The 488851-nt window shown below is 45.0% G+C and overlaps 4 protein-coding genes, 1 long non-coding RNA gene and 2 pseudogenes across 12 annotated transcripts; 4 read left to right on the forward strand and 3 right to left on the reverse strand.

Moving 5' to 3' along the window:
• Positions 1-174686: 174686 nt before the first annotated feature.
• Positions 174687-208061, reverse strand: LOC121824729 (uncharacterized). 3 transcript variants are annotated; one of them, XR_006066686.2, is made up of 3 exons: positions 207827-208061; positions 199533-199803; positions 174687-175864 (listed from the first exon to the last, which is right to left on the reverse strand). It is a non-coding gene; the product is annotated as an uncharacterized LOC121824729 (long non-coding RNA). The 3 variants fall into 3 exon arrangements; XR_013046711.1 differs by lacking the exon at positions 174687-175864 and adding an exon at positions 188469-193538; XR_006066687.2 differs by lacking the exon at positions 174687-175864 and adding an exon at positions 196809-197844.
• Positions 208062-208234: 173 nt separating this feature from the next.
• On the forward strand, positions 208235-286415 carry Fhl2 (four and a half LIM domains 2). 2 transcript variants are annotated; one of them, XM_006986062.4, is made up of 6 exons: positions 208235-208374; positions 254023-254202; positions 266444-266618; positions 278307-278476; positions 281197-281383; positions 285825-286415. In XM_006986062.4, the coding sequence occupies exons 1-6, from the start codon at positions 208366-208368 to the stop codon at positions 285974-285976; spliced, it is 873 nt and encodes a 290-aa protein (XP_006986124.1). In that variant the 5' UTR covers positions 208235-208365; the 3' UTR covers positions 285977-286415. The 2 variants fall into 2 exon arrangements, with proteins under 2 accessions (XP_006986124.1, XP_006986125.1); XM_006986063.4 differs by lacking the exon at positions 208235-208374 and adding an exon at positions 240473-240714.
• Positions 286416-292778: 6363 nt separating this feature from the next.
• Positions 292779-304187, reverse strand: C21H2orf49 (chromosome 21 C2orf49 homolog). The gene is made up of 4 exons (XM_042266271.2): positions 303901-304187; positions 301651-301817; positions 297490-297865; positions 292779-295581 (listed from the first exon to the last, which is right to left on the reverse strand). The coding sequence occupies exons 1-4, from the start codon at positions 303997-303999 to the stop codon at positions 295525-295527; spliced, it is 699 nt and encodes a 232-aa protein (XP_042122205.2). The 5' UTR covers positions 304000-304187; the 3' UTR covers positions 292779-295524.
• An 84-nt stretch (positions 304188-304271) lies between these two features.
• On the forward strand, positions 304272-357569 carry Tgfbrap1 (transforming growth factor beta receptor associated protein 1). 4 transcript variants are annotated; one of them, XM_006986060.4, is made up of 13 exons: positions 304272-304466; positions 305862-306061; positions 330431-331132; positions 336651-336845; positions 339095-339249; positions 341527-341609; positions 342943-343284; positions 345048-345105; positions 347588-347731; positions 350035-350181; positions 350973-351132; positions 352574-353007; positions 355000-357569. In XM_006986060.4, exons 3-13 carry the CDS (start codon positions 330445-330447, stop codon positions 355174-355176), a joined length of 2583 nt encoding a protein of 860 aa, XP_006986122.1. In that variant the 5' UTR covers positions 304272-304466; positions 305862-306061; positions 330431-330444; the 3' UTR covers positions 355177-357569. The 4 variants fall into 4 exon arrangements, with proteins under 4 accessions (XP_006986122.1, XP_076413448.1, XP_015860153.1 ...); XM_076557333.1 differs by lacking the exons at positions 304272-304466; positions 305862-306061 and adding an exon at positions 312135-312275; XM_016004667.3 differs by lacking the exons at positions 304272-304466; positions 305862-306061 and adding an exon at positions 312204-312343.
• A 14479-nt stretch (positions 357570-372048) lies between these two features.
• On the reverse strand, positions 372049-464547 carry Gpr45 (G protein-coupled receptor 45). Of its 2 annotated transcripts, none has more exons than XM_076557335.1 (2): positions 464207-464547; positions 372049-373624 (listed from the first exon to the last, which is right to left on the reverse strand). In XM_076557335.1, exon 2 carries the CDS (start codon positions 373372-373374, stop codon positions 372253-372255), a length of 1122 nt encoding a protein of 373 aa, XP_076413450.1. In that variant the 5' UTR covers positions 373375-373624; positions 464207-464547; the 3' UTR covers positions 372049-372252. The 2 variants fall into 2 exon arrangements, 1 of the variants encoding a protein (XP_076413450.1); XR_013046712.1 differs by lacking the exon at positions 372049-373624 and adding an exon at positions 463390-463970.
• Positions 374461-375873, forward strand: LOC102908994 (high mobility group protein B2 pseudogene; annotated as a pseudogene).
• LOC102911728 (NHP2-like protein 1 pseudogene) lies at positions 391485-391853 on the forward strand (annotated as a pseudogene).
• Positions 464548-488851: the final 24304 nt, after the last annotated feature.

A 488851-nucleotide genomic window follows, 5' to 3' on the forward strand; every position in this document is an offset into this window, starting at 1 on the left:
CTCATTTTCAATTCAAGAAGCTTCAATTCTTTAGCAATCATCCCTCTTCCTGCCTTGAGATATAGTGACAAAATTGTAAAAATTTAGGGGGCACAGGGGCTCATGTTGGTGTGCACTGGGGAATGATGGCCAGCATTCAAACTCATTCGCACATCTATCACTTTATCACTCCACTTTTTACTAATTTTTCTTAGTGATTGTTCTCATGGTGAAAACATGCATGATCCATCCCTATTAGCTTCATGACCATAGAACAGCAGTGGTGACCATAGTCACCCACTGCACTATGAGATCTCTGGAGTTAAGGGGTCCCACCTGCCAGGCACTTCGTTCCCTTGATCAACACTTCCCATTTCCCACCCACAGCCCCAGACACCCATGATTCTTTTCTCTGCTTCAGAGTTCATCATGTTAAAAACAAAGCAAAACCAAATCTCAATATCATATGTAGTCTCAAATTAAAAGAGAGTAAAGGCTTTTAATAAATAGTAATTCCTCCCACAAAAAAAGTTTTAAGATATTTACAGATCTAAGGTACAGTTAATTCATTTTAGAATTGCTAATAACACATTGTCAAAACTACTAAAATGTAACCATGGCTCTATTAAATGAACATATTGGGCTATAAAAATTAATTTTTATAATCTTGCTTAGGAAATTATGTATCTTCAAGTGACTCAGCTAACATGGTGCCTGTGAGGGGGATTTGCCAAGTGTATTAAAATTGTTTTCTATAAATAATTTTCAAGTGCGTTGAATTTTTTCCCATGTATTGAATTGAACAGCTAACAAGTTGCCATAATAATATGCTTTGTGGACATTTAATGAAATGTTTGTGGATGTTATTGTGGCTGCTTTTCTTTTGCTTTGCTTGAAATTACAGCTTGGCAACCAAGAGCTACGGGTTTAGTGGACTCACACTTCCCATTGCTGCTCCCTGTGTTCTCGTGACCTGGGGCAGTTGATAAGATTTCTCTGCACTTCCATTTCACTATCTGTAAAATGGGGCACAACCACTGCCAGTCCTTCATCTGCATGTCTGAAATCTGTAGAGCTTCAAAGCAGAGTTTTCAAGCAGAGCTGGCCAGACCCATCAAGGAGCTCTGTATTCTCTTTGTTTATCCCAGGGAGTACGTTAGGTTATTTTCTGCCTGTTATGGGGGGTCCAAGGTTTGCACCAGTTTTTGCTGGGGGCTCAGATAATGTGTGATACATGTGCCATGTTTCTATTTAAAGACAATCATTAACATTCTGAATAAGCATTCTGAGATCTGGTTTCTTCCAAAGAATGTCCAATAGGAGATTGTGAACCTATGACACCTCCCTCATGGGCTGGAGATAGATGAAAATAGGAAACACTGGGGGAGGTCCCAGCGCTTAGTGAGAGCTCACTAAGGGAGCCAGGCATGTCTCTCTTAGCATTCTTTCCAGGTCTTAGAACTTCAGGGGGTTCTTAGAGGCAACACTCTGCTCCCTCAACCCCACCCTGAGACAGTCCCGTTATTTTGTTGGTGGCTGTTCTTGTGGCCACCAATATACCCCTTAATTACAGCACTTCAATCAAGATTTATTTGCTGCTATACCTATCTTCCTCTTCTCCCATGAGGGGTCTGGACTATCTCCTTCCCATCATTGGTAAATGTTACAACTGTAAATGCCTGTATCTTGTTTTATCCACCACAAACACAAACCTGCTTCCTACTCTCAGCCCATTTGTGCTGCTATAACAAAAATCTCTGAGACCAGGTAATTTATAAAGAACAGAAACTTCTTTCTCATAGTGCTGGAAGCTGTGGAGTCCAAGCCCACTGCACTAGCAGATTCCACTCTCTGGTGAGGATTGCTGCTGGCTTCCAAGATGGCACCTTATAGGTGAGTTCTTCAAAGGGTAGGAGCACTACAGCCTTACATTACAAGAAAGCCCAGTGCTGGATGTGGTCTGAAGGCGACATAAATGACCTCACAGCCTTTATGACCTAAGCATCTCTTAAGGCTCCACCTCTTACTACTATCACATTGTCCATGAAGTATCAGCATCTGGGCTTTGGAGAGGACACAGTCAAAGTGTATAACACTCACTTTATGAGATGGGGTGTTTGCATCCTCCTTCCAGCCCTAGCCTCTTCCATTCTTTACCTCCCACCAAAGCTGATGCGTTGAAGGTTAGCTAAGGCTACTTATTTTATTCCTCACATGAGGAACATGAATATATATTTAACTCATTATATCAGAACGAGACCAAGGCATCAACATGTATACAGGATACAGAAGCACCAGCTTTCATGAGGAAGGGCTCCAGGGACAGCATTATTCTGTCACCATGAGTAATCCCAGTAGCAGTGACAAATTCCCCTAGGGAATTTGATGGGGGAAAAATTCCCTTTCCGGACTCATGTCCTGCTCATCAGACTCCATCTGCTTAAATATCTTTCAGGGTTCCAAATCCATGAGACAGCTACACTTAGGATCTTTGTGCAAACTGGTGCCCATTATTGGAATGATCTGCCCTCTGGTACTTGCATGTTCCCCACTGCCTGTAGAACTTTACTTTGATGCTCCTTACCTGGTGATTTTCCCCTTGATCGTTCTGTTTAGCCTTGAACTACCAAATAATCCTAATCACCTTAGCTGCCTTGTCATCCTTTAAGCCCCCAAGGGACACAATTTTACCTGCTGTGTTCACAGCTCAGATCTCAGCTCATGGAATAGTACCTGTGATCATGATACCCATAACACAGTCACCTGTCATTTTTTTTTTTTTTTGGAGGATGGTTCTAGAAAGCTTCATGGAGGTAAAAATCCACATATTTGTCTTGTTAAAAAAGTGGTGTTGTGTTTGTATATTTCTATCTATCTATCTATCTATCTATCTATCTATCTATCTATCTATCTATCTATCTATTTATCTTCTATCTACCCATCCATTTATCTATCTATCATGTATCTAATCTATATCTGTATATTCCTTGTCTATATCCCAAGATTGTCATTATTTAATTTAGGATTTATGATGGTATAAAAGTATATATACATAATCATTTTAATTTTCACTTTAAGTATGGTATTCAATAATTGCATGAACTAGTCAACATTTTATTATATGATGGATTTTGTCTCATTAGTCATTGGCTGAGGGCTGCTCCCAGAGGGATTAGCTACCAGAAACTTCTGATAGACTCTGACAGCCAGAACAGGCCTTGGATTGAATGTCCAGGAGTTCATAGGCCAGGGTACAGAGGGTGAGGGTGACACAGGTATTGGATGGGGCCCACCTGCTGCCTGTCTGCTCACAGGGCAACGAGAAGCCCAGTGCCCAGGAGACAGAGTAGTGTTTCTCTGATTTCTGGGGGAAGAAGCAGGATTCCTGATGGGATGATCCACTCGAGGAACAGGTGTGCCTGAGGGTTGCAAGTTACCGAGGCAACCCGGGCTCACTGGGTAGCACTGCGGGTTCCTCCCTCCAGAGATCTACAGTCTCCTCAAGAGAGTTCCCAAAGATAAGGACAAGTAGACAAGGAAGCATACAGATGTCTTCCTCACTCGGGTGAGGCCTGTGCCTCAGCCTAGATGTCCACTCAGCTTCCTTAGAGATCCCTCCAGTACCACCTGGGAGTGGTGCTGAAATCACAAGGAATGGGGATGCCCATCATCAGAGGGCTGCAGTGTCCCCAGAAAGCTCCTCCTGGAGCCCTCTCTCAAAGACTTCAGTAGACTGCACTGAACCAGAGCTTGGAAGAATGGACAGAGGCTCCACAGCCCAATGCCCTTGGACCTATGCTGATGCTGGCAAAAAAAAAAAAAAAGGCATACGAGTGGTGTTTAGAAGAGTCAAGAACAAACTAAGACTGAGTGAACCCTTTTTTGTTTGTTTGTTTATTTTTTGAGACAGGGTTTCTCTGTGTAGCTTTGGAGCCTGTCCTGGAACTCACTCTGTAGACCAGGCTGGCCTCGAACTCAAAGAGATCCACCTGCCTTTGCTTCCCAAGTGCTGGAATTAAAGGCGTGCGCCACCACCGCCCAGCTTTGAAACCTGTTTTCAAAAGTGCCTCAGATAAGCATGGAAAACAAGCCTAGGATTTAACAGATTATTGCCAGTTGTTCTTATCTAATCAAAGAATTTAAACCATCTCTCTCCTCACACAGCAGGAATGAGCATCTCACAGCTGCAAATGTATCTGGGGTTAAAGAACAGGCTGGATAATTTAAGAGCATCTCCCCTCATCATTGGGGCAGTGTTCTAGAAAAACATGTCGCTCCATGTTTATGCTAAAATACACTGAGCAGCAAGTATGACGTGACCAGAAAGTGAATGCTCATGCTGCCGTTCCTAGAAATCCTAGGCCTCACATATTGGTGGTCATTGTAAACACAGTGCAGTGAAGCCGTGGGGGTTCCTGGCAGCCAGTGTCCATGGTTACACGGCCAAGTGAAGGACGCTGCGTTCTTGGCTATCATGGAACCAGCATGAAGTATATGGTGTGAGGTAGCAACAGAAACAGGAAAGTGTGTATTGTCAGAAGTAGTTGCACCTGAAGGACACGGATTGTGGTGTGGGGACATAAGGTTAGGCGGAAACCACAGATTGAACAATAAAGAATGTGACAACAATGTGTACACATAGGCCCTGTGTGTCCTTCCCAGACCACCTTAGTGACTCATCTCAACTCACTGAAAAGTAGATTTTATTATCTCTTGTCCACCACAAAATTTACATGCCCCCTGGCTTCTTACAGATGCTTTTCTTCTCTGTACCAGCATTAGAAACAGGAAATATGTTCAAGCTCTGCTGCCCCACAGTCTCTACCATGCGGGGGCAGAACCTGTGTTCTCACCAAGTCTCTCTCTTCACAGCTGTCCTACCTTCTCCCAGCCAGGTGTCAATCTACCTGGTCTGGAAGGAAAGAGCTGGGCGTTGTGGGGAAAGATCACCTTCCCTCTTGAAATCATTTCCAGCCATGTTTCTGTGTTTACTTCTTGACCTGTTTGCAGAGAACCATTCTCGCTGCAGGGTGAGAGATGTTTCTCCTTAGAGTCTGGAGACCTTGTTATACACAGCACAGGGACTAAAGTCAGCAAAACTGTATCGAGTAGGGACCTCCACCAAGGGAATAGATTCTAACTGCTCTTGTCACCCATACAAAGACGGGCCGTGTGAGTTGATATGTTCATCTATTTCACGATCAACCATTCATGAATTCTGCAAGGGTATGTGGTAAGCCTGAAGTATGGGCAAAACGTATTTTTGAAAAGAAAGAAAAACTACTTCTTATCTTAACACTATGTACTCACCACTGCCTATAAGATGTCTTCTCTTGGTGCTGCAGTTTAATGTGGATCCTGAATGTGACCCCTTCCCACAAGGAATCATGTGTTGAAATTTGCTACTGCAAGGTACTGGGTGGGTTGAAATTTAATATGATCATGGGGGGGGCGGTCACTGAGAACTTATTAGAGTCAGAACATGGCATTAGGGTGTCCTGATGGTTGAATCCTAGTGACTGTCTAAGAAGGAGACACATAGGCACCTGTCTCTCCTCCCATGGTGCCTCTGCCAGCAAGAAGGACATCGGTAGGTGCAGACACTTGACCCTTCAGAACTGTGTGCCAAAGAGACCTTTCTCTTCATAAAATTACTCGGCCTCAGGCATTTATTATAGTGATATAAAGTAGATGAACAAATCCAGGTTCCATTGTTCATCTTTTAAGACTTAATGTCCCCTGAAGGTTCTTACATGTCTTACTTAAAAGGAGGAGCTTCCCTCTCCCTGTCCCTGTTACTTTGTGGGTGTATAATAGGATTCTCACAAATTGCAGTAACTGCTCCCACATGTATGACATCTGGAAGCTGAAAAATTTGTTTTGGGGACAGTGTTTTTTTTTTTTTTTTTTTTTTTAAACAATACAGTATAGTATTAGATCCATTGGGCTGGATCTAATTTTTTATCATAAGAGTGAAATATAACTGTGTAAACAAAGGTAAATAATGCACATTTTCAGGTGAATCGTTTACATTGAACACTCATCATGATAGATGTTCTATAGAGAGCAGCTGATTTTTTTTTATAAGAATTTTATTCAGCTCAGTTCCCAGCATAGGGCCAGAAACAATTCAGCTTTCCTCCAGTGTCCACAGGGGACCAGTTCTGGGACTGTGACAAACACCCAAATTTCAAGATGCTCAAGTCCCTTATGAACCATGGCATTGCACTTGCATGTAACCTACACATATCCTCCATGTACTTTCAGCCATCTCTGTGTTACTTGCAATATATAGTCCAAGGACGAGGGCAGGGTAAATTGTTTTTATACTGTCTTATTTGGGGACTAATGAAAATAAATGATAGAAAAAAATCTGTATATGTTCAGTAGGAACACAATAAACTTTTGATTTGATTAGTTGTTGGTTGAACCCACACATCCAGAATCCACAGAGATAGAAGGCCAACTGCCTGTACTTGGTGACTGTGGTCCTGACTCTGCCAGCTCTCCATCTACCCTTGCTCTCCTCCTTCCCCAATAAAGCAGTCAGTGTACAGAGCAGCCTAGCAATGGCTCTCCTTTCCCTGGTTTTTCTGCACATGCAGGTCTGATGGTGAGGACCACAGGTGGAGCTTCAGAGGAAGCCATGGTTCCTCAAAATAAAAACAAATCGGCTGCATTGCCATGTCCTTTTGCTCTGGCTTCCTTCTTTTGCTTCCCTTTCTGCTCCGTTGGTGTGATGCAGGAGCCTGGGTAGCCATTTGTGACGATGTGGACGGGTTCTTGTCATAGGACAGTGGAAAAGGAGACTTTCCTGAGGAGCAGTTACGGACCTGTGTGGCCTGGTCACCCATACGTTTCTTTAATGGCTAACTCAGTGGTTGTCAGTTGAAGGGAGGCAATTTTGCCTCTCGAAGACTGTTTCTCAAATTTTAAATTCAATATAAGCTGAATTCACCTTTATCACCAAATCCGTTCTCTTATGTTCCTTCCCCAAATTGGTCCAGAGGCAACTTGTAGACAGACTTTGTCATCTTCTGATTCAACATCCACTGTTTCCCATCTTGAATTTTCTCTGTGGCCCTAAAGCCTTCCCTTTCAAGCCCACAAAGCCCCTTTCCATTCTGACACCATGTGGCCTTCAAACTATGTTGTCCTGTCTTAACTAAGTGATGCTTGATCATCTACACTCTACCTAGGAGCAGCTCAGTTTTACATGGACAGGCAGAAGACTTGAAGAGGAAGCCTCTGAAGACAAACAGTGCCTAAGAACGTGTATCTCAAAAGTGAAGGGCTCAGCTGGATTTGAGCACAGAGTAGGCACTCTGTGATTACATGAACTTTTGTCTTGAGCTTCCTTATGGACAGAGGACAAGCAGAATGATCAGAATTGAGTCACAGTTAAAAAACACACTCATATGCAACCTAAGGATGCTTCCCCTCAGTGGTGGACCACATCCATGACTGTAGTCCTGGAAGACAGCCTAAGAAGTTTGTTTCTTAGCTATGTCATAGCCATCCAGCACCACAGCAGAGCACACTCCTCATGTATTTCTTATGATGCTGGTGTGGTCATATTTCTTGTCCTGCCTGTAGCCCTGTGAGTAAGTGACGGTACAGCACATACAATTATATACAGCCTTAACACTTAGTCATTAGTACCCGATGCCTGCTGCTCATACATTTACTGCCCATATTTTTATTGCCATTGTACAGTGAGTTCTTTCTCCTCGTGTGTCTATAAAACAGTGTGGTGTGATACTCCAGCAGCAGTCTCACTACCTTATGGAGTCTCTTGATTCCATTGGAAGGCTGCCTGTGCTGAGATTGGCCTTCACCTTATAAGTTTGTGTGGGTGCATGCTGATATTCACACAGTGATGTGATTGCCTGTATACCCACTGCTAAGCAACGGTCTGCTGTGGGATGGTCTGTATATCAAATGTGTTGTTCTGATTGGTCAAAAAAGAAAACACTGATTGGCCAGTGGCCAGGCAGGAAGTATAGGTGGGACTAACAGAGAAGAGAATTGAGAGAACAGGAAGACGGAAGGAGACACTGCCAGCCACCGCCAAGACAAGCAGCATGTGAAGATGCCGGTAAGCCACGAGCCACGTGGCAAGCTATAGATTTATAGAAATGGATTAATTTAAGATGTAAGAACTAGATAGCTAGAAGCCTGAGCCATTAGGCCAAACAGTTTAAATAATATAAGTGTCTGTGTGTTTATTTTATAAGTGGGCTGTCGGATTGCCGGGGTTTGGTGGGGCCAGAGGGAAAACTCTCCATCTACAGCGGTCCACTGTTTTGATCTAAAGCAATGCACCACCTCTTCTTAACAGGCTTTTCCTCCTCCTCCCCCTCCTCCCCCTCCTCCCCCTCCTCCCCCTCCTCCTTCTCTTCTCTTCCTCTTCCTTCTTCTTCTTACTCTCATTAGTATCATTCTAAATGGAAACTTCCTCAGCAATGAGCTGGTTCCCTAGGTCTCCTTTTAGCTCACCATGCTGCAGGCAGTCAGACTGAGTGAAACAGTAGTTTTCCACAGAGCTTGGGGAAGTCCTCATTGTACCTCCACGCAGCCTCCAGGAAACTTACAGTTGGGTGCACCTGCCTGCAAGGACAGCCGGCATTAAAGCCGCAATGATTAGCCACTAACTCCAGGGACGCAGCATCCCCTAGAAATGAAAGAGGGAATTAACTGTAGAATACAGGCTGTAATGTAGAACAGTGCACAGAAAGGCAGCAAGAGGGAGAGCAGCATGAAGGGCCATTGTATCGGTGACTTTTACTGGGATAAAACATCCTGACCAAAGCAACGTGTAGAAGGAAGAGTTTATTTGGCTTACAGTTCCGGAGGGCTAAGAGTCCATGATGGCAGCAAGCAGCAGGCATGAAAGCTGGAGCAAAAAGTTAAGAACTCACATCTTGAGCTATTAGCATGAAGCAGAAAGAATTAGAAACCCTAAAAGCCCACCTCTTCAACGTACTTCATCCAGCAAGGCCACACCTCCTAAACTTACCCAAATAGTGCCACCAACAAGAGAAGATATATTCAAATGCCAGAGAACATGGAGGATAATTATCATTCACACTACTGTCTCCACTGTGTTCAGGTTGACACCTTTGGAAGGCTTGCTTGCATGGAGGTCCTCCTCCTAGCCATTAATTTCTATTTCTGTTTAACCTGACAGGTAGAGCTGATGCTGCCACACCTAGAAAAACAAAGTCACCACAGAAGAATCATGAGCCAGTATAAACCAGTGTGGTGACTTTCTGCCTTTTTTTTACACACACACACACACACACACACACACACACACACACACACACACACAAAGTGATGCTGGGGTTGAGCACAGGTCCTCAAGCATGCTAGGTAAGTGCTCTACCACTGAACTATATTCCCAACCTAGTGATTTATTTCAATGAACTTAAATATGTCAGTGAAGCCTGAATTTTAGGCCTAAAATATATTAAATAATCTCTATCTTTAAAAAAAAAATGCATCATAGAATTGGAGCAAGTGCTGCTGGGTCAGCAAGGGGCTGACCTTGAAAGCCCGAGGACATGTCCTCCATCTCCAGGACCCATGTAGAAAACTGGGTGAGGTGGTGCATACTTGTTATCCCAGGGCTGGGGAGGCATCCCTGCTTATGCCCTCATCCTCCTATCCCTGCCAAGGCCAGGTCCCCATCCTGCCTTTCTTGGATTTGAATGATCTAAATCTGTTTTCCCGCATGTATTCCAGTAGCTGATACTAAGGCAATTTTGTAAGCTCAAAACAGATTGATGGTGCACAAACCAGGCTTTGTTCTGAGAGATAAGGCTTCAGACACAGAGAGCTGGGTGCTGTGAGAGATTTCATACACAAACAGGCTGTGGCCACGCACAGAAACACACTGTGGTTTCCTACAGCTGGTCAAGGAGTCCTACTGTGTGCCTAACTCACGGCCCAGAGCTCTACCTGTTGAATAAGAGCCAGAGTCGTGGGAATTCACATCATGGCCTCTAGTAGTGATCCCGGAAGCCCAAACATATTCCCTGGAAGAACTGGCCCAAGCAAATTAAGTGTGTGCCAACTTCTCTTCTCACTTCCAACTTAGTACTAGCCAGGAAAAGCCCTGCAGGTCCCTCTAACCAACCACAATGAAGGCTTCATTTCCAGTTAGCCTGACTGTAACCTGCCCATCCCAGCAGCTTCTAATCAGAACTCACCTAGCACTTCCCCTTTCCCACTCCAGGCTGTCCCCCACTACCCAGCCCACATTTGGGTCTCTTTCAGAATGTGGGAGACTGGCAAGTCTCTCATTCTACACATTATGGGTAGGTTCTGCTCCTCTTGTCTGGACAGCCATTGTTTCCACAGCAGAAACTATGGTGGTTATGGCCAAGCTCACAGATGGAGAAGAATGCCAGGAGAGCAATGGTCATTTCCTCTCAGAAAAATTAAAATAAAAGAGTTTCTCCAGGGTCACATAAATAGAAGGATTGGGACAACAGGTATAGGCAGTAGACAGAGGGTCCACCTTGTTTTTCTGGAAGCAAGTCTCATGGAAAGAGGCAGTAGATGTTCACGTGTGGTTAGAGGCTTAGCACCTGGTTTGGGGGATGTGCCTTGGGAGGTAATGGAATCCTATGCCTAATACGGCTCCTGCTAAAGTTTAGTCTTGGTAAAAGTTTCTTGGGGGCCTGTTTTCTCTGGTGGAGGCAGTGGAGGGAGTGAGGAGCATCATACACATGGACCTGAGGAGGCAGAAGGGCAGGCCATGGGTGTGCAGTCCAGGGAGGGTAATGTAAAGGTTAGGCATGAGGAGCCATAGAGCCATGATAGCCAGGACTGGAGAGTAGGTACCCTGACACCTCCGTACTGGAAGGTAACCTACCCTGGGAGAGCAAAGGAGAAAATGAATGAATGAATGAATGAATGAATGAATGAATGAATGAGGGAGAGGGGAAACTGGTGACTTAACTAATTTAAACATGAACTTCCCACATTTAAAATAAGCAGATTCATTATCTGCTGTTAGTCAGGCCAAAGGTTTTGTGAGGGAACCTGGGCTCAGTTCTGGGTCAGCATAAAATGCATACCTCATCTTGTGGATGCTCTAACCTTTCACATAGATGAAATTATACTACCCGCCATCAGCTGTGAGAGCAACGTCTCACTTAAAATGTCTTAGACATCCTTTCTGCTTCAGTGAGCTTCTGTTGCTTCCTGGTGCTAGCAGCTCTCCGTGGCTGGTAATCTGGAGGTGTCTACAGAAAAAAAAAAAAAAAAACAGCAAATGCTGTGGCAGAGTTGATTCCAAAATGGCTCCAAAGGCTGCCACCCCCAGAAGGCAAACTTTATCATCCTCCTCTCTCTGGGTATGAACAGGAGCCATGGTCAGGCCATCAATAGGCTGACTTTGGGTTCACTAAAGCAGCATCTTCCTAGATGAGCTGGTCCCACCTAGGCCTTGTAGGAGAAGGTGAGACATCAGACATACACCCTCACACTGGCCTCAAGAGGAAAGCTGTGCCCATTCAGTGCCACAGGGAACTAAATTCTCCTGGTGATCTTATCCAGCCTAGACAAGAGGCCTGGGTTCCAGGTACGAATCTCAGTGATATATATATATATATATATGTATATATATATATATATACATATATATATATATAATCACTATATATATGTATATATATATATGTATATTGTGATTTACTATGTAGTAAAACCTTAATATAATCATCCTTGCATATGGTCCTTATTAGCTAATGTTAATTGTATGTATTAATGGGATTCACTGTGCTGTTTGTTTGCAAACATATAGCATGTCAGAAAATCAGCAACCCCCCACTCCAATCTAGCAATCACTATGCTACACTCAGGTTGACCTTTTAAAAAGATTCCTAGCACTGTCTCTTTGACTATATGCTCAAATAATTTTATAAGAAAACTCTAATGTCAAGTAGTAAATAAGTATAGCTAAATTTTGAAATATCTACCTTATATGTAGGCTTCTTGGTTGTTGTGTGATGATTTACTTCACGTTGTGTTAGCATGATCATGTGCTGTAGAGAGCTAGTGGTTGGGAAAGTGGTAGAGTTGTTCATATTGGGCTTATCCTTTAGCAGATAACAACTATGATCAGGTTGTTAAAGACCTACCTGGAGGTACTGGAGGGCAGGAAATAATAGAAGTGGGAAAGAATTTGAGTTTAAAAAAAGAAACTGTTGGCCGGGCGGTGGTGGCGCACGCCTTTAATCCCAGCACTCGGGAGGCAGAGGCAGGCGGATCTCTGTGAGTTCGAGGCCAGCCTGGGCTACCAAGTGAGTTCCAGCAAAGGCGCAAAGCTACGCAGAGAAACCCTGTCTCGAAAAACCAAAAAAAAAAAAAAAAAAAAGAAACTGTTGTGCAACGTCCATGTAAAGAAAGCTTTTCTTCAAGGGTGGCCCCGTGAAGTCTCACCTACATATTGTCTAAGTCACCTGTGCAGCTGGAACTGAAGGAAGAAACTTGGAAAAGAAGGAGCCACAAATGGATGGTCCCAGTTCTACCTATAAACTCCTTGGCTGAGCATTGAACACGTGTGTGTGTGTGTGTGTGTGTGTGTGTGTGTGTGTGTGTGTGTGTTAGAGAGAGAGAGAGAGAGAGAGAGAGAGAGAGAGAGAGAGAGAGAGAGAGAGAGAGAATCAATGGACAAGACACATCATTCAAGGCTACACCTTGAGTAGCATCCTTCCAATCAGGCCTCACTACCTATCACCTTCCAGCCATGCCATCAGGTTGTACCTCCCTCAGTGGAGTAATCCACTGGAAATACATCATGCTTCCCAAGATTCCCACCCTTGTCACACAAACTGTATCACCCCCTCCTCCTGAGTGTGGACAGGAGTTATCATCCGCCCATGGTCCAGTTACCTCCCAGGATTTGGATCCGGCTGATAACCAAGCCTTCAGCAGACCAATATCTTGGTGGACACTTAATATCCAAACTGTAGTAAGAAGTCATAACAAATTGGAGGAATTTGTTAAAGACCTGGAGTTTCCCACTGAGACCCTAGAAAGGCCATGCCTTGGAATTAAACACTTTTCCAGGGATGTTAGGACTCACTCTAAGTCTAGAGGAGAATGATAGCTGACTTACTCTAAGAAAGCATGAAAACAAGTTTCAACAAATTTAGAACAATCAGCTAGTAACTTAATTGCCTGTTGAAACAACAAAACATGTCTTCAAAGCAAAACATACAGAATCTACACACAATATGCCATCTAAAATGTTTAGCATAAAATGTTCTAGGTTCATGACCAAAAGTAGAGTGTGAACCACATTCAAGAACAAAAACAGCCAACAGGAAATGAACCTGAGATGAGCTAGACACTGAGTGAGGGACTTTGGACCTGCTAGTCTAAAGATGCTCATGAACTTAGAGGAGGGGATGGTCTTTGAGAGTAAATAGATGGACAATCTCAGCAGAGAAATTCTACTCAAACCTAGTAGAATTAAAAGGAAATTCTAAAACTGAAAAGTACATCTAAAATACAAGTTCTACAGACAAGTAATAAGTATCTAAGCTAATTCAGAAAAATGAAGGGCTGAAGCTAATGAGTAGAATTACAATGATCCATGGGGTATATAACCAAGCAACTTAATCATACATATCTTTGAGGTTTCAAAGAGATAAAGAAAGAAAATAGAACAGGAAGAGGACTTTAAAAAAATAATGAAAAATTCTCAAATTTTACATAAAAACTCCTCTTGGAGTTCAAAGAATTTTGATAAGATATTGTAGCACACTCCCTCCAAAAATAAACAAACAAAAAAAAAACACAACAAAACATAACCTACGTACATAGTCGGTCAGCTGAAAACAAAAAAGCAAAAGAAAGCCTTGGGATCACCCGACTAGAATGTGTTCCACGTCATGGGCTTGTCACCACAAGCTTCAGTGGTCAGGAGAAAGAAAACAGATGCGAGATGTGAATGAACTCAGATCTGTTCCAGGAACGATCAGTTTTTACAAATCATAATGAATAAAAAATATTCTCAGACAACTGAAAGCCAAGATAACTTGCTGCTAATTAATTTGCCCAGACGAGAAGCAGAAGGGCCCTGTGGGCTGAGGGGAAGTTGGCTCCATATGACGCTGGGGTCACATTCACAGAGAAGAATAAAAATGTAAAGGTGTGGGTGCATTAAAAAACAAATATATAAAATAAAAAGACTAGATTTTGTTCTCTACTGATAACAACAACAACAACTGTTTAAGATATAACTCAATGATGTGAACGACATGAGTGGTTTACCAGGAAGGAGTGGCAAATGGAAGATGCCGCTCAACTTCCCCCTGGTTTCCTGAAACATGGCCCAGCATTTGCTCTCTACAGGCTCTGGCCAGACACAAATATACAAAAACCCTGTCTTGAAAAACCACAAAAGAAGAAGAGGTGGAGGAGGAGGAGGAAGAGGAGGAAAAGGAGGAGGAGGAGGAGGAGGAGGAGGAGGAGGAGGAGGAGGAGGAGGAGGAGGAGGAGAAGGAGGAGGAGAAGAAGAATGAAGAAGAAGAAGAAGAAGAAGAAGAAGAAGAAGAAGAAGAAGAAGAAGAAGAAGAAGAAGAAGAAGAAGAAGAAGAAGAAATTAAAACCAGAAGAAGGTAAGAATGAGAAAGGGAAATAAATTCACCAGGAACAAGTGAATGTAGCAAAAGAATAAACTCAAATCCTGCCATACACTGTCCTAGTCAGAGTTTCTATTGCTGTCATGAAACACCATGAACAAAATCAAATTGGAGAGGAAAGTGTTTATTTGACGTTATACTTCCACATCACTGTTCATCATCCAAGGAAGTTGGGACAGGAACTCAAGCAGGGCAGGAACCTGGAGGTAGGAGCTGATGCAAAGGCCTTAGAGAAATGCTACTTACTGACTTGCTCCTTATAGCTCACTCATTCTGCTTTCTTACAGAACCCAGGACCACCAAGGAACTCCATCACCAACCATTAATTAAGGAAATGCCCTACAAGCTTGCATACAGCCCAATCTTGTGGAGGTGTTTTCCCAGTTATTGAGGCTTCCTCATCTCTGATGAATCCAGCTTGTATCAAGTTGACATAAAATTAGCCAGCCCATATACCTAATTTCATTTGATGTGAACAGAACAATTAAATGTGGAGATTGACAGACTCCAATACAAAAACAAATGCATCTATATAGTTTCTAGTGTGGTAAAGACACCAGTATGCTGAAAGAGAAGGAAGACAGTCCACCACCAACCAGAAATATAAGGAAGTGGATCTAGCATCGGACAGCAGATGAAGTAAGCCATCACAGAGGATTTTTCCAGAGATAAAGAGCACATTTGATGAATATGCATGCTTTTGATAATAGAGTATATATAGTACTGGCTAGGTTTCTGGCAACTTGACCTAGCTAGAGTCACTAGGGAAGAGAAAATCTCTAACTGAAAAAAAAAAATGCCCCCACCAGATTGGTCTAGAACTCATTTTCTCAATTAGTAATTGATGTGGGAGGCCCTAGCTCACTGTGGGCAATGCTACCCCTGGACAGGTGTTCCTGGTGTTATATGAAATCATGCTGAGCAAGCCCTAAGGAATAAACCATTACATAGCATTTCTTCATTGCCTCTGCTTCAGTTCCTGCCTTTAGTTCCTGTCGTAACTTCTTTGGATGATGGACTATAGGTTGTAAGATGAAATAAACCCTTTCTTTCTCAAGTTGCTTTTGGTTGTGGTGTTTTATCACACCAATAGAAACTCTAAGGCAAGTATCAAAAACATGATGTGACTGAACAGAGACTTGGAAGATGCAGAATCTTATTTGGAAACCTGAACATCTTTCTCTCTGAGACTAAGAGAACTAGACAAGAATCAATACAAACACAGAGGTTTTAAACATTAATCAACTTCTCTTGAGTTGACAGTGGCTGTGTGATATACTTTCTTTTCACAATCATAACACATTGTATGCTGGGGTATTCATTAGAATTCAACAAACTTCAAAAGATTAGAATTATTTTCCCTAATCATAATAGAATTAAATAGAATATGAAAATACAAAAAATCCACAATTACCTTGAGATTAAATGTGACACATTTCCATACCACCCACATGTCAGAGAAATTAGAAAGAACTTTGCCTTGGTGTTAATAATGTTGATAATGCCTTGATGTGTCAAATTGTGGGGATTCAGCTAATACAGTGCTGTAGAGCAAATGAATAGGCTCAATGTTGATAGTGATAGAAAAGAGGAAAGGCTTAACATTGACTAAGTTTTCAGTGTCAACAGTCATACTAAGAGAGCAAGTAAACTAAGCCTAGAAGTACAGGACAGGTCTGTAAGTCCAGTTGCAGCAGGGGGATCAAAAGTTCAGGGCCAGCCATGGCCATACGTTCAAGACCAGCCTGTCTCAAGGTAAAAAATATAATAGATAAATAAATTAAAATGAAGGAATGTAGTCCAGTGGAAGAGTACTTGTTTAGCATGCATGAATCCCATGATAGTGAATGTGAATCAATCAACTAATCAATCAATAGTGAAAGTCAATGAAACAGGACCCATAAATATGGTAGTGAAAGTCACAAGTTAATTATCTAAAAAAAAAAAATTCTGTAAGCATGGTTGGCTCCTAGCAAGGCTAATGATGATGAAATGGCATGAGACAGAGTCCAACTTCCAGGATTATGGCAGATCCTGCTGATCCTGAAGGGAGATAAGGGAACTGTAAGTAGCTGAATGCTAATGAATTCTGATAGCTTGTGTGCAATGTCCAAATTCCTTGGAAAAGATGTAACTTGAAAGAAGAGGCATATCACCAAATAGCAAAATCTGACTAGCTTTACAGCTCAAGAACTTGAACTCATAATCAAAGACATGCTCAAAGACACCTTCCAAGCTCGGATAATTCATTGAGGAATTCTGTCAAATGGTTAAGGAAGAAGTGGTGCCAATCTTATACAAAGTCATGGGTCAGTATAATACAGACACCAACAGGACACAGAGATTACATGAAAAGGAATCACAAACTAATATCTTTCATGAAAACTTTTTAAATGCTCATAGACAAAATGCCAGCCATGTCGGGCTGGACAGAGTATTCTGGAGTGCAGAGCACTTGCTGCTATCACAGAGGAGTAGGGTTTGGTTCTCATTGCCCACATCCATTTGTAATTCTAGTTCCAGGGAGATCCAGTGTCCTCTTCTGGCCTCCTTGGGACTGCATGCCTGTGGTGCAAAACCCTGATACACATAAAATAAAAATATAGTCTTTTAAAAATGCCAGCAATGTATAAAAAGAATAAAAAACATGTCATGCTTAACTGGTGCTTGTCCTATTTGTGTTTAACATTTAAAAAAATCAACCAAGGTAATTTATCACAGCACTGAGATAGAGGAGAACAATCAGACTCATTCCAACAGAGGCTGAGCAAACAGTTACCAAAACACACCACATCATAAAAATCCTCAGCAGAGTAGGAATACAAAAGAACTTCATTCGACTGATAAATGGCTTCCAGGAAAATTCCTGCTTAATGGTGAGCCAGGGAATGCTGGGAACGGCAGCCTTTGTGCTGTAGGTCCTTGTCAGGGTGGGAATCCAAGAATAAGAAACGAGAAGCCGAGACTGAGGAGGAAGTATAAAATTGACTGTAATCACAGATGATGTGACCGTTCATGCAGAAAACACATGAAATCTCCAAAAGCTGCTAGACAAGAAAGCAAGTTCAGTAATCGCTAATACATAAAGTTGATACACCCAAACCAATTTTCTTCATTTTCTCATCTATAGTCCATTTTATTTCTCTACTAAATCCCACCACAATAGAAAATGCTCTCAGCAATTTAACAGGAGGTATGTAAGACTTCTCTGCACAGAAATATCATCGAAATATTTTAGTGACAATTTAGAGAGGTGAGTTAAATCAATTACTTAAATGGATTGGAACAGTATCTGCATTTTAATCGCACAAATTCAACCCAATTTCTGTAAAAATCCTGCAGACTTCATTCCAGAGTTTAAAAGGTAATTCCAGACACCGTAACCAGAATCACCAAATCCTTGAAAGAAGAATAATGTTGGAGCTCTGATCTGGTCTTGAGACTCCCATAAAGCTACATTGACCAAGACGGTGTAATATTGGCATGCCGACAGATAGGTAGATCAATGGGACATAATTAGACACAATTATGTAGTCCATTGAATTTTAATAAATGTGTCAAAACAATTTACTCAGAGACTAATTAGTCCTTTAGAAAGAAAGTAGTTTTAACAACAGTCAGGTTAAAATCAGCCTCAGTCCTTGACAGAATTCTGCTTTGAATTTTCTCATGTGTGATCTGTGCCTATGTGGCTCTCTGTATGCCTGGTCCCTGGGGTTCCATATGAGTTTTAAGATAAGGGTCTCCATCTCTGCAAAACAAACAAACAAAACTGCCGCTGGGTTTGGTATGGATTGCACTCACTCTGCAATGGCCCTTTCCTGTTGTTGTCTTGGACTTCTTTTCACCTGGTGTTCACAGGTCTCTTGTCACCTTGGTTTGGAACTTTCAGACTACTATAAACAGAATGCTTTTATTATTTTTTTTATTTTTGGATTGTTCATTGTTAGCATTTAAAACACAGTTGAGTTTTGTGTGCTTGTTTTGTACTCTGCGACTTCAGTGAATTTGAGGTTTAAATTTGCCGTGCGTGTGTGTGTGTGTGTGTGTGTGTGTGTGTGTGTGTGTGTGTGTGTGACAGAGAAAAGGGATAAGGAGAGAGAGAGTGTGTGTGTGAGAGAGTTCTCTTTGGGAATCTCTTCATATAAAACCATGTAGTCTTTCAAAAGGATACCTTTACTTCTTCCTGACCAATTTGAATCCATGTTCTTTCTTTTCACTCTGGCAGGACATTGGCGATGGCGGTGACGAGCAGTGTTGAGAGCGGTCATCTTTGTCCTCTGTTCATAGAGGAAAAGCTGCCAGCCAATCTCTGCTGATCATGTTGTTTTGGTGGTTAGTTAGGGTTAATCTGTCTATTATTAGCTTATTGATTTTGTTTAATTATTCATGGGTATAAAATTTTGTCAGGTCTTCTGGTTTTGCATAATCAAGATGGCCTGGTGGATTCCCTTCATTCTGTTAATGCTCTATCAGAATGGAGTTCTGTATATTGTTCCCCGTCTGCAGTGGAAGATAGCCAGGACCACATACATTTACAGTTTGGGGTCCCAGCTCTATCTTCCACTTCCTCTTGCATTCCATAAATAAATCTTACCCAGTCATTGTGTATAATTCTTTTAAAATTGTGTTTTTTGAAGAAGTAATTTCCTGAAAAATAGTGCTTAAAAAAGCCAGATTCTGGAAACAAGAAAAACATCTCTTTTATTTTAACTCAAAGCTTCTAATTCTACAATAAAAACATATACTATATCCCAAAACACAGCTATGTCCTCAGTACTAACACCTGGCATGGGTGTCTCCTTTAACTTTCTCTGCATATAATTAATGTCTCCTTTCATTAACTCCTAGCCTTCCAATCTTCCCTTCCAGTTGAGAAAGCGATCATTGAAGAAGTTTGATGCAGACATAAATTAATGGCTTAGAATTGACCACATGGGGACTGGTCCATTGCAGGGCCTTCTCTATAACACAGGTTTAGATGCTGGTTATTTTAACGTAGAGTGCAACAGAGGAGATTCTCAGGTCTATCAAGATTTATCATCCCATTTCACAAATGAAAAAGCCAGCGTTCTTAATGAGTTAGGTTCTTGCCCAGTCATGTGTCTGTAAGGTCTGGAGAAGTACCAGGAAGGAGACTGGCTTCTGACTGGTCTTCCATCTACAGATGGCTATTGTCCATGTGTTAGCTCAACAACACACCCTTCTGCAGTGGAAGAAGCTGGCCAAGACCACATACATTTTATACTCCCAGGGTCCCTCCCAGCTCTAGCCTCCACTTCCTCTTGTTCTCTGCCCTAGCTGGGGACAAGGTTGAAAACTCACAGTCCTTATATACCTGCCTGTGGTTCTTCTTCATCGCACAGAAAAACTCCAAGCTCCAAGAGGAACCTGCGGTAATGCCATTGGATACTAACCAATACAAGACAGTTTTCCAGTGTTCCTTAACAGTACTAAACTTTGTCTTAAAAAAAAAAAAAGATTTATTTTTAATGGTGTCTGCTGTGTGTGTGTGTTTATGTGAGGGTATGAGCACTTGAGTGCAGGACTCTATGAGACCAAGGGTAGTAGATCTTCTGTAGCTGTGAGCTGCCTAATGTGACTGCTAGAAATTGACCTTGGGTTCCCTGAAAGAGCAGAATATACTCATAACCTCTGAGCCATCTCTCTAGCATAATAATATGAAACCCCTAAGTAACCTCAGATGATGTGCCTCTCCCAGACCAACAGAAACACATGGTTGCCATCCACCTCTGTGTGCATGACATTATGTGACATACCAGTTCACTCAATTGCTGTCCTGCAAGCATGAGTCATTCTGCTTGTGACAAAGATTTTCTGTAATTATGTGGGTTGTTTTGGTTTGTTTTTGCTTCCTTAGAGTTTTAATTACAACGTTGGAGTAAACATACTTAAGCAAGGAGAAAGTAATAGAATATTCTTGCCTTGAAAGTTTATTCAAATAAATTTATATAAAGTAGATCGGAGAAGTTGCCTTTAAAATATATTAAATTAGAGATCACAGAGATTTCTTTGGTTGAAATGCTTTCTGTATTCATTCCCCTGTTGAATTAAAACAGGGTACTTCTTTCGAACGGCTCTCGTGGAGAATGTGGAAGGACATCTAGGAAGACAATTGTTTTGGCTATTTCTGTGAGTTATACATCTTTTCCAGATATTTAATTATATATTCACCCAAAAGATACATACTTAATTGACATTTGAAAGGATGCACTGCAATTTGCAGGTAATAATGTGACCTAAGTATCTACCTAAACATGATCAAGACTTTAGAATGGCTAAGGATGTGTGTGTGTGTGTGTGTGTGTGTGTGTGTGTGTGTGTGTGTGTGTGTGTCACACGCCTTTAATCCCAGCACTCGTGAGGCAGAGGCAGGCAGATCTCTGTGAGTTCGAGGCCAGCTTGGTTGGTCTACAGAATTAGTTCCAGGACAGCCAGGGCTACATAGAGAAACCTTGTCTTGAAAAACCAAAATCCAAAAACAAACAAACAAACAAACCAAAAAGCTTAGAACAAAGGCAAACTTTATTAAATTAGAGAATCCAGAGTTAGGCTAAAATAAGCCCCTTCTTTTACCCTAAAACCAAGTTTGATACAAAGCAATAAACATTTTTTATGTCAAAACTCTCTTCCTATTCACAATAAAAACAAGAAGATTCTCTCCTTTGAATAGTCACAAAAATGTTCTCTAAACACTCAGATATGGACAAGAGATTAGATCCTAAAAGTTGAGCTTGCAGCCCATGGTCATTGTGTCATGTGACTGTCTCAGAAGCTGGAAGGCCCTGGATGGAAACAACAAGGCTTTACATGCTCGTTCTGTGAGCCTAGTCCTATGGCTCCTCCACAACCGTTTTAGTTTCACCAGCTAGATTTCTCAGACATGCATTACTGAGGGCAGATTTGGGCACTCATTGGCCGTCCTTGTGGAAATCTGCAGGAATCTGTCCACAAGCACACGCTGAAAAAGAAAACAAGCCCCAAGCCTACGTAATGACTCCTTGTGAGGCTGTGTATTTTTGCAGAGATGTCCTCGCAATTAAGATCCAGCCTTGCTTTTGATAATGATATGGTTTTGGATGTTGCGGGTACTACTTAAAACGTTGACTCCCAAGGCAAAATTTTAACTCCCTAGTTTACCATTGCCTCCATGGAGCCTCAAACTCTCAAATATCTTTGAAGCCACTTTTCAATGCTAATTCCTTCTCCTTGGCCATTTATCCCAGGAGGTCATCTTGTCAAGACCTTGCCTTCTATACCTACATACATCTCTGCAGTTGGCAACCCCAAGAGCATACAGTGTGCACTGCAAATGTCTTCAGGCCTTAGGCTATTGGAACTTTTGGCTGATGCAAGTCTTAGGTTCCTGTCTGGAATCTGCTCTCAGTTACTAAGAGCCATTTCTTAGATCTAAGAATACTGACCTTATACCCTCACCTCCCAATCAACATGGGTACCACACTCTCGAATGCACATATGACTGAAGATGAACAAACCATAGGAGAGCCTTTTTCTTTGCTGATTGATTGACTATAGAGGGTGTTGAACCTAGGGCTCACCATGTGCTAGGGCTCACTGAGTTACATGCCATCCCTACTTTTCGACTTTTTTTTATTTTGTATTTTTATTTTTTAGTATGTGGGTGTATTGGGTATACTTGCATGTGTGTATATGTCTCTCTCTCTCTCTCTCTCTCTCTCTCTCTCTTTCTCTCTCTCTCTCTCTCTGTGTGTGTGTGTGTGTGTGTGTGTGTGTGTGTGTGTGGAGATCGGGCCTGAAGCTTGACAATTCTGGTTAGTCTATGCAGACAGCCAGCTCCAGGGAACCCCTCCCAAGTACTGAAATTACAGGCAGCTGCCTTGCCTGGTGGCTTTTATGCAGGTGTTTGGGTCGGAACTGCAATTCACAGATTGTGAAAGTGGCTAAGTTCTTTATCAGTGGAGCCATAATCTCCCCAGCCCTCCCAATTCAAATTGATGCTGATATCCATGGGAGGGTGGGAAGCAGATGGTATTCAGACGGCAAAGCTTTGGTGATAAAGGAGTGGGAGCCTAGCTCAAGGAGCCTTTATGTACTCCCCAGGCTTATGCTGTGGAGAGATTCACACTAATGCAGAACCAACCTGTGGAGATCCCATATTTGAAGCGTTCAGGAAGGGGACTGGCAGGAGTGAGAGGCCCTGCAGAATTCAAGTCCTTTTAGCCAGTCCTAAGGGACAGCTGAGACTCTAAAGCCAAACTGCTCCTGACAACTAGGGATCTGCTGTGGTTTGATGTGATGTGTGTGGTTTTGATGAGGCTGGAAGCACATGCTGAGATGGAGGCGGCTCGGCCCCCATGTACAGTGCTGAGACTACAGGGGGGACTTGAGAGGGGAAGCCTAGTGGAAGGTGCTGGAAGTGTGTGGCCATGTCACTCTGGGAGTGCAAAGTGGATGGGGTCTTGAAGGATCAGTTTATTTTGTGTGACTATGATCATATACATAACTGAAATGACTGATAGGGATTTCACATGGGTCACTCCGTGGTCATGTGACTTTGTGTTTCTGGCTCCTAGTGAAACAGTGTCTCATGACATCCAGAAGGTGAAGCAGAAGTTGTTCACCTCATAGGAGATAGGAAGAAGGGTGGAGGAGCTCACAGGGTGGCCAGGAAACAAAGAAGATCTGGGACAGGAAGGAGTCAGGGCACGACATAAGCCTTAAGGATAAGCTCCTTCAGGATCTACTCCCACCATGTAGCCTCTGCTTTCACAGTTCACACACACTGAATACCACGGGTTAAATTATACTTGTTCAGAGCACTGATGATCCAGTCAGCCCTGGAAATGCTCTCACAGACACAGTCAGAGGTTTCCTTCACTGGCCTCCTGGGCACTTCTTCATCCAATCAAATGTACAGTCAAGGCTACCTGGCTCAGGTAGGTTAGTTAGCTCTCCCGAGGGCAGATTGCTACAAAGCAAAAGCACCCACATGCTTGCTTCTGCATTGGACCATTTCCCTCTCTGCGTCTCAGTCATGCTTTGAAACAACCACGGAGCCATGCTGCTTTGAACTTCCAACAACCAGAATGATGAACCAAATAAACTTGCTTGCTTATAAAAATCACCCAGCTTTCTCTTACAGAAACACAAAACGTACCAATACAGGATCTTTCCAATCCTTCCCATGCAGGTATCACCTGCTAAGCTGATATTCCAAATAATAGTTCTGCTTGACTTCCTGTAGCTCTCTGGGATGTTGCAGGTCTATGAGAGGGCAGGGCAGGCATTTTAACCACTCGAGTGATAGGAAGCAGAACAGATTCAGGACATAATCTAGAGGGAAGGACATGGCCAAGGAGTCAGAAGCCTAGGTTTAAGCTTGCCTCTGTCCTTCAGTGAGTTGGTGAGTTCAAGTTAGAAAGCTTCACTGGACCTCTGGCTTTGCACTGAGAAACAAGATGCTCACAGCAGACAATACCTCTCCATCTTGTGCTTCCCAGCCTCAGGACCTCATCTAACACGCTCACCCGGTGGCTTTCCAGCCTGGGCTTGCTATTCACATCTGATTGGAGTCAAGAGGGTGAACCAGGACAGAAAACAACTGCGCTGGTTAGTTTGTGGATCAGTTGAACACAACCTGGGGACATCCGGGAAGAGACAGTCTCAATGGAGAGAATGCCTGCATCTGATTGGCCCGTAGGGGTATTTTCTTGATTGATGGCTGAAATGGGAGGGCACAGCCCACTGTGAATGGTGTCATTTCCGGGAAGGCAGCGGGCTGAGAAAGCCTTGGAGAACAAGCTAGTAAGCCGTGTTCTTCCGTGGCCTCTGCTTCAGCTCCTGTTTTTAAGTTCCTGGTTGAGTCTTGCCCTGACTTCCCCAAGTGATGCGCTGTGATGTGAAGGTGTAAGCCAAATAAACCCTTTTCTTCACCAAGTTACTTTTGGTCATGGTGTTTATCATGAGAGCAGCTAGGTCACCAACAAGACTATGTTCCTCTTTCCCCTTTAAAATTAGCGTGTAATAACTATCCAAAATAAGGGGTTTCCTTATGACATGTTTACAAGCGTATATAATGAGTTCGGATCACATTCACCCCCTCTTACTCCTGGATTTTTCTCCTATGGTTTGTTTGTTTGTTTTGAATCTGGATTTCACACACAAAAGAAAACCTGTGATATTTGCCTTTTAGAATTTTGGAGTCTTATACATATTATACCTATTTTCTTATACATGCCACATTTTATCCATTTATCTTTATGACTTGCAAAGACCATGCTTTTTAAATATTTTATGTTTAAGTGTGTGTGTGCACACGTGCATGTGTGTGTGTGTGTGTGTGTGTGTGTGTGTGTGTGTACAGGTGAGTGAAGATGCCCAAAGAGGCCAGAGGTGTTAGATTTTCCCTGGAGCTGGAGTTACAGGTGGTTGGAGCCTGTGACTTGGGTCCTTTGGAACCAAACTCTGGTCCTCTTGCAAGAGCAGTAGACACTGGACTGCTGAGCCATTTCTCTTGGATCACTAGAACAATGGAAAATAACTCTCCTGAAAAACTTGAAAGTCCAGTGTACTAAAGAAAACGCCTCTCAGTAATCACTAGGTGCAGTCTTAAATCACCCAAGTAGCTGTGCGCCCGAAAGGCCAGGCACAAAGCAGACAGACAGGGACGTCAAATACAGGTTAGATCTGGTGGGAATAGAAATTCTAGCTTCCTGTCTGAGTCCTCCTTCTCCTGTGGAGAGGGTGAGTGCATTTGTTTACAGAGTACCTGGTCAGCTTGCTTCCCGGCCTGCCAATGAATGACTCACTGTCTGCTGATGGAGAGAAGCAGAGGCTTCTGTAATTAACTCAGTCCCATCGCTGTTCGGGGCTTATCTCCCATGTAGTCTTCTGCTGGCCCAGATAGCTTATTTTTAAAGTCCCTTTCCCCCAGCTTGTGAAGCTAGTGCTGTCTGGACTCGCTTTAAATTTCCGAGCCTCAGGCTTTTTTGTTTGTTTGTTCGGTTTTTTTGTACAAATAATTGATAGGATTGTGGCTTTAGATAAGGATATAAGAAAGTCCTTGATACAAGGTAGCTGCTATGAAAACAGTAACCATTGTATGTGTATTATTTTCCAGAGCAGGTTCAGGCCCATAGCAAACTGAGTAGCAGGTACTGAGATAGCCCACCTTCCACATACTATCCCCTTTCTCAATGCTCCCACCACAGTGGCGTACTTGTTATCATCAGTGAACTCACAAGGCATATTAGTGTCACTACCTGGGCCACAGTTTGCATTAGGAGTTACTTTTGGTGCAAGGTTCTATGGACTTGGCAAAATGTACACTGATGTGTGCCCACCACTACAATGCCATATAGCAGCTTCATCACACAAGCTTTATGCCATAAAAATCCCTCCACATTGCTCCTATATCTCGTGCCCCTTGCCTCTGGTTGCTGGTCTTTTCACTGTCTGCGGTGGTTTGCATTTTCCAGAATGTCATATAGATTGGCTAATACAGCCTGCCTCTTCCTCAGATCAGCCTTTCCACTTAGCATCATACGTTTAAGTTTCCTCCATTTCTTTTCAAAGCTTAAGAGCTGAGCTGATTTCTTTTTGACATTGAACAATATACCATTGTCTGATTTTATTATTTTGGGTGTTATTATTTTTCATAGTTGTACTAGTTCTTAGAAAAGAGGACCCTAAAGGAATCAGCTAACACACACACACACACACACACACACACACACACACACACACACACACACACGATGGGGGAGATAACTATGCAGTAAGATGGGAGGCAATCATTCTCCTCAGTGCTATTATGCAAATTGACTAGCTCGCTAGCTAGGACAGCCTGCTATGACAGGCAGAGACTACAGGACAGTATATGGCCAGGAGCACATGGTTACTCTGGAGAACACAACTGTAGGGAGGGGGAAGTGGGGCGGGCTGCTAGGCCTCTAGATGGTAAGGTGGCGGAGACGATGAGATGTGAAGTGAAGCAGATGGTGACAAAGAAACAGTGGAGGGTAGGACAATGACAGAGGAATCGAGATGTGAGTCAGAGCCAAGGAATAAGCTCCTGACACAGCAGATGGGGGACTCAGTCATTTCCTCTGACTAAACACTCAGGGGCAGAGGGCAGTGTGGCTTGAGAAAGATGAGAATGGGTGGGACTGTCTCGCTACCATGAAGGCAACAGATAAAGAGGGTAGTCATGGCCTTGCTGGGGTGGTGGAGGGTCCCAAGGCTCGAGGAGGAGGCTAAAGCCCATTCCAAGAGGGAGAAGGAAATCTGCTTTAGGGAGATAAATGGAGGGTGGAGTTTGAAGAAGATTTTAGCAGGTAGCGATTAACAGGATTTGACTCTGTCTTAGGATTTCTATTGTTGTGAAGAGACACCACAACCTCATGAATGAAAACATCTAATTGAGGGGGCCTCGCTTAGTTTCAGAGGTTCAGCCCATTATCATCATGGCGGGGAGCATGGCGGCATGCAGGCAGATGTGGTGCTGGAGCCAAGAGTCTTACATCTTGACTCAGAGGCAGGAAGTCAACTGACTGTCACACTGAGTGAAGCTTGAGAAAAAGACCTCAAAGCCCGCCCCCACAGTGACATACTTCCTTCAACAAGACCACCTCTACTCCAACAAGGCCACACCTCCTAATAGTACCACTCCCTTTGGGAGCCATTTTCTTTTAAACTGGAGGTGGAGTTATTCATGACAAATTGGTCTGAGGAATTTATAGTTATAGGAGTTAATATTGTAGAAGGAATATGACAGGAAGTGAGGGATGGGAACATCCTAACTTCCGTTATATTGGCAGAGAGGGGATGGTAGTAATAGTAAGAAAGATAGATATAGAGAACATACACACACACCTGTCCACAATCCATATCTACACACTCTGGATCCTTCTAGAAGCAAAGACAGGCTGATTACAAACTCCAGGGTGAGTGCTATGCTTCTGCAGGCTAGACATAAAGGGCAAATGAAAGGGATCTGGGTTCAGCTTCACTTCTTGTCACTCTTTTCTAGTGTGCCCTTCTCCTTCCCTAGTGAAGGCTAGCTCAGTGGAGTCCTCTTCCCTGGTACTCACCAGGGGAGCATCTCTCTGCTCAGTCTGTTTGGTGATATATCCAGTCCAAGTACGTCCTGCCCTGGGTGTATGATAACCCATTCACATTGCCTCTGCTGCACCCTTCTCCATGCCCTAATCCAGATCTCACAGGAAGGATTCAGTCACAGTAGACTCTCCAGTCCAGACTACCCCCTCTTCTGTGAACTCCATCAACCTGTAAAGAAATGGACCTGTAGTCAGAGCTATGTTGGGATGATCCCAGATATATACCCCTTAACTCATCTCCGAGGCTCCTTTTAGGGGCTTCATCTCCTTTAAAGATAAAGAGAGTTAGACAGAAGTCCAGAGCTGGAATTATCTTTCGTCTCTTTTGGCAACTTCCAAGCCCTGATCTGATCTCAATGTTCGACCTCAAGGGGCACGAGTTGAGCTTGTTGATTTAAGGCAGAGTTCCTACGGCATTCAACGTGTACCCAGACTTCACTACGTCCTCCTTGTCCAGAAAGATGAGATAATAGAGAGGAAGCCGTACTAAGGATCTGACAAGCTAAAAATATATGTGCAATATCATATAAAAGACGAGATGTTGATCTCAAAGTAAGGTCAGTCTAGGGCAGTGGTTCTCAATCTGTGGATTGTGATCCTTCTAGGAGCTCAAAAGGCCCTTTCACAGGGGTCACCTAACACTATTGGAAAACATAGATATTTACATTACGATTCATAACAGCAGCAAAATTACAGTTATGAAGTAGCAACAAAGACAATTTTACGGCCAGGGGTTGCCACGACATGAGGAACTATATTACAGGGTCGAAGTATTGGTTGAGAACCACTGGTCTAGGGTGAGCTGTGGGAGCAATGGTTCAGGGCAACCAACCTTTCTTTCTTCCTACTCACCCCAGTGTTAGGTCATAGGAAGTCTTTGACCTAAAGCTCAGGCGTCCTCTCTTCCTGGTGATGTCCTGCCTGTTGCTTGTTGGCAGCAATCCCAGCTCTCTTCCTCAGTGCCATTGTCTCCCTCCCTGTGGTCCATGCATTTGAACTCTTGGTCCCTTCCCTGTGTGTGGTGCTGCTTGTGAAGGTTATGGAACATTTAGGAGGTTCCGTCCATTGGGGACAGGCTTTGAGGTTTTATAGTCTGACCCCACTTCCTGTTCCCTTTCTCTGCTTCCTGTGTGTAGATGCAATGTGACCTGACTGCCCCCTGACTGCCAAGCTGGCCTCCTCATGATCCAATCCTGCTTTCTTGCCTTCCCTTCCACGATGGACTCTGTCCCTCTGGAACTGCGAGCCAAAAGATGCTCTTCTTCCTGCACTGATTTTTATCAGGGAATTTTTTTTTATCACAGCAACACAAAAGATATTCGTTCACTCCTCTGGGAAGAAGTGGGGAGCCCTTCACACTCAGCCTCTCCTAAGACTGGTTTTCATTGAAATAGATGGGAGCCCTTCTTGAGTCCTTTTCCACTGCAAAGATCCTTTATTATATCTACCCATAGTGTTGGAGTGTAAAGAGTCAATGATAGCAAAATTAGTAAGAACTCAGTCCCCTGGAAACGGGAGCTGGGCACACATTAGCATTTCATTCTCTGTGCTCTTTTCTGAATTAGTGAAAGGTCCAGGGTGAATCCATACTCTTTTTCAACTAAACCCCAACATTTCTCTGAAGGCTGTATATCTGAATGGTTATTAGTCTCTGAATGCAGTTAGCTGAGTTCTCAGGACCTGTTGAGCTGGATCAGGCTCTACAGCAATCAAGCCAGTCTTTGATGACTATTTCTCAGGGCCTTGATTCTTTCCCTCAGCTGTTTTGGCATAAAAATTGGCCTCTCCTTGAAATTGGCCTTGATGTGTGGTCCCAGTGACCCCTCTCATTTTCCAGTAACCTGGAACCTGCAGCTTTTCCTGGGTTAACCATGATAGGCCTGAGCACCTACCCACTAAACTTGGGAGCTGTTTGCAGAATTCAGTCCAATTTAGATTTGAGACAAGACAGCATGCTCTTCCTCCCCGGAATTTGCCCTGGAGGGAGCCTGGGCAAATTGTCAAGGACGGATGTCTCCCTTCCTGAGTTCCATTTACTCCCCCATCCCCAGAACATCCTCTCTCCTCCCCAGTGGCTTGGCATCTCCTTCCACCTCTCAGGAATTGGTCACCTCCTACCTTGCTCTTGGCACCCTAGCCTGAGACTCTCTCCATTTGCTTCCTTGAACTCCACAGGCTCAGAGCTCATCCCTATGTGGTTAACGAAGGAGGAAATTAAGTCCTGTGGACATTATGGGAAGCCGAGGTCACAACACTGGTCAGGACCAAATCTGGGACCAGAGCCCAGCCTCCAGACTTTGGCGCAATGGTCCTTTGCGGATTTGTGGTTCATCCTGAGGATCTTAGAGAATTGCATTTTCTGCATTACCCTACCCTGCATTTGCTCTCCTGCTAACCTAACCATCCCAGAAGAGGGGATCCTGACTTTGGTTCCTTTTCACTTCTCATTCACAGTAGTCCAGAGTCGTGCTTGCACTTCACTGGGGGCACAGAAGTAAAGTCCCTGGCCTTCTAGCTCTTCATTGGAATGATAAACAGAAACTGAAAATGGCTGTGTGCTCTGAACGCTCCTGCATGCTGTGATTTACTCAGAATTTCTCACTGAAGTTTTATGATCACTCTGGGTGGCATGTGGAAAACTTATAGATGATGAAGCTGACCCTTGGAGAAGATAAGGGAATTGGCCAACATCCCCTCCCCAGAAGAAGAGCTGGGACTTTAAGCAGCAATGACTGGCTCCAGCACTGCCCAATGCATTAGTCATTCTGTGACTATTGCTCTTTTATCAGTGTCTGGGACCGAGCGTACGCATGCTGGGTACACTGTCACCTCATACATAGCCTTAGACTTGAGGTGTCTAAAGCATTGTCCCAGATCAACAGCTTCCTCCACCCATGGAACCTGCTAGAACTATGGATTGTTAGCCCTGCTGAAGACCTGCTAAGTCAGAAAGTCAGAGTAGGACAAGGTCCTCCCACTTCTGTACATCCCTCTACGTGTTGACCCTTTGGGAATGTGGGATCCTTGTTGCCACCAGGACCATTGCTCTATCGGTTAAACAAATCTGTGTGGCACACAGCGTACTTTGTCATTCCTGTTTAATAGTTCCAAAAATCCCCAGGGAATGTCTTTTTTTTTTTTTTTTTTTTTTTTTTTTTTTTTTTTTACTAATAAGGAGTTCAGCTTTCTGGCTGTGTGACTTCTCTAACAGTCCAGTCCATTTCACTCATCTATCCCTTGCTTGTTCTTTCTCTCTCTCTCTCTCTCTCTCTCTCTCTTTCTTTGTCCCTCGGAAGCAGGCGTGTACTAGAAAATGGAAGCCAAAGGATACAGAAGCATCTTCCAACCACTCCTCCCCCCACCCCACCCCCCTGCTTTGCCTTCCAGGAACTGATCATCTACAGAGGGAGACCAGCCGGGAAGCCTGGCGACTGTCAAGGAGAGTAATGGGGTCATCTACTCAGCGCCTTGCCGTCTCCAGGCACACCCATGCCTCTCACTTAATACCCATGACATCTTGTGAATGAGGAAGTCAAGACTTTGATGTGGCTTTGAAAGAAGAGAAACAGAAAGCTCTCCGATGAAAAAGAAACAACGCCACCCCCCCCCCCCCCCCAGCATCTCTTAGAAACTGTGAGAGCTTTGCTTTCTGAACAGGTTCTCTCTGTCTGCCCCCATCGATAACCTGCTAAGGAACAGGTACACGGAGATGCTGAGTGGTGTCAAGTATGTTTGCTGATGTGGGCAGCTCAGCATACTAAAAGCCTGGTGGGCTTGTGGCTTTCAAACGAGACCTTGTCGGGACTTTGTGGTGATACCGGGGATAGAGGAGAACAATGATGGGAGAGGCAGAGTGGGTTGGGAGAAGAGAGGAGGAAGCCAGGGGTCCTTTGCTCAGATTCTCTGGGGGTGTCGGGGAACGTGGGATGGGAATCCTTGAACACACTATAGTGGGATCTTTCTGCCACGGCCTCATGTGTAGGTAATACAGCTTACATCTCCAAGCCTTGGGGGTTGAGTGATGAGCCCTTGCAAATGAATGCTGTCAGAATAAAGGTACAGGCAGGGCGGAGTGGGGCAGGGCGGGGCAGGGCGGGGCGGGGCGGGGCTGGGCAGGGGTTGGCCCTCTAGCTCCAGGCATGAGTAAGAAGTTCATCCCCTTTTCTGCCCAGTGTTCTGAGGAGGTCTTTCCATTTGGCCATGGGAAGTGAGCACTCCCGGGTCACTCACCGCTGGAAGATGGCAGAGACCCAGTGTGAATGCTGGTTATACCCTAATGAAACCAACTGAAACACCAAGCAACTAACTTCGGAAGTCCCCACCCCCACCCCACCCCCACCCCACCCCAAGCCAGAAAAGAGAAGGGGCGGGCTGGAGGATCAGTGCTGTGTTTTCAAAATGGGAAGCCCTGAATCAGAAGGAAGCTGAGTCGAGACTGTTCGGTATTTCTATTTGTTTTTCTGTAGGAATGTGTTGTTTCGTGCCTTGTTGTTGACATTATTTTGTTTGAATTGAACATCTGCCGTGAGATAGTCACTGTTTCCCACTCAGGTTTTCTCACACGACATCTTTTGCGTTTGGGCACAGCTGTCTTAAGCGGTTGTCTGGCTCTCATGCCCCTCCGTTCTCTCATGCCTCAGTTCAGTCTGGGAAGTACCCGACATGAAGTTTGCCGCTGATTTAAAAGTTGCTCCAGGTCCTTAAGTGTGCGCAGGTGGCATATGTCTTTCTGAACCTAAGGAACCATAACTGGGGTGGCACAATCTTTTACTTTAGGTGAAAGTACCACCCGGCAAATACTTAGCAGAAGTTTCAGCCTTCTGCCTCCGGGGTTATCTAAGAGGTAAAAGAACATCCCTGGATGCCGAACACCATCATTTACAACAGAATTCTTACAAAGGAGTTTTCTGACCAGCAGAAAAACCAGGAAGCGGCCTCTGCTCTCCAGGGTCGCAGAGATGTCAGTCTCCAAAGTCATTAATTTCCTTTGTGAGCAGCAGGCATGTGGACAGGGACTACAATAGACTCTCTCTCTCCCCGGGAGTCAGGATGTTTAGAAACTGCCATTTGATTGTCACTGGGTAAACCGCCACTGTGCTGTTTGGGGATAAGTAGAGACCAGAAGGAAAGTGTTGTGTCCAGGGTGCCTAACAGTGCAGCTGTCACCATTGCCCTTCCAGGAATCAGCCCACAGCCCTGTGGGGACCAACAGGACTTTCTTTTTTAAAAAAAAAAAAAAAAAAAAAAAAAAAGTGGTTTCAGAACTAAAACCACTACCTTAGTCTGGAAAAGTCACTGAGCTTGGCTGGTGGCAGCGTCTGAAGGAGGTTCAGCCCTCTTGAACAGCCAGCACTGTTAATTCACTACTAAATAAGTATTTCCTCCTAGTTCACAGCTACCTCACGCACAGTTCAGATGGCTCTGCCTGGAAGTGCGCTGAATGTTTACCCGCGGCCATCCCCATCCTTGTTCAGCTGCTGGGTGATGACGGGCTGTGGATGGCCATTGTTCCCTTCATTCTCTCAGCTGAGAAAACAGAAAACATAACATCCCAGAGACGCAGTTTGTACTGCCCTTACACACAGTCGGGGAGCCGGGAGTGGGAGTGGGAGGTAGGTGGGGGGTGGGGTGGGGATAAGGGGTGCAGAGAGGATCTGTCGTCGGTCACTTGATGGACTGTGACCTTCAGACTGTATCCTTTCTTTTCAGTTCTGCTTGATGAGAAGAAAAATGTTCTCTCGTGGCCGTGTGAAGCACACAGTGTAACTGAACGCCATGCTCTCAAAGTTCTACCTTTTTTGTTGTTGTTAGAATTAGTTAAGGGTGCCAATTCCAGTTTCTGAAGGTCAGTAAAAGTCCTTCAGAGATTTTTGTCAGATAGCTACAACCTTTCTCTCTCAGCTGATTGAGCTCATGTGGAGGGAAAAACCATCTCGTACCTGTGCATTCCAGCTAACAGTAGCTCACATGTATGGCAGCAGTCCCACAAAATAGCAAAACTGAAAACTCCCTATTGCCTAGGACTGGTCCCTCCTATGTTTAGATACATAGGCACTCACTATTGTGTACCAGTTCCCACATGATATAAGTGTAGGTTTGTGGCCTAGGAGAATGGACTGCCTGCAGGGCCTGGGTGTATGACAGACTGCTCCATCCAGGCCTGGGGCTGGTGGGGGTTGTAATCTAGGGAGTGCACACACTGAAGAGACTCCTTAGTGACGCACACAGCAGGCAGCCTGTCACTAGGCCTTTGGGTATTCTTTGTGTACCAGTACATTTCTTCAGTTGGACTTGTTTCCTGGAGGCCTAGCATGACATGGTAACAGTCAAACCATTGAGAAACACGAGCAGCTCCCGAAGCCTGAGATCCTCTGCCAAGGTCACCTCACATCACACCTGATCAGTGTGAGGTGTCCCTTCCCTGTTCTCTTCCTATCTCTTCCTTCCTTCCTTCCTTCCTTCCTTCCTTCCTTCCTTCCTTCCTTCCTTCCTTCCTTCCTTCCGTCCTTTCTCTCTAGATGCCACCTCCCTATGTAGAGAAGGCTGGCCTTGAATTCATTGACCTTCCTGTTCAGACCTCCACAGACTGGGATTATATATCCGTGTCACCGAGCCTCAGGCCCTTCCTTACCATTGATATTGAGAGTCAACTCCTTACTAATGAATCTATCGCCCAGTAACCCAGGACCCTGTAAGGATCATTGACCAAAGGATTTGGTATGGAGCCTGATTGATAGCTTGCCTTCCCTGCCTAGTCCAGTCTTCTGCTTGGCAAATCTTTTTCTTCTTCACACCTGTTCTTTGCACATTGTGCAAGCTTCAAGTTTTCAGTGTTCTATCACTCCAGCCAGTCGCCCCCACCTCAAAATTCCTGAGGTGCTTAGGGTTCAAACCACCTCAAAGACTCTTATAATGACCTACCTACGTAGGGATTCTGTTCACTTGTGCAGTAGTCTCCCTGCCCATGAGGAACACATTCAAAGACGCTCCACTCTGGTGAATTCCTGAAACCGCACATAGGACTGAACCCTCTATATACCATGTACCTTCCCATGTATGCATGCCTGTGATAAAACTTGCTTGATAAGTTATGGGTAGTAAGATATTAGCATCAATAATAATCAATGACAACAATTATAATAACATAGAACAATAAAAATGATGTGAATGGGGCATTCCTCTTACATTTTATTGTGTACTATGTTTCGTCCATAACTGACCACATGGGAACTAAAACCACAGAGATTTGAAAAACAGACAAAGGGGAAACTTGTATATTGTCTATTTTCTTCCTAACCACACAACAAACTCTGTAGGGCCAGGGGATTGGTATTATTTTATCTTTTGTTCATAGTTGTGGTCAAATATGCTTTTCAAATAGTAGGGACTTAAAAGAATTTTTATCCCTCAATTCGACCCACGTCGACACTCCAGGAGCAGAGATGTCTCTTTCCACTGAGAACGAAGCAGTAAAGCTGTGTTCATGTAAGGTTACATTAGCAAACAGGAGAGGAGGGTCTGTGGTCTCCCTACTCCTAAAGCCTTGCTCTGGGCTAAGCCAAGGATTGGTAAGCTTGGGGGGGGGGTTGCCTCCAAAGGTTTGCAAAGGCTCTACCATCACTAACCTCCTGCTAATAACCGTCCTATCGTTAGATCTCCTCTGCAGGTTTGAACCCACAGATTCAACCAAGCCCAGAATAAAAACAACTGTCCATTTCTACTGGACAGTTGGCTTTTTGGGACTCCCCAAGTGAGAAGCACCTTATCAGCTACTGACACAGAATTCACATGAGATTAAATATCTCTGTGCTCTATAGACAACTTAAAGCTTATGGGGGAGACACAAATGGGTCACATCTAAATATTTTGTACCGGGGACTCACACTCATGGACTAGAGTGTCTGAGGAGGATTCTAGACTCAACCCGCAGCATCTGCTCCTCTCTTCACATGCTCCAGTGGGTCCTGCTCCTGGCAGGCCTCATTTGTCAGCTGGTTATGGATGGGCTGCACTCCAACAAGGGGATGAACAATGGGCCTATTGTCACCCACCTCCTGGACACCGTCCTCTTATTTAATACAGCCTAACAGCACCCGGGCTTTCTTTGGCATCTATGACTCTTTTTTTTTTTTTTTTAAAATCCAAATAAACATATGGTTATTTAAAGACCAAATGCTCTTCTTAGAGAAAAAAAGCCAGTTGTTTCCCCAGTTCCATTAACAGACATTGTCCTTTAATTTTATCTAATTTTATTAGACAACATTTACTAGCTTTTTACTGATTTTTTTTATTAAAAGGAGGGTGATTTTTGTATGTGAGATCTTAAGCTTTTAAATATTTTTCACTATTATATTCCTCACATAATATTTCAGCTTAACAAAAGGGGCAATTTTCTAATGTTTTCATTTGTAAGAACAACGTATTTTTTTCTTAGAAATTTGGATGTGGTCTGTTCACCCAGTTCCCAATCCCTCCTCTGTGGAATATTCCAACTACACCACACATGTTTGGAAAGACCAGGAGAGCTGAACAAAGGAACTGCTTAGGCAGTGGTGACTAGACGAACAGTCACCTGTTGTTGGCGTGTTATTTCATTGGGAACAAAATTAATTATGACATCCACGGAAGAAGGTTGGCAGTTATTGAATCTGTAGACATTTTGGAATGCATCTGCACTCATCGGTACACTTCCTGTTTGAGGATGTGTTGATGCTAGAGTGGGAACAGGCCATCCTGGCACTCTACGTTATGAACACTAGGCTGGATTTGGTTTTTCATTTTGATTTATAGATGACAGTATTAAAAGCAGAGAGGGTGTTTCCCAATGTCTACTAGAAGAACCCAGAAGAATTAAAGACTGGAATGCTAACAAAAGATAAGGGTGCACCAGCATTAAGAGGTCCACCATCTGAAAACTCAGACACATTGTTCTTTATACAGAGTGAAAGTGATGTGGAGATAGGCAGGCCCTGGGGAATCTTGGTGACACCGAGTGGTCACTGAGACTCAGCCACACGCATTTTTCCTAACATGTAAGTGGACCTTGCCTTAGGAAGCCAGCATTTTTTAACTATTGTTGTGTGTATGTGTACGTGTACGTGTGTGTGTGTGTGTGTGTGTGTGTGTGTGTTTGCCTCTTGTTGGTACATTTTAAAATGAACATTTTCCTAATAAATGCAATTCCCATATTCATTGCAGAAAATGAGAAAGGTAAATGAAATCGTAAAAGAAGAAAAACAAACTCCCAAATCTTTGACAACATTCTGATGTATTTCCCTATTGTTTTACATTTATAACTATGAGCCTATAATTTATAAACAAAATGACATCATTTGTATATAGATATAATTTCATAAGCTTCCTTTTTTTTCTTCAGATTATAGAGTGGGAAGCTCCATGTATCATTTCCTATTGTTAAGTGTTCAGTCTTTACAATAGCTTCTCTCTCTCTCTCTCTCTCTCTCTCTCTCTCTCTCTCTCTCTCTCTCTCTCAGTGTGTGTGAGTGTGTGTGTGTGTATGTGTGTGTGTGTCCTTCAGCATTCTCATATAATTATTCTAGGATTCCCATAGATATCAATATCTGTGAATTCTAAAGTCCTTCACACAAAATAGAGTCCTATTTGCATATAACCTACACACATCCTCTCATATACTTTAAATCCTCTCTAGATTGCTTATACTATCTGGTACAATGTGAGTTGCATAAATAGGTGCCATATTTTAGAGAATAATGGCAACCAAAAAAGTCCTGCCATAAGTTCAGTACAGATATAACTTTTTAAAGAATGTTTTCAGTCTGGATGGGGCTATAGGTCAGTGGTAGAGCCCTTGTGTGATATACAGGCTCTGGATTCAATACATAGTACCAAAGAAAGCAGGGAGTGGGGAGGAGGAGGAGGACTTTTAGTCTGCACTTGGTAAAATCCACAGATATGGAATTCATGGATCTGAAAGGCTGACCAGCCATGTGTGAGTGGTATGTGTGAGAGAGATAGAAATATAAACAAATCCCAGTATATATGCACACACACATATGTATATATAAGCATTACATACACACATATTACACACACACACACACACACACACACACACACACACACACACACTGGGACCATTAAGCAAAAATTCAGCCCTTAGGGGATGGAGAGATGGCTCAGCAGTTAAGAACACTTGCTGCCCTTCCACAGAATTTATGTTCAATCCCATCACCTGTAACAACTGACTGTAATTCCAGTTCCAGAGGATCCAATGCCCTCTTCTGATCTCCTTGGACGCCAGTCACACACATAGTGCACAGACATTATATATCTCCAATATATAGGATGTGTGTGTGTGTGTGTCCTAATTTAGCATATTTGCTTGATTTAAAATCATTTGCTGCAATGATACTGTCTTAGCGGCTCCTGCCCTTCCATACTGGGGATGGAACCCACGTCCTCAGGCATGCTAGGTAAGGCCTGTATCACTGTGCTATCTCCCTAACCTGGCCACATGTCCAAAATCAGCTGTATTTTGAGACGGGGAATCTAGAGAATAAAGCCCACAGCCTGATGCATGATAGACAAGTGTCACACTACTGAACCACACGCTCCCAACCCAAGTACCTGATTACTTATTTAAGATAAATTAGTAGAAGCCGGATCATTGGTTTTAAAGGCATTGATTGTTTTTAGGGCTCTTGACACATATGGGCCAATTTCTTTTAAAGCTTTTAATTGCCTTAAGCAGCAGTCTCATTTCAGGAGTCGGTGAGGGTGGCTCCCATTATCCTTTATAGCACTGAGTCTTATTTATTCATTATCTCCCCATTTGCATGACACAGTACATTCTGGATTTAATTTGCATTTTAAAGTAAATGCATGCAGTGTTTATACTGTATACTGTCTCTAGGTGTTATATAGAGAGGTTTCTTTTACAAACCACATCCGATCATCACTCACCTACGTTGTGAATTTTATAAGCCTTTATCCTAATCCCACCCCTAAAACAAATTTTGGCAGCTGGACCTTTAAAAGGTGCTGTGTTTATTTGTACTGCATTATATGTGAAAAGGTAAATTAGTAGAGAAATAGAGCTAGTGATTCCTCCAAAAGCACTGAGCTTAATTTCTTTTCAAATAGCTCTTATCTTCCGTTAAGAATTCCTATTTCCTTAGCTGGATGACTTATAGGTGAGTTACATAGTAATAGAGATAATTTCCTAGCTTGTGAGGAGGGACATAAGCCAGTTGGAAAAGCATGATTTTCTTCTAAGGCACGTAAGGATTCTGCTGCCAGGACTTGATGTGCCTGGGTCTGCTATTGGAATTATCAAGGCAAAACCTCAGCCCTTGGGGGAAGGAAAGTTGGCTCAGCAGTTAAGAGTACTTGCTGATCTTCCGTAGGACCTGGGTTTAATTCCAAGCACCCACATGGCATGTAACAGCCAGCTGTAATTCCAGTTCCAGAGGATTTGATGCCCTCTTCTGGTCTCCATAGGCACCAGGCACACATACAGTGCACATACATACATGCAGGCTAAAGACACACATTTAATTAATTAATAGAAAAAAATCTCCACCACTGGGTCCCAGTCAATAATTTTTAGGACAATGGAGAAGAAAAGCTGACCTCCAAACAGCCGGCCTGTTGAGTAGAAATGTGCTAAGATTCGAAGAGCACTTTGATCTAGATTCCTTTTTACATTTTTTGCTTCTCTCTGCTTCACCCTCCCCCCCCACCCTCCCCCCACCCCCTGAGTGTGGGTAAAATGACTTCCTCCTTTATTTTCCTACTGGCTTTTCGTGTAAGACTTCTTGCGGTTTTGATAGCCACTTGTAAAGTCTATTAATGACATCAGAAACTCATGAAGGTCTGCTCCATGGACAAAAGCAAATTATAATTCAGATGAGCCGCTAAATGTGTTCATCAGAAAACCCACAGCAGTTCCTGTCTAAAGACTGAAGCTCAGGGTATGTCAGCGAGAAGAGCTTCCTTCTGTAAAAGAAGCATCTTTCTCAGAGACTCTTTATGAACCTACAGAATAACAGCTGAGACACAGGAAAGGCCTGGGTACCAGGGCTCTGTTACCATGGGTGCTTGGTGGCTAAGAAGCAAGGGGTTGTGTGTTGAGTTGCAATGTCAGTAGATAATTATGATGAAGAGTTTTGATAATGCAGATACTAGTATCAAAAGGAAGAAAGTGGAAGAATAGAGTTTAAAAATATAAAGCAATTTATACATACCAAGAAAAGTGCTTTAATGCCTTTTAAAACAGGCACATGTCTGAAGACAACAAACAAAAACCATAATGGTCCCTGAGCATCATGTCAACTGTTGTTTCAAACCCAGTCCCAGCCTATTTTGATAATCGAGTGAGAGAATACATGCCTCCAGGTAGTGAGTATGGGTCACAGAGCAAGTTTACACTTTCCTCAAAGCGAGCTTTTTAGCAGGTGTCACATGGAACATACACAAAACACATACAGAGAATTTCTCTATGTACTTAAATTATGGAGCCTTAAGGTAAAACTCAGCAGGAAGTTCCCAAGCGTGAAATCACAGCATTAGGTGTAACTCGCTTATCAACTATGATTGATTGGTCTCAAAATCCTGCCTCCCACCTACCTCTAGACCAAAGCCCATGAAATCACATCCACGCAGGCAACAGCCACAAACTCCAACAGTTCACAGAACTGTATTCACAGTCTCTAGACCTAAAGATTCTACATTTATAGGGTCAACCAGCGCCAATGTAAGAAAATGCTGCACCCCTTAGGAACATGTTGATGTCTTTTTCCCCCGTCACCATCTCCAAAATAACACAACAAAACAACTTTTGCTCAGCATTCATATTACATTGAAGTTGGTAAGGCACCTACAGATGATGTTAATTTTATTGAGACTATACATAAAATATATGCAAATGCCATGCCTTTTTGCAAAAAGAACTTGAGTATTTATGGACTGTGGCATCTGCAATCAGTTCCTCTAGCTACCTCAAGGTGATGGTATGTATTGAAAAGCATATGAATGACTAGGAGATGTGTAAGTTGTCAGCAAGGATATCCCTGTCTTGGTCATTTCACCAACTCTAATGTGTGCAAGAATGTGATGGGTCGAGGACCTTACAGAAAGGCAGCTTTTGATTCAGTGGTGTTGAAAGTGCAGGCCTGAAATACAGTGTCTTTAAAAGCTCAGGGGACCCTGCTGCTGCTGGTGTATGGACCACATTTTGAGCAGCAAGTCTTCAGGACCACAACTTCCCCCAGTGTTACCGAGCACTACCACAGGCCAGATGTGTGTCTGTTGTTGCTACGGTTGTAAAGTGTGGGAAGGCCAAAAGCTTCTGAGAAGTGGGAGGCTTCCGTACCAAGATCAAACATGCTGCAGTAACAGGCCATCCTAGCCCACTGTAGAGGAAGCCAATCTTCTAAACAAGGAAAGTCCATCCAACAGTGGTGGGAGTTTGGATATGTGAAGTTAGTCTGCTACCCAGTCTGGTAGAGGTGTGCCACCTTCAACATAAGGCAGCCAGAGACTTAGAGGAAAGAGGAAAGAAGGGACATGCCTGGCTCCTGCTTACTCTGTTGGTGAGGAACTAGTCCCACAGCCTCTCCAGATGTGAAGGAAATAGGAGTGTCTTCTCTGGCTGCACAGCTGCCTCCCAGCACGGTCTCACACAGTATGAGGCAGGCACAGCCGTCCCGACTTTGATAGAGGATCCTTGCTTACTTCCTGAGTCCTCGGTTACCACACAGCTGTGGCCTTCTGCAGTGTGGACTTTGCTGTCCCTAACATCATCTGAGTCCGAGGGGGCCTGGCCACTGCAAATAGGATAAATTAGTCCTAAAATGCCATCAGTCATGTGATAAACATTTGGCAGAGTGGGTTGTCACTTAAAATAGCATATGGAACAGTGGAGTAACCTAATCAGACACCCAAGGGGCCATTCTCTGTCTGCTCACTGGCTTCCCATGTATGGGGGAACCAAGGAGAGTTAATAGGTCATGTTTTGCCATGCTCTTTCATGAGACAAGGGGTGGGGGGAGGGATAGGATTATTCTGTTCTTTTAGCTTATATGTTCTTTCTTATAAAAACTCCCGCTTACAAGAGGGGGCCTGTTCTGTTTATTCTAAAACTCGGGACATGCTTAGGCTATTCTTTTTCTCTAGGTATGATTTCTACTTGTATTGGCAGCAGAATGGTTCTGGTCTTCACCTTCCCCAAACTGACTCCCCAGAGATCACCACAAAGCCTAAGTTACTCTTCCCTGGCAACACCAAAAGTAACGTCTGCTAAGGTATAAAGATTTCAGTAAACTCTTTTTTATTTAACCCTGCTTTAAAGGAAAAAAAAAATCATGAATCTTACGAATGGAGTGGACCGTTGTACCAAAGAGACACCTGCCAATGAAAAAGCAGTCATTTTCTGGGTCCTTGTGAGCTCCTAGGTGGCCTGAGGGATGAAATAAAGAAGCACAGAGTTGGACAGCATGAAGGGGCCACTTACCTTTGGTCCTCACTTTCAGTCTGGTAAAGAAGATGGGTGTGGCTGGGCGGCACATGCCTTTAATCTTAGGAGGCAGAGGCAGGTGGATCTCTGTGAGTTCGAGGTCAGCCTGATCTGCATAGAGTTCCAAGACAGCTAGGACTGTTACACAGAGAAACCCTGTCTCGAAAGAAAAGAAACACACACACACACACACACACACACACACACACACACACACACACCACACACACACACACACCATACACACACACACACACACACACACACCACACACACACACCACACACACACACACACACACACACCACACACACACACACCATACACACACACACACACACACACACACACACCACACACACACACCACACACACACACACACACACACCACACACACACCACACACACACACACACACACACACACACACACACACACACACACACACACACACGAAGAATATGGCTGGGTCCACAGAGGCACAAGACAGAAAACCAACTCACTGTGTTGTCACCAGTGAGGGATCCCTGTAGAGGGCGGCCTCATTGCTGGTCACCCTATCATCTGTTTCCCTTTGGGAATTCTTGCTCAGTGAGCCCATGAGTGTTCCTACTGGAAATCGAGGGAAGAAAGACAGTTTCATGAAAAGGGGTTACACGCATAACAGATTTTCTTCTTTTCAATATTACCAATCTCTCTAGCTTTGCTTCAAAGCAGGCTTTTTGTGAAAGTCATTAAGTAAAACACACGGTTGACCATTTCTACCGTAGCTGGGGGAGCACTGTCTCCCAACAGTCACAGGAATTGATTTAAGATTAAATTTTTAAAGAGTTATTTTTATAATTAAAAAATTATGTGTGAAAGGCACAAAGCTACACAGAGAAACCCTGTCTCGAAAAACCAAAAAAAAAAAAAAAATTATGTGTGTGTGTGTGAGTTTGTGCTTGTGAATGGGGATGCTCTCAGAGTTCAGAGGTGGGTGTTGGATCCCTTGGAGCCAGAATTACACATGGCTGTGGGTCACCTGATGTGGATGGTGGGAGCCGAACTCTAGTCCTCTTTAAGTGTAGCAGGTGCTCCTAACCACTGAGCCATCTCTAAGGCCCCCTAAGAACTCTTTTTCTGATGTCTATGGATCATAACGGCAGTGCCTTAGTTTGGATCCCTCAGAAGCAGTCCTGGAGATGAGACAGCAAAGGAATTTCACGGACCAGGGAGGAATGATGGCCTAACAATGTCACTGTACCAAGAGAAAATGCTGGACGGTAGTAGTTGTAAGTCCCACGGGGAGCTCTGGATGGTGAAGCCCCAGGATGCTGTAACCAGGATGCAAAAGAGCTCCCATGTTTCCATATTCAGGGCTGCTGGCCATTGTCTAGAAGTGTTCACCTCTGGGCAGCCTTTGCGGCATAAGGGTTCCAGTGATAAGCATGGGGCACATACAGTACCCACCAGGGGCTAATTGAACATGAGAAAAATCATGTCACAGGTTCCCTTCTCCCATGATATTCTGAGACCTAGTAGATAGTGACTTCATTCCTTCATTCATTCTTTTACGATAGTCCTACCGTTCGCCCACCTTCCCATCTTCCTACCACTTTTATTCACTTGAATCTGAGTTCAGTAATAAAAAGAAACGAAATAGTTTCCAACTTACCCACCACCCCTTACCCTCAACTATGCCCCCCACCCTCCACCCCCACCCTCACCAAACTTCCTTTATAGGCCCAGAAGCCTCCTCACTAGGGAGGAGGAAGACAACTGTGAGGAAGCCAGAGATGGCATGCAGACTCAGGAGGATCTGAATGGGTACCCTACCACAGTTTGTCACCCCTCACTCCCCATCCCTGGGCAGCTACACAGTGGGCAGGTGGCTTCACTTACAGTGTTGATATCTCTCAGAGATTTCCCAGCTGGAGACAAAGTAGAGACATCGGGATTCTTTGGGGGGTTGCCACACTGGAACCGATGCATCTGTCCAGCTGCTTCAGCTGTCCTAGAACTCAGGGATAAGACTCTGCATTTCTACAGATTCACATGGGTTGTGATGGGCTGTCTGGGATGGAGACATTTGGTATTTGACTTTACTTTGTGACATGTTAGCTCCATGGGAGTGATGTTAAGGACTCAGCATTTCCCTTTGAAAACAAAAGGACAGATGAGCCATTGTCTTCCAGGCAAGACCCGGTGTTACTTGGAGCCCATACATTGGGCCCATGCATGGTTTGAGCAATTGTCTTTGTTTAAAATACATGGGAGGGGGGGAGGGGGAGGGAGGGCCAGGCACTGCCCTCAGAACATCACCAGTGTTTGTGAAATTCTTCTTCATTCTTCCCTGGTTGATCTTCATTTGGAAGCTTGAGGCTGTGAAGGGCAAAGAAGCAGCCTGTCTCCATTCCTGAACGAGGGGGCTGGGGCTCTTGGGCCCTCCTTACAGCCAGAGCACCAGCTGAGTCCAAACAGGTGGCTGCCAGTCTGTGTTACACCTGGCAGACAGCAAACCCCAGGTTAAAGGGTGAGAAAACCCCAGACAAAGAGAATAAAATGCTCTCAGTTATCCAGGGCTCGGGGTCTCAGATGTCACCAGGCTCGCTTTGAGAACAGAGAAGAGCTCACTCAATTATGCATGATATCCTTTCAGCTGCTGGAAACACTTTGCAGCGCATGCGCAGAGCTCACCAAATGCTATTATTCAGCTGGGTGGTGTGACCTACATATTCTGAAACAGAATTCTGCAGAAAGGGTCTGGGCCAAGCCAGGAGAATTGAGTGTGAATCTGCCCAGTCACCTCAGCCCCCATCAGATAAGGTCAGAGTGCATGTTAGGCCGATTTTGTTGAGAAGCAAGTGACCTAGAGTCCTTCCTTTTTGTACTCAGCCCCTGTGCCTTGTGGGGCGGTGATATGAAAAAGTGGTTCTAGGAGCCATGGGAGCCCAATGGAAGCACTGTGAAATTCTACTTTGTGTATGGTTCTATGCTGCCTTGTATCTATCCAGTTGGTTCTACATTAGGTCTTTTCAAAAGATCATCTATTCCTTTAACAATATTATGCATTCCTAACACATAGGAGAGACACCTCCCATCTGCATTGGCAAAGTGCTTTTCACTGAGTCTGATCCCCAGAACCCATGGACGAAGCAGATGATGGTGGCACACACTTGCAGCAAGTTAGGAAACAAGAGCTAGGTGGATCCTTGGGCACACATGGGCCAACTGGTCTCACCTATATGGTGACATTCCAGGTCAGTGATAGGCTCTATCTTAAACAAAGACCTGAGAACTCACACCTAACATTGCCCTCTGACCCCTGCATACACACATTCACACCCATGCACACAACCCAAACAAACACAAGTGTATGCATGCGCACACACACTTGAAAATAGGACAAGAACAACATCCTTATACCTTTCCCTGCTCCTGGGAAGGAAATAGTCTCCTAGTGCTTGAAGGCCACGTGTGGCCCTCCAACCCGCCAACCTTCTTTTGGACTTGAGTGGCTTTCCTATCCCTAACCCTATGATGTACATTCTTTGTACATTTATCTTCCTCTTTGTGCATTTATCACATATAGCCATGTTTTTTTAAAAAAGAACATATATATTCATTTACATGTATATGTGTATGTTACAGAGGTCAGAGGATGACTCAGCTGTGGGAGTTGATCTGTCCGACACCCATGCGGATCCTGGGGATCAAACTCAGGTCATCAGGCTCATTGGCAGGCACCTTTATCCACTGAGCCATCTCGCTGGCCCCTCATATATTTATGCTTTTAAGCAACATACAGTAAAGACTTTGAAACTTAAATAAGTTGACCGAAACAATATGGTGGTACCACCCTGTAATTCCACTACTTAGGGGAGTGTACCAGGAGGATCTTGTGTTCTAGACCATCATGAAATATATAGTGAGATTTCATCTCAAAGCAAAATAAAACCTAAAGTATTATATATTTGTCATACATTTGCTCTCAATTTGCATTCTGTCTCCCCAATACATCTTTGGTTTGGGCAATTGGTCCCTGTGGCTTCAGATCAACCCCTGCCAGCCATCTCCACTGGTACATAAGACATCACTATATGAATGTACTGCATATACTGAATTAGGCATATTTATTTTTCTAACTTTTTTTTCCCTTAACAAACAGCATTGCTACTAGCATTGTTGAATATGTCTTCTATTTTCACATACTTGGGAGTTTCTCTAGGGAGTAAATCTGCAGAGCAATTGTGGAGCAGAGACATCTTCCATCTCCTGCACGGTGCTAAACTACAGTTTTACTCCCACGGGCATTGCCTAGAATTCACATTGCCGAGAGTCCTTATTAATTCAGGAGCCTGCTGGACTTTGAAACTCTCACCAGTCTGGTGGGTTTCAATGGTGCATTCCTGTGGTTCTAATTAGCATCTACCCATTGTGTGAAAGCACTGTCTTTAATGGAGGCATAGGGATAGGCCATCCTAGGGTTGGGCCATCCTAGGGATAGGCCATCCTAGGGTTGGGCCATCATGGGGATAGGCCATCCTTAAGGAAAGACCACAGCTGATTGACTCTCCCCTAATTGCTATATACATGTTTCCAAACTTTCAACATGTGAACAAAGCTTCACTGACTATCCTGAAAGAAAACTCTCTAATACAATGGCTGAAGACTCTCCTATGGGATAAATGTGTAAAGATCTATATTACTCAAAATGCTTTACTGTGTTTCCTCTCATGTCACTGCCTGACAGCTCCAGAGTCAGCCTTCTAGCTTGGATTTCCATTGATACTGGTTTAATATTACTTAATAAACAGTATCTATCAACTTAATAGACAGACAATTATAACTTGTTTAAATTTGCATGCTATTTCTTTATTGAAGAGTTCACTCACATTTGTATGATTATTGAGCACTCATATTTCTTACTTTGCAAATTATCAATGCATCTAGGTTGTCTTTTTTGTTGTGTTTGTAGAATGAGATAATTTGACTTTGGAAATATTGTTATTTAAGTAAATTTTCTGTCAGCAGAACAGTAGGAAAATTCCCCCACAAGCAAACAAAGTTCTCTGTATGATGGCCTAGGCCACAATTGAGAATTAATAATCAAGTCACACGGTGCCACTAGGGGATAATTACATGGATTCAAAATTTCAGACTCACTTGAGTTTTGATTTTAGTTTGAGCCAAGTCGTCACTAGATAATGTTTCTTAATAATGATAAGACTGGCATTAATCAGTTTAATGCTGAAGATAAATAATATATGCAAAAAGAACATTTTCTGTAAACCCAGGACAAGTATTTAGCAGAGACAAATCCCACTGTACCCAAGAGCTGCTTCCTAAGCACTCATGAGAGTATTCACAACACAACCTCACGGTGACGTTCATAATTAAACCTGGTTATAGACGAGCACATAATTCAGGGCTGAGACAATTTCCACTATGATGCAAAGCCATGAGCCTCTCAGTCTAGCTACGAGAAGAGTCATAATACAAGCTGGTAATGAAGCTCATTTGCAAGGGAAATACAGTGTCTCCGCAGGCTGAGTTGATTGCTTTCCTTAAATGGGAAAAAGATTGTCATCTTCTGAGTCTGATAGGAAGGCTTGTGCTCTCTGAGGAAGACCATGCCTGGCTCAGAGTCAACCTTTCCCCTCTGTAGACTGCAGTGAAAAGATTCAGGATATTGGCAAGACATCTAATAAAATGGCAACAAATTCACAACCATGTAAGAACTGCAGTCAACGGCTGGTTTAAAGTGAAATACTTCAGAATTTTGAAAAAAAACAATGCCATGTAGAAATCAGAAGACCAAAGTCTAAGAATCTAAACATATGTAAATTTGATTTTCATAATTCATAGTACTTGAATTCTGTAAAGCCACCATCAACACTGCATTAGCAAATACTGAATACTGCGCCTTGAGGGAATACAGGGAGAGGTTCCTATGAAATTCTGATCATAGTTTTGTCAGTTGATCAATATATAACTGCATGTTATATATGTTTCTCCATAAAGTGACCTACTTTAATACCTGTCATTGATTCATTAATAGTTAATTCATCGCCAAGAATGTCATATATATGTTTATATATGTTTCTCCATAAAGTGACCTACTTTAATACCTGTCATTGATTCATTAATAGTTAATTCATCACCAAGAATGTCATAATTCATGCCTACAGAAGGCTTATCTAACACGCAGTTTCTTTGTAAGGCTCATGGCACCCTTCTTGTGTGTAGAGACAATATCAACACTATGCTTTGAGGTCACTTAAAACAGTGTACCAGGTTTTTTCTTTTGGGCCACCAACCAGCTCCCAAATCATGACATGGACATTTATTTTTAGTTTGGAATGCTCAGCCTTAGCTTAAGCTCATTTCTTGCTAGCTCTTATAAGTTATCCTGTTTCTCTTCACCTATCTTTTGCCTCAGGGCTTTTTTTCTTCCTTCCTTCCTTCCTTCCTTCCTTCCTTCCTTCCTTCCTTCCTTCCTTCCTTCCTTCCCTCCCTCCCTCCCTCCCACCCTCCTTCACTTCCCTTCCACCCTCCCTCTCTCTCTCAGGCATGTGTGGTGATATTGTGTTCCCCAAAATATCGTGTACCTTAATAAACTTATCTGGGGTCAGAGAACAGAAAAGCCACTAGTTAGGCAGTGATAGCACACACCTTTAATCCTAGCATTCCAGAGATAGAAATCCCTCTGGATCTCTGTGAGTTCAAGGCCACATTGGAAACAGCCAAGCATGGTGACACACGCCTTTAATCCCAGAGAGTGGTGGTAGAAAGCAGAAAGATATATAAGGCGTGAGGACCAGAAACTAGCAGCATTTGGCTGGTTAAGCATGTGGCTGGTTAAGCTTCAGGCTTTCGAGCAGCACAGTTCAGCTGAGATTCATTCTGGATGAGGACACAGAAGCTTCCAGTCTGAGGAAACAGGACCAGCTGAGGAATTGGCAAGGTGAGATAGCTGTGGCTTGTTCTGTCTCTCTGATCTACCAGAATTGACCCCAATAACTGGCCTTGAGTTTGATTTTATTAATGAGAACTTTGAAGATTCATGCAACAGGCATGTCCCTCTCTTTCTTCCTCATTCTCTCCTCCTCTCCTTCTCTTCCCTCTAGATTCCTCCCACTTATTCTCTCTGCCCTCCAGCCCTGCCTATTCCTATCCTGCCTAGCTATTGTCCATTCAGCTTTTTATTAGACCAATTAGGTGCCTTAGGCAGGCAAGGTGAAACAGCAACACTTTACAAAATTAAACAAATACAGCACAAACAAATGTAACACATCTTTACATCATTAACAAAGGTAGCAGAAACAAATGTAACACACCTTCACATAGTTACAGTAATATTTCACAGCATAAACAAATGTAACACATCTGTGCTCAGTTAAAATAATATTCTACAACAAAAACAGTGAATGGTAGGAATGATTTAGTGAAGAGGAACATTTTCTACAGCATGAAAGGTGTAACAAGAAGACAGAATATGAAAGGCATGGTGGCACACACCTTTAGTCTCAGCACTGGGGAGGCAGAGGCAGGCTGATCTCTGTGAGTTCAAGGCCAGCCTGATTATACATAGTCAGTTCTAGGCCAGTCAGACCTACACAGTAAGGGGAGAGAGATAGAAAGGGAGGGGCAGGGAGAGAGAGAGAGAGAAAGAGAGAGAGAGAGAGAGAGAGAGAGAGAGAGAGAGAGAGAGAGAACTCCATCCCATTTAGCCTGGAATGTGCAACTTAAAATTTCCACCATTCTATATGTGCAAATGACCTTAGACACATATTAATTTTAATCTTGAAGAAGTATGGATTTGAGGCCTACACATAAATTTTAATGAGTTAATAAATTCCCATGTACAGAAGCCACAAATAAAGAGGAAAAGCCACATTTTAGATACCCTACTTTGGTATTGCCTTTTTTTCTAGGCAGGTCAAAGCAAACACTTTCTCAGTGGGAGCCTTTCACCTTCATCCCTCCATTTTCTGACGAGCTTGCTTATTATTGATTGATTGATTGGTTGGTTGGTTGATTGATTGATTGGTTTGTATGTATATATATTGAGACACTCCCAGACTTCACAGTGGGCATTGTGTGTTTCAGTCACAGATCCCACTATCTGCTGGCCAACGGTTGTGTCACCCAGGCTGGATCCCTCAGAGAGCCTGCAGAATGTATGCATGAAGCCAGGCAATCCCAGGTTGAAGCTGGTTGAAGCTGACTCTCAGCAGCAATGGCAGGTAGCAGATGAGGTCAGAGGTCAGGGTTCTGTGGTGCATATCTGCTGTGGGCAACTTCCATTCCCCTTCCTTCCAAATTATCAGGCACTTCCTAATCCTCTGAAGGTGTGAGCTAGAGAGTTTCTTCTGGCTTGGACTAGCGGGTCTGGACTAACCCGTGTCCTGTTCAGGGGATGAACCTATTGCCCCTCGGATAGTCAGCTTCCATTCTGGCTGTCTGAGGTGACCAACTCATGGAGATGGAAGGCTGGCCCACCACTTTGGGTAAAGCAATGCATCCAGTCGAGAAGCATGATTCAGCAAAACTGTTACACCCCCGCCCCCACCCCTACTGCTGGAAAGTGAATGAGGGGAAGCAGAGGCTGAGAGTCTACCAGCCCCTTCAAGGCCACACCCCCAGTAACCAGAAAGTCTCTCATTCAGCCCCACCTCTTAAAGACTCCACAACCTCCCAGTAGCACTATATAGGTCCTAAAGTGTTGCAGAATATTCCTTTACACTGCATGAAGATGTGTCACTGTGATTGGTTTAATAAAAAGCTGAATGGCCAATAGCTAGTCAGGAAGAGGTTAGGTGGGACTTTTTGGAACAGAGAGGACTTGGAGAGGAAAAAAGGCAGAGTTATCAGCCAGTTGCAGAGGAAGCAGGACATGCAAGAGGAGAGGTAAAAGCCATAAGCCACATGACAGTACATAGATGAACAGAAATGGGTTAATTTAAGTTAGAGAAAAAAAAACTAGCTAGAAACAAGCCCAAGCTAAGGCTGAGCTTTTATAATTAATAATAAGTCTGTGTCATTTTTTTTGTGAGCTGGCGCCCAAAGAAAAATCTATCTATACTTGGGGGTTCATTCTGAGCAGCAACAACCTTAGCAGTATCATTTCTGACTGTATCATGCTTTGTCAGGCACCAGGCAAAGCTTCCCAGAAAGGGAGCATCCTATCATCCCACCCTTCAGGGCCAAAGAATGTAGCATTCAAACGAAACTGTGGGAAGTGTGCATGCATTTACCAGTATGCCTGTCACTTGGAGGTTTAAAACTACTATAATATCCACTGATAGAAGTGAGTATAAAATATGCAAGGAAGTCTGGTTATCGACTGCCTCAGTTGTTGACAGCTAACAGTTGTGGAGAGCCACGCCTGGTTTTTCTGCCAGTACTACTAAGAGCGTTGGATAGAAACTGGCAGAGGATAGAAGATTCCAGAAGGCAAGAGCACTGTCCTCCTCCTCCTTCCTGCCCTAACTATAGCCAATTAGACAAAAAAAAAAAAAAAAAAAAAGCCCCATGGTTTTGTTCTTACTTTTCATGCAAATGTATGATGAGCCTCGGTATAGCCTGAGTTTCTTCAGTTAGCTGGCTAGTTGAGCTAGTGGTGGGGTTTGAAATGGCCAGTAGGTTCTATGTTGTCCCATAGGACTGTATTCCCAGACACTTGTATTTGAGAAGCAGTGATGAAGGAAACTCAGCTGTTTTATTTTTAATACATTTTATTGAAATTACATTTTATTCACTTACTTATTGCGTGTAGGTGTGTGGGCACGAATTCCATGGAGTATATTTGCAGGTGAGAGAACAATCTGCAGGAGTTGATCCTCTCCTTACTTAAGTCGTGAGGACTGTGGTCAGTCACCTTTACCCACTGAGCCATCTGACTAGCCCTATTCCAACTATTTTTAAGGCAGCTGTTTGTAAAAATCCTAAGGAGTCCATTTGTTTATCTGTTAAATAGATATCAAATGATTAGCTACCAGGTTTCAGACGCTGAAATTCATTCACAAACATTACCTGAGAACTTCAGGAAATGCAGCTTTCTGTCAATGGAGTCTCTCATTCTGGGTAGGACAGTGTATAGTTGGTGTTCTGTAGAAGAGCAGGCAATAGAATGACCGTATATTACAAAAGGTAAAGATCTTCTCTAGATTGGCAACACGGGCAATGGCTGGATGCCCACAGGAGGAGCTGAGAACCTGGTAGCTGCTCAGTCTACAAGTCTCACCCAATGGGGTGCTGAAGTCGCGAGGATTCCTGGAGGGCCTCTGGCCTTCAGTCCACATTGGGAGGCCAAAGCAATTGGGTTCCACTAGCAGCAATGATTGATGACAATCGCTGTGATGCCTGGGACACGGGCAGCAGCAAGGAGCACCACTTTTCCATCTTTACATCAGGGCTGCTACCAGAGGTGCTGCCCACACTGAGGGACAGTCTTCTCCTAGGTAACCCTGCTGTGGATATTGCTCTGTATAAGTAAAATGCTGATTGGCCGGTAGCCAGGCAGGAAGTATAGGCCGGACAAGCAGAGAAGAGAATTCTGGGAACAGGAAGGCTGAGTCAGGAGATGCTGCCAGATGCTGCCATGAGTACCAACATGTAAGATACTGGTAAGCCACGAGCCATGTGGCAAGGTATAGATTTGTAGAAATGGGTTAATTTAAGATAGAAGAACTACATAACAAGAAGCCTGCCACAGCCATACCCTTGTTGTAAGCAATGTAAGTCTCTGTGCATTTACTCGGTTGGGTCTGAGAGGCTGCAGGACTGGCGGGTGAGAGAGATGTGTCCTGACCATGGGTCAGGCAGGACTGGAGGAAACTCCAGCTACATAACCCTTCTAGGAAACCCCCAGAAATGTGCTCCATAGCTGATTCCAGATGCAATCAAGTCGGCACATCAAGATCAACCACCCTAGATGTGTTTGTACAGAAATAAATGATGGGAAGAGCTCTAAGCCCCTGTTTGATCTACAGAGGCTGGTAACTCATTGTGTACCTTGACCTTCATCACTGCACCTGCCAAGAGCTCATTAGAAAGGCAGAGGGGGACCTAGGAGGTGGTGTAGTAGTGGATAATGGTGGTAGTTGACAACCTGAGTTCAATTCCTGGAACCTACACAGTAGAAGGGGAGAATGGCCTCCAGGTAGTTTTCCTCTGACCCTACATGGGGCCTGGGGCATGTTCCTCCATCCCAATAAATAAACTTATTAAATCAAATCCAGAAAAGAAACACAGAGTCTCAGTGGTCCCAGACCTCTTGACCTCTTGAGTAAGTGTCTGATGGTAACACGATGTTTCCAGGACTCACTTAGCTGTTCGAAGAAGGCTGGTTAGGGCTAGTGACATGGGGCGGGGGGGCTGTGCACCCTACTAGGGGGTTCTGAATGATCCTGAGGATTTTTTCTAGGAAATATGTGGTATGCAAAGTTGTGGGGTTGCAAGTGTACGTGTTACAGCTCAGAAGGGAAAGGTATCCTGGCACTTAGGAGCCAAGGATTATCACCAAGTCACACCGCACAAGAAACCTCACATGAGAGATTTACTGGGAAAGATACAAGAAGGTGGCTACCTCTGCTCAGTAGAGAAGCAGCAGAGAACTGAGCAGGAGGCCGGCTTTATAGAGGGTTTCTTGTGGGGGTGGGCAAAGCTTTCCAGGGTGGCCTGGGATTGGTGAGATTTTGTGTGGCCTGATCTTAGGACAAGCTCAGGGATTGGCAGGATTCTTGGGCTTTTTTTTTCTTTGTAGGGCAGAGCTTGGCCTCTTGCATTTTGAGGGGCTGGAGACAGTCCTTACAGAAGGCAGTTAGAGTGGTCTGGGGGCAGAGCCTGGCCACTCTAGGGGCACCTTGAGGGGCTTACAGCAAGAAGGTGCAGGCCGAGGAAGTTCTGTGTGAGAGCAGGGAGCAAAGACAGAGGAAAAGCGCTCCCTGGTTAGACAATCCATGCTGTAGAGCAAGGCCAAGAACTGGTCCTAGGATGGAGTGTGGAGTGAGTGAAGGGTTTACAACACGGTCGCATTTACCAGGCGGACACTTCCGCCTAGCCATTTCCGGATCAAGGCATCTCTCGTAGCTAGGATACCCGGTGGACCCGGATATCTCCGCCTAGCAAGTTCCGGGCCAAGGGGTCTCGCGTGATCAGGGTCCGTGACATTACATGGTCACGTAAGCGCGCAACGTGACCATGTGATCTACGCACACGCGTGGAGTAGTGACGTGACCTGGCCACGCCCCCAGCCGGTTTTAAAAGTGGAGCGCCATGTTTCCCAGTCCCTCTTCACACACGTGTCTCTCCCACAGGCCTGCGCACTCTCTATCCCTGTATTTCTAATAAACTCTTATAAGCGGATTCGGTCGTGTTTCGTGACGTTTCCTTGCAGGGTAAGAACACAATGCAGCTAAATAACTAACAGTGAGAACCTAGGGTTTCAGCAAGACTATAAACTGCAAACAGCTCTTGAGGGCCTAGAAACAGCCAGAAAACATTCTCCCTTAGACCTCCACAGGGCTCCATGGCTGTGCTGATGCCTCAGTTTCAGCCAGCTGACACCCGTTTCAGACTTCTGACCTCAAGTATAAGATTGTTTTAAAGCCAAATGTGTGCTGATTTGTTTCAAGAGCAACAGGAGATTAATGGAAGTGTCTTTTCCTGGAGAGGGGCAGAGTGGAAGTAAGGGCATCAAATCTACTAGCTTTACTGCTAACTAAATTGCTAAAATAGTCATGATAGGCTGGCTCAACCATCAAACCAAAGGGAACCAATGCTTCTGAGAAAGAGCTGTTCCCATCGCTGAAGGAACAAGCTCACTTGTCAGAGGTAGCTGGGAAGGGATTTGTGCTTTTGTGTGGGTAGGAGGAGAAGCAAAGCAAAAGGATTAGTCTAGAATGTTCTCTCTAATGCTTTCCAAACCCAAATTTCCATTGTTTTGAATTAAGAAGGACTTCTTTTTAATGGTCAAATATCAAATCCCCTGTCTTAACACTGGGTCACTTCTTTGCTTTTGCATTTAGAAGTTGCCGAGGTGGCTTATAATCCTGTGTTTGAATAACACCCAAGTAGCAGAAGGAACTCGTCCCACAGGGTGCCTGTGAACGAGACTTATTTCCTCTTTCTTACTACAGGATTTTCTGTGGTTCCAAAGCAAGCCAACTTGCTCAGGACGGTCTCATGAACCTTAGAACCCCCTGTTCTGCTGGGCTCTGCTCCACCACTGAGACACTTGGGCCACAGAGAACTGGAAAGTCCTGTGAGCTCTGGAACCATAGGCACCCTCTGCAAAAACCCAAACCTCAGGTTTACAATCCAGGCAGACCAGGTGTAACATGCTGGGAGTCCATATGAGCCTCAGACTGCTTGTCTATAAAATATGGATGGCAGCACCCAAGAATTCCAGTCTGTTGGAAGGGCTAATGAATCACAAAGCACAGCAACAGTGGACCCGGGACCTTCAGCAAGTGTCCAGGACCCTCTTTGCATCATGGCCCTTTATAGCTCACTTACATGAGGGCTTTTTGAGTGTATGCTCTGTTGCATGTAGCCCAGCCTAGTCTGTTCTGTCAACTGGCTTCTTTCATGTGTTAATCTTTTATTTATTTATTGATTTACTTTTATATGTGTGCATGCTTGTGCCACGCATGCATGTGGATGTTACAGAACAATCTGAGGAAATCGGGTCTCTTCTTCCATCATGTGCATCCCAGGGATTGAACTCAGCTAGTCAGGTTTGGTGGCAAGTGCCTTTGCCCACTGAGCCACCCTCCCAGGGCCCAGATGTTAATGTTGCTCCTGTTCTTTTCAGTCCTTCCTCTCCTGACACGGGTATTTGATTCTAAGGTTTTGGCCCTAAGCTGTCCTGAACACAGTCCGGCATTCCCTCAGGAGGATCTGGTGCATTCCCCGTGACATCGGCCTCCTGGGAGCTGTGGTTGGATGCGGTTTGACCGTGCCCCGAGTTTCACCTGCTGTAATTAAACCCCTATTGTGAGGCACTGAGAGGATGGAAATATAATCAACTACGGTGTCTAGAGGTGGACACCTTTGGGAGGTGATTTTCATGAGGTAAGGTCACAGTATCATGAGGCAAATTAGGAGACATGCACATTGCAGCAGAATGAAAAGTTAACAGCTTGAAAATCAAATTCCGTTTCTTCTCATTCTCCCAGATGCTTCTAACTGAAATAGTTATTTCTAATACCTATGGCTTAGGGTTCCCAGCTACAATTTTCCCAAGTCATTTCTCAGCTCTGGGGCACATTGTCACTGTTTTCATTAGTGTACCTGAAAGCCTAGTGTGATAGTTTGAATAAGAATGACAACATCACCCCCTCCCCCACTTCAATAGGCTCATATGTTTGAATGCTTTGCTCACAGTTATTGGAACTGTTTGGGAAAGATTAGGAGGTGTGGCCCTGTTGGAGAAGGTGTGTCATTAGGGGTGGGCTTTGAGGTTTCAAAAGCCCATGGCAACTCCCTACCCCAAGCCTGTTGCCTGAGGATTAGGATGTAAAGCTCTCAGATACTGCTCCAGTGCCATACCTGTCTGCTTCCTGCCATGGTGATAATGGACTAACCTTCTGAAACTATAAACAAGTCCCCAGTTAGATACTTGTATAAGAGTTACCATTGTTATGGTGTTTCCTCATAGCAGTAGAAAAAAAAAAAACAACTAAGACATCTGGGATGGGTCATGATTTACCTTGAGTACCAATCTTTGTGATGTTTGAGCCATAGACTGGATCTAAGGACTAGGCACTCTGTTAGGAGTGCTCAAGCTTATGGATTCATAAGAGGAATGGAATGTCAGATAAATGTCACTTGTCCTGTTGGCAGAAGCACGTGAACTAAAATGACATTTTTGTTTGTTTGTTTGAGACAAGGTTTCTCTGTGTAGCTTTGGAGCCTTTCCTGGAACTCACTTTGTAGCCCAGGTTGACCTCGAACTCACAGAAATCCGCCTGCCTCTGCCTCTTGAATGCTGGGATTAAAGGTATGTGCCACCACTGCCTGGCTTAAAATGACAAGTTTTTATCACAGTGACTGTGACCCACCTTCTGTCTCCATTACCAACTTGTCTACTCAGGAACTAGAATGGGCCCCCAGTCTAGAGTAGCTCTTCCCACACTGCCACAATGCCAGGCAGGGATTCCAAGGAGCTGGCCTACATCTTTCTGTGTACTCCAAGGAAAGCACAGGCTTATGCCTCAAGCTTGGCCTATGGAGGGTAGACACAGCATGTGTTCAGACATCATCCATGCTAAGGATAACTGTGTGCTAGCACCTGGGACTTTTGAAGAGCAGTTTGCACAGCATATGGCCTGCAGCTATGACGAGTGAGTGACCAAGAGGAAGGTGATTCTACTTTGGACTTTGCTATTATCACCAAGTCTTTGCATCAGTAGCAATGAGGCTGGAAGTTAGTCTGAGACAAGAGAAGAATGGAGCCAGATAAACGGCGGTGTAAAGAGTTCCACAGATGTTGCTGGCTTTAGAGACCTTGAAAAGCCCTGAGTCAAGGACATAGTGTCGGGGGGCCTGCCCCCACTTTTTCCTCCAGGGTACTCTTGAGCAGGGAGAAGTGAGAAATATTTTGATAGAAATATAAAGGAGAGAGACAGAGAGAAACACAGGATAGCCTCGGGAGGGCCTGGATCAAAACCCACCAGCCCCTTCTGCCTCTGCTAAAGGGCTTTTAAAGGAATGCCAAGGGTTGGAGCAAAAGACCTCCCCTAGTTCAGCCAAGTGCAGAACATTCCAAACACCTGGTACCCATGCCTGTGGTCAAGTCATCCCCTAATGCAGCCCTGCTGGGTAAAGCAAGCTCAGATCTCCCTAGGAAACCTCTGTGGGCTCCCACACTGTAGGTAGCTAAAAAAGGGCAGGAAGGGAATTTTCCCCTCTAGTCTCCAGTAAGAACGGCTAACTCCTTGGTCTTAGCCAGGTGAGCTCCACATCAGACACCCAACCCATACCCCTGTGTTGTGTCAAGATGTCAAGTTTACAGCATTCTCCCAGTAGCAATAAAGAGTGGAGTTTTCTAGAAAGAGCTATAGTTACAAGCAATTCCAGTTCTACAGATGGCTTCGGTTTGTTTGTGCTTGTTGGACTTTCTGGTGTCTCAGTCAATATGTGAACGACTTCCTTTCCTTGGTCATGCTGGGGTCACTGACAAGAGGGCTACCCTTTGAAGCGGGATGGGGGGTGCGCTATGGATTAGAAGAGGACAGGAAGTCAGTTCTGCTTTTGGATTTGATAGCCTTAAAAAGAAGAGCTGTCTGAGCCTTGGGGTGGTACCCAGGCAGGGAAGGTTGAGGCTGGGAGGTTGTGTCACAGTGCCAGGCAGAGGGCCCAGTGTCAGGTGTGAAGTCCTGCCATGTTTGGGAACTGAGTGGAGCACTCGGAACAGTGGCTCCGAAAGCCAGAACGAGAGGATGCCCTTGGCTGAGAACGGTCCCCTTGTCTCCTAACCCTGCTTGGTCAGTGGACAGGCCCATTTGGGAAAGCTCCAGGCAGCAGGTTGGGCACACCTGAGCTCTCCCAGGCCGGTTGCAGTGGAGAAGCTGGAGCCAGCGAGTGGCCAGGCTTTGCGTTATGAACCCTGGGACCTGGAGAACACGAGTCACTCACTGTATTTGTCACTTACCAGATTAGCCTTAATATATTTCATGTGTACAGCTGTCCCTGTGGCCAAAATGGTTTTGGAAAATGCTATCCAGGCACACAGCAGAACTGATAAGGATACAGGAGGGAAATTGGGGGTGAATTCTGGCCGTGGATACACTTATCCTGTAAACACAACTGAGTGTGTGCTGATGCCATGCACACTATTAAGTGAAAAAATGCCAAGTTCCCTCCTCTAAGAAGCCATCTCACCCTGGATAGATTTGCAAGTGAGGCTCATCACCTGCAGCTGCAAACCCAACAAGGGATGACATGTCACAGCAAAGAGCTAAAACTGAGCTCCAAGGGAAAAAAAATCAATACGGGCCAACTCTCCAGTAAGGCAGAAGAGAAAGTTTACTGTGGTGAAGGCTCCTGTGGTCAAGAGCAATTAAGACGGGATCATGGTTTCTGCTCCATGTGCAGCTACGGATAGTGGTAGGTCATAATGAAAATGAGACATAAAAAAGAAAGCCTTGAAGACGACCTTGGAGAGCATCAGTCTGGTCGGCTGCTCTAGATAAAAAGCACACGATGCTTCTGGGATGCAGCCGCTGGGCCGCACCTCCTCTGCATCATCTTTGCCTTGGATCAATGCCCCTGCTGCTCAGTAGCTCTGCTGCATCAGCTAACCAAGGAATGAACAGAGAGCAGATAACCATCACCTTCTGCTGTAGAATATTGTTTTAAGATGTGTTGCATTTGCTTATGCTGGGGAACATGTGTTTAATGATGCAAAGATGTGCTGAATTCTTTTGTGTTGCATTTGTTTAACTCTGTGAAGCTGTGTTACTGTGCCTGCCTAAAACACCTGATTGGTCTAATAAAGAGCTGAATGGCCAATAGGTGGGCAGGAGAGGGGCAGGCAAGGCTGCCAGGTAGAACAAATAATTAGACGGGTAAAAAGAGAAGAGAGGAGAGCAAGAAAAGGAGAGGAGGACTTAAGGGGCCAGCCACCCAGCCACACAGCCAGACATGGAATAAGAAGGAAAGAAAAGACATATAGAAATAGAGAAGTGTAAAAGCCCAGAGGCAAAAGGTAGATGGAATAATTTAAGTTAAGAAAAGCTGGCTAGAAATAAGCCAAGTTAAGGCTGAGCATTTATAAGAAAAAATAAGTCCTTGTGTGATTAGTTAGGAGCTGGGTGGCAGACCCCCCAAAGGGCAGAGTTAAAAAAAGGAACGAACCAAGTACAACTTTTCCCACCATCTAAACTCAAAGCAAACAAATACGCATGGCCACTGCATAAAGCAGTGGGAGGAGGCCCTTGGAGGTCTCACTACCCCTGAGCATCTGGTCTTTAATTATTATTATTCAAAAGGAACTTATTAGATTGGCTTGCAGACTGCTGTCTAGGTAATGCAACCATAGATTTCTCATCCCCGCAAGGTTGAGAATGCAGCTGCTGTTTAGTTAACAAGGCTGGATGTGTCTCAGCAGTCTCAAATTGGTGCTGGAGTCCTGGAGGATTCCTGGAGAGTTCCTGGTCTTCAATCTACATTACAACCCTGAAAAGAGATGGTTCTAGTACTAGAAAGGAATGCAGCAGCAACAGGACAGATGAACTTGCCAGCATGAGCGAAGGCAAAAAGGCAGAAGGCCTAATGCCTGGTTTCTTAGAAACAATTTCCATAGTTTGGGGCCTGTACACTTTTGAAATATATAGTCTTTTAAGAAACCAGGGTATGGGCCCAGAAACAGTCTTTTTAAATAAGGTCAGTAGAGAATAGAGACATTGGATCTGTTGTGTCCTTCTCTTTGTGAGAATCTTGTAGAGAGAACACAAAACAGCAAACCAGAAACTTTAGAGCATAGCCCAACATCTATATGGGCTCCTGGCCTCAGCACCAGGGAGAGCTCAGAAGGGTAGGAAGGCAAACCAACGTCTTAAAAAAAAAAGTATATACGTTATTTATTAAGCAGCACTGTTTACCATTTGAGAAAAACTACAAGGTACAACAAAACCCACTATAAGAGTTTATTAAGGGAAGGGAATAGGAAAGATGTACAGGAAGAGAGGGGAGGAATAAATGGAACCTGCTTTTATAGGTGTCCTCCATCCCATCCCACCACCCTCACATGAGCATATGGGTTTAAGTAACTACGCCACACATGTGCATAGATTACATGATCATTCTGAGCACAAATTACGTGATCATGCAGCACACAGATTATGTAGGAGGTAAGGCCCTGGGATGACTAAGTATCTTGCCAGTGTATGAGTGATCATGTAGCTAGGGTAGTGGCTAGGAATTCAAATAAAATTTAGGGATAATCTGAGACTCAAACATAATATGTGTCTATGACCTTCCCAGTCATCTAAACAAAGCAGTCATCGCCCAGTATCCCTAGATAACTGGTCCTGAGACCGCCATGGACACCAGTAACCACAGTATTCAAATATGTTGTGTAAATGTCACAGAATCCATACTCTGCATCCACCTTCCATTATCTTTATGTTGTAGCACCTAACACAGACACCATGAAGAAGGAAGGGGTAGAAGGAAGTTGAATCTAATATAGACACTTCTCAAATATTTCCAACCCATGGGTGGTTGAGTCCACAGATCTGAAGCCCATGGATCCAGATAGGCCACTGTAAAGCACTTCTCACCTAGACAGACCCTGTGGACCTTCTCATCCATCTCCTTTCAGGAACCACTTATTAACATTATCTATTGTTGATTTGTTCAAGACTGTGTTTGCTTGTGGAGTGTTCAAGCATCATGTGTTGTAGTGGTTTGAAAGAAAATGGCCCCCAAAGGGAGTGACACTATTAGGAGGTATGGCCTTGCTAAAGTAGGTGTGGTCTTATTGGAGGAAGTGTGTCACTGTGGAGGCAGGCTTTGAGGTCTCATACCTGCTCAAGATACCACCCAGTATCTGAGACCACTTATTGCTGCCTGTACAAGACTTAGAACTCTCAGTGACCTCTCCAACACCATGTTTGCCTGAAAACCAACATGTCTTGCCATTATGATAGTGGACTGAACCCCTAAACTGTAAGCCACTTCAATTAAATATTTTTCCTTTATAAGAGTTGCTGTAGCTGCGGTGTCCCCTCAGAACAATAGAAATCCTAACTAAGACAGAAGTTGATACTAGGGACTGTGGTATTACTGTGACAGGCTGGACCATGTTTTTGTTTGGTAATCTCAAAACAGCTTAGTATTGACTCTGTTGTGTGGTTACTACTGGTCCCTCTTATATAGATTTATAATGAAAAGGAGAAAGCTGAGAAAGGAAAAATATAAAGTGTACAATTTGAGGAGAAATGGAACCCCAGGAAGTGGAATGGAGCTAAGTCCTATATTCAAGGAGATAAACAGATTAAGAAATGGAATAAAAGGAATGGTGCCCTCAGGGTAGGATCTCACCCAGCTATGTTTCCAACTTGTGAAAAGGAATTAAAGAAAAGATTAAAGCTAGGTGTGGAGGTACATGCCTTTAATTCCAGCACTCAGAAGGCAGAGGCTGGTGGATCTCTGAGTTGAGGCCAGCCTGGTCTACAGAGCAAGTTTCAGAACAGCCAAGCTTGGGCAGTGAAGGAAACTACTGAAAACAAAAGTTGGTGAAGATGTAATTGAACAAGGGGCCATGTTCCAGCCCCAGCAAGCAGCAGAACTTGGAAGCTTCAGTCACGTGGTTCTGACTTTAAGGACAGAAGAAAGGGCTATGGAGTATTCCTCTGTGACAAGGAAAGCTACTGAGACCAGGCATGTGTCAGGGGTGTCCCTGAACGGAGGCTTAGAGAGGTCTTTGCATGAAGATGTGAAAGTGAAGCCTGGATTGCCTTGGAGACCCCAATATGTTGGAGATACCTGCCAAGGAAAGCTGCTAACAGGGAGTGGAACCAGCCCAAGAGAGAGAAGTGTATTACAGTCAACAAAGTTGAAAGGAGACAGAGATCTGAAGAGCATTTTGACATCAGACACAGAGATACAGAACTTGGTGAGGGGACAGCTTTTTAAAACAAGCCCCCACACTGGAACTCAGGATGATTTCAGACTTGTTATCTTCCTGCCCCCACCTTCTCCCTCCCCAAGTTCTAGAATTGCAACTGTGAGCCACTAGGCTCCCTCATTAACTATTTTTTAGTTAAGAAAATTATTTTGAGGCCAATAGTTTTAAAACAACTGGGCTCTCTAAATGGGCCATATAAACAGTTCTTGAACATGGTCTTGGTCCATGGACTGTGTTAGGTTCCACAGTAAAGAGCAAGACACACACTCTATTCATACAGAGCACAGCCTGGGATTCCTGGGATTCATGACATAGAGAGTGATGTTCTAAATGGAGATCCTCATCCTATGCCCATGGCTGATCTGTCATGAGTTCTACAATTAGGAGATGTGGCCAGTTTAAAAATAAATGCTTACTCATTCTTTATTTCTTTTCTTGCTTGTGTGAGGGGAAGTTTCCTAGCAAGCCAAGCCATACAGACAAGGTAGCAATGTGTCATGTTCTGAGACCCAGCTTTTAAAGTCTCATTTGGAGTTGTGTTCCTACAGGACCCCGGCTCTTGAATTTAAAGCCTGAAATCATTTGTACAAGTGACAAAGTATAGACGAATGAGTTCTGAAGGCTCTTCAAGTCTTGACTTTATCAGGGTTTGAGATCAGTTGGTGGGACAAGCCATAACTCACCTTCAGGAAGTTCCTAGACGCATAAAGACCTGACAGGCAGAGGTCCTCATCTTTATAACTAACAGGTATACTTAGAAATAGAAAGCAAATCACCAAAATACAGCTTTCAAAAATGTACAGTTATAGGGCTGGGGAGATTGCTCAGCTTTGCAAATGTGAGGACCTGAGGTCAAGTCCCCAGAATCCACATAAAACCAGGCATCATAGCATGTATTTATAATTCTAATTCCAGATTATAATTTGTTGTTGTTGTTTTTTGTTTTTTGTTTTGCTTTCGACACAGGGTTTCTCTGTAACAGTCCTGGTTGTCCTGGAACTCACTCTGTAGACCAGGCTGGCTTCGAACTCACACAGATCCACCTAGCTCTGCCTCCCAAGTGCTGGGATTAAAGGCATGCACCACCACTGCCCAGCCAGAAATCTTATGGTTAGAGAGGAAATGGAGATCAGAGATTCCCCAAGATGCTCACAGTTCAGCCTAGCCTGCTCTACACCTGAGCAATGTGAGACCCTGTCTCAAACAAGATGGAAGGCCAGATTGATATTTGAGATTTTTCTTTTGACTTCCACACATGTGCTATGTCATGGGCTCATAGGCACTCACACACATAATACAGAATATATATTTGTCTAAAACTCTGAATAATGTGTTCACCTTGAATCTTGCCAGACTTCAAGAGATTCTGTATTGCATTATTACTAAAATCTATGGAAATTGTACAGGTCAAATAATGAACAGTATTCTTTTGCTTTGAAAAGGACGTCTTGAATATTCTTCATTTCAAATGTATCAACTGGGGCTGGAAATTTGAATATCTTTCACTAGTGAGTTACACAAGTCTTTCAAAAACTGAATATTTTTAAACAATGAATAAACGTTTTGAAAACATTTAAAATGTCTTAGGTCTTTGGTAACGTGTAGACTTCCCCTGCACGGTTGTCTGTCATATCTGTGTACCCCATCCACTTGGCTACAATAATAGGGTTTTTCTGTAGTATTTTGACACACTGCCTTTGGAGTAACTAGATTGGCCGATATTTGGCTACCTTCGTTTTCATCTTTAAAAATATTTTTCCTTATCTCTTATCATCTTCACTTCGGAATTCCAAATTTCTCCTTATCTAGGCCAATGGATCCAGACCCAAGGCTTGTCTTGATTCCCAAATTGCTTCCAAACGGCAAGTTTTTGTCCAATGCATAGAAGAAGTACTAGGAGAGAAACAGAGACAGAGACAGACAGACAAAGACAGAGACAGACAGGGTGAAGGGGTGGGTGGGCCGAGGGCCAGGGAAGGTCTTAGCAGCCAAGCCCAGCCATGAGGACACCGGGACACTGAGGACGCAAATCCTTCCTCCTCCTGACCTCTCTGTGCTGGCGATTGTAGTGTAGTTCTAATTACTGTTCCAGGTGACTCATGCTTGGGCAGGCTCCTTCATTCCTGGTCCCAACTTCCTCTGAAAAGTGGACTCACCAGCCTTAAAGATGCAGAAACGACTAATCAGAAACCGCCCCACAGCCTGCGCAGAGGCCTGCGTGAATTTAAGCAGAACAAACAAAACCAACTCAGAACAATTCTTTCTGGGAGTAAGAAACCATCCTTTGAACTCTTGGCCAGAGTAGATGGAGGGTGGCTGCTGTGGTGGTGGAGAGTCTTCTCTTTCTGACCCCAAAGTTATTTTTGGTGCCTTCCGTCTCCAGGGCTGATTTCAGCCCTTTTTACAATGACTGGATTTATATTAGCAAATTCCTGCTCCTGAAAGCTAAATTGTTCCATCTTGCTGATTAAAAAATGGACATCTCTGGTTTGTTGCTTTGGACACTGTCACAGGGTTGCCCTGTGTCATGTGGCTTGGAAGCGATGCCTGTCATTGGTCCTCACGCTTCTGGAAGGCTCAGGGTTGGTCTATACAATGCCTTGCTGTCCATGGGAACACACCAAAGAGGTCAGGCTGAGTTCATTAGTGTGGAGGGCCTCATCATCCTTGCTGGGTGAATTTTGTCTCTTGCTGCCCTTATGCGTCCTGAGGGACACTGGTCTGTATGTTGGTCTCTGACCTGCTTCCCTTCCTTCTTCAGAAAAATCTATGTACAAGTGAAACGGTTTGGCCACTCAAACATGGCACTTAATCAACTGTACACCAGCATGAACTAAAGCCTTCTCATTTTATACGATATCCAAACAGAGGGTAAATACCCATTAGCGCCGATGAACAAGTGTCTCCACCTGACAACTGGTAATTAACAACGTCCCAGCTATCCACAGCCAAATGGATGGGGCAGGACATGAATATTCCCAAACCGCACTGCAGAAGGTTCCAGGCATGGAACATCTCAGTCCACGGGCACGCTAACATGGGAAGAACGTGGAAGCCTGACTGTCATGGCGGCTGAGTAGCAGGCCCGGAGCAGAGGCAGCCCGTCAGGCAGAGGGAAAAGTCGCCCAGCCTTGAGCTGTGGCCAAATGAAAGCCTGCTTCTGTCAGAATGTTTGTATAAATAGGAAGCTTGCATGGATCCATAAATAAAATGAAAGAGAGGAAGCAAGCTTTCCCAGGCCTCGGGTCACAGGTCAAGTGGCTCAGCAGCCAGCAGTGTCCACTCACACAGAACTCTGGCCACTGTCCAGCTCTCTCCTCCCCTGAACTTCACCCCCTGCATGTTTCCGACATCCTCTTTCCAGGCTTCTTAGGGGAAGCACTCACAGAAGCAGCTGTTTGCGAGAGTTGTTGATGGGGCAAGGAGGGGATGGAACAGGCCGAAGGCGTGGGCAGTGGGGGGAATGATGGGGGCAGTGTGTCCATGTCCTCGTGGGAGGAGACTGTGCCTTTCTCAAAAGAGAGGTCCCTACCTCAGAGGGTCTTGGCTCCTTGGCCATGCTTGGAAAAGCTGTGCAGCCATCCAATACCCGCCAGGTCTTTCTAGGATGCCCACTGAGAGGGTGTCTGCACACCATACAGGGGTTCTATTGTTCTTCTAGAACATTTCTTGGGACTCTTCAGGGCAGAGGAATCTTTTCTCTTTAGCCCACCTGCAGTGAGGGGGGTCTTAACAACTGCCCAGTCAGTTACCTCCAAGACCACAGGCACAGATGTGACCCTCTGGTCACCCTTGAGGGTGTGTTGGGCTTTTGTATTTTTTTTTCTCATTTTCCTCCTTGGTAGAGCTGAGGACACCCCCTTTAATACTTCCAAAATGGACGTGACAATTATTCAATTTACAGGCATTATTCATTGGTTCCTGGTCTTCACTTCTGAACTGACTTCCTTGAATTTCAGGATTATAATTTCATTTGTCTGATTCACTGTACCCAACATGTCTAGAACACCCAATAAATGGCAAATGAAGGTAAGGTTGGTTGGCTGACTGGCCCAGTCTATGTGGTTTTGTATTCGCCCAAATATTGTGCATGCTAATAAACTTATCTGGGATCAGAGACAGAGCAGCCACAACATTAAACATAAAGGATAGGCAGTGGTAGCACACGCCTTTAATCCTAGCATTCCAGAGACAGAAATCCATGTGTTCAAGGATACAGACAGGCATGGTGACTCATCAAGCCTTTAATCCCAGAAAGTAAGCCTTTAATCCCAGGGAGTGGTGGTAGAAAGCAGAAAGGTATATAAAGCGTGAGGACCAGAAACTAGAAGCATTTGGCTGGTTAAGCATTCAGGCTTTTGAGCAGCACAGTTCAGCTGGGACCCATTCTGGATGAGGACTCAGAGGCCTCTAGTCTGAGGAGACAAGACCAGCTGAGGATCTGGCGAGATGAGGTAGCTGTGGCTTGTTCTGTCTCTCTGATCTACCAGCATTGACTCCAATAACTGGCCTCAGGTTTGATTTTACTAATAAGAACTTTTAAGATTCATGCTACAAGTCTATATCCATTAAACGTCTCTGTCTGAACAAGTGGTTTGTAGGGTGCAGAGATGGAGGGAAGCCTTCCTTGACTGGGACCTACCAGCTTGGTCTGCTATGGAGATGCATGACTAAGATACAAGTCCTAGTAGCCAATATGCTCCAATGATGGCGTCTATGGAAAACAAACTCAAGTGAGCAGTATACAGACAAGTCTAAATACAAGTTAGACCAAAGAAGCCAGACATCAACTAAAGACTTGGGGTTGATCCCAGAAAATAGCAGTTCAATCCAAGGGTCTTGGATTTGTGTGAGCAGGTAGCCCATTAGATTCCTGAATTTTGAAGTGAGGCACAATTTCGTCCCTTCTAAATGGAGACAGAAACTGATGTGGGACGGGGAAGAAGTTAAAGGTACACACCCTACCTGACACCATTTCCAGAGTAAACTATTCCCGAGTGAAGAATCACACCCAGATGTTTCTGTAGATCTAAAAGGGAGTTAATGGGAGAATGACACAGTGCTGTAGTTTGGTGTGGTTTGTCCCTCAAAGGTTGCTATACTGGAAGCTTGGTCCCCAATGTGGTGGTGGAACCTTCAAGAGATGGAGGATGCAGAGCCTGAACCAGCCATGTCCTGTAACCAGGCAAGACTTTAAGGGGAGGGATCGGGACGCCAACCCAGCCACAAAATCTTCCACCTACAATTTGTCCTACCTCCAAGATGGGGTAAAGGTGGCTCAGAAAGTGTGGGAGTGGCCAACCAATGACTGGTCCCACTTGAGACCCATGCTACTAGAGGGAGCCCACCCCTGAATCTGGCTGGAGTGCCATGACCCAGAGGTTGAGTAACCCAGAGACCTAGGATAGAACCAAACACGACTGACTGGCAAAACAAACAAACAAACAAACAAACAACTCAATGAAAGGATTCCTAATGATGTTCTCCTATACTCATAGACAGGAGCCTAGCATATTCACCATCAGAGAACCTTCATCCAGCAACTGATGGAAACAGATGCAGAGACCCACAGTCAAACATTAGGTGGAGATCAGGAAATCCTGCTAAAGAGAAGAGGGATTATAGGAGCCAGAGGAGTCAAGAACACCACCAAAAAACCCACAGAGGCAACTAACCTGGGCTCATAGGGGCCCACAGAGACTGAACTGACAATCAGGAAGCCTGCTTGGGACTGACCTAGGCACTCTGCATATGTGTTCTGGTTGTGTAGCTTAGTCTTCTTATGGGACTCCTAACAGTGGGAACAGGGGCTGTCTCTGACTCTTTTGCCTGCTTTTGGGACCCTTTTCCTCCTACTGGGTTACCATGTCCAGCCTTGATATGAGGAGAGGTACCTAGTTGTATTACAACTTGATGTGCCATGTTTGGTTGGTATCTTTAGGAGGCCTGCCCTTCCAGAAGGGAAATAGAGGAGAAGTGAATGGGCAGGCGGTAAAGAGGGGGGTGGGGGGACTGGTAGGAGAGGAGGGAGGGGAAACTGTAGTCAGGATGTAATATATGAGAGAAGAATGAAAAAAACATGTAAAGGAAAATGGCAGGTTTTAAAAGTACCAAGAACAGCACAATCCAGTTTTGGCTAAGAAAAAAAAAATACACTAGGAAATCATAAAATGTGTGCAGCAAAAATCTGTGGTCTTTGTTTTCTCCATTATAAAGTTATTTATACTGTCTACACAATCCCCCAATAATTAGTATTTTTCTCGCTGCTGGAATGTTATGCTAAAATAGACACAGAAACATAAACAGTAGAGATCCAAACACAGGCAGCACAATGAGCTCATATCCACAGGCTCTTCGGACATGAGTTCTACCACCCGTGGATCCAAAACCTTAGGAAGGAAACGTGTTGTCTGACCCAAACATGGACATTTCTTTGCTTGTCGTTCCCTATACGGTACAGCAAAGCAGCCACTGCTGTCAGAGCATGTTAGCCACCAACAGTACAGTGATGCTGCATACGTGTGCGACAATGTACACGGGTCTCATGTCAACACTGCACCCTCTATCAGATGTGAGCATTTGTGGAGCCTAGTGTCCTCAGGGGTCTTCACCAATCCTCTGTGACTACGCTGAGGGACAACTGTGGTAAGTGCACTAAGAGCTGGGTGAGTGGATCCACGGACTTCTCCTATTTGGTAACTATTGGCCTACGGGGCATAGCTTGGGGATAAGATGACGTTGCATAGAAACCCCTTTATCACTCACATCAATAATCTAAGAGCATAAAACTGTTCCTAAAGTTGGTCAGCTGCAGATTAATAGAACAAAGAGGGAATGCCCACAAATCATCGCATAGACATGAGCTGGCCAACATGGAACTTAGCAACTACATCCAGAAGAGACCGACAAGACAGGCAGTTGCGGTAACAGGGTCCATAGGCCAAAGAGAGTCACATATTATTAGTTGGCTACCGGAATGAGCAGAGAAGAACAGGCGAGTTATTCTATCACTGGCTTTGCCCTCCTGCCATAGAAGGCTGGAGTTTGTCATGGCCTGTTGTCTGGGGCCTCATAACTTGAGTGATAGACTAACGATAAGGGCCAAGGTCTACAGGGAAGCTAACTGAAACAGTGATGTGTTTGGGTATGAGACATGAGACAAAAAGCCTTCAAGCATAGTCCGGGTGGGAGAAAAGCCTGCCTCGGACTGATTGATACATACTCATACCATATGTATGTATGGAACTGTCACACTGAGTCCCACCAACATGCACAATTCACATGTGTTAATAAAACAAGAGAAATAAGATGCTTAAGACTCTGAGAAGTGAGCACAGAAAACATAATCTCCCTGTGCCAGCTCCAAACTCACCGTAATGGATTCAGATACTTGGTAAGGAACAGAAACTATGGATGTAATGAAACTCTGTTCTACTCACTCTTTCCCTCACTAGAGGTAACTACAGCAGAGGGAGTGAATCGGCATCCTAATCTTCTTTTCCTTACAGATAAAATGTTTAAAATAATTGGTATGGATACAGCTGATGCTTTTTGCAGCTCGATGTTATGGTTTTTGCATTAATTTAGATACAGTTCATGACGTGGTCTTAGTCCTTTAACTTTCACATCTATGCAGTATGTGTCTATCCCACCGCGTAAACATGCTAGAATTGGTTCTACTCTCAAGAGCAAACATCTGATGCCTCCTTCTGATATAAACGACACCACAAGGAGCACTTCTATGCATGCTTTGTTATGGATGTGCTAGTTTTCCATCGCTATAATAAACTACATAATAAAATCAGCCAATGATAGCCCCCCCCCGCCCCTCCTCTCCCCCACCCCCGGCCACCCCCACCCAAGCAGTTCTTTTCATCTTTGCCAGTATCCCAACGATCAAAACAACGCATCTTTTTCTTTACTAGTCTCTTTTTTCTCTTTGCCTTTTCTTTTCTGTGCTAAATAACCTTGCTTCAACTCTCTCTCTCTCTCTCTCTCTCTCTCTCTCTCTCTCTCTCTCTCTCTCTCTCTCTCTCTCGCATGCATGCACATGCACACGCACACGCACGCGCGCGCGTACACACACATATCAGATAGAACACATTTGTCTTTCTGAGTGTCAAATTTTCTTTATGGCTGACTGAAAGGCCATTGTGTGTCTACACCACATTTTCTCTACCTATTTCTTGGTTCTTGGACACCTCGGCTGATCCCACACCTTGGATTTTGTGACCAATGCTGCAATAAACATAGCTACCGCTGAGGTGTGTTCCCAGGGAGTCCTTTTGTCATATATCAAAAGTGGCTTAGCTGGGTGAGAAGGCACTTCCTTTCTCAGTTTCTTGAGAGACCTGCTTTCCAGCTTTGCACAGTGGCTGCACCAGTGTGCACGCCCACCAGAAGCCTACAGAGGTTTCTTCTCCCTGTGTCCTCGACAGCATTTGATGTTACTTGGGTTTTAGTGGTGGTCACTGTGATGGGGTGAAATAGAATCTCTGTAGTTCTCATGTGCATTTCTCTGATGTCTGAGGATGGAGGACGACACCTCTTCATGTTTATTAGTTATTCGTTCTTCATCTTTTGAGGACTGTCGGTTCACTTCATTTGTTGATTTATTAATTTGATTTTTTTGTTTGGGGTGGGGTTTTTTTTGAGTTCTTAAAATATATTCTGCACCTCAATCTTCTGTCAGATGTAGAGCTAGAAATGGTGATTTTTACCTTTCTGCAGCCAGTCTCTTTCCTCAGCTGGTTGTTTCCTGTGTGGGGCAGAATTTTTAATTGTATAGGGTATGATCCCATTAGCCAATGATTAATATTTCCTGAGCTATTGGAGTCTGTGGCTAGACATGTGCCTTGTAATGTTTTCCTCTAACCCTTTCAGAGTATGGGGGGTCTCAGAGTAAGTTCTGGTTCCATTTGGAATTGATTTTTGTACTGGGCATGGAATTTCATTCCTCTATGCATGTCGATCTAGTTTTCCCAGAATCATTTGATGAAGAGGCTAGCCTATTTAGTCTGTCTAGTCTACTAGTAAAAGGCTAGTCCACTGTATGTTTTAAAATCTCTGCCAAAAATCAGGTAACTGGAGCTGCATGAGGTTGTATCAGCATCCTCTATCTTCTTCCATTAGTCCCCATGTCTGCTTCTGTGCCCGAACAATGGAGTTTTTATTATGTTGGCTCTGGGGTCGAATTTGAAATCAGATATGCTGATAACGCCAGCATTGTTCTTTCCAGAATAGTTTTGGCAATTCAGGGTCTAGTGTGTTTCCATATTAATTTTACATTTTTCCTCTGTGAAGAATGTCATTGTAATTTTAAAGATTTCTTTTTAATTGTGTGTGTGTTCATGCGTACATGAATGCAAATGTCCTTGGAAGCTGGAGGCACATTAGATCTCCTGAAGCAGGAGTTACAGATGGTTGGGAACTGCCTCGTCTGGGTATTGGGGACTGCCCTCACATCTTCTGGAAGTGGAGTATGGATTCCTTGTTTGTTTGTTTGTTTGTTTTCAAGAGACAAGGTTTCTCTGTGTAGCCTTGGTTGCCCTGAAACTTGCTCTGTAGACCAGGCTGGCCTTGAACTCCCCCCAAGCACTGGAATCAAAGGCATGTACCACCACCTCCTGGCTAAGTATGAACTGTTAACTGCTGAACCATCTATCAAGTCCGATGGCATTGGAATGCTGGTGGGTATTGCAATGAATCTATAGATTACTTTGGCAATATAAGTATTTTCATAATATTAATTTTGCTGTTCCATGAGCATGGGAGGTCATTCCAGCTTCTGGGCTTTTCAGTTTCTTTCTTTGTGTTTTAGAGGTTTTCATCCTTGAGGTCTTTCACCTTGGTTAGGTTTATTTCTAGGTATTTTTGAAGTAATTGTAAAGGAGATTTTATTCTTGGTTCCTCCCTTTGTTGTTGGTATATAGGAAAAATACTGTGTGTGTGTGTGTGTGTGTGTTGATTTTGTATCTTGATACTTTGCTGAAACTTTTATCAGTTCCAAGAGTTTTCTGTCAGTCTTTAGCATCTCTTAAGTATAGGATCATATCATTTGTAAATGTGGATAATTTAGCTTGTTCCTTTTCTATATATATATTCCCTTCCCATTTTATTTATTTCTCTTGTCTTATTGCTCTAGCTAAAGCTTCAAAAACTAACCCCATGAAGATTTGATCAAGATTAAGCACTTCGCTTTTCTTCTATTTCTATTGGAGGAGTGTGTGTGTGTGTGTGTGTGTGTGTGTGTGTGTGTGTGTGTGTTTATTGAGGATGGCCAGACAAATTTTCTTTAATGGTCTTGGAAAGTTCACTGGTGAACTCATTCTGGCAATGGGCTTCTCATTTTATTATTGCTCCAATCTCACTGCTTGTAATAATAGGTCAGCTCACTTTCATAGATTATGTATGTGTAGAAATCTACCCATTTTTTTTTTTAGGTTTTCCAGTTTATTAGAACATAGGTTTTTTTTTTTCAAAGTGTACACTAATGACCCTCAGAGTTTCACTGATACCTGTTGTAAAATCTCCATTTTCATCTCCAATTTTTGTTAATTAGGGACAGCCCTGACATCCTTTTGGTTAAGGATTCGTTAACCTCATTTATTATCTTAAAGAGCACCCCCCCTTTTTAAAAATTGACTCTTTTATTACTCTTTTCATTCCATTTCATTACTTTCTGCCCTGATCTTTATTATTTATTTCCATCTATTGATTTTTGGTTTGGCTTTCTCTTGTTTTTCTAAGAACTTGAAGTGCATCATTATTTATTTAAGTTCACTCTGTTTTTTTTTTTAAACATAGGCATTTGTAGCTATGAACTTTCAGAGTTCCTTTTATTATAGCCTGCAGGTTTCTGTATCTTGTGTTTTCATTTTCATTTGATTTTAAATTTTTTAAAAGTTCCCTTGGGGTTTCTTCATTTAGTGTGCACATGTTTCCATCTTCATGAGTGTGTGCATGTCACGGAGGGTGGTACCATTCTTAGTCACGGTCTCTTTGGGTCACATAAGAAAGAAAGCTGGGCGTGCGACTGAGAGCAAGTCACTGAGCAGCATTCCTCCAACAGTGTCTGCTCCAAGCTCCTGCCTTGACTCTTCCTCGGCTTCCTTCAGTGATGGCCTGTATAATCTGTAAAATAAAATAACCCTTTCCTCCCCAAGCTGCCTTTGTTCAGAGCGGTTTATCATGGCAGCAGAAATGTTCACTAGAACACTGTTACACTTATTTCAAAAACTGTCTTCCTTTAGTTGCTACTGAAATTCCAGGGCCTTTTGGACAACACACCCCTTAGAAGCTGGCTGCTTTTCCTGGGGATTCCTACAGGCAGTAAGTGTCTCTTGCTGTCTTCCTGGACCCAAAAATACCATAGTTTTTTGAAGAACATGTCACCTAACCTTTCTTTCTTGAATTTTTGTTGTTGTTGTTCATAAAATTCAAAATGTTGATGAAAGCCAATCACTATTATCAGTAGCTTCCATTTCTTTTAAGGAAACAGAAATCATCCTGTAAGGAACAAGAGGTGTTTCAGGCCACTTTAGGCTAACAGAATGAGCAGACAGGATAGCGTGGGACTGGCACAAAGCTAAGGGATCTGGCATGGCAGTGCCGGGAGACTGAGCAGCACGAAACACAGTCAGGGAGAGCCGAGGGGCTGCCGTCCCCTTTTCCTCCTTGCTTATGGACTGCCAAATGGACCCTCATCAGACACGGCTTTATGAGCCTTCTTGACTTTAGAAATTACCCAACAAACACAGTATTTTGACATGGAAGCACTGTGACTGGTCAGTATAAGGATATTTGGTTTGACTGGACCCATATCTTAAGTGGACAAACAACACATTTACATCAACTTTTATAAGTGGGTTTTATATAGATTGAAAGAGCAATTTTTTTTTTTTAAATCCTGGCATAATCAGACACCGGATAGCCTGGGAATTGAACCCAGGTCCTTGGAACATCAGTCAGTGCTCTTAACCACTGAGTCACCTCCCCACCTCTTGAAAGAGCAATTCTTAATCCTGACAGTATAGTAGAATCACCCGTGACACTTTCAAAATGTACCGATGCTGTCCACTCTCTTAAAAACAACTTTTGGCATCTCCTGTGACTTCCTTCCTCCACGCAATGACACCACAATAGACAGACCATGCTGAAGGACGTAGGTAGGGCTGGCATTTGTGCTATCCTGAAGCAGAAGTGAATTGCCTCCACGTCAGCCTCTTCCCCCAGCTCCAATTCATACGGCAACACCAGCACACCCACTGGAAAGAGGCACTGGCTCTCTGGAATCTACTTCAAACCAATGTAGTTCATTGCTGGAAGTCAATGTTGGTGAAGAGTGGATATTCTTCTGATCCACTTACACGTTCTTGATGAGATGGAGCAGGACACAATAATGTCTGAGTGAAATGAGTAATCAGCAACCAGCTCCTCTCTTGGGGGGTATTATTGATTTATTATATTCCTTTATATCTTTGAGAGTGCAGGTACATTCAAGGAGAACTCTTTTGGGATCCCAGATTTCCAGTTTTAGAGAGATAAGAGTCTTTTGCAATGATGTAATTATGCTAAACTTTATCCTTGCCAGGAGAATACTGGTGATAGATTTAATTACAACTGTTTGGCAATTAAACTCCATCACCCAGAACATGGTGTGTGCAGTTCTGATGGCAGGAGAGCTATTTTGGAGGTATACTTTCCTTCTTCAAAACTTGAACAACTTAATACTTTAGATTGGTTGAAGGTTCCTGGCTTCCAGAAGAGAGAATGCTCGGAACCATTCTTATGAGGTTTTGAGATAATTCCAGGTGAATTAGTTTAATCATATACAAAGATCCACGTTTCTGTAATCTTTTTCCAGAAGTCATACTTTACTTTGCACCTTGATCACATCCTAATTTCTGACCGCAGTAGCAAAACCCACTGTTAGTGATCTCCATGGGATCTGGAATGTCTCCCAAAGACTGCCGTGCCAGGCTTGGTCACCGTGTTTTGGCACTATCAGAAGGTGGTGAAACCTTTGAGAAGTGGAGCCTAGCAGAAGGAAATTAGATCCTTGGTCATGACGTACTGTGCCGTCCTTCCAAGTGATGGACTCTTGCGACTTTGCCCTGAAACCATTATGAGCCAAGATAAGCTTTTCATCTGGTAAGCTGTTTATCTCATATATATCAGTCATAGTAGCAAAAAGGCACCTAACATAGAGGTGCCTGTAGATGTTTGATAACCACTTCTCTGTGGAGAAAAGTCCTGAGGAAGGGTGCTTGCCGAGTGTCAACATTCCCTCCATAGATGGTGTCACTTCAGCTATTAAACTGAGGGCCACAACACAACTCCTTGTGTTCCTCTGTATGAACACACAGAGTGTGAATAGTCATTAAATGTAACAAAATAAGAGGGCATGGTGGGAGCTGGAGAAATGTTTCAGAGGTTGAGAGCACTGGCTGCTCTTCCAGAGGTCCTGTTTAATTCCCAGCAACCACATGGTGGCTCACAACCATCTGTAATGAGATCTGGTGCTCTCTTCTGGCATACAAGCAGAACACTTTAAATATAATAAACAAATCTTTTATTTTTAAGAGGGGGTAATGAATTTTGACTATGAATAATTTCTGTTTTTAATGATTATTGAACTTAGAGTAATATAGTTTAATCTTCAACAAACCCCAATTTTCAGAACAGTTTTAAGTTCACAGAGCAACTAGGTGGAAAGTACAGAGAGAGAGTCTTCATAAACCTTCTTGGTACTCATTACACAGCTACTAGCCACCTTATCACCAATTCCCTACACCATGTGGTAATTAGGATGGATGCACGCCATTGTCTGTTTTCTATTCTCTCAACAGAGTACCAGATCCTGGGTAATGTCTAATCATAGGTTTGTTTTAACAGTGGATGTGAATAATGGAAGGTCTACAATGTTTGTCAGTATGTACTCAGCCTCTGTGGAGGGTGCCCAGCTGCCTTGTGATGGGACAATTAAAAGGAGAGAGGGCACTTGGCTGTCAGAAACTAGGTGGCTGAGCTCCCACGATAGCTTACCCATTCTGCTATTCATGTGAGCTCAACCTCATGTCCCTAACACGTGCAGTAGACCTCCATTTCAACATGCCACATTAAGGAAAGGAGATCCCTGCACAGGAGCTTTGGAAAGATGCACCCAGACCATGCAGTGCACACACAGTTTATGTTAGGATTTATGCAGATTTTTCTCAGTTCATGCATCTTATAAAGATGTAATAACATACTTGCACCATTTGAGTATCAGACAGAGTATGTTCAATTCCTAAAAATCACCTGTGCTCTGCTTAACCCCGCTTTCCCTTCTCTGCCTCTGGCAACCACTGATACCACCATTTCTGTAATTTTCCTTTTTTTTTTTTTTTCCCAGAATGCAATGTAATTGCGAACATCTACTTTGGAACCTTTTATGACTGGCTTCTTTCACTTAGTGATGTGACTTTAAGATTTCTTCAGATGTTTGTCATGGCATGGTAGCTTCTTTCCTGCTGCTGTGTAACATCTTGATGTTTGGATGTACCCAAGTCCACTAGTTATCCAGCAGTTGCTCTTGCAAGGCCATCTTGCTTGCTTTTGGGTTTTGAGTCCTATGAACAAGCCTATGTGTAGGCTTTTGCACAGGCTTAAGTTTTCAACTACTTTGAATACTGAAGTGTGTGATTTAATTTAACATGTTCTTGGAAAATTCCTAGAAATGTAACAAACAGTTCTCACCAGCCACTGTGAGGAGACTTGTCACACTGCTATGTTAAAGTCATCCCCCTGCCTTTCCTTCATATGGCAATGGAAACAGGATCTGCCTTTTGAGTGCCTCCAATCAGAATTTTTTGAATATTGAAATAGTCCATAAAATGTTGCTTTTGTATGTCTGTATGCATATGTTTTTCAAGACTATGCAAAAAAAGAAAGAAAGAAAAAAAGAAAGAAAAAACAGACAGCAAGTTGTCAGCTTTCTTAAAAAGGCAAGCCATTCCCACAGCAGTTGGCAAACAGTCCCAAGACTCACAGGGGCTGCAGTGGTGGCCCAGGGGAGCTCTGCAGACCACCAATCATTCCCTTATTCCTCTCCACTCACAGCTTCTCTGCTTTTCTGTTTGATAAATTAGACTTGCTCTGAAGTATTTCCTTGCTTGTAAGGATTTTCAAACCAGGACCAATTTCCAACCCCAAAATATTAAGAAATGAATCAGATGGGGCCTCATGCTGTCCTCCTCACCTCATCGGCCACACTATTGGAAGTCAACAGAAGTCACTCTGAAGATATAAAATGAGTTTAGAGAGAAAAGGCCTCCGAGATGTCCATGTTCAGGGATGATGATGAGGAAAGTGGATTATCACACAGATACAGGAGCTACAGTTGCCCACGGAACCATTTAGATTCCTCCCCAAAACTTCCAGTTCATCGCTGAAGTTGTGTGAGAGAGAGGTGAGCTCCACTTTGTTTCCCTCAGACTCAATCAACTCTTCCTGGAAGGAGAACCGATTGTGATGAAGCCTTTATAACAGAGCTTTGCTTTATAATCAAAGTCATGGTTCCCAGTAGGGACACTCTCATAGTGATGAGATCACCTAGTGATGCCTCTCTCTCCAAATGTGTTCCTGTTATGTGACTAGATAAGAAGCATGTACGTGCAGGTTGCCTGGAATCAACCAATAAGCCTCCACTGTGATACCATACATTTCACTGTGTGGTGCAGTGTATTTTTAGTATATTGGAGGCTTGTCTGACCCTTGTTTGTGACACTTGGCATATGAGTGCACACATATACACTAAATAAATACATATACATAACACACCATATATATACATATATACATCAATAAAGATTTTTGAAGGAGCAATTTTTTAAAGATGTGGCAATGTTTTACATCTCAGCCTTGCAAAGGCTGCCTCCCATGTTGTTCAAGTCTGTTTCAGAGGAGAGTTAGAAGAATTTCTTTAGGTATTTTTTTTCTGCATACTTCTGGAGAGATTTTTAACCTTCCTTTTTTTTTTTTTTTTTTTTTTGTCCTTCCTTCCTTGTATTTATGGAAGGTTGTATGTAGTTCCAGCTCTCTAAGAGTATAATCAGGAGTGTAGATAGATGACATATTTATAGAGACAGATGATAGATAGATAAAGATGACAGAAAGATGATAGATGATTTATAGATAGATATAGATGATAGATTGATTGATTGGTTAATTGATTGATTTTTTTTGAAGCAGAGTCTCACTATGTAGCCCAAACTGACCTGCAACTTGACCAGGCTGGCCTGGAACTCACAGAGAGCCTCCTGCCTCTGCCTCCCAAGTGCTGGAATTAAAGGGGTACTCTGCCACACCTGGCAGCTATTGTATTTTGGGATTTCACGTTGGACTGACTGTATGCTGTTTGAGATATTCCAGTTGTGTTATCCTGCCTTGAACTGAAGGAGCAGCATGGATCCAGGAGGTCTCATTGGTGATTTGTGGATAGATCTGTCTGAGACTGGCCTCATCAACCATTTGTAAATGGTCCAGGATGGCCAGTGATCTCCAACAGATGGAATCTAAAGAATCTGGAGTAGCAAAGACCAAAGTTTATTCTCTTAAGGGAAATAAAACCCAGAAAGACAAATGCTGTTTGTTTACTCCTATGTGGAGTCTGAGGTCATTGATCTCATAAAAGCTGAGAATCAAATGGTGGGTTCCCAAGGTTGGGGCCAGTACCGGGGGAAGAATGGGAGAGGCTGACTAACGGCCATGAAGTCATAGTTAAATGCAAGAAACAAGTCCTGGTGTTCTATTACACAATAGGGTGACAGTAGGTAAGCACAATACATCGTGCATATTCAAAAAGTAAGAACGCATGTATGTGCAGTGTTCATTAAGTCACCTAGGCAGGCCTAGAACTTTTCATTCTTCCTCCTTGACCTCCCAAGATTGTACCCCCAAGTCTAGCTCAGAAGAGACAAGTTGAATTTTCTCACCCTAAAGAGATGTGTGTGAGGGAGAGATGTGTGCCATACACCACCTTTACCCGTACTGAAAACTCACATGTTATTCCATAAATAAGTACACCTGTTTTACATCAAGCAGTTATTGAATTTTCTTTTTAAATGCAGAGGTTACCTGGGTGAATTTCTCGTGCTGTTTTTTTTTTTTTTTAAACTCATTTTACTTTGCTATATATGGTGTTCATTTCATACGCGAGGACACTGAATGCAGAGAAGTCAGGCAGACTGGAGGAGACCACAGAGCTGAGAATAACATCATTAGACCCAGAGCTCAATTAGGCCACTCCACACTTCATGGGGGTTTGTTTTTGTTGTGTTTTAGCTTCTGGAGGCTTCCTGGAGGGCAAGTCTTTAACAGTGAGTAGAGTCACTGCTCCTGCCGTGGCAGGGATGGGGGTGGGGTGGGGTGGGGGAGACTGGAAGTTCCAGTGGAATGAGCAACAGGGCAGAAAGGAATCTGGCTTCTTCACTCGCGGCTGTGTGTGAGGCCCTGACAGATGGTTCCTTCTCCCTCTGCAAAATAAGACTGGATAAGAAGGTAGAGAAGTAAATTGTCATTCTATGTAGGAAAGGCTCTCTGGGTGTGAGCAAGTCCTCAAGGAACATCTACTAACTTTTTTTGCTGAGAAGGTGGGATCTCACCCAAAGCGGTCTTTTCCAGCGTGCAACTCCACCCTTGGTCATCATACTCGCACCCAAGAGGGCACCTGAACCCACCATGTACTCAGTTGAGAGCAGGTGGTAGGCAGGGCAAAGGTTCGGCTCAGTCCAGCAAATAACACACAGTCCTTCCCTGGTCTGCTGATAGGTTCATTTGGGGGCCTTAATGCAGGGCTGGCTTTAGGCAAAATTGTAGGCTAGGTAAGTCTGGTTCCAGTGCATCCCCCTCTTCTTTGGCTGTCACCAGGTTCCAGACGTCACATGTCCAGGATGCTGGCCATACACTCCTTGCCTTATGGGCAGTTTCCTTCCTGGTTCCTGGCCCTGCTGCCCCAGCGCAGCCCCCTCCCTTCTACATTCCTTGCACAGCTCTCCTGGCACTGACTGAGTCCTTGGTGGCAGCCAGTGACTCCCCCAGCAGGGTGCTAACACTTCAGTGTGGCCTACCTACAGACACTGGATTATTCAGAGAATGGAAATCTCTGTGTGGTAGCTTCGACCTGAGTGGCAGCCCAGTACCCATCACTCACTCCAGCTCTAACTGAGGTCCTAAGAAGGGGATAGATGTGGCATCCTGGGCGGGCTTCCACTCTTCACAGATTTGTCATAGCTCCATTCCCTCAGGCACAAATAAGTGCTGACAATGAGCTGATCTAGGTTGACTGGATCACAGGGCACTGCCACCACCGTCCTCCGTGGCGGTTCTCCTGGGACACCTTGGAATCTGGCTTGGGAATCATAGGGGAGATCAGAGACCAACTAACTGCTCCTTCTCATAGCCAGCTGCACAATAATAACCCAGAGGGGTTCTATGGGGGTCATACCCCTTTTTGCCCCCACTTTGCTTGGTCCCAGTCTGGGGTGGGTAGACAGTGCTCCTGAGACTCAGATTCTTTCTTCACTGTCATGTTTTGCTTTTAGTTTCACCCATTTAAAAAACAAAACCAAACCATTGTCTAGGCTGCTTTTCAATGAGGATGGCTTTAAGAACTTGGGTTGCAAGCTAATAGTCCCCAGAGGAGGGCTCTTGTAGCTGGTGTCCGGTCATCCCCTGACCCTGCTGGCCTAACCCTGGATAGGCCTTTTGTCCTGCTATGGTGGCCACCTTTGCCCCTAGCTAGTCTCAGCTGGAGGCTGAGGTCAAATGTGTTCTCAGTGGGCTGAGTCCAACCAAGTCTTGCCTCTCTCCTCCCCAGCTGGTGGAATCTATGTGTGCTCCAGAGCAATGGCCAAATGCAACAGTCTGGATGTCAAGTGTCCCCAGAGGTTCGTGCGTTGGTGGCTTGGGCCCCCCGTGGGACAATGATGGGAGGCGGTGCTGCCGTGCAGAAGTGGAGCCGAGTGGAAGGTGCTTAGGTCAGAGGGGGCGCTGCTCTTTGGAGAGGATAAGCATGTGCCTGTGGAGCTTGGTTCCCTCAAACTCAAGGGGTTATGGAGGAGCAAACCTGACTCCTGAATTTCTCTGTCTCTCCATCTCCTTCTCCTGAAATGGACTCCTGCCATGGTGCCATCTGTCAAAATGTGACCAAGCCCAGGGCGCCCATCACCAAAGACTGAACAGTGGGGGCCACCTAAGTCTAGACCTGAAGCCTTCAGAACTGTGATCTAAATTAACTCCTTGTATTATTATCTTTAGTGTGTGTGTGTGTGTGTGTGTGTGTGTGTGTGTGTGTGTGTGTGTGTGTGATGTTTGTTGTGGGGCTTGCATGTGCTGTGGTATGTATATGGAGCTCAGAGGACAACTCTGGAATTTTTTCTCTGCTTCCAATGTGATATAAATTCCAGGGATTATACTCAGGCTGCATGCTTGTTTAACAAAGATTTTTAGTTACTGAGCCATCTTACCTGCCCTAGAATAATGATAATTCTTCCTCCTCCTCCTCCTCCTCCTCCTCCTCCTCCTCTTCTTCTTCTTCTTCTTCTTTTCTTCTTCTTCTTCTTTTCTTCTTCTTTTCTTCTTCTTCTTCTTCTCCTCCTCCTCTTCCTTCTTCTTCTCCTCTTCCTCCTCCTCTTCTTTCTTCTTTTAAAATATATTGTGCAACTTCCAATCTTTTGTTGTAACAACATAAAACAGAACAACCTTCAAAGACAATACTAGCAGCAACTCAAAACAGCCCAAGTTTAGAAGGTCATTTAAGATATCTTGGGAAGAATGAATATTGGGCCACTTCCTCTGAGGGATGACAGTATACTCCATGGGTGTTGATACAAGCTGACTGGTAACCCCAGAAATTATACTTGACTCACCCAGACACAGTCCCTGCTCCTGACCATCAAGTATACTCTGAGCTCATCTGGAAAAAGTGTCCCTTTCCCTCTGAGCTCTGTAATTTTCTTTAGAAAAACTGACTTCATGAAGACAAGATAGGAGTCCTTGCAGTCTGTAAACACCATAAAGTCATCAGCAGACTTTATTTTAGAAGCAACCAGAATAATAATAGCTGGAGCATCCAAGAACAGTTCAGAGGAGTGTCTGTGAGTAGTAATTAACTGTGGCTAACTCCTTCACAAAGGACAGCTTCCCCCCAATAGGGAAAACTCCTGGTGCACTGTTGGCTCTGAACTCTGTGACTTCTGCAATGCCAAGGAGGTCCGTGGAATTTTCAGGGCATGTGCCAAGAACTTGAATTTTTGCCAAGTATCCATTTAGGCCATAGCCTGCTGTCCTGGGAATCCTACTCCTAGAAAGAAGAGCCCCTGAGATAGTCAGATGGATGCTCAGTACGAGGGTGGATCTTAAGCACAGTTAACCAAAGGCTCCTAGACTTGCCTTATACTGCCTGGTTGTGGAGGGCTTAGCATTTGGCTCTCAGTCCATGTGTTATCTCAATAGACAGACAAACCTGTTCTGCTCACAAGGACCCCATGATACTTCCAGGACGCTAGTCTCTGCCTGAGTCCTGGAAGATGTAACAGATGAACCCTAAGCATGGCCAAGCTGATTGGCCCTCATCAAATCCCAGACCTATTTGCTCTCCTGTATTTTTCTGTCCTTTATACACAATGCCATCAGCGCAAGGCCTACTCTTCCTTCAAGTCTAAGTAAAGATTCACAGCCTCTCTGAAATCTTTATTGCTTCAGGTAGTAATGAGACAATCACATCTTACAAATGTGTAATAGTTCAAAGCTGCTGAATGTGGTGCCCCTTTACTGTCCTAGAGTATGGGGCTAGAAGAATCTTCAAAGCCACCACACCTTGATTTTACAGACCAAGAGATTGAGCAAGCATGTGAGATGCCGCTGTGGCTTGTGAGCAAGAAAGACTTCTCAAGTCTCAACTCTAAATGGACATCTGAGTCACCACCACTACCTGCCAGCACCCAAGACTCTGGGAACAGCTCGGAAGAGGTGATGTAAAGACTTTAAGAACCAGAGGCTGGGAAAGACTGTTGTGAATCAGTGTCTTCTAGACATAAGACCACTGCAGGCATAATCTCAAAGCAGCTGTCATTGTCTGCACAAGATCAAGCCAGTTAACATTCTAAGCTTGGAGACGGGAGATGCTCAAAAGGCCCCCAACTCTAACTGAGGAACTATTGACAAGTGATGGCTCCTTGTGGGAGGGAACATTACTTTTCTTTGTGGCTGTAGCCCCTGGTAAGTTGCCCATGCTTGGGTAGATGGCCCCATACCCATAGGCATTTAGGCAGCACTAACTAGACTCAGTGGCTTTTTTTTTAAAAGACATTATATTCATATATTTAGACAATTATACTTATAGTTGATTATATTTACTTTTGCCTTATAATTTTCAAATAAAAGGTACACTGTTTAATGATGTTATCGAATTGACTTAAAGGAGTTTCTTTAGTGTGTGGGGACTTACAAAGTTGATCTGCAGCTTGTCAATAGAGAATGATAAAAATAAGAATGTATTTGAAAAGAGAACATCTAAAACCGAGGGTAAATTGTTTCCTTTAAGGCTTTTGTTAGACAACAACCTTGATTCTTTCTAATTTCATTTCGGTATAATAATAAACATCACTGAAGCCCTAAACAAATCCAACCTGGGTTAAAACACAAGAAAATAAACAAAAAAAAAAAACCATAGTCACTTGTAAAACTGTCCTGTTTTAAAAATAATGTTTAGACACTTAATTGTACCTTGTATTTGCTTTTAAATCCTAAAAAAAGAAAAAAAGTCCTGGAGTTGGGAAGGGGACATGTTAAGGGAGTGTACAAGGAGTTGGAAGTGTGACGGCAGAGATGAAGATGATCAAAATATATACATTTATGAAATCCTCAAAAATAAATAAAATACAATACAGTAAAAATACTAAAATAAAGGCTGTTTCCTCCTTTAAAAAAATTTATGTTCTAGTTTGCTTTTGTTGGTGCTAATAAAACATGGACCAAAAACAGCCTGGGGAAGGAAAGGGTTTATTTGGCTTACTGTACAGGAAATCAGGGACAGGACCTCGAAGCAGGACCCTGGAGGCAGGAATTAGAGCAGTGGCCTAGGAGAGATACTGTTTCCTGGCTTCCTCTGGTGGCTTGTTCAGCTTTCATTCTTGCACAACCGAGACCCACCTGCTCAGGGGTGGCACTGCCGTCCAACCTGCAGGGCCATCCTGTATTGATTAGCAACCAAAGAGATATTAGACGGACATGCCCACAGGCCTATCTGACCCAGCCATTTATTGAGTTGAGGTTCTCCCTTCCCAGGTAATTCTAGGTTTATGTTGAGGTGACTGCTGAAGCTAACTCTGACAACTCCAGAGAGTAAGATTCCTGACATTTGAGTCTAGGCAGGCATCACTCCTGGATGCTTCCATGGTCCCATGACCATTCTGACGTCATTGGTGTGGATCTTCTGCCCCGATCCCAGGCTTTCAGAGTATTCATGCAAGATGGCTCTGGGGGGCCAATGGGAAAGGCCACTTCACTATTCCTGGGATGCTCAGTCCTGACACCTTACAGGGTTATGTTAACAGTTTTACCTTACAAGATTCTTAAGTGTAGGGCTGACATTTATACCCCATTCTACTGCTTCCTAAAAAATAAGGATTGAATGTCCCCTTAAAACCCATATTGAAATTTAATTGCCATTGTAATAGCACTGGGAGATGGGTCCTTGAAGTTGTGGGGGTCCAGCCATTATGAATGATTCGATGCCGTTATCCTCATAGTGGTTTTTTCACATGTGGATGAGTTCTGGTCCCTCTACCCTCTTGCTCTTCCTTGCTTGCTCTTGCTCTTTCTGTCCCTCCTATATTCGCTTGCTTTCTGCCATCCTGTAACATAGCACAGAGAACCTTGCCAGATGTTGGGGCCATATTTATGGACTTCGTAGCCTCCATACTATATGCCAAATTATATATATATATATTTCCCAGTCTGGTGGTATTCTGTTATAGTAGCAGAAAACAGCCTATGGCAAGTGATTAGTGTAGGACTTTCTGTGCATTTATACAGTAACAAGATACTGGTGTTTAGCTCTTGTCTTCTGTTTTTTTATTAGAAGGGGAAAGAAAGGAGGGGAAGGGAGGGAATGGAGGGGATAATGAGCCTTCTCTGTCTGGGAGAGAAAGGTAAGAGCATACACAATGGGAGGAAGGGGGAAGAGACTCGAACATGGAGGGGATCTGGCAGGGAACAGGACTGACTCCCTTCCATGTCAGGCCCACAACTGCCCGTCCAGAGTCTGTCTCAGCAGAAGCAGCCATTATTGAATACGAGTCAGTTCTGCACACGGGAATGCTCATCCTGATGAACCCAGAGGTTCCCGTAATCTGCATCTCCACAGCTGTATGCAGCCAGCCCCTGGTGCCTGACCCAGCCTGAGAGTCTGTCGAGGTAGGAAAGTGTCATGCTGTCCACAGAAACCACGAGTCTCCTCATTGTTCTCCCAAATGCAGCACAGCCCTCTGGCAATGATGCCCATGTTTCTGCCTGGAAGCTGCTGTATCAGCTGCCATGCCAAGCCAGAATGCCACACAGTGCTGGGGACATTTGTTCTGAGATTTTTGTCATCTGGTGGAATCTTCTGCTGGCTCCTCACCATGGTGATCTCTCCTTTCCTGTGTCTGTTCAGAGCACATCACAGCCAAGCAGAGAGGCGCACGCCTTTTATTGTAACATTTAGAAAGTCGAGGCAGGAGCATAGGAGTTCAAGGCTATTCTGAGGAGTTATATGGCTGTGCACAGCAAACACCAGCATGTGACATGCCAGATGTGAAGTGGTGACAAGTTTCTCTCTTTCTTCTTTCAAATAAGTTAAAACAAGGTTCTTCCTTTCACCGAAGGATAGTTATTTACCTAAGGTTATAGTGTGTCATAAAATTATACAGAGGCATAGGAAATGAAGCCGGACCATAAGATTTAACCTGCAGATGGCTTTATTGCTTAGGCAGTTCTTGGGCATAAGAAGACTTACGGCAGAACCGCTGACATCAACTTTGTTGTCATGTCAAATGTCATTATTATAAGAAGCGAGTGAATTTAGTACACCGTGAAAATGCCACCGACAATAAGGCAGGAGCGGTGTCAAACACGAAGGTATGTGTTTATTTTTAGTGCCGGTGACAGCTTTCATCTGTGCGTCTCATAAATATTCACTTGTTATCTCTATTTCTCTCCGAGACAGCTGTCAGTATCATTACGCTCCTCTTAGAGAACTGGCTGGCAGGAGTCCCCCTCGTCCCTGCCTCTAGAGATTTTTCTACTGTGATAAATCAACCCTGGTGCAGAAAGGTCTTCAACACACCAGCAAGTCTTTCTCACCCGAGCATTCGTGGAACCCTGGGGGCTGCTGACATCTATTCCCTTCTCATCCTTCTGTTTGTGTTGTTGACACTGATAGCCAATCACCAGACAGCTTCACCCCATTCCTACCTCCTTGCTGGTTATCTTTGTTACTTTGGGCTGCTCTAGCAAAATGCCGTAGACTGGTTGACTTAAAGAACAAACGTGTCTCACACTTACTGAAGTCCAATTTGAAGGTCCTGGCAGATTCAAAGTTTGGTGAGAGCCACTTGCGATTACCTCCTTGCATGGTAGAGGCCACAGAGGCAGACTAAGCTCTCTGTGTCTCATAACGGCACTAATCTCCTTGACAAGGGCTCCATCCTCATGGCTAAATGACCTTCCCAAGGCCCTACCCCTCATGTCATAACTTTGTGCACCAGAATTTCAATGGAAGCAGAGTCTCCAACACAGGGAAATATTGCCTTGCATTGTAGAGACGATGAACACCTGCTGGTTGCTTCCCCGGCCAATTTTGTAGGTAAGCCATGGGCATCAAAAACCAACCAACCAACTAAAAACCAGAAAAATACAACAAAACTCAAGAACAACAAAAAGCAAATAAAAATAAAAATAACCTTCTTTATTGTTTCCTGGTAGAATTCTATGAAGATATTGCCTGGAGCAAAAGATGCCATCTTATTGCCTTGGGTGCAGGCAAATAAGGGTGGAAAGGGACAAAGGAAAGGTTTCTGGTTGGCATGATAATCCAGAATTTTTGTTAGGTGAAGTGATATGGTCCTGTTCTTTCAGGACCCTGGAGATTATTAATTTTATTTTTATTTTTTAATGAGCATGGTTGCTTTGTGTGCATGTGTGTCTGTGCACACTTGCACACCTGGTGTCCATAGAGGCCAGAAGAAAACACCAGATCCCCTGGGACTGGAGTTACAAATGGTTGTGAGTGGCCATGTGGGTGCTGGGAATTGAACTTTGGCCCTCTGAAAGAGCAGCTAGTGCTCTTAACCACTGAGCCACCTCTCCAGTCCCCAAGACTCAGGAAATTTAATATGCTGCTTTAGCAGTTATTTTTTATGGCTATGCTAAAACATCATGACCAGAAATGATTTATAGAAGAAAGCATTTATTTTGGCTTATGGTTCTAGTAGAAGGGTCGGATGCAGAGGAGGCATGAAGGCTGCCACAGGAGGCTGGCTGACCACATTTCCATGCATACCCAGGAAAGAAGAGAGAAGAATCAAGTAAAGTAAGGCCATAAACTCTCAAAGCCCACCCCCAGTGATGGAGCTGCTCCAGCATGGCTCTTCATCCTAAAAGTTCCATGATCTCCTCAGATACCAGCACCAACTGGATACTGAGTTCAAATACATGAGCCTATGAGGGACATTCTTATTCAAATCACCACACTGCTAATGTCCCAAATCATATCAAATGTTAGACGTGGTATCCAGACCCACCCCAGGTCTGTGTATCTGAGGCTCTGTGACCTTCCTTCCTTCCTCCAGGACCTACAGATGAGGCAGCTTCTGAAGAGGGTTGGCCTACAGCCCTCCATCTAGACTTTGTGTAAGTGGGAAGACCTTTTCCTAAACAATGTTTGGACTGCAAACCATAGGCAGTGGTAAATGTTCTTATTCTGTATTGTACACTGTTCATTCATGTCTCTTGATCCATATGTCTTAAATAACTTCAGTTTTTCTCTGAAATAAAACACTACAGAGGAATCCACTGGTTGACCCATTATTCCTTTTATCTGGCTCACATGAAACGCCAGTAACACTCTCTGCTGCATTCCAGACACTGGAGGCAGGGATGAATGAGTCGACCATGCTGCTACCTTCAGTGGATCCCTTAGGTGACAAATAGAAAACACAGCTAGAGACAGACTCCGGGGGCTGGGACGGCGGCTCACTGGGTGAGGAGCTTGCTGCACAGCGTGAAGACCTGAGTTCAGCTCCCTAGAACTCACTTCAAAGCCTGGCATAGGGGTATTCACCTCTGATCCCAGTGGTGGTGGTGGAGCCGGTAGAGACAGGTGGATTCTGGAATCTCACTGGACAGCTGGTCTAGAATAAGTTCTACATTCAGTGAGAGATCCTGTCTCGAATCCTATGGTGGGAAATGATAGAGGGAAATACCTGACGTAGACGTCTGCCCTCTACATGTAAACATGTGGGCTCAGTTGGAGTCTTGGCATAATATCCATGGCACAAAACCCAGAGGATGTTGGATGGCTTCATGGAAACGACGAAGTCTGGCGACTAGTATCCATGAGAAGCTGCTGTCGTCTGATGTGGATGTAGTTTCCATGTCCCAGGGGTTCACCTGCTGGAAGTTTGGGGTGCTTTCAGAAGGGATTAAGCTAGTTCCCGTGAGATCCTTAGTTCACATAACACCGGTTGTTATAAATGCATGAGCCCACCCTTGAATCTCTCTGACTCCCGGGTGTCATCTTTGAAATATGACCCTGCCTGCTTCCAGGTCATCACCACGATATGAGGCAGTCAGGGGACCCTCCCCAGGGCCAGTCCTATACTGTTTGGTCTTTCCAGAATGTCAGCAAAAAGAATCTCCTTCCTTTAGTCATTGCCTTACCTCGGCTATTTTGTTCTATTTGGACAATGATGAAAACATCACTCTTGGTTGTAAAGGAGCAGAGGGAAGGAAGCTTATTACTATAGCCCAGGGTAAGTTTGGGAGGAGACAAAATGAACAAGGCTGGAGAGCTCAGCCATACCCATTGGACTTCCTTCCCCCTCTGAATTTAAGCCCCTGGCCAGAATGAAGCTGCAGACGGGATCCTCCCGAGGCCCAGGGGGCAGGAAAGCAGGAAATGGGGGCGTGGTTTAGGAACTGGAGGAGAAAGCAGGCCAGCAACAATTGATCTGTTATTGTAGCTCTTCTTCCCGTGAATACCAGCTATGATAACTGTTTCATTTCCAAAGTGAGCAGTCTTCAGCACTTTCACTTTTCTGAATGCCTTCTTTCAAGCTTTTTTTTTAGAAACCCGGGAGCAGAAAGAGCCACCCGCATCTTCACAAATACATAGCCGCATACATGTCAGTTCTGGGTTAATTAAAAACGCAGAGCATTCCGGTTGTACAGCAAGCCCAAGGGGACATTGGTGAGGATTGAAGAGACTCCCCCAGGCACGTGCATGTGTGGAATTACGCACAGCTTCTCAGTCGGGCTGGAGAGGGAGGGGAAAGAATGCAAGTGATCCATATTGCTTCTCAGAGCAGGAGCAGGATGCCCTCAACAACAGTGAACCTCATTGAAGGACTTGAGATCAAAACCCAGGGAATAAGAACGCTCGGCTTTGAATGAACTCTCATCTCTTTAATCAGATGTGTAATTAGTTCTCGTCTACACGAGCTCTTCTGCGGGTCTCAATCATTCTAATCACTGCTCTTATTGCCCACCCTGGAAACACCCTCTGCACTTCTTTCTCACTCTTACAGCAATGGTGCACAGTATGGCTGGAGAGTGTCTTGCAGAGGTGATGAGGCCTCTGCACACCGCGGGGAGGACAGAGGTGTGCGTGTGTGCCCGTGCGCATGCGTGCGTCGTCCAGTCACTGCAGGTGACTCTCCTCTGACTGTCCTTCCCCACTGCGCCGGCTCACTGCCCTGGGAGCGCTGCTCCCAGAACCCATTGTCTAATTCCTTTATTTTTTCCTATCAAATTATATATGCACATATCTTAAAGTCAGGTTGTTCCAAGGGGCCTTTTAGGAAACACAGAAGCACTTCGCTGTCAATCTTCCACTCCCCAAAGACGACTCAAGAGCCCCAAGAACAGCAGGGGGTTTCAGTCTCTGTTCACATCTGCAGGCATCCTGTGCAATGGGTGGCTATTCCTAGTTCGTGTGTGTGTGTGTGTGTGTGTGTGTGTGTGTGTGTGTGTGTGTAGATCTGCGTGGGCAGGAACATGTTTGTACCACTAGCTCACACTCAAGCCATGCTTCATTGTTCCACTTTCCTCTCTGTCTTCCACACATGTAAAGAGATTCCCCTCATCCCTGAAGGACGCTCGCTCCTGTGGTAGTTTGAATGCAAATGGCCCCCAAAGGCCCACGTGTTTGAGTGATCGTGTATGGTTGAGAAGGATTAGGAGGTATGGCCTTAGAGGAGGTGTGCACTGAGGGTGGGCTTTGAGGTCTCAAAAGCCCACCCCAGGAGCTCTCTCTGTCTCTGCCTGCTACCTGTAGATCGGGATGTAAAGCTCTCAGCTACTGCTCTAGCACCATGCTTGTCTGCCATCCTTCTCGTCATGATGATCATGGACTAACCCTCTGAAATGTAAGCCAGCCCCCAGCCAAATGCTTTCTTTTATAAGATCTGCCTTGTTTATGCTGTCTTTTCACAGCAACAGAACAGTAACGAAGGCATCTCCTCCTGATAAAAAGCTCTTAAAATCCTGCGTTCTCTGACATGCCCGTATTCTCCACTCACATTTATTTGGGCTCAGAATTCTAGGGTAGAAACCACTTATGTCACCATCTGTGATCTCTGGTGGTGGCCTGATGCCATTCTAAACGCTGATGATCCATGGCTAGGCTTGTCACCCAAGGAGTTTAGGGCCATCTTTTTGTCCCAGCATTCTAAAATGGGTATAACAATGGATGTGTTAGTGTAAACTGTTTTCAGGCCTTTCGAATGAAGAAAATGGTTACTTAGTTCTGAGAAGTACTCCTTTATTTTCAAAGTGATTTCTTCCCCCACTGCTTCTATCTCTTCCTTTGTCAGCTACGGGTCACTGTAACAAAGGTCCTGGCCAGGATGCTTGTAAAGAGATGTATTTTGGCTCCGGTTCTGGAGAGTCAAGCCCAAGATCAAATAGCCCCATTCTTAAACCAAGAAGCAGACAGGCTGAGGATGGAAGCTCACAGTCCACCTTAAGGTAGTGATGTAAAGATCCTAAGCACTTGAACACCTTCGGGGCATGCACAAACCTTACCCAATGTAGCATTCACTTACCTGTATTTACCCCACATCTTAAAAAAAATATTTTATATATATGAATAGTGTGTGTGTGTGTGTGTGTGTGTGTGTGTGTGTGTGTGTGTGTGTATCACATGCATGTCTTGTGGATAAGGAGGCCAGAAAATGTGTTAGATCCCCTGGAACTAGAGATACAGATGGCTATTAGTGCTGAGAACTGAACCCAGATCTTCTAAAAGAGCAGTCAGTGCTCTTAACCACTAATCCATCTCTCTGGCCCTTTGCTCTAGCTCTTAAAGGCCCACAGCATCTCACAATAGCACCGGCCTAGGCAACCACACCTTTGGGGAATGCTGCCCATTTTAAACCATGGCCAGCAACACACCCCTTCTTACTTTCTGGCTGCAAGGCCTTTCCTCGCTTCTCTGAGTTACTGCTGTTATAGTCTTCAGTGTGAGAAGCCTCTGTTTCTACAAGGTGCATGTTTTAAAAACCTATTGCACTGTGCCCATGAGATCCTCCCTTCTGAACATGCTCTCAATGATCAGTGCACATGAGTGGGCTGCTAAGGGCTGATTAGAAACTCTGTATGGTTGGACACCTGTGGGCTTCATTGCAGGAGGATCAAGCTGGCCATTTTTTTAGGAGCCCCTAGGCTGATGTCATCTTTTATTGAGATTTGCTTATTAAACTCTTCCCATCTCCTGCTGGGAAGGCATGTGGCTAGTTCCCACGGGCCTCACCTTAACACGGGAAGGAGACTGCAGTTAGCATCATTGTAATTTGTCTGTTTTCAAATGCTATAACAAAAAAGCTGGCGACGGGTAATGTATAAAGCTTAGAGGTTCAAGAACATGGTGCCAACAGGTACTCACTCCTGGGGGCCCCCTTCCTGAATTGCATGAGAATGAAAGCTCTCATGAGAAGAGGAGAACACACAGCAGGACAGAGAGCCAGAGAGGGACTCTGGAGCTGGCACAGTGTTCCAGAACAAACCACTTTTGAGGTAACTAACTGGGGTCATAGGAGAACTCTGACACTGTCCAAGGATCCCCATGAGCTAATTGCCTTTTACTGGGTTTCAGCTCTTAAATGCTCTACTGCATGGCAAGATTTCAGCACAGAGCCCCAGGGGTATGCTCAAACCACATCCTCACAGGCATTTACCAGGACTCTCGCCTCCACCCCCTCCCTCAGCCATGCTTTGTTCTTCGCATTCAGTTCGCTCTCTCAGAAAACATACTTCCAGTCTGACGCTGCCCAATCCAGCTTCCCCCTTCCCCTTCTGCTTGTCTCTGTAGATCCACTACAGTTACTATTATTGTTTGTGGAGTGAGCTTCTAAAAGAATAGAGCTAAAGGTCTATGTCCAGTCAAGTGGTAAGACTACGCTGCGGATTTTGAGAGGACAGTAAAAATTCAGTCGTCAAGACAAATAATATATCATGAAACATTTTATTGGAAAAAAATCCGGGCAAGAAACTCTATGAGGAACCAAAATGTCACAATTTTAAATAAGAACAAGATGTGAGTGATTGCATTTTCTCTTTCCTCTGGCTCTGTGTGGCTCCGAGTTAAGCTGGCCCAATCTATTACCTTCAACCAGAATTTCTGATGATGTTAGGATTTTCATGACCTCATCAGCCTGTAAGGGTCGAAGGGTTTGAAATTGTCTTCTCACTTGTCTATCATGCAAATGAGTTGAATATTTAAGAAGTGAGGACTCTAGTCTGACCAGAGAAGCATTCCTGAGCAACATTAAACGACTCAGACGTGGGAGATTGACTTCCCAGCATTGACCGACAAACTTATGTGTCCTGTGAGGAGGATTTCTGGCCTCATGATAAGCACTTTTCTGAAAGAATTGATTGAATTAAAACACCCATACCTGTATTGGCTGGACAAAGGAATGCCTGTCATTAGTGTTTTTACATTGACAGGAACATGTGCATTGTATAAAGAGGATTTAGCCCTCAGCTAAGTGTCCTCCACTCCGGATGAAAGACGGTAGTAATTTATGTTTTCTGACAGGATTTGCTTTAACAGCTTATCTGCATGGCCCACCTTCAGCTGTTCAGTGGAGCCCACTCTAGGCAGAACCCAGACTCTTTTAGCTTTTGTTTGAAAGCTGCTCTACGGCTCCCAATCTGCCTCTCCTTCGGCTAACCTTGAAGCTGCTCGATTGCCCATTTCTGTCTGACGTCAAGCGGGAGGCTTCAAATGACTCCACGGCTTCCAATATCAGAAGCGGTCAGGAGTTCGCCTCGTGTTTGTTTCTAGTGACTACTTTATTCTTCTGGAAAAATTGCATTCTCCTGCAAATAAGCTGTACTTCAGTCTTTCTGTATGGCGACCACGTTCCTGAACACTATTTGTCTGATGGTGCCCTGGACACTATTTCAAAAGCCGACCTTCTGTGGCTCAGAGGAGAATCTTACCTAAAGCTTCTTGCCTTGTGTTCTAACTAGGTAGGTCACATTCACCGCAGGCAGGAGTGTTGTTCCCATGGGGATGTTGTAAGATAAGCTTGGGTTTCCACCTGTGCTTTGAGACGGGCGAGGAGAGGCACTCTAAAATTTCAGGGTAATATGAAACTTCTTCAGAAACATGTGCCGCATGGTGGGTCCGTGGCAAAAAAAATGTGGGAGCCTGTGATCGGCAGTTCTGTGTTTTGTGAAGGAGCAAGTAACCTACTTTTGCTCAGCTCTTGGAATGCAGTGTGCGTGAGTGTGTGTGTGTGTGTGTGTGTGTGTGTGTGTGTGTGTGTGTGTGTGTGTGTGTGGTGCCAGGTAAGAACAAAGCCTCATTATGAAGGAGAGCATTACCTCAGAGCTCAGAGAGAGAAATGAGACCACACCTGGAGCACTTTGCTCTCACTCAGGAAACAGCATTAGAGAATGGCACCTGGGAAGACGCCAGGAGACCTGGAAACGTCCAGAAAGGCAGAAAAGGAGCAGAAGGCGACTGCCCTTCTTCTGTTAATGAGTGACTGGTGAGAGCGCAAAGCCTCTCAGGTTCCCACAGTGCGGCGCACTCAGAAGCACGGCAGACCCGGTCTCCTGGTGGAACTCAGTGCTTGGATGGATGGGGGCAACCACAGCTGCACCTTGGTTGTTATTTTTTTTAACAGCTCTTTATGGCAGTACCATCAGTGAGCTTCACAGACAGCATGTCTTTTACCAATTGAGGGTTCGAGGAAACCCTGCGTGGAGCGAGCCTAGCTTGGTTTTACATACTACTGTGCGCCCGCCGCAATGGTCTCTTGACGTGATGCTTCTCCACACTCAGGAGACTGCAGGGTGCAGAAATACCACTTTTGTTCCCCGGCATTGCTAGAGCTGAGCTCTGTCCCTAGCCCTTTGCAAACAGAACTTTTCCAGACCCTGGGAAATCGCACGTGTCCCGGGACCCACTCCAGATGCCGTGCTCGTATTTTGGTCCTCACCCAAGTTGGCACTACCTTCTCGGTGGGCCTGTTCAGGCAGCTCAGTCTTTTCCAGCCACCGTGGGTACCGAGGATCTCAGGCTTGCTTCATCAGAAATATTGATTAATTTCCAGAGCTCCTGCTGTATAAACACGGCATCATCAAGCTAAATAAACAGGCATTAAGCAGGAAAGTACTCCTTCTACCTTCTATCAACAAAAACCTTTAATTGAAAAACAAAGCAAACAGGGCTAGAGAGATGGCTCAGCAGTTAAGAGCACTCGCTGCTCTTGCCGAGGACCTGAGCTGGGCTCCCAGCATCTCCTTCAAGTGACTCACAACTGCCTTGACTCAGACTGCAAGGGGTAAACATCCTCTTCTGGCCTCTGCAGCCTCTCTCTCTCTCTCTCTCTCTCTCTCTCTCTGTCTCTCTCTCTCTGTCTCTGTCTGTCTCTGTCTCTGTCTCTCTCTCTCTCTGTCTCTCTCTGTCTCTGTCTCTCTCTCTCTCTCTCTCTCTCTCTCTCTCTCTCACACACACACACACACACACACACACACACACACGCAGAAAAACAGATGTATACACATGCACAAATAAAAGTGAACGCAAAACAAACCTAACACAGAGTGTCCTGCTCAGTCACTTGGAGATAGGATAGAGATGAGGGAAATAAGTTGGCCTCCTAAGCTCTTACTTCTTTTTCTGAAAGTCAGAAACAGTTATAAACAGTGTCCTTGGACTTAAGGGCTAGCATACTATGCCTGTGTGAAATACACTAATCTGTGTATTTGGGGAACTTAAAAGGGTAACTTGTGGCAATGAAATGATGTTTCCTGGACTAGACTGAGCCCGTGGTTCCATGAGTGCCCCCAGGACTGCTGTGACAAATTGCTACTAAGTATCAATCATGGTTTCAATGTGAAATGTCCCCCACAGGCTCAGGTGTTGGGACATTTGGTCACCAGCTGGTGGCACTGTTTGGGGAAGCTGTGGGCCTTTCCTATCCATGGCCTAGCTAGCAGAAGTGAGTCACTGGGAACGGGGCCTTGTGTGATATCCGCTTCAGGCTGTAGCCCCAGCTCTCTCTTCTGCTCTGCCAAGGTGGGAGCAAGCTGGACTACCAGCTCCCGCTGCCAAGGGCTGACCCTGCTCCTGCCCCCAGGCCTGTCCAACATGAGGATCTGATGTCACCTGAAGCCATGAGCATGAATAACAGACTTTCCCCCTGAAGGCACTTCTGCCTGGCATTTTGTCACAGCTTCGAGGACAGTATCTAACACAGTGGCTTAAGATAACACAAATGTGCCTTGTGTGACTGTGGGGTAAAGTCCCACAGAGTTCTCATGGGGCTAAAGTCAAGCCGAGAAGAGTGTGTCCCTTTCAGAGGCACGAATCTGGTGTTTGTTTTTTCCTACTTTCTGGGGGCTGCCCACATTCCTTGGCTTATGGCCCTTCCTCCTCTTCAAAGCCAGCAATGTTGGGTGGCATCCTGGCATTGTCTCACTCTGATCTGCTCGCTTTCTGCTTCCCTCTCCTGCTTTGCAGGGCCTTCTGAGGACACGCTAGCTAGTCCTGCATAATCTCCTCTTTTGAAGACCTATAGATTAGCAACTGTAACTGATCTTTGTCAGGTGTTCAATTGCAGCTCCCTTGAAAATGAGTTGACCTCCAAACCCCCAGTACCTTGGGATGTGGGTTTTAGACAAGATGCTCATACTAGAGCAGAGTGACCCCAGACCCAACCTGACTGAGGTCACCAGCACACAGTCATGGATAAATTCAGACACCTGGGTGAATGCCATACAAAAGCAGAAACAAACCAGAGCAATGCCTCTAAAAGCCAGGGAAACCCTGGAGCTATCAGACCTCAGAAAGAGACAGGAAGGAACCCTTTACTCTCTTAGGTGCTCTCACAGAAGCATGGCCCACTAATACTTTGATGTCAGACATCCAGCCTCCAGAACTGCAAGATGCCAAGTGCTGGCTCTTTTCAAGAGTCCAAGCTTGTGGTATTTCTTATAGCAGCCATGGGGGATGGATGTACCATGTGAGGGTTCCAGCTTCCAGGATGTGGATACCTTTGTAAAGATGTGTGACTCTATGACCACAATGGCTGCCATCTTGACAAAACATCAGAGGAATCCTATGCATTCTCTCTAAAGTTGATTTTTAAATGTTGTATAGATGGCAAATAGCTTTTATGTATGGAGATCATGAAGGAAGGTTTTTATTGTTGCTTTTGTTTTGATTGATTTTTGTTATAGTTACAATCTGTGAAAAGAGCTGCCTCCTTTAGGGCAAAACTCAGGCAGTCTTGCAACCATCAAAAAAGACTCAAGACCCTAATTGTGGGCATTTCTTATGAAATGACCCACTGATGGGGTGGATGTCAGCTTGCAGTGCCCCATGGGGCTTGAGACCTGTGTAGTTCTCCAGTTCTGCCCAGCCCGTGGTCCCACAGCCGCTTATAAAATAATCACTCAGAGGCTTAATATCATTTACAAACTGTATGGTCTATGGAAGGCCTCTTGCTAACTAGCTCTTATATCTTAAATTAACCCATTTCTATTAATCTACGTTTTGCCACATATTCCATGGCTTACCGGTCTGCTGGCATGCTGTTCCTTGGGCATCTCTTTCGCCTCTGCCTTTCTTCTTCCTGTTTCTCTCCTCGTATTTCCCACCAGCCTCTAAGCTGCCTTGCCATAGGCCAAAGCAGCTTATTTATTAACCAATGGGAACAACATATATTCACAGCGTACAAAAAGACATCCCCAGCAACCTTGGGAACACTGGTTAGTTTTCAAGCATAGTGAATCTCAGGCCCCTGACAGGTTTCTGCCATAGACCCTGTGTCATAGAGGAATTCAGGCAGGAAGTTTGCTAAGTGGAAGAGAGACACCAGTGAGTCTTTGTCACCGGACAAGTCGGCATCCATGGACCCAGAAGCAGGACTTTGGCTTGGCTACTCTCGTCATCATCTGCTTACCCCCACCAGCCTCCAAAGAGGGTCCCCGGGCTTGGAGCTGTGGCATCATGGAGGGGGTTAGAGGCACACATGCGGGGCCATGCCTTGGACTTACTGAGTGGAATACTCAGGGTGGGTACCGGCATTACGGTCAGTACTTTGGGATGCACTGGTCGCTTTAAGGGAAACGCTGGCCTGCCTGGCACTCCATGATTCCTTATGGGTGCCTTCAAGAGTGCAAATGGGAGTGTTTAGGGGGACTCTGAAGCCAAGCACGAGATGTAAGAGCAAGGCCTTGTATGTCCACTGCCTGTGGCTCCTCTGCCCCACTTCAGTGAAACTGGTCGGGGGGCTCTGTGCTTCCCAAATCCATCACCCTCTACCCCTCTACCCCAGGGAAGAGCAGACCTTTTGCTGAGATTACATCATTGTCTTAGTCTGCTTCATATTGCTGAGACAGTCTCCCACTGGCTGAGTAATTTCTAAAGAAAAACAATCACTTCTCATAGTTCAGGAAGTGCGAAGTCTGGTGTGTGTATTGGGGATGGGAGCAGTTCATCTAGAGACGGTCTCTGTGCTTTGTTATCCCATGGTGGAATACTGGAGGGAGGTAAGCTGGGAGGCAGAGGGAGAGAACGGTGAAGGGGCCAAAGTCCTGCTTTCTGTTTCTAGGAATTCGTAATTCATACACTCCCACTCCAAGATACTGGCATTACCAATTCCACAGGAGAGAGTCCTCAGGACTCCATAGCCTCTCAGGGCTCCTGCCTCCTTGGGGACCGAATTGAGCTGCGGAGGTCAGCTTCAGCATTCTTGCCTTATTGATGCCCCAACCACAAGGAGGCAGGCTTGGGCTTCCCAGTTCCACTGTGCCCTAGGTCAGTGGTCCTCAACCTTCCTAATGCTGCGACTCTTTAATACAGTTCCTCATGTTGTGGTGACCTCCAACCTCAACATTATTTCTCTGCTTCTTCGTAACTGTAATCTTGCTACTGTTCTGCATCACAGTGTAAATATCTGACATGCAGGATAGCTGATATGCGACCCCTGAAGGAGTGGCGACCCACAGGTTGAGAACCTCTGCCTTAGGAAAAGAAGAGGGTGGAGAAGAAGGGGAAAGACTGGGGGAGGAAGAGTTCCGGGGCTGGAGGCTGCCTTTGACCCTAAGTGAAAGTGAGCTGAGGAGACCTGCGGACAGGCTTAGCCATGTCCTCACGTGCTGAGGAGGCTTGCTCCTTGGCTGAGGGAGGTCTGCTGGTCTTTCTTATGGGCGGGTCTTATTTTGTGAGAACAAACAAAGTGGAGGTTCCCTGTCGAAGAGTGCAGTGTTCGGTGTATGAATAAAGTCACCACTTACAGGAAGTGAGAATGAAGTCCGCAGGAATCGCTGGAAGGCTGAGAGCCAACCAAGAGAGACGGAACAGATTCTACAATGCATGAGAAACAAGTCCCAAGTGGCTCCGGCAGGTTTTTTTTTTTTTTTTTTCTTTTTTTCCCCTTCTCCTTGCTAAGATAGACATTACACTGAAAATTCTCTTTCATACTCTGGGATAAACTGAAGGATGAACAATTTTATTACTGAAAAGAAGAAATAGTATAGAAGGGAAAAACCAATCCTGGCAGAGATCCCATGGGATGTCTTTTCTACCAGGCCTTTCTCTTTCCATTTCCAGGCAAATCATATCATTGGAAAATACTCCAGTCACCACACAGAAAGCTTCCAAATATAGAGTTAACAGAATGCTGAATGCAGCAACAGAAGAAAAAAAAACTGGATAACACAATAACACATCCGTATTATTTTCTTCTGTTATAATGAGGGGTTTGTAGATATCAGATGCTGCCTGGCGTGGGCCTGACATCCTTGAGAGATGAGCACCAGCTCTGTTCCCAGCTTTGAGCTGCTGTCCAGGGAGCTCATCCCTATCCTGGGAATAATCTTTGGGTTTTCTGAGGATGTGTATTAACCCTGTTCACCTCTAAGCTTCCCAGGAGTGACCATAGGTGACTTTATGCTGCCCAGTGGATGCTTCTCATGGGTTATCTATACATACTTTGGTAGTTTATCACCAATGGACCAAACACCACTCCCCATGTATGAACAAGCTTTCTTGAAGCTTAATTATCTTGTCTAGATTTTAGGTATCCCCCATTCATAGACAAACCTCAAAATCTGCAAAAGGAATTGCCTGGACATCATCAAGGTGATTATATTTAGATCCTACCTTATGAAAACTGGGTCTTTGACTCCAAATGCAACCATCATAGGGTACAATATAGATGTGAGGATGGGCCCACGCACAGCAAAGGAGTCCCCTGACACTACCTAGACCTGGGTAGAGAAGAGTACGACCCACAAGACAGCATCAAAACAATGGAGCTCCAGAAGCATGGTCCTCAAAGGAACTGGGGACTGCAATGATTCAGCTCTTCCCCCACAGGAATCACCAGGCAAGTGTGGGTCTCTGAAGGAAGGAGGCCACTTGCCCTTATCTATGTTTGCACTTGGGCACTGCTTAGTGTTAAACCTGGCTTCGGAAGGTCATAAAAAGAAATGTAGGTCAAGGCCAAGAAGAGGAGGTGATCACACTGGCGATCTGTTAACATCGAAAGGAAGATTTAGCCAGGGCATCAGGAGGCTTGGACACCCAGAAGGGGTCAGGGTCAGCTAGAAAGTGACCATCAGATTTGTCCTTGTCCTTATAGCTCACCACACTTAGCATCCTCACCCCTGGCTCCAACAGTTCACCAGGCTTACAGCATCCTCATGCCTGGTTCCAACAGTTCACCAGGCTTACAGCATCCTTATGCCTGGTTCCAGTAGTTCAGCAGGCTTACAGCATCCTCACCCCTGGTTCCAGTAGTTCACCATGCTTACAGCATCCTCATCCCTGGTTCCAATAGTTCACCAGGCTTACAGCATCCTCATCCCTGGTTCCAGTAATTCACCAGGCTTACAGCATCCTCATCCCTGGTTCCAGTAGTTCACCACACTTAACAGCATCCTCAACCCTGGTTCCAACAGAGTCTAGAGTCTAGGCCCAAGCCAGGGAATCTCACTCTCATGCTACTTCAGCCACTGAATATCCCATGACTTCAGGGAAGCCTCGGCTTCCTCATCTGGAAGTTCTTTACTTTGAGCAGCCCTAGGATCTGGGTCACTTCCTATTGGAATAGTCTCCTCTTAGTGGTGGTCCCTCATCCTTCAGAAATCTTAGTCATCAGGATGCCAGTGTCTTTACCACACCAAAGAAACCTGGTCCAGCAGACAAGATGCTCTGACAGGATTACATGGGCACAGCACCCACAGCCTTGCCCCTCACCCCCACTTGTGTGGTCTCTCTCCCTCCCTGACACTTACACAGCCCTGACCTTACGGCCCAGGAGCCCTCTACCTGTGAATTGTTCATGGCTGGCTAAGGAGGGAAAATCAGGGTGTGGCAAACCGTTACCTTCCTTCTAGAATTATCCACCATGCCTCTCATCTCCTTGTCATCTTTTTACTTCAACAGCTCATGACAAATACCAGCAGTTCCCTTGAGTGACAGACTGTAGCAGTAGATTGGAGGGAGCAGAGGGACTTTTCTGCCCAGCAAAGTGTGGTTGGAGCCAAAGCCACTTGAACACGTAGACGTCAGAGTTGCTTAAGACTACAGGGAGCCGGGCAGTGGTGGCGCACGCCTTTAATTCCAGCACTCGGGAGGCAGAGGCAGGTGGATCTCTGTGAGTTTGAGGCCAGCCTGGTCTACAGAGCGAGTTCCAGGATAGGCTCCAAAGCTACACAGAGAAACCCTGTCTCAAAAAAAAAAAAAAAAGACTACAGGGGAACTTGAACTCTTCAGATGACATGTCTGTGGCATCATTAGTGGACTTGGGAAACTGATTAACTTGTTAGTGTGTATCTGTGACTCGAGATCCTGGCACAGAAGCACTGTCAGTGGAGGAGTCTTGCTGCTTGTCTTACTGCTTTATGACCTCTAGTGGCAGACAAGGGGCTCTGCTGCTGTCAACAAGGAAATCTACTTTCTTGTGGCTTCTTCCCTGAATCCCAGCTCTACCACTTTCACTCCCACTGAATAATATGACCCCCACCACCACCTCGGAAACTGCTTCTCATCATAACCCCCACCATGGCAACAGTTCAAAGCCAGCAGGCCACAAATCTAACTTTGAGAAGCATGGTGTAAGTGAGATGTTCGAAGGGAGTTAAGCTGAACAAAAGGTTCTCTTCCCATCAACCTTCCTTCTAGAAGGTACGCTCTGCCCACGCTGTTCCTCCAGTATTTGTCATTTCCCTCTTCCTCCACTAAATCCCTGGTGCAGGTCCCTAGCTCCATCAATGAACCTTCCCTAGGCATCTTCTGGTCACACCCACTTTGCCCGTTGCCACCTGGGACATACCAAATCTGACCAGCCTTTGCTTTGTTTTCTGGAGCCTCAATTTTAGAAGAATAAAATAGATAACACAATTGTCTGTTCCTTTAAGCTTGGATGTGGCGGGACTTGGAACTGAGGAGACATGTCACGAGAGAGGAGGAGACAGCCGCTGCCTGGGAGGAAAAAGAAGAGGAGGAAGCATCCAGGTTAGTTTTTTCAGGGCTCAGCCCCAACCCAAAGCACAAGAGCACACGTTTTCCCCTTCCTCTTCAGACAGCCCTTTGTTGCGGTAGCTGGGGAGAGCTAACAGTTAACGCTGATCACTGCAAAGTCACCTCCAGGTTGCTCCATTCTGTTTCAAGGCACTACTCAGGACTTCTGGGAATAGCCTGCTGTGCTGGACACTTAGATAACCAGCACTATCGACAACACCGGATCCAACAGCATACTTTCATTCTCCGTATCTCACAGTTTGCAAGCTTTGCTTGCTACAACGTTTTCTTACAAAGTCGAATGAGAACAACCCCAGAGTCCATGGATGGATAAATGAATAAACAAACTGTGACATATCACTGATGGACTGTCATCCAGCTTCAGACAGGGAGGAAAGTGGCACCCGTTACATGGATGAACCTGGAAAGTGATATGCTAAGTGAAATAAAGCAGATGCACAAAGAGAAATACTGTATGTTCTAGTTAAAGGGGCTTAATGGAGGTAGAGCCATAGAGCCGGAAATGAGGATCATGGTTACTGGGGGGATGGAGGGAGGATAAATGGGGAGCTGGCATTTAATAGGGCAGGGTTAGGGTTTGCAATAATGAAAAGGTCCTGGGGCAATGGTGCAATGCACTGATACCACCGTATTGTATGCCTGGGAGGGGGTGAAACTGCAAACTGAGTGAGTGTCCTATGTAGTTTACCGTGGTGGAAAACAAGAATTCAAATGAGCAGACACACAGTTGTATGAAAGTGACTGCTGGTAGTGGAGACTCACCCAGTCAACAAATACCCGGGACACCTATGGTGCTGTGGGGCAGGCTAGTCCTGCTGCAGGAGCTACAGCACTGTTGGAAGATAATCCTGGTCCTGCATCCACCTTTATTCCAGCGGAGAGCGTGGAAGGAGGTAAACATAAAGCATTGAGAGTGGGATAGTTGTAAGTGCCGTATAGAGAATTAAGGTAGGTAGGACTCGGCAGAAGGATGTCAGCAGGAGAGAGAGGGTAGTCTTTTTTACTGAAACTGGGAAACCAGGAAGGACACCTCACACCCTTCGGGGAACAGAGTTTGAAGAGACCAGGGTGAATTCCATGGTGGAAGGAAGTGGGATCTGGAGCTGAGGCTGTGGGGAAATCATGGCACACTTAAGCCCGATTAGGTCCTGATGGGCAGGGTGAGTAGAGGAGCTCATCTGAGGGGAAAAGGGACACAGTGCATGCCTAGGCGTTCCTTTGTGCTTACAAGAAGCTGGAGGAAGGGTCAGGTAGAAAGCCATTGGATCAGAGCTCAGCACTAGCTAATTTCTTTCTGCGGCTCCCCGGAGCCTCCATTGCAGGAAAGGAAAAAGAGAGCCGGAAACGTATCCAGTGTGGTGTTCAGAAAGGAAGGAGGAGTCAACATGGAACAATGAAGTTGGGAAGAAATAGTTAGACCGCCACGGCGCATTTCATAAATCTAGAGACAACAGGACCCGAGGGTGAAAGAGATATTTGGTGTGGGAGAACAGAACAACATAAGGGCCAGTTTGTGTTTAGACAGCGTGCAGCTGATATAGATGTCTGGTATGAGTCAGCTAAAACATGGCTGACACTAGACACCCAAGGGTCTACGATTCAGCACCAAATGGCCAAAACTGGAGGCCTAGAGACCCCCAAGTAAATGATGATGTAATCTGCTCTACAACTATTTCTGGCAGAGGGCCACTTTTGTGTGCCTCTGTCTAAATATAGCCTTGAGGTGAGAGGCCTAGGCCTTACCCTTCACCAGTTTGCCTATGTGTGTCTGTCTGTAAGGCCTTTGTGCCCACCTACGTTCAACCTGGGTGCTGATATACATGTGTATCTATGCCCCTTTGTGTGCCAGCATGTACCTGGGTGCCTGCTGGCATCTGACTGCCTAGGGGCCTTCACGCTGATGAATAAAGTATGCTATAGCAGTCTACAACTCTTCCTCCACCTCCCAGCCTCTAATGACCCGCCTCCTTTCCTGGCATCCAAGTAGGAATCTCACAGAAGGGGAGAAAGTGGGCTGCCACAAAGAGCTCCTGGCTACTGCAGTGGGTGGGAAATGGTGGTACTAGGACCAGCTGATTTAGAGGTTCAGGAATGGGATGATGGAAGGTTCGAAGTGGGATGCCATGCCGGCATTTGGAAGACAGTCTGGCGGAAGATTTCCAGGTTCTGAGTAGAGAAAAACATTACTAATTCGAAGCCATGAAAGGCATGGTTTCCCTGAGACACAAAGAGAAGATGAGGAGCCAGCTGTTCTGATGCTGTGTTCCTCTTCATACAATGCCAGCCCAGCAGCTCTTCCGAATCCTTCTCTTTCACATGCAGCTGCTGAAGGACCAATGGGTCTTCCTTACCCAACTTGAGACACCTGTTGCTGTAGATGCCATGGCAGTTTGCTTAAAGCTCATCTATTCTCATCCCTGGCTGCATAACAGTACTGTCCATAGAGGCAGCTTCACAAATAGCACCAGGCTCATTTGAAGGCAACTGTTGGGGTCTCCAGGATTGGGATACTTGTGAGAGGTGATGGTGATGGACAGATAGGGTGGAAAGCATCCTTTTCAATACCACCTGGTGGCTATGGGTGCGGGTGTGCTTTTTTGACTTGTCCCTCACCTGCCACAAAGGAACTCTGGGCTCTTTGGAAGGAGTATCTCACAGTGTTTCTGCCTATTCTTGAGGTACTAGGATCAGGTGGTCTTACCCTAATAACTAAACCAGAAGAAAAAAATAACTCCAGATTATTTAGCTAAGAAAACGCTTAATTTTGTTTCTTTTTATTGTGGTACATTATGCAAATGATGCCAATGTACAGCTCCATTGAAAAATTCAAAGGAAGCCAATAAAGCAGAAGGCCCCCCTGGAGATGTTTCCTTCCCTTCCTCTTCGGCAGAGGTAATTACTCTATTGGTCTACTGGGTCTCATCTCAGCCCATTTTCGATGCGTGCAAAAGTATTTATACACACGCATGTATCTGTATTGTTTTTCTTTGAATGCATGCATTTCTAGGAAGATTACACTAAATATCTACACAGCAATCTTGCCTTTCCTTTTCTCTTTAACGGTGTGAGTAGGATCTGATATTCATGTGCCTGGAGCCACTAGCCACATACGCTGAGTCTAAATTAATTGAAATTTAATACCGTTTAAAATTCAGCTCCCAGGTCATAATAGCCATGTTTCAAGTACACACACACACACACACACACACACACACACACACACACACACACACACACACACGGGCTATCAATTGACAACAGATACATAGCATTTCATTATTCCTGAACATTCTATATCATGGTGCTGGGAGCAACCTTTCTCTTTCAGTGGATGTGTTCTACTCCACTGCAGAGCAGTGGCCCTTGTCTCAGAAGCCCTTGTCTCGGAGCCTCCAGTTGCGAGAGAACACTCAGTGAGCATATCGGTCATGTGAGAAGTAGGTCACTGGCAGCAAACAGTTTCTCCAAGGGGCAGAAATCAATCCTGCGAGCCTCTGAAAGGAAGGTGACAGGAAGGCATTTAAGGTTCACAGACCTCTGCAAATCACTGTGCTGCCTTACGTTTAGCTGGTCGGCTTCTCTTGCCTCCATTGTTATCTCAAAACTGTACAGACTCCGGCACCGTCTCCAGCAATCCTGGCTTTCCCCAACCCCACCCTGTCCTCCATCGGGAGCCGCTTCCCTGTTCACGGAACCCTGTGCCTCTGCTGCTGAGTGTTTAGGGTGCTGATCCCACAGCGTGCCATTTATTCTAAGGTTGGAGAATGAATATTGATGATAGTACTTCATCAGAGTGCAGTGGCAAGCTGGCCTGCGCTTAGCACCAGCCTGGTGGTAGCGTTTAGGGTTCCCTGGGGATGGATGGTGTTTCAGAATATTTCACTCATGCCTGGCATGGCTGCTCAAGTCTCTGGCATCAGAACTGGCAGGTGCTTGTCTCCAAGTATTGCCTTCTCAGGCTCACACTCCCAGAACAAAAGACACTGGGAGCCAGGGGAAAGGAAGGTGGAAATGAAGCTGAATTCGTTGCATATTTGAATACTTAGAACATGGTGGCTCACACCTGTAATACCAGCATTCGGAAGACAGGCTACTGTAGAAGACAGTAGTGAATTCAGGGTCCACTGGGGATAGAGAGCGGGCTGCCATCTCAGGCTATGAATAATCAACCAATGCTCCCGATAGAAATTCAGAGTTTTAAACAGACGTTACATTGAAATATTTAACGAAATAAAAAAGGCTTTTGTTCATCTTATAGATATTCATTTACCCACAAGTATGGATTGTCTAACCCGTTTCAGATGCCGCGGACACCATGTTGAACAGGGCATGTGTCCCTGGCTCTCAAGGGTCCTCATAGTAAAAAAGACAGTGAAATACTCCCACAGAGAATTACTACTGTGGTAGAGAAGCCAGGGACCAGTCACGCTGGGAAAGACTCTTTTTTATTATTAATTAATAATTAGTAAAGAAAAATTATTTATTTTACATCCTGATCACAGTTTCCCCTTCCTCCTCTCCTTATGTTCCCTCCCTCTGGCCCTCTCTACCCCACCACCCACTCCTTCTCCATCTCCGTTCTGGAAAGGGTCTGCCTCCCATGGGTGTCAACATAGCATGGCACATCAAGTTGAGGCAGGCCCGAACTCCTTCCCCTACATCAAGGCTGAGTGAGGCAACCCAGCATGGGGAACAGGTTCCCCAAAGCCAGAATAAGCGCTGGTGACAGGTCCTGATCTCACTACTAGGAGTTGCACAAACAGAGCAAGCTACACAACTGTCACACACATGCAGAGGGCCTAGGATGGTTCCATGCAGCTCACTAGCTGTGGGTCCAGAGTCTGTGAACTCCCAGGATCCCAGGTCAGCTCTTTCTGTGAGTCCCCCCACCCCATGACCTTGACACCCCTGGCTCCTACAATCCTTCCTCCCTCTCTTGAACAGGGCTCCCAGAGCTTGGCCAATGTTTGGCTGTGTGGATTTCTGCATCTGCTTCTACCAGTTACTGGATGAAGGCTCTCTGACGACAATTAGGGTAGTCACCAATCTAATTCCAGGAGATGGCCAGATCAGGCATCTTTTACACTATTGCTAGGAGTCTTAGCTGAGGTCATCTTTATGGATTCCTGGGAGTTTCCCTGGCACCAGGTTTTTCCCTAATGTCCCCCCCATCAAGATGTCTCTTTCCTATCTCTTCCCCTCCTTCCCCCAACCCACCTCCCACACCTAGCCCACCCAACCTGCTCCCCCATGTTCCCAGCTTCCCCACGCCTCCCTCCCCCCAGTTTACCCAGGAGATCTCTTTTATTTTCCCTTCCCTGGGAAATCCATGCATCCTCCTTTGGTCCCTCCTTTTTTGCTGCCTGTGGGACCAGCCTCCAGCAGCACAGGACTCCTAAGGAATCCATGGTGCTGGTGCTGTACTGACTATTCTATCTGAGGGGCTTAGGGAAAAGACACCCACACCCTCTCTTGATGGTTTCCTTTAGATATTTTCTTTATTCTTCTTTTGCATTCTCTATTCCTGGTGATTTCCTCCTCTCATTCTTGATGTCTTCCTTCTAACTCTATCTTTATTCTCAATGTTTCCCTTCTAGTTTCTTCTAACTCTCATTCTTGATGTTTTCTTCCAAACTCTCTCATTCCTGGTGTTTTCCTTCCAACTCATTTTAACTCTCTCATTCTTGATATTTACCTTCTAACTCTCACTATTGATGGTTTCATTCTAGCCCATTTTAACCATCTCCAACTCTATTCTTTCTCTTACAGCTTATGTACCCCAGCAAAATCTTTCAGGCAATATAAAAATTACAATGTGGTTACATTCTGTTTTTCAAGTGAATGATTACAATGAATATAAATATATGAATATAAAATATGTTTTTCCATATCCCTTACATGATTAAACATTTTATGTATTACAGGTGAAAAACAAATTATCCCAATAACCCACATACATTCATACCTAAGCAACTTGTTATAGATTAACTGTGTGGGCAAGCAAGGTATTCTCAGTCAGGTTTTTTTTTACTGGCAGGCTGCATTTGGCAGTTACAAAGAAAGGGCCAATTAATTTATCACTTATCTTGAAGGTTAATCATAAAATCTTAAAGGAATCACAAATCTAAACTTTTATATATGAAAAAGAATCAGTCAGCTCTACTTTAAATCTTTAGGGTACATACCCACTCATCAATAGTTTTTTAATATCAGGAGATTGAGGGCAAAAATGGATACAAGGAATCAATCATCACCCTTAGTCATCAACCAATCCTAGCAAGAAAAGCATGTCAGCTAGTAATAATGGGACTACTTTGTTCTTGTTCCCTGACCTTAAAGAGTTCCTCATTTGGCGGGGCGGTGGTGGTGCACGTCTTTAATCCCAGCACTCGGGAGGCAGAGGCAGGCAGATCTTTGTGAGTTTGAGGCCAGCCTGGTCTACAGAGTGAGGTCCAGGAAAGGCTCAAAGCTACACAGAGAAACCCTGTCTTGAAAAAAAAAAGATTTCCTCATTTAACTATGGGCCTTTCTAAAACTTTAGATTGTCTTTTTGCGTTTTTCACCTCAAAGCTATTTGACAAAAACATCTTAGTCTAAATTATTTTCAAAGCTTTATTTCAGCTGTGATGCAAACTGAAACCTGTGAACACATCTCCCAACATTAAGGTAAAAAAAATTTAAACTAGCTGGGCTAACTGGGACTCAGTTGTTTTTCTTAATCATTAACCTAAGCCATAGTCTATATGGTTCCTCAAAAGAAACTCATGTGTTCTAGCTCTGTGACACTTCCTTGTATTTACTTTTATTCATCAAAACTCTATATAAACTAATATTATTATTGTCAATTAGACAGTACATCTTAGGAAGAAATCATCTTCATAATAATCCACAGGTAAAATTGCCCAGTAGAATGGGATGTTTCCATGAGACAAACACACTACATTACAGGCAGTGGGGATCTTCCCATACTCAGTCACACCATGCCAGATACCAGAGAAAGATGACAGCAGCAAACAAGTAACGGTACAGCAGAAGCAAAAGACATTTTGGGGTCTGTGGTCTTGGGGCCTTGCCTGCCCAAGACTGACCCATCAAAGAGTTTCCTCCTGATGGGCTGACACCTTGACCTTCAATTGTCACTTGCTGCTTCTCTTACAGGGCCACTGGAAGTCCTTGTTACCTAGCCTCTCTGAGGCTGTGGATTGTAGCCTGATTATCCTTTAGTTTACACCTAATATCCATTTATGAGTGAGCACATACCATGTTTGTCTATCTGGGTCTGGGTTACCTCACTCAGGGTGATTTTTTTTCTCTAGTTCCATCCATTTGCCTGCAAATTTCATGATATCTTTTTTTTTTTTTTTACAGCTGAGTAATACTCCATTATGTAAACATACCGCGTTTTCTTTATCCATTCTTTGACTGAGGGGCAGATAGGTTGTTTCCAGGTTCTGGCTATTATGAATAATGCTGCTATGAGCATAGTTGAGCAAGTGTCCTTGTGGTATGATTGAGCATCCTTTGGGTATATGCACAAGATTGATATAGCTGGGTCTTGAGGTTGATCGATTCCCAATTTTCTGAGAAACCGCCATATCAATTTCCAAAGTGGCTGTACACGTTTGCACTCCCACCAGCAGTGGAGGAGTGTTCCCCTTACTCCACATTGTCCAAACATAAGCTGTCATTAGTGTTTTTATCTTAGCCATTCTGACAGGTGTATGATTATATCTCAGAGTCATTTTGATTTTCATTTCCCTGATAGCTAAGGATGTTGAACAATTCTTTAAGTGTATCTAGATCATTTGAGATTCTTCTGTTGAGAATTCTCTGTTTAGATCTGTACTCCATTTTTAATTGGATTATTTGGTATTTTGATGTCTAATTTCTTGAGTTCCTTACATATTTTAGAGATAAGCCCTCTGTCAAATGTGGGGTTGGTGAAGATCTTTTCCCATTCTGTAGGCTGCCATTTTGTCTTACTGACAATGTCCTTTGCCTTTGCTTTTCAGTTTCAGGAGGTCCTGGGACAGGCTCTTAACTGGAGTTGAGCCTCTTTTACTGCCTTTCTTATATGGCTTCCTCATGATGAGCAAGACTAAGCATAATGGACTCAACACAGGGTAACACTGAGTCCCCAGCACCAGTTAGACAGGAGAAGGCACTTGAATTCTGTTACTGACTCCATCCTTGCATCATGCTAGATGGCAGTAAGGTGCATCTTTTTGGTTTTCTTTTCTCAATTGTGGAGCAAAGCAGGTTCACTAATATCTGAGCTTTCAACACAGATGTCAAATGGGTTTGACAGCTCCATAGACATCACTCAGCCATATTCATGTTGTTTCCATTTGTCCAAGTGCATTCACTCAGGAAGGTCACTGACATTAATTTATGTGGTCCATGATGACAGTGAGATTAAGAGGTAGAGACTCACATACCTGCAACGTTTGTGCACAGCTCTTTTATTCAGAAAGTTTGGTCTTTCTCTGGTGCACATTGGATGGTACAGCATGCTGGCCCAGCCTGAGGAGGGTTGGAATGGCACCCAGTCTACCTATAGTGTGATCTGAGCTTGCTTTACCCAGCAGAGCTGCATTAGAGGATTGCTTGATCATGTGCATGGTTATCAGGTGTTTGGAATGGTCTGCACTTGGCTGTGCTGGGGGGAGGTCTTTTGCTCTGTCCCTTGTATTCCTTTAAAAAGCCCTTTAGACGAGACAGAAGGGGTCGGTGGATAAGGATCCAGGCCCTCCCGAGGCTATCCTGTGTTTCTGTCTTTTTCTCTCCCCTCTATTCTTCGATCTAAATTTCTTATCCCTCTCTCCTCAAGAGTACCCTGGTTGGGGGGTGGGGGAGTGGGAGCAGGGATCCCACAGTATAGGCTCCTATGGAATATATTAAGGACTCCCCTAAAGACCAGTATTTTCCATGGGCATCTGCTCCTAACCTGATGAGGTACCAGTTGGAAGTCCTTCACTTTCTGCACACATCTCCTTTGATAAGCACTGGGGCACCTCACACACGCTGCCCCATGCCATCCTCATCATGAGAATCTGAGGTCCGTGTTACAGCCATGCTTTTCAGCTGTGGAAACTAGGATTTTAGAGAAGTTCCGTGACTTTCCCAAGATTCTACAGCTGAGGCTCCAATGCAGTCCTGCCTGATGTACCAGGCTCCTTTCAGCCTTTGCATCAGAAACCACAGGAGTGCAGAGTCCCTGGTGCTGATGCAGATCCCACATGAGTCAAATCAGCATCTCTGGGGTAGGGGCCACACACTAAGGGATGGCATGGTGCATCCCTGCCTTCTGCACCCTACCCTACCCAAACAATATTCTCTGGAAACACTTGAGGCCGTCACTGTCTTCCACACACTCCACTCCTGCTCAACCAATATTCTCAGGAACTACTGAAGGCAAAAGAACCTTCTGAAAATTCTTTTTTTTTTTCTGGTGGAAATTCAAATATGCCTGTAGGTTCCTTTGAAGTGGGGAAATATTATTATGTTTGAGTTTGAAAAGTCCTCCACTGGCTCCTGGTGGCAGTGTTTGGAGGCTATGGAAGTTTTAAAAGGTGGGGCTTGGCTGCAGTAAGTGGAATGCTAGGGGATAGGTCCTGTGGCCCAGATATATATATATATGCCTTCCTGCTTCCAGCCTGATATTTCTGTCCATCTATCTGCCTGTCTCTGTCTGTCTCTTGCTCTATCTGTCTCTGTATCATCTGTCTCTGTCTCTCTTTCTCCTCCTCTTCCTCCTTCCCAGGCTGCTGATACAGAGATGGAGTCCTAGCCACACATTTCTGCCCTCATGGCTTTCACCATGACTCCCCCCAACCACGATGGACCTTATCTTCTCCAACTGTGAGTCAAAATAAATTTTCTCCCTTAAGTTGCTTCTTGCCTTATATTTTGCCATGGCAATGAGAAAACTAATAGACACACCTGAGGTATATAGGTAACCTCCGATAAAGCATATAATGAGCAATGAAGTGTGCAGAAACACAGTATTAGTCAGGCATGTCTAGAGAAACAGAGCCAGTAGGTGATAGATTAGATAGATAGATAGATAGATAGATAGATAGATAGATAGATAGTAGATAGATATATAGGGTAAATGATATATAAGAGATGATACATTAGATAGATGATAGATTGAATAGATAGATGATAGATTAGATGATGATGAAGATAGATAGATACATAGATAGTTTAAATAGATGATGATAGAAGATGATAGATTGATAGATAATGATGATGATAGATAGATGATAGGTAGATAGGTAGATAGATAGATAGATAGATAGATAGATAGATAGATAGATAGATAGATAATAGATAGATAGATAGACAGACAGACAAAGGGACTTACTGTAAGGAATTGGTCTATGCAGGTATGGAGACTTAGAAGTACAAGGCTCTATGATCTACAAACTGGAGGCCCAGGAAACCCTGATGGGATGGTTTGAGGGCCTGGGAGCTAGAGAAGCAACTGAGTAGATCGAAGTCCAAGTCTGGAATCCTAGGGCCAAGAGCACCAATGGCCAGAGAGTTCTGTCTCTCTACTGAATCAGCCATGACTATGTGTGAATCTGGGGTGTGTTTGGGGCTCAGTTGCAATGTGATAGACTCTGGGGAGGTAACTGGATTCTTAGGATTATTAACCAATGGAGTAATTAACCCCTTGATGGATTTCTGATGCGGGGTATTATTGAGTGCCAGTGAATAGTAGTAGGGGAGGCCTTGTTGGGGGAAGTAGGCCCTGCTTTGCCCTAGGAAGGTACATCTTTTCCCCTGTCTGGTCTTCTGCTCTCTGTTTCCTTGTCACTCTGAGGTGAGAATTCTCTCCACCTGCTCCCACTGCCGTGACATTCAGCCTCACTCCGAGCCAAAACCAATGTATTCAGCTCACTGTTGACTGAAACTCCTGATACCATGAGCCAAAACAGATATCTCTGCTCTTAGGTTATTATTCTCAGGTGCTTTGTCACAGTAGCATGAAATTGATCAACACAGACAAAGAGTGGATTCATTTTCCATTTCTTTTTCAACTGCTCAGGTGGGAGGAGCATTACTTCTACTCCGTCTATCAGTTCAAATGTTGAAATCTTCTGAAACCATCCTTATAGACATACCAGTAATAATGCTTAACTAGCTGTCTGGACACAAGCTGACACAGGCCAGGACCACTGAAACCATCACGTAAGGAGCTGCTACACTGAGGAGCGACATCCTCCATTGTCTCAGAAAATGAACTCTTTCTTTTACAGACACAAACACCCAGTGAGTCCTTGCCATATCCATGCAAGAGTTGGGGGTGCCGAGTATCAGTCTGATGTCTATTATATTGGGAAAATGCCAACAGCAGGATCAATTTATAAAGAAAAAAGAGATTTAAGTGATGGTTTGAGATTTAAGATCAAGGATTGGGTGGCCGCTGATGAGGAACCTTTTGGCTGTATTACTTCATGGCAGGCCATACCACGGTAGATTGTATCACAATGTCCTTACATGAGAATGGCGGCCACATCACCAAAAAAGGAGCTAGAGACTAGAGTCCCAGAATCCCTTTTGAGGGCATCCCCTATGTTTATCTAAAGTCCTCCCATGAGATTCCAGTCCTTTATAGCACCACACCAAGTACCACCTTTGGATCTTTCTGTCTAACCCACACCATGTAGTCTGGTTTCTTTTCTGTTTACTAGGATAAAATGCTCTGAGCAAAAGCAATTTAAGGGAAGAAAGGGATTGTTTTGCCTAACACTTTCAGGTCACAGTCCATTGTTGAGGGGAGTCAGGGTAGGGACTTGAAACAGAGGTTGCTTGCAGACTAATTCTTAGCTAGATTTCTTATATAGCCCAGTCCACTTCCTAAGGATTGGAGCTGCCAACAGTGGGCTGGGCCTTCCTACATCAATTAGCAATGAAGACAATCCTTCACAAGCTTGCACACAGGTCAAAATGATCTGGGCAATCCCTCAGTTGAGACTCCCGTCTCAAGTGACTCTAGGCTGTATCAACTTGACAATTTAACTAACTAGGACAACTTGCTTTGTGAAGACAGTATTCATTTGCCACTGACAAGAGTTGCTTGCCTGACATCTGCTAGTTAAAAATAGAAAACAGGAGTTGACTTTGGAGAGAGAGGGAGCCTTCCTTAGAGAGCCTGGGGTCAGTATGGAGAGGCTCATAGCTGTTAGGAGGATGGTGGCAAAGATAGGATCCAAACAACAACAACAACAACAACAACAAAAGAAAACAAAACCCAGTAATTCAATGCAATTCCCAGCCCAGATGCATTGGAAATTGCTTGAATGAATTCCAGATCCATTTATATCGTCCCTGAGCATTCTAAGATGCTGTGTCTGTCACCACATGGGTGTTAGACTCCAGAATAAAGAGTGAGTGGGTACAGCTGGTGGATGACAGCATCTGTGTATAAGGGAACACTGGATGGTCAGAAAACATCCCAGGAGAGGGACACCAAGGCCCTGAGCTTTGTGTCACACCCTGCTCTATGGAGAATGATCTACGACAGCCATATTTTCAGTTTTGAGTGAGTGAGTAGATTATATATACAGCAAGTCAAAGAAAAAGAAAAATAACAAAAGAAAGAGAGGGAAAGAGAAAACCACCATCAGATTAGGTACTCAGAACATCCAGCAGAGGGGTTGGAGAGATGGCTCAGTGGTTATTAGCACTTAATGTTCTTTCAGAGGGCCAGAGTTTGATTCCTGTCACCCACATTGCAGCTCATAAACATCTGTAACTCCAGTGCTGGGAGAGTCGACGCTTCCTTCTGGTGTCTGCAGGCACCAGGCATGCATGCGATACACGTACATACATGCAGGCAAAATATGCATACACCTAAAATAAAATAACTAAATCTAAAAAAAAATAATAAAACCATACAGCAGGAACCAACTGAGGCAACCCCTTTAAGGAATTCCCAATAGAAAGTTGTAGTCAGGGCAGAGTAGACCCTTCAGTGAGACTTCTAAATAAACGAATAAATAACCATAAAGATGACATCAGCAAATAACTTGGCAATTTACCAATTCAACGTCTACTCCAGGTCCTCAGTCACGGTCCCACTGAGAGCAATCTCAATTGCGGGCTCATTTTGGTGTGCTCAGAGTCAGTGCACTACGGAGTTTGACATCCCTGAGCTGATGGTTGGAGCTCAGTAGAGCCGGGAGTTCCCCAGCTCAGGGGGGAAGGCAGCTCACGGGCTTTCTCAGACGACTGTCTAGGTAACAGATGTGTCTCTGCTCAGCCTGGAGCTGCTGGGACAAACACAACAACCACCATTAGCCGCCATAGCCCCATGCTCCGCTCTCCTACTGGATCGATTTCTCATGGTTGTTTCATTACTCCTCACTTGCTCAGAAGAAGAGCAGAGCAGTCTGACAGGGGAGGTAAAACAAACACTACATCCCAGTTCCCACCTCTCTGCCACCAACAGCTCTGCGCAGACAATGTGGGCAACCTGGAGTATGACCATTACTTTATCATAATACACAGACATGATTTCTGATACTGATTTTTTTATTGGAATTTAAAGTTCAGCTGCCTCTTCAAAAATGATTCCACCATCTGCCACTCAACATGGTTGCAATCTGAGATGACTGTGCGAATTCCGTGGCTCAGGGGAGAACAGCAGTGAAGGGATCATTCATGTCAACACAGGGCTGGTGTGTACTGTGTATCCTACACCCTCCAGAACTAGAGAGCAGGTCAAAGGGCTTCTGACTTATGCATTGACACATTTGCCTTGATTTGCATGTGGTCCGAGTTGCCTCCTATAATGTTCCAGAAGCCTGATGCTCAATGTGGAGATATTAACTAAGGAAAAGGTCTTTAAGAGGACGAGCCAGGGGGAGGTCTTTGGGAGCACTGTACTCAGGAAAGATAATGGTAGTGGGATCCCGAGTTAGTTTTACAAGAAAATGGTGACAGAAAGTGACCCTGCCCCCTCTCTCTCATCTCTGGTGCCTGCCTAGCAATGTGGTTCCCCCTCCTCTCCCAGGTATGCCTCTCCACCTGTGACGTCATCCATAGGAGACTCTCAGAAATGAACACTACTGCCCTACCTTCAAGCCTCAACAACTGTTAGCTTAAGAAACCTCTTTTGCTTTTATTGTTTATTTATTTGTGTGTGTGTGTGTGTGTGTGTGTGTGTGTGTGTGTGTGTGTGTTTAAATATGGTATGTGTGTGGGGTGGATGGAGGCCAGAGGCCAGAAAAAAATGCCAGATGTCTTGTTCTTATTCTCTCAGCCCTTACTCCTTTATTACTAACCCGGAGCTAGACTGGAAGTCAGCAAGTCCCATCTCTCTTCCTGTCTTCACCTCCCAGAATACTGGGATTATAGGTACACACACAGCCACACCCAATTTTTTTATTTTTCGAATTGATGCTGGGACTCAAACTCAGCTGCTCCTATCACCATGGCTTTGCTTCACCATCATAAATTATAACCCTCTGAAACTGTAATCCCCGAATTAAAGGCTTTCTCTCATAAGGTGCCTTGGCCATGGTGTCTTAGCTATAGAACAGTCACTACAATAGTGTGCAAGAGGCTGCTGTTCAATAGCTGATTCTTTAAGCAGTGGAGACCTCCTCCAAAGGGAACCAGAAAATCCAGGTGACCTTTAGCTGACATCAGACTCTTGGCAGTGGGAAGCTGTCCAGGTCCCCAGAGAACAATGCAGCCTCTTTCTGCCTCTCCCTGTTGTGGTTTGGGGATTGTCCCATGGAGGCATGTCTCAACAACTTCATCCCTAGCCTGTAGCTTTATTGAGAAGTAATGGAAGCTTTAAGAGATGGGAAAAGGTTTCAAGTCACGGGGATGCCATCAAAGGAGACTACAGAATGAAAGCCCCTTCCTGGCCCTTTCTTCCTTGCTTCTTAACATCGATGAGGTGAGCAACTTTCTCTGCTGTTCATTTGTACCATGATGTGCGCTGCCTGAACACAAATCCAAAGCAACAAGACCAACTTGAGTATGAATTTAATCCTCTCGAAGAATGAGCCAACTAAGCCTTTTTTCTGTGTAAGATGATTGTCTTGGGTGTTCGTTACAGCCATAGAGAATAGGCTAACACATTCCTCACAAAGTTCTTGCTTTATAAGGACTAAATGTCCCCTGCCTAATGGGTAGAGAGACAGGAGAGGTTCAAACTTAATTTGAAAGAGGTCACAGAATGTCCGGTGTGTGTATGGGTGGGTGGGTGGGGGAATTGTAGTGATTATAGAGAACCAGACCAAGAGAACAATGGCTTTGTTTTGTTTGAGATAGAGTTTCTCTATGTCGCCCTGGATGTCTTGGAATTCACTATGTAGACCAGACAGGCCTCCTTTGCCTACTGAGTGCTGTGATTAAAGGTGTATCCCATATGCCCATCTCTAAGGGAAATTCAAAGGGAAGAGAGAACATGGCAGGACATTTCCAAAGAGGAGAAGCCATGGTCTTTCCCTGAACCTTGAGAGGGGCTCATAAACTCCAATAGTTGAAAACATGGCTGTCTCCTCATTCTCTAGTGGAGCAAGGAAGAATGAACCCATTTCTCTATAGCTCCATGCCCAAGAACAAGCACAAGGGGTCTCTAGGACCTGGTAAAGTCAGGCTGGTGACAGTGAGTGACGGGAGAAGACAGAGCTGTCAGGATCTGGGAGAAGAGGGGGGCGCCAGTGAAACTGGAACATGTGATTCATAAACTCGAAGCAGAGCAGTGCATTGATGGTCAGCCTGTCATGAGCAACTGAGTGACTCAGGGTCCTGCTTCCTCAGAGTTTGGGAAGGTCAGGTGGGTGAGGAGTTCAGCACCTGGAACACCCCTCACACTACAACTGGGAGGAAATTGGTGTGGCCTCTCTGGGCCAGGGAGACATCGCTGGAAGTGAACCACTGCGTCTCCATGCTGGAACTAGACAGCAAAGCTTCCGGCACTCTATGACGATCAAGAACAAGGCTCTTCTGCGGCACAGAGGGGAGAACACTGGAGACATCTGGATGGCCTGACTTTCATCACCCTAAGTGCAGCTTGGCCCGGTTTTTTTTTTTTCTTCACTTTCTCTGTCCCAGTTCATTCTTCCTTCTCACCTCCAGATCTGCTCCCAACTCCCTCCCCAGACTGCTGTCATCAGGGGTTCTCAGGTGCCCTGACTTCTGGGGAGACAGACTGTAGGATGGTGGGGGTGGGGTACCTCCCTCCCAGGGCACCTGCCGATGGCAGGCTCTCTACTCTGTAACTCTTTCTCCCAGGATCCACTTTGCATTTAGCCTAGCCACTTCACTGGCATCAGGCCAGTTCCATGTTCCTGCACACCATAGCCTCTGAAGCAAGCTCCCTGAGTCACCTGATTTGAACATGCTTCCTGCTTCCAGATACAGATGGTCACATGGTACAAATAAATACCACTTCGTAGACGAACCTTATTAGCACATGTATTGTCATTGTTCTGTTGCTGTGAAGAGACAGCATGACCACGGCAACTCTTTGAAGAAAAGGCATTTAATTGGGGCCTGGCTTACAGTTTCAAAGGGCTAGTCCATTACATCATGGCAGGGAGCAGGGCAGCAGTAGCTGAGAGCTACATCTTGATCCACAGGGGAGTGGGGACTGGGTCTGGCAGGTATAAACTTTTTGAAACCTCAAAATGACCAATGTCACCCCCAATGACACACTTCTTCCAAAACCACACCTACTCCAACAAGGCCACACCTCCCAATCCTTCTGAAGTAGTGCCAATCCCTGAAGCCAAAGCATTCAAATATATGAGCCTATGGGGACATTTTTATTCAAACCACCACAACACAGCATCCACACAGCACACATCTTTGGGTAAGCTTTGTTTCTCTGATCTTCAGTTTCCCAGGGAGTGCAGAGGAGCAAATGCAATGAGGTCAAAAGTACAGACTGTGAGTTTTGTAAGCCTAGAGCACACATAGCTTGGGAAGGGCTCCTGAAATTGCCTGGGAGGCTGGCCTCGGCACTGGGCAGCCTTCTTCAGCAGCCCTGCTGTTTCTGCTGGGAGATGTTCCTCTCAGTGACTCTTCCCACTTCCTGGAACCTTCATTCTTTGGAAAGCCTAGATCCAGATTTTTGAAAAGAATCTCCTTCATCTCACCATTTCGGCCCTCCCACGGGGCTTCGGCTTTGGCAGGCAGCTGCTTTGATATTAGACTTGTCAAGAGAAACTGGGGAGTAGCCTTGATTCATCATTTTTATCCACCGGATAAAAGGGCCAATTTCTGCCTTTAGAGTCTCACAATGCTGCAGCCAGACTGTATTCATCTGAGGCCCGGGTCAGCCCGAAATGGCTGGTTTTCCACTGTGTGCAATTACTGTGCCTGGCAAACAAATTGTAAAGGGCTCGTTAGCTATTCCTCACGAAAACACTGAGGCCAGGCTGGTGGTTGTGGTGTGCCCAGACTCCTGGCACCGAGCAACTGCGGTGTGCCATGTCTGTGTCTGTTTTGTATGCAGAGAGCGATGACAATTTCAGTTGATAAGGCAATTTGTGTCACCACCACCACCACCCCTTTTTAAGAGGAGAATGAAAAAGACCACGCAACTTTCTTAAGATCAGAAAGCTGGCAAAGCGCACTTGCAGATTCGTATTCATCCCTCTGGACCAGAAGCCCAGGGATCACCTCCATGTGGTCCCATACACAGTGAGCATGCTCAGTCGAAGTCTGGGGAGTGGATATCTGAGGTATCAGGAGTGCAAGGTGGAGAGTCCGGCCCACAAGGACAGACATAGAATTGCTACAAAGGGTGTTTTGTGTCAGCCCCTCAGCTCTGAAGTTAGGAGGGTGGGCAGTTCTGGTCCTGGGTCTGTAGATCCAGACTCAAGAATATGTCTTTGGGTCTTCCCACCATGGGACTTCTATCCTAAGGATACCAGGGGAACTTATGATGCACAAAAAGTGGGTTTAGATGAATGAGGTTTGTGGATCACAACATCTACATTTGTCTCAGAGAGTTTTAATCCCCTGGGTATGCTGAAGGCCCTGAGAAATAGTGCAACAAAGTGGTGGGTGGGCATAATTCAGCCTTGACGTGTCAAGGTATTCCATTCAGAAAACTGTCAATCCATCTTTATAACCCGCTTTTGGAAGCATCAATGGTAAGCCAGTCCCAGGAGCTCAGATCTAACAAAAAGGCTAAGGTAAGTTCCCATTCACCTCCTCACCCACTGGATGGTTCTGCAAAGAATCCTCTCAAGTAAAAGTCTACAGACTGTGAGAAAACTTTTATCTGAAGAACTTCCCTCTTGTACTATGTCAAAGTACAAAGTCATTCAGGTCCACTGTGGTCCCAGAGAAGGGACAGGCATGAGCATTCCCTGTGTCTTCTGGTTTTCCAGTTCAATAAATAGATCATGTCAACTGCCTTGCCCGGGGCTTATCAAAATACAAAAATAAAGTGATAACTGCCAATGCCTGCAACGTCACACAGGTAGAAAAGATGAAGCAGAGGAGGTTAGAAGAAGAAACACCCAGAGTGGACATTCCTGCCAGAAAGCTGCTTCCTCCAGTGTGTGACCCTGCTCAGCTGGACTTCTATCTCACCAGCTCTGGCAAGAGGGTCTGAGGCCCGTGGTATTAAATTCCAATGCAGCTGCCTCCCAGAGTTCTGCAGACTCAGCCACTGACCAGCCTGCTCCATTTTCTTTTTCATTTCTAGTTCACAACTTGCCTGGTCTCATCTAGACTCTTCTACAGACCCCCAAGTGGGCTCCCATTCTTCCTCTTTGTCTGTCTTACATTTCTCTAAGAGTGGCCCCCACTGCACTGAGCACCCATGGAGTAATCTGCTCCCAGGACACCCCTGAGGGCTTCATCATGGCTGATCGGCTTGAGTTGTCTCCTGTGTCATACTGTAAGATGACAGGATAGAACTATCCTTGCCCAGTGTACTTGCCTTACCCATCGGAAAACTCAAATATTAGTAAAAACCAGTGCATTAAAAAAACATTTTCTTTAATAGCTTTCTAAAATCTCAGTGTTTGTCCCAAGAATGACACACCAGCCCTCTCTGAAAAAGTCCTCCAAGCCCAAGAAAATCAAATCTAATTCTATAAGGTTACCTGAAGATGTTCGTGCAGGGAGAAGCCAAATCAGATCCGTTTCCTATGTGTTCCAGCCTATGATGAGAAAGGCCTTTCCTAATGTCCTGGGAAGACTACAATGCCAGCATCAACTGCAGTCACATCTGCTTGGAGTCTGGTAGACTTCAGGCAGATGAAACACATTCTCTGATGCAAGGGGGCAGAGGGCTGGCTGTGCAGCCCTTCACTGGACATGAAAATGCCTTACCCATCTCTATTGGATCTGGGTCCTTGGTATGGCTTTCTTGAATCTACACCTTTAAAACCCAACTTCCTGATACATAGGTTGATAAATAGTTCCTGGAGGAAACCTTAGCATGGCGCAGAGGGGAAATGAAAGCTATACAATTATGGGTATGCTACATGGGCTGTGATTTACAAAAATGTCACTTAGCCAGAAACTAACAAAAACATTTGCATTACAGTCATGTCAAAACTTCAACTCTTTTTCTTTTTTAAAAACAATTCATTTTATTTTTATGTCCTGCATATGGGTATTTTGCCTGCATGTATGTATGTGTACCACCTGCGTGCAGTACTTCAGAGGCCAGAAGAGGCCATCAGATTCTCCCTCTGTAGAAGAAGAGGCCCAAAGAGTATACGAGTCAGAAGGAGGGATGGAGGAGACACAACAGGCCTGGTGCACATATGAACTCCCAAAGGCTGTGGCTTATATGTCAAGTTCACTGAGGCTGTGTATGAGCAGAGGCTACATGTGCAATATGTGTGCCTGACACACGCCTACATGGTGCTCATACACAGAGTTTGCACAACCCCGTAAGGACAGAATTTGGGGAGATACCTTCAGAGGAGATCTTCCAGAGAACTGGGGCTCAATTCCCAGTCCCGCATAGAAGCTCACAACTGTCTGTAACTAAATTCCAGGGCACCCAATGCCCTCTTCTGGCCTCTGAGGGTACTGCATGCAGGTGGTGCATGTACATAGGCACAGGCAGACCCCAAGACTCAAGACAAGAACAAGGCAATTGTATCTACAAGTAAATCACACTGTGCCTTGCTGAGAAAGTGATGTTGTGACGTCCCAGGTGACCTCTCGCCCCTGCACACCCTTCTTCCTTTTGTTGCTCTGCTGTCTTACCTCTACCTAGCTGACAATTATAGGAAATGACTTTGTTTTCCTCTCCATCTCTCTAATTTGTCAGTGAGAGTGGCCATATCACATTAAGAAGTGAAGTGGAAACAGTTGAATAAGATTTGTGTGGCATCTCTGCTGTTCTAATTAGAAATAAGATACATATGCATGTGTGAGCTGTGAGATATAAATTATGCCATCTTAAAAGTTTCCCGTGCAAATCAAAAACACAATTACTCTGAAAGTTAACATCACACAGTATAAACATAAACAGGAAAAAATGCATGCTTCGAACGTAACACTTCAATTTTCCTCTTCCTAGAATGGCACTGCATAGCAAAGAACACCTCAGCAAGCTGAGACAGGGCCCACTGAAGAAAGGAAAGCTCTCTGTGTCAGTGCCTTTGGTGGTACTTTGTCCTGCTTTTTGAATGCAGATCTCTCATCATTCTGCTGCAGGCCCCTCATGATAGCCAGGCGATTGCAAATACTTAGCATGCTGAGTACTTGCCATAGACAGTTGTCACTGAAGATGGCATCTTTCCTGAGACCTCACTGCCCGGGTGGCTCCTGAAGAAACGAGAGGCATGGGACAGAGGTAAGAGACAGGGCTGGAGTGAGACCTGATCCTGAGGTTCTTAGTGTTGCTAGGAGACCGGGATGCCATCTCACTTGGTGCCTACCTCACAGGAAGTGCTTGGCATCTCTCTGCTCACTATTGCTTTCGCAGGCTGAGCACCCCAGCAGAGGTATCCTCCAAATGCACTGTTTTCAAAGACACGACTTACCTTCTCTATGTGGTATTACTTATTTATTTAAATACCCTTGAGTCTATATTGAATCACATTCCCGTTTAAAATTTTCTCCAGTAATTGTATCCGTTAAGTAGTGGATCTTGCCTGTGTCAGTATTTATTTAGAGGGTAATAAGGGCGACTTTCCCTCAGACCTGAAAGTTACCTGTAATTGTTCTATAAGAAAAAATGTCCCTTCTATGCTGCCCCCCTCCCTCCCTCCCTTTCTTTCTTACATGTATAGGTGTTTTACCTGTATGTATGTGTACCTTGTTCACGTAGTGTCTGCAGAGGCCAGAAGAGGACATTGGGTCCCTTAGAACTGGAGTTATTAGGTGCTAAGAACTAAACCCAGGTCTGGTCCTCTGGAAGAGCAGCCAGTGCTCTTGACTGATGAGCCGTCATTCCAGCATCGACTTTGTTTTTTGAGACAGAGTCTCTCTGGGATCTGGAGCTCACATGGGTTAGGTTCAGCCGTTAGGGGTCTGCCTCCCCAGCACAGAGGTTATAGAATCCAACCACGTCTGGCTTTGTACCTGGATGATGGGACTGTAGCAACCACTTTACCAACTGAGGTCTCTCCCCATCCCTCTCCATGTTTTATTCTGAAGGTTTTATGTTTTCACGTTATGTCACAAACATGTTTTTTTTTTTAAATCAAATAATGCCTGAGGCATTTGCTAAGGTTTTGTTGTTGTTGTTTTATCTAAACCACTTATCAGTGACCTATCTTAGCAATTGATCTCTACCATCAATGACCTATTTGGATCTTCTAGCTATTGCTCTTTTCCTCAGCAATTTTCAGAATAAGCTGATGAACACATGCAAATAAGCTTGCCAGCATTTTGATTTAAAATTGGATTAAGTCTCCACATCAAATTGAGCAGAACTGATATTGTAACATGGATTCTTTCGGTCCATGCACATAGTTTATTGTTATGCTTTAGGGAGGAACAGGGCTGAAGAGAAAGAGAGAGAGAGAGGGAGGGAGGGAGGGAGGGAGGGAGAGAGAGAGAGAGAGAGAGAGAGAGAGAGAGAGAGAGAGAGAGAGAGAGAGAGAGAGAGAGAAAGGATTTGATCCATGAGAATTGGGCAGATTCAGGATGCCAGAGTCTGATGTAAATGTTTCAGTCTGCCTGGAAAAAGCATAGCCCATTCTTCTAGGCCTTGTGGGGGAGTAGGGAGCAGGAAATAGGTTCTAGGTCAGCTGACATCACCTTAGGTAGACTAAAGGACACTATATTTTCTGGCTTAGGCAGGTGTTTGAGAGTCCTGTGGACAGTTCTGGATAATGGATTCTGTAAAACAATGGGCGTGGTCAATTTCTTTTATAGATTCCAATTTGATGGAGTACAGGTTTTTAATGTATTCCCTTATAACATTCCAAATTTCTTTGATGTCTCTTGTAATGTTTCCCTATTCATTTCTGATTCTGTTAATCTGGGTCATCTCTTTCTTTCTTTTGGTTAGTTGGGTCAAGGGTCTGTGGATCTTGTTCTTCTTCTCAAAGAACCAGCTCTTGGATACATTGATTTTTTTAAAAAATATTGTTTTGTTTCTTTTTCATCAATTTCTGCTCTAAATTTTTATTATTTCCTGCCATTTATTTGTTTCAGTTTGGTTTGTTCTCTTTTTTCCCCAAGATTTTTGAGTTGCATCATTAAGCTCCTTATTTGTGCTCTTTCTGACTTTTTTAATGCAGAAATGTGGAACTATAAATTTCCCTCATAAAAAATTTATGCCTTTAATGTGTCTCAGAGGTTTTGCTGTATTGTGTTTTCATTTTCATTTAGTCCCAGGAAATTTTAATTTCTTTCCTGATCTCTTCTTTGATCCATTCATTGTTTAGTAATAAGCTGTTTAATTTTCAAGCATTTGTGCATTTACTAGAGATTTGTTTGCTCTTGGTTTTAGGTTTTATTGCATTATGGCCAGGGAAGATAGAATACACAGAGTTATTTCAATATTTTTGAGTTTGTTAAGATTTATTTTTTGACCCAAGAGGTGATCTATTTTAGAGAGGTTTCCATGTACTGCTGAGTAGAATGTATATTCTTTGGTTTCAGGGTGTCATATTCTGTAAATCCATTTGATGTATGATGTCATTTAATTCTTATGTTCTTCTGTTTATTTTTTGCCCAGATGAACCATCTGATAAAGAAAGTGGGGTGTTTAAATCATCTACTATTAATGGGTTAATGTTAGTCTGTGTCTTTAATCCCAAGAGTACACTTTTTATGAAATTGGATAACCCTGAGTTTGGTGCATATATATATTCAAGATAGTAATGTCTTCTTGGTTTATTGTTCCCTTGATTAAAATGGAGTGTCCTTCTTTATGTCTCCTAAATTGTTTTACTTTGCAGTCTGTCTTGTCAGATATTAGGACAGCAATGGTGGGTTGCTTCCTGGTTTCCATTGGGTTGTCCACCTTTTCACTCCAAGGTGTGAAAATCCCTAAAGCTAAAGTGTGTTTCTTATAGACAATAGATAAATGGATTGTTTCTTGATCCTTTCAGCAAGTCTGTGTCTTTTAATTGGAGAATTGAGGCCATATTTAACATCTGAAGTTCAGATGGTCCCAGAGCTTATGGACAGGCTTAACCTGAGGAACAAAATGAAGTTCCATTGTGTGTTGTACCCATTTCAAGAAACCACCAAGGAGCCGGTTTCCAATGCAAGCACATGAGGGTCTTTTTTTTTTTTTTTTGTTTTTGTTTTTGTTTTTCAAGACAGGGTTTCTTTGTGTAGCTTTGCGCCTGTCCTGGAACTGGAACTCACTTGGTAGACCAGGCTGGCCTCAAACTCACAGAGATCCGCCTGCCTCTGCCTCCCGAGTGCTGGGATTAAAGGCGTGCGCCACCACTGCCCGGCCATGAGGGTCCTTTTTTTGTCAGGTTCAACCTGGGCTACTGCCAGGCAGACGGAGGGAAATTCGGCAATTGCGGTGGGCCCATGGGTAGAGAGTTTTTATAGGGAAAAACTGCAAGCTGGGAATTACATGCTTTGGCAACTTGGGATTGGGTAGAAGGGATATAGGACAAGGTGATTTTTTGAAACTATTGGCCTAGACTTTTGGTTCGAAACCACATTTGAAACCATTGGGTTGGACTTTTTGGCAGGGAACCACAACTTGCTGGGCAGGATTATCTGGGCTGCTCAGCAGGTTATCTAGATATCTTCAAGGCCATAAACCACAGACAGGATGTCTGCAGGAGCATACTGCCCTGTATCTGTTCAAGCTGTCATGACACATTCCTGAGGTCCTTCCTGGAACTGAGTACAGCAGGTGGTCTAAGATAGTGGCCCCACCCTAAGATGGGGTCTGTATTGTCTTCACAGTGTAAGTAGAGGTCCAGGTACAGAAGCCATTACCAACAGCCAGGAGAACACAGACCTGCTGTCAGAATCAAATCCAAAAAAACAGTTTCCAAGCTGGCCTCAATCTTTAAGTAAACACACAGGAAAGAAAAATCAGTAGAAAGTGCTCATGGAGTATTGTTGAATATTATTTTAAGATGTGTTACATTTGTTTGTGCTGTAGAACTTTTTTTTTAATAATGCAAAGGTATGTTGCATTCTTTTATGTTGCATTTGTTTAACTCTGTGAAGCTGTGTTACTGTGTCTGTCTAAAACACCTGGTTGATATACTAAAGAGCTGAACAGACAATCGGTAGGCAGGAGAAAGGATAGGTAGGGCTTGCAGGCGGAAAGAATAAATAAGAGGAAAATCTGGAAAGAGGATATTGAAGAGGAGAAGGAAGGGAGGACTCCAGGGGCCACCCAGCTACACAGCAAGCCATGGAGTAAGAATTAAAGAAAGGTATATAGACCAGAGAAAGACAAAATCCCAGAGGCAAAAGATAAATGGGATAATTTAAGTTAAGAAAATCTGGCTAGAAACAAGCCAAGCTAAGGCCGGGCATTCATAAAAAAGAACAAGCCTCCGAGTTATTTTATTCAGTAGCTGGGTGGTGTGCTCCATGCCCCCTGCCAAAGCCACAGAGTAAAGATTACAAACAACCAACAATAATGGAGGGCTAGGAGAGAGATGGATGAGAAAGCACTGGCAAGACCACGCCCTGGGCTCCAGCCTCACAGCATAGGGGCAGGAGGGGGATGAGAAGGAGGGAGAGGGAGGGGGAAGGAAGAAAGTAGGGAGTGAGGGATGAGGGAGGGAGTTCACACCATCACTTTGTCAAGTAATAGCCTCCTGGTGTGAGAGGTTGGATACATGACTGCTGAAATGAGTTTCCTTCCCACTGAAGGAAGCAGGCAGCATCACGAATGGTAACAAATAAAGCACTAATGAACGCATCTTACCAAAATGTTTAGGGACAGGTGACAGTGGCTCCTCATGTCTAACTGTCCCTTGAGGGGTTTCCTGCTCCTAGGCTTTTATCATTTGCTGTCTGTATCAGGAAGTATTGCTTCACCTTAATACAGTGTAATAGGTGGAACTTTAAGGAATGCAACACAATAAGGACCTTAGGCACCCAAGCCCTCTCAGCTCTTCCACAGTATGAGCAGACTAAATTGGCTATATTTTCAGCTGTAGGAAATAAAGGTGAGGGCACTGTGTTGTAGAAGCGATGATCAACATGTCCTGTATCTGATGTGGTTGATGATGGAGACGGTTTTCCATCTTTCCGCCTTCAGACACTAGCAGGCATGTCAGATGGTGCTTCCTGGCTGTGTCACCAGCAAAACCTGCTGGAACTCAGCAGTGCCAAGAATTCATCAGCTTCCCAGTCTCACTAGCAGCTTCCTTCCCAGATGGTGGATGCTGGAGGCTAGTCTTTCTCCATCACTGCCTAGATGCCTATTGAAATCATCTCAGCAAGAGAGGACACTTCTTTGTGGTGCTTTTCCCGGTGGCGGGGGTGGGGGGGGTGGGGGTGGGGGGTGGGGGGAATGGGGGGTGGGATGATGGATCTGCTTAGTGGTCACCCTTCCCCACCCCCCATGCATCCCAAGAGTCCGGAGGTTGCATTCAGGTGCGTATCTGCCCCGACTCCACCTGCTCTAAGGGCACTTTCTCACCACAACTGAGAAAGTTACCTGCCAAGAGTCTCCTAATGAGACTGCTTTGCAAAAGGTGGAGAGCTATAAAAATTCAACCTCATTGAATGAGCACGCGTGTGTTCATTTGACCCGAAATGTTGACTGCATAGACATTTTCAACATTTAAACCATGTGTGTTGCTGTTGTACATTCGTGTGTGTGTGTGTGTGTGTGTGTGTGTGTGTGTGTGTGTGTGTGTATGGAGATAACTTTGAGATTGTCCCCCAAGAACCGTCCACCTTGTTTTTGGAAACCAAGTCTCAATTAGGCCAGCTGTCTGTCTTTATTTCCCAGCACTGGAATTGTATGTGCATTCCAATGTGCCTGACTTGTACGTGGGTTCTAGGGGCTTAAACTCTGCTCCTCATACTTTCAAGGCAAGCATTTCCAAACTGAGCTGTCGACCGACTGCCTTCACCACCTTTTTAAAGCTTAATTTTTTCAGATAAATGTAGAAAAATGGGTACAGAAACGCCATCTCCCATCTTCAGCATCGCAAGAAATTAAAACAAGGGTGGCAAGATACATATGATTCCAGATTCTGTTTGAATCGCTACCATTCACATTTCTTTAAAAACGACTGTAGCCAATCCTCTTCAAATTTGACCTTTGCCTATTGTGGTAAGAAAAACAGGAATAAAATATGTGTGTCTCGGGACACGACCACCAGATGGCGACGCCGCGTGTGTTGGTATAGCTCTGAAGGGAAGGCAAAGCGTCAGGGGAGAGAAACGATTCTGTAGGGTGGGAGGGCTTTAGTTCCACAGTCTCAGGGGAGCCTTGTCTATGTGCCCTTTTGCCTTGAAAAATGACCAGAATAAGCGGCTCAACAGAGGCGGGAGGAAGAAGACAGAAGCAGATGAGCAGGGCGTGGCCATCCGCCGGGTGAGGTTAGGCTGAAGGTTCAGAAGCATCCCGAGCGAGATTCGATCGGGAGCCACAGTTCATTCCCTGAATCTCATGGGTGTTTCTCTGTGAATGAGGGGCAAGACAGTCCAATACAGACAAGTGACTCCGGAGAGAGACTGAAGAGAGGTCGCTGGGAATCAAATCCACAGCCAATCTCTCGCTAGTACTTAGGCACACTCAGTACAAAGCGCCCACCCAGCCTTTGAGGAGCGGCCCCCTTCCCCCGGGAAGAGAGAAGTCTCCTGCCCTGCGATCCCAGCTCCACATTCTCTGCAGTGAACTTCAGTTAGTTCTGGGCAGCGAATCACCAGAGGTTTATGAGAACCAGGCGGGAAGGCACATAGTAGGCACTTTGTGCCCACGAGTCCTCATACTCAGTTTCAACCCACGGCAGACAGAAGCTTTTTATTACAGTTCTGTCTGCACTGACCCTGTGCGGGCTTTGTCTCTCCGCAGTCTTCCGTATATAAAACAGCCACATAGGCTGACCCCGGGGGCGTTCTTGCAGGCAGTTTCGTCCACACAACCTCAGAGATGGCAGAGGTCTGCTGCTGGCCAGCTATAGCCAAATTGGAAGTTACGATTTAGAAGTTACCACAAACAAGAGAGTTAATAACGAATGGTATGCTCTGTGTGGGACTGATTCCTGACGCTGGCTTGGCTTGTTGGCGTCTTGGGACCCCATGTCTACGCTGACCTCACTGTTGTGGGATTCCAGCTGTGTGCATGTTCCAAGCCTCTCCAGTCTCAGCTGTAGTGAATGTGATCCATCTTACCTGGGGCTGTGATAAGCCAAGGGCAGCGTTCAGATATGTGATGCGAGCCATCGTTTGTTATGAAGAATAAACTATAGGCAAGGCTTTCAGTGTAGTTTCTTCCCAGTATTGCTTATGGTGTGGTTTTACTCACTTTACACAACACTTTCTAAACTCATATTGAGGCTGCATCATAATACACACAGCCCAAAAAGCATTATTTATCTCCTTCCAGACTCTTCATATCTGGGCTCCAATATCCTTGTCCACTTATGAGTACTCTTTCCTTAAACTTATTCTGGGAGCCATGATCAAAGATCATAAAAAAAGCCAGCAATTAGAGATAAGAGGTAAAATCATGGAGTATGATAAAAAGAGCAGTAGACTCTGGGAGAACTAAGCAGCTTCCCTCAAAAGAAGTAGAAATGATTACTAGAGCTTGGGGATGGTTTATCCCCACAGGGGTTCATGGATAGAGGCATGGCCTCCAGTGTGGTGATTCTGGGGGAAGGAATCTTTAAGCATGCACAAGATCCGCACAAGCTCAAGCCAGGCAAAACTCCCGGATGGAGGAGAGGAAATGGGACCAGACTCCAGTCCTAGCCAAGAAGCTATTTGCAATTGACACCCGGGAGGAAAGGGAAAATCAGTTTTCTCCAATGCAGTGTCACTGGGTACATTAATCATGGTTCAGGGAAGGCCTGAAGTTCAGGAGGAGTTGGCCAGTGGAAATCTGATTCTGTGTTTACTTATTTTTTCTGTGCATTTTTTGCTCTGTTTTGTTTTGGATATTTGGGGGGGGGGTTGAGAGAGAGAGAGAGAGAGAGAGAGAGAGAGAGAGAGAGAGAGAACATGAAGTTGGGTGAGTAGGAAGATAGAGGAAGATCTGGGAGGAACCTGGGGAAGGAAAGAATACGATCAAACTGAGGAGGTAGTTTAAGTCATCAGGGACACTGCCCTTGCAAGGGATTGATGTTACTTTCACGAGGCCACAGTTGGACCTCAAGGGAGGTTTGTTATAATAATATAGTGAGCCCAGACTCTCACATCCTATGGCTTCCTGTCTGAATATGTTTCTCTTCATTAATTCACATGACTTCTCCATGGTGGCATCTGCCTTAATACATCACAGTGAGGGTCCTTGACAGACATGGCTGGCTAATTTCTAACCTCCAAAACAGTTCTTCCTGGAGGATGGCTGGCATCCCCAGACTCCATCTGACATACTTAAATATTTCAGCTATAATGCTCCTTAAGGAGAGTTGAGTCGTTCAGGTGCCCACCTGGGCTCGACACTGTGTTTATGCAAGTCGTTTGGATTCTATGGGACTCCGTTTCCCACTGTCCCATGGGGTCAAAGACTGATTCTTGATCTTTTCTGTTGTACTGTACAATTGCCTGGAGAGTTTTGTAACACTGGATATGTTAACACAGACCCTGGTACTTGCATACAGGGTGTGTTAACACAGCCCCTGGTGCTTGCACACTAAGTGTGTTAATGCAGCCCTTGGTGTCTACCTGCATACTGGGTGTGTTAACACAGCCCCTGGTGTCTATGTGCACACTGGATATGTTAACACAGACCCTGGTACTTGCTTAGTGAGTGTGTAAACACAGTCCCTGGTACCTGCACACTGGGTGTGTTAACGAAAGCCCTGCTGTCTACCTGCACACTGGGTGTGTTAACACAGCCCCTGCTGTCTAAACACTGGATGTGTACAAACAGTCTCTGGTACCTGTACACTGGGTGTGTTAACACAGCCCCTGCTGTCTACCTGCACACTGCATGTGTTATCACAGCCTTGAATACCTGTGAGACTTACTACAGGTGTTTACACCCAGTGGAGTCTCTGACTGTGAGTGTCCCTGACTGTGGTGGTATTGTGTTCCCCAAAATATTACTAAACATCTGGGGTCAGAGACAGAACAACCACTAGATACAGAGGCTAGAAAATGGTGGCACTCACGCCTTTAATCCTAGCATTCCAGAGGTAGAAATCCCTCTGGATCTCTGTGAGTTCAAGGCCACATTGGAAACAGCCAGGCATGGTGACACGCCTTTAATCCCAGAAAGCGAGCCTTAAATCCCAAGAAGTGAGCCTTTAATCCCAGGGAGTGATGGCAGATAGCAGAAAGGTATATAAGGTGTGAGGACCAGAAACTAGAACATTTGGCTGGTTAAGCATTTGGCTGGTTAAGCTTTCAGGCTTCTAGCAGCACAGTTCAGCTGAGAGCCATTCGGATATGAGGACACAGAGGCTTCCAGTCTGAGGAAACAAGATCAGCTGAGAAGTTGGCCAGGTGAGGTTAGCTGTGGCTTGTTCTGTCTCTCTGATCTTCCAGTGTTCACCCCAATACCTGGCTCAGGTTTGATTTTATTAACAAGAACGTTTAAGATTCATGCTACACCTGACCTTTACCCTCTCTAGGATGCCGCATCACATCTCAGGAGGGGAACTTTGACAGTGCCCACCAGTCCACTGACCGTAAAGGCAGAGGCGTGTTTTTAATTCACTGCAAAGAACAGTGGCGAGCCCAGGACATGGTGAGAGCCAGGGAAAGAAGTCTGCTGCAGACTCTGTGCTCCCCAGGGGGCCCCAGGTCTCACCACAGTGTCCAGCACATGTCACCAGAATGGTCTTGTTCACACCAAGAGAGGAACATTACTTGGACCTCTGCCAGCCTCTGGCGAGCAAAAGCTCTACCTCCTGCCCTTCACAAGCTGATCTCAGCCTTGATATCTGGGTCCCCAAATTCCTTCGCTAACTATTCCATTCTATAGGAGACCTGTGTTTAACGTCACGGTCAAAGGCTATTTAGAAAGAGAAGGTGCCATTAAAAGCAGATGTAGGCTGGACACATTGGTGCATGCCTCTAACCACAGGCAGGTGGAGCTCAAGGAGTTCAAGGCCAACCCGGTCTACATATCGAGTTCCAGGACAGTCCAGGCTACATAGGGAGACCTTTTCTCAAAAAAAAAACAAAACACAAATGAGAATAACCAAAAACCAAAACTGAGGTACTGCATGACAGAGAAAAGGAATTGATTTTAAAGATGAAACAAGAAAGGTGTTGTGATTTGATTCATTTGTTCATATGATGGAGCGTGATCAAGAAGTATCCTTCAGGGGCCACTGATCAGCTCGCAGTTGACGGTCTACAGAACAGCTGAAGGCCACTTCCTGCTCCCTGCACTTTCGGCCAAGCTCCATGGTGGCGCTTTCCTTTGCGCTCATCTCCTATGAAAACACTGGCTGTTGTTGTCATTTTATATTAAAGTATGCATGCCCAGAAAGCATATATGTATATATACACATACATGTACATATATGCTTACATATGTATATGTATGTACATATGCATGTATATATTAGTATACATATATGTATAAGCCATTCCCTCCCTATGGGTGGTGCTTAGATTCTGGGTACAAGTTTCAACAACAAATTGTAAAAACCACCCACATGCAGAAGAGACCAAGAAAACAAGTGCCACGGCGCTGGACCTCAGGCTGGCACATCCAAGTCCTCACAGTCCTTTCTCTCCAATGAGGGAGAGTTTTGGATGCCTTTGAAGACTTTCACGATTTCTCCCATCCTGGATTCTGCAGTCCTTCAACTGCAGGGGATTAACCTGTTTGAGCGGATCACAGGTCTCCCCAGGCAGGTACAACAGGAAAGATGTCAGAACCACAGCAGCAGGGAGCCTGGGCTCACGGAGAGAAATCCCACGTTAGTGCCCAGGGCCTGTGGGCATAAGGAGGAGTGTTTGGAGCAGGGAAATTGTGACGGACTTTGTGTTTGGTTTGTTTTTGAGGAAATGGTGTGGGACAGGTCTCCTCCTACAATCCCTTTGCTGCAGAAAATTCAGAATAAAGAGGCACCCGCGCTTAGTACTCACTTCACTGTCCAACGATGGTTGCTCCTCGTTCCCAGAAAAAAACTGTAATGACCTGAGTTTCCACCAGGGGGCAGATTTGACTTTCCTTTGGCGCTTTAAAAAAAAAAAAAAAAAAAATTCCAAAGCGCCTGCTGGTTTTCTCAGCTGCCCTTTCTTCTCTTAATGCCCTTTCACAGTAGATGATAGCACAATCAAAGGACTACCTTCTTCTAAGCTGTCCCAGGCAATCTAACGGTGTAATCTGGTTGGCTCCACCCTAATTATCAGAGGAATGCTGGATGAATCTAAGGATAGCTGTGGTGGTGTCCACTCTGCAAATGACCAGGTTTTTACATCGAGAACAAGTATACAATCTACTGGTCTATCATTTCGATAGTTCACGAGAACATTTAGTTTCCAAAGGCATTTTTTAATGGCATGTCCACTATTCTGAACAATTCTAGGGAAATGATTTAGAGTCTCAAATTTATTTATTTATTTATTTATTTATTTATTTATTTATTTATTTATTTATTTATTTTTATTTTTATTTTTATTTTTGTTTGGGAGCCTAGCCTTTAACGGCTGAGCCATCTCTCCAGCCTAAATTCATTTATTTACACTTACTGGCTTGGGAAGTATTTTAGGATTTCCTTTTTCAATAGTTTTTGTTGTTTTAAACAATGTTTTCTATCTATTCTTGACAATTCCGTGCCGTAATGGAATTTGATTATATCTACTCACCCCGTCACTTTCTCTGAATCCCTCTAATTCACTCTCTCTAATTCCGGGCTTCTTCTCAAATGAGTTTAATCGTGGTTGCTAGCATGGGCATGCGTACTGGATCACTTACGGGAAGATGGGCAGCTTACCACGACCGCACCGCTGAAGCCTTTTCCCGCTGATAGCTCCCAGAGGTGCGGGTTTAGTAAGGTTTTAAGCCATCGTACAAAGTCCTGGGGTTCGTGGTCCTTCGTTCTTAGTCTCACCGCTCTTCCTCACTACCTTCCCTCATCCTCCTCACTGCGTCTTGCTAGGACCCCTCCTTCAAAAAGTCTCCTTTCTATTGCGTGTTTCATAAATTCCGACACCCTGTATTTCCCCTCCATGCTCCTCCTCCCAAAGACTTCTCTTGCTGTGTCATTCTCAGTCTCTCTCTGTCTCTCTGTCTCTCTCTGTCTCTGTCTCTCTCTCTCTCTCTCTCACACACACACACACACACACACACACACACAATCTATATTCCATATATGAGAGGAAAGTGTGACACATTATTGCCTTTTTCACTCTGGCTATTTTCTTGCCAATGTCATGGCTTTATTATTATTATTGTTGTTGTTGTTACTATTGTTATCATTATTATAATTTATAGCTAAAAACCATCCACTGTGTATATGTCCCATATTTTCTGTATCCATTCATCCTTTGATGGGCATTTGGACTGGTTCCACTGCCTGGCCTAAATAAACACGGGGATGCAAGTGTCCATGTGATACGCTGACTTCGAGTCCTTTGGGTGCGTTCCCAGGAGTGTGTGATTGTGTTGTAGCAAAACACTATTTCTAGTATTTTGAGGAACCTCCACACTGACTTCCATAGTGGCTGCGCACATTTACATTGCTTCCAGAAGCATGTGTTGCTGTCTGGTGTGGGTTTTTTGTTTGTTGGGTTTGTTGTTGTTGTTGTTGTTGTTGTTGTTTTTAACGGGAACCCTGCTGACTGGGGTGAGGTGGATCTCAAAGTGGCTTTAATTTTATTTCCCTGAAAACTAAAGGTACTGAACACTTTCCAGGCATTAGCCACTTGTACTGCCTTGAGAGCCATCTACTAGGTGTGTTGACCTATTTATTCATTGGGTGACCTGGGGTTTTGGGTGGTTGGCTTTTGCAGTTTTATGTATGTTAGATATCAACCCTCATCTCATAGGTTGTTGGTAGAGATTTTCCACATTCTGCAGATGGTTTCTTCACACAAATGGATGTTTTCTTTATTGTGCAGAAGCTTCTTAACCATGTTGGATGTCATTTCTCAAGGTTGCTATTGCGCTGTTGGAGTCCTTTTCAGAAGGCCCTTGCCTGGGCCTTGTCTTGAAGTGTTTTCCTATGGCAGTTTCAAAGTATGGTTCACTTTCAATGGATTTTTGTAAAGGGTCCGAGATACAGGTTTAGTCTGCCCAACCCAGGACCATTAGTCAAGAGGCCATCTCTTTTCCCTAGTGTGTGCTTTCAAAAGCTCTGTTAAAATCTGTTTGGCTGCATCTGAGTGAGCTTATTGATGTCTCCTCTGTGCTATTCGATTGGTCTACATGCTTGTTTCATGCAAGCACCACACAGTGTTTGCTACTATGGCTCCATAGTGTAACTAGAGATGAGATATTGTGATAACCCCAGCGTCACTCCTTCTGTTTAGATGCTTTGGATACTCAGGGTCTTTTACACTTCCATATGAATTTTAGGGTTTTTTTTTTTTTGTTTTTTTTTTTTTTTTTAGTTCTGTGAAGAGTGTCGTTGAGATTTTGAAGAGGACTGCATCGAATTTGAAGATTGCTTTACTTGTATAGTGATTTTCACAATATCAATTCTGTCAACTCATGAATGTGGGAATGTGGGAAGTCATTCCGTGTTCTAGTGTCTTCCTCAATTTCTTTCTTGGCTAGGTTTATTCTTAGGGCTTTCTTATTCAAACTGTTGTGAAGGATATCATTTTCCTGATTCATTTCTTGGCACTCTTGCTAATGATATATAGAAAAACTGCTGCTTTCTGTGTTGAACATCGTCTTGCTGCATTACTGAAGTGAAAGAACTTTCTGGTGGGGCTTGTAGCATTATTTAGTGTAGAACTGTCGTCTGCAAATAGAAAGAATTTGACTCCTTCCTTGCCAACTTATTCTTTTTTCCTCTCATCATATTGCTTTAGCAAAGACTTCAAGTGCTGTATTGAATACAAGTAAAGAAAATGGACTTAAAAAAAAAAAGTTAGGAAGCCTGGTGGTGGTGGCGCACACCTTTAATCCCAGTACTCGGGAGGCAGAGGCAGGTGGATCTCTGTGAGTTCGAGGCCAGCCTGGGCTACAGAGTGAGTTCCAGGAAAGGCGCAAAGGTACACAGAAAGACCCTGTCTTGAAAAACAAAAAAACAAAAACAAAAAAAAGAAAATGGACTTGTTTTTGAATTTAGGGAAAATGCTTTGATTTTTCCTATTGAGAGAGAGAGAGAGAGAGAGAGAGAGAGAGAGAGAGAGTGTGTGTGTGTGTGTGTGTGTGTGTGTGTGTGTGTGTGTGTGACCTCCATTATATTGAGGTATACTACTTCTGTTCCTAATTTGTTCAGTATTTTAATCACAGTGGGATTCGAGACTTGGCCAAAGGTATTTCTGCATTTATCAAAATGATCCTGTGACTTCTGTCTTGAAGAGCCTATTTATGTGCTGTACTACATTATTGATGTAACCAACTCTGAAGCCCAGGATGTGGCTGTCTTTACAAGTAAGGCATGGTTTTTTCCCAGACAACAAAAGATCAGATCTTGTCCTCTACTCCAGGAAATCTGTTTCTCCTTATTGGTGAGTTGAAGTCATTTACATTTAGTATTATTGCTGAATGGTTTTCCTATTAGGTGTGAACCAACTTTGCACCCCTAAGATGTTGAGGTGTACATCGTCTTCATGTGTGCCCAAGTTCAGCTGACAAGTGTAGCTAGAGTTTTCCTGCCTTGCCCACAGTCAGGACAAATCTTTGTCACCCGCCAGTCCCACAGCCGCTCAGACCCAACCAAGTAAACACAGAGACTTATATTGCTTACAAACTGTATGGCCGTGGCAGGCTTCTTGCTAACTGTTCTTATAGCTTAAAATTAATCCATTTCCATAAATCTATACCTTGCCACATGGCTCGTGGCTTACTAGCGTCTTTACATCCTTCTTGTCATGACTGCGGCTGGCAGTGTCTCCCTCCGCCTTCCTGTTCTTTCTTTTCTCCTCTCTGTTAGTCCCGCCTATACTTCCTGCCTAGCCACTGGCCAATCAGTGTTTTATTTATTGACCAATCAGAGTAATTTGACATATAGACCATCCCACAGCAGACAAGTGCTTCGCTGACAGTGTTTCCATCTCTGCTCATTAGGTACGTTGTGTGTATGTGTATGAGGTGTTACTAGGGCAATATCGGCTCCATAGACAAAGTTTAGCAGTATGCTTTCCATTTTTCTTTTGTGGGACTCAAACTGTTTTGATGTTAGCCCAACTTTAAAGGATTGGGAGAACTGGTAACTGTGGTGGTTTGAGTGAGAATGGCCCCCATAGGCTCTTATGTGTGAATGCTTGGTCCACAGTAGGTGGAACTGTTCGGGAAGGATTGGGAGGTGTGGCCTTGTTGGAGGAAGTGTGTCACTTGGGGTGAGCTTTACGGTTTCAAAAGCCCATGCTAGTCCCAGTCTCACTCTTTCTCAGCTTGTTGCCTGTGGATTAGAATGTTAGCTCTTAGCTACTGCTCCAGTGCCACACCTGCCTGCCTGCTTGCCTGCCGGCCAGCCCACAATGTTCCCTGCCATGATGAAAACAGCATACTCTCTGAAATGGTAAGGAAATGCCCAATTAAATGCTTTTCTCTGTAAGTTGCTTTGGTCATGATGTTTCATAATAGCAATAGAAAAATAACCAAGACAAAGTATCTTCTGAAGTGTAGGGCTAGTGCCCAGTCTGACTTAGTCTGTGGTTGTCTTTTTAAAACTTTTATTTTCTAATATATACATATAGTATGTATTTTGAAATTTTTATTTAATATATATTAAATATAGATTAAAACACACACACACACACACACACACACACACACACACATACACACACATACACACACACGAAGAAATAGGAGGCTGGAGAGTTTTCCCAATGGTAAGAAGCATACATTTACCTTACAGAGATCCTGAGTCTGGTTCTCAGCACCTAGGTCATGGAGTTTACAATTTCCTATAGCTCCAGCTCCTGGGCATCCTCAGACACCTGTGGGCACCTGAACTTTCCTTCACATATCCACACATGGGTACACACATAACACATGAGTTTTTTAAATTTTAAATTTTCATGTTTCCTTTTCTATTGAAAATAAATATTTTTGTACAATATATTCTGATCATGGTTCTCCTTCCTCATTTCTTCCCAGATCCTCTCCACCTCTTCACCCATCCAACTCCAAATTTTTAAAGGAAACAAGGAGGTGTGTTATGAGAATGTTTGTAAAATCATTAGGCCTATCATCATCATCATCATCATCATCATCATCATCATCATCATTATTATATTGGATCGTAACTTAACAGAGCATGCTTAATAGGAATCCTTTGGTTAATTTTATCCTTGGACACTGGTAAATTATGATTTGCTTTATACCAAGATGAAAGTTGGGAAACTGATTGTATAGTATAGGCTCAAAACTGTAAAAAGCTACACTGAATCAGTTACAGTTATGAAGGATAAAGTTGGATAAAATTATATGCTACACCACCATAGTAGTTAGTATTTTATTTTGAATCTTCAAGCGCAGAAGATTATACAATGATATATGCCAGTTTAGGGACCATGAAATAAACGTAGTTCAAGTTGAAACCCTTTCTTTTATCTGTGACACAGATAGATAGATAGACAGGCAGACAGACAGACAGACAGACAGACAGATAGATAGATAGATAGATCCACTGTCTCCCAGAATATCACAGTAGTATATATGTCTCTTCACTCTGGTGAACATTTCTTTATTTCATATAATATTACTTATCAATTTCTTGGATTATTTCCTGTGCTGTTGGAGTTCTTGTTCAAGAAGTCTTTGCTCATGTGTCCATCTTGAAGTGTTTTTTAACCTACATTGTCCTCTTTTAGTGTCACTGTCTCAGGTATTATATTAAAGCATTTGACCACTCTGAAATGATTTTTTTGACTAGGGTAAGAGCCATGGATCTAATTTCATTCTTTTACATGTGAAAATTCAGTTTTCCCAGTACCATTTGCTAAAGAGACTGTCTTTTCTCCAATGTATGTCTTTAACAGTTGTCAAAAAATTATGTGGCTGTAACTGTGGGTTTATTTCTGGGTCTTCTATTTCACTCCATCGGTCTACATGTCTTTTTTTTTTAATGTTAGTACCATGTTGCTTTTGTTACTATGGCCATGTAGTATAATTTCAGATCAGGTATTTTGGTGGTTTGAAAGAAAATGGCCCCCATAGGCTCATATATTTGCATGCTTAGTCTCTATCTGATGAATTATTTGGAAGGATTAGGAGGTGTAGCCTTGTTGGAGTTATGTCGCTGGATGTGAACACTGAAGTTTCAAAAGTCCAAGCCAGACCTTCTCTCTCTCTCTCTCTCTCTCTCTCTCTCTCTCTCTCTCTCTCTCTCTCCCTCCCTCCCTCCCTCCCTCCCCTCCCCCCCCCCCCCCCCCCCCCCCCCGCCTACTGCCTCCAGATGAAGGTATAAAGCTCTCAGCTACTGCTCCAGCACCATGCCTGCCTGCCTGCTGCTACACTTCCCACTGTGGTGATAATGGGCTAGCCCTCTGAAACTGTAAGCAAGTCCCAATTAAATGCTTTCTTTTATAAGAGTTGCCTTGGTCACAGTTTCTCTTCACAGCAACAGAACAGAAACTAAGAAAGGCACCATGCTCCCTCCAGCACGGCTCTATTTAGAATTGCTGTGGATATCCAGGATATTGTGTGCTTTTGTATGAATTTTAGGATTTTTATTTCTATTTCTGAAAAGAACATCATTGAGACTTTCATGGTGACTGCATTGTATCTATAGATCACTTTGGGCAGTGTAGTTTTTTTTTGCAACAACCATTCTGACAATCCATAAGCATAGAAGATCTTTCCATCTTCTAGCATCTTCTTTAATATCTTTCTTCAGTGTCTGAAAGTTTTCATTATGAAGACCTTCTACCTGCTTGGTTAGGTTTATTCCTGGTAGTTTTTTTAAAGTGTTGTATTGTGAATGGTATTCCCCACCTCTTACTCCCGATTTCTTTCTTGGTGATCTTACTAATGTTATATAAAAAAAATTACTGATTTTTGAGTGATGAATTTTATCAATGAATTTTACTTTACTGAAGGGGCTTGTCAGGTCTCAGAGTTTTCTGATGTGATGAGAAGCCTACTCTGAAGACACACTCATAACAAAGAAAATATACCCCAAGTAAGATAAATGTAAGAAGAGAAAGAAAATCACAGTCAAGACCCTGCCTCAAAAGTAAGTAAATACAAACACAAGCTTAAGAGGATCCGATGAGAAAGTAAAAATACTACTGAAAGTGTAGTAGAGAAACAAAGGAAATAAAAACAGTAGGGAGAGAAGACAAGAAAAAAAAAGAAAAGAAAAGAAACAATTGTCCAATAATGAGAAAAAATATTTTTTAAAAAGCTAAGCACATAAAGAAGAACCAAAATAGCTTTAAAATATATTAAAGCAAGGGCCAGCCATGGTGGTGCACACCTCTAATCCCAGCACTCGGGAGGCAGAGACAGAAGGATTATCTGTGAGTTTGAGATCAGCCTGGTCTACCGAATGAAACCCTGTCTCAAAACAAAGAAAACAACAATAAAAACACTAACAAAAATTGATAAAATAGAAATACTGCTCAATGTGTATTGAAAAGGAGAGGCACAGTGACAGGAAAGCTGGGGGCGGGGTGTGTGTGTGTGTGGAGTGCTGGAACAGTTTCCCTGGTCCCTCTTGGACACTTGGATACTGCCTGCTCTATGTGAGGGCTGCTGGCTGGACTCGTGGGCTCTTTCCCGTGGTTTATGCTGGTGCTGAGCTTGTGTTGGGCAACCATCTAACACCTACTGGCACGGCCTTTCTTCTAGCATTTCCCCTTCTATGCATGCTAGGGGCCCCTGCTGGCCTCGGGAAGGCAGCTTCTCGTCTTCCGGCTTGCCCAAAGATGTTCTCTCTTGTCTTCTTCACTTTATTCATTATATTCGAAGTGCAACGAATCTGAGTGACATTTTGATCTAAGAAATGTCTTCGTGTATATGTGACCTGTTATCTGTACCATTGGGAACTCACTTGGATGCCACTCTCAAATATAAACGGTTTGGAGCATGGCAGGGGATGTGTTGACCAGTCCACAAAGTGCCCGCCGTATCGTCACCCACATGCTCAACCGCTTGGTCACCCAGGTGCCCAGAGCTTATTGTGTTAATACTTTCCTATAAAAATTTAAACTAGTTCATTCATCGTATTAAACACTTTGTGATCAACTCCTGGGGCTGAAATTTTCTTAGGGATAGAGAAAAAGGAACCAAAAGCAAATATATTTTATTTTCATAAATTTACCAAGAATCTAATGTTAAAGTCAGCTGATTTTATCGATTCTTACTCGGAGCCAGGCCAGAGCCACTGAGTAGTGGGTTTGTTTTAACACAGTGAATTTTGCACAAACCCTGTGAATGAAATCCCCTCTTAGCGCTGTTGTGTGTGAGAGGATAGTGTGTGCCTGGCCCAGAGCCTCTCAGCAGCAGGAGGCTGCGATGGCCCTGCCTTCGAGAAGCACAGGACTTAGCCAGTCGGGTCCACTAAATATGGGAGGTGCTGAAGGTGTTTTTATTTTTACAGTTATTGTTGTTGTTGTTTTATATTTTTACTCATTTTCTTTGTGGTAAGGGCTGTGTGAGCCACTGTGTGCACATGGAAGTCAGAGGAAAACTTACAAGAGTCAATGGGTCCTGGAGTTTAGGTTCAGGCCACTGTTTTGTGTCTAGTCTTTTCTTTTTCTTTTTTTTTTTTTTCTTTTTTTTGGCTAGTCTCAAACTTGTGAGCTCATGGGATCCTCCCGCATCAGCTTCCCAAGGAACTGGGATTAGAAGTGTGTGCAATCAACACACAACAAGGGCTCCTAGTATATATGCCTACAAACTGCTCCCTTCTAAAGCCAGATGGTTAGAACTTGCCTCAAGCTGACAACTCGGTGCTGAGGGACCCCAAACAAGGGAGCAAGCAATAGCTTCCCCCTGAGCAAGCGAGGCAGAGCCCTCCTCAGAGAGGTGTCACTCAAAGGGAGCATGGCAGGAGGAAGGGAAGGAGCCCATGGTGGCACAGCAATGCAAGGGACAGGCAGACTAGCAGTCCAGGGCACAGCAGGGCCAGGCACTTGTTCATGGCAGTGTGAGCTGCGCAGCTGAGTGGGAGGTGCAGCCGGCCCGCACTGAAGGGGGTCCTGAGCAGGCTGCATTCTACAGTCACGCTTCTTTCTAAGAAGGTGACTCCACTGACTTTGGACTGCCCCTGACTGTAAGGGATGGTGTCAGATGACCTCAACACTAGCGATAGCAAAAGCTGAAGGAAGACAGATGTTAAGCTTGGGTCGTTTGGGGGTATTTGGAGATAAGCACACCAAACTCTTGCGGTGGTGGTAGAGGCAGAATAAAAATAGTGCCTGGCATGGCCGCATGCAAAGGTTATAATCATCGAGGTGTGACCCCAACAACCCAGAGACCCTCCAGCTAGCTTCAGGCCATCGTGTCCAGGGTGAAAGCGGACAGTGCTGGAGACTCGGAAGTGTTGATCTCCATGCCGCCCTTCTGTGAACCCCAACACTTTTGAGGCTTCAGCGTGTCACCATCTCAGGGAGGCTGAGAAGAAGTGAGTTGTGTGGAACACCTTGGAGCGTTCTAAATTCACACTCGCCCTCTCCATGCAAGTGCAGACCATGCTCCTTAAGCGTCCATCATTGCAGAAGGGATTCTGAGTCTGTTTGTCCTGCTCCCCCCCCCCCAACTAAGTCACAAGAGCACAGCAGGACAAGAAGGTCCCACTGGGGTTGAAATCACAGGCTTTGATGCCATTCATGCTGGCACGCCTGTACAGCCACTGTGCCTGTCAACACTACTGGAAGCAGCTAGGAGCAGGTCCCCTGGGATGGCCTCAAGCCCACAGGGCGTTCCACAGAGAGCAGGAGGTCAGTTATAGAAGGCAGCATGGCAGTCGCCCAAACCGGGCTGCCAGCCTCGGGAACTGGTCCCACACACTCCTGATCCTCAGCCAGGAAGACTCCTGTAATAGAAGCACAAGGGAGCTGGATCTTTGTCCCCGAAGGAGACCTTGAGTCCTTGTAGGAGAAGAGAAAAAAATCTATATACACGTCAAGACAAAGTCACAAATTAGACCAGCCTTGACAGCAGGAAACAGCACTGTTGGAATTGCATGGCCACATTAGTATCTGGAAACCAAAGTTCACAAGCCAAGAGGGGGAGAGGGCTCAGCTGCACAGGAGAGATGAGAGGAAAGTGTGTGTGTGTGTGTGTGTGTGTGTGTGTGTGTGTGTGTGTGTGTGTATGTGTGTGTGTGCATATGTTCATATGTGTGTGTTGTAAGGAGACAAAAACTTTGTGTCTCTTTCAGGTCAAGACCCATCAAAGCAAGAGCTAGTCAGATTACCCTTTCTCTGATGACTGACCCACAGGACAGCCACTCATTAACCAAAGGAGTTTCTTTGAAGAATCCTTTCTCCCCAATGTCTACACACACACACACACACACACACACACACACACACACACACACACACATATATATATATATATATATATATATATATATATATATATATATATATATATATATATATACCACCTATGGCACACTAAAGCCAGGCCATAAGGCACAACTTGGCCCTCTGCAAACCCTTGGTGGGCTGAGTCCTAGCAGGGACCCCTTAGTTCTGCTTACCCTGTCCCAGCATATCTGCTTGGTTGCTCTGGTCCAGGCCTGGGTTCTTCGAGATTGTCTGACCCATCACTTTGTACTAAGGTATGGTTCATGTACTATGGCTTAGTAATCCCTCTGAGATGTGTTCATTATCCTACCTTCTGTTCAATAGGCTCAGGTGCCCTCCACTGAGGGAGTTTGAACGGAAACATCTTGATGTCATTGTCTAAGTCCTTTTAAAGAGATGTCAGCATCTTGACTTGAGTCCCCAGAGAAGTCAGGCAGGATGGTCACGGGTTTCCCACCTCTTGGGAAGTTCCTCTTTCTGCCTCTCCCTTCGTCTGATTCTGCATTTTCATTCAAACAAGATTATCTTCCAATACAACTCTCCAACATGGGCATACACAAGAAACTGTCCCAAACAGTGTGTGAAGGTTAAGATCTGCTCCTACCAAGGGAAAAAAATAGCATAAGCTTAGAAATGCCCAAACAGAAGTCTGCTTAATGTGTGAAAAGGTAACATGTCCAGAGTCACTTACTCGAATGAGCAGGAACTTCTCTGGGCACGAAACAATTTTACCAGTGCATGTATGTACAGGTATGTAGATGTTCATACACCAGAGAGACCTCAAAAATAGCAGTTAATGTGAAATATGCTCTAACAATGACAAATGACCTCAAAACAGCATGGCTGTTAGTAGCAAGCATTAGCCTCTCACTCCCAACTAGGAGGACCAGTGGACTTTGCTGGTCTTGGCTCCAGGGTGTGAGTTAGCTTTAGTTATTATGTCTCCAGATTTGGGGACTGGCAGTTGCTTGGGGCCTGCCTTCCACATGACAATGACAGAAACCTAGAGTGATAGAGGAGAAATCACAGCACATCTTAAGGGCTTGGTCCCAAACTGGCATAATGTCCCTTTCATCCACCTTCTTTTGGCCAGAGAGGCATGTATGGTCAGTTCCAGCATCAGCGAGTCAGGATGAAGAAAGAAAAGGACTCAGCCACCATACAATGACACAGAGGTCTCAGAGACGTGCATGGCAGTGCTCAGAGGTGGATTTGGGAACAGGAAAATAGGGCCACAAGTGTCAGATGATGAGTTCAGGGAGATTGGGACTGACTATGGCAGGCATGGCTACCTTGCCAAGGACAGTGGCTTTTATCATGTAGGCAGTAGACTGATACTGAGGGGTAAGGAATGGTTTGGCCATGGTTTCCTCTGCCCCAGCTGCTCCAAGGCACACAGGAGCATGTGGTGGCTGAATGGAAACCAGTGGCTGCTGCCAGGGACAGGCAGAAGCCTTTGGGGACAGGTCTGGGCTCGTGGCCAGGGTCACTCTGGGCATGCATGTGTCACATATAAACTTAGCTCTGACTGGGCTCGTAGATTAACTGAGTGCTCTGAGGGTGTGTAAGAAGCCACAAGGGTAAGGGCTGAAAGCACAGGACTCGCCACAAAACTAAGTTCCCAGGCAGAGGGAACCTTGTGATTCAACCCCAGCCCCACTTAACTCAAGGCTCAGTGTCCACACTGATAAAATGGTTGCCATTCCCACACTGCCTCGACTTAGAGCCAGGATGAAGTAATGTAGGCAAACATCGGAATGACTACTGAATATTCGTGATGTTTGAATTGTTCTTTTTCTCTTTTGCAGTACTGAGGATTGAATCAGGTCCTTCCATACCCCAGACACTGAGCTATTCCCCCACGTCTTATTGCATTTTCCTTTTGAGGTATGGTCTTGCTATTTAACCTTCAGCTCCTGCTGCCTTAGCCACCCAAGTAGCTAGGGTTGCAGGCATGCATGCCAGGCCCACTAATCATTCTTTATATTGGTATGTAAGATGCATATGCGGAGGATCGCAATAGTTGAAGCCAAGGGAACAGCTACTCTTCTGGTGAACTAACCCTGTACAGATGGCCCTCAACTTGTGATGATTGGACTCATAATCTTTAACTTCACAACAACAAAGAAGAAGCACATACTCAGGGAGCAGACTTTAAAAACCTTTTTGGAAACACTTACTCCATAGCTCAAGCTGGCCTGGAACTCACTAGGTAGACCAGGCTGGCCTGGAACTCAGATTATCCTGTCTCCTGAAAGTCCTGGGATTAAAAGTGTGTACCACCATACCCAGCCAGACTTTAACTCTTGAATTCATATTCTTTTCCATCCTGGTCTTCTTTCCACAGGCTAGACAAGGGCAGCAAGCTGCAACCCCGAGTCAACCCGGTGGTCATTGAGGAAATAGCCCATACTCCATAGTGCTCTGTTGTCAACTGTGATGTTCTTCAGGTTAGATGTGGAGCATTTTCAGCATGATATATTCAATGTACAGTATATGTCCTTATCAGAATGTTGTCTCCCAGTGAGTCTAGAAGCAGCTCTGGTTTTGTGGGGTCCTAGCACCGGCAGGGACATCAGTGAAATGGACACCAAGTATGTGACTAATGGAGATGCGGAGAGGACCCACAGTGCTCACACTGTCAGCAAAGCTGGAAGGATGCTAAGCACCGAGACTCTTCATCTTTAGCAAAATCGGGGCTATACTCACAACTGTGCTAAAACTGCTGTTTACAAGACCCCAAGGGCTAGGAGAGAAAGCCCCTAGGAGATGATGTCATAAGGGGATGATCAAACAGTCCTGCCACTGTGATGTTGTTTCCACAGGCAGAAGGCATGGCTAGGAGCTCACCTTGGTTGACTTCTTTGGAGGGAGATAAAAGTTAATATTCATTCTTCCACTCCGTGCACTTGGGAAACAAATGACATGGGGCAAGGGGGTACGGGGTGGGGTCTTAAACTGTGAGCATGGTAGATCCAAAACAGGAATGACCAGAGACAAAGGGTGGATAGGAGCTCAGTTGGTGCTGTAGAAGTGTAAAGCGTTGGGAGGTACTTGTTTCAACTAAAATAACCTTGGGAAAGGAGACACCCTTTGAAGCTGAGTTTGTTTGTGTATTCTGCATCTGACAACAGAGAGAGCCACAGAGAGGTACCTTGGCCAGTGACAGCTTGGAGACTTGATTCTGGACCTGCTAGTGGGGGCATCGGGTTCCTCAAGTGGACCCATTCTTTGATAGACAGGCTGGAAGCTAACACCGTGAAAACCAATAGCAGTCAGCTGGTTTGGATGCCGGTTTTGTGCATCTTCAGGAAGCTGGATCATTTCCGGAGGTGATGAGTGTAGAATAGAAGGTCAGCCCACCATCTCAGGGATGCCTGCTTGCAGGAAGCTCCAACACATTGTGGCCAGTTAAAAGTGTAAGATGTGGCCTGCTGGAATGATCTGAACAGAAGCTGGGGAATAGATTTCCAACCGTGATCTTTTGGTGACTTAATGGAAGTTAATGAGACTAATATACCCTAAAGAAGGCCCATGACAAATTTCCCCTCACACTGTAAGCAACAATGGAAGGATGCTAAGCATTAAGGGTCCACACTGTACAAATTACCTTCTTAGATTGCTTGCTTTTATAAGGCTCAACAGAATACAATCTTACCTAATCGAATTCACATGCAATGAAACAAGATTTGAGCAAGAAGAAAAGAGTGGGTGAAAGCTGAAAAGGTTTGGACTTTGGCTCAGGCTCAATCTCAACAAATCTGAATTCTATAATTTAGATCAAATTTTTCACATACAACCATGTGACAAGAGCAAGGTCTTAATCTTATAATAAGGGAATGCATACTCCCCTGTCAATCCATTAGTTTGTATTGCCTAGTGACATCACAGCCATCTTGGTGTGAGTACATGCTATAGAGTCACATAATGAATGGTGCAATTGCCTGACATTTCCTTGGCTGTATCTTGTCACTGAGTACCACATAACTTCCAGCTCCCCAACTCTGACCAGCTGTGGCTTTGGAAGAGAAATGATTATAACACTGTGATTCTGGAATCAATAAAGGAAAACACAGCCTTGTCTCCATACCGGGGAAAATTTCTTGGGGGTAGATATTGTAAGTCTATATACCCCAGAGAACATCCCTCTTATCAAATGCCACAGGAGGCAGGAAACATGGGAAGACAGAAGATGGATGTGTAACACAGAATGGTGACTGAGGAGGAAATGTTTGAAGAAGTGGGGTTTAAAGAGAGCAGAGAACACAGCTAAGTCCGTCAGGCTGCTGTAGCCGGAAGACAGGTGCTGAGGATCCTTGGACTTGAACACGGGGATCCTGAGGACGGCAGGTCTCAGCACATGTTTGCTTTTCCATTTCATCCTCCTCCTCTTCCTCCCCACCCTGCTCCTTCTGTTCCTCTCTTTCAGGGTTTGTTCTTGGACCAAAAGTGTCCCAATTATAACAAAAAAGATTGTTTATAACTTCCTTAGGCCAAGTATCCTTTATGAAAGTCAATTTTGTTTATATTGTTTAGAGTGTGGAGTAATTTATGGCAATATTACTAAAATAGATCAAGGAATTGTGTTTTGCCTTTTCATGCCTCCATGAAAATAGGACTTGGAAAATTTCTTCCTTGTTTTACAAATATTCTTTTATGGGAGATTTAATATCTGTCAAGCTTTATGATATATTTGGGAAACATTTCCCAAATACAAAAAATAGGGAGAGAGATATCTTATCTTCAACCTTCCCAAACATATCTCCTTAATTATTGGCTAAGACAACCCCAAGCAGAGGCCTTTATGGTTTTCTGCCTCAGTGTTTCATTCTGAGGCTCTGGGAAGGATCCACGGGCCTCTTACCCAAGGCTAGGATGGAGCAGCAAGGCTAAAATGTCCTGTGAACTTGTAGAAATAAACTTGGGGAGCCCCATAGCACCTTCTTTCTCCAAACGTGCTACTCTTCTTCCTTTAGGGGGCATTTAAACTTCTGGGAATCTTATCTAATTTCAGAATTTGAGATTATTTGAAAGTATCTGAGATCCTGGAAAGGTTCATTTGTTTTTATTTCCCTCTTACTCTAAAGATATGACCTAAAGTGAGAAAATTCTCTGGTAAAGAAGGAATTCCTGACCAGGAAGACGGTGCTTTAACAGAGGATGACAATGTCTAGACCTGAAATTTTGGGGATCCGGTATTATTAAACACAAATAGGATTTTAAAAGAATGGCATGCATGGTGGGTGAAAGCCCTGACAGTGAATTTGGAACTGTGAAAACTATGTAGCAATCTTGTGGTAAGGAAACAGAAGACGTGGGCTCGCTTTGGCATCACACATTTACACATTCCCAAAGTGGAAACGACCCAGAGAAATGGCACACACAGATCAGGATGGTGTCATCTTCAGGTGTGGACTAAGATGCAACACTCTGTGTCTTCTTTCTGTCCGTTGTCAATTTTCAGGGGACCTCACAAGTGGATAATAATAATAATAATAATAATAATTTATTATTTTTATTACTATTTACTCCTAAGATTACTGAGAATGGTGATTCCAGGCAAGCTTTCACAAACAGATTCATCTTGGAATTTCTGCTTCCAATAATATCAAAAAAATTGGGGCAAATCTTCCCAAAAACAGCTATAAAAATTGTACAGAATGTTTAACATCCATCTACTTGAAGTCATGTAAGCACTAACAAGATAGAGGATTGTTGGGGAGCATCTGAGGAATGGTAGGAATTCAAGGGATATGCCTGGAGTAACAGAATATACCCATCTCTGAGGAAGCAGCCGTAAGTTGGTTTGAAACTGGGGGAGATTTTATAGAAGTGCAGAGCTTTCCAGGGAAGGAAAAAAGGTGCCCCTGGGAATTTTCTCACTTTAGGCCATATCCTTAGAGTAAGGGAAATATAAACAAATAAACCCTTCCAGGACCTCAGATACTTTCAAATTATCTCAAATTCTGAAATTAGGTAAGATTCCCAGGTGTTTAAATGCCCCCTGAAGGAAGCAGAGTAGCATCTTTGGAGAAAGAGGGTGCCATGGGGCTCCCCAAGCTTATATCTACAAGTTCACAGGACATACTATACTTATGCTATAAGATTGTGTCTCTTAGTGTCAGAAAAGCTGCACTCATATAGCTTAACGAACAGGGCTTCCTAAACATGACCTGAACAAAGAAGACACCAATCGACATGCCAATAAGCGAGCAGAGAAGATCAGTGGGCCTCAATCCTGGACAAAAGACTACAGGCAACCAAGGAATGCAGGGAGTGGAAGAAACAGTCTTCTCCAGGGAAGAACACACCAATTGGTAGTCAGCCATGAAAATGTACATACAAGTAACATTATACAGACTGAGCAGGCTGTATGTATGTATTAGAACACACTCTGTGTGTGTGTGCGTGCATGCGTGCGTGCGTGCGTGTGCGTGTGTGTGAAACAACAATTAAAATGAAGCCATGCATTTTTGAAAGAGAGCAATGGGAGGGTTTGGAATGAGGAAGGGAAGGGGAGAAATTATGTAATTATATTATGACCTCAAAGATAAAGAGGGGAAGAACAGTAGAAAAACAAATAGCAGAAACAGATGCAGCCTGCAGGGCTCCAGACTATAACATCCACAGATTCAAACATTGAAATAATCTGTTCACTATCCTTGATTGTCCACAGAAAATGGGCCTTGTTCTCAAGAAATACATTTCAGGCTTGGAATTTATCTCTTTGGTAATTTACCTCATTTGTGAGAGGCTCTTGATTCAAACCTCGGCACTAGAGGAAAAAAGGAAAACGAAGTAAATCTATAAAGGTCACATAAAGTCAATAAGTAGAACTTAGTGGACAATAGCTAGTCTACAACAGCCAGAGTTTAACACCAAAATGGACACAACTGAGAGAACTAGAAAATATGTAAGAAAGTATGAAAAGGATAAGAAGTTACTGGTGGAGATGTACAAGCCATCAGGGTAAAATGAAAGTCTTAGGGGCAGGGAGGACGGGGAGGTAACTCCTTTGGTAATGTGCCTGTCACAGCAGAAGAACTTGAATTTGGATCCTCTCAGCATCCTTGTAAAAAGCCTGGAGCAGGCACATAGACTCCAGCACTGAGGTGGGGAAGAGCATGGATCCCTAAAGATCATTGGCAAGCCAGTCCAGTGAATCACGAGCTCCAGGTTCAGAGAGACCCTGTTTCAAAATAAAATAAGGTGGAGAACAATAAAGATACACAACAGTGACCTCTGGCCTCCACCTGAACCCTACACGCCTGTGCACAAACTCATGTGCATGCACAACACACATACACACACACACACACACACACACACACACACACACACACACACAAGTCTTGAATATTTAGAATCAGAATCAGAGAAAGAAAATAAGGAAGAAACAAAGTGATAAAGGAAGAGAAACTTTGGAGAAGTGATAGAAGACCTCAAGCTTCAAATTCAAGAAATTCTCTGACACACAACAAATTGATTCACATCAAAGATCTAAAATATCTCTGAGGACAGATAAGAAGAGGAGATTTCAGAGAAACTAGAGAAGAAAAAATGCTAGCAAGAATGAAACACAAAGCCAATAGAATGGTGTAGTTAGTGTAAGTTTTTAAATGAAGAGCTGGGAGTTTTATAGCTGTAAAAATATCCTTAAAGGCAGATGATACATTTTTTTGGACAAACTAACTGAAATTATTTGTGACCAGCCATCCTACATTAAAGGAAATATCAGATATATTCTATAAGTAGAGATGAAAGGATCCCATAGAAGTTTGAAAATGCACGAAGGAATAAGAAATGATAAAATGTTAGCAATTTGATAAATATTGATTGCACAGAATATTTTTGGTGATGAAAACACAGGAAGACTTAGATGACAAAAATAAACTATAAATTATGTAAAGGATTCTATGGATAGAAACGTGGTATTGAGATCTGGTAAGAAGAGTGCATTCTGTAATCCCTGGAGTAACCACTAATTAAAAGTGCATGGGACTGACCTAGGCCCTCTACTTATATAGGACATTTGGGTGCCTTGGTCCTCTTGTGGGACTCCTAATAGAGGAGCAGGGGCTGTCTCCAACTCTTTTACTGGCCTTTGGGACCTTACTCCTCATATTGGGTCACCTTGCCCAACCTTAATACACGGGGAGATGCTTAGTCTTACTGCAACCTGATATGCCATGTTTTATTGATACTCATGGGAGTCCTGCCCTTTCCTAAACAGAAATGGAAGAGGAGTGGATTTGGGGCGTGGTGGAAACAGAGGAGGGATGAGGGGAGGGACTGGGAGGAGAGAATGGGTGGGAAACTGTAGCTGGGATGTAAAATAAATTAATAAATAAATTTATTAAATATTTTACATCCACACAAAAAAATAAAGCCCAATCAGGGAAATAGTCTAGGATTCTAGTGTGCAATCTGAGGATCACATTAATAAAACTGTACTGATACAGAGACTTTAAAGAAATAAGCAGATTTTTAGTGACATTTATCCCACACAAGTCACTGAAGTGACAGATATGTTGATTGGCTTCATTATAATAATTATTTTTCCCATCTGTATGTATCCCATAACATCGTGTGGTGAACTTCAAGTGTACAAAAAATGTTTTCCTAGAAAGTTAAGTTTTAGGACATCTAAACATGCACAGGGGAGAAAGATCATAGAGAATAATGCCCTGAAAGCAGACTGGAGGCAAATGAAAGGCATCCAGAGAGGAAGCTCTTCAGGTGCTGAATTGGGAAGAGCACAGCGCACTACAGAGAGGGGTTGGCGATTGGGAGCACTCGATACTCCTGCAGGAGACCCAGGTTTGGCTCCCAGCACCCACGCGGCAGCTCCCAACTACCTGTAGTTCAAGATCCAGGGTCCTTATCGCCCTCTACTGCCCTGCTGTAAGGTAGGCAGCACACAGACGTGCAGGCAAAACACTCATAAACATAAATAAAATCAATCTAAAATTTAAAAAGTGATGAAGGCGTACCCATCAACTCCTCGGGAGAAACCCTGCTTGAATTTTTTTTATCACTTCCACTTCACCAATACCCTGGAGCACATGAACCTGGGGGCTGCACTTGAAACTGACCTTCTCAAAGGTGCTCAGGGATGGTTTGGGCAGGAAAGCGCTGACTTTCTGAAGTCATGTGCAGGGGAATCCTTAAAAAAGCTGGTCACAGGCTCTTCCCCTCTCTCCTTCTCTTTCCTCTTCACCCCTCTCTCCCTTCTCCTCACGTGGCTTTCCAACAGGCCTGGCCACACTCTATCCTGTCCTCCCCGCCCCCCAATAAAGCTCTGATACTGAGTTTTGTCGTGCCTTGTGGCTTTCTCACATGGTAACAGTGCCGCTGCACCGCTTATTAAAACCAACAATCCTCCTAAAAACGTAAAGTTGTGAGTGGATACATAAGCTTTGTAAACTTCAATCTCTGAATATTAAGCTCCTAGGTCATTTCTGGATATAATAGGACATTTTATCTGTATCTAACCTATGTGCAACCTCACCACTAACATCCCACTGTTGTGAATCTTGGTGTGGGAGAGAGTTAACGATGTTCTGGGAGCATGAGTATTCATGGACTCAGGAGGCTGTGGGAAGTGTCTTTAGTTCACCTGTAGGGCCACTTTCCATTTGCTTATTAAGGTTTTGAGAATTTCATATTTGATACTGTATTTACATCATTCGCTCCTTCCATTTCCCTCTCCAACTGCTCCTGTGTTCCCCTTCCTTCCCAAATTCATGACCTCTTCTCTATTATGCTACATGTAAATATATGTATATATATATATATACATATATGAATATATAAATACAATCTGCTGAGTCCATTTAGTGTTGCTTGTAGATGAAATTCTAAAATGAAATTCTAATCGGTCTTAGTAAATAAGAAACGCAGAGCCAAATACAGAGTTAAAGCCTAAGAGATCAGAACACTAGTAAAGCCCAAGACTACCTTTAGCTTACCCATCACTACCGTCTCTTCCCCTGAGAGAGAGACCTTTTGTGTGACCCGTCTTTTTATTGCCTTTCTGTCCTACCTTCTCTTTGGCTCTAAACCCAACCACATGATTTCCTCGTCACTGCCTGTCTATACAGACCTCCAGGTCTCTATGGTTCGTACTGGGATTAAAGGTTAAGGTCATCACTCTTGGCTGTGTCCTTGACCACACAGAGGTGTGTGATCGGATTAAGGGCATGTGCCACCACCACCACCACCACCACTACTGGACTTCTACTAAATGGCTTACTTTTAGCCCTGATCCCCAGGCAACTTTATTTATTAACATACAAATAAAATCACATTTCAGCACAAATAAAATACCACCATAGTTGCTTGTATGTGTATCCTTTTAGGGATGCACACTTGGGATTGGCTAACCTATCACGGGGATAATCCCTGGAGAAGACTGAGTCTCCCTCTCTCAGCAGCTGTTAACTGCTCTAGCTCTTCATCTCAGGGCAGAGCCTTGTGGGATTTCCCCCATCCATGTTGGCATGTTAAATGGTGTTGTCACTGTGGGGGTCTAGATTGTCATTGTGGTTTCATGGGTGTGTCTTCCTTGTCTTATGTTGAAGATAACTACCTCACAGCAGGAATCCTAGTCCTCTGGGTCTTACAATCTTTCTGTCCCCCTAGTTCATGTTTCTTGAGCCTTAAGAATGGAGGTTGAGCCGGGCGGTGGTGGCGCACACCTTTAATCCCAGCACTCGGGAGGCAGAGGCAGATGGATCTCTGTGAGTTTGAGGCCAGCCTGATCTCCAAAGTGAGTTCCAGGAAAGGCGCAAAGCTACACAGAGAAACCCTGTCTCGAAAAACCAAAAAAAAAAAAAAAAAAAGAATGGAGGTTGTATTGTATCAACTGGGCTTTGGTACCCATGCTCAGTTCTCTGCATTTGGACTGCTTGTAGATTTCTGTAATGATCTCCATCTGCTGTAAAATGAAACTTCTTTGATGAGGGGTAAGAGCTACAATCATCTCTGTGTGTAAGGATAGCTTTTACAATGCAGCTAGAAATTATATCGGCCAGTCTTCAAAGGCAACTATTTGCTGCACAGCCTGGCCACCCCTCTTACCTCCCCAGCCCCTCTTTTCCTCAAATAGATTGCTACCAAGGGAAAGTGGAGGAGCCCCAGCTTCTGAGGACAATGTTCTGTAACTGACCATTGAGATCCCAAGGGGAAAAGGGCATGGCACAGAAAATTAGCCATGCTGGTGGGTCTAGCTAAATATCTCCTGTGAAAGGATGGGAGAAATATTTTTGATAAACCATGCAGGGTGATGATGGGAGGAAGATACATCCATGGAATAAGAGTGAAGAAATACCAGTTGCTTCACTCTGGGGAAAGACTGCGGGTGTTTCTAGACTTCAGGGAAGTCCGGCGCTAGCATCTCTTCAAGAAGCCTTCCTAATCCATTGAGACAACTGGTTGGAAATGAACTATTCTTGGAAAGTCTAGAACATGGAGCCATTATGCTCTGTAGAGTTTGCCAAGATAGTCAACATCCCTTTCATCTTCATCTACCCCACGGACAATGCTGGAGAGTTTTTACTGTGCTTTGCAAGACGCGGGGGTGGGAGGCACAGCTAGGAAACTTGACCTAAATGGAATCAGTATCACTTCTGTAACACTAAGCCAACCTCTGCTACCTATACTCCCAGTGTTCTCTCTGGTCTACAGCTACAGTCTAGATTGAGATATATTTCTTAGAGCTCCCAACACTACAACACCACTCTACTCGTGGGGATGCAGACACCTACATTGACTTGCCCTGCCCCCCCTCCCCAGGGTGGCATTTCATGCCCCTCCCACCAGGCCAGGTGGGTCGCTGAACCAGCACTATAATTCTAGCTGTGAGTCTTAAGTTCTGAGATTTCTTTTTTAGAAACTGTTCACGTAGGTGTTGGAAGAGAAAACAAGACACTTTGTTCTCTGGGCTCTTTTCCCATCCTCAGCCTTGAAGAGGAAGTGAGAGTCTGAGTTCTCTCAGGTCAGGGGTGGCATTTTAGTATCGGAACTGTTTTGAAGGCACGTGGTAGAGGTTGGGGGGAGGGCCAAGTGCACAGAGGAGTGAGTGTGTCTCAGCTGAGTCTGCGACAAATGCTTCCACTCACACCTGGCCAAAGATGGGCTAGGGTTTCCTCTCAGGGGCTGATGGTGGCTGAATGGGTGATATTCTCGAGACTGAATATGTGAAATGTGGTTTCTCTGCCGTGGGATGACTTTATCCAATATCTGAACAGTAAGAACTGCCTAGGATCCAGCAGCTCTGTTTCCTAGACACGAAGTCTGTGTGATTACACTTCTTTATTGTTTCTCCATCCTTGAGGATGCATTCGGCAGCAGACACACTCACTGCTAAAGTAAACTGAAGTTCAAATCTGAACAAGAAGAAAAGATGTGTCTGGTGGTGTGAATAAGAATGGCCCCCATCGGCTCATGGATTTGAATGCTTGGTCATTGGAGAGTGGCACTACTTGAGAGGGGTTAAGAGGTGTGGCCTTGTTGGAGGAAGAATGTCACTGTGAGTGGGCTTTGGGGTTTCAAATGCTCAAGCAGGCCCACTCTGTCTGTCTGTCTGTCTGTCTGTCTCTCTCTCTCCCTGCTCCCTGTGGATTGGGATGTAGAACTCTCCGTTATCTCTCCAGCTCCATGTCTGCCTGTAAGCAGCAGTGGTCCTCACTGTGACGACAGCGTACTAAACCTTTGAACAGTAAGCCAGCCCTAATTAAATGCTTTCCTTTATAAGAGTTGCCATGGGCATGGTGTCTCCTCACAGCAATAGAACACTGACTAAGACAAGCTACCTGAAGATAATTCTAAATCCGATTCTGTGGGATGGGTAAGGACTGCGTGAGAGTTGTCATAGTTCTGAGGACTTCATGTGCAGGCACCATTGCTCACAGTGATTAGCAAATACATATCTTGGTTTTTTATTCAAAAACCTTGAGGGGGACTGGAGAGATGGCTCAACAGTTAAGAGCATCACTGCCCTTGTAGAGGACCCAGGGTCAGTTCTCAGTGCCCACGTGGTGTGGCTCACAACCACCTGGAATTCCAGTTCTATGTGATCAGATGCCCCCTTCTGACTTGCTCAGGCTCCTGCAAGCACGTAGGGCAATACATACACTCAAGCAGGCACACATACAATGAAATAAATAAATTCTTAAAAAGTATTGAGGAGATCAAGTAAAAAGAAACAATATGCCTGCGGGAGAGACACTTTAATGAAAGTGTACTCAAGGGATCAGGAAAAACACCTTGGTATGAGGACTGCCATTTTGACTTCAGACTCCGTTTTACCTGCAGGCCGAAATAGAGTTTAAGTTCCCAAGCCTTAGGGGAACTGAGAACTTCCCAATGGAATCAACCTCCTCACTAAACCATAGAAATAGTCATTATGTATCCTTAGTTCTCTAGAAACATTATTACTGTTTCTAACAGAGGGAACAAATGAATCTGATTGGTTGGACTTAACTTGGCAACAAATGTTTGTGATTTTTGTGCTTATGAACCCCACTTCAGCCCCTGCTCAGGGCTGTCAGGAGAAACAGGGCTCCTGAGTCCTTGTCCTGCAGACCTGATTGATCAGTGACTCACTTACGTGGTGAATTATTAAAATCTTTGGAACCTGTATTCTGTGGATATCACTCTATATAAATAAAACACTGATTGGCCAGTGACCAGGCAGGAAGTATAGGCGGGACAAGGAGAGAGGAGAATTGAGGGAACAGGAAGAAGGAGGGGGAGACACTGCCAGCCATGGCCATGATAAGCAGCATGTAAAGATGCCAGTAAGCCACGAGCCACGTGGCAAGGTATAGATTTATAGAAATGGGTTAATTTAAGATATAAGAACAGTTAGCAAAAAGTCTGTCACGGCCATACAGTTTATAAGTAATATAAGTGTCTGAGTGATTATTTTATACGTGGGTTGTGGGATTGTGGGGCTTGGTGGGACCTGGAAAGAAGCTCTCCAGCAACACCCGTAAATATTGTCTCTCTCCTTCCTCATGGTGAATAACAGACTAGGTGTAACAATACTTTAAGATGTGAGTAAAATAAGGCAAACAGGAAGTTAGTGTGGATTCAGAAAGGTAGGTAAACTGCAGTATGGTATGAAATTATCTGAAGTGCTAGTGAGTAGTGAAAAGTTGGTTGATGCCTTTCTATTTTTTTTTTTCCGAGACAGGGCTTCTTTGTGTAGTTTTGGTGCCTGTCTTAGATCTCGCTCTGTAGATCAGGCTGGCCTTGAACTCACAGAGATCCACCTGGCTCTGTCTCCCAAGCGCTGGGATTAAAGGCGTGTGCCACCATCGCCTGGCTAATGTCCTTCTGTTTTAACATAATGGATTCTGACCACTTCCCGGTGCTTCAGTTCCCATCCTGAAAAATAGTCATAATGATAATTATAAGATTTCCAGAAAGACTAACTGATACCTGTATCACTTGTTTATGGAATTTAATGAAGTTTAACTCATAGAAATAGAGCAGATAATGATAGTTACCAGAGGGGAGGGGAGAAGAAGAGGGGAGGAGGGGTGAGAGGGGAGGGGAATACAAGTGGAAGAAAGAGGAGAAGAGGGGAGGGGATGAGAAGTACAGTTTTATACAGAAGGAGAACAGGTTTTGAGGTCTATTGAATAGCAAGGTGACTATTCTTAACAGTCAGCAATAGCAATAAGGCATTGCACATGTCAAAACAACTAAATCCACTTCTAATATCTCTTCCTGAAAATGAGAGTTAAGTGAGGCGATAGATATGGCAACTAACATGATATAATCATGTTATAGTATATGTGTATCAAAACATCATATCTCATAAATACAAACCAATCAAAACTTAAATAAATTAATTAAATGTAAAAGACTAAGAACAATGCCTGATTCTTACTAAGGATTCTCCTAGTGTATTCGTGATTAGTTATCATGGGCACACTGCCAATTGCTCATCTAGTATTCATCTGCCACAATGCACTACTTCTTTGGCTAAGAGGTTGTACAGCTGACCTACAGTGTTCTCCAACTGTTAAGATTCTGTACAGACTCGCTTCACAACATCTAGCTATAATTTTTGTCACTCAGGTTTCATCATTTACTGTGTCCAGTCTGTTTGTTTTCTTAAAAATGCACAGCAGAGGGCTGGATATACGGCAGGGAGTCATCAAATATTATCAGAGAACCTAGTAATTCCTGGCATCCATGTGTAAAGCAAGGGCCTGGAAGAGTGAGTGGAGATATGTCCATCAAAACAGTGTGTTCAAAACAATTCCTGCCTGAACTGGGGGTGCTGTCCCCCAGTAGGATGGAATTGTAACCTTTAATTCTCCAGCAATTATCACTCTTTCCATCTACCCATTAGTAAATGAGCACTCATACAGTTAAGGTATTTTTACAAATGTTCACATCTGGCTTGAAATGAAGTGGAAGCCAGATGCCAGGCCCCCTTGGAGATAACCCCATGTCATTTCCCACCAGGTTACACCACATTGATTTCTTTAGATTTACTTTATTAGTCTTTAAAATATGCACATTTCTGTGTGTCTCTGTGTGGGGATGAGCACATCATTAGTGCAGGTGCTCAGAGATAGAGGCTTTGGAGTTCTCAGAGCTGCAGTCCCGGGGAGTTGTTACTTGCCCCGTGTGTATGATGGGAACGAAACTCAGTTCCTTTGGGAAAGCAGTACATTCTCTTCACTGCTGGGCCACCTCTCCAGCCCCATCATATCAATTTTTCATGTGGAAAATAGTAATCACAAATAAAAAGAAACCAGAGCTATAGAAAGATCCCTGATTTCTACTTTATGCTAACACAAATAAAAGGTATGTCTGAAAGTTCTGGTGTCTTATTTCAGGCCACCAATGTATGTGGGGCATGGTAGGTCTCCCTGCACATCCTGGGTGGGGCTTGGCACTGCCTGAACTTGGGATTATTGGCTTCACTGCTAAGGGATCCCAACTCTGGCAACTGTGATTTCAGAGATTCCAAGTAGGCTGTAAAAATAGGAGCCAAGATCAGCAAGTATCTCGTTAACAAGGTGATGTAGACACATGAAACATCAGCAAAGAAGGCAAGACAGCATGTAGATGAACGCACTGTGTGGTGCTCAGAAGGGAGAACAGGGGGAAGGCAGATGATACTTGGTCCTCACAATCCATCACTCACCACTTGCTAATTCTTTTGTTGCCCAACTGGTTAGACCCACACTCAAGGTGAAGGTTCTCATTGTACAGCCTGCCCTTGCCGCTCAGCTGCATACAAGTCGTCATTACTTTCCAGTGGATTGGGTCAGTGGAAGAGCATCTTGGACCTTGTTGTGCATGTTGGTGAGAGACCCCAGTGCAATGATGAGCAGATGAAGTGAGGCTTTAGTGATGCGTTTAAGGTGAGAATCTACTTCCCAGGTGTCTGTTACCCATGAATAGGAGTACCAACATGGTGGTGTTGATGTTGGTGTTCTCCCATAGTGTCTGGCACAATGGTTTAGAGGGTTTAGTTCCTTTTGATTTCTCATGAATACAATAGATCCATTCTTGCCTTTGGATCTTGGTTATTTTACCTCTAAAGTCTTCTCTAATAGCCCCACAACTGTAGGAAGGTAGAGATAGTACCTATTAGCACTTTCATTATGTGAGACCTCAGGATCTCCACCCCATTCTGACCACCTCTCATTTCTCAGCAGCCAGGACACTCTGTTCCCAGTCATTCAGCTGCCAACAATGCCATCCTTGAGGACCCGTGTGCCAGACACTGTTGCAGGCATGACTGGGAGCATCTCATGTCACACTGTAGGAGCCTACGACACCTGTGCTTTCTCAATGTCAGATAAAGAATCCGGAGGCGAACGGACTCACTCCGGGGCTCCAGGCTGGTGTCAGGTGAAGCTGTAGAGTACATAAATCAGGCCTCCTTCTGCTCTCTGGACAACCCCAAAAGGACTTCTACTGTGCCCTCAGCGACCATGTCTGCCCTCTGTTTTCATTTCAGACCTGTCAAGAACACATAACTGACAGGAAAATTGACTCCAGGGATGAGAGCCAACAGCTCCCCTGGGGCAGGGCTGCTGCCTCGGCTGGCACACAGGAACACTGCTCCCATCTCCCTGTGCGGAGGTGGCTGTCAAGTACTCAGCCTTTGACGTGACCTTTGGGGATCCTCACTAACCTGCTCCGGGAAGTTGTTTCCCATGAATCCTTGTGACACAGATTTCCACACAAGAGTCCTGATTTTTCCGTGTAAAACATAGGTATTTTTAAACTAAACATTTACAGTATAAGAGATGAATTATTTACTTAGACAGTTTCCAGTTTCATCTCTGAGTTTTCCACAATTTGGCCTGTATGTTGGGTGTTTCTAGCTGATACGTCCAGACCTCAAAATGAAGACATTGAGTAAATTACATTGTGATTTCTGATGTCAAAACAGGCCATGAAAAATACTGTTTAAATTTCAGACTGTTTATGTTTGGACTGGGGGGAGAGGTGGGCATATGGGAGCCACAATCAGGACACTTTGGGATTCAAAACTACTTGGATGTTTAGTTGTGATAAATCCTTAGAAATAATATTCCTCGGGAAAACAGCTTGGATTGGGGGCAGTGTGTGCACCTGCGTGATGTATAAAATTGGAGGTTGAAAGGGAACTCCAGAGATGGTTGTGGTGGTTCTAATGAGGATGTCCCATGTCGACTCTGATATTTGAACACTTGGTCCCCAGTTAGTGGAACTCTTTGGGAAGGATTAGGAGGTGTGGCCTTGTTAGAGGAGGTGTGTCAATGGGGTGGGTTTCGAGGTTTCAAAAGCCCATGTCATTCCCAATTATCTTTCTCTGCCTGTGATTGTTATCTCAATATGTAAGCTCTCAGCTACTGCTCCAGCGCCATGCCTGTCTGCCTGCTGCCACACTCCCTGCCATGACAGTCATGGACTCTAACTCTCTGAAACTGTAAGCCCCAATAAACATTTTCTTTTGTAAGCTTTGTAAATCTTGGTCATGGTGTCTCTTCACAGCAATAGGAAAGTAGCTGAGACAATAGTGCATACAGGTGGTAAGTGGACCATATGAGAGGCTTCTTGTAACTCTTCTGTACTGATCATCACATGGTGGCAGTTTCTTAAGGCTTAACTGAACAGCAGTGAGGGAAATGAAGAGGAAGGTAGCAGCAGAGTCAGAAGACAAAATACACCACTGTCTGGATGGATGGCCCTTCCCTCCCAGCAACTCTAGAACCAGGCAGGGCCTTTGATACAACAGCAGTAAAAAGCAGCTCAGAAATATTTAGAGGATTTAAGAAAGACCAGGAGAACAAAGATGTGAATGAGTCGCAGGAAATTCATTTACCGATAAAACTGAAGTGTAGATCTGAGGCCTCGTGTCTCCAGTGATCCAATGACCTGGGACTTCGGGGATGGAAGTGAGATCAAGAGAGAGAATGGGGAGGACAACACAGATGAACAGTGTCTTTGAGACCAAAGATGCACATGAGGGGTATGCACTGAGGCCATGCTGCTTTTTTGGTGCGTGAACTATATGTTGAGAGTCCTTCACTCCAGGAGCAGGTATGACTGTGTGTGCTGGATTTGGGGGACAGGACAGTGTGGATGGAGAGGCTAATAAAAGGAGACAACATAAATCGAAGGCAGTGGCACTGGCAGACATCTCCCTGAACTCCTCATATCCCTGTGAACAGAGGGCAGGCTAGAGAGAAGGCCTTGTAATGTTTCATGTCCCGGGATCTGGTGCCCCACCTGACCCTGGTTGATAGATATCGATCAAAACTGCCAGTTGGATGCTAACTCCTCATTCCTGATAATTAAACTGGAGAGGACGTCAAACTGTGAGAACAAAGAGTGCAGCCAGCCAGCCCCAGACTGCTCAAAATATCTCCCCCAGGGTCCCTCAGTAGGTAGCAGGCTGCCCTTTCCAAGAATGTGTTTATCAAACCGGCAACTGGAAACTTTGCTTTCCTGAGAACTCTGTTAACTCGCAACTTGAGATAGCCGCACATTGCTTCTCTTTGGAGAAGGGAGGCTGACTATTTATAATACCGCCTGGGACCATCACCTCTCCTCTGAGGCCCAAAAGTTAGGACACACCCATTTGCCCCTCCATGTCATGAGTGGCCTTGGACGCACCCACTGCAGCACTAACTCCAAACACTTCTTTATAGGTGCAGACTTCTTGCTCAGACTGAGAAGACACGGTCTGAGCTCCCAGAAGCAACTGCTCTGGATCTATTCCTGGTGTTTTTGCTGTCCACCTGCAAGAAGGAACTTGCCTGCCTTGTACAGCAAGATGCAGGCCAGACACAAGAAGACAAAAGCATGATTCCATACTGGAGTTTTTATCTCTCAACTAAGACTTCATTTGGGTCCTTCAATTTTCTAGTACAGGAAGAAAAGAAATGGATCATAAATCTATCGGAGTAGGAAGGTCCTGCTCCGTTCTAACCCAATGGATGCCCTGCCATTTCAAATTTAAATTCTCAGCACAGCTCAGTGTGCTATTATCAAGCCTGGGTATATGAAATGGCAACAGAAAAAAAAAACCCTGCAAATTAAAAACCATAACGCCATCCAAATCAGCGCAGGTTCATCCTGTCCTTCTGGTACAGCCCAGTCACATGCTGGTTGGGTTTCCATGTACTCACTTCCTTCTTTGAGAAAAATCCTAAACCCTCCAGGTGTCTCTTATCTCTGCCCATAGGCCCTGTTACAGAATGTCCCCACCCCCACCCCCACCCCAGGGCCCTGGATCTGAAGGGGCCTCACACACAGCTCATCGCCTCTGAAGGACCATGAGCAAAGCAGCCAGATGAGAACTCCCAGCAGCCAGTTGCCGGTGAAGAGACCAAGAGTGTGGAGTTGTTAAAGTGGAGCCTCAGATAACGGGCAGGTCAGAGCCAGTGCCTTTCTGAGGAGAGGTCAGCCTAACCCTCATTAACACTGCATCTTAAAATAGGAAGGACACGTGGTGTTAGAGAAGCCTCCATGAAGAGCTGGCATTGCCCCAATGTGCCTCAGATGTCCCAAAGTATAAAGTATGAAAACTCAACTTTTCCAAATAAGGAATCACACTACAAACCTCAGCTCATCTCTGACCCTGAATTAGTTACTTTTCTATTGCTGGGATAAAATACCATGACCGCGACCATCAATAGACGAAAGAGTATATTTGGGTTTATGGTTCCAGTGGGACAAGAGTCCGTGATGGTGTGGAGCAGAGGCATGGTAGCTGGAGCTGGACATTGAGAGGTCGCATCTTCAACAAAGCAGGAAGCTGAGATTGTGAACTACAAATGGTACAAGTCTTTAGGTTCTCAAAGCCCACCTGTAGCACGAATCTTAAAAGGTCTTATTAATAAAAACAAACCCGGAGCCAGGTATTGGGGTGAACGTTGAAAGATCAGAGAAACAGAACAAGCCACATCCAACCTCACCTCGCCAATTCCTCAGCTGATCTTGTTTCCTCAAATTGGAAGCCTCTGTGTCCTCATCCAAATGGATCTCAGCTGTACTGCTGCTAAAAGCCTAAAAGCTTAACAAGGCTCTAGTTCCTGGTCCTCATGCCTTATATACCTTTCTGCTTCCTGTCATCACTTCCTGGGATTAAAAGCATGTGTCACCTTGCCTGGCTGTTTTCAGTATGGCTTTGAACTCACAGAGATCCAGACAGATCTCCAGAATGCTAGGATTAAAGGCATGTGTGCCACCATTTTCTGGCCTCTATGTCTAATCCAGTGGTTGTTCTGTTCTCTGACCCCAGAGAAGTTTATTCAGGTGGACAATATAATGGAGACACAATATCGCCACACCCACCTCTAGTGACATTTTCAAGATAGATGGGGGGCATTTGATTCAAGTAACCACAGACCATTGTCTCGCCTGAGATGTTGCTTTGGGCTCCAGTCTGGGGACTGGGTAGCATTGCAAGTCATGGGTTTTGGAGTCAGCCAAACCTGTCCTTGAAGTCCAGCCCTGTCCCTTCCAACATAGACTTGACTAATTTACCTGATTTCCCCATGCCTGTTTCTATACATGCATGTGGTGGTTTGAATAGGAATGATCCCCATAGACTCATGTGTTTGAATGTTTGTCCCATAAAGAATGGCACTATTAGGAGGTGTGGTCTTGTTGGAGTGGGTGTGGTCTTGTTGGAGGAAGTATGTCACTGTGAAGGTGGACTTTGAAGTCTCACATGCTCAAGCTACACTCAGTATGACATGCAATCTCCTTCTGCTGCCTGCAGAGCAAGGTGTAGAACTCTCAACTTCTCAACTCCTTTCCCAGCATCATGTCTACCTTCAAGCGGCCATCTCCTGCCATGATGATAATGGACTAAACCACTGAAACTGTAAGCCAGGACCAATTAAATGTCGTCCTTTATAAGAGTTGCTGTGGTCCTGGTGTCTCTTCACAGCAATAGAAACCCTAACTAGGGCAATGCAAACAAGGAAACTATACCAACAAGTTGAAGTAGGGCTGGAAAGATGGTTCAGTTGGTAAACATGCCTGGCACCAATGCTGACAGCCAGAGTTCGGTCCCTAGAACTCACAAGGTGGAAAGAGAACCAACTCCTGCAAGTTGCCCTCAGACTCTTATGCTCAGTAGCACATGCTCATGCTTGAGTTTGCAAGCACACATACACAAAATGTTAACTTTTGTAACTTGAAGATTGAACGTTGAAAAGAATTCAGGCCAGTGGTACTGGGGTATATAGTAAGCACTCTGTGATGCCATCCTTTCTGTCACAGAGACAAGCTTCCTGGTCCAGGTCAACCATCTTCCTCTCCTGTCTCCAGAGCTGACTTCTAAGATTTCTTCATTCCTTTTCCACCTTTTGCTTCTTTTCCACAACAGCAAGCGTGTTTTCTTCTAAGTTAGCCTCTAGAAGTCAAGAATAAATGTCATACAAAGGACTGAATACACAGTTGAGAGGCAGAGTACTTACCTAGCATGCTTGAGGCCCTGGGTTTAATTCCTAGCATTATATATATATAATTTAACCAGTAATAATTTTGTTCAGTCAGTCAGTCATTCTGTTTCTGAGAGTCTCCCTCTGTAGTTCAGGCTGCCTGGAAATTTGAAACAATCCTTCCAAGTGCTAACTGGCAAGTGTGACGCCCAGGCTCAGCCCAAGGATATTTATTTTTAAGAATATTTTAGGGTCTGATCCTAAAAATACATTCTTAAAACTTTAGGAAATGGAAGTTTTAGCTCTTAAAATACTTCTCAAATATAGCAAAGGAATTTAATGTTCAATTAAACTTGAGTTAAAATAACAAAAATGAAAATTGATTTTCTTTTTGAAGCCAATTTGGGTTTAGATAAAATGAGTAAGAGTTGCTGGGACTCTGAGGAAAAGGAGGCATTTATACAAAGACCTCTGAAGCTTTGAAGCTTACAAATTAATCAAGGATGAAGGATTTAATTTTTTTTAAATCTGTAACATGAAAGCAGCAAATAAAGCCAATGGGGAAAGCAAATTGCAAGAAACGGAAAATACAGAAATAGAAAGACATTTCAAAATAATTAATTATTATGCTGAGAAGGGGAGATATTGTACTCACCAAACAACCAAAGAATTCATTCTTCAAGAAAGTATCCAATAGCAAACTAGAGCTCTATAAAAATAAAACTAATAGCAGAAATGAACATTTCATTAGACATCTGGAAGTTTAAAAATAAGAAAGAAAAATCCAGAATTTAAAAGACAGAAACATGTTGGCTAAAGACTTCATCAAGATGGATGTGTCCATGTGACTTGCCCACCGCCATCTTGGTTAGTGACATCGTGAAAGCAGTAACAGCTGTATGATGTCACCACCATCTTGGCCAATGCAATCGCAGAGCATGATTCAAAATGGTGGCATCCATATCACTTCTCAGTCTCACTGAACCCTCAGGAGATCACTGTACCCATTTTTATACTAGATTAAGGAAGTAACATGAGAACTCATGGTGTTTTGTTGGTGTTGGTTTTTTTGTTTTAGTTTTTTATTTTGATTTAAGTTTGATGCATTGTTTTACATGACGTCTTAATGGTTTCTAGAGGGAACTTTAAAAGTTTTTCTAGCCATGTGCCTCCAACACTAGCCACGTATCCAAGAGAGCTGGTAGCCTGAAATTGCTTGACTCGGAAAGCTCATGCGAGTTTGCAAGAGCCCAGAGCTGAGTCTTGGGAAATCACAGCTCCCAAAGGGCGCCAGAAGAATCAACTGCCAGGTGTTAGACTAGTTGCTGCCAGAGGCAGCTAACAACAGCTGGAAGCAAAGAGCCTCTTTGGGCTGGAAGCTGGAGATGCAGCTTGTGCTGGGTCTCAATGCCTTCTCTTTCTGCCTCACATCTCCAAGTCTGTTTTTCTCTAGCTGAGCTACTAAGGACTCCTTTACTCCATACTTGTCGACTCTTGTTTCTGCCCCACTGTGCCCTGGGAAGCCATGCTTTTGTTTCCATGTTCTAGTTACTGTGACAGATACAGTCCATAGAAGAACATTTGGAATGTCATCTCTTTCCACGTTATTTCAGATGTTTTCTGTTTTCTCTATCCTATAGTCTCTACACTATGGGTACTTAATCCAAATTGTGTGCGGGAAATTACATTGTGATTTTTCTAATCCTCATAGCTGGACTAATAGGAAGCTACCTTTAAAGGGAGGAATTCACCCTAAATGCTATCATGCTTGCCTCCTATGTAGATTGAAAAATGTAGTAGGGATTGACAGACTATAAATTTGAAGAAAATGCTCAAAGGGGGTCTTTAAAGGAAATATTGGAAGTTTAACTCACAAGGGAGACAAAACCCTCTCTAATGTATACAATTATTAAAAGTTGACTTACTTCTTTGACAGGTGAGGTATATGAATATATCATATATCATTAGCCAGACAACATACAGAGAGCATTCATTAAGATCACGTGGCATTAAAGAGTCACATGGGTAGGGGAAACAACCCTGATGGACTCTGACTTCTCCACGGTTGCTAACGAAGAAGGAGGGGATACAGGTACCCAGGCCCACACTGGTAAAGTAATTAACCCAACAAGTACCCGAGGAGAGAAATAAAAGCTAGACCTCCAGAGAATGCTACAGAGAAAGAAACAAAAATGATTCTAATATATCAACTTCTTTTGCCTTAAAGATGGATTAATGACTAACCACTCTTCTAGGCTGCATCTCTACCCTTTGGGATCTCTTCCAACCACAAGCTTTAAGAAAGAAATGTCTGATATTTTTCAGCACATAGGCCTGGCCTGGATAGAAACTAGAGAATAAAAGGTAGTCTTTATAGAAATTAATAATCAGAGTAGTGTAGACTGTTCTACATCTTAATCTCTTCACAGAAGGTAGTTATTGGAATTTTCAGGTTGTCTGCTTCCATTTGTGAGTACAGGCTTCCATGTCATGGGTCACCCTGAGTCTAGCCAGGGAGGGTCTCAGGTTAGACATTGAGAAAGGCTGAGACATACATCAGTTTGATCGTCCTTAGTCATAGGTGTTGACTGCTACTCACACATGACCTTTTAAAGTTTAAAGATAATCAAAAGGTGACCCCTCAAAATCAAATGGTTTGTCTCCTGTCAATCCCCATTCCTAAAGCATGTCTCAACTATATACAGGTTCTAAAGAAGACAGAGTCTCAGCCAGTGAACTCTAACCAGTGTCCATTCTGCAGAGAAAAAAAAAAAAAATTCTCCAACGCTTCAAGCAAGGCCCTTGACTTGTGCTCACAGATGGACCAACTCGTAAGAGGAAGGCTGGAGGAGCTTCCTGCCAAGCCCAAGTGACCCCTGAGGACCAAATACTACACTGGCCTCGACAATTACAAAGAAAAGAAAAGCATTTTGGCCACCTACATAGTCTTAAACACCCGGCAAGAAAGTATAACCAAAAACTAAATGATGGATATGATGCTTTTTGTCTGTCTGTCTGTCTTTAACACTCCAAGGAGTCACACCCCTCAGCCATTAGACTTAAAACTATATGGATTGTTATTTAGAATATTTCTCACTAATGACTTGCTTCTTTATAAGAAAAATACTGCCCAGATATAAAATACTACTCAGATCTATCTGCAGTCAAAAGATACAGGGCCACTAGTATTTTAACCTAAAAATCAAATGATTGTTAGGTCTCAAACCCAGGACAAATGGCTAACTAAGGTGCATATGACCATATCAAAGTGGACTCTGGCCACCAGATCTCCCAGCACTCTTCAGTTCCTGCCTGTTACAGGTCCTGGCATACCCTGCTTCCTTATTCTGAACTCTCCAGCCTAGGTTCTGGGTGGAGTTTTCCCTTCCTCTAGCTCCTCTGGCCCTTGTATAACTCATACATTTTGGCTACCCTGTTCTCTTGGCCCAGGGCACCCCTCTTGGTTGGTGGCTTCTCTTGTTTTCCCTCCCCCATCTCCTCACATGGCCCGGCTCAGTCTAGCCATGTTCACTCTGGACTCTCAGATGTCTCTGTCTCTGCTGCTTTCTGTATTCTTCCTTGGATCTACAACAAGCCTTCTCCTCTACCACACCTAGGAGCAGTCAGGTTCTCCTTTTTATCTCTTTTTTTTTTTCATTCAATGGCTAAATATCTTCTCTTTGTCCCTCTCTGGAAACCATGCCTGAGAATAGATCCTGGTTTCAACACTGTCCAGTCATCCTTGAAGGCCAAAAGGACAATGAGGAGGAGCCCAGCAAATGGATGTTCTTGTGCACTCATCAAGCAGACTTTGCTTTAGCTTTTAGAAACATCCTATGGTCTCGTCTCTCCTGGTTACCTCCCTAGGAGTCTAACACTAATAACTTTTACTGTTATCTCTCCCCAAATCTCTTTCCAGGCACTGAAGACTTCCTTTCCTCCCTAAATCTAACAGTCTGGGTCTTTAGATGGGCCCTCTGGAAGGGTACCCCAAACTGCTTCACTCAACACCCCAAATTAAGCTGGGAAAGCCCGATTATTCATCACCCCAACCTCACCATGGCACCGAAGGGTACATCTTCAGATGGATGGGGGTGGGGGAGGGGAGTGATAACAACAGGAGATAGAAATTGGCTAGGCAGCTTAGATAAAAAGATCCCAAAGCAAACTAACTAGTTTCTCTCTTGATTAAAAGCTAAAAATGTCCTGGGGACTTTGGGCAGCTTCCTCCTGCCAGAAGCCATATATGCCTAGTGTGGTTTGGGGAGCTCTGATTTCTGGTCTTCTTTCTGAAGGACTGGGGGGTTACCTCTAAGGGAGGCCAATAGTTAGAGGAGCAGTGAAGGCCAATTAGAGAAAACTCCTGTTCAGGTGAGTAGGCCTGGGCGAAGATCTAACATTCCAACTGGGCCAGGTCACTCATCTCTGAGCCAAAGGACCACCCCCAGGACAGTGGGCTCATCTTAAGCCATGTTAAAGGAATAGTTGGAATAATTAACTCCTTGTACTTGATAATTAGCTCAGGCTTATCAAGTCAGCTATTATTAAACAACCCCCCCAACACACACACACACACACACACACACACACACACACACACACACACACACACACACAGAGTGGGGGGGGGCAGCATCTTAATGAGTTTGAAGAAAAGAATTTTTAAAAATCACAGGAGGCATTTGTAAGAAACATTAACCATGAGTCTTTTCTGGCAAATACAATAAAACATGGACTTCAAAGGCGTTCTATCTCTTCAAACTTCTTAAGCCTTATTCAAATGTATTAATCCCTGCATCCAGTAAAACCTTTGTTTACACAAAGGCTCCTTGAATTCAGGGAACTTGGTGAGCTGACTGCTTCTCTCTCTCCTTCATTTCCTGTGTGCTGATTCTATCAGACTAGCCCCATCTGTGAGGTCAGACTCCAGCCAGCGTGGAGAAGACACAGTCACCACCTGCGTTAGAATAAAAACCAAGCTCACTTCCTGTCTTAATGTACTTCCTGATTGGAACACACCATCTTGATTAGGTTTTGCCTTGTCAAGACACTGCAAAATAAATTTGAAAATAAATAAATTTTAACAGAGAAAATGAGGGATGGGGGAGGTGGGGATGGGGAGATTAGTGGATCTATTTGAGATAGAAGTTCCATGAAGCAAAGAGACCATGAAAGGGAGAAAATAATCAATAATGAAAAGTAAGAAAAGCTCCCCGAAGAGGAGAGGAGTATGTATGGACACAACAAAAACAGAAAACCCCCAACAGTTCAAGAGCCATCGTGGTAAAGTCATAGAACATACTAGACTGGGGACCTAGAGGAGTCCTAAGTCCCCACAGAAAGTGAAACAGCAAAGCCAACAGGTAACACTCTATGCATGCAGAGGAGGATGTGGCATTGAGGACGTCACAGAAAACCTGCATTAGAAACCGCAGAGAAGTACACTCCCAAGGGAGAATTTCATCCTTCTTAGAATTCTACACCCAGTCAAGCACTGATGTCTGTGAGGGGTTGCTTCTACGACCTCCACTGGATGCTCAAATCCACAAATGTTCTAGTCTCTGCTACAAAATGGTGAGGTGTTTCCATCCAACCTCTACACCTCTTCCCACACACTACCAATTGTCTCTACCTGGCTTCATGTCCCAAGGCATTAATTAGCTCCTTCCCAGGAAGCACAGTGAACCTTACCTCAAGCAGAGGGGAAGTCACCAGTTCATCCCCCGAGGAGGTAGGTGTGAGTCCAGAAGAGGTTTGGGCAGGAGGGCACTGGGTTTTGACCACCAAAGGATGACCAGAAAACAAGACCACGTTCACTGGTCTAGTTTTCAGAACTTCAAGGTCATGGGAGATACTGGTTTTCATAACATGGGAAATAGTACCTGCATGATGCTCCAACTAGGGTATATCAGGAACACTCTACTGAGCTTAGGGGTGACATCTCGAAAGACCTTTAGTATTTTACTAAAAAAAAAAAAAAATGTATGCTTTGAGTATGTTTGGAGATGTTGAGAATAGTAAACCAGGAGACTAGAAGGTGAGGATGTGACACCATGAATTTTTTGTAGGTGCAGGTCTGTAATGGAGGCAGAATAGTCTGGAATGAGCATTTCCAAAGCCAGATTCATGTCTGAAAAGCTCCAAGCTTGGCTAAGGCCCTGCTCTGAGCTCCCCAAGGGCCCATCTGTCTACATCATTGCGAGTGTCCCTTCATGGAGCCGCCACTGACTGTGTCCTTCAGGGAGGCAGCGGCTGTGTGCTACCTTCATGTCCCCAGCTGTCAGGGACCATGCCTGACATGTAGCAGGCACTTCACATCAGGGGTGGGTGGATTTGGGCTTAATATAGCTTTGGCTCAAAGAACATAAAGACATAGTCAGTCAGTAGTGACCTGGACTTCTGCTGAGGTGCTGAGTGGCTGGTGGCTAGAGCCATCAAGAGGAACTGGATTCTCTTCACTGTGTGTGGGAAGGCTTGAAGATGACTTGTAGATCCCTTCCAACCTCAGGAGCTCCCAACTGAGGCTAATTTCTATCCTGTGGGTGTGAAAATCTCTCCTGTTTCAGAAAAGTCTCCAACTATGCCTTAAAATGCTCATTCCTATCAATACAATAATTCTTTTTTTCCCCCAAATATCCATTCAAAAGATACAAACGCCAAAACACTGGAATGGCTAAGGGCCAGCTTGACAGCAAGCGCTCCCATGCCCTCTTCTCAGGTAGATGGTACCTGAGAAGGTACAAATTCAGCATGAGCGTTCGCTTTGTCAGTGTCCACAGTGAGTCTCAAACTTCTGGAACAATACCAGTTACTTCCGAGACCAGAAAGAGTTTATAGATTTATAAAATTAAATGGAAATATTTAAAGGAATCGTAAAGGCATGGCATGAAGGGCACACCAAATTTGAAGGAAGGCAAAAGCAATGAAAGAAAGTTGATTAAGATTCCTCATGTCCTGAAGTCTCCACTGATCCTACCTCCCAATCCACCATATCTGGATCCAAAGACAAAAAGAATTGTAGGGATGAGAGCAGGAAATCCAACACAAAAGAGAAGACGCCATTCATCCAAGTTTGTGGAGATGGCACCAACTAGCCTTGAGCAGTATACAACCTTTATGGCAGGACACAATGGCCCGCATGGGAAGTAATGCCAGCCAGATTGGGGGGGGGGTCTCTTTTACTGTAGAAATGAGGAGAATGGGGATGTAGTAAGATCCCAGAGAAGGCTGGGCATTGGTGGTGCACGCCTTTAATCCCAGCACTCGGCAGGCAGAGCCAGGCAGATCTCTGTGAGTTCGAGGCCAGCCTGGGCTACCAAGTGAGCTCCAGGAAAGGCGCAAAGCTACATAGAGAAACCCTGTCTCAAAAAACCAAAACCAAAAAAAAAAAAAAAAAAAGATCCCAGAGAAATAGCAGTAGTCATAACAAACATGCTCCAGGTTAGTGTCCGTACTTGCCAGGCAGCTCTGGGTGTTATCTACTGTCTTTATCCCACAGTTCATGGTTAGGCTGCCTTCACCCTTGATACATACCTCCATAGCTTTTCCAAAGGACAGATGTATAAGTTAATGTGCTATGGTCTCTAAACGTGACAGTCTGGGAATCCAGGTGGCCAGTTTTCATTTCACTGTGCCCTGGCCCTGCAGTGTTCAGTGGTTCTGCTCTGAGGAAAACAAGAGGACATCAAGGAGGCAGATAGGAGAGAATGAGAGGGACATCAGAGAAAGAGGCATGGACAGCCTAGAGGAGGTGGCGAGCCTGCGCTGGGTGCATGTGGACCTCACTCACCTGCCTATTTATCACTCCTCTTGGCTGCCTGTGTCAGGGAGCTTTGAAGACATCTGAACTCAAAGAAATCTGTTTTGAAAGACTTTATTTCTGGGACAGAGCTGCTGGAAAGAGGATCACCAATGGCCTCTACAACTGCCTCACTTCAAGTTCACAGACTTCAAGAGGAGATGGTGACAGGTATCTGAGGAAGGATACAGGTAGAAGGCAGAGCTGTCCTATGTTACACTTCACATCTGTGTGAGGGATGCCCACAAGACAACCACCTTCCCAGGCTCCTGACGTTTGGATTTTCCTGTTAATTTTTAAGCCTTTCTATCTAAGGAGCTCCCTTTAGGGATTAAAATTTTATGTTCACAAGAAAAAATGGAGGAGGAGAAATATTTGCCTGTCACTGCTTAGCAGGAACAGAAAGGGTCGTAACTGATGACATGTGATGACGCCAGAGGCGTGGAGGCAATTTGGTTAGTGTGCCTAAGAGACCGCGTATTACTTCCCTCAGATGTCCCTCCTCTCATTCACGGCTGCTAGTGTCTCATGTTATAGGCACTTTTAAGTCCAAATCTGAGTTTTCTGGGTCACCTGGATGTATAAACTGGAAGCACTTATCAAAGCCCATGACGGCAGGTGTGGAGCTCCCAAGTTCAATGCCACTCAGACGTGTGACTTCCACACACAGCATCAAGGGCCTAGAAGAACATGGGAGAGGAATCGATGGGCCAGGTCCACTAAGAACCAGTCAGTAGGTGGAAAGGTCTTGGATTCTCTCATGAGTCCTCTTCCTGCACCGTCTGACCCTGGAATAAAGTGAGAGACAGTAACCTCTTATCAGACCACAGCTCCAGCAAACACCTGACCCCAAAAGGCTTTGCTGCTGCCTCATCCTTTCTATAAAACCAAGTGGCTCCAACTGGACACTTGGAAAGAAAACAGGCTTGGATAATTGTGGTTAGACAAACAATTTCAAGATCATTTGGCCTGAGTGTTTAGAAGGCTCAGGGGGCCGGAGGAATGCAGTGGATTTACAGGAAGAGGGACAAGAACACACATTCCTCCAGAACGCCCAATCAGCGCTTGTTTATTTTTTGGAACCAGTAATGTCTGGAGAGAGGTCATCCTTTTTGAGGTTGGAGAGTGAAGACAGGCCCTGAGGTCATAGCCAGCCAAGACAAATGAGCGGTGGAAGGACAGCTAATGTGGTTTCTAACAAAAGCTCTAATTCAGAGGTGGGGATGGAGAACTCTGTTGGAGTCTTCTGTGGGACCTCGCAGGACTCAGCCCTGAGGGAGTATGGATGCCCTCCTAAGCATATGGCAGGTAGGAAAGGAGCTGTGGTTGGCTGTCACCTAAAGGTCTGTGTGGTGAAGGTTGGTCAGCCTGTGGTGCTGCTTAGCTCTGCCAGTCTCTAAGAGCAGCAAGAGGCTGGAGAGATGACTGAGGAGGTAAAGTCACTTCCTGCTAAGCTTGATAAGCTGACTTCTATCTACAGAGTAGAAGGAGAGAGCCAAGTTTCACAAGTGGTCCTCTAACCTCCAAGCGTGTGCTATGGTGCATGCAGGTGTGCAAATACACAGACACACAGACATACAGACACATAGACACACAGACACACACAGAGATACACAGATACACGGACACACACTAAATGTTTAAAAATGTTTTTAAAGTAAATGCTGTAGGCCAACTGACCATGAGCTGAAACCCAAAGTATTTACCAAAAGAACCCCGCCCCCATCTTTTAAAATTGAACAGCCTCAGATATTCTGTTTCAGTGACAGACAGCTGAGTAACACCATGAGAAGTCTGTTAGGGTAGGTGAGGTGTAGAGGGAGATTGGAACAAGCTGGCAAATTCATGCTCTGTCAAAAAGTACATTGTCTCCTCATCACCAGGGTAGGACTGCTCCAAATGGCCCAGGATGGCCAGATCTTTTATTTTATGAGAGGCTGAAAGTTATATTTTCCTATGGAATCTGATAAAGCTGCCAACACATTTTAAAAACATAGTATGACCTGGGCTCTCCAACAAAACTCCACTGGCTAGATTCTGCCCATGGACCTCCTCCGTAACAAGGCTCCTCATTTAGGGAAGTAACCTTGAATCTGCTTGTAAGAGAAGATAGGTACCCAGGACATAAGGGACGAAGGACAAACTCTGGCTTTGGGGAGTAGAAACCATTACACGTCAAAATAGTCAGTTGTAAGAGGAAACTGAGGTACAGGCAACTTGACAGACACTAGCCAGGGAAAGGTGAGAAATACCCAGTCCAGTCCGGTGCCCCTTCCTCTGGGGTGGCCACCTAGCCAGATCCGCATATCTAAGAACTCAAAGGCTTCCATGTCTCTGAATCGCTGGTGGCTGAGTCTGCCATATTAGCTCCCCATGCTGTGCATCTCCTACATGAGGGGAATGATACCCACTGCCTGATGTGAGTGTGGGCTGAGGAAAGAGCAGGCGGCACGTGTGTGTGTGTGTGTGTGTGTGTGTGTGTGTGTGTGTGTGTGTTTGTGAAATAAGTAGGCACTTGCACGTACTTCCTACTAAAATGACTTTCTTTTTACTCCCCAATTATTTTGAGTACTTTTAATAAATACACCTTTTAATGTTTAATTTTCATTATGGGTTCATTACACATACATAGCTCCATGATCCATAAGGGCATCTCCAAGCATGTACTGTATATTGAGCATGCCCTTAAACCTCCTAGTACTTTCTGTTGTGAGATTGGCTAGTTGAAAATGCTGTGGTGGGATTCATTCTTTCAGCACTGTACGTATGTATCCCCATTGTCTTTTGGCCAGATGTTGTCCATGGGTGTTAACTGGATAAACTAATGTGTTTCATTGAAGCATTTCCACATGTGTATTTTAGTCGTGCTCACCGCTCCTACCCTCTCATGTCTCCCCTCCCCCATCTCTGTCCTCTTCCCTAAAGCTTCCCCTTTGACTTCCGTGGCTCTTCAAGACTTCACATCTGAGAGAGAACACAAACCATTTGATTTTCTAAGTCTAGTTACTTTTGCTTAGCACAGTGGTCGCTCACCATTTTCCTGCAAATGGCTTGATTCTTGACCCTCTCCTGTTGATACAAATGTAAACTATTTTTATATTCCTGTTTAAGATAATTTGTATATTGATACAAATACAGAACTATATTTGTTATAATGTATATATACTTCTCTTATTTGAAATATTTGTAAATTGGTACAAATGTAAATTTATATCTGTCATACTTCATGTATGTTCTACTTTTGTTTAGCATATTCTGTATATTGATATATATTTAAGATTATTTTCATATTGCATATTGCACTATACATTCCTGCCTCTGTTATAAATACCTTGTGTATTGTCATAATTTTGAAGTCATCATCCTTTACCATACATTTGCTTATAGACTGTTTACCTTGTTTACATAGTTCGGTAGATAAGACTTATAGATTTATAGTCACCTATGCTTGTCATCTCTATAGTTACATTAGTAAGGTTATCCAGATTTACAGATACATAGGTCAGATGGGTTGGTAATCTTCAAGCACTTCATAGACCTAGAGAATATGGCATTTAAATAACTTAGAATTCTGTTGACATGAGACACAATTGCTCCTGCCAGCACCAATTTGATCCCAAGAGAATGTTGGGCTTCTAAGACATTTCCATTTGGAAGTTTGTCTTCTTCTTGGCACAAAATGGCCTACTGGGCAAAGAACTGCCCTTGCCTCGACTGCTGACAGTACAAATGATGTCCTTTCTGGACAAGCGGGGCATAAGGAAAGCGACCACTGTATTCTGCCAAGACAGGGTAAGATGGTCTTTCAGAATTCCTGCTTCTGAAAATGGTCTGTCAGATACTCTAGGCCAATTTGAATGTACCAACAATGCTGAGAAACATTAGGTGACTGTCCAGGCTGCCAGCTGTCTCGGTCTGCTCTTGCAAGATTCCCGAAAGTTGCTTGCATCCATCTACCATTTCTCAGGTACCATTATATTCCTTTTTAGGTCTTTGATGGGATTGAAGACTAGAAGTTATAGTTACAACTTAGTGTATATATATATATATATATACATACATATATATATGTATATATATACATGTATATGTATGTGTGTATATATATATATATATATATATATTATATATATATAAACTTAGAACATATTAAGTATTAGATTCACCTTTTGGAATGATCTTTGTAATATGCCATTTACCTACGCTCTAGACTTCCCTAAATTTTAGTATGTGTTTCTTGCTTGATATTGTTAGAATTGGTTGTAGTTCCATCTTATCTAGGTCATTTACCCTTTTTACCCCTGGACAATATTTGAACCTTTCCTTGTATATAGTCTTGTATTAGGTTAGACCCTTCTTATTTAGACAAAAGGGGGAAATGTAGTGGGTAGCCATTCCAACCTTGATCTGGAAGTTCCAACCCCCATTGGAAGCTTTGGTAACTGTCACGCCTACAAGGTGGGGCCAAGAGAGGACCTTGAAGACCTGAGATCCTAATGTGCCATCTCTCTTGTTTCCTGGACCCTGGACACTGGAGGTAGACCAAGCAGAGTTTTCCAGAGAACACCGCCGGACTGTGCTGTGACTTTCCCAGACCCTGCAACCTACCTATCCCTTCATTTGTAAGTTACCCCACTAAATAAATCTCCCTTTTAACTACGTGGAGTGGCCTTAATAATTTCACCAATACTCTCCAGAACTGAATAATACATAGTTTAGCTATGTCCCATTTGTTTCTGAGACTGACTTCACACTCCTGATCCACTGGCCACAGCCTCCAGGGTCTTGGGATTACTCCGAGTCACATGTTGGATTTATCTGCTCTTCCGCTTGTGGGAACCTAAGCTGATTCTATGTCTCAGCTGGTGTGAATAGTGCCATGCTAAGCACGTCCGTGCGTGTGTCTGGGCGTGCTGACTTAGGATCCTTCAGGAATAGACCCACTTGCTACAACTGGAGCCTGTGGAAACATGGAAGCTGATCACGAGGAACTTCATGCCGATGTCTATTAGTTGCACTCATTTTCATTCCAGGAAGCTGCCTATAAGGGTTTTTCTGTTCCTACCTCTTTTGGGGGGTTTATTTTCTCTGTTTTTTCTTTTCTTTTCTTTTCTTTTCCTTTCCTTTCCTTCCTTCCTTCCTTTGTTCCTCTCTCTCTCTCTCTCTCTCTCTCTCTCTCTCTCTCTCTCTCTCTCTCTTTCTCTCTCTCTTAATATCTAGATTGGTTTTGCTATTGTTGCTTTGAAGACAACCTATTTTTTCTATCTAAATTTTTCCTTTATCATTCACTTGAAAATATTTAACTATTACATCATTAAGTGAGACTTTTTTAAAATTTTACTATGGCTGTCAACAGGATGCTTTAAATTAGATTTAATTTATTCTACTTTACTCTAGTTAGGTTTCTGCTGGTGTGATAAAACACCATGACCAAAATCAACTTGGGGAAAGGGGTTTATTTCAGCTTGAAATCCATCATATATGAAGAGTCATAGCAAGAACTCAAGGCAGGAACCTGAAGGCAGGAACTGAAGCAGAGGCCATGGAGGAACACTGCTCACTGGCTTGCTTCTCCGTGGCTTGCTCAGTTTGCTTTCTTATATACCCAGGCCCACCTGCCCAGGATGGCACTGCCCACAGTTGGCTGTACCCTTCTATATCAATCATTAATCAAGAAAACGCCCTATAGACTTGCCTATAGGCCAATATGATAGGGACATTTTCTCTATTGAGGTTCTGTCTTCCTTGATAATCATATCTTGTGTCAAGTCAACCAAAACTAGCATATTATGTGTTTGAGTGTTTGTGCACCACTTGCATGCCTGGTACTCGCAGACATCAAAATAGGGTATCCAATCCCCTAGAACTGGAGTTCAGATGGTTGTGAGCCACAATGTGGGTGCTGGGAATGGAATCCAGGTCCTCTGCATGAGCAACAAGTGTTCTTAACTGCTGAACAATCCCTCCAACCTCTGTCTGTGGGTTTCTCGAATGCCTGATTTATTGCCTTTTAACTTTATAGTCAGCATTTTTAAAAATGATGTTTAAAAATGTATGTATGTGCCATTCTCTTTATCCTATTCTTTCAAGAATGTAACTATCTGTGTTAGCCCTTATAAGGATGCAGTTATCTGTGTTTCCTGTGTGCACATGCGTGTGTGTGTGTGTGTGTGTGTGTGTGTGTGTGTGTGTGTGTGTGTTCTCTTTATACTTCAGTCTGGATTTTTATAGTCCACATCTATACTTTTAGTATAGACTATACACTATACTGTATAGTCTGCAGATATGCTTTTCTCAAGGTCACTTGTTGAAATACAGTGTGTTCATTAGCGTTACATTAAACTCCGACTGATGGCTACATCTCTAAGTATCTTGTGATATCTTTTATTTCTATTTTTCCCTTAGTTTTCAGTTACTTGATTATTGTGGAATATTATTTTAACTAGGAAAAGATGTGTTACATTTATTTATGCTGTGGAGTATGACTTTGACACTGTAGAGGCATGTTGCTTTTGTTTAGGCTGCATTTGTTTAATTATGTAAAGATGTGTGGCCTTTGTTTCACTTTGCCTGACTAAGGCACCTGATGGGTCTAAGAAAGAGCTGAACGGCCAATAGCTAGACAGGAGAAAGGCTATGGGGGCTGGCAGGCGGAGAGAATAAATAGGAGGAGAAATCTAGACTCGGGAGAGAATGAGAAGAAGGAGGAGGAGAGAACAAGGGTAATGCCTAGGACCAGAAGCCAAGTGGCTGCCAGACAGACAGACATGAGAAGCAGTGAAAGTAATACATACAGAAGGAAAGAAAACTAACAAGCCCCAAGGCAAAAGTAGATAAAGAGAAACAGGTTAATTTAAGTTAAAGAACTAGTCAGAAACGAGCCTAAGCTAGGCTGAGCATGCAAAACTAATAAGTCTCTGTGTCATGATTTGGGCATTGGTTGGTGGCCAAAAAGAAAAAAACCTGGTATAGCTGATCTTAATTTTAGTGTGATTTATGACTACTTTGAACTCTGGAAATAGCATATGAAAAATAATCAAGGCTCTGGAAGAGGTTATCTTTATTGCAGCCAGGCTACTGACCATCATGACCATGTCATGAATTTTATGCATCTGATGTAAGTCCATTCTAGTTTAGACTTTCTTTGGGGTACACCACTTATTTACAAGATGAGGTTTTTTTCAGACACTTGCTTTGTTTTTGTTTGTTTCTGTTGTTGTTAGTTTGTTTTCTCTTTTTCTTTCTTTTTTCCTCCTGCTGAATTGAACTTTTGGCCATGGTGTATTGACATGGAAAGTGGAATTAAAATATTGAAACTCCTGTGAGGGTGGGCATGAAGTGAGTGAGTCAGTGATTGGGGGCCCAGGGCCACACAGGAGTTAGATTTGTCCTTCAAAGTGAGTCACTTGCTCAAAGCATGGAAGATTCAAGAAAAATATGACAGAGGGAAAAGAAAGGAAGGGAAGGGAGGAAAGAGGAGAAGAGAGGAGAGAGGAAAAGGAAAACCTTCTCCACTGTATCCACAGCTTATAATACTTGAAGAAGATGAATATTCAATTACTTAATTCAAATAATTATAATGAATTAATGGCAACAAAGGATGAAAGCCATCATAGACCGCCAGAGGAAGACTCACAGGAGCTGTGCAGTCATGTGCTCCTTCAGAGGCCTGTGGTGTGCATTTGGTGTAACACCACCTGCCTCTGAAGAGCTAAAGCTAAAGAAACAGTGTTGCCTTTTTATACACCCGGACACCACATGCAGTGTTAGAGAAAGAGCCAAGCTTAGTGGGACGGTGTCTCGAGTTCACTGGTGATTTAGGACATTGGGTTTATGTTTAGAGCTAAGCTGAGACATAAACTTTGCGGGTCAGGGGTAGGAAAGGAACTGGTTTTGCTCTGTGAACAGTTGCCTTTCAGGCCAACCTAGACTAGTGCTCAGTCCCATCCCATCATCCTGGGTCACCTCTGGTTACTTTGTCTCTCTCAGCGTCAGGCCCCTCTGCTGTGAAGGAGGTGACTTAGCTCATGGGCTAGTGCTTGGGCAAATGGATGGGCAGCAGAAGCTTCCGGTGCTGATGCAGTTGGTTTGCAACCGAGGATGAGGGAGTGACAGGAGGTGCTAGCTTTGTGGGCTATACCCTCTGAAGACCCATCCTCTGTCTTTTACACCCTGTGACTCCTCCTCAGCCAGCCAAAGTGCTATTGGCTCTCAGACTGGCAGACTGAGTGTGATGGTGTTAATGGTCCTCCCTGGAAGTGTGCCCTGAAGCTGAGGGGAATGGATTTCACCTCCAAGGTCTGAGAGAGAGAGAGAGGTTTTCAATCTTCCTGAGAAAAGAAGCCCTCATCAAGCAGCATCCACCTCCATGTACCCAGTGTTGGGGTCTCACAGAGAATCCCTCAAGGTCCTATTTCAAGCCAAGAGTATATATATTGCCTGCTAAGCTCCTGCTGAGTTGTGGACCAAGTTCCTTGGCTAAGGACGCCTTGAGTGAATGTGTAAGAAGTGGGTTGAAGAAGTCCTGAGTGATGTGTGTTGTTGCCACGGGCACAGCCCACATCAAAGACCAATACCTCAGACCTATGGCAGGGGCAAAGATCCCCACCCCTCCCAGTTAGGCTCAGAGGCATGGCAAAGCCTTCTTCTGGTCCAGTTGTGAATGTGGATGATGTGTGTGCAAGTAGACATGGTTATGAACAATTGACGAGTGTGTACGGAAACCAGTAACCACAGCTTCCTCTTCTTGGATGTTCACAGCCTTAGATACTCACCTATAGATACCTGCACCCCGTGATGCACATAATAAAAGCCTGGGGTTCCAAGCTGTTGCTATGCAGTAACTGTGGCTGCATCGGAGAACGCCCAGCCCTGACCCTGGCTTTTCTCCACCGGTGCCTGTGTGTCTTGTCATTTTTTTCATTCCCTTGCCACATCTAGTCAAGGTTCCTGGACCAAGCTGTGCAGGGTGTGGTACTCAGTCAATTCACTTAGTTGCATTTTTTTCTTCCTAATTGGCTTTTGTCTTTTCATTCTATGTTTATCCAGTTATTCGGCTCTGTTTGCATTTTTGTTGTTTTGAAGCTATGGACACAAAGTTCTGTTATGAGAATCAGGCGATCTGGTGGCACACTCCTTTAATCTCACTCTGGAGGCAGAGGCAGGTGGATCTCTGTTAGCTTGAGGCCAACCTGGCCTATATCACTCATTTCAGGTGCCAAAGCTACCTAGTGAGACCCTGTCACTGAGCAAAATAATTATGTAAACAAAGCTCTGTAATTCAAGCTAGAAAATTCTTTCAAAACAAGTTGTGCCCCCCCCCTTTTTTAATTTTATTTTACAATACTATTCAGTTCTACATAATAGCCACAGGGAAGGCCGCCCAAAATTGTGCCTTTTTTAAAGGCTACAGTGGAGAAAGGTTGCTTCACCACCATGCCCTGATCTGCTGTGGCTTGAATATGGTTTAGAAGTGTGTCACTAACCTTGCCTCCCACCTCCAGTGTGATGACCTGTAGGACTGTAAAAGGGCCAGAGCCTGAGGATGGATTGGTCAGGTCCCTGAGAATCTCTTTGGAAGGGATTAAAGTTCTTACCATGAGACTTTGGTTAAGTCTCAAGAGAGAGTTGTTACAGAACGTGCGTTATTGGCCCCTCCCATCACCTTGGCGCTGTGTGTGTGTGTGTGTGTGTGTGTGTGTGTGTGTGTGTGTGTGTGTGTTATATGAGATTCTGGATAAAACCTAAGGCCTCACTCACACATGCTGAGGCAAGCTTCAAGCACTGGGTTTATTCCTAACACACCTTACTTTTCCGTTTGAGATAGCTCACTAAGTTGCCCAGGCTGCCCCTGAACTAACTCCATGGCCCAAGCAAAACTTTCAGTCACTGTGACATGTGAACAGTTGTGGGCAGAGCTCATGTTGATGGGACCTTTGGCCTGAGGGGCTTTGGACATACCACCCTTCACACTCCCATGACGTAGGACTTAGGGCGCTGCTGCTGCTTTCAAAAGTGAGCTCTGATTTTACGTACCAGCCACTGCTTTAGTGATCACCCGCTTTCTTGGCGTTGAGGACTTCCCACCCACCCACTGTGCACAGCCTCTCTGCTTCTGTTGAGCGAAGGTCACCTTCCTTAACAGTGTTTAGATGGGATTGTTTGTAGAAGAGGAGGGGGCCGGAGGACCCCAAACCAAAATAGAATGAAGGGTTGTGACAAAGAATTTTTTCCTGCTGAATGTTATCTGACATCGGGCTATCTGGAAGCCATCTGCTCCCTGAAGACTTGAAGAAATGTTAGCAATGGTTTTTAAAATAGTTTAGCTGAAGTCTTGCAAGTCCTACTCAGGAGAAACCTTCCTTAGAGTCCCACGGAGACTAAAAAGGAGTAAGAGCATGGGGGGAAGGCTAAATCACCTGGGGTACACAGGAAGCTGGCAGGGCTAAGCTAGCCCTCCTGAACTCCAGAGATGTGAGGAAAACAAAACAAAAAAAAAAGTTGGCAGCACCGAGTCTGTGTGTCCAGAGGAGATGGTACAAAGCAAAGGGAGGCTGCTTGCTGTACCAGCCTCCTGCCCACCATCCCCAGCCCTGTCCCGGTCTACTCTCTACCAGCGGTCATCAGACCTACATGGTGTCCTGGAGTAGTCAACCCAAACAGCTGTGGGGACAGCCTTGGTAAGTGTTGGGAGTGGCGCTGGCCATAGGCTTCTGATGCCCCCGGCTTCTTTACCCTTTTATATTGCTTGTGGGAGTTTAAAGGATTGGTCGTGGGAACTCCTAACCCAAGTTTAGATATCAACTTGGAAGTTATGGAAGGTGATCTGAAGGTTGTAAGCAGATGCTGGGGGAAGTTTGCAGATCCCAAGTAGAGGGTTGTTTTTTGTTTTTTGTTTTTTGTTTTTTGTTTTTTTTTTTTTTTATAAAACTCCAGTCCCGTGTTGCTGAGAAAGGCCATGGAGAGAGACCACCATTCATGAGTTGCCTGAAAGCAGGAAGTACCACAAAGTGTTTTCCTAGTGATAGCGTATTTGGAATGGTCAGAACAGCTGGCTTCACAAGGACGCTCACTGCTTATGTGAGAACACCGCCTTCACACGCTTGTCTCCCAAGCACAGACCACCAACAGGCCTCCTTGGACTGTAGGCTGACATAGGCTGGCAACCCCTCAAGCCTCGCAGCACCAGCGAGATTTTTATTCTAAAACTTTTCTGAAGCCTTTCTCTTTCCCAAGAAAATCCCAACCTTTCTCTTAGTTTTTCAGACGTTCCAGAGGCCACCAAAGAAAGAAGAAAGGAAGGAGGAAGAAAGGAGAGAAGGAAAAGGAAGAGAGAGGGAAGGAAGGAAAAAAAGGGGAAGGAAGGGGAAGGGGGAATGAAGGGAAAGAGAATGAGGAGAAAGAAGGAAGGAAGGGAGGGAGAGAGGGAGGGAAGGAGGGAGGGAGGGAGAGAGGGAAGGAGGGAGGAAGAAAGGAATTAATGAAGTATCATGTGGAAAATACAGCATTTGTAACAGCATAGTAATTCTTGCATCTTATTCTGCTTCAGAAAAAAAAGATGAAAACTTAGAAAAGCAAAATTTCATCAAAATTAGACTATTACATATTAGCAATAGGTGGATCTCTCATTAGCCCTTCCTAAGTTAGCAGTGCAATATCTGAAGATATTGATATCTGAAGATATAGAACAGACAGTCCGTGAGGTGGCAGAGGAGGTTGGTTTGATGGTCAGAAAAAGCAGACACAGAGAATAAAATGCTGGGTTGGTGTTTGTTTCTGTTCCTGTTGAGAAGAGCAACTTCAAGGAGAAGGGGTCTATTTTAACTCATGGCTTAGGTCACAATCCATCACGATGGACAAAACCAAGGCAGCCGGCTGTTGAGGGGAGCTGTTACACGGCATCCACATTCAGGACCAGAGAAGGGTGAACACATACCAGTGCTCAACTCTCTTTCTGTTAGACAGTCCAAGAACCTCTGCCCAGGGGATGGCCCTGCCCACAATTAAGATGGGTCTCCAGCATCAATTAATGTAGCTTAGACAACCCCCTCCCCACAGGCATGCCCAAAGACCCATCCTCTACAAAGTATATGTGTTCATGCCTCAAGGCTGGAACAGTCTAGGAGTCCCTGATGGCCTGCTTGGTATATACTCAGCCTGGAACCGTTTACAAAGTCAGGGCTGTGAACCAGCAGCTGCCAGGCTGGCCTCAGTGGCCCATCTTAGGGGCTCATACTTTCCTGTCCCCATTGAAACCTGATTAAAATGGATTCACTCGTGAGTCTGGAACCTTTAAGAAGCGCCAGGGTCTTTCAGACCTGTGCATCTGTAACAGCCCGGTGTATGCCTACATATGTGGACCTATGAGAACATTAGGGGCGGTAGGAGAATCCTGAGCAAGTGGGACAGAGTCACAGGGTCCCCTGGAACAGCCGTATTCAGCCTCACTGTGACAGCTGGGAAGCCCTGGAGGAGAGTTAGCCTTGGAAAATCAGGTTGACAGTCTGGGCCTGGATTGTAGCAGGTGTTGGCCAAGGCTTCTAGATAAAGCCTTGAAGTTCAGCCTTCGTTCTTCTAAGTCTGGTTCTTTCCACCCACCTCTTGCTCCTTTCCCTCTCCCTCCCACATTTTTTTCCTTTCAATTTAAGCAAAACAGACCTTGAGTTTCTTGCTTCTGGAATGTTACTGGAAACAGCCTGCTCAGAAAAGCTGGCTTTCCATAAATACCCAGATTTATGAAGGAGAGGACATGATAACCGGGAAACCGCAGACATTCCTAACTTGGAGCTTATTTGTTTGTTTGGCTTTTCAGGGGACGTGGTCATCCAACGCACACATTCTTTTCAGATATACCCATTAGTTATGGAATTGGGGCTGAAATTCCTGAAGCTAAAGGAGTTTACAGTCACTGACCCTCCTGGCCCACAAATGGAGCCAAGCTGGAAGTTATTACCCATTAAATAACGGTCAGTGACATTTGGGGCTATCATTCCTTCATTTGTTGTGCCTAACCAAGTCAAAACAAGAGATTATAGCAAGAAAAGTTACTCCTTTTAATGCCTCTCTTCTCCCATCCATGATGTGCTACCACAGCGGTGGACCAGTGAGCTTTCACGTGTCTAGAACCAAGAGCCGGTGGGGCACTGCTCATCCCCGCAAGGAGAGCAGTTTGTTGTCAAACACATCGTCTACTCCGTTATCTTTTCCATACTTGATTCTAGACACCATGGGAAATGGACCTCATCAGTTTAAATCCAATCACATGCTAGATTGCCTTTTTTGGAGAAAGGAAGGTTTTTAAAGGAAGGAAGGAAAGAAGGAAGGAAGGAAGGAAGGAAGGAAGGAAGGAAGGAAGGAAGGAAGGAAGGAAGGAAGGAAGGAAGGAAAAAGGAAGGAAAAAAAGAAAGGAAAAACGGAAGGAAAGAGAGTGGAAGGAGATATTATGGTTTGTTTTTCTCAAAACATCCTATTTCTACTTCCTGCCCGTGTGTGTGTGTGTGTGTGTGTGTGTGTGTGTGTGTGTGTGTGTGTGAATTCAGGTGCATGCTTGCACCACATACACATGGAAGTTAGAGGACTACTTTGGTTTTGGTTCTTACCTTCTACTTTGTTGGAGAGCAGAGTCTCTCATTCACAGCCATGTACATCAGTCTAGCTGGCTCATTGAGCTGCTAGGGATTCCCCTGTCTCTCCTCCCATCATAAAAAAAAAAGCACTGGCCCAGCTTTCACACAGGGTTCTAGGGATAGGAATCCAGTCTCTCACACTTGCACAGAAGCACTCTATCCACACAGCCACCTCTCAGCCCCATCTTAGAGATTTTAAACAACGCACCTCACAATAGAAGATGAACTTTTACCTCCATACTTGAAGCTCTGTTTGGTTTTTGCTCTATAGAAAATACAAGTTTAAGATATGTTTTTCCTTGACCTTTTTTACCCATAGAAATAAGTGGTTGGGATAAAGGGGTAGGTAAATCTTGTGAATTTACACATTATATATGTCAAATGATTTTGAAATTTTTTTTAAGATTTATTTATTATGTACACAGTGTTCTGTATATGAGTCCTCACAGGCCAGAAGAGGGCGCCAGATCCCATTACAGGTGGTTGTAAGCCACCATGTGTTTGCTGGGAATTGAACTCAGGACTTCTGGAAGAGCAGTCAGTGCTCTTAGCCATTGAGCCATCTCTCCAGCCCCGATTTTGAAATTTTTCACCATAAAGAAATGATAGTTGAGGAAGCAAATATATTTAATCTGATGTAGACATTAAGCAACTTATAGATGCATTGAATATTATTACATGGTGTGTCCCATTAGCCTGTACAGGTCTATGTTTTTGTAACAGTTAAAAATAAATTTCCTAAATGATTAATATTCTTGTATGTATACCACAGTGGACATTTTCATGAGCTAGTACAGAACCTGTGCTATGGTCCGAATGTATATGTCTCTCCAAACTTGTATTGAAATCCTGACCACCAAGGGACAGTATTGAAACTGGAGCCTTTAGGGGGTGCTTAGATAACAGGGCTGCTTAGATCATCAGTAGGATCAGTGCCTTGATGTGTGAGACCTCCTGGCTCTTACACTTCAAGAGGCCATGTGTGATGGGAACAAAAAGCCATCTACAAACCAGATGCCCAGTCTGCCAGGACTTTGGTCTTGAACTTTTGAGTTTCAAGAAGTGTAAGAACTCCACTGTGTACAAACCGTCAGTCTGTGGAGGTTTGTTACAGCAGCTGGAATGGACTAGAATCACTTCTATATATGGAAACAAGCGCCAGTGGAGGCGAGGAACCATGTGAGCCGTTCTCCAGGATTTTCAGGAAGACTTGTCGTCTACTTCACCCAGGTGACTATTTCTTTGAGGGACTGACCCACCGCTTCCCGTGTTGGAGATTTAGATGAGATCTTTTCCTGTGCTCTTTAGCTTTCAGGATGTGTTCTTAATCAGGGGAGGAGCCCACTCATCCATGTCTTTTTATCTTTCCTCCTAACGTCGGTCCACATCTTCCTCCCTGCCCCAGCATTCCCACAGCACTCTGTCCCGATTCCTCTCTTCGCCTTTACCTGTATCTTTTTAGTCCTAAACTCCCAATGTGTTGCCCGACAGTGAAGAGTCCAACTGGAAACATAAATGACTGCCAACCCGCCTTCACCAGCTCCCTGTGAGCATCAGTTCTCTGCTAAAAACGTCTCTGTGGGACCCGCGAAGCATCAAAGAATTGGTGAGTGGCGGATCGCCTCCCTCATCCTTACAGGGTTATCCTGTCATTCTGTGCCGCCTTGAAACCTCCCATCATCAGAGCTGTTGAGTTCCGGGAGTAAACTGAAGAACAAAGCCTCTCGTGTTGAGCAGTAAGAGTTCATTCTGAGGGGACGTTAACAAATAAGGTGACATCCTGACTGTGTCAAATGTCGCTGTTTAACTTTCAACTCTTTTGGCTTAGCAAAACCAAGCCTCTCTCCCTTCCTGGACTTTTTCTGGCTTTCCTGTGACTGCTGAACTCAACGTGTACTTTAAATGAAATATAATCCCCGCGCTCCTCCCACGTTCAGACTTGATCCAGCCAACTGTTACCTTCTTTGTGTCCAAGAACACTTTTTAAAAGATTTATGTAAGCTTCTTTTGAAGGACTCTCTTCCTCCCAGGCCTCCAGACGGGATATTGTATTTTACTAAGGGTAAATCATTTTTACCATTTCCAAAATTTGAGTGTAGTTCCATGCCAGACACCCAACATAAAGAGGCTCCTGAATTTGCCGAAATGTCTCCTATTCCTTCTTACTCAAAAGTATGCGTTTGTGAATAGCCCAAGCAAGTTTATATGTACTATGTAAGTAAATGTATGTGCATCGATATATTAAATTATCAATATGATAGGGATCATTGATCTTTCTTCAATTTAGCACTTTGAATTTTGATGCTAAGGGCTGCACAGTCATCCAGTCCACACATAGACATGGTGAGTTTGATATTAACTCAGTGTGTGCCAATGCTGGAGTAACAGCAGCCTCCAGACTGCGGGCTGTTGGCACCGTTTCCTTCCAACTATCTAGAACGGCTTCCAGTCTGTCCTCTTCCATTGCTACCCTGCCCTTTCATAGCTAACTAGTTCCTTCCATTACCTGAACTGGTTTGTGTGTTAGGGTTCTCTAAAAGAACAGAACTGATAAAATGACCAATGATACCTTTGGTGGTTCTTTGTCTCATATTGTTAAATCAGGGCTTTTTTTTTTTCTTTTTTAACCTTATAGGTCCTTTGTGTATGTTATGGCTTCCAGTTTGGGGTTTTTATGGGATTTCTGTGTACATAAAGATAAGTCTCTGTGTCTCTATGCATTTCTGGGCTTTTTCTTATTTGGTTGTCTTGTCATAGTCTGATATGTTTTTGATTTATCTTATTTTATTTTATTATTACCCCTTAGAAGCCTGTTTGATTTTTAAGGAGAGACAGAAAGAGTGTGGTTTTGGAAGGAAGGGGCAGTGCAGGGGAACTGGGAGGAGTAGGGCGAGGGGAAACCCTAATCAGAATATACTGTATGAAAAAAATCAATTTTCAATAAAAGAAAATTTTCTCTCAAAAAAAGCAAAAGGCTTGATTATGAGAGGGAGCAAGGAAGGGTATATGAGAGAAACTAGAAGGAGGGAAGGGAGATAATTATCTAATTCTAATTTTAAAAATAAAAATATATTTAAAAGATACATTGACTAAAAAGAAAAGTCACCTATGTTGGGAATACTGGTGCATGCTCTTTAATCACAACACTCCGGAGGCAGAAGCATGTAGATCTCTGTGAATCTAAGGTCAGCCTGGTCTACAGAACTACAGAGCAACTTCCAGGCCAGCAAGGGCTACACAGAAGACCCTGTCTCAGAAAACAAAACAACACAAAGATATGAAGATCTGACATTTTGCCGGTTTTCTTCTAGTTGCTTTGAATGTTCAATGTCCATTTCCTTTATCCTTATTCATCCTAAAGGTTTGAAGATCCAGCAAATTAATATTGCTTTTCTTTCACTTGCTTCTTCTCTGGTGAAGCTCGTACTTTCTTATGCTCTCCGTTTTATTTATTTTTTAACCTTTTCTGAGTGACCCGGTGATTCATGTATCTTCTGGTTTAGTGGTCATAAAGTCCTTTAGTGTGTACTTACCTGGGAAATTCCCCTTTTCACCTTTGATCCTGAAGGATAACTTGACTTGATAGGGTGCTCAAGGTTGTCGGTTATTTCCTATCATGGTTTGAAGTACATCACTCCATGGTCTCATGGCCTTTTGCTTTCTGCGGAGGGATCTACAGTCATTCTGAGGGACTTGCCTTAACACATGGCCTGGTGCTTCCTCTTGAAGAGCTCAGTATTCTTCTTCATTCTGCATGTATGTTACCTTAAATATGAGATACGAAGAGGTTCTTTTCTGGGTGTGTCTACACAGGGCTCGAGACATGCTTCTATACCTGGGTATTCATGTCCTTCTGGAGTTGAGGACTTTGTGCTATTATTTCACTGACTAGATTTTCTGTGCCTTTAGTTTGAACCTTAGTCCTTCGCCTATACTAATTACTTGTAAATTTGGTCTCTCAATTGTGTATTGTACATACTGATATGGTCTTGTATGTACTGTTCACTATTTTTTTCTGTCTTTATTTTCTTAAGTACCTGACATTCTTTCTTCTACTTTATCTGTTCATTTGGTAAGTATAATGGCTAATGTTGATTTTCAACTTGACAAAATCTAGAATCCCCCAGAAGAAGAAGGACTTCTGGGTAGGCATGTGGAAGTTATCTTGATTATGTTAGCTGATGTGTGGAGATCCATTTTAATTGTAGGCTGAAGTATTCCTTGGGGAGGACATCTTCTAAAGTACTGGAAGAGAGCCGATCACCAACTGTATGCTTTCATTTGCCTGTAAACATAATGTGACCAGTAGCTTCAGGATCCAGGTGACTTCACCATCATGACAGACTATAACCTGGAACTGTAGATGAAAGCTAACTCTTTCTTCCTGGGAGTGCCTTTGTCAGAGTATTTCATCACAGTGACAGAGACTAAGGCAATAAGGCTTTTCACTGAGCCTTTCATCTGGTTTCTTTTCCAAGCTCTGTTTTGTTAGTTTTTTTTTTTTTCAGAATCTTGATCTCTTTATTGAATTGCTCTTTCATAATCTTGTAGTGTCTTTCTTAATTCACTTAGCTGTTTGTTTGAATTCACTGATCAAAACAACAACAACAACAACAACCTTTTGAACTCTTTGTTCAGAATTTCATCCATATTGATATCTTTGGATTCTTTTACTGGGGAGTTAGGAACTTTTGCAAGAATCATGTTCGTTTTTCCCCCTCCATATTTCTGGTGTATTTTGTGATGATTTATACATCACTAGGGTGGAAACTACTTCCACTTTTATGTAAGAGCCTCCTTGGGAAACAATCTTCCTGTGAGGACTGGATCTCCAGCACTGCTCAGAGAGAATGGAACAAATCACAGTATAAAATGACACAGAAACAAAACACATCTGTGTTGTAAGAAGATGGTGTTTAAGGAATATACCACCATTGGTAACAATAGAAAAGAAATGTACAAATACAGAATAAATTCAGACACTGAATATTAATAATGGCAAAATGAAATATAATGAAAAACTTAAAAAACAAGATTTTCATATGAAGAAAAGGAAAAAGGCAAGATTTTACAAGATTTAATTAAAGAATAAAATAAGTAAGCAAAATTGAGTAAAAAAACAAGAAAAAGAAAGAGAAAAAACAAGCTTAAAATGCCCATAATTGAGGTACACAGATGATAAAAGCTTCTTCCTGGGTTCTCAAATAGTAGAATCTACCAGATACAGGAGTGCTGGTTCACAACTGAAGCTGTTGTAATTATTTCAAGATCTCACCGAACAGGTTGGTGCTAAAACGTAGGAGGATTCCTGCCCCTCATTTCCCACCAGTGTGATTAAGTGTGTATTATCTGCTTCAGGGCTATATTCACTCCAGAGCCTCCCTAGAACCCTGTGGGGAGTAGGGGCTAAGGGAGGCACCCATAGCTGCTGCTAGCCCCGAAGAGCTTCAGTGGCATATGGACTGGACCAATACCTAGGGGTTTTGCAAATGTCCATGCCCTGACATGTCTCCAGATGCCTCAGAGCACATGGATCCATTGAGTCCTACACTGGAGGGAGAGGGGCTGAGCTGTGGGCACTGAGCCTTGTTCTTGGCAATCTCAAAGCTGTTCCTGGAATACAGCACACATGGCTGGTCTTGGGTTCCTCTTGTTTACATTTCCAGTCAAGTCTTTGAAATTGTGCCACTCCACAACTGCCCCTAGTGGCCCCAGTCTGTGGCAGGCAAGGTCACCCCAGGGACCCTGAATTGGGATCGTTTCGTGTTTTATGGTCCCCAGAATATTTTGATCCTTAATAGGCGTCTACTCAAGAGGCTCCTACCTATAGCCTTCCAAGCTATGGTGAATTACACAATGTGTTTATTTTCTAAAACCAACCTGCCATGCAGGAAGAGTTTCTTTCAGACCGAATCCTGGCCCTGGATTTAAAGCTTCTAAAAAAGCTTGCTTGTTCCTTCTGAGCCTGTGACTGCCAGGCCCTTGTCACCAGGGCTGGCTGCGCTCCAGGCACACCTGAGCTTCCGCGTGGGTTTCCCCTCCCCACCACCTGGGAACGGTTGGTCTCTGAGCCTCTGAGTGAGGCTTCCCACTCTGTTGTGAGTTGCCTTTCTGCTTCCCTGTGCTTTTTGGCTATCCCGTCACCTCTTTGGTTGCCCAGTCTTCCTTTCTCTCTCTCTTCACAGAGTGTAGCTTCTCCCCGTTTGCCCTCACACTTCTCACTCTTGGAGTCATTAAACGGGCATTTATACGGCACTGCTGTACCCTGGCACGCTTTCCACGCAGTTTCCATGCGGCCCAGCACAATGTTTTCCTACATGGTTTTAATTTCCCACAGCTTCACTAATCTCGAAGTTATAAAAGCCCTTGTTAGGCAAGTCCCAGCGTCTGACAAGTGGGGTGGTCTCTAGCTTCCAAATTCAGGAAATCTACGTGGCTTGCTTGTGAGTTTACCAGAGGCTGTTTCTACCCCCACCCCTAAATTCCCTTCATAGTGCTAAAAGGATGGAAACCAAGCCTTCCATCCTGCTGTAATTATAGAAGCTCTCCATCAGCACTTGGCCAGGCACTTGCTAGGGGCTGGGTTACCAGCGAGGTGCCAGGAGTAACTCTGACACGATCACAGAAAATAAACATCAGTTATCACAGCAACAGCTGTGTAGTTATGCCTCCAAGACTCCGTTCTCACTTGGGCCACATGCCTTCAGCAGCGCACATAAGCTGAGCACAGTCTAGTCCAGTGCAGTCCGGAGAGTTAACCCCTATAAGACCTGAATATGGCTTCTGGCTGACTGTTTCTTAGAAATTTTATTCACAGGAGGCAAGGGTTTCCAGACTGTACTATACCTACATAAGGCTAAAAAGTAGCTAAAGATAAAACAGAGCAATTTAAAATCAAATAAGGGATCGGGCATGGGTCACTAGACAAAATTTCATCTGGGAACTTCTTAATATAGCAGAAGCAATAGATTGTTGCTTGTTTTTGAAGCGCTAAGGATCAAACCCAGGGCTCTTCACATGCTAGGCCAATGCTCTAGCCCAGAAGCAATGGGGTTTTTATACTAATGAGAAGCCAGTGTGAGCAATAACTACCTAGGGCTATGTGCAATATAACTGTACATTTCATTTCAAAGGCCATGTGCAAGAGTTGAATGAGTGAGTGAGCCAGTGAATGGCACTCTCAAAGTTCGTTGCTGTTAGATACAGTAAGGTTTAACTAATACATTTGCAGATGGTCATGCTGAAGGACCAAATGCAAAGGATTCTGATCTCTAATGGAAAGAAGATTGTTACCAATACCTTTGTGGGGGGCACTGGAGAGGTGGTTCAGAGATTAAGAACACTTGTTGCCTTTGCAGAAGAAAATTCAGATTCCATTCCCAGCATCGACAGGGTAGCTCACAACCATCTGCAACTCTGCTTCCAAAGGATCTGATACCTTATGTTGACCTCAGCAGACACCAGACACACACACACACACACACACACACACACACACACACACACACACACACACGCAGGCAAAACATTCATACACATGAAATAGAATATTTTAAAAATGCCCATGTGCGTCCTTCATGACTGGAGAGTTTGGAGCAGAAGTCAGAAATGCACTGGTACCACCTAAGCAGTTCTTCTCATCTAAAGCCACCATGTCCTGCAGATGCAATGGTCCCCTTACCCCACACTCCTGCTCACTTGGAGTTTCCTGTCCTCTTAGTAGATGCACTTTCTCCTTTCATAAGATCACGCCTATTGTCAGCCTAGGACATCCTATGAGAGCTCATCTTTGCAACTGGCCACAGACACTTATCACTCTTTCAACTAAAGTCACCCTCTAATATCTGAGTGGGACCAAAGTCCATGGATGCAGGAAGTGCATGTCTATGTAGCACTCATGGCAGGCACAGTGGCGCACTCCTTTAATCCTACCACTTGGGAGGCAGAGGCAGGTGCATCTCTGTGAGTTCAAGACCAACCTGCCTGCTCTACAGAGTAAATTCCAGGACAGCCAGGGCTGTGTAGACAACCCTGTCTCAGAAAAAAAAAAAAAAAAAACCAAAAACTAAGAAGTAAGTAAATCAATCAATCAATCAATAAAATAACCATTGCACACAGCCTACATGCATGCTCCAGAATTCTTTAAACCAGCTCTGTGTTATTTACATATTGGATACAATGTAAATAGTTGCCAGGCCAAGTTGTTTTCTTTTAGCTAAAATTTAGATTAGCACACAGAGCATGGTGTTATCATTCTTTTTTCTACCTATGTGTTCTCATTTGTCCCACTCCCCCACTGCCCTGTCCCATGCTCATTTCTCTCCCTCAGCTGGCTCCCTTTGTCCCTTCAGTTAGCCCTAGCTTCTACTTCCTTATTACGCTATTCCTTAAGATCTCTTCTTCTCTTCCCATGAATATTCCCCTTTCTAGTTATAGAAATCACACAAGGTATGTATGTGACTTTAAATCTAGGTCCTGCCTATGAGAGAAAACATTCAGCATTTTGCCCTTCTTAAGTCTGGTTTATTTTGCTTAACACAGTGATTTCCAGTGGCACTCATTTGCCTGGAAATGTCATAATTTCATTTTTCATTACAGCTACACAAATTCCATTGTATATATGTATCATACTTTCTTTATCCACTCATATCTTGGTGTGTATCTAGGATGGTTCCATTTCCTGGCTATTGCCAATAATGCAGCAATAAACATGGATGTGCAAGTACTATATATGTTGACTTAGGGTCCTTCCAGTGTAGATGTAAGAGTGGGAGAGCTGTGTCATGTGCTATCTCTGTTTTCAGGTTTTTTGAGGCATCTTCACACTGATTTCCACAATGGCTGCACAAGTTCACATTTCCACCAGCAGGAAATAAGAGTTCCCCTTTCCCCACACCCTTGCCAGCGTTCATTGTCATTTGTTTTCTTGACACTATAGATTGTACTGTTTAGGAAATAGTGACAAGGAAAGTCTCTATGTGTCCAGTAAAAGATAGTGGTTTTCCTTCTGGAACCTTCCTGAGTATTTTAGTCCATCTGTCCACAGACCACCCACAGACATGAGGCCACAGATGTGAAAACCAACTGTAAGGGACTCAAAGCCTGAGCTCTCTTGTCTTAGAAAGCACAGAGCTTCCTTGTACCTGAAAAAGTAAATCAATTCAACTTAGAAGATAGGAACACAATTTTAGTGAATGTCCATGGACAGCTGTGAATGAAGAAACCTTAACAGTAAACCTGGGAAGATGTGATCTAAATAGGAAAACAGACTCAGCTCAAGTAATTTCAGCAGGGGAGTTATGCTGAGCAGTGGATACATAGGCAATGGATATGCTGAGATACTACCTGGAAGGGTAGAAGTCTCTGCTGGTAAGAGCTGGGTGACCTCTCAGAAGTTTGAACTATGGCAAAAACTAACCAAACTAGAGATCCTGCCACAGAAGGATGAGAAGATACCAGGTGTGGTGGTCTGAAAGGAAATGGCCCCCAAAGGGAGTGGCACTGTTAGGAGGTGTGGCTTTGTTGGAGTGGGCATGGCCTTATTCAAGGAAGTGTGTCCCTGTTGGGGTGGGCTTTGAGGTCTCCTGTGCTCGAGTTACTCCCAATGAGAGAGACCACTTCCTGTTCCCTGAAAGATATAGGACTCTCAGCTACTTCTCCAGCACCATGTCTGCCTGCACACCACCATATCCCACCATGATGATAATGGACTGAACCTCTGAACTGTGAGCGAGCCACCCTAACTAAATGTTTTCCTTTGTAAGAGGTCCTGTGGTCAGGGTGTCTCTTCACAGCAATAGAAATTCTAAGACAAACACCTGGCTTCTCCCGCCTTCACTTGCCAGCATCACCCAGTGGCTGAGACACCAGAACTAGGAAATACAGCCTGGTGATATGGCTGTGGCAGGGAAGAATGGACCTGGGATGGGGTCAGAAACAAACTGGGGGCAGAGGGCAGAGCTTTATTCTTCTCCATGGACAGATCACTACCACCAACTCCTTGTGCACAGCAAAGGATGCTCTGGGGTCTCCCTGAGCTTCCAAGCCAGACTCAGCCAGTTCCTGCCACCTGACAGAGAGCAGCAGCAGCCAATGAGCACTTCACATCCACAGGATCATACCAATCAGCAGCCTGACTGCTCTGGTGGCTTGTTCCAGCATAGTCTAGGAAACCAGATCTTAACAGTGTATCTTTAAATACACTGACTTAATTAATGCTCTCAAAATTGGTTGGAGACTTGAAAAAAAAAGCAAAGGGATGTTTCCTGAATGCCCACATTTTTAGACTGGGACACATATCTGTTTCAGGAAACACCCATATTCTGACATCACTCCTAAATGAGGCACTTGGCTGGGGTTTCTTGTACCTATAATTATGGATATATTCATTTATTCTAAAGTATATGAGGCAATTTAATGAAAAAAAATCTTTTTTTTTTTAACTTCTTACAACCCAACTCTGCTGATAGATGAATAGTTAAGTAAAGCACAGCGTGCCTTGCACTGGAAATTATTTCATCCAGCATTGCAAAAGGACGTGCTGGCATAGGCTGCAGCGTGGCAGAGAAGCACCCAACACGGTGGGGAACACCGAACTGAGAATAGTCCAATTCACCCACAGAACAGAACAGTGGCTGCCAGGGGCTGACGGGAGGTGGCTGAGAAGTTCGTGATTAATGATTCAACACAGGTTACAGTTTGGGACGGTGAAATGTGTAGGAAACGGATGGTGCTGATTCTTGCATGACCAAGTGAACATGCTTGTTAACACTGAACTCTGTCTTTGAAAGAGTTAAAAGTCCTCAGTTTTTACCACAATATAAAACTTTACCTTGCGGTTTCCTTCGGAAGTCGGGCGTTTACGACATTTGAAAGCAGCTTTCGTAGGTAACTTCTGAGTCAGACAGCTTGCTCTAGTGACTCATAACACAATCTTGCCTTGCAGTCTCTTGGGTCTTTTGATATAAGATAGCGCTGCCCTTGAGAATGAGGAAGCCTGCGGGTTATTCAGCACAGAGCCGAGTGACAGGAACCTCTCACTCCCAGGGACGTTGGAGCAGGGCCTTTCAGCTGCTAACATGGAGTATTGTAGAGTGAGAAACCTATAAACAACAGAAGTTGATTTGTCTTGTGGTTTTGGAGTCTCGGAAAGCCAAGGTCATGGATCCACAAGTGTTGAGGGCCTTCTTGCCCAATCACAATATGGAAGAAAGTACCTCATGATAAGGGATACCTGAGAGATCAAAAGGTTCCAGTGACTCTAGCTAGTAAAGCATTCAATTCACTGTAGCAGAAATCTTAAAAGTCCTTATTAATAAAATCAAACCCGAGGCCAGTTATTGGGGTCCATGCTGGTAGATCAGAGAGACAGAACAAGCCACAGCTATCTCACGTCGCCGGATCCTCAGCTGGTCTTGTCTCCTCAGACTGGAAGCCTCTGAGTCCTCATCCGGAATGGGTCTCAGCTGAATTACTGCTGCTAGAAGCCTGAATCTTAACCAGGCCAAATGCTTAACCAGCCAAATGCCTCTAGTTTCTAGTCCTCACGCCTTATATATCTTTCTACTTTCTACCACCACTCCCTGGGATTAAAGGCTGGCTTTCTGGGATTAAAGGTGTGTGTCACCATGCTTGGCTATTTCCAATGTGGCCTTGAACTCACAGAGATCCAGAGGGATTTCTATCTCTGGAATGCTAGGATTAAAGGCGTGTGCTATCACTGACTAACTAGTGGCTTGTCTGTTCTCTGACCCCAGGTAAGTTTATTAAGGTACACTATATTTTGGTGAACACAATACCACCACAATTCACTCTCAACTCTCCTGGAGTTCCTCAATGGGCTATAACTAGTCACCATTGGATTTTTCATCGTTTGACTAAAATGTATCGATTGCACACATACTGTTAATGGGGCCAAGAACTGGGGGAGTCATAAACCTTAGCAGAGAACCTACTAGTATTATTCTGCTAAATGGACATAGTAATAAACTACCCCCCCATGTGCTTTTTTTGATACTCACAAATTAATGTATCTCTCAAAGTTCATCAGAGAAGCTTCTTTTTGCAGACGATGGCTCTAACACAGAAACCTACAACCTTTCGGTGTGCAGAGACTAAGAGACTATGGTGTGCTGAGCCCTAAATGAGTCATAATCAAACCCTCTTCTCATACAGGTCAGGGACTTTCGTGGAACAGGGACTGGAATGATTGTAAGAGTCAGAAGTAGTGGAGGACTGTTGCGAACAGTGTATGTCAGACATGACAGGACCATTACACACATGAACGTACAATGGCTGTGACTGCCTGCACAAGGTTTGCACTATATCCAGCCAGCCAAAATCACAGGGCGGGTGGGGGAAGGGACTTAAGAAGTCCCCTAGCTGAAGAGCTCTGGGCAATTGATGGCTGCTAAGGGAGAAAGAATCGGTTTTCTTCAAGAAGCTGCACCTGAAAGTTACTCATGCTCCAGTAGATGGCCATGCCCCCAATATAACCACGTGCACATAGGCAGCTCTATGTAGACTCAGTGGGTTCTTTAAAAGAGCACGTCAAGTTGGCAGGGAAACGTGGCAGGGGTGATAGAAAAGATGTTAATATGGGAAAGTTTTATTAAAATATATACATGAATGAAATTCTCCAACAATAAAAACTAATGAAATTAATTAAAAGAGAATATAATTTATCCCTGCACTGTTGCCTGTCACAAAAATTGGTGTGGATGAAGTCTTTAAAATCAGATTGGATGGCAATGTTAGCAATAGAAAATGAGGGTATAGTATGCAGCATCTGTAATGTTGGGGATGATACTGACCTGAAAGCACTTATGTGTACAGTGTGTGTGTGTGTATGTTAGTGTGATAAGAAGCAAAATGACATACTGAATCCAGGAGATCTCAACTGCAACTGAGCACACCATAAGCATCTGTTTACTTGCTGAAAAGACTGTAGGGGTAGAAATGGAGAGACCCCTTTCCTGCCCACCACCTGAGTCACACTCTATAACAAAAAGAGCACTTAGCAGGTCTGGTGGTTTGGATGTTTAGTTGTGTTTTATCTCGTGTTTTGTTTTAGACAGGATCTCACTGTATAGCTAAGGCTGACCACAAACTCTTGGTCCCAACCTCCTGAGTGGCAGGACTACAGATCTATGCCACAACACCCGCTACTGTTTTGAATATTAAATGTCTAAGCTGATGACTCTGTTGGGAGGTGATGGGGCCTCTATTTAGGAGATAAAACCTGTGGAAGAAGTTAGATCATTGAAGTCCTTATTGTGAGTGGCGTAGTAATTAGACCCTGTATCCATCTCCTTTTTTTTTTAATTTTTTTCTTCCCGTGAAGTGAGCACCTTGGCTCTAACACACGCTCTCCCTGTGGTGTTCTGCCTTGTCACAAGTCCAAAATGATGGGGCTGAGTGAGCATGGACTGAGATCATAAGCCAAAATGAATCTTTCTTCCCTTCAGTGGTTTATCTTATGTATTTGTCACCAAGACAGAAATCTAATTGAGATAACAAATTGATTTAATCACAGCTTCATAGGGCATGGAAGCCTATGATTAAAGAACTAAAAACAAGAGTGAATGATCCCTTTTCATCTTTAGGTTGGCTAAGTGTGAACAGCCATGTAAAATATGATTGTACAAAAGTGTTTGAGCTAATGGAATAGACCTGGGGCATGTGGCCAGCAAGGCCTATCTGATCACATTCTTCTTGGTGTCTCTGTACAGCATTCATTTCTTCTAGATGTGGACAGAACCCTTTCTGGAATTGGGGTTAGTGGTGTCCTGTTATCTACCAGTATGCTGTAGACTGTAGATCATAGAATTTCGTTATGACCAGCTCTTACATGGACAAGTAGCTAGTTGTGGAGAAAGGAGATTTTGGGTTCCATGGCCCATATTGGGGAATAGTCTCTATGGCTTGCCTTGAGAAAGTGTCTTAGTCACTGTTCTGTTGCTGTGAAGAGACACCATGATTAAGGCAATTCTTATCAAAGAAAGCATTTAATTGTGGACTTGCTTACAGTTTCAGAGGTTAGTCCATTATTATTATGGCGGCAATCAGGCAGACATGGTTCTGGAGGAGCAGCTGAGAGTTCTACATCCTGATCCTCAGGCTAAGAGAGATGCTAGACCCAGCTGGAAACCTCAAAAACCATCCCTAGTCACACACTTCTCCAACAAGGCCACACCTCCTAATCCTTCCAAATAGTGCCACTCCCTGGTGACTAAGCATTCAAATATATGAGCCTATGGGACCATTTTTATTCAAACCACCACAGGAAGAATGAAGGGTGGCAGACAGAGGGCAGGAGAGGATGAGGGAAAAGTTTAGTGTCAGAAGCCTTCATGGTTGGGTATCACCCTCTAAGCCCCCAAGAATGCGATGGTTTAACTTGACAGAGACTCCAGTCTTAGTTCTTGCTAAGAACTTCTCCACATCCAAACGAGTTTCTGGCTAAGCCACACTTACAAGGAAGAGAAGCCTGGATTCTGTCACATCAGCAAAAGCTGGTGTTATTTTTCGGGTTGAGAGTTTCCAGAGCTGCAGGGATGTGTTTATACTGCAGACGTTTCTGCAGCTGTCATTGTTCTGGGAAGTGCAGAAGGGCTGTTTACAAGGAGCTTTCAGGAAGATCAGACCCAGCGGCTAGGTAATCCCGGCAGCCACTTGGAACAAAGCGGACTCGTCCTCCCGGTTTCTGCAGATAGACATCTGGTGGGTGAAACATGTCCTGAGGCACTCGGCTCGGCACCCCGACTCAACTGGGTCCTGCATCTGCGAACTTCCTGGTCCAGAACCACCAAGCTTTCTTTGCCTTTGCTCTTCTCTGCTGACACAGCATGGTGGTGCATTCCTGTGCTTCTCCTTCCCAGCAACATTGCCGTTGCCTCGAGGCTTCCTGACCTAGCCCTGTGGCTTTCCTGATCTAGCCTGTGTTCCTCCTTCCTTTCAACCTGTCCTCAGGCGCCCTAGCTTGCCTCTTCCTCCGTCATTAAATGTATTAATCCAACCTCCGTGAACCATCTGGCTAGGCAGAAGAGCACGGATGGTAAGGATGATAAGGAGCTCCATTTCCTTCCTCATCCATCTCCGAGGGGTCACAGCTGGCTCTCCTGTGACAAAGGACAGGTTCACCAGAAAGAAGCATGGCAGATTCATGTCTAACCAAGACCCAAAGGCCAGGGAATAAAATCCCCGTTTATGCTTAAGTTCTGGAAGCAGAGACCACTGTGTAGACATGTGATTGGATGGGGGGTTGAGCAGATGGAAAGGGATGGAAGGGAACCCAGCCAGGCATGTCTGTGCAGAGCGGAACTCTTCCTGATAGCTCTGTGCAGCCTTCCTTCTTCCAGCCTGCACATGTGGGACAGGACCCCCCTGGAATGAGAGCATTCAAGGGAAGGAAGAAGGGAGAGAATGCCTGCCTATGCTTCCTGGCTTGCTATGGAGAAGGGGTGGTCTGATTCTTCTGATCTGCCTTAGGGAAGAGAATTTTTGGTTTCTGTGGCTTACTTTGGGGAAGACTGGGAGGTAGGAGACAGGAAGTCAGGAGAAGGACAGAGAGACCTGGATGCTAAGGACTCCAGGTCTCCTTTCACTCAAGGCACTCAGCCCAAACAAAGCCAAAACTGTGAAGTATGGTGTTCTGAGCCGCAGCAAAAGACACCTAACTCACTGGGCTGGGGGCCAGGAGCATTGTTAAGGCCACACCCAGGAAGGGCAGTCACAGTAATAGGCAAGCTAATCAAGAAAAGGAAGGGGAGAAGTGTGAGCTGTCTTAGTTAGGGTTTCCATTGCTGTGCCGAAATGCCACGACTAAAAAGCAAGTTGGGGAGGAACGGGTTTATTTGGCTTACACTTCAGCATTGCTGTTCATTACCGAAGGAAGTCAGGACAGGAACTCAAACAGGCAGGATCCCAGAGGCAGGAGCTGATGCAGAGGCCATGGAGGGGAGCTGCTTACTGGCTTGCTCCCCCCCCCCCCCCCCCCCCGCCCCGCTTGCTCAGCCTGTTTTCTTACAGAACCCAGGACCACCAGGTCAGGGGATGGCATCACCCACGAAGGGCTGGGCCCTCCCCCGTCAATCACTAATTGAGAAAATGCCTTACAGCTGGATCTCATGGAGGCATTTCCTCAGCTGAGGCTCCTTCCTCTCGGATGATTCTAGCTTGTGTCAAGTTGACACCCAAAACCAGCCGGTATATGGGCCTGCTGGCCCTCAGCACTGACCAGAAACACAGAGCCCTGATGGGCAGGACACAAGGGCTTCAGCTGCCAGCAGCGCTCTGACAGGCTCTGGGAGCCACAGCACCAGGGTCCCAGAAGGAGCACAACCACTATCTGCCCGCCCCAAAGCAGGGAACAACAGTGACAGGCTCTCAAAGGTGGCCATGGAAGTCAATGGTCGGTGCTACCTGTGGTGAGCTGGGGAGACAGGGTTCTTCAAAGTCAAGGTGAGAGCCTTGAGTGATGGCTGCCATCATGGTGCTGCCAGCGTATAGATGGGAAGTACTTCTACCTGCTTTAGTGCTGAAACTTCGAGATCCAGCAGGGAGTTCGTGAGCTTGTGTTAGAAGCACCGTAGACAGTACCCGAGCAAATCGAGATCAGAGCTGATGGACTGATGGGTAGATTTCACGATCCCACTGGCAAAATGCCCAAGTGTATAGACATGGGGGGGGGGGCTGGGATTCTCCAGGAGACCCTGCCATGGAGGGCTATCCCTACCCAGGCTGGTAGCCAGGGACATACTCTCCTTCCTGAGTCTATTACCTCTTCATGCTTGTCCCTACACAAATGAGGTGAAAAATCAAGATGGAGTCACTCACGCTGCCATGATACAGCTCTACGCTGGAACTAAGTTGCTCGTCTGACCTAAGGAGATGCCATGCTTGAGAGAAAAAGGGCAAACTCCCAAATGACCATCTTTAACGGACATGGTAATGCCTCTCCCTCTGCCCTCATTGCTCACACTGAAAGGGCAACCCAATTTAAACAAACCAGCTGTTTTTCTCCTGTTCTGTCTTGGTGTCTGTACAAGTGCCAATGCTGCCTAATGACCCGTCTATTTTATGTTCCTCTTTTCCTTCTGTTGCTTCATCCCTTCTCTGCCTATCAAAACAACTTCTGTGCATCCCATCAGGACATTTATTCTCCTATTCTGTGGAGTAAAGGGTAGTACAATGCAAACTGTAAGTAAAGCCAGCTGAAATCTTTGCTTGCTTGGGCGCAGTGGTTCAGGCTTCTCAAGCTTGGGAGGGGTCCGATAGATAGATAGATCCTTTCTCAAAATGGTGATGATGGTGAGGAGGATCGTGGAACACTGCCCATCTTTATTATGCATTTTGGAAGCGGGCTCACTGCTTACGCTAGACCTATCTGCCTTTGACATTGATCTCTTGAGTTTTGGATAGCACCATCTAGAAGTATCTTTTATGATGTTGTGGAAGATGTGCAAGTGCCACGTTCAGGACCAGTTCTCCCTGGCACACGAGGGCCTGCCTGATCACAACCCAGAATGCCAGGCCCCAGCTGCCTTGGATGCTGTTCCCTCCCACCAGTGGCTCCTCCGGTGGGTGGTGTTGAATGTCAGGCAGGCTGCCTGCTCATCAATGCCCACCCACCCCCACAGCTGTGTTCCTGAGCCTGCTCGTAGCAAGAAGGATGCTCCTCAGGGAAAGAGAAATATGCCACACCAAACCTCTGGCAAAGGGATCTTTTTGGTAGAGGAATTTACGTCTATCAGGAAACCGCCATTGATAATCTAATTTCCCCCTGCTGTTCTGTCTTGAAGCTGCTAAAAAGAAATTCTCTCACCTGTCTTGTCTGATGGGAGACAGTAAGACCCTCATTTCAGAGAGATCCTACTCCATATCTGAGGGCCCCAGGGGAGGGTGGGGGCATCTGAACAGGCAGGTCTAGCCAGGTTTCTCCTCCAGTCCCCTTACAGTTTTGCATGGTGGTCACTATGGTGTTACACTAGTTGTTCTCTTGCACATCTGTCCTTGGTTACAGGATGTCTCAGCTAAAAATTGGAGAAGGGTGAAGAGAAACCGAGTTTTCTTCCACTGTGCTTGAACCCTCAAAACTCACAGTCCTTTCAGAAGGTCCTTCCTCATGAGGACACTCGGATTCCTGGTCCTTGGTCTGGTTCCTTTCAAGGGAAGTCCTCCAGCTGGCTTTCTTAGCCCCCAGTCTCCCTGCCTTCCTTCCGAACCCCCAGCCACTCCCTAGAGGCTGATCTTAGACTGGAAGTCCCTGCAGTTATACCAGAGCTAATCTTTCTCATGACCACCGCGGCCAACACATAACCGTATTGCTCACAGATATGCGTGGTATGGGAGCCTGTAGACAGAAGACTCAGAGACCACACATGTTTATGCTTAGACTCATGAAGCACGGGTAGAGATGTGATTGGACAAAGAGGTCTGAGAGAAATCAGTAGAGTGGAGGAAGCCCAGTCAGGCATGGTTACTCAGGTTCTCGCTGACCCCTCTGTGCAGCAGAAGGAACCCTGGAGAGTGGTAGGACTCCTCTGCCTGAGGTCATGAGTTATCGACCAAGGCAGGCTAGAGAAGTTCTGTATCACTGACGCTTCCTCTGAAACACCAGGGAGAGTTAATGTGGTACTTTCAGGTTTTATGGCTGCATTTAGGGGACAGGAAAGTGGTTCTGATTTCTATAACCCACACGGGGGAAGACAAATTATAATCTTTGTGATCTGCCTCAGATCAGAATGAGCAATGAGAGCCAGGAGGATAGCACAAACTCTGACTGCCTCTGAGGCACTTACTTTGAAGCATCACTTTGTGAATCCCAACACCCCAGTGACATCAGAGGCAGGAAATCAGAGTTACCCTCAGGAAAGGTTTGGACAGGCCAAGGGCTTTGGCACTCCAATTCAGAAAGACAGTCTAGAGAGTTGAGGCCTCAGACCCAGGCTCTGTTCTTGGGTTCCAGTAAACCCTCTGTTTCAGTTCCACACAGAATCGCTAGTCACACACTAGCAGAGATGACAAGAGAGAACATGACTTTCTGGAAATGTATTCCAGTCCACAGCCAAACACGTGCCTCGGGCTTATGCCCATGAATCCTTCAGTGCTTTCTAGAATACTCACCTAGGCAAATGCCCTTGTCCTTCTGAGATGGAGAAGGAAGGTCAGTGAAGTCTTTCCAACAGGGAGCGTCAGACACCAGGCTTCCCCTTGTGAACCTGTGGAGGTGCTCCTGTATTCTCAGAAAAGTGCTCCCTCCTTCACGTGCCAGCTACCTGCATCCTCCAGCAAGGCATATAGCTGGCCCTGGGCTACACGCTGGGAGGTTCTGGACCTAATGGCCTCCCTGTTTTGGCTGCTCTTGGATTGCTGGAATACACGTGAGGCCTGGGGTGTCCTTGAGACAGGCAGGCCAAATAGGAACATACGCAATAGCCTCTTCCCAACTGGGGCCCGAGACTTCTTTCATTTGGAGACCAAAAAAGGCTTGCAGGAGCCAGGCTTGGACCCTTATCTGCTGGGCTGCGCCAATGGACGTGCCTTATTTATAGCGCCGCTGACAGAAGCCCACAACATTGGGGCAATCCAATGAGGCACACAGCTCGCACAGTGGTGGCCCTCATCCCCGCTATTCTGGTTGCAGGGCAGAAGGAAGAACTCTGATGCCACAGGTAAGGATCACAGTTACTTGGTCTTTTTCTCTTCATGCCTGTCGGTTCCAGTACATGTCTGAGCCATACTTAGAGGCCCACTGTGCTCAGATGACATTGTGCTCAGTGCAAAGGGAGTGTCCTGGGTCCTGATAGGCACGGGGACCTAGGGACCTCAGGTCCCCAAGTGGCTGCTCTGGTACCTACCTACCTAGATGCTGAGAATAGCTCAAGTCCCTCCTCACCTTGACCTCCCGCTATGGGAACCAGAACTTAAAACCAGAAGGGCTATTAAAGGAGAAAGCAAAGGATGAAGAAAGATTCTAACATAAACACAGGATAGGGTCAAGCTGCAGTGTACTTAAGCCCTCCCCAACCCCCCTTCCCAGTATTTCCGGAAGGCCTGGGTGGAAAGGCCAATTACTGATGTGTCTGATTACTCTGGGAAAGCATGTTTATACAAGATGACTTACGTGCTACGGCCGATGGTTGGAAAGTTCAGAGCTATTGTGTGCATATTTTACCACTTCTTGCAGCTAAGATGTGCAGGACTGAATGATGCTCTGGCAGATTGCATAATGTTCTCAATATTGATAAAATGACTCAGGTGACAATCAGTGTGGCATATGTAAACATCTCTTGCCAGACTCTATTATCATTTTAAAATATTCCCACCCCAGTTTTCTTTTGGTTGGTTGGTTTGGGTTTTTTTTGTTTTTTGTTTTTTTTTATTCTGAAGCCCATAGACTAGACACCCAAGTTTTAGGCTAATATGATTTTATCTTACTTGTGCTGTTTATAGATTGGTTGTTGCTGTTTTCTTGTTTCCGCGAGTTGGATTCTGTGTTATTATTAGGCTGATACCCAGCTAGAAAGTCTACTAGGAGCTGTGCATTCTCCCTAATACAGGGATGTGTATGGTGCACGTGGAGGTGGAACAAGTGTGTGTCTTTGCTTGTGGAGGTCAGAAGTTGACGTCAGGTTTCTTCCTTGATCACTCTGTATTTCAATGAAGAGTTCGCCATTCCGGCCAGTCAAGCCATCTTGCACCAAGGACCCTCTGGCACCACCTCCTCAGCACTGGGATTGTAGGCTGGCTGCCACACCCACCCGGCGTTTCCTCTGATGCCAGGGATCTGAACTCTGGTCCTCACACTCGTACAGCAAGCTTGTACCCACTGAGCCATCTCCCCAGTCCCGTTACTGCCTCCTGACTCCAGACCTCCTTGCTGAGGAGAACAATCATGAATATAAACAGGTTTAAAGGAGAAAAAGGGATCTACAGCCGCTTGGGTTATCTTCCTTCCACAATTAAGTGGTTTTGGTTCATCTTAAAATATGTTAGTCATCATAATTTAAAGGGATCTGTTTTTATTTAAAAATTATATAAATATACACTAAGTATAAATATAATCAGGTCAGATGGTAAACTATTTTTTCTCTAATTTATGGTCCACATGCTTTTACTGTTTACTCAAAATGCAATGTTTTGAAAACTGAGTACTTCTGTATGACATTATGGTTTGTTTTTTGTTGTTGTTTGTTTGTTTGTTTGTTTTTCAGGACAGGGTTTCTCTGTGTAGCCCTGGCTGTCCTGGAACTTACTCTGTAGACCAGGCTGGCCCCAAACTCACAGAGATCCGCCTGCCTCTGCCTCCTGAGTCCTGGGATTAAAGGCGTGCGCCACCACTGCCCGGCTCCTCTTAGTTCTTGTGTTAAAATATTGGTAATGTTTGCACAAATGAGGAGTCAAAAGCACAGCTGGAGAGCTGGCCAGCATTGTATTAAACGTGCCAGTGGGCTCGTAGGTGTGATGGATCTGGTATCTTTCTCCTCTTACTGCACTTGAGTCATGCAGAACTCAACTGTCCTCAAACCATATATCAATAGTGCATGTATATGGCTCTTTAGAGTCTCTTCTCTCCTTCCACTTTTACATGGATCCTGGGCTTGGACTCAAGTCATCAGGTAGGGCCTGCACAAGCAAACCCATTTCCCTGCTGACCCAACCGGTCAGCCTTACAAATTTGTTGGCTGTTTTTTTGTTTTTGTTTTTTTTTTTTTGTATCACTGATTTATCAGCAGCCCATCACTTTATCCCCATCGTGTTAAAGTGAGAGTGAAAAATAGAAAGGAACAAACAGAAGCCTTGGGCAGTCTGGTGTGTAACAGACGTGCTTCATAAATATGGCATTTTAAAAGTGAAAATTAATAAAGACATATATTCTAATTTTTTGGTGCTGGAAATTGAATACCGGCCACTGTCATGCTAAGCAAAAGCTTTGCCATTTAATTTTTTTTCATCAAATTTTAACTTCAAAGAGGGTTTTTCAATTTACTGCTTCATTTGCATTTAAAAGACACATAGGAATAAAAAAAATTAAATTTTTATTGCAATTTAAAAAACAATATTCCACATTAAACCAGAAGAAAACCATATTCGCCAATAACATATAATACATATGTCTAAGTTTGTCTTCTGTTGCGGTGACAAATTTTATCACCCAAAGCAACTTGGGGAGAACAGGGTTTATTTTAGCCCCCAGCTTCCAGTTCATCATGAAGGGAAATGGGGGCAGGAACTGAAGCAGAGACCGCAAAGGAGCTCTGCCTGCTGGCTTGCTCCTCACGGCTTGCTCAGCCTGGAGGAAGCAGAGGTGGATTACGGGCATCTGTGAACACGGCAGTGGGAAAGAGTGTGGACATTACACAGAGATGGAAACAAGTGTGCTTTCTCTAAGGCCCAGGAAATCCACTAAATGCGTGTTTGAAGTGAAATGACTTAGGGACAAGGGCTGGCTTGCTTCTTTTTGTTCTTGTTGGAACATTTTTAACACTCAGTATTTTATAAAAGGAAATGAAGAAGTGTCTTGGCTCCTCAAAATAAAATAGAAAGCAAAAAAAAAAAAAAAAAGTTTAGGTGAAGAACCTGGACATCCAGGCAGCTCAGGGCATCACCGCAGTCATGGTGGCTGGTGGGTCTGGAGGAATTTTTGGTCAGTGAATGCATTTTTCTGCCTCCAGCATCCATACATACTATTTGTATTTTTTTTTTATTCAGTTTAAACGTGAGGGAGAAGAGCAGTGGGTGCTGAAATGTGCATGGGCCCAGCCAGTGCTGTTGTGAGTACAACACATGGCTGGGCTTGTGCCCCACAGGGCTCATACCCCTCTCTGAGGAAGCCTGTTAGACCCTAGTGGACGCAGGAGACTCACAAGCAGTGAGTGGGAAAACAAGCTTGGGCCCACCCACGGTGAGAACAACGCGAGTCTGAACAGAAACTGGGAATGCTCCCCTCCCCTGCCCTGGCTTCTTCATGGGACCCAGCATCCCCTTGAGCTTGGGAAGGGTGTATTTACCTTCTCAGTCAGACTCAAAGCGCATAGTGACTCACCCGACTGTCTAGCAAACGTGTGTGGAACTAAACTGTGCGGTCAGTTCGTACGTACGAGTTCTAGGAGCGTTGAAAACCAAATGAAGGCGCTAGGCGTTTTCTCTTAGCTGATAGTTTCTACTTTTGTGATACTGGCTGTTCCACAGGCTTGGCGTTCATCCCCTGACCCTTTTGTACACAGCACCAGAACAGGATGCTTAGAACAATGTTTGAAATGTCATTTTGTTGGGCACCGAACACTAATGTTTGATGATGATGTACCCTTAAGCAGATTGTCTAACTTGGAATTCTCATTCTCCACAGTGTGGGGCCAGTGTGTTGGAGAGTGGCAGAATGGTGGTCTATAAATTCTAGAAGTCTAGAAGCTTCCTTTCTGAACAATCATCCAGTTTTTAGCTACAGTCTTTTCATTAATTTTAGGAGACGTGTCTCTCTCTTTACATACAATTTAAGAAACAAGAAAGCAGGTGAGGTAGTATAGTCCATATTTCAAAGCCAGTGTTTTAACTACATTGAACTGAGGCCCAATGGTCAAGTGCTGTTCTCTTCCAATCCCAGAGTCAGAAGACAGGGCAGTCAGTGAAAGAAAAAAAAAATGATAAAACTAAAACAATCCACAAAGCTAACAGATTTGATTGCCTACACAAATTCCTTTTTAGGTGCCCCTTTCTTTGCCCCTACAAATTGAAAATGCAAAGAAGTCCTATAAGCAGGTGCAAATTGTTGGCCCTCAAATGACCCATGGTTGGCAAGCATCCTTGAAGGAAAGAAATAATCCCAAATCCCATACCATCCTGGCACACACTTCCAGATGGAAACCTCTGCAAGATATAGGGAAGGGTTGAGAAGGGACTTTGTTATTAAAACAGGGTTCTCAGCAAGTCTGAGGCTTGGGAATTCAGAGTGCCGAGGTCAGCTTCATTTCAGTGTTGAGATCTGGATGGAAGAATGAATAGGCAGTAGTCCTACACTCTAGCAAGAGCAGCAGATCCTCCTGGCTGGCTGCTGATCTGCTGGGCAGGGCTGGGCTCTCTTCCCTCAGCTGCTGCTGCTTTCATAGGCAGTGCTGCTGTCTTTCCTGGGAAGCGCCAATGAACCAAGCCCAAGGCAGGAGCGTCCAGACAGCCACAGGCCAGCATGTGCTCAACCTCACCTCTAGCTTCCTTTCCAAGCCTGTTACCATGTTTATAACTTGAATTCAACTTCCCCTCCTCAAAACCCCAGAAAGCCTTCCCAAGTCAACACACCCAAATTCTAAGCACAGCCTACAGACTCCCAGGGGCCAGAAATTTGGTTCCACCCCGCATGTTCTCCTCTCTATTTAGAGGTGTCCAGTCACATCAACCAACCAGACCAAGGACCTTCACACTGGCTGGTGCCTCTGTCAATCATGCACTTACCTAAGAATCGCACATCTCACTCCCTTCTTTATCAAACCATATCTGAGACTCACCCCGTACCTCATCTAAAATTTACAGTCACTTTCTAGCACCTCGTTTACTTCTGGTATATTTTCTTCAAAGCATCATCTTACACATATATACACCTGGGAATACTATATGATGTATATACGGATATGAATGTGGCATGTATAAAGTTACCCCTCTTTATAGACAGAGAATTAGGTTCAGGACCTTTTGGGTTCTAAAATCTACAGATGTCCAAATCCCTAAAATAAAGTGGCGCAGCATTTATAAGGAAACTACTCATGTTCTTACATGTCCATCTCTAGATGGCGTACAATAAGTACTGAATATGCAAATATGTAAATATAATGTCAATGCCATGCAAATAATGGCCTCGCTTTCACAACAATCAGGTACTGTTATGATCCCTAGCTTTCAAGGAAAATGCAGTGAAATCCATGCAGCTGAAGCACAGCGGTGACTGTATTAGTTCCATGGTGATGTTGTTCATCAGAGTAAATGTACTGTCTTAAATCTGTCTAAGTGTATTGTCTTATAGCTAGGAAGGTGAGAAGTCTGTAGTGTGTCTCCCTGAGTTAAGTTGAGGCTTTAGAATTGAATACACACCAGAGAGAATTCGTTTCCTCAACTTTTCCAGCTTCTGAAAACTGCCTGTGTTTAGGGCCTGTGGCTCCTGCTTCCCCCACCAAGGCAACAGCAGAGCATCTTCAAATCTCTCCTTGACATGGTCTGCTTGAGTCCGTCTTTCACATGGTAAGGACTCTCAGGAGCGCACTCGGGCCACGCAGATAATCCAAGACAATTGCCTCACATTATGACCCTTAATCACACATGCAAAGTCCCCTTTCCCCAGTAAGGCACAATGCATACAGGTTCCAGGGATAGACTGTGTACATCTTAGAGGAAAAGGCTCTGTGGCAGAACAGTGGCTTAAATCCCATTACACTGGGCGGTGCTCAGAAGCCTCTTCCTGTCTGTTATGAGAGAGGTGGAAGGTACGGGAGCCTGGCTTGGGGTTCCTATGAGATCCCGCATGGGGCTGTTCATTCTTCTGCCCTGCTCATGTGCAATCCAGGATGCCGCAGATTCATAGTGAACTTTGAAAATGGCCTCCTCTCACCAAGGTGTTCTAAAATCATCTGTCTCACTGGGTCCCCAAACCTATGATTGAGACCACAGATATGTGATAAAAATCAGTCTCGGGGAGAAACGAAAGCCCTGCTGGAGACAGGTGGAGCTGTCCCTCTCATTTATCGGAAGCCGGGTGCCTGTGCCGAATGCCCTGAGCAGCAGACAGACACTGAATGGAGCCCAGTGCCAAGACGATCCAGAGGAGACCTGGATCAGACCTCTAACACCTGAAGGTGCCAACAGAAAGGCCGATCTAGCTCAGTGTTCTCCAGGGCAAGCCAGGCCTTGTATTCAGGAAGAGAAGGTTGGCCAGACTAGGAAAGGCGGAAGCTCCAAGACCAGCACAGCAGAGTGACAGAACAAGTTGATCTATAACGACAAAGGGAATGATGGACACAGCCATGCGTCTGCATCAGTTGCCAGTGGCCGTCTCTAAAACAGGTGGCGACTGGTGTTCAAGTCAGGTGGCAAGGTTTATGGGAATCTCAATTTCCTGAGACAGGCAATGCCAAGGCTAGCAAAAGAGATGCCCAGGGTATCGGTCTAACCTACGAGAGAGAGAGAGAGAGAGAGAGAGAGAGAGAGAGAGAGAGAGAGGGAGGGAGGGAGGGAGGGAGGGAGGGAGGGAGGGAGGGAGGGAGGGAGGGAGGGAGGGAGGGGGAGGGAGAGGGGGAGAGGGGGAGAGGGGGAGAGGGGGAGAGGGGGAGAGGGGGAGAGGGGGAGAGGGGGAGAGGGGGAGAGGGAGAGAAGCTTATTTAGGTCCAAAAGCAGTAAGTTTGAGGGATGACCAGGAGTCAGAGGCAAGCAGCAGCTGTTAGAAGGACCATATGCAGTGTGGCATTGGAGAACCTCTGAAGACCCAACTCTGGAATCTGCTGAAATAAACTAGCAATTGCCGGGTTAACAGGAGGGACGCATAAGGCATTTGTCTGAGTGTCATTTTGCACGGCACAAGTGGACGAAATGAGGAGCTAACCACCGCAAGGGATGGTAGCGGAGAAGGTTTTTATTGCACATGAGTGAGAGAACAGCCAGAGGCACCTGGAAGAGTCCAGTGTAGGAAGAGAAGGTAGTAGACTAGACGTGACCAGTAGACTGAAAGTGGGTATAAGAGGAGAGGGGGCGGAGCTAGAGAGGAAGAGAAGAGAGGCGGGCAAGAGAGGGGATCAGGAGCAGTGGACCGAGAGAGTAAGGGGCTGGGATGGTAGTTTTATATAGGAAAGAGAAACTGGGGGAAAGGAAGGGAAGCCCCTGGGCTAGACAGGTTCAGGGTAGGGGTGGGGGTGGGAAGAGCAGAGAGGAGCCACAGGTACTAAGTAAGCCTGGTGGCCACAGACTGCTAACATGTGCTAATAGGCACCTCCATTAGCCATTTGTCCCGGGTTTCTTTGGGACCTGACATAAGGGCCTTCAGATTAAAGAGCACAGGTCCAGGAGGAACAATCCATTTTCACACTTGGGGTCGATGAGGCAGGAGCTGTGACTGGGAAAATGTGATGAATGACCCAATGGAAACAGACAAGTGGGAAGTCCACAGGGCTTGTTCCCATTGTTTGTGGCTCTCTGTGCGGCATTCCTTCCTCCCAGGTGTGAGGCGGGCCCCTTCTGAGAAGCTAGAAGTCTGTAATCATCTCTCAGACGAGATAGATTAGAGAAGTTCTTTGTGGCTGACTCTTACATGACGAGGCAGGGGAGATTCTGGCTCGATGGCTCAGTGGGTAAAGTCCTCGACTCACACACATCGGAACCTGATTTTGAATCTTTAGAGGCCTCATAAAGCTAGGCACAGCAATGTATTTATACTGGGTCTGTGGTGAGATGGGAGGTGGACACATGAGACACCTCGGAAGTTTTCCGATCAGCTAGCTTGGCATATGCAGTGGTAAACTACAAAGAAACCCTGTCTCTGAGAAGCTAAAGACAAGGGCCCAAACCAAAGGTTGTCCTCTGACCCCCACACATGCACTCATATGTCTGTATTCACACACATGAATGCACATACACACATATAAGTGATTCAACTCTAATTCCTGTAGACAGGAAAGGTAGGGGACGATTTTATACATTTCATGACTGACTCTGGGGAGAGTGGTTCCCTGATTTCTGTGACCTGCCTATGGAAAGAACAATCTTGACTCCTGTGGCTTGTCTCAAGGGAGAAGGAGGGACGGGGGGTTAGGAGAAGGTCAGCGAGGAACTTTGCTTCTGATGACTTCATTTTGAACTGTCCCAAACCTGCCAGATGATCCCTATCTAGACCTCACCCATAAGAAGCACAGGGCTGTCCCCACACAAAAATATACAAATGCTCCCAGAGCTTTGAGCACCCAAAAGGGCCTCCATTCCTCTAGGCTGATGAGTCTCAATCTTCCTAATGCTGTGACTCTTTAGTGCGGTTCCTCATGTTTTGGTGACCTCCAACCATAAAATTATTTTCGTTGCTACTTCATAACAGCAGTTTTGCTACTGTTATGATTCGTAATGTGAATATCTGATATGCAGGATAACCGATATGTGACCGCTGTGAAAAAGACATTTGACCCCTAAAGTGGTTGTGACCCACAGGTTGACAGCTACTGCCCTCGGCAGAAGGGACCGGGGGACCCTCAGCAAGCTTCTGAGTCACAGGGTATAATCAGGAGTGTAAGGAGTATAAGTGTATGTACCTGGACCCAGTTAGTTGCACTGTGTCCACCCTTTGCTTGACGTGTGCATTGCACTGTTAGAGAAGAGAGGGGAATGGGCACACGGGCTGTGTGTTTGTGACAAAGCAATAATGAGGTGGATGTAGACATACATTCCTCAGCCCTCCCTACAGAGGACGGCCGCAACCTCTACAAAATGCATTGCCCAAACTGAGGCCCTTTTGAGAGTTCTTTCAACGTGCTTCAGAATGGCAGTTAGATCAAAGCCGTATGCTGACACTACAATACGACCATGTTGGAGGTTTAAAAAAAGAAAATGGCTCCCCTGGAGGATTCTTACTGTACCTTTTCAATGTGTATACATACTTGAACCTTGCCATGATGTCCCAGTTGGCTGCCCACACTCAGTACAGTAACATGCTGTGCAGGGTTGCAATAAGAAGCAATGTGCTGACCCTTCCAGCCTACACCATCGTGGAGGCCACACCATCTAAGGGTAAGGTAGTACATGCTTTCAAGTTCACATAGTGACAAAATTGCCTGATGGTGAAATTGCCTAACTTCACGATTCTCAGAACCTTTCTCCATCACTTAAGGGGTACATGCATGTAGGTTAGGTCCAAAAGTTTGCTTGGGAAAGTCTTTGTTGCCTTCCCTGAGGGCAGAATCTGTTGGCTCAAATTCTCAGAACAGAGGCACCAAGGGCCCCGGCAGCGCTGCATATACTGTAAACACGTGGCCTCTGTGAGCTCGCCTGCAGACTCAAATATTTGAATTCCTTTCTTGTAGAAGAGCAGAAATGCTGAAGTCCAGTTGCTTACAGGCTGCCTCTGTGATCCTCGGGCACCGTCTTCAAAGTGCAATGGCTGTCGATATTGGAGAGCTGGTCCTACTCCCTTGCTGTTTGATGGCATTGCCCTAAATTAGGCTTTATCTCTATTGTCTTCTCCAGAGGACCCCCTCCCTCTTGTGTTTCCACAAAACGTTTCAACTCTTCCAGTTTCCTAGTATATTAGGAGTTATGGTTTTTGCATACCAAGTCCGTGGATGCAGACCAACATACTCCGAATAGCAAAATGAAATACATTAGAAGAAAATGCAAAATCAGAAAGAGACTGAGCCTTGGGATGGAAGATTAAGAGTTCTTTCACAGTAATGTATTATGACACTATCCTAGTGCCCTGTCCGTTGAAGGCGTGAAGTGGTTCTGACTTGCCCTTCGGGTATGACTGATTGCTGCTGGGTTCCCGATCTCTGCTCTTGGACTGTATCGCTTGCTTCCTCTCTGCTTTCGTCTGGATTCTTAGCTCGACTCACCTAATAGTATGCATTCTCTCCAAAATCCTCCCTCTGCGGATGGCAAGGTTTGAGAGAGCTCATGAAGCAACTTCCCACTTGCTCAGTTCCATCAACATGTGTGTTTTTTGAAAAAGGAAAACAAGTCAATACCAAAAGTCTGTGCTCTTCCCTGGGAGGTGTCAATCACGGGAGTAGAACTCCCTGAGAAGCTCAAAACAGCTGCTGTGGTTGACTGCCCTGCAGCCAGCTTCTGGGGCACACATGGAGGGCACAGGCACAGGCTGTGTTCTCTGCGTGGGAGCGCTGAGCATTTGCATGCCTGCGTTTTGTCCCAACCCCCTCTGTACCACATCATGAGTGGAAAATACCCCAACCCAGACCAGGCCTTACTATGAAGTATTTGTGGATCTGTGAGACTGCTCCTGCATCCAGCCTTTTCCTGTCATGGAGCAGAAGGTTGATGTGGGAAGCCAGCTTCCCTATCACAGGCCCCTTTCCTGACTGCTAATCAAGGAGGGAAGAGGGGCCCCTGGAGCCTTGCCGGGGAACAGCCTCAGCAGCCCTGTAGCTTGTCTAGAGAGAGCAAACTGCAAAGGTACTTGAGTGGACATGTTGTTTTCATCTTCGCCATGTGGTTTTCATTCCCGTTTTGGTTACTCTTGGCTCTCATTATGGAGCTTGGTTAAGGTAACGTGGTTGCAATTGCTTTTAGACATCAAAAAAATCAATAGTGATTTGTCTGGGGTGGGCTAACGAGGATGGTACGTGGCTAAGACAGAAAGCACATTGCCTTTCTAGAGATCTGGAAAATTCCTTTCTTCCTTCTTCCTTGTGGGAACAGAATCTGTTTGTAAAAGAGCCCAGAGAGCTTTGACTAATGCAAATGGTAGAACTCAGCATCCAGGAGAGAAAGAGCCGGAGACCACAAAGTGTGTGGCCATGACGCTGCTGCCGTGGAAGCAGCTGCCTTTGAACTGGAGAGCAAGATGCAAAGATAAGCCTTCTTCCTCCTGCAAAAATAGGATGGCTTGCTCAATCACTACAGCCATAAAAAGAAGTAGTAATAATAATAATAAAAGAATTGCCCACTTACTGGTTAAAAATTCTGAAGTACTGTTAGGAGTAAAATGTCTGTTGTGTAGTAGGCAAGACAGTTCAGCAGGTAAACACACAAGTCATCAAAGTTGATGACTTGAGTTCTCTCTCTGGGACCCCATGGTGAAAGGAGAGAACTGACTCTTAGCAAGTTGTCCTCTGACAGGAGACAGAGACAGAGACAGAGACAGAGACAGAGAGACAGGAACTGTTTTAATCTGGTGCCAATATCAGAAGTCATATCAAGGTCTCCAGCGAGTTTTCCTCTCTGCCCCTTTCTCTCTCCTCAACAGTGCAGATAATTGTCCTTGTAAGGCGTCATGGTTAGGGCTTATGAAATAAGTTTCCAGGTCTTCAAGTGGTTTCTCAATGACTGTAGATGACCTGTCTTGGTGCTTCTGCCATCTTGCCTTTGGTGCTGATCTCTGTCCTGTTGACTAGTCCTCGTATCTGAGTATCACTGGTAGCCTCAGTGTTGCCGCAAAACCTGGAGTATCCTCATTGTTCTGGGGGTAAAGTCAGGGACAGGAAGAGAAGAGCCGCCCCCAGGGACCTGGTCCTAGATCACACTGCCTGTATGAAGTTCAAAGAAAACACTGTTAGGAGGTGTGGCCATGTTGGAATAGGTGTAGCCTTGTTAGAGGGAGTGTGTCAGTGTCGGGGTAGGCTTTGAGGTCTACCATGCTCAAGCTATGCCCAGTGTGACAGTTCACTTCCTGTTGCCTGTGATTCAAGATGTAGGAGTCTCAGTTCCTTCTCCAGCACCATGTCTGACTGTGTGCCACCATGAGGATAATGGACTAAACCTCTGAAAATGTAAGCTACTGCAATTAAGTGTTCTCCTTTATAAGAGTTGTCATGGCCATGGTGTCTCTTCACAGCAATAGAAACTCTAAGATATCCTGCTTGTTCCCAGTGTCACTACTAGGTTGCTGGATTCCTAGGTGCTTTGAGCTACAAGAGAATTAAGAAATGAGAAAGTTAATGTCTTGACAGAGTGGACTGCATGCTCTGAATTCCTATTTAGCTGATAGAAGTAGTCTGGTGGTAAAAATGCCAGCATGAAACCAGGTATTCTTTTTTTTTATTAATTTTTAAAATTTATTTTATAGGCCAACCACGGTTTCCCCTCCCTCCTCTCCTCCCATTTCCTCCCTATTCCTCCTTCTTATACCCACCCTCCATTCCTCCTCCATCTCCATTCAGAAAGGAGCAGGCCTCCCTCCCATGGGAGTCAACAAAGCATGCCATATCAAGTTGAGGCAGGACCAAGTTCCTCCCCACTGCATCAAGGCTGAGTGAGGCATCCCACCACAAGGAATAGGTTCTCAAAAAGCCAGCTCATGTGCCAGGGACAGATCCTGGTCCCACTGCTAGAGGCCCCACTAACAGACCAAGCTACACAACTGTCACCCACATGCAGAAGGCCTAGGTCAGTCCCATGCAGGCTCCCTAGCTGTTGTTCTAATGTTCATGAGCTCCCACGAGCTCATGTCAGCTGTCTCTGTGGCTTTCTCCATCATGATCTTGACCCCCCTTTTGCTTATATCATCCCTCCTCCCTCTTTTCAACTGGACTCCTGGAGCTTGCCCCAGTGCTTGGCTGTGGATCTCTGATCAGTTTCTGGATGAATGTTCTATGATGACAATTAGGGTAGTCACCAATCTGATTACAGGAGAAGGCCAGTTCAGACACCCTCTCCACTATTGCTAGGAGTCTTAGCTGGGGTCATCATTGTGGATTCCTGGGAGTTTCCCTGGCACAGGATTTTTTTCTAACCCCATAATGGCCCCCTCTATCGAGATATCTCTTTCATTGCTCTCCCTCTTCATCCCTCCCTCAAGCTGACCATCCTGATCCCTCATGTTCCCATCACCATCCCTCACCCCAAGTTTACCCAGGAAATCTCATTTATTTCTCCTTCCAAGGGTCATCCATGTGTCCCTCTTAGGGTCCTCCTTATTATCTAGCTTCTCTGGGACTGTGGATTATAGCCTGGTTATCCTTTGCTTTACGTCTAATATCCACTTATGAGTGAGTACATATCATGTTTGTCTTCCTGGGTCTGGGTTACGTCACTCAGGATGATTTTTTCTGGTTCTATCCATTTGCCTGCTAATTTCATGATGGCATTGATTTATGCCACTGAGCAATACTCCATTGTGTAAATGTACACTTTCTTTATCCATTCTTCAGTTGAGGGACATCTAGGTTGTTTCCAGGTTCTGTCTATGATGAATAATGCTACTATGAACATAGTTGAGCAAATTTCCCTGAGATATGATTGAGCATCCCTTGGGTATATGCTCAAGAGTAGTATTATTGGGTCTTGATAAAAATTTATTTCCAATTTTCTGAGAAGTCACCATACTGATTTCCAAAGTAGCTGTACAAGTTTGCACTCGCATGAGCAGTGGAGGTATGTTCCCCTTATTCCATATCCTCTCCAACATAAGCTGTCCTCAGTGTTTTTTTTTTTTTTTTATCCTAGCCATTCTATAGGTGTAAGATGGAAATCAGGCATTCTTTGATGATTTTGGTATGAAGCCCAAATGGATGCATTCACAGTATTCTGATCTAGACAATGACTTTCTCAATCATTCAAATAAAGAGAAGGAGATCAACTTAAGCCATGTCAGGTAGTGGCACTTCAAATTGCAGGCAGCATTTATTTTTGACATCTTGGATCTGAAACGTTATCCAGTTACATCTCTGTGAACAAACAAAGTAATCAGAAAACTAGCTTTAGTAATCCTTCTAACTCGAAGTAGCTTGCTGTTTGGTCTGTAGATCATGTCTCATCTAGAGCTATAGTCCTGAAGTCAAAAGAAAATAAAGCAAAGGAAACTATAAATCAGAAAGAAGATATTTGCCTTTTCTGTGACCCCTTGTTTCCGTCACTATTTCATTTCTCCATAGCTTTGCCTTATCTGAAAATAAATAGTCAGATCTTTCCCCATGGACCTCTGCTGTTCCCAGCATAAGACTTCAAAGCCCAGCTTGCCACACACAAAAGCCAGGAAGTAGTGAGAGTTCAATAGGGCTAGCAATCCATGTCATCTTCACTACAGCAGACAGGTGACTCTTGAAAACCCAGAGCAAAAAAAAAAAAAAAAACACATTATAGTCCCAAGCTGACCAATTCGTCTTTAGGCTGAGCAGCAGGTTCCCTGTGATGCCCGAGCACGCAGAATCAGTGACATTCACATGCAACTACATGACCACAAGAGGGACAAAAGGCTAATGGAAGTAAAAAACACTACCAATATCAATTTCAATGTAAAACTAGCATAGTGAGGAAATCAAGACTTCCCCCCCCCCCGCCCCAGTTAAATCAAAGAAATAAACGGGGAAAATGAAACCCCAGGACAAGGAGTCCCTGACAGCAAGGACTCTGCTTTATGAGCTCAGCACACACTGTGCTTTCCACGCCACGGATACTCCTGAATTTGGCAGTTCTGACTTCAATGTGATGAGGTTGAGTTGGGATAAATCTGTCTTCTTGATGAGAGCTGAGTGTATTTTCTTCCCCTGGTTATTTGCCTTTCTGTAGGGCATATATCCACAGGCGGCTGGTTCCAGACCTCCGGGATGCATTGAATGCTCAAGTGCAAGGATGGTGTTGTGTTTGTATGTAACTCGTGCGCCTCTTCACATGCACTACCTCAGACACACCTGGCACGGTGCCTACATATCACGTCATACACCCACTGTAGTATGATACTTTTCCTGTAGTCAATCCAAGCTTTGCTCTTTGGAGCTTTCCAGAGTATAGTTTCGACCATTTCTTATGCATGGTTGGTTGAATCCTTAGATGAGGAACCCACAATTAGGGAAAGCCAACTGTAATTGTGATCAAGCTACCCCCAAACACCCACCATTCCATTCACTAGAGACTGACTGCTGGCCTTTAAAGCCTAGTCCTAATCCTTTAAAGCCGGATGTAGCTTTTAAAGCCACTGTAGAGACATTATCACTAGCACCAAATCAAATCCATGAAGACACTCTGTCCTGGGCCTGTGAAGAACTGGCTATTCCCCGGGCCAGTAAGAAGCAGGTGATGACAGATGGAAGTGATATTCACATTATTCCCACCAGACAGCCTTGTTCCCAGGAGGTCTGGACTAGATGGAGTCTAACTCCAATCTGTACCTCTCCCTTAGTCTGGCTAAGGGGTTGAATACACCCTCCACCCCCAAATTCATATGCTGAAACCCTAACTGTCAGCAACTCAGAGCAGAACCTCATCTGTTAATAGGGTTGTTACTGCTGGGCAGTGGTGGCACACGCCTTTAATCCCAGCAGAGCAGGTGTATCTCTGATATCTCTGAGTTTGAGGCCAGCCTGGTCTACAGAATGAGTTCCAGGACAGCTAAGGATACACAGAGAAATCCTGTCTCAAAAAAACAAAACAAACAAACAAAAATAAGGTTGTTACACATGCAATCAGTTAAAAGACGAAGGGATTAGCATGCATTCCACTTTAGTATGACGTGTGTCCTGACAAAAGGAGGACATTTGGACAGGAAGAACAGTGTGTGGACATGAAAACAGAGATCAGGATGATGAGTCTACCAACCAAGAGAAGCCAACAATGACTAGCAACTCACCATAAACTAGGAGAGAATCACAGGATGGATTTTTGTGTAGGGCCTTCAAAAGAGACAAGTCCATTGGCCCTTGACCTTGGATGTCTAGTCTCTAGAGCTATAAGAAAATGAATCTGTGTGTTTAGGTCATCCAGTCTTGTGGCAGGCTAGTGTAAGGGCCATCAGGTGGCTTGTCTTAAAAAAATGGGAACTGAATCCAAGCACCCAATCTTGCTCTTGAGGCATTGGTCAGTGCATCCTGGACCCACTCCACTGATTACCATGTATGCCTCATATTGCTGGACTATGGGCATGGGAAAAGAAAACAACCACTTTCTTTAGCCTCACATTCTGCAGACAAAGCCTGTAAGTCAAACTAAGAAAACAGAGGGCCAGCAGAAGAGACACAAAGCTGTATTTACTGAGGATTTATTTTCTTCTGCAGAGATGCTCATAGCAGAGTGAAAAGCCAAAGAGGGGGCCTGACCTTGGAGCTTATAGTCTGTTTTAACAAACAATAGGTGTATGAATTGTTCTTTTCTTTCTTTTTTTTAAACAAAGGAAAAGGTGTTGGACTTCTGGGAAGGGTGAATTGTGGGAGGAGAAATCAGTAGAAGAGAAGATTTTTTGTACAGACCCTCCATGATGCCTTGAGGGCTGTTCTGATTCAGGAAGGTAGGGAGGGCCACACAGGGAAATTTATGTCTTGTTTTCACACAGATGGGGAGCAGGGGTGGCAGAACGTTCTTTCTACTTTTACTGTTTCTCAGATGCCTTAGGCTCAAAATAACCGTTACACCAGAGTTGGGGGTTGCCCTGGGGGTGGTACATCCTGGTCCTTTTTGGTGGCCTTTTATAGATCTGCACATTTGCCTTCCTGATGTATAGAGACAGGAAATCCTGCTGCGTAGATGCGATCAATACAATGAACAAGATATCTCTCGGGAAAGATTATGCCAAAGGCTTTGGGAGACGGGGGAGATGGGCAATATGTGGTTAAATGAAACTGACTATGTTTTCACACACAGTTTCAAGTCTTTGTAGTCTTCATTTCAGCCTGTTATATAAGATACTGAGTTGGAGATGTTTCTTGGCATGGCTAAACCACGCAAGGGCACGGCATGGGCTGTGTCCTCACTACGGAGTGCATTCTGTCAGAGTGGTTCTGCTGTGGACCCACTCAGGTGTATGGATGGCTGTGTTCTTAAGGACTTTGCTTCGTTTCCTTTTGGGGTTTGTTTTGTTCTATTTTAGGAGTATCTTCCCAGCTGACTCATTTCCCTTACACGTTCTGGTGTGATTTTTCACAGATGCCAATTTCTGTTCTTCTAATCCTGTCAGGGTATGTTGCGCCACCTGACGTGAAGCACCTTCAGTCTCTATTTGAAATTATTACCAAATTGCACTATTGGCAGGCATTATTTCTTACTTTGTATTAGCACATGTTGAACACGTACGGTAGATTTCACTACAGCATTTTCATACACAGCTTTTATCACATTCACCCCGCCATCACCATCTCCTGGTCTCCTTCTGCTCTTGCTGATCCCCTTCCACTTCTTTCCGAGTCCTTCTCAATGTTCATGTCTTTATTTGATTCATTCATTCGTTTGTTCGTTCGTTCGTTCGTTCGTTCGTTCGTTCGTTCGTTCGTTCGTTCATTCATTTTTAGACATTCCAATATAGTTCACTAGGGTTGATTACAGTGTTGTAATGAGAATCATAGGTTCCTTGTCGGTGTACACACCACTGGAAAAAATCTCTTTCCCTTTCCCAGACGTCATTACATGTCTATGAATACTTGGGGAAGAAGTATTCATACCTGCTGAATCCCTTCCCACTAGCTACCATCATTTGCCTATAGATCCTGGGATGGGAGGGCTCAAGGGCCCAGGGTGACAGGCACAGTCTTACATGGGTCTTGTCGATCTCTCAACTGCTGTGAGCTCAAGCGTGTAAGAGCATGTCATGTTCTGAAGATAGTACTCCACTTCATTCTTCCCCTTCCCTGGCCTCTTGTCTTCTTCCCACCAATCTTTCCTGATGTTCCTTGAGCCTTGGAGGAGGGATGTAGATATCCCACTTGTGCCTGAGCACTCAATGATTCCTTAATCTCCACACTCTGACCACGTTCAAGTCTTTGCAGCTACTGCTGCCCGTTACACAAAGGAGTTTCTCTCACCAAAGATGATGGTAGCACTAATCTATGCGTGTAAACATGGTTATGTAGGTAGTCATTTGATGAAGACATCATGTCTATTTAGCAAAACAAAGGCAGTAGCTTTTCCAGTAGGGCCTATGACTTCCCCAGCCACAAGCTTTAGACTAGTTTACGAAATCAGATATGGATTCCCTCTCATAGAGGGGGCCTCAAATCCAATCAGAGGATTGGTTGCTCCTCCTAGCAATTTGTCACAATTGCACCAGGGGGTACTTCTCACCTGGTCCACCAGCAGCGTAGTGTGCAGACTCCATAGCTGAGGAAGACTTTGGATGACAGTTCTCCCCCAGGAGCCTGTGCAGCAGCATCTGGCACTATGTGAACTGGGGGTGGAAACATCTCTTGGGGTTCTAGCTTGTTTTCTCGATGTCCTGCAACCAAAGCGGGAAGTATCTTCAGCAATAGGGTCTCACTGTCTAGTTCTCATGGGCAGCCAGCAACCATTACAAATGCCATTGTATAGTGTGTACTCATTTAAGAGGATAGACACTCTGCTCTCCTGCATGCAAATAATAATGCTCTCAAATAACACTATCTTAGTGCCTGTTGGAACCTGCATGTGGTTTCTCTCCCTCCTGGATGCTCCACTCTGCTCCTAGGAGAAGGATGCTGTTTTTCTGATGAGCTTTTCTTGGGATTTACTTGGTTGTCGCTGTTCTAGGGATAGAAAGGCAGGTAAACTCTCTCTCTCTCTCTCTCTCTCTCTCTCTCTCTCTCTCTCTCTCTCTCTCTCTCTCTCTCCTGAGCATGTACAGACTTTTCATTTTCTATCATTATCCCCTAAACAATCTATTGTATAGCATTTGTGTCATATTAGGTGTTATAAACCATTTGGGGATGATTTCATGCATATGCAAGGGCACCCCTTGGTTATATTGCAAACACTACACCATTTTATAAAAGAGAGTCAACCATCTTCAGATTTTGGTGTCCTGGAGTGGCTCCTGGAGCCAATCCCCCTGTGACCCTGAGGGATGACTATGTACACACCCCCACACAATAGCTTACACTATTGTGACAGATGACAAGTCCCAGAGTCAACAAGGGAGTCAACAAGCTGAAAGCCAAAGGGAGCCTGAGCCTGAGAACTGGGAAAAAAAAAAAAAAAAAGGAGAGTTGGCTTGATGAGGACGGGGAGGCTCAGGACACAGTTTCCACTTGCAGCTGATGATAAGAAAACCCTGATGGTCCAACCTAGAAATGTCAGGCAGGAAAAGTTCTCTGCTGTGCAGGGTAGGTCAGGCTTTGTTCTATCCAGGCCCTAACTGATTGGAGGACACTCACAAAACAAAATCTAATCTGCTTTATTCATCATGAACAGTCAAATGCCATTACATTTGGATTTGAAATGTTTCACCACAGGATCGGGTGTTGAAATTTTGGTCCCCAACTGAAGTCACTTTTGGAAAATGGTGGGACCTTTATGAGTTTGGCCTAACAGAAGGAAGTTAAGTTGCTGGCAAGTGCCCATGAATGGCACATTAAAGTCCCAATCTCTTTCTCCCCCATATTTAGGCCCCCTTTTTGCCTCTTTGCTTCCTGGCCCTCATGAGGTGAGCAGCCTCCTTTTATATATGAATCTGCTGTAGTCCTCTATCTCACTATAGATCCCAAGTGACAGGGTCAAGTGACCACAGACTGAAGCCTTGGAAACCATGAGCAAAATAGACCTCTTCTCCATTTGAGTTGACTCTCTCAGTAGTTTTGTCTCAGTATCAGAAAGCTGATGAGCACAGATGTCAATCTCAACTAAAACTCCAGAATAAGGTTTGGCCAAATAGCTTGATACTCACTCATCCAATCAAGTCAGCACATAAAACTAAGCACTGTAGACTCTTAGGTCTGACTGTGGGCTCTGCCCATATTTCCATCACTTTCTATATGTGCACTCGACACAGTTTTCCCCCACGACCTTAGTCACTGTTAAATGTCTACTTCAGTCACACTGTATACTTGCACCCACTGGGTGACCATCTCAGGGCCTTTTTAATCTTCTAAAAAAAATGGAATTCTGGTTTTTTTTTCCATTTCCACTTTTACCGTCCCCACCCACCCCCATCCTACCCAATGCCCCCCATGCAGCTTCTGGAACTTTCTGCTCTTCCCGTCTGTATGAATGGACTGCTTTGTGGATTTGTATTTTTGTGGATGGCTTATTGCATTTAACATGCTCTCCTTCATTTTTACCTGTGTAAAATGTAGCATGTGTCAGAAGTTCCTCCCTTTTTAGGACTATATAATGATTTACTATGTGTACCATTCCATTGTCTATGCCACAGTTTGCTCATTCATTCATCTGTCTATGGACATTTCAGTTATGTATGCCTCTTGGTTGTCATGAGTACTTCTAGGAGAGTGGATACAGATCTTGCTTTTCAGTCTTCTTGATATACTTCTAGAAGTAGGATATCCTTCCATATCTTAGTCCTGACCAGATCTTACTGGAGTTTTAGCTTTACTCAACTAGTTCCTCCACTTCTAGTCACATTAGAAGGGGATGGGGAGATACTTATTCATCATGGTGGCCCTGTTAGCATGAGTCACTTAATAAATAACAGATTCCTTCTTAACAATTTCCTCCTGGCCACCCTCCTCCACTCCTGCAAGGATGCTGTATGCCACCACTCCCCTGACTCCTGGAAGGATGCTGAATGACACACACACACACACACACACACACACACACACACACACACACTCTCCTGTAAGGATGCTGTATGCCACCACTCCCCTGACTCCTGGAAGGATGCTGAATCACACACACACACACACACACTCCTGGAAGGATGCTAAATGCCACCACTTTTTCATTGTTATCATTCTAGAGATGGAACTCAAAGCCTCCCACATGCTAAGCAATGGCTCTACCTCTGAGCTCTACCCTTGGCCCTATGAGCTTTGAGTGTCAAAAGTGCCCCCAAGCTCTGATGTTATTCTCACATTATTCATTCCAAATGCGAGGAGGACTCTGGGTGCATCAGAAATAAAGGACTCCAGTTAAAACCAGGAATAAGAGATAAAATTCACTAGGCTGTGTTTGGAAAGGGTTAATGAGACAGAAATCTTATACCTCACAGTTTAATCATCTTAAAAAATATCTCTGAATGGGATATCACTGATGTTGATACTTCTTCTAAAGTTATAATTTATTTCCAATAACATTTAAAATTAAACCAGAGGTAATACAAGACATGCACACTAATATCCTCTAATTTTGTGTGCTTTTTAGGATAGACTGGGTGTCAGCCTGACTTCATTCAGGATGGGTTTTTAAACTGAAGTTGGAGTAAAGGGCTGTAGGTGTCTCAGGGAGAGAGGGCACTGTGTGGCTTCCTTGCATTCCTTGGGTGTTCGCTCCTGTTCTTGTTCCCCTCCCCCCTTTAAGTTTCATGACAGCTCAGTACACAGCCACACATTTAAGGCCAAAATGCTGGAGATTTGGCAAATGAAGAAATAGACCTGGAGCAACTCCAGCACCTTCTGAGTATGGGTCCCATGGCTTGTCATGTGAGGTGGATTTACTGTGGTGTGTGGCTTCCTAAAAAACCTAGCATGAAAACCTAGCGTGTGGGGTTAGGGATTCAGCTCAGTGGTAGAGCACTTGCCTAGCAAGCCCAAGGCCCTGGGTTCGGTCTTCAGCTGGGGGTGGGGTGGGGAAGGGCACACACAAACCTAGGGTTTTTATCAGGTAGCACTCCTTTACGCCAGTAGCCACAGCTGTAGCTGCCCCTGATTAGCTTTTTAGCACTATAAAGGCAAATCCAAAAGGATCAAACATCTCATTGCTCCTCGCCTTACATCCTACAGCATTTTTTCCCCACCTATGTGGACCCTCTGGCTGCCAGCACAACAGAACACAAGCTGATACAAGAAGACATGCATACCACACACTTCCCTCTGGAGCCTGAGCCAAGAATCCTTCTTGCCTGAGAAACCCAGGCCAGTGTTGGTTTTGGATACCACCACCAACTAGCAGTACAATGTGTGACCTGTTTTCTCAGAGATTAGCAATCAAAATAGACTTCAAAAGGTTTCTCCCTAATAGACCTGCTGGCGGATAACTCGCCAAGGAGCAGAACAAATCCTTCGGAGGGACTGGTGCATAAGAGGTGGTGGATGGACATAGGCCTTCTATTCAAATAGACCCGCAAGCAGGTTTAACCCTCTCCCTCAGCATGGAGAGCAGCCACAGACCCACCAGATGCAGAGAAAATGCTTCACTCTGCTGATAGGATGGCCTGGGTGCAGAACAGTCTCTGCAGAGCCTGTGAAGGGAGGTAAAGGAAGCTACTAGAAGGTGGAGGAGCTGCCAATGAAGTCACCCTGGGTTTAGCTTTCCCAGCTTCCCTTCCAGCTGGCCAGCTGCCTGGCCCCACCCTGATTACATTTGAGAGATAAAACTGTCAGACGCCGGCGCTCCCACCTTTAATCCTATTCCGGTTCCTGCCCAGGTTACTAAATTCCCCGTGTCCGGCCCTGGACTCTGGGTCCTGCCTTCTTTCAAATTACAGGCCTTGCCTCCAGCTCCTCCTGAGTGCAAATGGTAACAGGGCCGAGTCCCCAGGATCCCTCATCTCTGTAACACCTCTCCATTCCAGTAATGTGATGTAGACCCTGTCTAGGAACCAGGCATGTGCCGACGTGTCCTCCTGGCAGAGACACTGGGGTAGGTCCAGCCCCCAGCCTTGGCTTTGATATCTGCTGCCATGGGAAAGCATTTCCCGTGCTTTTCCATCTAATTCACACAGATGCCTCAGGGACCCCAGGAGAGTAAAAAAAAAAAAAAAAGAAAAGAAAAGAAAAAGAAAAAACTGGCCTTGAGGCAGCCTCATGGTAGGTTTTATACCCAGTTCTCTGCGTTTCTGCCAGACAGAGAACTTAGATGAGCCCTGGGATGGTAGTATCACATCATTTAAGCTCTGTTGTTTTGGCCCCGTGATGAGGGAATACATCAAAGCTGGGACAGGAACTGGAGGGAGCTCTCTCTGTGGCTGAGAAGAAAGAGATAAGAGCAGGAAGAGATAGATTGCTCCAGTCTCCTTGAAGGACACATCCTCCATGACCCGGAGATCTCCCACTATGCCCCACCTCCAGTTACCTGTGGTTGTAGAGGACCACAGCCAAGGGAGGTGTAGACCTCTGGTCCTGTTTACGTTTACCAGTGTTTTCTATTCACAACTTGAGTCTCTCCATTCAAGAGAATGTGTCACAGGGCAGGTAGGGGGAAGGGAGGTGTGAGGGCTTCTGTTTGTCCCACCTCTGCCCAGGGACTGTCAGAAACGCAGTGTGAGGGATGAGGAGGCCTCGTGAAGCTATGGCAGAGCTGTTGTCCTAGGATCACACACCTGCCTGCACACGCTCATGCTGTTAGAGAGGCGAGAATCTCAGTAGAACTGTGGTGGGGAGAAGGATTTCTTCCTTTATTTTGTATGTTTTCATTTGCAGAGACAGAATATATATATATTTCTTTGCTTTATTTCGATCTCACTGTGTAACCCAGCTGACCTCAAATTCACAACCCCGCCTTCTACCTTCAGGTGCTAGGTGGGATTATAGACACGTGAGACAGAATTTTTTTAAAGAAGTAATCAATAGACAATTAATGTGACCCTTGCAGAGAGTAAAGGCATGAATTCAGATTCAGCTCCCTGAAATGAAGAGAGAGTTCATTTGCAGAATGGGGACATCCTAGAAGCCCCTCCGAGCAAAGCTCTCTGGGATTGAATAGAGCTGGGGTAGGCCGTGCTGGGAGTGGGTGAGCAGCAGCCCTGGTCCAGAAGAGCAAGTGGACTCGAGCTCTTCAAGACTTCCCACACGTGACTTTCCTGCAGCCCCACTCACAGCTTCTTGAAGCGCCGACAGATGCTATCTATGACCTGGCGGTTACTTCCCTTAATGCAGGAAGAATTGTTCCCAAGCCCAAGTAGGCTGCCACCTCCTGCAAGGTCAGGCTTTTCAAATTAGCTTGGAGTCAAGGTAGCTGTTTGCAAGGTAGCTCTCAGGGTAAAGCCCGGATCACTACAATGCCTGAATAGAATCGGCCCTGACTTCTTCTGTCCAGGCAGGTTATATCCAGCACAGCGTGCGCATCACAGCCTTATACTGGTTCGGGTATTCAGGAAACCTGAGTTCAGTTCAGTAAAGAGTGACCAAACTGCAGAATGATGTGAACACAGAAATGTCCCAATCCTTCCAGTGTGTGGGGGGGGACCAAGGGACGGGGTGCAGCTCACATCCTTTCCTTCTGCTGATAGGAGCAAGAGAAAGATGGTGCGGCAGGATCTAACCTGACGCATGCGCAGGTATTCCACAGCGCTTCTGTAGTGGAGTTACTATGTAGTTTTTTAACTCGGGCTGGGGTGGTGTTCTGAGTAGTAGAGGACAGAGGAAAGACAGACATTCCAAGAGGCTAACTGGGGTTTAGGGGAGAGAGAGACAGAGACAGAGAGAGAGAGAGAGAGACAGAGAGACAGAGAGACAGAGACAGAGAGACAGAGAGAGACACAGAGAGAGAGACACAGAGAGAGAGACAGAGAGAGAGACAGAGAGACAGAGAGGGAGAGAGAGAGAGAGAGAGAGAGAGAGAGAGAGAGAGAGAGAGAGAGAGAGAGAGGGAGTGAGTTAATTTAGTATCTTCAATTAGTATCTTCAAGGTCCTGGTATAATACAATAATACAATACGGATATGGAAAAAAGAAAAGCCTTCTGTGCTGAAAGGACATTCGCCTCTCTGGTCGAAGGCAGATCAAGATGAGGTGGAGACAACGAAGATAAACAGGATGAGGTCCCAAAGCTCCTCTTCTTGCTTAGGATTATATTGCAGTCTCTGCTTCCCCGGCCTGGTAACTCGCCAAGCATGTTCTTAGGAAAAGAAAACCTCTCAAGTACGTCCTTCCTCTGCTTTAAGCCTGACCTACTACGGAAGGACGAGGTACCAACGGCAGCACGAGGAAGCAGACAGTGATCCACTGGGGCAGGCGCGTCCATCCCAAGGCAATAAAGTCAGAAAACCAGACTACCCTGAAGACGTGTGCAAAATGTAGAATCTCAAATTGTAGAAAGGATGGCAAAAGGTGCGGAGGAAGAGGAGAGCTGGACAGCTTGCCAGCTGTTTCAGATGTCTGACAATTAACTGCATGGGAGTTCCCCGGACCTGTCCCAGAAGGCAGATAATCAAGCCACTACTATTGTACCGTAATTACCCAGCATCTTTGCTGTGCAGAAGATTCCAAACATATCTGTACAGTTAGTATAGCCTGAACGTATTTATTTATTTATTCATAGTTTCCCGGCAAATGTTACTACCAGAAGATGTTGAAAGTCACACACTTCAAGAGAATGTATTCCTGGTATTCCAACGGTCAGCTACCCAGTGAGTGCAGGGATGTAAAAAGAAACTTGGTTGTTCTAGGAAGCTCTGCCGTGACTCCCAGGTCCGATTTCAAAGTATCCTCCAAACTAGGTGGAAAATTGTCCTCAATTTTCTTACTGGGAGAACTTAAGACATATGTAGCTAACTTTCTTTCTCCCCGTGCAGAATTATCCGCAGGAGGCATTCTAGAAGTGTTCCAACTGAAACCTAGCCATAAATGGATCTAAGAAAAGACAGATAGATCAGATGATCTCTTTTCATAAGGTAAGAAGAGAGGTGCTGTTCCCTGTGTTTCCCAGGCAAGGTAAAGATGAGAGCGTAGAAGGACCCTCCCAAGTCACACACACCCCTACTTGGATCTTATATGTCCCCCAAACCCATGTTAGAACCTTGGTCTCCAAGACTGGGGTGTAGCTCAGCAGAAACTATTTGCTAAGCATATACAAAACATGGGCTGGATCCCCTGAACTTCAAATGAACAAACAAATAACCAAATCTTGGTTCCCAGTAGGGGACTGCGGATGTCCTTGAAGGGGATCAGAGGATCCTAGACCCTGACTCTGTTGTTCCTCGGCCTTGAGATGAATGCTTTATCACATCATGATGACGTAGAACCCCAGCACAGGCCCACGCAATGGTGCTAATTAAGAACACTCAAAACCACAAGCCAAAATAATGTTCTCCGTAGTGACAGAAAGCTACCATAGCCTCAACGTTTCTGGTCCTGAGTTTACCCCCTCCCTCCTCCAGCCAGGCTGGCCCAAAGCCCTGCTTGGACAGGCCGTTCAGATTGTCTGCCAAAGAGAAGAAGAGAGAGAGTGAGCTCTCAGAGTTGCCAGGCTGACTCACAAAATTACTCCACACAGGGAAGCAGTTTTAGTGTGGCTTAAGTAAACATCCCAGGAACAAGAGAAGCATGAGATTGTCCCGTCTCGGGGATGCAGGGAAGAAGGGTGAGAGGCCACATGTGCAAGCATTTCAAGGTGTCTTGACCCGGGCAAGAGAGAGTGGAACAGTCCAAGAAGACAAGCTGAAAGGGTAATGATTCTCTCCGGAAAAGGCCCGCGAGCAGAGGACAGAGGGGTCTCAAACACAGTTCATGGTTGGGAGTTTTGTTTCCCTTGTAGATTTCAAGTCAGAAGCAAAAAGCACATGTTTTCAGGGGTCTGCACCAGGAAAGCTCTCATGAGTAAGAGTCCACCATTCGCTGACAGGACTGAACTGGGAGGCCAGCGCTGTGCTTTTATTTTATGTGTTTTTTTTTTTCTTGCCCTTGGTGGTTCAGCCAACCAAACAGAGCCCTTCTCGGTGTGCTATCAGAACCACAGTGGAAACTTGCATCCAGTGTTCCAAGCAAGCTTTAACCACCCATGGAAAACTCAGAATCATAGAGTCGTTTGTGGGTTTGGCTGCAACTCAGACATGTTTTGAGGCTTCAAACACTGACTACTTGCATCCATTAAATAAGTCTGTGGAGAGAGAGAGAGAGAGAGAGAGAGAGAGAGAGAGAGAGAGAATGGAAATGGGATATGCAAACTGCATCCCAGAGAGCCAAGCACCTTCCTCTTAAACAGCCTGAAAGGAGGCAAAGGGGAGGTGGTGTCCTTTGCTGGAGTGCTACTGGGAGGTTCTCTTGGGTGTCTCGGGCGAATGAACAGAGTATGGGTTCTAGGCATGGGAGATGGGAGTTCTAATTATATCAAGCTCCCCTCCACTTCATTGGAGGAAGCCTTTGGGAGTCCTTGTTCGTATAAGCTCTGAGAAGATGGGTTCCCTGTCAACTGTTGGGTTTTCTGGCTAAGCAAGGCTTGTAGAAAGCATGTAGAACTTGCTGAACCAGGACCTGGTTCTGTGTCATCTAGACGCAGGCAGACACCTGCCCCCGGATCCCCAGGTGGAGAGGGCATGGTTTTTAATCACTCCTATTGCTTGTCCCGGCTTTCTGATCCTAGACGCTTACTCACCTTCCAACTATATGGGGCAATTGGAAGATGAGCTCTGAATCAGGGCTGAGTCATCCGGGCAGCTTCCTGCCCGGGGTTGAGTGGGGATGGCTATGTGGGAGAAATCTCTCTTCCATGGGACAAATGTGCTCTCAAAGTTATCCAGGGCTGGTGGAAACCCATACGGAGACGTCTGTCTCCTAGGCCTGTTTCAAGTGTTCCCTTTCTTCCTGGCGATGATTAGGTCCTCATGGTACCCATAGAGTGGCCATTACCAGAGGATGGGGACCCCAGTCTATTCCTCAAAAGTGGGCCTGCAGCCAGCATCTCTCACTAGCTGACTTGCCACCAGGTGGTAGCATCCACCTGCCCCAGATACTCGGGCTTCACCCTGGTGCAGGTCAATCCAATGTCAACATTTGGATCACTCTGACCCACAGACTGAACCTTTTGACTTGGTGACGTTTTTGTGTTTTTTTTCCTATGAGGGAGGACATGAGACATGAGATTGGGTTTTAGAGTTCCCAACAGTGGTCTCTTTGGTCTGCCTCTGCTCTCCCTCCCTCTTCCAGAGATTGACATGGGATCATACTAACCTAGCCTGGGCAGTTGGAATTCCAAAGAGTTGTTTCACTCAAAGTCCCTTCGGGATTGCCTGGAGGGCTGCTTCCGTAAGGACCTGCACTCTCACATGGTTCCAGAGCATCCTGAGTGCAGCTGGCCACGGGTTTTGAAACATGCAGCAGCTAGCTCATTCCCTCCAGCTGTGTGGCCCCAGGGCCCAGAGAGTGGTGGCTGATGACAGAATTACAGGCCAAAAACTCAATAACCTATCGTTTGCCCTCATTGTGGCTTCGTTCTGCTTAAGGAATTAGATTATCTCTCAATTTCTTTTTCTTTGGCCAACTAGCCTGTTACCCAGAGCAGAGTTTTTCTCTCCAGAAGAGAATCTTCCATTTTTAGACCAGGAGCCCAGTCTTAATCTCCTCCCTGATGAGAAGGCAGTGTTTCCTTCTACGGCTTGGATTCATCACCCCTTTACCCTTAAATACAACCTAATGTTTACTGGAGAACTACCGTGTGCTATACTGTTTGGTCCTGGGTGATTTTCATGCAAGACTGCTAATAACCAAAGGCTTCCACAATAATTCCTTAAAATAGATATGAATTAGGCCATGTTAGAAATAAGTAAATTGAGGGCTAGGAAGTCTCAGGGTTTACCTGAGACTGCAGATCTCGTCATAGGTAGGGCATTCAGATACAGGCCTGAATTCAGGGCTCTCTACTTCCATAGTAGAATTTATATTTCCCAGAATGTTTCATCCAATGTGATAAAAAAATCATTAATTATTGCCGGGCAGTGGTAGCGCATGCCTTTAATCCCAGCACTCGGGAGGCAGAGCCAGGCGGATCTCTGTGAGTTGGAGGCCAACCTGGGCTACCAAGTGAGTTCCAGGAAAGGCGCAAAGCTACACAGAGAAACCCTGTCTCGAAAAACCAAAAAAAAAAAAAATCATTAATTAAAAAAAGTGAGAGATTTTCACAAGCTATCTTTTAGTGATTAGTCTGTTCGTGCATCCAGATTACAGCATAATTTTTATTTTTAAATAGCTTATTCTTTGAGTTGTTCATATGAGTAGATGATACTAAACGCAGAAATTGTCTAACCTTGCTGTTTCCAGAAAGCCTCCCTGACTCTCTATTTCTCTCTAAGCCATTAGTTTCTTATTCTTCTTAAATGAACACATGTTACTTTCAGTTTAAAAACATTTAACAGGTAAAATTTTTAATGGATAACACATTTGGGTTTCTTAAATGTCATGGGAAACAAATAAAATATATACACAATAAAAAAAAAATAGCCTCCTTTCTCTCCTGCCCCCAAGCCCCAGCCTCCCAGGCCTGGTCACATACAAGAATGCTTTGTTCCTCCTTTCTTTGTTCACAAAAGCCAAGGATTGGTTGCAACCTAGGAAATGTTCTCTACTTTTATTTTTCTTGGTTGCTGTATCTTGGCGCTCACGCCAAATCAGTAAATATCCTTACCACTTTTTTAACAGCTACACTCATAAGTAATTTGAAAATGTACCATGCTATGTTTAACAAGTCCGCTGTTGGCAGACACTTGATCTGGTCCAGTTTTTTTTTTTTTGTTGTTTTTTTTTTTTTTTTTTGCTGTGACAAACAATTCTGCAGGGCCTGCTCTTGTATGCATATCGCTTTGTCTAGGAACAAGTACATACAAGGTAGATGCCTCTAAGGGGAAAGCCTAGGAATGGCCAACAGTATGTGCATTTTTAGTGTAAGGACTTTTCATCCTGAGATTTTCTTCAAGCATTGCGAAGGGAAAAGAGAGGTATGATGAATTCTTAACATTCACCATAGAGCTTCAGTTACTATGGGTTGGGGATTCAGCTCAGTGGTAGAGTGCTTGCCTAGCAAGTGCAAGGTCCTGGGTTTGGTCCTCAGCTCCGGAAAAAAAAGAAAAACAAAAAACCCATGGGTGAAACCTTTTTGCATATGCATCTTGGTTCCATCTACTTCCTCTGTCTCCATTTATCTTGACTCAACCCTGACATGTTCCCTCACTAGTCAATGCTCTTGGGAAAGTTTCTGGAAAGTAAGAGAGTTTAAAGAAGAAGAAAAAAAACCCATGCATATGTAATTTCATATAAAAATAAACTACTACTTATTAATAACTACTTATTAATGTCATCAAATATCCTGTCCATGCCAGAATTTGTCAGATTGGTTCATAAAAATTTCTTCTTTTAGTAGTTCGTTCTGTGATCCAAATCCGAACATGAATTGTGGTTAGTTGGGCTTTTTGTTTATTTGTTTGTTTGTTTTTTGGGGGGGTGTTGGTTTGGTTTTTGGTCCTTTGGCTTCTCTCATGATTTCTCTTTTCACAGCATTGTTGTAGAAATGGGTAAGTCTGTTTTGAGGGACTGAATTTTCCTGACCATATGCCCCTAGAGGTACTTAATTCCTCTCTGATGTCAAAAGGAAAATACAAAAACAAGTCACAGAACTTGTAAGAAAGAAAGCAACGTAACAGAATCAGCGTGGCACAGCTGCAGCAGTTAGTAGAAGAAACTTTACATAACTAATTATATTACTAAGAATAGAACTCAATGCATAACTCACAAACCTTAAACAAATAAAAGGAAGCAGGAAGAGGACACATGCAGATTAGTGTTTCATTATTCTCTGAACCCGTATTTTAAAGCCAAGGCTTAAGACTCACCATCTCAGGCCTGGACGATTTTGCAATCTGCAGCTTTTACATAGAGAAAGTAAATTTAGAAGCCTTAGAGCGATTGGGCTGTCTACATGCACGTTACTTGGAATCTAAGATATAGCCTACCTTGACCATCAGTGGGAATTCACTTAGGATAATACTGCCTTACTTGGAAGATGGGGACAGGAGTGGAATGGATTCCCCGTGTCCAGTTCCAGCTTGCACACCCTCTTTGGAGGAAAGTGTTAACCCTGGGGAGTCACCTGAGTGAGCGACAGGAGTTGAGAATTCCTCATCCTTTACCATACTCACATGGCCTTGCTATCCCATAGACACCAGTGCAAATCTCCACTGATATAAAAACCATTCGCCTCATCTAGAGCAAAAGTCCTCATCCCATAACTGAGGTAACTAACTTTACCTAAAGAGGCTGAGGATCCTGGGAGAGGCCAGATATAGCAAGTACTGAGTAAGTGACAGCTGACCTGATGTCCTTGCCTCTCACATTCCGAGATTCCAATATGGAGACCCTCTGGAGGCACCAGTCAGGAAGTATCAGCCAGAAGAAAGCCATCCATCACACGGTTCTCCCTGCCTTCTCTGAAAAATGTGTTACCCTGAGCTCTCTTTGAGCGTTGAAAATGACGTGCCTACCCACAAAAACCTCTACCATCGTGCTGGTTCTTCAGCCGATTTGACTGGATTTAGAATCTCCTAGGAGACACATCTCTAGATGACACTTTGAGGATGGTTCCAGAGAGGTTTCCAGAGACTGAGGGGGAAAGACTGACCCCCAAATGCATTCTTCAATTAAGTTGCTTCTGTCAGGTCACAGCACTGAGAAGTCACTAACCCAGGCCTTCACTGCCTCTCCACATGCCCATCAGCCACCATGTTTACATGTGGTTCCACCACCTACTCAAGAGCAGATGTCGCCTTTCCTAGGCTTGGGGATACCTATTCCTCCCACCACCATGTTGGACATTGCCTCCTGTCCCTACTAAGGGCCAGCTCTGTGCAGAGGACCTTGGCTTTGAGCATGAAGGACACATTAAGACCTTCATCTGCTTTCTGCCGGGCTGGAACCACTGAATGTCAAGAGCTCTCTAACCCCGAGTGTTGGGCATAGGACTTTCTCTTAGTCAGCTCCGTGGTGGAACAGGCTCATTAAAGATTCTTTAGGTCACTGGTTGGGTTCATTCCATGATGGAGAGGTGTCTGCAAGGTAAGTCCCAGAAGACCACCATGCCCTGCATGCGCACACATCGTTCCTGCCCCAAGTCTCCAAACGACCCATCCAAGCTTGCACCAGGCTGTGACCAGGCGCAGACCCTGCAAAACGTGGGGGGCGGGAGGGGTGGTCCTGGTGAGAGAAGACCCATGTCATTCCTCCTTTGGATGGCAGTAGCCACAGTCCTCTGCTCTGCACCGCAACTGGCCCCCGGAGCCGAGGCCCGGCCATGCAGCTAGGCTTGATCCTGTGAGCCAAACACCAGGAAGCGAGGAAGAGCGTTAAGTCAAACAAAGGGTCCGCAGCAGCTGCAGCAGGGGAACACGCGACGACCAGCAACCGAGGGGCGCTCGCCACCGCGCCCTGCTCCCTTGGCCCGCGCGCCCAGCCCGCCGCCCCGGCGCGTGTGTCCTTATATGGTCAAATGACTCGGCGGGGGTTCTAGAGGGCGGGAGCGGCGCGGGCTGCACTCCGCCTGCTGAGCTGCCGCCGCCGCCGCCGCCACCACCACCGCCGCCGCCGCCGCCGTGACACAGTCCGCTGGGTGCCCTAGACCCCAGCCCCGCCGTGTGTGCGCACTCCTGCCGCCGCCCAGCCACAGCCGGGCCTGGTACACAAGAATAGCCACCAAGACAGCTGCCCTAGCACGCGTGGAGAGACACCGGTGGCCGGCGTACCCCGACCGCGGAGCGGAGACCCCGGAGACCCGAGCAGGGCTCTGCAGACCGCACCCGGGGTAGGGACCCAACCCGGAGAGGACAGATCCTGGCCGGTAGGCGAGCCCTGTTTTGCAGAGGACACCCGGGATGGGGACCTAAAACGGAGAGGACAGATCTGGGGAGAAGAGAGCCTAGCTAGGGCAGGGGATACTCAGAATGGGGACTCGAAATGAAGGGGAGGGACCCAGAAGGGGAGGGGGCGAGTTATGGAGACGGTGGACCGGAAACACGGGGGAAGAAGGGGAGTCTTGAAGGGGAGACCCCAGAACCGGGGAGTTGATCCACGGGAAGACACCTCCAGGAAGAGCGGATGCGGGGCAGAGAGGTTCAGAATCCTGAGTGCCAGGGACCCATGGGGAATGGTGGGGAAGGGAACATTGGTGTCCAGAGGGAGGGCTGCAGCCCTAGAGAGGTGGGTCGCCGCCAGGTGGTGGAAGACGAGAGGGTGAACCACCCACAGGCAATCCCCCCAGGGACAAAGTGGGACTGGTCTCTCAAGTCGATGGAAGGGACGCTGGTCAGCACGTGGATGGCCAGGCATTTCCCTTGGGAAGAAGTCGAGTTTGCCTGTGACCACACATCTTGACTCATCCACAAAATTAAAACCTGAGGCATAGGGTTAAAAAAATAATAATAACACTTTTAAATGAAAAGAATTCTAACCGATAGATTGCGGTCTTGTGATGTCTTGTGGTAAGAAACTTGTCAATGCTGTTTCTGGTTTTAAATGAAGACTTAGCCATATTTGTTCCATAGTCTTCGGCTGTGTCTCTGGCACTCAACAAAGTAGGCATTTTATGAAATAGACAGCAGCCGTCTTTGGTAAAACCAACTTGTGGCATGCACTTCTCACACCTATTTTGGGAAGTAATGAACTACAATTTGGGCTTATAGATATGAGATTGTCTTCAAAGCACTACTCTAAATGTGTCTCATGCTGTGCTACTCTGCTTATATGTATATTTTGCAGTAATGTATTAGAGAAAGGTTGCTTGTGGTAGTGTGTGTGTGTGTGTGTGTGTTTATTGCTGCTATTTGAGATAAAACCTCACTGCATAGGCAGGAAATTTACCATGGCATCCCAGGTGACCTCAAACTGGTGCCTATCCTCCTGCCTCAGCCTCCAAAGTTTTGCAATTGCAGGAGTGACCTACAACATCCTGGAGCTATGGTGATCTAGAACCTTTCCCTCAAGGCTCCTTCCGCCCCCCCCCCAAAATAATTTGCCCTAAGTCTTAGAGTTTATGAACTCCCAACTTAATAACTAAAGGTTAGCAAAACCAAATTTTAAAACACTTATTTTTCCTCACTCTTTTTTCAGATCCAGCTCTCTTCTAGTTTTTAAAAGAACAGTGTGCAGCATTGGTGGCCCCTGTTCTTGCTTCCTTTTGTGCTGCCTCCTTGCTAACCAGCCTCACAGATTCAACATGGATGGGTCTAGAAGGCTTGGCTGGCAGATGCGCCTGGAACAGAACCAAGAGGCCAGAATTAACATTGGGACCTCTCAGCCCACATGGCTGGCCTAAGGCGGAAAATCTGTTGGTTCCTCAGTTTCCTCCCCAAGAATCAGATAACAAGGAGCTTTCCTGTACATTATACAAAGCATGTGTACATTTTATAGCCTCTTATTCACAGATAAAGAAACAGAAACAGAATGATCCAAGTAATTTTGTTGTCCAGAGTTTCCCAGGCTGTAGACATAGCCTTCAGAGTTACCTCCAGAGAGCTGGACTCTGTACCGGGCCACACTGTATGAATATTGTGTTGAGGCCTGACGCTGCATGTTTTGACCCAAGATTGTTAAATGCCTTCAATACTGAGCAAATCTCAACTGCAGAGAGAAATGCCCAGCAGGATATAGAAAAAAAAACAAAAAACAAAAACAAAAACCAAAAACCCTCAGAAGGCCAAGAGGCCTGGATTCTACCCCTGTTCTGCCCGGAGGGCTAGCATCTTATACACTGTGTCTAAGTCACTGTTCTATTGCTGTGAAGAGACACCATAACCAAGGCAACTCTTACAAAAGAAAGCATTTAATTGAGGGCTTGCTTACAGTTTCAGAGGCTTAGTTCATTGCCGTCATGGTGGGGAGCATGGCCCCACACAGGCAGACTGATGGCTGGAGAAGTAGCTGAAAGTTCTCCATCATGATCCGCAGGTAGCAGGGAGAAAGAGTCTGGGCCTGGCATAGATTTCTGAAACCTCAAAGCCTACTCTTAGTGACACACTTCCTCCAATAAGACCAAACCCCCTAATCCTTCCAATCCTTTCAGAGAGTTCTGCTCCCTGGTGACTAAGCATTCGAACATATGAGCCTACGAGAACCATGCTAATTGAAAACACCACACACCAGCTTCCCCGTTTGTAAGCAGCTGCGGTTTGGATATGATTTTTCTCCAAGACTCATGTGTTTGGAAGCTTGGTTATCCTTGGGTAAATGTCGGGAGGTAGGGAGTGGAGTTTGGGGGGTAGAGAGATGATTCAGCCGTTAAGAGTACTTACAGAGGGTCTGTCTGAACTTGACACACAACACTTAGCTCCCTATAACTTCTACTCCAAAGGATCCTACATCTTCTTCTGGCTTTCGTGGGCACCTGCACACACTCACACACACACACACACACACACACACACACACACACACACACACACACACTATGTAAAAATAAAAAATGAAAGAACTTAAGAGACGGGCTGCTAGGTGGTGGTGGTGGCAGTGGCAGCGGCAGCAGTGGCGGTGGCGCACGCCTTTAATCCCAGCACTCAGGAGGCAGAGGCAGGAGGATCTCTGTGAGTTCAAGGCCAGCCTGGTCTCCAAAGCGAGTTCCAGGAAAGGCACAAAGCTACACAGAGAAACCCTGTCTCAAAAAAAAAAAAAAAAAAAAAAAGAGGTGCGGGGGGCGCCTCGTCAACAGAAGGCCCACCCTCGGGAGGGACTGTGGTACCCACCCATCTCTCTCAGTCTCTGCTTCCTTTGGCAGTGTGGATCTCACTCTCTCTGGTCCTCTGTGAGTGCCTCACCAGAGCAGCGCTGAGGCCTTTGAATCTCCAGAACTATGAGTTACGGGACATCTGAACACAAAGCTGCAGCGTTTAGGATGTCAGACAGTGTCCCCGGAGCCAGCAAAAACAGCATGTGCTACAACCAGACTGTCAGTCAAAGAGGATATAGACCTGTGCTTGCTGCAGCCTTTGGAGCCGGTTGAGTTAGGCAATCAGTGAATGAGTGGACGGAAGTATGGCAGCCTCTCTTGATGGAGCGCTGATATGGAACACCGAGGCGGAACCACCAAAGAGAAGGGCTGCCGTGAAAAGGAAGGGGGCAGTTGTTCTGGAATGGGGAGGGCTAGAGGAAAAGGCCAGTGGAGGTCTGGGTAAGCAGTTGAGGCTGGGGTCTGGAGGCCAGGCAGATGAAGATCAAGCTGCTAGTGATTAGTGCCTTGGAGAGAGAAGGCGCCTGCTGAGACCGAGCAGTTGGCTTTCATTCTGTAGGTGTGGAAGCTGACAGCATCCAGTCACTGGTTCACACCCTCGAAAGCAAGCCGTGGTAGAGCCATCTGGCGGAATCTCCCTCCATCTGTAAGACTTACGAACTTGAAGCAGCCTGCCCTTCCTGGCTTCACCAGGTTTTCTTGTGGAGACTGAATGGGCATGTTTTGAGAATAACTGTTGTGACTGGGTCTTTTTTTTTTTTTTTTTTTTTTTGAGACAGGGTTTCTCTGTGTTGTTTTGATGCCTGTCCTGGATCTCACTCTGTACACCAGGCTGGCCTCAGATTCACAGAGATCTGCCTGCTTCTGCCTCCCAAGGTGCTGGGATTAAAGGCATGTGCCACCACCACCCAGCTTGTGATAGGGTCTTAAAGGATGACTTGGACATAGAATCAGGCTGGGGCTGCTTGGCAGAGTGCCTTTGATTTCAGCTCCCCCATGCCTTACCTGGTCCAGGGACATCTCAGTTACTCAGTACATTCTCTCGACTGGATTAAAAAGTCTGAAGCACATTAAAAAAAATATATATATATATATATATATATATATATATATATATATATATATATATATATATAGCTATCCTATTTTGGTGGGCTTTAGATGAGAAATTTGACATTTATTGGCTTTCATTATTGAATAAGCCAAGGATCATTCAGAAGATAGCACCCCCCTCCCCTTAAACGCAAAATGTATCTTAAAATTCTCAGAGTCAAGCTGAGATTTGTTTCCACTTTCAGGTTTTTTTTTTTTTTTTTTGGTTTTTCCGAGACAGGGTTTCTCTGTGTAGCTTTGCGCCTTTCCTGGAACTCACTTGGTAGCCCAGGCTGGCCTCGAACTCACAGAGATCCGCCTGCCTCTGCCTCCCGAGTGCTGGGATTAAAGGCGTACGCCACCACCGCCCAGCTCCACTTTCAGTTTTTTAAAGTTACTACTGTATATAACACACAATGCTCCACCTTGACCTCAGCCTTTAGGTGCACTATCCAATGAGGGGCTTGCTAAGTGAGTCAATAAGTATACACTTTATAATCTGAAGTGTTTGCAATCCAGATGGACAGAGGTTGGTCTCAAGTGGATTCTAGGTAGGTTGTTCTATTTTTTAGACACATTTAGATGCACGGGTATCATTTAAACTGATTCGCATCCCTTTCACTAGAATCTCTCCTTATACTAAGTCAGCTTAATTAGACTCACTTAGATTAGAGAGAACGGTGTTGAGGGAGCTGAGTTGGCCATCAGTGTCCAGGGGAAGACAAATCATGCCAGAGCAGATGTCCTCCAACCAGGTGCTGGTGCAAGAGTACTATGCCTCTGGGCTTGGGCGGAGTATCATTGATTACAAACACGACACCCACCAGGGGATTTTGCTGATCCCTGCAGCCCAGGTCTGGATCTGTCCATTTTTCTCAGGGCCTGGGAGTGTCTCCTGGCTGGCTTTTTGCTTCTTGACCTACTCAGGCTGCAGCCTGAACTATGCAGCTGCGTACTGGCTGGCTTCAGAGGCCAAGCACAGCAAGAAAGTTCTTCCTCCTGGGGGAGCCGCAAATTATCTGGAAGGAGGGATAAAAACAGTGTTGGAGAGAAAGCATAAAGACCTGGATCTATTGTTGGAGAGATCTCAATGGTGTCAGATGCCAAACCACAATTACTTTTGGGTGGATTGTACATACAAAGCATTCTACCTTTTCACTCTTGACCCTTGCCCACATTCCTACAAGATACTCTTCTTTAAGATGTATTTATTATTGTATGTCCATGAGCATTTTACCCACATGTATGTTTGCGCACTGTATCCGTGCCTGGTATCCAAAGAGGTCAGAAGAGGGCATCAGATCTCCTGGGGCTGGAATCACAGACGGTTGTGAAAATTCATGTGGGCGCTGGAAATCAAACCCGGATCCTCTGCAAGAGCATCGAATGCTCTTAACCACTGAGCAAACTCTCCAGCACTCTACTAAGGCTTTTTATGCATTTGCTCATCTATTCATTTTTCTGTTTGTTCTATACTTATTTACAAAGGCCCTGTGTGTGCTCCCTGCTGGAGAGGTCTTCATGACATATGATGCTCCTGCCCAATATTTTGGTTGAGTGGCACAGACAGTCATGTAGTGACTAGAGAAGCACTGTGTTTTCTCACCCTATTCCTACAAAGAGCCCACAGCCAACTGACCAACTTCTTATTTTTTTTATTAGTGAATTGTGCCGAATTACTTCTTAGCATTGAGATTTCCTTCCTAAATCTGTGACAACATTCAAAGATCAGCACAGTGAGAGCCAGATCCAGTAGCCCATGCCTAAAATCCCAGCTCTCTGGAGTCACAGGCATGAGGAATGAATGCATGTTTAAGGTCAGTCTGGGCTGCACAACAAGACCCTGTCCTTCATGACTGAACAAATGAAAGAAAGAGTGAAGGGATATCAACTTTGTCCCAACCTGGCTGAATGTAGTTTCTTCTATATGTCTTGTGGTTGGGTCTCCAGAAGGGTCACAGGTTTCTCCTTAGATATGGCTACATGAGGAGAGCCGTAGACAGTAAGATCAATATACATGAAACGTGATTGGCATCACTTGGGATCTGAGTGGGCCCTTCTAGGGTTAGTAAAAATACACAGGTAAAAGAAGTATTGAGAAGGGTGTTTACTGGGGACTCTTTCTTTGTATGGTGGCCCACCTTATTTCACAAGGATTGACCTGAAACTCAGAGACCTAGGCCAATAGGCCAATAAAAGGTTTTCTACCATCCCAGCCCCTGCCTCAGACTGTCGAGAAAATCTTTCTCATTTAAGCAGAAAAGCAAGAGAAGAGCTCTCTGGCTACAGGTCCATCTCTCACCTTCCTTTCTCTCTTTCATCCCTCCCTCCCTCCTTCTCCTTTCTAGCTGCTTTTCATGTTTCTCTTCTCTCTTTGTGGCTCTGACACCTCTCTGTGCGAAAATTTATAAACAGAACTGCATTTGTGAGCCTGTTGGCTTGTGTAGGCTTTGTCGTTTTTTTTTCTTTCTCTTTTCTTTTTTTTTTTTTAACAGTAGTTGAGCCCTAGGTAACCTTGTTCCATTGACCTCTGAACCTTTATTTTGCAAGAGCCAGGAAGCTGGCTGAGGGCAGACACAGAGGTCAAAACCCTTGTCCCCAGTGCAGACCCCTGAGCTTTCCTGGACCCATGCTTCTCCCCATGCAGGTAGCTGAGTCTGGCCTCCTGTCTGGGCCCTAAAATCCAGCTCCTTCAAATACCCTGGTTGCTCACAGCTGGAGGGGAATGACATCAGAGGATGATTTAATCCTGGGAAGGTTGAGAAGTCTGGTAGCCTGTAATTTAGATTTGATTCAGTCAGCAGGCACACCTCACATTCAGGTGTCTCCCTGCATGCCCTTACTCAATCCTTTCAGCATTCCTGTGCAATTGGTAATGGGCAGGAATTATATATAGCCTGATGGGAGGGAGGAGAGTTCAGAAATGACAAATTGATTGTACACAGTTGAGTGAGAAACTCCCTGTCTCTTTTGGGGGGGCGGGGGTGGGGTTGAGACAGGATTTCTCTGTGTAGCTTTGTGCCTTTCCTGGAACTCTCTTTGGTGACCAGGCCGGCCTCAAACTCACAGAGATCTGCCTGCCTCTGCCTTCCGAGTGCTGGGATTAAAGGCATGCGCCACCACCGCCCGGTGAAACTTCCTGTCTTGATCACTATTCTATTGCTGTGAAGAGACACCATGACCAAGGTCACTCTTACAAAAGAAATCATTTAACGGAGAGCTTGGTCCATTACCATCATGGCCATGAGCATGGTGGCATGCAGGCAGATATGGTGCTGGAGAAGTAGCTGAGAGTCCTGCATCCTGATCTATAGGCAGAGAGAGACAGAGAGAGTCTGGGCTTAGCATGAACTTTTGAAACCTCAAAGCCTACCCCCAGTGACACAGTTTCTCCAAAAAGGCCACACCTCCTAGTCCTTCAAATCCTTTCAAAGCGTTCTATTCCCTGGTGACTAAGCAGTCAAACATGTGAGCCTATGGGGGCCATTCTTGTTCAAACTACCTCACTCACCTACTTGTATGTTTGGAAAGATGTTTTGGAATGTAAAGGGCAAGGGTATGGATTAGTGGTAGAGTCCTTATCCAACATATGCAAAGCCCTGGGTTTGAGCCTTGACCCTAGGTGGAGTGTGTGTGTGTGTGGGGGGGGGAACGGGGAGCACCACAAACAAAAACTAGACTCTGTCAGTCAGCATGGTATCGTTCTTAGCAGGCATTGCTCCTATTTTGTCTCCCCCAGTTTTACATGACAAAGTCATTTCCACGCAGTAAACATTCTCTACTCAGTGCCATGCAGATTTTGGGAAATGGTGTGTGAAATCTTGCTGCTACAGGGAATACCACAGTCAGCAAACCAGGCATACAACTCCTCCTTGCCTTGACCCTTGGCTGTCTTTTTGGCTGAACCTCCCCCTCCCTGCCCCATCTGCTTATGGTCCATCTTCCTGATATGTGTATGTCCAGTGCTGTTTCATAGTCCACGGTGTGGCCTTCTGCACCCTTGCCTGCAGCATGCATGACCTGACCATCCTTCTCAGCACAAGTGCCTCCCCTCCAGCCAGCCAGTTTGGTACTGCTGGAGGTAGCTCTTGCTAAAGACCGTGGGTCTCCACTGAGCTCCTAGCCTGGAGCTTTGGAAATCGACACAGGGCTTTCCTCTATACCACCAGTTCCTCTCTCATCTTTGCAGCCCCAATCCCTTGTCTGACATCCAGTACATCATTCCAGCTTCTCCGATCATTTTTGAGTGAATGAAAGAACAACCAGGTATTCTGTAGGATTTAAAAATGAAAATTTACAGGGAATTTCTAATATAACACGATGGATGTCTTTCCTCATGAAGCATGACATAAAGTCCCTCATTAGCAAAGCAGATAACTGTCAGTCTCAAAAAAGATGGCTGAAGATGAGTGTGTCGCTTTAAACATGCATGTTTTCAAAAAGAATATTCTGGGGCTGCAGATGTAACTTGATGATAAGCACATGCTTCTATGTCAATGACCAGCCTCCAACATAAAAATAAAAAGCATGAATGGGTTTTAAAAGCTCCTTGTAACAGTGAGGCAAGCCCCTCTAAGCTCTTGGATTACCTTGGGGATTGTTGATTCTGACACGAGGACACCTATCAAGGCATTGCATGTTTTCTCTCAGAGATGGGACCTAGATTTAAATATATACATATATTCATACACACACACACACACACACACACACACACACACACACACGCACGCACGCACGCACGCACGCACGCACACGCACGCATAGGGAGACTATTTGAGGGGAGTAAAGGGACCAGAGAGGAAAGGGAAAAGGGAAATTGGTGCTTGCCAAATACAAGCAAAGATATACATATATGAAAATGTCATAAATAAGTCCGTTATTGGATCAAAGACCTTAATGTAAGACCAGAAACTATGGAAGAAAACACTTCAAGATACAGGCATAGGTAAAGACTTTCTGAATAAAACTCTAGTCACTCTGAAAATGAGGCCAACAGTTGACAAATAGAACCTCATGGAACTGAGAAGCTTCTGCAGAGACAAGAAAACAGCTAATGGAGCAAAGAGACAGCATACAGAATGGGATAAAAATCTTCATCATACCTCTGACCAAGGATTAATACCTAGAATATACAAATAATCTTTAAAAATCTAAACAACCAGAAATCAAACAATCCAATCGGTAAGAAGACCAGCAAAATGAATAGTCAGCCCGTTCTTAAAAGATAGAACACCAATGGCCAGCAAGCATGAAAAAAGTTCTGCCTCAGTACAGAGAAACACAAATCAAAACTCCATTGGAATTCCGTCTCCCTCCAGTCACAAGGGCAGTCACTAAGACAACAGTTAACAACAAATGCTGACGAGGGTGTAGACAAAAGGGAACCCTTATGCATTGCTGGTGCAAATGTAAACTAGTCCAGCTACTGTGGACATCAGTATAGAGGGTCCTCAGAAAACTAAAAATAAATCTCCCATGTGATCTAGTTATGCCACTTTTAGACATTTACCCACAGGACTCCAACTCTATATATCACAGAGATGCTTGCACATCAGTACATATATACCTATATAAAATGTCATTTAACACAGCACCATGTACAGTGAATTTATACTCTAAAAAAACCCTACAAAATGATAAAGATAAGTAGACAAATGAATGATGGTGATACCTGGAGTGAGAAGACCCTGGATTTGATCCTTAACCACCACCCCTGAAATTCAGGAAGTTATTTAGCACCTCCATACTCCTTACCTAATGACCCCCATGGGCTCACGTTTTGAACATTTGCTGTGTTTGAACATTTGGTCCCCAAGTACTGGTGGTGTTGTTTGGGAAGATTATAAAACCTTCAGGAGATGGAGTCTTGCTGGAAGAAGTGGGTCACTGAAGGTTGAGCTTAAAGTTATTCAAACTGGTTCCCACCCCTCTTCCCCTTCTCTTTTTCACCTCCCCCATCCCCACACCCCGGACTCTCTCTCTCTCTCTCTCTCTCTCTCTCTCTCTCTCTCTCTCTCTCTCTCTCTCTCTCTTTCTCTCTCTCTCTGTTTCCTGGCTGCAAATGCAACATGAGCAGCTAATCTCCCACTCTGGCCCACAGGCTTCTGCCTCCATGTTGAGCTGCGTCCCCCTTGAATCATAGGTCAAAATAAACCCTCTCCCCTGAAAACTGCTTTTTGTACCAACAACGGAAAAAAACGTAACTATTAAACTCCTTCATTTTCTAGATTCTAGTTTACACAACATGACAGTGAAGGGGGACACATAAGCACACTTCTAAAATAACGATGGTCTCAAATTCTGGGGTTTTCTTCCTTCTCCAACTAGGGAAGAGCCAACTTGTTAGGAATTATCAGAGATGAATACAAAGATGCCTATGGTTGTCTGTCTCAAGTACTGAAAACCTCTGAAAGACATCTACATCACAAAAAATAGGACCTCACATGTTAAAAATTATAGTTACTGAGCTAGTCATAGGTGAAAAATATACATTTTATTTTGAAAAATGATCCACGTTAATCATCAGAAAAGCAGGCTTCTAGTTACTTACTGCTATGGCTTCCTGTTGTTAATGTGTATTTTTTTTTGTTTAGTATTAGTATATTCACAGGAATACTTACCAAATCACTGAAGTAAATATGACATATATGTAAGTAAAGTTTTTTAAAAACTAAAAGAGAAATCTATTATTTTGTATGTTTATAAAAATTAATTTGCCAGGTGGTGGTGGTGGTGCACATTCTTAATCCTAGTACTTGGGAGGCAAAGGTAGGGGAATCTTTATGAGTCTGAGGCTAGCCTGCACAAAGTGAATTCCAGGAGAACCAAAGCTGTTACACAGAGAAAGCCTTTTTCGAGAAACCAAATCATCATCATCATCATCATCATCATCATCATCATATTTTAAAGAGAGGACTTCACTATTGTATGTCTTACTATGCCAGAGCTGTTACACAGAGAAAGCCTTTCTTGAGAAACCAAATAATGATGGTGATGATGATGATGATGATAATTTAAAGAGAGGACTTCACTGTTGTCTTACTATGTCCCTAACTAGTGAGAGTAGTTCCTAACTTGCCTTACACTAATTGGTTGAGGCAGGAGACAGGAGTGGCCTCTTAGAAAATATAAGGAACAAGGCAGAATGAATCCAACCATCATGAGAAAGGATTCCATGGAAATGGGGCCAAAGGCATCATCTCTGTTAGACCTCCAGAGCAGAATGTAGCTGCTGCATCATCCCTGCTGGGGACTTGGGGTCAACGATGGCGATATTTGGCACGGGATGGCCTTATACTTTGAACAGATGTAGATTCTCAGAGGTTACACCCTTAGATATTTCTTTCTCTCCATACTCGACCGATAGAGTCAGATGAGGTGGAAAACACATGCATCATGACCAGAGTAAGAAGCATGTACCTCTCCCCGGCATCAGATACAGACATGCTATTTATGCAGAAAGCCGCATAGCTTGTAAGATAGCCTCCTTCCCGCAGAAGGGCTGGTGCTTGTCTAAACTCAGAACCTCCTTTCCAGATCAGTTGACTTTCCTAGGTGACTCTCGGGAGAGCCCACGAGAGACTCCTCTTTTTTCATCATCATTTCTGAATTACGATTTTTCCATCCATAAAATGAGGTCGATGTTTTAGATCATCTGGGGAGTAGTTTTCCAGCTTTCACAGTCCCCTGATTAATAGTTAGCTCGCTCTCCGTTGTCCCTCTGTTTGTGTGAACAGAATAGGCAGTGATCTCACTCCACTGCTAAACGGCAAAGTTTAATGGAAAAACATATATGTTGGAAGGCTGACTCCCCCCTGGGATGAAATAAGTGAGCAGGCACTTTCAAGGCCAATAACTGAAGACTTAAGGAAAAGCATGAAGTCATCTGCCAGTGTAGCTGCTACAGACCCAGATAGCTTAAGCAAAAACGGTATTCATATCTCGTCTTTCGGAAAAATAACTCAAGCACTCAAGAGCCTCATCTCGGGATGCTATCACAGGAATGTCCAGACAGTTTTCTTTAACTCCGGGAAGGGCAATTTAGAAGGAAGTAGCTTGCCACATGTGTCCAGCTGCGTGTTTTGTGCTCTTGGAAGCAAATTATTCTATAAACACAGACATAGACCAATAACAAAAGCTATAGTCACGGCAACCTTGTGTACACAAGGTATCAAATTAATAGCTACTATCAAATTTACTGTAATCATAAACCAGACAGCAATGTTGTACTTGCCTCAGAGAGCCAAATTCTGGGAGTTGACCCTCAAATGACTTAAAGTGACTGGAAACTGAGTTGAGTTTGCTTAGAGTTTGTGAAATACTGCTTAGTCACCCAGCTAGCCGGTGTGCCTCTTAATGACTGGTAAAACTTTTCACTTTTAACATATTAGTTATTGCCAGTTAAAAATTTCCTGGAAAAAAAAAATCAAGTCTAAAATTTCAATGTACCGAAGCCTTTGTTCGCGCCATTATTCCCAGAATGGGCTTTTTGTATCCAAACTAGTCCTAACATGATTTTTAGGGATGATAGCTTAAGGTTGGGGGGAGGTGAAAATCAGTCACTTCCTTTCCTCCACCAACAGAACCTCTCTTTCTCTTGACACTGCATACTCATCTTGGAAAAATGCAACGTGTCTGGCATGGAGACGCATTCCTGTTCCCCCTTTGCAACGCTTGAGGTGTCTTCTGGAAAGTCATTGAATGTAGTCACTGCATTCCCAACTGTGCGCTAATCCCTGTTCTTGGAACCAAGCCTTCCTCTTCCTCTTTATCCTGCTCTCCCGGTACCTGAAGAGCTGAAGGAGGGAGGGAGACCTTTTCATCCAGGGGAAATGACTCCCTAAAGGAAGTTGGCGGTTTTTCGTCTACGTTGTACTTCCCAGTGTAGGTTCAGGTCAAGGTCAAGACTCTCCTGGCCTCTGACTACAGAATTCCCTGTCAGATACCCTTGCCTTGGACCACCATGCTTTTCTTCCTATTCATAAAGCAGAGCACATGGAAAATCTTTTTATAGAGATAGACATATTGTTTCTGTGCCTGCCTTTCTATTTTGAGGGCAGAGAGGTGAGGCAGGGTCAGGCACTGGAAGCCTACCCATAGCTAGGGTAAAGCGGAGGTGCTGCTGCTTTTTCTGGAATCCGACATTCGGATCCAGTCAGTAATGACTGCTTGAATTCATGGAGTGCCTGGAAACACAAAACTCCTCCAGCTAAAAAAGTGTTGCACTGGAAATCCTGAGCATTGAACGTCGCGTCCGATTCATTGCCTTCGTGGGCAGGGGACGCGGAGGGTTCCTGAGTCTGAAGTGTGGGTTTTTTTCCTCCTTTTTCACAGGTTGCTGTAGAGTCGGGGGTCAACATGACTGAACGCTTTGACTGCCACCATTGCAACGAGTCTCTGTACGGCAAGAAGTACATCTTGAAGGAGGAGAACCCGCACTGCGTGGCCTGCTTCGAGGAGCTCTACGCCAACACGTGTGAGGAGTGTGGCACACCCATTGGCTGCGACTGCAAGGTAGCTGTGGGCTGGCTCTTGACCACTCTCCCTGCCCCTCCCCATCCCCCCTACCCTCCAGGCCTTCCCAAGACCAAACTACTTCTTGGCATCCTGGACCCTATCTCCTCGTAGGCTCTGTCTAAGAAAGTCCCCTTTGGTGGCCTTGAATTCTTACGAGGCTGGGCAGAGCTGTTTTCTCCACGATCCAGTCCCTGCCCATCCGGTGAGCGCCTTTCCAGGCTGTCTGGTTGGTGTTCTAAGTCCACTCTCCCGGTGCTGGTTACTAGGGCCCTTATCTAGCCCCACCCTTCCAGGCAATGGGAAAGCCTTCTCCTGCCCCTGCTGTTTGCCTCTTGGTGACTAACAGGGAACAGGTGCTGCTTAGTAAATATTTGAGGAGCGAATGTATAGATGCATTATCTAGTCAGCCCCCTAGATAAATGGACCCAGAAAAGCAGCCACCTCCTTGGGGTATGGTGGACTCTTTTCCCTTGGGGTAGAAGAGTGGGGTTTGTGTTTTGTTTATACAACAAAGGAACCAGCAGCTTCCCACAGACAGCACAGCATGGGGTGACAGAAGCGTCTTCATTCCTGCTCATTGGCCAGTGATGAAAGGTCACACATAGCCTAACCTGGGTCCCACAATGGAGGGTCTGTCTTAGCTTTCCATCTACGTGACAACGTACCAGAGACTATCAACTCCTAAGGAAAAGTTTCATTTGCCTCACAGTTCTTGGGTAGCTGGCATTGTCACCTTGGGGCAGCACACCATGGCAGGAGCATGAGACTGAGAAAGCCTCTCCCCTCCTGGTAAGAAATAGGAAAGGCCTAAGGCCCCAATATTCCCCTCAGGGGCACATCCCCAGTGACATCCCCCACCCCAGGCTCCACTTCCTGAAGGTCCTACCACCTCTTAGCAGCACCAAGCTAGACACCAAGGTTTTAACACATAGACCTTTGGGGGGACATCTCAGACCCCAGCTATAGTGGGGTCCATGCAAGATTCTTGATATCTTTACCTGCAAAAAACCCTCCTAGAACACACTAGAAAAGTTCTTCAAGTGATTGCCACCCCCACAGCCACAGAACTGATTACTGAATGGAGCCACTTCAGAGTCCCTAGGGGATTCCCTAGGGTCTCAAAGGAAACTTGTGGCCTTGTCCTGTCTAATTTCTGCTATCAGTACTTTATATTCCATTGGGATTTCTACCCAATGGAATATAATACCAATTGGGATTGCCACTCTCTTCCGTGACTATAAAAATCAATCTGTAACTTCTGACTGACTGACTCAGGCTCTGTCTGTAGTAGAAACATTCAGGCATGTCCAGTGCATGCCCCTTGCTCATTCTTTTATCATCGGTCTCCTAGAAAAGAGTAGCCAAATGGGTGTGCCGGTAATTTCAGTTGCTAGGCATCGAAGCGTTGAGGAAGGATTTCCATCGGGGACAGAAATGAAGGACGTGGACCTGGGCCACTCAAAGCCAAGCTGCAGCCAGGTAGCTTCAGCTTCAGAACAGGAGTGCTGTGTGGAGTGTTAGAGGGAACTTATCAGTTGTGTCACACAGATGATTAAAAAGGCCCAGAGGTTTGACTACCGCGAGCAAACAGCTGACCTGAGCCATCTCGAATTGCATTTCCTCCCTTCTCCAGTTCTTGCTAGTGTATGCTGTGTTCCGGGTGGTAAGTGTTTTACTCAGCTTCCCATCATGGTAGCATAGATCATTAGCTTAGAGAGAGTCATTTAGGCTCCTAGCTGTAGAGGGGTCCCTCCACGATTGGATGGGCACACCACTTTTGTTGAGGCCTGTGCCACGGCGACCCATCATGGTAGATGCACATGGAAAAACAAAACTGCTTACTCTGTAACCTGAGAAACAAAGTGGGAAGGAGGCAGGAGCCAGGGTCTCACAACCCCCTTTTCAGGGCACACCCCAACCATCTAAGGGCCTCTCTATCTTCTAAAGGTTCCACAGCCTCCCAATAGCTCCTGGTTGGGAACTAAACCTTTACGACATAGGACTTTGGAGGAAACCTGAGATCCAGACAGTAGCAATCTCTCCAATTATTTAATAGGCCAAGTATTCTAACACAGCTGCCAGACAGTCTCATGCCTTTCTGTTGAGTTTCAACCAGCTACTTGACCCCTCTGTGCTCCTGTCCACATCTGTAAAATGGAAGATCAGGTGTCTGCTGAGTGGGGTTATGGTGATAAGTGTCCTTACACAGAGTCTCCACCGTGAATGGCAGCTGCCATGTTGTAAGCCCCATGCTTCCGCTTTTCCTCCAATTCCTTTTCCATTCTTTCTGTGATGCTCTCGCTAACACACGCCTCTCACAAGCCTCGCCCTCTCTATCCATTTTCGTGACGGACATATCAGTAAAAAATGTCAGTGTGGAAGACAACCCCGTAGACTGAGACACAAAGAAGTAGTTTATAAAAACCGTTTCTGGGGAAGAAAGAGTTAAGTTGGCGAGAGGTCTACATACTGTTCTGATGACGAATGCCAGTGTAAAGGAAATATTGTGCATATCTGGGCCTAGTCATCCCTGACCGGTGGCCGAAGTAAAAACAAGACAAGAGTCACTTATCATTTCTCCAGAATGATTTCATGGAAAGACCCCAAAAGCCAGTCTTCCTTCCAAAGACATTTTATGCACAAATAAACAAGAGTTTCTACCGAGGGGCCAAAGTCAACAAGCCTGCGGAAGGGGTCAAAAGCTAGTGCGCTGAACTTTTCAACCCACACACCAGCAACTGGAGATCCGTGGGTGTGGGTCCTGCCCCGTGATTTTCCTCATTTGGGAACAAAGAGACGCTGGGTTGAAGTGAGACTTTTGCACTGGAGGATTTACACTGGTTGCTGTGCTTTTCTTGAATGTCAAATGTAGTTGTCTAGTTGACTTTGTGAAGGAAGCGGTGACCAAAAAAAAAAAAAAAATGTTTCTGTGACATCAGGAAGTAAAGTAAAAAGTTGCAGCAGGAGGGTGGGGTTCTTAATTGAGCTAATGGCCACTCAGTCTTCTGTCTTCTTAAAGCAGTCCAGCCTCCATGGATGGCACTCAACTCTCCGGAAGACACGCTTCTGTGTAAAATTTTAAGATATATTCACGCCACTGGGAATCAGGCTAATTTTGAGGTACTGATTAAATTTTAAATGAGATAGATGAATTTTGAGAACCCATCCCTGTAGCCAGTATACATCTTTTCATTTAATTGTCCCGGGCAGCCACCTCGCTCTCTTCCTCTTCCCCATTCAGCCTCTCTTTGGAAATGCCATGATACCCAAGGCAAGGAGATCATTGATTCTGACAACCGGTGGAATAGCTGAGAAGTCACAATACAAATGTGATCTTATTGTCCTGCAATACTACATCCCTCTTAATTTTTCTTGGACACCTGTAGACAGTAGCACACAAAAAAATTGTACTGATTATAGGATTTGTTTTATCAACCTGAGTTCTGAACCTCAGAAAGTAAAGAAAAACAGACTTCTCATAGAGCACTATGCATCTGAAAAATTAATGCCCTTAACAAAGGGCCTCAGACTGAGCAGACTGAAGATTCCATGCATGTCTTTGCCAGGGAAGTCCTAATGCTGGGCAGGCTGTCATACCCCAGTGTACCTTGAGGGGGCGCTGTGATGAGAGCAGTAATAGTCATGCACCTGCTGTGTAGTTACTTGGCTCTGGCACTTGGAAATTACTCTGTTGCCTTATCTAGACCCCTCTAGGGCCCTCCCACTGATAAGGACGTTTTCATCCCATCATATGTAGAAGCCTCTGAGGCTTAGAAGAGTTGAAGGTCTTCCTGAGGGCTGGGATTAGGAAGCAGTAGTCATGGAAGGTTCCTAACCAACAAGCTATATGCTCCCTGCCCACCTGCACACAGCCTTGGCCATGGTCTTCAGGTCACATATGGTCTCTCAGTGGTCAGTCTTGTGAATAAGGGGTGTTTGCCTGACCTCTGCCAACTGTCTCCCTTGATGGAAAAGGTCCTTGGTTTTCTCCTGTCCAGTAGCAGTAAGTATGCTGCAGAAATGGTGCCGTAGTATTTGTTCTCTAGTTCCTGTCCAGCCTCCTGGTGCTACTGAGGCAGACTCACTGTATCCCCTGTCCCTGTCCACCACAGTATGCCAGTCACTGAAATAGTGAGCTTCCCAGTAGAGTTTATTCCACAAGCCTGTAGAGATGTAAGAGGAAGTTTCAGGTCCACTCCCGAGGACAAGGTTGGGATATTTATGGGTTAAACACGGAATAGACGATTATATCAAACATCCTCACCTGCAGACATCAAGGTCCATACTCGGGTGTTATCTCTACCTAACTAAAAGCTAATAATGACAGCAGGTGTGGCCTGGAGGGTTGATTCAAGAGCTCTGAGCACATTCATGGGCTACTCATTGGCTTTACTAGTTAATTAGGAGGGAAACATTGAAGTAATAATGGAATTAGTACAAATTCTTCTCTTCAGAATGCAATTTCTCAATGTGGGAAGGGGTTTTAAACAGAAACTCTAGGAGATCCTTGCTTGGGGGATTGCATGTGTGAGCTCTCAGGTAGACTCTGATTCTCATGTACCCAGGGGAGATCTAGATGCTCCTACTGTGTTCTAGAAAGTTCTTGCGCACCAGTAGAGTAGGGGGCTGTTAGGAGGAGGCCATTCTTCCTGCCAGCATGATGCAGACCTTGCCTGCAGCCCTTCTGGACCCGTCCATGCTAAGCGTGCTACTCCATTCTTTCTTTCATGGCCTCTTGCAAGCTTGATGCTTTCCCTTTGGAATGATTTTCAAGTTTTCTTTTTCTTTTGAAAATATGAGATTTTGTGTTGGGTGTGGTGGTTCATGCCTTTAATCCCAATACTCCAGAGGCAAAGGCAGGTGGATTTCTGCGAGATCAAAGCCATTCTGGTTTACATGGCAAATTCTAGGCCAGCCAAGGCCACCCTGTCTACAAAATAATAATAACAATACATTTTTAAAAATGTATCAAGTCAGTACTCTCCAAATCAGGATGCTTAAGTTCATTTTTTTATTATTATTATTATTATTATTATTATTATTATTATTATTATTATTACCTTGTGCTTGTGTGTGTGAACATAGGTATGTGTGGGTAGCTGTGTATTTGTGTAGGGGTTAGTTGACAACTCTCCAGGGAGTTAGTTTTCTTCTGGCTTATGGGACCCAGGGATCAGGCCTGCACACAAGTTTCTCTATCAGATGAACCATTGGCCTGATTTCTCAGGTTGTAACGAGCAAACCACCTTTCCAGATTTTTCCATGTAGAATCTGCCCACAGACTTTGTAATGGGCACAGGCATCACGGGTATAATAATTCTACTTGTCCCCTGGGTGCATGCCGGGATTCCTGGTGGACACCTGAGGTTGTGATTTGTACAAGTCCTAAAGTCAGCATGATAGCATGTCACCGCTGAGAGCTGCATAATCAATGTGACAAAAGAAGATTCGTGCCCCGTCTGGGACAAAGTGAAATGTCTTGAGATTTTTGTCACACTCCTCAGAATGTGTTGCAACTTAAAACTCAAGAATTGTTTATTTCTGGAGATTCACGTTAATAATTTTATATTGTGGTTGGCTTAGGTGTCTGAAAGTGTGGACGGTAAAATTGTAGTAAAGGGTGAGTATTGGATTTATTTGGACAACCTTTAAAATAAACACTGTATTTAAAGGAAATTTAATAAATCAGGCCCTTCAGGGTGATGAATAGAGCTGACTGACCGGGTTCTATCAGAAAGACCTGGAAGCTCAGAAGGTCCGACAGCATCCTTCAGTGGCATGCTCAAGGCAGGACCCTGGAGCAACTCTGCCTGGGTTTAGGCCTGGTTCCATCTTCAACAAGCTCTGGGACAGGAAGCGGCTCTGCCGCCTCTGAGTCCCCATTCCCATATCTGTCAAATGAGGGTGCTTATCTCACGGAACTGTCGGGGAAATTAGCAAACGTGAGGAAATTGGCCTTCTCTGGGACGTTGTGTGACAGCCATCTTTCCCCTGCTGTCCGCTCCTCCAGACTTCATTTGTAAGGACCCGAAAGGACACAGTAGACACAGGACCACCTAACAGTCTCAAAGCAGAACATCTTTTCAGCGCACTGGATGTAACTGATGAGCAAATCCACTTACACTCCGAAATCAGACAGCTTGAGAAGCAGTTAGTACGGGAAGCTGACAGCCAAGCGTCTCCTCAGTTAGGTAGAAGATCATGCAAAGGAGCCATGGGAAGGCAGCTGCCTTCAGTAGGGACCCTGCCGGTTAGAATTACCTCCAGCTGTGCAAAGGCCCTGGGGTGTCCCTTCAGATCACTGACTCTTCAGATTCTAGGGTTCAGCTGAAGTCCCAACAAGGGCATATTTGGAGGCAAGCAACAAGCACGTCCTAGATTGGAAATGTTCTCAAAGTGAAAACGGCGGTCTGAAAAGATGTGTTTGTGCTGTTCTTCCGCGTGTCTCAACATTTTACTGCCGTTGATGACCTTCCTGTGACCTCAAGATTAGCCCTGGTGGTTTTCTTTCTGTTTTTCTGGAAATTATAAAGGGTCTTTCCCCTTCTTTTTCCAATCCCTCTAGAAAACTTAATCTCTCTCTTGCCCTCCCTCCCTCCTTCCCCTGCCTCCTTTCCCTTTCTTCCCTCCCTCTCTGTCTGTCTCTCTGTCTGTCTCTGTCCCTGTCTCTGTCTCTGTCTCCCTCCGTCTCTCCCTCTCTCCAGTGCTGGGATGAGCATAGGGCTTCATGCGTGCTAAGCCAGTCCCAGCTGCCCCGCCCCTTAGCATCTAAGTGCTGTCATTGTCAATGCTCATGACGCAGTGTGGTCCTCGGTACCTGGAAGAGACTGGGTGCAGGGTCTCTTAGTAGTAAAACATGAAGATCAAGTCTCTTATAGAGAAGAGTATAGCATTTCCATGTAACTACACACGGTCTCCAGCATTCTGTAAACTCTCCCTAGGCTACTTGTGATACCCACCGCGGTATAGACACTACGTAAAGAATTGTTCTGTTGTTTTGTTTAGGGAATATTAGCCCCTCAAAGTGTGCATGTTCAATACAGATGAAGTTTTCGTTTCGAATCTTTTCCGTCTGTGGTTAATTGAACCTAAGGATTCAGAATCTGTGGATATTAGAGTCATTTGTACAAAACAAGATAGAAAAAAAAAATGAACTAGCCAACACTGGCATGGTGCTAATCACGAAAACTAAAGCTCTGTTTGGAGCTGTGAATCTGAGGAATGGAAAGATTACTTGGCACTGGGCCTTCATGATGAATATTTGGCATGTAATGTCAAGCATTGGTCAGCTCTGACCTAGCTATCGTCTCAGTTTTTGAGTGGCATTTTTGAACTGTCTCTGAGCCCCCAGGGAATCCTGGGACTAAGACCTTGTCTCGCACTAAGACTCAAGACACTGAAACCAAGCGGGCCTGGGAACCACTCTGTGCTCTGAAACAAGTGAAATGCGCAGTCTCGGGCACCGTCTTCTCACCACTTCCTGATTAGCACAGTAAGCAGTGAGATCCGCAGGAAGATGTGACCGGATCATCAAGTGATCGCAGAGCACAGCCTGAGAACCCCAAGGAAGAGCCCAGTGGCCTCAGAAGTGACGTGCGGCTTTGCATGAGTGAGTCTGAAAGAATTGCCTGAGGTTCTGGGTTGGCCAGAACTTTCACAGGCAGGTGAGAGGTGGGCAGAGCCTGCCCATGAGCCACATTTTGCCAGGGAGGAGAGAGATGGATGGAGGTATAAAAGGGTAGGACCGGAGCAAGCCAAGGCTGGGTGAGCATGTTGGAATCTATTTGGAAAGAGCTGATGCTGATGTACCACCTAAAAACAAACAGACAAAAATGGGACCGGAGTTTGGTTTGTTGAATCAGTGATGGTAGAAATCTGGGGGTGTGGATTGGGGGATGCTGGAGGAAACATAGCTTTGTGCATCCTTGCGTCAAATCTACTCATGCTTAAACATAAAGCCTTATCTCATAGGGTTATTGTATAGCTTGAAATAGGCAAGATGAATTTAGAAACATATTTTTAGAATATAAGGACCAAGGAAATTTTATAAGCACTATACAAAATTAGAGTGCCGGAATTCTTCCTGTGGGAGCTTTTAAGATGTTAAAATTTTTTAATGGGGTGTGGTGTCTCATGCCTGGAACCCTCGCACTGGGGAGGCTAAGAAAAGAGAATACTGAGTTTGAGTCTTGGCCTCTACAGTAAACTCAAAAACAAAAAAACACCAACAACAGCAACAAAAAACAAAACCAAGAGGACACAAGAATGAAAGAAATTCTGATTTTTGTTGCCATCTTCGTGTGGAAATTTAGTACCAGTGAGTGACGCTCGGGTCACCACTTCTATGACTGACTTTGAGCTGGCGTTCACTGAGCAGCCTCTACGCAACAGAAACTGCCAGAAGCGCTTTACATGTTTTAAGGCATTCTCCTGTCACAGCCAACAGCAGGCACCGTCCTCCTGGCTTTCCAGGGAGAAGTCTGAGGTTGAGAGGCTCAGGGTTCGCCCTCAGCCATGCCCCTGGTGTGTGGAGGATTGAGGGTCTGGCCCTTGGGCTCCTTAGTTGTTGAGTCTCCTGCTTCTGGGAGTACCCAGCCCATAACAGCACTCACCACGTAAAGTGGGTGACACCAGGCTCTCCTCCTGCCCGCACATCTCACATGCTCTGATGATGAGACAGAAAGGTCATCACCACCTCCAGCGGGAAGAGGGGAAGGACCAGTTCTGATCCTCCTGCCCACCCATCCAGGACCTGCCAACAACGGCTGTGCAACCCTGTTTAGTGGCGTTTTTCTTTCCAGTCCATCACTGAATTTTGGAATATAGTCAGAGGTTGATATTTACCTTCAGAGAAAACATGTCTGTCAGAAAGGGTTAAGAATGATTAATATGCACTATGCTGCTCATGGGGAGTGTGTGTGTTCGTGCAAATGCACTCGAGGACATGTGCAAGAGAGGGAGGTGAGTTAGGAAAGTCTCAGGAAATGTGCACCAAGAGCCCTGGACCTGGGAAGGCAGCTGGGAGTGCTGACCTGACTCTTGATAGGCCTCCTGTGGTCTCTGTGTACCTGACTTGGCTCTCTGAGTGGGATGGGATGTTTGTTTGTTTGTTTGTTTGTTTGTTTGTTTGTTTGTTTGTTTGGCTCCACTCTTCAGCAGCCTGAAAGGAAGGGCAGCATTCGGTGGAGGCAAAAGGTGAAGTGTCGCAGCCAGAAGCAGGCACTTTCCTTCTGGTTTGTGGCTGAGAACTGGGGTGTCCCATCAGGAGTAAGTCAAGTCAGTAGAGGCTTTAGCCTTGGGCAGGTCTGAAGCCCTGCGCTGATGCTTCCATCTAAAGGACATGACAGTCAGTGCTCATGTTTAAGGTCACACTTGTGTCACATGACTACCAGCAAGACGCTCTTTAACTGTTGTGTTTTCCTGGCAGAAATGGTCACCGTGGAAAGAAAAATGAGTTTTAGAGCACTCAGCCAGTTTTTCTGCAAATATCTCATAACACCAGTGCAGAGGACTCTGTCCTTCTAGGGACTCACTAACCTGGGTGGGGATTGGTGACATCTGGTGGCTTCACTTTCATAATGTAGTTCTTATGGTTTCCCCCCTCTGTTTTTACCAGTTCTGAAGGTTACCCCCAAATACAAATTTCCTGGACCCTTGAGGTGTTTTGAATGAGATGCCCCCTGTAAGTCTCAGGCTGTTTGGGAAGGATTAGGAGGTGTGGCCTTGGTTGAAGAACTGTGTCACTCAGGGCCAGTTTAAGGTTTCAAAACCCTTTGTCATCTCCAATGCACTGTGTACTCTGCCTGCTACTTGCCGTTCTGAGATGTGAGACCTCAGCTCTCCTTGCTACCATGATTTTGCTCCACCACCATGGATTCTAACCCACTAAAACTTTCAGCCCCATTAAATACTTCTTTTATAAGTTATCTTGGTCACGATGTTTTGTCCCTGTGAAAAGCAACTAACAAAACTGTCGCTTTTCTGCTCACTGATAAAAAGTGACAGTGTGTGTGTGTGTGTGTGTGTGTGTGTGTGTGTGTGTGTGTGTGTAGTGCCTGCACCCTAGCAGGGTTGTCCCACCCCCTTTCTCCCACCCCCCCATAACCATAGCCTACCTTACAATAGAGGCTACTGACTTCACTCACTCACTTCTGTCCAGCAGTGACCTACCATGGAAAGCAATCTGCAGCCTTTCCGCCCAGAGCCCTCCTTGGTCAGGCGACCTATCACAGAGGAAGGCCAGCGAACTTCTGAAAAAGCAACCTTCCACTGAACTGTCCCACAGCTTTGCATTAGGATTTGAGTCCAAGGCTTGATTTGAGTACATGCCAGCTGTGTGACGGGGGGCAAGCTGAGGAATGTCTCTGAGCCTCAGTACTAACTACGTTCTAGACCTAGGTAGGATTGCGAGCTTACAACACAGTCCTAATTATCGTCATTGATAGTGCAAATTTCTGTGGCTTTTTTTTTTTTTTTTGTGTGTGTGTGTGTGTGTGTGTCTGTTTTATTTTCTCTGAGTCTGTTTTATTTTCTCTGCTATTTGGACCCCAGATGGGTTTCATTTTGAAGAAATGAATTGCAGTATATACATGGAGAGAATATCCATGTTACATCCAATCCCAAAATATATATCATATCATGTATCATATATATAATTATATATATAATGATAACATATGCATTGTATTCGCTTAGCCGTTTGTAGTGAGTTAACACACAGACACGTGGGTTCAAATGAAAGCAGTTTATACTTTATTTCACTTAGAATAAGCAACTAAGTGCATGTGCTCTCCCCCTGCCAAAAAACATTCTAAAAAATATTTAAGTATTAAACCTGCAAAAGTCATGTTAGGCCTCTGCTCCTTTCTCACTGCTCTCATCATTCATAGGCTTACAGGAGACCAGCATGTTGGTGAGCCGTCTCCTTGGTCCCCTTCCTCAAAGGATCAACCCCTGGACACTCAGGGATCTGAGGGAGGAGAGGGAGAGAGAGAGAGAGAGAGAGAGAGAGAGAGAGAGAGAGAGAGAGAGAGAGAGAGAGAGAATGGTTCTAGTTTTGTTTCAGTTCTGAGTTTAGGACTTTCGGATCAAGTCCAAGAGATATATGTTAAGGCCTCCCCCACTCCCGCCCCGTATCTCTCTAAGCTTGACCTGGGTGTAGCTCACAGGACTTGGGATGTTTGCTCTTGAAGCTTGAGCCTTATTGTGGTGCTCAGGGGAGTTTCAGCTGGAAGTCAGCCCAGGAAACGAGGTGCCTTCATATTCTGTTTCTATTTGGTGGTGTGGGTGTGGGTCAGGGTTGCAATGGCCGGCACAGAGACGTTCTAACGTGAAGCTGGGCATGAAAGAACTGTCACTTCGCTCCATGTTGGAGCTTTCAAAATGCTAGGGGAGGCGTCGACACGTTTTTTTTTTTCTCATTCTTCAAGCAAGATCAGGGGCAGCACAGAGCCGACAGGATTCCTCCCCTGGACTCTGGTCCTCGTTACTATTTACTAAGGCTCTGCCTCTATCTTTCCAAGGCCTACACAGGCGTATTGTTGACATCTGCAACACAGGCATCCCAGTGCAAACCCTCATCTCTCCCTCTGAGAGGCAGTCCAGAGCACACCCATCCACCTCTGTGCTCGCCCTCATCTTCCCCTCCCTGTGCCCTTCTTCCATCACCACAACCTGACTCTTACTCCCTAGAGCCTTCCGGATGCCCAGAACTCCATGCTGGCAGGAACATATCCTGATCCACCTGGACGTCAACTTTCTCACCCTGGGCCTGGCCTGGCCCGCAGTGACATGAAGCTCTAACAGACACCCTGTCTCTTGTCTCTCCTGGCCCACAGCTATCCACACAGATGCTCTTTCTCTTCCCTGATTCACTTCCCAACACGGGGCCCAGGATCCTGCCCTGGATCTGACCGCCCCCACACCCGGGGTCTCCCTGCCGTGTGTGTGACCTCAGCGGCCCATCTTCTGAATATACTTTTTACAGGAAGTACATTTTTTTTTCTAAAAGCCACCCTGCGTCCTCCCTCTCCATCTTTACACATGCGCGCACGCACGCGCGCGCGCACACGTACCTGTGCACTCTGGCAACGTAGCGCACCAAGGCTCCCAGGCCCCAAACGGGGGTCCGTGTTTGTCCCGAGAGTTTCGCTGTGCCCCATCATGCTGGGATGAGGTAGACAGCAGCTCGACCTCTCCTGTCTTGCCTCTCTGACTGTTGGCGTGTCTGGCTCTCCAGGACTTGTCCTACAAGGACCGGCATTGGCATGAAGGCTGCTTCCACTGCTCCAAGTGCGGGAGCTCGCTGGTGGACAAGCCCTTCGCCGCCAAGGAGGAGCAGCTGCTGTGCACGGACTGCTATTCCAACGAGTACTCGTCCAAGTGCCAGGAATGCAAGAAGACCATCATGCCAGGTCAGAACACGTGCCTCCCGCACGTGCACGTAGCTCAGGGGGCGCTGAGCCAGTCCGGGGATGGGCTGGGGGGGGGGGACTCCCCGTTGGCAATAGACACTGGTGGTGCTACTTCAATACTGTCCCCTGAACTACAAGATGTGTGTGAGGGACCTAAGAGGTGGGGGTGGTAACCTCTCCTCCCAGCTGGCGGATCTCTGAGTTGAAGGCCAGCCTGGTCTACAGAGCTGGTCTACAGGACAGCCGGGGCTACACAGAGACATGTTGTCTCAAAAAAATGGGAGAAAAAAAAGATGTAGGGGCTGGGGGAGGGATGAGGTGTATCATTCAGAGGAGTGGGATCTCTAAGTGGAACTTAAGTTCAGTCACCCCTTGGTGTTTTCAGGGCTTAGGTCCAGCTACCAAAACCCCAGATTCTCAAGCTCCCTATGCAAAATGCCTAATGCTGGTAATAGAACATCTTCCCGTGTATTTTAAATAATCTTCAAGTGCTATATGAACCCCATTTTACTGTGCCATGTGGAAAATTATAGCAGGCGAAATCTGTATAAGTTCTCTAAGGAAACACTTGTTTTCTTTGAGGAGTTTTTTGTTGCTAGAGTTTTCCTGCCTTGCCCACAGTCAGGACAAATCTTTGTCACCCGCCAGTCCCACAGCCGCTCAGACCCAACCAAGTAAACACAGAGACTTATATTGCTTACAAACTGTATGGCCGTGGCAGGCTTCTTGCTAACTGTTCTTTTATCTTAAATTAACCCATTTTTATAAATCTATACCTTGCCACGTGGCTGGTGGCTTCCCGGCGTCTTCACATGTTGCTTCTCCTGGCGCTGGCTGCAGTCTCCCTCCTCAGCCTTCCGCTTCCCAGAATTCTCCTCTCTCCTTGTCCCACCTACTTCCTGCCTGGTCACTGGCCATCAGTGTTTTATTTATATATAGAGCAATATCCACAGCAGTTTTTTGTTATGTTTTTGTTTGGTTGGTTTGGTTTTTTGAGACAGGGTTTCTCAGTGTAGTTTTGGTGCCTGTCCTGGATCTCACTCTGTAGACCGCAGGCCTCGAACTCACAGAGATCCACCTGGCTCTGCCTCCCGAGTGCTGGGATTAAAGGGTGCGCCACTGCTGCCCAGCTGTCTTTGGAAATTCTTGATCTGCCGTTGGTTGTCCATGGCTAGAGAGAACTGGCCAGTAAAAGAATGCCAGGCGTTCCCTGGAAATACATCTCCTCCTCTGCCTCACTTTTCCCAGTACGTGTGTTTTCTCTTTCTGCCCGGCTTGCTGAATTTGTGCTCAGTCATTTCAACAACTATGACTTGTGTCCTGGTGTGTCAGGACTGGTCAAGAGCTACATGTGGCTTATCTAGGGCCTGACAGCTGATTCCTCTGCCTGGTCCCATGGAGTCCTGTCCTAGATAGACAGACATCAAAAAAGGACAGAAGCACAATTGGATTAAGAACTAGACATAATGATAAGGTAGTGTCTGTTTTTTTTTCACCTGGAGAAGATGGTGTCTCCTCTCTCTCTCTCTCTCTCTCTCTCTCTCTCTCTCTCTCTCTCTCTCTCTCTCTCTCTCTCCTCCCTCCCTCTCAACTTTTGGTTTTGTGGAGGAAAAAGGAATCTTTTCTTTTAAAAATTGAGTGAACAGGCCAGGTATAATGGTCCGTGCCTTTAATCCCAGCACACCGGAGGGAGAAGCAGGCAGATCTCTGTGAGTTTGAGACCTGCCAACGTAAGCTGATGAAAATATATGGAGGACTGGTGTAACTCGGTGGTAGAGTGCTGGCGAGCATGTGGGTTTGATTATCCTCACTGCAAAAATATACGCAGACACGCATATGCAAATATGGGGTTTACGAAGCAAAACTTATCATGCGCATGATGTGAAAATGGGCATTAGAGCAGCTCGGAGAACCTGGCCCAGGATTCTGATGTCACTTGACTTAGAAAAGGTGGTCAGGCATAGGTGGTGGATTCAGGGGATAGCCTTAGCGTGACCTATTAAAGGCTGTCCAGATTCAAGTTGCCTGGTTCAGCCAATGGAAATACAGGTCTTCACTTACGTCTAAGAGCCAGGTAGCTTTCAGCGTGTGTCATCCATGGCTACTGACTAGCTACACAAAGCCGGCAGAGAGTTTTCCATCCATGGGAGTGCCATTAGGAAGTGTATGCCCTCCCTGAAGATGAGGTAGGCAGATGCACCTGTAAGCAGACCACTAGGAGTCAGCGGGGATAGCAAGATGACTGAGGACAGAGACATCTGTGAGCAGATGGAATTCAGGGAAATGTTACTTGGGGTATGTGGGCTCTGACCTGTTCTTGTGGGGAAGGCAGGCAGAGCCTGTGCAGACGGTGGTCCAAGCAAGGCCATCAGGCATCCTCTAGTGGACAAACTGGGTATAGACAGAGAACGCAAACTGTTCATAAGGCAGTCTGTTTATACAGTCCTGAACCTGGCCAGTCGGGAAGCTGAGGCAGCCTGGGCCGGACTGCCAGATTCTAGGTAAGATAACTAAATAGTTTAGAGTGACAAGACATCACTTTTGGAATCCTTTAAATATAGGGAGGTTTAGGATCAAAGGGAAGCAGACACATTAAGAAACTTTAGAATCACCAGCTGTATCCACTCTGTGGCCCACAGACTTTGTATCCCAGGATAGCCATGAATGCCAGCCAACACATTTGTAGATCACAATATCGTATTGTGTGTCAACTGGTTGCACACCCCTGAGACCACGGTAATATTAAGTAACTGCTAAAGTGTGCATAAGGTTTTAAAAGTGTGGATTAACCTTGGAATACTGAGTCTTAAAGTACATATTGAGAAAGCAATCTGCACTTATGCTTTTAAGTTGAAAATTCTTCATGTGTTAGATATTTTAGCACTTAAAATATTTCATTATTCATAACACCTATAATTTTAACTTATTTTTGCTGCTACTTAAGAATTTGAAGTTTGTTAGTCCAAACTTTTAAGTAGGGCTATCAAATATATTAAATTTGAAAGTGAAGTTTACAAGAAATTCAGCTTGCTCCACTGGTAACTGAGACCAACATAAAGCCATTTTAAAGTATTATTTTTCTTTAAGAATCACATCCAATGTCAGGTGTGATGGGGCACACCTTTAATCTCAGCACTCCATAGATGGAGACTGGCAGATCTCTGAGTTCTAGGCCAGCCAGTTACATGATGACTTTCTATTTAAAAACAGCAACAAAAGAATAAGATTTAACTGAGCCGAAACGTTTAAGACCAATCTGGAAAATATCATGAGGCTGCATGGGGTGGGGGAGGGGTTGAGAGAAAGCTCAACTGATCCTCCCGCCCCAGCCCTCCAAGTAGTTGGAACTATAGGTATGGACTCGATGTCTGGGCAAAGGAGACTTTTCAACTCTATTGTGCCCATGGAAGCAGTAATAATGCATAGAAACACAATTGAAGTTGGAGCTGGGGAGATGGCTCAGTCAGAAAATGCCTGATTCCCATCACCCTCACAGGGTGTGAGCTGCAAAACCCCCATGTCAGGACAGCTGCAGAGGTTGGAGAGGAGTCTAAAGAGGTGCTCCTGCAGTGTTCACACTAATATTCTACAGTGTTCACACTAAATCTTCTGCAATGTTCACACAGATCTGCAGTGTTCACACTAATATTCTACAGTGTTCACACTAAATCTTCTGCAATGTTCACACAGATCTGCAGTGTTCACACTAATTGCCTGCAATGTTCACACTGATCTTCTGTAATGTTCACACTGATCTAATGTGTTGTTCACACTGATGTTCCTGCAATGGTCACACTGATGTTCCTGCAATGTTCACACTGATCTTCTGCAATGTTCACACTAAATCTTCTGCAATGTTCACACTGATCTTCTGCAATGTTCACATTGGTCTGACCAAGTGGATGTTGATTGACACCTTTAGTCTCTCTACTTGATGGCTCATTCCTGCTTTACATGTGGCAAGCAGTCTTCCTCACACAGTGGGAGTGACAGGAAGAGAGTTCTGGGACCGTTCAGTGACCACCCTTACAACAGCCACTCACAGGAAGGAAGAGCTCTCATTGGCCATTGGGATCAAGTGTGTCTTCAGGCTCCAATTCTCAGCCCCAGTAACCCACTTCCACAGATGTGTAGTGCTCCCCCACGTGGCAGGGCCGTGGTGAGCTCTTCACGGGGACTTGCATTTTGTTGGAAAGATGTTGTCACCCTTTATTTCTGTCCTGACTGCCCTACCTCAGATATGACAACCATTTTTACCAAGGAGAAAAGTACTACAAGTCTCAGAAGCAGTTAATTCCCGAAAGGACATGCTGGAGGTGGAGGGACCGCCCATTCTCCCTGGGTCTTTCCAATTTTGCCTACACTGCTGTGACAGGAGCATAGATGATCTGGCTGTTCAGTACTGACTACAAGAGCTCTCAGTGAATGTGTCTTCACATGCTGAGACATGATACACAGTCTGGAAGAGCCCAGCCAACCCTGGCTAATCAGCGAGCCCAAAGTCCCCATGAGAAAAACTAACTTCTGAGGGACAACATCGGAGGCTGACCTCTGACCTCTACACATATGTGCCATGTTCCCCATCCATTCTGCGAGCACACACATACACACACACATACACACACACACACACACACACACACACACACACACAGAGAGAGAGAGAGAGAGAGAGAGAGAGAGAGAGAGAGAGAGAGAGAGAGAGAGAGAGAGAGGAGGGAATACGGGGTGGGGTGGGGGTGGGCGTTCAATTCGAGTCAATAGTTTTGAGTTTGTAATTTCAACTTTAAAATCCAAAGCAACCAACGGAATAATTCTGTGCCATTTGGTAGCCAGGTCTCATCAGTGTGTGAAGAACATGATGCTTAGAGACAATTTAGAGCCAGCCTCTGACTTGTGGCGCCCTGGATGTTCACAGCCTCCTGCATGCCAGTACACTCTGCCACTGAGCTGTATCCACAACACTCAAGCTCCGACCCCTTCTGTGGGAGAGCGATTAAGCAGCTCCGCTTCCTGTCTTATCTTTGGCTTACTTTGCTTTTGGCAAAGAAGAGGTACTTGCAGGGTTCTGGGTGACAGACTGACATATGGGAAGTATCTGGGGAAGATATATGGGGCGAGAAGTAATACTTTTCCAAAGCAGATAATTAGACCTTTGGTAAGGTAGATTCTTACTGCTACACTTCTCTGGTTCATACGACTTTTAAATGACTATGACAGGAACGGAAAGACCCGGCCCCGAGAGCACAGCTGGGGAGGGGTGGGGAAGACAGAGCTAGCTGCATGGCAACCAGTGATGGTTGAGTTCTAGGCCACGTTCACTAGAAACTTAGAGCCCACGTGGGGTACGACAGTGGGCACTGGAGCATTGCCCGCCAAAGGCTGCTCCCTCCCATGTCAATCATCAACCTACAGGCCAATCTGATGGGGGCATTTTTAGTAACTGAGGCTCCTCTTCCCCAGGGATTCTACCTCAGATCAAGTTGACAAAAACAGACAACATCCAGCACGAGACTCTATCCTAAAAAAGAAAAACAAATTAAATCGTCTGTGGTCTTCTGAACAAGAGTCCAAAAAAGTCAGTTAGCAATTCCTCTGGTGGGCAGGGTCTCTCTAGACCCTCCCCATACCTGCAGCCCAGCCATGCTGCTGCAGGCAGCCACATTTTTACAGCCCAGCCATGCTGCTACCACCCAGCCACACAGCTGCAGCCCAGCCACACAGCTGCAGCCCAGCCACACAGCTGCAGCCCAGCCACACAGCTGCAGCCCAGCCACACAGCTGCAGCTCAGTCACACAGCTGCAGTCCAGCCACACAGCTGCAGCTCAGCCACACAGCTGCAGCCCAGCCACACAGCTGCAGCTCAGTCACACAGCTGCAGTCCAGCCACACAGCTGCAGCTCAGTCACACAGCTGCAGTCCAGCCACACTGCTCCAGCTCAGCCACACAGCTGCAGCCCAGACACACTGCTGCAGCCCAGACACACAGCTGCAGCCCAGACACACTGCTGTAGCCCAGCCACACCGCTGCAGTCCAGCCACACAGCTGCAGCCCAGCCACACTGCTGCAGTCCAGCCACACAGATGCAGCCCAGCCACACAGCTGCAGCCCAGACACACAGCTGCAGCCCAGCCACAGGCTCTGCATACTGCTGTCTCTGTTCTCCCCTTTGGCTTTGTTTGTTACCCTCGCTGCAGTGCTCTGCCCACTTCTGCGTGACTCCTGCTGATTCCTGACCCCTCCACTTTGCCCTGTCCTTCCTGCCTAGAAGGATCTTTCGTGCCTGGGAGCAGGCAGGCGGGCCCTGGGGAGTTAAAGGGACAAAGGAAAGACTAGTGTTGTCAGAGAACAGTGGGGCAGCTTCTTGGTGAACTACACCAGCGTGGGTGTGGGACAAGTGAACAAGGAAGTCCACATAGACAGGGTGGCTCATTTCCTTCACTTGGGTTCGGGGACATGACGGTGAAGGTAGAGACGGAAGAGTCACAGAGGCCTTGTGCTGTAGTGAGCACACATAGCCTCTCTAGCAGGGGATAGAAGAGCAGTCCTGGAATCCATCCTGATGATGCATCCCCATGTGATCCATTGTGCTGGAAGAAGAACCTACAGGGTCTCTGCTTCTTGCCCTAGGTGTGGCCAGGAGCTATGTGAGCTTTGGTCTGCTTACCTCACAAGGAGGTCATGGTCTGCGAGACTCTCCTCTCTCAGTGCGCGGTTAAGTGAACCATGCCGATCAGAGTTGCTTTGAATTCAGAAGCAGTGCAGCTGATGGGACCGTACCACACTCATGTCCCTTTTGTGCACAGCAGGGACATAGGCCACAGCATTGACCCTCTGTGCTCAGCTCCTCCTGAAGCCTCTCTGATGCTGTGGATGTCCTTGTGAACAGCAAGTGAGCCATGGGAGACCAGTTTGTCTTGTTCCTCTGTCTGCCCGGTCGGTCCAGGATACACCCTGGCTCCTGCTCTGAATCCCCAGCTCTCTAGGGCAGAAATGATAGTTCTGAAGTCACAGACTCTCGTGGGGACATTGCCTCCTCTCCCAACAAGTCTCAGAAACTTGTCTGCCCTTGATTCATTGACATTGTTTGAAAAATCTTAGTTCAGGGGGATGTTGGGGACGGGAACTTGGCTTTTTGTAATTTTCACCTGTCTGAGACAGACTCAAGGCAGGCTGTTAGTGAGGGGGGAGGTACAGGTATGTCAAGGAACTGCCTCTTATGATGGTGGAAAGTGTGACATCTGAGAGGCATTCCCCACACTTCAGCTTCTGCTGAACCATACAGATTCCATGGGAGGCTGGAGGTACACAGGCTATCTCTGAGTTGGTCATGAGACTTCCTACGCTGGAGGAAACCTTGATCTCTACTCAGAAGGTTTTCAGCTGATTGGGGGAGACCCCCCTGCTGTAAGGGGTGTAATCTGCTTCATTCTGAGTCTGCTGGCTGCAGCCAGTAGTCCCACCGAAAAACACCATTCATAGCAGCGTCAAGACCAGGGATTTGTTGGTATTGCTGGTTAGTAAGAGATAGGATATCTCTGCACTGCCAGACTTGCCTCAAACTCCAGCTCAAGAGATCCTCTTGCCTAAGCCTTCTGAATGGCTGGTACTACAGACATGCCTGTACCTAGAAATGTGATGTGATCACTACTCACTCTTTACAATCATCACTCAAAGTACTCTACCTTGTTAGATAAATGTAAATATCATATACCAATTAAAACGTAAAACAAAGGAACAAGGTGAATACTGGGAGAGATTCTGTGTAGCATCGGTAGTGGATTCAGGTTCACAGGACAGAGGCTTAATCCAAATCCTACTCTCTACCCAGTCCCATACAACAGACTGATAAGGCAAGAAACTAGAATTTCATTGTAATCTTGTCCTGAGTCTTGCCAGTCCGCATGACCTGAATGCTAGTAGCCCCCGTCAGCAGGTTTCATGCTAATATCAGAAAGAGGAAAGCTCACGGAGACTCGCCGGCTCTAATCTTGAATCCATGTCTTCCTGGCTCCTCACTTGTCTCTTTGGATGGGACTAGAACCCCTTCTTCCAGACAGTCTGTTCCTCTCTGATGGACACTGTTCCAAGCCCCTTTAACAGAAAATGTTCTCCTGCTCTCTGCTAACTACAGTTCACAGTAACTCTGACGCCGCGGCAGTGGGCAGCCTTCCCAGCACGTTCCCGGAAGGTACAGTTCCCCAGCCCTGTGTTGATATGAGATTACTTCAGAGCCCAGCATGGTAGTTGTAATCCCAACACTTATGAGGCAGAGGGGCAGAAGGATAGATGCAAGTTCTAGACTAACCTGGTCTACATAATGAATTCTAGAGCAGCCAGAGCTACAAAACCAGACCCTGTCTCAACAAACAAACAAACACAAACAAACAAAATTTACTTGAGTGAGCCATTGAGAGAGCTGTAGCTAACCGTATTCAGTGAGAAGTCACTTGGCTGGTGGCCTGCTTAACAGCATCAGCTCAGACATGAGCAGGGGACCAAGATGTATACGGTGGTAGAGGAGCCAGCCCCTGGGTGCCAAGGGAACACATTTTAAAACTCATTCTCACCCGGATTCCAGTTGTTAATGTCATTTTTCACTTCAGGACCCATCGTCCCAGGACAGACTATGTGCCTCCACTGTCAAATTCACTGGGCGTTACCCACACATGTGCCCTGCACATTTCACATAGTCTATGTAAGACAGAACCCGAATTTCTGCTCTTTGAAAAATTAGAAGCTGAGGAAGCGGCCCAAGAATGCTGCCTAATAACCATGTAATAATTTCCAGTGTGTTCCTAACCACCTGCAGCACAGACGTCTCCTGACCAGCCTTCCAGCCAGCTAAAGCATAGCCCACATGTTGCTGTTTTGACTGAGAGCTCAGGACTGGTTCACAGGCACTTGCATTATTCAGTTGCTTCTGCAGGGGCCCCTCCAGCTGCCTCCCCTCATTCCTGGAGCCCAAGTGAAGTCTAAGGGCTATGCCATCACCCAGCCCATACTCTGCATCTTTGACATGATCCTCACAGCTGAAAAAATTCTCCCATCAAAACCACAAAAGCCAGATGTGGTACTGCAGGGAGAATCCCCACACTATTTTAGAGGCTGAAACAGGAGGATTGTGAGTTCAAGGCCAGCCAGGGCTATCATTTTTTTTTTTTCTTTAAAGCCAGAAACATGTTTTTTATGCAGTTGCAGATGACCCGGTCCCTGTTACAAACTCAACTATTCTGCACTGTTAGAAAACGGAACCAAACCAAACCAGAGATTATAAAATTAAATGGATGGGCTTGGCTGGGCTCTACACAGACTCTATTTGTGGGCTACAGGTATAGCTCAGCAGTAGAGTCTTTCCTAGCATGCAAGAGGCCCCCTTAGCTCAATTTTCAATACCATAAAACAGACACACACAAAAAAACCTATGGTGATATTTTATTTGTACTGAAATGTGATTTTATTTGTATGTTAATAAATAAAGTTGCCTGGGGGTCAGAGCTAATAGCAAGCCATAGCAGAGCTGGGCGTTTGTGGCACATGCCTTTAATCCCAGCACTTTTGGTAGGCAGAGCTAGGTAGATCTCTGTGTGTTCAAGGATACAGCCAGCATTGGAGACACATGCCTTTAATCTCAATACCATAGAAGACCTGGAGGGCTGTACAACAGACAGTAACGAGGCAGTCATGTGGTTGGTTTTACAACCAATGAGAAGGCAGAACAGAAAGTCTATATAAAGACAAACAGACAGGACGTAGGTCTCTTTCAGAGAGGTCTCTTGGCTGAAGAGGCTAGCTGAAGCAGGCAGATAAGGCTCTTAGCTCTGATCTCTTAGCTTTCTTCTTTGCATTGGTTCTGTGTTTCTTATTTAATAAGACGGTTGGTTACGTCTACAAAAACCCAAACATTTAAGAAACAGACAGCAGTGTAGTTCTGTCCCACAGACTGTGCTGTGGGCTGTACCTGAGGTATCACAACCAAGAAATCCCATTCTTCACTCATCACATCCTTTCCCAGTCTACTGCTTCATATAAAGTGTTTTGATTTAGCTCACTGTATGAATACGCACCCATGTTGGGGATATGAAAAACCCATGTTGGGGCTATTTATTTATCAGTCCATAAATCCAGAGTGTTTGCTGTTGGTCAGGGCTGCTGATGGTGGAGTGACCGAGAACGTGTTTCTGTTTTCTAGGACGTAGTGACTGATTAGAAGAATGATAGAACTATTTAATGACGGTAGGGACCCAAGAGTAGCTTTAGTTCTAGTTCATGGCACCGTGTGGAAAACCAGAGAGCCCCATCACAACGCGGCTTTCTCACAGCCAGTTGCGTGCAGCAGGTGTTGCAGAAATACCTCACCGCACTGGGCTGGAGGCTCCAGATCACCAACTCCCCAGAAATTTGTTTATTTTATTTATTATTTCGTGGGTCTGTTTGTGTGCAGGTGTGATGTGGGGGGAGAGGTGGGGGAGGGACATGCCCATGCCACAGTGCACTTGTGGAGGTCAAAGGGCACCTCTTGGCTTGCTTCTTCTGTGGCGGATTCCGGGGATCAGACCCTGGTTGTCAGGCTCCCCCGGCAAGAGTTTTCACCTGTTGAACTGTCCCACTGGCCTCCAGTCACTTCTGCTTCACTCTAAACCAGAGGGATGTTGATTAGCGGAAGTACAACAGGAGAATGTGCAGTATTACCTCCATCCTTAACGAGTATATTCTGAGACCCACCATTGATCGTGCTCAGCCTACATTTACTCTGCTTTCTGATAAAATTGAATGTGTAGGCTGGACACAATAATATTAGGTAAAGTAAAGTTATGTGGACCCAAGGACTGTGGTACCATGATAGTTGGTCTTGTAATTGAGGTGGGTGGGTGGCACACGCAATGGGGATGCACGGGGCAACAGGACAATGCCCATCTTTCTCTGGATTGGATAGAGGAATGTGATACCTCACTATACTACCCGGAAGGGTATGCACAATTTATTTTTAATTGTTATTATTTTTATTCTTTATTTCTGGAATTTTCTATTAAATATTTTCAGTTTGACCTAAGTTTGACTATAGGTAACTGAAACCAGGGAAGGTTAAACCATGAGTGTAGAGGGGGGCTGTTATCGTCCCTATGTGGCAACCTTCACCACCACCACCCTGTAAGAATGAGCTGTGCTGGCTGGGCGGTGGTGGCGCACGCCTTTAATCCCAGCACTTGGGAGGCAGAGGCAGGTGGATCTCTGTGAGTTCAAGGCCAGCCTGGTCTACAGAACAAGATCCAGGAAAGACACAAAGCTACACAGAGAAACCCTGTCTCGAAAAACAGAAACAAAAACAAAGCAACAACAACAAAGAATGAGCTGCGCTGAATTTCATCTACATTTCGTGATGCAGAAAAGAACTTAGATTTTGATTTTCATTTAACATTTCCAACCACCGTATTTAACGTAAATCTCAAGCGCCTACTATGTACCCATTTTCTTCTAGGATCACATTGATCACATTTCTAGGATCACATGTAAAACATTGGATCAAAAGTCAAATAGAAATTATCTCCAGGTAAGGTGAGTCTTTGAGAGCAGAAGAGACTTACCATATCACGAGACTCAGTGGTAACAGGGTGCGGAGGGACGCCACTGGGACTCTAAGCCAGGCTAAGGACAGCTGCTAATTTCTCTCGCCCTCTCCCCACAGGTACCCGAAAGATGGAATACAAGGGCAGCAGCTGGCATGAGACCTGCTTCACCTGTCAGCGCTGCCAGCAGCCCATTGGAACCAAGAGCTTCATACCCAAGGAGAACCAGAACTTCTGTGTGCCCTGCTATGAGAAGCAGTACGCCCTGCAGTGTGTGCAGTGCAAGAAGGTACCCAGCTCCCCCGGGGCCTCCTGAACCTCTCGGTTCCCATCCTTGGCCCGGCTGTCACGAAGCAACATCTGTCCTAGCTCCAGGCTGTGAGAGCGCAGCCATTTCTAACTTGCACGTGTGTTCTCGGAGGGGCGGGGGGTGTCTGCACCTTGATCTACTGGGTCTGTGACCTGGTTTCTGTTTCAAAGAGATGAGCTCTGAGAAAAATTCATGGCTTCCAGAACACTTCCACGTGTTCATGGCCTGATGGTGGAGGGAAGTGAAACTCGCTCTCTTAACCTGTCTCTGTGAAGCTGATCTGGAATCAACAAGAGCCATAGAAAGGGGCTGCCACTCTCTCTCCCATGTATAGCTCCATGAATGGTGGCATCTCCAGGGCCCCATTGCCTTAGGACTTGTGCCAGCCTGCTAAGTTAGGCCTTTCCCCTCCCTCACTTCCCTGCTCATCAGTGCCCTCTTCTCCCTCACTTCCCTGCTCGTCTGTGCCTTCCCCTCCCCTCATATCCATGCTCCACCGGCCCCCACCACATTTATGGCTGTTCTTGGCTGATTACTCCTGCACTTTAAGTTCTTGTTTCTCTGGGATATTTTTTCTGCTGTGCAGCTACCTCCTCTAGTTTGGAAACAGTTTGGTCCTTTTCAGCGAGGCTCATCTCGATGTGGTAGAGGAAGCTCGCATGTGGGTTCATCCATCTGGAACTCTGTAAGCGAGGCGGGCTGCTCATCTTGAATGCCTTGTTCACCCGTGTTATGTTTGATGGCCATAGAATCGATACGCAACGCCTGACGTTCTCTTCATTTGTGATTACGCACAACAAAAACCTGAGCTCTGTTTGGAGGTCACTGACCTTGAGATCAGCCCCGAGGTCAGGCCTACAAACCTGTAGGCACCCCTACAAACCCCACATGGCCACACCATGATGGCGTTCCCTGCTCCTCCTCTGAGTTACTCCCTCCCGTCGTATGCCTATCTGTGTGATCCTTTTAGTTGCGAAAGTGTAGGTGGTACAGCCTTGTGGGGTGCATGCCTTTGCATATGTGCTCCCTAAACACACTCAGGACTTTCAAGCTAGACACAACCCCCCCCCCGCCCCCCCTCCCCATCCCCCCACTCCCTGGGCAATGAAAGCAGCCCTGGAGCACCAGGGATCTGAAGCCAGGCAGGACACCTTCAAAGGCTGGATGGAGATGATTTAACGTGGGTGGAGATGATTATGCAGCCAGTGGGTGTCTCGATACATGTCTTGTGGGACAGGACAGATTGTTCAGAGCAGGCAACCAGGGAAACCAGCTAAGCTGGGGCGTCGAGACGGGTGGGGGTGCTTAGGGAAGAAGTCTGCAAGAACGCCATGCTGAAGCCGAAATGAAGAAGCAGAACCCGCTGGTGTGGTGTGAAGAGGGGTGGAGGGTGTGAGGAGAGGTGGAGGGAGTGTGTGTGGAGCGGGTGGTGGTGGAAGGTATGAAGAGAGCAAGAGAGGGGGTGAATTGAAGGGGTGAGAAGAGGTGGAGGTGGGGGAGTGTAAGGTGTAGGAGACCGTGGACATGGGATCCGGGGCACAGAGGGAGAACTTCCGGGCAGAGTAAATGACGCCTCACGTATACGTGCTTCCTGTGTCTCCACAGAACACGGAGGGTCAGAGTATTTTCCATAAATTCTCTTCCTGGGAGAGGGGAGTGACAGGCAAAGGATCTCTAATGTGTGGCCTAATGACAAGAGAACAGGACAGAAGGGAGTCCTGATCCTTCTTGCCTTGTCACTAACCAGCTGTGACCTCATTGTCGAGTGCCTGGGCCTTAGCTGATTCTTCTGGAGCACAGGAATAGCATCTTGCTGCGCAAAGCCTCCTACAAGAACCCCCAGAAACTGCCAAATGCTGCCACAATAAGTAAAAAACACCAAGGTGTGGCCCCGAGTCTTTCCATTCTATCGTCCTTCACCACTGCCTGTCAAGCCGAGACCTTAGATTCCCCCGGTCTCTGACTCCACTCCTCGCCCATCGTTCAAATTCATATGAAAAGCAATGTTTGAAGATAACGAGATGCAGTTGAGGGCTGGCGGGCTGTTTAGCACTTTGTGGCTTCTTCACAAACCTTCTCGGTCTGTAAGACAGGGTGAGGATAAAGGCTCCCAGGACGCCAGTCCCTTCCAGCCACACCAGCAGGTGCCAATTCCAAGTGTCTTTAAGCCTCTCCCTTCCTGCCCTTCTGCTGGGCGTGCGAATAGAGCTGGAGAGGTCACCACTGGCTGGTGTTTGCAGGAAGGCTTGCTTCCACAGAGATTGTCCCTCTCTTCATCAGTGCAACTCCGTGGATAGGACTGAGGTGGTGAGGTCTTTAGCCACGGCTCCCTTCAGTGACAGGGCTGCTCAGAAGTAGGTGTCCATGTCCTCAGTGTTGTCGCTGATCCGTGCCTGCACCACTGCGTCACCCTCCTGTTTGGGAAGGTGACGATGCCCCATGGCACCCATGCCTTCTGTCCCCCCCTGCACAAGTGATACCTAAGGACGCATCGTCACTAGGGAGAAAGCTAAGAGCGACAGTAGTGGTATGGGGGGGGGCGGGGGTAACACGAGGTGCCTGAGGTTTGAGGTGCCTTTACCACTTCAACAAACTGGACATGTGCAGGCGGTGGGGTGGGAGTCATCCAATGACAATCGCCACGACAGATGCCTACCAGATGCAGGGGCGGCCCTGACTCTTGCGCTTGTTTCCCCCAGCCCATCACCACAGGGGGTGTCACTTACCGGGAGCAGCCCTGGCACAAGGAGTGCTTCGTGTGCACAGCCTGCAAGAAGCAGCTGTCCGGGCAGCGCTTCACAGCCCGGGATGAGTTTCCCTACTGCCTGACCTGCTTCTGTGACTTGTACGCCAAGAAGTGTGCTGGGTGCACCAACCCCATCAGTGGTAAGTGTCCGGGAAGGTCTCTGCCAGGGGAATAAACAGGCTGTCTGCCTCCTGGAGCAACACGGAGGCCGAGAGTGTTAGCATGGGTGTTGTTAGCATCCCGAGGGCTCTGCGCCCAGCCCCACTTTTCTGCCTCCCCGCTGCCCATCCTTGGCACACTGCTTGTGCTTCAGCAGGTTACTGATGACATCCCCTTGTCTGGTCGTGGAGAACCATTGGCCTGTCATTGAGTGTTTCTGCTTGGGTCTATGAGTCTGTTCTAATCACATGAGCAAAATGCATGATTCGTTTCAGCCCCCACATCCGACTTGGTATTTGGAAGTGTCCATATCATTTTAGTGAGACTCATCTAACCACAGACCACAGCCATATGGGGACACAGACTACAGCCACATGGGGGACACAGGGCACATTCTGAGTAGCTTATTCATAGCACAGTGCCCAAAGTGTTTGACAAAGTGAGAGCCCAAAGTGTGCTTGGCTGGCCGGCCAGTTATCTGGACTGAGCTATCGAGTATGCTGAAGATATTGAAGGTGGAAACTAGATGGCTTCAGACTAAACATTCACCATGTGCCAATCAGTGGCCAGGTGGAGAGAGAAAAGTACAAGTGCCCTGTCAAATGTAGGAAATGTTTCTTGAAGTGGATTTTCCGACCCCATTCATTCATTCCTTCCATCTGTTCTCGTTTGCTTTGTATTGCTCTGATAACCACCATGATCAAAAGCAACTTGTGGAGGAAAGGGTTTATTTCATCTTACAGCTTACAGTCGATCACGAAGAGAAGTCAGGGCAGGAACCTGGAGACAGGAACTCAAGCACAGCCAGGGAGGGGTGCTGCTTACTGGCTTGCTCTCCATGTCTTGCTCAGCCTGCTTTCTTGTATAACCTAGAGCCACCTGTCCAGGGGTGACATTCCCCACATTAGACTGGGCCTTCCCACATCCATCATTAATCAAGAAAATGCCTCACAGCGTGCTTGTCTGCAGGAAGAGGTTTCCTCTTCCCAGATAACTCTAGGTTGTGTTGAGTTGGCAAAAAGCTAACCAGACCACCATGGCTTCATCCTTGACACACAGTCGGCAGACATATCTGGCAGGGAACAGCAAGCCACGGACTTTCTCCTGTAAGGTTGCAGGGTCTTTATACAGACACACTTGCACACCACTGTTCACCTTGCCTAAGCCAAGTCGCCCTGGTCCTACCTGCCTTCCCAGCTGGCAGGACTCTGGAACCTACCCAGAGCTCACGCTTTATTTGCATGTAAAATTAGAGTTTACAGAATGATTACATTTTCCTTTGTCAAGACTTCTGAATCTAACAACTCATATACCTTGATTTCCTCGAAATTAGTTAAGGAGGAAAGTGGGACATTTTTCAGGGGCACATCCGTCTTTGATGCTGTTTTCATAACTTCTGTTGAGGGAAACATTTGCAACACTTTCTAATCTACGGAAAAACAGTATAAGTGTGAAGTGCTTTAGTATTAGACATCGATATTTGTTGCAGTTATCACAGAATTAAAAAAAAACTCTAGGAAGAACATGATTCTCTGAAAAGCAGTGACTGATTTTCAAAAACATATAAGACTTCGAAAGTGCAGCTAAGATGTACTTTCAGCCAGATTTCCGGACTTATGCACTGAGCTTGGATGAGGTTTCAGATAGGTCTCTAAGTGCTTTTCCACTTCAACACAATTTACACTGTTGTTGTGAGTAAATTGGAAAACACTACGGATTTTTATCTGCAGCGATGCTTACTTCTCAACCATAATCGATCACATTGTTTATCCACACAGATTTGCAAGCATGTCTAGTCTTTAACATTGATTTACTACCCTACCCTACATCAATACCCATGATGCTTTCAGTGACCCACAGATATGCACAGAGCAGCAGTATGTTGGAGTTCCCAGACATCCGTGTTTCTGGTTGACACTGGACAAATCAAGCCCTGCCCCTGTGTTCCGGTTCCTTCTTAAATAAGTGTATTTTTGAAGACACACCCGATTACAATGACATGGTTCTTTTTTTTTTTTTTTCCTCACATTTTTGTGACTGGGGGCAGAGCATTTCCATGTAGTAGCCTAAGTGTAAAAAGAATGTGCCTTAACAGAGGAAATACATTAGGGAAGGTTCATCCAAGCATTCTAGTGCAATTGACCACAGTTTTAATGTCAATGATTGTATATTATATTAAAATGTCTCATATTCAAAGAGAAGCACACAGAGAGGAACATCTTTGAGTTGGTCTATTGATATTTGACAGAAGAGTTTAGAAACCTACTCTGTCTTTCTTAGAAGCAATAGTTCAGCATTTGCTAATTCAGTCTTGTTAAGGGCATTATGGGGTATAACCACCATGAAAAATCAGGATTGATTATATAATATATATTCATAATACACATGCACACACACATAGACACACATCTCCTTTAGGAGTCTTCCCTGTGTTCTGTTAGGCTCCCATTTCTACATCTTGTTCCATATGCTAGCATTTCAGGGCAGAAATAGAGCCTCAGAGGAGGTGTTCAATCTGGGACTCCTGCCCTCCATGATGTTCTCACATCTGTCTTCACACAGACGCTCTCACCACCAGTGTTCATCTTTGCTCCAGCTCTCTGCTGTAGAATTTATCAAGTGTATGAGGAAAAGTATGGAATGCCAGGGATGCCAGAGTTTCCTAAAAGCTTCTTGGAGGGATGCTGGAGGGCAGCTCCATGGTGAAGAGCACTGGGTTCAAGTCCCAGCACCCACATGGCGGTGTACAATTGTCTGTAATTTCCGTTCCAGGGGACCAACACCCTCTTCTGGCCATTTGCACAAACCTGGTACACAGACATATATTCAGGCAAATGCACATATAAAATTAAAATTAAAAACCTCAAAAAAATAAAAAATAGCATCTTGGGTTTGCAGCTCACTCAGATCCATCTATCTGCTAAGAAGAGAAACCATCATTTCCCTTGGGCAGCCCTGGGAACTTTCCAGAGCTTCCTACATGACTCAGACATGCAGAAAAGTTACAGTGTCAAGACTGAAACCCAGATTGGGTTCTGCCCAGGGCCGGGGACCAGGCTCTGCTTTTAGGAATAAGAAAGGCAATTTATATGGAAACCAGATACTCAGTACTGCTTTTTCCTCCCTTGTGGTTCTGTGGAACGAACCCAGAGCATCACACCTGCTGAGCAAGTACTGTGCCATTGAGTTACATCCTTAGGAATTTGCTTTTTATTTATTTATTTTTTAATGCCACAAGCTATTTAGGGAAAGAGGGCTGGGGAGCTTTGCTGGTGTGTCCCTCCGTCAGGAGCAGAAGTGGCCTTTGAAAGACCTAGCCCTGGCATGGCTTGCCAAGGAGGAAAAACTTGACACTTTCCCGGTGTGGAAGGGTTATAATAGGAACTAATTGGTGAGTCAGAGTCTGTGTGAGTCTGAGAACTGGTGTGGGTGTGGCTATTTGTTACAGTATGGCTTATCACACCAGGACTCTCGATAACTGAAATTCATCATCTAAGTTTCCCCAGAACACACGGCAACTGTGACCTAAGTCCATGTATCCCATCCTTTGTTTCAGGGTGGCCAGCGGCCATACAGACCACCTGCTGTTGATAGCACAGTCAGCACCCTGTGTACCTTAAATATCTCACAGGGACTAGAACGTGAGTCAGCAGGAGGACGGAAGTGAAACTAGTTTGCTTGTTTACCAACTCTGAAACAGGGCTGTAGCTCAGGGTTCAAATGCTTGCTACCATTGCATGCCTGGCCCGGGGCAGCCTCCAGCTCCGTGAAAAGATAAAACTGTGTTTTTTGCTCAGTCCTTGACACTTTCAAGGGTCAGCTCCAGCCTGTGACCCCGTCTTCCCTCATTGTACTGCACCCCGACTCACCGAGCCCCTGTTCTCACCCCAGATACAGCAGCTTCGAGAGCTGGTCCCAAGGTCACCCTCTGCAGGCGGGTCCTTTTCTAGCCATTCCGGGACAATCACACCTCTCCTCTTCCGCTTCTCTGCATCCACTCCCTTTGCTACGGGACCCAGCCAAGGCACAGGAACCCGCTCCCTTTTCTCGTGGGGAGCAGGTTTCATTTCAGGAGAAAATAGATAATAATCCAGGAAACAGCAGACACTTTTCTTCCCACAGTGCCGGGGTTGGAAGCGGCGACACTTGGTAGGCAAGTACTCTACCCACTGAGCTCTCCACGTAGCCCAAACTGACACTTACTCACAGCGTGTTATCACACCCTTTGGGGGGCCAGTTTCTGTGCCTGTTCTTCTGATGCCCCCCCCCCCCGAGTTCCTTGAGGCTGTGCGGGGTCGATGATTACATGTGAGTTCCCTGCTCCCCATCACTCATCATTTGAGCCGCACCAAGTTGAGGCGGATCAAACTGTCCTTTTCGGCTCCGCTGAGGTTGGTCCTGTGTTTTCTCTTGGGCGCACAGGTCTCGGTGGCACCAAGTACATCTCCTTTGAGGAACGCCAATGGCACAATGACTGCTTCAACTGTAAGAAGTGCTCCCTGTCCCTGGTGGGGCGAGGCTTCCTCACAGAGAGGGACGACATCCTCTGCCCCGACTGTGGGAAGGACATCTGAAGGCCGAAGGCGCGGCAGCCACAGCTTGTGTCGCAGAGATTCTGATATTTTCTTTCGTAGCCAGGCAATGCTGTGTTCCGGTTCCCACCAGCCACCACGAGGCTTCCTCTCGATGTCCCAGCTTCATGTTCATTGAAATCCTTTAGTTATCTGCGCCACTTCAGTTCCAGTGGGGACCGTAAACCCTGGCCGGGGAGGATGCCTTGGAATTTTGTAGAAACGCAAGGCAGATTACATGGAAGAAGTCCTCCCGAGTGTCTTTAAAATGCATCCTTTCACTGCCTATTTAATTTTTAAGTGCAATTAACATTTGTTATGAATGTGTTTTCAAGGGAGAGCGGGGGTTTGCAGCTTTGTAATGTCCTTTTTGTGTAAAATCCAGAGTAAGATTTATGTGACTTAGAATAAAGTTATTCAGAATAAAACCTTTGGCCCAGCACAGTGTGTGGAAATAATGATTAAATGTTAGGGTCTCCCCGTAAATAACACTTTCCTGGGAGGGCCAGTGACCACTGCCTGCAGGAGGTCCTGATGGGTCAAGAGTGTAGGTTGGGCTGGGGGAGTATTCATCAAAACTCCACCACACTGTTTCAAGGAAGCCTTCTGGTAGTACCATGCCTCCGTCACTAACTTTTCTTCCTCAACAAGCTCTCCTTCTCTTGGGACACAAATATTCTACATTTAATTCATGAATCTAGGCTCCAGAATATGAATGGCAGGAGACCCAGCTTGGCTCTGTCCCATCAGCATAGACCTGTATAAGCCAACGGTTCTCAATCTGTGGGGTCATGACCCAACTGGGGGGTGGGGGGGGTCAAATGATACTTTCATAGGGGATGCATATCAGATATCCTGCCTATCAGATACTTACATTTACAATTCATAACAGTAGCAAAATTACAGGTATGAAGTAGCAATGAAATAACTTTATGGTCGGGGGTCACCACAGCATGTGGAATTGTGTATTCAAGGGTCACAGCATTAGGAAGTTGAGAACCAATGGTTGACTGTCTTCTTACCCATCAAGTGAAGACATAAGCAGCTGGAGGCCAGAGACAGCACCTAGTTCCTTTAACACCCTCAGCTCAGCACCCTAGCAAGGGAAGACCCACTGAGGCACTGAGATCTTCAGGGTGTGTGTGTGTGTGTGTGTGTGTGTGTGTGTGTGTGTGTGTGTGTGCATATGTCGAAGGTGTCAGAGTCACACTTTGTAGCAATCATTCTGCTTTAGCCTCCCAAGTGCTGGAATTACAAGATGGTCTACTGTATTCAGCTCATCTTCAGGATTTCACTAAAGAGGAAAACACAGACACACGGAGAACTGAGACTGTGGCAGCGGCCTGTGAAAGAGTCTTGCCTAGTGGCTGAACTAGGACACAGTGTGCTAATTTGTGTACCTGACAATGCATTCATTTCTCTTGAGGATGGTAGGGTGACAACTTTCCCCCTCTTCTTTCGTAAAAGATAGTATGACAAAGAGGCAAGTCGTACAAACGGAAATACCTCTGTTCAGTAATGTACGGTCAGTTTTTTTAAACAGGTCCAGGACGTCCTTTCTATTTTTTTTTTTATCAAGCGTGTATGTAATGTCTGAGTCATTTTCCACTCACCATTTCCTCCTCTAGTCCCCTTCCCACTCAGCTGGACCCCAAGTCCTCTCCTACCTTCCTGCTAGAATCCACTTAGTTTTATTAGGATTGCTCGCATGAGTGATGTTATTAACTCAGACAATTTACCAACAGCTACACCACTGAAAAAAATTACTCCCTTTTCCAAGCAGTCATCAATTATAATAGCTCCTCAGGGAGGGGTGGAGCCCTCTGAGCCCCTCATCCCCACATGACGGAATTCTGAGGGGCCCCACTGTGTGCTGATAACCGGAAACGCTGATTTCATGAGTACAACAGCCATGCTGTGGCCGGAAGACAGTGCTTCCCATCAGTCTTTCCTGCCCTCTTTTTTCTGCAGTGTTCGCTTGCATGGAGCCATATGGATGACCATTCAGGGCTGAGCACTTATTCATCACCTGCTGCATTAATCATCATCCACCGCAAGCCTGAGAGCGGCGGCGGCACTAATCTATGGGTACAGACAAATATTTAGAAGGCCGCTTGATACCACGAGCCTTTAGCAAAACCACGGGTTCTCCCCTAGGGCTTGGGACTTTCCCACTGGCTTCTCAAGTCAGTGTCTTACTCTGGGTGATGTTTAATAGCATGTGAAGTGGGTGTGGTGGTTTAAGTGAGGCATGTTCCCTAAAGTCTCCAGTATTTGGACACGTGGTCCCCAGTTGGTGGCGATCTAGAGGAAGTATGTCACTGGGGGTGGCCTTGAGGTTTGATAGCTTTACTCCACTTCCAGTTCACTCTCTGCTTCCTGTGTGTGGACATAGATTTGCTCTTTCGGCATCCTGTCCCTGCTACCATGCAGCCCACCGTGATGGATTCTTATTCCTCTGGAACTGTAAACAAAAATATACTTTCTCCAGAAGTTTCTTTGGGTCCTGATGTCTTATCACAGCAACAGGAAAAGTAACCAACACCACTGTGGGTCCTCTGGACTTAGAGCAAACTTCAGGTTCTGCCATTGTCTCAGCTACTTTTCTATGGCTGTCATAAAACACCATGATCAGGACGACGAGTAAAAGAAAACATTTAAACCGATGAAAACAAGGGGCCATGAATGTGAAGGAGAGCGTGAGGGGGTCTGTGGGAGGGTTTGGAGGAAGGAAATTGGGAGATGTAATTAAAATACAATCTCAAAAACAAACAAAACAGAAAGCATTTAATTCGGCTTATGGTTTCAGAGGGTTAGAGTCCATGATGGCAGAGTGAAGAGAGAGCTGAGAGTTCACATCCTGATCCACAACCCAAAGACAGAGAGAAAGAACACTGGGGATTGCAGGAGTCTTTGGAAACCTCAAAGCCCACCCCAGTGACACACCTCCTCCAAGACCACATATCCTTCCCAAACTGTTCACAGGGAAACCAATCTGTAATTCTCATCCCCTTTCCTGTGTGTGTGTGTGTGTGTGTGTGTGTGTGTGTGTGTGTGTGAGAGAGAGAGAGAGAGAGAGAGAGAGAGAGAGAGAGAGAGAGAGAGAGAGAGAGAGAGCTTATCTGAGTAATATTAGCTTCATAAGATGAGCTTGGCAGTGTTCCATTCCTTCTGTTATGGAATTATTTGAAGAGCATTGGTGCAAGCTCATCTTTTAAGGTTTGCTAAAGAGTTGGCAGTGAATCCATGTGGTCCTGGGCTTTTCTTTGTTGGGAGACTTTTAAATTATTGTTTCTGTAACATTGGTTGTTACAAACTTGCTTGGCTTGTTGATATATTCTTTACTTAATTTTGGTAGGTTTGTGTGGTGATACATTGTGTACCCTAATAAACTTGCCTGAGGATCAGAGGACAGAGCCAGCCACTAGACATAGAATTCAGGCAGTGTTAGCACACCCCTTTAATCCTAGCATTTGAGATCTCATGCCTTTGCTTGGGAAACACACACACCTTTAATCCCAGGAAGTAATATGGCAGGGCAGAGAAAGTATATAAGGCATGAGGAAACAGGAATTCTCTCTCTCTTGAGGCTGAGGATTTTGTAGAGGTTAAGAACTAGTGGCTGGCTGTTCTGCTTCTCTGATCTTTCAACTTTCACCCTGATATGTGGCTCTGGGTTTCTCATTAAAACACAATCCAAGATTCAAACAACAGGTTTGTATGTGTCTAGGTGCATCCATTTCTTCTAGATTTTCCAGTCTTTTTTTTTTTTTAACATAAATTTTCAAAATATTCCCTAATGATTTTCTGGGTTTTGTTGGATCCCTTTCATCTCTACTTTTATGAATTTGTGCATTCTCTATCCCCACCCCACCCTCAGAGGAATAAGAATCCAATATAGTAGCAGGGACAGGGTGCTGAAAGAGCAAATCTATGTCCACACACAGGAAGCAGAGAATAAACCGGAAGTGGAGTAAAGCTATCAAACCTCAAAGGCCACCCCCAGTGACATACTTCCTTTAGACGGCCACCTACTGGGGACCAAGTGTCCAAATACTGGAGACTTTAGGGAACATGCCTCATTTAAACCACCACACCCACTTCACCTGCTATTAATCATCATCACCCAGAGTAACAGCACTGACCAAGGCTTGCACTGAAAGATATAAAGGCCTGATTCAAGATGGAATAAAGGGAAGTGCCCTCAGGGCAAGACTCCACCAAGGTAAGTGTCCAACTTGTAAAAAGGAAAGGCCTACGGAACATTTTGTTCCTAAAAAGCAACACCAAAGGAAAGCTGTGACAACTGAGAGTCTTCGGGGCTAGACTCCATCCCAAGCAGGCAGTCCAACTTGTCAAGTGTCCATGTGGTTCTGGCTTCAGAGTCATGAAGGACACACAAGGAAATAGGCTGTAGAATTCCCCTCCAAGGTTAAGGACAGCCTCTAGGGCCAGGCCTGTGGCAGGAGAGTCCCTTCATGGAGGCCTTGATGGGCCATTTCCTGAAGCTGTGAAAGCGAAGCCTTGATTGTACTGGGGACGGCAAGACGTTGGAGAGGACGGAGCTATGGGGCATCTGCCGGGCATAGCTGCACACGGGGGAGTAGAACCAGCCAAGGAGAGAGGAGTGTGTTACAGGCAGCGAGGCTGGAAGGGTGGAGGCACCTAAGCCCTCTGACATCACACATGAAGCTTCGGAATTTGGAGTCTGCGCGGCTGGGTATTAGTCTTGCTTTGGTTCAGTACTTCCTCGCTATGCTCCCGTTCCATCCTTTTGGAATGGTTAATACATATCCTGTGCCACTGTAGGTTGGAAGTATGCAACTTGCCTTTTTATTTTATAAGGGGTTACAATGAAGGCTGCCCGAGTCTCAGAAGAGAGTTGGACTTTGGACTTTGAAACTGTGCCGAGGCTGTGAAGGACTACAGGGACTTCTGAAGTTGAACTGCTTTTTGCATGATGACACATATAGCCATGAGCCTGAGGGCCAAGGAGGTGAATGTGGTAGTTTGAATGCGACTGCCCCCCTCCTAGGTTCAAGTATTTGAATACTTGGTCCCCAGCTGGTAGAACTGTTTTGGGTAGGATTAGGTGGCCTTTTTAGAGGTGTGTCACTGGGGGTGAGCACTGAGGTTTCAAAAGGCCATGTGGTTGTGTCTCAGGATGTTAGCTCTCAGTTACCGCTCCAGTGCATGCCTGCCTGTCTGTCTGCCTGCTACAACGCTCCTCACCATGATGGTCAGTCTCTAACCCTCTGAAACCGTAAGCCTCAAATAAACCTTCTCAAGTTGCCATGGTCATGGTGTCTTACCACAGTAACAGGAGATGAGACCTTGCTGGAGGAAGTGTGTGTGTGTGTGTTGGGGGGGTGGGGTGGGAGGGAGCATTGAGGTTTCACAGACTCATGACATTCCCAGTGTGCTCCTCCCACCTCCTGCTTTTGCTTTAGGGTGTGAGCACTCAGCTGCCCCTCCTGCTACCCAGTGCCTGCTTATCTCCACTCTGCCTCATGCATTCTGACTCACTGAAACTGTAAGCACAAAGTAACTTGCTCTGGGCATGGTGTTTTATCACAGCTATAGAAAAGTAACTAAAACATAACCCAAAGCATAAGGTTTCCTCGCATCTATACATAGATGACTGAATAAATTCTTGGTTTACACCTTGCCATTCCATGTTCACTGGCCTACCTTCTCCACAGACTAAGGAACTGAATCACCTCGTTCAACCCTAGGATACACAATACCAGGTATTTAAAAATACATAGGAACTCACATCTTTGTTTCTTTATTTTACAATAAGGAAATCAACTACATTATTAAGCAACTGAAAAGATTAAATGCATTTCAGCTCATAAAACACACTAGTGAAAAGCAACCAAATGCAAGAAGTTTTGTCTCTGCTTTTTTGTTGTTGTTCAAAATAGCAAATTACCGGAGTATTTTCCAAGTTATTTGATTTAGAACTTCAGTCTTCAAATGCAGTAAGTAACTGAAAAGTTTCTGCACCCTGATTAAATCTCTCCCCCGATGCAGCAAACCAAATCAAACCGAATTAGAAAAAGCCCAGGTTTAATGGGTAAAGCACTCCCGGATGATTTTCTGTTCCCTCTCCCCCCAAACAAGGAGACAGGGAAGAGACCAAAAAAACCACATGTTTGTTTTCTGGTGTGCAGTTTAAATACCCTGTGGGAGTAGTCTTGAGCAGTAGTCCTGAGGGAGGAGTAGGGTTTGGTGGGCTTTCTGAGACAGGGCAGGGTTTGGAGACAGAGAGAAGGGGGTGGGGGGCTGAGGTAGAGCTTCCATCAGAGCATTCCAGGCTCTTTGGGTATATATGGGTGCCAGGGGTTGAGGTGGAGCTTTCACCAGAACAGTAACATTACGATCCTAGCTAAGGAATTAGTTATTTCAGCTCAGAGCTGTGTTCCTAGTACTCGGGAGGTATAAACAAGCGGGCTGTGGTGGAACCTGCCTTAGAAGAGCAGCCGCCCTCCCCGGAGGGGAGTTCAGCTGTTGACTTTGCCCTAAGTCTCTCAACTAAGTTTCTACTTTGTCCCATTTATTCTTAGGGATACTTGAGGATGCATATCTTCATGTCAATCAAGATGTCTCAAACATGACATAATTAACTGCCCTCTTGCTCACAACAGGTGACTGGGCTGGGCTGTTTGAATGCAAAGAATGCAATGTAGATAAGATTATGCCACACACAATGACACTCCCTGAATCAGTTTCTTCTGTCACATCAGGTAACAGAAATATTTTTCCATCTGATTTGTTTTGCAAATGACAGATCTGCTCAAGATAATTTTATTCAGTTTATTTAAATAAGGACAAGGCTACTTAAAAGACCATACATACAAAAACCGTACATTACAAGGTCAACCTTTTCTATACTGAATTACAAAACTTACACAAGCATTTAGTAAAAGCACACTTAAAAACATGTTGACCAATTAGTAACCTCTCAACAATGCTCAAGTTCCACAGCAGGACGTAGAGGAAGCTCTAACACACCGGGATGCTTTAATCTAATGGCAGTTTTACTTAATGTAAGTTTTTAAAAGGTCATTGCTGTTGAATGAGTCTCTACATCAGTTTTCGAACTGTCTCTCAAACTTAAGTCAACCAAAACAGAATTTCAAATGAACACTTCAATTCTGATGAATTTCCATACCAGCAAATACAGCCTCATAGTAGTAGTGGGCCACTCTTCAAGGCTCTGGCAGCTGTCTAGACTAATAAGGCTACTCTGGGAAACTATGCTGCTGTAACAGCCTTTGGGAAGCAACTGATGCTGCAGGGTTCCAGACTGCAGGGTCCACACAGTGGTCTATGATCCCTCAGAAGTAAGAAGACTGGGGTTAGACTATCTCCACCCCTCAGTGAATGGATAAAGTCACAGACGCAATGCAACTCGCAAAGCTAAGTCTGAAGCTGAGACCTAGAGAAAAAGGAAAGGAGAATGGGAAAGAGAGTAGGAGGTACCCAACAGGTAGGAGGAAAGAACAAGGCCAGCTTGCCGATGACAGACGTGCTGCCTCTGGTACCTCACAAGCTCCCCACTGACTCCAGTGCCATCCGTCTGCCAACCCAGAAATAAGAGCAGCTGGCCTCCCTAGGACACAGAATGGACAGCAACAACACTAACCCCATGTTAGTGAGTGAAGATCCCCCAGAACTGCTCACTACTCACAGTGAGGCCTTCTAACCCACATGGAAAGACCACCTCAGAACGAGCCTCCCAAGGCTGCTTCTCAAGATTCCCAGCGCTTGGCACACTTCATTACAGAGAGGGAGCCAACTCCATGATCCCTTTAGGAGGCACAGAGCTCTGTGACAGGGAGTACGAAACACACAGTGCATGGTTCAATGCTTCTCCACCTCTCAAACTCCAAACAGCTCAATAATACGCTGCTATGTGAGTGTAGATGCTGAATGCTCATAGTATAAACTTCAATTTGAAGCAACAATGTTACACAGTTCAGCTGTTATTACCAACCTACTCTGTAAGTTAAATATACAAATTAAAAATTAATTTCACTGAGTAACTAAAAATAAGTGCCCACTGACTTAAAACTGTCAAATGGCTAACTCTCTCTTCAAAGAGAGAACTGCCGTGGAAGCAGAAGGGTCAACTGAATATAAAATAGAATGCGTCAGTCTACTCTAAAAGCTGCACTTTTCAAATCTCCCTTGACAAGTACATATAGGAGCACAGTTCCCATCAACAATATTCATTAATCAGCCCTGCAGGTAACAATACATTTAAAATCTTACTGTAGCATCAACAACTCATGCAACACTTAATATGCATCAATTTCGTCTTATGTGTACAAATTTACTCTGGAAAAAAAGGAGAACGCTAAAAAACTACAGGGTTGATGTCTAAGAACAGTACTTACCTGCAAGGCTGAATTATGTTTTGTAAGGCTAGTTGATAACTGATCTAAAATGCTTTGTTTTAACAAATCAAAGAAAGGAGATGACCCTAAGGCCTACCAACAAGGCAAACCACCAATCTGAAGATTATACATGGAAAAGGTGTGAAGTATCTTTACTCTCAGTTAGAAATATAAAGGAGGGAGCAGATACTAGAAGTCATGAATGTAAAGCAAACAGTATTTTCTCACTCACTTGCACTATACAAGTGGATAATGCTATTTGCACACAAATAAAAAGACTGTCAGTTAACCCTGCATGGGGCAGCCCTGCAGGGAGCTGTATTATAGCACATGTTCGGCTAGGAGTCCACTTCGCTGCTGCACTCTACAGTGAACTCCAATTCCAGTGGCCTGACAATGACGACCGCCGACTCCACAGCAGACCAGTAAGCACCTCCCTCCACCACTGCCACACGTTCTGGACTTTCCTAATGTCTAGAATTCTAGCACCCATCATGCCAAACTTTCTGCTGTCAAGTGCTGCCTCTCACGTGATCACCCAGCCTGAAGACTTTGAAACCAGTCTCATTTTAAAAAGAGAAAGCTTAGAAGAAATGGCTGAACTCACAATGAGACCACAAGCCGTACAAGAAAAGAGCAGGCAGGATCCCTGCACGACAGAACGTTCTAAAGACACATGAGCAGCTTCTGCCGCTGAGAGGCCAGTGGCAGCAAACTCTGTCCCCTTCTGCCTTCAGTGGGACGCAGCGGCACGAGCAACTGAAGAGCAGAATGCTTCTCCAGCAACACCATCAACACACTTTCCTCGGTGAACCCTTCACGAGGCAGGTGGCAATATTTACCAGAACACTGCCAATTGCTATATGCTTCTGCTTGGGAAAAGAAATTTATAAAGGATGTATACAAAGCTATATATTAAAAAAAAAAAAAAAAATTCTTCCCTAATCGGGTCATGAAAGTCAAGACATTTTAAGGAAGGGAAGAGGGAATGGAGGGAGGGGGTTGGGAGGGAAGGGAAAGATTTTTATTTTTCCAAACCTATTTTAAACCTCAAGAAAATCCCCCAGTAATCAGGACCTCAGTAAATACTGTGGACTCATCTGAAAACTGCAGCTGCAGCTCTATTTACACTTCGGAGGCTTCCCTTCACGGCCACGTGACATGCTGTATCTTCCTCTTGGTTTCTGGAGGCTTCAGGTGATTCTGGAAGACAGGAGCAGAACCCGTTTACAATGGCAGAGATGCCTCAGAACAGCTCAAAGGAGCATGCACCCAGCCAAGGTCCAGTACAGCTGCGCCCGTGTAAGAGCTCTGCTGCCACCTGGTGGGGATGGCGCTCACATGCAGAAACAAGTCTCTGGCTCCATTTGTCTGTTCCTGGTTCTCAAGTGTTCTGCACTAAGCTCTCTCTCTCTCTGTGTCTCTCTGAGTGTGTGTGTCTCTGAGTGTGTGTGTCTCTCGCACACAGGCACGCAGGGACAGACTGAACCTTATCCCACAAACAGCAGAACCAGACACTGCAGAAGGTAGAGGGATAGGCCTCTCTTGACTTTCTAGCTGCTCCTACGGTGATTCTAATGGGCAGAGCTGAGACGTTCGGCTGCTGCAAACTTGCCTCTTCCTCACCTGGCCCACCTCCTTCACCGACATCACAGTCTGAACCTCATGAGAAATGGTCACTAAATATTCACATTTCTAAATTAATACTGATCTATATGTATCTACATATACATATACAGAGATCATAGCTCACTCCTTGTATTATTGTATTTCAGATGTGGCTTATTCTTCTAACTTTTACCCCACATTCTCCTCTATCTCACAAAGGTGGTTAAAATAACTACAGAGGCAGACTGGCGTCCCACGTATGCCCTGTAATCAATGTTCAGTCTGTCCACCTAACCGGAAGTTATGCACCTGTGACTCGGGTACAAAATCCAAGCATCCAGAACTTCAATATAGCGGAACCCAATGTATGTGAGAGACTCCCTTCAGAATTGCTCTAGCCCTCCAAAGTAAGTAATCTGTTGTTTAGGAAAGAGCAGACTCTAGGGTAGGTTTAATGTAAGTAAACACACTTGAGGCCTAGGCCCAAATACTACTGCATACATATGCTGCCCAGACAGTAGCATCCTCACTAACAAAGGAGTATTTAGCTTTGTAATCCCAAGACAGAAAGAGCATTTTACGAAATCTGCCTTTCGGCATTCATTTTACATAGAAAGAAATTCAGTGAACTTTCAAAAACAATAATTATTGTGGATTTTTAGATTCCAGAATTCAAATGTATGAGCAACAAGATATATTAAAAAAAAAAAAACAACAAAAACAACAACAACAACAACAACAAAAAAAAAAAAAAAAACAGGCTATTGTCAGGTGGTGGTGGCACACGCTTTTAGTCCAAGCACTCGGGAGGCAGAGGCAGATGGATCTCTGTAAGTTCGAGGCCAGCCTGGTCTGCAGAGTGAGTTCCAGGACAGCCAGAGCTACACAGAGAAACCCTGTCTCAAAACCAAAACAAAAGCAACCAAACAAAACAACCCAGACTACTGCAGAGTTCAAGAGCAGCAAGTGGGCATTGCAGACTGTAGAGTCAAGTGATATCATGTGTGCTCTCTTCCTCCTAGACACTGGTGAACCTCGGAGATGCAGCTAGGGGAGAGATGCAGCACCCACCTACCCTGGAATGGCACTTACTGAGCTCTAGGGACCTCACCCTCTGCTCCTCAGGCCAGCTTGGCTGTACATGCCGTACATGCTACCAGCTGTACCTCCTGGGGTAGACTGAGAGGCTGCAGAGACTGGGAAGGTGAGGGAGCATTCTCTCGGGGCTTCAGTGGGTTCTGTGCGATCACTAAGCCTCCCCTGCTGCAGGGACTGGTCTCAAGGTGACCCTTTATATCATCATAGTAAGGAAAGAGGAGTCAGCCTAACTATCAAAATTCCATGGCAGTTTGACACGGAGCCAAATTTTAAACTCTACACATAACCCTCTAAAGGAAATGGGGTTGTTTTTAGCACCCCACCCCCAATAAAAGGCAACAAGCACAGCTGGCTGACCTGGGGCTGTAGGGTAGGTGCTCAGTATGGAAGCCACCCCACACTTACCGTGGCCTCGGCCTCTTCCTTGGGAGCAGCCCGCTTCAATTTCACGGGAGTAGTTCCAACAGGGGACAAAGGCGGCGACTTCACAGGACCCGAAGGGCTTTTCCTATGTGTTAAGTCATGGTTCTGTTTAGTGTCATTATTATTGTGCTCCATTTTATTGTTCGTAGGCAAACTGGAAAACAAAACTAGGGGTGACACCCCTGAGGAGGAATTTGGTAACTTCCGAAAGGCATCACGGGTGGAGCCCGTCTGGGCCGGAGGCTTGAGCCGGTCATCTGCTCCGTTCTCCGTCTTCTTCACTTTGATGCTTGTGCTTGTGGAGCTCCCATCGAACACAATGAGGGGTCTTTTCCTCAGTCCGTCGGCGGCAGTGCTCCTGAAACCAGAGATGTGCTCTTGAAAAGCACCGCACGGGCTGGCAGACCAGGGGACTGCATTCAGTCAGCAACAAGATTTATTGACCAGACTGTGGTAAAGGGAACTATCGGAAATAAGGCTCCCAGGCCCAAAGAAACAATTTTCTAGTGCTTTCAAGTATAAACTATTTATTTATAAGAATCTTTCATAAAAACATTACTTCTAAAATGTTGGATGAGATGTCCCTCATAGTCTTGGGAATTTGAGTGCTTGGTCCCCATTTGGTGGTGCTGTTTGGGCAGTTTAGGAGGTGTGGCCTTGCTAGAGGAGTCCTCAGTGGAGGAGTCCTCAGTGGAGGAGTCCTCAGTGGAGGAGTTCAGATTCCTGCCATTCCCAGTTTAGCCTCTATGTCCCGCTGCAGTTCAAATGTGAGCTCTCAGCCAGCTGCAGCCTGCTGCCATGGCTCCCTGTCCGGGACTCATCCTTCTTTCTACAAACTGCCTTGACCTTGGTGTTGTATCACACACATAAAGAAGTAGGTAATATAAATATTAAGCAGCTCCACAATAAAAAGAGCAGCTTATTGGTACTGCTATCCTGAACATGCAATCATAATCAATGATTCTTTTACAAAGAAAAACTATAAAACAGTATCAATACTCCCACAGTGGTAGTTCACAAATAATAAAGCAAAACCCTACTGCAAACGCCAAATGTCTCTAATGTCTGGGCACTTCATAATCAGTGACTAAAATATTTGTACAGTTTTAATCATGAGAAATGATGAGTCTTCATGTCCAATGGTTAATTAATTGGTGTATCTCATTGCTCTGAAGCACAGGTCTGAATAATGCAGGAAATTATGAATATTTGTGGATTTAAACACACATAAGCATAGAACACATAGAATAAAAACAAGGTAAAGAAGATTTAAAATAATAGGCAGCATAGGGCACTTTCAGTGAATGGAGCTTATGGGGCTCCGTATTGCTCTGGATGAATGATGGGGGAGTGATGAGTCAAAGTGAAGGCTGGACTCTAAAGATGCTTCCGTAAGCTAACTTACTGTTTACACAACAGAAATACTCTATCAATCTGGTGTAAATGAAGTACATGGTGTTTATAGACCAAAGGAGTAGACTTGTATTGTAAAACGCAACCTTATTCTTCATTCAGGCATGGTGAGGCCTCCATGCACACCCTCACCTTTGGTCATTTACATTATCTGAGGGAAGGCACGTATTATGTGGCCACAAAGCTCTAGTGCAGTGGTTCTCAACCTTCCTATGCTGCGATTCTTTAATACAGTTCCTCATGTTGTGGTGACCCCCAACCATAAAATGATTTCATTTCTACTTCACAACTATAATTTTGCTACTGTTAGGAACTACGATGTAAATATCTGTGTTTTCCAATGGTCTTATTGGAAAGGGTCCTTTGACCCCCCAAATGCATCCAGACCCACAGGTTGAAAACCACTGGCTTAGAGACTTGTGCCACTTGGAGTTTGCTCTGCTTCCTGTGTGGAGTATGACACCCTGCCTAGGGCTTGCTACAGTGCTTCTCCCGTGACAGTGATGGTCTCTTAGCCCTCTGGAGCCATATGCCAAATAAACTCTTTCTTCCATAAGCTGCCCTGGTCATGGTGCTTTATCACAGAAACAGAAATGCAACTAATACGCTGGGGAATGGTCTTTCTGTATGCTGTGCATATGTGTTGCTACCACTGGTTAATAAAAAAGCTGTTCTGGCCTATGGCAGGAAATCCAAGAGAGATATAGGGAGAAGAAAGGTAGAGTTGGACAGACACCATCCAGCCACCCAAGGAAGAAGATGTCAGCAGGCCGGTAATGCCACAGCCATGTGGCAAGATATAGATGAATAGAAATGGGCTAATTTAAGATGCAATAGCTAGCTAGCAATAAGCCTGAGCCATAGACCAAATAGTAATTAATATTAAGCCTGAGTGATTATTTTATAAAAACGGCTGCTGCCCAGCAGGACTGAGAAACTTCAGTCTACACGAATACACTGTGTCACCTTGGGCAAGTTACAGCATTCCTCTGGATCTCAGTTTCTCCACAGAAAAAAGAGTGAGTTCAACAAAACAGGATACTCCTAGGTCCTTTCAACTATAATGCTCTGGTTCAAGATTCAAATTGTAAAATTTTGTGTGGAGTTGGGGGTCATATGGTGCTGGGTATCAAACCCATACCTTGCACACTGTCCAAATAAGTGTTCTACAACTGAGCTAAACCTCATCCCCCAAATTGCAAATTCTTAAAATAGAGCCAAAGATCTTTTCTAAATAATATCCAGGGACTGTCATGAGAAGTTTAGTTTTGAAGGAAAGTGTGATCAGCATTGAAAGCTTTGCTTATTACTAGGACAAGTGCCGGAATGTGCTAATAATATTGCTTGAATTTAAGAACCTAAACAAGTAAACAAAATGAAAGGTATAAGTAACAGAATTCAGAGGCTTGTGAAAGTTAACACTAATGTGTAGCCTGTACTAACATGTAATCACTTCTGCTCAAAGGCAAGACTACCTCTGTATTTCTTCTCCCAAAAACTGAGAGCATACATATATCCAACTGCATTCATGCTTACCAATCACCTCAGTTAAGGGACTCACAAGGGATCCAAACCGCTGATCAAGTTAGACTTACATCCTCCCTCTCTCCCCAGCCCTCCAATCCTTCCTGTACTGTTCTAGTGCATTGCCTATGACAGTGCCTTATGTAGAGAAGGCCCTAGTAACTGATTAATGCCATCACTTGTTAGAGCAAACACTCAAGGATCTTAGAAGGCCATCCTCTCGATGCAGTCAGCAACATTCATTAATCAAATGTAATTTTCTTTTTAAAAATAATTTGCTTATAGTTTTATGATAATTCTTCTGAAACTTAAGTCTTCTAAGAATTAAACGATGGTACCTGAATTTAGCTAACAGACTCTTCACTTCCACATAGGTCAAGTCTTACCTGACTCATCTTTTTCCTCAAAGCCAACAAGTTTGATTGGTTCTACCTACAAAATACATCTGGATCCTAGGCCATCAAATTCCCTACTTTAGTCAAAATTATCCTCTACTGCCTGGATTACAGCAGGGCCTTCCTCACTGAGCTCCTTAATACCATCCTTGCAACTCCCCATCTTAAATACTTCTCGGTACAATGGGGAGGGTGATTCTGTTAAAACACCATCTGGGGGTGGGGTGGGGGGGGTGGGGAGGTAGATGACACCACCATCACTACTTCAACACCTTCTCACAGCTTCTCATCTCAGAGTAAAGCCAAAATTCCCCGAATCTACAAGCTTCACTTGATCCTGCAATCCCTACCATTCCTTCACAGCAGATGCTTTCATCTCTTTCCAAACCTAGACCTGATACATTACAGGCAAACTGTTGATCCGGGTTCTCAGAGAGCGGAATAACAGACAAATCTCTACTTCTTACAGGTCGTTTCTACTGAAATGTCACTCTGTAGTGAAGTAATTGCTGACCACTTTACCAAAAATTGCCATTACCTCTCCATGGTTTATCTATCTCCACAGCATCCGTTTAACTTAAGTTCCTCTCAACTAAAACACAAAAGAAGGGATGCCCATATTGTCCGCTACAGCATAGTACCTGGTGTTCAATTAATAGTTACCAAATGAATGTCTGCTTTGTTGTGTTTGTTTGTTTGTTTGTTTGTTTGTTTTTGCCTAAATTTATCTGATGGGAAAAAAACAAAAACAAAACCCTTCAGTCATAAAGGATTAGATGTAACCAGGAAACCTGGAACCACTAAAAAGTACCTTTTGGTCTCAATTTTCACTTCATGCTGTTCTCTTCTCTTTTCCATCATCTTCCCCCATCTATTCTTTGGCAAATCCCTCTGAGGCAATGGTATGGCATGCTGGACGTAAAGGTCAGTAAGGTTGTCCTTGTTTACTCTTACGTCATTTTCAATAGCTATGTTCTTCTGTGGGAAAGGAAACAAAAATTATCTCAAAACACCTTTCATTTAAAAACGACCTATCTGCATTGCATGGTAAAATGTGGCCAGACGGTGGTGGCTCACGCCTTTAATCCCAGCACTTGGGAGGCAGAGGCAGGCAGATCTTTGTTAGTTCGAGGCCAGCCTGGTCTACAGAGCAAGATCCAGGAAAGGCGCAAAGCTACACAGAGAAACCCTGTCTCGAAAAACCAAAAAAAAAAAAGCATCATGCATAAATTATAAAACTATTTTCACAATTATATCCCTTTAAGAGTCCTAGAAAGGTATTATTAAATAGAATACTAAAGACACATTAAACTCTATAAAAATTAAGTTGGTCCTCATCTTAGAGTGGCCACACGCCCTGACTGTTGAAGACTATTGCCCATAACTGTTAGCCAACTCTAGCAGTAGAGGACCATTACCACCACCACCACCACCACCACCTCAATCTAAATGAAGATGGGGCATTATTTGAGGAAAACAGATAAAAGAAAGCATATCATCCGATTCTGTCCATAAGCTACTTTGAGTATGATCATCATATCAAACTGATGGGGTAAGATCTAAGTCTCACCCTGTTTTATTTCTCATGTTTCTTTAATGTGGTGGGTGGGTACTTGCTTTTTCTTTTCTTTCTTTCTTTCTTTTTTTTTTTTTTTTTTTTTGGATGATGGGGACTCAACCTAGTTCCTTTAAGCATGCCAAGCACTGTCTTTACCATGGAGAACCCCCCACTCCAACACACATGTACGTACACACACACACACACACACACACACACACACACACACACACACACACACACAGTCTCTCCTGTATAGCTTTTTAAATGAGCTTATACTACTGCAGAAGGAAACTGAACTCGCCATTCTGATGACAGTATCAGTACACCATGCCCCACCCACCACATTTTCACCATTCAACTCACTGTCCAACAACCCATGCCTAAGTAACCCCAGTCTCTCTCATTGCCCAATTTCCTCTCAACCTCATGAAGTACAATTATGCAAACCGCACAAGAAAAGCTGGAGAAATGTATGCTTTGTATAACTGAAACATCAAGGAAAACTGACTGGTTTGACTCCATTTTTTTTTTTTAAATATTAAACCACCGTCTTCCTCTTTCATATAGTGGATTGCTGACTTCTTGAATTCAGTCAGGGGTGGGAGTACCCTGAAACTCTTGGACAACATTCCCCGAGGACTTCATCTGTTTGGAAGGCACTGAAGGGTTGGCAGCAGTGCTTAAAAGTGCTGTCAATGGGTCAACAGCAAGAGCTGGTGAAAATGCGGTTTTAGGGCACATGCGGAACCTACTTCATGAGAACCTGACGGAGCTCAGTATATGTTTCAATAAGACCTCGATAATCCTGGTGTGCTTAAAAGCTTGAGAACCACAGGTTAAAGGCCATCTTTATAATAACGTATGGGGAACTTCAGTTAATTAGAGAAAGGATACGGTAGTTAGGGGAAGAAAAAATCTCATAGAAAACAAGGCGTGCTACATAAAACCCTAGCGAAACTTTCAGCCATTTAGATAAGGCTGATCACATTTTTCTTTGAAGTTTTGCCTATTTCACACCAGCTGGGGAAAAAAAAAGACAAAAAGCAAGCACGCCACATAGAAAGCCAGGTGCCTTAAGTTCGCCTAACGGTGACCATGTCCATAATGATCTTAGGAAGTAAGCCCATCTCTCCGGGACTCAGTTTCAGGCTCTCTAAGGGAGGCGAAAAAGCTGTGCAACAGATTCTTTCTCAGCTGCTCTGGATCCAGCCCTGACTGCACCAGACTTCTCCCCTCCCTGTCTGTTCTCCCCAGTCCCTCTCTTCCGCAGGCCGTTGCTTGCACAGAGGCAGCGGGGGTCGTCTGGGACGCCCTCTCCGAGCTAGTGAGGATTTTCCGGGGATGCCAGCCACTCTTCCGACGTTTCCTTTTGGGGGGAGATCCGAGCGAGGTAAGAAGCCCCACCGGCTCTGTGTGGGCGGGGAGCGGCCACGAGCCTCCCGCAGGCCTGCCCGTCCTCCCGGCTGCCCGTCCGTGCTCAGTCGGGCCCGAACGCCCCACCTGCTCCAGGGTGAGGAGGAGGAACTCCTGGGACAGCAGCTCAGGGTGCAGCAGCAGCTCCGCGTCCGTGCAGCTGCGACCGCCCACATCCCCCGCCATGGTCGTCGCCAGGAGACCCCTGGCCGGCTACCCACAAGGCACCGCGGCGGAAGCGTCCCGGAAGTGACATACAGGGGCGGGACTCCGGTGTCCCTCTGCGCGCCGGGGACCCGATGCTTTCTGCGGAGGGTGGAGTGTGGGGCCGGGAGCCCAAGCTGACGCACCTCGGTCTGGAGGACCGACTGGGGTGCGGAGCTCAGGAACGGCCGGGCAGGGCAGGGCCGGGCCGGGCCGCGCCGGAAACACGGAAGGCGAAGCAACCCGGGCGGGCCGCCATTGGTCGCACCTCCTGTGACGTCTCATGGCCGAGGCCGCAGGGATTCTCCGGACGGCTTTGGAGAGACAGAATTGATCAAGAGGGCAGATAGCCCTGACCCCGACTGGCATGGTCCCGTCTGAAGCCATCCTTCATTTCTGCACTTTACGATGGCTCAATCGTTTGTTGCCTAATCTCCCTTCTGCATAAAGTAAGCCCAATAAGGCCAGACCCTGGAATTCATTCCCTGTAACCCCCCCGCTCCTCGGACGTAATGAGCATCAAGTATTGTTCTCTGAAATGATGATACTTTAAACCAATCAGCTCACAAAGTGAAAAATAACAACCAGCCGAGAAAGTGGTAGCGACACAGTCACTCCTCAGAACAGCCTGGTGTATCACTAGAACGCTTGTTTCTCGGTTGAGGACAATGAGGTATAGAAAGGAAGAGTTGGAGATCACAGACTCGACAGTGGCGAAGCATCAAGTCACTTGCCCCTGCGCTTACTAATAATTACCATGAAGTAACAGTTTTTACTTTAAACGAAATATTGTAGACTTCAACTGTGTTCTAACAATTGTGAGAGAAATCTGTTCTGCTCCTCTTTTCATCAGTCATGGGAAAGTGAGCCCTTGAGTTTTGCACGTTTAAAAGTTGCACTTCATATGCGTTTTGAGCACATATTTTGTATGCTCTATAATATATCGTTTTATTGGAAACCGTCGCATTGTCTATGAAAATATGAAGAACTAGGGGGCTGCCAAAAAAATAAAGGTGCTGGGGGAAAAAGTGAGATGTAAAATTAGGAATGAGATAAAGCTGAGAGACAACTTGCAAATTTTTGTAGTTGTTTATGTGATACTTTGGGGGTAGAAACAAGCTCAGAGCCGAGAGGAAAATTGAAAGTTGGGTACCTAAAAAATATTCAACCCAGTGCTTTTATTTATTTATTTATTTATTTATTTATTTATTTATTTATTTATTTATTTATTTATTTATTTTGTCTTTGGGGAGCTGATCTAAAAGAGATCTAGTGAGCTGCCCTGACATAAGCAGTCTTAAAGCTGGGCTGAATGTTCTGAATTGGAATTAAGTGCCTTAGCTTTGTAACATTACTATGCTACTCTATATTCAGATTAACTTATAGTGTCGTATAATAATGAAACCAGTATGGGTGGCGTCATTATCTCCATTTCCCTCACTGGGAGGTCCTCTTAGTGGCTAAAGGAGCTGTTCTGCAGAGACCCTGTACTCGAAACCAAGCCCAGTTCTCATTGCTGCAGTCACTGGGTGAGGTGGTCTCTTAGCCTCACCTCCTTCTTCAGGAAACAGCTCAAGAATGATCCACATGGGGATAATACATGAGGCATATGTACTTGTGAAGAAGTTCTGAGTGATAGTAGAAAGCTATTGGTCATAGAAAGCAAAAAAGGGGAGGAGGGCCAGTTTAGGAGTGGGCCAGCTATGGATTATAATAACCCCATTCCCACTGTCACGGAGGACAAGGACTTCCTCTCCCTTACAGCTTTTATCTCCGGGATGAAATTAGAATTGTCTCACAGTGTTGTAAGCACTACATCTAAAGTATGTCAAATGCCTTTCCAGTTTCTTCCACCTGGATGGTTGTAGCCGGTTGATTGACACCGTGGGAGAGATGTAACAAGAAGGCAGTGTATGGAGCAGCAAGTTTAATGGTTTAGAAATGCGGTCCCAAGCCTTTGCTGTACTTTTTATCCTTGTGGCTCTCTGGACCCATCACCCAAGCTGAAGCTTCAGACTTTTCATCTGCAAAAAAATTGTCACAGGTAAGATCTGTCTTTTTTTTTTTTTTTTTAAACCTCTCCTCGTACCCAAAGTACTTCCTGGCTTAAAATAAATCCACTAGAACTATTCTAGGTGCATCTAAAGCAGAAACCTCAGGGTAGGATAAATTGTAGTTTGAGGAGAGAGACAGAGAGACAGAGAAACAGAGACAGAGAGAGAGAGAGACAGAGAGAGAACACTGTAATGAGTTTCATATGCATCCTTTCTACCTCCAAGGGAAGGAGGTTCTTGTTGACAATACCCACCTACTCCTGCCTAGGCAGAACCTCTATAGAGTGTCGCTCTAGGGAGTCTACACTTTCTCAACAGTGTGTCATCGGAGTTTATTGCTTAGGCAAGTGAGAAAGCCCCAGGATGGGAATTTTTAAAAAAAAATTGGGATCATACTTCAAAAATGTCCAGGCAGAGGGGCTGCTTCAAAAAGGTTTCAAGCACAGGACAGGACAAAGCTACCAAAACCAAGCTCCATGCCAGGAGCCAGGAATGGAAAGACCAAAAACCAGTTACCAGAGTGGAAAAAGACTACCTTGGGCTGTGAGGACTTCATGCCTCTGGCATCTCCTCTTGACGTGTGTATTTCCAATCTAGATCCAGACCAGAGGAAAATCTATCATGTTAGTGAGAATATTGTCACTATAACATGATGGAAGCTTCAAACAGAAATAAGGTTTATTCGTTAACATTCTGATTTGGTAACTCTAGAGAACAGAGAAGAAGCCAAGGGGAAACAACTAACAATGGGTCTCATGTCACCCTAGTAGATGGTGACTAAGGTGAGTTCCCTGTATTTCCATTCACTCCCTCACCAGAGTCACTAGTATGCATCACGTTGTATTTAGTTGGTTCTCAATAGGTTTTTGTGGCCAAGATGATGACACATGCCTTTAATCTTAGCATTTGGGAGGCTGAGCTTGAGGCAAGTCTGGGTTACACAGTGAAACCTTGTCTCAAAGCAAAAGTAATAAATAAAAATATTTGTAGGGTGAATAACTCAGAAGAAAAATATTCTCTAAGAACTTTGGTTATTGATTCTGTTTGCAGATAAAGTAATACTGTGGTGGTATTGTGTTCCCCAAAGTATTGTGCACTCTAATGAACTTATCTGGGGTCAGAGAACAGAACAGCCACAATATTAAACATAGAGGATAGGCAGTGGTAGCACACGCCTTTAATCCTAGCATTCCAGAGGCAGAAATCCCTCCGGATCTCTGTGAGTTCAAGGCCACATTGGAAACAGCCAGGCATGGTGAGTCACGCCTTTAATCCCAAGAAGTGAGCCTTTAATCCCAGGGAGTGATGGCAGAAAACAGAAAGATATATAAGGTGTGAGGACCAGAAACTAGAAGCATTTGGCTGGTTAAGCTTTTAGGCTTTGAGCAGCACAGTTCAGCTGAGATTCATTCTGGATGAGGACCCAGAAGCTTCCAGTCTGAGGAAACAGGATCAGCTGAGGAACTGGCAAGGTGAGGAAGCTGTAACTTGTTCTGCTTCTCTGATCTTTCAGCATTGACCTCAATACCTGGCCTCAGGTTTGATCTTACTAGTAAGACCTTCTAAGATTCCTGCTATATAATACTTAAGATATTATACTATAAATATGTATGTATTTATTTAGTCTATGGGGTTTTTTTGCCTGCATTTATGTTTGCACACTTTATATGTACCTGGTACCCATGGAGGCCAGAATAGGGCATTGGATTTCTTGACACTGGAGTCACAGATGGTTGTAAGCTGCCATGTGAATTCTGGGAATGGGACTTGGGTCCTCTGCAAGAATGGCTAGTGTTATTTAACTACTGAGTTGTCTTCCGAGCCACTAAAAATATGTGTTATTTCTCAAAAATATATCTAAGCTTAAGGCAAGGAGCTTCAAAATGAAGGTAACAGGTAATGCAGTACTTCACATTCTAGATTTGTGTTTTTATCAATTAGTATTTATTCCATTGTATAGTTTTGGCTTCTTTGTCAAAAATCAGGTGTTCATATGTGTGTGGATTAATGTCAGGGTCTTCAATTCAATTTCATTGGCCCGTATATCAGTTTTTATGCCAGTACCAAGCTGTTTTGTTTGTTTTTTATTACTATAGCTCTATAGTAGAGCTTGAGATCAGGGATGGTGATGCCTCCAGAGGTTGCTTTATTGTACAGGATTCTTTTAGCTATCCTGGGTTTTTGTTTTTCCATATGAAGTTGAGTATTTTTCTTTCCAAGTCTGTGAAGAATTGTGTTGGGATTTTGATGGGGATTGCATTGAATCTGTAGATTGCTTTTGGTGAGATTGCCATTTTTACTATGTTAATCCTACCTATCCACAAGCATGGGAGATCTTTCCATTTTCTGATATCTTCTTCAATTTCTTTCTTCAGAGACTTAAAGTTCTTATCATACAGGTCCTTCACATATTTAGTTAGTGTTACCCCAAGGTATTTTATATTATTTGTGCTATTGTAAAGGGTGATGTTTCTCTGATTTCTTTCTCAGTCCTTTTATCATTTGTATATAGGAGGGCTACTGATTTTTTTTTTAGTTGATCTTGTATCCTGCCACATTACTGAAGGAGTTTATCAATTGTAGGAGTTCCCTGGTAGAATTTGGTAGAATTTTTGGGGTCACTTATGTATACTATCATATCATCTGCAAATAGTGAGAGTTTGACTTCCTCTTTTCCAATTTCTATCCCTTTGATCTCCTTATGTTGTCTTATTGCTCTAGCTAGAACTTCAAGTACTATATTGAATAAATATGGGGAGAATGGACAGCCTTGTCTTGTTTGACATTGTTACTGTCTCTCACTCCTCAGAACATGGTAAGGATGCTTTTACTTATGGAAATGACTGGTTTTCCTATAACCCCAGTGTCTTAGTGTGTACGGACACATTGATGAGTACTAGGTGGCTTCCAAACACTAGAGACCTGTTTCTCACAGCACTGGAATCTGGGAGATCCAAGGTGCTGGAGAATTTGGCATTTAGTGAGCATCCATTCCATAGAGATGGTGAAATCTCACTGTGTCCTCATGTGGCACATGGCAGAGGGGTAAAGAGTTCCACTTCTCTGATAATCCCACCCATGGGCTTTAGCCTAAAGGCTTTACCTCTTAAAACTGTTATACCGGGGAATATATTTCCACAGTAATTTGGGGACATAGATACATTAGGATCAAGGCACTTTTCTCACAGGTCACTTATTTTTTTTTCTCTTGGTCTTCAGCTCCCAGCACAGTGCCTGCTACACAACAAGAACTATTAAGTTCGTGCTGAATGATTCTTAGGCACTTCCTACTTGAGCTCCATGGTTACCAAGCCTCTAAAGCACATTGTTTTTTGTTTGATTATTTGTTTGTTTTTGTTTTTCAAGACAGGGTTTCTCTGTTTAGCTTTGTGCCTTTCCTGGAACTCGCTTTGTAGACCAGGCTGGCCTTGAACTTACAGAGATCCACCTGCCTCTGCCTCCCGAGTGCTGGGATTAAAGGCATGCACTACCACCACCCGGCTGCACATAATTTTTTTACTTTATGATTTGATTAGTTAGGTTTTTCTTGCACATACATTCCTAATTTAGTGGTTTTCAAAACAGTAAGCTCCCTGAGACAGAGTCTGACTTAGCCTCTGGCATAGCACTTGGCATGAAGGAGCTGCCCAGGAAGTAGTTGATTGAGTAATAACTGAAAATTTATTTTTCTAGAGCTAAGTACAAGTAATGAATATGTGTATATACCATTAAATGAGCTAATATTAAACAAGCTGACGCACCTCGGTCTGGAGGACCGACTGGGGTGCCGAGCTCAGGAGCGGCCGGGCAGGGCAGGGCCGGGCCGGGCCGCGCCGGAAACACGGAAGCTTTCCAGGACCCTATGATAAATCTCCCATGTTGTAGAGAGTTTTTATCCCCTAATAAATTCCTTGCCTTTTAAGCAGAAAAAAAAATCCACTATGTTTACTTTTAAAATCATATATGTAATTTTGTTTAACCTGGTCTTCAAAAGTGATGTCCAAACTGTTAGATGTTAGCTAATCATCAACTATGTTAGATACATTCTTAAGAAAGTATCTATGTTAGAATAAGAGAATATTAGCATTAAAACCCTCTGGAGTTAGTAACATTGCTGTGTGGTAAAGAACATCTTCAACATGAACAGGTTCCCGGTTTCACCCCAGCATCACTAGTAAGTGTCTTTTAAAGATACTTTAGTGCATTAATGTTGAGCATTATATCACCCACTTTTGAAACTGGCCGAGTGCTTTCTATATGCAAGAAGACAGAACAGAGAGCTTGATAGAATTGGGGTATACAGCACAAGACAGAGGATACTCAGTTTTGGACATGTTGGCAACTGTTGAAGCATACAGTTGTATTTATGAAATGTGTCATTTTCTTTAGTCTTCTGTCAGAACACATCTTTTCCCATCCTATAAAATATTATAGTGTTTGATATGGGCCCAGGGCTTTCATTTTAGGGGATAGCGGTGACTCAGAAGTTAAAAGTGCTTGCTGCTCTTACAGAGGACTTGAGTTTGGTTCCCAGCATCCACCTGGTTTACAGCCATCTGTAACTCCAGTACCAGATCTGATGCCTTCTTCCAGCCTCTTTGTGCTCCTGTACTCACATGATGCACATACACACATGCAAGCAAAACACTCATACATACACAGTAAATTTAAAAAATTTATTTGAAAACCATGATACAATATAGTTTTTAAATGGACCCAACAGAAACAACAAAGAATTTAATTAGCTTATGAAGATATCTAAGCATGTTTCATAGTCCAGGTGTTCCCTAAAGGGAGCTGTCATTTGTGATATAGATGAATCAGTAGGTCCCAAGAACAGATATTCCAACGATAGAGCTTGCCATTTAAAAAAATCCTGTGGTGAGCCTTCTCATAAAGAAAATAATTGTTTCTGATTTACCTCTGTTTTGATAGTATGCACCTTCACTTCCGTATCATCTAGAGGGGAATGTGAGAGTTGCTACACAAACTAATCAATGGAACTTATTAATTTCTTTGGTTACAAACACACTGTGTTATTGAATTCTGAGTTCTTGCTCAGCTCCTTACTAGCATGAGATTCAGGACAAGTCATTTACCTCTTTGCCTCAGTAATGGGGGAAAATGGGGAAATTGAAGTTTGTACCTCATAAGGGTACAACAAGGTATAAACCGCTGGACAGCGCTGAACTCAGGGTCTATAATCAGTCAGTAGAGGTCCCCTCAGAAGCTAGTCTTTCTAGGCCCTCATCCCTACGAGCTTCCTTTGAAACAAGACTACAGAATAGTATGTTGCCACGCTTGGGGCTCAGGGTGGCATCTTTCCTGCAAACTCTGGGGACAGGGCCGTGGGGGAGGGGGACCCTAAGCCACCTCAATAGTGGGTTGTCAAGTCAGGGGAAACAGTTGGAGAAACCTGGCTGGTTGGTTGGTTTATTCATTGCTGATAGCACTGATGACTCTGGAGGAGCTTCCTAACCCTTCATCAGGAAACTGGGTTTTGATTCTATACGGAAGAAGGATCCTAGGACTCTTCATCATGGTTTGGCACAAAGGAGTGGCCATTCATTGTTGGACTGCCCCAAAAGAAGTGGGTGGAATCGCCCCGGGACTCCCAGCTAGGAAGGAATAGCTTGCAAATACGCTCCTCCCCTCCGGGACTTGCATTCCATCTGGCCGGACTAGCCGGGGGCCTGGGAACGGTCAGGCCGTGCCCCCAGCTGGCACACTGCGGTCCAGGAGGCATCCCCACTCGCAGGGCGGGCCTGGGCTGTCAGTCCGTCCACCCATCTGTCCAGGAGGCATTTCTCCGAGCCTCCACCTGACCATCGCTGCCGTGTAGAAGCCGGCCATGGAGCGGCAAGCGGAGAAGACGAGGCGGCGCTTCCTCCGCGCTTCCCAGGCGGGCGGCGGAGCCTCTACCCTCCCGGGGGCGGCGGTCGGTCGGGGTCGGCGCCGCCTGCGCACTCGCCCGCCCGCGCGCGCGCTCCCTCGCCCTTGGTCCCGACCGCCGAGCCCTGACGCGGAGCCCCCCAGCGGCGCACGGCGGCCTGGGCACCGGCGAGCGCCCGCCCTCCGCCGGCGCCGGGCGGCGGCCCACGTGACGGGAAGCGGCGGCGGCGGGGCCGGCAGCCCAGGAGCCGCGGCCGGAGCGGGCGGCGGGGCCCCAGGCCGCGGGCGGCGCGGGACGGCTGCGCGGCGCCGGTGAGAAGCGAGGGGCGGCCTGAGGGAGCCGCGGGGGCGCGACCGGCCCTTGGCGAGCGGCCGCGCAGGTGCAGCGGGGCGGGAGCGGGCGGGTGCCAGCATGACTGGGCCAGGTGTGCCTGCTGGGGGCCGGCGTGCAGGCTGGGCGAACCTGGGGTGCTCACCCGCGCGGGGTCACTGTGTACACTGTGATGTGGGGGTGTGTCAGGGGAAGGCAGAGGCAAATACGACAGACCGAGCCCTTGAACTTGGCGTTTCTGGGGGAAGAGAGAGATCAGGACCAGGAAGGACTGTGCCGGTGCGCCTCCACCCTTCGGGTGGAACGGCTGGGGTGCGTGCTGTAATTGAAGTTTCCCGAGCTCTGTGGATTAGGGGTTGAAATTGGGGTTAGTCTCAGGTCTGAATTGAGAGACTGGGAGACTAGGCAGGGGAATGTTGAAAAGGAAAGAGGAGGCCCGTGTTTGATCCCTGGTCCCAGTCTTTACCATGGGTGCACCAGGTCAGGGAGTTGCACCCCGATGGCACTTTACATCGCCTTCTGCCTGACTTCCTGTGCTGCTTGAGGCTGTCCAGTTGCCTCCTGGTCTTGCTTCTGTCAAAGGGTTGTTGGTTGAATCTCGGAGGCTGCTGCTCTGTGGCTACAACTGGGTGCTGAAGTGGAGTTCACGCTGTAGTCTGGAGCAGGTATGATTGATCACGCGTGTGCTTTGGGCAGGGCCTGCTGGGTCAGGAGGCCAGGCAGGCAGCATGGGTGTTAATGTGGTGGCAAGGGAAGACAGGAGAAGAGGTGTGAGAAGGACCCTGCTGCCCTGGAGCTGGCCTGCCTGCCTGCTGCTGACTGGAGAATAAATATGGGCAGGCAGGCAGAGACTGGCTGCTGTGGTGTGTGCTACACTCTCATGCTGGTGGTCATGATTCTTTCTTGGTCAGCAAAGCTGAGGACTCACAGCTCCAGGGTCAGAAAGGAAGGGACATTTGGACAGCTGCTTCCTTTTCTTTTTCCTTTCCTTTCTGCTAACCAAGCAACTGCTACTTGGGTGTAAAATAAAAGGCCACACTTGACCAGAATCCCCAAGAACCTGCCCACAGCGCCTTTCCCCAGGCCCTGGTTCGTCGCACTCCAGGGCCATGATGAGGGTGAGGCTGTGTGGGTTTAAACCCCCGCTCCTGTCACTTCCTAACAGTGACCTTTGGATGCCATTTTCCTCATCAAAACGGGACTAATAGCTGGGTGTGGTGGTACCTGCATTCAGGAGATAGAGCTAGAAAGACAGGGAGTTCAAGACCGTCATCAGCCATCCATGACTAGGGATCACGTTGGAGGCCAGCCTAGGTTACATGAGGCCTTGTCTTATCTCCTCCATTCACCAAGTAGGGCTAATTTCACAAAAGGTGTGTGGATTCTCATAAAGTTTTCATGGGAGGCATCTATCACAAGTCCTGACACTTAACAGAGCTATAGTCAGTGATTGTTCTCCAGTAAAAATGAGAACATAAGGCCATGCTTGCACTCTGAAAACCCATGGTTCTCTGCTCTGAGCAATCGTGGATCCCGTGGAGGCTTCACTGTGGAGTCAGGCTGTGGATTCTGGATTTCAGTTCACTGTACATGCCAAGGTGTGCATTTGCAGCTCATTGGTGAGACTTGGTGAGACCTCGGCCTTGCTTTCCCCTGCCATTCTTCCTCCACTCATATTTGAATGGCAGTTTTTTGACCTTAGAGTTGGGGACAGAGCTGTTTACTCCTGCAGGCTTGCAGGACCGATTCAGCCTTGGCCTCAGCTCTCTAGAGACAGGGTTGGTACTGGCCTGTGCTTCCCACAGCGTCTTCTGGTTGTAAAGCTGACAAAGCCTAGAGCTTGCTGTTTAGAAAGCAGCCCTGGGCCCTGGGGTGGAGCTCAGTGGGTGGACTGCTAGCCGGCATGAAGGAAGCCTTGGGTTCCATCTGTAGCGTCACAGAAAGCCAGGTGCAGTGGAACAAGGCTGCAGTTCCTCCACTTGGGAGGGAAGCAAAAGGGGCTGGAGTTGAAGGTCTTCTTCTTTAGTTACATAGCAAGTTAGAGGGGAGCCTGGGTGACGGAAGTCCTTGTTTAAAAAAAAAAAAATCCTGCCCAAGTGAGTAGGGGCCCGGCACAAATGTAAATGGAAGGTTTTGAAAACAAACAAATAAAAACAATATGGGTATTTTTCTAGACCTGACTTGCAATTAGCATTTCTGTTTTTTTTTACAGTTACTAACAGCCTTTTATGCTAATGTTAAAATTTTGATCCTTTATGAAAAGGAGTCAGTTTCCCTGAATGGGTTCAGCATCTTTTCATGGTCAGGATCCAGTCCTCATTAGAAAGACATTGAAGTCATCATTTGTGGCAGCCGCGTGTTTGGGTTCTGCAGAGTGATCTGGCTCAGATCCTACACCTCATGCCCTCTGTGGCAAACCCGACCTGTTTTACTGTATTAAGAAAAACATGACTGCTAAGCAAATGCAAAACTCAACAACTCAGTCTGGGGCTAGCCCAAATAAGGTTGAGTGTTTCTTGCAAACACCCTTAGATGTCTTCCTGAAGACTTGAGATCAAGATGTTTCTCCATAGTCAAAGTGGCTGTTGTAGAATAAACTAAAATCCAACAAAAATAGTGTATGTAAATAAGTTAACTGCCCGATGTCTCATAGGCACGTGATAATTCTTTGTTGGTGTTGGAAGATTCTGTGGTGAGGATGGTGTTATGTGGTAAATGCCTGAGAGACCCCTGTTATCATCCCATTCCTTTCCATATCCTCTAACCCCTTGCTTCTTCAGTTATAACCATTTATGTAACTCATTTAGGATGTATATGATATATATGTGCCTAGATACACACTAGTCATACATACGTACATACCATCTGTATGGTAAGTGCCTACAGTATATGTGAATATATAGTACATGTATGTGGTGTACAAATATGTGTACACAGTCACCCTTAGTATCTATGGATTTGGGTTCCAGAATTCTCCTTGGATACCAACTCTGTGGGGCTTAAGTATTATAGAATATAAGATGCTGCAGTAGTTGGATATAGCATCTACACGTGCTATCATATGCTTTAAGTCATCTCTAGATGAACATGTTTGGTACAGACACATATAGCAGCTTTGCATGATACACATGATGTGTGCCAGATGCTTTTAATATGGGTTCCATTGAACCCCACATCCATGGGTTCAGATACGCAACCCATGGATAAGGGGACAACATATACTTCCATATTTTTATTGGCATTTGTATTAGCACAGGGAGGAGTAGTTAGACATAGATGCGTGCCAGGGTAATGTCAAGACAAATTAGACCAAAGCTGTCTCCTCCCCTCCGCCCCTTCCTCTTTCTCTCTCAGATCACTGGAACAGGCCAGTTTTCTATGACTGTCTTTTTTTTTTTTTTTTTTGGTACCTAGTTTTTTACTTTCTCTCCTGTACTCGTTTTGATCAAGTGTTGCCTGGTTACAAGCTAATGTATTTGTTGTTGGCTTCCAGCAAATTTCAGTATTGAGTCACCCAACTGCGGTGCTCTTCAGCAAGAACAAATTATTTCAGGTAAACTTACATCCTGGTTTGATGGGAATGTGCCTCAGCAAGGCGGGTGGAGTCTTAGGATTCATCCTTGGGACCCAGAGCAGGGAGGTAAGAACCATGATCTCAGGAATCACTTCAGAACTAGTTACCACAGGACCAGTCACCTTGAAGGATCCAGGCCTCTGGTTGAGAGTTGCTGCTGTGGTCAGGAAGACTTTAGCTCAGAGGAACTGAAGCCAGCATGTTCCTTCAGTCAGTGGAACTGGGAGTATAGGGGGTTAGAAGCCAACAGGGACCAGTCCCTGTGTAGCTGTGCACCATTAAAGACGCCGCGGGACGTCTCAGTTCTCTGTCATTGCCTCTCTACTCAGAGATGTTGGAAGAAAGGAAGCTGGGCTTGCTGGTGCATTCAGGTCATCCCAGCACTCAGAAGACTAAAGCAATAGAAGTCTGTGTTTGAGACTAGCCTGGGCTATAGGACAGATCCTGTCTCAACCAAAGAGAGTCCAGGCATGGTGGTGCACATTTGTAATCCCAGTACTCAAGAGGCCGAGGCAGCAGGATAAGTTTGAGTTAGAGGCCTATGCTTTAGTTAAGATGCCTGGATTGGAGTCTCAGCTCTCCAAATACCAACCATGGTTGATCAAGCCATCTGAACTACCCTGCCCTCTTTTGGCAGCTAGATGACAGTGTTGGGGAAACCTACAGTGGAATCCAAACCCTGTATATAGATGTAGAGACACCAACTCACCCACAATCACAAGGAGGTGGCTAATGGCTGTCCCATATTATTCCTACTGTCATCATTCATGTGGGATAGTTGAGCGCTGAGAACTTGGTCTTTCCAGAGTGTCTGCCCTTTCCCAGCCCAGTCTAAACATCTCCCATGATTGCTGCTCTCAGCTCAGACTCTAGTTCTGACCCTACCAGGTCCGCCTTTAGGCTGTAGAGATGCATCAGTGGTTAAGAGCACTTGCTCTTCCAGACGACTCAGCATCAGCAACACATAAGTGCCTGTAACTCCAGCATTAGGAGATCTGATGCTCTCTTGTAGCCTCTGCATGCACCCACACACACATATACTCACACCGATATTTTTTTTAATTAAAAAAAGTTGATTTCCATCACTCTAGTCCAACCTAAGCCAATCCATGTAAAATAGTTCAAATGAGCAAAAGTCACAGTTTTCCTCTTTTTTGTGGGGGTGGTGGAATTAGGGAGTTAGGGTCATAGTGTGCTGCCTGCCTAGGCTTGTTTTGAACTGTTCACTTTTAGTGTAACTTCATGAACGGAAAATGAACAAACATTTACCATGAAATGGGGAGAAAATAACAAGGCTAATTTTAGGTAGACTATCTTTTAAAAATGTAGATGAATTACTCTCTAGCTTGTGATAGGACGCACCTTCAGTTATAGGGCTGTAATACTTACATCCTGTACTGATGATGATGATGTTCTGTTCCTCATGTAGCTTGCCAGGGGCTCTGCAGAATTTATTTCATTTAAAAGTGTTAGGTAAATATTAAATATTGAGTGTTTGGGTTCTTTGTTTGTTTGACCAGATGCTCAGGACACCAGGCCTGTCTTAAAGGTAGACTTCTTCTCAGTGTCTGTGTTCTGTGCTAGAGCTAGTAGTGCTGTCTGCTAAAGCATCTGTCTTAATAAAAGCCACTCTGTCACAGTACTCTTTCAGTATATTTTTTTCTGAGCAGGAGTTGGTCTAGTTTTATAATATTAAAATCATAAAATATTATGATGTATCTGCAAACTTCTTTCTGCTTCTAGAAAACCGATCTTACAGATGCTTTTATTGCATTTGTTTGTTCTCGTGCTGTGGATTTGCATTTTGTTTGTTTTTATATTGACTTCTCATGTGTGTCAGGACACACGCATGTGTGGAGGTTGGAGAATAACTCGCAGCAATAGGTTCTTTCCTTCCATCACAACGTGGGTTCCGGGATTGAACTCAGGTCATCCAACTCAGTGGCAGGTGCCCTTACTCACTGAGTCGCCTCCCTAGCCTCTCTCCCTAGCCACAGCCCAAGAGGTAAGTGGGTGGCCTTGTGAAACCTGCTGCCTCCGAAGGGGCAGACCCTCACCCAGTGTCGGCATCTGTCTTATTGAACAGTGTCCCACATGCTCATCTTGTCCTTCTAATAATATAAGAGGCACTTATGGTTAATAATTTATGAGATGCCCCCTGAAGATTTCAAATACCTGTAATATTTGAGAAATGGCCCCTAAATATGGATTTAGTATAAACTAAGTACTGCATTGAGATGAACTCAGAAATTGTGAGTAGATTGCTTACATATATGATAAGTATATGCTTCCATGAAATGAAATTTTAAATGAAAACCATGCAAGTTGTGAATTCTAGTAAGTTTACTGAATGGATTCCTTTTAGATTCCCAAGATAAAACTAGTGTGGGAAAGTAAATAACTTACAGATAAATACGTATCTTAAAAATGAATGCGTAAACTGGTAAGGAAGTGGATGGTTACCCCTACGACATCATGCCACTACTGCGCCAATCAGAGCACAGTATATTCATGTGTGGAAAGGTCATAATGGGGACTGGGGAGGTGGCTCAGTGGGGCAAAGCACCTGCCACACAAGCCTGAGGATCTGAGGTCAAGGCTGCAGAATCCACAGAAAGCCAGGCATGGTAGTGTTTGTCTGTAATGCCAGTACACCTATGACAACATGGGAATTCATAGGTCAGCTAGCTTAAGAGGTGCCTTCGAGGTGCAAGGTAAAGACCAACATCTGAGGTTGTCCTCTCATCTCCACATGCATGTCTTGGCATGAACATACCTGTACTCATACATGAATGTGCACACGTGTGAGTTACACACACATTCCCACAGATACACACAAAGATTTAAAAAAAGAGCTGGGCGGTGGTGGCCCACGCCTTTAATCCCAGCAGAAGCAGGCGGATCTCTGTGAGTTTGAGGCCAGCCTGGTCTACAGAGCGAGTTCCAGGAAAGGCGCAAAGCTACACAGAGAAACCCTGTCTTGGAAAACCAAAAAAAAAAAAAAAAAAGATTTAAAAAAAGAAACAAAATGTGAAAATGAAACCCATTATATGTAATTAATATGTACTAATAAAAAGCTTTAAAAATTAATGTTTAATAACATATAGAAAAATACTTTTAATCTGTAAGGATACAGCAAATAGTGACAGCAACATTCAGTTTAGGAAACTGGACACTTTTGATGTTTTAGAAATCTGTCATTCGCCCACCCATTCCCCTGCTCATCACCTGTAGATTGATTTCCTTTCATGAGACTCCTCATGAATGGATTCACTCTTGTGCGTAGCTGTAGGTCATTTTTTTTTTTTTTTTCCGTTGTACAGTTCTCTATCCTGTGGAGGAAAGCCAGGCTGTTTCCAGTTTTCCCTCATCTCAGACATGGTCAATGCTCCTCCCTTGTCCTTGTCTTTGTGAACATAAAATAAATTCCGTGGAGGAATCATCAGTTTACTCAGCCATGTCAAGGGCTTCACAGAAAATGCTAGGACAGTTTCAGCATTTTCAGCATTTTCAGGAATCTTCCACAGGCAATGTAGTTTCCATTGTGTCCTGTTCTTATATTCACATGCAGTCACCGTCTGTTTTGTTAAATGCATGGACATAAACTAAAACCACTTGCAGTGGTAACCTGAAGCTTTGTGTCTATTGCTGCATCTTACTTCCCTTTTCAGGGAAAAACCTGCGAGTAGTCTGCTTGTGCTGGTGTTTTACTAGTTTCCCATGACATCCACGGACCTTTGGTCAAATATATTGTTTTTTCAGGCAGTCTCCCCGTGTAGGTTAGGGTGGCCTTGAACTCCCAAGTCTTCCTGCCTCCCCACCATATGTACTAGGATTCCAGGTGTGCCTGGGGAAGTGCACATGCCATACAGGTTAATGAATTTTGACAAGTGTGGGAGTTTGAATGAGAATGGCCTCCATAGACTCATAGACTTAGTTAGTGGAACTGTTTGGGATGGATTAAGGGGTGTATTATTGGAGGTAGGCTTTGGGGTTTTAAAAGCCCATGCCATTTCCAGTTAGTGCTCTTTCCTGCACTGCTCTCTGTCTATCTATCCCTCCCTCCTGGGGGGGGGGCGTTCCTCCCCTTCCCCTCCCTCCCTCCCTCCCTCCCTCCCTCCCTCCCTCCTTCCTTCCCTCCCTCCCTCCTTCCTTCCCTCCCTCCCTTCCTCCCTCATGCTTTGCTCCTCACAATCACAGTCATGGACTCTAACTCTCTGAAACTATAAACCTTAAATAAACTCTTCTATAAGTTGCCCTGGTCATGGTGTTTGGCCACAGCAATAGAACATAACTGAGACAGTGAATCTCCACACTTTCACAACAGACCCCTTCATCAAGGTACAGACTCATCCTGTGCCCCAAAGAGTTCCTTTGGTCATTTTGCCATTGACATCCTTGAGTTTAATCAACATACATCTGTGCTGTCTACTGTGATATTCATATAAGTGGAAATTTACAGTATGTACAGTTTTATTATTCTATTTATGTTTTGTGTTTACATGTGTGAGGGCACACATATGCCTAGACACCATATATGTAGAGGTCAGAAGATAACTTGCAGGAATTGTGTCTCTCCTTCCACCATGAAGGACCTGAAGCATGGCATTTAATGTCTTTACCTACTGAGCCATCTCATCAGCCCCATACAGTGTTTTTGACATTCGTCCAAGTATTGTTTTCATCCGTTCATAACTAGTATTCTAGAGTTATGAATACTTTACAAATGGCTAGGCTGGGAGAAAAGCTCAGTAAGTGCTTAGGTTGAATGCAGTCCCTTATGATTCTAAAACTCAGCTGTTTTAAGTTTTCAGACTATTAAGAATAAGTCTGCTATAGGTATCTTGTGTAACTATATAGAAACATTAAGAATGTGGTGGTGGGTGCTGGTGACACACGCCTTTAATCACAGCATTCAAGAGTCAGAGGCAGGTGGATCTCCAAGTTCAAGGCCAGCCTGGTCTACAGAGTGAGATTCAGGACAGCCAGGCCTACGCAGAGAAACTCTGTCTTGGGAGGAAAAGAAAAAAAAAAGAAAGAAAAAGAAAAAGAATGGCCAAGCAAGGTGGTCCATGCCAGTAATTCCAGCCCTCCAAAGGTGAAGGTAGCATGATCAGGCTTTCCAGGTCATCCCCAGTTACACAGTGAATTTCAGAACCTGTCTAAAAAAACAAACAAAATAAAATGAATGGGTAGCCAGATAATGTTTTAGCTTTGGTAAAAAGAAAAATCACCAACTAGAATCTTCAAAGGGACTAAACCAAAACCTGAGATTTGAATTTGATCTAAGTCCCCATTGACACTTGGCATCGATCTTTGCCTTCTTGTTTGTTTCCTTCTGTTTAGATCGTACTAGATTCTGATCCCAGGCCTTTATAAGTCAAACTTTTTTTTTTTTTTTTTTTTAAGACAGAGTCTCATTTTATATATATAGCCTTGGTTGGCCTGGAATTTGTAGTTAGTCGTTTTTTATTCTTTGCTCTTTGGCTCTTCTGGGGGCCTGCCACACAGCTCCCAAATAATCTCACACAGAGACATTTTCTTACTTATAAATGGCTAGCCTTAACTTGGCTTGTTTCTAGCCAGCTTTTCTTAACTTAAATTATCTCATCTACCTTATGCCTCTGGGCTTTTACCGTTCTCTATTTCTGTATACCTTTACTTCTTACTCTGTGGCTTGCTGTGTAGCTGGGTGGCCCCTGGAGTCCTCCTCTCCTTTCTTTTGTACCTTGATCTCGATCTCTTCCCAGATTTCTCGTATTTATTCTCTCTGCCTGCCAACCCCACCTATCCTTTCTCCTACCTTGCTATTGGCCGTTCAGCTCTTTATTAGATCAATCAAGTGTTTTAGACAAAGTAACACAGCTTCACAGAGTTAAACAAATGCAGCATAAAAGAATGCAATACATCTTTGCATCATTAAGACAAATATGAAACATCTTAAAATAATATTCCACAACAGGAACTTGTTCTGTAGACCAGGCTGGCCTTGAACTCAGAGATCCACCTGCCTCTGCTCTCCAAGTGCTGAAATTGGAGGCATGTGTATTGGTGGAAGTATTGAGTCAACTCCACATAGTGACAAAATAAAGGGAGGTTTATTTTGTGGGTAACTTACAAGTAAAGGGATAGGTTACAGGATCCGGGAGAGGTCTAACACAGTCCAACAGTGTTTTCTGGAGAACTCTGCTTGGTCTACATCCAGCATCCAGGATCCAGGAACCAAGAGAGCTGCACATCCAGATCTCGGGTCTTAAGGGCTCCTGTCTCGGCCCCGCCTCATAGGCGTGACAGTTACCGGAAGCCTCAATGGGGGTCGTACTTCCAGGTCAAAGCTGGAACAGCTACCCACTGCACATGTGCACCATGATCAGCTTGGTGTCAGTCATCTTACTGGTAGCTATTCTCGTAGGTATGAAGTCAGCTCATGCAATTTAACCTACGTTTTCCTGGTATCTAATAATGGTGACAGTCTCTTCATGTTCTTTTTGGTCATCGATGTACCTTGTTTTGTGAAGTGTCCTCTTGAATTTTTTACTCATGTGGAAAATTAGTGTTTCTTATTTTGACTGTTGGCTTGTGGGAGTTTTATATCTTCTTGTGTGATTTGGCAGGTGTATGAACTACAGTTTTTCCTCCCAGTATGGGGCTTGACCTGCTTGTTTATATAAACCCTTTGTGTTTTTCTCTCCCTCGCTCCCTTCCATTCTTTTCTTTACTTTTTTGAGATAGATATTTTGTGGAGCTTGTCTCTGGCTCTTAGATACAAGTGGTCCTTCAGCCTTAGCCTGGCCAAGTAGACAGAACTACATTCAGTCATTCAGTACCAGGCTAGCCTTATGTCTTAGTTACCCACTGTCGTTTGATAGCAGTTTCTGAACTCTATTAGGTCCTGTTATTTCATGCTACAGTTTCAAGGTTGTTTGGACAATTCAAGGTCCTTGGATTTCCATGTAGAATTTAAAACTAGTTTGTCAGTTTCTGCACAAAAACAAAAACAAAAACAAAAAAAAAACTGCTGAGTTTATAATTTAGGTCTTCCTTAAAGTATAGGAATAAGATTTTGTTCAGAGATTTTTTTTGGGGGAGGGGGGGGCAAGGTTTCTCTGCATAGGTCTGGCTGTCCTGGAACTTGCTCTGTAGAGCAGGCTGGCCTCGAACTCACAGAGATCCGCCTGGCTCTGCCTCCTGAGTGCTGGGATTAAAGGCATGTGCCACCACTGCCGGGCTTATTTAGAGATCTTGTACATCTTTGTTAGGTGATTTTTTTCCCCTATATACTGAATACATTTTAAGATTCAAGTTTATAACTGTTATATAAGTGTAGAATGCAGATGACCTTGATATAGTTTTAATTAACAGCTTCTAAACTTTAACTAAGTCTAAGAGAATCTTTATATACCTCCATGTAGACATTTGAGTATTAGTAGTCTTATGTTTTTTATTTCAGTTTTTTATAACTTGTGTATTATTTGTTGATTTGGGTTTCTGTGGTGGTATTGTGTTCCCCAAAATATTGTACATGCTAATAAACTTATGTGGGGTCAGAGAACAGAACAGCCACAATATTAAACATAGAGGATAGGCAGTGGTAGCACATGCCTTTAATCCTAGCATTCCAGAGGCAGAAATCCCTCTGGATCTCTGTGAGTTCAAGGCCACATTGGAAACAGCCAGGCATGGTGACACATGCCTTTAATCCCAAGAAGTGAGCCTTTAATCCCAGGGAGTGATGGCAGATAGCAGAAAGGTATATAAGGCATGAAGACCAGGAACTAGAAGCCTTTGATTGGTTAAGCTTTTAGGCTTTGAGCAGCACAGTTCAGCTGAGACCCATTCTGGATGAGGACTCAGAGGATTCCAGTCTGAGGAAACAGGATCAGCTGAGGAATTGGCGAGGTGATGGAAGCTGTGGCTTGTTCTGTCTCTCTGATCTTCCAGCGTTCACCCCAATACCTGCCCCAAGTTTGTTTTTATTAATAAGTCCTTTAAGATTGGTGCTACAGGTTTCTAGTTTCATCCTGACAAACTCCCAGTGCAACTTAGAATAGACACAGTTCGTCAGCATGCAAGGAATGCTGTAACAAACTGGGTGCCTTAGGTACTAAAAGTGTACGTTTCACAGCTCCGGAGGGGCAAAACTGAGATCGAGGGTGACAGGGCCAGTTCCTCTGAGAGCTGGAGAAGCCATGCAATTCCTCTTCTGGTACCTTCCAGCATTCATTAGATTATAGATTCTGGTCTCCCCCTCCCTTATTAATATCTTTCCTCTGTGTGTATATGTCTGCAGCCTGATTCCTCTATTATAGAACGTCGTCATCTTGGGTTAGGGCTTGACCTAAAGATTTCGTGTTAACCCGGTCATCTGTAACATCTTGTGTTACAGAAGGTGCAGTTCACAGGCTCTGGGGCTTAGGCCTTTAGCATTTTGAATAGGACTCCATTCATCCCACTACAGATGGTACTAACAGACATCTTTGTCTTCTTTTAAAGGAAATAGTTGTAAATTTTTGCTGTTGAGGCCTAGAGAGATGGCTCAGTGTTAAGAGCATATACTGCTCTTACAGAGGGCCTGAGTTTTGTTCCTAACACCTATGTCTGTAACTCCAGCTCAAGAGGGGATCCTATGTCCCCTGGCCTCCTCTGTGAGTACTTGCACAAATACATACAATTAGCAAAATGCATCTTTTAAAAATCTTGCTAGTGGGGACTTGTTTGTTTTAGGTAGTAGGATGATATACTGCCAACTTTTGATATGGATGAATGTTGAATTAAGATTTTTATGCAACTATGAAAATAATGACATTTTTCTTTTTTAGTTTGTAAATGTGGAAAATTAAACCAACAGATTTTAACTTTGTGGACTTTCTTGTAAACATGCTGCCAATATAGTATTTCAATATAACCACATTTTTTAATTTTAGTTTATGTTGATTGGTTGACACAGCTGCTAAGGGACATGTTTATTTGTAAGAGTTACCTAATTTTCTGTTTTGAGAAAAACACTAATGGGCTTTACTATCAGAAACGTGCTTTATATTGGCTTTATAAAGGAGGATGTGAACCCTCTATTTTGTAATTCTCAGGAAAATTTATTATGCAGAACTACTATTATGTGATTCTCAAATGTTTAACAGAATTTACATAGAGAACCCTGGGCTTGCTTTGGGGAACACAGTGTCCATGAAGTCAGGGCATAACTGGTGCTCTGCATAGCTCATAAACTCCCTCATATCTGAGCTGCTGACCTTGACTGTGTGCTATGAAGAGGAAGAAGAAAGGCCCAGGAAGCCTGCATAACTATTGCCTACAAGTCAAGAGAACAGGCATCTTTAGAAATATATGAGCAATATCAAATTCTCCAGTAGCCAACCCATGGGGAACCTTAAAGAATGAATTCACCATTCTGGAGCTTAGGTTTAGGAGAGCCAAAAGCCTAAGAGATGACACGCAAAGCAGCACCAGAGATGCTAACTAAACAAGACTGCTTTTGTGCTCATTAGTAGAAATAAATTAATATTTTTACATTAGAATGTTCTTTTAAAATTTTATTTTGCGCATGGGGCACGCCGTCACAGTATGTGTGTAGAGAGAGAGGACAGCTGGTGGGAGCTGATTTTCTCCTTCCACCGTGTCAGTTCTGGGGATCCAACTTGGGTCCTCAGACTTGACAACAGCATCTTTACCCAGTGAGTCATCTCTCTGGTCCTGCATTGGCATTTTCAAAGACACATTTAGATCACTAGTGGCAATATCTTTCAAAGGACGGAATGCATAATCTCAAGTTGGTAGAGAACAATGATTAAGATTGTTACTTTGAATAGTACCTTCCAGCAGTATGAAAGCCAGCCAATAGGAATGAAGCTTCCAGGTCATTACCAACATGATATCTTCATGTTCTGACTCTCAAGAGTGTGGTGTCTTCAGTAATAGGGTCTTACTGTTGAGTTCTGTAGGGTAACCAAGAGCCTTGGCAATAGCCTGTAATGTTTGGAATCTGTGAGATCTTTTGGAGTTAACAACTCCAAAAGTAGAAACACATTCCTGGCACTGAGCTTGCTTGCTTGCTTGCTTATTAATTAATTAATTATTAATTAATTATCTAGCTATCTGTCTAATCTATTTATTTAATATGTTAGTCTGTGGTGTGTAGTAGCAGCATTGTTGCCTCCTTATAAGGTAGTTCCTGTGTGTGTGTGTGTGTGTGTGTGTGTGTGTGTGTGTGTGTGTGTGTGCATGTGTGCATGTGTGTATGGAAGTTTCTACAGTGGTAGGTAGTCCACAGTCTGGTGGAAGGCCACACATCCAAGAATATATGGGCAGTGCAAATTGGACTTGATGGGTAAAATAAAGAAAAAGAAAAGAAAGACAGACAGACAGACAGACACAAAGTTAAGTCAGTGGGTAGAGAACACATTGTATGAAATTCTTGAAGGACTAGTAAAAAAAGTGGTGTAAAAAACAAAGTATGGGTGCTGGAGAAATGGCTCAGAGGTTAAGAGCACTGGCTGCTCTTCCAGAGGTCCTGAGTTCAATTTCCAGCAACTACATGGTGGCTCACAGCCATCTATAATGAGATCTGGTGCCCTCTTCTGGCCTGCAGACATACATGCAGGCAGAACACTGTATACATAATAAATAAATCTTTTTTTTTTTTTTTTAAAGCAAAATATAAAGACTATTATTTTGGCCTTTAGACAGTACTCATCTATTCCCCTTGTATTTTTAGTCTTATTTCCTTCATGAGGATGTAAGGCCCTTGGGAAGCGAGTCACCATCTTTGAGCTTTTTATTTTATTTACACACTAGGAGGAGCTGGCTGCAACTTAATGATAACACAGATGTGTGTGTGTGTGACCTAATGTTTACCTTTTTAAAATTCTTATTGCAGCTACATAAAGATATTATTTGAACTTGATCATGAGGAGAATGCTGCTACTGCCTATAAGAATAAACTATTTTTAAGTTATGTGTTCATCTTTCACTTGCCTCCATTCATTTTTGCTTTTTATAAACTACTGTTTAACTACAAGAGCAGGCTCTCAGTAGTTGTGGTGAAACATCCCTAATAACTGCAGCACCTGGGAGTGGAAGGAGGAAGCTGGGTGTTCAAGAATAGCTTGGGCTCTCAGAGACCCTGCCTCAGACAGCAACATGGAGCGGAAAGAGCGGGCTTTAATTAAGAAGATAGTATTTCTTTGTACATGAGTATTTTGCCTGCATGTATGTCTGTGCACCATGTGATGCCTGGTGCCCAGGAAGACCAGAAGAGGGCATCAGATTTCCCTGAAACTGGAGCTGTAGATAGTTGTAAGCCATCATGTGAGTGCTGGGAATTGAACGCGGGTCCTCTGGTAGAACAGCCAGTGCTCTTAACTGCTGAGCCACCTCTCCAGCCTTCTTTTTTTTTTTTTTTTTTTTTTTAATTTTATATTATTTAAAGACCTCTACTAGGAAGTTTGCCATCAGCAAGACTTGAGCTGGCAGATGATGAAACAGTTCTTCATTTGTTTTTAAGTGCCATAGAAGTATAGCTTTTTCATAAGACACAATTGCCTTACAGTTCCTTCTCCTTCTTCTCTTCCCTGCTCACCCCCTTCATTAGACTAAACAGGAGGCATTTGACTTGGCATGTATAGTTTATCTCTATGCTGAGGGAAGACAGAGACTAGGATTATATACAACCTGCTTTATGGAGTTAAATAAGAAGAGTGTGATTGTAGGTGCCCAAAGCTTGTTTCTCTATTCTTTCCCAAAAGCACGAGATACAATTCATATTTTAAGTGGCAGAATTGCTTTATCCTGCCATTTTAAAAGACAGCCCTGATTGATCAACCAGTGAAGGAAGACATATTTTGTATTATTTCAGCTTTTACTGGCTTAGATGTCTCCAAGCCTACATTTCAATAGCTGTGGTTTACTCATTAGCATTTAAATGGAAAAGTTGTCTAGGTGGGTTCTGGTAATTCTATTTGGTCTTGACAAATACGTGGTGCCGTTTTAAAGAGAGAAAGAGTCGTATGTCCCAGAAATTACTTGCAGAGGTCTGTGTGGGTTCTTTTTCCAGCTGTCCCTGGAGCTCTGAGAAATCCTATCACCTAGATACAGGCAGGTCTTCATGTGTGGTCTTCCCTCTTTGGCTTCCCTAGTAGCTGGGATTACAGGCTTGCATCAGGGGGCCATCTCTCTCTCTCTCTCTCTCTCTCTCTCTCTCTCTCTCTCTCTCTCTCTCTCTTTCTCCCTCCCTCTCCCTGTCTCCCCATGTCTCTGTCTCTCCCTCTCTTCCTCCCCCTCTCCCTCTTCCCCTCTTTCTCATCTCCCTTCCTCTTCCTTCCCTCTCTCTTTCCCTCCCTCCCCTCCTCCTCTCTTCCCCCCTCTCCCTTTCTCTCCCTTCCCCTTTCTTTCCCCCCTCCTTCCCTCCCTTCCCCTCTCCTGCTCTTCTTTTTGCTTTTGTTGTGAGACAGGGTCCTACTATGTAGCCCTGGCTGGCTCTGGACTTGTGGTGGTTCACCTCTGCCCCTCTGAACGTGTCAGAGAGCAGGTGTGCACCTGCATACCCTCTGCTGGTTCTCCTTTGTTTCCCTCTGGCCTTCAGTAGAGGTCAGTGAGATAGCCATATCTGAGAACAGAGCCTGGGAGTGTTTCCTTTCTTAGAGCCCAGGTTGGGAATAAAGCAGATTGAAGGGCTGAGAGCAGTGGAACCCATGAAGAAAGAGAGGAGTCAGTCTTCATGCTGACGTGAGCAGCTTCAGAGTGCTATGTGCCAGATAGTAAACACTACCTGAGCAGATTTATTCCACCCCAGTCTTGTGAAGTAGAGGCTGCTGCTTTTACATTCATTTCGCAGATGTGGACCAGACTGGAAAAGCTAAGTGTCTTTGTCCTGCTGTAACAGTGCTGTGACCTGGGTGATCTGTAAGTGATGTGGCTTTATTGCTCACACCTATGGAGAATGTTAAGATCAAAGGACTATCAGTCAGTGTCTGGTCGGGGTCTCTCTTCATAGAGGCAACGTTTGCTATGCCATCACACAGTAGAAGAGACTCACAGCTCTCTGCCCTCTTTGTGAAGGGCACTAAGCCCATACTCACGCTCAAGCCTTAATCTCAAAGCCATTTTTCCTCCCATTACTACTACAAGGGAGATGAAGTTTGAACTCATGACCTGGGGAGAGACATTCCAACTTCATTTCAAGTGATGGAGATGGATGGGAAGAGCTTAGATATTTCCATAGTCAGTCTTCCCTCTTGGGCATTTGGGCTCAGGGAAGGGAGTCACAGTCTGATGCAAAATACCGGCCATTGCCTAAGTGGGTGAGGGGTGTGCAAAATTGTGACACTCTAGAACGGTGGATCTCAATCTGTGGGTTGTAACCCCTAAGGCAACCCTCTGTCTCCAAAAAACATTTACATTATGATTCACAACAGTAGCAAAATTATAGTTAAGAAGTAGCAATGAAAATAATCTTATAGTTGGGGGTCACCACAACATGAGGAACTGTGTTAAAGGGTCTCAGCTTTAGGAAGGTTCAGAACCACTGCTCTAGAATCTTTTGAGTGGAAAAGCATCAGAGACATTATGGGACTCCTCCCTTTCCCTGAAGTAGCTAATATCTGAGGTCTTCCAACCTTTTGGAATGCGTCAAAGAACTGGAAGTAATTTCTCATCAAGTGGTCCTATTCCATCTCTGAAAAGCTTGGTATGATAGATGCGGCTTTCTTGTGTTGGCCTGATTATGGTGTCTGCCACTTCTGTCAGCGCCTAGTCCCTCTAAGCCTATGGATCCCCTGCCTCCCAGGAATTAGGAGTTGTCCTTGGAAGCTGCCTTTCTCCTACTGAGAAGCCAAGGAAGGCCGTTTTGCAGTTCTGCAGCTTCTGACTTCGTGGAGGGTAAAACCAGAGTCCGTGTTGGAGGAGACCTTTGGAAGCCCGGGTGCTTTTCTTCCAGTGAAGCTCTCTAGTGACTGCCATAGCAGTGACCCACTCACAGACCCACTGAACAGCTCATCTCACCACCTACAAGGTGGGAAGTCGGGGGCTCATCTTTGCTACTCAGTGTGTGCACATTTATTCCTAGACAAGTGTGGAGCTGGAACCAGCAAGCTTCCCTCACAGAGAGTACAAGGGGACTCAGAGCGTAGTGCCCACTACTATTTTAAACACACATGCAAGTAGCTATAGACATTAAAGAAGCCTGATGAGTTCTCTAACTGCTTTTTTTCAGAAGTGTATCCCTCACGTTGTCTGTGGATGTGTGTGTGTGTGTGAGTGAGTGGGTGTGGGTGTGGGTATGGGTGGGTGTTCTATCTGCGGTGTGTCTCCCGGGAGAAATGGAGAAAATTCTGTGGAGCTTTCAGTTCTGTTGGGAATGAGTAGAAGGGCAAGCCATCCTAAGCATGTGTGTGCATTCTTTCCCAGGGTCCCCAGCCATCTAGTGAGGCAAGTCATGGGTGTTGGATTTCTCCACTGAAATGATGAATGGGGAATCAGTGCATCTTTGTTACAGCTTGCTGTGTGTGCTTCTCCCTCCAAGTTTAACATCGTCTATCCATCTTCCCACAGAGCACCCGGTAGACATGATGAACATCAAAGCCTTCACCTTGGTCTCTGCAGTGGAGCGGGAGCTGCTGACGGGTGACAAAGAGCACATCAGCATTGAGTGTGTGGAGTGCTGCGGCAGGAATCTCTATGTCGGCACCAATGACTGCTTCATTTACCATTTCCTGCTGGAGGAGAAGGCCATGCCTACAGGGACAGCCTCCTTCATCGCCACCAAACAACTGCACAGACACTTGGGCTTCAAGAAGCCTGTGAACGAGTTGTGTGCAGCCTCAGCTCTCAATAGGCTGCTGGTGCTCTGTGACAACTCCATAACCCTGGTTAACATGCTGAACCTGGAGCCAGTCCCCTCAGGAGCCCGCATCAAAGGGGCTACAACATTTGCAGTGAACGAAAACCCTGTGAATGGAGACCCTTTCTGCGTGGAAGTGTGCATCATCTCGGTGAAGCGCAGGACCGTCCAAATGTTTCTGGTGTATGAGGACCGAGTACAGATTGTCAAGGAAGTGTCCACTCCAGAGCAGCCTCTTGCCGTGGCTGTGGATGGCTACTTCTTGTGCCTGGCCCTGACCACACAATACATCATCCTGAACTACAGCACGGGCCTTTCCCAGGACCTGTTTCCCTACTGCAGCGAGGAGAAGCCACCCATTGTCAAGAGGATAGGCAGACAGGAGTTCCTGCTGGCTGGCCCAGGAGGCCTGGGTGAGGAGGGGCTACAGCGTTGCTGTTCAGGGCACCTGCATCCTGTCTGCTGTCCTAGGGTTTCTGGGTATACCTTGCAATGGGAGGGTGAGGGTTTCTGAGGAATGCATCATTAGGTGCTGTCATTATACATTGTTAGAGTATCTGTTGGTCGTTAAGATGGCTACAACGTCACTAGGTGGCATAGTGATCACATGCAGTTCGCTGTGGACAGTATGGTTTCACTGCCTTAAAAAAAATCCCTGGGCTTGACCTTGAACCCCTACCCCACCTCCTGGCAATCACTAACCTTGTTCTGCCTTCATTCATAGTTAGCCTTGGAATGTGTAGTTAGAATCTTATGATATGTGGCCCTTCAGAGTGGCTTTTACTTGACTGTGTATTCAAGACTCTCCCATGTCTGTTCATAGCTGGATAGGAGAAGAAAATGCTTGTTCCTAATGTCCTCTGCTCTGAAAACATGAATTTTTATAATAGAAAGAATGTCTATATTTAATTACATATTTATATTATATAAATTATGCACAATATATTAGAATTAATATATCATTATAAATATAGTTGTATATAATTTACATATAATATAAATTATTAAATTATATGTTTATAGTTATTTATATATTATAAACCATATGTTTGTATATAATTTATATGCTATGTAAATTATTATATATAATTTATAAATTAACTAAGTATATGATTATATATTTGTGTATATGATATGTAATTATATATTATATACATTTATATATAATTATATATCATATGTATTATATATTAAAATATTGTTAAATAAAATAAATAAATTAGAATTAGATAAATATATGTAATTATATATTTAGTTAATCTATAAATATGTATCAGATAGCACACATACACATATATAGGCATATGAGCATGACATAAAGAAACCAGTGCATCTTCTCTGGCCTCTGCCCTGTCAGTTCCTAGTTGTTATTTTGAAGCAGCTCTAGATACCATAGCACTTCCTCTGTAAATCATTTAATATGGTTCACAGTTACAGACACGTGTGCAAATGAAAAACCGCAACGATGTGAAATACTCAAAATACTCTCAGATACGTTTACACACGTTGTATTCCTCCTGTTTTATCATATGTAACAGACACACAAGTACATATGTGTGCTTGTATTTAAATATCTGTAATATTTGTTGTTGTTGTTGTGTTTTCAGTTTTCTTGTCTCGGTACCATGCAGGGCTCATACATTGTAGTTGGCTGATAGATTTGTTAAATTTTATTTTTTCTTTAGGTCCCTCCCTCTCTTTTTACTTTTCTCGTTAGCTTTTCCTATTTCCCTTCCTGAAGGAGGTGGATGGTTCCCTACACTCTGAACTTTGATAGCCTCATCCCCGTAGAGCGGTTTAACATGCCTCTGTGACCCCTCAGACCTCTGTTCACTGCAAGCAGATAACTAGGAGATGTAAGGGGGGTTTTGTGCTTACTTTGTGGGGGAGGCAAGAAACGTCATAGTGTAGGTACCTCTGTGGGAGTTTGCATGGCTTCCTCCCCTTTGTGATGATAATGGCTATTGATGACCATTGCCTGGTCCATGCCATCATTAGGCCTAACAACAGGCAGCACTGTGTTTCTGTCTGTTCTTCCCTTCATACACCACTGGGAATGCCTCCGGGGAGCAAACTTTCCCTTCCTTAACCACTTGGCATCCCCTAGGCACTGTGTATGAAGTCAGGGTGAGGCATTAAGGTCTCGTCTATCAATTAGGGATATTTTTTAACGATCCTAATAGAGCTTACATGGTGGATTCTTGAACCACTTTGCCATGTCTGTAGAAATCCGAGGGCTTCACATTTCATATGTTCTTACACCAGACCTGGTGTCAAGCCATTCTTCCCCAGAGCCCTGCTGCTTACAGACCAGGGTCTGGGTGCGGGGGCTCTTGTCCATGGACAGTGCTGAGAATTCCACCCTTTTAGGATAACTGCATCATCAGATCATGTTAGGACCCATCCTTCTGTATCTTAGTGTCACCTTGCCACCACACCAAGGTTTCACCTGCATCTTCCTGCAAGTTCTGTGAGCTAGATTCCCACAGAGGACCCAGCCTGTATCCTGCCCACATCTAGCCGCCTCCTTAGGTAACCTATTTCGTTTGTTTACTATTATTAGTAGTAGTTTTGCTTTTTATTTCAGCAGATTTACACTGAGTGTAATGAATGTATGTGGGCTGAGCTGGGTATCACCATGTCTCCTCTGGTAAGGGTTATTTTATAGTCTCCCTGGTGACATTGGCAATGCTCTTCCCCCAGGCTTGGCCAACAGAGTATGCTGCCAGACTTTTGTGTCTTTGGCAGCATAGCACATTTTCCTGTGAGCAACGCTGAGAATTCCTTATGTTTAAGAGTCAGTTGTGCTTCTTTAGGTTAGTAAATAGGGATTACCTATTTTGTTGTCTATTTTTAACTCTGTGTGTGTGTGTGTGTGTGTGTGTGTGTGCACGAGCACGCTACAGACTAAACTCAGTTCCTCATCCATGCCAAGCCCATGTCCCACCACTCATTGAACCTCACCCCCACCCCAGACCCTCTGTTATCACTAGTATTGTTTGGTATTCTTTATATATCTGAAATACCAACATGTTTGCCACTTACCTTTTAGGTATTTGTTTCTAATTTTTGCCTTGCAAAAAATCTCTTTTTACAAAGTTCTGTATAATCCAATGTATTGACTTTTTAAGTTATTTATGATTTTGAGTCATAATTGGGAGGCTTCCCTGTCTTCCAGTTTATAGACAAAGTCATCTGTGTTTTCTGATATTTCCTATAAAGTCTCATGTCTCACCATGTAAAGAAGCAATTCAATTGCTATTTTTTTATATGACTGTCCACTATGTCCATAAACAGTTGGCAGAGCCCTTCTCTTTGCTGATTTCAGTGGCTGGCTTTAATAGACACCGACTTCCTCATACCCTGGGTGTCTATCTGGAATTCCCATTTCACTCCCCCTGTCCTCTCGTGTTGCCCTAACTGCTCTGGTTCTGAAGGCTTTACAGGTAAACTGTTAGAGTCTCGTGTTCCTTTCTTGGTTATAGTGTTAGGTTAAAGGGGATGGCAGTCGTCTGTTATGTGTCATCTACATGAGTGTCATGTTAAATGCTAACCAACTTACTTACTTGTCATTCTGCTTGTAGTGAATGCAGTTGTAAGCACATAGAAAGGGTATTTGTAAGGTCTCTTACATATACCTTCTGTAACTATAGGTTCTACAAATAGCATCATCACCCGGCTCCAGAAATCAACAGTTCAAACAAATTACTATCGAGATTATAAATGCACCTTTCAGCATGACACCTATTTTTATTCTTTTCTTCTGCCTTTCTCCCAGAGTGTAACTTGTGACCGCTCTTGTCATACGAGATCATTTTTGACCTTTTGTGAGGCAAGTTTACCTGACTTTTTATAGTACTTTAGCCATACCCCTTGATGGCACTTCTCAGACAAGGGAAATAACTCAGTTGTGCTTCATGTTACGTGGGCCTAGATCACAGGTGGGCTCGGACCTAGAAGGGGCATGGCCAAAAAGAATGGTCTTAAAAGTTGGTGTGCTCTTTCCAAATCTCTCACGCTGTGTACTGACAACACCTGGGCTCCTGTAGTAGTATAAAAGCAACAGACTTCATCACCTGCTTGGCCAGAAGAGAGTTAGCTAGGGCACTTTAGCCACAGACTAGTTAGTAGCCTCTTCCTAGGGGGTACTTTTCTGACTTGACTGGACCTTCTCGTTTGCCAGTTACGACTCTGTTCCATCACTCCAGTGAAACTGCAGAAGCCGTAGTTCTTGGCATCTGTCTTCTGCCCTCTTTATGTCAGAAACACTAGCCAGGGCCTCTGCACTGCGTGATTCCCTTGAGAGGGTGGGTGCAGTGACCCTGACTAGCAGTATGGAGAGTCTCCATCTTATCATGGAGTCTTGTTGCTTGGAACATGGCTTTTTCACCCAGAGTTTAGCAGAATCTCTTTGATCGCTCATGCTCATCCCTTTGCCAGTCTGTACTTCCCTCCTGTCTTGGAGGTGGCATCACATCACCAGCTGTGCTGTTCATTTCTTCTCCGTTTTGGCCTCTTTGGCTGACTTCCAGGGACAGCACTAGCATTCCAGCGGGGCCTTCATGCATAGCTGTGCTGCATGCACTCCATCGGTGTTTTCTGATGCTGTTCTGTGTACTTGGGCATTACTGTTTTCTGTGATCAGGACGTGTGTCACCAGAGGGTCCCCGTGTTAGAGTCGTAGTCTCCAGGTGACAACTGGAAAGTGGTGGGTCCTCTAGGACAGTGGCTCTCAACCTTCCTAATGCTGTGACCCTTTAATACAGTTCCTCATGTGGTGGTGACCCCCAACCATAGGGTTATTTCGTCTCCACTTTGTAACTGTAATTTTGTTACTGTTATGAGTTGTAATATAAGTATCTGTTTTCCTAAGGTCTTAGGTGACCCCTGTGAAAGGGTCATTCGACCCCCAAGGGGTCATGACTGACAGGTTGAGAACCACTGTTCTAGGAGGTGGAATCTGGAGGGAAGACTTAGGATGGGCCTTAGAAGGATTGGGGGTGGGTTGTCTAGGTTCCTCCCTCCCCACTTTTCTGGGTTTGCTTCCTGCCTCATGAGGTAAGTGGCTTTTTCCTGCTTCATGCTCCTGCTAGGTTGTGGTACCTCAGCAGAGACCCAAAGCCATGGGGCTTTCAGCCCCTCCTTTTATACCTGCCTCCTCTCCAACCCCGTTACAACAGAAGCCGCTTGATTGCTTCCGTGGTGTCTAATCATTTGGAATAAACACTGTGATGCTTTCAAAAGTTAAAATTAAAATGGATAGATGCCTCTTGGTCAAAATATTCATCTCAGTAATCCCTAATCAGTGCCTTATGTGCAGTATAGATAAACTGTCACAAGTTTACTATGGACAAAGGCTTTACAGCAGTCTGTCTTGAATAAACAAACCAGTCTGTGTTATAGCGTATGTGTTCTTATAGCATATATACATTCTCAGTGATAAGGGGGTAAAACCAATTAGCAGTGCTCAGGCCTCGACTCTAAGCATAGCCAGCTTCTGAATGGACTCTTAGTAGAGTGCCTGGCATACAGTAGGTGCTCAGTAAATCTGTGTGAACAAATGTGTGAAAAAGAGCTTGAAGCATAGAAGCCAGATGAAGTAGTGGGAGAAAGCCTGCCACACTACCGAGCAGTTTTCTTTCTCCTGTGTGGGGAACATTTCATTTATAAATGGGTGCGTGAATTCAATGGAAATATTTTAAAATCTCATTTGTAATTGCAAGCAGACATGATATGTATCCTGAATAAGGCCGTTCTCTTCATGGTGATGAAGTCATATATGGTTCTTCGCACATGAGTATATTCTATTATTGTTTTTGAAATGCAAGCCTGTCGGAGAATCCGAGTGAGCCAATTACTTTTCACCCGGTCATTTCTATGGCAAAGAACACCTCATAGTTATTTGACAACACCTCCTTTCTGTTTTTCTAGGCATGTTTGCCACCGTGGCTGGGATATCCCAGCGTGCCCCTGTGCACTGGTCAGAGAATGTGATTGGGGCGGCTGTGTGCTTCCCCTATGTCATAGCGCTCGATGACGAATTCATCACGGTTCACAGCATGCTGGATCAGCAGCAGAAACAGACCCTGCCCTTTAAGGAAGGCCACATCCTGCAGGACTTTGAAGGTACCTATTAAAGTAGAAATCTTAACAGCATTTTCTTTCCAGGCCTTCTGTGGTCTTTCTACGGTAAGTGATACTGGGGACATATTAGGAGCTGGGCCTTATGCTGAGAGAAGAAACACAAACAGCTGCAGAAATGCCTTGTGTTTACACACACTTGCTGCTCTTGCAGAGGACCCAGGTTTGGTTCTCAGTACCCACACCAGGCTGCTCACCACTGTGTGTGTGCACCTGTATATGTGCACCCCCCACCACACACACACAAATACAAGATATAAATCTTTAAACAGAAAAGAAGACAACCGTTGTAATGCAATTTCTGTGCTTCAGGAACAACACGGTTAAGGGCATGAGAGGCATTTCAGTAAAGAGCCACAGCGGTTTAAGACTCATGGAGTCTGGACATGGAGTAGGCCCCCTGGGGAGTGCAAAAAAAAGAACTGATTCCTGGAGAAATCAGGGAGGGCTTCCTGAGGGTGACATTTAAGGACGAATAGGAGTCAGCCAAGCAGGTGTATGCAGAACCTACTGTCAGAGAAAAGGGTGTGTCTGAACAAGTGAGTCCTTGGTGTGTGTGGAAGGCAGGGGGAGAGGCACGCCAAGGCTGCAGTGTAGTTGGGCACAGTTGGCAAGTGGCCCCAGTGCCGTGTGCTCCAGTTTCAATTTCCCTCTGTCCCATTTTGACCATTTTCAGCCCTCCAGAGAACTGAATGAGAGACGGAATGAACCACCGTAGTTCCTTCACCTAGACTGGAAGCCGGTCTGTGTTTTGCAGCATTGCTCATAAGGAAGTGGAAGACACTGACCTACCTCAACACAAACCTCCTAAGAATGTTGTAGCTAAGAATGTTGATGTTGGTTCTATAGTGCCATCTGCTAGCCTGCCCATATTCATGCCCAAAGAATGGCTTTGAGTGTTTTTAATCTAGATTCATACCTTGTACTTGCCATTTGAAGATCTTTTTGTTCTCCAAACATTGCCTTCCTGGTGTCCAAGATGCTGCGGTACAACCTTAGTGAGACATGTAGCCCCCACCACGACAGGGGTCAGCTCCAAGGAAGCACTGACACATGAATTAGAGTAACATGTGCCATCATTCCTTGGTACGCACATGGACAGGTTGCAGGATCCCTCTTTCAGTGGCATGGCTTAGCATTAGCCTAGAACCTACACACATACTTTTGCTGGCTTTGAATCATCTCTAGATTACTTATACCACTTAAAGCCATGCAAATGCTATTTAAATAGTTGTTACTTCATGTATTGTTTAGGGAATATGGAAAAAAAAAATCTACCATGTTCGGCTACAGATGCAATCATTTCTTTCCCAAATATTTTCAGTCCCCAGTGGGTTGAACCTGCAGACTCAGAAGCCGTGGCCATGTAATTTGCAGATACAGGGGCTGGCTGTGTGCTCAGGTTGTGGGACTTTGCATTGACTGGTACACACTTGCATGGGGCTTATTAACGTAGAGGAAGCCATGTAGCCTACCTTTTATGGGAGCAAAGAGTCTCCTAGAAAGAGTGGTTCCAAGTAGACAGCCAGAAAACAAGGAAAACCACTTTCGGTGGGATACAGAGCCAGAAGAAATCAGTTAACTACTTCATGTGAACAGGGACTACTGAGCTAGGAGAAGGTTCAGAGTTTAATTTGAAAGCCCAGTGGAAGGACTTGGTCTGCAGTCTTGATCTTCCACAGACTTCCTGTAGAGGGTCTTGGGTACAAGGGTGACAGTGATGGGCAAGGAGAGCTGTCAGGATAGTAGGGAAATCAGCAAGTGAACCGAAAGACTAGGTGGTATATGGATGGACGGGAAGCATGAAAGATCATCTCACAGTTCCAAGTATTACATTACAATCTTGGCTTATGTAAACCAACTCTGGAAGGAAAAGATTGTCAGTGAGTGTTTGGTAGTGTTCCATGATGGAGCGCCACAGCTCCGCTGGACTCTGTATCACGTGTCTCCTCTGGGTTTCTCAATCAATGGGCACTTTCATACAGAAAAAGGGATCAAGAGCACATTTTATTCTTTAGCAATGTGACGTTAAAAGTTGCCCTTCCCAACAGTTGTCAGTGTGGGTGGAAGAAAAGGGAGGCATCATACCGTAATTTCGTTTGGGATGATATTGGAGAAGCTGGTGGGAGTGATTAGCAGATCAGATAAGGGCTGAGCATGAGGATTGCAGTAATGCATTGCGGGAGGCAACACTCTTCCCGTTCCAACATAATGTTTTTTTTCTCTTCCCTCAGGAAGAGTGATTGTTGCCACAAGTAAAGGAGTTTACATCTTGGTTCCATTACCTCTGGAAAAACAAATACAGGATCTCTTAGCAAGCCGGAGAGTGGAGGAGGCTTTGGTTTTAGCAAAAGGAGCCCGGAGGAACATTCCAAAAGAGAAATTTCAGGTTGGTAATTAACTGGTCCCAAGAAAGCATGCCTGCAAGCCACAAGTTGGAAGCATTCGGCTTTAACCACATGCATCGGGCTCACTCTACATAAGACCGTGTGCGGAGTTTTTGTACCCGTTGTGTAGTTTTTATAGCACATCTCACCTGCCGTAGGTAAGGAAGCAGGTTGCAGAGCAACGAACAGCTCTCCTGCAATTGCACAGCTAACATGGGAAGGTCAGCTTGTCAGTTTCTTACTTGATACACTAGACTTTATTTGGAATCAACTCCCTTCTTCAGTCACCTTCTGAGAGCAGTTATGAATGGGATCCTTATACACTGGCAGAGTGAGATCAGGCCACTGGTCTCTGATTTTAGAGTTTGAATTTGTTGGGGTTCAGTTAATTTGCATGTGTGTCCTCCCTGTAGACTGTGGGGGCAGGGCACATGCATCCAGGATACATGCAATCCAGTGCATTTGTAGACCACATATTGTCACGTTGCGATGTCAAAAGGTTGGGTCCCCCTGAAGAGTCGGTCTTTTGTCATCTATCTGTAGGCAATGCTTTGCCCACTATGTAGATAAAATACCTGTCATTGCAGGAGCTCAGTCACTTCCTTTCCTCAGAAAACCTTAGCCTTCCAAGTACAGGAATCACAAGCACAGATTACTACATATGGCCAGGAGAGAACACGTAGTACACTAAAGAAATATTAACTTTAAATGTTATTGATATGAATACACCCCAAATCAGTCACATTCCCTAAAATTCCTACTTGATCAGATGTGTCATTCAGGGCACTCTACCTACTTGAGAGTGCTAAAACATGTTAGCTGAACCTGGAGGCGTAGACCTGTAAAGCTAGCTACTTAGAAGCCTAAGTTAAGGGAGCCTCAAGTTCAAGGCTTGCCTGAGATACAGAGTGAGTCCAAGGCCAGCCTGGAAATTTAGGGTAACCCTGTCTCAAAGTAAAAAGTGATGTCACTTTCCTAGCATGGGTGAGGCTTTAGGTTCAATCCCCAGGGCTACAGAAAGAGCAACAACAGAACTCCACAAACAACCCAAAACCGTAGTGTTGTATAGACATTCTATTATCAGGAGAACCAATCACTAACAGTGCTTAGAAACTACAGCCAGTCAGATTCTACCCACGATTGATTGCTGTGGCAGAAAGGATGTGTTTGGATGTAAGCTGCCTCATAGAGCAAAGGGTAGCTTCTGCCAGTGAATGAGAAGAGCCTGTGTCATATAGATGGTTACTGAGAAGTTCTCATCCCTGCTCCTAACTTGCTGAAGTGGCACTGACCTATTGGCATTCAGCAGGGGGCAGCAAACACAAAGGCACAAACCTCTGACTGCTGGCACTTTTGTTACCTTACCCTTCCACACAGTGCAGGCAGGCATGGCTGTGGCTGAGAGAAGAGGAGCTGCATGGACAGTGTGCAGCCATGGCATTGTGTCACAGTTGCTGGTGAAGGGGTGTGCTGGCCTTGTACAATCCCATGTGCAGTGCACTCAAATTACATAGCATTTCCGTATGGAAGTTTTCAATGTTCTGTGTCTGGAATTTTGCTTTTTCTCCTCTGCCCTTTGTGACAAGAGCAAAGGTGCATAGCCAATACCCGATGAAATCGCATGAGTTCTCTTGCTCCCCAGCCTGCATCTGATCCCTGCCTTCTCCCTGTATTGCAGCAAATTCAACTCTCTTGTTATGTGGGTGTTATTTTCCCTGAGCTATGCAAACAGCCGTGTGTGTGTGTGTGTGTGTGTGTGTGTGTGTGTGTGTGTGTGTGTGTGTGTGTGTGTGTGTATCTGCAGTCCCATGCTCAGTAGAGCACTTCCGTGCACGCACAAGGCTCTGGGCTCCCCCCTCAAGTACCATAGGAAGGAAAGATTTGCATTTGTACTGAAGATGTACAGACTGTTTTCTTGGGTATGCTACCCTAAACTATATAGTATAAGAACTGTTTATATTGGATTTACAACTTGCTCGGTATTACAGGTAATCTAGACATGACTTATAAAGCATGTAGGATGATGTGCATAGATTCTATGGGGTACAATGCTGTTATATATGAGGGACTTGAGCATGTGTTGGTATCTCTGGGGCCCTGGAACCAGTGCCTTTTCACTACTGACAGATAAGTCCATATATTCAAGTACATTTTATTTTTTCTCTAGCTAGTAACGTGTTATCTCTGTGGAATCAGGTAAATTGGGTTGTGGCTGACAAATGCAGCCTAGCCCTTCGGTGATGGTTTTAAGGAGATAATTGGTCCGTGTTTCCTTACAGGTAATGTACAGGAGGATTCTGCAGCAGGCAGGCTTTATACAGTTTGCACAACTCCAGTTCCTGGAAGCCAAGGAGCTCTTCAGGTAATTTGAAGTGTTGGTAGCAGGACTGTCACTCGGTGTCCCCTCTGCTGGGAACCTCCATCATCTGTGTGATTTCAAGGGGGGAATTGTGACTCGGCCAGATGGAGATGCAGGTAGGAAGGGGAAGGGCTGTTTGTGGTAGTTCACACCTTCCAGGGTGGTTCCTGGGCTCCAGCACCCGCCTTATAAGGCCCACTGTCCCATTTCCTGAGTTGGCAGGCTGAGGAGAGTCCATGAAGGTGGCAGGGCTCCTGAGCCAGGACAGCAGGGTTCTGGTGTGGGATTGCTAAAGTGGATTCTGAGGAGCATTTATTCTTGCCTCCTTTCCAGAGGTTTCACTAGAAGCTAAGTTTAGAGAAAGCAAGGGCTTCTGGAAAAACCTATAAAACATTTTTGTTGTTGTTTTTTGGTTTTTTGAAACAGGGTTTTTCTGTGTAGCTCTGACTGGAACTCACTCTGTAGACCAGGCTGGCCTTGAACTCACATAGATCTGCATGGCTCTGCCTCCTGAGTGCTGGGATTAAAGGTGTATGCTGCTACTGCCCGGCCTATAAAAACTTTTAAATTATCCTATAGACTTTCAAAATGTTATGTACCCAGTTAGCCCACTCGGGAAGTGAGTTTGTCTTTAGGAGGACAACCGTCTGTCGTTCTGATGGGTCCTGTAGCTGTGGAGCTCTCCTGTGGGCCCTCACAGGCATTCATTTCCTCTGTTTGTCTTCTTTCCCCTTCTCTGGCTCTGGGTCTTCCTGACCCACGTGTGTAGGAAGCACACTTTTGTATTAACACCTGCCCTCGTGTCTGTCCTTTTCTCACACCAGCGTGTTCCTGAGTGGGTGTGTCGGGGCAGGGCTGTCTGGTACATTGTAGGGTGCTCAGCCCTGGATCCTACTGACTGGATAGTAGTAGCACAAACCAGGTTAGGATAAAGACCCTTATTTAAGCACCACTGAGCAACCTTTTGGAATTTAGTATCAGGAAGTTACTGGTTTCTGAAGGTCCATGACCCTGTCCTGGCTCAGATTGATGCCACATTGCTTTTGGATGGGTCTTTCTTGCTCAAGGAATCCCAGGGCTCATTGGGTTTTCCTCACAGCTCAGGTGTCTTGATGTTGCGATCCCCGGTCATCTGTATATGTCCCTCACCCTTGTCTCTACTCTTTGGAATCAGGTTTGGTACTGTTTCACTGGCACTAGCAACTTAGGGTGATCACTTGGACACACTCGTCCTCATTGACATGTGCCGACAGGCACTGCCCTCCAGTGTTGTGTGTGTGCCTATGTGTACTCTCTCTCTCTCTTTGCTTCATTTAGTTTGACCCTGTAATTGCAGAAGCAGCCAGCTGGATGTCCGGGAGCTGATCTCTCTCTACCCCTTCCTGTTGCCCACCTCCTCTTCCTTCACCCGGTCTCACCCTCCTCTTCATGAGTATGCAGACCTGAACCAGCTGACCCAAGGCGACCAGGAGAAGATGGCCAAGTGCAAGCGCTTCCTCATGAGCTACCTGAATGAAGTCCGCTGCACAGAGGTAGCAAATGGCTACAAGGAAGACATAGACACGGCCCTGCTCAAGCTGTATGCAGAGGCTGACCACGACAGCCTCCTGGACCTCTTGGTCACTGAGAACTTCTGCCTGCTGACGGACAGTGCAGCCTGGCTGGAGAAGCACAAAAAGTGAGTATTCTCAGCCCCACGTGGTGAGCCTTCCTCTCCAGCCCTCTGGCACCCCATGAGGCCCCTCAAGGGGATGCTGTGAGACTGACTCAGCCAACATTGTGTTTGGATTCTCAAGGGTCCAGGCAGCAACCACCAAGAAGTCATTGTGACACCAGGCATCAAACGGTCCTTGGATGACGATGTTCTCCTGGTCTGAGGGGCCTTGAAGGACTTCACTCTTGTGCTTGTTCATGTTGGAGAGTACAATGTGAATTACCATGAGCTTTGTTAGTAAATGCAGCCATTCAGAATGTCCTGTTGTCAGACTAGGACCCACCCTTAGAAGAAGTGCATACTTGGTAGGATTAGTGCAATTGAGTCACTCATGACCAAATTGGTTAGCTAGGTACCTAAATAAATAGCTGAGCCTTCTTGATCTTGTTGATCATGGTTTGAACTGCCTTTATTATGCCTAACAGTTAGTAGGCAGCCCTAAATCCATGGCCAGTGAACCCACAGTGGCCAGCTTGCTTATGGCTGGCAGCTCCTTGGGGTTTCTATATGTGATTTTTTAAAAAGATTATTTTCATTTTTTGTATACGTACATGTCTCTGTGTGGCTTTGTGCATATAAGTGCAGGTGCCCACAGAAGCTAGAAGAGGGCGTTAGTCCCTTGGAGCTGGAATTAGCAGGCTTTGTGAACTGCCCGACATACTGCTGGGAACTGAACTTGGGTCCTCTGCTTAAGAGCCTCGCCATCTCTCCAGGCCTCATGTGACTTTTGTTTAGAATTTAAAATGAAAAAGAACTCGTGAAGATGTGCGACCGCCATGCCAGATCCCATTTGATGGCTGAGGTGGCATGGGCTTCCCTGGCAGTGTTAGCTCGTTCCATAGCTTGCAGTGAACACATGGAATGGTGGTTGGAGGTTGCATATCTCTTAACCAAAATGCCTGGACAGAAAAGTTTCCAAATTCAGAGTTTTTCAGATTTTGGAATTTTTTTTTATTTGTATTCTTTAGCAGTTTCCTAATCTGAAACCCTAAGATCTAATATGCTTCAAGACCTGAAACAGGCTGGGGAGAGGGCCCGTGGATAAGGCATTTGCTGTATAAGCATGACTAGAACTTAGACTCCAGAAGCCACATAAAAGCTGGGCACGTGTGGCAGCCTGCCTGGGACCTGCTGGCTCTTAGACTATGCAAACTGCTGGGCTCCAGGTTCAGTGAGAGACTTCACGAAAAGAGTGGAGAGCGATAGAGGAAGACGGCTGAACGCAAGGCTTGGCCTCCTTCCATAGGAACATGCCCCCAAACACATGCAGACTACACTTGGGATAACGCGCACGCGCGTGCACGCGCACACACACACACCCCCCACACACACACACACGAAAAAGAAAATACCCTAAGCTTTTTATTCATCGAGTTTGCCTTTAAAGTTTCATGTTTTGGCATGTTGCAGATTTCACGTTTCAGATTAGTGCTCCTCAGCCTGTTTGGTTTCAGATCCAGAGTGCACACTGACACCTGGTGGCAGTGACTCAGGATGTTGTGTCTGTAAAAAGTCACCAAGTCACCTAATGTTCCTAGAGATTTCAAAGAGTAGGTTCCAGCTGACACTTGAATGTCTTGAGATGTGGCTCTCTAAAGGAAGGACTGGACCTCCCCGGGGGTCACCTGCTGAATGGGAAGAAGCCCATGGGCAGAGCATGAGCTGTGCATGTCCCACCCAGACTGTGCCAGGTTCTTGCTTATCCTTCCCATCCTTTCCCTTTCCAGGTACTTTGCCCTAGGACTGCTGTATCATTACAATAAACAAGACGCCTCTGCTGTCCAGGTGAGTTCAGAAAGGTCTGAGTGGGTAAGAGCACCTGCTGTCCAGGTGAGTTCAGAAAGGTCTGAGTGGCTAAGGGCACCTGCTGTCCAGGTGAGTTCAGAACAGTCTGAGTGGGTAAGAGCACCTGCTGTCCAGGGCTTGACACCCTGAGTCTGAGCCTCAGAACCCTTGGTGTCAGGAGAACAGCTTTGGCAAGTTGTTCTCAGACCTCCATATGCATACCGAGGCACACGGGGCTTCCACATTTACACACACACACACACAAACACTTTAGTGTTATTAAAAGGCCAATAACCTTTAATTTTGTGTTACTTTTTGAAAACCTATCCATCAATAGAAACCACTTTTGCCTGATCTGGTCTTTTTACAGAGAACAAAAATAATAGTGTTTTCAAAAGTGAACTCCTTGGGAAGTGTTGACTGCAAGTCTCTGTACTTGTTCCTGACAAAAAGACCAAAAAGTGATATTTCTAAATCTCCTTAATGAACATTACCAAGCTTGAGTTTGTGAAATTGAAGAAATGAAAAAAGGCTGATTTCCTTTTAAACAATGAAAAGGGGGCCTGGAGAGGTGGCTCAGCAGCTAAGAGCGGCTGCTGTTCTTCTGGAGTCCATTTTAGCTTCTGTGTTGGGTGGCTCACAACCTCCTAACTCCAGATCCTAGGGACTGGCCCCCCCTCCCCCGCTTCTGGCCTCTGTGGGCCCTGCACACATGTGGCATATGCACACACAGACACATTCATACACATCAGTGTGTATTTAGAAAATTATCACATAGTAATGCACATATTTCTTGGATTCTGGGTACTACTAGTCATGTGCTTGCAGTGGAAGGTGACCTAGTCATGTCACTGGTGTCCCCACCTTCTTAGTGGTTCCCCATCTCTCTGCAGTGGGAAACTTGGAGCTCGTCTATAAACAGTGCTTCTGTTCACCCCACTGAGCACAGAACACTAAGGATTATTTCTCTAACTGTATTTTAGTAATCCATATCTAACTTCTCCCTGCCCACCCCCTCCCTGCTCTTCCTAACTAATATCCCCTGCTTTTCATGACTTTTATGAAATCAGCTTAAAAATGTGATAGTTTTGCTGAGCCAGTAGGCATATGACATCACCTTAGAAAATTAAGGCAGCAAGTAACAGTTGCATTTATGATTTCCACTGTTAATAACAGCAACCATTGCCAGTGAACTGGGCAATTGCTTCCCTCACAGCATCAGTACAGAACCACAGCTGGTCAAGTTCATGCCCCTGCTCTGTGGAGGAGCTGTGGTGTGAAGGCCAGCAGGGATGCTGGGTCTAAGTTGAATGGCATCGATTTGTTAGCCTTGCCTCTTGGCTTGCACCTTACAGCTTTCCATTGATCTTTACAGAGCATCTTCTCACACCCTGGGGATATGTGCTCTGGTCTGCCCTGTTAGGCCTCAGATTGCATTGGGTGCTAGTTTCCTCGTGAGCTCGTGTAACGTGGGCTCCCTGACTTTGACCATGCCTTCGTGAATCTGTCTGCGGCTACTTTGCTAACATATCACAATAACATAACTACAGTGCGAAGAGAACAGGAAAATGAGTTTCCATCAACACATGCCTCAAAGGCCAAGAGCAGATTTGGATATTACAGACAGAACGTTTATTTTTAAGACATGGTAGCAGCATCTTTAGAATTACTGCACGTGTGTTATGATGATGTTAGCATAGCTGTAGAGAAAGATTTGCATACTTGAATAATATGGAGTAAATATTCATAAGTGGTGAAAGTTCCATAAAAAAAATCAATGCTTTTCAGTGGACCTTTGATTCAGTTATTTAATAACTGAATTCAGGACTGAAAAAAACTAATGCACATTAAGCATCCTAATCAATTTTCATGGGGAGTGTCACCACCATTTTGAATTACAGATTATTTTAGATTTTGTAGTATTTGCATGTACAAAATGAAATGTCTTGGACCAAAGACCTGAGCCTAAACTAAATTTCACTTGTGTCTTATACAAATAGCATGAAAGTAATTATACAATACTTTTTATAAGTTGTGCTCAAAACCAAGTTTGATGGTGTGGAATTTTTCACTTTTAGTATCATCTCACATCATCACAAAAAGATTTTAGCACATTTGGATGTTCAGATTTATTTCTCAAAACAAAACCTAAAACTTAACTAAAAATTTACAGCTTTCTGTACTATAGGTGGGGGCACCCTTTATTCAAAATGCTAAGGACCAGAATTGTTTTAGACTTTGAAGTAATGCCTGGGCAGCGAGAGCCACTCCAGCCAACCACCCAGTCTGCAGCCTTGAAATTCAGGCTGCACTGTCAACATGCTTACTGATGTTCAGATTCTAGATTTTCATGTGAGGGATACCTCATCCTGTGTCTTTTAAAAGTCTTAAGAGAGTAAGAGAACAAAGTTTTTCCAAGATAATTCTACAAGATATATAACATTCTGGATTTATATTCTCTTGCTTTTTATTTTTTTTTCAGTTATGGGTGAACATTGTGAATGGGGACATCCAGGATTCCACACGCTCAGACCTGTATGAATACATCGTTGATTTTCTTACTTACTGCTTAGACCAAGAGCTGGTGTGGACCCATGCTGACTGGCTGTTGCAGAAAAGTGAGGAGGTTTGTGTTTCATAAATGCATTCTCTTCAGAATGGCTGGTATAAGACACCAGATGCCTCGTCAACTTTAGGTGGAAAAGGGAAAAAAAGCTAGACTCATTCTCCCCTGTTTACTTTGTTCCCCTTTTAATCCCTCCCTTTGAGCATGAGCAAATGCCACAGTCTGCTGCTACTGAGGTCCCATAGAACCCTCGTTCTGCAGAGGTCTCCCTTAGAAGTGTAAGCAGACTAGCCTGCGCATGTCCCCAGTGTTTGAAAACACTACAGTTCCCTCTTCACTTCCTGGGAAACAGAAGTCTGCACTTTGTTTTCTGGGATGGGGGCAAGTTGTTACCCTGCACAGCCTGGTCCTTTGCAAGAAGTAGCCCCAGTGTGGGCCACATCAGGAAGAGCATCATCCTCTTCTGTTTCCATCACTCCTGCTTAGAGACTGTGGACGTGGAGGTGTGAAGTGGCCTGAACATCACCTGGCTTGTCTTGGAGGCTGAAATAGGACAATAGTGAAAGAGCAACTCTTGGCTCTTGGCTGTAGAGCAGTAGTTCTCAACCTTCCTTACGCTTTGACCCTTTAACACAGTTTCTCATGGTGTGCTGACTCCCAGCCACTAAATTGTTTTGTTGCTACTTAATGACTGTAATTTTGCTACTGTTATAATCATAATGTACATATCTGACATGTGACCCCTGGGTTGTGGCCCACAGGTTGAGAACCACTGCTCTAAGCCAGGCAGCATGCTCAGGACAGAAGGACACAAACCTTAATGAGGCCCCACAGGTCACTCCCACAAAGGCAGCAAGTGTAACAGACCCATTTCCTTGACTTGCTTGGAGAGACAAGATCAGAGACATTCAAAGCAGGGCAGGGCAGACTCCTCTGCTGTCCATGCTATTTCCTGAACCAGGTCAGAGCCCTTATTCCATCCATCCTGAAACATTTTTAAATTTACATTTATTTATTTGTGCACACACATGTACATATATGTGCCATACTGTATGTATGATGATCAGAGGACAGCTGAAGCTCTCACCTTCCACCATGCATGTCCCAGGGATTGAATCCAGACATTCAATTTGGCAGCAAGTAACTTTACCTGCTGAGCCAGCTCACTGGCCCCTCCTTGCGTATTTTTTATTCCACTCCTCCTTTACCTCTACACATGCCTACAGAACACCAGCACATGCTCCTGTGGTGTGAATGCAATGTCATTGAAAGGATTAGGTCCTTTCCACTTACTGGTCAGTCACAGCCAAACACACAGTCTGTGTGCCACACGGTGGCCTACCACATGGCCGCTGTCATCTCTTGAAGGGCATGGTTCACAAATGGGGTTAACAGACCTTTTTTCCAGGTAATGGTGGTGCACATCTTTAATCCCAGCACTCAAGAGGCAGAAGCAGGTGGATTTCTGCAAGTTCAAGGCCAGTCTGGTCTACAGAGCAAGTTCTAGGATGGCCAGGGCTGTTACACAGAGAAACCCTGACTTGAAAAACCAACTAACCAAACAACAGTAACAACAATAAGAAAACAAACAAAGAAACAAGACAGAAAATAAAAGGAAAAACAAACAAATAACAGACCTTTTCAAGGTCATGTAGGCAAGCAGAGCTAAGACACAAATCCAGACTTGTAGCTGTGTTGCATTTCTTGTGTTTGGGGTTCACGGGGTATGTGGGTATGTGTGCATGTAAACTTGTGGGCATGCAATAATACTTGCACATGTAAGTGCACAGGGGAGCCCGACAAGGTGTAGTGGCCTTCTTAGTATTTCCTCAGAAGGCAGAATTGATCCAGGGTGCTCCTCATGGCAGACATGGAAAGGCAGCCTGGAAGCCATTCAGGTACCACGGACTCAGATGGCAGACTAGCCAAGTGCAGTAAATGATCCACTAGCCAGACAACGTGTTCAGAGAGCCAAGAGCACACTGCGCTTTCCTGCTTCGTGGTTCTCTCCCTTAAGCTTTGCAAGGGGCAGTCTTGGTAGGATAATCCTAACAACACTAGTGTTTGTTGTGTGGCTGTCACGGTCTGTTACCAGGGACTGCTCCATTCTGTAGTTTCCAGTCATTCTAGAAGAATCCCAGCAAAAGTGCCAGCCTCATTCCTGCCTGCATTGTGCCCTCTGGTTGGTCTTTCTCAGGACTTCTTGCTAGACTGTTTTCTTCCAAATTTTTGAGATAAGTGTGACACATGAGAAGCTGCCCCTGCTTAATACCTCAGCATATTCTGCATGATTTTAGCCAAAGCGTGAATGTTACATGACTGAAGGAGGGATGAAGAAAACTGAATTGCTGCTCTTTCTGCAGATTGGAGTTCAAGTTTTCACCAAGAGACCTTTGGACGAGCAGCAGCAGACTCGTTTTAATCCGGATGACATTATTAGTTGCCTTAAGAAATACCCTAAAGCCCTGGTTAAATATCTGGAGCATCTTGTTATCGACAGGAGACTGCAGGTGAGCACTCCGAGCCCAGACTAAGGTCTCTGGCTGCAGTGTCACTCACAGCTGAGGAAGGGGAACCTGACTGTCACTTTTGGGGCAGGTCATGTGCCCTGGCCACTCAGTCTGTGCCTGTTGATTACCTGAGGGCATACGAGCCATTGTGAAAGACACCAGAGGGATCAGAGGTGGACGTGTTTATCTCTCCTGTCTCAAACCCGCTCCACTCTCTTTCCTTTTTGTTATTATCCGCAAAGGAAACAGGAAGCTGTGTTGTGTATAGAATACCTAAAGCCTTTGCCCCCCAGAATGAAAAGTAACCCTTCGTGTGTCCCCCACGTGTGTTAGTCATCTTTCCATCATCATGACAATTAACTTAGGAAGAACAGAGGCTTCTTTTGCCCCACAACCCTAGAGCTTTCAATCTGGGCAGGTCGTCCCATTCCTTTTGATAAAGCATCTTGGCAGAAGAGGGCAGTGCTGTGGCCGGAAAGTCAAGAGGTCAGGGCCAGGCATTTGTTAACATTCCACTGTCCCTGTCCTGGTCCCACTCCTTCCCATTGGCTCCATCCCTTCCAAGTCCCACCCCTACCCTCCAGTAGCAGCCCATGGATATTCTTTAACACATGGGCTTTGGGGGCACATTCAACATCCAAACTGTAGCAACCTGACTGTAACCCCTCCCTCTGTGTTGGGGTTCCTGGGAGTTTTCCAGTGCCCTGATGGTGCCTGCCCACTGTGTTTGAGAATCTACCATGGCCTCTCTCATGTAAACACTGTGGCTGATGCATCCCTGATTTCTACAGAAACAAGAGTACCACACCCACCTGGCCATCCTCTACCTGGAAGAAGTCCTGCGGCAGAGGGCGGCCACTGGCCACAAGGACGTAGAAGCCACTGAGACTCAGGTCAAACTCCGGAGGCTGCTCCAGAAGTCTGACTCTTACCACATCCACTTGTTGAAAGGTGAGCATGAGATTGTATCCCAGTGAGAGACTTCTTCGGGGCTGGGACAGGAAGCCATTGTCCCAAAGTACAACCTTTGGGTCTCATGAGGTGCTTCCTTGAGCCCCTTTTCCTCAGAGCTGACCTGATGAGTTTTAGACTGAGCTTTAAAGTTGGATCAAGGATTCGGGTCCTTCTAATGATCTCAGTACCTTCATCAGTCAGTGTCCCTGCCGGGGTCATGTGAACCCCCATGGGTTTCCCAGGTCCGCAGTGCTCAGCCCTTCAGGAAGATGTTGTCGTCTGAGCAGAGAACCTGTGTAGCTCCTGCCTCCTACCTTTGTACCGCTGTCTGGGCCTTAGATACGGCAGCCTCCCAGTAATTACTTCCTGCCCTTCCACTGTGAGGAGAATGGTGGGGCATGTGTGCCGTGGTGTCTAGCTGCTGCTGTATTTGACACGGGCTGTACAGCCAGCCCTTTACCCCCAGGCTGGTAATATCTGCCTGGGGCATCAGGCCTGAGGAGCAGCCCATGGTGACCAAGTTCCAGATAGATACCAGTGCCTATCGTTTAGTATGAACCTTGGCCCTCAACTGAGAGTTGTCCTGGGAATAGCCCATTGTGGCAGGGAAAGATTTTGTGTTGTCCCCTATTTCACAGCCCGCAGGGGAGCAAAGTGACCTTGGTCGTGAGACTCAGCCCATCAGCCCACTAAGGGAGAGCCTTGATCAGCACTGACACTGCCCCAGGGCTGTGTCATTTTCTGGAAGCTTAACTGCAGGGGGGACAAGGAAAAGTTTTTATTTCTGTTCCAGAAACTCATTGGATAATACAGACAAGATTTTTTAAAAATACCTTGTTCCTTTCAGTGAAGCATATTTTTAATTGGAATAAAGGGGTTGAACATGGTCTTTTGAGTAAAGTGGATATTTGGGTTTTATCCATGGGTTCTGCATCTGCAGATTCAACCAAGTGTGGTTTGAAAATATTTCCCCCTAAATATCATAGCCTTATAGTCAGCCACATTTACACTATATCCTAAGTCCTCTGGAGGTGATCTTAAGCATACGTAACTTGAAAACATTACAGTACCCTGAACACAGAGGGAGGGACAGCTGATCCCCTGTGTGTGTTAGCTGTAAGATATCCTCCTGGGAAGACAGAGTGATGCTAGGTTAACTGCAGACCAGGAGCCAGTGATGTTGAGGGGCCGTTTGAGACCAGACTCACCCCGTTGGTTTATTTCCTGAATGTCAGCAGTGGAGTCTGTCTTCAGTATTTCTATGATTCTGAGTCACCAGAGGAAAATCCAAGGAGCCACCTCCCTCAGCCACCTAGGTGGCAGTATTTAGCAATGTCTAAGTAGCCAGATAGCCTGCTCTTGCTGAGGCTGCAGGAACAAGCAGGTGAGTGCAGCCAGCCAGCCCAGTCTGTTACTGAGTGCCAATTTTGTCTGACAGAGAAGATCCAGGGTGCCGGCCTGCCCATGGAAAGCGCCATCCTCCACGGGAAGCTGGGCGAGCACGAGAAGGCCCTGCACATCCTGGTGCATGAGATGGGGGACTTCTCTGCTGCTGAAGACTACTGCCTGTGGGGCTCCGAGGGTCAGGACGCAGCCTGCCGTCAGCGCCTCTTCCACACACTGCTTGCCATGTACCTCCGCGCAGGCCCCTCTGCCCATGAGCTGACTGTGGCTGCTGTGGACTTGCTGAACCACCACGCCAGGGAATTTGACGCCACCCAGGTTCTCCAGCTGCTGCCTGACACCTGGTCGGTGCAGCTTCTCTGCCCGTTCCTCACGGGGGCTATGAGGGACAGCATCCATGCCAGGAGGACCACACAGGTGGCTCTTGGCCTGGCCAGATCAGAAAACCTGATTTACATGTATGATAAGGTGAGTGCCCAGCCTCCATGCCAGCTTGCTTCTCTGTGAGCCCATATTGCATGAGAGGTGAGTTTTTCACCTGTGATAACATGGTCTTGGTTAGTTCTTATTTCCACTCTACACGTATTGATTGTTTCCACCAAGATACAGAACTCTGTGTGAGCAGAGGCAGAGGCAGAGGCAGAGGCTGCACTGGCGGGCAGCATCAGTGAGACATTTTCCATTGGGACACTGGTAATCATGAGAGTGTGTAGAAGTGGCGTGTGCTCATTTACTATAATCCCAGCACCTAAGAGGCTGGGCCAGGAAAATGGTCAGGACCTCAAGGTCATCCTGGGTGCACAGTAAGTTCCAGACCAGTCTAGGCTTCAGTGCAAGACCCTGTCTCAAACAAAACCAGGGAGAATGTATAGGGAAGGCTAGTAGTGTCTGAATAGTGATGCTCCCCAGACACATTCTTTATGCCTTTTGGAGCACTTTATGGCATCATGTGTGGTGTCTTCTGGTGTCCTCTGTACTGCACAGAGGAGAAAACTGAGCCTTCTGACAAAAGAGCCCAGAAGTATCTCCTAGGCCAGTTCAGAAACTCACATTCTCTTCTCCAAGATGAGTTCCATTTCTGGAAACCCCACGTGGCTGGCTGAAGAGCAGGAATCATGTTCTTTTCCCACACAGAGGTCTTCCTTAAGAACCTGTGGTCTGGGAGACTCAGTCTCACCTCTTGTCTTTCTAATTCCTTCTTGACTCCCAGCACATACATGTCCTGGCCATGTAGCATGCTGTCTTACCTTCCATCCTTGGCACATGCTGACCCCACCACCTGCAGTATTTGACCTTTTTCTCTGTGAATACCCAGTCAGCATTTGACTTGCCTGTTTTTCTCCACCTCAAAGCCTTAAGCTTTAAGTCTTTTGCCTACCCACATCCCTTGTATGTGCATTGACAACTTCCTCTCTTACTTTTAGATTTTGAGGGCAGGGACCTTTATCTGTGTTTTCCTAGTGCCAACCCTGACAGGCTTCAGGGCTGCATGTTGAGGATACTAGTTGGTGCAGGAGAATTCCCTGAGGTGCTGCTTACCCTGTCAGTGGACTTACTTGCCCAGACTGACAGCTTGTATAAAGAAACCTTAACTTATGCAACTCAAGTCTTCATGATCAGACTAGGGCCGATAGTGACAGGTGCTGTTTCTTACTGACTTCCAAAAAAGGAAATTGTGATGTGGGGATGTGCCACTAATTGAGTGACTGTGACCAAGTCCCTGATTTGAGTCCTGCTTTTTATTTGCAAATGAGGGTCTTGCTTGGTCCCACTCAGCTCTGATAGCCATGACTTTGTGACAGTCCGGGCTTAAGACAGTCAGTGCCTTGACATTGCTGAAGGGAGGAGTTTGTGTAGAATTTTCTAGACACACAGTGGTTACTGTAAGAAAACTAACTCCAGGGGCTGGAGAGGTAGATGACTCAGAGATTAAGGGTGTTTACTGCTCTGGCAGAGGACCAGGGTTCAGTTCTCAGCACCCACACGGTGGCTCACAGCTCCAGTCCCAGTGGTCTGATGATCTTTTCTGGCTTCTGAAGACATGTGATGCATGTAAACTCATGCAGCCACACACATAGACATATAAGAATGAATAAATAAATCTTTAAAAATAAAAGGAAAGCAACTCTGCCACTTTCTCTGTCTGCTCATTAAGAATGGTTCCGTGCTGGCGGTGGTGGCACACTCCTTTAATTCCAGCACTCGGGAGGCAGAGGCAGGCGGATCTCTGTGAGTTCAAGGCCAGCCTGGGCTATAGAGTGAGTTCCAGGACAGACTCCAAAAGCTACACAGAGACACCCTGTCTCAAAAAACAAACAAACAAAAAGAATGGTCATTGCATTCCTCATGTGCTATGTCAAGAAGTTGATGTGGCGCAGTCCTGTCGACGGTCATAGTCCACAGCAGGACGTGCGTCCACCCTGGCTCAGCAGCCTCCTCACTCTTGCTTTCTGTTTGCAGATGAAGCTGAAGGGAAGCGCAGTCCGGCTCTCAGAGAAAAAACTTTGCCAGCTCTGCCAGAACCCTTTCGGTGAGCCTGTGTTTGTCAGATACCCAAACGGAGGGCTCGTGCACACCCACTGTGCTGCCAGCAGACACACGACCCCCAGCACACCCAGCCCTGGTACTCGGACTTGAAGAGCATGGTTCCAGGCTGCAAAGGGGATTCTGAGCTCTTTTCCAACCTGCTTTGTGCCAGCCAGAACAAAGGGAAGGCACCCAGGTGCCAGGGAAACGCCATCCCTGTGAAATGAGGGCTCCTAACCACTGATTGTTCTTTGTGTGAATGTAAATGGAAAAGGCCTGAAACCCTGAGAATTGTGACAGGCCAGAGACTACCCGTCCAGGAGGTTACAGTCATCCAAAGCACAAGCCAACTTTGAAAAGCAGGCAGTGTAGCCTGGGTGATCTGGACACAGGTGGGGTCTGGAGATGAGGTCCACCTAGCTCAGGTGAGTGTCCAGGGTGCAGAGTCCTGAGGTGGGCACCTCGCCTTATGAGGAGGTGTGCTCTTCACGTAGGCTCCGCATCTGCCCCTAAGGTGGACATAGTTTCTGTTCTTCCCATCCACTTGTCAACCTCAGAACCCCTCTGTCTTGTTGACTTAAACACTCACTTGTGTGAAGTCCCATGCTCCTGACTGCCTAGCACACAGAGATCTGTGTGGAAACAGAGAAAGCTTGAAGCAGGCGGGGTGGTGAAATGACTCAGTGGGTAAAGGCACTTGCCACCAAGCCTGACAGCCTGAATTCAGTCCCCCTCAAGTGGAAGGAGAGAACACACACACACACACACACACACACACACACACACACACACACACACACACACACACACACACACGTAAGGGGGAAAAGAGATCTAAGTGGGAAGCTGCTTTGCCCATCCTCAAGACTGCAACAGAAAGGGGGGCCCAGGTTGTATGATGGCCCAGGGACAGGTTTGTTTCCATGCACTTGACTGGAAACACCTTGATGGGCATACACAACTACATGTTTTGGTTTGAATTCATACTATCTGTAGTTTTCTCTCATTTGGAATTTCCTCAGTCATAGTCATTACAGAGATCTCTTTCCTCATTAAAATGTACCTCCTACTGAATACTTGGGAAATGCAAAGGGAAATGTGATGAGTAAAACCGATGAGCCTTCCAGGAGAGGCTGGCGTTGGCCTCCGCCCTGTAGCCGGCCGAGCTGCTCGCCCGTTCTTCCCGCAGGTGTTTCTGCAGGACCTTGGGTGGCAGTCTGGCCAGGCCACCTGATCTGCCAGCACTTTCTATGCTTGCCCTGAGCTTTCCTGAATCCTCAAGGGAAAGGTCTCATCCGTGACCAACTAGACTTGGTGTGTCTGTGTCATGTCACAGACAAGCTGCAGCTCTTGCCCCTTCACTGCCCTCTTCCACATCACCCAGCCATCCCCAGGACAGACAGCACACCCTCTACGATGATACCTGACAAGAAGCATCTCATGGGCTGACAGGATGGCCCCAGAGCACACACCCCCACACACACCTGCCAGACCTTCCCTCACTGTCCACTCTTTACAGAATGCTTCCTGTACTTAGAATGATCAGTGTATTTCTTTTCCTTTTGGGATCCTGAGTAAGCCAGGAAGTAAAAGCATCTGTCACTGTTCAGGGGACTGACACCCTTTTCCCTGCGTGTGTTGAGTGTCTAAGAATAAATGAAGTCTCCTTGCAACACCACTGTGTCCCAAGGATGACTGAGAACACTCTTCTCACTGTGTGTCATTACAGTCTATGGATTGGCATTTTAACCCTCAAAGAACAAGTTGCCCCGTGAGTAATGTCAAACCTGAAAGCACTATTCTCCCGGCACAAGATGGGTGTGGTCTCAGGAAGGGCTTAAGACTGCTCACTCCCAAACCTGGGGACACCAGTCTCTTCTCTGAGTATTGGCTGACAAAGTTGAACAGTCCAACCCCCACCAAATCCTTTAAAGCAAACAGTTCTGCAAGGCAGAGAATCACCTCCCATGTTACAAATCCTATTTCCTCACCTTACCCACACTCTCCCAAGGGCCGTTTCTCAAATCCCGTTTTAAAGATGAACACGTGGTCCTCTCACCGCCTGTGACTTGTCGGTCCAATGAGTGGTGTAATGCCAGCTCGGGCCTTCTCCCTCCCTTTGGGCCCCGGGCAGCCATCCTAGTTAGAGCGGCATGGGCCGAGATCGGTTCACACTCATATTTCATTTGGGGAACTGTTTATCTGCTGTTGCGTACCAGGTGTTAATGTAGGCCTGCCACCTAGGCTGTGGGCACCGGGTGTGAACACAGAGCAGAGAGAGAGGCTTCATGAGCCGTGCTTGACACCACTGGAGCACAGAGAAGTGGGTGCTGGGTCACACTGTCCCACGGCACCTGTCGCGCAGCTGGGACAGCCCCTGCTTCCTGCTTGCTTTCCCACGGGAACCTCTGACCTCACAGCTTCCTTCGCCTCTCAGTCGGTCCCAAATCCACAAGATGTACAAATGTAAACTTGTTGATTTTATTAAAATTCTTCTAATTCTTTCTTCTTGTTTTGTCATTTTTTAAAAAAAAATAAAATAAAATTTCTACATAATGCTGCTCCGTTGTAAGGAGTTCTAGAATCCAGTTTCACTCTGACTTTTCCTTGTGCCCAGGCAAGTACCTACAGCAGCTAGCTGCAGCTGCTCCTTAGGCTCAGCTGTGGCTTGGCTGGATTTTAACTGTTCCACCTCAGTATTTGTCTCCTGCAGATTCTTAGGGCACTCCTGTACACCCACTGAGTTCAGGTGAACAGTTATGCACCAAGATTTTGGATGACTTGGTTCATTCTCTTTGGAGCCGAATGCTCTTATGCCCTATGCTCCTGCGTTCCTAACCCTGAACACATTCCAGGAATATAAGCAAACCTTGCCTTTGATATTCTACTTTCATGGGGTAAAGAGATGCCCCGTTGGGTAAGAATGCTTGCTGCAAACATGAGAACCTGATCTGTGATCCCAGAACCCATGTTGAAAGCAAGAGTAGTGGGCCTGTAAGGCCAGAGGTATGGAAAGGCAGAGACAGTATTGCTCCAGGTTCAGTGAGAGATCCCCCTCTGTCTTCACGGGAATAGAGAATGGTACAGCAGGATACCTGAGACTATCCTCTTGCCTCTATGCACCCCCTCCCTGAAATGGTACACTGGCATGTACCAATTTTTTTTTTTTTTCAAATTAACCCCCTTCCCCAAAGTGTTCACAACAGGCCATTGAGCAATCCTGTTGAATGGCAGTATGCTCTCATGGGCTTGCATCGGGGCACTGCTCCATCTCTGAGCAAAGGGGAGGAGGGATTTGTTACTACAATCAACATTCTGACTCTTCTAACCCTCTATCACATGGCCAGGTAAATCTCATCAGAGGAGTGAGGCAAGATGCCGTGCCTCAGATTTCCAAGAGGAAACTGAGATGTTGTTCTGGTGATTTTAGCTGGGTACCAGGCCAACAAGACGACCCCCTGCCTGCAAATTCCTTTGTTACTCAAACTACCATGGGTGCTGCTTTCAGAGAAGTGAGGTCACAACTGGGATATTCTTTCCTCTTTTATACACTGGTATCCTTGTGTTATTAGCAGATTTAACAGAAAGGAAACAAAGGATGGTGGAGGCTAACCTGGAGGCTAGCCTGAGAAGAAGAGACTGCATTCCCACCAAATTGTAGAACTACTACAAAGATAAGTGACAAGGCCGAGTGGCAGAGAAAAAAGTAAATTGTCCTAAATGTGTCTTGTGGAGGCAAAGACTGGTGTCTGCCTCAGTTAAATGGGCTATGACTTGTGTTAGGAGTAATTAGATATTAACTAATACCCCATTTGCTCCTAGCGGATCTGTCAACCTTAGCGTTCGAAATGAAAACCTACAAGAATCTAGACCATATGGACCAGAGACCTTTTCACCTTCTCAGAAAAGCTCAGTGGCTGGAGCGCCATCTAAAAGCTTGTTAACATGCTGTTTGGAGAAAAGCGCTGAATTAATGATGCCTGCTTTTCTTTAGCTTGCAACCAGGGAAGGGAAACAAATAGCTATAATTCAGTCTGCAGCCTAGAGTTGTAAATTAGCTAAATGAGATCACGTGGCAAGAAAGAATTAGAGAGCAACACACAGCGACTGGAGCAAGTGAGACTTCACCAAAAAGATGCTAGCTACCAGGAGACCTGGGTGCGGCTGCCTCTGATACTCCACCTGGACACAGTCACGTCCCTTAGACCTTGGGGTCTCATCCATGATCAGGGATAGAGCTGGGTAGCATCTGGGGTCTCTTCAGGGGTTAACTTTCTGAGCAAGGGAATCGGGGAAAGGTAATGGGCCATGATTCAGCCTTCAGCACTCAATGCTGCCCTCCAGGGCTTGAGGAGCCCCGGTAACACCCAGCACAGAAACTCCTGCTTCGGCAGCATGGCTGTGGATGTGACTGTCTCAGTGGGATGTCAGTACTGCTATACCTCACTACATGGTCACTGCCCAGGAAAGTGACCCCACAGCTGTCCACGTGGGTTCTAGCTATCTGGTTCTCAGTTGCTCCTGTCCTCCAGTCTGCTCAGAAGCAGTCTGATTTCTCTCTGGCATCTTTGAGTCCTTCACCACTATGGCCGTCTTTCTCTACAGAACATTTTCCATTTCTCTTACTTGAGACAGTAAGTTTCCCCTTCAGATTCCGTTCCTGTTCTTCTAAGCTCAGCAGACAAATCCCAGCTTACTCTCAGGAATATGAGCTAAAGTGACCTGGTTTTCATCATTGCCTCCAATTAAGCTGACTTGCCCTGCCTCCCCCTCAAGGGGTCCACACAAACATTTGTGAGTTACCTGGGTCAGCTGATGCACATGGTAGACTTAGGGGAGCCACGCTGCCTACTGTCCTTCACTTCTTCCCCTGTAGTCAGGATGTTACAGGAAAACCCCCCAAATCCATTCTAAATTATTTCAATACATTGCTGAGTTACAGACCACCATTGACTGAAGCTTATAAATATGTATAACCAGATGCAAACTTTTGCTTTCTTGGGAATTAGAGGACAAGGAAGCGTTTCCTTGGTTATTTGCATAATAATGCACACCTCTGAAAACAGTTTCTTTGACTTCAAATAATTTACCAGAGTATATTTATTTTATATGAATAAACCACGTCAAGAAATCACTGTTATGCCCCAAAGGAAAGCAATAACTGTTACTATGTTTCCAATGTGACTACATTTAAAGAGTGCTCCTCTTTTAAACCGTAAACATACACCCCATAAAAATGATCATTGCAAACTAATATTTTTTCATCTATTTTGTGTGTGGCGGGGGTAGGGGGCAGGGCAGGGCAGGTTTTGCAACCACACACATCTAGAAATCAGAGGACAACTCAAGGGGGTCAATTCTCCTTCATCAGATAGGTCCTGGGGACTGATTTGTGTAGCTGAGTTTTCCTGTGTCCTGTCCAGTCTGCAGCCACTCAGACCCAAGTAAACACATAGAGGCTTATATTAATTAAAACTGCTCGGCCATTAGCTCAGGCCTACCACTGACTAGCTCTTACACTTAAACTCAGCGCATTTCTGTTCATCTATATGTTGCCACATGTTTCGTGGCTTTACCTATGTGCCATTACTTGCCGCTTCCTGGATGGCAGGCTGGTGTCTCCTGACTCAGCATTCCTCTTCCCAGAATTCTCCTTGTCTGCTTATCCCGCCTATACTTCCTGCCTGGCTACTGGCCAATCAGCATTTTATTAAACCAGTGTAAAAAAACATTATCCCACAGCTGGACTCAGATCATTAGGTTTGGCAAGAATCAGTTTTCAACCACTGAGCCATTATACCAACCCTGTAACCACTTTCCCTTTCCATGTTATTTTTTTTTTTATTTTATGTGTATAATTATTTTGCCTGCTTGTATGTCTGAGCACCACATTCATGCAGTGCCCACAGAGGCCAGAAGAAGCCACTGGGACCCCTGGGACTGGAGTTAGAATGATTATGAGCTGCCATGTGGTGCTGAAAATTGAACCTGGGTCCTCTGAAGGAGAGCCTGTATGCTTAACTACTGAAATGTCTCTCCAGGCCCCTGCAACCACTTTTTAAAAGATATTTTTTTATTTTTATTTTCTGTGTATAGATGTTTGCTTGCAGGTATGTCTAGGTGCCACATGTGTGTGGTACTTGAGAAGTCCAGAACAGGATGCCAAATCTCCTTGGAACCAGAGGTGCACACAGTTGTGAGCTGGTGAACCCTGGTCCTCTAGAAGAGCAGTGGATGCTATTAACATCTGAGCCATCTCTCAGCCTCTGTAGCCACTTTTAATGGTACCATCCCATGGCACGAGTATAGTCACATTGTAATACAATCATTATCGTCATCCATCCCCACCTTTTCATGATCCCTGAGATTCTGTGTTCATGGGGTATAATAGCTTTCCATCTCCCCTTCCCCAGCCCTAGCAACCACACTCTTCTTCCTGTTCCTGTGATTCTGACGATGCCAGAGTAGCTCAAAGAAGTCAAACCATGCAGTTCTCTTCCGTGACTGCATTCACTTGCCTATTGTAGTGTGCATGTATCACAATTGCCTTTTAAAAAGCAATTTCATGGCTTTAAATAGTGTGCTACCAACAATGTGTGTGTGTGCAGTCAGTTTGTATGTATGTGTGTGTGTGTGTATATTTTTTTTTAATACTAGAATTCATTAGATTAGAAATCATTAGATTGTATTAGAACTAGGATTTCTATTTCCTATATCCAGAACATGTAAAAGATAACTTTCTATTAACTCATCTAAATGTCTTCCACCTGTTGTCTGGGGCAAGTGACTAAAACACACCAGTAAGCAAAGCTAGTGTGTAGTCTGGTGTAGGCCCTTAAGAATGGGTTTAAACTCAGCACAAGAAGTTTGTCAACAAAGACTCCCCATCACCCACCTATGATGTGACACTTACTTATCTACAAAGGTGTGTGCAAAGCCTATTCTGAAACAAGAGCCAGACTAACATCTATAGGGAAGGAGAGCAGGGGCAGGTGCCTACAGGTCTCGGTATATGACAAAACAGGCAGAGGTATGTTTCACAGTAGATCTCCTAATGAACGATATGCTTCCCTTACTTTTCCCTAACCTCTCTCTATATACAGCCATCTAGTCTTGTGGGGAGGGAAGATGCCCCATTCTCAGATCCTTGCTTATGTCCCTCCTTGGAGAATTTCTGAAGTTATCATGACCCCCATTTTTACCTTTGAGTGGGTCACCACTACTCCATGATGTTGATTGACATCTATGGGTGCTGACAGCTTGATGAACTGGCCAAGATGGGGGAGAGGGGAGAGGCATTTCTCTGCCTCACTCATTGGGGGAGCAAGGTGACCTTTTGAAGAGTGTAAATGGTGGGGATGGGATGGGAAGAGCTGGTGTTCCATTTCTCCATGGCTATGAGCTGAGGAACAGTATCTGAGGAAGTTAAAGCCAGCCTGTTTCCTTGTTCTGCCGCCATGGGGAGCCTGGAACTGCAGATCTCCTGACATATCTGCACACCTGCGTTGCAGGCCCGTGTCCTGGGTAATCTCTACGGAATAGTCCGCAGCAAAGGTTATCTAATTATAGAGGCCGGGCACGCCGAATGGGAGAGCATCCCGTAAGCTCATCATTATCTCTGCCCCGTCACTGTAATTTCACGCGAGTGAACACGAGAAGCAGGCAGGGCACTGTCTGTCCTGTGTGAGCTTAATTTGCTCCTGCTGTTGTCATTTTCAAATGTTTTCTGTTTACGTAAATACTGGAAAATGAGCTGCTTTGTCCACAATGGACAGAAGAGGTCAGCTGTTCCCAGCCCATTGTGGCCTTGCCAGGGTGCTTATTATATTACTTAGAGGAGAGAGAGAGAGAGAGAGAGAGAGAGAGAGAGAGAGAGAGAGAGAGAGAGAGAGAGAGAGAGAGAGAGAGAGAGAAGAGAAAGTGAGCTAAAAAGCTATTATATGTGTGTGGAGAGCAGGAGGGTGGTTAAGAATTGGCTGATACAAGAAGTCCCATAATAAAAAGATGTGGATGCTATGTAAATGACCTATAAAGGTCATGAGCTTCACAGTCCAGTGATTTTGAACGTATGTCTTTCCCAGCTCACAAACTCATTCTAGGGAGTGTTTTTCCATTCCTGTCTCTATTTCTGTTTCTAGGCATGGGTCTCTGGTGTAATTATTCGTCTTGGGAGGCAAAGAAGAAAAAAATAAAAAACCCAACCCAGAAACTCCAGCAGGTGCCCTCTGGGACTCAAATCCATGCTTGTAACAATGCTTTTGGCTTTCCCGGTCTTCAGAACCACAAGCCTTAATACATCCCTTTCCTTATAAATTGCAGTCTGAGCACTAGATGACATGGAAAAGAGGACATGTCAGCTGCAGCCTCGGATGACGTGTGACTGATTTAGAAAGTATGGAGTGCATCCTCTGGGGAATGTGGAAGGCAGTCAGGAGCACTTGTGTATGCTTGGCGGGGAGAAACCCAAGAGTGGCCACAACACCCTTCCCCCCAGCAACACACACCCCAAAGGTCTGTGCATGGGGAAAGGTGCTTTCTCAATAGTACTTTCTCTGGTAGATCCATCAAATCCCGGAGGCAATCTGGAAGCCTTGAGGGAGAAAAGCTCTGAGTATCAGATAATGTTTCTCCCTTACTCTGTTCACCATTGAAAGCATTTTTTTCTTTTCTTTTTTAAAGCTTTCCACTTTTCCTTACGCATTTTCTAAAGTGTTCAGCTTGCTTGTCTTTCATGGTGAGCAGTGACCTCTCTTCATGGTGTAATAAAGCATTCAAAGGCTCCCTGATACCACTGCAAAGTCTCGAAATGGAGAACTATGGCAGCAGCATTTCAATGAGGGAGGAAACTGGAAATATATTCCCCCAAGGACCGTGCATAAGGAACAGCAAGCCTTTCCGATAAAAATGCTAAATGAGCTTGGTCATTTTTTTTTTCCTAGGGAGTGCTTGGCAAATGGGCAGTGGATGCCGGAGGCAGCGGCAAAGGGGGTAGAGATGGAACATGGAGCTATAAGGGAAGTAATTTGTTCTTCCTAATTGGGCCATGGGGATCTGCAGGTGTTTACTTACACATTGAGGGAGGCTGGACTGGAGTATCAGGGAGAAGCGACTTAAGAGACAACCATTTTATTCTGGCTCATGCTTTGAGGGTGTAGTCCATCATGGTGATGGGAGTGGCCTTCTGCCATGGCAGCATTAGTAGAAGGCTGCTTGGCCACATCTGGGTGACTCAGGACGTGGATAGGGCACAGGAGATTCATGTACTCAGCTGACTCTCCGTTTTCATTAGTCCTGGGCCCAGCTCACAGCATGGGCCATCCACATTCAGGCAGCGTCCTCCTGCCTCAGTTTATCCTCTCTCAAATCACTTTCACAGACACACCAAAAAGCATGTCTCCCAGGAGACTCTGACTCCGGTCCAGTTAACAGTGAGGATGAACCATGACAACTGCCATTAGATTTGAGCTCTTCTCATTAAAAAAAAAAAACAAAACAAAACAAAACAGCCGGGCGTTGGTGGCGCACGCCTTTAATCCCAGCACTCGGGAGGCAGAGCCAGGCGGATCTCTGTGAGTTCGAGGCCAGGCTGGGCTACCAAGTGAGCTCCAGGAAAGTCGCAAAGCTACACAAAGAAACCCTGTCTTGAAAAAACCAAAAAAAAAAAAAAAAACCAAAAAAAAAAAAAAAACCAAAAAACAAAACCAACCAGCCAAACCAAAAAAAAAAAACAAAAAAAACCCTCTTTCTGTTCCTATGAAACTAACACAGGTTGATGAAGCTGTAGAGTGGCCCTCTGGTGAAGCTGTCTCCTCTGTCCCCTCTTTGACCCTGCCTTTCTCTGGCACCTCTCCTCTTCCCAGAGGGTCTTGTCCTTAGCTTTCTCGGGGTGAAGGGCTGGGAGGATGAGGAAGTCCGGGACTCTCTGCTGCAGTAACCTGCGACACTTGCCCAGAATGACACCCCCCATGCATTTGCATTCACATTGTCTGTTATCAGTATAAAATCCAGACACTGAGACACCAGCAAGGGTCCCCAAACCTTTCCTTAAATGTTGAGATTACCATGGCGGGCTGGTCAGCCCACTATGCACTCTGTCTGCAGCAACCATTCTTCTCCCACAGAGCAGCTAGCTTTGAACTAACCCTTTCCTACAACATAGTCAGAGTCTTAGAGTTCTGTCAACTAGCTTTGCATTCATTTTTTCTTTTTTCTTTTTTGTATTTATGTTAGTGAAGTTCATCCCTATGTGGCTACAAACTTTCACTTTCACTTTTATGTCTCCCATTGTGTGTCTGAGAAGTTTACTATGGCCCCCTTTCTCCTCCTCACAGCGTAAATCTGTGCAGTTGATGCCACTACACGTAAGACTATATCTTTTGAGGGCTGGGGGTAAAAAGAGAGCCCACCTTCTTCAATCGATGGAATACAGTTATGCTTATTTTTTGAGAACAAAGGCTCATGTATGAAATTCGTGTTTTGGACTTTAGAATTCCTATGCGTTCCGGAATCTCTCATTTATTTTTAAACTGGGTGGCTCATTGGCAGATATGCTGAGGAATCCACTGAATCCCCCCCGCTTTTCTTCCAGGGGTAGCCAACTATCGTTAGGCATATAGCCTCACAAGAAAGCACTCCAGTTCTTAGCCTTCTTTGGGACTGCCCTTGGTTGTGTGCCCATGGAGAACAGGTTATGTGGAAAACACTTGTCACACATGCTTCTCCACACCTGCCCCGCCCTCGTATGCTGGACCACAAAGTGTTTGCAGCCCTGGCTAGCCCACACTACGAAGACCATAAGTAGGAAGAGGATAATGGGGAACTAGTCAAAAGGAACAGCCTGAGTGACAATCAGTGTGCCTAGCTGTTTGGTAATTAATGTCTGCTTTCCCAAAGTGCTTAAGTGCTGGTTCTCTTCGCTATTATCAGCCCTACGAGTCACCTAGATGATGGCTCCCATCTCACTCTGCCTCCCTGGTTTCCCATGCGTGCAATAGGCTTCAGAACAGCCCTCAGAAGAGCAGGTGCGCACATGAAGCTGTAGGGATGATGTTGCACTCATTGTCCACGCTGTTCTTCCCATCAGCCCCATAGGACTGGTGCTGTGGGATGGTCTGCATGTCAAATTGCTCTGATTGGTCAATAAATAAAACACTGATTGGCCAGTGGCCAGGCATGAAGTATAGGCAGGACTAACAGAGAGGAGAATTGAGAGAACAGGAAGGTGGAGAGAGTCACTGTCAGCTGCCCCCATGACAAGCAGCATGTGAAAGATGCCGGTAAGCCAGGAGCCACATGGCAAGGTGTAGATTTATGGAAATGGATTAATTTAAACAATAAGAACAGTTAGCAAGAAGCCTGCCACGGCCATACAGTTTATAAGCAATATAAGTCTCTGTGTTTACTTGGTTGGGTCTGAGTGGCTGTGGGACTGGTGGGTGACAGAGATTTGTCCTGACTATGAGCAAGACAGGAAAACTCTAGCTACAGACTGGCTCATGACCCAGTAGAAATTTATATGGAGTAAAGGGGCACAGCTGAGGCCCTATAGCGGACTTTTCCCTTTTAAGTCCATTAACGCTTTGAAATCTTCAGCCACGTGAGGGAGGGGACTATGACGTAACGTAACAAATATATGTTGTGGGGGGTCTGTCCCTAGTTCTGGCATACATACTCTGGGATTCTCAGATCAGTCATTTCCTTTGGGTGTGCCTGTCTGTGGCTAGGGCTTCCAAGGTTGCTTCCAAGTGTCGCTGGCCACCAGGACGGGCTGTGCAGTCGAGAAGAAAGGAACTTTTCAACCCCACGCTAAGCCCCGATGAGAGGAGAGTTGCCCACAGATGGCTGGTGGTGTCATTGGTCATGGCCATGTACGGAAGCCTCCATAGAAACCCAGAGGATGGGTGCAGACGGGCTTCTGGGAGCTGCCTGATGAAGTTTTGCCACAGGGTTATACCTTGGAGAGGGCGGAAAGGCACAGTGCTCCTCCCTCCAGGCCTCATCCTCCTCATTTCTCCCACCTACCTGCCCATCTGTACCCTTTGCAGTTTCCTCTGTAATATAAAGATAAGCGGGAGCAAAATGGTTCCCTGGGTTCTGTGAGCAGCTGCACCAAATTAATCACACCTCGCAGGGCATTGTGGGAACTCTGGTTTATGGGCCATTATGCACTTCAGCTACTTTTTGCTTGGTTACCTGAAATGTGTGGAGGGGGTTGTCTAGTCTTAGGGACTCAGCCCCCAACTTGTGGAATCTGATGTCACCTCCAGGTAGACAGTACCAAACTGAATTCAGCCAGATGCTCCTCTAATTGGAGAGCCGTTTCTGTTTTATTTTAGTTCAGGAAAATTCAGCAGCCTGTTTCTCTAACCATTTTCTACTCTAGCCCACAAATAGGACAAGCTGATAGGAAGCAGGTGCCCAGTCCATCTGAAACAATTATGGTCTCCAAATCCCCGTGCCTGGGGATCCCCTCCAAATCCAGGCCTTCCTTGGGCTCTCTATTCTATAAATATGTAATTTCTATTTGTTTGTTTATTTTGATGGGCCTGGGGGTGGAAGCTAGGACCTCAAGATTGCTAGACAATCATGCTCTACCAGCTACACCTCACCCTTTGCTTGCTAGTCACCAAGGCTTTGTGCCTGGGAAGATTCCCTTTATTTCCAAGATAAGAGTCATGGGGTCTGGGTGCTCTCCTACTTACTCAGAATGATACAGGGAGTGAGCAGCCCCCGGATCCAGGCTGTCGTCGTCTGGAGTACTTCCTCCACATTACTAAAGTTTCTGCAGGGTTCAGGCCTGAGTGCAGGGTGTCAAGCCCCTTTCTAAGGACAGAGGGTGGGGATGGCGGTGCCCACTGCCTGAGCATGGGAGAGCTGAGCAACTGCACTTAGTCCTGAACTGAACTCAGTCCTGACCTCAGTCCCAAGAAGGCTGTTCTGTGAGTTGTGCAGGGGGAAAAATACACAAAGTGTTGGCAATTAGGAGACACTGACCTGGATTTCCATTGCTCGTTTTAATGCTCACAACGTTGTTAGGACTTTGCTGTTTTGTTTTTTTTAATATTTATTTATTTTTATTGATGTGTGTGAGTTTCTTGCCTTCACGTATATGTACGTACACTATGTGTGTACCTGATGCCTGCAGAGGCCTGATGGAGGCGCAGGAGCCCCTGGAACTGGAGTTAAGGACCCCTGTAAGTCACCGTGTGGATGCTGGGAGCCGAAGCTGGGTCCCCTGCAAGAGCAGTAAGTACTCTTACTAGCCAAGCCCTTGCTCCAGCCCTAGAACCTTCGCTTGAATTATTTTACTCCAGCTGTGGGGACCAAGAGGGGAGATGAAAAGAGGGGGGCTGGTGAGACAGCTCCTGGGGTGAAGATGCCTGTCCCCAAGCCCGACAACTCCACTTCGGTTACCCGGACCCACGTGGTAGAAGAAGATAACCAACTCCACCAACTGTCCTTTAACTTCCACACACACATGCTGCTCCCCTTCTCTACCACATACACACCAATACATGCGAAAACTGAAAAGGGTGATAGCCTCTTTATAACTATTCATTATAATTAGAACAATATCCTTGGATTCTACATGCATGGAGCCAACCACCTAGGGATGAAAAATACTTGAAAAAAAATCCTTTGTACTAAATATGTACTGATTTCCCCCTCTCATTTCTTAAAAAAAAAAAAGTGTAGTATGTTGTGTACCTGTACAGTATGTGCATCATTTGGTTTTAAGTCATCTACAAATGCTTCAAAGTACCCAGGAGTGTGTGCGTTGGTTCTTTGAATATCACAGCACTTTATCTAAGAGATATCTAAATGTAGGTATCTATAGGGAATTGGTTCCTGGACTCTTTGAGGATATGACTTTGTGTCTCATGTCTGAGGCTCTTCCATGTGGCCCAGGCATCGTCAAGGGATGGGAATCAGTTATTCCTATGGCTCAGAGGTTTCTTTCTCTTCCCCAGGCCTTGACAGAAAAAAAAAAAAATCATGGATGTAGTTGCTCTGACGTCACAGATCCCAGAAATCCCAGGACCTGGCTAAACCGGGGGCCAAAGAGAACGAGAAACAGATGAATGATTCCAAAGCGAAGCAGCACGTGCCCTGTGAGCCTTAGTGAAGGACACCGGGACTCCGCATTTACTCTCAATCTCAGGAAATGGAAGTTCCTTTACAAAAGGAGTAACTCCGAGCCTACAATGGAGGTGGCCAGCTGCAGTCAGTGTTAAGACAAGCTGCTCATTCACTCACCAGAAGCATGTTTAAAAACAAAAACAAAAACAAAAAAACCAGCAACAGCCTCTGCACTGAGTCACTCGTGGCTCCAACAGTCTCTCACTGTCACCTCCTCAGCGTCCCATCCACTTCAGTTTTGCCAGCCTTGCTGGTTACTCACAGGCTGTCCACCGTGGGGAGGCCATTGTGTCTTTGGAATGGCTGCAGTTATAACATGTTTTCTCCAAGTTCTGATGTTGCAACTTCACACCAGTGTGACAGTGTTAAGAGATGGGACCATGGGGAGGCGGTTGGGTTGTGAGGGCTCCACTCTCCTGAATAGGATTAGCATCTTTATTCTATTTTTTTTTTATGTGGAGAACACAGATGATGTCAACCTCTGGCCTTCCTATGCACACTCACACACACATATGCATACACAAGTGAACACACATGATCATGCACACATACATATACACCGCATGCGCGCATGCACGCACGAGGCCCCTCCCCTTCTGCTTCCACCATGTGACAACATAGCCACAAGGGCACCTTCTGTGAGTCAATAGAGTGGTCCTTTCCAGACACTAAATCTGCTGGTTTCTTGATCTTAGACATTCCAGCTTCTGGAACCATAATGCCTGTATTTGCATAGTTTGTATTTGCAAAGGTGTAGCCTGAACAGCCTGATAAATAGGTATTGGGCACAGGATTCCAGGCTTATAATAGTAGCTTTGATACCAAAAAAAGAAGTGTATTGGCAAAAACATGATTTTATACACTGAAAGAGCCATAATACTTTATTTAAAATATATACAAAATTATTACTTTGAAACATATATATTACTATCCAACATATATCATATAACACACATTGATGTAAATTTTGGTACCTTCATTCAGTTTTGTGATTTCTCTTTGCTCAAGGTTCCTGAATAAAAATTCTCTAAAATACCACTGGAGGGGAGGTGCCCATAGGCTTGCCCCCCACAGTAGTCTGGCAATTCTCTTGGGCACCATTGGGCCCTGTGAACTTGACCCATGGAAGCTGAGGCCAACCCTAGCCTTGCTGGGGCACTGGGAGAGGGACAGAGTTGGTGGCACCAGCCTTAATAAACTACACACCAGCCCCATTGTCTCCCTCTCTTTCCCTCTTGGCTGATGAAAACTGGTCAGTCACTGTCTTGGCAGACCCTCCCCTGGGCTGAGGTTAACGTAAGTTAGGTTCTTTTGCACACTGCACCTTCCTTCGCTGCCTCCATCACCACTACCACAGGAAGAGGGTAGGAGAGTAGGGGGCTGGCCTCTGAGTACAAGTCGGAAAGAAATGAAAAAATGAAGCCAACCGGAACTTCTGTGCTCTTGGGCTGAGTTCTCACACTCCTGAGAGAAATCAGACAACCAGTTTTGGGTGCATTCCAGCCTTTTTTTTTTTTTTTTTGTCACTGGCATTTGCACATTACATTTCATCCAACAGGCACTTACTTAATACATGCCCATCATATGGATGAATAAATAAATGCAAGGGATCTGGTGATTTCAGGCAGAAAAACTTCCAGTTTAGAATCAAGGGGACTTATCTCTTCTCAGCTTTTTTTTTTGGCTACCATCAAGTGTAGACTCAAGGAGACTGAAGTCATGGAGATTTGTTTCCTCCTTTGACAAATGGGTAAACTGAGGCTGACAGATGATAAAATGAACAAGATTACTGACTGGTCCCTGATAGAGTCAGACCTGGAATCCTGTTTTCTTCATTTCTCCCTCTCTTCAGGTCTGACAGTGTAAAGAGAGCTCAATGGACCCACTGCTGTGTCCTGAACGGTCAGAACTCACCTTCCTACACCAGAAGCTCTTGGTCAATATGGATGGCCAATGAGCATAGTGGCAAGCATAGGCTATAAGCAAAATGTCTCCTTGAAGGAGCTTCACCCCCAGAATCGGGTCCTGGGCAAGAGGATTTGTCGGCAGCAGTGGGCAATGAGTGAGGTAGGAGGAACAGAGATGGATGGGTGTAAGTCCAGCTTTGGGGAGGGGGGTGTCTGTTCTGTTCCTGTAGCAGTTCTGGTGCTGATGTGGATTTGGTGCCTCACAAGGCTCTGGGTTGTCCAGAGGAGATGTGTAAACAAAGCTAAGTCACTGGTTGCTCTTGCTTCTGAGAGCAAGTCACTACAAATACTTGCCCAGTGGACGAGTAACACTAGTATGTTCTTAGCACACTGGAAAGGATGAAAACAAGGTGGCCAACGCATGGACAGGGACAGAGGGATAGAGACTGTCAGGCTAGCTGGATGTGTGAGGGGTGGGCACACGCCCAAGGATCCAGGTGGACTTCTCATTTCAGTTAAGCTGTCACAAAGTACATTTTGAGCTTTGGGCCACTGTCACCGCCACCCCCCCCCCCCCCATACACACACCTCCTGTCATACTGTGGATCTCAAGAACATCTTAATGTGAGCTCCACTCCTTTCCAGAAAGGACAAGTTTTCATGATTGGAAACACACAGTTGAACATGTATGGAGACCTCTGCGCCATACCCAGGCCCTTCAGATACGCTGGCATTCTACCCAACAAGGGCACCACGATCTGCCACCAGGGGCCTCTCTTGAGCATGTGGCATGGGGGCTGGGATGAACGTGATGTGCTCTTTTTGATAGATCCTCCTCTTGCCCCACCCTCAGCCCGCTTCACTTTCTGCTTCACCTCATCCTCTCATTTTCTGGCCAGCTCCTGCAAGCCCCATCTCCCATTAGAACTATATATGGTTTTATTTTATTTTTTTCTGAGAGAGAAAAATAATCATTATTCGTCTTACGGAAATCGGAAAGTTGAAAGCCACAGATCACCTGGAAACAAATGAGTACCTTTGTGCTTGTGTCGTCACTACAAACGCAGACAACTAAAAGCCAGGGAGCAGGGTCTGAGCAGGGACCCTTTGGAGTGGTCTGCTGGCCCGCTCTGACCGCTCCCTAGACGGCCGATTGGTTTTCATTGCACACATAGACGGTGCTCGGCTGGATTTTCCTCTGGATCCGCTCAGGCACTTTAGGGAGGATTTGGAAAGTTTGGGGAAGCAACTCTATGCAGGCCTCGCGGAATTTCTTGATCCTCCAGCAGTAGACGATGGGGTTGAAGACAGACTTGAGGTAACTGAGCCACAGGACACACGTGCTGGTGGTGTAGAAGGAGGCGCTGTAATAGAACCGCCGACTGAACGCAGACAGCAGGCTGTAGACTGAGTGGGGCAGCCAGCACAGCGAAAAGCCCACGAAGAGGATGAGGATGGTGGTGAAGGCCTTGGTTTTGAAGCTCAGGTCCAGGCTGACCTGCTGCTGCTGCCGCCGGAGCCGTCTCAGGCCAGCCCTGGTCAGCTGTCTGAGGTCCAGGCTGTCTGACTGGTTGTGCACGCGGACGGCGTTCTTCCGCACCGTGTTGAGGATGCACAGATAGGAGCACAGCATGACGCCGAAGGGCGCGAAGAACACTGCCACCACCAGCATCACCACGTAGGCGCGTTCGGCTGGGAACTCAGTGTAGCCCAGAACGCACTGTGGGGCCCGAGCCGGCACCTCCATGAACGTCCAGCCGGTGAAGGAGGGCGCAGAGATGCAGAAAGACAGCACCCAGGAGGCTGCGATGATCACCTTGGCCCTGCGTGGGTTCAGCTTGTCCTGACGCTGCACGATGATGAGAAAGCGGTCCACGCTTATGATGAGCAGGATGGCCACGCCCTCTAGGACAAAAAACCAATAGAGTGTAGCTGAGAGGCGACAAAAGTGGTCCCCGAAGTGCCAGCGGACAGTGATGAGGGTGATGGCCGTGAAAGGCATGCAGCATAAGGACAGCATGATGTCAGAGAAGGCCAAGGTGGCCAGCAGCAGGTTGATGGCTGAACGCATGGCGGGCCTCTGATACACGATGATGCAGACCACCGTGTTCCCGAGGAATCCTACCACGATCATCAGCAGCATCGTTATTGCCAGTGAGATCCTGAGTGGTGCGGACAGTGGGGTGGCCCCGGGGTCCAAAGCATTGCTCACATTCTGCAGCAGATGTTCGTAAGTCCCGATGGATGTGCTGTTACAGACCATCGTGGAGAGAAACTCGGAACCTGGACAGAAGTGGCTGCAAGGGCACCCTCCAGCGCTTGGGTGGCTTTCATTTTCTGTCTACTGGCTGCATCTTTTCATTTGATGTTGAAGGATCTCTAAGGCCCTTGAATCATGGGGAGAAATCTTTCTTTGGAGTGGCTAGCTGGGTTTTGTGATTTATCACTCACATTCTTGTCCTGTCTCTCTGGCAGCCATGCATTTGCACAGCTCCCTAGTAAGACACTACAGCCTAGAGCAAGAAGAAAGAGAGAGAAGAGTCAGATATTGGAATCCTGGTGGAATGGAGCATTGGTCTAAATTTCACAGGTACCGGTGATCTGACAGGTGAGGGTTTTGCATTTCTGCATTCAGCCAACCAACCCAGGAAATAGTCAGAAGTCCCCAGCAGGGTCTGAACTGAACAAATACAGACTCCTCCTCGCCACTGTTCTAGACAAAACAACTATTTGCATACCTCTTTTATCACAGTGTGTCGCACATGATCTGAAGATGAGTTATGGTGTTATATGCAAACACCTCACCAACTTCTTAGAGATGTTAGTCCATAAGGGAGCATTGGGATCAATTCCTTGTGAATTCCCGGGGACAGGAGAGCAGAGAAAAGAATGACTCATTTATTTCTGATTTAGGACAAAGGTTGGTATTTACAAAGAGTAAGTCTTGTCAAGCAGTTCAGGAAACCCAAGAAGCTAGCTATCCTCTGGGCACTTGGAAGCTCTGCCTTTTGGGTACTTTGGAATTACCACTTATGCAGTTTGGAATGGATTTTTATGAAAATCAGTGGAATACGGCCTTGAGCAACCAAACCACCTGCTTTGGAATGCCGGCTTCAAGCCCGCAGGGCTCTTGCTTGCTTTAATGTGTGTCCTCAGCACCTAGGACAGCGCCTGGCTGACAGGCAGCTAGCTGGTACATCCTGGCTCCTTGATGAAAAAATGATTAGTTTTGAGATCTCGCCAGAGCTTGGGGAAGAAAGTCTCTCTGTCGGGGCTGGGGCGGGGTGGGGGGGGTGGGAGGGGTGGGGCGGAGCTCTCGCGCCAGGTTAGACACCGCCGCGCTGTCAGCATGGGCAAGGGAGACCCCAACAAGCCGCAGGGGCAAGATGTCCTCATAAGCCTCCTTCGTGCAGGCGGGCCGGGAGGAGCACAAGTAGAAGCCCCCCGGACTCCTCGGTCAACTTCGCCGAGTTCTCCAAGAAGTGCTCCGAGAGATAGAAGACCATGTCTGCAAAGGAAAAGTCGGGGTTCGAAGATTTGGCCAAGAGCGACAAAGCTCCTTATGACACGGAGAATTATGTTCCTCCCAAAGATGATAAGAAAGGAAAGAAAAAAGGCTCCTAGTGCTCCAAAAAGATCACCGTCTGCCTTCTTCCTGTTTTGCTCTGAACATCGCCCAAAGATCAAAAGTGAACACCCAGGCCTGTCTATTGGAGATACTGCAAAGAAATTGGGTGAGATGTGGTCTGAACAGTCTGCCAAAGATAAACAACCTCTATGAACAGAACGCAACCAAACTACAGGAGAAGTGTGAAAAGGATGCTGCTGCACACCGTGCCAAGGGCAAAAGCAGAGCAGGAAAGAAGGGTCCTGGTAGACCAACAGGCTCAAAGAAGAAGAATGAACCAGAAGATGAGGAAGAGGAGGAGAAGGAAGATGAAGATGAAGATGATGATGAGGAGGATGAAGAATAAATGGCTGTCCTAAAATGTGTGGCGTGCATGTGCTCAGGCAATTATTTTGCTAAGAATGTGGAATTCAAGTGCAGCGCAACATTAGCTTCAGCATAAAAACTGTACAGATTTTTAAAAAAGGCGTTTGTAGCTTTTTCAGGGGCTACAATGTACAGTTAGATTTAAAGCTTTTGATGTTGAATGTTCCTAAATATTTAATGGTTTCTTTAATTTCTTATGGTAGCACAGCAAACTTAATAGGAATTTGTATTACCAGTAAATTTTGGTCTTTTTTTTAGGATGATGCATTTTTTTAAAAAAAATTGTAATAAAATAATGTATATTTTTAAAATGCTTAGTTTTTATACCATCACTTTAATACTTTTTCATTTCATCTTTTTAAAAAGGAGATTATAGACTATCCTTTATTAAGATATTTTATCTGCAGAGTTAAAAGTGGAGATTTTTTAAAAAGTAAACTTTATTAAAATATCACACAGCAAAATTAACCAGACCCAAACTCTCTAACCTAAGTCTTAGCTTAAAAAACAACAACACCTTCTTGAGGTGTGAATGGCATGTGAACAGGTGTATGTGTTTACATCTCAATAGTGCCAGGGACAAGTGTGTACCTGGAAACCATCACAACCATCAAGGCCATAAACACATCCATGGTTCTGAAAGTTGGCCTTCTACTCTCTTTACTGATATCTACCTTTGGAGAAAAAAAACATTTAAATGTATTTTTACTAAAAATTTTTAGTACATTTGCTTAACTTTGAGACAGGAATAAACTCCCACTCACATGGAGTCATAAGGAAGTAGTGACCTTGTGTATATCCTTTGCCTTATTTCTCTGGCAGGAGCATCAGAGGAGTGTAAAGCTGCTATATGATTCTTCTTGGAAACACTGAGAATGAGGAGAGAGGACCAGTTCTTAAAAACAGCGTTAATCTTTATTGCTTTTCTCAGAGATGTGGCAGGAATGGTGTCCAGGAGCCAAGGTCCACAATTATGTCTTTGCTGGGTGAAACGGATCCTCCCCTGTGTATCCATTCCCTGGGTATCCTCACTCACTAATACCTTCCTTTGGAGTTTCTCATCTAGAATGCATCGGGCCCAGGTACGGAGTAGCTGTGCATATCGCAGATTCGTGTCACCACATCCGGATGGCAAGCCAATCACATCGCTACAATGGCTGCTGTTTCATGTATGCAGTAGAGTCATGTGCACACTTTTGCACGTGGACTGGACCTGATAGCAGCATATTTTGAAATCCCACCGTGTCCACTGCCACCGATTGCACCAGCATGGTGACCCCAGGAAGTCTACTCTAGAGCCTGACTGTGATGAGGCAGACTCCAGGTACTCAGCTGGAAACAGAAACTAGGAATTTGCAGCAGCTAAGGCTGCTGAGGGATCACAGGGTTGTAGGTGGATGAGGTTGGGGCTCTCTCATCCGCTCCGGATTCCTGGCCCTCTCCATCCTGCCCTTACCTGGGAAGATGGACCCTAGTCCATGAGGAGGGGTGAGAAATGAGGTCTATTCTACCCCAGCTTCCTTCTGCCTGGTTGTGGGTGATCCTCCTGCAAAGCCCTAGCTTCTGGGGACAGATGTGCTCTACAACCTACAACCTGGCCTTCTTCTCAGGTTCTCCATGTGTTTCCTGACTCCCTGCTGGCCTCCTTCACTTCCCTTATCCAAGTTCACCTTAGCACTCTTCCTGTATCTATTTTCAGCACCATGCCAAAGGTCATCCAAACAGAAGTTACTAGGAAGCAGAAAATAAAAGCAGATAGCATGGGCAAAGGCGTGTGTGTGTGTGTGTGTGTGTGTGTGTGTGTGTGTGTGTGTGTGGTTTTTAAACAGTTACATTTCCACAAGTACCTTTGTAGTATTTACTGCTTCCCCCGTGTTTAATGGGTGCTTTAGCCTTTCGTTTTCATCTGATCTCTTACCTGCATCTTTGCCCATCCCCCTTAAACAGGCACCCCTAGAAGTGTCTGGCTTGAGTTATGCTGATGATGCTCACACAAGGCTGTAGGAGAAGCTCGAATCTTAGTTCCCGACTTACTTTAAATACTATTGTTCTCACCACAGCATGCCAAGGTTGAGCTTATTTTATTACCTCACTGTGGTGGTTTGCATAAAAATGCTCCCCATAGACTCCTCATAGGGAGTGGCACTATTAGGAGGTGTGGCCTCTTTGGAGTAAGTTTGGCTTTGTTGGAGGAAGTGTATCACTAGGGGTGGGCTTTGATGTTTCACATGCTCAAGCCAGGCCCAGAGGCTCTCTCTTCATGTTGCCTGCAGTTCCCGATGTAGAACTCTCAGCTCCTTCTCCAGCACCATGTCTGCCTGCATACTGCCATGTCCCACCATGATGATAATGGACTAAACCTCTGAATGGTAAGCCAGCTCCAACTAAATGCTTTCCATTGTAAGAGTTTCCTTGGTCATTGTGTCTCTTCACAGAAATAAAATCCTAATTTGACACTACTGACTTCCTCTTAATGATTGATGAATAAGTGTTTTGAAGTCATCTGAGAAGCACCGAAACTATAACAATATTTAAATCCCTGCGTGACACTCCACTGAGAATGGACAGTATCCATTTTGTCTCTACCCTATAAGATGCACAGTTAAGTACCTCTTGTCTTTACCCACATTCTCTCATTCTTTTACATCTATTGGCTATCAGCTATATTTTTATTTTTGCCTAGTTAAGGTCACCTATTTATCACCTGTAACTCAATCTTCTGTGATTATTTTTATAAGTAGTCTTTAATAATTTAACCCCCAATAAAGCTATTTACATTCTTTTGTTGTTGTTGTTGTTGTTGTTTGGTTTTTCTAGACAGGGTTTCTCTGTGTAGCTTTGTGCCTTTTCCTGGAACTCACTTGGTAGCCCAGGCTGGCCTCGAACTCACAGAGATCTGCCTGCCTCTGCCTCCCGAGTGCTGGGATTAAAGGCGTGTGCCACCACCGCCCGGCTGCTATTTACATTCTTATGACAGTGTAATATTTTTCAAATTTGGGTATTTTATCTGCTAGAAGCCTATTTTCCTGACTAGTTCAAGATTATGATCTACAGGGTCCAGATATACAAGGAGTATATTCCTAATATAAAGGTCAAGTTAAGTATACATTTTTGGTAACTTACCAAAACTTAGAAGCTAAAAGAACCTCATAGTACAGTTTACTTCGTATATGGTCCATGACTATCATGTACAGATGTTTGTGTTTCCCTTGAGTTTCTCGTCACCTCTTTTTCACACTGTGATGTCATTCTTTGGTCTAGTAGTTTTGATCAGGCTTGCTATCCCTCCTGAAGATTTGCCTCTGCTCCAGATCTGGGCTCTGTCCCCTGGGTCAGTAGCATGGCTGCTCATGATTCACTTGTTCTGAAATCCACTGCTGTCTCTTTTCTGGAAAATGACTGGAAATTGCTTGCTAAGAAAATGTTCCAACAGGAAAGCTTCAAGCTAAGAAAGCACTCTAAACCTTTGCGTCTCTGAAAAAAAAAAAAAGGTATTTTTCTTCTACCTTCTCACAGACGGATACTTTGTCTGACTATTGAGGCAGCGAGAATTTACTGCCCAAAATGGAAGGCTTTGCCTCTTCAACAATTGGTGTCACTGATGTTAGCTTTAAAGTAGATTCCATTATTTTTCTTCATTGATGACAAGCTTTTTTTCTCTTGCAGTTGTGTTAATTTTTTCTTCTGGAAATGTTGGTGAAAGATGTACATTTGGTTTATTTTTTACTATGTGGGACACTCACTCACTGAGTCATTTAAACCCAAAGGTACATGCAGGTCAACTCCAGAAAAACCTTTTCCTCAGTAGGTTTGGTATTGCCTTCCCACTGATCCTGTGGAAGAACACAGACTGTTTTGAATGCTAGGCCCATTCTTCCGGCCTCAATTTTCTTTTCCATTAAAAAACCTTTCTCTTTTGTATCCTATACTCTGTGGTGATTTTAAAAGAAAACTTTTATGTTTATTGTTTGTTTTCAGTCTCATGTAGCCCATGATGGCCTCAAAATCACTATGTAGCCTCAAATCCTGCACCTTCTACCTCTACATCCCAAATTCTAGGATTATAGGCAGGTGCCATTGTGTCCATTTCATTTAGTTTTACTTAATTCTGTTGTTTGTTTGTTGTTTGTTTCTGAGAAAGGATTTCTCTGTGTAACTGCCCTGGCTGTCCTGGAACTCAATTTGTAGACCAGACTGACCTCACAGAGATCCACTTACCTCTGCCTCCCAAATCTTGGGATTAAATGGCACACACCTAACTAGGTCAGCATTTTTTCACAGCAACAGAAAAGCACAGTAGAACAGCCAGGACATCTTTGGCTCACAATCTGTTTTACCTGCAAAATACGCTAAAGCAATGGAACTTGTGGGAGTAGCCAACCAATGTCTGACTTAAAGCCCATCTCATGAAAAAAAAAACAACACCTGACACTGCTTGGAAAAACAAGAACCAGAGACTAAGTAGTCCAGAGACCCAAGGTGAAACTAAATATGACTGATCTAATAAAAAAAAAGAAATCAATAAAACAATTGTTAATAATATTCTGCTATACTCATAGATCAGTGCCTTATCCAGTCATCATCTGAGAGGCTTCCTCCAGGAGCAGATGGGAACAGATGTAGAGACCCACAGCCAGACACGCAGAGAAAGTATCTAAATTGGATGTCTCCATCAAATCCCTCCCCTCAGAGCTCAAAGAACCCCGTTGAAGAGGAGGGGGAAAGATTGCATGAGCCAGACAGGATAGGGAACACCAGGAGTACACGGCCCTCTGAATCAACTAAGCAAGGTGCATGTGAGCTCACAGAGACTGAAGCAGCAATCACAGGGTCTACATGGGTCTACACCAGATCCTCTGTGTATATATTATAGCTATTAGCTTAGTATTGTTATGAGACTCTTGACAGTGAGGACAAGTGGGTCTCTCAGTCTTGTGCCTGTTCTTGGGACTCTTCCTCCTGTTGGGTTGCTGTGTCCAACTTCAATATGCACGTTTTTTGCTTTATCTTATTATGGTTTATTTTGTCATGTTTAGTTGTTATCTCTTAGAAGCCTGTTCTTTTCTAATGAGTGACAGAAAGGGAGTGGATACAGAGTGGGGGCATGGGGAAAGGGGAGGAACCGGGAGGAGTAGAGGGAGGAGAAACTATAATCAGGATATAGTGTGTGAGGAAATCTATATTCAAGAAAAGAAAACAATAAAATAGAGAAGGGAAAGAAGGGAAGAAGAAGAAAGAAGAGGGATCGTCTTGATTGAGTTGATGAGGGAAAACTGCATCATGCTTATGGATTTAATGTGGCTGGTTGCTTCAAACTCCTGATGCCTTGACCTCCTTGCCATAATGGACTGACTAAACCTTTACACTGTGAGCCAAAATAAACACTTCTCATGTGAGTTGCTTTTGTCACGGTATTTTATCACAAGAAAAGAAACTAATATAACTTCATTTACAAATTCTGTAAAAGCATAATGGACTTTAAAAACTCAGGCATTTGATGAGCTAACAATTTTGACTAAACTTTAACTGGCTGCATGTTTGTCCTCTGAGAACTACATGTGTAATATTTTTAATAGCAGGGCATGGTGGTACATGACTGTGATGTCAACACTCAGCAGACTGAGTGAGGCACAAAATTGTAAGTCAAGGCCAGCATCAGTGATATAATGAGGTCTTATCACAGAAAAAAAAATGGTGATGTTGGTAATAATTTCAATAAAAAGAATGCTATAGTTGAGAATAAAAAAATTCATTTGAGTGGCCATCAAATCGGGAAGGAGGAGCAGGTGGCAGCTTCCAGCCCACATATATTGCCTAACAAATCTTCATTGCAGCTGGCAGTACAGGCAGAAATCAGCTGGAGGTGGCACCGATAGGCTTCAAGAAGTTCTAAATAGGAGATTGGAATTGGCCTGTTCTGTCTTCCACTCAAAACAAAACACAACCACTCATCACATAACAATAGGGTTTATTTATGTATGTATGTATGTATGTATGTATGTATGTATGTATTTATTTATTTATTTATTTATTTATTTATTTATTTATTTATTTGTGAAATGGCATTGTTAAGTGCATGTTATTTTGGAAATATCATAAAGTGTAATTACACACACTAGGATGGATATGATGTCACTAGCTAATGTACACTGTGAGTAATGTTACTGGCTGGATTCCTCTGGCTTGCTCATCCTGCTTTCTTATATGAACCTAGAACCACCAGCCCCGGGACGGCAGTGCCTATAATGGGCTGGACCTTCCCTCATTGATCACTAATTGAGAAAATGCCTTACAGCTGGATCTCATGGAGGCATTTCCTCAACTGTGGCTCCTTCCTCTCTCATGACTCTACCTTGTGTCACGTTGACACACAAAAACCAGCCAGTGCAGTAACTAAGGAAGACTATGGATGCTACTTCTTTCCTGCCTGATACTTTCTAGCACTGTGAAAGGCAGCCCTCGGGGGAAGGAACTTCTAGCTGAGTCCCGGTTTGATTTATTCACATCTAGAAGCTAAAGCAGGTAGGTATCTTCAGAAATGGGGTCTTGATGTCCAGTTCTGGCATTCAGCCACCTACAGTGGCAAAAGCCTTAGGGTTTGTGAGGTTCCAGTGACATCCCACCCCCCCAGCCAACAGCTCATAAGGGGAACCACTTCCCTGGCACTAGGATTTTTACCCAACAATCTTGGAGCTCTTGGGAGTGCCCTTTTGTATTCATTTAGAATGTTCTCAAGTAAACTCCTTAGCTTGCCTTAACTCTTCTCCCAGATTTAATCTAGATGGCTCTCAATGGATAGCACTAGGTAAATCTGTATAAATCAGGCCTTTTACAGAGAGTGGGCAAGATTTCTGAAGGCCCACCCATGTCTGCTCCAAGCAAGTACCAACTGATCTTGGGTGGTATCTTAATTAGGGTTTTATTGCTGGGATGAGACATCATGACCATGGCAACTCTTATAAAGCAAAACATTTGATTGGGGCTGGATTGCTTGCAGTTCAGACGTTTAATCCATTAATATCATGGAGAGGAGCATGGCCACATTTGGGCAGACATAGTGCAGGAGAGGGGCTGAGAACTCCACATCTGAATTCAGAGGCAGCAGGAAGAAAGAGTGAGCCACTAGGTCTGGCTTGAGTTTCTGAATCCTTGAAGCCCACCCACAGTGACACACTTCCTCCAACAAGGCCACATCTACTCCAACAAGGCTATACCTCCTAATAGTGCCACTCTCTACGAGCCTACGGAGCTCGTTTTCATTCAGGCCGCCACAGGTGGCTAAGGGGATACTAAAAAGCAATATTGACAAGGTCCAATACAGCACAGAGGGATGTCATCACTCACAAGTTGTTTCATCAAAAGAACACTTGGATACCATGGCACGGCTAGGACAGGTCACTCCATCCAGTCCTCCATAACCTACAATCACTTTGCACGAGCTGTGTGGTCTTCTCACACTTGAGTGTTACCACAGCTCTAGTGCTACAGGGAATCACCCCAGCCCTGGTAGTCTTTGCTGAGTTTCTCTGTATGACTCCGCTTGGCTCAGGCCCGGAGGGGAACAAGACTACACTCTGGCCTATGGTGTCTGCAGCTAGAGTCCAGCAGGTTCTATTAGTCTCTTCTCCTGGCTGTGAGAGGTGTCCTTCAGAAGTTGTCCTCTGCATCTGAGCACCCTTGCACATTGACAAAAACCAATGGGACAGAGCCGCTACCCACTGATAAGAGTGTAAACCATTTGCACACACAGCCCTATGGTGTGTGTGTTTACTTTAAAACCTGTAGTGTGTGTGTGTGTGTGTGCGTGTGCGTGTGCGTGTGTGTGTGTGTGTGTGTGTGTGTGTGTGTGTGTGTGTGCACATGCTTGTGGAGGTCAAAGGACAACCTACCAGAGTTGGCTCTCTTTCTCCACTATGTGAATTCCAGGGTCAAACTCAAGTCATCAGGCTTGAAAGTGAGTACCTTTACCCACTGAGCCGACCTACCAGCCCAGTGTTAGTAACCTTTTGGAACTATTTTTCAAAAACTGGAGAAAAGGCAGGTATACTGGATACACAGGTAAAAACGCACGCGCGCGTACGCGTACACACACACACTCACACACACACACACACACACACACAAATACTCATACACACACATCTAATAGAATTTGCTTTCTCCTTACTGATCCAGTTTCAGCTAAGTGGCGGGAAACTTGATAGGCCCTGTCTCCACAGCATTTACTATTACTTCATGGGACCCATTGGTGTTTGGAATATTGGGTTTTTCGGTCTCTTCTCCAGAAGAACATATTGTTTCTCAAATGCCAAACCTGGAAGTGGAGTCAATTTTGGCAGATGGAAAAGCGGGAAACAGCCCTCTGCTGTGGAAACAGCTTGACTCCATCATTACCTGCAACCTTGTCACCCCCTCTCCGACACAAACTCAAACAGATGGCATATTTCAATCTCAATAACTTTATCGGCAATTAAAAAAAATACGCAAGGGCTGCCAAAAGTAATACATCAAGTAGCAGTGTTTAAAAACAGGTGTTGGGCCATGTGTCTCGACTTCCAAGAAAGGTAAGCTGAAAGGAGCCTGGATTTTTTAGTCCTCAGCTCAGGCAAGGCTCTCGGGGTGGGATTTTTCAACTAGGGCAGAACTGGGGATGTTTTTAATGAAGTAAATCTTTATCGCTTGTTCTTCTTAGCAATGGTTGAACTTCCTTGTGTGCATTTCCTGTGATAGGTGAATCCCTTTACATAGTTGGGCAGTTCTGGAGCTTGGCCCTGGATTGGCTGCATTAGCATCCCCAGCATTTGTTAGATCTCCAGCCACCCCCCCCCCCACCCCCCGCCACTGTTGTGAAATATTAGCTTAAGACATGTTACATTCATTTATGCTGTGGAATATTTGTTTAATGGTGTAAAGATGTGTTGCATTCTTTCATGTTGCATTTGTTTAACTCTGTGAAGCTGTGTTACTTTGTCTGTCTAAAACACCTCATTGGTCTAATAAAGAGCTGAACGGCCAACAGTGTGGCAGGAGAAAGAAGTAGGTGGGGCTGGCAGGCAGAGAGGATAAACAGAAGTAGAGAAGAGAAAGGAGCAAGAAAAAGAGGAGAGGAGGATGCCAGGGGCCAGCCACCCAACCACCCAACCAGTCATGGAGGAAGAAGGAAAGAAAAGTATATAGGATAGAGAAAGATAAAAGCCCAGAGGCAAAAGGTAGACAGGATAATTTAAGTTAAGAAAAGCTGGCTAGAAACAAGCCAAGCTAAGCCTGAGCATTCGTAAGTAAGAATAAGTCTCTGTGTCTTTATTTGGTAGCTGTGTGGTGGGCCCCCAAAGAGTGAAGAAAAAAAAACAAAGCCAACTATACGCTACTAGATCAGAAATGCTGCATGAGGTACCAGATGACCTTTAATAAGGCCTCTAGGAGGTCAGGATTTCTCAGTAAGAACTCTAAGGAAATGCTTTACATAATGTCTCTTGTTTGATGTTCATGCTAAGTCCTTTTTACTGGTAATATTTAGTACAGGGAACCCCTCTGTGTCAAGAGCTTCCAAATTTATTGATTCAACCGAGCACAGATTGAAGACATTTTAAAAAAATGTATCTATGCTAAGCATAGTCAGCCTTTTTCCCCCTTGTCATGCTGTGGAATGATACACAGTAGCGGTACTTATAATAGTATCATAATGGTATCAAGTCACCTGGAGATGATATGCAGTGCATGGGATGATGCAATCACATTGCCATTCTACATAAGAGACTGGGGCTTCTGTACAAGGAGAGGAGAGTCCTGCAACATTCCCATGTGGATGCTGGTGGATGAGTGCTGTGGGATTCAGCATCAGGACCAAGTGGTCTGACTCAGGACCCAGAGACTTAAGGTCTGGGCTATGCAGAGGCTGCTTACATAATCACACATTGGGAAATCACATCTGATTTTATTTTTTTATCCAGGTGTGATTGAATTCTGGATGCCCTGGGAATTGAACCCAGTTCCTCTGGAACATCATCATGCTCTTAACCTGTGAGTCATCTCTGGCCTCTACACCTGATTTTTATATCAGAAATGGATCACCAGTTTGGGGCAGCAGCCATGTCTTTCACAGAAAATATAGGAACAAGGAAGTGCTCGGGGACTCTACAGGAGCACATTGGGTACTTGATATCCTAGACAGACCCTGGGCCACCAGGCTTTCTCACAGCCTGGATCAGACCCTGTGCAACAGTGGTAGAAGACTCTTAAAATATGGATCAGACCAGTGTCAGTCCACTTTTCATCGCCGTGACAATATACGTTAGACAGTCAACTTAGAAAGAGAAAAAAATTATTTTGGTCCCATAGTTCTAGAGTCTTGGATTTGTGGTCAGTTGGCTTAGGTGGTTTGTGTCCTTGGTGAAGCAGCACATCAAATCAGGAGCTTGAGGAGGAAACAGCTCAGCATCATAGTAGCTGAGAAGCAAATACTGAGAAGAGATATGGTGATTTGCATGAGAATGTCCCCCACAAGCTCAACTATTTGAATACTTGGTCCCCCCGTTGGTGATGCTGTTTGGGAGGCTGTGGAACCTTTGCAAGGTGAGCCTTGCTGAAGGAATTACTTCATTGAAGTCAGGCCTTGAGGATTTAAACCTGCACCCCACTTCCAGTTTTCTCTCTGCTTCTTGCCAGCGTTTGAAGTTGTGAATGCTCAGTTTCCTGCTCCTGCTTCCATCCCTGCTGATTCCTACCATACTTCCCACCATAATACACTCAGCCCTCTGGAACTGTATGCCCAAATAAACTTTTTCTTCACAGCAACAGAAAGGTAACTAAGACAGAAGTTGGTACCTGAGTGTTGCTATTTCTGTGATGAACTTAACCATGTTGGTCTTTTGAGGAATGTGGAAGATTTAAAAACTTTGGACTAAAAAGGTTTCAATGATGTAAAGTTTCAGAGCTTAAAATGCCATACTAGTAGGACCCTGAAAGATAGTCATGCTGGGAGCAATGTGGACTATGGAGGTCTGGCTTAAGAGGCCTCAGAGGGAAGCAAGGGCTTTACCAGTAACTCCTGGGATAGAAGCCTGTCCTGTGATAGTCTGGCAAAGAATCATGGCTCTCTTCTGCCCATGCCTTGAGAACTTGCCTGAGGTTAAAATAAAAAATAACACACTAATTTCCGTAGTGAGGGGGATTTCAAGACAATGAAATATTGAATCTGTGGCATGGCTGTTACTAATACTGCATGTGCAAGTCTGTAATAGAAAAAAAAAGAGAGAAAGAAAAAAATGTACAGTTCATAGAGAAAAAGCTCACTAGGAAGCTTATGTTACAGCTGAAGTATATACGGGAAGAAAAGCAATAAGAGTTAAGTTTAGTGCCAAGATGGAAAGGCCTGTTCCATGCTGGAATAAAGGGAAGGGTGCCCTCAGGGCGAGAGTCGACCCAGCTAATTTTGTAACTTGTGAAAGAGAGTTATGTAAGGGGTTTTCCACTCCTAGCAAGAAACGGGGTACAAGAGGTGCTGCTGCTTGTTTCAAGGAGACCAGGCTCCATCCCAAGCTGGAAGCCAAGACTGGCAGTGCTATACACACTGTGCTGGTGTTTAGAGGCATGAAGGATGCAAGAGAGTGAAGGGACCTTGTATTCTTCCTCCAGAGTTTGAGAGAGCTGCAGCTGAGGCCAGGCAGTGTTTGTCAGGAGAGCACCTGTGTGAAGGCCCTGAGAAGGCTGAAAGCCCCGAGAGGAGAGGCCATTGTGAGAAGCTGTGAAACTGAAGCCCCCAAGATACTGGAGACGCCAGAACCGTGGGATATATGCTGAGAAGAGTGGATAGGAGTGGAACCAGCCTCTGTGTGAGGTGCGTGTGTGTGTGTGTGTGTGTGTGTGTGTGTGAGAGAGAGAGAGAGAGAGAGAGAGAGAAAGAGAGAGAGAGAGAGAGAGAGAGAGAGAGAGAGAGAGAGAGAGAGAGAGAGAGAGAGGAGACAGAGACAGAGAGGAGTTGCAATCTGAGAGGCTGGAAGGGTGCAGTCATTAGACATGGACATTAGACATGGAGCTACAGGGTTTGGAGTTTGCCCTGCTCATTTTCAGTTTTGCTTTTGTCCAGCATTTCCTCACTGTGCTCCCATTCCTTTTGGACTAGAAATATGTATTTTATGCCATTGTATGTTGGAAGTATGTAATTTCATTTTTTTTTTAATTTTATTTTACAAGGGATTATAATTAAAAGATTGCCCTGAGTCCTGAAGAGATTTTGGACTTTGGACTTTCAAAAAGTGTTGAGACTAAGAAAGACTGTGGGGACTTCAGAAGTTGGACTAAATGTATTTTGCATTATGATACGACTGTAAGACTATGGGAGCCAGGGCATGTGATGTGGTGGTTTGAATGAGAACTTCCCTGTCTCAGTTAGGTTTCTATTGCTGTGAAGAGACACCATGATGATGGCCACTCTTATAAAGAAAACATTTGACTGAGGTGGCTCACTTACTGTTTCAGAGGTTCAGTCCATTGTCATCATGACAGGGAGCATGGCATTGTCCAGGCAGACATGGTGCTGGAGCTTGCAGGCAACAGGAAGTTGACTGTCACACTGAGAGAAGCTTGAGCAAAAGAGACTTCAAAGCCCACCCCCACAGTGACACCCTTCCTCCAACAAGGCCGCACCTCCCGTTGGTGCCACTCCCTTGGGAGGCCATTTTCTTTCAAACCACCAAAATCCCCAGTAGGGTCAAATGTTTGAATACTTGGTCCTTAGTTAGTGGCCTTGTCTGGGGAGGCTGTGGAACCTTTAGGAAGTGAATCTTTGCTAGGGGACGTGAATCACTGGGAACAGACTTTGAGTATTTAAGGCCTCATGCCCCTCCCAGTTTTCTCTATGCTTCTTGCTTCTGTTTGAAGATATGATCTCTTAGCTTCCTGCTTTGGCCATCATGCCTGCCCTGTCATGATGTGTCAGGGACAAGGGCAGAATCTCTAGTTAGTGGAAAATACAGACCCCCCTGCCCCATAAGAAAGAAAACTAGATCATCTTACAGTCAGGTTGCCTAGCAACAGGACATTGAGTCAGAGCCCTTGACCCTTTCACCCTGTAAACATCCTATACAAACATCCTGCTAGCTTGCCCCACCTTATGCAGATAACAGCTTCTTGCTCCCCCCACCCTGCAGGAACTATATAAACCTTTCTGGAAGAAAATAAAGCTGCACCTTGATCAGAATCTAGACTTGCTGTATTTTCCTTTGTATCTCCTGTCCCTACATTCCCTCCTTGGGGTGGTTGAGAACCCGTTGTAGCCCTGCAGGCAGAGCAATGATGGACCTGTATCTCTCTGGAATCATAAGTCAAAATAACTCTCCCTAAAGATGTTATTGTACATGGTATTTTTCTCACAGCACTAGAAAAGTAGCTCAGAGGAAGGAACCAGAGTCACTATGTCCCCTTTAAGGATAAACTCCCAATGACCTAACTAACTTCCTCCCACCAGGCCTCATGTCTGAAAATTTATACTGCCTCCCCTACCAAAGCAACATGATTTTGTGAATAAAATCTTCATTGCATGAACCTTAGGGGGACATTTAAGAGCCAAACTACAACAAGACCTATTATCTCTCAAGAGTAAAATCTGCTAGCTACAAAAAAAGCAACAATAATAAAAAAACCCTATAACTTGAAGCTGGATCCATAGGAGACACAGGGTGGATGGAGCTGGGATTTGTTCAGCTTTTGGTACTTCTCCACTTTCTTTGGGTAAGGACCAGACAGAAGATGATGTTGCCCAGCATCATAGAGTCACTGACCACAGGGGTTGTCATGTTGTTGCCATGCTGATAGGATTGATGCCTCAGGCATCAATGGCTCCGAGGCCACAGACGAAGTGACCCATCCCAATAACCAACTGAAATCATTCATCAAACCCCCACTGACACAAACTCTAATGACAAAAGTGTGGTGGTAATCTAATTGTACTGAAATATTATTTTGATTGTATGTTAATAAATAAAGTTGTCTGGGGGTCAGAGCTATTAGAGCCATAGCAAGAGTGTGGCGGTGGTGGCACACGCCTTTAATCCCATAGATATCTGTGTGTTCAGGGTCAGAGCTATTAGAGCCATAGCAAGAGTGTGGCGGTGGTGGCACACGCCTTTAATCCCATAAGATCTCTGTGTGTTCAGGGATACAGTCAGCATTGGAGACATATGCCTTTAAGACCTAGGGGGCTGTACATTCAGACAGTGACGAGTCAGTCATGTGTTTGGGTTTACAACCAATGAGAAGGCAGAACAACATACTATAAAAAAACGAACCGACAGGAAGTAGGTCTCTTTTCGCGAAGCTGGGACAGCAGGAGGAAGGGTGAGATTTTAGCTCTGACCTCTCGGCTTTCTCTTTTACATTGTTTCTGTGTTTCTTATTTAATAAGACGGTTGGTTACATCTATACAAAAGAAGCAGCAGTAACATCTCACATTTGTATAAGACTTTCAAATAGACAAAATGTTGCAGAAATGAGTTCTTCCTTCCTTCCCATAGCCCATAATGACATACAGTTATCCCTTAAGGCCCACAGGCACTATTTCAAGAATTCCAAATTCTCTGAGTGCTCAAGTCCCTCTATGAAATGGCACCATCCTCTTCACACAGAGCCTGCATGTGTCGTCCCCCATACATTCAAATGACATAGAATATTGAATGCAGTGTAAGCCTGTACAAATGGTGTTATGCAGTATTGTTTAGGGAACTGTTACAAGACCCATGTGCATAGTCAGTATGGATGGATTTTTTTAATGGTATCTTTTTGGCATTGTTGGGGACTAAGCTTTGCATGCACTGAGTGAGGCTTCAAGCACTGATAGTCTAACCATCCCTATATGTAGGATATTTTCAATCTGCATTTGGTTGCCTCTAAGAGGTGGAATCTGCAGATACAGGTGGCTCCACTGTCTTAATATCCCCATTTATACATGCGGAACCTTGATATCCCCGTTTATACATGCGGAACCACTTTTTTGATACTCGTGGAAGGCAGAGAAATCAAGTCACATCTTCATTTGTTGAGATGGTGTGGTGGCTTGAAAGAGAGTGACACTAACGTGAGGTGAGGCCTTGTTGGAGGAAGTGTGTCACTGTGGAGGTGGGCCTTGAAGCATCCACTGTCTCTGACCACTTTCTTGCCTGTGAAAGATGAAGAACTCTCAGCTCCCTCTCCAAGCACCATGTCTGCCTGCAAGCTGCCATGTCCCACCTTGATGACAATGGACTGAGCTTCCAAAAATGCAAACCACCCCAATTAAATGTTTTTCCTTTATAAGAGTTGCCGTGGTCATGGTGTCTCTTCACAGCAATAGAAACCCTAACTAAGACAGATGGGGTCTTGCTCTGTAGCCCAGGCTGGCCTTGAAGTCATGACCCTCCTGCCTTAGCCTGTAGAGTAATGGGATTATAGTCATGTGTCCTGCTTCAGAACTTAGTTTTAATCATTCTCCTCTTTTCTCCCTCCCGATGTCTTGGGAAAGACTCAGTCAGGACACCCACTCTGTCCGTGTACAATGTGAGCTTCATTATGTGGACAAATGTACCCCTGCAGTTTCAGCTGATGACCAATCCATCGTCCGGCTGGCTGTACTTGCTCTAGTTCTGAGAAAAAAAAAAACCCATTAGTTCTTCAAGGCTTCTAACAAGCCCAAACTCACCTGGAGGATATTCACACAATATCTATTTCCTGCATCTCCCTGTTGCCACCTTTCTTCGGGGGGAGACAGCGCATGATTCCCTAAGGGTTAGCAGCTTCCAAGTGGAGCCCTGAGAATTTGATCTGTGAATTTCACGATTAAAAGCTAACATTTTCACTCTGGCTCAACTCATCTAGGGGTCTTGTAGCTAAGAAGGGGTTTTTAAGTCCACGAACCAGGTATGAAGATTCTGCTGCAGGCACGAAGCATATGGCGCCAGTTTAAAAATGGATGTAGCTTGATATTTTAACAAAATCTGAGACAATTAGCACATTTTCAAGATGCTAAAAAAAAAAAAAGGTCTGCCAATGTTGAGTTTCTCCAGCTAGACCATGTGACATCCCAAGCAGCCTGGCCCAGGGGCTTAGGGGACAGCTAGGCTCATGCTGGAGTCAAACCAGACACTGACGTCTCAAACTTCTCGGAGCTGCTTTGTGAAAAAAAATTTTTCTTCCCTCCAAAACCACACCTGCGTCACCCTTCTTCCTTTTACCTGGTTTTCTCAGAAACTAATTTTAAACTTCTTTTGTGCCTCTGTGAGTTTCCTAACATTTTATGCCATAATTCCAGAGAAAAGAAAACCAGACCAAAATACCCACCTAAGTCTAAGTTTTAAAAATACGGTTTTCCGGTTCTCGGATGGCTGAGAGGCCAGAGCACCACAGCCAGGATGGAGGCTGATGTGAATCCAAAGGCCCATCCCCTCCCAGGTGCCCACCTCACTGAGAAGCTGCTGGGCCTTGTTCAGCAGTCATGTGACTACAAGCAACTTTAGAAGGGAGCCAGTGAAGCCACCAAAACCCTCAACAGGGGCATCTCTGAGTTTACCATGATGGCAGCAGACGCTGAACCCTTGGGGATCATCCTGCACCTCCCACTGCTGTGAGAAGACAAGAATGTCCCCCATGTATTTGTGTACTCCAAGCAAGCCCTAGGACCAGCCTGTGCCATCGCCTGTTCTGTTACCATCAAAGATGGCTCTCAGCTAAAGCAGCAGATCCAGTTCATCCAGCAGCCTATTCAAAGGCTCTTGGTGTAGGCCTGCGGCCTCTGACCTTTCCTGTCGACTAGCACCCTACTTGTGTATCATGTGGTCTGTTAGCACTTAGTGTTTGCAGCCAGTTTCTATTATAAATATTGTTTAAAAAAATACGTTTTTCCACTTGTAATGTGAAGAAGGAGACATACAGTTTTTGGATATATGATATGCTATACATTAAGCATTTTCCCATTGTAAGTTTATGAATTGATGCTTTGTACCCATTTAAACTGTTGTGCTACTGGGATCAACTTTGAGAGCAGTCCTCCTACCCTAGGAAAAAAAATCCCTTATGCCTGTTTACAGCCCCCTGATTTAGTTCTTAAAAGTGCTTTCAACTAATCTTCAAAAAAAAAAAAAAAAGAGGGATTGATATAACCTTGACAATTCTAACAGTGGGCCTGGTAATCCTAGCCACTCCTCACCGATCCTGTACACCCGCTCCTATGCCTGGGATACATGGAAGTGAGCTGCTAAAAGACCATCTTGACTGAGGTCATAGCAGGCCTGTGTCTTGTCCTGGTATTCACGATCCAGACCTAGTAAGTCTTATGGGGCAGGGAGCAAGGCGTGTTACATTGTTTTCTCACTTGACATCACTAAAATACCAGCTGCCAATGAATCTATGAAATAGAGGAGGCGAAGGAACAAGGTAAGTACCAGGTTCCTGGCTCTGCTTCTCAAACTGTAACCTAGAACGAACTCCTGACTCTTCGGCCTCAGTTTCTCCTTTTGTAAAATGGGAGTAGAGTACCTACCTACTATACCTTTTGTGAAAATCAAATGTTTGGAAAAGCCCCCTACAAGGCATGAGGCACTAGGGAAAGGTAGGGAGGGGTCTTCATCAGGACAGAAGTAAGGTCAGTCCCATAGTACATGATATGCCAAATCTGGTGGGTGGGGTAGATCTAAACTAACTGTTGGCATGTGGTTCCTCAGGGATGGTGTCCTATACTCTTCTGAGGCATTGTGCTTCTTATTATAGTCTGATTTAGAGTAAGATGCTTGATGCCTCATAAGAGCTCATTATCTCATTGATCTCATCACCCTTGGCACCTAAGTCTCAGAAGGATGCACAGCCTTGCACAGTGCATCAGAACCTCCTCACTTGGGCCATCCCTAAGTGTCACCAGGGTGGGCTTCTGCAGCAGACCCTCCTGTATCCAGAATTTCACTACTTTTAGAAAGGAAGAAAGAAACTTGGATTTAGGTTCTAAGTTTCTAAGATTCTGGGTAAGATGCTAATTTATTGATGTGTTTAACCAGTATTTCCTGAGCAATGGCTGTGGGCAGGCCCAGGGACAGGATGATGAACTCTGTCTTTTAGGGATTTATAAAAATTGGTGGCTTTTCTCCGGATGTAGTCTGGAGATGAGCTGCATAAAGGCGACAGGGAAACAGGACACAGTAGCATGTTCCTTTAATCCTAGCACTCAGAGACAGAGGCAGGTGGGTCTCTGTGGGTTTGAGGCCAGCCTGGTCTACATAATGAGTTCCAGGCTGGGTACCATAGTGAGACCCTGCCTTAAGAAAGAAAAGTAAATGATGGGGTCTATGGTGGTTTGAATGAGAATGTCCCCTATAACCGCAGGCATTTGAATACTTGGTCCCCACTGGTGTCACTGTTTGGGGAAGTTTTGGTGGTGCAGCCTTGCTGGAAGGAGTAGGTGCATTACTGGGGCAGGCTTTGGGATTAAACAGCCACCAGCCACTTCCAGTTCTCCCGTTCTGCTTTGCACTTGTGGTAGAGGATGCTCCCGGTTTCCTGTTCCTGCCATCTGCTGCCAGGTGTCCCCCACCACGATGGACTCTAGCCTTCTGGACCCCTGAGTCAAAGGAAATTCTTTCTCCTACAAGTTGCCTTGGTTACGGTGTTTTATTACAGCAGCAGAAAAGTGACTGATACAGGGATCCATGAAAACTCACTGCATTAATGTACTTGTCTGGGGGCCAAGAGTTCGCTCACAGGGGATTCCTGGTGTCTCCAGCCTTGAGACCAGCAGTGGATGGCAGGAGACCATCACAGAGTTGAGAGGCAGGCCAGACTCTGCTAAAGAGTAGAAAAGCTGCCTCATACTGCAAGGAGGATTTATCTACAATGAAAAGGATCTGTGCCAGAATCCTGACAACATTAAGACGTAGGTCAAGGATGTCACCTCTGTGGCTGCCCTGGGGTGCCAGGGTGGGAGGTAATGGAGGTGGGAGGCAGTAGGGGTAGGAGGCAGTAGGGGTGGGAGGCAGTAGGTGTGGGGTGGTGACACATGTCTCACCTGCACTAAGACCTACCTATGTGCCTAGTTCATCCGTGGTTCCTTTATTTTTTTCTTAAGACCTGAGTTTTCAAAGCATTTTCAGGCTCATAAAATTAATATTAAAAGCAGTAGCCCAAGATCTCCCAACTTCCCTTTCACATTGCGTGGCGTGTGCTCCTGATAGTCTGAAGGAGGAGGTGACAGCTGCTAATGACAAAGAATGACTTACTGTTGAGGTGTCTGTCCTCCCCAGTCATCCAGACACGTCCCAGCTAGGGGAAAACACCACCCCAGATTCTGTTTCCTGATCTGCTGAGGTGTGAGGAACTCTACCACACAATCCCCCTACCCGACACTCAGCCGCCTTCTCAGGCCTTCTTTGCCCAGATGAACTAAAATCCCCTGAAGCTAAAACGATGAGCCACAATAAATCTTTCCTCCATGAAGTCACCTCTGTCACCGTAAAGAAGAGCAACTAGCATAGTAGTTCAAAGAAATATCGAAAGACATTTTATAAAATAGAGAAAAAAATTTAGAAGTCGATCAATCTTGGTGCTAGTGATGTAACTCAGGGGTAAAGCACTTGCCTAGTATGTGGAGACCCTGTGTTCTAACCCCAGCGTGGAAAAACAAAACTAAAAATAAAAAACAAATCAGTGTTAAGGATGCATCTTGAATATGTAGCTTCCATGTATTCTACTACTGCTGTGACGCTTTTATTATTATTTATTATTATTATTTATTATTATTATTATTATTATTATTATTTTACTATGGTTTTAGGAAACCTTTCATCTTCTCTGGCAGCTTGGTCCACAGGAAGAAAGTGGGGAGCATGCTAAAGACTGGGGGTGGGGCAAACTGGGTGCCTGTTAGAAGAGCACCTCCCTGTCTGTACTTCCAGGCCCAACCTGAGTGATTCTTATGTAATTTGCATGTAAGAATCTCCTGAAGGCCTGTGTGTTACATGATCCCCAGGGTGGTGCTATTGGGAGTTGGTAGAAACCTTCCTTAGAGGTGGGAAATAATGGAGGGGTGTCTTACGTTATTTGGTGCATGCTTTGGAAGGCGATTCTTGGGCCTTCTCTTGTCTCTGTCTTTTCCTTTTTTTGCTTACCATGCAGAAGTGGTTTTGTTCCTATACCCACTCCTACCACAGCATGTCGCCTCACCACAGGCGTTAAAGCAGCCGAATCAGTCACCCATGCACTGATACCACCAAGACGGGGGCCAGCATCAACCTCTTCTCTTAACGGCAATTGTTGCAAATATCTGTTGTCATAGAGAAGGCTGGCTAACATCATTTCCAAGCCTCCTGATGACAGAGAACCCCTGGCCTGCATGATTGCCACATTCCTTCCATCTGGGGAACCTGTAGCCTATGCTGATTGGACACTAGACACTCCAGTTCTCAGACCGAGCAGCACAGTGATGGGGGTGGGGGCAAATGGGGGGGGGAATTCTTTTCATGAAGAAAGGGTAAACACCGGTGCACAGGGAAGTCAATAGAGCAGTGGTTCTCAACCTGTGAGTCACAACCCCTGTTTTGGACCAAATGACCTTTTCACAGGGATCGCCTAGGACCACCAGAAAACACAGATATTTACATTATGTTTCATAACAATAGCAAAATCACAGTTATGAGGTACCAACAAAAATAATCTTTTGTTTTTGTTTGTTTGTTTGTTTGGTTTGGTTTGGTTTTTCAAGACAGGGTTTCTCTGTGTAGCTTTGAAGCCTGTCCTGGAACTTGCTCCCTAGACGAGGCTGGCCTCGAACTCACAGAGATCTGCCCGCCTCTGCCTCCTGAGTGCTGGGACTAAAGGTGTGTGCCACCACCACCAGGCAACAAAAATAATCTTATGGTTGGGGGTCACCACGACATGAGGGACTATATTAAAGGGTTGCTGCATTAGGAAGGTTGAGAACCACAGCCCTACAGCCTTGTGGCCACATAACGCATGCCCTCCCTCAGATGATGTAACTGGTGATGTAGCAAAGGCAAGGGCAGGCATGGAGGCCTCATTATGCCTGAAGGAAGAGCAAGGCTGTGTTTCACAATATGAGCATGCCCCTTTGGTCTGTAAACACCATGCACTTCATTTACACCAGATTTACAGAGTATTTTTGTCTCCTATCTTTTGTTTTGCATCTTTACAGTCCCAGCCTTCACTTTTACTCACCAGTCCCTCCATCATTCATTCAGAGCAATACCCAGCCCTGCAAGCTCCATCCGCTGAAAGTGCCCTGTGCTGGCTACCATTTTTAATCTTCTATGCCTTGTTCTTATTCCATGTGTTCTACACCTTAAATCCACCAATCTTCACAATTACCCGCAATATTCAGGCCCGTGCTTTGGAGCAATGAGATGCACCAATGGGCAGCATGCAGCAACACCTCGGCTTGTGTGAACACACTCTATAACGTTGACACGCACCAGTATCACTCAATGATGCATTTCTCAGGGTAAGTACTCAGTGTCAATGACGCCTGACTGCACTCTGGTATGAGAGGCCTAGGAGGAGGGAAGGGTGGGTGGATCAAGGTAGCAAATCTAAAGGAAGCTGGCAATGATGGTACTGATGCTCCAAGCAGCCACATCTGGGCCAATACCCCCATACTTTTCCATCTTATTTAACTTTTCTCCCTCATCCAGAGGGAGTGGGTCATTTCTACCTAGAGAAGGAATGGGTAACTTTCCTGTCCATGGTTGAGGGGTACTTTGGGAAGGGTTTAATACTGTCAATCCTTTTATCCTTGGGACGGGGACCTCTAGGGGGATAAACAGCCCTTAGCCTCTCCAAAACTTGGTCATGCTGTAGCACAGCTGCTGAAAAACCTACCAAAGTCTCTGATAAGACAGCCTGGTAGAGTATCCACCGTGGAGAGTGGCCACCAACCTTCTCCTGGGCACCTGGAGCTGAGAGCTGTTCTAGAGAACTGTCTACTAACGTTGAGTCAAAGATGTCTTCAGAAGACACCGTGTGGGGAGAGAGATTCTCACTGCAAAGATACCCAACCAGATCCATGGCAATTACTGCTTTTAAACTGACTGACATCACTATGGGACTCTCTTCTAAGTATCTGTGACTGTCTGTTCATAATTATCCAATTTGTCACTAAGGATCTGTGACAGTTTTTTTCATAATTGTTTAATTTGTCAAAAATATCATTTCATTGCTACGGTAAAAGACTGACTTTGAAAGTCCACTCCAGGAATCTACTATAGGGAGACAAGTGTTGATACACACAGAAATCAGCCACAGGGATATTTGTACTTCCACAGAGGGAAGTCGTAAACCCCCCAGTGAGAGCAAGGCACTGAGGGATAGGGTGGCTTGAATACTGACCTGGGCATTGGTGAGACTTTCTTTGGTCATTTTGTCTCATCTAGAACTGGGCATCCTGAGATTCCCAGGACTATGTCGGGGGTTGGGTGGAGTACTGCAGAGCCTGGATACGATGAACTTCAGCCATAGCTGACTTCATAGGCTCTTGCCGGACCACAGCCACTTGAGACTAAGAAAGAATTGTCAGCAGACATGAGCAAGCACCCCATCACCAGTTCACGCCCCCTTCTGGGCACTCGCTACAATATTGTTGCCTCTCAGGGGCATCTAACGGTTTCTGGAACTTAGTAACAATTCAGTAAATATTTACCCAGTGGATGAATTATTTCACTTCTCTCCCAACAAAATATATTTTACTAAGAAAAAAAGCAGCTAATTAAAAAAAATTTAAAAAGTAACACTTGGTCTGTATGTTTGCATTTTGCATTTCTTGAATGTGATGAATAAGAAGTGGGAAACAGTGATAGCTAGATAAAGGGAGGGAGACAGCGTGACCCCCTGTGGTATCTGTTCTGGACAGCAGCCAAATTCATTGTAAAATCAGGGCCTGGAATCTAATACCACTTCTTATCAAGAAAACCAACTTACTAATTTAAACCTAGGGCTAGAGTATTCCAATACCAGCTGCTTCAATTCCTAATAATTCCCAACATGTTTTAATTGTTCAAGCCCCTAATGACATCAAACACGTGCCTTCTTAGCATGAGGAACACATTTAGTTCAAAAAGAGTCTTGAGATGGAAACATCTGAAGTCCACAGCCAAGCCACAGGGAACACCCGCCTCCAGGTTAGCCACTCCCATGTGGGCTCCTCTGAATCCAGCCAGAAGGGGGTCATTTGCCATCGTGGGCACTCAGAAAGGTCACCCGAGACGATGTTTGACAATGAAGCCAAATACGCACCTGTTCTGTGTTAACCTCTTCCAAGCAGCATGATCTGAAGGGATTGTAGCAATGATGACCGGACATTTGCTTAGATTCAAAGATCTTTCCAGAGACAGGGAGAGTTCCAGGCTGTGCCTGCGTTTCTCATATATTCTCCCAGGCCATCATTTCTAGTCTAGTGTTCCAGAATGTTGCTCAGTCTCAGTTCTATAAGCCTCCCTCAGCAACCACCCCTTCACTTTTTTCCTTTTTATTTTTTTAACTTTTTATTGATTCTTTGGGGGTTTCGCATCATACATCCTGATCTCATTCATCTCCCTGTCCTTTTGTATCTGCTCTCTGTCCTTGCAACACCCCCCCCCATAAAATAAAAGAAAATTTAAAAGAAAAAACCTCATCGTGGAAGCTGTAGTGTGACACAGTGAGTCACACAGTATACACCTTTAGTCCATACATACATCTTAATCTCAAATGTTAAATGCAATGAGTCACTGGTCTGGTCTCGAGGCCTCTGGCTTCTGCTACACTAGTGATATCAGGCCCTTAATGGGACTCCTCTTGGATATCCTGTTGTTGCCCTATGCCATGGAGATCCTGCAGATTTAATTCTGCAGGACTTGGCCCCATCACGTGCTCCAGCAGTTCATAGATGAGGTGGATGTTGGTGTGGGTCCACTCGTAGCCCTGGTTCTGGGTCTGGGTGGTAGTCAGGCTGCTCAGCCTGCCAGTGCTCCCTCATCCTCACCACCAGGATGAGCTCTCCAGCACTGCCCTGGCTAGCTCACCCGGTACAGCAGGCAGCAAGGGGCGGGGCCAGTTCTCTTGCTGTCCATGCCCTGGGGTTGGTTCAGTTCTCCTGTGTTGCCCAAGGAGAGGTGCAGGGCCCACTCTCAAGTGCTGCTGCTTGTGAGGGGCAGGGCAAGCTTTTCTACCTGCTGCAGGTGGCAAGGAGGGAGTACAGGGGAGGGAGGGCATCTTTCCCTGGCTTACACCACCACATGGCAGACAAGGACAGGGCGGGGGTTGGGAGAGCAGGGCTAGCTCTCCCACTCTCAGGCCCTCAAGGCCGGCTCACCTGTGCCCCTGCCCCCCCCCTTTTTTAAGCTTCAAAGTCTGTGGTCATCAGTTCATGGGTAGAACAGAGCCTTCACCCCAGTGGACACCCCACTTCTGCTGCAACCTGTATTACCAACACAGTCACCCTCCTCACTCCATAGTCACACCCCTAATCAATCATCTCTTCTCAGTTATAAGAAGATAAAAATGCAATCTGCTTCTCTACATATAAATTGCCCGTGTTCATGTTTGGGGTGTGGCCATCTTGCAATTGGATTATATCCACCCACACCCAGCTCCAGGTGACCCTGGAAGCCAGTGGTTCTCAACATGTGGGTTGCCACCCCCTTCAGGGGACACATATCAGATATCCGGCATAGTAGATATTTACATTATGATTCCTAACAATAGCAAAATTACAGTTATGAAGTAGCAGTGAAATAATTTTATGGTTAGAAGTCACCATAATGTGAGAAACTGTATTAGAGTGTCATAACATTAGGGAGGTTGAGGACCACTGCCATTCACTCTGTATCAATGGCAGTATTGATCATTCTGTGAAGGAAAAGAGACCAGGTCATTTGCACATAAGTGGCTCCCTCATAATCTCAGGATCAAGTGAATTTGATCGGGAAATCAGTTTATTCAACCCTAACCAACACTTGAAAACCAGAATAAAAGCCGGGCAAGGTGGTGTATGCTGTAACCCCAGCACTGCTAAGGCTGAGATGGAGGATGGTAGTTCAAGGCCAGCCTACACTATATGGTGAGACACTGTCAGAAACAAGCAGTGTTGTGGTCGTAGCTTAGCAGTAGAACTCTTGCCTGGCATGGTCAAGGCACTAGGTCCATCTCTAAAAAAACAACTAAGCAATAAAAACAGACAACAGTTCCCCCCAAATAAAATAGGATAGAAATAACATCTTCTGTGCATTGTAGGGCCAGTGTTTGTAACTATGGTTTCATACCTCTGTGTGCCCTATGTTTAATGTAAGATGAATTTCTTACTACAGATTGCAGGGAAGACACTATCTGCCCAGTCCCCAGGCTCATGTCTCCCCATCTGCAGAATTCTCCCGGTACATGGGCTATCTCAAATACAGCTCTTGGCTCCCTATTTCCTTGACATACTCTGTTCTCTTTCCTTGAAGTCCTTTGCTGGCCGTGTGTAACCAAGCCTGGGCCTTTCTTCGTTCATGTGGAGGGATAGGTCACCTGCTACCAGTCACATGCTCACTCTCCTGCAGTTGACTGATCTTGGTCCGCTGCTGGTTTCACAACATGGGAATTAGGCCTGCGCCTTCTTACCTCTGGGGTCATGGCACAGATCAGGGGGTTCCATGTGACGCTGTGTGGAGCACACAGAGGAGTCCACTGGCAGGGAATCTTTTGGGTTCCTGATAGGCCAAACCCTGGGGATGCAGAGACACAAACATGGTAGCCTTCCTGACCTGACTTGAGGCAGGACAGACACCTGACCTCTGCAGTCCGTAAGAAAAGCATCATAGAGTTGGCACATCCTAGTGGACTCAGGGAGGCTCTTTCATACCCTAAATAAGAACCAGACAAAATCTCCAACACTCACACTTTCACCTCAGTTTCCTTGCTAGATAGTCCTTCCCTGGTTTAATCAGAACTTCATTGTTTTAGCTTGAAAAGGGGTCAACGAGTGGGACCAAGGCAGACATGGGGGGCCTTGCTAAGGTCCTAACCCAGGAGAAAGACATATGGTAAACATCAGCTATTTATGTCTCATGATGAATCCTTTTTTATATATAAAATGATGCTGGCCAGAAGAAGGGAACTGGGCATTCACATCTCTAGAGTAGGAGTTCGGGGACAGAGGGAAGAAAAGGGAAATGGAAGACAATTCTCACTTCCTCCTCGGGGCTCTGGGGTCAGCCTCTGTGAATTGCTTTGTCAGGGTACCTGGCCTTGTTGGAAGGATGAAAACAATGGAAATACGAGCTTAATTTTTAGGTAGGTTCTCAATACGGGGTGCCTATGGCTATGAAGGCAGCTGGGGACATCTCCATAATGGCTAGGAGTCAAGGAACACTGCTCTGTATGGCAGGTAAGGTATTCTTTGCCTGACCATGGGTGGAAGCAAGGTCAAGGAGCTGTCACAAACCACAGGCCATAGACTAGGTCATAGTCCTGGTTATAAGAGTGCAAAGTCAGACTGCCCGTGATCAAGGGGGTGACGGGCTTATACAAGCTGTGAAGTCCTGTAAAGTACCTTTTACATTTGTTTCATTGTATTGTCCCTTTCTGTGTGAAGTGAGCTTTTGAGTCCAATGAACACCTCCACTGAGGTAGAAGCTGTCTTCAGGCTCTGTCACTGTGAGGAAATAATTATAGGAGTGAACACGGCACACCTTATTATTTCCCGCTGGCCCTAGAGTCATCTATTTATCTGATGTGAGTGAACCCAGAGCCCCGGGCTGGAATGGTCTCTGTTTCCTGATGTGTTGGGAGATGGCAGGAAATGAAGGGCAGGCCAGGCCAGCAGGATCAGGGAAACCCAATACCCAGCATCTTTGTTCATGATAACTCGAACTCATACTTTCGAGGAAGCTAATGGAAACCATGCGAGGGAGTTTTTTCATTTCTCTAAACATTTAATGTAAACCATGTACAAAACATTCACTGGGGGCTTTTAAGAAAAGGTGGTTTGTGTTTTCAAAGATGGTCTAGGGGTCCAATTGTGCTTTTTTTTTTTTCATAAGAAATTTGGCTCTTCCCACCTTTGGGTGAGGGGTGCTCAAAGATGGGCTATGCCACACCTGATGGAGCTGCATGGCTGGGGTGAGTTATATGGAAGGAGTTAGATGTCTGGGGTGGCTTATATGGATGAAGTTGAGTGACTGCGGTGGGTTATATGGAAGGAGCTGAATGGCTAGAGTGGAATATATGTGTGTGTGTGTGTGTGTGTGTACCACTCCAGCCCGATATCAACCCTTCTCTGGTTGGTTCCCAGCCTGCTAGCCTGTTCTCCAGACTAAAGACTTGTGAACCCAATGGGCCAATCACTTAAAAGAAATCTATATTTGTATATCTACATACCTTCAGAGATCTAGAAATCTATATACTATCTCACTGTGAAGAGCTGTGTATCTATATGTGTTTCTTCTTACCCTTAGTGACCGTGGAATGGTCAGCCCGGTGTCATTAAGTTTCTTCAGATAAACAGAACCAGTAGCGCATGTCCTGTCAAGAGGTAAACAACTCACTGTCACCAGGTAGGAAGGAAGAGGGAAGGGTCCAGTCTGATCATACTAGGGTATGTGTTGGTGGGGTGAGTATGAGTTTGAAGTGTTCATGTGTTCCCACCAAGCCAGCGACAGCATGTCATGCAGGCTCCCGCCATGCCTTCCGGTCACTCATTCATGAACCCTCACTCGAAGGCTGTCTGCAGGCACTGGGCAGCATGCAAAATCATTCTTCAAATGACTAAAAGCAAACTTATGAAGAAACAGCTGAGAAGGCAAGTGGAGGACCTTTGGAGCACTTACTGCCGGAGGACCACCGGGAAATACAGCCCAGGTGTGAACTCAAGGTATGAACAGCCTCCTGGGGAGGCTGCCCCTGAATGGGCAAACAGAACTCTAGCTCGCTGGTCCTCTCTCTTTTAAACCCACCAAGTCCAATTTGGGCAGCCCATATACTATAGGATGTGTGGCCTTTCCTGGAGGGTGTCAACAGCTGGGTGGGTTGGGAAATGGGGGTAGATCTGACAGAAGGATGAACATGATCAAAACACATTGCACAGACATTTCAAAGAGTCAATGAAACTGAGATTTTGGTCTGGCAGGTAACAGGCATGAGTCATGAAGGAAGATATAAAGTGAATTGTTTTTATAGTTCTAATTCTGTCATAGGTATTTTTTTAAATTTGGCCTTGGTGATGGATAAGAGCATAATATACTAAATACACAGAGTGTCAAATTTAATTCAAAGCTCTACTGCTTCTGCACCTATTCCAATTGTACAGAAGTTCATTACTTTGTGTAGACCATGGGCCCTGTTAATTTGGGTGTATGATACTTTTTCATTTATTTGCAATTTTTTAAATTGTAAAGTTAAAAAAATTTCAAAGAACTAATAAAAAAATGAGAACAAACATTTTCAAAAACCCAAATCCTCCAGTTTGATGGAGGACACAGTGTCCCATGAAGCACCAAGAGACTCGGGGCACTTAGGAATGGCCCCTGAGGACAGCCTCTGCACTCTGGAACAGCAGTGCTCTTGTAGGCCTGCCCTATAGAGATGACAGGACAGTTTGCACTCTGGGGCCATCCCAGGTGGTTCCCGGGTGTTGTCTTGGTGAAGTCACTCTTAGGATGCTGTTTCCTCTGCCTTGGTCTAGTTTATTCCTGCAGACCTGAGGGTTGCCTCTTCTCTGGGTTCATTTTGGTGTGGCTCTTGGCTGGCAGGGGCAAGACAAAGACAGTGACTTGCAGAGTCAGAGCCCAGAGTCCTGAGGCAGAAGTGGGGATTGTCTTCTACTCTTTCCCTCTTCCTTCTGCCCCAAACTCCTACTCTCAGAGACTTGGGGGGTCTGTACATGTCTAGTCTAGGATAAAGGAACATCTCCACCCTTCCCAGAAATGCTCAGAGCAGGGAAGAGGTAAGGGGACAAGAACCCAAGACCCAGGTTCATGTGGAGGAGAACCAAGCTGGCTTTCTGCCTTGGATACCACATAGTCCTCACAGAGTCTAATCTGTGACATCTGCAGAAGACATGAGAGCCTTACAGAGCTGGCTTTATGGCAGTGGGTGCTCTGAGCTACCAAGAACTGTTTCCTTCACCAAGGACTTTCAGGAGGCAGATGAACATGCTAATTCCCTGAGTGAAAATGGCCTCTTGGTCACTAGCAGCTGTGTCTCGAAGGCCAGGCTTGCTCCTAGGCTTAGCAATGGTTGCTACCTGTGTATATGCTTCAGAGCTGTTCCCTAAGATCAAGTGCCTGATGGGAACACTCTGTAACTTACACCAATGTGGTACCTCTCCATTCTCAAAATATTGGAGGAGACCCAGCCGGAAATAAGTGGAGGGCCCTAACACCTGCAAGGAGAATGAAAGACAGTCACCTGAGAAGGAGCAGAACTGTGAAGAATGGAGGGGCCACAGTGGCCACACACTGATAACATACTGTCTTGCTGATGATAACTTACTTGAGAGAAAGGATTTCATGCCTCTACTTTTATGTTCCTGCTACCAAGGTACACAGACAGGTTTATATGTGAGTGAACACAGGCAGAGTTCATTAGATTCAAATATACTACAGAGAGCTCTTCAATATCTATATCAATAGCAGCCTTCTATGGGCAGAAGAATAGAAGAAATACCAAAGGAGATATTGACAATGATAATTGCTGCCTAAAGACTTATGTATGAGGTCTATGGAACTGCTAGACAATAGCGTGGAGGACAGCTTAGTGACACTAGATTTGGCAATAGTTGTTTGGCTGTGGTACTGGCAACAAGAGCCAAAGGAGCTCAATGTGCTTGTGCCGAACTTAAAATCCTGTGCCCAAGGAAACTATCTATAGACTGCAAAGGTAACCTAAGGAGTGTGATGACTGTAAGAAGATGTTGCTCTGCCTCCATCCCAAGGCACTGGCCATAGCATGGGCTCTGAGCTTGCCTGTTTGCTTTCTTCCTTCCTTCAGTCATTTATTCATTGATGATGATTGATGATGATGATGATGATGATGATGATGATGATGATGATTTTTTCAGACATGGTCTCTGTATGCAGCCCTGCTGGCCAGGAACTCTTGTAGACCAGGCTGGCTTTGAACTCACAGAGACTCTGCCTTCTAAGTGCTGGGATTGAAGGCATGTGCCATCACACCCAGCCAGGCACTGAGCTTTCTTGATGTGGCCCCTCTTCTTCAGATCCTCCCCACAGTCAAGGTTTAGTGAAAATCTGTGCAGCTATCTCTTGTTTCTCATTCTCCTAAACCCAAGTCAACCCTACTTGCAGGTTCTGTCCACTTTCTCTTTGACATACCTTGGGAAGCCTGTTTGACTCATATCTGATCTACCCTTACTGTAACCACCATGGTGCTTTGACTGGACTACTGCTGCAGCCCTCTGCAACACTCTTGGCCCTCTACTGGCAGCCAGAATGATCTTTTGAAAGTGTAAGGGGTACTTCTCCTTGTCTTGAATAAAACCCTCCTCCATTTTGCTCAAAATGAATTCTAGCATCTCTACCAAATCGTTTTAAATTGAACAAGAGGGGCAGGAAGGATGGCTCGGAGGTTAGGAGCACTTGCTGCTCTTGCAGAACACTGGAGTTTGCTTCTGAGGACCCGTGTGGTGGCTCAGACCCTCTGTAATTCCAGTCCAGGGTATCGGATGCTCTCTTCTGGCCTTCTCGGGCACTGCACGTTTGCACGTTTGTAGTGCACACATATATGTACACAAGGCAAACCACTCATACACACAACATAAAAATAAGTAAATGTCAAGGTGCAACATGGTCCAGAATAGCCCAAACTCCCACCACCTCTTACTCTCGTCTGCTCTTAGATGCTACTCGCCCTCTGTAGCTGAGCGGCTTCCCGAATATTTCTCAAAATTCCATAATACCCTCGGCCTCGGACCCTCTGCCCCAGCTGTTCCCTCTTCTTGGCACAGTCCTTCCCCAGACACAAGGTCCACTCCACCACTTCTTCACTCTGCTGTCCAGTTACTTTGTAAGCAATGCTTTCCTTGCCGGCCTGCCCCTCACCACTCCTAACTTCCCACCTACCTCAGTTTCCCCCTCAGCTCATGCCATAATACGGCATCTCAGATACCCATTATTATTTGCCGATTTGCTCATTTTCATCAAAGTGGCCCAGGAATGTGTCCTATGCAACCGCTTAGCAACAGGCCACCACCAAAAACTTAGACCATGAAGGGCACATGGGAAGCATGGAGGTTTATGCTCATCTGTTCTGACCTCAGCAGGCATGTGGTCTCTGACATAATGGCTTGTTGGGCATGACCGAGAGTTGGCCTATGTGGCAGCATTTCTTTAAATTAGTCCAGTGTAGGCATTTTGTCCCCATGCTGAAGAGTCCTGAAGCTCTCATTTCTACTTTGCCTGAAGGACTCTAAGAGACTCAGATGGGTTGAGCAATGATTGCTTCCAGTCCTTAATGACCTCCAAATCTGAATTTTCCTGTGCCTTCCTCGGAGGGCTTGAAATGCTTCAACCATTCCCAAAGCTCTGAAAATTCGTAGTGTAAAAGCTCTTCCCCTTTCCCTTCTCCTCAACTCAGAGTTTGCTCACAGGAGATCTGTAGGATTGTGCCCTCCCAAGTTCAACACTAAGGTCATCGCTTGTAGCTCTCACTGTTATCTCTTCTTGAGTCTTTCAAAGATATCCTTAGTTCTAATGCCCAAACTAAACCAACATTCTTCTCCTCTAGACAGGGCCATGGCATCCCAGTGTCTCCCTCAGCAAGTGGCTTCACTGTCTATCTGTAGCACCAGCCATAGAGCCTTGGAATCAAGCTGGGTACCACACTATGCTGATGATCTAATGCCGGACAGCTCCCACCCACCTCCCTTCTGCCTCCATGTCTCCGGACACACAACCACAGAGCCAGCTAGCCTCACATTGGCAGCTTGTAGCTGAGAAGTCCTTCAGGGAGAAGCCCCCTCTTGGTTGACACAAAGCTTCCAAGTCTCCATGTCCTACTGGACCAGAAGGCCTTGTTCCTTCAGCGTACCTCCAAAGACTACGGGAGGCTTTTGAAGAGATGTGCCTGTAGTTGGAAGTTTTTCTATGTCCCGCCTGGCCTGCGGGCAGGACAAATCTCTCATCCATAGTCCCACAAGTAAACACATAGAGGCTTATATTGATTATAACTGCTCGGCCATTAGCTCAGATTTATGACTGACTAGCTCTTATACTTAAATTAACCCATAATTCTTGTCTTTGTTTATCCATGTGGCTTGGTACCTTTTTTTAGTTTTGTCTTTATATCTTGCTTCCTCTGTGTCTGACTCAGCCCTTCCTCTCCCCCAAATTCTCCTTATCAGCTTGCCCCACTTATACTGCCTGCCTTGCCAGATTTAAATGGCATCAATCATGCCCCTTCTGGTTCTTGGGTAAGCAAGCACATGGACACGTGCTGGATGGGGCTGTTTCTTTAGGAAAAGCATCACGTGCTGCAGAAAAGCCAGATTTTAGCAAATGGACTTCAGTCATTGTCTGAGTAGAGCCAGTGTCTGGATAGGGCCAGTGATGGACACTGAGGGTAGCTTGCAAGCAGACAAATCAGGGTCCAGTTTTGCCTGTCCTTGGCTAACTCTCCAGCATGAAGATGCCCAAGGCTAAATAAATCTTCTTAACTTGAAACAGACATAAATGTATATTGTAAATTTGTGGATGTTATGCCACCCAGATCCACCCAACCTCTAGATTAAGAGTTCATTGTGACTTTCGTGGAGTTGTATGTGTGTACATGTTCATATGGGTTGCACATGTATGTGCAGGTACATGAGCGTGTGCTGCATGTTCATGTAGAAGCTAAAGGTAGACTCTGAGTGTCTTCTTTCTTTTTCTTTTTTTCTCAGAGCTGAGGACCGAACCCAGGGCCTTGTGCTTGCTAGGCAAGTGCTCTACCACTGAGCTAAATCCCCAACCCTCTGAGTGTCTTCTTAAAACCTTATTTATTTATTTTTTTTTGAGACAGGGTCTCTCACTGAATCAATTTGTCTAGAGTGGCTGGCCAGCAGGCTCCAGGAAATCCTCCTGTCTCTGTCTCCCCAGTGGTTGGACAAGAGATGTGCGTTGCTATGCGTGGGAAATACCTTTTTCATTGGGTGCCAGGGACCTGAACTTGAGTCCTCCCGCTTGCATAGCAAGCCATTTCCTGGCTGAGCCATCTCCACAGCATCCATGAGCATCATTTCGTCACGCCATTCTCAGAGGCCACCCTACTCTGTCCTCAGCCTTGTGGGCATAGTGGATGACATATTGGATACATGTATCCACCCATGCACAGCCTGGTGTGCTGTCAATGCTGCGGTTAGATGCCTGTTTATATTATTGTTGCTCTAACCTTCCCCCAAGTCCTTACGATGGCGCACAAGAACTGCTTCATGACCTACACGGCTGCTAATTTCCAGAGCAAGCTGCTGGAGAACTGTGTGTGCCACCTCAGAGCCTGTTTTCATTCTGAAGAGAGTTAGCTAGGCAGCCTCTCCCCCGTGCTTGTGTTCAGCCCGGAGCCAATCCATCAAGACGCTCCACGGAGGGAACAAATTAGAACGGCCTTTGTAGGAGGCAGTGTGAGCTCCCCTTTGCGTTGCTTCCAAACTACGCCGTGGCACAAACTGCTGAGAAATCTCTGCACGTCAGGTATTCTTCTTCTAATTGATAAGAAAGTGCTCGAAAATAGAACTGTCATCTGACAAATCCTGGAACTAATTGCCTTACGCCGAGCAGGCTGCTAAATGTGACTGACATGCTCCCCTCGACTCTGTGGTTCCCAAGGAAACGGGGTTAATACATTCATGCCGACACTTGCCTTGTCAATCCCAGTTCTCTGCAGCCCGCATAGAGAGTGTGTGTGTGTGGGGGGGGGGGGGGGAGAAAGTGCTGAGAGCATCGTTTCATGCTTTCCCCCTCTGCCTGGAGTGCAAAAGTCTCAACCAGAGATTAAACAAATGTTCAGCCAACCATCAAAAATTAATCAGCATGCAAACCTCTCCCACAGTCTAAAGGCTTGCCTGGCGATCTGCTGGCACCGAGACACAAGGTGCTCAGTGCCCAGGACCACGGCTTTAACCCTTTGGTCACAGCGGCAAAAGTTTTCTCTGGGTGTATTTTGAGACTTAAAAATTCGTCCACGGGTGTGAGCCATTCGGTTGAAAACCTCTGAACTATGTCAGCCTACTGAAAACTTTGGCTACTAAGATGAGCTCTCGTGTGTGTTCCATGGGCTTTGTTTTACATTTTCAAGGAGCAGTATTAGGAACAACATCAACAAAGTCCTTGTCCTGGTTTCGTTTCTGCTATTGAGATAAAATACCCTGACAGAAAGCAGGGTTATGAAATAAAAGGTTTGTTTTGGCTCACAGTTCCAGGGTAGAGCCCATCATTGTGGGGAAATCAAGGCAGGAACTTGAAGCAGCTGGTCACATCACAGTCAAGAGCAGAAGAAGATGAATGAGTTCGTGCTTACTGCTCAGTCCATCTTCCCTTCCCCTTCCCATCTCCTCTCTTCCTCCCTCCCTCCCTTCCTTCCTTTTCTCATCTTCTCTAATAAAATCCAGGACTCAAACCCTGGCGACAGTACCACTCCCCTTCAGGCTGGGTTTTCCTACAGCAACTACGGCAGTCAGTACAATCCCCCACAGACCAACCTGATTTAGGCAATCCCTTACAGAAATCCTCTTCCCAGGCGATGCTGGGTTGTATCTGGTGAGGATTTAAACTAACCATCATTATACTTCTGTGCAATTCAGTCTTCCCCAAGTTACAAAATTTCTGGCAACAAAAAGCGGAAGAAATCCCCATGAAACTGTTGGAGCTCTGATTGAATGCTGTCTGCTCTGCAACCCACGAGTCTGAGTGGTGGCAATGCCAGCCACTTTCTTTTTAAAACTCCCTCTCGGGGCTTGTATTGCTACCTTGTTTCAATAGTGGCAATCCATTTCTTTCCTGTTCTGGTCTGAAGTCAACTGTTTCAGTCCCTGTCTGGTTGTTGGTCCACTGTCTCCTTGCTTGATTGTCGCTTGAGAAATCCCTTGTCAGATCATTGTAGTTCCTTGTGTGTAATCTATATTTGTTTCTCTCTCTCTCTCTGGACAATTCAAAGATGTTCATTTTTGGAATTCTGTAGCTTATATTATACTCAAATGTGGATTTTTTTTTTTTGTGTGTGTGTGTGTGTGGTATCCTGTTTAATAGGTTAGGTTTCTGGAAATGAGAAATTCTATAGTTTTCTGGTTATCTCTAAACATTTACAGCTGTGATGTCATCAGGCTTTGCTTTTCTTGGTACCTCTTATCAGGGGCAGTTCTCAGTGTCTTCTACCCTCTCCTATTTTCGATCTCGTTATCTTTCTCTTGTGCATTCTGGGTGATCTCTTTAGGTTTTTTCTTCCTGTTTACAAAATCATTCTTCCACTGAGTCTATTCTGCTGTTTAATCTGTTCAGGGAACATTGATCACACATTTTCATTTCCATGTTCCCAGCCCAGAGCTTTAAAAGAACCTTGGAATTTATGATAGAGGCATCTCTGCCATACTAATCAAATAATTCACTGAGCCCTGGATACTTCAGGATGGGGACGGTTGATCTCCATGGAGAAGATGGGCCTGGGAATTAAGTTTAGTCACATGACTAATAATTACCAATCATGCATGCATACTGAACTCCAGTAAAAACTCTAGGCACTGGACTTCAGCAGACCCCTTTCCCTTTCCCTTCTAGCCCCTCTCCAATCCTATATGTCAGATGCTGAAGCCTAGAAACACTTTCTACCAAGGATGCCCAGTGGCCATACCAGGAGGAGACTAAGGCAGGAGATTTTCACTATCCTTCCTGTCCTCCATTACAATCTCTCCAGTTTCATCCCCATCTTTTTAGCAACCTACTCGCACATTCCCCCTCCATTCGCTGGAGACTCCACCACCTGGTACAGACCCAGGGTCCCTCTGGCCTTTCATCCTTGCCTCTCTAGACATATTCATTGTCCTACTACAGCCTACTTGCTTCCCACTCCTACTCTCTGGGAACCCTGCTTCTTGGAGTGAACCTAATTCCCTTAGATCTTTCCCCCACACAGCCTTTTCTCCTAGCCCATCTCTATTCTTATCAACAGCTCACCATCCTGCAGACACGTCTCTTACCAGGCAACCTTCAACCACCACATTTTCCTAAGATCCAGAGAGGTCAACAGCAACCAAAGAATGGAACGTCCAGCCAACAAAGACAAGACCTAGAACCATGTCAGCCACCATAACTCCAGATGCCTAGACACGAGCACCAAACCACAACATTAACAGCCAAGACAATATGCCTCCACCAGAACCCACTAACCCTACTAGAGTAGACCCTGAGAAATGTAATAAATCTGAAGCTCAAGACAATGACTTCAAAATAACAATTATGTATATGTTCAAGGACCTTAAAGGTGTTATGGATAAATTCTTTGATGAAGTCTGTGAAAACATAAACCAGTGAATGAAATAACGAAAATAATTCAAGACATGACAGTAGAATTTAACAAAGAAGTCAAATTATTAAAGAAAATACAAACTGAAATAAAACTGGAAATGAAAAATCTAGGAAGCCAAACAAAAACTTAAGGGGTAAGCCTCACCAACAGATTGCAAGACATGGAAGAGAGCATCTCAGATGATGAAGGCAAGGTAGAAAAAATAGATACATCAGTCCAAGAAGATGTGAAATAAAAAAGTAGGCATCCAGGAAATCTGGAACACTATGAAAAGACCATCTCCAAATAATAGGAATAGAGAAGGAGAGGAAACCCAGGTAAAAGACACAGAAAATATTTTTGACAAAATCATAGAAGAAAATTTTTCCAACCTAAATAAGGAGGTGTCTATCAAGGTACAAAAAGCATACAGAACACCAAACAGATTATACCAGAAAAGAAATTACCCGCATCACATACTATTCAAAAGACTAAACATACAGTACAAAGAAAGAATATTAAAAGCTGCAAGGAAAAAGACTAAGTAATACATGAAGGCAGGCCTATTAGAATAACACAACTTCTCAATGGAGACTCAAGAAGTCAGAAGAGCTGGTACAGATGTTCTATGAACTGAGAGACTACAGATGCTGGGCCAGAGTAAAATACCCAGCAAAATGAATCAATCACAATTTACAGAGAAAGAAAAATATTCCACAACAAAGCCAAATGGATCAAGGACTTGAACATAAGACCAGATACCCTGAATCTGATAGAAGAGAAAGTGGGGAATAGGCTTGAACATATTGGCACAGGAAAAGACTTTCTGAACAGGATATTGATAGACAGGCACAAAGAATAACAATTAATAAACAGGACTCATGAAACTGAACCTCTTCTATGGCAAAGGATACCATCATTGAGACAAACTGACAGGCTACAGAACAGAAAAAAAAGGTTTTTTTAACCAATTATACATTCAATAGAAGGTTAGTACTTAAAATATATGAAAAATTAAAAAACAAACAAATAAACAAAAAACAACATCAAAGAAACAACCCAATTTAAAGAATGGGGGTATAAAATTAAGCAGAGAATTCTCAAAATATGAAGCACCTATAGCTAAGAAACACCTAAAGAAATGTTGGAATTCTTAGGCACCAGAGAAATGCAAATTAAAACCACTTGGAGATTTAATCTTACACTAGTCATAATAGCCAAGATCAATAAAGCAAATGGCAGCTTATACTGTTGAGGATGTGGGGGAAGAGGAACACTTCTACACTGCTGGTGGGAGTGCAAATTGGTACAGCCACTATGGAAGCTAGGAATAGATCTACCTCATGATCTAGCTCTACCACTCCCTGGCATATAACTAAAGGATTCACCATTCTATGCCACAGATACTTTCTACATCATGATCTGTGCTGCCCTGTTCACAATAGCTAGGAAATGAAAACAATCTAAATGATCTTCAGTTAATGAACAGACAATGAAAATGTGGTGCAGATACACCACAGAATACTCTTGCATTATAAAGAAAAATGAAATTATGAACTTACAGGTAAGTGGATGGAACTAGAAAAGATCATATTGAGTAAGATAACCAAGACCTGGAAAGACAAATGACATGCTCTCTCTCACTGGAGGGAGATGTGAATATACAGCCTGGAGTAACTAAGAAACTAGGAAAGTAAAGTAGGACCATTGTCAGGATAGGGAATGTTGGGGATCAGTCACTCAAGAGGGGAATAACAGACTACAGTGATCTGATCAGGAAAATGGGAGGGGGACTCTTTAGGGAGGAGAGATGGAGACAATTACAGAAGAAGGAGGGATGAGGGTAAAATAAGAATAAGAAAGTCTGAAAAAAGCAACAACAAGGAACCACACTGTTAACTATTTGCCTTTTTAAAAAAGCAAGCTTATAATAAATGTCATTCTGTGTATAAATACACACATATGGTTTCAGTGAGCTTTTCTCATCTGGGTTCATGATTCTCCCTCGAAGAACCAAAGACTAGCCAGACATGAGAAGCCCTCTATTGAGTTATTGGCCAGGGCTATCCAAGAGACTCCCGAAACATATATCCTATTGCCATTGCCCTTGGCTGCCTCCCAGAGGCAGAAGGTCTAAGTCCCCTTGCTGAATTGCTGAATATACCATGCACTTCAGAAACAGGGCTCAGAGATTCCTGTGCTGTTACTGACTTGAATGCCACCCCCTCACCCCAAGGACTAGCTCTCATGGAGTTAGAAGGCACCATGCAAATTTCTAAAGGAGGGAACCAACCAACAGTCCTACCTTGATATGACACCTGTGGGTCACATCATAGACCAGCATGGTATAATAACCCAAAGGGCGTAGTAGTGTCACACATGCCTTGGTGGTTACCAACAACTCTCTAATTAAACTTAACTCTGATATTTTATTTGTGCAACCCAATAAAGTTTATCTGGGGATCAGAGGAAAAAGCCAGCCACTATATTAAACATAGAAGTCAGGCAATGGTAGCACACGCCTTTAATCTCATCATTCAGGAGGCAGGGATCTGTCTGGATCTCTGTGAGTTCAAGGCCACACTGGGAACAGAGCCAGGCGTGGTGGCACATGCCTTAAATTCCAACACTAGTTAACCATAAATGTCTGGAGTTCTGTACAGACAGTCAGGAACTGACAGAGCTGGGCAGGAAGAGGAAGTGATGTAGCTGGACACAGAGAGCAAATGAAATAGCAGAACAGAAATGCATATAGGCGTGGGTATACAGGAAGTAGGTCTCTTTTCGAAGCTGAGGGTTGGTAAGGTGAGGTTGGCTTGTGGCTTTTCCTATTCCTCTGATCTCTCAGGTTTTAACCCTGACATCTGGCTCCAGGTTTTTTATTTAATAAAACTTTTCAGCAATTCTTTTACACTTAACAATTAGGATTCCTGCTTAACAAGAATATTTTGTATGGGAAAACTAACTAACTGCTTAGTGCCAGTGAAATCGCAGCTATTGGAGGAGAATCTACAAGTACTACTTTACTAAACCAGGATCATCCCCAACAACAGTCTGTAAACCCTTGGTTCTTATACTCACATAGAAATGTAATTCTCATCCCTCATCAAAAAAAACAAAAAACAAAAAACAAAAAACACTTCTCTTTGCAACAGATGTTGTGGAGTCCAGTCCCAGTGGACACATCTACAAAACCCTCCTGTATCTAAGGCCCAGGGAACATTGCAGAAGATAGATTGAAAGATTGTAAGAGCCAGTAGGCCAGGGAGGTTGCTTTGAGATTGTGTTTCCTAGTAATATCAGAAGCCACACCCATAAAGCCTCACCAACCTGGCTGTGCAAATGTGAGCTGAACAAGGATAATACCAGCAGACATGCCAAAGTGGATGGGGAAAAGCCATGAAGCCTCAACTCTACACAGGAAAATGATAGACAAGGAGGAAAGTTGAGGGCAGGAAAGGGGGTCTTCCCAGGAGAGAGTACACCAAGTGGTTGTCCAGTGCCAAATGGTCATCCCTGAAAACATTCTGTAGCTGGAGTTTTCCTGTGTCCACCTGGCTCCTGCAGCCACTCAGACCCAAGTAAACACACAGAGACTTATATTACTTATAAACTGTGTGGCCATGGCAGGCTTCTTGCTCTCTAGTTCTTATATCTTAAATTAACCCATTCCTATAAATCTACACCTTGCCATGTGGCTCGTGGATTACCAGTATCTTTACATCTTACTTCTTTTGGCAGCGGCAGCTGGCAGCGTCTCCTGACTCAGCCTTCCACTTTCCAAATTTCTCCTCTCTCCTTATCCCACCTATACTATACTTCCTGCCTGGCTACTGGCCAATCAGCATTTTATTTATTGGATCAGAGCAACACATTCACAGCATACAGAAGGACATCCCCAGCACATTCAAACAAATAAAACTATATGGATTGGGTTATATTTAGGAATATATATATATATATATATATATATGAATGAAATAATAATTAATGAAAGAAGAGGCCATGATTTGAAATAGAGTGGGGAGGCATTATGGGAAGGTTTGAAAGGAGAAAGCAAGGAAGAAATGTAATTATATTTTAATTTCAAAATTAAAAAAAAAAAAAAAACTCTAGGCACTGAGAGGTTCAGAGTAAATCCCCGAGAGCACACATAAAGTACTGGGAACATGATGTGCCCTGATGCCACACAGAGAGTGCACAGACGCTCTATGCTCCACAGCATTAAGCCTGTGCCTTCCTATGTGGCTGGCTCTCTGTGTTGTGTCCTTTATCATGAAACTTGAATCTGAAGCACAGTTTTCCCCGAATTCTCTGAGTTGCTCTAGGAAATTACAAAATCTGAAAGGTGTGTGGGAACCTCTGAATTTTTGGAGTGGTTTGGAAATGTGGGTGACCCTGCCCACCTCTCCAGTTGCATCTGAGTCAGAAGGAGCAATAGTCGTATTAGGAAGGACGCCCTTCCTGTAGTGTGTGGGATCTGTCTCCCTGAGAAGTTACAGCCAGGGGTACATGGATGATACACTCAGTCGGGGTTGAAGGAGAACAGAGTTCTGCTGTGGTTTGCACGTGAAATGTCATCCGTGGCATATGTGTTTGAACACGGATGACACTGTTTAGGAAAGTTCTAGAGCCTTTAGTTGGTGGAAACTTGCTGGAGGAAGTGTGTCACTGGAGGTGAGCTTTGAGGCTTTGTAGCCTGGGACCACTTTCTGTTCACTCTGCTTCCTGAGTGTGGATGAAATGGGACCAGTCAGCCTCCTATTCCTGCTGGGATGCCTTTCCTGCCTGATGCCATGTCTTCCCTACCATGATAGACTATACCTCCTCTGGAACTGTAAACCAAAATCAACCTATTCTCTGTTAAGTGGCTTTAGCCGGAACGTTTTATTTTATTTATCATTTTAGCAATAGGAAAAGAAGCTAAGACACCAACTTTCCTTTCGTAATGTATGAGACTGAAAAACTAAAATTAAACTCTCTCTGTACCTCAGGTTTCTTGAGAACGCTGTTAGCAATGCCTTAACTCATGAAGTATATTAAAAACAAACTAGCTACACAGCATTTGACACCGCAACCACTTTAACCAGATGAGCGCTAGTGCTAATGTCTGCTCACATGTTATCCCATCCTGAGAGCTGCTATGGGATGTTCTGTATGTTAAATGTGTTGCTCTGATTGGTTAATAAATAAAACACTGATTGGCCAGTAGCCAGGCAGGAAGTATAGGCAGGACAAGGAGAGAGGAGAATTCTGGGAAGTGGAAGGCTGAGTCAGAGAGACGCTGCCAGCCGCCGCCATGAAAAACGAGATGTAAGGTACTGATAAGCTATGAACCATGTGGCAACTTATAGACTAATAGATATTGGTTAATTTAAGATATAAGAACTAGGGGCTGGAGAGATGGCTCAGAGGTTAAGAGCACTGACTGCTCTTCCAGAGGTCCTGAGTTCAATTCCCAGCAACCACATGGTGGCTCACAACCATCATGGTGCCCTCTTCTGGCCTGCAGTCATACATGCTGTATACATAATAAATAAATAAATCTTAAAAAAAAAAGATATAAGAACTAGATAACAAGAAGCCTGCCATGGCCATACAGTGTATAAGTAATATAAGTCTCTGTGTGTTAGTCGGTTGGGTCTAAGTGGCTGCGGGACTGGCAGGTGAGAGAGATTTCTCCTGACCGTGGGCCAGGCAGGACTAGAGAAAACTCCAGCTACAGAGAGCCTGTGAGCCTCCTCCTCTCTCTAAAAGAAAACATTCTCTCTTGTTCCCTACTGCTTTCTTTTTCTTTCAGCGCCAAGCACTACTTCTACTATTCAGCAGTTCCTGAGTGAATGCTTTGTCACCAGTCACCCCACAGAGTCACTAGCCTTCATTACCTATGGTCCTGCTTTGGGCCAATCTAGGCTGGGATTAGCGGGATGATTCTGCTCTGACTTCAGCTCTACTGGACTCATTTCTAGACTGTGTGTTGCATCCAAGTTGGACCCATGGGTGTTTTATTAGTCCGGGACTGGACTGCTGGGGCATATATTCATGAGAGTGCCAGAAGGACATATTGCAAGCCTTCCTCAAATCACAGTTTTTCATATTCCATAGGCTGAGGGGAATGATATGGCCAAAGTCCAGGAACGAGGGGCAGGGAAATGTACTCTGCTTGTACTGGAGGAATGGCAGGTCTCATGGCAAAGCATGATGAGAAACTCTAAAGGCTCAGAATATGAGGAAATAGGAGCGGTGTATATTCTACTGGACAGCCATATTTCCATGTGTTTTTACCCAGAGTAGGTTTCCAACCACTGCTGTGTAAACTCCAGGAGAGTAGGGATGCTAGTCATTCATACACAGTTTTGTCCTTGCTGTCTACAGGACAGCCTTCATCAGGCATCTGTTGGCTGAATGAACAAATGAGCCCAGTAAAAGAACACTAGCAACTGTAATCAAGATGGAACAACTTCATTGTGCAGCTTCTAATAAGTTGTGAGCTGTGGCGGGGAGAAAGGTAAGGCCAGAAGAGGTCAAGTGGGGCTCCCTTGATGACACTAGGAAGCCACAGTGAAGGTGAGAGGGCTACAACATGGTGATCTCACAGCCCATGCCCTTAGAAACCACTGGTTGTGAAGGAAAGATCTAGACTCTTGCTGACTTTACTAAAGCTGAGCAACAACAGAATTAACCAGCCTCAGTTTGATACGCGGAATTTTTTACCTGGGAATCAGAAATATTGAGGCAAGCCCACTTTTAAATAGGCTTTCTTTGGCTTCTTTCATGAATGGAAAGAACCCTAAAAATACAAATTCTCTGCAATTTAGCAAATGGAGGGACAATGAAAAGTCTAATAATAAACTTGAGACAGACTAAATACTACCTAATTAGCACACTTGAGCCAAAGGCAGAAGAAAAACATGTAATTAAGTCTGAATAGTTTAGGAAGAAATAAAAATGGTGCAATAATAGCTAAATCAACCAGAATGAAAAAGGTTATAAAAGGAAATCTCCAGTTGACTTCTTCAGTAGGAAGATATGGAACCAAATAGAAAACGCTGGAAGGAAAGGAGGGGACACACAGTGTAGAGACGGAAACATGAAGATGATGTGACAGTTGCTTCTTCAGGAAGACTGTAGAGGACTGACCCTAGAGTAGGTTAAAACCAAAGAAATAAAAATCCAGCCCCACACATTCATCCACTTCTTCCTAAGCACACTGCTGGAGGGGAGGCAGCTTTTTGATGCATGACTAAGGTGGGAGCGACTTGGCTTGTATGGCTGGCCTACTTGTGACCTGTGGAGGGGGACCTTGTCAAGTCCAAACTAGAGGTCAAGTCTATGGCTTTTGTGTTACATGGGATGCAGGACTCTCTGTAGTTTTGCAAAGATGGTGGTCACCGCAGGATCATATCCTCATGGTAAACCCTGGTCTTGGCCTGCAATTCCAATCTCTAGTTTCTCTCTAAGTCATTCTTTTAAATTTAGCATCAGACTGAAGTTAGGTTCAAGCACACCCTGATCTATGAACACTCGTGTGTCAATTGGCAAGGATGGAGATGTATTCTGAGACATGTATCACTCAGCAATTTCATGGTTGTATGAGAACTGTAGGGCACACAGGTCTAGGTGGGCCAGGTGGCCACTCCATGGAAATACTCGGTGTGACCAACAAATGCTGGAGAAACAATGTGTGTGAGACTGAGGCCAGTATACCATGGCATATTATTTAACAGTGAACATCTTTGATAAGGAAGGGTTTAAATAAAATAAATCTGAAATAATGATAAAAAGAATAACTCATGAACTAGTAACAAGGTTGGTCATTAACTTTATTCTAATGGCTAACCTTGGTTGTCAACTAGACTGCATCTGGAATCAACTAAAACACAAGCTGTTGGCACTCCTGTGAAGGATTCTCTTGCTCATTTTTATTTGAAGTCGGAAGACCCACTCTAAATCTGGGTGGCAGTTTCTAGTGGCAGCCTACATAAAAGACCATAGAAGGACATTTTGGTTTTGCCTGATTGTCCCCTCTCTCACTGGCAGGTTCATCTATCCTGTTGCTGACACGTTCCTCTGCCAATATTAGAAACAGATTTTTGGAATTCCAACAGAGATTGAAAACCAGCAACTCTCCAGGAATCCTCCAAGCCTCCAGTGTCAAATGGAGTTTGCTGAGACACCCATCCTCATGGGTCAAAGACCTGCCAAGATTGTCAGCCTCTCCAGTGTGAGACAGCAATTGATGAACCCGGACCTCAATCCATAAGCCAATCTGATAAGTCCTCATTTAATGTATGTATATTTATTCATTTTAATTCTTTTCCTTTAGAGAACCCCAACTAACACAATTATCAAGTATGAAGTATGATATATGACTGTGTTACAGGCTCTGTTGTTAACACGCTGCTAATTCAGTGGGTTTATTTTCAGAGTCACACACACACACACACACACACACACACACACACACACACACACACGAGGGATGTGTTGAGCTGGGCTGTGATAACAGTTACATCACCGTACAACAGGAATTCTTCAGCTCCCTGGAATGCAGTCCAGTGGCATCTGAAAACTCATTATGTGGGATACAATTATAACCTTAGCTGTAAAATCATTTAATTACACAGAAATATAGATGCTGGTGTGAACTGCTTACACTTAAGGAACTCATACATGAAGGAACCCCGACAAAAATACAAAGTACAACGGAGAGGAATTTTCTCATTCCTGGAATGTTTTGCCATGACTGTGAAGGAAGGCTGGGAAGAGATGGGCAAGGATGCAGTGGCGTCTTGGATAAACATCTTGATCTCTTGGCCATGGCTGAAGCTGTGCTTCAGAGAAGGAGCTCTGCTTGAGGGGCTGAGTCCCTGGGGCTGCAAACTTCCCCCAGGCAAAAGATCTCTGCTCCTAAAGTTTGATGTCCATCAGGAGCCTGTGTGACAGACTGGTGTGAAGTCTGCACTGAGGCAAGATTTATGAATGTGTCCCACCTGCAAATTCTCTCTGGTCCTTAAGCTTCCCTCAGATAGACAACTTCCCAGAACCGATCAGCACATAACAGTAAGTTGAGCAACTCCTGAGCATCAGCATCCACAGGAACATATGTCTTTGCTACCAGAGTTAAGTTGCTATGGGTGCACAGCAAGGAAGGAGAGAGACCTCCAGAGTCCTGGAGTCAAGCACCTGTAGGAGGTGAATGCTTTTCCAGGGCCATTGCAAGAACCAGAGATTAGAAATACTTCTTCTGGTCCCTGGAAATTTTGGATCTTATTTTATGAAAAAAAAATTGAAACACTACCCTTTCCCCTTCTCCGTCCCTCACATGATTTTTATGGAAAGAGATCCTGGGGAAAGAGCAGTGTTGGCTGCAGAGTCAGCAAAGCCTGAGCTGGAGGCTTGAGGTAGGCATGGAATTCTCTTCTAACCCTGGCCTGACTCAGGATCTGCAGAGATGATTTACCTTCCATGGCTGAAAGAAGAACTCATGTGTATTTGTGTGTGTGTGTGTGTGTGTGTGTGTGTGTGTGTGTGTGTTCATGTGTGTGTGCACAGAAGTTCTTGTAGCCACCCAGTGCCTCCTGCGGAGGCCCACAAGGATTTCCTACTGAGATCTGAGCTTGCTTTACCCAGCAGAGCTGCATTAGAGCATTGCTTGACCATGTGCATGGTTTCTAGGTGATTGGAAGGGTTTACACTTGGCTGAGCTAGGGGTAGGTCTTTTGTAATACCCCTTGGCTTTCCTATAAATAGCCCTTTAGAAGAGCCAGGAGTGGGCAGTGGATAAGGATTCAGGCCCTCCTGAGCTATCCTGTGTTTCTATCTGTCTCTCTCCCCTCTATCCTTCTATCTAAATCTCTTATCCCTCTCTCCTCAAGAGTACCCTGGGGTAAAATGTGGGAGCTGGTCTCCCAGCTGGCCTCCCACAGCCTCCTCAGCAGGGGCCTGTACCACTCACTGTCCCTCTACCACCCACCCCGCCCCTTTCATCTCTAGGAAATGTGGTCACCATAATTGGCTGCCACCCTTTAGTACTTCCCATTTCTCAAAACAAACATGGGCAGCGCAGTCTCTTTCCCACCTGCATTGCCCCACTTTCCATCCTTCTCTGCAGCCACAGGGCCACTGTAGTTTCTGAAACAGTGCTGTGCTTCTATCTAGGGCCTTGGCACTGTCATCCCCCCCCCCCACATGGAAATCTGGGAGTTAGACTCACACCATTCGCAGTTGTGTTCAAACGCCCTCTCCACCGTGTGGTACTTAATGCCGTTCTCCCAGGCTCCTTCTACACCCCATGTCTATCTTATTCCACTTCAGGGCACATCCTCCCCTTGTCATTTTTGATAAATTTGTTTGTTTTTTTTCTAGGTATTCTCTATGTCTCCATAAGCATGGCGAGGGGAGAACCCTGGACTTGCAGTATCCCTCATCTCATCCCTTAGAATGGTGACTAATACATCTGTTTCTACTATTCTGGGGCTGCTGCAATGGTCTCACTGATCTATACAGCATGGTCCTTGTGCTGAGCAATGAGGGGATATTGCTCGGTGACACTGGAGTTGTCTGAGTTTGTTCCAGCCCACTCTGCAACATTCATATGAGGAAATCAACTATGCATCATTCCAACATGTCTCACCACCTCGCAGCCATGATTTCCTGACATCCTAAATGGATGGGAGCTTCTGGAGGGGGGGGACGGGGACACACAACAGAAACTCTTCCCTAAGGTATGTGACAGATGCTCATGGGAATACATTGATTCAGGCACAGGAATACCGTCATTGTTGCACATGCTCATCAAATGACAACAGTGGGGACCAGTGCCATCCTTTGCCGAGGCCTCAGAATGCTCCAAGCACTGAGAATATAATTTTCCCCTATACAAAGGAGCCTGCAGTTTCTCAGGCAAAGATCCACTAAACCTAAGGGATGCCCAGGGACCTACCGTGAGGGGCAAGGCTCGGGACTGTACAGGTGTGGACAGGAGGATCAAACGAGCCACTTCAGCCTGGACCTTTGGAACTCCCCAGGAAGCTGTTAGTATGGGACTGGCTGATAGATTTCTGACTTAGAGCTTTTCTCTGAATCTGGCGCAGACAGAACAAAGGTATAATATTTCCTCCTCTCTGCTAAAAAGCCCAGTACAGGGCAGAGGCATGGGTGGGCAGGTGGCTGGCTGTCGAGGGACCTGAGGGCTTCCCCACTCACCCACCCATCCCCAAAGAGGACATACAGACATCAGCTCTAAATATCAGCTCATTGTAATGATGCCTCCAGTCCAAATCAGCCCCTAACATGCCAGGACCCCAACATACATTCTCCTCCGGAGCCAGATCCCATCTCAATACTTCCAGCTTGTTCAAAGCTGACTACTTGGTTCTCAAGCCCCTCCCTGCCCCAGAAGACACAAAGCATTCACAAGAGCAAGGATAGATGCCCATGCTGTCCTACTGGCCACTATGACAATCCACTCAGTCTCTCGTCACAGGCCAGCATGTCTCCTACCTCCCGTGACCCTGTCAGTGAGGTCTCCACATGGGCTCAGAAGCATATTCTCCCTTCTCGTCTTCACAAACCTCCAGTTGCCTCCTGCCTGGGTACCAGCTGAACTCGGAGCTTCCTTAGGTTAGCCCACAATCTTCTATAGCAATCCAGGTACTACTCCAAACCCAAGCTTCATCAGCCAGCTTGACACAGGTCTTTCAATCCCAGAAAAGCAAAGCAAAGACTTTGCTGTGACTTCTCAGGACAAATCAACACCCTGCACAGCCCTGGAACCCCTAACTGATCAGCTTTGTCTTCTACTACCAATCCCCTCCTCCACTGGTGTGCTTCTTACTGCCCTCAGCCACACCAGGATCCTTCCTCTTTCCCTCAACAAACTCTGTTGGCATCTGCCTTTGTACTAACAGCTGCCCTTGGCTAGAAAACTTTCATGCTCAGAGAAAAATCTTTACAGTGGCATTAGGCCTTTGTTAAAATTCCAACTCTTTAGAGATTATGTCCCTGATCACACCTTTCTGTGTGTTTGAAAAACAAACAAACAAACAAAAACAATCAAGGGGTCTGGAGAGATGGCTCAGTGGTTAAGATCCATTCACTTTTGTCCCAGAGGACCTGAATTCAGTTCCCAGCACCCACATCAGGCAGCTCACAATCACCTGTGACTCCGGCCTCAGGGACTTTCTCCAAGAACCCCTGCAATCATGTGCATATGCCACAGACAGGCACACCAGCACACATACACATAAATAAAAATAATAAAAAATAAACTTTTAAGACAAGCAAGCAAAACAAAACAACCACCGAACGCTTCCTTACATCATTTAGAATGCTGATGTTTTACTTGTTTGTTGTTTTACTTTTAGGCTTCATGAAAACAGAGGCATCCTCTACGGGGTTAATGCTTTATCTCTGTGGTTGGTCATGGTGTTTGGCTCACACTGGGTGTCTAATAAATGTATATGGAATAAATGGATGGATGCAGAAATAGCCTTCAAAGATTCTCAGGACCATTAGGCCAAGGGGATGAATGATTCAAGTCAAAGAACCAAAGAGACAGCTGAGAAAATGCCAGACATCATAATGCACAGAGCAGCGATTCTTCACGGAAACCCTACGAGCACCATCAGGAGGTCGGAAATGAATGTTGTTTGGTCCGCAGTAGGCAGCACAGTGGCCCCTGAGCATGCCTGTCCTGGTCCATGGGCCATGTAATTAAGTTAGACTGTATGGTGTGATGGCTAATCTTATCAGCTTGACAGGATCTAGAATCTCCTGAGAGACAAGCCTCCAGCCATACCCAGGAGGGGACTGTCTAGATTAAGTCAACCTCTGGCCATGATGGAGTTAATTGAGGTGCTGAAGACTAACCCAAAAGGCTGTGTCACAAGGCCCTGGGCTTGGGTCCTGGACCACAGTAAAAGAAAACCACCTAGCTGAGCTGGACTCTTCATCTCCTGCTTCCTAACTATGGCCATGGCCAGCTGCTTCAAGCTTCTGCCAACATGATTTGTTTGTCATGATGGATCTGGAACTGTGTACAAATAAACCCTCTCTCCCTGAAGTTGCTTTTGCCAGTGTGTTTTATCACATCAATGAGACAAGTAACAGAGACACACAGTGAGGGAGAATTGTGGTTGCAATGAATTCACGGTTGCTGATTAGAGAATTTTTAAATAGGGATTTTTTTCTCCTGACTGGGCAGGCTCAGCCTTATTCCAAGGGCCCGCATGACCCAAGGGAGAAGAAAGAACCATTCGGAGAGCAATGTGTCTAAAAAGAGACCCAACTAGCCATCACTGGCTGTGGAAATGAAAGAAGCTGTGAGCTGTAGAAGATGCAAGGAGAGGTTCTCCCAGAAACTCGAGAGAGAAGACAGCCTGCTGGCAGCCCCATCCTAGCCCAGTGAGGACCAGGATGGGCTTCTGACTTGGAGACGAGTGAGAGAGATAAAAAGCAGGTTCTTCCCAGAAATCCAGAGGAAATGCTGCCCAGCTACTGGTTTCCAGCGATGTAAGGCAATAAATGCATTTATGTTCCTAACCCGCTGGATTTGCGCATGTGCTCTCATAGCAGCAAGGCGAAAGTGGCATGTGGCAGCATAATCTTCTGTCTGGCTTTTAGTAGTAACTAAAATCCTAGAATACAACATCCTATCCTTGTTTATTTATCCGTCATCAGGTACTCAAGTCAAAGAGGTAACTGCTGTTAATTGGATAGTATGACATTTGTAGAGTGAGCATATTCAACAGGTTTGGTTGTTCCTGTAGTTAACACTATACTCTGTGTACTAGAGAGGCCTCATCAGGCACCCAGAGCTCTTGTAATGAATATCTAACTTCTGAATTAAACACCTCAACTCTTTTGCACGTTGCAAAAACTTTAGCTGAAAAGAACACAGCTGATAAAATAATTGTAATAAAATAATCTCAGAAGCATAATTCCCAATGCAGTAATATGACAAAATTCAGTAATATGAGAAAGAGGAAAAGTCACAGCAATGTAACACCTTCCAAAGTTACTAATCTCACAGTAATGGCCTCCAGCAAGAATGAACTAGGTTAAATCCTAGACAAAGAATCCCCCCAAAATGATTATAAGCATGCTTAAAGAAGTAAAAGAAGAAACGAAACACATGAATGATTCCAAGAGAACAAACACACACAAACCAGATGTATGAAATTAAAAAAAAGATGCAATATATGTAAGAAGGCCCCCATAAACTGATAGAGATACCAAATAAAACCCAAATTGAAATAGATAAAGAGACAAACAAATAAAAATTTCCCTGGACAGCCTCACCACTAGAATGGGTCAAGGAAAGCACAGAATATCTAAGTGTGAAGGCAAGGTGAAGGGATCAGAACATTTCAGCAAAGACAAATATCAATTAATAATATATAAGAAAGACTTGTCATTGCATTCCATACACCATTACATGCAAATCTAAGAATCATGGGCACAAGAGGGAAAGCATGGAAAATATTTTCAACAAAATCATAGAATTTTCCCAAAATTAGAGGCAGACGTACCAATCAAGATACAAGAGTCATTCAGAATACCAGGCAAGACCAGAAAAGAACCTTCCCTCATCATCATCCATCAAGAGGACATTACAATTCTAAACACGTATGTGGCAAACACAAGTGCACCCGATTTTATGAAACAAATACTCTGGCATGTAAAGTCATAAATTATCCCTAGTATAAGAGTAGCAGGTGACTTCAATACTCCACTCTGAAGTCTACTGACTCCACCAGTAGACAGATCATCCCAATTTAAAGAAAAAAAGCAGAAAAACATCTGAGTTAAATGGCATCAGAGGCAGTAGCCATGGCCATGTACCTTCATATGCCTACCCATTTTTCTAAATTATCAGAAAAGCATGACTTTTTCCCCCCTTTTCGTTTTACATTTATTTTCCGAGCATGCTTTCTCAAATACTGTGGGCTTCCCAAACATGTTGGGTTTCCTTTCTCTTTATGTAACACTCCCTTCCCAGCATGTGAATGTTTGCCCACCATGTGTCTGATTTCTATGGGGGTTAAAAATGACATGGTTGTTAAAGCCTTTCTTCTCTGTTATTCTCCTCTAGGCAGCTGCTGACATTCACAGTTTGCCTTCCCTGGGTAGAGGGTAGCCAAATTCTAATACATTTTTAAAATTTTACTAGAAACATTTAAATTCTAATAAGATTGACCTCAAGCTTTGAAAACAATGTCATCATAGATCAAATGAAGTTAACAGACATCTATGGAACATTCCATCCAGACACTGCAGAATACCCACCTCAGCAGCTCATGGAACTTTCTCAAGATATGACACAAAGTTAAGTCTTAACAAATATAAGAAAACTAGAATACTCCCATGTATTCTCTCTGATCACGATAGACTGACTGCAAATAAATAGCAAGAGAAACCCCAGAACACACATGAACTCATGGTGATTAAACAACACACCACTGAATGATCAATGGATCATTGAAGAAATCAAGAAGAAAATTTTTAAATTTTTAGAACTCAGTGCAAATAAAAAGAGAACATATCAAAACAGTAGTTTATGATGAAATCAGTTCTAAGAGAGAAATTTGTAGATGCAAATACGTGCATATAAGTGCCAGAGCTATCAAGCAGAAAATTTAATGCTACTCTTTAGAGCCCCAGAAAAAGAATAAAAGTCAAATCCAAAACCATAAGATGAAAAGAAAGTAATAAGACCATGATAGAAATCAATGAAATTTAAATAAGAAATACAAAACTCCAGAAAATAAACAATTGGTTCTTTGATGAAATAAACAAGATCTACAAACTTTAGCCAAAAGAGAGAGAGAGAGAGAGAGAGAGAGAGAGAGAGAGAGAGAGAGAGAGAGAGAGAGAGAGAGAATAGGAGAAGACCTAAATTAACAAACCAAGAGAAGAAAAGGGAGCCAGATACTGATAAAACTCCAAAAGTCATTTGGATATATCTTAAAACACATATATTCCACTAGATTGGTAAATCTAAATAATTGTATCAGATACATGTGACTTAGCAAAATTAAACCAAGATGAGATAAATAATTTGAACACATGTATAACATTCAGGGGAACTGAATCAATAATTACAAGAAAATCACCCAGCTAGAAGAAGGCCTAGAGAAAAGTATAAACTAATTGCCCTAATGACCACAAGTGTAAATTTCTCAAAAGTGGGGAGGAGGACAAAATTCAGGAACATTACAGACAGATTGCTCCCCACTAGCAAGTTGGCCTTATTCCAGAGAAGCAAGGATGGTTCAACATATGCAGAGTAATAAATGCAGATATCACAGAAATGGATGCAAGGACAGAAATCACATGATCTTCTCAATAGATAGAGAAAAGAAAAGGCTTTTGACAAAACATTTCTTAATGATTACACACACACAAAACCACACACACACACACTGAAGAGACTAGGAAAAAGGGAACGTATCCAGTATTACACCAATTGGTGAAAGCCCATTCCCACTAAAGTCAAGAGCAAGTCGGGGTGTTCACTTTCTCAGCTGTTACTGTAGTACTTAAAGTCTTAGCTCAATAAGACAAGATAAGCAAAAAAGAGATATAAATGGAATGGAAGGAGTCAAAGTGTCTCTATTTGCAGATGGTAGGATTCTATACAAAAGCAAGCCTTAAAATTCCACTAGAAAATTCGTAGTGCTTATAAATACTTTAAGTCAATGGTGGGATGCAATATTGACACACAGAAGTCAGTAGGCGTCCTATACATCAGTAACCAACATGCTGAGGAAGGAGGCAGAGAAACAATCTTGTTCACATTTGCCTCAAAAGAAAGTACCTTGAAATAAACATAAGGAAATAAAAAACCCTATAAGTGAAAGCTTGAAAAACATAGAAAAAAAGAAATTGAGGAAGATACTCAAAGATGGAAAGATCTCCGATGCTCATGGGTTGGAAAGGTCAATGTGAAAATGGCCATCTACAGATGCAGTGTAATCCCTATAAAAATTCCAGTGACATTTTTCACAGAAATAGAAAAAAACTTCAATTCTTTTGTAAGTACAAAAAAGCCAAAACAAAAAACAAAACAAGAAACCCTGAATAGCCAAAGCAATCTTGAGCGAAAATCATGCTCAACAACATGTCACCATAACAGACTTAAGCTGCACTACAGTCGTAGTAACAAAAGCAGTGTGCGCTGGCGTGAAAACTTTCATATGGGTAAATGGAACAGGGAACCCAGATATAAACGTACACAACTACAGCCATCTGATTATTGATATCAATGCCAAAAATACACACAGGAGAGAATAACCTTTTTAAAAATGGTGCTAGAAACACTGGATATCCACACATATAAGAATTAGATTAGAACCCCATCTCTCATCCACACAAAAATCATCTTCAAATGAATTGAAGACTTTCATGGAAGGCCCAAGACTACAACAAGTAGAGGGAAAAGTAAGGAAATCACTTGAAGACACAGAACAGGCTAAGTCTTTATCGATATGATTCCAGTGCTCAGAAAACGGGGCTGTCAATTGACAAAGGAGCTTCATGACATCAAAATGCTTTTAAGGGGCAACAAGGAGCTGAATGAGTGAAGAGATCACCCACATTATGGGAGAAAGTCTTCATTAGCTAGACATCTAACAGAAGACTAATATGTGTAACACACAAGGAACTAGAAAAATTAAATGACAAGAAAATAAAATAAGAGTTCTAAGAAATAACTTGAAAATGTTTGTCATCCCTAGCAATTATAGAAATGTGAATCAAAACAACTTTAATATATTTTATTTTACCCCAGTCAGAATGGCAAAGATGAACAAAACTATTGACAACAAGTGCAGAAGAGGGTGTGGGGGAAAGGAAGCCTCGTTCACTGTTGGTGAAGTTGCAAACCAGCCCAGCTACTCTGGAAATCAGTGTGGGGAATTCTCAGAAAACTAAAAATAAATCTACCATATGACCCAGCAATACCACTCCTTGGCATATGCCCAATGGGCTGGACATCACACTCCACAGATACCTGCTTAGCCAAGTTCATTGCCACTCTATTACAATAGCTAAGAAATGGAAACAACCTAAATGTCCTCAAACAAGGAATGAATAATGAAAACATGAGGCATGTATACTATGGAATGATATACAGCTATAAAGAACAATAAAATCATGAGCTTTTCAGGTAAGTAGATGGAACTACAAAAGATCATGTTGAAGGAGGTGACAGACCTAGAAAGATAACTGTTTCATGTTCTCTTCCATGTGTGGCTCATAGCTATAAATCTTTAGATGTAAGTACATATCCTGGAGGAACTGCAGAAACCAGGAAAGCAAAAGTGGTCCATTGCAGGGAGCAGAGCAATACAGAGGGGAATATCAGGGTACAAGTAATCTGATTGGGAAAATGAGCAAAGGGGGTGAATATAATTAGGGAGAGGCAGAAGATAAATACAGAAGAAGGAAGAGGGTAAAATTACAGTAAGGATGTCTGAAAAAGTCATAAGGATCATACTGTTAATAATCTGCCGATAATACATGTAAGTTGGCGTACAAACATAGATATATAGTTTAAATGAAATTTTTCCCATCTGGGATGACAATGCTCCCTCCAAGAGGCAAAGATTGTCTAACAAAACCACCCTGGCACTGAGCATGAGAAACCCTATTTTGAGTTGTTGATCAGTGTTGTCTAAGAAACTCCCGAAACACTACAGGTTATTTCTGTTATCCTTGGTTGTCCCCCAAAGATGAAAGTTAGGTTCCTATGGCTGAAGACATCATGCACTTCAGACTCAGAGCCAAGTGGGCCATGAGCTGGAACTGACTTGAAAGCCTACTTCCTGAAGGCTAGCTTTCATGATACTAGAAAGCAACAACCAATAATCCTACCCAATGATGATGCCTATGAGCCACAACCATAACCAGTATGGCATGATAACCCTAAAGGTGCAGCAGTGGTATTCATACCTTGGTCGTAACCAACATCTCTCTGGTTATATTTAAGACCCACTCAACAAGAGAGAAATCATGCTTGATACCAGAAATCTAAGCCAATTACCCATGATTTGTAAGATAACCTACAACTACTACTTTTTGTAAACCAGCATAATCGCTAACTACATTCTAAATATTTTACCATATGTTAACAGATAAGAAAAAGACACAAATATATATATTGGTTTTTCAAGACAGGGTTTCATTGTATAACAGCTTTGGCTTTCCTGGAGTTAGCTCTATAGACCAGGCTGGCCTTGAACTCACAGAGATTCACCTGCCTCTGCCCCCTGAGTGCTGGGATCAAAGTATGTGACACCACTGGCCAGCTTTAAATAAATATTATAAAGTCCTCAGCATCCTTAGGCATCAGGGAAATACAAACTCATTTGAGATTACAACTTATCCCTTATCCCAGTCAGAATGGACCAAGAACAACAAATGTTGGCAAGGATGTGGGGAAGGTAGGACCCTTATTCTTCATTGATGGGAATGTAAAGTGATGCTTCCACGATATCCATCAGGGTGGAGGTCTCTCAAAAAACTAGAAACAGAACTACCATATGATCCAGATATACCATGCCTAGGAATGGACACAAAGGACCTAACATCTCTCACAGGCATGCCCAAACAGACATTCCCATTGCTGTTGTAGTCACAAGAATAAGGAAATGAAATCAGACAGGATGTCCATCAGGTAATGAGTGGATAATGAAAATGGAAAATTGTATATGCAATGTAATTTTATTCAGCCATAAAGAAGTGAAGTGATGAGATTTGTAAGAAAATGGATATAACTGGAAAATCCACTATTTCAGGGACCCAGGCTCAGGAAGACAAATACCATGTTCTCTCTCATCTGCAGATCCTAACTTCCTACATTCACACCCACACACACACACACAAACACACACACAAACACATACATGTGAGTGCATGTATGCCTCCCCCAACTCCCGTCTGTGTGTGTGTGTGTGTGTGTGTGTGTGTGTGTGTGTGTGTGTGTGTAGACCAGGAAACTAGAAAATAGTGTATGAAAGAGGTTTTAATGCAGGGATAAAGACAGTAAAATGTAGCTGATATGAAATGAAAACAAAAATGCTAGGTGTGGAACTGTTTAAGCAGAAATGAGGGAGAAGAGGGGTTGGGGAGTATCAACCAGTATTTAAGATACATTAAAAAATACCCTACTACTTGTGAGCTAGTTTTTGTTTTGTTGAGTACTGGTACCCTGTGGTACCCTGCTTGGGTGGATAAAGCTGCTCCCAGCTGGAGACACAGCTCAGTTGGTAGAGTGCTTGCTGGTGTGCAGGAATCTCTGGATTCAGTCCCCACCATCACACAGAATTGAGCTGGTGATGCACACCTATAATCCCAGCACTGGGGAGGTGAGAGACAGGAGGATCAGAAGTTCAAGGTTAGTCCTGGCTACACAGAGAGTCTGAGGTTAGCCCGGGATCCATGAGATCCTATCTCAAAGTGAAAGCAAAGCCCAAACCAAAACACAATGGTTCCCAGAAGCCATGGGTTATTAAATGAAAGGTTGTGTGCCAGGGGTGAACTATCTCCCAATGAATTGTTTTTCATGGAAACCTCTGAGGCCTTCAAAATTATACAGGATATTCCCATTGCTGTTGGTTGCCTACCAGAACTAGATGTTACAAATATTTTGCTAAAGATGCCACATAGTTTGATTACAAGACACAGAAAAATCAAGTGAATATTGAGAAAAAAAATTTCCTCCATGATGGTCGACATTTGCCATGCTTGAAGTGCTATGCAGGATACTAGGGTGGGGGAAGTCATCAATAGTCTTTACTGTTGCCTCCTTGGTGCTATACTGCTGGCCTACCGGACAAGATGTGCCCACTGGTGCAGTAGTGGTATGATGGTTATAGGAGTAACCAACTTCATTCTGACTGGAATTGAGGCCTGCTCCACAGGAGAGGGTTTGGTCTTGCTACTCTAAACCTTGCCCAAAGTCCATTGCTGGTGAGGTCATGAAGCTATTACTGTTGTTTTTGGAAGTGTACATATACCTGTGAAATCATCTAAATATTTATACTTACACTAAATTTTTTATATTATGTTACTATCAGCTTTGGTCAGAGAAGTTTCTTTTTGAAGTAGGTGGTGATTAATATAGAGACTCATAACTTGTCAGAGTGCTGAAAATAAGCACTCTTTGGACCAACACATTACATACAAGTGTGAAAATGCTATAATGAAACTCATTATTATGTATAATTCATATATGCTCAAAATAAGAAAGGAAGAAGAAAACTGAAAAAGTGCAGTAGATGATAACTCTGCTTACTACTTGCAAGTATCATATGAAGAGGATACACAGAAAATCATTAGGGCTCAGTCATAAATTGAGCTTCCACATTAGCTTCTCCAAGGTTCAGGGACCATCATAGGAGGGGAGGCAGAAAGGATGTAAGAGCTGGAGGAAGCAGATGAGTGCTATGGAATATTATCTTCTAAGGATGATATTGCCATGGTATTAATCGACTCATGGCATCTACGATTACCTGCAAAATATAAGCCCCATAGTAGACTCATCAATATTTCATCACAGAGTGAGAAAGCACTCACAAGACCCTAACCCTACCTGAGGAAGTAATACAGTTATTGATTACAGGGGAAGGAGAAACATTTTCTTCAGTGCTATAGTCACTGGCAAGTTGTCCATGCTTCTGTAAGTAACCCCTCAATGATGCTCCCATAACTAGACCTAATCCATCAGATGAAGATGTCTTAATGAAACATTATTCTGTCCAAGTAATACATACTTTAAAAGGGAGAAAAAAGAAAATAGAGAAAGTGATATGGATTATAACTCATTTCTCACTACCTTGTAAGTGTTACATGAAAATTTCTCTAGAAAACTATTAGTTAGCATAGTCCTAGTTTACCAGCAAGACAGAGGCAGTACTAACATAATTTCCTAAATATAAAATTTGGGTCAACTCCCATTGTAAGATTTGTGTAGATTTCTGCCAGCTCTCATTGTAATTCTGTAAAGGGGATTGATTCTACAAATAAAAAAAGTTCTTGATTTTGTGTACAAGCTAACACACACACACACACACACACACACACACACACACACACACCACATACACACACATTCCAAACTTTAAATATTCCTATATTACATTGTATTCTACATATTCTGCCCTTGAATTGTCAAGGTATAGCTTCTCCAGCTAGAATATTTTCAACTTAGTTTTTGAGAAGTCAGTGCCATCTCCCACTTTCTGAGCAAATATGGCAGTCTTGTCAACACTTGAAGGACACTGGTTAAACGCAGCAATTCAGTTCAGCAATGGGGCTCTCTGCCCACTTTGGTTACTCAAACTGGAGGCAATGTTTCAATGTGCTGGGCAGTAGGTCAACATTTTCAGGCACCATTCCATCTATTTCCCATAGTAATCGCTCGGAAGGTAAGACGTCCATTAAAAAAAAAAAAAAGCAAGTCCCACAAAGCCACATAGTCTAATACTACCCATTTTGAAATGGAATCTTGGTTTGTCTGAGGCCAAAGTCTACATTACATCTTTTTCTTTACTAAAACTTTCAGTTCTACATCTTTTGACAATTCAGTTTTCTTGACTGGGTCCTGGAAACAAAGAGTCATTGAGGAAGACACATGACATTGACCTATGACACACACACTCACATACCCAGACATGTACTCCTCACATACATATGTGTATATATATATGCCACAGACACACACACACACACACACACACACACACAGAGAGAGAGAGAGAGAGAGAGAGAGAGAGAGAGAGAGAGAGAGAGAGAGAGAGAGAGAGAGAGAACTATAATGGCAGGCCTGCTGTTACTGATGATCCAGTTTTATTAAGTACCAAGTCATAACTTCATATGACTGAGTCTGTAAGGATTTTGAGGATAAGAGGTAACATAGGAAGAAAAAAACACCTAATTTTTAACTTAGATAATGAGAACCAAAATTTAGTCTCTCACAGTTCTGGAAGGAAGAAAGCCCCACTTTAGGTTTAATCCAGGCTGGTTCCTAGTAAAGATCATGTGTAAGTTTGTCAAGCCCTGTCTCCCAGAGGAATACAGGAAATCCTTGGTATTCCTTGGCTGAAGACGTATCACTCCAGCCTCTTTGTCATCATGATGTGACATTCTCTCTTTGTGTCTCGGTGTCTCCGCTATAGTCTTTATCTTAAGTATCCCCACAAGTCCATGTAGTTAAGGCTTGGTCCTTAGGGAGCAGTGATTAGAAAGTGGTACAACCTTCAACAGTGTGACACCTTCAGCCATTGGGGACCTGCCTTTGGAAGGTCTCTCTGGACCCAAGGTCTTCTTCTTCCTCACTTTGACATAATGAATATGAGGTGAACAGTTTTGCTACTGTAGGCTGTGTTGGGCTGGATAACTTCACCATAGGCCTCAGAGTGATGTGGTCCATTACTCACCAGCTAAAACCTCCAAAACTATGAGCCAAGATCAGCCTTTTCTCTTTATAAGTTTATCATCTTAGGTATTTGTTACAGTAACAGAAAGATGACTGAAAAAAAAGTTTTGGTATCCAAACACCCTTCCTCTTATAAGGGAACATTCAACATGTCCAAATTCCACATACCCTCACCTTAGCTCAGTTATGTCAGGAAGGACTATTTTCCCAAAGAAGGGCATGTTCACATGCACCAGGACTTCAACACATCCTTCAAAGGACACAGTTCTACTCACAACATTCAACTACACACACACACACATTCTAGATAAATATTGGGATGTTCAACATATTCATGAATGGAATGACTCATTGGGAATAGAAATGTGCTTCAAGATGATTTGAAGTGGGACAATCAGGATGCACTTTAGATGTAACAAGACTGGCCATGAGCTGATAATTATTGAAGCTAAATAAGGAATATGCTGGGTTTGGGGTTCATAACCCCATTCAGGACCATAGTTGTACAAAATATCACTCATGATACTTAGGACCAGTAAGACTTGACCTTATTTCCCCTCTCTTGGGCTGTAGGGTGGAGCCTTCTGTTTCTTGTGTTTGTCCCACGTGTGAAGTCCATGGGGGAAAAAGCCTTGGAGAATCCATGGTGACTGTAGAGCACATGCCACAAATGACCTTTGTTGCTCTGTGTTATCTGGCATGGCAGCATCACCTGACCATTCCTGACTAATGCGGTGGGCTGGACTTGGGGTTTGGGTTAAATCTCAACCAATAATAGCTTAGGGAATTGGGCCTAGTAAGCAAATTATGCATATTAATGCTTCCAACAAGCTACACAAAGTACCTAGGAGGCTTTAGTGAAGGACATGTAGGGAGCAGCCAGCACATAGTAGGTACTCAGGAAAGGTTGTACTCTGACTTGCCATCTGCCTTGAGTCCCTGTGTTTCCTCATCTTCATATGAAGCCATATGGCTGGATCAGATGTCTTGGTTAGTTAGGCTGATATGACCGTGTTAGGTCTCAAGCCTGGGACAGATGGCTAACTGAGGTGCCCATTAACATACCAAAGTGGACAATGGCAGCCAGGTTCTCTCAGCATCCCTCAGTTTCTGCTTGCCACAGAGCCCTCCTTGTTAGCATACCCTGCTCCCTACCCTGAACTCTCCAGCCCAGGTGTCGGGCTGGGCTTCCCTCCCTCCAGTTCCTCTGACCCCTATATAACTCAGCCATTTTGGCTATGCCAGTCTCCTGGTCAAGGCCACCCTCTTGGTTGCTAACTCTTCTCTTTTCTCCCCTTCTCCCTCTGTTCCCACGGCCTGGCTCAGGGTCATGTTCATTCTGGACTCTCCCAGATGTCTCTGCCTCTGGCTATGCTTTCTCTCATATCTACAATAAACTTCTCCTCCATACCTAGGAACACTCATGTCTTTCCCTTTTTATTTCTTTTTTTTCCCCTTCAGACAATATAATGTGGATTGATCCATGTAGAACAACAGGATTTCATTCTTCACAGGTCTATGGCCAGGAAGTCTTAGGTCAGGGTACCAGCATTACAGAGTTATGATGAGGGTTCTCATCTGGTCATAAACTTCTTTTTGTATCTCCACACACAGAAAGAGTTCTTGACAAACCCCCTTTAAGGACTCTAATTCTATTTGTGAAGCCTCCACCTTTGAAACCTGCTCAGCTTCCAAAGGCCCCACATCCTAATACATGGAGAAGAGGATTTCAACATCAGGAGATTTGTGACACACAAATGTTAGATCTTCGTAGTCTCTAAGGGGGCTGCTGCTCTCAGTGCATGACAGATTGAGGAGTGACTTGCAGCCAGAGTTGTGGAGTAGGACCCCAGGGCCTCTGCACAAACCTTGACAATGATGGATCGCTGAGGGGACACTGAGTGCCCAGCTCTGCCTTCTTCTTTCTCGGAAGAGCACTAGGATCATTTCCCTGTCACGGGAGTCATTTATTATGTTCATAAACACTTGGCAGCCTTTGCAAACAAGTACTCAGAGTTAGGAGCTGTCCCCCATGAAGCTTCATAGATATGCACCTAGAAGGTGACCTACAGAGCCGAGGAAAGCCTCACAAACATGTATTATGGCTTCAGATTAGTCATTCCCCATGGTTATTTTCTTACTAATGCGATCAGATCTGCCTCGCTGCCTGCTTCTCAAGGCAGCTTTCTCCGTGGAACTGTTTTTGCTCCTTAACTAAAGCCTCAGGGTAGAACACAGCAGCGGAAGCCAAGAGAAGAGCTTCCTCCTCCTTTCAACCTCACGGCAGCATTTTCTTCCAGTGTCTTTCCCAACAAATCACCCTTCCCCACCTGACTTCTTCAAGCAGCCTACGTACAGTGTCAATATCCCAGACCAGGAGGTTGCAGTTGAAGATTTCTGCACACCCGGGTTTTAGTGTATGGTCAACTGATAGTTAACACCAGTCCTAGGAACCCCGACCTGACTCATGGTTCTAAGGCATTGTGGTCCTTGATATGGCTGTGCTTGTGTCGATAAAATACATTCACTTAAGACTTCATCCAGTCCTCGCAATTGCCCTCCATCTCTCCCTGCTTTCCCTGCTTTCTTCCCTTTAGCAATAGCACCCCCAGAATCTTAGCAGAGCACCAGATAACATGTCCCACTTTGCCTGCAGATAGAAAGAGTGATATGACTAAGTTCTACCAGAGCAGATGTGAACACACTGCAGGTCAGGACCTTAAAGAGGGCTGAGGGTGTCACTCATCTGAGGTGGAGGGGAATACTTGCCTAACATGAAGAAGGCTCTCCATTTGATCTCTAGCATTGAAAACAAGACAAACCAAAACTCCAGACCCCCACAACCTTGAAAGGAAGAATCCTGGGCATCCTTATCTCCTTCCATTGTACTGGTGCCCATGGAATTGGTATGGAGTGATTTTGTGCCAGCAGACCACAGAAGAAGGCAAAAGGTGCTGGCATCCCAATACGGAGCCAGGTCAGTTCTAAATTTATCTAAGTTGATCAGCATTTATGAGCATACCTTTCATGTAAGTCACTTTGGGATTGTGTTTGTGTGTGTTTTCTTTCAGTCTGTGTTTAAATAAATACATTGCCATCACAGTTGCTGAAATGAAACAATCTCCATGCTTGGGTGACAAATTATGGCCCTCGGTAGCCTCTATACATTGTGAACTATATGCTAGCATGATGTGGGAACAAACTATACCAAGAATATAGCCATGTAACCAGGCAACTAAGTCTCAGCCAAACCTGGCAGTTGAGCTTCAGCCAATAACAGGTTGGCACCTGACCAGACCATGTCCATGTAAATATTAAGGCTAACTCCAGCCAATCAAGTTGTCTCTCCATGACACTTCCTATCTCTGTCCATAAACACATCCTGCACCTGTTGTAGCACAGAACCTTTGGAAGCATTGTGTTCCAGTTCTAGGAACATTGTGTTCATCAGGTAAACCTCTTCACATTTTGCTGGTCTCGGTTTTTCTTTGGTGAGGTAGTGCTTTGCCCAGCATGGTGGTGCACACCTGTAACCCTAGCACTTGGGAAGAGAAAGATGGAGGAGGCTCATGAGTCTGGGCTATATGACATGATCCTGTCTCAAGAGGAAGGGAGTCCTTTATCCATTCATTCCCTGACATCCAACTTCTCCCTTGCATCCATCCCAAATCTGCTTCAACCTGTCCTACAATCAGCTTCCCCTGAAAGCAGCGTATTACCGGCTAACTCCTCATCTAGACCATGTTTTCCCTCCAGTCCATCTCAGATAGTTCCAGAGCCACTTTTAAATCCTTCTCAGACCTGCTGGAGCACCTTTTTCTCACTCTGACTACCTTTGTCTTCCTGCCGTTTTGCTAGGCCATCTAGCTCTCTTCGGTCTAACCTCCGCAGGAGAATACCCACTAGTACCCTAACATACCTTTGCTCAAATGCTTAAGGCAGGACAACACATTACCTGATCTTTTCAAGATGTTAAGTATATATGGGTATGCATGAGGTTGGGGGATGGAACTAATTTTACTTGACCTAAAAGACCTATCCGCTAAAGCAATGTTTAAATCTGAATGTTTAACCTCAGTGTTTAACACCACTGCCAAATGATACTGCCGAGCCATGTGGCAAAATTCAAAACCTGGCTGATTATTAGATTCTGTGATCGTTTTAAATACCAACTTTCCACAACCTAGAATTACCTGGGAAGAGGGCTTCAAATGCAAAATTATTTAGATCAGTATGGTCTATGGACATGTCTGTAGAGGATGGCTTGACTGTTGGCTCAGCCTATTGTGGGTGACTCCATTCATTACCCAGACAAGGTAAGAAATGAGAAAGCTAGCTGAAAACAGAAGTGAGCAGGCAGCATGTCTTGGGTAATAGCATCAGGTCATGATGAATTGAATCAGCCTGTATTGGGCAATAGCCCCAAGTCATAAAGAATCGATTAGCCCCAGCCTAACCATTATAGCTGTAACTTCCTGGTATCTCTCCTCTCTTTCTCTCTCTCTGTCTCTGCCTCTCTGTCTGTCTGTCCGTCCGTCTCTCTCTCTCTCTCTCTCTCTCTCTCTCTCTCTCTGTGTGTGTGTGTGTGTGTGTGTGTGTGTCCGTCCATGTCAGCCCCTCTAAGGGTTCCCAACCTTCATCTTGAGGAAAGGTTGGGCCCTTCACTGCTCCAATAAAGCAGCCTCAGCCTGTCGAGATAGAGACTGTCTGCTTCTCTGCCTCATTTTCCTTAGAGCATGGATTCATTTGTTCTTCCCTGCTTTAGAATATGGATGTAGCTGCTTCAAGTTCTTGCCTTGACTTCCTGCAATAATGGACTATGACCTTCAATTAATTATAAATTGAACAAACTCTTTCCTCCCAAACGCCACTTTTAGTCAAGGGTACTTTATCACAGCAATAGAAACGAAAGTAGAGCAGATCCCGTTATGAAATTATTGTACATTTTTAATGTAGGAATGAGATTGTGGCATGTTTAAAAGGAGTATTTTTTCTCTTAAAGCTACATCCCGAATCCCTGACAAATTAAATGATAGGACTGATTTAATTCAAAGAATCTAGCAGTCAAAAAGCAAGCAACGGAAAAATATAAATGAAATAAGGTTGGCCATATAGTATATTAATAATTAACGAATCTGGATAATAAGCAAGAAAACACTTGTCACACCAGTCTATTTTGTGTATATTATCTTGTTTCCGTGGTAAAATTAAAAGCTAAACAAAAGACAGCATTGCCCAAGTGTGCAACGAGCCCCATTGCCTTCAGGGTCGAGTGTCCTCCAAGGGAGGTGTTTGTGTCACAGTGCCCCATTCTGATTTCTCCCTCACAACTCCTGCCACCTCCCTATCCATGCTCCTCTCCAGAGCAGCCAGGCCCCGTCCTACTGCCAGGAGCTGCCTTTAGTGCTGAGTCTTGTGCCATCTTGTACCTGCTCAGAATACTCCCTACCTTTCTGTTCCCATGCATGTTTACTAGTTCACTACTGAGCCTTTTTCGGCTCCGTGCGGCTTTCCCTGACCCATGTCTACACCATCATACTGCAGGAGAGAAGAAACACCTTTGTTTCACCCATGCTATGTCTGTGGCTAATACCAATGTAACCAAGGACAGACCAAGAAGGGAAAGGCATAAAGATGTGTTCAGAACAAAGATTCCACAGCACAGAAGCATTCAGCAGGAAATGAAGCCCCGAGGAAAGAGTTTATGTATTTCCGTGCTAGAGCTGATGAAGAGTGGACGGTCATGAATAAATACAAATGGACACAGAGGTATAACCCGATGGAAATGAACAGGGTGGTTAAGCAGGCCGTCTTGGTTCAGATTCTTCTCTGTCCCCATATCTTCAGGGTTAAGGGCATTACTCTGGGTGTAAAGAAGGAACCTCTTCAGGAGAGTCTCATGACCTCACCATGGGAGAAAGGGAGGGGGTGACTTTTTTGACTCTTATATTTTCTCACATGCCAAGGTACATATCTTAGAGTAATGTGTCCTGGACAGCATCAACTTCCCCAGTACACAGGGCATGTGATGGCTATTTCTTGGTTGTCAACTTGACTACATCCAGAACTAACTAAAACCGAAGTGACTGGGTACACCTGTGAGGGCTTTCTCTTAATTTCATCATTTGAAGTGGAAACACCTTTAATCTGGATCTTTGACATGGGAAGATCCACCTTTAATCGGGGCCACACCTTGTGTTGGCGGCCTATATAGAGAGCATGGAAGAAGAAGCCTGCTTTCTCTGGCTGCTTGCTCTGCTAGCCAGTCCATTCCCATTGGCATTAGACTCGACTTCAAGATTCTATAATATCCTGAAGATGACCTGAGACATCCAGGCTCATGGACTGAATAGCTACTGGATTCTTGGACTTTCTGTTGGTAGACAGCTATTGTTGGACTAGCTGGAACACAAACTGTAACCCACTCTAATAAATCCCCCATACATATATGTTATATATTATATACAAAGTATAATATATAATATAGTTATATATAACATATAATATATAATCACATATAATTATGTAAGTCACATATAATTATAGTATATATAATTTTATAATGTATTCTATATAATACACTATATACTGTATATATTATATTAATATATTATAATATATTAATTATATCATTTCTGTTCCTCTAGAAATCATTGACTAATACAGGGAGCCATCCAAAACAACTCTGGTAGCACATTTGTGGCATTTTTCGTCTACTCTTTTCTCTCCAGCATCAATTCCTTGGGAAGGTAAATGTGACCTCTGGTATCATTGAAGGGGGTGCAGTCTTGGTCTCCAGTGGTCATTTAATAAAGAAGCAGAATGGCTGGTAGAAAAAAGGTCAAGCTGAGTGAACACTTGTCTAGCAAGGGAGGCATGCATGTGTGTGGGATCTGGAGAAGGTGAGTCAGCTCTGGCAGAGGAGGACTTCTTGGCTGCAAAAATATCACCTATGGTTATCACAAAGACGGCTGATGTGCTTTGCCAGCCAGAAGACAACAGTGAAGAAAAAACACAATACTCCTATTGTTTGGGAGAATGTGGCCCAAAGGGCTGCATGTTAAAGCTCAGCCCACTGGTCAGCTGTAGTGGAATGTGCTGAGGACCTGTAAGAGGTGGGGACTGTGGGAGGTTCTTGGATCCCTGTGGATATGCCCTTGAAGGGGAAGGCAAGACCCAAGGTGTCTCATTCTGCTTCTTGGTTAGGACATGACAGCAGTCAGTTGTATATGAGCCTCCTCCATAAGATGACACTATCAACACAGCCCTCCTAAAATGGGGGTACCTGATTTTGGCCTTGAACTTCCCGATCCCGCCTGTCAAAATAAATTTCTCTTCATAAACTAATACAGGTATGTGTCCTGTCTACACCTTCCCAAAGAATAGATAATGGAAATGTTCCTGCTGAGAATCTGTCTTCCTTAAAGGGAAACCAACAACTACTCCTTCTGCTGGAAGCCCCCTGGCCTGTCTATCTCCCCTATCTTGAGCCCTTGTAGATGGGGCAAGACCTCCACTCTGTTCTGTCTATGAAAGAAAGCTTTCAGACCACAAGAACAGAGGCCTATTTCCTATGGAATCTGAACTGTAAACATCTATGGTGATAGATCTCTCCAATGGAGAACTTAGTAGTAAACTAGAAGGAAGTGATTCAATAGCTCTCCAGTAAGCAGGATTCAACTCCCCTTGATTATCTGGGGGACCAGAATGGTATCTATTTATGGTTCTTTAAAGATCTCTAACCCACCAGGTTCTCTCCATGGCCATTTCTTCCACTCTTAGCACAGAAACAGCACCTGATGGGAGCCTCACTGTCCATTTCCTGTTCTAAAGACAAGAAAGGGAAAAACATCAATCATCAGGTATCCCATGTCTTACCTCAGCCTCCTTTCTGATGTAGCATCTCATGAAAGGAGGCATGATTTTACATAAGATATGACAAAGGTCATTGGTTGGTGGTGATATCTCTCTTTGGTGGTGTGCTCTGGGATGTGACCATGAATGAAATCCATGGTTCCCATCCTTAGAGCTTACTTGAAAATCCAGACACTGATCAAGGCACCCTTCATATCATGTCAAACCAATGGCCAGGGCAATTTGGAAACAAGTTATGGATGAAAAGCAAACTACAAAATACGACAACCTTCCAGGAACAGACTGGGTTTCTAAATCCTTACCACCAGCAGTTCAGTTCTCAAGGCCCATATGAACATTTAATGGAGACATACAAATAGATAGCCAAGCATGGTGGAGCACACCTTTCGGTACGGCACACAGGAGGCAGAGGCAGGAAGATCTCTGTGAGTTCCAGACCAGCCAGAGCTACACCAGTAGTGAGATCTCAGTTACCTACCGAGTCCACGGCAAGGGTGAAGGAGGTAGCAGGCTGATACTGACTGAGCACAGGCTACATAGTTTGCATATGTTGTCTCGCTTAATTTTAGAGCAACTTGCTGAGGCATGCTTCAGCTTCTCTGTTTTCAGAGATAAGCAAATAGAGGCAGAAAAGAGTTCCGCCTTTGGGCAAGTTCAAACTGGGGAAGAGAGCCACTGTAAGAGTTGAAGTCCAGGTTTGGTAGAGTTCAAAGCCCTATGTTCCTAGACTGTCATAGCTTCTTACACTGCTCTCAGCAGGACAGTATGACACAGCAGAAGTTGAACTCAGATGCTCTGCCACCCAAGTTAAAGATTTCTAATAATAGTCTTTTGCCATTTTGCTCAAGAAGTTAATTGAAAGAATTTTATCTTTTTTTTCTCCTATTATTTTTTTTCCTAAGCTTTGGTGCCTGTAATCTCCTATCTGATAGTGATATCAAAATCAGCCATCCAAAAATGAATTGAAAACTTGTGAAGGATAATTAATAACCCTTCATGCTCTGTTCAGTACATTTGATTTTGTTCTAAAATACATGCCACCAATGTTGATTTCATATTGTAATTGTGTTCTGAGAGCCTCAGGGCCTCACAGGGAATCATGTACATAAGGTCAATTTTAAAAAGTGTTTGAGACTGGATGTCCTAATGTGGACTGTCTACCAAGGAACACCAGGGTGGACCGTAAACCCCCCTCCAAATTATCCAGGACACACCAGGGGTGATAAAATTAATTTCCTACTCAGAAATAGCTGGTCGTGTTCCCTCTTTGCCTTTATAAGTAGCTTGTCTATCCTGGTATCTGTAAGGGACAGAAGCAGTCCTGGGTGACTCAGTGGATCACCGCTTTCCCACAGAAAATACCTCCCTTTCATTAAAGGAGGAGGGAAATTAGGTCACTGCCTGAGAGCCATGGAACAGAACTGTTATGCTGCAAACAATTATATAAAAGCCAGGCCCCACTGAGAATCAACCTCCTGGGACAATACGGAAAGATGAGAAGAAAGAGCCTTGTAAACAGTGGGTCTGAGGCTCCACAGCCCTGCTGGGAGGCCAAATTCTTCCTGCAGGTAGGCCTTTATTCAGTCTCTCCTCTGCTAATTTACCCACCATTTAGACCGCCCTGCTCTGTGCTGCCCAGGGCTTTGCAAGGCTCCTGGATAAACAGGGGAATAAGCTGGCCAGTCTCATGGAACACAGGAGTGTTACAGAGAATTTATAAAGTGTGACCCATAGAGAATGGAGGGTGGGGACCACAAGGAAATGTGAGCCTTTGGGAGAAAACCTTACGAGACACTGAGAGGTCCCAGAGGATCTTGAGGTATGACACAGGGAGAAGGAAGAGAAATGGATCGTGCTCCAACAGAACTAAAAGCTTTGGTGCATCAAAGGACACTATCAAGACAGCAAGAAGACAAATCAGGAACAGTGTTTGCAAAGGATGTGTCTACTAGAGCATTTGATGAACTTCCACAATTCAACAACAGCAAACATGTCCCTGTTAGAAAATGATCAAAAGATCTGAACAGATATTTCTCTTAGTAGGGTATGCAAATGACCAATACTTACATGGAAAGACACTCAACCTCACTGACCATTAAGTAATGCAAGGCAAAGCCACATGAGATACCACTTCACATCCATGAAGATAGTACTTAAAACAAAACAAACAAAAAAAAATGTTGGCAAGGATGTGCCCAAACTGGAACCCTTGTGTGTTGTCCAAAGTATGGAAGTTTCTCAAATAGCTACACACAGAAATATCAGGTAGTCCAATAGTTCTGCCTGTGGCCACCAACCTAAAAGGATTAAAAAGAATGTTTTTTATAGCAAGTATCCATGCATTCACCTTTCATAGACCATTTTGCACAAGACCCAATGGTGGATACAACCCAAGTGCTCATCAGTGGGAGAACAGACAAAATGCAGGGCATTCAGTTAGCTCTCTGTATCCTTGGGCTCCACAGCCATCCATCCAATCAACCACAGATGGAAAGCATTTTTAAATGCCTTGTGTCCCTACTGAAAACATTCAGATTTTATCCCCTAAATGATACAGTGAAACAACTACTTATGGGGAATTTGCATTGTATTTGGCATTTTAACCAATTTAGAGATGATTTAAAGTATACAAGAAGATGAGTATAAATTCTATGTAAATACTATACTTTAGAACAGGAAATGGACAGTGAGGCTCCCATCAGGTGCTGTTTCTGTGCTAAGAGTGGAAGAAATGGCCATGGAGAGACCCTGGTGGGTTAGAGATCTTTAAAGAAGTCAGGAAGTACACAGCAGGCACCCCATAACTCTTACCTTCTTCTACATGACTGCAGTGGAGACAAATCCTGGTGAAAATCTCCCTAGGTTGCCCCTTGTGAACTGGGTGTCCCTGTCTCTTCTTTCTTCTCAAATCAGTCTTCGAAATGAGTTTACATTTTTATACCTCTCAGCCCTCTGACTCCTGAGATGCCCTCCAAGCATTTTTCCTGTTGTTCTGAAACAAAGTGCTTTTGTTTGGGGTTTGTTGTGGTTGTGTTTTGTTGCCACAGAGTCTAGTTATATAGCCCTGACTGGACTGGTACTTGCTATATACTCCCTGCTGATCTGAAACTCATGGTAATCCTCCTGCCTAAGCTCACAAATGCTGGGATTACAGACATGCACCATTATGTCCAGCATACCTGCTGTCTCAGGGTTTATATTGCTGTGAAAAGGCACCACGACCATGGCAACTCTTATAAAGGAAAATATTTAATTGAGGTGGTGGCTTACAGTTCAGAGGTTCAGTCCATTATCATAATGGCAGGGAGTATGGTGATGTGCAGGCAGACATGGTGTTGGCTACATCTTGATCAGAAGACAACAGGAAGTGGACTCAGCATCACACCGAGCAAAGCTTGAGCATACATGAGACCTCAAAGCCCGCCTCCACAGTGACACACTTCCTCCAAGAAGGCCATACTTACTCCTACAAAGCCACACCTCCCAATAATACCACTCCCTTTGGGGGCCATTTTCTTTCAAACCACCACACCTGCCTTCTTTTTAATAATGCTGACCCCACAATCTAGTTCCAAGAGCGTCTGGGCTAGATCATCTACTGTAGTCATAGCAACAGCTTCACTTCTGTACCAGTTTCCTATATCAGCCCTTTATTACTATAACAAAATAGCTGAGAAAATCCATTTCAAGGAAGAAAGGTTTATTTTGATTCATGGTTGCTTGAGAGAAGAACATCATGAAAGAAGCAGAGAAAAATACTCACCTCATAGAAGTGCCAGAAGGAGAGAGTGGGGGCCAGGGGCCACAATATTCCTTTTCAAGAGCATATGGATCATATTGAGTCTTACAATGACTCTAATTCTTTCCCCTAGGCCACACTCCTACATGTTCTATCAGCTCCAATAGCACCACAACCCGGTAACCATGTCTTCAACTACGGACTTGGGAGAACATTTCAGATTGAAACTATAACTTGGTGTCATATGGAGAACCCTTGAGGACCTTATGCTAAGGGAATCAAGCCAACACCAAGGAACAAATACTGGGATTCCACATATACAGTGGTGCCTAGCTTCCTCAAGTTCATGGAGACAGAAAGCAGAGTGGCTCAGAAAGCTGTCAGGTGACTAGTCAGCCCATCATACCTGGTGGGTGGTGCCACACCTGGGCTGGTGGTTCTGGGTTCTATAAGACAGCAACAGGAGCAAGCCAAGAGGAGCAAGCCAGGAAGCAGTATCTCTCTGTGGCCTCTGCTTCAACACCTGCCTCCAGGTTCCTGCCTGGCTTGAGTTCCTCTCCTATCTATTTTCGATGATAAACTGTGATACGGAAGTATGAGTGAAATAAACCCTTTTCTTTCCGTTTCTTTCAGTCACTGTGTTTCATCACAATTGTCACCCTGACTGTGACAATACCCCACATACATTGATATACATCACCCTGTCGTACAACCAAGTGCTGTACCAGGTCCATCTAACAGGTGTCTCACTCTCTTATTTCTTCCTTTCTGTACCTCTAGTTGTATTTGTTGGAGGGAAGCATTTCCTTAGGTTTTAGTTATGTAGCAACAGGGTAGGCAGTTGAGATGGTGGTGGAAGCCATTGTGATGCTCCTGATAGAGAAAAGAAGACACACCTGTGGGTGAGAAAGACTACTCCTTGAGTGTGGATACCAGGAACACTGCCTCACAGATCCTTCCCTTCTGCCTACAAAAGCGCTTCATGTTCTGAAACCCATGTTCTCAGCAAGCTCTGTTATGTTTTCTTCTCAAAGTTTATACTTGACAATGCAATCCGTGATTATACATTAATCTTTTGGTCAAGATGGGAGATTTAAAGCTGGGCGACGGTGGCACATGACTTCAACCCAGTACTTGGGAGGCAGAGGCAGGGGGATCTCTTTGAGTTCAAAGTCATCCTGGTCTATGGAGTGAGTTCCAGGACAGCCAGGACTGTTACATAGAGAAACCTTGCCTCTAAAGAAGGAAGAGATGGAGGAGGGGGAGAAGGAGGAGGAGGCAGGAGAAGGGGGGAGGAGGAGACAGGAGAGGAGGAGAGGGAAGGGGGAGGAGGAGGAAATTTAAGTCAAGATCTACTTTTTTTTTTTTTTTTTGCCTATGGATACTCAATTGTTCCATAACCAATTATTGAAAAAAAAATTCTTCCATTGAACTGCTTTTTATGCTTGTCAGAGATTCATTGTCATGCATGGCAGATCAACTCTGTTCTCTATTCAGCTCTATTGACCCAAGAGTCCATCCCTCTACCAATATTCTTCAGCTTGAGGACTGTAGGTAATTAATCTTGAAATCAAGTCGAGTAATTAACTCATTTTTTTTCCCTTAAAAATTACATCCCTGTCTGTTCTAGAGCTCACTCTGTAGAACAGGTTAGCTTAGAACTTACACAGCTTCATCTGGCTCCATCTCCATGTTATTCCTTTTAGAAATTTGCTCTATGCAGACCGAGCACACTGTATTTACATATTTAGGAATATGCGTGAACATACATTAACAATATTTAGAGAAAAAAGAGGCCATGAATTTGAGAAAGAGCAAGGGGAAGGAGTACATGGATGAGCGTGGAGGGAGGAAAGGGAAGGGGGAAACATGATTATATTTATGAAAAAAATTAAAAATTGTTTTAAATATCCCAATTTTTGCCTCTCCTTATTCATTTGAGCATAATCTTATCACCCACAAGATCATCTTGATAATACAGTGGGAAACTACATTAAAATAGGCATCAATTTCAAGAGACTCTGCTTTGCTACATTGATTATTCAAATCCATGAAAAGAGTGTCTGTCTCCATTGATTTAGGTTTTCTTTGATTTCTTTCATCAGTATTCTGCAGTTTGCTGAAGTACTTTATATTGGTTTTAAAATAGCACACCTAGTATTTCAATGTCTCATGACTACAAATGGTTTTCCACTTTTAATTCTAGTTTCTAAGTGTTCATTATTTTTCTTCATTAATCTTGTATCTCATTTTTTTATGCTGGGGAGAGTTTGTACCAAGGCACGTCTATGGAGATCACAGGGATGCTTGAAGGAGTAGGCATCTTCTTCCACCATGTGTGACCAACTTCAGCCATCAGCTGTGGCAACAAAGGCCACTTCATCTGCTCTAATCTTGTCCCTTATGCCATTGGCTAGCTCTAGGAAAGCTTTTAAGAGATTTTTACAACTTTTTTTTTTTTTACATAAATATACCATCAGCAAGGGATACTTTCATTCTTTACTTTGTGATTAGTGAGTCTTGCATTTTCCTTTCTTGTCTTATTACAGAGGTAAGACCTCCCTGTACTAGGTTTCTTAGGGAGGTTGAACGTAGACTTTATTTCTGATCTTAGAGGCTCATTGTTAGGGTTTCTACTGCTGTGATGAAACACCATGACCAAAGCAACTTGGGGAGGAAAGGGTTTATTTGGCTTACACTTCAACTTCACAGTTCTTCCATCAAAGGAAGTCAGGGCAGGAACTCAAGTAGAGCAGGAACCTGGAGGCAGGAACCAAAACAGAAGTCATGGGCGAGTGCTGGTTACTAGCTTGCTCCTTATGGCTTGCTCAGCTTGCTTTCTTTTAAGTCTCTGAACTACAAGCCCAAGGGTAGCTCCACCTACCAAGAGCTGGGCCCTCCTACATCAATCATCAATCAAGAAAATGCACCACAGGCTTCCCACAGGACAATCTGGTAGGAGGATTTTCTCAATTGAAGTTTCCACTTCCCAAATGGCTCCAGCTTGTGTCTAGTTGACAAAAACTAATGAGCATGGTGGGGGGTGGAGGATGGACATCCAGTCTTTCAATATGAAATGTATTGTTACTTCTAAGATTCTCTGGATATCCAGATGTCCAATTTGGAACATTCCTACTATATTCCTTATTTTCTAATCATTTTGGATAAAAATGGGTATTGAGTTATGTCAGATGCTTTTCCTACATCAGGTGACATGATAATGTGAGTCTTCTTTAGTCTATTGATATGATGTATTACATTGATGGGTTTCAATAAAATGAACCAGCCTTGCATACCTGAAAAAAACCTCAGTCAATCATGACACATGCATAACGTTTTCATATATTGTTGAATTCAGTATTTTACTTATTTTTTATGGTGTCTTCCTTGTATTTTTCTTGACTGGTTTTTGTATCAGGGTAATAATGGCCTCATTAAAAAACAGAAATGTTCTTTCCCATATTTTATGGAAGTCATTGAGTAGAACTGGTGTCAGCTTTACAATTTCAGGAGTATTTTTTCAGTGGAAAGTATCTTGACTTGAGATTTCTCTTTTTATAGACTTTCAATTAAGAATCAATTACATGAATTATAGAGCTCTGTGAAGGATCTGTTTCATATTGGGGTTGTTCTACTTACTCTCTCTTGCTGTGTTGAAATGCTGCCCAAAAATATCCTGAGAAGTAAAGAGTTTATTTAGCTTACAGGTAACAGACTATTGGAGAAAGTTGGGGTAAAAACTCAAGCGGGAACAGTGTAGGAAAGCTGCATGCTGGTTCAACCTTCACAGATTGCTCGGTTTACTTTCTTATAAAATCAGGAGATGTATCCAGAGGTGGCGATGTCCACAGAGGGCTGGACTCTTTCATATCAATCATTAGTCAAGAAACCCCTACAGGCCAACCTGTTGGAGGAAATGTCTCAGTTCAGGTTTCTTCTTCCCAAGTGGCTAGAGTTTGTTTCAGGTTGACAAAAAACGAACCGGCACAGGGCAAGTGCGATAGCTTTTCTTTTTCTTTTCTTTTTTTCTTTTTGTTCAGGAATTTGTCTGTTGCATCTAGGTCTCCTTTTCTTGACTAGAGTAGCTCTTGGAACTTTCCTGTTACCTTCTTGACATTTGCAGGAGCCATAGTGTGTTGTTTTGCTATGAGACAAGCAGTTCCTCCCCTTTCCTCGTCTATACCGCTGTTGGTTGGTCAGTTTCTTCTCATCGTTTTGTTTGAAGAGTCGGTTATTGATTGCATTGACTTTCTCATATTCTTTTTCCTGTTTCCAGATTCACAGAATTAAAACAAAACTGGGGGAGGGAGGAGTCGACGAGACGATTCAGTGGGTAAAGGTACTAGTTAGCAAGGTTGATGACCCAAAGTCCTCAGAACCCACATGGTAAAAGCAGAGAGAGAATTGACTCCCATGAATTGTCTGTCCTTTAATATCCACATGCATGTAATGACTCACTTGAGTGTGAGTGTACATCTATACACACTAAATGTTGAAAAAAAAAATGTGTGCCTGGAGAGATGGCTCAGTAGCTAAGAGTATGTAGTGCACTTGCAGGCATCTGAGTTTGGTGCCCAGCACTCACGTGGGGTAGCTTACAACTGTCTGTAATTCCAACTTCAGGGGTCCCAACACCTCTAGTCTCTTTAGGCACCTTCTTTCAGGTGGGTATACTCCACCCAAACACACACACACACACACACACACACACACACACACACACACACACCTCAAAATAAAATAAACCTTTAAGAATTGCCTGTGTTCATGCTGTGTGAGAGTGTGTGTGCATGCTCACATGTGTGTGGTTATGTATGCACATGTGTATGTGTGTACCTTTGAAGCCCAGAGGTTGGTGTTGGGCATCTTTTTCAATCACTCTCCACTTCCCGAGGCAGTGTCTCTCATTGAACCTGGGGCTTGTTGATTCAGCCAGTCTAGTTGGGCAGCTTGGCCCACAGCTCTTTAGTCTCTGTATACCTCCCAACAGCTGTATTGCTGGTGGGCTTCCACGCCTACTATTTTCTCCTGGGTCCTGGGGATCTGAATTCCAATCCTCACGTTGTGCAGCAGCTGCTTTATCCCCTGGGCAATCTTTCTAGAACCCAAAATTCACACATTTTTAATTGTATCTTTATTCTTTTCTTCTTTTCTCCTTGCTTTGGCCTTTTCTTTCCTTTTTAAATACAGACTTTGTTTTTCTTTATTTTCTTGAGGTGAAGGTTTAGAATGTTGACTTGAGAGGTGTCCATGTGCAAATTTCCCTTTCAGAATTGGCTTAGTTGCATTCCATAAATTTTGAGATGTTGCATTTTCATCTTGATTCATCTTAATGTATTTTTATTTCCTTTGAGATACCCTCTTTAATACAGGAGTTATTTTAAAATGTAAGGTTTGGCCTATAAGGGTTTGAATATTTTATTATCAACTTTTTAGTCTGATCTCATTTTTATCAAAGAAGCACATTTAAAATTTCAGTTCTTTCAAGTTTGCTAAAGTGAGTTCATCATATAGGCACAGCGTATCTTCACTAATGTTTCCCGGGTGCTTGAGCAGAATGAATGTGTATTCTGCTGTTGATGGAGTAGTTTATAAATGTTGTCAGGGTGTTTACTCTGTCCTACATTTGTATTTGTTTTCATATATCATTTCGTATAGTTATTTAATTTGATGCTGAGAGATAGTATTGAAGTCTCCAACTGCGGTGACGGCAGAGATGGCTCAGTTTTTAAGAGCATGTATCCATCTTGTGGAGGACCTAAGTTCCTAGCACCCACCCTAGGCAGCTCACAAATGCCTATAACTCAAGCTCCAGGGGATCCAATGTTCTCTACTGGATTCCATGAATACTGTCACTTATGTGTACAAACTCATACACAAGCACACATGTAGATCCATAACTTCTTTAAAAATTAAATCTTTATAAAGTCTCCAATTAGAGTTGTGGATTTATCTATTTCTCTATCAATTTTTGTTCAGGTCTACCAGCTTTGGTATAGTGTGCACTTGTTTGATGTGTGCACATATGTGTTATTGGTGTAATGTTCTTCTCTGTTTCTGTCTTGTTTTGTTTGGCCTGAGCTAAATTCATTTGGTATCAGCAATTGTAGTAATTTTTCCTTTTGGAATCAATATGAGCATGGTATAACTTTTTTGTCATTTTGCTCTATCTTTATCATTATATCTGGGGTAGAATTCCTATAGACATCATATAGGTAAATGATGTTTTGAAATCCACTCTGCCAATTGTCTTTTATTTGGTATATTTGACCATTTACATTTAATGTAATCACTGGTATTAAGACTGGAGTCTCCACTTTAGCCTTTCTCCTCTCTCTCTCTCTCTCTCTCTCTCTCTCTCTCTCTCTCTCTCTCTCCTCACTTCCTATGCACTCATTTTTTCTTTTTGTGTGATGCTTTGTGTCAGAGGTAAGAGGAACTTGACCATCGGAGACTTGGACCAACCACACAAGCTGGTCTTATGGCATGTTGCTTCTTCCCTGCTGTGAATGAAACGCTGTTGAGTGGCACCATGGTGGGTTCTCTGGTAACACTGTATTGGTAGCATCTGCACTAGGCAGAGGCCACAGTGTTGTTGGTTTTTTGCTGCCTTCTGTGTAGAAGAAGCCTTCACTTGGGATTGGTATTTGAATCTTCTTGCTCAATGTGATGTGGACCTCTGGGACTTATATTTGTATGGTAGCAGAATAAGTCTCCCAAGGCTTTAGAGGCTGAAATGTAATCTCTACTGTTTTGTTAGGAGGATGAAGCTCCTTTCAACATTCATGCTTAGAGGTGGAGCCTGTGGGAGGTGATGAAGATTAGGATGAGATCAACAGGGTGGGGCCTCAAGATTCAATCCTTGCAGCTTCATAAAAAGAGGGAGAGATGAAGGAGACAGACACACAGACCTGCTCTCTGTACCATCCTAGGGCACTGGCAGGTCCCTGAGCCTTTGCCAGAACTAGGCATTCTTTTACTCTCTGGCTCAATACATCTCCAAAAATATTTAAGAAGCCTTTTTGCTCTATAAAGATGTTCTCCCTTGTTCCCTTGGCCTGGGATGGAGTCTTAGTGGCACATCCCTAGATTTGAGGAGAACAGTCTCTACAGATATTGAACATCAAATACAGAGGAAGGGAGAGTAGGTCAGCACATGAAAGTGTGCTTGTCACTTTTGAGTACTGTGTGAAGTAGGTATAGACCCTGCCCTACCATTCACTGATGATTTATAAATAAGGGTCATGATTCACTCTATTTTTTTTTCATTCATGAGTACAGGTCTCTGGTAAGATATGTGGAATATGGGCAATGGAAGCATGGGAAGAAAACTCTTGGCTTTCTTGGGCTATGATCATCAATAAAATAGGGCAAAAGAGAGCTGTAATCTAATGTACCATATTACTGTAATTAGAGCTTCATGCATACAGCTCTTTCCCGCCTTCCCTCTGAAATAATGAAACAGTTTAATATAAATAGTCATGACTTTCATCTCCATCATGTGGCGCTCAGTGATTGGGAAATTAGGCTAACGGTGAACACTTAATGAATTCAGAGCTTAGAATGTAGAAGGAAGGACACAACACAGGAAGCCAGCCTTGCCAAGCTGAGAAGCCCCATTCCATCAAGGAGGAAACCGAGACCCGGAAGGGGCAAGTGACCTGTCGATGCCAGGCACACAGACCCAAGCACTCAGACCCCTCTTTCTTACTCTGTGTTCTTTTCAACCCTCCATGTGGCCTCTGGAAAACTCCATCAAGACAGAATATTCTAGAAAGCTTTGCACATGTTGAGTTGGCTGGGCTACATGACACCTAAAGGAGAGGACACAGGTTCTGTGAACCTAAGGTGTTTCCGGGCTTTTCTATGCACGTTATAGCACTTGAATGTCATCGGCAAAGGGCTTGAGTTGTTTTTTTTTTTCCCATCACTGAGGATTGAACCCAGAAAGTGCTCTACTACTCAGCTACATCCTCCAGCCCTAGAAACATTTTTCATTGTACCTATTTTGTTCCTATGACATAGAGAGAAGGAAAATTAGCATTACAAATCAGTATTTGTTTAGTTTGCTGTTCATTAACCTGTGTGTGTACACACAATCAACTTTAACTTTTGTTAGATTTCATTTCGGCAGTGATACTAAGAGCATCAGATAAAGAACTCTGTATACCAAAAATGCTGGTTGTTGTCATGAAGGCACACAGGGGTGCCTAAGGAGAGGAGCACTATCCTCACAGTCCAGCTGGGAACAAGATTCCAGGCCAGAATGTGTAATCTAGATCCACGGATGGTATGCTACTTTCTACCTAATGTGTTGGGTTTAAACAGACCTCACCCAAAGTCATGCTCCCACACAGTCCCTGCTCCTGAATTCTAGAAAGCCAGTTAGCCTTTGGGTAATCCATCCATCCAGTTCTTCCTCCTCCTCACTCTGCACAGTAACTGCAAATAAAATACACTCCCTGGTCACCCTTAAGATACATCCCAATTTGATCAAGGCACATGTGGCACAACCTATTTCTACCAGGCTGGAAAGATCCATGAAGAGATACAATGCCTATGTGCTGACCGTGGTTACTTGGCAAAACGAAGCAAGACAATGGGAAATGGAGGTAGCAGGACCACGAAGAAGGATATCACCCGTTCATGAACTTGGCTTTCTCGTCCCCAGTGGTGCAGCTCCTTATCTGGAATGCAGTCAGGCCTTACTCCAAGGTCAAGAAGGGGAAGGAAACACACCCTGATGGAGAGCTGAGACCAGTACACAGGGGGGAACCTCAGAGTGCATCTGTGGACCGAGCTTGATGTGAATGTCAAGCCTACTACCCAATGGTACAGAACGTCCCCCTTGTCTTCACTGATTCATGAAGGACCCAAGTCCCAGGGGAGCTGAGCGTCGGGAGAGCTGATAGAGGAAACACACAAACAAATGATCTCCATTTTATGGATGAAGAAACTGAGGCACAAAGGGGGCAAAAACGACTCTGTCTGAGTCAACCAGCATGGAAAATGGCCTCAAGTGGTCTCAGAGGCAGGTCTGTACTCTTTTCACTCATAAATATGATTTCTCTGGCACTCTGGTGCTCTTTCCCTTCCCCAGTCACCTGCTCTGGACAGTCTTTTTTAGGGAGCTTGTCACCTGTTTTGAATAGAAATGATTTGTCATCCCCCAAACCAAACTAAGCACCAGGCTCAGTGATGAAGACTTCTGTGTCATTACCGAGGTCTCCCTAAAGTCCCCAGAACAGAGATGCAGTTCTGCAAGACCCTGACTCTCTGTGGCTAGTAATTAACATGAAAGTAAAAGAATGCTCTCAACAATACTAAAATCACTTTTCTTTCTTATTGGTATCTCAGCCTTTTTTTTTTTTTTCTTTTTTGGTAAAAGGTTAAGTGGACACAGAGGGAAAAAAATAAAATTTCGAACAAACATCCTTATATCAGACATTGCATAAATGCTTTAAAGAGAAGTGGATAAACTGATTAGAAATGAATGTAGCTAATGTCTTCCTGCAGATGGTTCCAAAGACTTGGTGTTACAGGGACTGGATGAACTGCACCCAGAGAACCTCGACTGGTTCTGTGCTAAAATGTCACCTTTACACATATGATGCAAGGAGGGGCCTTGTGAACACAGCAGGGTGCCAGCTCAGCCACAGCTCACACTGATGTTGCAAGTATGCCACCCAGACTTGAGTAGGAGGCCCCCAAGCTTCTGCCAGGATCAACAGCAAGTGTGGGGGTGGGCGCTGGGGTGGGGGGGGGTGAGCACTACACTGTCTTTGAGGCAATGTGTACATTATGTGCTATTTGCTGACAACTTGCAGGTTCTGAGCCTATTTCTACTCATTGGACGCTTCTTCTAACGAATCAAGATGGAAAGATTCACTGGCTGACAGCTCTGGGATACGGTGTTCATTTTACTAAACCTTTTATCAGTGCGTTCTTAGGTGAAAACTGGACTCATCAGCATGCCTGAGTTAGTTTTGGCTCTGTGGTCTTCTATTAGTCCATTTCCTGTTACTAGGACAAAATCCCTGATGCTGAGAGCTTCCCAAATAAAAGAAATGTTTATATCACTCACAGTTCTGAAGTTCCAAAGGGATGGGGTCTGGGAATGATTGATTCTGGTGAGGGACTCAGGACAGATGGCATTACAAGAGCAGGAACATACAAAGGGGAGGGAGGAAGGGAGAGGAAAAGGGAGAGAGAGAGAGAGAGAGAGAGAGAGAGAGAGAGAGAGAGAGAGAGAGAGAGAGAGAACAAGAGTGAGCACACTCACGTGCAAGAGAAAGCACCCATGACAAGACTCAGAGGGCAGGGATGAGCCAGTCTTGAAATCTTCCCTTAAGACCCACTATCTCAAGGTCCTACTACTTCTTAACATCAACGCTCTGAATACCAAGCTTCTAACACAGGAACCTTGTGACACACGCCACATCTAAGCCATAGTAAGTCCCAACAAGCTTATTGTCTCATCCGCAGACGTGACAACAGCAACACCTACTGAACAGACTTTGTGGGAACAGAATTCACCTGCAACAGCACTGTCAACAGTGACTGGACAAGCTTGTCCCAAATCATTGCCAGTGCCAGCAGCTGTCAGCAGAGGTGGATCCCACTGAGAGACTGGCTAGCCCTGGGACCAGAAAGCAAGTCACTCAGGATCAACAGCAAACAACGTCAGATCACTTCTCTGCACCTCACTCTTAGAAGCATGAAGCTTAAGTTTCTGCAGAGTCCATCATTCATGTGCCCGCCACCTTTGTACTCCCTGCTACAGCTAGCCCGATCTTACCTGTGGCATCAGTTCTATCTCCCCTTGTATCAAATTGAAGTTCTTTCTGTGTGCATCTTCAGTTTGTCTTAATGAATGATTCACAGGTTTGACACACACACTATTCACGCAGGAGTATTTAAGCCAAGCACTACTGTGTTGCCTACTGCAGACAAGAGTTGCTTTGCTTTTTCCCTCAGAAAGAGACCTGCCAATGTCTTGTATATACACAACGATGACTGGGATGTTCCCCAGCAGAGCATAAGTGCAGTCATGACAGGTTTAAAGGCAACCATATACTACAATTCATTATCTCATCACATTTAACATGGATTCCTATAGCACTTTACAGTTCTAACATTGTCATGGTCATTAGACAGCACAGTCCCAACCACAGATAGAGCAGCAACTGTGGTGGATAATACATCCCTTTTCCATAAGGAGCCCAAGATGGCAGAGAATTCCCAGAAGAGCACCACAGGGATGGCGCTCAGCATTTCTATATTTTCCATCTTTATTCATTTATTTTTATTTTAAGAAAATCTGCTTTCTCCTTCCTTAGGCATAACTCTCACACCATCTTTTTATTCATTTGTTCTACCTATCCATCCAATGGCTGAGCCATCCATTTACCTATCCACTGGCTGAGCCATCCATTCACCAGCCATTGACTGGCTGAGCCATCCATTCACCCATCCATTGGCTGAGCCATCCATTCACCCATCCATTGGCTGAGCCATCCATTCACCCATCCATTGGCTGAGCCATCCATTCACCATCCATTGGCTGAGCCATCCATTCACTCATCTATTGGCTGAGCCATCCACTCACCATCCATTGGCTGAGCCATCCATTTACCCATCCATTGGCTGAGCCATCCATTTACCATCCATTGGCTGAGCCATCCATTCACCATCCATTGGCTAAGCCATCCATTCACTCATCCATTGGCTGAGCCATCCATTCACCATCCATTGGCTGATCCATCCATTCACCCATCCATTGGCTGATCCACCCATTCACCTATCTATCCCATGAGCCATTCATCTATTCATTCATCCACCTATCCATTTTTACCTTCCCTGTCATACATATATCCACATCCATTCATTTATCCACTCATCTGACAGTCCATCCATCTATCCAAGTGTGTGTGTGTGTGTGTGTCCATGTCCATGGGAGCATGCACACACATATTCAGGGCTAAAAATTTAACTATGTCAGGTAAGCAAGCATTCTGCCACTGAGCTACACTGCCAGCAGGGTATATCCATTTTTTAATCTGCCCTTACACACACACACACACACACACACACACACACACACACACACACACACCATCCATCTATCCATCCATCCATCCATCCATCCATCCATCCATCCATCCATCCATCCATCCACTCATTCACCTATCCACCTATCCACCTATCTACCTTCCTAATCCACCCATCCACTCAGTATCTGAGTGCCTTCTCTACATCCAAATTCCTGGGCCTTCCCGCCAGACTTCATCCTTACCAACAGCCAAGTCTTCATTTTGAACAGGAATAAGAGTGAAGGCCCTGCAAATCTTTCTCACCCACCATGGATCTTCCCTGATCACAGCAAAACAAAGCAATATACTCCAATTTCTTTTTGACAACTGAGATAAGAAACTTGAGAAGCTGACAACAAAAAAGTAAGAAAAATAAGAAAAACAAAAACCCAGAACAAAACCACTTGGTTCCTGAGAGCCCTTTCCTTTCTGAATCTGCCAGAAGTACAGTTACTGCACTTATGTAATTGGAGCACTCGAGACACAGAGGACACATACTTTTAGCCGCTCCACACGAACAAGTTCAAATACTTAGAAATCCATCCCCAATACAGTTTTGCAGCCTTTTGGACGTGCTAATTTAAGCACCTGGCAGTTTCTCAGGCTACAGTTCAGAGATCCACTTATCCACAGGATTGAGCTGTCTGGGGTTTTTCAGTTCTCAGTTTCGGGGCTGGAGGCGGTGAACCGATGTCAACGGTGTGGGTGCTTTAGGATAGAAAGTCCCCATAAAGGGAAGGGCTTCAGTAGGTCAGCACAATCTCCAAAACCTTAGCAGACAGAACACAAACCAATTGTCAAGTCGTATACAAAAGAGAAGAACTCAAACATGCCACAGAAAAAAATCTGTTTTCAAATCTGAAACGTTCAAATAAAAATAACACTTTAACAATTCTTTCCTCTTGGTGTCCCTGGGTTCTCACACAGGGTACCACTGCTCTTACACTGCTTCTCCATGAGCCACAGCTCCTATTGGAGGCTGTGACTCACACTTGGACACGGTAGTTCCAGAGCTATATCTCTCTCCTACCCAGTGATCCTTCAGGCGACAGAGTGGCAGAGAATGTGTTCAATCATTATTCATTTCAGAGGACCTCCTAGTAGAAATTTCCAAATGCCCCACATGCTAACTAGCAAGCAAAGCTACATGCGTCTACAAAGGGATGTGTCAAAGCCAGATGTGGTGGCTTTCGCTGAAACCTCGGTACTTAGGAGATGGGGGCAAGAGGCTGGCTTTGAGTTCAAGGCCAGTCTGGGTTACATAGTGGTTTCCAGGCCAGCCCAGAGTGAGACACTGTCTCAAAAATGAGATGATGCCAGGTGTGGTAGTGCATACCTTTACTCTGAGCACCCAGGAGGCTGAGGCGGTGGATCCCTGAGTTTCCGGGTCAGTGTGATCTATGTTTCAGACCAGCCAAGTCTACATAGTGAGACCCTGTCTCAAAAAACAAACAAACAAGTGAAGAGCTACACTAGAGGAAGAGAAGCTGGACATGAGGTACTAAAATGCAGTTATGTGGGAGGGATAAGTTCTAAGGTTGTATAGCACCAAGGAATATAACTGCTCCTGATGCATCATACTCCAGGTTTAGAAAGAACCGGAAGGCACGAAACACAAAGACACAAGGAAATGGAAATACTAAGTCAATTACCCTCAACTCATCATTACATGCATACAGGTATAATGACTTATCACACAGCCCTCCTGACAAGTGTAATTGCTGTTGTCAATCAAAAAGAAATGCAATCATTTTTTTAAAATGTACACTTGATTCTTCCTCCATACCTCCAGTGGTTTCACCATCCATTTCCTAAGACCTAAGAAACCCAAGAGTCATCCATGCATTTGAGGTTGTGTTAATTCTCCCTTCTAATCTCAAATCCATCACCACCACTCGGGGAGTTATCCTGTCCCCCAGCTGGATGCCCATGCATCCACCCATTCACACCTCCTTATCTGGGAATGATTCAGCAGTTAGCCAGCTCCTCAGCTTTCTCCTTCCTATGTCTACCATCAAAGTCTGTCCCAGTCCTTGGGGCGGTGCTGAAAGCTTCCCAGGGCAGACCTTGGAGCACTTAATGGTCCCAGTTACCCCAAACACCAACTACTTGTAATGATGTCAGTCCTCTGTCTCTCGGCTCTTGAGTCAATGATATCAGATGTGCCCTCCACGTGGAGAATCCCTTCCCTTTCCATCCTGTGTGTTATAGCTGGTCAATACTCGCTTCTCTCTTTCCAGCTGAAAAGTTCACAGCTTCTTGCAAGCCTCCCATTTCCCCCTCCAAACAAAACTCGATTACAACCCACCTCCTTTCCAGTCCTACACTCTGAATCTGGTGGTATTGCCTACATATTACTGGTTTTCCATTCTTGTCCTATCAAGGCCCATATCTATACAACCCTGGGCCCAGAGCCAGCACCCTTTGTGGACCAAGTAGATTTAATGGAATAAGTTTTTTAAATGTTTCGAAATTATTTTAAAAGAATTGCTTTTCTGTGTTGAAAAAATGTCAAGTAATGATTAAATCTGAAGGCATCTTGACTAAGAAGGGGCACAAGGCAGGATGTGTGTAAGCAAAAATGCATCGAGTGGCATATGAGAGATGTGCATTCTATGTATGTAAATATTTCAAAAATGAGAATATGGTGCTGTAGCTCAGTGGTAAGAGCGTGCGTTCAGTGCACATGAGGTCTTGGGATCAATTTCTAGTACCCCAAACTCCAAAATCAAACAAATAGATTATTTTTAATTTGTAGTGTATTTCTTGAGTGAGGATATGAAAGCTCATACAGGCTAAAACATCTACCACATTATATACAACAGAACTCAATGATGGCCTTCTGGAGACTAAATGTTTGGGTGCTCCATTAATTCATACACTGAACTCTATTCCTCAACGCACTTGCAGTAAGAGACAGAACTCATAGGCTATGATTAACTATTAAGAATTCACTCTAAGGAATGGAGTGGCTACCCTTGTAAGATGCCAGAGGGAGCTTCTTCAGCCCGTGTCACACAAGGACTCACTAAATGTACCATCCACGAATCAGAGAGCAAGCCTCCACCAGACCCTAAAACTGATGTCTTGACTGTGTACATCTGTGAGTAATAAATTCCTGTCGTTTATAAAGTATCTTGTCCAAGGTATTTAGCTATAGCAGCAGCAAAGACTAAAACACAAGCAAAGGCATGAGAGTCCATTAAGATGCTAATTCTTTCCCAAAGAGCCGGAATTTAAAACACAGTAAGGTAGTTCTGTAAGTTTCTACTCTGAAATGTGACTGTGTGTGACTGACTATACCTCACTTAAAATTGGGATTTGGAACATTTTTAGACAAGAAAAACCTTTCTCCACAAAATTACTGATTTGAAACCCCATTTCATAAACTGGGGAGGTCTGAGGATATAAAGCATAATTACACTTCAACATCAGAGCGATTTCTAGTGACAAGTGCTGCTCAGGTAGGTCTTTGTTATTGTTCTTATTGTCTTATGTCTTAAAGCTCTTTTTCTTTTTTATGAGTTAAAAACCCGTCCATGGACAACGTCACACACGTCCGCAGGGCATGCTGACCACTCTCACGCCCCACATTGTTTTTAACAATGTCATTTTTCCTACTGGGTGCAGGATCCAGGGCTCATGCATCATGAGGGCCACCCTCGCAGACCTAGACCTACCTCTTCAGAGGACAGAATATTACAGTAGCCTGGATCGAGGCCACCAAGGAAAAGATATGTCCTCCTGGTCAGAAGAATGGGATCTATCCCTGGATGGAGACAGAAGGTTCCAAGCTACCCAGAGCACAAGAGTTAATCCAGCTGGGCCCATTGGTCACCTGGCCAAAGAGACCAGCCCTCAGGAAGGCAGATTCACCTTAAGTCATGCCAAAGAGATGGGAGGAATAATTATTCCTTTCTTGAGATAATGTATTTTTCCTTCCCAGAAACTCCTGGCTATGTGGCTCTGCTACAATCCGCTCAATTTTCTGGATCACTTAAAAAAACGTAACTTTCCCTTTTCCCTTCTTTTTATCTTTCTCCGTCTTTCAGATACTTGCCAAAGGCCCGAGCACGCTGCCCCAAACACTCTGGGCTTCCTCACTCTTTTCCTCTGAAAGTGTCCCTGAGACCCACTTCCATCATGTGGGAGAGCTGTCTCTCTTTCTCTTCTCCATCTTCCTCCTCCTGGAAACTGCTGAGATTCACACCTTGCCTGCCCTGGGGTTCAAATAAAATACAAACCCAAATGAAATTGTCCTCGAATTTCCTTCTGAGGTCATTCTTCATTTTTTTATTAACAAGATTTAAAAAGGAACCCCTATTGCCCCCATAACATGTGGCAACCCAAGTGGAGTTCCCCAAAAATTCCAGTAACAACAGGGAAAATAAAGAATGGACTTAGGATCTTACTGTGTCTTCAAAAGCAGGCAGATGCCCAGGCCCATTCTAGGAATATGCTTGTTCCCACCATTCTGTGCTGAGCTGACAAAAAGGCAGTTTTGAAACCCAGTAATTAAGACACTCTTCAGGTAGGGTGAAAAGCACCCGGGGGTACATGCTATGTGTCCAAAATGATGAGCTTCACCAGACAAGAAGCACTAAAGGGATGCTGTCCACTCCAGACGGATGCTGCCCTTAGCAAGCTGAAGCGATTTTCCTACCTGATTTTGCTTTTTTTTTTTTTTTGGAATAGTTTGTTCAAAGTTTCATCTCTTTAAGTTTTCCTTTGCTATTAATACTCATACTTTGACACTCAAAAGATAAGAGATAAAGTCTTAAACCTCAAATCTCTGGTTTGATGAAGACATGACTACTACCGTGTCGCTTTCATCCTTAACAAGAGAGACATAGCTCTCTGTCCCTTCTAGCACCGGGATTAAACAGCCAGATATCGAGCCACCTTAGTGGCTATGCCGCCAAGACGGCATCGCAGGCCCCTTTCCCTGACGGGGAAAACCGAGGCAGCCCAGTGGCCTGTTAGATGAACATCCCACAGCAGCTGCGCTCACTCGCGATCGGTCTGTCCAAGTATTACCCGATGCAAAGGAAATGGTCTGACAAAGTTGGCAGTGTGCGCGGGGAGATGAGATGGGGGATGAGGCGGGGTAGTGGGATGGGCGACGACCAGTGATGGTGGTGGTGATGGTGATGGTTGGTGACAGTGGCGGCGGTGACGCTGGGCCGGCTCCTCTCCCGTTTTTCCATGACTGCCAGTCCTCGCAGCCTCCGCCGTCCCCGCGTGGCCTCTGCCCGGAAAAACAGGATTTGCACCCAAGCCGCACGTCCGCGCGGGCGCGAGGCTGCGGCGCCCCGCGAGCCGGCCACGCGCCCCTCTGAGCCCCTGCGCCGGCGCCGCCCGAGCATCGCGGCTGAGGTTCCTCCGGCCCGGCCTCCCCCTCTATTCCCCCTCCTTCGGCAGCGCCCGCGCCAGGGCCCGCCCCGCCGAGCCCCCCGCAGCCCGGTCCCGGCCCCCATCACTTACGCTGCGCTGGGCCCGGCGCTCCCCGCGGCCGGAGACAAAGGCTGAGCGGCCCCGGTGCCGCCGGCTGCTCCCCTAGCCGCGGCTGCCGGGTACCAGGAGGAGGATGGGGAGGATGGAGAGGAGGAGGGGCGGGGAGCAGGGGGAGGCAGTAAGGGAGCTCGGGGGAGGGGCCCGCGGCGTCCGCCACCCACCGCAGCCGCCCCAACCCCAGCCCTCCTTCTGGGCCGCCACTCTCCGGGGGTGCAGACCTCCCCCAGGGACCAGGGTACCGCCCCCCGGGGGCGGGGTGGGAGGAAGAGGAAGGGAAGGAGAAAGGCGGTGAGTGCGCCTGTGTGCTCCTCCTCAATCGTGATCGTCTCCACCCACCCCCGCGTCCGCCAGCAACCCCAGGAACATGCTAGACTCCCCGCCTCAGCTGCCTGGCTCCCAGCTCCCCGCGCCCGCCTCCCTCGGTGCCGACACACCTCTGTCCCAGACCAGCCCCAGCCACCTCCACAGGCGAACAGACCTGAAGGTTAAGTGCCCTAAAGCGCTGGCTGGCAAGGGAGAGCCATCTGAGAGGTGATAGCTGGGGTCCGAGCCCTTTGTGACCCGCCCCTGGTGGCACCTGCTCAAGCACTCTCCCTAGTACCTAGGGGACCCGCCAAGGTTGGGGAGTTGGGCAAGTGAGATCTGTCGGGCTGGCATTTCCCATAGGCATCTTTCTCGGAAAAGTAACTCCATGGCTTGACTCAGTCATTCGCGTCTTGGTGCAAAGATTTTGAATTTTTTTTTTCATATTTTAAAAACTTTTTATTTTATTTTGTTTTTTAAATCAAAGGAGGAAAATAGTGTGACAAACCATTTTCAGCCTCAAGAGATGTCAGAATTTTCCCAACTTTCATCCACTCCACTCGAGAAGATGATGGCTGTGTCAGTTTCCATTCCTTGGTGGCATCTTACTAATGTTATTTTCGGAGCATCCTGGTCCCCAGGCCTGTGCTAAGGGCTTCACCTGTGCTGCTTGGCTTGGGAGGGAACCCAAAAATTTTTCCATGAGTTGGCGGTTATAGGGCTCTTGATATACCATGAGCTAAGCAACACTGACCTAGCCAGGACCAAACTACTGTGTCTGTGCCCCAGACTCGACCAAATGTGACTGATGCCTGTCCTTCCAGGAAAAAAAAAAAAAAAAAAAAAAAAGAACAAACGAATGTCGACTTAAATTCCAAGGATTTTAGTTCTGTTCTTAGCTTTAGGAACCCAAGCGCAACTTATAAGCCACAGAGGTAGTTGGAGTCTTGAGGGTGGGGCCTGGCACCCGCCAAGGGAGCCAGATTTGGTTGGAGTCCTGGAGTCCACACACAGAATGAGATTAATGCCCAAGTACCTGACCTTGGTCTATGCTTAATTTTTATGTGTTTAAGAATTGGTTCCTTCCTGCTCCTCAATAGTGCAGCGTTCTAAGGACAGGCTCAGGCCACACTGAGGGTACCAGGCCACACTGAGGGTACCTGGCCTCTCTATGTATCTTGTCCTTCCTGGTGGCAGAGCGGTGGCAGGCAGAGGGGTGCCCTTTGGTGAGTGATTTCCAGAGCAGTGCTATGCACTAGTTGGGTAGCTAAGTCAAAATGAAGACTATGTTCTCAGACTACCTGGCTTTCAGTCTTTGACTTCTTGTCAGTAGTGTGAGCCCTGGGGCAAATGACTTGGCAACTCTGTGCCTTATTTTCTCAATGGGAAAACCTGGGAGTATGGATGGAATCTGTCTGTTGTAGCTGCTGGGAGGCATTTATGTATGTAGAGTGCTTGGCCTGGAAAGGTTGAGAAGGCACTGTGAGCACTTAGCCTTCCATATGGGAAAAGCAAAATGATTGAAGCCCAGAGATATTGCCGTTCCAAAGGATTTGCAGCCTTGTTTTCAGAGGAGGGAAGGGGCGCACCCCCCCCCACACACACACATGTTGTTTCCAGAAGAAGTTGAATATATGGAAAGCCGAATGGCTCTTCTCTTCACAGAGGCCTGCAGAGATTCATGCAGGTACTTATAGGCAGGCCTCTGAAAAACCCCTCTGGACCCGGCTCTCCTTATCTTGTGACTCCAGAGCACAGTCTTTAAAGGCTGGAAGGAAATGTCCACTCTGTATCCACCTTCCCAGCCAAACTGGCCACAGTGACTAGAAAATGCCCTACTGCCCTGACTCTGTGTGAGCTGTCCCCAGAAGCCTGCCCACCCCACATTCATGGTGGCAGCTGTCAGGCATCCAGGCATCCCAACTCATGGATTGAGCTGGTGCCCATCTTCAGTCTTGGTTGTCCTTGTGACATTCTTACCATCGCCCAAACCCATGCTGTGCAAACTACCCCCAGAACAAGCAAACAATAACCATTCTCCCAAGAGGGTTTGCTCCCACATTGTCACTCCCAGTCCTTAGCCAGCCCAGCAGCTGGCACAGGTGACTTGAACTTGCTCACATGCTCATCCTTGCCTGGGCCCCGAGAGGCAGAGGCCTGTGTGCCCTAGAGCCGGGGCATCCAGCACCATGATAATGACATCCTGATTTGGATTTTTCATGTCCTGGTTGCTCTCTCTTCTCATCTGTAGTGAGAACCATAGCCCCCCGACCCTGGTGGGACTCAGGACTTCACTAACTTTTTCTGATGAGAGCTGTGTTGTGTCTCTCATTTTTGCGTCACTGTGGGAAAGGACCCGAGAGCCCAGTTTCGAGAAAGGAAGGTTTGGGAGGTTCTGCGTGGTCCCTTGGGTTCTGTGACTTTGGAGCAACAGAGAAGTGAGGTGGAAGGTCATGGTGGGGAACTCACAGCACAGCAAAGCCACTCACCTCACGGCAGCTTGGGGAGCAGAGAGAAGACGGGACAGAGTCCCAGTGTCTCCTTCTAGGGGACACCCCCAGGGACCCAGCTTCCACCCGCTCCTCCATCCCAGTAACACAGCTTCCTGCTCTTCTGCCCCACACATTAGCGATTCTGTCACCTGCGCAAAGTGCAGTCAGGTGAGGACCAAACCTTAGGCATATGGGCTTCTGGGGGGCATTTAAGATCTGAGCCGAGCACACATCCCCCCGCCTTCTGTCTTGGCTGTTTCATGTCCCTCGTGCCTTCCTTAGTTTCTCTCTTTGCCCTGTCAACCCCATTGTCCTTTGCTGTGTCGTGACATCCTATTACACGGGGTTTTGCAAACCTTTCACTGGGCTTTGCCTGGACAAACTCAGGACAATGACTAAGAGTAAAGCCAGTTTCCGGTTTGGTAGGATGAGATCGATAAGTGAAGCGTGGTGTCTGTCTTTTCTCTTCAGAGAAAAGCTGCCAGATTGTAAGTGTTCTTACAGAACACGGAATACCGTGTGATGCTCGGAGATAACTTTGCCAAAGAGCCTTAGGAATGGGTGAAGACGAGACATAACGAGGGACATTATTAGCATCCATTTGCTCTTTGTGGACAATCTGACACTCCGAGGCAGCTCTGAGGGAGAACTCTATAAACCATTAAAATGACAAAGAACTTTAGACTAGATAAAGAAAGAGAGTTCGGTTAGCTAAATGGAAGACCATACAAATGTAAGCGGACAGCTCGCAGTGATGAATGGGCTCCATAACTATAAAGATCAACTTACAGAAGATTAATAGGTGGGGAGATGTATAATATCTAGGCTTCCAGCTGTTGAGGAGTGCTAAACTTATTGACATTGAAGATAAGCTCGGATGAAAGAAATTCCATCCAAATGGAGAGAAAATACTTTAAAAGAAGCCTAATGCTAGCAACTAAATTAAGGCAGTAAATATATCTGTGGTTCCAGCTCATTTACTCTTATAGGGACTACAGATCATTATAATGAACAGTAGATTATTAACCACAAAGTGCCCTATGCATCATGAAGAATTTGGGCCACTTACTCTCCCACACCAAAGGAAATCCAGTTGTCCTAACAACAAGGAAGCTTACATGTACTGGTTGGAAACTAAGAACATTGAGAATGTCATAGGGAGTGTTTTTTATATCGAGAAGGTGATCTGGATGGGTTTGCCAACCAAGAGAAAATAATGGAAGAACTGATAGGTAACCTTCTGAGGTTAATTGGTAAAGGGCTGGCGGTACATCTGGCTCACTTGGAGGGCTCGCCTTCAGAGTTCCCTCTAACGGAGACACCAGCCCCAGAAACATGGAGAACTCAAGAAGATATACTGAGGTCAACAGTCTCAGCCTTGCTGGCATCTCAGTCCAGGCACCAGATGGGGGAACGAAGATGCCTCCAGATGATTGGCATGCCCAACCCTCAGGAACCCTCCTGTTGTTGAGTCTTGCCAAGTGAGACACCCAGCGTCACAGAGAGAACTGCAACCCCCTTGATAATGTGACCAGATTCCTGATTCCCCAACTCTGTAAGCACAGTGTGGTAAGGTTGCTTAGTGCCATGAAGTTTGGATAGTCAAAGTGATAGATAACAAAAATATTAAACAATGTACAGACAAAGGAGAGAATTTCTGTTTCAGCAAAAGGAGATTAATGTAATGGGCTAGCTACACAGGCCCTGTAGTTTTATAGTGACTTAAGTCAGAGTTTTACACTCTTGTTTGAACTGTCCCCTACAATAAGAAATACACATTGTGAGCCAGGCACACAGTATCTACCTATGGAAAGCCATATTCAGATGTTGATGAAATAATACTGGCCTTAATACACACCCTGCACACTGATACTTCCTAGTTGGTTGTACTGTTTTTTTTTTCTCCTAAAAACATTACTTGGGTTTCACAGTCTGCTAATGAATCAAAATTTACAAGTTGAAAGCCAAGCAGTAATTATTTTTTATATAGCTTCTGCAGTGGTTCATCTTATGTGCCAAACTGACGAGCCTAAGGGATGCCCAGACAGCTGGAAAAAAAAGTGTGTGTGTGTGTGTGTGTGTGTGTGTGTGTGTGTGTGTGTGTGTGTGTGTGTGTTTCCAAAAGAGATGTGCTAGAATCAGTATATGGGATAGAGAAATTCACCATCCTCAGTTTCAGTTGGCACCATCCAATCCATTTAGTCCCCATATTAAACAAATAGGAGGAGGAAGCCAATTTCAGGTTCTTGAGCTGGGACAATCTTCTGTTATCCTTTGGCCATCAGCCCTCTGGTTCTCAGGCCTCAGGTTTGGATTAGAACTAAACCAGTGGCTCCCCGTTATCCGTCTAGCAAATGACACACTGTGTGACCTCTTAACCACCACAATCCCATGAGCACTCTAATATATCACCGTCATTTTCTATATTTCTCTATTTTACTGCTTCAGACTCTCTTCTTTAGTCCTGACCAAGGCGGACTCTTTACAGTATACTTTTTTATTGTTTTTGTCTCGTTCAACTAATCTTCCCCACTTTCTGTATGTCCCACCCTCTTAGGGTCCCCATTCTGCTGTCTTCCAAGAACGAGCACCAGCTCTGCATTCGGCAGAGCCAAGGGTCCATCCTGTACAGTGGTGCAGGATCTCAGGTGGATGTCACTGTCTCTGCAGGCCCATGCACATGCCCAGCACAGAGTAAGTGCCGGACGGGCTCTTTGGAGTTGATCTTGCAACAGGACTGGTCAGTTGCTCCCAGATGATGTATAATTAGATGTCATCATTGATGGTGATGTAATTTAAGTGTCAGGGGGGAAGAGATCTGGCGAGCATCTCTTTCCTTGGCGTCTCAAGCAAACCTGCCAGGCACTCACTTCTGTCATAATGCTCATCTTCTGGAAAGCTGCTTTCCTTTTTAACAACAGGACACTTAAAATCAAAATCCAGAAAATGCCTCTCAATTAAAATTTTACACTGCCCGTTGCTGTGCGCCAGCTTTGTTACTGCTTTTTGTTGCTGCCCATTATAAATAATGACCCTAGGACACATTTTGTAACCAGAGCCATTACCGAACATGCCATTCTGCTCCCATGAAACAAGCCATGCATCTGCTAAGGTGATTTGGTAGACAATATTTTTTCTATTCTCTCTCTCTCTGTGTCTCTCTCTGTCTCTCTGTCTCTCTCTCTCTCTCTCTGTCTCTCTCTCTGTCTCTCTCTCTCTCTGTGTCTGTCTGTCTGTCTGTCTGTCTGTCTGTCTCTCTCTCTCTCTCTCTCTCTCTCTCTCTCTCTCTCTCTCCTCTCCTACAGACAATGGAAATTTCAGAGAAATATAAATCGTAGCTGCTCCTTCCTTCAGAGGCCTCTCCATTGGGCTCACAGTTTTGGGGGCCACATTTGAGGCTGCTGAATCAATGAAATGAGAATTCGTTAATAGGAGAATGTCTCGTCTTCGTTCTGTGATTTCAGAGACAGGGAATGACCTTCTCTTCAAAGGTAAGTTCGTGATGGAATAGAAAAAGACCAGGGCACAGCATTACACAGACAGGGTAGCAAATCCTAAATCTGCCATATCCTAGAGCTCTGCTGAGGCTGAGAAGTCTCGGAGGATGATGCAGGCATCTAGTCAGAGCTGATGAAGCCTTCATGCTGCAACACAACATGGCGGTAGACATCACCTGATGTGACAGAGCTGCCTTCTGACAAAACCATTCTGCAATAACACACTGCCATGAAAGGAGCCAGGGCTTTGATGGCCCAAACAACTCCTCAAAAGGCCCACCTCAAAACCTTGAGGTCATGAACTTGGGGATTAAATTCCAAACACGTGAAATTTGGGAGACACATTCAACCATTCTAAAACATGAAGAGGCTAAGAGAGAGGGCTATGAACATTCCTGCTAAGAACAGCCAGGTAGGACTCCCAGCCAAGGGACACAGCAGGGGGGTTGATGACCTCTAGCCTCCTGCTGATGCCCCCATTGGCTGATTCCATCAAGGAGGCAGAATGGAAGGGACCTGGTAGACCGGTATGTGAAGGGTGGGCATCCCAGCCACACAGGGTGGAGAAAACTGGAGATGGGATCCCTGGGGTCCGTGAGGACTCTCCTGTACAGACTGCCTACACCTGTTCTTGGTTCAGTTTGGAAAGGTAACTTTACAAAGGGAAGTGAGAAGCCTCACTATGTGTTGAATTATCTCTGGTGGTGTAGTCCAGCCAGGTGCCCATGTGGAACCTCTGATTTTAGCCGCAAGTGGATCCTGGGGCATGGGTAGCAGGGAGGGCAAAGAGAACAACACAAATATGCCTGCAGAGTTCCCTCCTCTGCGGCTACTCCTCAGGCCTGATGAGGGAAGAACAGGTGACTTCCGGGGCACCTCAGTGGGAGGAAGCTCTCTGTTAGATGGCAGAACACAAACTTTTGACCCAGAGAGCTTTGAGTTCTTGATGGCCTTGATTTGGTCATAGTCTTCTACGGTTGAGGACTATTTACAAGCCTGTGGCTCCATGAATCCACTGGGATATCAACAGAACACTCCCCTCCCATCTCTACTGCATGGCAGTAACCTAAAGCTTTCCCATATTTCTGTACACTGATATTCCTGATCAGCCTGGTGATTCTATGTCGACATTTTAGGTTGGCAGTATGAAGGCCAAGGCCCAAGCTCACTGTCTAACGTGTTCTCTGGTGACATACTATGCTGTGGAATCTAACACTTTCAAACCCACTGATTCCAAGATCCCAGGATGAGATGAAATTGTTCCAGTGTTCTTTTAGGTCTAATGGACTCAGAGACATTGCTAACACAACTCTTTGTTTCCTAGACCATGTATCTGGCTTCTGGGCAGAAACCACCAAACCCTGGCCGTGGGTTTGAGGCAGATGCCTAATCAAGTCATCAACAGCTTTAAGGATGGTGCCTCCCATCTGCTCCCATCACTGAGCCTTCAGAACACCATTCCAGCATCCTATTAATTAATGCTGCTTCTAGGTAGGGGAGCTTGGGGTAGGAATAGCCCAGCGCATGAATTTCTGTGGTCACAAACTGTGTTTTCTGGTTACGGTCAATGTTGTAAGGCATACTGTAGGTGTCAATAAGGAACCCCCAAGCCCCCAAATCTGTGAGTCTGGCAGAGCACCAAGTAGAGGAGAGGAAAATTCAAACACATATTTATCAGTTAATGTACTTGCTACTGTGACAGAAAATATCTGATAAGAAGGAATGGAAGGAGGAAGGTTTATTTCTGCTCACAGTTTAAGGATGTCATCTATCACAGTCACGAAAGTGTGGTGGCAGCAGCCTGTGATAATTGATCATGTTATGTTCCCAGTCAAGACAGCGAATGCTGATGCTCAGCTCATTTGCCCCTTTTTGTTCTAGGCCATAGAATAGTGCAGTCCACATTTAGGATAGGTCTCGTCTCCCTCCTCAGTTAAATATTACTGGAAACACATACAAGGATACATCTAGAAGTATGAGACCATGGTGTTTCTAAATTCCAGTTGTGTTGACAATGTAGATTAACTACCACATCCCAGGAATTTCTCCTTTGGAAGACAACTTGCAGCCATCTCCATAGTGAGAGGTTGATGTGATGAAACTTTCAAAAGCTAGCAAAGTTACCCACCATCCCTTACCTTCATCTAGAACAATGGTTCTCTACCTTCCGGATGCTATGACCCTTTAATACAGTTCCTCGTGTCGTGGTGACCGCCAACCATAAAAGTATTTTGTTACTACTTCATAACTATAATTCTGCTACTGCCATGAATAGTAATGTAAATATCTGATATGCAGGCTATCTTGTACATGACACACACACACACACACCCCGCACACCAAGGGGTTGTGACCCACAGAATGAGAACCACTGAAAAGGAGCCATTTCAGGAGCTCAACTGATTGCTGTTAAAGTACCCAGCCCCAAGTTTGAGAGAGGAGAGCTCTTTTGTTCCTTGTCCTCTCCCAGGACCACTTTGTCACAAGGAGAGGGAAGGAAAGGATTGCTGGACAGCTCCAGGATGTACTGACTTCATTTCTGCTTATTGGGAGAGCCACAGTTCCAGTGGCTCTCTCTAGTTAGGACCCTTGATGCCTTCCCACTCTGTGAACATTCCTAGAACTTCACCCCCTCTCCTCCCTCTGACAAACTCTTTATCATTAAGGAATACAGTTGGAAGGTCTGTCCCGAAGTTCATGTGTTAGAAGTCCAATTCCTAATACAACAGTTTTGAGAGGTCAGGTCTTTAAGAGGTAAATAGGTCATGAGGACCAACTCTACACACATCGATGAACTCATGTCCTATCAGAGGAGTAGGTATGTCCAGTCCTCATTTGCTCTCTATTGCCATGTGGCACCTTCTACCATGGCATGATGCAACATGAAGGCCTTTCCAAGTGTGTTGACTATCTTTGGCTTCCCAGCCTCCTCCTGTATGTGTAATAATACATTAACTGAAACATAATAAACTTTTATTACTTATAACTTCCTGGAATATAGTCTCCTGTTACTTCAAAACAGGAGATAGTGCGTTGGTTGGCTTAGAAGTCCCTGCTCATAATTCGAAGTGGGTCTGGATCTCTTCATCTAGATCCATGGACCCCCTGATGTATGAACAAATGTTCAATCACAAGAAAACAAAAAAGAAATGCCTTCTCTATATCCTGCTGAGGTGGTGCATGCCTGTAATCTCAGTGCTGGGGAAGCTGAGGCAGGTAGATGGGCATTTTGAGGCCAGCCTGGAGTACACAAGAAGACACCTTCTCAAAAGGAAGGAGAAAATATTGAAGAGTAGGTAACATGGGTAAAGTTTCTAGGGTTTCTGTGGAAAAGGATATCCTCTCTAAAGCAAAGACAAAAATTTCCATCTTGACTTCTAGCAATGAAGAAAGAACCGTGATGCACAATGGGCCTTTCCAGTGTTTAGGAGCAGCTGGTTTTACATCATGTTGCTAATTGCTTCCATCTGGATACCAAGTGTCACCCATGTCTCCCATGCTTGAGTGAGGCTCACAAGAAGACTTTGCAAGGGCTCTTGGCTTTGGGGCATCCACACATGCCATTTGCATCCAGCAGTATTGAGAGTATCAGCATCAGGAAAAGGTGATGTATGGAGTTTGTAACAAGCTCCAATGGAGAGTTGCATCATGGAACCCTGAGGATTTATAGCAACAATGCTGTCTGCTATAGTCTTCATGTGTTCCCCAAAAGTTCCTGTGTTAGAAATGTAACCTTCACATTCATATGTTGCTGGTATTTGGGATGGATGGTGGTTTAAATGAGAGATGTCCCCCCAGGCTCTCATATTTGAACACATTGTCTCTGGTTGGTGGCAGTATTTGAGGAGGTTTAGGTGCTGGAGCCTTGTAGTCAGGCCTTTTTTTGAGTCTCCAGCTCACAGAAAAAGACATAGAGACATATTAATTATGAAAGCTCAACCTTAGCTTAGGCATGTTTCTAACTAGGTCTTATAAATTAAATTAACCCATTTCTATTCATGTACTTTCTGTCTCGTGGCTTTATTACCTCATCACCATACAGCCCACCCTGCCTGCTCTGTGTCTCCCCTTCTTCTTCCCAGCATCCTCTCTGCCAGGGAATCCTACCTAGCTGTTGGCCATCCATCTTTTTATTAAACCAATCCAAGTGCCACATCTTCACAGTGTATGAAAGGATTATTCCAAAATGGAGCCTTGCTGAAGGATGTGTGTCACCGGGGGTGGGCTTTGAGAGTTTGTCGACTCACTCCACTTCCGGTTTGTGCTCTCTGCTTTCTGCTTTCTGTTGAAGATGCGACCCCTCAGCTTCCTGTTTTGTTTGCTGCCACACCTCCCGAGCATGATAGACTCATCCTTCTATAATCACGAGCCAAAATAAGCTCTTTCTTCCATAGGTTGCTTTTGGTCATGGTGTTTTATCCACAGGAACAGAAAACTAACCAATACAAGAGGTAACCGGGGTTGGAGGAGGTGATGAAGATGAGGCCCCTGTGGTGGGATTAGGGACTTTATAAGAGGAGGAAGAGATGTGAAGTAGCACACTTGCTCCCTCAATTCCTGTACAATTTTCCCCAAGGTTATAGTAACTCATTTGCCCTCTGTTGTAATGTCTGAAGATATCTGAGCTACTTGGACAGGCATTTACCCCTTGAATCCATATGTCACTCACTGCTATTATGACCTAGCAAGAAGTCCCTTTTCAGTTGCTAGTGCTCTGATTCTTAACTTTTCAAAATAAATTTCACTTATTAAAAATTATGCAGGTTTTTTTCGTATTCAGTTAACAGTAACACAAAGTGAACTAAGACACTGTGTTCAGTGAAGAATTACACAGTTTTTTTTTTAAATCACTTCTCCTGGGCTGTTCAGTCCTGAATGAGTTGTATCCTTTGAACCCAACAGATAAGCCAATGACGAAGCAGGTCATTGCCTATCATCACCCAGTTCTGCAGACATACCAAGCCATAAGATTGAGTGGACTCAAGAGCAACTATGTGTAAGGTCTTAGGAGAAATTGGTACATCTAGGATTGAGCACAACCAGGACTAGAGGACCACCAAGCTGCGTGAGCAGGTATTCATGCCCTTTGTAGCATCTACCTCTATGGGGCTGGCTCCCCTAATCTTGACTCATGGTCATGGCTCTGTGGGGGGGAGGTGTGTGTGTGTGTGTGTGTGTGTGTGTGTGTGAGAGAGAGAGAGAGAGAGAGAGAGAGAGAGAGAGAGAGAGAGAGAGAGAGAGGAGGAAGAAGAAAAGACAGAAAGGAAAGCCTGGAGGTGAATTTCCAAATGAACTGGTTTGGTATGTGAATGAAGGAAACTTCAAATGGACAATAAGTACACTGCTTTAAACCATGCCTGACTGACAGAGATCAGGGAGGTCCTCTTGCTGGATCCCACCCCATATTAAGGAGCTATTGGCAGTTGATAGCTGCTGAGGAAGGGAGACTCATTCGTTGAGACTGTAGCCACTGGCAGGTTTCCCTGGTCCAGTGGATGGCCCCGGAGCCATGCACACGTGGGCAGCACTAATTGAACCTAGTGTGTTACTGAAAATAAGAAAGAGGAGGAGAAATGAAGCTATGAGAGGGATATGTTGAGGGGATTCAGAGGAAATTGGAGGGAGAATGAGATAGATATAATTAACATTTCACAAACTATATATAGTATGTGAAATATATCCATATATATGGATATAATATCATACATATTTCAAAGAATATGATAATAAAGGAAAGAATAAGCCATGACTTGAAAGGCAGTGACAAAGGAAAACTGTCCCAAAGGCCAGAGCTTGGGTAAGAATCCTGGCTCCCTGCCTGAGGAAATGGTATGAGATGGAGAAGTGGTGAATAGCTCTCTGACTGGTCAGGGGCCCAGAAGAAACAAACTCGGGAGACGAGAAACATCAGGTTCTAGGAGGCAACTGGTCACTCATGTGGAAGTGACTGTGAAGGGTGAGGACCTCAGCATGTGATATCGAGTGCACTCAGCTGTCCCCACCAGAGTTCTGAGCTGCTACAGGACACTTAGTGGCAGCTCTGGCCTCTGACAAGAAATGTCTTTGGGTTTTAGTAAATGTCCCTAGAAGAAGGTGGCTTATAGGACTTTCCTAATGAAAACCATCACACTAAACAAACGAGCAGACAAGATGACTCAAACGTCTCATTGCGATCAGCCTTTGTCACTTACTATCCCATTGACGTCAGGGTGACCACATGTAATGGCCACCTATGACGGCTGATTTTTTTTAAAGTATCTTTTACTTATTCTTTGACAATTTCATATGTGTATATCATGCGACTTGGTTCTATCCACCTCAACTCCCTGCCTCTCCCCTCCGCCACACCCCAACCCATTGCTCTCCCACCGCCATGTCCTCTCCGATTTTTCTCCCAGTCCCACTGAGTCTGATCAGTGCTGCTCCCTAAAAGGCTGACAGATCTTTTCTGGCTTGCCCTTGTGCGGGTAACCATAGCGGCAGTGAGTTCTCGGGTGTAACTGCTCTGTCGGGTCGAGAACGCAGCAATTCAGAGCACTGCGCCCTACTCTTCCATTCCGTTCCTTCCCACTCTGGCGTTCCTCCGAGGCTTACGGGGGATTTATAAATATGTCCCGCTGAGGGCTGAACACTCCACAGCCAGTCACTTATTCTCAGCACACGGACTAGCAGTTATCAGTTGCTGGATTAACCACTGCCTCTTGTGGAACACAAGCTTCTCTGGCCAAAGTTGGGAGCAGGATATGTAGAAAGCAGCTTGATCACAAGTCCGTTTGGTAAACTGAAAGTTAATCTTAATTGGAGGCTGGGTTGAGATCTGCCAGGAAATTAAGGAAGCCCACATCAGGGTGTGTCTGTGAGGGTGTTTCCAGAGACCATGAGGGCTCTGACTTAATGAATGGTTTAAGTCATTGGTGGATTCAAACTTGAATAGATTCAATCCCCGATACAGCCCAATCAAAACAATCCCGTTTTGAGCGGAGTGTTGGTAAGCAATTGAACTGTGGAAAGTGGAGCCTGGTTAGAGGCAGGTCAGTGTGGGTGTCTCTTTGGGGGCTGTGTCATGCCTTGGCTCCATCTTGCTGCTGCTTTGCTCTGCTTCTGTCTTCGGGAATGGAAATGCTCCACCATTTTTCCCACCACAGTGAACAGAAGCCTATGAAGCCATGAGCAGCATGAGACACTCCTTCTTTAAGTTGTTGGCATGGAGGTGATGAGAAAGTACCTGTCATGTCATGGTTAACCAAGCTTCGAGGCTGAGGCTGCCCCTAGGTATAGCAGCCCAGACTCCCACTTACCAATGCTGATCTCGCTGCTGTCTCTGCCAAATACCCACCAACTCATTTGTTCTCATCTGACAGAAGTGTAGACCAACAATAAACATTCAATATGGCCTCAGTTGTCAGAGTCCAATTGGTCACTTGATGGCAAAATGACTAGGTTCATTTTAATAAGAAAGGCAGGCTTCAGGTAAGAGTTTCCCTTTTCTGCTCATGTGACATCCAGACTGCCTTCCAAGGCCTGGCATAATGTTTGTTTCCCTGGTGAGTCAGTATTAATCTTGTCTTTTCATCCTAATGTGTTGTCATCTGGGGCCTTGCTGTCTCTGGGGAAATTGCACAGTTCCTAGTGACGGGAATTACTCACCTGTGAATGTAAACTCTGAATGTAAACTCACCTACCTAGGGATTATATCTACAACCTTCTCCATGGGTTCTCAGACTGTGGGTTACTACCCCCAGCCCTAATCATCACAAGTTCAGACACCAAACAACTAGTAATAATCCCTACACCCCACAGCCCATGGAAATCACCCTGGTCAGCCAATCCTAAGCCTGCTTCCTAGGCCCTATCCATTCCTTCCTGTGGGAAAAGCCTATAATAAGGCTTGTCCTTAGGTCTTCCACTCTCCCTTATCCTAGACAGGTCCTGGTACTGTTGTACCCATTCCGAGAAACCCCCAGAGACTACCAAGGAGCCGGTTTCCGATGCAAGCACATAAGGGTCCTTTTATTGTCAGGTTCAACCTGGGCCACCTCACCGCAGATGGAAGGAAATGTGCTGGCGGCCAAGACCCCAGGTGTAGAGAGTTTTTAATAGGGAAAAACCACAAGCCAGGAATTACATGCTTGGGACTGGGTAGAAGGGATATGGGGCAAGGTGATTTTTGTGAAACTATTGGTCTAGACTTTCGGTGCGAAGTCACATTTGAAATCATTGGATTCAACTTTTGGCGGGAAACCACAGTCAGCTGAATAGGATTATTTGGATTGCTCAGCAGGATTATCTAGATAGCTTCAAGGGCCGTAAACTGCAGACAGGATGTCTGCAGGAGCATACTGAGCTGTATCTGTTCAAGCTGTCATGGCACATTCCTGAGGTCCTTCCTGGAACTGAGTGCAGCAGGTGGTCTAAGATGGTGGCCCTACCCTAAGAGGGAGTCTGGGTTGCCTTCACAGTACTTCCCCATGCCATCACTGAGGTATGCCCTCCTCTGGGAAACACTGATGAGCTATCTTTTCGGCAACCTTTCTCTTGTTGGCCTCATCCAATTGACATAAAGAGTAAAACTTCACAGTTCTTCTGTAAAACATTAATATGTAGTAATTAACTGGGTAAAATAGATGTTTACAATTTCACACATATACAGCATACACACTGACCACTCTCATCTCCCTCCCCCCTACCATTCCATCCACCTTCTCCTGTCTGTACAAATCTCTTTCTCACATCTCTTTCTCACATTCCTATCTCCTCCTTTTGCTTTGTGAGCCACTAGGATAAACAAAGGGCATTGTGTGACATGGGTTTGAAGCTATCTATTGGAGCCTGGAGGGCTCAACAGGGGGCGAACAATTAAACACAGTGTCTCCCCTTCTCCATGGGACGCATTCTGGCCCATGTACACTATGGGTAAAGACCAATAAGAGCAATTAGCATTTCTTTATCCATATCATTTCCCTCTTTAGAGCCTTCCGAGCTCCTCTTTACAACTCTGCAACAAATAGATTACAGGTTGCTGTGAACCAGTCAGCCACCATACTGCAGAACTTGAGAACGCATTAACAGGCTGCAGATGGCATCAGACTCAATGGCCTGTTTTACAGCAGAAGAGGCTGGGAGTGAGTCTGTGACCGCCGGATTCACTGGTTCTACAAGTCAGGTGTAGAGAAGTGGGGTCTGTTAATGTCCTGGAGCAATTACAGGAGCCAAAGCAAGAAAAAGAGAGTTCCGTGAGAGACAGAGGCGTGCACTCCCCTGCTAAGGCAGCACCTTGCTGGGCAGGGCAGGGCATGGACGACAGCACAAGCTACTGTTACCTCTGTCAAGGCCACTACAGTCTCGGAACTATCGGACCTGAGGTCACCAGCGTGGGGGAGCAGCCCCCATTGGGCGACACATTGAAGTGGAACAGGAAGACAGAGCCACCCGACTCCTCAGCTCCCTGCTGGGTGGGATGCAGCTCTGTGGGGTTTAGTGAGATTCCATCAGTCTTGTTCTCAGCAGGACCCTTCCTCCTCCCATGCTCTTCACAGGTGCTGATCTCTGAATCCATCAGCCTGGCGTTGCTCTAACAAAAGTACCAACTGGTTGGCTGAGACGACAGAAATTTGTTTTCTTGCCACCTAGTCGCTGTAAGTCGAAGACCAGCATGCCAACAGAGATGTTCTCCGAGGTCTTTTCACTGTTGTTCTCTTCCCCCTTGGGTGTGTCCTAATGGTCTCTACAGAAAGATGCCAGTCTTATGTGATTGGAAGCCACCCTAATGGCCTCATTTCAACCCAAGTAACTCCTGTTCTGGGGACCTGAGGGGAAGGGTTCCAACGTGTGAATATTGAGCACACACAACTCAACCTATATTAACCGTCTAAAGAGCGTCTTCATCTCCAGGTTCTATTGTGGAACCAAAATAAGACCAAAATGCTTTCACCCCAAAAACTAAAGGCCTAAGGCTGCTCCTTTTAGCTATAGGCCATAAGTTACTGGAATAGGCCAGAAGTTACTGAAACCAGTCAGTCCAGATTCCAGAAACCAGGAAGTGTAAAAGTACAGAGTCACAAGATAGTCAGGAGGTAATGGCTGCCAGACTATGGAATGTCCTCTCCCTGGCCCCCTAGGCAACTGCTTGACTATAGAATGTCCCAACCCTAGTTTCCATAGTGACTGTGTAATCACCAGATGCCCCCATCTGGGGGCAGCCAATGAAAAATGGTGGTGGGCAACTACTTCCTTAGAAGGAAAACTGAATTGTGATTTCTGGAATTCCTAGACACAAGCCAATCAGAATTGTACCCGTACTAGCATCCCTAAATGATGTAACCTTGTGATTTTTCCCTTTAAAAACTGAGCTTGCAGACAGGTGGGCACTTCCTCCAGCTTCTACTGCGTTGGATCTGTTGGACGAAGTCCCTGCCTAGGCTTGTATTGCATTTGGATATCCACAATTAAACCTTGCTTTTGCATTCTGGCTTGCTCGTCCTTGGTGGTCTCTCTGGGGGTCATGATCTGGGCACAACACTATCTTAGCATCTGCTTTGGGAAAACTGGGCCTGAGACAGAGAGCATCACAGTGAGCCCGGAGTCCCGATGTCAGTGGGCTAAGCCTGATCTCAGCTTACATTTCTCCTCTTTTCATCTTCTCCATCCCAGCCCCTCTTCCTGAACCTTTATGGGTATACACACTGTTTCCCTGGAGAGCAAACAGCCAAGAATGAAGCTGGAGCACAGTAAATTAATACTAACATTAATATTAATATCTAAATAGCTCCTGGTTGGTCCCACTTTCATTCCTGCCACCACCACCGTGGCTCATCTGCCATCGCCATCCAGGCTCCTTTGCCTGGATGTGTGTGTAGCATCCTCAGTGGTCTCCCTGTCTCCAGACATGTCCATTTCCTGTCTGCAGCCCTACTGATCCTCCTGAAGAGTGAGTTCTGTGGCAGGATGCTTTCCTGCTATTACACTGCTGTGTTCCCATCCCTGTAGATGATGTAGTTGAAAGGGAAAAATTAGTAGCCATCTTGAGAGATGTTCCTTCCCCTTCCCCCTCTTCCTCTAAAGGTATTTGCTGACCAGCAGTTTTTGAACTGACCAGAAGTTGAACTTATGGGACGATAAGGCTGGGATAATAAATCTATGTATCCTGGACTTGGCAAAACAAGATATAGGGAGCAATGGGCTCAATTGACTAGAAGTTGAACTCAGGGGAGAGTAGGACTGGAACAATAAATCTGAATGTATATATCCTGGGTTCAGCAAAAGCAGGACATATCTATAGATACCCTGAATCCTGTTAGCCATTAGCAACCTTATGCTTATAGTTCAACCAGTAATTTCAAAGAACTACCTCACCCCCGTTCCCCCTCGTCCAATCCCAAGATATGTAACATTCTACGTGTAAACTTTTTTTTATATAAACCCCTTAAAGTGAGTGCTCATGACTTCCCTCTTTTCACCTACTGTAAAGTGGTGTCGGGGAGGTCCCTGCCTAGGCTGGAATAAATGAAACCTTTTGTCTTACATGGAAAGTTGGTTCCTTGGCAGTCTTGGGGTTGGTGTTGGGGGTGGGGGGTGGGGGTGGGGGCTCACACCTGGCCATTACAGTAGTCTCCCTTTGAACTGAGTTGGTGGCAGACAGAGCTGGAGAAAGGGGCTGTAAATGCCTAGAAGTAGAAGGCTTCGCTTAGGTTCACATGACAATGAGAGATTGTAAGTCCCTTCAAGGAATGTGGTTTTTCGTTTGTTTTTTTCAAGTCAAAGTGAGTGAATAAGAAAAGGTGCAGGGTTTAATTTCCACCAGGTCTCAAAAGCATTCATTGGCACACCAGCCAGAGCCAGGTGGAGTCCCGAGCTCAGTCTGCCGGTGAAGACACAGGAGCAGCAGGATTTCCCACCCAAAGGGCAAAGCAGGGCCTTGGAAGGTGCCAGGAGGAACTTCAGGAGGGAGGGCAATGCAAGAGCCAGATGCCAGAAGGATGGGTGGGCTTCAGGCTGAGGGTTGACCCTTCCCCACACCCATCCCCTCCTGAAACCGACAGATGGTGTTGGAGGAAAGGACAGGATGGGTCGGAGTCTCCATCCTTCAGGCATAGCTTCATGGGCTCTCCTCTCCTTCCTTCCCTCCCTCCTCCATTTCCTTCCCCTTTGTTTTCTCCTCCCTGCCTCCATCCCTCCCTGCCTCTCCCAATCTCTCCTTCTCTGGCTCTCTAACCCATTTCCTCTTCCTCTTCCTTCTTGGCCTCTATCCACCTTTTCTTTTTCTCTCGCTCTCCTTCTCTTTCCTAATCTGATTTCCCCTTTTCTTTTTTCTTCCTTTCCCTCCACACTTCAGTTAACAATGTGTGAACCCTGACCTTTCTTCAGCACAGATTTGACCATGTATGTTTCTTAGCAATATTCTTCCGTTCTTTCCGTGTGTGTGTGTGTGTGTGTGTGTGTGTGTGTGTGTGTGTGTGTGTGTTCTCGAGACAGGGTTTCTCTGTGTAGCTTTGGAGTCTGTCCTGGAACTCACTTTGTAGACCCAAGCTGGCCTTGAACTCACAGAGATCCGCCTGCCTCTGCCTACCAAGTGCTGGGATTAAAGGCGTGCGCCACCACCGCCTGGCTTCCTTGTGGTTTTAAAAAAAACAAAATACCCACAAACCCTTGCTACAAAGAAAGAGGGGGAGTGAATGGCGGCTTTGCCGTTTCCATGGTGGACTCTGGGACTCAGATGAATGAAACTGGGCAAGACTGTTGTGGTATCTACCGTGTTTTGTTCTTTCCGTAACTTACACGGTTCCAGGACAGGATGCCAGTCCAAGAGAGACAGCCTGGAGATCGGGACTTTGGGCGGCCTGCAGTCTTAGTTGAACTTAGTCCTTGTTCCCATGTAGGTTTTTCCAAGTTTGCCTATGAAGGTGAACAGATGAGTTATAAATACAATAGAGGTGTGGATAGACTCTAGCAAGCCTCTCCAGAATGCTGGCTGGCCTCCTGGTGGATAATCGGATTCTCTGGAGAGTGAAGAAGACCCTAAGGCTCATCCTGGGATCCTCCTGGAAGAAAAGATAATAACCAGCAAGAGGTTGTGGAGGATCAAAGCTGAACAGTGTCTTCTGGACATGACAGGATCACTGCATTCATGAACTCATAGATGCTGAGGTTGCCTGCACAGCATCAAACCAGTCAACATGTCAGCATAGAAAGGGCCTAAGGACCCTCACCCCAGGCTGAGAAACTATTGACTCTCGTTGGCCTCTTTGTGAAGAAGAGTCAGCTTTCTTGAAGGGGCTCCAATGGATGGCCCCATACCCATGAATGAGGTAGCACAAGTTGTACACTATGGGTTATTAATAAACAAATAGCAAGTTGGGAAGGGAAGGTGGGGGCAGATCTGGGAGGAGGTAAAGAGAGGGGTGGGGGTGATTATGATAAAAATACATTGTATGCATTCATACAATTCTGAAAGGATTAATAAATATGTATAATGTATGATATATATATATATATATATATATATATATATATATATATTAAAAAGGGTACTAACAACTAATCTTTGAGAGAGTGGGTAAGGCCTTTGCTAACAGCTGACCCTCACCACAAGCTGAGACAGAGGATGAGAAAAGGCAGCCTTTGGCTGGGGAGCAGTAATCTCTGCGACAGTCATATACTCCTTCCTTTCCAGTCCTGGCAACAAATATCATTGCAGCCAAGACGACGAGATGCATGCAGCACCCAGGATGCCCTGGGAAGCACCAGATCCTGTTGCTTTGGGAAAGAGGGTGAGGAGGTTGATAGGCACAGTTAGTGGGTCTCTTCAGGGCATCCTCTGCTGATGAGTCCTGTTCTGGTTTCGGGGGGCGGGGTAGATGTTGCTGCAGAGTACTGCTCAAGACCTAAGGTAGCAGCAGCTCAGGCCTTTTCCAGGTAGGCACTTAGCCTGTGGCTCTGCCAATTTGCCTGGGTTGAATGGCTTGAATATTAAACCTTTGCATAATCCAATGTAAATACAGCCCCACATCTGAAAGTCAAATAGAAAAGGATTCCGGATTTGTATCATTTTACATTATCCAGGCTTCTGCTTTCATCCACAAGAATGAATAAATAAGAGTTGTTTGAGACCAAAACAATTTTCTGGGCAAGGCGGAATAATGTGTTAAAATGAAGAAAAAGAAGAAAACTCCCCCAGAAGATGAAAAGGTTTTCAACCGAGATTGAGCTAGGAGAGATGGAGTCTGCCCGCTCTTTTCCATCTGTTCACCCAGCCTTTTATTGTCAAGGTGATGATAGGGGAGAGCAGGTACCATGGGAGGGAAGGAAGAAAGTAGAGGTGAAGAAAGGTGCCCAGCAATTAGCCCCAAGCCAGGCCGGCTACAGCCCCGCACCGCCCTCTGCATGCATCGGGTGCCAATCCAGTCTCCTCCAGGTCCTCAGATTCCCTTTAGTAACTTAGTATTTTGAGAAGCAGCTAGAGCAAGCCGGCCCATTTGCTAATTCACACGAAGGAGATTCGGCATCATGCTCTCTCTTTTCCACTTTGAGAAAAGAGTAGACATTTCGTAGACTGAGGACTTTTCAGAGCCTTCTAGAATGAGGAGAAGGGGTTCATCACAGGAGCAGACCTCTTCTGACAACTAGGTATTTTTCATCGTGGATTCTCTAAGAAGTCCTAAAAATATGTTTGTTGGAAATAGCTTTCTTGAGAACATTTGTGCAAAAATGACTTCTAGCTTTATTTACTCATCTGTCGGCCCCTGTCAATTGCAACAGGTGCTTGGGTTGGAGAAATGGAAGCAGTGAGCTGAAGTGGCATTTTAAGATGGGCTATTATAGGCTTTCTAGTTCTTCGAACATCAAGACTGCTCTTTTGACTATGAAATATGAAATATGTCTACATGCAGACACACATAGCTTAACAAGTGGCCTGGAAGTCAACTGCCAGTGAGACCATTATTCCCCCAACTCCTGTTCCCACTCGGTACTCAGTCCCTCACCCACACCCCTGACTTCCCTGGCTTTCCTTTTTTTGTATCTTTTGTACCCGTTGACGTCCTAGATATGGACCCTAAATAAAGACGAGTTCCTTTGTCCCTCTGTCCCTCTGCCTCTGACTCTCTCATTATGGTCCAATAGATTTTTGTTTCATTATTTTATAGAAACCAATTTTTTTTTAAAGTCCACCTTATCCTGGTAATATTAGAGGAAGCCCAACTGGCTGGTGTTCCATTGCTAGGAGGTCTAACCCACCTTAAACAGCTTACAAAGATGGAAGGTTCACTTTGGTCCATGGCTTCAAAGCTTTTAGTTCTAAGGTCAGTGGTCACACTGCTCCCAGGCAATGCTGAAAGTGATACATCATAGTGTCAGCATGTGGTGGAGTGAATCTCTTCATTTCATAACTAGGAAATGAAAGAGAAATAGAGGAACAGACTCCAGGGCTCCACCATTCCCTTTGAGGGCACACCCACAATAATCTAAAAGTCTCCCAATAGCCTACCTCTGAAAGGTCCCACTGGCTGCCAACAGCACCACAACTTTCCATCACATCTTTAACTCTGGGGTCTTTGGGAAATACTGAAGAACCAAGCCACAGAGCTCATTTAACGGCCTTTGTGTCTTTTTGACTGGTTCCTTTCATCTTTTTCAAGTCAACTTTATGTTAGTATTGCTCTCAGGAAACGAAGCATGCCCATCCTGACTGCAGAGATCAGTCAGTGCTGACAAAATATGTACCTGTAATGACCACTGTCACCCCTGAGATGTAGAGTTTCTGTCACCCCTTCCCACTTATTTAAAGATTCGGTTTTTAATGTGTCTGTGTGAATATGGACCATCTGTGTCCACTGCCTGCGGAGGTCACAGAAGACTGTGGAACCAAGACTTGGGGTCTCTGGACGAGTAGCAAGGGCTTTTAACCGCCAGGCCTTCTCTCTAGCCTCTATCCTTTCAACTGTTTTTGTGCCCTTTTTGGTGAATTCCTGAATGTCTTAGTTACTTTTTTGCTACTGTAACAAAGCACGGCCTGACCAAGGCAACTTACAGAAGGAAGGGTTTATTGGGGCTTACTTTCCAGAGAGCGAGTCCATGACCATATTGGTAGCGAGCATGGCAGCAGACAGACAAGCATGGTGTTGGAGCAGCAGATAAAAGCTTCCATCCTGATTTTCAAACAGCAGACAGAGAGAGCTGATTGGGAATGGCAAAAGATTTTGAAACCTCAAATCCCACTCCCAATGGCACACCTCCTCCAACAAGACAATACCTCCTGATCCTTCCCAAACAGTTCCACCAACTGGAGACTGAGTATTCAAATATATGACCCAATGGGGGCCATTCTCATTCAAATTACCAGCCTCCCTTCCACGACTGGCTGGTGTTGTTTTATGTCTGTTATTTTTCATTTTCTCTATTTTTTCGGCTTCCTGCACTGAGGAGTGTACTATGGATGAACCCTCACTATCTCTAAGTAGCACTGTGTGGAGGCTTTGCAAGCTCTTGTATCTATTCATCTATCAGTGGTCATTTTGAGTTGCTTCCTGTGTGACCTGGGAACTAAGCTTCTACAAATTGCATACAAACAAGTCTTTGTGTAGACATGGTTTTCACTTTTTTGGTATAAAATCCAGAAAACAGCATCTAAGCTTTGCTGCCAGGACTGGAGAAGGTGGTTGCCCTAGGAAATAGTTCTGCAGCACCTCACACACATTCCATGCAGCCTAGTAGCTGCAATTGTGGGGTCCCAAGAGGAATGTGCTTGTGTGTCAGGGGGGCTTTTACTTGATCTCAAACTGGTTCATAGAGTGAGTTCCAGGACAGCCAGGGCTACATAGAGAATCCCTATCTCAAAAAACAAAAACAAAAGAAGAAAAGAAATTGTCATAGATCAACTAAGGAACACTGAGAATGGGAGGAATAGTCTTCCTCAGGGAAGAGAACACTAATTGGCTATCCGGTACCAAATGGTTAGCCCTGGAAACATATATACAAATAACATTATAGAGATTGAGCAGGCTATATTTAGGAATATATATATATGTGTGTGTGTTTGTACACATGTATACACACACACACACACACACATACACACGCGTATAACAATTATGAAAAAAGAGGCCATGAATTTGAAAGAAGGCAAGGAAGGGTATCTGAGAGTGCTTAGAGGGAGGGAGAAATGATGAAATTATTATAATCTCTGTGAAAGTTGGAATGTAATTGGCCTCCGTAAGTTCATAGGCAATGGCTATTAGTTGTGGCTTTATTGGAGTAGGTGTGGCCTTGTTGGAGGAAGTGTGTCACTGCCGAGGTGGACTTTGAGGTCTCATATATGCTCAAGCCACACCCAGTGCCTCAGACCATTTCCCGTTCCTGTTGCCTGCTGATCTAGATGTAGGACTCTCAGCTCCAGATGTAGGCTCTCAGCTCCAGGACCATGTCTGCCGGCACACCACTATGTCCCTCCACGATGACAATGGACTGACCTTCTGAAACCGTAAGCTACTCAATTAAATGTTTTCCTTTATAAGATGGTCATGGTGTCTATTCCCTACAATAGGAACCCTAACTAAGACAACCTCCAAAACAAAACAAAACATGAAGTTGAGGTTTTGGGTACAGAGGTAACGAGGTTTTGGGAGGAGGTGAGGCTGGGGAAGAATATGACCAAAATCTATTGTACAAAATTTTCTTAAAAAATAAATAGTTGTCATTTCAGTACCCAGACAAATAATATTCCTGTACTTAAATAAACAAAACCAGTAGCTAAACTACACTTTTGATGAAATCTGTTTCTGCTCTGCATGGAATGCAAATGGGCAGGCAAGGGAAGTTCTGGCGTGAGAAGGGAGGTTTCCCATTTAGTATATTAATAGCCCAAAGATTTCCTAATACTTGAAATGCCGTTGGGAAGAGAGAAGCAGAGAAGTCGCTCTGGTTTAAGTACAGAGGCCGAGAGCAGCTCACTTCCTCCTGACACTCCCATTACCTCTTATCACCAGGATGAATTGCCAAAAATTACCTCTCAGCTTCATTTCTTGCCGCTCATTAGAAAAACTCATAAACTTTACATTCTACTTATGCTAATGTTTTTAAACAGCCTTACTACTTTACATGCATGCCATCAAAATATTATTTGAAATCTTACATACATTTGTCTCAGTTAACTTCAAATGCAGAGAGCTACATGAGCAGTGAGGTGAGCAGAATTCATGTAATCCCCTCCCCCTCTCCTCCCCCAGCTCCTGCACTCTGGGGAGCCCAGGCTTCTAAGAGGTGTGACATTCTCATTAATTCTCATTAACACTACCATTTAGTGATGTTAAAGATGGTGGGAGAGGATCCAG

Source organism: Peromyscus maniculatus, chromosome 21, assembly GCF_049852395.1.
Source record: "Peromyscus maniculatus bairdii isolate BWxNUB_F1_BW_parent chromosome 21, HU_Pman_BW_mat_3.1, whole genome shotgun sequence".
Taxonomy (NCBI): domain Eukaryota; kingdom Metazoa; phylum Chordata; class Mammalia; order Rodentia; family Cricetidae; genus Peromyscus; species Peromyscus maniculatus.

What these genes read in the sequence shown, in the direction of transcription:
- Fhl2 (XM_006986062.4), top strand. An exon ending in AGTGTGTGCAGTGCAAGAAG is followed by an intron (nt 278,477 to 281,196) that starts GTACCCAGCTCC and finishes TGTTTCCCCCAG; the next exon opens with CCCATCACCACAGGGGGTGT. An exon ending in GTGCACCAACCCCATCAGTG is followed by an intron (nt 281,384 to 285,824) that starts GTAAGTGTCCGG and finishes TTGGGCGCACAG; the next exon opens with GTCTCGGTGGCACCAAGTAC.
- C21H2orf49 (XM_042266271.2), bottom strand. Translation starts at nt 303,999, where the DNA reads ATGGCGGGGGATGTGGGCGGTCGCAGCTGCACGGACGCGGAGCTGCTG. An exon ending in TCCTCCTCACCCTGGAGCAG is followed by an intron (nt 301,818 to 303,900) that starts GTGGGGCGTTCG and finishes CCTTTCCCACAG; the next exon opens with AAGAACATAGCTATTGAAAA. An exon ending in AGGAAGAGGCCGAGGCCACG is followed by an intron (nt 295,582 to 297,489) that starts GTAAGTGTGGGG and finishes CCTGTCTTCCAG; the next exon opens with AATCACCTGAAGCCTCCAGA.
- Gpr45 (XM_076557335.1), bottom strand. Translation starts at nt 373,374, where the DNA reads ATGGTCTGTAACAGCACATCCATCGGGACTTACGAACATCTGCTGCAG.
- Tgfbrap1 (XM_006986060.4), top strand. Translation starts at nt 330,445, where the DNA reads ATGATGAACATCAAAGCCTTCACCTTGGTCTCTGCAGTGGAGCGGGAG. An exon ending in TGGCTGGAGAAGCACAAAAA is followed by an intron (nt 343,285 to 345,047) that starts GTGAGTATTCTC and finishes TTCCCTTTCCAG; the next exon opens with GTACTTTGCCCTAGGACTGC. An exon ending in TTATCGACAGGAGACTGCAG is followed by an intron (nt 350,182 to 350,972) that starts GTGAGCACTCCG and finishes TGATTTCTACAG; the next exon opens with AAACAAGAGTACCACACCCA.